The 449,531-nt window shown below is 38.2% G+C and overlaps 2 protein-coding genes and 1 long non-coding RNA gene across 3 annotated transcripts in view; all 3 read right to left on the bottom strand.

The window, feature by feature from the left end:
• Positions 1 to 61,499: 61,499 nt before the first annotated feature.
• On the bottom strand, positions 61,500 to 256,484 carry SH3GL2 (SH3 domain containing GRB2 like 2, endophilin A1). Its single transcript, XM_054583188.1, has 9 exons — positions 256,311 to 256,484; positions 103,816 to 103,884; positions 95,056 to 95,128; positions 71,627 to 71,770; positions 70,614 to 70,747; positions 68,586 to 68,744; positions 66,955 to 67,058; positions 65,000 to 65,130; positions 61,500 to 63,057 (listed from the first exon to the last, which is right to left on the bottom strand). The coding sequence occupies exons 1-9, from the start codon at positions 256,353 to 256,355 to the stop codon at positions 62,858 to 62,860; spliced, it is 1,059 nt and encodes a 352-aa protein (XP_054439163.1). The 5' UTR covers positions 256,356 to 256,484; the 3' UTR covers positions 61,500 to 62,857.
• Positions 256,485 to 263,882: 7,398 nt separating this feature from the next.
• LOC129078452 (uncharacterized) lies at positions 263,883 to 304,900 on the bottom strand. Its single transcript, XR_008529962.1, has 4 exons — positions 304,826 to 304,900; positions 295,587 to 295,651; positions 271,090 to 271,163; positions 263,883 to 263,992 (listed from the first exon to the last, which is right to left on the bottom strand). It is a non-coding gene; the product is annotated as an uncharacterized LOC129078452 (long non-coding RNA).
• Positions 304,901 to 307,628: 2,728 nt separating this feature from the next.
• The window catches only part of CNTLN (centlein), a 279,122-nt gene continuing 137,219 nt past the window's right edge, over positions 307,629 to 449,531 (bottom strand). The window contains exons 9-26 of the mRNA XM_054583186.1: positions 445,351 to 445,524; positions 443,404 to 443,529; positions 436,144 to 436,265; positions 434,696 to 434,815; positions 420,867 to 420,967; positions 403,397 to 403,488; positions 396,452 to 396,990; positions 391,416 to 391,593; positions 387,524 to 387,617; positions 387,200 to 387,423; positions 350,837 to 351,028; positions 345,161 to 345,258; positions 343,492 to 343,618; positions 341,839 to 341,976; positions 341,106 to 341,291; positions 322,707 to 322,892; positions 320,204 to 320,281; positions 307,629 to 307,730 (exon numbers count right to left, since the gene is read on the bottom strand). Of these exons, the coding sequence (XP_054439161.1) occupies positions 307,629 to 307,730; positions 320,204 to 320,281; positions 322,707 to 322,892; positions 341,106 to 341,291; positions 341,839 to 341,976; positions 343,492 to 343,618; positions 345,161 to 345,258; positions 350,837 to 351,028; positions 387,200 to 387,423; positions 387,524 to 387,617; positions 391,416 to 391,593; positions 396,452 to 396,990; positions 403,397 to 403,488; positions 420,867 to 420,967; positions 434,696 to 434,815; positions 436,144 to 436,265; positions 443,404 to 443,529; positions 445,351 to 445,524 (2,877 nt within the window). The remainder of the gene's footprint in view (positions 307,731 to 320,203; positions 320,282 to 322,706; positions 322,893 to 341,105; positions 341,292 to 341,838; positions 341,977 to 343,491; positions 343,619 to 345,160; positions 345,259 to 350,836; positions 351,029 to 387,199; positions 387,424 to 387,523; positions 387,618 to 391,415; positions 391,594 to 396,451; positions 396,991 to 403,396; positions 403,489 to 420,866; positions 420,968 to 434,695; positions 434,816 to 436,143; positions 436,266 to 443,403; positions 443,530 to 445,350; positions 445,525 to 449,531) is intronic.

Below are 449,531 nucleotides of genomic sequence, written 5' to 3'. Positions count from 1 at the left end.
ATGTCTAAACCATTTCCAAATGAGATAAAATAATGAAACATTAATTACTGAACATAGGTTCATCTACTGTCTGCTTATTATAGAGAAACAAAAGATATTTGGATCTATTAGTAAAAATGTCTTATACCACATTAAAAAATGAACTATGGGAAAATATAGACAAGATCTGTCCAGAAAGTATACAGCCAGGTACTATGGAAAAGGGAGACATTTACTCATATATTCTTATTAAATGGACATTATATATTGGAGATTATATAAAAATCTCAAGGAGTCACAAAGTCCTGATACTCAGTTGTAATTCTTGTTATCTTAACATGTTACAAAAAGCAAAGTTCTTTGTCAATTTCATTATAATCAGATCTATAACCATCTTATTTTAATTTTTGTGACAGTCATTGTTTTACTCTGATGCTTTTGCAAGTATGTTTCATCCTCTAAAAGATCCATGAAAAGGAATGACTTACTCTAAAACAGAGTTTACTGAGAATAAACTTTCAAGTCATACCTTTAAACTCAATGAAAATTTATAAAACTCTAAGGAATAACTGGATTCATGGACCTCTGGCAAAGGATCAAGATAGACAAGAATTAATTATATGGGACTGAAAATGAACTATGATGATTTAATTTTTATACCTTTTTGTTGGAAATATTGCTAATATTCAATTTATTTTCCAAATATAAGGAAACTTGTTTTCTCTTAAGCTATCTATGACTTACAGCAATTTGGTAAATTCTACCTTTGTAATAAATATTGAAGCATTTATATTTTTCTCCTTACCTTATCCCTCTAGAAGTTTGGAGACTCTCGATGGGTATTAATATTTTCATGGCAACATGGTTGTTTGCATAAATTCAATGGGCATATGTTTTTTTAATAACAGAACACAATTGGAAACTGGATCATTACCAAAACTTTGACTAGAATGTCATGTTTAAGTGAGGCATGCGTAGGCTCCTGATGTCACCAGAAAGCTTTAAGGCATTAACACCGACTTGGAAGCCAATAAAATCTTACTGAAGAAATAGCCTGGTACCTTACTTACATGGTTCATAGTAGTCTTTCCAGGAAAGAAACGCAGGTTACTTTCCTGGGAAGTGGCAAAGAAAGAACCTCAAGACATTTTGGGGAATCTAAAGAATCCAAGAAATTCATATAAATTGATTGGCATTACAGAGAAGTCATGATGGCAATTCTATCACTTGGCTTCTTAGCCCTGAGAGGCTCATTAAAGTTGAATCTAGAGATTCCTTATGAAATTCCAGCAAAGCAGATTTTAAAAAGGCCTATAAAATCAATTACTATTCTTGTTTTACTTATGCAAATAATAGGCCCAATTTAATGACACTAGATTTATACAATAAATTAGTCATGACTATCTTTGATAAAATGAGGGTAATTTTTAAAGAAAAAAATTGGTTCAATAGAAACCATAATGTCCAATCATGGATATTAGATTCTGGTTCAGTTAATTGTCTTTAAAATCTTATATTTCACCTGTGGACTGGACTGGCTTCTGAATCTTCCTAATGAAAGTATTTAGCTATAGCCCCCTTAACCATTTTCTTCCCCTCCCATCCTTTGCCTCTGAATTATTGAGAACTAAAACTGTTTTTTTCTGAGCCTTGCAACTGCAGACCCCAGCTAGATGACATAATATAAACTTCTGGAAAATCCTTGCAATAGATCATACGTGCATGGTTTCAGTGACTGGTACTGTGTGAGGCACACAAAGAACTTGCTTAAACTGGTGTCAAGACATTCATCAGGGGTATTTGAACTTCAGGCCAGGGGAATCTGCCAGATTGTCATTGCTTGCCTTCATTCCAGCAAATATAAAGCTCTGAGCCTTTTATCTAAAGCTCGTCTTGACTGGTAGTCTTAAAGACCCAAAGACTAACTTATGTTCGGCTCTAATAATTACTTAGGGTACGGGTATCCTTGCCTTCTGCTTCTTCGACCATTGCTGTGGTTCTTGCTTGTAAACTGAATACCAAGAATGCATCCTCTAAGGCTCAGGGGCCATCACGTAAGAGGTGGGCACGTGAAATTATACAAGCCAGATAAAAGGGGCACAATAGCCAGACAAATCTGACTTCATTTTTATGAACTAATCCTCTCTCTTAATTGAACCTGCACCCAGTGGCCCTATATTCCTCAACATTAAGGAATGTGCAAAAGAAATGGGGGGATTGAAACCATGTAAAACGTCATTTCTTTAATATGACCTTTTCTCCTTTCTTTCCTTTTGATTCAAACTGGTCTCATCCAGCACCCTCACTCACCCTCCCCCCTCTCCCTTGCATGACCACTCCCTTATTTATAAGCCCTCAGAACCATGAGGTTCTGAGTAGCGTTAGATAATCTTAGGAACAAGGCCTTGGCTCTGTTGACCCTAGAGAGAGAGTTTTGGTCAGACTAGAGGTAATAGCTAGGCCTCAGTTGTATTTTAGCTCCAGACCCAGAAAAGTAGTCAAATTAGATGGAGCGATGTCATGGCTGACAACAGGGCCAGATACACTGACAAGCTTCTCCTATCAGAAGTGACCGATCAGTAGAGACCAGGACCCTGACCACAACCCTTATTCCCTTAGTCACCGTGATTAATGGTTTCTCCCCTATATAATGCATCCCCTGGAATTTGTTGGTGAGCCAGTTCTTTGAGCACTGGCTACCTGTGTTTCCAGGCATGGGCCTCTTTCTAAAAATAAATTCTTTCTTCTCTGCAAACTCCTGTTGTGTCTTATTGGGCTTCGTTGCATGCGGGCAAACGGACCCCTTTGGTGTGATAACAAGAGGGCTAGCTTATAAGATCAGCCATAGGGTGGCAGGAGAAAGTCATAAAAAGAAGGCAGGATATTATGTCAAGGTGAGGTTTGATAGCACTCAGGAAGGAGGTGAAAATCCTTCCGTTGTCATAAGAAACATCCAAAACCTACAAAGAATTTTTTAGTTTATTTGAGCCAAACTGATCACAATTGCCAAGAAGCCAAATCTCAATGGATTGAGAAAATACTCCAAAGAATGGCAGTTTTGCAGCTTTTTTTATACACTTAGAATCAAAGGAGGAAATGTCAAGAGGGTTAAACGAAATCCATTGGTGGTAGATTAAGGGGGCAAGAGAAAGCAAAGAGGGGAGACATCTTTGGGAATGAATAAAAGATTCTTTTACATGGGTGGGTACTGGATAGTTCATAATTAACATTTCCAGCACATAGAGATGGGATTCCAGGAACAAGATAAGGAGGAGGGATGCTGCCCTTTCCAGCTCTGGTGCCCTGGGGGGTGTGGAGAAGGAGATTACTCCCACATTCCAAAGGGAAGTTATTTTAGATGCAAAAGGACAATAGACAGGCTCAGTTAGGTAAAGACTGACCTTTAGCAGGGAAGCTCCGGGCCTGGCATGCCCCACTTTGTTAGGAATTTTTATGTTCAGATCATCCTGTGTGATTGCTTTTGGTCTCTGAGTTTTGGCGTCTCATTATTGGCATCACAGTATAGGGTATGTGGAAAAAAATATGAAGCACAATTCCTGTAATGAATAGCCCTGAAATCTAAGACATTTAACAATTTTTTATTTTTTTGCACAGACCACATGACCATCACTAGCTGACAGGCAGTTCAGCTCATCTTTGACACTAGGGAACCCGGATGATGGAACACTACCATCCTGGATACAGCTGGATTGCCCTGGCAAAGGAAAGAGGATTCCTAAGGATTCTTGAGTATCCCACCCAGACAATGAGATATCTTCTTTGATTCACCTAAGTTTTGCTTGTTGTTCAGATGAATCACGTGACCCCACAGCCACCCACTGGAGGTCCAGGAAGGATTATTCGGAGACACCTGGTGAGCAGCCCTAATGAGGAGCACACTGCCCCTGGTGAAAGCCAGCCGGAGCTCCGCACGGCGCAGGAAGGGGGACAACCAAAAGAAGCTGACAGGACAGAGCTTAGGCTCAAAGTAGTAACATCACTGAGCTGAGCTGGGGTGGGTGGGGTCCAGGAGGAGATCCACACACTGCACCAGCCACAGCTGTTGCTTCGGAACAGGGCAGGGAACACATGAAGGCTGTGGCCACCGCCTCGTGCGTGGGACAACCGATCCACAGTCAGTCAAGAGCAAAGGACCTCAGGTGGACAGGGGCATCCACCCTGGGCCATGAAAAACTACTGTGAATTGAGAGTGAATTGAAATCATTCAATTCAGATTGGCCACATAAACTTATCAACTGTAAGTGACTGAGTTATCTTGAAATAGCAAAAAAAGTGTATGTTACCATCAGTGCAAAAGGGCAGGGGTGGTTTGTGAGAAATTCTAGTCCAGTTAAGAAATAAATACATAATGAGAAGTCTCTGTATATACCCCTAAGCTAGACCTTTCTGCTCTGATGAACAAGTGTGTGGTGGATGTGAGGGGACAGAGATCAGGGGTGTCATGAAGATCAGGATGTTCCCCTGCGATGGGCTCTATTTCCTCTGTGAATGAAGAAATAAGGTCTCTCGGACTCTGCTCTGGGTGACCGAAGGCCCCTGGAAATTGACAGGGACCCAAGAACCAGTAACCCTGATTCCTGCCCACCCCAGGGGATACCAATACCAGCAGGTATCCGTGTTCCCCTAGGGCAGGATCTAGTGGAGAACAGAGTGTATCACAAGCTCTCATCCATACAGGACTGGCTGGCTGAATGATGGGTCTGCACTCCTGGGGAGAAGGCAGAGGATGGGCCTGACTTGGAGAGGGACTGAGGGAGGCAGCAAAGGTCCCATTCACATTGCTCTGATATCTGCAGCGAAGTCACACTGGTGAAAGGAGAAAAGATGTTGGGATCAAACTGAGGTTCAAGTTCTGGCTCTTCTAGCTACTCTGAATCAGTTTTCCGAACTATAAAATGTGGAGAGGTGCAACTCCCTTGAGTGTTTGAATAGGGAGCAAATGAGATAATTCATGGATAGCCCCTGGCACTTACGAAGCATTTTTGAAATATGATTTCCCACCCCCACCGTCATCCACTGGTGACCCATCCGGTCATTCAGAGACTTAATCCCTGCCTTCCATCCAGACGTGAGGTACTCTTAACAGTCCCAGTAAATCATCTGGAAAATCAAATCCAAAGGAACGTTAGACATGTCAGAAGTATAATGTAATAAACTACACAAATGGTAATTGAGTTTGACAATTATTTCTGTCCCTGCCTTCGTAAGACCTGTTCAGTTGCATTATGCGACCGCATAAGGGTAAAGGCAGTTGAGGAAATTTTTTTATAGCTTCAATCAGCCCTTCAGCTCAATGACAACAAAATTTAATTGAGTGGCCAGTGGTTCTCGTGGCTTTAGAACCTCGCTGGTTTTTGTGTGTATATGAGTGCTGGGAGATATTTCAGCATTGGACATGGGGTACTAAGAGATATTGAGTGAACTAAAGAGAATATTAAATCACTGGCTGTAGCATCCCAATTGTCTTTTGCTGCCTAACAAGCTTCCCAACACTTTGTGGCTTAAAACAACAATTTAGTTTTCTCTTTCATGGTTCCAGGGCTCAGACAGGCAGTTCTCACTTGCGGTCTTGCACGCAGCTGTCATCAGACGGCAGGCTGGGATGGGGTAGGTACCTGCGTGGGGATGGCTGGTGACTGGGTGAACATCTCTCCCTTGATAGGACCTCTCCTTTCTTACAGGAAATGGTAGGATTTTTTTTTTAAAGCTCAAGAATTCATTTTCCTGGAGCAGCATTAGGTGAATTGGGACAACTGTAACACAATTTGGATGGAAGTGAGGCTGGGGTTAGGCATAGGACAAAGGCCTAAGAAAGTTAATGGAGGCAGTAGGGCACAGTAGTTAAGCGCATGAGCCTTAGAGATGGAGAGCTTGGGCTCAGTTTGCCACTTTACCGCTTTGCTGGCTCTCCCGCTCACTAGCTGTGTGGCCTTGGAGCAGATCCTTACCCTCTCTGAGCTTCATTTATCCCATCTCTAAAAAGGTATAATAAAGCCTACCTTGCAGGGTATTTGTAATGACTGAAGGGGGCAAAGAAGAGCAATGCCCTGTGTTTTGGGGACGCTTGTTAAGTGTTCAATGACAACAGGAGGAAGTATTTCGGGAGCCATGCCGAGATGCAGCCCAGCAGATGAGAAATTTCAGTGCTAAAAAATTTTGGTAGGTTCCATGATATCTGGCAAAAGCCAGAATCAAACATTCCTTGTACTATTTTAATCCAAGAAGGGAAAATGTATGTTTGATGAACAAACTTGTTTTTGGATACTTGTTTCTACCTGCATCATTGTTCTTGCAGTGTGTCCCCCAAAGAAAATCATGGTTGTGGCTTAATCTGGTACCTTGTAAATGGGGTTGTTTTTTTTATTACAGTGGTTGTGTTTGGCTCTGCGGAAAGGGGAGGCTCAGATCACAGCATGCTCTAAGTGGGTGTGTGCTGGGAATGCCCACTGCTGGTCCTTTGTACATAGCACCTCTCCCATAAACTGTCAGATCTCTTGGTGACAGCTAAATACATGCTTTAGACATGTGTTAAAAATCAGGCATGCCAGGCCCAGCTCAGATTTCATCTCACTGAATCGCCTTCTGCGTTGGTCCTTAAGAAAGAAGGCAACAACCTCAAACACAGATTAAGTTGCTTTCAGGTAGAATTACAGGACAGGGGCCTGGCTGGGAAAATGTTCCTACAATTGAAGGGCATCGGGGAGGACCCTACTGCTTGCGTGCATCAAGGAGTATAGGAACTGGCAAGCATTTTGCTGTTTTTAAGGATCTTTGTGGGCCTTTAAAGCTCAACTTTAAGTGCTGGTTAAAAACTGGATAAGCAGCAACAATTTTTATCTCCATCACTATTAATGCTGGGATGAGCCCTCCACCCAAGTGACAGAAAAACATCCAGAACTAATTTGAGTCTCCAAGAAGATTTAGAAAATTACAGTGCCTCAACAGGGGGTAGAGTTGAATCTATCTGCTTTTGGCTCACTCTGGAAGATGATCTCTTCACACTACAAATAAACAGATGAAAAATGCAGGCCAGGGGTGGAGAGAGGCTGACTAGGTAAATTTAGCCATTGATACAGAGATATTTCTGCTGCTTAACAAGATTAAGCCTAAACTTGGAGTAGGCAGAGTTCCTTAGCATCTTCTGTGGTCAAATACTGCAGCTTGGCAATCAATCAGAACAGGCTGAACACAGAGATGCATCCTCTTCAGCTCCACTTTACAGCTCGGCCAGGCTCTTTACAGTAAGAAGGGCCTGTTTGGTTCTTTTTTCCCCTTTTCTAAGGAAAAAGGCATTTTTAAAAAAACAGAATCAGCAAAAATTCTTGGTCAAATTTGAATTATGAGGTCAAAAAATAAAATCATCAGTTCTGGCCAGTGTTTGATTCTCCACTAGGGCACACACCTAGGTTTCAGGTTCGATTCCCCATCCCAGCACTTGCAACCCCCGGTCCTTGCACATATGGGAGACAACCAATTGACACTTTTCTCTCACATCGATGTTTCTCTCTCTCCCTTCCTCTCTCTCTAAAAGAAATAAAAACATGTCCTCATGTGAGAATAAGATTTAAAAAAAGAAAAAGAAAATCATCAGCAAAGTTTGGGGGGCAATAGACATAGAGGCAATCGATTAATTTAAAATTAAATGAACCGAATATTTTAGTTCATTTAACAAGTATTTCTTGAAGCCAGAACTGTGCACTTAGCTGTGATTCCTAAATATATATTTTTGAACCAAATGGAGATGAAAATTGATTTTCCAAGTTAATTAACCAAAATAACATAACTACCAAAAACTAAGGCAGGCTTATTAGGCAGCATTAAAAGTGGTATAGAACGTGAAAAGAGTAAGGTGATGTTACCATTCTGCTCTGTTACGGGTTTCAAATACCACATTTTAAGAGGCAGTTAGTGAACCCCTGGGCCTGTTCAAAGAGAGAAACCAGGGTGGCAGGGGCATGCAAAACCCTGTCACAGAGAGACTGTTCAAGGACCAGGACTATTTGGGGGGCCACGGGAGAGGGGCTCAAGGGACAAAGAGACGTGATGCTTTTGTTTGTTCATTTTTCCTTTTGTTTGTTTGTTTGTTTGAACGGCAGTCATAGTTTTACATAGTTTTACCAGGACAGATTGAATGTAAGCTGAAAAAAGTCACTCAATTATGAAATGAGGCACCTCATGTCGGTGAATTCGCTGCCATAGTGGGATGGGTCGTCCCTTGTCCGTGGTGTGGTAGAAGGGTTTGGGCATTGGATGAAACTGGATTAGGATGAAATAGACTTAGAGGCAGGGTGATGCCATTGTGACCTTAAGAGCTCGGTTCTAGAAACAGACAGATTTGGGGGCTTCACTCACTTATTTCACATGACCCTGACCACTACTTAACTTCTCTGAGATTCAGTTACTTCATCAGAAAATGGAGATTAACAGTGCTTCTACCATAAGCTTGTTTTGAGGAGTAAATGCATTAATGCATATAAAGAGTTTCACATTCTGCTTGAATGTGCTTAATAAATAGCAGTTATTTTTCCCACTATTCATGAGTATTAGGGTTTTTATGACCCTTCTAGTGAAATGCAAATTTTCCCAATTACCTAGATTCAGGAAACTTAACCTACAACACTTATATTTCCATCCACAAGGTGGCAGACAGATTGGCACCCTATTTCATGCTCTGAAATAGATCAAGGGATCTACCATGGAGGTGAGAGGCAGTAAGAAAACAGTAAACCATGAAAGTGAAAAGAAAAATGACCTGGGACCCGCAAAGCCAGAGAAACAGAGCAGGGTGGGACCCATGAAATCAGGCCATGATTTTACAGGGAGTTTACTATACTTTGACTTTATGTGATTACTTTTTAGTTTGGCTTTTGTAGAAATAAAATATCTATTGAATAATCAACAACGGGTTTCCCAAAAGCTGATGCTTAAGGTGATTCTGCTCAGTGATAGGGAGCAAAGTGGGAAAAGATGGTTAGAAAAGGAAAGTATGTGTTTACAGTTGTGCAAAAATGGCACTGAACATATATGCAGCAACCTCCTCCTCCTCGTCCTCAGACCTAGGCTCAAGCCCAGCCTCACACCTGCCTGCATGATGATATAGCCCATACATGCAAGAACCCAAGAGTCCTTTCTTACCTACTGTTCCTCCAAGCTCCCCTCTCCCAACTCCTAGTAAAAAAATATAAAAGAACAACTTTTCATGGGAAAGGGCATTGGATTTCATTGAGCAAGGACATTGACTTAAGGAAAGAGGACAGGTGAGTGGATTCTAGTCCTACCTGGGCTACTGAAGTAGCTGGTTCGGTTTGAACAAGTCACTCTGTCAGTGTTCGCACTCACATGGTGAGGTGGGTAACCTAGCCCTAATTGATCTCCAAGAGTTTGTCCCATCCTAATAGTCTCTTAGTCTCTAAAGGAGAAACTGACGGCTTCCTCTGAAGCCTAGTATCCTATCCTTATTTACCTGGCCCATTGGTCATAATTCACATGAAAACACCAAGATGCGTATAATGTTAGCAGAATTGGAAGAAAACTTGGAATCCAGTAGTCTTGCCCACCCCCCTCCTCTAGTTTTGAGATGAAGAAACAGACTTGGAATGATAAAGTAATTTGATCACTGACAAATATTTAATTAGATATCAGGCCAGGACTAGGGCTCTAGCCCTCAGAAATTCCGATGATCATTCCCATGCATGTGTATATATGTCCACCATTCCCCACATGGTGATAATTATAACTTAGATACATGATCAACCCATATTAATTGTACAATTCACTAATTTTTAGGAAAATTATAGAGCTGTAAAACCATCACCACAATCCAATTGTGGAATATTTTTTTATCACCCCATGAAGATTCCTGTGCCTAATTGCAATCATTCCCCATTCCCACCACCAGCAAATACCAATCCACTTGGTCTCTCTATAGGTTTACTACTCAGCATTTTGTATAAATGGTATCATATAATATATGATCATTTTCCCAAATTTGGAGGGAAAAGCATTCTTTTGGAGGGAAAAGCTATGAAGTTGAATAAATTTCTTTCCATTGCTAGCCTATTAAAAGTTTTTATCATGAATGGTGTTAGATTTTATAAAATGCTTTTTGAGCATCTATTGAGATAATCATATGGGTTTAGTCCTTTATTCATATTATTCTATATTAATATGACATTACATTGATTTTTGAAATATTAAACCACCCTTGCCTTCCATTTAAGAAATCTTACATGGTTATGGTATATAATCCTTTTTATATGTAAATTGATGCATTTTGCTAATACGCTGTTGAGGATCTTTGCGTCTAGACTCATGAGGAATATTGGTCTGTAGTTTCTTGTGATGCCTTTGTCTGGTTTGGGACTGGGATAATATTAATCTCATGAAATTAGTTGGAAAGTGTTCTCTCTTATATTTTGTGGAAGAGTTTTTGAAGAATTGGTATCATTTTTCCTTTGAATGTTTTATGTAATTCACCAGGGAAGACATCTGGGGCTAGTCTTCTCTGAGGGAAAGTGTTCATTTACTAATCAAATTCTTTATTTATTATGGGTTTATTTAGACTTTTACTTCTTCTTCAGTCAATTTCATTAACTTATATCTTAAAAAAATTCTTCTTTAGTCTAAATTGTCTAAATTATCAATATAAACTTGTCTATAGTATGCTCTTATAATCCTTTTAATTCCTTTAAGTTTGCAAGTGATGTCTCCTCTTTTATTGCTGATTTTGGTAAGTTGTGTCCTCTCTTTTTTTGTTGGTTAGACTAAATCAGATTTTGCAACCTGCCACTATTGATATCTGGGCCCAATGATTTTTATTATGGGTGGGGCTGTCGTGCACTATAGGATGTTTAGTTGCATCTCTGGCCTCTTCCCACCGGATGCCAATAGTGCCTGCATGCACATGGGCAGACACCCCCGCCCTGAAAGTGTGACAGTTAAAAATTTCTCCAGACATGGAAAAGTATCCTCTGGGGGGGGAAGTCAGCCTGGTTAAGGCCAACTGGTCTATATTAAGTTTTAATTTTATAGATCTTTTTAATAATCAACTTTCGTTTTCATTGATTTTTATCTATTTTTTGTTTTCCAGTTAATTTGTGTCTGATCTAATTCTAAATTTCCTACCTTCTATTTGCTTTGGGCTTAATTAATTCTCTTCCCTGAGTTTCTGAAGGTGGAAGCTTAGGTTATTAATTTGGGGTACACAAAACTATTTTAAGGCAAACTGTATTTGGGTATCTTGAATTTTAGTAAACCTAGCCTCTTAGCCAGAAGAACTGTTTAATAATCAGTTAATAAAAACTGTTAAATAATCATTAATAAACAGACAATAGTAAAAGAAAAACTTTTCCCCAGCCCTCAACCCTGTCTTCCCTAAGCAAAATATTATGTAAACGAAACTTCGATATGGTTAACTTCTAACCAGTTCTCTTACCTAATAATCTGGATTCCCTAAATTACATGAATTGTCAGTGTTTCCTTGAAATTTCTTTGCACTTATCATCTACATCTGACCACTTCTCATTCACTTACACTGATAGATTAGCTTATCTGATTGAACAATTGCTGATGGTTATAGATGAGAATATTATTTTTTCTAAGTTCTATAAATAATGAAATGTGTGTGTGTGTGTGTGTGTATGTAAGTGATCACTACACAGTAGATGCCAATGTCATCACTATCATAATGGTGATAATACAGATTGAAGGAAGTATCATTTGGAAAAGTTAGACTTTAAAACAGGGGTGTCCAGCCTTTTGGCATCTCTGAGCCGCACTGGAAGAAGAAGAGTTGTCTTGGGCCACACATTAAATACATTGTGATACAAAATCACACACACACACACACACACACATCTCATAATGTTTTAAGTAAATTTACAATGTTTTGTGGGCTGCATTCATAGCCATCCTGGGCTGCACGCAGCCCTCAGCCCATGGGTCGGACACCCCTGCTTAAAACAAAGATAGGGCTCCAGGTCAAGATGGCAGGTGTAGGTAAATGTAGTACTCACATCCTCCCACACTCACACCAAAATTACAACTGAACTACAGAACAATCACCCTGCAGAACCACCTGAAATCTAGCTGAACAGAAGTCCTACCACTAAGGATATAAAGAAGAAGCCACATTGAAACTGGCAGGAGGGGGCAGAGACTTGGATTGGGCTTGTCCCACACCCACATGCTACAGATAAAAATCAGCAGGGATATTTTGGCTTCACAGGTCTCACCTGAAGAGCAAGAGGTCCCAGCCCCATTCCAGGACCCCAGCCCAAAGTTCCAGTTCCAGGAAGAGAAGTCCCTGTAGCATCTGGCTATAGAAACCAGCAGGAATTGAGGCTGAGTGAGTCAGAGGTTTCTGGAGTCTCAGGCATTCCTCTTAACGGCCTCACTCTGACTTATTTGGACTCACTCGCTCTGAGCTCCAGCACTGTGGCAGCAGCATAAAAGGCACCAGGGACTATGGGGAGAAACTGAATTGCCTGGCATCAGAACAAGAGCTGGGGGACAGCTTTCCCCCAGACAGAAGTTCTGGCAGAGGCTACCATTCCTTTTTGAGCCCTTCCTCCACAGAGCCAGCAAGCGGGCACCATATCTGAGTCTCCATCAACCTGGCTCACACTATTCACCAACCCTGCCAACTATTTGAGACCCCCACCTCACACAAGCTGTTTTCAGTGTCTTTTCCATACAAACATTCTGTCCTGGCTCATGTTTCAGACTTTCCTAAAATCTCTCAAACAAGCAGCAATTGGCCTCAGCATACCCTATACTTCTCGCTAAGTACCCCAGGCCTGGCACTAGCAGCAGCCAGACTTGGTTCATAGCTTGTCATCTCCTGAGAACCTCTGAGCCCAGCACAAGTAGCAACCATCTGCGGATCTGCCCAAGTGGCACTGGGCAGAACAGAGATGGCAACTGACCTTGGCCTGTACCTCCCAGCAGACCCTCGAGCCAGCACACCTGGTGGACAGCTTCAGACTGTATCAAAGCACCACCCAGCCACCTCTCCAAGAGACATGCTTGCCGGATGGACTCAGTGGGCACCAGAGTCTTGCTGAAGTAAGTCCTGCCCTGTGGGGTCAGCCCCTGAACAGCTGATCCTCCATGGTTTAGCAGCCAGTCCACGTGGCTGGGGGTAAATCCCTTCCACTGACGTGCAAACAGCAATTAAAGGTCAACTACAACAACAGAAGGATGCATACTGTCTATATAGGAGGCTCACCCTGAGTACCCAGTTCAGGTGAATGGGAAGGCTGTGCCACTGGACCCTATAGGACATAAGGCCAATCTACCAAGCTTGGAAGACATAGCAGTTTGATCTAATACATAGAAACAAACACAGGGAGGCTGCCAAAATGAGGAGACAAAGATACAAGTCCCAAATAAAAGAATAGAACAAAACTCCAGAAAAAGAACTAAACAAAATGGACACAAGCAATCTACTAAATGCAGAGTTCAAAACATTGGTTATAAGGATGCTGAATGAACTTGAAGGGAAGAGAAGATGAACTTAGTGAGGACTTCAACATAGAGATACAAAACATAAAAATGGAACTAGAAAACATAAAAAAGAACCAGTCAAAAATGAAGAATACAGTACCTGAAATGAAGAATATATTACAGGGAATCAACAGTGGAGTAGATGAAGCAGAGGATCAAATCAGAGATTTGGAGGATAAAGAAGCAGAAAACACCCAATTAGAATAACAAAAAGAAAAAAGAATTTTTTTAAAAATGAGCATAGTTAAATTAGTCTCTGAGAAAACTTCAAGAGTACCAACATTTACATCATAGGATGCCAGAAGGAGAAGAGAGAGAACAAGGAAACATATTGAAAACATATGTGAAAAAATAATGAAGGAAAACTTCCCCAACCTGGTGAAGGAAATAGATGTACAAGTCCAGGAAGCACAGAGAGTCCCAACCACAATGAACCCAAAGAGACCCACACAAAGGCACATTATAATTAAAATGCAAAAGCTTAAAAAACAAAGAGAGACTCTTAAAAGCAGCAGAAGAAAAGCAGTTAGTTATCTGCAAGGGAGCTCCCATAAGACTTATCAGCTCATTTCTCAACAGAAACTTTGCAGGTGAGGAGGGACTGGCAAGAAATATTCAAAGTTATAAAAAGCAAGTACCTACAAGCCAGATTACCTAGCCAAGCATCATTTCAAATTGAAAGATTCTAAATGTTAGCTTTGTCTTTTCTAGGACAAGAAAAAGCTAAAGGAGCTCGTCACCACAAAATCAGTATTACATGAAATGTTAAAGATTCTTCCTTAAGAAGAAAAAGGAAAAAAGATTAAAAATATGAATAATAAGCCCTGACTGGTGTGGTTCAGTTGGTTGGGCATCGTCCCACAAAGCAAAAGGTCACCAGTTTGATTACCTATCAGGGCACATTCCTGGGTTGTGGGTTTGGTCCCTGGTCGGGGCATGTATGAGAAGCAACTGATCAATGTCTCTTTCTCATATTGATGTTTCTGTCCCTCTCTTTCTCCCTCCCTTCCCCTCCTTCTAGAAATAAATAAAATTAAAACAATATGAATAATAAAATGTCAATAAATACTTATCTGTCAACCATTGAATCTAAAAAAAAACAAAATAAACAAGAAGAGAAATAGGCTCACAGATACAGAGAACATTTTGACGGTTGCCAGATGGGAAAAGGGTTGGAGGGATAGAAGAAAAGTTGAAGGGATTAAGAAGTACGAATTGGTAGTTACAGAACAATGATGAGGATATAAAGTACAGCATAGGGAATATAGCCAATAATATTATAACTATGTATGGTGTCAGGTGGGTATGAAATTTATCAGGACAACTACTTAGTAAGTTATATAATGTCTAATCACTGGGTTGTACACCTGATACTAATATAATATTGTATAGCAACTGCAATTGAAAAATAAAAAACTATTTAAAGAAAAAAAAAGAAAACAAGGATATTTCCAAATCATGGAAGGACAGAGGAGATATAATCAGGCACACTAGAAAGAACGCCTTAGTTTAGTAGACAGACTGATGATCAACTTCATTCCAAGAGCAGGTGCTAAAGCTGGGATGCGGTTACTGCCAGGAGCTAAAGCGGGGATGAATTTAAGGCTTCTTAGCAAGCATTGGAACCATGCCATGGAAACCAAATTCAGTTAATGAACACCAAGGTCAGGAACAGAGCTAACAACAGGAGACTGGAAGAAGATGAGGAGCAGGACAAAATACGAATATTTGGGATGAAGTAAGAAGGACCCAATTAGTTTGTAGGTTACTCTTCTGAGTTATCCATGCATGCAGGGCATTTTATTGGTCTGGTGGGCTTCTAGCTTACAAGGAATCTGCCATAGACTGGAAGCCTGCTCTGCCCATTCTCTGTGTACAGGGGGCAGGTGCTGTGCCCTGTCCCCCTGTGAGGCACATGCAGGCTCTAAAGGGTCTGTCAAGAGGAAGGCAGCCCAGCTCCACATCCCTTCCTTGATTCCATTCCCTCTCCCTGCCTCAGTTCCTCTCCTTACTCCTGTCCTTTTACCAGACCCAATTCATCTTCCATTTGCCTTCCCTCTTTTACTCCCTCTCCCTCTACCCAGACACAGCTTCTCTCACACACGTTACATCACTCAGGCTAAGCCCAGGGCTGTAGGTAATATTCTTTTCCCACCTAAAATACTGCTTCTTGAATAATACATCGATTCATCCTATTTCAGGACATTCCGGGTGTGGTGCACTGCTGTTTACAGTACAAGAACATATTGCAGCATCACGTAGCCACACAGCTGGGAACAGTTCCTTTGGCTGGAACTGAAATCCTACAGTTGGTCTTGTCCTGGGCCATGAGACATGTCACTGAGCTGGTAAAAAAGGCATGAAAGAAGGAGAACATTAACAGAAAGAAAGAGGTTAAAAAAAAAGCAAAAGGAAACCTATAAGGTACCACATGCATGTGATAGGAGCTTTCAGTGTATTATTTGATTTAAATTTTGCAATTCTATAAAAGAGCGCTCATCTCCCTTATTTTGCAGAAGGGGAAAGCAAGACTTATCGACCATAATAAGTAACTTGCCCATTACAAGCATGTGGCCCAGCTGGGATTCCAGCAGAGGGCTGGACGGCCCCAGGGCTTCCTCCCTACACCACACTGCTTCACACACCATCCAATGGAAAACATGAGGGTCGCACTGGTGATCTCTGGGGTTAGTTTTCTTTTGCTTAACAATAGTCCCTGGAGTAGAAAATTCTAGAAGGATGGTGGCTTGATATGTCCTGACTTTTCATTCCAATCCTGCTACTTCTCCTGAGTCAAGCATTGCCATGGTTGCAGCTGCCAATGGCAAAGGTGGAGGTCACAGTGTGCACAGGACCTTTTCTAGCTATGCCAGGTAAGAACCTGGAAACAGTGTTGGAGACTTTAAGCTCAAGGATTAGAATACATGGATCCAGGAGGGGAACTTAATCCACTGAGATCCATTGGATCCCCGCCTCTCACCTCAGTAACATTTCCAAGGAAAGTCTTTCTGGATGCCCTGCTTCTCAGATGCTCAGGAGGAGCTGAAAAGGGAATCTGTCCTCTTTACTCCTAAGGTAGGAGAACCCAAGTTGGCTGAAAAACAGAAAGGCTTCTTAATGCTGCTGACATATCAGTGGAGAATGATAAAGTGCCTGTTGTTCCACTACTGGCTCAAAAGAGCAGAGACCACCAAGCTTTACATTGTTCATGGGATGGCCCCACTTAAAGTGCATCAACAGCTGAACCTGAGTCTAAGTGGGCAGACTATCAAATCAAATAGCAATCACACCGTGAGGCTGTCTATCAGTGGGAGGGGGAGGGGCGGGGGTGAGGACAAGCAGAACGTTTTAAAAAGACCCCAGTGAAAGAGAACTGCTGGAAGAGACTGGCAACACACCGGACGGGGGGGAAAAAGTCATTAATCTTCTACTTCATGGCTTTCATCCTTTGGTACTGCTGCTCAATTTCTTTAAAATATTTCTTCCATTTGTCTGGCTTGTGATGTGATCTCAGCAGTGATTCTTCCGCCCATTTATTTCTTGATTTTATTAATTTCAGGACTAAAAGACATCTCTGTATTGTCCTTGAATCTCTCTAAAGGCTTGGGGAGTATATTGAGGCAAACTGAGGAACAAATGAGTTCCAAAAAGAGAAAAGAAAAAGAGATAGAGGTTAGGTCATCATTAAACACAATAAGGCAAATTGTACAAGAAAATATTCCGGAGTTGAAGCTGGATCTGTGTCTACTAGTAAAAGGATTCACATAATTATATGTACAAATTAAAGCAATGCAGAGTGTGATTTATAATATGCATAAAATTTAAAATGTAAGACAACAATAGCAGAAAGGAAAGAAGAAGTAAATGGAAGCCTGTTGTTAAGAATCTTAATTCATATATGAAGTGATATATACATAGTTCGTTGTAGACTATGATTAGTTAGGGATGAATATTTTAATCCCTAAAGCGACACACTAAAAACAAAACAAAGAGGCATAACTAAAATCCCACTGAGCATATAAAATGGAACGCTAAGTAATATTTAATTCATCCAAAAGAAATCAGGAAAGGAAGAAAAATAAATGAAAAACAGAGCAAATAAAACAATTAGCAAGGCAGTGGATTTTAGCCAAATCATGTCAATAATTACATTAACTATAAATAAACACTCCAATTTTAAAAAGTGATTGTCACACAGATGTTCAAGAAAAGCAAGAACAACTTATATACTGTCTATAAGGAATGCACTTTACATATAAAGCCACAGATAGATTAAAAGAAAAAAGATGGAAAAATTATTTATATATTTAAGAGAGCTAGAGTGGCTATTTGTGTATCAAATTAGACCTCAAGACAAAATATGTTGCCAGAGATAAAGAGGAATATATAAAAAGAGTAAACTCATTAGGAAACATAAAACTCTTAAATGTGAATGCACAAAATAACAGAGCTTTAATATATATATAAAGAAAAATCTGACAGGCCTAACAGGAAACACATCACATTTAGAGTTGGAGATTTTCATACTACTTATAAAACAGATAAACAAAAAAAAAAATGAGTAAAATACAGAGTACAGGTTTTCAGAATGTGTTGTAGCCCCCACTGCTCGTTCTGGGACACTTTCAGGGAGTCTGTAAACTCAAAGTTAATTTCACAATAATGCTAGGGGTTATGTGCCTTTTTCACTCCCCTTATTTTATATCGAAATAAAGCATAAGGGGATATCTTCCCAACCAGGTAAAAGTTTCTTAGATGGGATTTGGAAAGTACTAACCCCATGAGAAAGAAAAGTAAATTCTAAAATCTATACATTTACCACAAATAAAAAATTCTTATCTAATGACAAACAATGAAAAGTCAAGTCACAGACTGGAAGAAAATATCTGTAATAAATGTATCTCGTATATGCCGTACTGTAGAACACATAAAGAACTCCCACAAATGAATAACACAAGTCAATAAGTTTTTTTTTAAGGGCAAAAGACTTAACACTTTGCAAAAACAGATGTGCAGATTGACACTAACCATAGGAAAAGGTGATCAATATAATTAGTCATCAGTGAAATAAAAATACAAAACCTAATGGAATACCAGCTCACTAGAATAACTAAAATAAAAAAGTTTAACTATATAAAATGTTGGTCAGAACATGGAACAACCTGAAGTATCATGAACTGCGGGTGGGAATATAAAATAGTACACTTTGGAAAACAAATTGTCAGCATCTTAGGAAGTTAAGCATATACGAATTCTATACATGAATTCAAAATATATTATGGTAAGCAAAAGAAAAAAGCCCAAACACAAAAAATTATATTCTGTTTGATTCCATTAGTTATACAAATTCAATAGAAGGTAAAACTAATCTATGTGTATTTCAGTTTTAGAAATTATACTTAAATAAAAAATGTACAGGAAAAATTATCTTCACCATCCTGCCCAGTCCTCTAAAAGAAAAAAACAAAAAGCAAAAACGGATAACATGATCTTTTAATTCACTTAATCAGGCACACATGAACTAACTGCACTGGGTCAACTCTTCCTCAATTTTATTTACTTCTTCCCTTGAGCTCTTATATCTGTATGAGATATAATTGTTACTACGTGGCGTAAGTACTGAGTGAATTCACTAGTGCTGACTCTTCATATTAAATATTAGTAACCTTGGATTTCTTACTTTTAGAAAAGAATTGGAAGTTCTTACATTTTCTTACTGTACTCCAGCTGGTCATCCCGCACACTCTCGATGTCTGCCTGCCACCATGACGATTACTGGTTTATGTCCTTTACATCAGGATTTTTGGCCACTTGAAGCTGAAAGAGATAAGATTTTATTCTGTTGACAATAAGTAGCCTCCAAAGTTTTCTTTTTTGTTTTATTTTTTTTAAGGGAGGGATGTATCTAATAATGCAGGGACTCAAGGCAGAAAGGCCACTTTAAAGTCTGAGAGAGGATGGTGGCCTGAATGAAGACAGTGACAATGGAGGGAAATAAGGAGATGGAGGTAAGAGGCACTTAGCAAGCAGAGCCCGAAGATGTTCAGGCCCGAACACTGACAGGTCTTGGGGGTGGGTCAGGTGTGGGAAGGGAGGACATCAGAGGCACCATGAATGATACCCAGATTCCTGGCTCAGGCGGCCGGGTGTGTGGCAGGACCCTTACCAAGGAGCAAGTCCGGGAGGTGGAAAGGATGAAGATGCATCTAGCTTTGGCATCCCAAACCCAAGGTGTCCAGGGGACTTCCTGTGGGCAGCTGGGAGCACAGCTGTGGGACTCAACAGTGAAATCATGGCTGCAGAGTGGCCACTCGGCTGCCAGCTCCAGGCTGAGGCGTTTGTGTTGGCGGCCTCGGTGCTGCAGCTCTTCCTTAGCACACACTGGTGCCTGAGAGAAGCCCCACCCTCCCTCCCTGGCATCACAGCTCGTCCCTCCCCACAATCCATTACACTTGAGGAAAGCTGACATGGATGGCATCTTCCTCTCCTGCCTTTCTTTTGTTCTGTCTTGAGAGTCGTCGTCACCTTCACTTCCTGTGAGAGGGCCCTACTGAAGCCTTCAAGTTTGCAGCCTGGTACTGATTGACCATGCTCTTCACCAAGAGCACGGACCTGCATCCATTTAACATTTCTGGAGCTTTATAATGTGCCAGGCTTTGTGCTGGAGACAAGATATACAGAAACGCAAGGGTATGGCTCCTGCTTGCAAGCGCTCACTGTGAAGAGACAAACATGCAACTGTAACGTGACACAATGATTCTCATCCTATTGGCATGGCTGAAATGCAGTGGGGTTTTAGAGGAAGGGATGGTGGGTCAGGCTGCAGAAATCAGGGAAGGTGTCGGGGGGTGGGGCGGTGGCAGCCTTTGGCTTGACATTGAAGAATTGGCTGGATGAAGCAAGATGCAGCAGGTATTATAAACAAAAGACTTGCATAAAGACCTGAGGCGTGAGAGAGCCTGGTACATGGAAGAGCAGATGGTTGCAGCCAGCTTAGTGTGGCTGGAGTGTAATGTTCAAGGGCAGGAATGTTCGTGGTGGGTCTGTACAGAAAGTGTTGTTTTATTTGTTTGTTTTTGGAGGACGTTGCAAAGCACTGCATGGTGTTTAAAGCTTCACAGGACAATAGGGACAGTCTTTCACTCATTTGCACGCCCTCTGTCAGGAGAAGCTCGGTAACAGTCTGGAGTGGGAGACACAAGTCCTCCTCAGCATCACCACAGGGTGTGGAAAAGGACACTTTGCCGACTAGCAAGAGTACTTGCAGCTAGAGCCAAACAGGTAGCGCAGTCAAGGTTGCACATTCCTGGGAGAGTCTAGCCAGGTGGCCACCAGAATTGGGCCCAGATACCAGCACCAGTCAGAGGACCTGCCTCAGAACAGTACCAGGGTTCAGGCTGAGATGTGGGTCAACTGAGCCCAGACCAAGCCTTGGCCCGAACACAGTTCCTGCCTAAAATAATACTAATTAACTTGAGTGGACATGACAAGGCAATAAGGGTCCCAGGAAAAGCAGTAGTCATAGCAAGAGCCACAAGACCACCAGGACTCAGACAAGCAAGTCAGAACTTGAGCCCAGGCATTGCAGCAGCAAGACAAACAGGGGAAGAACACAGGACAAAGAGAGAGGGTGCAGCCATGGTGATGGACAAGGACATAGCCCCTCCTATGTACATGCAAAAAACACAGCTTTGGCACAGCAGCTCCCACAAAGGTATCCTGTGAGCTTTGCAATTAGTTTATTGGCTATAAGTGTTTTTATGACCATAGATTTTGGTTATTACCCATTTGTGCAGGTGGGGCTAGAAAGACATCTTGTTAATGGTCTCATACTATCCATAAAAGCTAAGAGGCCACATATCATAAGAAGCACTACTATTTTACCCACCACTAATAAGGTAAGATATTACTGATTATTTATAAGATACAACCAATTGTGAGGCGTTTAGTTACCATTAACCTTGCTGCCATGTGTTTCCTGTTCTTTCCCTATGTGGGTACATGGTAGGATTATACTTCCTGTCTACTTTGCAGTCGATGAAGTCACAGAACTAATTCTGGCTAATGAGTTGTGCATGGGAGTGACCAACTAATTACTTGTGAGTGTAAGACCTTCTAGGCACATTTTTCTAATCTTTGCAAAGTCACTAGATTTGCTAGAAGCAGCAGTGGACATGGTACACAAAATGCATGACTTGCTAAGATTAAACTGAAATCAAGCCCTGAGCTGGAAGTCAGCTGAGACAAGCCTCCTTCGTGCTTCTGTTTCCCCTGCATTAGAAAATGCCATGGTTTCTGAGATCAATGAAAACTGCTATCACTCCAGGAAGATGTTTCAGGATATACAACTGGCATCAGCTAATACACATTTTTAAACAAAGACATGTGTTTTCCAAAGAAATGATAACAAAGTATGACTTTAAGACAATAAAAATGCCAGACTTGGCCACAGACAACTTTCAGGACTGGAAAAATGAAGCATATATGTTACATTAGTTATTTTTCCTGTCCATCACTCACTGAATTTGGTCTCCTTTTGGAGGGTTGATAGTTAGAGCATTTGGAAATTTGTATGGAGAGTAAATGCTTTCACAGGGGCCTAGTTTAGTCCTGATATACCCAGGATGAATGGGAGAAAAGGATTTATGAGCTTTACTACCAGGAATTAAACAGGCATAAGAGACAAAGCCCCTCCCTGAACCTTCTCAGAAAATTGGCTGGGCAATGCAGACCAGGGAACAGGCTACAGGTCCGAGAGCACTGGGTGAGAAAGTTCAGTTCTCTCCACATTTACCACTTTGTTTCTTCACTTCTGAGCCCCCATTTAAAGAAGAAGAGTGAGGTCTTTGTACCTGTTGATGGATACAATTTCCAGAATTCCCTGATTTCAAATACTTTGTTCCATTCTACCCATAAGTATGTTTAAGTTTAGGAGGTCATGTGTTGCAGTTTTTTAGTTCTGGGTTCAGAATACATGGTTGCTGTAGGAATTGGTTGGACAGAAGGACTGAGAGGAGCTTGCGTCCAAATTTGTAGCCACCAGAGGAGATGTTACTTTGAAAATGAGAGCAAGCAAGTGCAAGTTCCTTCCTGGAAGACAGGAGGCAGCACCCGGGCTGTCCTGGGTTTGGAAAAGTGGGCCCTAATCTACTCTGGCAGAAAGGCCCAGGAAATTACATAGAAGTGAAATGATGAAAGTGTGCTTGTGTAAGTGTTATTTGGGGCATCCCAGTACACATAAGCAAACTTAGCACCCAGATCGTGGAATCTAAATACTATTTCCCACTGAAAGGAATCAGGGTTCTTTGAAAAAAGGGCTGATTTCAGGAGTGGAGTTGGGAAAGTACAAAATGGGCCAGAAGCAGAGACACACTAAAAGAATATGGGGACATGATCCCTGGCTGGTGTGGCTCAGTGGACTGTCAGCCTGCAAACCAAAGGGTCGCCAGTTCGATTCCCAGTCAGGGCACACGCCTGAGTTATGGGTCAGGTCCCCAGTAGGGGGCAGGTGAGAAGCAACCACACATTGATGTTTCTCTCCCTCTCCCCTTCCCCAAAAATGAATAAAGAAAATCTTTTTTAAAAAAAGAACATGGGGACATGAAAAAAGGATAAGTAACCAGCTTGAAGAGATTCAATCCAGGCCAATTTGAGTCTCAAAATAAATACTGACAACCCTGGCTGGATGGCTCATTTGGTTGGAGTGTCATCCCATACACCAAAAGGTTGTGAGTTCGATCCCCAGTCAGGGTAATGAAGGCAACCCACTGATTTTTTTTTCTCTCTCTCCCCCTTTCTCTTTCTCTAAAAATTAATAAATATTGACAGTACAGATTATAACCCACAGAATACAGTTAAGAATCCTGGGTCCAAACTTAGTAAATATATACATAGAAAAAGGAAGGGAGGGAGGGAGGAAGGAAAAAAAGAAAGAAGGGAAATCTCTTTCTTGCAGTACAATGGCAACTAATAGATACAGAAGAAATGTTGGAAATAAATGTACAAGAAATGATGGACTTAGAAAATAAACTGGCAACAACCACAGTAATGATTCTTTTTGAAAAGAATCACCATGATGTTAATATCAATGGGTGAAAGTTTGATCAGAGCCAGTAATTTTATATCATCTGAAAATGTCTCCCAAAAGACTCTTACTACTTACAACTGGGGAAAAAATAGTTACTTTACAGCACAGGACCTTACAGACACCGCCTTACCAAATTGTTCAAAGTTAAATAACCTCTAATGGGCAACAAGTATCACTTGCCTTTTGGGATGATGCACTGAGAAAAACACATCACTTGTTTCTGTGGTGTTACTTCCAAAAAGGAATTACCTAACTCTAATTATGAAGAAACATTAGATAAACCAAAACTGAAAGAAATTCAACAAATTAACTGTCCGGTAACATCTAGGTCATGAAAAAGACTGAGGAATTTAAAAGGAACTATAGAGACATGACAACAAAATGCATAATGTGAATGTAGATTGAATTCCACACCAGAGAAATATATTTTTCTTTTCCTATAAAGCACACTAGTGTGACAATGGATGAAATGTGAATGTCCTTGGATTAGATAACAGCTCAATGGAAGTTAATTTCCTGGTTTTGATGACTGTACTGTGGTTATGTGAAAGAATGTCTGTCTGTTTTGTGAAATACACCTTGAAGAATCTATGCATAAAGAGGTATTATATTGTTTCCAAAGTACTTTCAAGTGATTCTGAAAGAGAGAATGATAAATCAAATTGGTAAAATGTTAACATGTTGGGAATCTGGATGAAGGATATATGGGAATACTTCGCAATGTTTGTGCAACCTTTCTGCATGTCTGAAGTTATTTCAAAATAAAATTTTTATTAAAATAAATAAAAATAAACAAATAAATATAGTTTTCCAGAGATTTTGTACTGGGGGAAATTATTCAAGATGGTCTGGAGTAAGGCAGCAGCAGGTTTGTTCTCCTTGTAGCCAGTGTGGGTCCAGAGCCACATTTCCTATTTCCGAATGGTTGCTGGCCCAATTGCATAACGCATACAGCCAGCAAATCCTGGCCCTCCACCCCGACACAGGCACCTGCAGAGGTAGCTCTTTAGATGCCTCACCTGGAATCATCTCTGCGCATCCCCTGCGATTAGACCACTTAAAGGGCAACACCTGCCTCTAACTAGAGGCTTGGATTATTTTGCTGTGTCCCTACAATCTGCCAACTACAGTTTTCTCTCCAACTTTGAAGAGCTAATCAAAGTTTTACAGGGTTTCAATTAGACCAATGTACCATCTTCTGAGTTTTAATCATATTTTATTTGTGTTCATGTTTAATCATAATCCAGAGGGGAAAGAATCCTAAATTAAGAGAAACCATGTGCTATAGTAGGAAAAGCATTCGACTGTGAGTCTTACCTCTATCACCAACTATATATGAGTTTGGGTGAATTACTTTGATAGCTCTCATCCGTAAAATTAAGAATCTGAACTAAATATAATAGCGGTCTCTTCCTCTCTTTAAAAAGGTGATGGTTATTAAAGTTTGCATACCCATGAGAATGGACTTTTCCCCCTGAATTAAAGAACTGAGTTCTTGCACTTGATTCTCAAGGCTGACCTTGCTTTGAGTTCCCAGCCTTGACACCGTTTTATCCAGGGGAAGGGTTACAGCTAGAGGCAGCATTCCCACACCCAAGTTCTATTTTATAACAACCTCTGTCAGCTATGCTATGTTGAGCTTAAACTATTTTTGGATGCACAACAGTTAATCACCTCTCCCAGTGAAAAATTAAAGGAGAAAAAAGAAAACACATCAAAAAAGTCCTATAATCGCTCCTAAATACACCTGACTCTTTTCCTGGATCCCCTTCCCTATGCCCTTTATCTCTGAGATTCCTCTGCCTTCCCTGCAACAGCACGCACGGGAGCTGTCCCCGTGACTGCTATGCTCAGGTATCTGTTTCCTTCAGGCTTGGCTCAGATTCAGCAGCTCAGAGCTGACAGGAGTTGGGAGAGAGAGGCTAGCTGTGCCAGTTTCGCAGGAAAGCAGGCCTCGGGGAACACGGCGTTACAGGCGCTCTCCAGGCTCTGCCTCCCCCTTCGGCGGTTCCTCTGGGCTAAAGTCTTTGCTAAAGGCATAAAACACTTTCCCCCTAAGTCCTGAACTTCTAGAACACTGTCTCGTCTCAACTCCACAGACTTTTTCAGACTTTGTTCTGATCTAATTGTTTCTTTTCTCAACGGGGGAAAAAAAACAAGAGAGAAAAAGTTATGCTAAATTTCCCTTGTGGGGCCAGACAAGGGAATACAATGGGAGTCTTATGTCCTGGAGGAATGCAAGGAATCCCGAAGATGGGCACCGGCCGCCTGAGCTGAGTGCTTGTTATAATAGAACACACAAGGGCAATGCGAGAGTGGGCTCTGTCCACTCGGCGCAGGAGGATAAACCGACCCTGAGGTCCACAGGGACCCCTGAAGTCATGGGTTTTCTGTAAACAGGAGCAGCTGAAAACTATTTTAATTCTTCTTACCTGTCAATTTTGTAAAGTGATAAAAATAAAATATGAAAAATGTCAAACATAAAGTAAAAATATAATATAATGAACATCCATATCATTTTGCCTTATTTGCTTTCTTACATTTTCATATGTATTTCCATATACACGTATTCATATAGGTGTGTGTATATGTGTATAAAATACACATATAAATTGCTGAAACATGTTAAAGGAATTACACACATCAGGTCATTTCACTTCTAAATGTAAGCTTTTATATCCCCCAAATAAGGATATTTTGTGATTTAATAGCAATAACATTATCACTCTTAAAATTAACAATAGCACCATAGTATCATGTAATACCCTGTCTCTAGTAAATTGCCCCAGTGCTACCAAAAATGGATGTTATACGTGTTTCCTTCAAAATAGAATTTAATCAGACCAAGACAATTATCTAGCTTACTTTAACATTTTGCATTTATCTAATAGTTTCCTCATATTGTAATTTAAATTATTTCTCCCACCTCTGTTTTCCTTTACCCTCAAGGTTAGATCAAAAGGTTTGATTAGTTCCAGGCTCAAGATGTTTCGTGGGAAGTCTTCATAGTTGAACAGCTGTACAGTTCGTATTCCCGCATATTGGGAGGCACATAATATCTGGTTGTACTATTAGGATGTTAAATTTCCTTTCCCCTGTAAAATATAGTCAGTTTTGCTATTAGGCCACATAGATAGTCTTAAAATCACTGGCTATGCAAAATTACAGAGTAAAAATCACAAGGCTTATAGGGAATATGGAGATAAGGGTACTATAATATTCAAAAATGTTGATTTAAAAAAAAGAATCTATTAAAAACAATAGCAGTTTAACACACATGAAATGGTTAAAAAATATATATATATAAATACTACAACAAATAAGGCACTTTGCCTTGAAAAAAAACCCCCACCTGATGCTTGCTTATAGAAGTGGCCATCAAAAGGGTTGCAGCTTGTAAGTTATTATGAAGGGATAGAAGAAGATTATCTAAAATTGGACAGAGTTCCAACACCAGATGTGAATGAGTGTGACTCATCACACACGTGGTGAAATCAAGTAGCTGGTAGATGTCTGAGATGTGCACATATGTGCATGTCGTGTCTTCCTAGGTGGCTCGGTTCAGCTGGGGTCACTCTTCTGCATCACTTAGTGTTTTTGTGGACAGAACCACACACAAGTAAACATGAAAATGCATTATGCTCAAAATGTCTGTTAGTATATCAACAGTGTTGGGAAAAAAAAATCACAATTCAAAACAAGTATACTAGAACTGATTGCATTGGTAATTTACTTCTCTCTCTTTTTCTTAACTAGTTTAGATACAGGTTCAGTTTTATTATTCTCATCAAAGAGCTGCTGGTCTCAATACATTTTTTTATTCTTCTGTTCTCTCCTCCATTTACTGTGACTTTATCTTTAGTATTTCCTTCTTCTAGTTACTTTTAGTTTAATTTGCTCTTCAGTTTCTAGCTTTTTAAGGTGGAGTTTCAGATCATCAGTTGTAGATCATTTTTGTTTTCTAATATAAGTTACAGAGTTTTATATTTCTCAATAAATACCCTTGAGCTTCATCTTCACAAATTCTCACATTATGTTTTCATTATCATTACCAAAGTATTTTCTAATATTTCCACATCTGTAAAGATAGAGTAGACATACTCTTTCCTATTCATTCTATTAAGTACAGCTAAAAATCTTGGACATTATATTTTTAAAAAAAACATAAGAAGACTCTGAAAGGTAGAGAACAAATAGCAGACAGTTACGGACCCTGAGACTAGAGTAATGACAAGGTGCTGGGGCGATGGCCAAGGCTTAGCGGGGATGGTGAACCCACCCAGGAGTAAAGAGAAGTCACCCCCACCCCCTGAATGCCATTGGATGCCAACTGGGTAGCCTGGACTTCATCCCCACCTGTTGGCAACAAGCCATGCCTCCTTTCCCTAAAAGGAAAGAAATTATTAAAATAAAATTGAAATCTTAGAACATAAAGAACACATACATGCTTGACTGTTAAAGCAAAAAATGTAAAACTCTAATTTGGTTCTCAATATATGAAGAGGAACTTTTAAAATTTAATATTAATTTATTAACTAGTTAATAAATTATTATTATTATTTCCATATTATTATTTAATAATATTTCCATATTATTAAAAATGGAAGAGGGCAAAAGAATGTAAAGTTAAGGTTCCCATACTTCATTCTTACTAGTAAATGTTGACACTATTAGACTATGTATGTTATCTATATACACACATATATGAGGTCTGCCCAGAAGGTGTCCAGCCATGGATACATTTAAGAGATACATTTATTGGAGAAGATGCAAGATACAAGAAACATTGCACATAGCACCATGACACCTCAGTCCCATTCAAAGTAGGCACTTTGGGACCTTACACAGTTCTCCCAGTTGCCATCAGCTGCCCTGTTGTCTTTTCCTGAATCTCATTGATTTTCTGAAATCTCTTCCCTTTAAAGGTGATTTTAGCTCTGGGAAAATCCAGAAGTCACAGGGCACCAAATCTGGGCTGTAGCGGGGCTGAGTCACCTGGTTGATTTGATGTTTCACCAAAAAATCTGTATGAGACATGATGCATGAGCAGGTGCGTTGCTGTGACGAAGCTGCCAATCACCAGTTGCCCATAGCTGTGGCCTTCTGAATCATCCAAATAGTTTCCATGGAGAAGTGTTCAAGCTTAACGTAAAATTTGATGCAGATTTATTGCTTTACTCGGTCATTTTGAATGTGACAGCCACACAGTACACATGCTTAATCAATGGTGTCTACCGCTCCCACTGACTAGTACAGTGAAGTTGTAACTGTTCATGCATGCACATTTCAGTCCACTCTCCTTGGCTGCCAGGTTACATTGATGTGGTACAAACTGTTCTCATTATATTAACAATGGCTTGACTTATTCTGGACACACCTCATATCTACATATATATATAATATCATACCTGAAGTAGTCAATTAAAAAGTTGTAAATATACCCATGGCTGGTGTGGCTCCGTAGATTGAGTTCTGGCCTGTGATCCAAATGGTTGCAGGTTTGATTCCCAGTGTAGGGTACATGCCTGGGTTGTGGGCCAGGTCCCCAGCAGTGGGGGTGGGGGACGTGTGAGAGGCAACCACACATTGATGTTTCCCTCCTCCTCTTTTCCCCTCCCTTCCCCTCTAAAAATAAATAAAAATATTTTTTAAAAAGCTATAGATACAGGTATCCCATATACTAATATATATTAATATAAATACACTAATATACAGTAATGGCTTTTTTTTGTAAAAGCAAAAATTTTCTGGATTTCTTTCAGTTCATAAAAACATACTAATATAGGTCTTTTAATATAGGTCCAAGTGGCATAACATAAACTTTCAGAAAGTAGTAAATACTCTTTGCTTTATGCCATTTTGGCTTATGAAAGGTTTCATAGAAATGCTCTACATTCAGATATTGGAGAAACCTGTATAAAGTGATACATTCAAAAACACTAGAGACAATAAGTAAAAATGATATACAAAAATGGGGCTTCTATATTATCTCTGATAATCTCTTTGCTTGGTGTCTACTTGATATGACCTTAAAAAGCTGTATCACCTTCCTCACATTTGTTTGTATGGGATCTTTTTTCCTAGGCTCCCACTTTTATCTGTCAATGTTTTTATATTAAATTGTGCCTTTTGCAATCAACATATAGTTGAGACTTGATTTTTCTTACCCATTCTGACAATCTCTGACTTTTAATTAAAGTGTTCAGTACATGTGCACTCTGTGGGATCATTAGTAGAACTGGCTTTACGTTTAGCATCTTTCTGCCACCCAAAAAGATGTTTCTGTATCACTACTTTTCATTCCCTGCCTTCTTTAGAGTTAATCAAATATATTTAAGTAATCTCTTTCAATTCCTATTTTTAGGTACACCTTTTTAATGTACCTTTTATTTATTTACTTTTAGGTATATCCTCTAAATATTATGTGTTCTTAATCTATAAGTCTACTTTGAATTCGTACAGGCAGCCCTTACTTTGCATGCCAGTGCGCGGCTGTGAAAATGACCCTCTAAGTTGAAACTGTGCAAAGTAGTCTTAATAATCAATGACAAAAATAATGTGTTCCTTCTATGACCTTAACATGTCGGGTCAAAACATAAAAACTCTCTTACTGTTGTTTATAAATAAATAGGGAAATGGAAAGAAATAGTAAAGCTAATATTTATTTAGTACATTGTAACTGAAAACCTGAGGAACATTGAAAATTAAAATGTTCTATGTGTTCATTAAAAAGCCTGCCAAGAGCAGTTGGAACAGCGTTTGCCTTCTCCCCGTCACGCAGTGTATGATGCAGAGCGAGCACCGTTTGTGTCAATAGCTCCCATGCTCTTTTCTCTATTAGGACCTACTTTCAATATTTTGTCCTTTGCACTTTCAATGTCATGAGATATGTCTGAGAGTTCCTATAATATAAAACTCTTTGCCTGATTTCTGCACTCCGCGGCACCTTCATCGTCTTTGTCACAATCCTTTCCTTAATGTAAAGCCGTAATTTCACCTTCCCTACGTTCCTCCAGCTGCGTATCGAGAATCACTCAAATAGCGGTAGTGCCAACATTTCCACCGTCAGCAGTTCTATAACTCCATTTATTTTTTCACATAAATTTTACTTCTAGGTTTATCACTTTTTATTTCTTTGCTGCTCTTTCATCTTTTTGGCCAATTTCCTCTTCTGATAATCCATTTTTGTAAAATGTCATATGGTTTTATCACTGGGAGACAAGCAGGCAACACAACCGCAGGCTTTGCTGACTGTGCGAACTAAAAAGCAGATGTGTATTGACCAATCACTGGAGGACCAATCACAAGTGGCATGGTTGGTTACTGATCATGATGTGCATATAGTGATTCTGAAGACTGAAGAGCTAACAGCAAATTACATATTACACACTTAACAGTTCAAATGGTAATGATATTTAACCCATATTTTCATGGGACTTGTGTTATTTAACTAGATTTTAGTAACTGGAATTCCTGCCTATTGAAACCATGCACAGGGATGACTAACTGTATTGTACTTCCTTATGTAAAATGTAAGAATCTTAATTTAGATCTTTTCATTCAGCCCCTTAATCCACTGAGCCACCCCAGAGACTGACTCGTTGACTCACCCTTGAGGTCTCAGCACAGAGCAAGCCTCCGATCCTTCTCAGTGTTAACAAGCCTTGCACTTGGGGTGGGGGGGGGGGCTTTTTTATAAAAAATCTGAATCCCCATTACTGCCACTTGGACCAACGATGCCACCGTATTTTCATGTTCTTTCTAGCAATAGACATATTTCTAAGTGGACTCAAAGTTGAAGTATTTCACATTGATCAACTTAGTTTTGGAATTTTTTTTTTTTTAATTTGCAGGTGTACATTGAGCATCTGTTTGTGTGACCATTAATCTCTTGGAGATCTTAAAGAGTTACACACTTGATTGCCCCCAGGTATGGAGGAATCAAATTTACAGACATCAAATATGACCAAGTATACAAGGTGATAAATAGATTCTGTGAGTATTCAGACAATAGAGAGTACTTCCCTTGATCAGGGATTCAGAGAAAGTCTCATCAAAGATAAGAGATATGAACTAGGCCTAAAGAATAGTTGGGATTTAGAAGAAGAACGTAGAGAAAGGCACTTAAATGATGAGTTTAATCAAAACTTGGGCAAGCGGCATGACTTGGCACAGGGCAGTTCTCAGGCCTGGCCGATCATGAGAAAGACCTGATGACTTTGAAAATTACAGATTCTAAGGGCCAACTAGGAAGCTCGCCAGTGTTACCAGTGGTTAGCCAGGTTGGGGGCAGCTACAGTAAGAAACATGTTTAACATATGTTCACTGCCTCAGGAACTGGGAAACAACCTTTGGCTGTCTCCGTGTAATTATTTGTTTCCTATAAAACAATTTTAGTCTAGGCATTACAAAGTCCATCATGCTTATCATGTTAATTTTGGAAGAATTGCTGCGATGATATAAATCATTTCTCCACTAATAGGAAAGCAGGCCCAGCAACAATACCACATTTATGAAAAAGTCTTACATGGGAACACATTTTCACTTTTTTTTTGTTTGATTTCTGGTGGCAGCTTTTACTCCCTTTTTTGTTGCCATTTGCTCCCGTGGCCCCGGCAGCCCTGTGGCCTCCCCGGGCCGTGGACTGACTCAGGGACTCAGCCAGCTTCTTCAGGTGAACGAGGACCTCTTGCTTAGAGAGTTCCCTGCAGCCTTCAGCCCTTGCTCTTTCTTGGGCTACTCTTCCTTGGGGATGCCCTTCTCTCCCATAAAGTAAGCTGCAGAGACCTGGGATTTCAGTGTGGACTAGGGGAAAGAGAGCCCACGAAGCTTCCTTTGCTGCTCTGGAGCTGGACCTTATGTCACCGCTCTCCAGGAGAGGGACCCTCTGAGCCCAAGAGCTGGCCAGGCCAGACACCAGGCCGGGCCCCAGCAGTCCCTCTGCCTGTCATACTGCTCTGCTTCAGGTTTCAGGGGACTTGCAGGCTGGAGCAATAGGTTCTGAATTTCCTGGGTTACCTAACCACACAAGGCAAGTACCACAGTATCTTACAGAAGCTTAAATGTTAGAGACTTGCAAACCTTGTAGAAATCTTAATCACTAGAATCAAATCATTCAAATCTAGTTACTTTATAGCAATTTAGCATAGTGGGATAATTTTAAAGTGCTAAAAAACAGCTGTGGGCCAAAACAATTCCACCCTAGCACATGCTAAAATAACTGTAGCATGATAAAATGTTCTCATAATTTTGGATTCACAAAACTCATCAACTACTTTATAATTATCCTAGAAACAAGAGTGGGTTTTTGTTTTGCTTTGTTTTGTTTTACTAACAGAGGCCCTGTTCATGGATTCTCCATCACCCATTCATAAGGGTATGTTATCTCCAAGTTCCTCATGAAATTTGCAAAGATGTTCATCAAAAGGTGCATCTCCCACACCCTTTTTATTTAGTGTCCATCCACACAGAGACTACATTCAAGAGTGTAAACTATCTCCACCAGATTTCTGTTCTCGAATACACTTCTGTGTTTGCTGGTATCTGTGGTTTGCTTATTTGAAATCTAAATTGCCCTCACAGCATTATTCCCCCCATCCTGAAGACATGCTTATTGGTTTTAGGAAGAGGAGAAGGGAGGGGGAGAGAGGAGGAGAGAAACATTGATGCAAAAGAGAAATTGACAGGTTGTCTCTCATATGTAGCCAGACTGGAAACAGGGTCCGCAACCTAGGCACGTGCCCTGAACAGGAATTGAACCCATGACCTTTTGGTTTAAGGGATGATGCTCCAACCAACTGAGCTACTCAGTCAGGGCATCACAGATGTTTTGAGGAGGAGGAGGAGGAGGAGGAGGAGGAGGGGGAGGAGGAGGGGAGGGGGAGGGGGAGGAGGACAAGCTTAAAATAAAGCAAAGCAAAGAAACAAAAAATACACTGGCAACTTACTTACTTTGTACTTTCACCTGGGTGCCCATGATTTCACACAGCAAGTTGCTATACCATCCCTGTCCGTACATTCCTTCGCCGCTCTCTTCGGTCCACCTAGTCCATCAGCCTGCAAATCATATGAACTATTGGATGGAAGAGTCGAATTAGAGGTGGGTGGTGCTTTGGTCCACTATCAGAGCTGTGAGATGCTGGGCTAAGTCTGCAGAGAGCAGCTGGAGCCACTAGTCAAAAATAGTCTTTGTCTTGTGCCCACTGAAAGGGGCTGTGCACCATGAATCAGTATTTCCAGCCTCATCTGCAGAGTTAAGCAACCATTCTCAACTGGGCACCTTTGAAGGGCAAAGATTTGAAAAAAAAAGAAAAATAACAATAAAATGCAAAGGTTTGTGCTAGCAGTAAGCTTTCTCAGCAATCACTGAAACATTTATACCTTTTAGAAAGCAGCATGGAGAACCAGGCTTCAGGGCAGAGAAAAGGCCAAACCCTATCCTCATCCATTTGCCCACTGATTCATTCATAAATTCATTCATTCGGTCATCAGGATCTGTTGGCCGACCAGCAGTCCAGGCTTTGAGTTTGGCTCTAGAGATAAAAGAATGACTAATGTTTGCTTCTTTCTCCCTAACAAACACAAACCATAGTACAACATAGCAAGAGCTATGAGGAAATGCTTCTAAACTGCATTTTCCTGCAATGCAGGTGCACACATTAGTCAATATGAACCAAGCCTGGGCAACATGGCTTGGCAGCACACCCGAAGGATAACTTTTTCAGCATTTTGTGCTTTTCTGCATTTCTTATGCTTCCTTAGTCCTTAAGTAAGAAACTAACTCCAGCTTCCCCGGGACACCAAGAAAGAGTGGAACTCCAAGCCCTCCGAAGCTTCTCTCACCCCAGTTTAGGCACATGTTTTCCTCCCTTAAAGTGGCCATTGATGTTCTCCCACCATAATCAGTGGTGCTCTTCTTGCTGACTGGGGGCTTCCCTCAGTAGCTGCTGCTGATTCCCTTCTACAACTATTTTCCTTTTCTGGAGTTGACTAGGGAGGCTTCACTTCACGCCAGTATTTGGGGCTCCTTATTCAGCTCTAGGACAGGAACAATCCTTGATGGTATTTTAATCTCCTGTCTAGAGGACTTTAGGATCAAGATTCCTGGAGTTTGTTTTGGAGACATTTGAATGGTCCTACCTAGATTTACACTAAAAATTACTTTTCCCCTCTGACCCTGAATTAGGCCAGACCTTGGTGGTTCTCAGCAGGACATCTCTGCATACTCAGGGCCCTTAGCCCAGAGGCAGGCATTAATTTTGGTCTCCCTACATTGTCTTAATCCAGGTATTAAGGGGTTTGACTACACATCTATTAGTCGGTCTATCTCCATACATTTTTCCCCTTCTCTTTCTCTCATGGAGAGACTATCCCTTCACATCCCAGAGTTTCCATGGTCAGCATTAAATTTGCCTCTTCCCCTGGCAGATATAAGAGTGAGCAGGTGTCTGCAGATGTTCCACTCTTCTGGGTTCAAAGAAGCAGGAGCAGAAAGCTGAATCCACATACAAATTTTATTTGCTCTCTATATTTATACCAGAACTCCCCAAACACTTAAAATTGCACAAGGTAGAGGGGAAGGGAAGATAATAACTGAGTCACTTATTTAGCACACTTGAAAATAGAAAGACAAAACATTGGGTAACTTGATCACATTTGATCTTATTATCCCAAACAGGTTAAATCTACAATGAATGCCAGAAAGTAGGAAATGCTCTTAGTAGGAGAGAAGGCTGACTGGTTTGCCCTCTGTGGTGAACTGCCACACGGCCCACGATTTATAAAGTGAGGCATTCCCCAACCTCATCCCTGTCAAAGGGGCATGTTTGAGTCTTTTCAGAATTTTTGCACGAACTCTTACAGGAATCCTTTCAATCATCAAGATGTGCTTGAGAACCAACAAGGTCAAAGCCAAAATCTTTGGGTCTTTAATCAATGGGCAATTTCATTAGCATCTACTATGCCTTTGGCGCATTAGTAAACACTGAAAGGCTGCAGAATGCAAACAAAACTTACCCTCAAGTACTCTGGTATGGGGAACACATACTCATATTACTATACAGAGAAAGAGCCTCAAGGAGTCCCTGACACGTGGAAAGCCCCTAACAAATGGTACCTTCGGTTATTAGCTTTGGGCTACAATGGAGGCACACGTGGCTTTAAGAACGGCCACGGCAGCGCAGCACCAAGAGGACTGACGTGAGGAAGATGTGTTGGATCTTAGGGAGGAGGCCCCGCAGTTGGAGGATCAGTCTAGGGTTTCCAGGGGAAGATGAAAGAACATTCCTGGCAGAAGAAAGCACAGAGAAAAGTGAAGAGTTGAATTCACCTTGTCTAAAGGAAACCAAAGTGGGGACAGTGAGAAGATGAGGTAGAAGAAGATACACATGTGAAGGCAAATTGGACCCAGATGATGGAGGACCTTAAAGTTTAGGGTTTATTCTATAGACAGTGGGGGGCAAAATTTTTAAGGGGGAGAGTGATGTAATCAAACTTGTGATTTATAAAGATCTCTGCTGGGGGGAAAATAAGACTGAGTGGAAATGCTGAGAGGCAGGAAACGAAAGCTTGTATTAGGAGGCTGTGTTGTGTGTGTGTGTGGGGGGGGGGGGGGGCGGGCCTAAGACAGACAGCACCTTGCAGAGGAGGGAGGAGATGGGAAACATTTAAAAGACAGGCTTCTTCATTATGAATTACTGTGCTGTCATTCTTTCCAAATTAGTGGGTTTAGTTTTCAATGATGTTCATATCTATAAACTGCAAATTCTAAAAGAGAAAGAAAGAAAGAAAGGGAAGGAGGGAGGGAAGGAGGGAGGGAGAGGGAGAAAAGAAAGACAGACAAGGCTGGATTTTTGCAAGCTCTGTACCTTGCCTGGGGAGAACCAGCCTGTTAAACTTTGCAGGTGCCACTTGGTGGCAGTTCTCTGATATTCTGGCACCAGGAACCAAGGGGTTTTGCCAACCTGACTTGAAGTAATGACCAATACCACACCGAAATTACACTGCACTTTTTAAGAGAGATTAGGGCATTTTCTTTCTTGGGTTTTAGGGATGAACGTTTAAAAGGTGACTTGTTTCAGCTAACAAAATGGAATGCTGCATTCTAGATAAAAGAGCAGGAAAAGGGTGGGGAGAAACTGAGGCCACTAAGGGCAAGACTCCTGGTGCTCCTGTTACATCTCGCAGATCATCCAAACCTAACGAACAGTTTGGATGTCAGTCACAGGACAAGGAAGACAGCACCCACACTGTAGTCCCATTATTTGAAATCAGAGGTCCTCCCCGTTAGCAGGAGCATAAACAGCACTTGTCTGGGGCTAGGTTTGATGTCTGATGGATGAATAGTTTGGCTTCAGTTTAAATCACGTGCTCAGAAAATAAAGGGAAAAAAGAGACCCTGAGTTTGACAACCCTCTTTCTTACACACCCTTCCTATAATCAATCCAGCCAAACACCAGGAGCTCTATCTGTAAATTCTTTCAAGTGCAGCCTAAAGCGACCACCACCTGCCACTGTGCCCCTGCTGCCATGGCCCAGGCCTCAGCCCCTCTGCCTGGATTCTGCGTCAACCACTCTACTTTCACTGCTGACCATCCCCTACCACACGCAGCCAGCATTTTTGTTTTAAAGAGTAAGTCAGATCAAGTCACTTCCCTGCTCAAGAACCCCAAATGGCTGCTGGTGGCACTGAGAATAAAATCCCGTCCCTCACCAGGCCCCCAAGCCCTTCCCAGCCCGGAGACGCCACCTCGCCAACCTCATCGCGCAGCGCCTTCCCCGCACTCCCCTGCTCCGGCTCCCCGGGTTTCCTTCCAATCCCCTGAACGTGCCAGGCACTCTCCCGCTTCTGGTCTCTGCACTTGCTGAGCCCTCTGTCTAGAATGTTCTATGGCATGTATCCAGAATAGCGCTTTCCTCTCTCTCTCACCCCTTAGCATGCTTTATTTTTTTCCCCGTATGAATTTTCCCTGATTGTTTTTTCTACAGTTTTTTATTTATCTCCCACTGTGGAATGTAATCTCCATGAGATCAAGGATTTAATGTTTCATTAACTGCTGTATTTCAGTGATCGGAATAATGTCAGGCACAGAGTATGTTCTGAAATATTTATTAAATACATGAAAGGCTGACTGACTGACTGAATGAATGAATGACACACTAGCCTCACTTCCTAACCCAGACTTATTCCTCTCCAGCCCTGAAATAACTATTCACCTTTACTCTCACAACTTACCAAAACCACCCCAGGCCAACCTGGCCTAAGTGATTTCCTACTAAGGGAGAGGATGAAGCAGGCTTTGGAGCTGTGAAAGGCAGTACATTTTCGAGACACCAGGTTATGCTCCTAGAACACTTCAGTTACTGTCAAGAAACCAACAGCCACACACACTCTGACTAAGGAGGGGAATTTAAAGTGTGCATCACTTCAACAATAAACTCTGAACGATGGAACAAAAGTATGCCATAACTCTGAATGACCTCAACATACTCCATAAATGCATCGTACAAGCAAAATATAACCTTAAATAACTAATCAATGATTTCAGTCTTTTGATTAAAAAATTCAATCAGTACCTGTTTTGGAGAAAATAAAAGTAAAAGCTAGTTTAATGCTAAAGGAATCAAACTACCTCAAAAGGGCATACTAGTCAAAGGCCAGAGCGCCCTCTACTGGCCACTGGCAGCTAATAAAACCATGTCAGGGAATCACAAAGGAAGCAGCAGCTTTACATTCAAATCCATAAATGAGAGTATTAAAAATACCTTAATTCCTTCAAAGAAAATAGACTGTGCCTATTATAGGAGGAAAGACTCAGTCCCTGTTTTCAAGGAGGTTGAAGATTGCTATAAGGAACAGAAATTCAGATTTACAGCAGAGTAGGACCAATGATGCCATCCAGAACACACTGTGGAGGGATGCCTGAGCTGAGGTTGGTAGAGGGAGTAGGAGTCATGCAGGTGAAGGAGCAGTGTATACGTGGGAAGTTATGGTCAGGCGATGGGTCCATGGATGTGGCGGCAAAAGTTCAAGGAGGTGAGAGAGGATATGTTGATGTGCGCCAGGAGCTGAAAGCTGACAATTACCTTTGGTTGCCTACTCACCAGCCATTTCCCAATCTGTTTTTCCTTGCTTGTCTGCTTTCATCTTGGTGACAAAAAGATACTGATTTTTCTAACTGTTCTTATGGCTAGAGATTGTCATGTGACCCAATCCAGGCACACAAGATATAAGGGACCATGTGCCTGAGGAATGGCTGAGACACCCATGGAGAGGGCCCAGCATTCTCGGTCTGCTTGTTGAAGTTGGGAAGATGTGATCCTTGCAGCTGCTGCAGACATCGGGTGGCTACGAACACAGGGAGGCTGGTGGTCTTTGATGATGTTACAGAGCTGCTGAACCCCCCCTGGGACCCTACTCTGGACTTCCTGGTTATGAGGGAAAAAATAATCCTTATGGCTTAAGCCCCTCTTGGTTAAATATTCTGATCTTTATAGCCAACACACACTCATTGGTAATGCTCTTATCTAATGACATGAGGAGTAGTGAAAGGTTTTAAGAAGGGCTATAACACAATGAACTTTGCATTTCAGAAAATTCAAGCTAAAAACAATAATGGAAGAGGTCAACAGGAGAGGTCAGAGGGCCAATTAAAATACTTATAAAAGTTTAAATGTGGATAAAAAGGGGTTATGTTGAAATTAGGGTCTGACTTCTGAACTGCTAGGAATGGAAAAGAAAGGAAATATAAAAAATTATTTAAAAAGTAAAATAAAGAGGACTGGATCATTCATTGAGGGAGCTAGAAGAGGAGATGAAGACAGCGAATCCCAAGTTTGGAACTGGGATAATAAGGTAGGTGAACAGGTCACTGTCTGATATGCCGACATTAGGAGGAGGAGCTGGTCAGGATGGATGCTAGTCATGAATTCTCATTTCAGGAGCTAAGCAGAGTCCGATGAGCCATTGAATTTTACATCAGGAGCTCAGAGAATCTGGACTTAAGATGAAGATGTTCGACATATCCACATGGTCATGGAAAGTGAAACCACAGAAGTAGATTCAGTCATTTTTTGTTGGAGGGAAGAGCATACACAGCATGAAGAAAACAGAGAAGAGGGTGAAGGGAGAGCCTTCATGATGACCAAGATTCAAAGACAGGCAGGAGGAGAAGCCATGCTGAGTCTAAGAGACAACAGAGAAAGCAAGCAGAGAGAATGGAGTGTTTGCCATGATAAAGACACAGAAAGGCTCCACGAGGAAAATTCCAACTTCATGAGAAATGAATGAAATAAGGACAGAAAGGACGCCCACTGTGACCTTAAACAGAATGGATCTGTGGAGTGCTCAGGAAAGAAGTGAGTTAGTGGAGTTGAAGAGACGAAATAATTATGACCCAAACAGACTCTTCTTTTAAGAAAATGCCTGCGAAAAGAAGGGGAGGGATGGAAGGATAGTTAGGGAAGGCATGGGGCCCAGGAAGGGATAAATATTCAAGATGTGGAGGTTTGAATGTGTGTACATATTGAGGGGAAAAAGAGCAGAGCAGGTGGGCAGAGGTGTGAGAAAGAGGAGAGGTGATAATCCAAGGAGTGAGGTTTCTGAGGTTTGAGGTAGAGGGGAAACATGAACTTTGCAAACAAACTCACATCAAGAGTTCCTTCTAAAGCAAATGAACTTTTTGGTGGAAAATTCAATCCCAGTCAATACTGGGGTTCTTCCACATCCCAAAAACCATGCAAGAATCCCAGCACGGTATCAAAACATCTGAATGGCTACTGGTTGTTAACCACAGTGGTTAGTATAGAAATGCTCACTTTTCAAGCCTGCAGGGCCCGATCTACTTTGAGTGAGGCTGAGAGCCCACAGGCCTGGGGGTCAGCATCCTCGGACTGATCAAAAAAAACAGCCCGCAACCCCCAGGTCACCACCACGGAGTCCCCATTACTGGTGGGAATTCCCCTCTCCTCTATCTCCAGGCCCATTCTGATGTGCAGGAAATCATTCTTTACTCTTCTTGGCTTTGTAGGCCATCCCTTCATTACCTGCCCCCTCTTCAATAAGTTGGGTATTTACGAAGAACAGGACTTCCAGGAACCTGTTTTTCACCTTGCCACAAACCACCTCTGTGGCAAGGGGTGCTGGGGTGAGGATGGGTGAGGAACAAATTAATATTCTGTCACAGGAGTAGAATCCAAAATTCAGGTGGAGAAATTAATCCTTCACAAGAGAAGAAAATCTCTTCTACTGGATATTGCTAAGTTGTCAGTTGTCAGTAGGGGGAGGGCAGGAATTTAAGAATCTTCCAACTTGAGGGAAAGGCTGTCTGCTGAAATTGATAGAGATGATAACCGAGGGACACGTACACTAAGTATTGCGGTACACGTCCGAAACAGCTGTTGTGAAAAAGGGGAGAGGGAATGTAGAAATATTGCTAGGCAATGTAAGTCCTTGGCTGGAGTTAGACACACACAGATAGTATGGCATCCATCTGCATCACTGCGAGATTTTCTCCAGCACGCTTAGCAGCCCTAGGGTGCAAGAGAAGCAAGCCCACAGCTGGTTGCCTCATAGGAGGGGACAGGATGGGATGGGATGCAGAGGTGTGGGGTGGGATTGGGTGGCGTGGGGTGGGTGTGATGGAATGGGATGTTGCCAGATACATGGCAGAAAGGCAAAGGGGCAAAGGAGACCCAGGGGACTGGTTAGAGACTGGTTAGAGCAGGGAACCATGTAGGTGGAGAGTAGGCTACTGCCGTTTAAGATCTCTGAGGCAACGCAGTTAAGGGTGGAGGTAGTAGACTAGAAGTGAAAATCACTGGAGGTGAAAATACCAAGGACCTGAAAGACCAGGCAGCTGAACTGGCCAGTCATACAGTGAAATTAAGCACAATGACAATGAGACGGTGGAAAGAAGTCTCTGCACCACCTTTCGAAGTCATCAGCAAATGTAGTGGGTGGTGAGTGACAGGAAGAAACAATACAGGTAGAGCCAAACATCATAAGCCTCACTTGCCGTGGGAGGGGTGGTTACAAGAGGCCAGCAGGGTGCCGGTTTGGAAGCAGCGATGGGACTTGGACGGCACTGACCTCACCACTCTCAGTAAGCAGTCCTCAGCATCGCCTCCCGCCGTGGAGTGTCGACAAAAGGCTTTAGGACCACACCCCAGAGATTCTGAATGGGACTCTGGTCCAATCTAACCCATAATTTTTGATGAGAAAACCAAGATCCAAGAAAAAGAAAGTGCCTTGTGCAAGGCCTCATCTCCCCAGACCACCATCCAGTGGTCTTTCCACTACACTTCCCTGGTGCTCAGTTTGGGCTCTCTTGTTTTATAGTTGCATTAACACTAAGCAAGAAAAGAATGCACCATTTCTTTGAAAAAAATTATTTGGTTATAAAATGTTATTGCCAATGGTAATAGCCAGTCAGAAGCCAAAGCCATGCAGGCTTTTGGGTTACATGGGTTTTGAAAGGGCTTGTTGAAGGGAAATTGTGAGCGGAGCCTGAACCCAGAGTTTGGTTCCCCACATGGCCCTCCTGGCATCTCTAAGGTGAGCTCCCAGCCCCTGGGAACCTGCGGACCCTGTCTAGGCTGGAGGCACAGGCATGAGAGGTGCTGAGTTTTGCTGTGTTTGCCCTGAAGCCCACTTTTGTTTTATATGGTCTTTTAAAGATGATGTCCCCTCTTCTCAAACACAGTTTAAGTACTGTTAGGCTGGAGGGAAATTCTCAGAGGCTGAAACAATGCCAAGAACAAAAGTGCCCTTTAACAGAACTGTACTAAGGTACAAATTTTAGCTGTTAACTCACTGTTCTGTCATCGTAGGGAAATTATTAAGCCTCTGTGCCTCAGCTTCCTCATACTTTAAATGGGGATTTTTAATAGGCCTTACCTCAGTGGGTCATTTATAAGGGATTATGTGAGTTAATCCAAGGAAAATGCTTAGCACAATTTCTGACACACAGAACATCCCCAACAGAAGTTAATTTCCCTAGGCCTTGATTTCCTCACCTGTAAAGTGGAGATTGTTTGATTGAATTTTATTGCATTTTTTCCACTATAATTCAGTGCCGTTATGCCCCTCTCCCCCCGGCCCCCACAATCACCCCGCTGTTGCCCATGTCCACAAGTCCTTTTTCCCTTCTGCTCAATCCCTCCGCCCCCTAATCTCCCTCACCTTAGCTGTCAGCCTGCTCTGTATCTATGGGTCTGTCTCTATTTTGCTTGTTAGTTCAGTTTGTTCATTAGATTCTACACACAAGTGAAATCATGTGGTATTTGTCTTTCTCTGATTGGGTTATTTCACTTAGCATAATGTTCACCAGGTCCATCCATATTGTTGCAAAAGGTAAATTTTTCTTCTTTTTTACAGCCTAGTAATATTCCATTGTGTAAATGTCCCATAGCTGTTTTATCTACTCATCTACTGATGGAGACTTGGGCTGCTTCCATCTTGGCGATTGTAAATTATGGTGCAATGAACATAGGGGTGCTTATGTTTTTTTTGAATTAGTATTTTGGGTTCCTTCGGATATTTTCCCAGAAGTGGAATCACTGGGTCAAAAGGCAGATCCATTTTTAATTTTTTGAAGTATCTCCACACTGGTTTCCACAATGGCTACACCCATCTGCATTCCCACCAACAGTGCAAAAGCGTTCCGCCTTCTCCACATCCTCACCAACACTTGTCATTCGTTGATTTATTGATGATGGCCATTCTGACAGACATGAGATGATACCTCATAGCAGTGTTAATTTGCATTTCTATGATGATTAGTGACATTGAACATCTTTTTTATATGCCGATTGTCCATCTGTATGTCTTCTTCAAAGAAATGTCTATTCAGATCCTTTGCCCATATTTTAATTGGGTTGTTTTTCTGGTGTTGAGTTTTGTTAAGTTCTTTATAAATTTTGGATATTAACCCCTTGTGAGATGAAACAATGTTATCAGGTGTATCAGAAAATATATTCTCCCATTCTGTGGGTTGTCTTTTTATTTTGTTGATGTTTTCCTTTGCTGTGCAGAAATTTTTTCTTTTAATGTAGTCACATTTGTTTATTTTTTTCTTTTGTTTCACTTGCCTGGGGAGATATATCCAATAAAATATTGCTACAAGCAGTGTCTAAGATTTTGCTGCCTGTGTTTTCTTCCAGGATTTTTATGGTTTCATGTCTAACATTTAAGTTTTTTATCCATTTTGAATTTATTCTTATGTGCGGTGTAAAAAGTTGGTCTCATGTCATTTTTCTGCATGTATCTGTCCAGTTTCTGCCACACCATTTATTGAAGAAACTATCTTTAGCCCATTGTACATGCTTGCTTCCCCTGTTGCATATTAATTGACTATAAAGGTGTGGGTTTATTTCTGGGCTCTCTATTCTGTTCCATTGATCTATGTGTCTGTTTTTATGCCAGCGCCATGCTGTTTTGATTACTATGGCTTTATAGTATAGCTTCATATTGGGTAGTGTGGTTCTTTCAACTTTGTTCTTTCTCAGGGTGGCTGTTGCTATGTGAGGCCTTTTGTAGTTCCATATAAATTTTTGATATATTTGTTCTAGTTCTGCGAAACACATCATTGGAATCTTGACAGGAATTTCATTGAATCTATAGATTAAGTATATGGACACTTTAATGATATTAATTCTTCTTATATATAAACATGCTTAGTGTTTCCATTTATTTGTATTTTCTTCAATTTCTTTCTTAAGCGTCATAATTTTCCAAGTACAGGTCTTTTACATCCTTGGCTAGGTTTTTTCCTAGATAGTTTATTCTTTTTGAAGCAATTGTGAATGGGACTGTATTCTTAATTTCCCCTTCTCTTAGTTTATTATTGGCATGTAAAAATGCAACTGACTTCTGGATATTAATTTTGTATCCTGTTAATTTGTTGAATTCATTTATCAATTCAAGTAGTTTCTTGGTGCAATCTTTGGGGTTCTCTATATGTAGAGTATCATGTCACCTGCAAATAATGATAGTTTTACTTCTTCCTTTCCAATTTGGGTGCCTTTTATTTCTTCTTTTTGTCTGGTTGCTGTGGCTTGGACTTCCAGTACTATGCTGAATAAGAAAGGTGAAAGTGGACATCCGTGTTTTGTTCTCTATCTTAATGGGAATGCTTGTAGTTTTTGCTTGTTGAGTATGATGCTGGCAGTGGGTTTGCCATATATGGCCTTTATTATGTTTAGCATGTTTCCTCTGTTCCCACTTTGCTGAGATTTTTAATCATAAATGGGTGCTGTATTTTATCAAATGCCTTTTTTTGCATTTATTGATATGATCATGTGGTTTTTAATCTTTCATTTTGTTTATGTGGTGAATCACATTTTTTGATTTGCAAACATTGTACCAACCTTGCTTTCCCAGAATAAATCCCACTTGATTGTGGTGTATAATCTTTTTGATGCATTGCTGTATTCAGTTTGCTAATATTTTGTTGAGGATTTTAGCATCTCTGTTTCTTAGGGATATTGGCTAATAAATTTCTTTTTTTTTTTTTTTTTTTGCAGTGTCTTTATCTGGTTTTGGGTTTAGGATAATGCTGGCCTAGTAAAATGAGTTTAGGAACCTTCTCTCCTCTTGAATTTTTGAAATAGTTTGACAAGGAGAGGTATTAAACTGTCTTAGAAATTTTGGTAAAATTCCCCTGTGAATCCATCCATTCCAGGGCTTTTGTTTGTTGGAAGTTTGATTACTGCTTCAGTTTCACTAAATGTAATCTGTCTATTCAGATTCTCTGGTTTTCCCTGATTTATTTTTGGAAGATTATATATTTCTAGGAATTTATCCATTTCGTCCAGGTTGCCCGGTTTGTTGGCATATAATTGTTCATAATATTTTCTTACAATTCTTTTATTTCTTTGGTCTCAGTTGTTATTTCTCTGCTTTCATTTGTGATTTTATTTATTTGGGTTCTCTCTCTTTTTTTCTTGATGAGTCTGGTTAAATGTTTATATTTTCAAAGAATCAGCTCTTGGATTCATTGATCTTTTGTATCATTTTTTAGATACTATTTCATTTATTCTGCTTTGATCTTTATTTTTTCCTTCCTTCTACTCACTTTGGGCTTTGTTGTTCTTTTTCAATTTCTTTTAAGTGTAAAGTTAGATTGTTTATTTGGGTTTTCTCTTGTTTTTTGAGATAGGCCCATAATGCTATGAATTTCCCTCTTAAAATTGCTTTCCCTGTGTCCCACGGATTTTGGGTTGTTGTGTTCTTATTTTCATTTGTTTTAAGGTATCTTTTGATTTATTCTTTGGTCTTGATGTTGACCCATTCATTGTTTAATAACATGGTACTTAGTTTCCACGTCTTTGAGTGTTTTTCCGTGTTCTTATTGTGACTGATTTCTAGTTTCATAGCATTGCGATCAGAGAAGATGCCTGATATGATTTCAATCTTCTTAATATGAGGGGTTTTTTTGTGTCTTAACATGCAGTCTATCCTAGGAAACATTCCACATGTACTTGAACAGTAGGTATATTCTGTTGCTTTGGTATGAAATGTTCTGAAGACACCAATTAAATCCATTTGATCTAGTGTGTTGTTTAAGGCTTCTGTCTCCCTGTTGTTTTCCTGTCTGGAAGATCTATCCATTGAAGTGAATGGGGTGTTAAGATCCCCAACAATGACTGTATTTTTGTTGATATCTCCCTTTATGTCCATCAAGATTTGCTTTATATATTTAGGTGCTCCTGTGTTGGATGTGTAAATGTTCACTAGAGTTCCAACCTCTTGTTGGATTGTTCCCTTTATCATTATGTAGTGTCCTTCTTTGTCTCCTACTAAAGCCTTGGTTTTTAAGTCTATTTTGTCAGATACAAGCATTGCTACCTCAGCCTTTTTTACCTTTCCATTTGCATGAAATATCTTTTTCCATCCCTTTTCTTTTAGTCTGTGGGTATCTTTTGATCTGAGGTGGGCCTCTTGGAGGAACATATATATGGGTTTCTTTTTCTTATCCATTCAACTACCCTATGACTTTTGGTTGGACCATTTAAGCCATTTACATTTAATGTGATTGTGAATAGACACATATTTAGTGCCATTTTATTGTTAGAATATTTTCCTTTATTTTTTTTTCCTTTCTCTTTTTTGTTGCTTTTCTTTCTTTTTCTTTTTGCTGCTCTCCCTGGGTGTTTTTTTCTACCTTGTCTTCCAAATCACTGATTTGATCTTCTGCTTCATCTAACCTACAGTTTATTCTTTCCAGTGTATTATTTATTTCAGATATTGCATTCTTTATTTCTGACTCATCCTTTTTTATGGTTTCTATGTCTTCTTTTCATGCTATTGAGGATCCTTATAAATATTACTTTAAACTATCCAATAAATTACTTGCCTCCATTTCACCTAGTTCTTCTGGAGAATTCTTTTGTTCTTTCATTTGGAGCCTGTCTTTGTCTTCCCATTTTGGCTGCCTCTTTGTATTCGTTTCTATGTATTAGGTAGATCTGCAAAGACTCAGGTTCAGACCTGTGTCAGATGCTGCTTGTGACTGGCCCTGGGCAGCCCATTTGGAGCTATCAGTGATCCACAGCATGTGGCTCCCTCTGCTGGGACTGGGTGTGTGTGGAAAGAACCAGGCTGTACACCAAGGCCAGCTTTATCAGCACCAGGCCTAGAGGAGGGTCAGGTAAAGTTTCAAAGATCCCAGAGATCTACCCTAGTTGTTAATCAATTAGGATTAGCAGCCGGGCTTAAGCTCCGCAGAGTGGAGCAGAGTAATTCCTGTGGGCAGGGCTATTGCTTCCCTTCAGGCTGATGCCACTTTGATGGGAGTGCTCTGCCTGAGAAAGATGGCCTCTGCAATATGGGGACTGACTTAGCCCAGGGATCTTGGCAGCTGTTCCTTCATTCTCTCACCCGAGCCACCAGTCCCAGACTCTCCTCATGCATTACTAGTCCACTCTGCCTTCCCTCTGTCAGAGCCCATGGTAAGTGGATGCAAATGGAATTTCATGGGTTAGCCCTCCAAGAGGCCATCTGCATCTCCATCCATCCCTTGCTGTCAGACAGAAAGCCCACTGCTTTTCACAGCTGAATGTTATCTAAGTTCCTTTCCCAGCTCTGGTGTTGTAGGCTGGGAAGCCCAGTTTGGGGCTTAGACCCCAACACTTCTCAGGGGGAACCCTCCAGCTGTGGGAATTTCCTTCTGGCAATTCAGCTGCCACCCGTGGGAGTCCAGACAGCCCTCTCAGGCCTCCTTTTCACTCCAGCCCAGTCTAGTTGTGGTGAAGTTGTTTCTTCTGTAGTTGGAAGGCTTCCCTCCAGCTACCGTTCAGTTGGTTATTCAGGATGAGTCAGGATGATTTCTCTAAAAATTTAGTTGTAATTCCAAATTGGTCCTGGCAGGAGGTTAGTGTATAGCTTCCACTTACTCCTCTGCTATCTTGGGTCTCTGATTGAATTTTTATGTTCCCAAAATTCATATGTTGAAATCTCAACTTTCAATGTAATGATATGCAGAGGTGGGGCCTTTGGGGAATAATTAGGTCATAAGGGTGGGATACTCCTGGATGGACTAGTGCCTTGACAAAAGACTCCAGAGAGCTCTTGTCCTTTCTACCATCTGAGGACACAGTGAGAAGATGACTGTCTATTAACCAGGAAGCAGGCCTCACCAGACACCAAATCTGCTGGCAATTGATCTTGGATTTCCCAACCTCTAGAACTGGAATAAATAAATGCTTGTTGTTTAAGCCATCCAGTCTGTTGCCTTTGTTATAGCAGCCTGAATAGACTAAGGGGTCAGTAGGAGTTCTTAGCTAATTGGGTTTCTATGAGGAACTGTGAGAAACCATCTGTGAAGAATGTTTAGCACTATTCTTGGCACATAATATGCACTTAATCAATGCTGTTTGTAATTCATTTTTCTGCCATTTAATTGTGTCATTTTTGTTTTGACCCAAACATGCTACCTCTCTTCTGTTGACTGATATGAAGTGAAGGTGAAAGGAAGTTCTGTGTGTCCCCAGAAGTAAAGGCATGTAGCCAACCTCCTCAATAAAAATACCATATGGATATTCTTTCTCATGGTGGTACTAGCTAGACAGACTTTAAAACATGGCACAGCACCACTTGAGAATTGCATTGCTTTACTGTTAGCTGGAACATATGATGCCACATGGTCTCAGGGTCTGAGCATCAGTTCGATTTAGTCACTCCATTCCTTAGCCTGACCTTGGTGAGAGCCCCAAACAGGCAAATGTGATATGACTTTCTTACCCAGAAGACAATCAGCTCTGTGAATCAGATGTTCCCTCTGAAGATTCCACTGATCATCTTCAGGTTGGAAGAATGAAGTGAATCACATTTGGAAAGAAAAGTCAATGACCCTCTTCAGATGTGTGGAAAAGCGCCAAAGTATTCATGCACTTCAACAAATGCTGAGAGCAAGGCCTAGAATTCCCCCACCTAATGATTCTAGAATCCTTTAGTTGACTTGCATCAGAAAACACATTCAATGCCACATTTTTTTAAAGAGAAAAGGTGATGTTAATTCATTTACAGAAGGGAGCCTTGCTCTTTACACAATGTAAGCAGCCTCCAGCAATATCCAGGGAAGGGGAACTTGACCAGTAAAAAGGTGCATTCCAGACCTCCTGGTAGGAATGGCCCCATGGAGGAATAATTGCATCAGGCTATTAGAGCATGGTAAAGCCAAACACGATGAAGAACTAACTAAACTCAGATTAAATTTTAGCTTTGTGCACAGCTCACCTATGGGGAAAAAAAACAAAAACAAAAATCAACCATGTAGGTTGGATGATACGGTCTTTTCAGCCTATGTGATAGTTTTTCCACCAGCTGGCATCCCACATTGCTTGGGTGAATGTTTAACCATTGTTAGATAAATAAATCCTAGCTGCCAGATCTCCTGAGACCCATTTCATAGGGCTGCTCATGTGAGAAGCAGTTCACTCACATAAATCAGTGCCTGAAATTTGAAGCATCTGGCTCAGTGACTTCAATTTTAGGCTTATATTTATAACCAGTTTGATTTCTCTGTTCATTGATAGCACATCTCACTTGATCAGCAGTCCCACTGGCCTCTTATCATACCTCAGCGTCAGCCCTTCTGGAGGATACCAGCCCATTTCTTTAAGGTGATCCTATGGACCTTCCTGAGATAGTTAGGGAGCATTCCCTAAAACCATACAAACATATCTATATTGTCATTATAACCTCTGTGGTGCTAATTTTATGCAACTTGAATGGGCAACAGGGCCAGCTGAAACCTCATTTCTGGGTGTGTCTGCGAGGGCGGGTCCAGGTGAGATTAGCATTTGAGTCTGAGGATTGGTACAGGAGATGGCCCTCGCCAACGTGGGTGGGCATCGTCCAATGCACGCTGGGCCTGAACAGAACAAAAAGCAGAGGAAGGAGGATTCACTTCCTTCCTGTTTATCTGCTTCAACTTGAACATCAATCTTCTCCTGCCCTTAGACTTCAATTTACATCATCAGCCCCTCTGGTTCTGAGGACTTCAGACTTGAACTGGAATTACGTGACTGGTTTTCCCAGGTTTCCAGTGTGTGGATTCAGATTGTGGGGCTTCTCAGCTTTCATAACTCCATGAGCCAATTCCTCATAAAAAAAAAAAACAAACTGACTTTATATGGAAGGATAGATAGATGTAAAGATAGATAGATAATAGATGATAGATAAATAGACAGTAGATAGAAAATAGATACAGACAGACAGACTTGCTTCTATTTCTTTGGAGAAACTTGATTAATATACCCTTCAAAATTTCTGAAAATCTACAGCATCTTTTCATGGAATTGTAACTACCAGAGCCTATGTATTACTTACGTAAATTGTTATTGAATAACTCAGCATTCTTGTTAATTCAGAAGATAAAATACCTCCCTAGCACCTAGGCTGTGGTCTTGAGAGTCTATTTCCTGATACAGGAACCAGAGCTCCTTGAGGAAATGGCCAATTTCAGTTCTGAGGCAAGAAACCTACCTGAAGAGCCTCTATGCCAGAAAACAAGGCTTCTAAGAGAGACTGTTAGGGTTGTGTCAGAAGGACGCAGGCAAACAGAAACTTACAGACACATAAACCTTAAATATACCCTGATGTCACACAAAATCTCTGGTTCTGGGAAGCTCATTGGGATCAAAACTATAAAACTAGTGCTAGTAGCTGGGCTCTGCAGGACCTTCCAAAAGAGAAGAGTCTTAAGTTAGTTGTCCAAAGCAGAAAGACTGGCAGAGCATGTCTGAGCCACAGCCCTTGAGGTGCAAACAAGAGTCAGGAGTCAGGGGGATCAGATGTAAACATTAAACCCAAGGGCAGGTGCGATTATAAAAGGTGAATAAAACCAAGGGCCAGAAACCAGTTGGGGAATAGACTGGAAGGGAAAGAGGAAGAGAATGATCGAGAAAGCCTGAGGCTGGATGTCAGGGGCAGGGTGGACGTTGAATGATTTCTGTTTGTCTAGCATTTCCCTTCCAATTGGAGAACTGTTTCTTCCCCAAGCCCCAACCTTGTGTCTCTTACTTTACCAGGGAGCGCAATGACCAAGGCTGGGACCCTACTCACCTAACCGTAGTGACTGAACCATAGTGACTGGTCCAAGGATGGACACAGATCTGAGCAGGGCCAACCAGATTTCTCCCATGAGCTTCTTCTATTTGGATATTGGAGAGAAAGGGCCCCTCTTCCTGTAAGGATGAAGATGTGGATCTGTCAGCAATCACCTTCCCATGATGTGCTACCAACACATTAATAGTAAAAATAAGCAGAGCTGAGAATTTTTTTTCTTTAAAAGGAGGGCTATAAACCCCAATGACAAGAGCCCCTAGATCTAGTCTTGCCTGAAGTGCATGCCATCCTTAAAATAACTAATTACATAAACCAATTCATCCATATTTTGCTCTTTAGTGCACTTTAGGTTATTGTCACTTTCACACACAAGCTTCACTACTATAATGTTTAGAACAAGTCTGAGCTACACTCATTCCAAAGCCTCACAGGGCCTGGCTTGTCCTGCCTGCTCAGCCTGCATTTATGTGGTTCCCCTGATTTCCCACCTTCGTTCTTTAGAGATCCATTGCCTCCAACCTTTCAAGCGCCTGCTCTCTCTTTGTATAAACAATGGACAGTCTCTTAGTGAACGTAATTGAATTATTCTACACTGGATGCAGTGTCCAAATAACCAAACTCATAATCCGTCACTGTTTAACGCTATAATAGTTGCTGAAAAGAGGTGCCTAGAGCATTTGAAGAATACAACTCATCTTCCCATTGACTTTACCATTTCAGAAATGTTTCATAGAGGAAGGCTTTGGAGCAGGAGTTGGAAGAACTGTTTCTAGCCCCTGAATCTGTGATCTTTGGTTTGGTTTTATTAAACCATATGGTATGCCCACTCTGTCCAATGCTATTTTAAACACATCACGTATGTTCACTCATTTAATCCTCAACAACCTACCAGAAAAATGAGGTAGATGGCATTACTTCCCTATTTTACAAAGAAACTGAGGCATAGAGAGCTTAAGTAGTCTACCCAACATAACGAAGCTAGTGAAATGGGGATGGGGGTGTGTCACGTGCTTTGAATTTGGAGACTTGTGTTCCCTATCCACATAATACAAGGTACTTGGAATGCCGTGTGCTAGGACGCAAGGAGAGGATGGGCTTTGCAGTCAGAAAAATCTGAGTTAGAACTCTGAGCCTCAGGACCTTCTCATGTAAAACTGACTAACACCACCTTTCTCTTCGGTTTGTTGTGTGGATTACATGAGAGAATATACGTCAGCAGCCATGGGAAATACTTGGGAAATCTTCCTGTGAAACAGAGACTTGAACAGACTATTGCCTATAGGTTTTTAAATAAGACACTTGAAGCCTCTGAGCCCTTTCCTAGGCAACAGGCCTCTCGTGCAGCAATGGAAGAACAAAATGTTAAAAAGTCCCCCTTTGGTTAGAAATCATGCTTGCTTGATTTTTATGTTTCTATAAAAGCACAGAGAGTTACCTGCCACAAATGAGGTAAGAGAGTTGCAGTTAGGTATCACCATGGGCCTACAATTTCTACCTGAGGAAAAATGATTTCATGTGCTAGGACACGTACTCACTCCCCCAGGGAATACTCAGCCAGTGGCCCCCACAGCCGCTTGGCTGTGTGTGCAGCCAAAGCCCCTCTCTATCCCCAGGCCTCACCAAGGGAGCCTGGCCGGCGCTGGGGTCAAGACTGTGCAGACAATTGAAATGTCCTGCCGTCAGCAGAGGCTGAAATCAACAAAGTCAGTGTCTGGATAGTGCCTGGCCCTGTATGAGCAGGAACGCAGGGGAGAGCAGGGCCCTCTGTCATGTTTCTCACCCAGGAACCTGACAGTTCCGTCGCCTTGTGAATAAAAGAATCAGAGTAGGAATTTCAGGATAAACATGGCAGTGAGAGACAAAAACTTCCCAGTTCTCTTCCAGGACGGTATACAAAGAAAAATAGTGGAAACAATAGCAGTATGCACAATGCCATTTTGAGCAAAGCTAGCAGAGATATATAATCCTCAGCCTCCCCCCGCCCCCCCAAAAATCTAACAGATGTGCAAAGTAACCAAGTCAGGTGCACAATCTACTTAGGAAGGCGCTCTGCAAGGGCGACTGTTTAATGAGCTGGCCCAGGAGCTCAATAGGTGCCAGCAAGAATCCACTTCCTTTAGGTACTGGGCTTATACCTGTGTGATAGATAAATATCCCCTGAGTATAAGAAGAGTTGTAAGACCTGGGGAGTGAAGGGCAGAAATGGACAGAGCAGAAGCTGCACGGCGAGGGGGAATGTCTAGTGGACCCCACTTCTTACTCCAGCCAGAACTGCAGCACCCACCTCCAGCAAAGCTTCCACTGGCTTTGCACAGATGCAGGTGGACAGCACCTTGCCTTGGCTCAAGGCTGCCTACCTCATACTTCCTGGGGACTCTAGTATTCAGTCATGCAAAGCCCAGAAGTGTGGGGGATAGGTGCCAATAAACGTTTCTTCCATTCATTCCCCAAGTGAATATTTCTCCTTTGTAAATTCCAGTGGGATCCAGTGTCCTACTCACCAACAGTAGGACACCTCAATAATGCACTTTTATATGGGCCTTTTCTGCTTTTCTCTCTCCATTTCCTGCTTCCTGATATCCCAGTTCCCTCCAAATGTACTTGCATGCAAGCCTTTGTCTCAGGCTCTGCCTGCTGGGTACCAAGCTAAGAACATTAGTACCAGAAATTGCTTTAGGATGCAAATTCTCAAAATGGAGTTTTGGAGATGATTACCCACCCCCCCTGCCCCCTGCCCCCAACCCCTGTCGGATGGCAAGGACCCTGTTCATGGTGGCCATTGAGAAATCACCATGAACTCTGACCTGTGGGGGAATAGGTGCAGCTGGAGGTGAAGAGCAGCACCCAAACAGTGTAAGAAAATGGATAACTATGAAGACAGTGGTGGTCACTAGCTTTAGTAACTGCTCTGAGTATCTTGAAAGAAAGATAGCTACAGGTCAGCTGACCATAAACTATTAAAACCACGGGGGCCTCTAGAGAAGCATTTAGAAGACCCTTACCTGCAGCTGTAGGGCAAACTCAAAATCAAACTCAAAGCTATGAAGAAAATTGAACACAGTCTCAACAGTCCCCTTATGTTTTAGTCAGAAAAGTGGGACCCAGAGAACTGGGGTGGAGCCATCTGGCTGGACAAGGCTCAGAATTCGGAGCTCCCAGGCCCCCTAAACCATCCCATCTGACAGAGGCCCATCTTCCCTACAGTTCCCCAGAGGAGAGCAGCCTCCCTTTCTTGGAGACTCTGCAAAGACCTCACCTGAGGCCGCTGCTTCGCAAGCTCTGCTCTGCTGCCTTTCACTGACTCTTGGCTCAGAGTGTCACCCAGAGCAGAAAAATCCAGTTCCGGCTCCATGAGAAACAGTCTGCACCCTGCAGGAGGAGGAGGCTAGCACCTACCTGCTGGAACTAGGGGGAGACACGAGGGAGCGGATCTCCAGAGCGCTGACGTGGGGATGGGTGTGTGGACTATAAGGCTAGATGAGGGAGCAACTGTACGTATGGGAGGGCTGTCCTATGACTCAGCATTCAGCATCCGGAGGACCTCTCCCCGCCAGCGTCACCGAAGCTTGGACCGGGTGATGGCCCACAGCGAGTGAGGCGGAGCTGCTGACACGGCTTTGTTTGCATATTGCTCAGGAAGCGGGGCACAGATTCATGGAAGTGAACATGTCAGATGGAGTATTTTTCCAGATAGGGAGCCAATTATGTCAGTACCAATTATCACTTAAACCAGTGATTTTCAACTGGTGTGCCGCAGGAATTTTTAAAACATGCAATACCTCAATGACAACAGTCAACATAATAGCTGTCCAGTGTGAATGAATCAAAAGTACACCTATTTTCTTGTCAGGTCGGCAAAAAACATAATATATCTTTGTTGGTGTGATGCAGAATTTCAGTAATTAGTTAATGTGTGGAATGAGATGAAAAATGTTGACAATCACTGACTTAAACCATTATCCTTTCCACTTAACTAAAATGTATCAGTTTTTATACTTTAAAACACTACTCACAGATGACAGAAAACTTAAGATCTGCTTATACAATGCAATGATAATAAAACAGCCAGGAAAATCTGTCAGATACTTAACTGATTACAATTTTTGTTTATTTTGGGTTTCTTTTTTTGACCAGCAGAGGGCAACCTAAGTCTCATTAAAGAACTTTGGAGTCGGGGGGGGGGTGGGGGGGGGGGGAAGAACAGAAAGAAAAAAGAACTTTAACAGACAATACAGGGGTGGGCAAAAGTAGGCTTACACCTGTGAGTACAAGAAATACAGTTTATTCTTGTATTTATTATTGTATTATTTAGGAGTTTTATAATAATGTATATAATAATACCAACCAGATAGCACCATATTTTTGATGATCGGGTGTGTTAAGTCAGTCAGAAACCATCTTCCTCCTTCCCATTTGCCGCCCTCCTCCTCCCGTCTTTGTTTCCTACATAATACATTCCGATCCTTTGATGTTTGCCAAGTAAAAACCAAGGCAAGAGAAAGGCTGTGTTACCGCTAATGTCAGGGACTGACTCGTAGGTTGTGCAATACTTAGAACCGTCTCTTCACGCGAAGCACTGGCATTACAAGGTGAGAGGAAGCTGCTTCCTCCTGCCCCCTTCTTAGTTGCCCACCCACGCCTATTAACTAATCTGCTCCCATGGATGCACAAATCTAAGCATTCCCAAGTCTGAAGCAGGGTTTCTGAGAGTGTGGCCTGAAGGCGGCAGACCCAGAACTCCAGGGTGGGGGAGCATGCCTGTTAACTCTGCGGATACTGGGCCCCGTTGCAGACAAGTGAATCAGAATGTCTGGAGCCAGGACCCCGGCATCTACGCCTTAGCATGCATCCCCTGAACGGAAGCGTGTGATCCACCGACCTAAGTAAGAAAATCAAGAGACCTGACACCAGCCCCATCTGAGGCACCTGTGTCTAATTCTAGACATACCACTCTCTCATTCCTTGACAAGATGGGAGTGGTCGGCAAAGCATGCAGAATGGCTAGGGAAGAAGGGGGGAGTCTCAGTCAGCACGTACTCAGACCCAGCATCATCAGTATCAGATCCAGCCACCAACATGTATGAAAAAACACGCAGATGCTGTGGATTTGCAAGATCACTCTGAGGGTAGAAATGCATGCATCAAATGTTACTTAACAAATGTGAATGCCTTTTATAAAAATCAAAACAAAATGGAAAATAAGAAAAGTCCGCCAACAGCTGGCTCCTTATCTAAAACATTTTTAGGTATAAACTAGAGCTTTCCAGACTTACTTGAATCTGAGAATCCCTTGGGCAGCTTGCTGAAAGACACTGACCCAGACTCTGCAGAGCATGTTTAAGCAGCCTCCATTGCACAACTGAAGTGGGACTTCTCAGCTGTGCAAAACAAACAACAACAACAACAACCACACAAAAGCTTGGATTCCTATTCAGTGTATGAGGACAAAGAACAATTAGAAAAATAATGGACTAATGCATCTATGTGTTGTGATTGTTCTCAACACCAAAGGCAGTGCCTAAGTATCAGGAAGCAGCTGGCTCTTCCCTAAGAAGTTTGTCTAATGGAGCAATACTCCTCCAAACGCAATCCATGGATCAGCAAATACAACATTGTGGGATTTATTAGAATGTAGACTCTCAGGCCCCACCTCAGAATGACCGAATCAGGATCTCTGGGAGTTGAGCTTGGGGTGATTTTCATGCATCTCAGAGTTTTAGAAGCATTTAGTAGATTGTTTCCTAAACCTTTCTAATGGGAAATATACCTTCCTAGGCCCCTCAATGGGTAGTTCTGATTCTGAGAAGCTGAAATGGGAACCTGGAAATCCAACTTTTACAAGCGCTCACAGGAGACCCTTAACGTCGAGGAAGTTTAGGGCGCTTTATTTAGATGCCTCACAGGCTTCTTCATGAGTCTGATGGGGGAAGTGTTTTGATAAGAGATGCAAGTTAAGAATCACTGGTGGGCCTTTTTAAAAACACAGATTCTCTGGCATTTTCTCACACTCTAATCAATCACTGTGTATGATCAGTGGTAGAGCAGTGAATAATGCATCTTGTTCTCCTGCAGTAAGTGACTTACATGAAGAAAGGGTAAGTTTTCAATGGGGATGGCTCTGTGCCCAGGGATACTGGGTGCTGGTGCTACAGCTTGAGATCCTCGGCAAACAACTAGCACCAGGCTCGGGCAGAGGGGGCTGGAGCAATGCTTTCTGGCAGATCACAAGCACTTGGGAGAGAAAACCTGGTCACAGAGGAGGTCAGAACCAGAGACCCAACCCCACAGACAGAACCAAGAGAGAAATGCCGGCCCATTCTGATGGGAGTGGGACAGCAGCCATACTTAGTTTGATTTCGAAAAAATGATGTCGCATTTCTTTTACCAGTCACACATGGAAAGATTTTAAGGAAACCAAAACACGAGGAGAGAAATAAAGTGTGAAAAACGCTTTTAAAACTTTTACTTTACCTTCTGCCTCATCTCCTACACCTGAAATTCTATAAAGTCAGTCTTGTGTAAAACCTTATAGTCTCTTTATTTCACCATCAAGAAGCTCATCATTTCTTTGTCTTGCTACTAAGATATTTCATAATGTTGGTAAATTCCCTCTAAATCAACAGCAGCTCCTACACTGGGTAATGAACCCTTTTATAAGAGCTTTCTTTCTTCTAGTATATCAACCCCAGAGAGCTGAGTGTTTAAGATTTAACACTTCAGTCTTCAATCAAAATCACACATGAGCTTAACAAAGGGCTTGATACAGGGTGGCAAACAATGCTGGTTCTTATTTTTTCTCCCTTCAATTATAGGTATGATCTTATAAAACTGCTGGATGTGTCTGACTCCCAGGTGTAAAAAAAAAAAAATGATATAGGAAACTCAAACACAGCTGTAATACATATCTATTTTTACTGCTTAAAGGCCACTAAAAGCCTGTAATCAGGATAGACCCTGCCAGGTGAAGAAATCTACATTTTGCCTGCCTGGAATACAGAGAACACTCCTGGTTTAGTGACTGTGGGAAACATTTTTCAGATGACATAAACAAGTATATATAAATCTTGTGTGGCTGAGACCGCATTTACCATGGGGAGGAAAAAAAAAAAAATAAAGAAACCAGGTTACAGAAAGGGATCCAAATATCTGTGAGTTTTCCTGATACTCAAACTTTATTCTCCAACTCCTATCATGGACATCTGTGTTATTTCCTGTTGAAAGGGACTTCGCAAAATCTTAACCTTGGTACATGCAGGTGAACATCAGCACCTAGTCAGAGAGAGTGGTTGAAAAAAGTCCAGTGTTCCTTTCTGAGAAAATGGTATTGAGATGCTGCTCTCCATTCCTTTGCCTCCAAAGCTGGCAACTGCTTCACCCCCATCAGGACTCACAGCAGTTCTGGCACCAAGGGGAAGGCCGCCATCACTTAGACATACGCGATGGCTGGGTGATGGTCGCTGGCCTCGTTAGCATTCATTGGACCCTTGAAAAAGTAGCTTTATTTTTCCTTGACAGCTCTTTTAAAATGGGGGCTCGTAATAGGTCCCCAGTCGATGGGCCTAGAAATTGCTGGTGTGGCTGCTCCACCATGCAGCCTGTAAAGTCTTCACCATCACCCCGAACTCCAAACAGAGGCTTTGGGCTGCTTGTTCCTTAGCTTTAACTCCTCCCTATATCATCATCCCATCTCTCAGGGAAGAAAGGCAGTTCTTAATCTGTAATGAGCCCTAAAAGTACCCACATGGTTCCACCCAGACAACACTAAAGGCTGTCTTGAAAATAGAGCCTTGGAATGAATCTGATTTCCTAAGACATTGCTAAGTCTGTGGAGAACAGGACTTGACATGCTCCAGGATATATGCTATATACTACAGTCTTAGGAAAATTTCAATTCTGTGTCACATCATTCTTGCTGTCTTATTATTTATTCACAGCAAAGAGAAACTAAGGGAAAATAAGTATTTTCCCAGAAAGTCTTCTTAAGACCTGTCAGACCCATTAGAAAATTAAGACAACTGTTTCATTGGACTTGTTTTCCATTTTAGTTCAGTTTAGTTTAGTTCTGTTTCCACTTCAGGCAGTTCATTCTGTGATCACAGAAGAACAAGTGTTTTGGGGTAGGTTCGATTTTCCCCGTGGTGGTCCACTGTTCCCTGCTCTTTTCCATAAAGTTCTGTAAAAAGAAATTTATTATACTTCAATAAAAATAAGGAATTCAGACAGTTCTCAATCTGGTAAACGTATTATTAATTATGTCCAAGACTCCCTTAAATAAATATTTAAATACTAAGTTCTTTCTGGAAACTGTGTTTATGGCACTTTCATTTCATTTGATGTAGACTCATAATGACATTCCTCTGTTTCATGCGGGCTCTTGCTAGTGGTTTCCCTTTGGAGTTTTAGGACTGCTACCACACAGGTACTATCATATCTGAAGGTGTAACATTAAAGACAATGGGACGCTTTATTAGTTCAAATATGGTTGAATACACATATGCCTCTTTCTGGGCTTGCACTTCTGTACCGATCTTCTTTTTCCCTACTGCTGCAACACACTACCTTAATTACTGTAACTTTGTTTTATACCTTGAAACAGCAAGTCCTCCAACTTTGTTGTCCTTCAAGAAGAAATATCCCTTTGCATTTCCACATATATTTTATACTTGTTAATTTTCACACACAGAAAATCTTCCTGAGATTTTGGTTGAAACTGCACTAAATCTGTAAGTCAATTTGTGGAGCAATAACATCTTTAAAATGCTGAGTTTTCCAGTCCACAAACACAGGCTATCTCTTCCCTTGTTAAAGTCTTCATTTTTCTCAAGCATGTTTCATAATGTTCTATGTAGAAATCATATGTGAGGGGAGACCTCCCCCAAGAAAACCCCAGAATTATCTCCTGGAAGGCAGGACCCTTGTAGCACAGGCTTCCCCCTGCTAGGTGAGTGTTCTAGGAACCCATCAGTATCAGTTTTCCAGCTGTGGGTGCTGTGAGAGGCTGCATTCAGCTTCAGGGAATTTTTTTTAAGACTCTTTCAATGGGTTTGCGTATTTCATGATGGGCGATTTACAGGCTCACGTGCCCACACCACCTGAGTGGTCAGCAGTTTTTGACCAAAAATGGCCTGACCCCTGTTCCCCACCCTCCCTATTCACCCAATCTTGTCCCAAATGACTCTTTTTTGTTTTGTTTTCCAGGATGAAAAAAGTCCTCAAAGGGAAACATTTTGCTGATGTGGAAGAGGTGAAACACAAAATGAAAGAAGCACTAAAAGGCATTAAAATTGACAAGTTCAAAAACTGTTTTGGACAGTGAAAAAAAAATCTCTATAGGTTTATTGCATCAAATGGAGAGTACTTTGAAGGTGACTGAAGTTTAAAAATGTAAGAATAAACAAGCTTTTTTATAATTCAATTCCAGTTTTGGGGGGTTCCGCCATGTAATTATTAGATTTAGATCTATGAGTTTGATTTTTGACACCATTGTAAATGATACATTTTTTACATTCCTTTTTTCTGATTGTTATTGACATATAGAATATATTTGGATATTGATCTTAAATCCAATAATCTTATTAAATTCACTATTGACTGTAATAGTTCATCTGTGATTCTTCTGGATTTCTCCCATTCATAATAATGCCACCAGTAATTTCTTTTAAAAATTGACTTAGAATTGATCTGTGAGACTCTAACTCATGTAGCTAGAAAAAAAATTATTTTCATGGTAGAGTGGTTCACATATAGAATTTAATATGAGATTAAAACTACACTTCTGGACTACCAGCCTCAGGGTGGAAGAATACAAAGGGTGCCCAATACATGAAGAACACCTTTATTTTCTCAGGAGCTTTGGAAATATATAACCTGGGTGCACTGCTTTCTGTCCCCACCCCCCCACATCCCTTCCCACCCCCACCCCTTCATATACACCAAGAGAAAAAAAAAATGCCAATTTGCATTTTCATGCATTTCTTTCTCTGTAAGCATGAAAAAAAAAAAACTGGTTGAAATGATATATTTTGTTTGTTTCTCTGAACATTACATTTTTCTGTTGATAAAGATAACTGATGATAACTCACTTAACTGCTATCGTACATCCTCTCCGCAAAATCTCCTCCTTCTGGGGCTTACCAAGAAGTTGCAAGTGTCTAGGCGAGCTCACTTCTTGATGATGGAACTTTCCCTGCTTACAGAGGAGTGGATCTGAGGTTGGAACCAGGTGTGGTTTGCTTGTATCAGAAAGTGCTGGAGAGTGAAATGAGCCTCAGTCCACCACTGTCAGACCCAAGGAACTGACACAAAATAAAGGTCCAGAGCCTTTGGTTTTGTCCTCAGCAATATTTATTGGAAACAGCGATGCTTCCCATGGTAAGAGTTTATACATTAAGCAGTAAGATTTGCCTTTCACTCCACATGATCCACTACCGCAGGTGGCACATCCGAAGCAGCACATTAAACCTCTGAAAGAATCTGTACAGCTAGATAAATAGAACTCTGTATAGAACTTAACAGGACTTTAATGACTGATACAAAAGAAAACACTCATAAACTTACACACAGCACTGTACACACAAATGAAGATGAAATAGAAGGGACAGATAAAAGTAAGGAGTGACTTGGGAAGAGTTTTGCATATGCAGCCACATACTCTTAAACTGCTAAGCACAAAAATCATCTTTATTTGGTCCTCATTGAGGGCAGAATATGCACAAACGATGTTCAAAGAACACAAGGTGAAAGCGGAAAGAAAAGGTATTTACTGTTTCTTCCTCTATGAACTAGTGGAAAAATGGTTTCCAGTGGTTTTCTCCTTGTGTCTCTGTGCCAAATGGATTCATGAAACACATAATTCATAAATAAAACTGGAATGAAAGTATTTGTTCCCCCTTCCCTATACCTTCGGAAATGCCCTAAATGGACACATTGTTTCTTTACAGCAGGAGGTTTCAGCTTGGAAGGCAGATCTCTTCCCAATCCCGCCTAACGGAGCACCCCCTGTTGTCAGCCCCTCCCATGACATGCTGACTGCTCACTGTCTTACTTGGACAATAAAATGAGAGTCCCCTCTGGTTTTAATGGCAGGGAGGGAGGAAAACTGGCTGTACCTAGGAAAAACGCATAAGGAAGGAGGAACAATGGTGAATGTATTCAGGAAAGGCTTTGAATCCACACTCAACACTTTTCTACTGATAGCATCAAAGGACTCTTTCAGGCCAGAAGACAATTTGCTGGTGAGGGAGGCTTTCTTCAACAATTTTGTGACTCACATATTTGGGAGGGGCAATGTGAAAGCAAAAACTTTCTCCTCTTTAAATGGAGAACCTGAGACCTGGAGGTGGCCCCTGGGTGACAGATAATATCTTCAGGAGGATGGTTTTTCTGTGATGTGGCTCATGGTCCTTACTCTAAGCAGCCACAGCCTCCTGAGAACTGTATGAACAGCAGTTCCCTGACTGTTGGTTGGTCTCAGATGGTGTGTAAAAAGCACATGCCATGCCCACCAGGCTGAGAAGATACCACCCATCACCATGATTCTTGTGGGATCACACAAGTCAACCAAAGTTACTCTGTGGGGCTGGATGACCTGGACCACTGCGGCCTGCATCTGGGATGTGTTGTAAGCAGCATTACCAAAGCAGTGGTTAAACGTAACTATCTGGGTCAAGAGGAGGTGCGCCAGCCAGCGTAACAGACTAATGGGGCAGGGCGACCAGAATTTCCACATAATTGATGGGGAAGAAGCCTGACTGGCCGTGAAGCATCCCCTCGTACCAGTTCTCATCAATCTGGTTAGTGAGTGTGATGATATCACCCTCTTTGAAACCCAATTCCCCTTCATTTTCAGGTTCAAAGTCGTACAGAGCTCGGCAGCAGGGCTGGTCCATTGGGACACCTGGGAGTCAGAGCAGGAGAGAAGAACACAGACAAGGGGAATTTAACACACAAAGCCACTGCCTGCTGCCCCCTTGGCTCCTTCCTCCTCTTCCTGCTGAAGCTTCCTCCTGCCACCAGCTCCCCCAAGTCTACGACATGGGGCGCCTCCTGCTACCATCTTCAGAAGCTTTCTCAGATGTCTGGAGGTTGTTGGATTCCCATTTCCATCCCCGGTGTGAAAAATGGCCACATCTACTCTTGAGATGTGTGCCACAGATTTTACCAATGCTTTCCTTCCTGGCAATGCCCAGTGATGGGAGGCAGGCCCAGTGATTTAAGGAGTTTTAGTGAGACTGAGGTTCATTTTGCAGCATGGCCAGAATTCTTTCCACGTTCGCACTTTAAAATCTCTGCATGTGTGAAACGTACAGTACAGTACATGTGTGAAACATCATCCAGTACAGTTAATTACGTGGATGATGTTTTGCAACTTCAGAATAACAGTACAGTTCTTGCTTTTTAAAAGCAAAGACTTCAACCTCTGGAAAACTACTCTAATGTGGTGAAAACACAACAATTTAAAACTTCTGGGTTCAAGTTCTAACTCTGTGTGACCTCGTACAAGGCCCTTCACTCTCAGGTGAAAATTTTTTTTTTTTCATTTTGGTATAAAAACTCATTTCACAGTACTATTATATCTATTGTGAGATTATGTAAAAATTACATAATTTGCACTTTGTAAACTATTGTATATATAAATATGAGGAGTACATCAGAGCTATAGCATATAAAAATTATACAATATCTTGAATGAAATAATAAAAGATGGAGTCAGATCTTATGAAGGACCTAGGCTAAATGACTAAACATCATTTTTTCCACCTAACCCACATATACTTCTATAAAAGTGTGACTTGTAATAAAGGGTTAGATAAAAAAATGACCAAATAAATTAATACAGCACCCACACACATCTGTGTTTAAGCTCAGACAAGTGCCTACAGCTCCCACATCACCTATGTGGCTTTGAAGGGAAACAATATAATACATTTTCTTACTTAAAGAAAGCAGAAAATTAACAAGTCTCAGGAAGGAGAGTAAAGTATGGGGTTGGTTTCTGAGTAGGAAGAAGCAAGTTACACATAGCATATGCCTAGTCCTTGTAGCCCGCTAACTTCTAAGAGCCATTGCTGTTTATGCCCCACCCTGGGCTCTGGGCCGTGGGGAGTCGGGGGGTTGGGGTCTCACAGGCACAGAGCTCCAGCTGCCATCGCAGACCTCACTTTTCCCTTTGGAGTCTCCCAGAAGCATCTCACAAGTGTCTTACTGTAAAACAGCAAGCACTGGAGATACACGGAAAATAGGAGAAACCTGCATATTTTTAAAATCCACATCCAGTATAAGAGATTCCACTTCTTCAACCAAGCAAATGCAAGGGTTGAAAATATCTTGAGTGCTATATTCACCCATATGCTCCCGTGACTCAAGAAATCCAACCGGGCTTGTTCCTGGAGCCACCGCAGGGGCGGGGAGTTATACGCGAGGGTATGGGAGAGCACACTGCCTGGGCGTTCGCTCTCATGCCCGCTGGACCCCAAGAGGGGAAAAACAGAAACAAAGGTGCCGCCCCAGTGCCAAACTCGCATGTTAAAATGACTGTACAACCGCAAAGGGAAGTCAAAATCGTATGTGCTAATTAAGAACTAATGATGGACAGTAAGAGAAAAAAAGGACGCAAAAGTTTTATAGAGGAGAGAAGAGGGGAAAGAGGAAAAGAAATTATCAATGAGAGAAGGAAGAGCCCTTTTAAAAGAGTTCCTACCTGACAAAAATATCCTGTAAGAAGTATATTACCATATATTTCTTACGCAGTCAGGTTAGATGGCTCCTAGAATTTCTGGGAAAGTGTCAACAGGATGTGCCCGAGGCCCCTGCATGGGGCCTGCAGGCTCGCCCCTCACCTGCAGGTTTGGGAGTGCTCGTGTGGGACAGGCCTCCATTGGGCTGGGTACTGTCTCCAGTTGCAAACTCCAGGCTCATCCGTGGTTTAGGCTGATATTCCCTTCTAGGCTGAGATGAAGCTTGTCTTATTCTGTGTTGGAAGAAAAAGGGTGAGAAGAGAGAGTTTGTAGCCAATTAAGAAGCAAAAGCAAAGCAACAAAATCTAGGAAATGCTCACCCAGCACCCTGCCATTGTGGAGCACGGGAAATCTGAAGGGGCCCGCAGTTTTTTATGTCTGAATGTCTCTGCTTTTGGCGATGTCCCTCTGGGGTCACGCCCCCCTTGTCTTCATCCTCTCCCCCAATCTCTCACTTCCTCTCTCACTTATTCAGAGCTCACTCTACACTGTGGTAGGTGCCAAAATCACAAAGATGAATAAGATACAGTTTCTGTCCTCAAGTAACTTTTGGTCTGTAGGAGAGACAGAACAAAACTGATCACTGCAGAGATGTGCGCAAAACGCTACAGGAACACGGGGGTGGGCTGGGGAGTCTACCTGTCCATGTGGAAGCTGGAAAAGGTTTAAGGAAGAAGGTAAAAGATAAGTAGGAGTCATTTCCAGATGAACAGTTGTTTGCAGAAGAAAGTTACTCCATACAGAGCTTGAGAAAATTAGAAGGGAGGAAAGGAGGACCGGTGTGCTTTAAACGCAGTAGAGGAAGCGGGGAAAGAAATGAAGGAAAACAGGAGGAAGAGGCAAAGGTACAATCAATAAATGCATTCTGCACACCCTTATGTCTTTTTTCCCCCTAGTTTCAGTTATTCACTAAGAAAACCGTAGAACAGGCTTGCCAAGGTGGGGAGAGTTTAGGGTATGGTGAAAGCAGAAGGATAGTGACTCTGTACATATTTCAGAGGGAAAAAAAAGAAGGAACACCATGCTCAACAGATGTCACAAAGGCACATATTTCTTTAATGTGTTGAAGTGCATGGTTTTAAACCTTTTTGGAGGTGTCAAACTGCTCCACACATTTCCACAGGGTACACTGCGGGAAGACGCGCAGTCAAGGCACTGTCCAGGAAGATTCGGAGGACAGGAAGGGGCGGGCGGATGGAAACAATGGGAAGGGTGAGGGTGTTTCCCACAGCACAGCACAGTGATCAGAGGCGGCTCCGTGCGCTTGGTTGTCTCAGCACCTGAGTGTCTAATCTGGCCACGAGCTGAGAATAAAGGCTGCTGAGGTGGCCCTTTGAGGTACATTCACTTAAAAAAATCATCCTGCTTAATCTGGCTAAATAAATACATATTATAGTGTAGGGCCACTGCATGGAGCTGTGCAGGCTGCCCCCGAACTCCAGGGAGCTCCATTCGCAAAGAAAACCACCAGAGCCCCGCTGTGCACGCGTGAGAGGAGGTGGAGCAGGCACAAGAAAGCAGCCCTCTCTGATAGACTTTGTCGCCACTCAGAGAAACACAGGGTATGAAAAGATACAAGCTCTTGAATAGGTTATGCTTGATCATGAACCCCATTTGTGTGACCCAGGGCTAGTGACTTCAGCTTCCTGAGCCTCTGTTTGCTCATCTGTTAGATGAGGCTAAATCCTTAGGCTATAATCCTTAACCTAAAGGGCTGATACATGATTGACGACAATATGTCTTCAGTACCCAAACAGAAGAGCTGCTCGGTAAGTTGTATCCATTAGCATTGGTGGATACTCGTGTCCCATCTGTGGCAGCCAAAATATAATCCAAGTATTGACCTCTCATAAGCATGAGATTAGACTAAATGCAACAAAACAAAGCCTAAGATCAAATCAAATCAAACAAAGGGTCCACACGGTGCCTGTATAGCATCAGCAGGAATTTTGGAAGAAGGTTTTCTTTAAATGTATTCTTGCTATTACTTCCATTTCTTTACACATCACTTCACAGCAAGAAAATGGAAATATAAAATGCAGGGAACTGTAAAATACCTTTCTTCCAGTCTGACGGTGACTTGCTGCAGGATCTGGACTGCCTGCTTATGGTACTCCAGCTGGGCCTGGACAAGCGCAGAGAGCTGGCTCACCTGTTCGATCTGCAGATGGAGGGGGGACCATACCTCAATTACCATGTTACTGTCCGTGGGCAGCTACTGCCGCACTGCACATCTGACAGAGCTGCTGCCCCTGACGCGCAGCCCCGTGCGCTCGGCGGTGCCCATGACCATGTGGTGAGCCAGGCTAAGACACATAGTTTTACAGGTTCCAAAATGATCAAGAATAAGAAAGCACCCTGACACTTGGGGACTCCAGTACTATAAAGAGAAGCAACATTATTCAGAATCCTCCTGAAGATCCCATAACTCTCACCAGTCTCATGCTTAGCTACAACCTTATGAGTAGGGTGTGGCTTATTTTCTTGATATCCTATAAGGAAAAAAAAAAACAAACAACCCATGTATTGACCAAAGGACTCATTCCTCTTTATACTTTTCATGTTAAGTCAATATTACTGCTGTTAATAAAAATGTGAATATTGGTCTCTGACATGGGGCACCATAGGAGGCAGTGTGGTATGATGGGCAATCTTTTGTCCCCTCTGAGCCTCAACTGTAATGTAGAGGGGTTGGGTCAAGTGACACCTGGTTTCATCCCAGCTCTAATATTTTAAGCATGCTTGGCTACTCTTCTTTTCCCACCTCGTGTTGTGACCCAGCTGAACAGTGGCAATGCTGCCCCACGAGCTTTGGGGTTGCAGTGCCCTGGGTTCAGGGATGGAGCACTGTGAGTCGGGTCGCCCCTTCCCCAGGCCTACAGCGCCCCTCTTCAGTGGGCGCGTGGACACGCTTGTTTTACATAAACACAGACCCAGACTGTCTCTGGGTGATGGGGAAGCCTGGGCATCGTCCCCACATCCCCTCTGTCACCAGTCAGGGCAGAGCAGTTAAGTGGAAAGTACATAAAGGCTCCGTAAACATCTCGGCAGAAGTTAGTCAGCAAGTGATCGGGCCAGAGGTAGGGGTGAGCAAGGACAGGAAAGCTGGTTAACATGTTTCATGACATGAGTGGTTAGAACGTAACTGCTACAGTCATGAATGATAACGTGGTACTCTGGGAATGTGAAAGCAGCTTTTAAACTATCTCATGTATGTGCTAGATGTAGTATCTATGCTACAGTCATCAGTGTCAAGTAAAATTACCTTTTGAAAGAAAATGTCGGCTTTACTTCAAAATACAGAACATCTTAACCTATGTTCGACACTCTCTTCTGAACACATTTTAGCTGATATTCTTACACAATCTGAAGACAATCTGCTCTGTATTTCAACAGAGTATTTTTTGAGCTATTGGACTGATACATGGGTCATCAGAAACATTATCTCCCCACTATTTGTAAGATCATTAGTAGACAAAAATGTAAACAATAAAAACACAAGAAAAAAAAACTCTACCATTTCTCATCTACTTTATAATTTCAAATTACTTAAAGAAATAACCATCTACCGAAGTTCTCACCACATAGTGTGATCAGATATTAGTGTTTTTAATGACACAATCCTTTAGCACATCAATCTTGTGCCTCGATGGCAAGAATAAATTGAAAACCACAGAGAGTCACTCACATCCATCTCCAACAGATTGAACATGCTTGACTCGGCAATTTCTTTAGACTCATCAAATTTCTCAAGAGCTTGACGGAGCTCTTCATCGGGAATCTTGCCTTGTCGTTTCTTCTTATAATCAAAGTCCAGACGTCGACCCTCCAATTTCTTTAGATGATGCTAAAAAATTCAAGGGCACGAATATGCTTTGAAAGTGCTCCTGTAAAAAACCAGTTTAGAGCTCACTTCCCCATCATGCCTGTTGGCTTCCAAAGGGAGACAGGCTAATTTCTAAAATATCATGTCACCAGTTCTAAAATATCATGCATCGGTGGGGCAAGCAGTTCCAAAGGCTGAATGTGGAGAAACATCTTTAAAAATAATTAAGAGCAATAAAGATATCGTGAGAAATACTAATGCTTGCTATCTATCTATCTATCTATTCGCCCTTGCTGGGACAAAGTCAAGCTGGACCATGCCTTCCCCTTCCATGAGAAACAGTGGGAATGTGAGTAACTGCTCTACATGTGGAAAGCACAGGGTCCACAAACCTCCACCTTCAGAAGAAATGATATTTTATGAGAAGGCAGGAAAAAACCCCACCCACTTGCCTTGAAATGAAGTAAGAAAAGATAGAATTCTTGATTTTCAAATCACAGAGCATTAGCAGTGGAAAGGAATTATCCATGATGTAATTTAATATGTTAGAATCACCTTATTGATTATTAATTGCTTATTTAAAATGTGGATTCTTGACCACCTGAATTAGAATATCCAGGGCTGGAGCCTAGGAATCTATATCTTAACACTTATCCTAGTTGACTGAAGCAGCTTTCAGGGAACAGTTGATTAGTTTAAGTCTCCTGTTTGACACCAGATCACAAAACCTGACTGGAAGGGACCTTAGATGAGACCTAATGCCCCCCAGTGCACTTCAGTCCCTCCTTACATCGCCCCCACCACACGTCTGTCCAGCTTCTGCCCAACAGCTTTAGTGACCAAGTGAAACAGTAGTTTCCCAAAGCTACAAAGTATATTTCTCCTAAGAGCTGCGGTGTCCCATTACTAATAGGTAGGAGAAAGTTCTGGAATTCCCTTGATCTTGGGTGTGTCTAGAAAGACAGAGAAGCAGATTAAAACAGAGTTGGGAATGGTGAAGAAATGAGAAGGAAAGAGACGGACCTCCTAGGTCTTCCCTCCCACAGTACACTCTGTCTCCAATCCACGCTCCGATCCAAAGCTACATGTTTGTTCCTTTGAAAGGGAAATTATTTTAAGACCATTGACCTTGTAGTCAGCCACAGGGCAGCATACTGGAGGCAGACTTTGCATTTTAGGTTGAGAGTGTGCCTGCCCCTTACTAACTGTGCGACCTTGAACAAGTGATAGGGCTGAAGGAGATCTATGCTGGGATAAAAAATCTCAGAGACTTCAAGTTATGGCAGTTCATTTCACAATAAAGAAAATTAAATTTCAGACAGGATCAACAAATATTTGTGGAAGGCATGAATGAACAAACATTACACACCTAGTCAGAGGTAAAGCTAGTTGAACTCTGTTTGGAATAGCTCAACTGTTCTACATGTTTTAGGAAGAGAAGAATTGCATATTCTTTCTCAATCCTAATAACTGTTATGAAAATATAAAAACATGTCTTTATAGAGTGATAGAATAACTATGTATTTAAGCTAACATCTAGTGCAACTCGCATTTTAGAGGGTGAATTCAGCCCAGGAAACCACAGAATAAATAAAAAATTGTTGTATTATCAGGGAAACAAAGTCTTCTGAAAATAAAAAAACTTAAGAAATCTTGAAAGCTGAACGTAGAGAGGGCAAATGCAATATTCATGAGTGGCACAATCATAAAAGTGGGGCAAAGTATTGCATTTCTGGCTTCTTTCCATTAACTTTTCTGGGCTGTTTTGCAATTCATGTGGCCAGTGATGACAACATGCACGGTACGCTTAAAAAATGTTTTTAAAGGAAAAGGGTGCCTGCACCTGTACAATTTCTACTGCCTGCTTCCCAAAGGACCAGTTGCAGGTACCTGGATTTCCCTCAAGTCTTTGTCATGAAGGTTCTGAAGGGGGTCAATGAAGTTCTGCTTCACTTCCATGTCCAAAGAGTCTTTCACCTCTGAGAGCTCCCGCATGGCCTCGCCCACCTCACCCAGCGCCGGGCCTGTGAGGGGAGAGGGAAGCTCTTGTGCGTTGGAGAACAGAGGTAAAATGCATTCGCATTGGTAGGGCCCATCACCAAAGAAAACCCCCGGATTACCATCTGCCTCCTGAAGACAACGGAAATGACAGACAGTATGTTAACACTCTCCAAAAACCACAGCACTTTCTACCGAAAACAATTCATACTGGCAACAGACTCAATGGCCCCTAAGGGGGTGGTATCACTTATTAAATTCTGTTGTTCCTTTAAAAAGCAATTTTGGAAGATCTCCACTTTCTCTTGTAATTACCAGCTTTCCTACTCAAGGCCAACACGTTTCTCAGAAGCAACTATCAGGAACAGAGAGCAGGGTACATCCAAAAAGGACCTTCATTTGCTAAGACCTCACATCACAAGCGAATGAAAACGGAAGGTGTTACCTGAGGGTCAGAGGATAAAGGGGTGTCGGAATAAGCCATTTCTCACCCGAGGTGGTAGAATTTGGTACCACATACAAAAGAGCAGGGATCTAAAAGGAAGCTCATGGGACACTGTGTTAAATCATGCTCATTGCCACTATTTGCTTTGCCTCAATACCCAGTGCCAGACACATTCAATAGCAAGTGGCGAGGCATCTGGATATGTCAATCCACTTCTGTAAATGCTGGGATCTTATGGGGGAGGGTGGGGGGGGGGTGGAGAAAACAAACAAAACTCCTACAACAAATCATATTAAAAATGGTAAAACAACTCTGAGAACAAATTTTTGTTCCATATGGACAGACCTGACACTGAGAATCAAAATATAAAGTGGTTTTAATAATTTCATAGAGTTTCTTACTGTCACTAAAATCCCCACAGACAAACAAAAGAATTAAAACATGAGAAAGCGCTCATTACCGAAGTTGCAATCGTCCCCGAGCTCCCTTCCAAACTTGAGCATGGCCTCCGCGAGCAGTGCTTCCGCCTGAGGATAGCCTGGCCCTTTCTCCTGGCCGCGGATTTTTGACATAGTGTTGATCATGCTGAGTTTAGCTCTGGAAGCTGAAGGCAAAAAAAAAAAAAAACACACACACACACAAAAAAACAGGCTTTCAAAGTAGGCAAAGTAATAGAGCAGAAACAGAGCTGGCTGAAGAATCAGGCTTTAACCCGCCTATCAGCCAGCCTGGCTACTGAAAACTGCCCCTTTACCTTCCCAGTTCAGTGTCTTCATCTGTAATATGAGGAGATTTGCCCACAGGTAGATAGAGATGCAGACAGACACAGACATAGACACAGACACAGACATAGACATATATTTTTTAAATCGCTAAACTCTCCCTTTCTCTCAAATCTTACGAGGAACTGAGAGAAGGTGAAGCTCTCTGGGGTAAGACTGTCCTCCTCACATGCTCCTCCCATCTGCCAGGGCCTTTCCCACCCTTCCCTCCTTGTGGCCATCCGGGCAGTGCCTCTGTGGCGCTGCGGGGCCCCATGGAAAGCACTCTGAAAACTACGGGGCTATACGATTTCTAAGTATTAGAATTCTAACTTTGTACATCATGCCTAGGGGTCCATGGACTAAAGTAGAAAATTAATTAATTCTTGCAGTGTGGGCTGTATGCCATGTTTCGCTTACACCGTGTATAAAACAACTATTTTCAAAATCACTTCTCAACTAAAATTCTGACAGTAAACAGACCCACAAAGGACAGAAATACTGTGTTCATTAAAAACACTTAATCACTTCTCTAGCACATAACTGCATCGGAAATTAGTTCTGTGCCACAAAGACAGCATTTCAATTTCTTTCCTGCTTTTATTTTTATAAGAAGAAGATGCCTAGAAAGCAATTACAGTTTTAGTGGAAGAAACTGTTTTATTAATACGCTGGTAAAGCCAAGGACTTGCTTGATGCTAGGATACTGGGTTCCTCAGGTTAATTATGAGAGATAAGATGATACATTAACTTAGGACTGTGCCTAGGTCCCATCAGCATAGAAGCCCCTGAGACAAATCACAGCTAAAGGCAATTCCAGCATCCAGCACCTGGCATTGAATCTTGAACGTCTGTTTCAAACAGGCGTTCATGTCAACTTTCAGCTTCAAAGGTTGAGACTGGTGATGAGGAGAGTTACCATGAGAAGACCCTCTCCCAGGTTTGCATCAGGCATATTACAATGAACAAAACAGCTATAGTCCCGGCCTTTGCGAAACTTATACTGAACCGAGAGTAGTGTCTATTTCAAAAGAATGAGAGTGAAATTCATGTACTGAACATTATTCAGGGGATTAGAGTGAGTCACGGAAGTACAGCATCACCCTAGTCTGTGGAGGTGCGCATCGCAAAGAAAAATTCCGGAGGGAAGTATCTTTAAGCTTAGAATCACATAGTGACTAAGTTAGTCAGGTTAAAAGCAATATGCAAAGCCTGGTGGTAACTGGAAAAAATGTAAAATTCACATTTTCTTTATTTTTCACAGAAAAGTGTATTAGTCATGTTAAACTTCAAAAATTGAAAATGCCACATGTTTTTGAGAAGGCAGTATCATCAGAGTATATTTTCAAAGGCTTTTCTACAATAACCCATATCTGAGATCCAGGAAAGACACAGTCCCTGCCCTTAAGGCACTCACAGGATAGTGAAGCATCGGTGAAATAAACAGTGGCAACAAAAGCACGCAACAATAGCTAACATGCACAAGGTACTGGGGGAGCACAGAGAAGGAGTAACAACAGCACAAATAAAAGTGAAATAAACAAACAGTAGACAATAAGAAGTACCAAATGAAGAGAAGGAAAGGAGGCAAGTGTAGATCAAAGAAAGAGTAATGAAACCACACATGATGGTTAATCCCTTCAAATCTTGTGTTGACAGTATTACACTCTACTCCAGACTGATTCCTTTTACGAAAGTTAGTTGTTGGTCTGTTTTAATATCTTGGTTCTATTAAGAGCTGTCTTCTGGTGAGTAATTACCAGAAGTAATTATAATGGTTTTAACATAGTACGGCTGATTTTTAAATTGATTGTTTTGAAAGTTGTTCAATTATGGAGAGTGTTAGTGTTCTACTAATTACTTAAGAAAGCCTTGAATATATTCCATAATTTAATAAGAAGGGGGAAGAAAACCATATTCTATTAGTTTATTTCTGCAAATCATCTAAAATACCTAATTAGCCACACATTTAAAGAGACTGCTTTTAAATTAATTCACAAACTCATTAATATCTATTAAGAATCCTGGATTAGTAAAACTTCTGTGTTCCTGAAAAAAAAATCAGACCTTAGTATTAACAATTTTTAAGTGTTAGCATAATCATTTTAAAGTGATTTTTAAAAGCAGTACTTTAAAGAAACAGAGAATAAGCCTAAAAATACAAAGGTAACAGACTAGACTTCCTGTAACATGGTCTCAGCCTGTGTGGCTTCGCCGAGTTGGATGCATCACCCAGGACCCCCTCTTCTCTTCCTTCTCTGCCTTCTCTCCTCTCTTTCCTCCCACCCTCCACAGCTTTACTCTTTCTTACAAATTGTTACAAGCTCTCTGACTATGCCCCCACCTTTACTTTCCCACTTTCACGAGCCTAATTCACGTGCCCCCCCCCCACCACACCCCATAGGTTTACTGCAGAAACAGCCTCCTGACAGCAGTGTCTGCCCTGGTCCATGAGGGCAGGATGCGGGTGTGTTGCCCTGCCTGTCTCCCAGAGAGGGCTAGCACAAAGCTGTGCCCACAGATGCTTAACACACATCTGCTGAGGAAAATCAGAATGAAGGAATGTGTGTCTTGGAAACGACTGTACTATCATGGCAGTAGTTCCCATGAGACTCTGCTCGTATCCTTTAGCTCACATGGCTGAGAGCTTTTTGAAGCTAACAGAGAACTAGAAAATTTGTTTATTTTGTTGAATAAAAGGAGTGCCCACCAAGCAGAATTTTTTAAAAGAGAAGACACTTGACCCTGCTGAGGGTGAGATTCCGTTCTGAAAACAGGACGTGAGGGCCCACCTACACAGTGACCTGGACGACCTGCCAGTCTGCTTCCTCCACTCATCCCCCAGAGAACTGGCAGCCAGGTTTATACCCTCTGGGCAGGGGACTACACGACTGTTTGCCGGGGACTACAACCATTCCAGGAGAAGAGACCTGAAGACACCGCTGCAAGTACCCAATGCAGCGACCCCAGGATGACCACCCTAGACTGAAGCCATTACAGCTAGTAAACGACATCATCCAGGCTCCGCCCCCCGCTGACACACAGCTTTGCAGGCCTAGACCTAGGCGGAAAATGACAGCCGCTGTCACCAGATTCTGAAGAAAGGTTGTAACACGAGAGAACTAAAATAAACAAGGAAATTATAGGAAACAATTGAGGGAGGGTAAAAATAATTATCATTAATATTCTCATGTGTCTAACATACTTTTATCCATAAAACAAAAAAAGACAGTGAAGAACACTTAACAATTAAAAGATAATTTAAGTTTAAATATGAATTTAAGTAAAATATATAATTTAACAATTAATGGAAGCACAGATGACAAGGTTGAAGCAAATCCCAAAAGCAGAATTTAAAAAAAAAGGATAAAAACATCAGAAAGCAAGTATAACATCAGCATCAATCCATGTCTACAGGCTAAATAATGGAAGTTCCAAAAAAGGAAGGATGAAAATAGAAATAGAAAGAGAAGTTCTTTTTAAAAGTTCAAGAAAATTTCCCCGAAATAATGAATGTGTGTTGCCAGATTGAAAGGATCTATGGAATGTCCAGCACTATGGGTGAAAGGGTCTATGCTAAGAACTATTAATAGGAAATTTCATATAACTGGGGACAAACAAATTCCTGAAAACTTTCAAAGACGAAAAACACAGGTTACGTATAAAAGATAAAAAATTAGAAGGTCATCGAATATAAGAAAACCATGAACATGAGAAATTTCTCAGAAAACAATGGAGCAATGTTTCTTAGATAAAATCAACTATCATGCTATATTCAAATTATCAGTGAAGTATAAAAGTAGAATAGTCATATTTCCAAATGCACAGAAAGGTCTTATTTTTCTTCTCAAGCTAATAGAAGAGGCATTCTACCAAAATGAAGGTATACATCAAGAAAAAGGACAGGTATGGAATCTACAAAAAGGGATCCAATGTAAGGAAAGAGGTGAAACAGATGAAAAACGGAGATCTCAGGCCTGTCATGGTGCATCAGGCACTGAGGCCAACTGTCGCTGATACTACACATAACCAGACACGTGCAGCTCAGAGAACCACGAGCTCTAAGGGAGCTATATGCTCCCCATGTCCCCCAGGGGGATTCAGGTTACACTTGTCCACCACTGTACCTTGCTCTGCAATATCTCATTTATTGCCTCCTCTCCTGCCCTACTTCTCCAACAGGGTTTCCTGGAATCACCTCCCAAATCAACCACTTTGCTCAAATCCTTGCTTTATGGTTTAATTCTGGAGGAACCCAAATTAAGACAGCAACCAATCCGGAATTCAGCAGTAGATATCTCCAAGATGATGAATGCCTGACAATCTTCAGTGTATTGAGAGAAAATTCATATGTGTGGCAGAGGATTTGGAAAAGAATTAGAAAACTATACACAAGAAGTTAAAAAAATGAAAAATAATTATTTTTGTAAAACTATATTTTTAGTAATATGTACATGTGCTATTTCTATTATAAAAACTAAATTTAAAATATTTCCCATTTCCTTTTCCCCCAGTATATCTAACTTAGTGGCTGAGCTGGATAAACATTATTCATAGTATCTTGACAATCTGGGCATTGCTCTAACCTTGAGGGTCTTTCAACCAAAAACTCTACTAAAACTGTGTTCACTGGTACAAAGAGAACTGGCCGGGAAGAGAGAAGTTAGTAAGGATTAACAGGTGAAATGCCATCAGAGAATGCCATCGAAGAAAAGGGCTTGATGAATCCACATGTAGTTAATTGCTGGAAGGAAATGTATCCGGTAATTTAAAGAACAGAAAGTAAAATTAGTATGACCATAAATGGCTAATCTATCCTAAGGAAGGGCTCCGAATGCTTTTTCTTCTGCTAAAAGTGGTAGTTTCTGTTTTGGCCTCAAAGTCAATGCTATCTTTTAAGGAAGACAAATGGGCAGCCAAAGCTCAAAGTAAAATCATCTTCCAACTCTATCATAATTCCTGACGAGCTTTCTAATTCTGGGCACAGCCTAAGGGAATCGAAGCTCTGCTGAGAGTAAAACAGAAGTTCTCTGTGCCCTGCCCACGCACTCCTTTCCCTCTGACCTAGAAGTGGTGTCTGTGTGAGTCACTGCTCGTCTCTCCCAAGGCTGCTTATCTAATGTGCTAACAAGCTGGGGATGCCGAAAACTCAGCACTTCTGCTAAATCTCAGTTTTTAAAATTTTTATTTCTGAATCCAAGTGAACAAACGGGAAAACTGGTCTTGTCTTTCATGGAAAGCAGCATAGTGTGTTGAAATAAATGTGAGCTTTGGGCTTATACAAACAGAGGTAAAAATCAGGCTCTAAATCTTTTTAGCTGTGTATCTCTAAAAAAAAAAAAATCTTATTCACAAGTTTGTTATCAGTATTCAATGACAAAGAGCAAACAAGTTACTAACGCGAGCACGATAGGCGCTGGAGATAGGGGAAAGGGGAAAGCACTCCTTTCCCCCCCTTCCACGTTCTCCTTTTTGTGCGTAAGCATCCGTGCTGGCGTCCTCCATTGTCAACTACATTTCCCAGAATCCCTTCCCCATATGTTCCACAGCTAGATTGGTCCAAAGTGAGGCTGTGCAAGATTTGGGAGGTAAAGGTGAAGCAGCAGCCTTAACACTGGTTAGAAGAGGTGAGAGGCAGATGCAGAGGCACAGATGGGTCTCATCTGCCCTCGCTTATCCCTACTCTGTGTCCAGCTCTTCTTCTCAAATGCTGATTCTGCTGACCAACGGTGATCCCAGGCCCCCCACAGACCTTTGGCTGCAAACTTTCAAAGATATTAATGTAATGGGGCACAGAGCATGGGTCTCCTGAAAATAGGGGAAATCCCCCAAATACTGAAAAAAGGTACAGGGGGTGAGGGGAAAGAATGCCCAAAAAGCAGGAAGTACAGCATTTAAGACACACTACATAACTAAGGCAGATTAACCACCCGGAAGGAGCTGCAGAAGCTGCAAATGGTGTACTTGACTGTGAGAGTTTCTCCTGACAGAGCAAGGGTAGGGCGTGGTGTTCATACAGCATCTGCACGAGCTGCGGGGGGGAGGCCCACCCCGGATGCCTCTGTGTGACTGGAAACTCTTGCCCTGACTGAAGATGGCAGCCAAAAGAGGGTCAAAGCCCCTGGGGAGCTGACAAAAATGGCAGACACTAAGGAGCCATAGGAAGAGCTGGATGTTGGGTTATGGAGGAAGTTCTGAGCCGAGCATTTAAATTAGAGCCGGCCGAGAAACATGGTGTCTGAAGGGGCTGCCTGGAGGTCTGGAGGTCCGCCTGGAGGTCAGGGGAAGACAGGGACAGAGCTGGCAGAGCTGCGGGGACCTGCCTGGCTAAGCACATGGGCACGTGAGAGATGTTTGGAGCTGAACTGTGACCAGGAATGCTGAGCTGCAGACTTCTGATTTTCTGAAAGATGGTACTGAGTGGCATATTCTGAAACTGGTCTGGCAAGGAAGAATGAGGCAGGGCTATTTGTTTTTGGGTGTTTTTTTAAAGGGAGTGGGACTTAATGGCAGAAATCTACATGGCATTATTCTAAATCTGTATAACCTTTAAATTACCCCTTCTCTTCCAAGCTCTTGCCTTGGGAGCCATGCCTGTTGGTGGCAGGCGATCGAACCCCACAGCTGTTCCAGAACACCAGTGGCCGGCTCTGTAACAGTAACTTTGAAGAGCCAACAACCCTTCATACCCTTCCCCACCACTGCCCTTTGCAGTCCTGCCCCAGCAGTGCAAACTGCCTACTTTCCAGATTCCTAAGTTCATTTACCTGGGTCAGGGCTGGGAGGAAACCTGTCTCTGGTTCTTCAGCTCCAGTTTGTTTGTTTGTTTTGCCTCTGGTTACGCAGATCTTCCTACAACTGTACAAACTCTAATTCCTATAGTAAATCTCATTTCATAATATCCACAATGGCTTTGCTGCCCTGATTAAACCCGGACTGATACAGTGTTTGATGATCTAATATTTTAACTGACAAAAAAATTATGATCTATCCTTGATAGAGCTCTGAAGTGAGTCAATAAAACGTAAATATTTCAACCCTACAAATCTATGCTTTTGGGATATTCATAAAAGAGAGTAACTGTAGGTAGGAGTTAGCTGCTCATTGTAGAAAGGGTTCAGGAAGGAGAAGCAGTTTAACAAAATAGGATTAAGACACAGACTCTGGAGTTAGGCTGCCTGAGTCCAAATCCTGGATCCATTTATTGCTGGGTGATTCTGGAGCTCAGTCGCCTCATCTGTAAACTGGTACCTCTCCCTCACTGAGTTAGGTTGATATAAGTATTAAATGACATAATGAATGACATAATGCTGGCACATGATAAATATTCCGTAAGTGTTAGTTATTTCTATGACTGACAGACATCCCAGCAAGTTTGTGGTGTGATTTTCTATGAGTTAAGTAACTATGAGTCTCAGGTTCTCCATATACAAAGAGTTGAGAAAAAGAGAGGCAGTTGGAATACTCTTAAAACTCTTCCAAGTTCTCTTATTTAGGATGATTCTTCCAAGATACAAGACTTCTCAAAGAAAGCATGCCCTGGCCTTCCGCCTTAGGAAACTTTCCGCAGCTTCCTGAAGTTGCTCGAACCGTCCCTCTGCCTGCCTGCCCCACACAACGCCAGGCACGCCTCTTCTACAGCCTTTCCCCGCCACCCCTTACCTCCCCTGCGTTGAAGCATTAATGACCCCTTCCCTCATTCTATGCCTCCACTGTGCTCTGTGCATACATGGATCATATCTCACATAATAATTTAATTCTCTCTTTTCTGCACGTCTGTATCTGCTACAAGTTGAGAAACTGCATCCTGCTGAATTCGAGCATAGGGCCGAGTGTATAGCAGGCACTTAATTATTAATTGTGCGCTGAACAGTTTCATTTTGAAGTTTAAATTTTTAATAAAGTTCTTCTGCATACATCATTTTTTCAAATTCTTGCAAAAAGACTTCCCTGTGTAAAAGCACAATGACCTCTTCTTGTGCTCTGAAATGGAGCTCCAGGCTGCTGATAAAATCTCATTACACACTAGTTCTGTGATCTGACAGGATGATCAGGTCCTGCTGATGGCAATCTGGCCTGCTCGCAGCCCCTGCACAGACAAGATTTTAAGAAGTCTAAGGCTGCTGGGCCTTTTCATTTCTCTGGAATCCCTTTCTTAAAGTGCAGAGAAGAGTGGAATTCCACTTTCCATTCACTGTTATTAATACTGACTCTTTAGAAGCAAGCAATTCATCTCCCAATGACGCCATGAGAAACTGCTTTATGTGAAAATGATAAGAAACTTATCACACCACCTCCCATAATCAGGAAATAGGCTTTCAATTCCCCCAACAAAAAAGGATTCTCAAGCTAAATTATGAGCCCTAGATCAAGGGATAAAAAAGATCAAATTAATGAGAATGAATAAATAAGTCACAATGGAAACAATATGGTATCCACCCCATGCAGAAAAATTCTGAATTTGCTCTGCCTGACTGAATCAGTTTCTACCAAATATCTGCTTTTTAAAGCTTTTTTTATGTGAAAAAATGAATATAACAAGTATTTCTTAAGCACCTACTATGTGAAAGAGAAAAACCTAGGGAGATTCTGAGAGAAACAGAGACCAGCCTCTGTTCTCAATGAGCTTCTTGTCTAGTTGAAGAATAGAAAGCACTCACTGCAATGGGAGGCACATGTGGGCCATACTGTGGACAAGGCCATGATGTATCTGCAGGACAGGAAAGGGCAATGCATTCGCCTAGAAGAGTAAGGCTGGTGAGGCTCACGAAATGGGTGATGTGAAAGCTGTGCTCAAGAGTAGGTGGTAAAGGCAGGGCAGTGGGAAAGGACATCCCAGGCATCTGGGGACGAAGGGAAAGGCACATGGAAGTGCCTGGAGTATTGGAGATGTCAAAGGGCCTGTGGCTTAGGTGAAGGGGTCACAAAGTTGGAACCAACCAGTTGTGAAGGGCCTTCAATGTCGTGCTAAGGAGCTTATATTCTATTTTGTAGACGACTCCCATCAAACGTTTCTGACAGACTTATTTAAGATTGAGACCTTTCAAAGAGTTTTAATTCAAATTAAATCATGTTTAGGTTTGGGAAAATATTCCTATTATCAATATAGGGAAAGTGGGAAGGGGCTTCCACAAAGTATGAGGACACTAGAGGCAGGCAGGCCAGTTATGCGAGCACTGTAATAGAGGAGTCCGAAGAGAGGAAGAAAAAGAGATGAACTGTAGGGTCCTTTGAGGACAGAATTAACAGGGCCAGATGACTGAGGAGAAAGAAAAGAGGCACCTGGGATGTTAGGACAATAGTGGGCTGCTCATTGGAATCACCAGAGGAGCTTTTAAAATGATTGATTCCTTCAAAATTAGTACTGCGTCATCCAGATTCCATAAGGAAAAACACTGACTCTCGACTCATCACTGTATCTCATACTCATACCCCAAAATCAGTTCCAGGTAGACTGCAACTCTAACTATGGAAGTAAATACAGTACAACTTTTAGAAAATGATACAGGAGAACATATTCATGACCTGTAGAGTATGCAAAGATTTCTTAAAATTGGTCAAAAAAAGCACTATCCCTAAAAAAAAAAATACAAGGGAGGACCCCCAAAAAACAGATTTATAAAAAAATTGTGTATTTATTCTTAGATGCTTAAACTTCAATTATCTTCAAAGCACTCTCCATTTGATACAATATACCTATCGAGATGTTTTCTCCACTGCTCAAAACAGTTTTTGAATTTGTCAATTTTGATGCCTTTTAGTGCTTCTGCCATTTTGTGTTTTGCCGCTTCCACATCAGCAAAATGTTTCCCTTTGAGGACTTTAAATCAGGGAAACAAAAAAAATAGTTGCTTGGGACGAGATCGGGTGAATGGGGAGAGTGGGGCATGGGTGTCAGGCCATTTTTGGTCAAAAATTGCTAAACACTGAGAGCAGTGTGGCCAGGTGTGCTCCTATATCACCCATGATGAAGTGGGCAAACACATTAAGAGTCTTCAAAAAAATTCCACTACCAACTGGTACACCAATACAAATGGGTTTCTAGAACACTCACCTAGTGGGAGAATCCTGTACTACAAGGGGCCTGCCCTCCAAAAGATAATTCCAGGGTTTGGGAGTTCCCTCTCATATAGAGGAATATTATTCAGCCGTAATAAAGAAGGAAACATCTGTAATCCTGAAGGTCAGGCCATTAGACAATAGGAAGTAGAGAATGAAACCTACCCCCCCCCCCAAATCAAGATGAAATAAAATTCTACGAAAGTTTTCTTCTTCTTCTCATGGTTTTATATCTGGTAGTGGGAATTAGCCTTTAATTAGTGTTAAGCATAAGCTGGGAGCTTTATATAAACAATTAAAACTTAATCTTCATAACAGCAACCACCCTGTGGTTCTGGTTGTGTCATTCCCTTTTGTAGAGAGAGGAATGGGCCACACACATGTATTGAGGATGTAGAGGTACAGGGAGACTGGAGAATATGTCCAAGTTCTTACAAGTTAAGGGCCTTGTCACCAACTTAAAGACTTTGAGTCCTATTTTTAATGACACGGGGACACATCAAAGGGCACTGAGGAGAAAAAATAACATGATCAGACTTACAGTGAAAAGGACTCACATGTAGAATAGATTATAGGGGGTAAGAACGAAAGCAGGGAGGCCAGTAGGTGCCTCTTCTAATAATCCGGGCTAAAGATGGTGGCGGCTCAGAAGAGAGTGGTCTGATTTTGGATGATTTGAATGCAGAGCTGACAGAATTTACTGACAGACTGGATGTGGGGTATGGGACAAAGGGAGGCATCAAAGATGACCAAATGGTTTCAGGCCTGAGAAAGTAGAAGAATGAATACAAGCTGCATTCACTATAATGGGAAATACTACAGGAAGACCAGTTATGAGCTGATCGTGAAAACGAAGAGTTTAGCTGGAACACGTTAAGTTTTAGATGCCTAAACATCCTGTCAGAGTCAGGTAAGGCACTAGAATACATGAGTCTCAGTGCAAAGGACTGGGCTGCAGAGGAAAATTTGAAAATCATTACACTGACTGACTCAAGGAGACTCATTATTCAGAACCAATAAAAGGTGTGGCTCCAATGCCCAGACTTGCTTATCCACAGTTCAGTGTATCCTAAATCAGCACAACATAGGTTGGGACCTCAAATCTGTTTTAAAATCATTTTCTAAGGGATTCTGATATATACCAGGTATATTTACCAGCCACTGGTAAAGGCCTTTAGACAAAGATTTCAAATGTTTTCCTTTGGGTCTATGGATGTGGGGGTTTCCACCTGCAAGTTTTATTCTCACAGGATTTGAAAGGTTGGGAAAGAGAACAGGCACTGGACCTGTGTCTGAATCCTGCCTTTGTCTTAACTTATAAGAACCTGGACAGATTTTCCAATTTCCCTGAGCCTCCATGTCCTTAATATACGAGGTCTGTCTGGAAAAAGTCAAGCCACTGTTAATATAGCAAGAATGGTCTGCATGATATCAATGTAACCTGGCAGCCAAGAAGAGTGGACTGGAATGCGCATGTGTGAACAATGATGACTTCACCGTACTAGTCGGTGGAGGCGGTAGACACCGTTGAGTGACCATGTATCCTGTGTGGCTGTCACATTCAAAATGACTGAATGAGGAGAGCAATGAATCTGGATCAAATTTTGCATTAAGCTTGAACGTTCCTCCTTAGAAACTACTGGGATGATTCAGAAGCCCACAGGTGTGGGCAACTGGTGATTGGCAGCTTCATCACAACTATGCACCTGCTCATGCATCACATCTCATGCAGAGTTTTTTTGGCAAAACACCAAATCACCCAGGTGACTCAGCCCCACTACAGCATAGATTTGGTGCCCTGTGACTTCTGGCTTTTCCCAAAACTAAAATCACCTTTGAAAGGGAAGAGATTTCAGGTCCTGATTGAGATTCAGGAAAATAAGATAGGGCAGCTGATGATGATTGGGAGAACTATGTGAGGCCCCACGGTAACTTCTTTGAAGGAGAATTGAGGTGTCATTGTGCTATGTGCAATGTTTCTTGTATCTTCTTCAATAAATGTCTATTTTTCATAGCACATGGCTGGATACTTTCTGGACAGACCTCAGTATGCAGCCTACCCTGCTCTTCCAGATAGTTGTTAAACTTTGAGCAGCATACCACTGTTTAAACCCCAGCTTGTGGGGCATTTTATTACAATCAATTTCTCATCTGCAGTAGCTAAGTAATATTATAGTTCTTCAATTAAAAAAAAGAAAATACCTCAAAATATGGAGAAGTATAGAGAATAGCAGAGTGTAATCATATATACACCACTCAGATACATCATTGTTAAGTATGATGATCAAGAAATTGGTTTCTGTGAATCTCTGAACAGGTACTTGTATACTAGCATTTCCTTCCATCACATCTTGCGCTTTCCCTCCTTTCTTGGCAGAGAGCTCCTAAAACCTTCCCAACCTCCTAACTGGTAAGTGGAATGAGAGGCTTGGCACAGAATCTACGCACAGAGTGGGTGGTGGAGGGCACAGAGCTGGTAAAATTGGGCATTCAGTGCTGGAGGAAGGCAGGGGTGAGCACTGAATCTTCCCTTCCGCACCTCACCCTATTCCCCGCCCTACATGATCACAACAGGGGTGTTTGGGAAGCGGCCTCGCACAATCAGGCAGAACACGTAACCAGAGCAAAGTCACATCTTTGTGTTCTGTTAGGAGAAACCTAATGAACTGATCATCTATCAGAGAAGACCAAAGACATAGAAACAATTTTCTGGAAAGCCTTTCACTGCTTTTAGAAACTTATTTCATTTGTCATCTCTACCTACCTTACGGAAACCAAACCTAGTAGACCAAAAGAGCAGAGACCTCTAGCAGACCAATGCTTAATAATTTGTACTAGTTTCTATAAGTGCTATCATTTTGTTTAAAAACTGAGAAGGAACCCTGAGATATCCTTGAAAAACTGAAGATCAAGACCATGTCGCATCCCATAGCTACCACCATTAACTATCTACAATGTGTAATTCACATACATCATCTCTTTAATCCTCCCATGACACAAGAGGCAGGTTTGGTTTCTCCGTTACACAGAGAAGGAAAATGAAATACAGAGAAATGATGTAACTTGTCCGAGGACACATAAACACTAAAAACTGAGCAGAATTAGAATTCTAGTTGTGTCGAAAGCCTGCTCTTGTCTCAGAAAGACACCCTAGCTCTCATTCCTTCACTACCTCTTTATTAAAATAGTCAAACTAGGATTGTCAGCAAGAAAGTATAGAGCTTTAGTTGTATTCACACTTGGGCATTTGAGAAGGCAGAGGAGGAGGAGTGTGAGAGGTGCTGCGACTCAGGAAGCAGGGTGAGAACTGCACCGAGCGAGCGAGGAGACTGGCGCAGGCGGTCATTCCTTCGGCGTGACCTTGGGCGCACTGCGTAACCTCTCTTGATCTCTGCTTCCTCACCTCGAACACAGGAGACGGGCTTACCTGATTTCTGTAATGCCTTTCAAATCCAAACATCTCTCTCACACATGTGTTAGAATCCACTGGGATAAGTGGACGGGGTCATTTGCACATGAGTAGATGGTGTCTATCCAAACCTTAGTGTAAATTTTCAAAGCCAATGAAACTCATTCTTCGTAAAACCACTGCTGAGATCAAAACCACTAAGTCCTACTTTAAAACCCTTATGTAAAACTTTTCACTTTATTCATTTTTAAACCCTCCTTTTCTTTGTTTTTATGTCTACAAGAATGAATTCTACAGCCAGGCCATTGCCTACTGATTTGGTTCCTGGTGATGAGTATTTACAAAAAGAAGATTTAAAAAAAAAGACCCAACAGATATTTAAAAGAAAATAAAAAGTAGCTTATTCTCCCTTCTGTGGAAAGTTATCAAATTTCATTAGGGATAACTAATAACTAAATACAACAAACACTGTGAACAAGCATGGTTAAAATTTAGAAGACCAAAGTTGCATTTAAATGTATCATTGCAGTGTCTTTTTGAAGATAAAAAAAATTAGAACTTCATTCTCCTGTGACAGACTCTATTACCATTTCCCACTAATTAACAAAAGGGCGCCTGCAAACAAAGGCAGAACACAGGACAGGATTCAAACCCCTGCTCTGCTGCTCACCAGCTCTGCAGGGAAGAGAAGGTGCTTGCTCCTTCTCAGCCTCAGCGTTCCTGATTGTGAGAGGTAACAACACTTACTGAAAGAATTGTGATGGTGAAATGAAGCCATGAATGCAATCAAAGCACTAAATAAATACTTCTTTTCTCCTTTTGACCCCTTTTGGCAGAGAAAACTGTTATTGATAGCCATTTCATCGAAATGGCCCCCAACAACTGTAACACTACTTACTTCTTTATCATCTATCAAAGCTCAATGATGTCTTTAGCTAGAGTAAAAATTTAATTGTGAATTATTTAAACTAAATTTGCAAATTTTAGTATAGAGATTCCAATTGGAATATTAGCATAGATCCCCAAATCACACTAAATTAGATTTGGGGTTTAATGCTTGAAACAAAATGCATGCAATAAATACCATTTTAGCATATATTTCACACTAGCAACCTATGATGACTGTGTAAAATGGCCCGATTTTTTCAGATGAAATCTCAGACCATCTGCAAGTCTAAAAGGAATGCTTTGCTGCTTCCTGAACTATGAACAACATTTTACTGGCCTTGCACACTAACAATTATTAAAGGATGCAGACGATTTATGTAATAATGAGGACTGAGGTAAATTTCCTCAAACTGCTGCAGTTTCTTTTGAAAAATATTAGAGGGGATTGAGAAAGAAGAGGAGAAAGGTTTTCCCACTGACATATAAATATGTAACTTCAGTGCTAGATCATGCTACCCTCAACCCAAATAATGCTATTTATATAACACCTCCCTCCAAGGTGACAAAGCTTTCATCCCCTGTTGAGTAGGAAGCAGCGGGAGCTATTTTAAGACATTGATTCATAGCACCCGTGAGATGGGACAGTGAACATCTCCCACCTCCACACGGGGGTGTTGGCCAGGCACCAAAACAGACCTCACAGTGCACTCTGGAAAAGCAGGCAGTTACACCACAGGCACATAAAACGGTCACTACAATTTGAAAAAGCACACACCCTCTGTGTACTAACATAATGAGCTTTTGCTTCATCAGGTTTTCAGAGCAGATGGCAGGTGGGTGCTTGGCACCATCGTAACTTTCCCTGGAGACCTTACCTGTGGAGGAGTAGCTGGGTAAGCACCTGGGATGCCTACAGGTAGGGCTGCAAGCTACTGGGAAGTGAATTTTGAGTGACATCTCTTAAGCCCCTACATAGTGTCAGGCACTGTGCCAAGTGCTCCTCACTGTCTCATGTTTCAAACATATTTTCAGTCTTAGCATAGAGTGGACCTGTGATATGTATTCATTGTGCAGGACACCAAGTAGGTATACTATAGACAGAGAAATAACAGCTCTGATCCTGGCCTGTTCAAGTCTGCAGTTCATGACTCTACCTGAAAGGTTAGTTACTCCTATATGGTGAAGTTTAAATATGCTTAACATGATTTGATTCACTCATTCAGTGAATTAAATATCAAACACTGCTAGGTACCAGGTATACATGAATGAGCAAAACAGACATAGTCCTTCATTCAATAAGTTTATGATATAGTAAGAGTGATAAACAGCATTCGTTCAATAAATATTTACTGAGGACACTATTTGTATATTGGAGACAGTTAATGGGAGAAAGCCCTTACCCTTGTGGAGACTGCGTTCCATATGAGAAATAAGGGTCATGAGTAGATGATAAATTTTTTAAAAAGATGAAATAAAGGGTCATTTCAAATGGTGACAGAATAATAGGGGGGGATATGGGAGTGGAGAGAGGCTCTTTCAGGTAGGGTGGCCAGGGAAGGACTGGGTAGGGAGGCAGAAAGGAGTGAGGAGAAGGAGAAGCCACAATGGGATCAGGGAGAAGAGCATTCCAAGCAGAGGATCTTCTGTGCAAAGACCTTGAAGCAGGAACAAGCTGACCTTGACTAAAGCTCACAGAAGAAGCCAATGAGAGTGGACAGAGGACAACACAGTCCTGAGGGCAGATCAAGAGCCAAATCATGCAGAGCCCTGTAGTCAGAAAGCCTATGCCGACCTCAGTGGGAGGCACGGCAGAATAACAAGCAGAGGAGTGATGAGATACGATTCCCATCTTTCATGGAATAGGCTGGCTGCTATGTGGAGTATGTAAAATGGCAGTAAGAATGGAGGAATACAGTGCACTGAACAAATAAAAATGGCACATGAAAGTAAATATTATGATAAGTAGATTAAAAGATAAGAACAGGGTTCTCTGACTGTAGTGTGCCAACAATAGTCCTACACTCAGGCCACTTGCCGTAAGTTGGCAGAGACAAGCCACTCCTTAAAAAGTAAAGTACAATAAAAATTTCAGTAGTGATAAGTGCTATGAATAAAAATAAAATGGAGAAAGGACTAGGAGAATGGTGAGAGGTAATGTTTTAAATATTTGACCAGGAAAACTGCTCAAATACAACGACACTTGAGCAGAGACCTCAGTGAAGGCGTTGCGAAGACCTGGAGATGAAGGGATTGAGGCAGCAGGACCCGGGTGGTCCGGCTGCAGGAGGGTACTTGAGTGTGCGAAGTCCGATCGTCTGGCCGTGTAACTCACGACAAGGACTTGCCGTTGTATGGTACATGGGGAACGCCTGGAGAGATCTGTGGCGGAGAATGCCACGCTGGAGCGGGCTGACTTAGGGGCTCTGGAATGCCTCTCAGAGGAGGTGATTTGTAGCTGAGGCGGGCAGGATGAGTAAGAAGACAGGTGTCACACACGGGGCAGATGGGGCGTTCCAGGAAGAGGGCTCAGCCATTCGTAATCCTGATGCAGGAGAGAGCATGAAGCACTGGAAAAACTGAATGGCCTGAGGCTGCAGCAGGAATAAGAGGAAGAATGGACCTGAGAGAACACAGGGACCAGCACATGCAAGCAGAGTACGAGTAGCTTGGGACTACTAATGTGAGACTCCATGAACTAAATTTTCCATATCTGTGCATATCTTTAAATGCACAATGACTCTTGTATGCTTAATTGCATTTTAAGTAAGGTTTGGCTTTAGCTATCTTTAGAGACACGAAGAATGAATTTTATTAATCCACTAATTCCAGCCAACTCAAAACTGGGGATTACTTACAGTGTCTCAAATATATTGGGAACTTAATAACTTTCAATATTTTCCCCAAGGATGTAGTAAAAATAGAAAAACCCTCCAGCCTTTTCACTACTTATAGCAGTGATTTTCATGCTGTAAGAATTTTTAAAACATGCAGTACTTGACTATTTAGAGGGGCATTGACCTCTTTTCCCTTAGATTGTCAAATTTTTAAAAAATGACAACAGCCAACACAACAATAGCTATATGGTGTTTTGTTTTTTGCTGTTAGATCAGTAAAAAATATATCTTTGATCTGTTGCAGAATTTTAGTAATTAGTTTATGAGTGCCATGAGATTGAAAAGGTTGAAAATTGCTGACATTGTACATGAATTATACCACATATCACCTCCCTTACAATTTTGTCTTTAATATGCTCTTCCTTAAGTAAAGGATGGACACATTCCTCTATGCTCCTGTTCGGTAGACACAGTAAGGGAAACGATGTACCAGCACCGGGCTGAGAGCCCCAGAAGACAAGAGAACGAACACAACTCAGGTCCTGCCCTCAAGGAAACACAGCACATTCGCTGTGCTGTGCAGCCAAGGATCTGAATACATGAATGCCAAGTAATGTATATATTGATTTCCAATTCTAACACCACCAAATATCTTATAATCACTCTATTTACTCATCTTTGGAATGAAATAACTAACAGGGAAGCCTGTGGCAAAGAAGTATAATAATTTTGATATAATACCTTTCAAGGATTAATATGATACTTTAAAATTAATACAGCGAACTTTTACTCCCACAGGCAACATTCCACAAGTGAGGTTTGAATTTATTATTGAAAAATTCTGAATAGGCATCTAACGATCCCGATGTACTCCTCCAATCGCAGGCATGCTGGAGAAAGCCAGGTCACGTAGGCATTGGAGGGGAAAGCATTTCTGCAGAGAAACAAACCCTTACTATGCACCATGTTTTTCATGGTCAAGCTGCTTTTTGTCTTCACGTCCTGGAAATCTGTATTGGACTGTGCCCTAAAGGTCAGAATCACTTTTCAGTACGAGCTGAGAAAGCTTCAGCCATAACCAGCACGCCACGGCTGGGAAGGAACCACAGCCCAGTCTGGCCGTGTCCACTGTTCTGTTTATGGGGAAAATCTCCACCGCAGTGCCAGGAAACAGATTTGCAGGAGGATCAAAAAGACAAACAAATTTAAAGATACCCTGATCCAAAATCAAGAGTCCATTTCTCTAGTGGGAAAACAACCACTAATGTACAAACACCAAGCAGCTTAGCATCAAGCACATATCCAATATAATAGGTTGAAGTGAAAACTAGTTCTATGCTCTTTTTTGTGGGAACCACTGGCCTCATGGGGCTATTGAGCATTTAAAATGTGGCCAGTCCAAACCAAGATGGGCTGTAAGGGTAAAATGTGCACAGAATTTCAAAACACAGTACAAGAAAAAGACCTTCTCAATAATTTTTAATGTTGGTTAATGTTTTGGATACATTAGGTTAAATAAAATATATTATTAAAATGAACTTTACCTTTCTTTTTGCTTTTTTAATATGGCTCCTAGGAAATTCAAAATCACACACATGGCTTGCACCATATTTCTACTGGAAAATGCTGTTTAGTGCATTTTCCCCCACAATGTATCAGATACTCAAATAAGAAACCTGGTTTGTATCTTCTGCGATGGTCTTTGCTCTTAGATACCATGAGAATCGGGGCTCACAATCAACAGGATGGAATTTGTGCACAGTGCTTTTCACGTTCAAATTATTTATCTAAGCAAGTTGGAAATTTGTACTGGCTTATGCTGTTCCTGTTAGAATAGTTTCACAGTCCAAAGGGAAAGACTCCACAGCTCTCTCTTCCATGTTCTCCAAAGCCCCGCTTCACAGTGCACACCTGTGGCCCTGTGACCCCGTTCACGCTCCTCACCTCATCAGTTAGCAGGAATTTCCAGGAGGGGCTGGCTGTGAAGCGCTCTGGGCCACTCTCCTCAGAGTGTGTGCACCTTGTGCCTGTTAGACTGTGAAGCCCCAGAGAGCAGGGGGTCTCAGTCCTGTTTCCACCTGCACCGCCTCTAGAACTGGTCTTCACATGCAAGTGAATGCATTTGATAAGTGTTGATTACATGGGTAAAGATGATGGTTTAGGGAGAAGGAAGAATTTCCCTTTCTGTCCTTGGTATTAGAGCAATTTTATTACATTAGGCAGGGACTGTCAACTGTGCTTTATAATTCATTTATTCAAATACCCAAGTGCCACTGGCTGACAGACCTGAGCTGCAGGCTGGGCACGCAGTGGTGGATGGAACCGGCACAATCCTGTCCTTACCTGGGAAGACGAGCCAAAGCACACACTTCCCCACAATTACAATAATCGGCATGTACCACCAGGAAATCATGACAGGGACGCTGACTGGGGAACATAATGTTGCCAGGGGTCAAGGGAGACTTGCGAGGAACCTTTACACTGGACCTGAGGGAACCGGTTGCCCGGCGAGGTGGAAGAGAAAGGGAAGGCTGACCGAGAAGGGAGGGCCTTTTAAGCCATGTTAAAAATTTTCAACTTAATCCTTAAAGCAATGAAAAGCCATTAAAGGGTATTATGCAAGGTAGTAATACATTTGACCAGATTTCCCTTTAAAAAATATTGCTCTGTAAAAAACAAATACCACATAATAATTTTAAAAATAAAAATATTGCTCTGGAGCTGGGTAAGAGTGGATGTGGGACCTACACAGAGCATTATCAATGGATTCATGAAAATTATTCAAACTCTCTTTGGTCATCATTTCAACAGACACTAACTTTCAAGAATATAAAGATGTGTCTGATCCACAATCACAAGATAGGAACACCAGAAAGCATCCTAGAGTATTAATCTAATACAGGCTGCTCTCATAGTACTCTCAAAGCATTACTTCCCACTGATTCTACCGGCTGGCCATGTCCATTGTCAACTTGAAGTCATCCTCTCTCCTGACCCAAGACAGGTTTATTCAGGATAAGCGCCCACCAAACCATACTGATCGACCAGCCCCTGGGGCCGCTGAGAGGCTGGGCTGTCCAAGTATTTAGCAAACTGTATGAGTTTGGGAATGTTCTCTGTGCTCTTTTATGCCCCCAAACTGGGTGCCTCTCACTATGTGCTAGATACCCGGGTCTCCTCCTCAAGGCCACTTGGGTTCTAAACAAGTGACTTGACTAGACAGAAGGGCACCAGAGCCAGTGTTTCCTCTCAAGGCGAGAAATTCATGGAGGAACTAAATCATATCTATGCTAAACCAATTAAGCACAGATTATACAAATTCTGTAGAATGAGTATATGAACTTTTGTTTTGTTCTGGACTATTCTGGGTGATTTATTTGCATATATATATATATCTGGGCTGCTCATATACAATATACCTGCTTTTATGAAACCAACCTGGGATTCCTCATTGATGGCTTTTCCTTGATGGCTGACATCCACTTGGTTTCCAACAGCCATAAAGCTAACATGCTGGCAACTACATAGCACATTTGGCATTCTATTAAAACTATCTTTCCTAAAAACTCAAGTCTTCCCCAACTACCTCTTCTTGCATTCCTTTTTATTAAAATAAAAATAAGTCTCAACCCCACAATTTGATTCCTTTCAGAATTTCTGTGGCACCACTCAAAAAGCAAATGACCCTTTGTACCTAAACGAAGTTGAATCCATCCTTCTCAGAGGCAGTATCATCAACCTAAGGTACATGGGCTCAGGAAGCAGTTAGACTGGGGTTCTAATCCTGGCTCCACCCCCTCCTAGGTGTATAACTTTGGGGAAGTTTCTTAAAATCTCTGGCCCTTGAGTTTTCCCAAATAAAACAAAGCCAGCCTCCTGCATTGGTTTTCTAGTGTTTCCATAACAAATTATCACAAATTAAAGCAAGAGAAATGTACTCTTTCACAGTTCAAGAGGCCGTAGCCCTGAAATCACAGTGTCAGCAGGGCTGGTTCTTTCCAGAGGCTCTCTCGGAGGACCCTCCCCCTTGCCTCTTCTAGCGTCTGGGAGCTCCCGGCATTACTTGGCTCGGGCAGTATCGCTCCAATTCCTGCCTGCGCCTTCACTCAGCTGTCTTCCTCTTGTCTCTGTGTCTTCTTGTCTCACAAGGACACCAGTCCTTGGATTGAGGGCTTACCCTAACTCCAGGGTGAGTTAATCCCAAGACCATTCATTATAGCTGAAAACAATACCTATTTCCAAATTAACTCACATTCTGAGGTTCTGGGTGGCCCTGAATTTTGGGGGGCACCCCAGTCAATGCACTATACCTACCTACAGCAGAGCATCATTTCATTGTACTTGGGAACACAGATGGGTCCCCACTGAGATTCTGCACTACAGTGGACATTTTCTATGTATCCTTTTTCTATGCCATGAATTGTTCAACTGTGTTTTATTTTTGCAATCATAAGAAAATGGTTACTTTCAGAGTTATGTCATGTATATAACTTGCACCCTACTGAAGATGCATTAGTGCTCAATAAATACTGTTTTTCTTCCCCTCCCCTCTGTTTATCATAGCCCTGCAGTGAGTTACTAGCACAATTCATGTATAAATCCTAAGAAAAAGGACACTTCAAAGTTCTTCATAAAGATCAAGACAAACATTTTTGTCCCTATATAACCATTTCTTATGGTGAGGCAGGTGAGCAGCAACCTTTCCAGACCTCAACTTATTACAGTTGTTTAAATACTAAGGAATACCTACACAGTTAAGGGGTCCTTGCAATACTGTGATTTCTGTGGAATATAAAGGTCATGAAAACGGCTCTGGGTAAAAATCAGAAACCTGACTTTTGCTATTTTTTGCCTAATTTCCTAACTATTTGGTCCACTGTCAGTTAAATGCCTGGTTCCTATAGCTTACCACTACATTTATTTCTAGATTTTAATTCTTAAAATAATCCCATATTTGATGTAGTTTAAGAAGAAAAACAAAAATAGAAATATTATTCTCTCACAGTTTGTTCATCTTCAAGACAGCAGCTGTGCTCTTAGGTAAACAAAGGGTGAAACTGCAGCCGACAGCAGGAGGCAGTAGAGAGCCAGTCAGCACAGCCTATTATGCTTAACTGCTTGCTCTTACCAAACACCTGCCCTTTTCTTGTCTCCTTCCCACTGACGCTCATTATCAGAGCACACTGAGGTTGGCACAGTGCCTGGACCATCTTCCCTAGGACCACCAAAGACACTGAGATCTCAACTTGCCAGTCCCAAAGAAACGAATCTCAAGAGTAAGCAGTTTTAAAAATATTAATGCATTTCACTTAAAGACATTCAGCCTTCAAGTTTCTATGCTCTGAGTTACGAACTGCTACACAGGAAGAGTAGGGAGGAGGAGGCTGATATGCTGGTTGCTTTGCTCTGTCACACCTCATGCCTATAGAGCTTGCTCCAGCTCTGCCTGGTTCTCTTTTCAAGGTAGAGTTCCATTATCTCCATTATACTTCCTTCTCTTAGAGCCTAACATTAGCAGGAACAAATGTTGATCTGTGGTATGCATGGAGAGCACTCAGAATTAAAAACATCCCTCCAAAGACTTTGGTGATGCTGTACAACAAAAACCTTCTGTATTTCAGAGAAATTATTCAATATCCTATATTTTCATGCCTTCTAGGAATTACTATTTATTGTAGTATTATTTCAATTTTTTGTTACAGTCCTTTGAAAATTAAAGTACCATTAATAACACCTTGCAGCTATCCTACATTATGTGCCACCCAAGCCTTCCACACAATGTTGTTTGTTAGATACACCACAAAGTGTTATACTTGAAGTCACTGAACCTCCAGAAAAGTGTGCAGAGGAAGCAGAAGTGCACCAAACCTAAAATATCTCTCAAAAAGAGAGTTAACAGTTACCCTGAGGGATACCCTGAACGTGAGTGACCTCTTACCTGGATTGGGTTGAAGGTATTCAATTGTTTTTGTCATTATTTCCATCACAGCCCTGCTGGTGACATCCACTTTCTGAAATGAGAAAATTAATATTCTAAGTGACAAAAATCATTACTTTTAGAAATTCAGTTTTTGCTTGAGTCAACACACAGCTACCAACAATGCAGCAGTAGAACGATGGGTGAGTCCTGGGTAGACGGCGAGGGGCTGAGGAGCTGGCGGAGCAATGACAGCTCTGCACCCAGCGTGTTCCCTCCTGACCGGAAAGCCTGCTCATCCGAAGAGGAAACGGGTCATGTCCTAAAATTTGTTTCAAAATATACTTCATTGACTTCTGGCAAAATAAGGTGGAGATGGCTTCCCCTTCCCATTAGACACCTGAGATGACCTCTGAAAATGGTTCAGTATTCAACTGACCCAGAAAAACCCACAAAATAACACAAATCAAGAATTTCAAATCTTCATGTTCACTTTAAGAGCATCTGTTAAAGCATGCATATCCAAAACCCACTAAGTCTCTGAAAAACGCTAAAATTACAGAAGAAATTACATTACATTACAATGCTCTGTCATTACATAGGGGGGTTAGTAGGTGTGCCCAGGCCAACCAGCAGGGCTGGATGTGGGTTCTGTGACCCAATAAGAGTGCTGGATTTTTGCTGTACATGCTTAAAAATGGAGAGAAATGCTGAACTTAAAGTTTTTGATGCAGATTTTTGGGTCGTTGAGCATGTCCAGGTAAACAAAACCCCAAGATGGGCCCTGGATTTATGGAGCTCACAGAGAGACTAGCAGGAGCTTGCCCTGCCACATGGAGATGATCCTTACTGAAAAAGAGCAAATTGTTCCTAAACCAGAAGAAGTTGCACAGAAGCAAAGATACCCTGGAAAAAACAAAACTTTATGGCCCAGGAATAAGTTCAGCATTAATAAATGTAAATAAAAGTTTAAGAAGTGGTGATAGTGAATCATATTTTGCCCCAGAGGCATTTACTAAAAATCTACCATGGGCCAGATATGGTGACAAGTTTCACTGCCCTAAAGAAAGAAAAACGTAGCATCAACTCTGTTTATTCAAGTAAGAGACAGAAAGTTTTTACTCAACTTTCGAGAGCATCCTAAGTATATAAAAATTTTATTCAAACACTTCTAATCTTTGAACTTTTGATTAATTCTAAGTAAAAGTCTTGGTGCTAGAGTCCATCCCTGCACAATTTTGAATGGTCAGTATTTGCATTAAATAGGTCACCATGTTCTCTCTGTATTGAAGAGGCTGTTCACTCTAGTCATTCCTCCCTATGTTCCGCTAGGAAATCCTTTTTTACCAACATGTCTGGTCCACTCACCAAGGGGTATCCAACCTGCGCCCCATGGGCTGTGTGCATCCCAGGATGGCTATGAATATGGCCCAAACAAACTCATAAATTTACTTAAAATATTATGAGATTTTTTGTGTGATTACATGTCACAATATATTTAATGTGTAGCCCAAGACAACTCCTCTTCTTCCAGTGTGGCCCAGAGATGCCAAAAGGTTGGACATCCCGGGGGCGGGGGCCCGGTAAATAACTAGTGAAAATAAATGCATCCTCCTCTCCAAGACATGTGCATATAATATATGATATAGGCATGAAGGAAAGAAATTCATCATGAAAGTAGAATTTCAGGTATCAATTAAGTCCATGGGAAGTTTCTGTTTTATTTTGTTTTCACTGGAGCTTAAGGGCTCTTCCCTCAACTGCAGAAAGTTTGTCAATAACCTACTGCACCTACTTATAAAATCATCCTTTCATTGATGTGGTAACCCTCCTTGTCTTTCATAATCAGAAATCAAGCCATAGCCCATCAGAAGGTTTTATCTTTTAGTTTGGTTTTTCAGTACTTAATAATTTCCCATTCTATGGTAGTCATATTATTGTGTGTATAAGGAGTTTGCTAGTACTGTGATTGACAGAGGAAAACACTTCTTCCTGTGAGGTTATCATGGTATAAAATTACATTAAAAACACCCCTACTTAAAACAACAACAACAACAAAACTCCTACTTAAAAGGTGCCTGCCTACCTATGAACCCTGTACCACATCCTCTTGGTATAAGAGTTTGTGAGATGTCTTAGGTTTGAGTATGTACTAAAGAGTATTTAGTTCTGAAAGTGAATAAGGGGCCTCCTGGCATTGTACGATGCAGGACATACACGGTCACATGTGGAGGTTCTAGCGATATTAGCAAATAGCCAGCCCAAAGTACTCAATGTCATGGAAATGAATTCAAAGGTTGTATGCGAAACAAATGTGCTGAAAATGCAGGTTACATGTGTGACGGGAGGAAAATGCATAATCCTGCTGACCATATGACAAGGGTTAAGGAATTTGGTATCAAGTTTACCCAAAGGTCCTGTGTGGCTATGACGGGAAGAAAGTAATTTCAAAGGTGAAGGTCTCTGAGGGTGCCACAGTTGTCCAATGACCATTCTGATATTCTGAAGTCATCAAATGTTAGGAGGCTAACAACTTCTAACTTTCCCTTATTGCTCTACTCAAAAATAATTATAATCAACACCATTGTAAAATGTTTTCTATTTGTCAGAAATTATCCCAAAGGCTTTAAATATCTTTACACATTTAATCCTCAAAAGCTCAATGAAATAGATACACAGAAGATAAGAAACTAGCCCCGTTCTGGCTCTCGAGTCTATGGTCTTAACCACTACTTCTTGAAAGTGTATGTGCCTCATAAAAAGACAGGCACCAGGGGCATCTCCCAACCTGAAGAGAACAGGTTGGAGCCGGAAGGCTCTTGGTATCATCCTCCAGGGGAGGTTTGGGGACCTGGCAGTGACCGACCACATAGGACCAGGAGGAATGCCCCTGTCACCCCATCTTCTGTTTTTGTTTTGAAAATCCTCAAAGTCTGTGGAAACATCATCCACGAGAACTGTTCTACCCCAGGCCTCTGTGCAAAGGAGGCTCTCCCGGCCATGCTCAGTTACACAGCTTCTCTGCCAAAGCTGGGTGCGGGCAGTGTGCATGCTAAACGGTCCGCAAAGAGGCTGCCAAGGAAGGCATGCAACGTGGTTCTCATTGTGGGTATGGATCCCTCTCCCCTCTCGGCTCTGTAAATAGCCAAATTACTCAGGCTCCATAAAGAAAAGCTATTGCCTTGACTAAAGCCAGTGGTCTCAGGGGAGGCAATGGTCACACTGGAGACACCAGTAATGGGCATTAAGTTTGGTCCCCAGAGTGGGATTCAGCAGATGGAAGTAGGAATTAAAACAGCTTTAGCATCCCCTGTGATCTGATGGAAATCTCCCAGGAAGGAGCCCACCCCAACCCAGATCTTGAAAGACTTCGTGTCCAGTGAGGCAGACTCCTAGTTACCTAATCTAGACATCCCTGTAGTACAAGCTCTAGCTAAACCTTTTTGATCAGAGCATAAAATAACATTCCCTTGGAATCTACCTCTGAAAACAACTTTATCCAATGTAATTATTAGTGTACAGCATTATCAGGACACACTCCAAAGAGGGAACAGCTCTCAGAAGATTCATTCACTAGGATCTTGCTTTTTATTTTTCTCTAACAGAAAATCGCATGAGAGAGCTAATAAACACAGTGGGAAAAAGGACTCATGGACATGTGCAACCATGTGGTGATTGCAGGGGGAGGGGAGGATAAAGGGACTAAAGGATAATGGGAAAAATACACAATAAAGATTAAATTTTTTTTAAAAAGGAAGCAGAAAAGGATGCACCAGTACACATAGCTACAAAATTTTAAGCAGAATAACAAACTGAAAGTTTGACATCAAAAAGTAAACTAAGCAAAGGGAGCCAAATATATGGTGGCAGATCATGATTAAAAAAAATAAGTAAATTAAAAACCAGTTATGAAACACAGACACAGACACACACACACACACACACACACACACACACACACACACACAGCAAAAAGGGACCAGTACAGAATCTACTCCAAAGCTTTAATTCATTAAATATGTGAGTCTGAACCTAGAAAAGGAAAGTGAACTCCCTGAGGTCACAGGATTTGTGTGGCTATGATGGGAAGAAAAGGAGTCCTAAAGGTCAAGGGTCAGAGGGTTTCTAAGAAAGAGTGAGAGAGGAACTGAACTGTTCAGTGACCTTCTGCAGGCAGAACGCTGGCCAATTTCTAAGTTCTTTTAATTTCTCTCCTCATTAAAAGGTCTGGGACTGTTTTTGCTAAGCTAATCTACACCGTGCCAATCAGGGACAGGCTCAGGGCCCTTGCCCTGCGGGAACCTTCAGTGTGCCTTGTTAGGCATTTGCTAGAAAAGCTATTCATAAACCTAATCTGACAACGTCCAGCACATACTCCCTTATTAACAGGCTTGGTTTAATTCACATGTACTAAGAAGAATTGCACTTAAATAATTTATTATAATTGGCAAGAGATTTTCCCATCTGAGAGTAGCACAGTTTTACTTTAAATTTACACCATATAGCTGATGTTTTCCTCAATGCCCAAAGTTTCCTATTACTTGAAAATAAGTTTTGATGTGTCCTAAACTACAACTTCCTTTCTTATGAGCTCCTGAGCCTCCATTTCTTTAACTAATCCTGCCTGGATAGGTGTAGGAAGCCATAAGAGAAGGATACTCAAAGGAGGTAAAACTTTAAATGCATACAAATATGTGCATGTTTTTAGGAAATAAAAACTCTACATTGAATAATATTTCCCCTGAAGGTAAAAGCATAGGCATGTATTCTTCTGATATTTTTTTTCAATTTTCTCAATAGCAACATTTTAGCAACTGTCAATACAGTTGACCCTTGAACAACACAGGGGTTGGGGTGCCGAGCCCCTACACAGTCAAAAACCACGCATAACTTTTGACTTCCAAAGACTTCACTTGTCCCTCAGTAGCCATGAGGAATTAGTTTGGACAGAAGGATCTAAGCCATCTCCACCCAATGACAAATTAAGTGTATGAACAAAAGGACCAGGGACAGCCTATCAGCCTCCCCCGACACCCTGCCCTGCAAACAACTCACCCTTTCTCAGTCTCACACGGAATGGCATTCTTTCTATACTTTCTCAACATCCTGCTTTTCTGAAAACTTGGGGCTGCCCCTTAAGGAGAATTCCTTTCTTATTAAAAATGGTCTATAAACACATTTCCAACCCTAAAATCCCTCTGGTTTCAACAGATGGGATTCGCCAGGATACTTTTCAAACTACAAAGAGACACCCTACACCCCTTGGCTTGGACTTCTGCATTACCCACACGGGGGGGTCAAGATAAAACTTCAGGGTTTAAGTTGGGTGCTCTCCCCTCTAAGCAGCGTCCACTGGTCTACCCAGCCTGAGCTAGTTCTTCCATGGGAATCATCCCCAGGACACCAACCACTATGTCCTACAAGCCACTGACTTACACGCTCACTTCTTCCATCAGAACTGGAAACTCCTTGAAGGTAGGAACCGTGCCTTAACCGTCTTTATATTCTTGATGTCCAGCACTAGGCCTAGCATTTGGAGGCATTTACAGATATTTCACGCGAATTACTGAACATAACTACACACAAAAATGAGGAATCACTGTGGCAACTGACGGAAATCGGAGAAGGAACAAGAGGTCCCTCAAATTCTAGAACTTCCTCTTAATAAAAAATCTGCAGCTTTCCAAAGAACAAATCCACACAATGCCTATACCATGATAAGAAATTTAGTTTGTGTTTAATGGAGCTTATAAGCAACAGATACAATTAAAAATGAACACAGAAACAATTCCATGAAAGGCACTTAAGAGGAGGAGGAAAATGGCTGTGGGCAGGGTCCCCGCAGAGACAGCGCCACAGCAGGAATTCCGCCCAATCAGCTCCGGGAGGGGACGGCTGCAGGGACTGAGACTCACGTGGTAAACTGACTGCATCTGAGCAGGCAAGCAGCTGGGGTGGCTGATTAGAGAACCGACCTCGAGGAATACCCACTTCCCTCCCCTGAAGAGTGCTGCTAGGTGCAAACCTCTAATTTATTTCATTGTGTTGTCTAATTGTACCTTGGAGAATAGAGCTGAACAACGGTCTCTCTACTCCAAATCCTTGATGATCGAAAAACTGACTGTGGAACGGTGATTCTTCTCTGACTTGGGTACTGAGCTAAAATATTCTGTGAGTAACAAACATATTAACAGGAGAGAAAATATTTGATATTCTAAAGCCAAAGTATTCCTAATTACCACAGAAATCTATACCTTTCCTGCAAATTTAGCATGGATAAAAAGTACAAAATTTTTAGTAGAGCCAGAGAAAAGATAAAAGATGTATGAAATAAAATGGAATAAAGCAAATTTCTACACCACACTGAAATCTAAATCTCTCAATTTACCTAGGTATAAACCCAAATACAAAACCACAGGTATGTTCTTTAAACAATTACCAAGAGTTTACCTTACTGCAGAAATATCTAGATGTTGAAATAAAACCTCTAGAAACTTATTTTCTAGGAAGTAGGAGAAATAAACCTTACCTTCAGACTCAGAGGGATGTCTGTGGGTCTTTACCTGAAGTAAAATACTTGCAAGATCCTCTTTTATTTGAATTAGTTTGCAAGGTTGGAATGGATTCAAAATCTTAGTTCCATTATAAACTTTACTCTGTTCTCCAAATTTCTTACTCTTTTTAGTCTCATTTAAAAAACAAAAAATTGGTTCGTTTTAACTTAAGCAGTGAACTATCTAGCTTATTACCTTCATCGTGGCAGATGAAAGTAGAACTCAGATTCTGACTCCTTAGTTCTAAGTTCCTAAACACCTGCCTCATCTGTCATTAACAAGAAGGCACTGGCCATGGGGAATACTTTAAATTCCCTCCAGGGTGGGGGTGGAGGGAGACATCAGAGGATAAGGGAGGACTCAGGAAGATCTGATGTAGACAGAGGCTGGTGCAAATTAACAGACCTACAGAGCTGCTCAAAATGAGTGTGGAACGCCAACACTGCAGGGAGTAAAAAAGTCAAACGCAAGTGATTCTGCACAGGTGTGTCAGTGTCTGGAGACTCAGACGCTGTAGAAGAATGGGTAGACTACTGTTTCCTGAACTATAAATAGCATGGCTACCCACTTTGGTTGATGATCAGGTGGTAATTAGAACTGTCCAGGGATGAGAAATGGGGACCGATGCAGAGATTTCAGTCCAATGGGGACAAGTGGCTGCCAGGCTTTTTTATATGAGCCTGGTTTCCCAGACCTCTGGTTGGAACTGACGGCTCTCATATTAAATCTCCTCTCCCTCGGGTACCTAACCTATCAGTGATGCCCATCTCAAGAACTTAGAATGACCAGCTAGGTAAGTACTAAACAGTCTCATTTTACAAGAGTACTCTCTTGGCAACTCATCTCTTTCTTTCTTTTCTTTCCTCCAGGAACTCTAATGTATCTTGTTCTCTCTTGTTCACTGTTTTCTGTACCAGAAAGACACTAGGCTCTGCTTTACTCATCCTCCACTTCTTCATTTAACTACCAGGAAGGACTTCCGTGACCACCCCTTCTAGGTGAGCTTCCTCTCTTCTAAACTTCTCCAGTGTCATGTTTCACTCCTCTTGCCACACCGGTCAGTGTTTGTCCAAAGTGTTCCTTCCCCATTAGACTGAGAACTTCATGCAGTCAGGTGCCTCGTCTATCTGGCTCACTGCCATATCCTCCATGCCTGGCTCGCAGGAGGCACAAGACAAGAATTTGTTGAGTGTATCAATGAACTCATCAGAAGAAAAACTGAAAAAATACATGGAAGAGTAGATCTAGAAGTTTTCTTTGTTTGACTCTTCTCACAAAGACTAAAAATAGCAAAACTGAGGCAGCCCATTGGAACTAATACAGGACTAACTAAAAATATTATTTCTGAGTATCATGAGCTTTTGACATCCTTTCTGTTCAAATACAAGGTTTGTATTTCCAGATCTTTTACCCATCTGCAATTTAACACCTAAAATAAATCTTTGCACAATGCAATACACACTCTTCACCACAGACCCAAGTATAACTTGCTAAAAAGAGTATCAAAGTAAAAAAAGAAAACAAAAAAAAAAAGAAAAAGAGAAAAAATGGCATATGTCACAAGAAAAAGGAAATGGGATATTTTGTTCACCACCTCTAGGTTCACTTGTCAAGAACCTACTTTTAGTGAGGATGCTAAAAGATTTACACTATTTTTAATCCCTAATAAAAGTCCCCCAGAAGGGATTTGTATTCTTATATGTATAAAAACCTAGAGGCTCCAAGCAATAACCTGACTTGTGCAGCGGCGGGGGAAGAGGAGCTGAAGCCACGGTTGGAGAGGCTCCCCCCGCGGCTTTCTCTCCAGATACCTGCTGCCTCTGGCGGGCGTGACCCTTTAAGGAAAGTCTTCTAAACCAGAAAGTGACTCAAACTCTCCCAAAACACTGAAGACATCATTCCCTCACATTCTCTTTTCTTCCCACCTCACAATTCAGTACCAGCTCCACATTGTCCCTATTCGGAAATGTGATGCTAAATCCATAAGGAAAAGTGCATTATGACATTTCACCTTCCCTGACATTTTGTCCTTGGGATAGTACAAAGGGAAGACAGGATATTTTGCATTTTGTGTTTTAAAATGGACACTTTAAAAATAGCATTTCTAAGAAAAACAAAATGTATTCTCAAGGTACCAGTGGAGAGGACTTTGCCTTCTCCTTTCTCCCTTCTCTTAGTACATAAGGAAATTTTATGACAAAGGGACCTCTATGTGGTGAAGACTTACCCTCTCCATCTCCTTGAAGTCATCATCTAGCTTGGTTCCTTCAGCTCCTCCAACCTTCTCACTCACTTTCTATGGAAAATAACCAAAAAGAAGAATTATTATAAAGTTCCTTTTAAAAATACATCACAAGTTTTAAGCACTTTCACAAACATTGTCTAGCATACTCTCTCAACCATTCTCTGACATAGGTGGGCAGTCCCATTTTCACTGTAGCTCCGATGGTTTCAATAGCTTACCTGGTAGGTTTTGAAAAAAGAATTCCAATTCTCTTGTATCTTCTGACTTCAACCCCACTGCTCTTGCTATTACACACATCATTATGGAACTATCTAATCACTGAAATTTTCCTTGGAAAGTTCTGAGGGCCAACAGCATCATACAATAACCACTTGCCTCTGATAACGGGTCTAAAATTCTACCTAGGTAGAAAACTGTTACTTCTTCAATCTATTACCCGAGGGCTACTGAAAAGATAATCACAAACATCTATCAAACTGGTAAGAAAAAAAATCAGCTCAGTTGATCTTCAGATAAAAAGACTTGAATAGCAGTTTTATAAAGCTCTCTGTAACTGTCTACATTCTTATGTACATAAGACAAACTATGTGGAGAGGTGTTGAGGGTATTTCTGTACTCCTTAATGTGAATTCCCACTATCATACATCTTATATTCATCAATTTACACATGCAAATGGCCATTTTCTACATGTAAAATTCATGTTTATATAAAATTTGATACCCTATTAGGTTCTGAAGTAAAAATTCAAATTAAGTCTAATAAAAATGTATGAAGGAGTCCAAAGAAAAATACTTTGATTTATCAAAGACAGGGATGTTAAGCGCTGATGACACAAGAATTCCATTCCTCTTACAATACTCATTTTTAAGGTATTTAGATGTTTTTCAATATGGCACTAATGTACTAGAGTTACCATCCCCAGATATCAAAGCATGATTTGTCATTTCCTTTAACGGCCACTGGGTTGAGGGTTTTTGCAAGGATTCCCACCATAACCAGACCTGTAACAACCTCAGTAACAACCTGTGTATTCTAGCAGGTTTGGTTCACCTCCTTCTAAAATGGCTCTTGAATGCATGGCTCTGTCTCCAGGCCATGGAATTTCTGATATGCCCTTATTGGGGGCTCGGGTATATCCCTTACCCTCTACTTTTCTGTCTTTAACTCCTGCTTTCTGCCTTCAGAAGAGATCACCCTTGGAGAAACCAGGAGTCTGAATTCTATTGCCACTCTGGCCCTGTATACAAGATACTGTTCATTTCACCCTCTCAGCAGTAACAGAGAGAATATGCTGCAATGACAGGCCATGTCATGGTCCGGTTTCTCTACTCCTTTCTAAGTACACAGAGTAGTTGTGAAAGTTAAATGGCATAATAAATATAAGAACCTGTGTTTGAACCTACAAGAAATGTGGTATATCCTACTTCTCATCTCTCATCAATCAAGTGTGTATCTGCTTACCAGTACCCTGGTCTCTCCCAGCCATTTATTTAACTCTTATTTCACACCTTGAGAAAAATCTGGCAATTTTCATTAACACAAGATATTCTTAAGTAGATTAAGGCCAATGATTCAAAGTAAAAGGTTAATACAAGCAATATTAACATTTTTAATTTGTATAACTGATACATACTTTCACTTAAAATTTATCATCGGTGTACCACAAGAACTATGAGAAATAGGTATTATTACTATGTCTCAGATGACGTAAATGACAGTTGCATAAATTAAGCTGTCTATCCATGGTACAGATCTTGAGCTAGGAAGAGGTGGAACCGGCACCTGAGTGCAGTTTTCCCAAGCCAAACGCTGGGCTTTAGAGCCACAGCGCCACTCTGAGGAGCTGTCCATGGTACTGCCATCTCTGCCTGAAGTTCCTTTAGGTTCGGCTGGTCAGAGAGAGATTTACCACGTTAACACTTGGTCCTTGACATCACCTCTCTCATTTAACCTGTGTCCTGGGTGATGTTATTAACTATTTCAACAGGATGCAGAGTCCAGGCTTCTTCTGGCATTACTAACACCTAACCTAAGGCCTGCGCCCACTGGGATCTGGCCCAGCAGTCAGCTTCTTGGCCTGCTTTCTTAAAGATGTTTACCCGAATGGAATTAGGGTTGGGGAGGCCAGAGAATTCAGTTTAAAACGTCATAGTGTGAGTCCATGTGCCAGTAACTTGACCTACATACTCAGGTTTTACTTCCAGAAAATCAGGAATCAAAAGGGCCTTTAAAATTATCAAATTTTCCCTATCACCAAGCAAATTTTTACTATGACTTTTTTTACACTGATTCCCTTCCTTTCACTTTGCTCAGTGATGACTGTTTTAGCTCATATTGCCACCCCTCTTGTGTTTTATTCTTGGAGTATGAGGATTTTTAGTTAAATTTGGGCTAGGAAACTAATCTAGTAAAACTCCTACACACTAAAGAAATATATATTGCACAACCCCCAATTAACTGTCTCTTATATTTACCTGACTGGTTCCAATGTCAGGGAACTATATCAGAGGGGCCCATTTTGGTGAAAGAGGACCATTACAGGCAGACTCCTTCTATGACTTATGAATGAGATTTAATTTTTATTTGCAAAATTGTCACAAAAACACAGCTGAGAAATGTCTCCATTTGTAGTAACACTAGAGAATTCTGTTAACTTTGAGCTAATCACATTTTGACCATCTCTAGGGAATACAGTATGGCCCTCAGCAAAACCACAAGGGCCATATCATAATTTCAATCCCATACTGCTCAACCGGGAATGAATTTAATTTTCTCACTTTTTTCATTCATCAGCAGGTTACAACCACAGTGGCTGGCTCACTGTACCAAACAGATATGAAATGGGATTACTTTGCCCATTAATAAATTAGAACTAGTCCTGGTAACTCACTCTGAGGCCAACCCATCAGTCTATTTGTTTTAACTATTTTGTGTAAGTAGTGTGTGTGTGCGCGCGTGCATGCGTGCGTGTGTGTGTGTGTGTGTGTGTGTCAGAAAGGGTGAGTGCAAGAGGGGATGAGAATAGAAATCTCTTTCTCTTCTTAACAAAAGCTGACATTTGAGCTGCTCAGAGACAAACAGTTCAGCAAACTTAGTGAATGAGGCAAAGGGATACAGGTACTAATTCAATTGGCTGGTCGATATAAAAATTTCTTATCTAATTAGAATCTTGGAAAAATAAGAGTATTCAACATGACATCTATATTGCTCTCTGGGCTTCTGTTTTTTTCAAGTCACAAAGGATCTAACTATATCAAGTATTGAATTAAACAATGGACTAAATAACAACTGACTCATTCCTTAGGCATATACTACATATTTTTTCCTCCTGTCCTCTAAATAACATTACTAAAACTTCTATATATAAAAGCCAAGTTAAGGAACACAGGTTCCCTAAGCCCATCCAGCCAAAAATAAGTTTTGTTTTCCCTACCCAGTACCATTCATTTAAGAATAACTTTGCCCTAATTTCTGGTGAGGTGATTCCTGAAACCAAGATTTCATAGTACTGAATATTTTCTGTTGCTATTCAGCATATTTCGGCTAATATGCTTATCATTTGAAATACTGAGTCCCTGTTTAAACAAAAATAAGCAGGTTATTTGAATTTAAAAAAGTGCAAATGGACTAACATGCCCCCGTACCCTCTAAAAAAATTCTCTATTCAAATTCCTTAATTTTACCCACTTAGCACAATACTGAGAGCTTATGCTTCTAATCTTACCTTCTCTTACATTCTACATGTAATATGTACTCCAACCAAACCCAAAATCACATCTCCCTCTATCTTATTCTTCATTGTAGTCTTCACAGCAGGTACGCAGTAAAGATTTGTGGAACTGAACCATAATGTACTTCCGTAAATATTAATGCTAAGATGACTGAGAGGAGGCATAAAGTGAGGCTGATCACCTCATTCTGGGATGGCCTTTCAAAAAGGCACAACTTAAAAAGAAACAAAAACTCATACTTCAAATTAAACATCTTAATTTTGAGTCTGCAGTAGTGTGCGATGATGACTTTTTTTTCCTTTCTATACCAAATGAAAAGGGGAACCAGCAGCAAGAGACAACTTAAATAAATGACCACTATACTCAGCCCAAAGGATGCCACACTGCTTTCCCACAATGACTCATCCTCCCCCTCATTAACTGTCACCACTAGGCAAAAGACACTCCATCCTCTAGGTACAGCTCTGATTCTTCTCTGCATTGCATTTCAATTATTAAACACTGAAGGGCCAACTACCATTTCTTTAACTGCTTTTCATAAAGGTCTCCTCGAAAATTATGTTATCAATACAATTCAACAAAAGAGAACAAATTCATTCAGACCCCACGCACCTGTGAAGTTACTTACCTCCTAGCTTCCCTGTTTTTGTTTAGCTTTATCTCTATAAACAGACAGATTTCACTGTCCACCCAATGTGTTTATTCCCTCTACCTTGGACCTGGACCTATGTCCCCTTTTTTTTTTAATGTTTCAGATTCTACCAATTATCTTAAATGCTCACCCAGATTTCACCTTTTCCATCACTTGAACACCAACCCTACCTGGAGGTTATCGGACCTCCTTTGCACTCTTAATGAATCACATCACCTTCTCAACTACCTGGAACTTGCCACCTGAGTAAAATTGCTGAGGACCTTTGTTCATCTGAATTATAATATGGTAATAGAGGCAATCATACTTCTTTGTCTGAAAACTTCTGAGACGGCATCACCTGAACATAGTGCTTGCAGAGCAGATACTTAAATTAATTCAGTTGAAAAAGAATTCTCAGTGAATTATTCTAAGACCAAAAATTGCACATAAATAAAAGGAAGATGCTTAACTATTAGTTATCACTGGTTCTGTGTCTCCTGAAAGTTTAGACCCGCCCAACAAAGTATAGTATCTTTTTCTCCATCAGCAACAGGCAAAAAACTAAAAAAATCCAATAAACTATGATATCTGATATTTTATTTATTGCCAAAGTTAAAGTTCTCTTAACTGTAATCAATCTATATTCATTCACCCAATTACTTTCAGTACAATTACAAGAGTAATGATATACATTCTTCCCATTAATTATGGTTTTAATATGTATGTATTTTAGTTTGCATGTATATGCACATTTATGTACATCACACACATGTGGGCAAACATGTTTGTGGATGTATATACCCACACACATATGATAGGAAGTAAATACAATATTTTTCCAAAGTGCTTTTTAAAAATCATCAAAAACAATGTTATTAAGTACTATACTATGTATTTATTCATATTAAAATAGAAACATTCCATAAGTTAAACATAGCTAAGAGCCAAAAGTAGAGCTCATAGAATAATTCACAAAATTATATACATTTATAATGAAACCTTACTGACAAGTCAATGAGAAATATCCATGGAAAGGGGTTTGTTTGTTTGTTTGTTTGTTTGTTTTAATTGGATTTAAAGGCAAGAGACCTGAATTCTAGCTTTGACAAAGACACCAAATAGTTGCATGAAAGAGAAAATGCATAACCTGGTAGTGCCTCAGTTTCTTCACCCATGAAGTGAAAACCAACATCATTTAACACTGGATTTTTGAGAATTAAATTAGGGTATACATGGAAGAGCACTTTGTAAACTATCAAAAATCATTATTAAAATAAGGTATTTATTATGCATTAACAAGTGGTCTTATGTGAAAGGTAGAATTTTAAGTTGGTTTCTTACATTTGGTAAAAACAATATAAGCACAATTTAACTAATTAAAGAACAACATTACTTAGTGCACAAGCTCTTTAGAAAGAGGATATAATAACCACCCCCTTGGGATGCTGTACTGTTTCCTTGCTATTTGTAGACAGGCATCATCAATGATAATAAATAAAAGAGCCATACTCTGACTCTTCATGAAGGTTCTTCAATTACAACTCATCAGTAAGGTGCTAAAAATAAATTTACAGTGAAAATACTTCATGCCATATCAAATATTCAGAAGGAAACAGGAGTCAAAATTACAGCAGTATTTTTTTGGTATCTGGCTAAATACAAGTATATCTTGTTTTTCCAGATGGTGATATTCCCATGTATGAAAAGCAGGGTGAATTCACTTCATGGGATATAAGTTTCACACTAGTTTTTCTCAGCTGTCATTAAATTGGAATGCTTAAATGCCATGATGTTTTGAAAGTGAATTTATATATATATATATATATTACCCCCATCCAGAAACTTCAGATTTTCTTAGAAAATGAATAAAGGTATTTATATAAATTGAGCTAATTCTGATCATTTCTTACTATCAAGTAGAATTTGTATATTGAAGAAAAGTGGAAAGGTTCCTCTTATGTAATATAAAAAACAAGAATTCAATAGGATTAACACTGATTTTCTTTGACTACTTGGAGCTAAAAAATTTAAAGTGAGTTTGGGTGAGCTAAGCACTTGGCCCTTTTCCCAGCTGCCAGCCTATCTTTTTCTGGTCAACTACTATATAGAAAATGCAGACATTGATTTACATAATGTCCTAATTCTTTCTGGTATAGTTCACTGGGGTTGAAGGTAAAAACTTTCTAAACTCCATTTCCCCAGAGTGAGAATTTCCCAAAGACTATGTGGCTACTTACATCACCCCCTCAAAGGACATTGGGAGGATTTATTTATTATGGAGCTTTCATGCCCAGTTTAAGTCCCTCCCTAGAAAGGTAGTTTATACGATCACCTGTAGTTTCATTTACAAGGTATCCTCTCTTTGTCTTCTAGAAAAAAAATAAGTATAAAAATGTGGATAATAAAAGAAATGAGCATTTCTCTATTTTTTTTGACTCCCCAAATAATCTGGTTCATCATCAGATAAGGGCCAATTTAAAAGCAGGGGTCCAACTGAAGGGGAGGATATTTCCGGAAGGTTTCCCATCCCTGGCAATAGGAAAAATTTTATACATTTTCATAGTCCACTGCAATAAGCCACTGAAATTGAACAAAATAGAAAAAGACAGTGTCTTCTAAAAATAGGCCCTTAAGACTTGGGGCTACAATTATGTCATGCAGTATTTCTTATATTCTATTTAAAGCTGAATCATAAATTCCCTTGAGGGGGAAAAAAAAAAGCAGAATTCACAGAGAGAAAAAAGGCTATCAGTAATTCACTTGAGATTTCAGTCCTCTTTAATGAATGACCTAGAAATACCTAATGATTCAGTTGATAAAGCAAAGGAGTAAGCAGCTCTAGGCGTTCACTTGTTAAGATAAACTGCTGGGAAGTCCTCTTCTGTTTTCTGAACTGAAACCACAAACTTCCTTGGGCCTCTGTTTCTTAATCCACAAATGGGGCAAGGGGTGGGGTGTGGTGAAATCACCAGGAGAATTCTAAGGGCCCTTGCAATTAAAAATTTGGTGTCTGCTTTGGTGATGGTTAATTTGATGTACCAATTTGGCCAGGCTAGAATATACTGTTGTTCCATCAAGCACTAACCTAGGTTGTTTTGTGAAGATATTCTGCAATGTGGGCAACATCCACAATCAGTTGACTATAAGCAGAGGAGGTTATCTTTGATAATGTGGATGGGCCTCATGTAATCAACTAAGTTCAATTAAGAACAACACTGAAGTTGTTCTTAAGGAAAAATTCTGTCTTCACATCCTACTGGTTCTGTTTTCCTGGAGAATGCTAAAGGATACAATTTCTACCTGATCGAGTGCTATTTATAGTACATCAAAGGTGGATGGTAAGTTTGGAAAGGAAGGAAAAAGAGAAAATGCCATGAAAAAATGCTGTGGTACGTTTTCACCCAGATTAGGACTATATTTATGCAAATCTCATTTTTAAAAAAAGACAGCAAATTATCTTTAGATTAAATTCACCAAGTAGAATGAATACAACGGAACTCAATTTGTGTGCTTACTACATACCAGGGACTTTGCCAGCACTGGAGGTCTCACTGCAAAAAGGACATGGCACATATTCTCTGGGAATTTAAGAGTCTGGTAGAATATATGGATAAACAAACCATTTCAATATACAGCAGGTCCTCGAATAACATAACATCATTTTATTCAATGTCATTTCACTATAATGTTGATGGGATACTGTAGGAACTTAATTCTTATTTACATCAAAAAGCCTATGGCAAAACTGATTTTGTTAAATATTTTGTTTAATGTCGCAAAACCTATTGACTACATTAAGTAAGGATTTACTATAATGGAGTAAGTACCTAAAAAATATGTAGACAACCATCAGATCCTAGGACGGACAATTTTACCCTATCTGGATAAGAAGACAAGGTTGGGGAAAGCTTCTTGGAGACTGGCGGATTCTCAAATAAGTTTAAGTAAGCCAGAAGGACAGACACGGGATGCAGGAGAAAATTTTCTTCAATAGAAGCTACTGTATGACATAAAGCAAATGCAACAACAGTATATGCAGGAAGTACACGTATTTCAGTGCTCCTAGAGCTCAGAACATAAGGCAGGGAATGATGAGAACTGAGGCTGCAGGAGAAAGGGGAGATCAAATGGCGACGGGCCTTTGATTCCATGCTTTTTAAAGCTTTGTTGTGTTTGAGTTTTAATTAATTCACATAATTGTGTAATTATTACTAAAATGCAGTTTTAAACCTCCCACTACCCTAACAAGTTTCCCTGAGACCATTTTTAGTCAATGCTCGCTTTCACCCTTAGGCAACCACCGATCTGCCTCCTGTCTCTGTGGTCTTACCTTTTCTAGACATGTCATATAAGTAGAATCATACAATGGATTGTTTTAAATATTTGGGTTCTTTCACTTAACATAAAACATCTGAGATTCATCCATGTTGTTACATGTTACAGTAGTTCATTTCCCTCTTACAGCTGAATAGTATTCCTTTGTATGGTTATCATACATTTTATTTATCCATTCACCAGTTGATGGGATTGCTTCTAGTTTGGGGGTATTTTGAATAATGCTTCTATGAATAATTGCATATAAGTCTGTGTGTACATATGTTTTCATTTCTTTTGGGTAGAAATCTAGAAGTGGAATCACTGGGTTTTATGGTAAGTGTATATTTAACTTTTAAAGAAATATCCAAAATATTTCCAAAGTGGCTTACAGTCTATGCAATCATAGACTGTATCTTGTGATTGATGGGGAGCCATTAACAGGTTTAAAATGGGGAATGTCATATCTAAATTAAGTCTTAAATCATCTGATTACACAATGAAGACTGACTTGAAAAAAAACAAGATTAGACATAAAGATACCAGATAGAATATTACTGCAATCATCCATGCAGAAGATAAAGGCTTGAACCAAGAACTCTAAGAGGAAGAATGGACTCAGTAAATATTTAGGATATAAAATAAACAGGAATTTGTGACTGATCTGATATATAAGAGTGAAGCAGAGAATTCTAAGATGACTCCTAGGTCCTGCTTTAGCAGATGGATGAACACTAATAAACAGAACTCAAGTATAAAGCCACTACTGGGTTTGAATCCAAGTAAATATGTTTAACAGGGAACTGAATATATATGCAACTGAATATATATATATATATATATATATATATATATATATATATATATGCAACTCTAGGGAGAGGTCAAGGCAGGAGACAGACATACGGAGTCAGCATTATGCATTTGATTTGTAAAACTGGAAAAGCATGTGAGATTGCTCAGGGAGAACAAGTATCTGGAGAACAGTGATGGGGAAAAGAGGGAATGGACCCTAAGCATCACCAATAAATAAGGTTTAGGTAGAGGGAAAAATTATACCAAAAAAAAGTCAGAATGGAGAGGGAGAATAGAGGAAGAAAAGGATCGAAGAAGCCAAGGACACAATTTCTCAAGTGAGTGTAAACAAGCCTAGAGGAGAAGTGAAACGAGGCGGTGGTGGTGGGTGGTAATTCGAACAATCATTCCAAGAGTCTGACAGCTCCATGACCATGCAAACTGCTACGTACATGATGCTGGTTAGTGAAATGGGCTCAAAGACAAAGCACATGCGATCTAAAGGATACTAAGAATCTGACAACAGGATCTGCATCATCATGCTTTTATTGTACATAGTATTTTTTTCAGTTCACTTTCTGCAATAGAAATACGATTCAAAACTATATGAAATACCCATAAGAAGTCAAGTAACAAAGTTGTTGGGTCCCAGCTGCAGGGCAGGCAGCTCACACTGGCCTCCACTTCCGTCACTAATGCTTGGACAGCCTCCTTTCATCCATTCAAGGTTGGTACTTCAGCTTTCAGAAAACAAATATCTAGGACAAACTGCAAGCCAATGGGTATGAAGACATTTGAGAGAGTTCTTGTTAGTATTTCACACATCAATAGATTCAGCTCTCCACATAGCCTTTTATGTCAGCAAATGTGGCAGCCAGGCTCTATCCTACGGTATATACGTGCTCTTATCTTCCTAAACCAAAGGAAATGAGCACCATGCTTATAGCTGCAACATAAGTCACAAACTCTACCTTAAATAGCAATAAGAAAGAGATATGAAGAGGCCTCAGAGATAGGAAAATAGATGGATAACCAGTTGACATTCAGTCAAGAAATTCCAGACCCACCATCTAATACAAAAATCATTGACCCACTGCCAAAGAACTAAATTAAGAACAAAGAATAACCTAACAAAACTCCGAAAGCCCTGACTGGTGTGGTTCATGGGATGGGCACTGTGCCGCGAAACCAAGAGGCCATCGGTTCGATTCCCTGTCAGGGCACATGCCTAGGTTGCAGGACACGTCCCCAGCTGAGGGCATATGAGAAGCAACTGACTGATGTTTCTCTCCCTCTCCTCCCTTCCCCTCATTCCAGAAATAAATAAATAAAATCTTTTAAAAAAACTCACAAAAGATGGATCCCTGTCTGAGATATCAAGTTTGATAACTCTTATCTGCAGAAATTCCGTTATCCGAATTAAACATTTTAAAAGCACCTTAGTACTTTTATATATTTCATGTATAATCCTATACAGAATGTCCTGAATGCTAAGCAGCTCATCTCTGCAGAGAAGGCTGTGCACAGAGATGGCTGTGAAGGGAGTGCTGCTCTTCCACTGCAAGCGGCGAGGTCTGCTGCCTGCACTGCGGCGACTCTCCCGGGAGGCTCACACCTTGCAGGCTCATGCTGAAGTCAAGGAAGGACTGAGGTGAAGGTACCCTTCCCCCGCCCCCCATACACACATACAAATTCCTCATTTGCTTTTTTACTCACAGTCTCTGGTATTAAAATGTTGGGACCCCTCGGCCCCTGCAGGATATATGTAACAGGGAAGTCTGCTGCAATAGCTGGAGCATATATTCAGGTCATGTCACTGCATCCCACGCCATCTAAGAGCTAACATGATCCCTTCTTTCCCAGGATGCTGTCAGGGTATGGAAAGAAGCTTCTGCCTTTATCATTCCATTTCTTTCTGCCTCAAAAGTTCTATTTCCCACTTCTACACTATTATATGTAGCATTTGACAAAGAGCCGGTACAGTCTTGGCTTTTCTACAGGCTTAGAGTTGCTCGAATTTGTGCATTGAATTGGGCATCGGCTCTTAATATGATTCCAGCATTCCAAACTGCCATTAATGGCTTCCTTTGCTTTCAAGTTTCTGCCCTGCAATTTTTAACCACGTGGGAGACTTGGTCTTGAATAAGTTGACTGCTTGCAAAACTCTAAGGAAGCTATGCCAAAAAATAAAATATGGAAACAACACAGGAAATAGTATTCTCTTTTTAATTCTGCACAGGCTTATTAATGTGCTTACATCAGCACCTGCTCATGAGTCGTCAGTAGGTGGTGAATACGGGAATTCTTAGAGGCTGGCCTCTTCTTTGTTCAAGTTGGACAATAGAGAAGGGATGTAAAAATAGGTGGAAGAGAGAGACATTTAAGAAGAGGGAAGTACCTTTTCTTATGATGGGGAAAAAGCAAAGCCAAATATGTACCAAGAAGTAACTATTGTTTAGAAGTCCCTTGTCCTCAAGCTCTGAGATGGAGGGAAGAGAAGAATGAATTAACAATTTTAACAACTTAATTGAGATAAAATTCACATGCCACAAAATCCACTCGTTTAAATATGCAAGTAAACAACTTTATGTATATTCACAGAGCTGTGTGATCATAACCATAATGTAATTTTTGAACAGTTTCATCATATCAAAAAGAAACTGTGCACATTACCAGTCCCCTCCTCCAACTTCATTCAATGCTTCACCCCCTGACAACCACTAATCTCCTTTCTGCCCCTCTGGATTTATCTATTTTGGATGTTTCATATAAATGAAATCCTATAATTATAATTATGTGGTTGTTTTGGCCTTCTTTCACTTAGCATATTTTCAAGACTCATCTATGTTGTAGCACATGTCAGTACTTCATCCCTTTTCACAGCTGAATGACATTCTGTTGTAGGGATAGAGCACATTTTGTCTATCCATTCATGAGTTGATATTTTCTAGGTTGGATAATCTTAAGCACATCATTTTACCTCTCTTGAGTTTTCTGACTTAAGAGGTTGATAAAAGCTACATCACATGGAAGTTATGAAGATTATATAAGATAACTGAGTGCTTTGTCAACTGTAAAGTACTTCACTAACACAAAGCTTGAGTCCTCAGTCTACAAGCACCCCCACATGATCCTGTTACTTAAGAGTAACAAGGTAACACAGAAATTCATGAACTTGGTAACTAAAAGGTAGAGGCTTCCAAAATGTTTCTACCTGGGACTAACTTGTGGTAAAAGGAAGAAACACAAACATTTTCTAAAATCCAGGCTGATTAAAGATTGAGATCCATTAATATATAAGACATCATTACAGATGAGGATCCTTGAGACCAAAATAATGTACCTGTCGGTAGTCGGTGCTAGTTAAAGATGAATTCAAAATTTACATTTGACAAAGCAATGCTCTACTGAGGATGCATTTTTTCAGAAGTGACCTCTTAAATTTTCTTATTAAATCAACTCATGTTATCAGAATTTTGTGCTGTATTAGTTCACTGAGTTAGCAACAGTAAGCAAGAAAAGGGAATACATTCATGAGCCTGTGCAGTGTAGTTTTCTATTTGTTTGTTTTTTGCAAAATGAGGGATTCCAATTCAGATTTTAAGTGGGAATTGTAAGAAAGAGGAAATCTCGTCACCCATCAGAAGAGAACCATTACAAGGATAAATTTGTATTTCTGATGAGAACACACTAGCCCATGGGCACCTGTGTATGCCGGGGCACAGGCTGAGAATCAGGGACAGGAACCACCAAGGAAGCGAGGCAAGATGAACATGCATGCTACTGTTACACTGCCAGGTTGTACCAGAGACAGTGCTGACACCCAGGACCCCTAATTCTCATGATTCCATAAATCTCCTTTTTCCCAGGAAAGGGTTGACTTCGGCTGGCTATAATCAACAGGTATCAATCAGCAGCACTGGAGGATACTCTGATGTGCAAAAATTCTTTAGAATTTTTAACTTGCTTTCTGTAACTGTTTATAGTGCTAAGAATTGTTGCTAAACACGTTCTTGGTAAGTAACAAGAACTGACTGAAATCAAGTAGGCTTTACTGTCCTTCAAAAATACATCCATTACTTCCTTCTCTGTCTATATGCCTACTGAATCGTATTTCCTCTAGGTCACTCACGCCATGCTCTGTGACGCTGTCCAAACCTCTCTGCGCTCGCACAGGTCCTGGGTCTAACTCTCGTCAGCCCTTGTTAGACTGTGTTTTGTACTACCGCTACGGATCTGAATGCCTCTCCAACTTTTTCAAGTTCCTAAAGGGCAGTGATTTTGATCTTGTTCATCTCCGTTCCCTGGGGCCTAGCTCAACGTATAAAGCAGAGGAACGGCACCCCAATTTGGTCTGCTTATCTTTTCCTTTAACTCCTTTTTTCTATTGAATTTTACTTGATTTCCTTCCCCTGAACCACCACTGCATTTGCTTTTTCTTCTTTCTCACAAAATATTCCTCTGCCAGTGGCAAAGCTTGAAGACAAAAGGTGGGTATAGAAAACCGGAAAACTGGCACCAGCTCTGGGCACTTTCTCCAACAGTAGTTACCTTTTTTCTTTTTTTTTAATCCTCACACAAGAATATGTTTTTTATTGATTCTAGAGTGATAGGGAGAGAGGGAAACATCGGTTGGTTGCCTCCCATACGCACCCCAACCAGGGACCAAACCTGCAGCCTTTCAGTGCATGGGACAATGCTTCAACCAACTGAGACAACCGGCCAGGGCTGTGGCAGTAGTATCTTAAACAAGTTTTTTTATTAAGGTAAAAATTATTCTGGCATGACTGTTGATAAGAATATGATAAAAAAAAAAAAAAGAAGTTAGACAAAGGGTGAAAGTGCGAGTTGGCCTAGTTAACACTCACTTCAAACACTAGCGGTAAGCCTAGGCAGCCCAAGGTGGTGCACTTTGCATGCGCGTGTTGCCCACCACATCTCTACCACTGTCACCGCCGCCGTGTTAAACCCAGCCACCATCTAGTCCCTGTCATTTATTTGTTTGGAAAATAGTTCTTGAATGCCTTTCATGCGGCAAGCACTGATGACACCCTGAGAAGGACAGGCAAAGGCCCGGCCGTATAGGGCTGACCGTGGCTCCTCCAAGTGACCAGCATAAAAAGATTAGAGAGGGAAGGAGAAAGCACCCAAGATGAAGCTGGAGATGCCCAACGGAGCCAGGCCCTGCAGGCCCTTTTGGACTAAGTCTTCAAACTAAGAGCAATACAGGTGAAACATGAGAGGAATTATAATTTTAAAACATCATGCTAGATATACTTAGTACAAAGCCACTCAGCCAAATGAGAACTTGGCTTCACAAAAGGATGCTTCCTTAGGAGGAGGTTTCGTTCCTGTGGTAAGGGCTGCACAGCACTTTGCTTTTCTTTGCAGGACCACAGATTCATGATTGTCACAAATCTGGCTTGTGCGGTAGAACATATGGCTTCTCTCTGGAAGAAGGCTTGCATGCATCAAGTCCCAAATTTACTAATAAAAACATCCTGCTCTCTAAGTAGGCTTAGAGAACACAATATATTTTCTTTATTGCTGTTGTCTTTTTGTTTTGGTTCTGATCCTCTTTTCTAAGCAGCACATGAAAACCCACAGTGGGACTTAATTTTCTGGAACCTAATAGAAATTCCCAATGAATTACTTTATGGTTTCCTGCGAACTGTGTTTCTCTTGAGTGAATTACCATCTATTCTTACATAATATTTCCTAACTTAAGTATATGATGAACCTGTCATTTAAAGCTCAGGAGATCACCTTTAGTAAAGCAGATGACTTTAGATACCACACTAGTTGGAAAAGAAAGTTATACTGTGAAGTACAAAGAAAATGGAGGGAAAGTCTCTTGCAGTTTAATGACTGTGGTGCATCTTCTCCTTGACTAGCTAAATACAGGCACCTTTCTTTTCGCTTATGATGAATTTACTCCCATTGGGATGATAAACATGCTAAGGAAGAAACTGGATTTAAGCATCACAAGAAACAGGTTCCTGAAGAAAAATGAAGAGTCAAAAAGGAAGACTATTTTCACATAGAAATTGGGCACATTAATCCAAACTCTGGAATGTGAACACCCTTCCAAGGCACCACTCAGTGCTGCACTACTTGTTATGGATACTTTTAAAAAATAAAATGTAAAAATAGTAATTCCGGTTCCTTTTCTGCTCCCTGAACACCCCCACCTCCACAGGACACTGCTCTCCATCCCAATGGCAGCTTTGTTCTTTTACTGCCCACGTGTCTGCCTTAGTTTGGAGCCCCCCAAAACAGAGCCTAGGGCATAGAAGAATTGGCAGCAGTTTAATTTGGGTAGTGGTCCCAGTAGGCAGAGTGGGGGAGTGGAAAGAATGGGGCAGAGAAAGGCACGGCCAGGGAGGACGTGTTCGGGAGCTGGTTACTGCATCGGGCACTGTGGCGCCATCCTGCAGGGGACCCTGTGAAGAACCATGCAGAACGCACGCACTTTAGCATTGTTCCTTGGATGGAAAAGAAGTTCGATGAATGATCTGATTCACATTTCCATTGGTTGAAGGCTGCCTCCAGGAGCTTTAACTCCTGATGTGTCAGGCAACACCCAGGAAAAGCTGAAACTGCAAGACGTAGGAGAAATTCCAGAGTCAGAAAGGCTGGAGGTGGGGTGCTGAAGCTGTCCACGTTTGCGCCGAAGGATGTGGCTGGGCACACAAAGCATCGGCACAGCAGGAGCCAGCAAACTTATACCGAAGTGGCAAGGAGACATGGGTTAGCTCTTCAGGGTCAGTGCTACAGACTGAAAGTTGTGTTCCCCCAAAATTCCCATGCTGAATCCAATCCCCCAACATGATGATATTAGAGAACAGGGCCTTAGGGAGGTGGCTACATCATGAGGGGAGAGCCCTCATAAATCAGATTAGGGCTCTTATTACGAAAGACCACAGAGAGATCCTTTGTCCTTTCTGCCATGTGAGGACACAGTGAAAAGATGAACGAGGAAGAGGACCCATTTCAGACACCAAATCTTGGGCTTCTAGCCTCCAGAATTGTGCGAAATTAATTTCTAGTGTTTATAAGCCACCCAGTCTTGGTATTTTGTTAAAGCAACCTGAATGGACCAAGACAATGAGACACATTCTATGTCGCGTATCTTTTCCTTTCTTTTTAAAAAATTAAAGCACTCTCCTTTTCATAAAGTAAATTTTCCTTCAGAGTTCAAAACTTCCCTTGAAGTGCCTGTCTGACCTGCTATAAAGAAAAGCCATAGCTTGCTCACTTTTTTTTTTTTAACAATACTTTGAGATGTAAACATTATTTTTAGCTATGAATTGTTCACAGGCCATGGGTCCCACAGGCCACAATTTGTTGATGTCTGTGCTATAGTATCCATAAACATAAAGATTTATTTTCTGTTTTAACATATATAGATGGTATCACACTGTACATACAACTTGTTACACATCAAACATCCACAAGTTGTTATGTATAAAGGAAAACTATTCATTTTAACGGCCATATAGTGCTTCGCTGTAGGAATATTTCAAAAATTGTTCATTCGTTTCCTTAGTGGTATATATATGTGGGTTTGGTTTGTTTTTTTTTTTACATTTTTCACTATTACAAGCAGTTCAGCAATAAGCACCTCTCTGTGTCTCCTGCTGCGTGAGTAAGGATGTTCTCTAGGATGTGTGCCTTGAAGTGAAATTATTGTGCATAAGGTGTGCAAGTACATCAATCTTTAACTTAAGTTATTGCCACATTACTCTCCAAAATAGTTATACCAATATATAGCTCCACCTGTAGCATACCAAAATTCTCATTTCTCTACATCTTCCTCAATATTAAGTTTTATAAATCTGATGGTTATGGATATATAATTCATCATTTTAATTCCCATATTCCTTATTACTAGAGAAGCTGAACATCCTTTCTCACTAATTGATCTTCTGTGATTCCTATTCTTTGCCTTTCAATGCATATCATGTGCCTATTTTTTTGTTGTTGTTACTGATGTTCACTCTGGTATTGGGTTGTCTCTTCTTACACATGTGTTGAGTAGTAGTTCTTCACATCCCTTTATTTTTGAAAGTTCTGGCTGGCTATGATTGGGCTAGACCAGCAGAGTCTAGACCTACTACCACACCCAGCATAGCTCCCAGGTAACCAAAATCCCCACTGTAGGTGTCAACCTCTTTAGTAAAAAATAAGCACATCACTTGCAAAAGATGGTGTACATCCATCCCTTCATCCACTCATTCACTCACGCACATGTACTGCATACTTACTGTGACGTGGCATTCACAGTATAGTGATGGAATATAAAAATATAAAAAGCCATAATCCAATGAGCACATTCAACAACAAAGAAAGATTAGTTTCCAAATGAGGTAAATGTCACTTAGATTAGAGCAAAGCTTTAAAAAGTAGGAAAAGAGAGCATGATGGCAGGTGTGCACTGGGTAGATATGGCCGAGAACATGGGCACTGCCACTCATCCCAGTGCCTAGGCTAGTGCTGCAGCTTCACCTGAGAGAGGCTGGCTGCCCACCCTCTCATTGCTCTACCCCGACCCTGCATTGCAGAAGCACAAATCTGGCCAGGTTCCATCTTGCTGAGCAGGGCTCTGCCCCAGAAACTAAATGCTGATAATCCTGGGGCTCCCGCCACCCCAATCCTAATTCACTCGTAGAAAAAAAATTCTTCACTGAGAGGGGCCAGCTAAGAAGACGAGGGGCCACTCAGAACCAGAAGGGTTGTCACTCTGGGAGAAATGGGCTACTGTCCCTGACTGAGGTTTCAGTGCAACAGCAGAGAAATTCTATCCAAAAGAAGAGGCAGGTCCTAGCAACTGGGACCTCTGCCACGCCACCTGAGAGGACTGCCTTTGTTTTGGACAGAGTAGGGAAACGTTAATGCGTAGGGACATTGTCAAAAACAAGGAGATATTGGTGGCAAGCAATTCATTACATGGGGGCTGGTAGCTTCATGATATTAGTAAGCAAAAAGTGAAATGATGGGCCAGCCATGCATTTAATGAAGAAACATCCAAGTGTGACAGATATCCAAGAACAGCGCTCCTGGGATCACACCTAGCCTGAGGGTCAGAAGGTTGAGAACACACCCTAGGCTGCGCCCCTGCAGGAGGGACCAGACACGGGGCTCACATGAAAAAACTCCCTGGTCATACACAGGTACACCAGCAAAATGCAGAAGCCTCACTGACTCGAAGGGCTTACACACAGCCTTTGACCAAACACTTGCTAAATAATAAGCCACTCCAACATAGGGGGAAGCCCGGAAGTCAAGCTTAAAAATGAAATTAGATTCATCCCCCATGGTCTAGAAGGCGGTGTGCACGGCTAGGGCTGCATCCTCTCAGGAGGGACTGGAGAGAGGACAACCGAGCCACTGGATCCTGGCTAACAGTGGGGTGGCTGACTGTAAGTTCTCTGAACGGCAGTGTATAAGATGCACACATCCACCTGGTAAGGGAGGCTTAAGTACAACTTTGATCAATAAAAGGTTTCTGTAGACCCAGGTAAAACCGTAGGAAGCCAGACTAAAAGATAAGAACAAGAAAAAAATCTCAGCAAGAAAGGCATTGAGAATATAATGTAGGTAAAATGGACATCACAGAATGAATCCAGCCAAGTCACTAAAAAGGTAAACAAGGGACCAAATGACTTTAAGAAATATCCTCCAAAAAGAGGGCAGAGGGATCAGCATTCCAAAGTGCTACAATATTTTACCCAAAATATGCATTTTTTTCAAAAAATTTATGACATGCAGAGAACAAAATATAAACTAAAAACCAGAAAAGTATAAGCCATGCACAAGAAAAAAACCCCAAAAAACAACAATAACCCCCCCTCCAACAGGCAACAGAAACTTAAAGGTGCCCAGAAATTAGATTTAACAAAGATGTGAAAGCAGCCACTATAAATATGCTTAAAGAACTAAAGGAAACAATGCTTACAGAAATAAAGGAAGGTATGATGACAATGTCCCATCGAATAGAGAATATCAATAAAAAGACAGAAATTGCAAAACAGGACCACATGGAAATTCTGGAGTTAAAAACTATAGTAACTAATATGAAGAATTCACTAGAGTAGCTCTATTAGAATAGAGTAGATTTGAATCGACGGAAGGAAGAATCAGCAACCTTGATAACAGATGAACAGAGACTATGTAATGCAAAGAACAGAAAGAGGAAAAAAATAGCAAAGCCTCGGAAATGTGGAACATCATTAATGTCCAAAACACACATAATGAAAGTACCAGAAGGCGAGGATGAAGGAACATAAATATATTCAAAGAAATGTGGGGCGAACGGTGGGCAGGAGTAGGAGAGAGTAATGGGGGGAAAGGGAGGACAACTGTAATTGAACAATAATAAAAAATTTTTAAAAAACAACCCTAGGGAATAGATATCAATGTTCTTTTTGAAATTTTACAAAGGAAATCGAGGCCAATGTCACATACATATTGATATGCATATCTGTCATGAAGCATAAAAATTTGTTCATAAACCAAAAAGAAAGAAAGACTGAAAACTTCCCAAACCTGGTGAAGAATACTAATCTATATTTTTAAGAAGCTAAATGACTCCAAATAGGATAATTTCACACCCAGACTCATTGAAATGTTGAAAGCCAAAGATAAAGAGAAATTGCTGGAATCAGTAAGAGAAAAAACAATTTGTTCCATTGTGGTATAGCTGACTTCTCATGAAAAACGAGACCAGAGTTGAGAGAAAAATGAAAACACACACACACACACACACACACACACAAGTAAGTTTTGATTTGGGGAGAGAGAAAACACAGAAAAAAAAACATTTGACAGGGTCTCTATAGGCAATAAGAAGGCAAACAGAGGAAGAACGGAGAAGAATTACCTCAGTGAGGTAATGCTAAGAAAAAACATGAAGTAAAATACATATCTTAGTTGTTAGAAGATTTCACCTAAAACCTGCTTTTTCATTAAAGTTACACAGAGAAAATCTCTCATGTATGTGACTTGAAAGCTTATGAGAAGTTAACAGATCTTTTCCTGTCAACAGGCTGTGGAGATACATTTCTCAACCAGATGTGTCAGTGAGTCGATCTGTATTTAAGCTGATGTATGAAAGATGTGTAGAATCATTTGCTAATTTTCAAAATGGAGTTACTAAATTATTATTCATTGCTTGTAAGTACATACCACATGGGTGACTTTGAAGGGAAAGTTATATGAAATTAATTACATAAGGCAACCAGAGAATTTACTCATTTATTTTTTTAATTGAAAATGCAAGATTTCAGAATTTGTAAAAACAGCAGGCACATTCAGAAGGAACGATAGAAGGCTCCTTGAACACTGATTATTAGTGCTACAAAAGATAAATAAGGTGAGAATTTAAAGGTACATTATGAAAACTTTGGTACAGAAATAATGCGAACGAAATTCACAAAGACCTCTCATTTATACCACTGCAATAAGCTCGCTCTGGCTCTCAGAAAAGGCTGGGTTTTCTGTGTATTGTAAATGTGCTTTTACTGTGGAGAACTGTTTATCTTTTACAATCAAAACAAATTTCCGAATTAGGTGCCAGTGACTCAGATGAGGGACCTGGGTGAGAGAAAGGGCTCCAGTGCAGCTGAGATAATGAGAGACTCAAAGGTCCCCCTAACTGTACGGAGGGCGCCCTGGGTACATATCTCTCACCTACAGCCACCACTTCCTACCGGACGCCTATAATCAGCTGTGGACATAAGTTGCTGACAGAAGAAAATGGTTAATTCAGAAGGAAAGTAAGTGGTTATGAGCGGCCCTTCTGGACAGTGACGGGAAGTGACTCGGAGGTGTCTAAATCCTGATGAGCCATTGAGTAACAGAAGGAATTTTTGTAAACCAACATTTCACTACACACTCAAAAGCAAAACAGTTAAATTACAAATATCAAACAAAACAAAACAAAAAAGGATATTTCCAAAAGGAAATGAATGTTCATGATGGCATACAGAAAATTTTTTCTCTTGAATAATGGATATTAACTATATGCAGTAAGCGTTGGCCAGCATAGAGAGAAAACAGACACATACTGGTAAGAATCCAAAATCTGTCATTTGTTCTGAAGTGGAGACTAAGAAAGCTCACTAAATGAAAGACTTCCATATAAACATCTGCCTTTTCTTGGCAGTTACAGATGAGGTCTGAGGTTAACTTAAAGAAAGCAAGCCTGAAAAGCTACATTTCCTGGGTTCCAATTCTCCCACTTCCCAGTTACATCGCCTTGGGCGGATGTTGCACTTTCTCAGTACCTTCCGATTCCTCATTTAAAAGTAGTCTGCAGACTGACTTCCAAGGAGATATGGAAACAGGGGAAGAGTGAGTCCCCAGCTATTGTTATGAATATTCCACCTGCACCTTGGGCTACATGTTATTTGACCTGGGGTAAGAGTGTCGCTAAGAACCCCACGCTGACCATCAGTTCATAAGAACTGTTTTTTCCCTTTTGAAAAGGTCAGAAAATCTGGTCCATCTAAAGCTGAACATTTAGAAATAACTATTAATGAAGTATTTATACTTTCCAGTGCTTTTTCAGCCTCTACTGCTTTTCTCTTCGGATGAGTTCCTTGCAGCAACAATGAGTGCATCAAAGATGCATCAATGCAGAAACGCCTGCTAACTGCTGGAGCGCTGTTCACCAACCCTATTCAAGAGACGCTCAATTTTCACATTGTAGACTTTTAAAGTAGATAAACATTTGTTTTTCTTATTCTCTGGATAAGTTTGAGTAATGTTTAGAAATTTGGAATATCCTTTCTATTTCTGTGCTTGAGGGTACCTGCCCACCCTAAGGTGGTTGTACAGATAAACTAAAAAAGATTAAGCTAATGTATGTGAGGATGCTTTGAACAGTGCCTGGCACTCAGTGAGTGCTCTAAATGTTAGCTATCGTTTAATGATATTATTTGATTGCTACATATTTTATATTATTGTTGTAATCATATTGTTATTTCATTAGTAATGCGGACAGGCAGAGTGAAGAGTCTCTGGCTCTAACCCAGCCTCCAGGGTTGATCATCTCGCTGGTAAGAGATTATCTGGGATCACACAGGCAGGAGGCCTGGGCATTACTACTGACAACACTCCTGGGCTCTCTGTAGAGCTACCCCTACTTATTTCACTGTGCTAACTTACCAATTAATAGTCAAAGCCACAAATACATATGAGAAACATATCCAGAAGTGCACACATGTGTGATCATACATAAGAATGTTCTTTTTTCTTTACTTCAGCTAGAGTAATACTGGAAAATGTCAAAGAATCTTTCCTAAGAAACTAATACGCAAACAACAGACTAGTTAAGTAAAATATGATAGGACTTCATTTAATAGAACACACATCAACCATTTAAAATGATGAAACAGATATCCATTATGTTTTTAAAGTCAAAATGAGTCAGGCATAAAACAGCGTGATCCTAATTCTTAAAAATATACATACAGAAAAAGACTGGAGGAGAAGACTAAGTCCTCAAAATGTCAAAACTATTTCTGGTGAGAGAATGATAGATTGTTTAAATTTTTCTTCTTTTGTTTGTGTATAGTTTTCATAAGGGATATATATTATTTTTATAATCCTAAAAGGAATCTTGAATTAGTCAAGTTTTAGGGAAACCACTGGATTTGGCTATTTGCATGCTAATTTCCTAAGTCAGATAAGGGGGGAGGTGGGTTTGTATCTAGGCCAAAACCAAAAGTCATGCAGTCAGTCTAACCAAATGCCAATCTCAGGCTGCTGGATAGAGGTGCAGAACCCAAGCAAGTTAGTGAGAAAGCACAGAGCTAGGGAATTCAGAAAAGAGTAGTCAAGGTTTGTAGCCAGAGATACAGACCTCTACAGACCTCATTTTTGTTACCAGTCTGACCTTCCAACAAAACTTCCCACCTCCCCTTTGCCACAGTTGTACCTTGCTCAACAACACACTGCCACTCAATTTCATGAAAATGTTTATTCTAGAAGCATTTATTGTAGCAAACATTATCACATTTTGGCAGCTCACCTGTGAAGGGGTCATGATACAAATGGACACCATAGCTCCTAAATTAAGAACTACCAGTTTAGATATCTGTATGTCTTGAATCCCCAAGATTATCAGGCTTTTGTAAAGTTAAATTTAGAAAACTGAGTATTAAATCCTTTACTTTTATTTCTCACATTTCCTCATATGTCATTTCACCTAAAGGATCAAAGGAATGCTGGAAAGCCAGTTTCTTTATACATGTTCCTTGACTCTATAAAGAAACTGACTCTCTAGCATTCTTCCATGGGCACAGACAATGCAGTGGGGGAGGAGGGCACTGAAAGTGGAAGGTGGGGGGTGGGTAGGGCACGGGAGAGTAATGGGGGGAAATGGGGACAACTGTAATTAAACAACAATAAAAAATAAATTTAAAAAATTATTTGTATTTAAAAGAAAAAGAAAGAAGAAAGTAAATTGTTTCTTTTGTCCTCTCCCTGCTAAACGAGGCAGAGAAGATCATGTAGTTAATTCATTTTCAGGTTAATCTCTTTGCTGCATTATGTCTTGCTACTAAAATAATTTCTTTGTAAGAATAGGTGCTCCTAAAGTTATAGTTTAATAAACTATAAATTCATATCTACTTGACAATGATAATTTGGTTTGTTTTGGGCAACTATACCTTTACAAATAGAATACTCAACATATTTAAAATATATAGAAGTTTTTGTAAATAAGTAACAGAAATAAAAACTTCTAATTATCAAAAAATATAAGACTTATAGTTTATTATATGCAGGTGGAATGAAAAGTGTAGAAAAGATTCTTTATATAGTACTGCGCTTTAATTATTGATAAGCATAGGGCATTAAAACTTTCAAATGTACTCAGAGAGACGTGTGTGACTCCGAAAACTTAACTTAATATTCCAGGTAAGATCTTGTTCTTTTTTTCATATTTATAATTTGCCCTAAATTTGGCAGATCATGACAGCAGTGACTGGAAATAGGCCAGAAACAGTTCGTACAGTCTAGAAATAGTTAACTCACATACACAATGCTTTACATTTTAGAGTTTAGAATCTTAGCCACTCTGGGAAGGAAAGACATTCAGTACATTTAATGCTAAGACAGGGGACATAACACTTGCTCTGACACTGGAAAAGCAGTTGATTCTCACTTAGTTTTCCCAACACCCCTGAAGAACAGGTAGAGTGCGTTATCCAGATTGTACTCAGGAAGCTTAGAAGTAACCCTCTTGAAGTCACACAGCTACCCAGACTAACCCAGGGTATACAGGCACCTTAAGGCTCAACTGAGGAGTCTTGGATACCAGAAACTAGCTCGTCTTTCTGATTCCTCAGGATATAAATTCCTGATTAACAAAAAAAGGAGACTCAGAAGTTAACGGAGACAAGAACAAATGAAGGGTCAGAAGCAGGGCACTATCTTCTGCCCTTGCATCAGTCTGACCCCCCCACCAGTGTTTCTCAAAGTGGGATGAACCCACCTGTACTAGGATTATCCCTAAATAAGTTTCAAGCGCACTGCAGCTCCCCTGCCCTCCAGTTCCCCCCAAATGACTAAATCAGAATGTCTGGGAGGTGGGGTCTAAAAATCAGCATTTGTAACGCAGTCCTCAAGCGTAAGAAAATCTGACACAGTATATGCTCTCCCAAACACTGACCTCAGCAGCTCCTCATGTCTTAATTTCATTTATTATAATGTTGGCAATGTCATGGAAATTACAATGAGGAGCCCTAACACCTGTACTGGGGATACAGTGTGATCTAGTGTCACAAAATCACGGTATCTTAATTTTGCACTACTTTCTTCTGAAAGTTGTTTTCTGGTTCTCCATATAGTAAACGCTGAAGTACTATCATTAAAGTATTATAGTTTTAAAGTTTTAAACAAAAAGACATTAGTAGAAATTTACAGTGCCCCTGGCTTACAAATTCACATCAGAATTCACAAAGTTCCAGCTGTCTTTTACATGAACTGAGTCTAAATAACCTGCAGGACAAAAAAATTAACTTACTGGTATGTTTCTCCCCCTCCCCCGCCCCATGGGCAGCATCACATGTTAAAACTCATTAACTGTGTGGAACCCAAAGGCTTCAAGCAGAGCCTTAAAACTGAAAAGGTCAGAGGAATAACAGGGTTCAGGAAAAACACTGGGGCCAGGTCAGCTGTTGATACATCTCTGACTACTGTTACTAACAGTACCAAACACATTCATTAATAGTCCTCTTCAGTGTATATACTACACTTCAGATACCTTGATTAATTTGATCTCTAAAATCCTGTGAGGGGCCTAGCACACTTTGCACACTTCTACTAATAGGCCTTTTTTTTTTAATCTCTCTGATGAATCATCTGACATCTCTTTCCCAGTAAGTTTCTGGGAGGCAGAGACAGCATTTCCTCTTCTGCATCCAGCATTAAAGAAGGCACACAGAGACAGAGAAAATCCTTTAAAAAGTATACCACATTCTAGAAATCAGCCAACTGAGGCTCAGAGGCATCAGGAGATATTATTTATCCTGGAGAGATGACCTGGGCAAGCCGCCCTCACATATGAGTGGGGCTGCTGTGTGGAAAAGGGATTAGACTAATTTCTCATGCCTTCACTTGACAAATTTAGATGGAAGTTAGTGGCAGAGAGATTTTAGCTCATGTAAGAAAGAAGTTTCTAACCAAGAAAAACATCTAAAATAGGAAATGTGTTCTCCTAAAAAGGAAATTTTCCCAGTGTGTGGAAGTATAGGAAAAACTATGCAGAGAGGTTTTAAGTCATCGGTTGGAGAATCAACCACATAACCTATAAAGTTTCATCCAACTAGAAGACTCCACCTGTCTGCCCCTTGACAGCTTGCACAGCTGGTAATTGCTAGAAAGAGGATGAGACTCAGCCTTATGTCACTGTTCCCACTGGACCACAATGGATACCTTTGAAAAGCATTTAGCTAACAGGTTCTGACAATTCAAAGGGCATTCCATCAGGCTGCATCCAGTTCCAGGGCAAGGTGGAGTGAGAAGGACTGATTTGTCCTCTTGCCTGAAACCAATCAACTAGCCATATGATATATATGTATGCCTGTGCAGATGTGTATGTTTGTGTATAAGAAACAACAGTTTTCAACAATTTCATAAGGAAATGAAAGATTGTGATCTCTTACTGGCAGGAAACAAATGAGATGAACCCTACAACAGTCCCAATGCTGAGAGGCTCTCCAGTCCACAATGCAAGTGGGAAAATAAAGGGTAAAGCCTCAGAGATCAGAGTGTGAGAACAGCAAGGCAGCTCGAGTTTGTAAGCCAGAGAACCAGAGTGGAGAGAGCTACACATGCACGTAGACCTGTGGAAGTTTGGAGAGAGTCCCCTTGACTATTCGGTGGAGTACTGGTTAGCACAAGCCTGCGAAGAGCCAAGACTACAGAAAGAACCACCCAAGAGTAGAGGGAACAGTGCCCAACACTTACATGGAGCTAGGAACAGTGCCTATTCCCACCAGACATATCAGAAAACCATAGCCGACCAAACACTGAGTAGAGAACTCAAGAGAGTTCATCCCTCAGTCATGCAAAATCAGGTGCTTTAGCTACCGAGTAAACATTGCTCTGGCCCTCCCCAGAAAATCTTAAAAGCAAGACCCAAAAGAATAAAACTATTTCCAAGTAACTTAGCTGTATCCCAGAACTAGGTTCGAGAATTTTTATAGATATATAAAAATACTCAATAAGGTGAAATTAATAATATCAACCAACCAAAGATTATCAAACACATAAAGAGGCAAAAAAAAAAAATTCATAAAGAGAAAAACTAACCAATTAAATATAACCCAAAAGTGATACAGGTAACAGAATTAGTTAATAAGGACATTGAAAGAATTATAAATGATGCTTCTCGACTTACAATGAGGATATATTCCAATAAATCCATAAATTGAAAATGTACTCAACACACCTAATTACTGAACACAGGTAAGGGTGCATACCTTAAGCATGTTCAGTAACACAGTACACTCACTCAGCGGTGTCCAACCTGTGGCCCACAGGCTGCATGTGGCCCAGGATGGCTATGAACATGGCCCAATACAAAATTGTAAATTATGCACAGACCTTTTCTTTTGCTTTCAATTTTTGTTAGTGTTTGCGTATTTAATGTGTGGCCCAAGACAACTCTTCTTCTTTCAGTGTGACCCAGAGGGAACAAAAGTCTGGACCCCGCTGCTAGAGTATCAATTGTTTACCCTCATGACCACGTGGCTGACTGGGAGCTGCGGCTCACCGCCCCTGCCCTGCATGGTGAGAGAATGTGGTACGATATACATCACTACTCCAGGAAAAAGTCAAAATTCAAAATGCAAAGAATGATTTTTTTTCTGAATATTTATCACTTTTACACCATCATAAAGTCAAAAAATCCTAAGTCAAACCATCATATCGGGGAGAACCCCCCAAGAATTATTTTCTGGAGGGCAGACCCCTTGTCGTACAGGCTTCCCCACCAGGTGAGTGTTCTAGGAACCCATTTGTGCCAGTGTACAAGCTGGCGTTGTTGTGAGAGGCTCCATCCAGCTTCAATGAAGTTCCTTTGAAGACCCAAAGCATTTGCCCATTTCATGGTGGGTAACTTACAAGCACACCTGCCTACACCACACTGAGCGTTCAGCAGTTTTTGACCAAGAACAACCTGACCCCCATGCTCTACCCTCCTTATTCACCCGATTCATCCCAAGTCCTTTTTTTGTTTCCCCAGATGAATAAAGTCCTCAAAGGGGAACATTTTGTGGGTGTGGAAGAAGTAAAACAAAAAACTCCAGAAGCACTAAAAAGCATCAACACTGACAAGTTCAAAAACTGTTTTGAGCAGTGGAAAAACAATCTCGATAGATGTATTACATCAAATGAAGCGCACTTTGAAGGTGAATGAAGTATAAACATATAAGAATAAATACACAATTTTTTATAAATAAATTCCTTTTTTTGGGGGGGGGTCCTCGTAAGTTGAAGACTGTATGTTCAAGAAGTTAAATAGAGAATAGAAGATATATATATATATATATGTGTGTGTGTGTATATATATAGCTTACTCTTGAACAACATGGGTTTGAGCTGTGCAGTTCCACTTATATATAGATTTTCTTCAATAAATATACAAAATTTTGGGTTTCACATCCAAGGATTTAACCAACCACAGAAGAAGAAGACTGACTGCATGCATTGTTCTACATCATTTTATATAAGGGACATGAGCATCCATGGATCTTGTCATCCTTGGGGCGGTGGGGTGAGTGTCCTGGAATGAATCTCCGGCAGATCCTGAAGGATGACTGTGGTTAAGATTTTGGGTATCAAATGTTATATGTGGGTTAACTCCCACACTGTTCAAAGATAAACTATATATAGAAAAGATGCAAATTGGACTCCTAGAGTTGAAAATTACAATGTCTGAGATGGAAAATACAATGTATGTCATTAACAACACAAAATAGTGCAGAAAAAATATTATTGAAATTGAAAATATAGCAACAGAACCTATCCAAAAATCAAACACAGAGAAAAAAATATCAAAAAATAAGAATAAATGAGCATCAGTGAACTGGGTGATGACTTCAAGTGAGCTAATATAAGGATATTTGGAGTGCATGAAGGAGAGGAGGCTTAGTTGGGGAGCAGGAAAAAGATTTAAATAATGGTTAAAATTTTCTAAACATGAGAAAACTGTAAAGCCATTAAAAGTTTGGCAAACCCTAAAAACAAAAATATGAAGAAAATTGTACCAAAGCTGATCACAATCATATTGCTCAAAATTAGTGATAAAGGAATCTTAAAAGCACTCCTGAGGAGAGAAAACATGCTACACACAGATTAACAGAATAGAAATTCTGGTTGACAGCATAAACAATGCAAAAGAAAGCTGTGGATCAACACTTTAAAATACTAAATAACACTGCCAACCCAAAATTCTATTGGGTTGGCCAAAATGTGATTTTTCATTTTTACTAATAACTTTATTGATTTGGATATTTTGAGTATGTCAGTAATCTCCCACATGTTATACTTTTGATTGTTCTCAATTAATGTCTCAATTTGATCGCTATCAACTTCAACTGGCGCACCCAACTCTGGAGCATCATCCAGCAAGAAATCTCCAGCACAGAACGTCACAAACCACTTTTGACACATTCAGTCAGTCACAGCACCTTCTCCATACACTGCACAATTCTTTTCCTTTGCATTTTAGTTGCATTTTTACCTTTCTTGAAATAATAAGCATAATATGCTGAAAATGTTGCATATTTTCTTCCATCTTCAAAATTAAAATGGCTACACAAAAATTTACCAATTTTGATATTTAAGTGCATGCTGATAGGACAGCTGTCACAATACAATCTAAAAAAATTGTTTCAAATGAAGTTAAAGAAAACTAAGTGCTACTAGAGCCATCTTACAGAAAAATGCAAACGAATTTTTTGGCCAATCCAATATATCTATCTGGCATGTGACCTTTCAAAAGCCCAGGCAATATAAAGATACTTTCAGACATGCAAAAACTGATATGATTCATCACCACAAGAATCACACTAGAAGGAATGTTAAAGGAAGTTCTTCAGGGAAACTAAAAAGGATACCAGAGGGAAATCTGGATCTACACAAAAATAAAGAGCACAGAAAATAATATATGGTTGAATACATGAGATTTTTTTATTATTAAAATTAATTTGAAAGATAATTGACTGTTTAAACAAAAATAGTCCCATGGGGTTTATAACATTGATGAAAGTAAAATATATAATAATAATAGCATAAAGGTCAAGAGGTGGAGAAATGAAAGTGTACTGTTATAAAGTTACTATGAAATATGTGAAAGAGTAAATATCAGTTGAATGTAGACTGTGATAAGCTACAGATGAACACTGCAGTCCATCTAAAGCAACCACTAAAATTATAAAACAAAAAAACTATGGGCAAGAAGACAAAATAAGTTAAAATGATAAAAACAACCCAAGAAAAATAATAGTAAAAGGATGAAAAAAGACATATGGTAACATAAGTGAAGAAGATACATGATGGCAATACAAAATTATATTACTATCAGAGAACACTGATTTCAGAGCAAATATTACCAGCCATAAAGAAGGCTATTTCATAACAATAAATCAAGGTGATATAAAAATCCTAAGTATAATACTTATGCCCCAATAATAGTTCTTCAGATGCATGAAGCAAAAATAGAAAAACAAGTAGAAACAGGCAAACCCAAAATTAAAGTCAGAGATTTCAGTACCCCTTTTTAAATAATTAATCAAGTGGACAGAACATCACCAGGCATATAGTATAGTTTATCCTTTCAACCAACTTGGCCTGATTAACATTTAGAGAACACCTCTTTTCCTTACATGTAACATACAGTTATTCAAACATTAGTTTCCATTTTCAGTGTGCGTTCTTACCATGCAGTCTGGAGGCCCTGCTAAGACTGTGAAGGAAAAGAGGCCAATTATACACAGTCTACTTGCATGCCAGACACAGTCCCGGAAAGGCTAATATCTGGGGCGCCTCTCTCTGCTGAGGAGTATCACGCATCTGTGCATGGACTGAGCCTTTTATTTTATGAACACACCACACAAGAAATTACGTTCTTGTATCTGGGACTAGGAATCTATGACTTCTTGATTAAAGGTTCAATAAGTTTCTGTTTTATATTCATACACAAGACCAAAAGTAATAATCAAATATTAATAATCACTGTCCAACACTAAGATATTAGAAGAGTACTTCGGCACGCAGCTAAACCTGATGAAAGATTATGGATAATGGCTTTCTTGAAGCAACAATTCGAACTAAAACAAATGACAATTTCTATCTGTGCACATTAGATGACTACTGAATTTTTTTTTACCTCCCTCGATCTTTCCTGGTAATGGAAACGTCCTGTTTTCCATAAAGATTCTGACTTCCCTGACTGCAATGCTGCAGGAAAAAAATTGTCACAGAACACGTTACCGGGCTTTCTATTCATGAACTGGCACTAAAAGGGAGTGAAGGGAGCAATGTCCTTGGTCCAGGCCACGTGACTGTAAGGAGTGACCACTCTTGAAAGATGCAAAACAAGCTTCTTCTAGGCCAATACCTTCTTCACAGGCCCTAGATGAGCAAGCCCAGGGAAACATTTCATCCTGTGCAATCAGGAACATGAGCGATCAGCAGGACAACACTACCTATATTACAAACAAATAAAATGTTTTGATAGGGGTAAGAATCACAACAGCAAGAAATAAATTGATAGATAAACAAAAAGTGTATCAAGGCTACAGAATCAATTTCTAAGCATGGAGAAAATTATAGCCTGGTCACTGAGGACTCGGAATTCAAGAAAATATATTGATGCTGGAAGTGGAATTCTTATATAAACCATTAAAAGGCTAAATTTCAGTTTCTTAGTTTCAGAAAAATCTAAAATCCCTGGTAACCCAAACCTCAAATGCACTTCAAAATTCCTTAAACCTGAACCTTGTAATCAGGTTGGATTTTCATAGCCTAATTTCTTTAATGAGGACATGCAGACAGCCTTTAAATAGCACTTTAAAAAAAAATCCTCACCCAAGGATATGTTTATTGATTTTAGAGAGAGAGAAAGGAAAGTGGGGCAGAGAGGAACATCGATGTGAAAGAGAAACATCAACTGGTTGCCTCCCATACACACCCCAACCGGGGAACGAACCTGCAACCTCAGCAAATACCCTGACTGGGAATCGAACCCATGATCTTTCAGTCTACAGGACAATACTCCAACAAACTGAGCCACAGTGGCCCAGGAAAAATGGCACTTTTAAAACTGACCTGAGAAGTGGATCTCCTTTACAGAGCAAAGTTGAAGCACAATACAGAGCATTCATTATTTGAACTACATGAGGTAAAAGGTCTGTTAAAGCCTGTAGAGAGACCCAATCACATGTTCATCATTAAAGAAAGTTTAATTTATAAGTAGATTGTCATAAAATCATATAAATTTGCTAGCTATATACTTGTTGAAAAAAATTCTAATATCAAGATCAAATGATTCCATCCTCTCATTTTACATGTTTAAAAGCTCAAGTTGGAATTCCAATCTGGAATTGTTCTACTCTAGAGTTACTAAATTACTAAGGTAGAGTTTCTCTAGAAAGAAATACCTGACATGAAACAGGGCCAAGTAGAGTCAAACTCAAACAATGAAATGTATGAAACATGACAATCAATGAGGCTGAAGCAAATTTCAACTGGCTAGGAAAACCAAACTCAAGTACCAGTGTAACTGTAGAAACACCAGAAAAAAAGAAAAAAGAGCTCGAGGTGGTGATAAGAATGTCAAGAAGCAGACACAGCAACTGAGGGGAGCAAAGATGGCTATGAGGAGAAGAACAAAAACCATACAACAGGAACAGTCCAGACTCTAGGCATAGACTGTTCCCACCCGTGTCAGAGGCCCTGAGAGCAGCACTCAACCACAGAACATTCATAATGGAGATGTCCAAAGATAAAGGTTTGCTCAATTATCTTTGTACACTCTATCTGACATACAATTGACCTTTGAACACCAGCAGTTGAAAATCCAAGTATAACTTTCGACTTCCCCAAAACTTAGGTTGTCCCTTAGTAGCTGCAGGAAATTGGTTCACGATCCCTATTGGTTCCAGTATCTGTTGATGCTCAAGTCCCCAATATAAATGGCACAGATCAATGCATACAGTTGGCCCTCATCTGGGAACTCCCAACTGTGGATCAGAAAAGTACAGGTATTTATTGAAAAAAGCCCACATATAAGTGGACCTGCGCAGATCAGACCTGTTGTTCAAGGGTCACCTGTAATGCACACATCATGCATAACATCTGTAAGCTTCCACAAGGACAAGTGTGAAAATATTTCTCTCCAGGTCTCACCTTGTATTGGAGGCGGGGAGGATGTGATGGGTAAATAAATGTGATGAGTGTGAGAGCGACAATGTATGCCTATGGGATTATTTTATTGCTTGTCTGTGTTAGGGTAGGGTTTGAATTATCAGACTTAGGCATAGTCTGTGCTTTGTATCTCAGTGGTAATGATTTAGGAATAGGCTTTAAAAACTGTAGAGTAAATATTTGGTGTCAATGATAACTCTCACTCTCTTCCGTTGCAACATATGTATATATTTATCCAGAGAGTAAAGAATTTTTCACATTCGTGAATGATTAATAAAACATTTAAATTTAATTTGAGCCTGTTCATAAACACACCAAATTAACAAATGAGACTGTGTAACATAAGCTCAGGATAACACAGTAATATATAGGTAGATCATAGAGAATACCATAAGGTACCTCCAGCTTCCTTACCACTGTTTTATCTGCATTTTTCCTTTGATTATGCAACTTTCAAATACACAAAGGGCAACAAACAACCACAGAGAACGAGTTGAGATCTGAAATCAAATGTCCCTGGAGGACAGCTGCTGAGATTAAAAACATATTTTATGTAGCCCCAAAGGTACACTCAGAACCAAAAGACGAGAACTAGAAAATACAAGGGGGGAACCCAAAAACCCAGAATTTATTTATTAAAAAATGTGTATTTATTCTCGCATGTTTAAATTTCAGTCACCTTTAAAGTACACTTCACTTGATGCAATACACCTATTGAGACATTTTCTTCCACTGCTCAAAACAGGTTTGAACTTGTTGATTTTGGTGCCTTTTAGCGCTTCTGCCATTTTTTGTTTTATCTCTTCCACATGGCAAAACGTTTCCCTTTGAGGACTTTCATCCAGGGGAACAGAAAAGTCACTCTGGGTGAGATCAGGTGAATAGGGAGGGTGTGGCATGGTAGTCAGGCCATTTTTGGTCAAAAACTGCTAAACACTCAGCATGGTGTGGGCGGGTGTGCTTGCAGGCCACCCATCAAGAAACGGGCAAACGTGTTGTCTTAAAAAAAAATTCACTGGAGTGAAACACAGTCTCTCACAACACCAGCTGGTACACTGATACAGATGGGTTTCTAGAACACTCTCCTAGCGGGAGAAGCCTGTACTACAAGGGGCCTGCCCTCCAGAAGATAATTCTGGTTTGTTTTGGGTCCCCCGCCGTATATTTAGCTCAGCTTCAGAGATGAGTAAGATGATGAATTGGCTGAGAATAATAGTTATGGCTATCGCATTTAATTCTCAGAACAGCCTAATAGATGATGATAAGAAAACTGAGGATCAGAGGAGTTAAGAGTCTTGCCCAATGTAACAGATCACGTATGTTGCAGGCAGGATGCAGAGATCCACTAGATTCAAAAGCTGGGGTGCTTTCAGTCCTTCTAGAAGTTCTCATAAATTCCTGGTATTCAGGGTGGGTCAAGCAGAGGTGGGCTGACCACTGGTTATTGGTGTAGGGGCTTTACATATAAGTGGTCATACACAGATGTTGCGTAAAAGTGTCTGTTTACACTGAGATGCTACAACTCTCTTACCAAAGCACACTGTTTGCATCTCCTTTGAACACCTTCTATTTTGTTGAGGCAAAACCCTACATCAGCTTTTCCTAGCCTTCTCCAGCTCTTAAAGAAGGCTCTCCTATGTAAAAAGCAGGATCCTGTTCATGTCATTATTCACTTTAATGGTTGAAATTAGCCTGAGACATCAGGAAGGGAAAGACAAACAAGAAAAATTCAAGGAAACTGAGCTTCCCACCTGTGAGACCTCTGAAGCCGGGAGAAAAAAATAAGATGCAAATTTTCCTTCATAAACAAGACTTCCATTCACACAAAAGAAACTAGAATGAAGACATAAACAGTGTGTACCATATAGTCTAACCCAGGGAAGACGAAGTGCCTGTATTCATTCATTCTTATGCCAGAGACCATAAAAGTTTGCCAGGGTAAGAAAAGATAACAGGACAATAAAGTGAACTAGGGATTTCTACTCCTGCTGCATGTCAGAACCAAAATGCAGGTGCAACTGAAAGGATATGAGCGCTCATGAAAAGGTACTAGAACCACAGGCAACGAGGAGAAAATGATTGAACTGAGAGCATAAAACTGCATTCATGTCTATGATGCCCGAGTAAAAACTTCACGCCATTTTAAGAGAATGAAGGTAACTGATTTAAAGGTACAAAGAGAAGTGCGCTCCCATCGGAAGGGCACAGGCCTGGGCTGAGGGCACCTGGGATCCAGGCCCTGCTGAGTGGTCTTGAGCGAGTCCCTTTGCTACTCCAGAATTAAAGAGATATACTCTCAAATAATATAGTTATAAGTTTTACCTGAAATCTCAAATCTATTACTTTAATCAGTCTTTAGCTCTAGGTCTCAGAAAAACTCTTATTAAATTCTTAATTTAAAAGTTGGAGGAAACTGGCACATATTATTCCAAACAGTCATACTCATTTTTAAAGTCAAATTTATGATTATGACATCAAAATTGTACCTTAATCAATCTTACAATTAGCTGGTCTCACAAGCATTTTAAATATCTTCATGAAAAAGAGGTTCATTAAGTCTACTTGTTAAAAAAATATTTTCTGTGTGTGTGTGTGTGTGTGTGTGTGTGTCCTGAACCACAAAATCCTTAAAAGATTTCCCTTCCTATAAAATGTGGCTGGTTTTCATTGGGTGAAGGACTGCAAACCCTGGAGATGCCTGCATATTTCATCTGTGTTGCGTCTGCTTTCAAGAGCTCAAGGTTCCTGCCTGTATCAGATGCACACACCTAGAAAAATTTATTAGAGATGGCTGGGCTGTCATCTGCCACAGTCCTAAGTAATTTCTAAGGGCAAGATAAAACAACAGCTTCATTCAGGTCAGAGCAAGATCCAGGATTAACAAAAGATAATCAAGAGATATAATCAGCCAACTATAAGGCATTAAGATTCAGAGCATTTTGAAAGAACACTACAAGACGGAAGTATCTAAATTTAATTTAATAGGAATTTCTACAGCATATTCATTCACTATAATTAATTTTTCTAACATTTTTAAAGCCATATAATGTGCTTTTAAAAATATATTTATGTGGATATTATTTACCAGAAGGTTCATTTTCATATGCCTTAAAATGATCATGAACATTAAGGAATCATTAATATTTTAGTTATGATAATAGTACACTAAAGAAAAATAGTATTCCAAGAAAAATATTTTACACACACACATACACAAAAGGCTATTTTTTTGGATGATATGTTATGATAGCAAAAATAAGTTTCAAAATAAATAAATCAGTCATGAGTTGAAGTGGATAGGCAAATGAGTGTTCACTGGCTAATTCCTTATTTTTCCATGACCCTGCTTATGGTGTTTTGGTCATGCAGCGTAATTTCTTTTTATGTAGATGTATATTTTGGGCTTTTTTTTATAGCTTCTGGGTTTGAAGTCATAATTCAAAAGGCTTTTATCAAACCAAGATTATTTTTTTTAATTCTTCCACTGCTACTTCTAGTGCTTTTATGATTTCATTTATAAGTATTTAAATATTTATTCTATTTTGAATTTGTCCTGGTATAAAATATGAGGAAAGGGTCCAAGCTTTTCCCAAGAGGACTACCCATGTGTCCCAATAACATTTTCTGAATGAACTATGCTGTCTTCACTAATTTGAAATGCCACCTATATCTTACATTAAAGCCTCATATGCATTGAGGCTATGAATTCAGGGCTAGTTCTTCCTTCGGATTCTTCTTTTTATTTTCCCTGGCTATACTTGATTATTTTCCATACAATTTATGATAAGCTTGTTTTGTTTAAAATAGTATTCTTTACAAGTATCACAATACATTTATAGTTTAATTAAGGTAAAATTGATGTCTTTATGATATTGAATCTTCTCATCCAAAAAAGAAAATAAAATATGGTATGACTTTCTATTTCTTATGTCTTCCTCTATGAAGAATTTACTTTTTTTAGCTTTTAAAATAAGAAATTTTATTCTTAATCATTTTATCATTTATCCGTGCTACTACAAATGAATTCTTCCACTAAATCTTCTATCTTGTGGTTGCTCGCATCTATGTAAGCTATTTCTGTATATTAATATTTCTGTATGTTAAAATGAAAGTAGTTATTGTTTGTCATGTTTTTTCACTTGACCCCATAAAGTTTTCTACATATACAATTATATCACCTGATAATAGTGATGATTTTATTTTCTTCCAACTGTTGAACTGTATTGGCAACACAGTACCTCCAGAACAAAGTGAAGTGATAGCCCTGTTCCTGGCTCCCATGGAAATATCTTAATGTTTTGGCATGATGCTGGTCTGTGGGACTGAGGCAGATTAAAGAAGCCCTAATCTCTTCCTATCTATTTAAAAATTACTTTAATGAATGCATATTGAATTGTGCCAAATGCCTTTATCACTTATGGAGAGATTTGTACGTCTCCTCAGACCTAATATGGTAAAATAAATCAGTGGTTTCCCAAATATTAAGCCATCATTGCAAATTCACTAAAGCAAGCCCAGATTGATTTCTCCTCCCATATTTTGTTACCTATCTTACATATTTATATATCTTATATTATCACATATACTTTTATGTCTTACGTACTTAAATTTAAAAAATTAACAATTCTGCATATTTGCTTTATACATGTGTGCACATATCACACACGTGTGCACATGTAGATATGTATATGCATAAGTATGTGTGTTTGTGTGTGTGTATATGTGTGTGTGTATTTAGCCAGATGAAAGCAATTGACTTCATGACACTTCATCTCCAAATATTTCACTAAGCATCTCCTAACAATAAGTATGCTCTCTCAAATAACCACATACCAGTACTATACCTTAAAAAAAATAACTTCCTAATATCATCGAATATCTCATCCATATATAATTTATTTAATTGTTCTCAAAACATTTTTTATTTTTTCTAGAATCTAATCACAGTTATACATGACATTTGGTTGGTACATCTTTGCCAAGTCTTTTAATTCTGAAATGTTTCCCCCACCCCCTTTTTTTTTCTCCACGGCACTTTTTTTTTTTTTTTAAACAGCTCAGGTCAATTGTTTTGGAGAATGTTCTACACTATAGAATAATCTCATTGTTTTCTGTTGCTGTAATTTAACTTTTTTCTCTATCTCTGTATTTCCTGAAATCTCAAAGTGAGATGCAAAGGCTCGCTGAGAGTCAGGCGAACTTTTCTGAAGACTTCTGAGATGACGGCATATGCTTCATATTATAGCGCATCCAGTGGCGACCACTCAGGCTGTCCCACTGGTAGAGCTGCTCAGTCTGAATATCTGGTTAAAGTGGTGACTCCCATATTTCCCTATTATAAAGATAAATTTCCACCATTTCAATTAGGAAGAATTTTGTAGGGTGACAACCTCGTACCATAGAAATATATTAATGGCTCTAGTATTGTCTAGTGGACTTTATCAGGATATATATTTTTTCTCTTGTGCACTATAGAACTGTGATTTTTGAACTCTCTCATTCTTTATACATTCAGGAGTCATTCTTCTGTAAAAACCAAGCCGTTCCTTGCTTCATTGAGTGCTTTCTACCCTAGATTTAATATTGTATAACAAAAGGTTCAAAAACCCTGCTTTTTTATTTCTTCTGGTCTGCCTTTACTTGGTATACCATCCCAAGTTAGCCCTGCTGACACACTGATGTTGGCCTTCTAGCCTCCAGATCTATGAGAGGATAAATTTTTGTTGCTTTAAGCCACCTAGTTTGTGGTTATTTCTTATAGCAGCTCAAGGATACACATGCGTTTGGTCTTAATTCTGTCATATTTTAGGTAATATTTTGTTTTTAAACTTTAATTTTTTTTCACCATTTGGCTATTTTACTTGGCTTTGCCAGGACTAATAATGTGCAATTTATAAGGCTGTTATTTGAGCATGCTGAGTTTATAAAAAGGGGACTCACTTTCAATTTTTCTCCTCAAAGAAGAGATAAAACTCAAACCCTACTTTTTTGGCTTTTTAAAATTTTTATTATATTTTTTCCCATTATCATTTAGTCCCCTTATATCCCTCTCTCCCCAGCAATCACCACGCTGTTGCCCCATCCATGAGTTTATGAGGTTTTTTCCCCTTTTGCTCAATCCTTTCACCCCCTGCAGTCATCCTGCTCCATCCTTGAGTCTGTCCCCGTTTTCCTTGTTAGCTCAGTTTGTCCATTAGAGTCCACATACGAGTGAAATCATATGGTGTTTGTCTTTCTCTGACTGGCCAGTCAACTCCCCTCCCTTCCCACCACTTCTTCCAGGACAGCACAGGTCTTCAGTTTCTCTTCATTACTGGTCCCTGGTATTTATTTCTTGATTAGCTCTGCTGTTGATGGAAACATGTAGTTGCTATATTTTATCCAGCATTTCTAGGTGTTTTGCAGAAAGAATTTTTTCAAGTTTTCTAGGACAATTCTTCTGGGAAGATTCTGTGTAAGCTTCTCCTGTGTATAGACTGTGTTCATCCAGAGCCCAGAGGGACTACTCCTCCCTGGATTGGTGACTCTGTTTTCACTGCCTCCCTCTCTGCCCCTGTGGACCCACTTCAAGAGGAGGGTTATGGAATGATGGAAGGTTACAGCTCATTGTACCCATTAGGGACCAACGCCCAATATGTAATGACTTGCCTAGGACAGGCACATCCCACATGAGCATGACAAGACACAGCTGAAAGCTCCATCCAGCTCTGAAGGCAGGGCTTTGGGAGGAGCTCATCTGCCACTCTGCTTGCTATGGTTCTAATATTGATAACTACTTGCCTAGCATCATTATACCATACATTTAAGCCCTCAGAGTTTGATTTAAAATATCAGAATAAGTGTTTTCTTTAGCCTGCAGAACATGTTGGAAACCGTATGGTCTTACTGCCAACAAGATTTAACACAGGCCATTGCAATATTTAGAAGATATTTCAAATTAATCAAAAGCATAGAATATAGAAAATTTTCCAAAAAGGAAGGGTAAAATAGAGGAAAAACATGAAAAATTTGGAATGGCAAGTGAATTTGGCTACAGAACAAAAGGCAGACAATAACTGGCAACAAAGACTCAGAAATGAGTACTGGCCAACCTAACCTAACCCAACCTAAGCATCAGGAAGCCACAGAAAAAGGGGGCTGAGGGCGAGGGCTCCAACACTGCAGTGGCCTTTTCAGCATTCTGTACCCACGTGGAGTTTTGGAATATTGCTTTAAGGAATTTTAATTTGGAGTGTCTGAATTTAAATGTATTCTATAAGGCAAATCATGGGTACATGGGGAAAAAGCAATAAAAGATCATAAATACTCATCAGGCTGAGAGAAATCTGGCCCCTTCCTCAAATATGGTGAGAGAATATGAGATAAATAGCCCATCCTCTATATTCAAGCGGGTTGACACGACCATTTCAAACTTATCAACACACACACACTCTCTCTCTCTCTCTCTCTCTCTCTGTCTCTCTCTCTAAATCCATGGCAGATGGATCCTGAACACAGAGAGGAACTGGAGTTCTCTAAAGATAATGTTTCCTGTGTGTGGCCAAATGTCCCCCTTCAATAACTGTAGTAGCCAGACTATCTTTTCTTTCACAGAGATCACCAGCAAGAGTGACAATGCAGGGCATGCTCATGCAGACCTGTTGGGAATTTAGATGGGTGCATCTATTCTAGCAAGAGAAGTTGCTGGATGGGTCAAACTTAATAGGTATATCTTTTGGTCCAGCAACACGACTCCTGGGAATTAAGTCTAACGAAACAACTGAAAAGGGTGTTCAGCATGACATAATGATAATAAATACTGAAAAAAAAAAGCCTCAAGGTTCAACATTAGATTACTGGCTAAATATACACTGGCACATGTCGTCAATGAAATTCTATGTAACACACAAAAAAATGGGTGAGGCACTGAACCAGCGGAGCTGCCGTTGTTCAAAGAGCCATGTAATCTTTGGTGGGTGCTTAAGCTCAGGGGCAACACAATTCCATAGGCCAGCACTGCTGCTCAGCCACATGGCGCCAGTGTTCAGCATGGCAGGAAGGCTAAGGGCAGGGGCAGCAGCAGGAGACAGATAAATGCTGAGGCTCTTCCTGCTTGAAAGCTGATCTCAGTGGCTCTCCTCTTTGGACTGTGTGAACTCGGGGTGAGGGAGACAGGAAGGATGTCCCTGGAGGGTGATACTAAAATTCCTGCCAATCTGGCATGTATGTATTTCATTTGGTTTTAATTTAGTTTGGAAAAATGTAAGATGTGACCACTTATTTCCTTCATCTTGAATGTTATAAAACAGTTCATGCTGGTTGCACAGACATTAATATCTTCACCAAATGACTGACAGTGAATCAATCATGGTTATATATATGGAAATATTTCAGGTAATTTTGGCTTTTTTCCCCCATGCCATTTTGTATTGATATATATTTTTTTACAGCATGCATATACCATACCTTTAGGAAAAGAATAAAAACTAAAAAGAAAAAAAATGGCACAGCATCTTGCATCCTTTCAAGGTCAAAAACATCTTTCATTGTACTTGTGACCTACACAGAACAGGAGCTTAAAGTATAATTTAGTCCAACTCCAGGGAGTTTGCTAAATGACCTGCCCAGTATCATTTTATCCACCTAGTTTAATATTTTATTTCCTTTTCTCTTCTCTCATTTATTACTTATCAACTTTAAAATGAAACTTTATCTGTTCATACTATGTCCTATTTCCTTTATCTAAAGTCTGGGATTAAGAATCATTCCAATATAAACATATTTGCACAGATTAAAAAACAAAAAATCTATCAAGGACTTCCTGCTGGTTCTTTCCCATTGAAAAGGACTTTCCAGATATTTATTTTTCTTTTCTATTCTATTCCTCTCTCTCTCTCGCTCACACACGTGAAATGTGAGCCTTCTCTTTTATTATACTCCTAAAACTATAAACCATAAAGGTTGTTCTACAACTACACTGCTTTTCCCATGTAAATTTCTCTATGATGCCCTATAAATATTGTCAACTGTTCTAAATTAAGGTTAATGACCACAAGGTCTTTGCTTCTCGGTCCAGCATAAAGGTGAAAGGGGGCATAGAGCACAGGGATGAGGCTGCCTTTCCCATCCAATTCCACTTCTAGATGGACCAAAAGCAGGCTGGTTCACAGAAAGTTTTAAAATGCCACCAGCTACATTTTACTCTCCTGGGCCGCTGAATACAGAGCTCGTGTATTTATATATTCTAGAACTTAGAGCCAGTCTGAAAAGCTCTCTACCTCTAAAGCTGATGTTAAGAGCAGTTATCAATGACAATATGGTTTAGATCATTTTACGAGTCAGAAATTTCAAGTCAGAAGGCAGCATGTTTGTTTATTATTTTTCATCCTCACCTGAGGACATTTTCATTGCTTTTGGAGAGGAAGGAAGGGAGAGAAAGAAACATTAATGTGAGAGAAAATCATCGACTGGTTGCCCAAACTGTGGATCACACGCGCCCAGACTGGAGATCGATCCTGCAACCTCGGCATGTGCCCTGACCATGAATTGAATCCTACAACCTTTCGGTTACAGGATGATGCTCCAACCAACCGAGCCACACCAGCCAGGGCAGAGGCAGCATGTTTTACACAAGACAACAGAAACCTGGAGACGTTAAGGAGTTGACCAAAGCCCAAAGTAAGCAGCTATCTCTGGAGGTAAGTCCAGGTCTCCAAGTCTTCTTATTCAGGAGTATATTAAAGTACATATATTCATTTTTAAGTTCTTCTGGGACCCTTTAAGGAGAATCTAGTCAATTTTATTTAGAGCTGACAATACAATCCTTCAAGACAATCTACTGGACAAGATTAGGGGTTAGTAAGCGTAAACATTCAGACAGCACATAGTGAGTGGATATGCCTGTCAACTACTAACAGCCCATTTCCAAATCCTGGAGAGTCAAGGCCAACCTGGTATCCATTCTCTTTTTCAAGCAACATCATGGCAATAGAGGAAATGAGAAGTCAAGAAGAATGTCGGAGTAGGAATCCAGACGCCATAATCAGGAGACCTGACTTATACTCCCAGCAGTTTCTGTATCTAACCATTGTGGGATATTTAAAATCTCCTTGGTCCATTCCAGGCTCAGTCGTCTGAAAGGCTATTTGGGAGGCAATGATGGGGTTTCCTTGATGAAGTCACTAACAGAAATAATGCACTAAGGGATTTTTTTATGAAGTTGCTAATAGGGGAATCGTTCATGCCAAATGACTAAAAGTGTTGCTTTAAATTCTCACAGTTACATTATGAACACAAGAGCAGTGGCTGGCTATCACTCTGACTGGAACTTATATGGAAATTTATTTGAGGATGAGCCCAAGCTTAAAGTGTAAAGTCAGCTACACAAATGGAAGAGAGTGAATTGTATAGCTGTTAGCAGTAAATATGCCTACCCCTGAGTGACCACATCCCAGTTTCCATATTCCATGTGGCTTTTCTAGTACCTGTTTGGGCAGCTCACCCCTAAGGAAGAGGAACCACCAGCCTATGATGGCATTAAAGTTCCAACACTGAACTTAATCCATTTCCCAAACAGTGCATCCCCTCTTTTACATATATATATAGTCTGTCCAGGAGTTATCCAACCATGTAATATGAAAAATTGAGACATTTATTGAAGATACAAGATACAAGAAACACTTTACAGAGGACAATGACACCTCAGTCCCCTTCAAAGTAGGCAGCTTAGGACCTCACACCATTCTTCCAGTCATCATCAGCTGCCCCATCGTATTTTCCTGAATCCCATAGATGATCTGAAATCTCTTCCCTTTCAAAGGTGATTTTAGTTTTGGGAAAAGTCAGAAGTCACAGGGCACTAAATCTGGCTGTAGTGGGGCTGAGTCACCTGGGTGATTTGATGCTTTGCCAAAAATCTCTGCATGAGATGTGATGCATGAGTGGGTGCATTGTCGTGATGAAGCTGCCAATCACCAGTTGTCCATAGCTGCAGCTTTCTGAATCATCCAAATAGTTTCCATGGAGGAATATTCAAACTTCATGAAAAATTTGCTACAGATTCATTGCTTTATTCACTGAGTCATTTTGAATGCGACAGGCACACAGTACACATGCTTGCTCTAAGGTGTCTACCACCCCTACTGACTAGTACAGTGAAGTTGTCATTGTTCATACACGCACATTCCAGTCCACTCTCCTTGGCTGCCAGGTTACACTGATGTCATGCAAACCATTCCTGTTATATTAACAATGGCTGGACATTTTCTGGACAGACCTCGTATACATTTTTAAATTAACTGTTATATCTGAAAGACACATTGAGGCTTCTGTGTGTTCAGTATCTTAAAATTACCCTAAAGTGAGCACAAGTCAAGGAAGGTAAGACGGTCATAAAAATACTATACAAAGACATGTGGAGGTCAATTTTGTTTTAGCATCTACATAAAAGATGTGTGTGGGTACGGTGGGTAAGAACCAAAAGAAAAAAAAAAAAACAGGAGGACTCACATCCCTTAAACGAACCACTTTTCTGCCACAATACATGTAAGCATACTTTCTCTTTGGTTTTGTTTAAAAAACTGTTTTCTTCTTAGTTTGTATCAGGGTACAAACATAAATATGAAATCATCATGTCGCAATGTGACAGTCATTTGTAGTTAAAATATCCTTCTTTGAGCTATAAGGCCAGCTTTAAAGATGTCCTCTGTTTAAAAAAAAAAAAAAGTGTCTTTGTAATTTCAGTAATGTAGGCTTCCCCAAATCCTCGTGCTGGCCCTAATTAGAACAAGCCTGAGAAATGAAAGGGCCTGGGGACTCCAGAGGGACTTCAGTGAAGGGGTGAGACAGGGAAGGCAGGAAGAAGTCATGTGTCTTGTATCAGATTGCTGAACAACTGAGACAACAGAGCCGGGACCAGAACCCATCGGCCTGCCTACTCCTCTGGTCTGGTGTTTTTCTTCCCAATGTCAAGATGCCTTTTAAAAATGCAGCATCAACACAGAGAGGCCTCTATTACTAACTAAAGTCAGATCTAAGCAATGACCCTGATACTCTCTACCAATTCCTTCAGATAAAAAAACCACTCTCCAATTTCAGATCCATCGAGGTTTTCTTTTTCACATTTCCATTTTAAAAAATCTGAATACCGTTTTCTTTGCTTACTTCTGCCAAGAAGAAATCCACTCCCAGCTCTCTGCATAAAGGCCAACCAGATTGAAAAAGAGACTGTGATTACGTAACTGCCATCCGACCCACCACCACTGCCGGAGCATTGGTACAGAAAAGGCTTTTCACAGAGAAGGTCAGAGGGCCCCGGTGAGCACCCGGGGAGTTCAGATGCCTCCTGGTCACAGAAAGTTTCCATCTGCAGGAGTATATTGAAACCCATGCAATCGCATTTGTTTCACTGAGGTTATGTGATACCAAAAACCTTACTGACTCAGTGAAAATAATCCAGTTCCTCCCTATATGTGCGGAAGGATCGAGGTAAGATTTCTAACATTTTAGAAATAAAAGTCTCCAATATTTGCTGGCACTTCAGGCATCTAATCGACTGTGTATCAAGCAGAAAGAAGTTCATGAGGTCCCTGAATTCCTCTCCCATCCTTTATCACGCACTGTCATCCTAAGAAGGCAAGGATTGCATTTCATTTTGAGAAAATAAAAACTTCTTGGTAAGATGTTAAGATATACTATTGAACATTCCAGAATTTTCACCCACTGAATAAAGCCATAAAAAACAGCCAGGGGAGACAAAACTAAGACATTTCCTGTTAACTCTCCATTTTCTAATTCTTTTTCTCTGTATCCCCTCCAGTAGCCCTTGCAGTGTCTCTTTCCCCAGTAGCAACCCTTGGCTATTTTTCTATTGTTTGCTAATTAATCATTCATTTTATAACACTTTATAGATTGTATTTTTTTCCCTCAAAATTCAGCATCATGATTGTTGTGAAAGATGTCAATGAAGTGCTGCCTCCTCTACTCTGTCCCCTTATTTGAAAAAAAAAGTCCAGTCTATAACCCCCTATTTGCAAAAATATTAGTTGGCTCAGTAAGTATGAAGCTTGGTGTTTAGCCCAATTATTTTAATACATCAGAGCAACACCCTTAGGAAAATCATCACCCCCATTTTACTGGCACACAGAAATCTAGAAAGAATACTCCCACTTCATCTAGAGGTCGATATTTTCATTTCCACTGATCACACATATAATATTTACAACCCTCAAATATTTGCTTTATCCTCTCCTGGCTTCAGTTCTACTACCTCAGTTGACAGAAAGGAAATAAAGTGACACTTTATAATATAAATTGAATTCTGAAGGCTAAATGATAGTCCATACTGTTAAAGTGGTAAAGACATATCATGCCTAGTATATAACAAATACAGAATTGTGGTATAAAAAAACAATAGTTGCTTTTAGAATAAAACAGAGAAACCCCTCAGAAATATGCTAATATTTCTTATTAGCATAAAAAAATGGGCAGTCAACAACAAATTCTCAGTACATTCCAATATCTGCTTTTGTCTCCAATTTTATTACCAGGATTTTTCCTTTCGGAATAATATGAACATTTCCAACTAGCAAAAAGACACATTGCCAATGAAAACATCTTAATAAATAGTAGGTATAGAAGAAAGTAGTAAAATAAATCTAGCACATACGTCATATAAATTCAGATCATTAATAAGCTTCCTAAATTTCCATTATACATTGAATAATAAACTCTTCTATCAACAGAAATTAAATGATTACCACAAAAATTCCTATCAATACACAGGTAGTTAATATTTTTCCAAATATACTGATGCTCAGTGCCCCTCCTTAGAGCAAAATAAGACCCCTCTCCCATCAATGATTTTTCCATTCATTCCATTTAGGGCTTCCTTGTTCCATCAAGTTCTTAGCCACTTCAATTCAGTTCTGGCAAAACAATACTATCTAGTGAGTAAATTATAGGTTTTCAGTTGGCAATTCTGCTGTCCTTTTATATGTGTGTGGAAAGACTCTTGTATAAAATTATACAATGAAAAGCTATCTTTCTTACTATTTGTTTCTCTGAAGAGCCTTTACACCATTCACATTGTGCCAAACAAAATAAAAATAAAACTATTACCTCTATCACCATTTCAAATAGAAGCAATGATAACTCCTAGAAAGTAAAAATAGAGCCATATAATATAGTAACTGTCTTAGACCAAGGAGCAAAGACAATAAAATGGGGAAAATAATAGTCCCTTTCAACAAATGATGGAAAAACAACTACGTCCATAGGCAGGAAAAAAAAAGACTCTAGATAGAGATCTTCCACCCTTTACAAAAATTAACTCAAATGAGTAAGAGACCTTAAAGTAAAATGCAAATCCATAAAACTCCTGGAAGATAACATAGGAGAAAACCTAGATGACCCTGAGTATGGTGGTGGCTTCTTAGATCTAACACAAAAGGCAAGACTGTGAGAGAAATAATGGACATGCTGAACTTCATTAAAATTAAAACTTCCTTCTCTGTGAAAGACACTCAAGAAAATGAGAAGACAAGCCACACACTAGGAGAAAATATTTGCAAAAGGCACAGTAATAAATGTCTGTTACCCAAAATATACAAGAAACTCTTAAAACTCATCATTAAGAAAACATAGAACCCAACTGAAAACTGGGCCAAGGACCTCACCGAAGGAGACACACTGATGCCACATAAGCATGTGAGGAGGTGTCCCACATTATATTACGGTGAGACACCACAACACATCTAATAGAACAGCCGAAACTGAAAACACTGACACCACCAAATGCTGGAAAGGGTGTAGAGCATCAGGAATGGCATTCATTGGAGAAAGCAAAATGATACAGCTACTTTAGGTGACAGTTTGGCCATTCCTTACACTACTAATAACCATATTCCTATCATACAATCGTGCAATCACACTTCTTGGTATTTACCCAAAGAGGTCGATAACATGTACACAGAGAGACCTGCAGTCAAATGTTTATGGCAGCTTTATCCATAATTTCTCAAACTTGGAAGCAACCAAGATGTCCTTCAGTAGGTCCAGACTACGGAATATTATTCAGTACTAAAAAGGAATACAGCTATGAGTCCATAAAAGACATGGGGAAACTTAAATGCATATTACTAAGAGACAGAAGCTAACTGGAAAAGGCTATGTACTGTGTGATTTCAGCTATATGACATTCCAGAAAAGGCAAAATTATGGAGACAATAAAAAGACCAGCGGGTGTGAGGAGTTGGGGGATGGGAGAAGGGATGGATATGCAGAGCACAGATGATCTTTAGGGCAGTGGAAATACTCTGTAAGCTACCAAGATTATGGGTATACAGTCTGTCATTATACATTTGTCTAAACCCATAGAATGCACAGAACCAGGAGTAAACATAAACTATGGACTTTGGGTGATTATGATGTGTACAAGGAGGTTCATCAATTGTAACAAATGTACTAATTTGGTGGGAGATGTTGATGGAGGAGAAGCTGTGAGTAGGTAGGGACATAGGGTATATGGGAACTATCTGTACTCTCTGCTCAATTTTTCTGTGAACCTAAAACTGCTCTTAAAAATGTCCATATAAAAGGAAAAAGTGTACAAAATAACACAGTGAAAAATGTTTCCTATCCATCTCTGTCTCCAGCTGTTATCTTTTCCCCACCTAATATTTGCAAGCAATTACATTTCTTAATTTCTTGGATCTACTCCCAGGGTTTCTTTAGGCAAAATAAGCAAATATACACTACCCCCTCTTCTTACATAAGGGCTATCATACTATGAGTGCTCTGGCTTTCCTCTATATCAAAACACAGAAATTTCCCTGTGTTTTTTTTTTTTAACCACCTGTCCAGGTGGTACATTTTGGATCCACCCCTTATTAATATACACTTACATGGTCTATTTCAAATACTTTGTCATTTCAAAAATGTAACTTTATACAACTTATTTCACATATATCTCAGAAATAATTCTCAGAAATTGACTATATTTGTAATTTTAATAGATATTTCAAAGGGCTATTTCTTCTGGTAGCTGAAATAAGCAGCTCTTTAGGACATACCTTCAAAGAATATCAAGTAGCTTAATATTTAGTACTTGATAATAACTGTCAAAAACATTTACAATCATTAATTTTAAAGTCAAAATCAAATACTGACAAGATAAAGAACAATGCCCCAGAATTTTAACTAATAGTCTAAAGAATCAGGAAATCTTAACTGTTATTATTACTAGAAGAGCACAGATCTATTTTTAATAAAACACCAACTATGTTACTGTAAAATCTTTCTGCAATTGCAAACTCCATCAATTTTTGTCTAAAAGCAAGAAGAACAAATTAAGGAAAAGGAAACTCAGTTTACCTGTAAATTTTTAAAAATCCAGTCATGTTTCATATAGGCTATAAATTACTATATTTGTCATGTATAATATGCATTTTTTTTGCCTAAATTTTTGAGGGAAAAATAAGGATGCCATTATACATGGGTAGTGCTAATTCCATATTTATATAAATGTTTTTAATTCTTTTATTTATGCTTATGCATTAAGAGTGTAAGTCTAGAAAGCAATGACAATATCCATATGCAAAATAATACCCTGGAGTACAATAATCAGTTTTATATATAAATAAAAAATTGAATTAAAAATTAAAATGAAAGATTTTTTTCCTGAAAGTTTGGGCCAAAAACATGGGTGCGCATTATACATGGCAAAATAAGCACTTTTGGTTTTACATGTACAAACCATATGCAAACAAATTGAAGAACAGGTTTAAAGTGTTATAAACTCAAAAAAAAAACCAACCAATTATATAGGGACTCATTTGTAGGTTAGCCCCCTAAAAGTTATCATAATATGTATTAAGTCCTCATATTTTTCTAATCAGTGTATCAATAACCAATTTTATATTATCTGTCCAAAAATTCTTAAAAGAGGTATAAATAAAACATCTTTCTAATGTCTTTACTGATAATGGCAGTACTGTTTCTGATTGGCAAGGTAAATTCAAGTAGACTTATGCTACAGAAGGGATAAAAAGGGCAATTTAGGTCTCAAAGGGAAGGTTCCAAACTGTGGCAAAAATCTTAAAACAACAAGTAGAACAGAGAACAAAGAACAACTGAAGAAATACCCAGATATGATTCCACCAGTAAAGAGTGTAACGGCCCAAAGCTCTCTTCATGGAGTGTGTACACAACAATTAATATCATGGTGCAATACCACTGGGGATGAAAGGGGAATGGCATGAATCTTAGGTTACATCATGAAGAATTTTAAGGCATTTTTCTGGAACTAGCTTCTTCTCCAAATCCCCTCCTCTAGTGTATAAGTTCTGTGAGGCCCAAGAGATTTTGTTTTCTTCACTGCATGTGCTCAGCATCCAGACCAGTATCTGGCACACAGTAGGTGCTTAGGACATAACTGCTGAATGAATAACTTCATCTTCTTAGGACATTCAGGATGCCCACCGCTGCACCCTCACAGACCTTCGTCCATGAGCATTATTCCACAGCCCCAAGTTATTCTTTTGTATTCCCAGTCATCAGAACTTCGCCATGTCAGTGCCCAGTCAATGCACACAATAAACCTGAACGATTCATGCTAAAATACAAATGACTACTAGCACTTTAAAGCCTTGTCCCTATGTATTCAAATAAGGATTCATAAATCCTAGAAAATAAAATCCAACAGATGATATTTCAGGTACCTGAGAGAAAACTGTGGGGGTGTGGGAATAAAAAAATGCCTATTTTGACTTGCCTGCCCAAACAGCTTTCAATTTTATCTTAAAAAATAGACCACGAATAGACTAACCTCTAGCTCTATTCAGTGTAAGTTGCTCGAAGAAAATAGTTTTGTCATTAATTAAATACAAGAGAAGAGCCCTGACTTGTATGGCTCTCTTGGTTGGGTGTCATCCCACAAAGAGGTCGCTGGTTCAATTCCTGATCAGGGCACATGTCTGGGTGGCAGGTTCAGTGTCCAGCTGTGGAGCGTGCAAGGAACGACTGAGGGATATTTCTCTCTTACATGAAAGATTCTCTCCCTCTCTTTCTCCCTCCCTCCTCTTCTATCTGAAATAAATAAATAATATCTTCTTTTTTGTTTAAATATCTTATCTTTTTTTTTATTGCTGTTCAAGCACAGCTGTCTTCACTCCCCTCACCATCCTACCCCGCTTTGGCTTTGTCCGTGGGTCCTTTATACATTTTCCTTGACAACCCTTCCCCTTCTTTCCCTTTATCCCCCTCCCCCCTCTCATCTAGCTCCTAAATAAAATCTTTTAAAAAATGAGAATAAATGAGAAATGTGACAAAAGGAAATGGAATTTTGTTTCTGTGCTAAAGATACGAGAAGAGAAATTACCTGTCTTTTAAAAGGCAAATTTGCCATCTCCATACTTTATATAAAGAATCTGAGATCATGAGAAATTAAGAACTGAGACCCTCAATGTGTAATAAGTAATTATTCCAACAAAGAATCATCTAGGAAAAGAATTAGCTGAACAGAACCCAGGGCTTTGTCCCAGCATAGTGCCGTTGAACATGAACCAGCTTTTCGTAACTGCAAAACTATTCTGAACCAACCTTAACACTGAACAGCCGTAAGAAGAGTCTTAAAACACAGGAATGGTTACATATCAAGAGACTCTGTTAGTTCAAAGGATCACACAAAGAATAAAACTACTGGATTCTAACATTACAAAAAAACACAGTGTTTAACAGTTACTGTTAACTCTGGAATGAGGGTCCTTAGGGAGAATCTTCCCGAAGTAGAGAAGATAAATGCATTGAAATCTTAGTCATTTGGTCATTTCCTAAGAAAACCTAAAAAAGAACAAGTCACTTCTTGGCAGAGTAAAATGAAAACAAAAACACAAATGGTATGCATATAAATGGCAAAAAATCTAGCATGTGGCACCTGCAGAAACAGATGTGGAATTAACTGTAACTCGTATGCTAAGGCTCTGGTTATGAACTACTGCAAACATCTCCGCTCTGCAAAGCATGCCCCTTCCCTCACAGGAAAAGGATAACACTTGCCACCACTTTGGAGCAAATTTTGGGAGGCTACGATGCAGAAGTCTATTTACTTCTAGCTAATTACTGTGTCTACAATTCATTCAGGCGAAGCTCTACCAAGAAGACACAGGACCCGGGGTTAAGCTTCATGAACAAGTGCCCTGGCATGCCCAGGTGTAATGAATCACATCGTATGGGAACCATTTGCTTAAATGCTAAGTTCTCCATAGTCTTTGTATTTTATTCATCTACTTGGCACTTTGCCTGTCATTCTTAATAAATGTGAAGTGCTAGAAAAAGAGAGGGGAGGGAGTCTATCTCCCATTAGGTAGATTACCTCACCCAAGCCACATTATACATTCACAGTGTTGAAATTCCCCCCAAGATAGGTGCCCTAATGCACTGGGCTTCAGCTGGGTGCCTCATAACCACAGTTACTAAGGAAGGCGAAATAGCACCTACACAATTCCTATGCTCAGGCCTTGGTAGAATAAATAATAAATTCATTCATTCATTCAAAGAGTAATATCGCTAATTCTAAAGAGGACATATGATGCAAGGGAAATGAGGATCAAAGTCAAATAGGTCCAATTCAAGGTAGCAGAAGCATTAGACAAGTTCAGAACGGGGGCAGGGAGGTAAGGCCTGGAGGAGTCCCCACACAAAGCAGGTGCATCCAACTTTTCATGCAGTGCCTGGGACATCCCACCAGGCTGTGTTGAAAGCAGTTTATAACAGATGCAAAGCAGCCACAAATATTTACCCCATAAATGGCTATTGAGCAGTAATTTCCTGCCAGGCGCAGGAGCTTGATACTGTGGGGGCACAGGGATAAATCACAGATACATAACTGATGATGTCATGTAGCCACCTGGAAGGGACACAATGTCTCAGACACACCAAACAATAACGCGCAGCAGAGAACAATTTTTATGAGGGTCACAGGGAATGTGGTGTGGTGTATGCATTAAGTGAAAAGGAAGGAGGCGGAATTTGAGAATTCTCCTTTCATTCACCTGGTATGTACTCAGTGCCGACAACCTACTAGGTACCAAGGACTGGTCTAGTTGCTATTGGTAGAAAGTAAACATGACCTCCAATGTTCCTGACATCATGTGACCTAAGTTCTACTGATGTGGATATAAAAGTTTAATAAATAAATAATTTCAGAAAAGACTGAGTACCATGAAGAGAAAGAATGCAGGTTTTGTGGTTATAGACTGCAGGAGAGACAATTTTATGTAGGATGGTCAGGAAAGGTCTTTCTAAAATGGGGATGTTTCCCTAAAGACCAGAATAAAATGCCCAGCACATGTGAAGACCCAGGGAGAAAAAGTTCCAGGCAGAGAAGATGGCCAGTGTAAGAGTCTGTCACAATTTCAACATGTTCAGGAAAAGCAAAAACAAGCTCATTGTAGCCGAAGCAGCACCAGGAGGGAAATGGTAGTTGGACCCAGATCTGGAGGGAACGAATCAGGTCCTGGGGGGCCTTGTCGGCTGTGGTGAGGCTGCTCTAAAGGGGGGCCATGTGCACTGGGCTCCACAATATTGGTGTCTCTTGTTATTATCACCTTACACTGCTATAGTGCATTTGTTATCATTAATGAACCAATATTGGTACATTATTACTAACTTAAAGTACAGAGTTTATTCAGTTCTTCCTTTCTCAAACTTATTGGCCTTTTTTTCTGTTCCACAGTCCCATCCAGGAGGCCACAGTACCACTCTGGTTTTCATGTCCCCTCAGGATCCTCTTGGCTGTGGCAGTTTCTCAGACTTTTTGTTGGTTTTGATGGCCTTAACAGCCTTGAGGATTACTATGTTGTGGGAGGTCCCTCTGCTGCAATTAGGTGTCTTTCTCATAATTTGACTGCCTGGTTTACCACAGAAGTGCCATTTTCATCGTGGCATATCAAGGATACATGCTACCATTATGACTTAGTACTGTTGATGTGAACCTCGATCACCTGGCTCAGATGCTGTTTGTCAGGTTTTTCTGCTGTGAAGTTCCCCTTTTGCCCACATCCTCTCTCCATACTGTAATCTTTGGAAGAAAGTCTCTGAGCAGCTACACTTGAGGAGTAAGGAGTTCTGCTCCCTCTTCTTAGAGCTGAGTACATAAATTATTTGAAATTCTTCTGCATGAGATATTTACCTCTGCTCCCCAATTTATGAATTTATTTAATCATCTATGTATATCAGTATGGACTCATGAATATTTATTTAATTCAAGTTATGATCCAATACTAAGTTTTTGCTCAAATTATTCCATCTTTGGTGACTGAGAGCTTTGGGATTGACTCCCGAGCCCCTCTGACATGTTCCTATCAGTATGTGCTTTTGTTTGTTGAGGTGGAGGGATCAGAATGTGTCCTTAACTTTCTAGCACCACAAAATTCTCCAGGCTCATCTGGGGTATGTCTCCTGCCCCAGTTCTAGAATCATCTATTTCTCCAAGGTGTCCTGGTTCCTCTTACTGAAGAAATGGTATTAGAAATCAGACCTGGGCACTAGAGGTACTCACTGTCTCAGAGACCTGGGACTCTGCAATATTTTAACACTGGATCTTATTTTACTTTTTCTTCTGCTTATAAATAATTTATCTTTCACTTGTTGAGGAATATGCTCCTCTTATGTCCAATATTCTCCTTTCACCTAATTTCTATCCCAAATTGTAGTTTTCAACTGCTGACAAAAGTAAGCTATATCAAACACTACATATTGTACACAGGAAAACACTTTCCAAAGACAATTCTGCAGGTTGGAAGTTAGGTAAAATGCTGCCATGTTGTGCTGCTGAGTCTCCTCATAAAACTGAGCTCAATGGATAACCTTGGTACCACTTTTTATAGCCAGATGGACATCTAATTAGCATTACACATTCCAAACAAGTTCAGAGGTGTTTGAATTTTCCAAGTAAATTGAGACTGCAACTGGTGAATTTAGGTGAATACAGGTACCAGAAGGCTAACTTTCATACGTTAAAAAAAGGTGTCACCAACACAATAAACTTGCCAATGCAGTCTCTGTTCTTCCCTTTTAAATACCATGGAGTTATAGAAACATACTAACAGCCATCTCTTACACAAATTTTCTTACATAACAGAACTGGCTTTAAGCAGGAATCTTCCTTTATCACCATTGAATTGCCATAGTCTCAAATATGAAAACTGCTTCTTTCTAAATTATAGACCCCAGACAACAAGTAATCTTTAAGATCTTTTCCTCGTAATTTGTTAAGATTCACATCATTATTTCTCTCTAGTTTAATAAATGCAAGAAATATTCAGCACAGTAATGGTTTCTGGGTCATATATACACATTGTAATATATTTCTGATTTTTTGTAGAGAACCCTAACTGATACAAATACCAGATATGTTACTCTTATAAGCCATCAAAACTTCAGCCATATACTAGGATCAAGCAAAACTCGAAAGCCATAGGCAAACTCGGGAATGGAAACACACTTGATTTACCATAGCTGTTAGTTCACTTCAGTGTGGCTGACATCAGATCCTTATCTTCATTTCTATAGTCATCTAAATGCCAGCAGTGAAAGAAGGAGTAATAAAACTGATAGATTTTCTTTCTTTCTCTTTTAATTTGAAAGATGTTTTTGCTGGATATAAAAACTGTGATTTGACTGTTCATTCTTTTAGCACTTCTGTCTCACATAATTTTGATCACAGTGTGCTTTCATTCTTACCTTTGTTCTTCTGTATGTAATGTGTCTTTTTCTCTCTGGCTGCCTTTGAGGTTTTCTTTTTGGTTTTGGCAGTTTAAGTGTGATATTTCTGGTGTGTGTCATATTCATCCTGTTTGTTATTTATTGAACTTCTTGAATCTGTTATTTGGAATCATTGATTTTAAGAAATTCTTTGCTATTATCTTTTCAAATATTTTTTTTTCTTTTCCACTCTCATTCTGGGAGTCTATTTACACATATGTTGAAATCTTTGATATTGTCCCAAAGCTCTTAGAGGCTCTAAGTTTTTTGTTTTTGTTTTACCTGACCTTTTCTCTTGATGGTTCAGTCTGGAAAATTTCTTCTGATTTATCTCCAAGTGCACTGGTTATTTCTTTGGCCATATCAATTCTATCAATGAGCCATCCATGGCACTTTTTATCTCTGTTACTGTTTTTCACTTTCAGTGTTTCCATTTTATTCTTTTTTATAATTTCTACCTCTTTACTGAAATGTCTAATCTATTTATGCATATTGCCCACTTTTTTCCACTCGAACCTTTAACATAGTGATGATAGGTATTTAAAATCCTCTAACAGTTGAAACATCTGAGCCATATCTGACTCTGGTTCTAGTGACCGGTTTGTTTCTTGTGTGTGTTGTTTTTCCTGGTTTCTTTGTGTGTCTTGGTAATTTGGGGGTGAAAGCTAGACATCTTGTATAGAATACTAGAGGCAGAGGGTCAATTTAAGCCTGGAAATGAAGATGTCTCTTCCTTTGCCATCCTTAAGTATAGGGATTTGATTCAGTGTTCTCAGGTACTGAGACTGGGTTTAGACTTTAGTGTTGCTATGGTTATCCTCTGCACATTACAGCCTTCATACGGCTTCACTGTGACCTTGTACTGAAGGTGAGCTGGTCTGCCAGAGTTCACCTCAATGTCTGCTCGACCCTCAGCGTCAAGTCTTCCGTTTCTACCTGCGGCTCAGAGAAGCAAGAGCTTCCTTAGATTTTAGGCTAGTTGGTTGTTCTGCAACTTTAATCCTTAACGGAATCAAGAAAAGTTGTGATTTTTTAGATTATCTGGCTTTTTATTATTGTCAGCACAAGCGCAATATCCTTCCCAACTTTCATATCCTAGCAGAATCCTGTTCTTCTGAATTTGTTTGTTTTTATTAACATAAAAGGTTATGAAGCTTTAACTACAAAAGTGCACAGATATCATGTCAACTTGCTAACTATCAGTATGTCAAAAAATGCATGGGACTCAAGTTAAAATGCTCTTAAAATTTATCCAAAGCAAATGGATTTAACAAAGAAGGAACATATATTCCCTTTTGATACTGTGTTTCCTTAATTCAGAGTCAGCTAACTTCCTGGTGACACATACGTGTATCACAGAAAAGTCTTAAGCAGGTTGAGAAAGGTGCTTGTATTTTCTCAGGTGAGTTGGGGGAGGACAACACATTGGGAACAAAGGAAAAGAAAAGAGAAAGATAAGCAGTAATTGGTAATATGACAAGGGTGCCTGTCTCTCACTATTCCTGTATTACAGGCTTCCAATTCTCTACTGACTATGCAAAGATATTTTTCCTAGTTATCTCTTCCTTTTCAGTTGTGTGCTTCAGAATAATACAACATTTCCCAAGTTATTTGTGGTACTTTCCATCACAGGCTTCCTTTTTTCCCCCATTTGATACAGTCACTTTTAGATTCCTCAGAAGCTTACAGAAGTACAGGGGGCTGAAAGATTTGGTATGAGTTCTGTGAAATAATAACACATTTAACACAAGAAGGGACCCACACTGCAGACTCCAAAAGAAGTGCTTAGTGTAATGTTATAAACTGCTAAAAGCTTCTAATTGATACTATTTCAAAGCATTTACCAGAAAAAGAAAATCAATATTGAAATATCACCTTTGCAATTTCAGAGCTCTGTATCACTGGAAAATTATCCAATCCATGTAGTATGTATAAAGGTCAAACATAAGCCAAAAACAAGATTATTTAGTCAATAATCTCAGTGGGAATGGACAAAAAGGAGAAAACAATAAACAGATCCCAGCGTTTGCACAAATGGACACTGCCGTATATTTTCAGGGAAAAAAAAGTTAAAAATTTTCACAGAGAACAAGTCAGAATAGAGACGTGGGGTCTTTGCGGACAATCGATCGTGCTCATCCCAGCAGAAATCCTCAAGTCCACAGGAGTGACTGAAGACTGAATGAGGAAGGAGGGCGGAGGAGGACCCCCTGAGCTCTCCCGCTTGGGCACTGGCCTGCCATTCCTCTGAGCAGCCCTGGCGCTGGACTGGCTTCCATTAGTCCCTTGGGAAGTAAGCCAGACAGAGTTAACATATTTTATAATTGGGTAAAAATGTCAATAAGAGAACCCAGGGGAGAAATGTGGAGGCGGGAATATTGAAAAGACAAAACGAACTGAGGGAAAATGGATAAAAGGAAACTAGAGAAAGATGGAAAGCAAGTTGGGGAGCACCTGTTACGTGTCAGAGCTTCTTAGCCACAAACTCATTTACTCAAGCAAGGTGGTGTCATCAGTCTCGTTTTAAGAGGACAAAAAGGAGTTGTGAAAACTATATTGAAACTGTGTAGGTAAATACTACTTTTAGAGATGTGTAATTATGTATTAAGGAAGAAAATGTAATGAGATTTATGATATACTTTTCAAGCTTTTTAGCAAAAATAATCCCCTCCTTTAATTTTTACAGTAAAGTTGTGGGCATGAAACTTTCCCCATGCCTTGAATCCAGGCTGATTTGCTCTGACCTAAAAAGTAACAGAATTGCCACCATGTGGCCTCCGGGCCTGCATTTTCTGCCCTCATTTTCTTGCATCCCTGAGAAGGTTGTGTAAAAAAAGTCTGAGTCAGTCCCTTTGAGGATAAGAGAGAGGCAGAGCTAACAGTCAACAACAAACTGCCAGAAGTATGAGTTTAGAAATAAAAAAGAACAAGATACCGGGGATTAAAATCAGGAATTAAGATTAACGGCAGGCGTGTATGTTTTTTGATAAAACACAAAGTAAAATGAACTGAACAGTGTGCACAGACGCTAAACCAGATGTATTTCTCTCCCTTCTTCTAACAAAACCTTTTGCCTCTCATATTCTCCAGCTGCCTTTGTTATACAGGCAGCTTCTAAGCACTCTGGTAAAAGCATCCATGAGGCAAATCCAACAGGCAAGTAAAAGCCTTAGGATTTTTAGCAGGCTATTTACTGACAACAAATTACAGTACTGGACAGAGAATGTCTACACCCTTAAAGAACCTTTATCTACAGTTCCCTCTGTTCCCTCTCTTGTAGCAAAGAATTTTGAGGTTCCAGGGGGGAAACAAAACCTCTATACAACTTAAGGAACTCTGTAAGTAGCTCAGTATTTTCAGATAGACACTGACATTACCCAGATGCTTGTAATATTCACATTGTGCCAAACAAAATAAAAACAAAATTGTAACTAAACCAAATTTTCAAGGCAGAGTGCTTGAATTTAAAATTTATTCTCTCTTTGAAACAAGGTCATAAATGGTTGTTAAAAGCACAAGTCAGCCAACACCAGCTTATTATAACTCACAATGTAATGGAACAGGCAATGCTATTTTAGCTATCAGTTCACAGCACTATTTCTATCTCAGAAAAGATATACAGAGTGGTAGATAGATACTTATTTATTATGTCATTGTCTTACATTTATGCAGACTTGAAATATTTCTTAATCAAAAAAGATAATTCACTCCATAAGCATTTACTGAAAACCTACCAAATTTAAAAAATCTGCTATGCACTATGGGGAATACAATTGTTTATTATGCTCTTCCTAAATGCAAGGGAAAAAAATGACCTACTAAAGAAGGAAGCCAGACATACAAAATAAAGCATGCAAGATGACTACCACAGAAGTAATACAAACAATGAGCGAAAAAACCTCAAAAAGTAGAAGTCAATCAGTTTTAATGAGAAATATTATGCTGATCATTAAGAAAAGTCACAAACTCCTCCCATCGCTGTAGCACATTACTTTCTTTTTTAAAATATGTATGTATGTATGACAAATGTATTTGAAAAAAATAAATAAATTTAAAATTTAAAAAAGAAAAATAAAGTAAAAAAAAATAATAAAATATGTATGTATGTATTTTCTATTATAGTTGACATTCAATATTTTATTATATTACAGTTGACACTCAATATTATATGTCATCCAATATATTCTATATTATATATTATAGTTTTAGGTGTAAGCATAGTGGTTACATATTTACATAACTTACAAAGTGAGCTCCCTAATATGACTGCTATTCCCATCAAGAGTAGAAACTTTCCCCATGACTTGACTCCAGGTTGATTTGCTTTGACCTAAAAAGTAACAGAATTGCCACCACGTGGCTTCCAGGCTTGCATTTTCTGCCCTCATTTTCTTGCATCCCTGAGATGGTTGTGTAAAAAAGTCTGAGTCAGTCCCCTTGAGGATAAGAGAGAGGCACAGCTAACAGTCAAGAACAAACTGCCAGATGTGTGAGTTTAGACGTTCAATACCACCTAGCCCCAGTTAGGCCACAAGATATATGAAGACAGATAAATGAAGGACCCCAGACAAGACCAAAAGAAGAAATATCCAGTTGGGTCCAGCCCAATTGTGAGTCCATGGTCTTCTAAGAAAAAAAAAACTGTTTTAGGCCACTAAATTTCAGGGTGTTTTTTGGTGTGAAACAGTAACTACACAAGATAAGCACAAAGAATATGTCACTGCCTCTCACTGGCACTAAAAAGAAAAGGCAGAGATACTCCTTGGTACCACTATGCAGTTAAGTTTGTGTATACTCATAGGCAAATGCATAGATCAATTCAAATGATTTCAGGAACCACACTATGCAAGATGGATACAAAGAAAAGTAAGAAAGAGACCCTCCACTCAAGGAACTTAAATATGAATTCAACAAAGAGGGCAATATTCTATAACAGAAATATATACACGGTGCCCTATGGAGACCTTAGAGAAAGGTCAACAGGCACAATCTGAGATGGTAGTGGGTGGATGATCAAGAGAAATTAAGGTATCCTACAGGAGCAAGAGCAAAAGAATTAAAATGGGCACAAAGATCAATTTCCAATTATTTCCAATCAGATGCTCCACAGATGTAAAAACATTATGGTGTTTTCAGGGAACTAAAAGCTGTCTTGAAGTGTTCCATTAAAAACTATGTGTGGAGAATAGCAAGGCATCAAGCTGAGAGAGGCAAGAGATCACAGTGGACTTTTAGGTTAAAGCGAAGGAGTTTGGATTTTATCCTGTTGGTAAGCATGCATCATGCAAGTGCTTAAAGGGGAGATGTGGTCAGAACTGTGTTTATAAAAGGTTATGCTTGCAGCACAGAAGATGGACTTTGGAGGGTGCGGACGCAGGGACAGATGAACCAGTCAATGTCAAAGTGAGAGACCATAAGAGAAGAAAGGGTAGACTTATCAGAGAGGACTATTAAGACAGAACTAGAAGGCCATGGCTAATAGCTACATGTAAAAGTAATAGGAAGAAATCCAAAAGCCAAATAATACTCCCAGGCTTCACCCCCAGATAGAACAGAGCAGGGCAGGCAGAGTGATGTTCTATGGAGGAGAAGGTCAGTCGATATGAGGTAAATTCCTTGTAGGACATTTTGAATTTCACTTACAAATGGAGCAGTTACAATGGGAAGTATGTATTAAAATATACAAATCTGAGTTCTCAAGAAAGGCAATAAAGCTAGAGGCATTTAGAAGTCTTCTGTGTAAATGCAAGATTTAAAACTATGATCATCGATTAAATCAACCAAGGAAAGCTTCTAGAATGAAAAGAGAACTAAGGCAGGAAAAATTAGGAGTGAAAGTCATTACAGGGTTTGACAAATGTGAGGCTTATTATTCTCTGCATCTTTTAGAAAAACAACCCTTCTGTAGGTCCTCTGTATTGGGGGAGGTAAGGGGAGGGAGTCCAAGGCTCTACTGCAGCTCATTCACCTCCCGATGGGCTACAGGTGAGGACTCCCACATTCACTGAGTCAAAAGTCTATAACTAAATGTTTATTTAAGCCCAACTAATTTTCAAGATCCATGTACATGCCAGGGACTGTGGCTGGGCTACTTTTCTTGGAGAATTAGCCACCCTGTTCACTAACCTGACTATAATGAGCTCAGGTAAAGGAGTTTAGAATTCAGCTGACTATAATGCCTATTTTAGTTTTTGTTCAATCAATTATTTACAATTCAGGCATCCTAACATTAAGCAAGTGGTACATGAATCTGATATTGTGCATTCAGTTGCTTGGAAACCAAGATTTCTCAAATTTTCCTTTTCTGCTCCCAATTTTAACCACTGCCAAGCCAGAAATTTGTATGTATAACCATAACAGCAAAATAAGCAATTAAATATCTACATTTTTAACTTAAATGACTATTTATTTCACATGCCAGAGTAGATTTAGGGCAAAATAAAACATCAAGTTGCAGCAGGCAGTTTCCAATTAGGTCTCTTGTGAATTACTAGGCTCTCTTGACATTAGTTACTAGGTACCCCTGGTCAGTTCTGCACTGACTTAAATGGGATTAATTGACTGATGCAGTTTCATTTCAGTCAAGGTATGAGTACAATATTTGTTGAGGTAACACAGTTGTTTTGAGGCAAGATAAATCCCTAAAGAACTGATGTTTCAACCAAAGGTCTTATCTCAAGACAACCAAGATGTCACTATCAATTATAATGGCCATTATTAAATTTGTGAAATTAAATTTCAGCTTTAATTCAGCTCGAGCATAGTAAGTCAATTATGTGCAAAAAAAAAAAAAAAAAAAAAAGTCACAAAATTGCCAAGGTTATTCAAAGGATCCTGAAGTCAAGGGCTTTTTTTTTTATTTTTTAATGTCAGATCTTAGAAAATATATTTAACTTTCCATAAATAAAATTCCTCAGTATGTAAAATAAAAGCCCTTGCACTGCCTGAAGAGTATAGCCAGAAGCCAAGAAATGTGATGAATAAATGAATTATTCGAAGATGAATGAAAAGAATGGACTATTCTATCTCCTTTCAATACTGATTTAAAGGTCTGTTAGTTATCTTGTCTCTTCATTTGTACAGACATTGAGACATCTGTCCCATACAATCACTCAAATATAGTGCCAATCATAAGATCTAACAACTTCTCTGAGATACTCCCTAAGCCATTTCATTAATGTAACTAATGGTTCTCAAAGTGTGGTTGCCAAACCAGCAGCATCAGCATCTCCTGGGATTGTAGAAATGCAAATAATCCAGCCCCTCCCCAGACCTCCTGAATCAGAATCTCAAAGGGAAGCACCCACCCACCTGCATTTTAACAAGCCCTCTAGGCGATTCTGATGCCCATTAAAATTTGAGAACCCCTGTTGTTCGTAGAACTGCATTGTTTTGAATAGATAAGAGAGACACAAAACCTGATTCTGTAACTTTATTTTCCAAGCTAAATTAGACCAAAGATAGAGTTAAAGTTGGGAAAATAGAGGAAATGTTACTCAGTCAGCAGGATAAATTAGACAAAATCATGTCACTGACATAATTGTTTCTCCTCATCCAAGCTAGAAAAACGCTGAAAAGTAAAGAGCTAACAAGGGGTATTAGCCAAGGCTATGAAAAGGCTCTTTCATACTTTGCTGGTAGGAATATAAACTGGTATACTCCTTATGAAGGGGAATGTGACAAGATCTAACAAAATTATTTATATGTCTATCATTTGACCCAGCAATCTTAACTTCCAGGAACCTACCTCCAATAATATGGAAATATATATGCACATGGTTATTCACTGAAACTTTGTTTCTAATTACAAAATACTGGAAACTTTTACATACTGAGGAATTTTATTTATGGAAAGTTAAATATGTTTTCTAAGATCTGACATTAAAAAAAAAAAAAGAAAAGAAAAGCCCTTGACTTCAGGATCCTTTGAATAACATTGGCAATTTTGTGACTTTTTTTTTTTTTTGCACATAATTGACTTACTGTGCTTGAGCTGAATTAAAGCTGAAATTTAATTTCACAAACATTGACATTTACAAAACTGACTGAATAAACTATGTGCTATCCATGCAAAGAATACTATGCAGCTGTAAATAATAATAAAAATCTATGAGCTGATGTATAATGACATCCAGAATACACTGTACTGTTAATTGAAAAAAAGAGAAGTTCAAAAATATGCAATAGTTTACCTTGTGCATCTGAAAGAATGGGAAAAGAAAATATGCAGGGATAAACCAGAAATTAATGACACTAGTTACCTACAGGCACTAAGAACTAGGATGGGAACAGGGTAGAAAGAATTGGAGTCATGACATTTCTGGGTAAATCTTTTATTTTTGAAACTACATTAATATTTTACATATTCAAATGAACTACCATAGGTAGAGGGATCCTAAAATGTAAAAAACCAGAAACTTAAACTATTTCAAATGAATAACAACTACATTGAAGAAAAGAAGAAAGGAACTACCCCAAGTTACTTCTGAATTCCATACTTTGACTACATACCCTCAGTCTAAATGTTAGGTAGCAGCCATGAATGAGCATCTGGAGGGGAAATAAAGCAGGTTACAGTCTACCAGAGGACTTAAAATAGGAGGCTAGAAACAAAAGGGAGCCACGTCTCATCAATTAACTCAGCAGTCCTGAGCCTGGTCTGATAAGATTGCCAGGCGTTCTGAACATTACAAGCAGAGCTATGACAACCCAAACTATGGTAATGCAGGAGGAGGGGAGCCTTTGAAAGTCTGTATGTATCATCTCCACCAGTGGGGAAAGAAAAACTTTTAAAATGGTATATTAATCCCAAGGTCTAGAAGGGAGAACGAGGGGGAACCTAGAAGCTGACTGAAGTATATAACCTCTGAATCCCAATAGTCGGGACACTCAGGTTAACTGGGTGCCCGCTTGCAGCTTTTTGCGCAAGCGCACAGACAACCTTGCAGGTTCCTTTTATGTGCAACACTCATATGCGGGTACTCAAGTGTAGAGAACTCACTTACTAACAATCTTATTTCCTTACATGGGGCATTCAGACGAGCTGGGTGCTTGCCTGTAATTTTGTACTCAAGTGTATTTCATAAATAAACTTGCTATCTCATGTCGGCTCTATGTGCTGCCTTTTGCCTGATTTCTTCTCTTTCGAGCAAGGCAAGATCTGAGGATGGGGAGCCCCCTGACTCAGGACTCCCTGGTAACATAAAGACAAGAGGAACCATAAATGAATATTGAAAGTCTAGTGATTAGGTTTCTTTTTCACAGTAGTATAGGTTGGAAATTCTAAAAATACCTCTGTCTATGTTTTTATGATTGAGCAAATAAATAGGTTTACTGAGAATAATGAAAGCCAAGTATTTCACAGATGGTGAAGTGAGTTACAAATAGGGAAAGCAGAAATGCTAGAATGAATTCTGTAATACTGGACTGAAATTTCAGGTATCCATATGAATTCATGGTTTTTAATGAATGAACAGACAGACATAGATGTATACACATATTATGTACATATGCATACACATGTTATATGTGTTTTTCTTCTCTCTAGCTTTGAGGGCCTAGATGTATGGCATCCTGGTAACAATGAGTACACCTAGCACCAAGATCTAAATACCATTCTCCACTAAAAGGAACAAGGAAAGGCTCCTTGGTGCATTGGTTGATTCCAGAGCTGACGCAAAAAAAATAAAAAATGATTTTGGAAGATCATGTTGTGCCTGAAAGTAAGGAAATACTCAACCTATGATGGGGACATGTCAAAAGGGTAAGGAGCCAGCTTGAAGGAGACCTCACTGGCCAAATTGGAGACAATTTGAGCATCAAAATAAGTATACCAATAGCAACAGTTTATAATCCACTGAATAAGAACCCATGAGTCCATAACAAATGTAAATGAATAAGTAAATTAATAAACAAGGAAACAAATACTGGAATACAATAGGAAGAAACATCACACATCCAGGTTAAGGTACAGGTTACAAAATTATTTGCCAGTATTCTTCAAAAAAATATCAAGGTCATGAAAGAACAAGTATGGATGAGAAATGGTTCCAAATGAGAAAAAGCTAGAGAGACAGGACAAATACAATCCATACAAATGGATTCTGAACCCAGTGTAGGGGGAAATTCTATAACGTCGTTACTGGGACAACTGGCTAAATGAAAATTAGACTGTGGACTAGGTATCACTGTACTAAAGTTAAGTAAGAAAATGCTGTTGTTTTAGGAGACAGGCATTGAAATATTTAAGGGTTAGTCTACAACTAACTCTCAAATAGTTTAGAAAAAAATGTTATGTATAAAGGAAGGAAAGAGCTAATGATAAAGCCAATGGAGCAAAGAGTTACCCTTGGTGAATCTGGGTCAAGTGTATGGAATTTTTCATGCTGACCATGGAATGTTCTGTAAGTTTGACATCATTTCAAAATAAAAAGCTACTCAAAAAGTATCCGTTTCTTTAAAAGATAAGAAAAACAAAGAAATATGAACTTTTTTTCAAGCAAAGAATATTTTAAGTCTTCTCCTGTGTTTTGAATGAATTTCCCTCCTTAAATGCCACTGTTCTGTACAACAGCAGAGAGAGTTAAGGGGAAAATAAGAAGGGACAGGAAACAAAGATTGTGCATGGAGGTAGTTGGAAAATGCTTTCTGACTCTTTCCAAAAGTATTTCTAAATTTTCTATGCAATCATAGAGTCAGTGTTACTTTTTTCTTTGACAAATAAGTTTGTCTCTTATAAATTGATATTAATATATTATCACAAACAATATATTTAAATGCAAAACTTTGTTTTTTTTCAAAACTCTTGACTGTTTTACAACCATATGAAGTTCAAGCTCATTTTAATTTTCATTTTTAAAGAGCAACAAACTAAAACTAGACATAGAGTTGTGCATACCTCTCAGAGTTAACACAAAGCAGGACAAGAACTGAAAATTCCAGAAGCCTGATCCAATTTCCACATCACAATTGACTTGATTTGATTTTGTTTTGCCTCAACACATTTCTGGATACTACATGTGGTAAGAGAAATAGTAATAGGAAGCCCATTTTGCTAACATATTCATGGGAATTCATTTTTACCCAAATGAGATTAGAAAAACAATTTCAGTGTTTTAATCAGAAACTTAAGCCTAATAGCACTCCCAACAGCTGTTCCCGGAGCTGCCAGCAATTTCATTTAGTCAAACCCAATGAAAGCTTTTGAGTATGAATACAGTGAAGCTAAAACTAAAGACCATTCCCAAAGACAAATAGTTGTGGTTTTTTTTTAAATGACAACAACATTTCTCTGTTTGGTTATCTTCTCCCTTAGCATGCTTTGATTTGAAACTGCTCTGGTGGTGCGAACAACCAAGACATGGCAACCGGAGGAGTACCTTTCTTTACACCTGGAGAAGAAAGCTCATTTCACTAATGAATTTTTAATTCATGTTATTCCAGTAGATATTTTTTTAGTTTTACCCTCTTTTGCTGTTATTTCATTTTTTAACTCAAGCTCAGCCGCTGGCAGCAACATCACTTTAATTACAGATCCATTAACAGTCTGCGGTGCTGAGGCATGGATTAAATTATCCCACAGCAGATTTATACCAGCCTTCACATCTCTATGGTGGATCATTCTCCAGAGCCACTAATAAGAATATAATTAACAAGTAACTATGAAATGTCAGACTATGGTCACGGAAGGACAATAACAAATCCATTATTTCAGAACCCTAAGTGATCATGTTTTTTGATACCAGAATAAATTCCTGCTTCTTTGATTCATAAACTTTGCTAAATGCCAGATTCATCTTTGGTAAAATGAATGAAAGAATATATGCTAAAATTTAAATCTAAAAGAAATAGAATGCACAATGTTCTAACCAGTGGAAGGTTAATAATGGAAAAGAACATTTAATCCATATAAGAAGTAGGGGGAAAACAGGAAAAGAAAAAGAAAAAGCATTAGCACATAGTGAAAAAGCACAAATAAATGGAAAACGGGAACAAAAATATATGGAGGAAACAAATCTCAATATAATCATCACAGTTGACATTACTGTTCTATACTAAAATCGCCAGCTAAAAGATCATTTCTCAGTTGGATTTTTAAAAATCCAGCCATATGCTATTTAAAAGAGACACATCTAAAATACAGTGGTTCTGCCCTGCTTTTAATAAATACTGGTGTTTAAAAAAATCATATTTATGCATCTTTTTTGACACCAATAGCTGCTTAGCCACTTTAGTTTCTCTGAGTCCCAGGAAAAAACAGCCCCAATAAACTGACAATTTTCTTCAGAAATAATTCAGAAATAGAGAAATAAAATGTAATTTTCAAGAATGACTGCTTTGTTAATGCACAAAGCCTGAGGTTATTTTTTGTCACTTAACATGTAACTTCTTTCTTTTGCATTAGAATACATCATCCCTAACAGGTTTATTAAGAAAGGATTTGGACAAAGAACAAAAAGCATTATTTTGCATGCACTACTGTGAAATGTGAAAACAAGTTAATTCTGTGTGCTAACATGCAGAAAGAGAAAACATGATACTTGAGTATTTGAGTCTGTGTCTGAATGAAAGTCACTTAAAAATGGAATCCTAAGCAAACCAACTTATTTTATAAAGAAGGAACTGAAGGTTCTGGCATTTAGGCTATCTCAATAACCATGAGGGGATAGACGACATGATAGTCTTTCTATAAACCCCAGAGAGCCAATGGTGACAGACTCATGTATTGAATTCATGGGAAGCCATAGGGTAAGAGCACTTCCCTTCTGTGGAGCCAAATATTCTCCCCATATGGCGTCTTTGCATTTTGTTTGATATTCTGATATGAAGAGGAACAATGAACTTTTTTCCATAAAGAAACCTCCAAATATCTGAAAACCTAATATCACATATACATTAATTCCCCTCCCCTCCCGTCCCCTCCTCCTCTCTTCTCTCTGTTATACCATGCTCACTACTCTGTGCACATCTGGCCAGGGACATGGTAAAAAATCATCTCATCATGGGAACTACAACATCCCCCTCTCAGCAAGTGATAGGTCTATTAGATAGAAAATGAGCAGAGCCCTGTCTGGTGTGGCTCAGTGGGTTGAACGCCAGCCTGCCAACTGAAAAGTTGCTGGTTCAATTCCCAGTCAGGGCACATGCCTGGGTTGTGGGCCAGGTCCTCGGTTGATATTGAGCAAGAGGCAACCAATCGATGTTTCTCCCACACATCGATGTTTCTCTCACTTTCTCCCTCTCTTCCCCTCTCTAGAAATGAATAAATATAATCTTTTTTAAAAAAGAAGAAATTAGAAGAGATACAGAAGAACTGAACAACGCATCAACCAACAGGATCTAACTGACATTTATAGAACACACCACCCAACAACAGCACAATGTGCATTCATATCAAATGCCAATCAAATATTCATCAAGATACATCGCATCTGGGGTTGTACAACAAACCTCAACAAATTTAGAAGAACTGAAATTATACAGAGTATATACTCTGTCCATGATGGTATCAAACTAGATAGTTGACAAACAACAAAAAAATCATGTTGTAACCATCCCAACATATTTTTTAAAGAAGTGTAAGAACACCTTTTACACTTAAAAAAATGAGACTCAGAGAAGCCATGGTACCTACACAATGAGGGCATAAGCAGTAAGTGCTAAAGTTAAAAATTTTATTCAGGAATATCTGACTCCAAAGCCTATAGTTTTCACTATTCTGTGCTGCCTTTCAACAGAGCTTTCAATTTAGTTTCTAAACTTTTGATCACAACTTCCTTCATTAGTTGAAAAAAAAAAAGCCTGTAGAGTTGTTCCTCAAATATCGTTGTTTAATTCAATGTAATTTTATTTATACTATAACGCTGATGATACCACAGGAACTTAACTCTTGTTTATGCCAATTAGCCAGTGGTGAAATTGATTTCATTATAGGCGGTCTCCCTTTAAGTCGCAGAACCTGTCGACACCATTTAGCCATTAATTGAGGACTTACTGTGCTCCAAATGCATGCATTTCATTTTTATTCATGTGTTATCATCCATCTATGTAAGTCAACATACAAAAATGGAGATTCAGAAAAGATATTTGTCTAAATAAATATGAACAGAAGTCCTAATGTTTGTAACACAGTGATAGCCCTGGACTATCAGTGGGTTGAAGCATTCCAAAACTCTAGCTCTTTTTATCTGCTCTTGAGGTATGTCTTTCCCCATCACTGTTTGTGCAGTTCATTTTTCAAACCCAAATTACTGCACTGCACATTTATCCTTATTCGAATATGGGCCACAGCTCTATTCTATCAAGATATCTTTTCCACCCTGAGCCTGTCATCTGTCACACGACTGTCACTCCAAGCTTTACAGAAGCTGTTGCACGGATGCACTTACCGTCAATAGCTTTATCCAAATAAACAATGAAAATGTCAACAGCGCGGGACTGAAAGACTTAATTATTCATTTTATCAGACTGGTGTTACCAACAACTTGCCATATTATTTTTAGCCACTTTGTAATCACCTAATTGTTCCTAAAATCCATACTTCACCATTTTATAATATATAAGATTTTTTAAAACACCCTGTGGTAGTTTAACTGTGGTATATACCGCTTTTCAGCTAGTTCACTACTGGGAGAAATCCGGAGAATCAGCTAGTCCAAACCTTCCAGTCTCCCTGGGAAAACCCCAGGACTCAAAAGTAGTGGTTCTCTCAGGTCACCCAGTCAACTGAGACAGAAACAAGTTCAGGGCTGCAATGAGCTGGATTTAAACCTGGGTTCTCTTCGCTGTCAGTGGCCTAACTGGAAAAAATGAAACATTTACTTTCTGTTCTATGTAAAGTACTGTAAGCAGTGCTGAACACTTTCTAACCAAAACCTCTATTTATTGACAAAACATTCAATGCCTGAGGGACCAGCTAGACAGCATGAGAGAGTGCGCAGACAAAGTCAGGGACAGCAGGGTGGCATCCCCACTCAGGGGGGCCCACAGGCACATCACCTGAGGAGCTCAAATAGCCAGGGACGCCGGTGCAAGGCTGCCAGATCGTCTCGTTTCTGAAACCCAGATTTCTTCTGACACTTACATGTTGGCAGCGATATTCAATATGTCCACTTTAACAGTGTCCTGGCCAAAATATTACATCCAAATGGCAAGCCCACTTAATGCATTCCAGGCATTTTGCATACATTGTTTCATTAACTTCTTACCACAACCAGGATTTCATGAATGAGACCCTTACAACTCAAAGAAGTTATTTAAATAAAGTTGCCCACATAGCTAACAAGTGGTAGAGCTGCAAACTCAAGCCTGTTCACTTAACGCCTCCACTAGCCTGCCTCATTTAACCCTTACAACCACCCTCGGGGCACTCATCCATGACTTACAGATTGGGGAGTAAGTCATGGAGGCTATTAGACTCTGACCTGAAGTCATATCAGGTTTTATGAAAATCGGGATATTTTTGTCTTACAGTCGTAATCGGGATGAAGCCCTCTCAAGCTGCCTTAAATTAGAAGAACATACATATTTCTTGACTTCCCAAGTGCATGGAGGTCATCATCGAGATTCTTGCGCTTCTACAGTAAGCCAATTTCAACTTTTATCAAATGAATAAAATAACACAGGTTTTAAACTATATCTGATGAAATAATCAGTAAACCCTGAGAATTCATTCATTCATTTACTAACAGTTTCTAACTTGGATTCCAGAGGAAATGTACATACAACATTCTCTGTTACAAGTTCTCTACGAATCTAAATGGTAGAATCCAGAAGTCAGTCATAGTATTTTCTTAACCTCCGCTCATTCATGAACATCTCCCCAGCCCAGGCACAGGAGGGAATATGTAGGTGTGAAAACACACATACTCCCCACATACATCACGGACCCGCATTCCAGGGAGAACTTCTCTTCCCTGCCCCCAACACCTACAGGGCAACTCAGAAAAGGCTTTGCTGACTGACCCTGCCCCAGAGCTGCAGTGTCCACGGCTCAGCTTGTGAGCGGGCTGTGTTCTCCCAGGAACAGGCAAGCAGAGGACCAAAGAGAAGAATGGTCTGAGGGAGGGATCAGAGCCAAGCAAGGACTTTTCTTCATAATTTGGGATTTCAATGAAAATATCAGCTCACCTCCACCTCCCCTTTCTCACCCTTCCTCCCCACTCTACATTCTCTCCCTGGGTCCCCAGTTCTACCTCCAGTTAATTCCCTGGGAAGTACCACTAGCAAGAAAACTTGCATCACCTCTTTTCTTTTCCCCATTAAAGTCACTTGAGCCTTCATTCAACTCCGTTTTTGCTCAGGAGGAAAATTTCATAACTTAGTTCTTATTTAATCAGTGACCACTCTAGGGACATTAGCCTGTTAAGCAGGGACTCCCAAGTATGAGAAGACTTAATCCAAAAGACTCATTTCTTATGGTAGGTTTTTGGTACTTTGGAAATCTTGAGGGAGGTACGGTCATCTTGAAGGAGAACTTGGAGGACTTTAACCACTTTTCTCCCCATAAGATTCACTGGCTCACTCCCAACTGATACACTACAGAGTTCTTACTGTGCAAATGCAGCTTCAAGCCACCTTCAAATAAACATGAAGTTTAAGTAAAAAATTGCTATGGGGATATCTCACAATATTCTTGAACCATTTAAATAACATTGTGTATTAAAGTGCCTAGCACTGTGGGTTGTATATATAATAAGCATTTAATAAGCAGTATTTTTGTTACTGTTTTTATTCATTGTTATTGTAAGTCCCTTTCTTTCACATATCCATTTGATGATTAGTGAAATTCAGATGAAATAAAGTTTTGTGTTAGGCCTGCCAATGGAAAGGGAGTTAAAATATAACACAAGAAGAAGCATTATAACTCACTACTAAAATTGATAAGGTATCAGAAATGGCAATCCAGCTGGCTGAAGCCATCTAAACAAAATAGATCTGATTTCACTTCCTCCCGGGAAAAAAGCTTCCTGGAGGAAACACGCCAACAACTGTGTAGACCTCATAAGAAAAAGAAAGTGTTTTCTCTTAGAAGCGACCACTCATCTGAAGGGATGTCAGGAGACACTCCAGGCTAGGGTTTTTAATTAACAATTTACTAATGACTATCAAAAGGGCAGCATCTTAATCACTAACACTCTGCGGCCAAAGTAGAGTATATGATCTGAATACCAGAAAAGTGGCATTTCCAACCAACTCAACTAATACAGAGTACATGCTCACCCCTTCGGCTCTCCGTATGGGTAGTTAATCCAATTCTGGATGCTCATCTATTACAGCCATCCAACAGCATATAATTTTTATTAAGCCATTAAATTTACATGGAATTCTAATATTGAGAAGGCCACAAAATGATGATGCTAAAAATCTTCCACGAGAATCACAGGAAAATAGTGTCAATCTCTGATGCTCTAAGTATAATTATTAAAATGATAGCCCAATTTATTGTGTGCTAGATACTGTTTTAAGAGCTTTACATATTTTAATTCATTTAAAATCACTCTATGTCAGAGCAACTATTATCATTCCCCCTTTTACACATTATAAATCCAGAGCATAGAGGAGTTAGGTAACCAGCCCAAAGTCCCAAGGTAAGTGCCAAGAATGTTAACAGTTAGCTGTTTCTTCATTTCCTAGCTCATTCAGGTACATTATCCCTTCTCATACCTTTGCAGGGCAGGCATTTTTATTTTTGTCCCTAATGCACAGACGAAGAAACAGACAGAGAGGTAAGTAATTTGTCTAAAGTCACAAGTTATTAGCAGGGCTGTCCTCAGATTCCAAGTCACATGAAACAGCCTACCCATGTTGGCTGTATGACCCCCTACTGCCAAGATCAGAGACCTCACCTCACACGGTGTGTCATAAGGGGATCCTAGAGGACCATCTGACTCCCACAATCTCTCCCCTCTCTTGCCCCAAATTTCACAACTGGTCATGCCCTTACCTCTATCTGTATCAGACTTTTATCATAATGTTTAATATAGTACGTTAAAATGGCCTGGTCATGCACCTCTTTCTTCCACTAGACAAGAAAATTAGGTGTTGTTCATCACCCAATATAAAGTACCTGCCAATGAGTAGGTAGCAAAAAAAGTTGAACTGAAATACTAATTCAGTGTGTGTAAGCTTATCAAATCACAATCTCTTGAGGAGTATTTGATAACCATTATCTATGAACAGTTACATTTTATTTAGAATTTAAAAGCTTTATAAGCCTATAGTACCAGAGAGCACTTCTGTTAATCTGTGCTTCAATTACATATGACCTCATAATTTTTTTTCTGAAAGTCATTAAAATTAGCTTTTCGATCCTCATCAAAAGTAAACAAAAAAGCTATTCCTTCTTTTTTTAAATCCTATTTTATTAACCTAAACTGTATACAGTTTAACTTATTAGGTAAACACATATATTTTTTAAGCAAACAAGAGAATATCCATTGAAAAGCACTTTTTTATAAGCATGAAAGATGTTCAAGCATGTTCCTCCTGAGATTGTAATGTAAACAGTTGCCACTAGAAGTCACTTCTTTGATACTGAAGAGTATCAACTAAATTGAGTTTAAAAATATCAATCATAGGCATATACTTTAATTATTTATTATTGAATACTTGTGATGCTTCAGATACAACAGATAATTTTCACCAGTGTACTACAGGCAAGGCCACCATGACAATCTACAAAGCAATGGCATGGAAGTTATTTTTCTAAATTATGGAATTCTTGATATCTGGATTAGGCAAAAAATATTCAACTTTCCTTTTTTTTCATTTAAAGCTTTTTTTTTAACTAATAGAAATAGGCAAGAGATATATTAAAACAGGTTTAGTTTCAACAAGTAGTAAAGGAACAATTAAAATATCATTGTCACAATCAGATTAATGAGTATTAAAAATATTGGTAATATCAAGTATTGGCAACTCTGAAAGGAACTGGGTATTCATAAAAACTTTTCCTTCATTTTAAAGCAGTCCCTTTAGCATATTTTGCAGTGCTGGTTTGGTGGAGGTGTAGTCTTTTAGCCTTCTTTTGTCTAGGAAACTCCTTATTTTGCCTTCCATCTTAATTGAGAGCCTTGCTGGGTAGAGCAGCCTTGGTTGCAGGCCTTTCCTTTTCATGACTTGGAATATTTATTTCTTGCCAGTCCCTTCTGGCTTGCAGGGTTTCTTTTGAGAAGTCAGCTGCTAGCTGTATTGGGGCTCCCTTATATGTTACTATCTCTTTCTTCCTTGCTTCCTTTAGGATTCTCTGTTTGTCTTTGATATTTGCCATTTTAAGGATGATGTGTCTTGGAGTGGGCCTCATTGGGTTCCTCTTGAATGGGACCCTCTGTGCTTCCTGGACTTGTGTGATTTTTTTTCTCTTCTCCAATTAGGGAAGTTTTCCATCATGAGTTTTTCAAACAGGTTCTCTATCCCTTCCTCATCCTCTTCTCCTTCTGATATCCCTATTATACGGATATTATTATGTTTCAGGTTGTCCTGCATTTCCCTCAATGCCTCTTCATTCTTTTTGAGTCTTTTTTCATTTTCTTGCTCTTTCTGGGAGTTTTTTTCTACCTTATCCCCCAGCTCACTGATTCTGTCCTCAGCTTCATCGAGCCTGCTTTTGATTTCTTCTGCTGTGTTCTTCAATCCAGTAATTGCATCCTTCATTTCCTCTTGTCTCTTATTGATAGTTTCTATGTACTTTTTCATGTTGATATAGTTTGCAGTTAGTTCCTCATAGTTTCCCTGTAGTTTTAGGTAATTCTCTCTGAGCTCACTGAGCTCATTGAGCTTCCTTAGAACCACTGTTTGGAACTCAGTATCTGATAGTTTACTTGCCTCTATTTCATTTAGTTCTCTTTCTGGGGATTGCTCCTTTCTCCTTGAGTAGGGCATATTTCTTTGTCTTCCCATTATTTGGGAGACTTCTCTTTTGCTTCTGATTCCTAAGTTGATCTGTCTTGATTTCCTGACTTTGTGGTGTGAACTTCTACGGTTGGTGACTACTGTTTTTACTTTCTGGATCTGCCTCTGAATATGTCCCTGTCTGACCTTAGACAGTCTGTTTGAGATTTCCAGGAATCTACTGTCTGTGGCTGTCTCCTTCAGCTGTTAATCTATTCACTCTGCACTTAGCAGGCCACCTTAGACAGCTCAGGGCAGGGTGGAGTCCATCCCAGGGCGGGGTTATTGGGTCCTTTCATACTGCTGCTGTATGGGGGAGGAGTCTGCACTGGGATGCTGCCAGATACTCTCTCCCCAAAACCTCCATCCCCAGTCTCTCCTCAAGTGTTGCCAGATGTCTCTGCACCCCCTTTATCCAGGGATCTATTGTCTGTGGCTGCCACTCTGCACTCAGCAAGCAGCTTAGACAGCACAGGGCGGGGCGGAAGCCCATCTGGGGGCGGGGCTATTGGGTCCTTTGACGCTGGTGCCACTCAGGGGGAGTGGTCTCTGCCTGAGCAAGATGGCTGCTGCTGCATTGGGGATGAGTCAGCACGGAGATCCTACCGGCTACTCTCAGTTCTCGCCCCAAAGCCTCCTTCCCCAGTCTTTCCTCAGGCGTCTCTAGCCCACTCTCCCCCGCCTTTGCCGGGGACCAGGGTAAGTGGCTGCAAATAAAAATTTATACGTTGGCCCTTTAAACAGTTCTTTGCGTCTCCAGCAACCTGTCTCTGGAAGAAAGCAGTCCTGCCACTTTTCACAGCTGGCTGTTTTCTGTGTACTTTTTGGGCTCTGGTGCTGTGGGCTAGAGATCCCCACTTTTGGTTTAGACCCTGCTCTTCTCAGCAGGGGATCCAACTGGCCGTTTCAATATCCTTCTGGTGCTGCCGCCCGTGGGTGACCCATCTGCCCTCTCAGGTCTATACTGCACTCCTTACCAGTTAGATTGCGCTAAAGCCTATTCTTCTGTCTCTGAGGTTACAAGGCTCCTCTCTCACCATTGTTCAGTTGTTTGTTCCAGGTGATTTCTCCACAATTTAGTTGTAATTCCAGGTTGGTCCTGGGAGGAGGTCAGAGTGACTTCCACTCACTCCTCCGCCATCTTGATTCTCTCTCAACTTTCAACTGTCTATTTTATAAGGCCAATCACTCTACTAATTTTATGAAATACTGATCAGTTAGCTAAGTCTCTGAAAAAATACTACATAATAAAGAATATTTGAATTTCCTCCATATACCTATCCATGAGTAACTTCCTTAATGAAAATCTGTCCATAAAAGTAATTGAAATTAAAACACTCCACTATAAATGATCAATGTGACAATACTGTGTACAGATCCACAAACACAGTTTATGTAGAAAATAAAGAAATGTGGTGTTGCCTAAGTAACAAATAGATAAAAAATTATTAGAAAACCAACTAAGGACTGAATTCTAAGTTCGTCTGGCTCTTTTCCTTCAAAAAAATTAAACCCTGCCTCTCAGAAAAGGAGCCACCTGGCCACTTAGGCTAAGAGCCGTGGGAGAGGAACGGGTGGTTTGGCATTCTTCCTTACGGTCCTTCTCCAGCCCTGCATCCTGCTCTTCATTTGAACTCCTCAAATTTTCTCTTTCAAATGCCATCAACTTGAGGTTTTATCATGTATTCTATTTCTGAACTATGAAAAATCCCAGCAAAGGTAAGACTGCTTGTATTACCAGCAAGCACCAACATTTCTTAAAAGCAAACCAGGTTAATGACCACGAAAGACATGTGACTAAAGATTCCAGGTGAATCACAAGCGCCAATCATCCAAAGAACATGAGTTTTAAATTTATCTTTGAGATACTTTCAATTTTTTTATTTGAAGCTAGAATTTTGTTACAAATATTCTCTAATCCATTTTCTCCCTTTAATATACAAAATAAACATACTTCATGTAGGGAACAGATCTCTATAAAATTAGCATTAGAATTAGTTTCCTTTGTACTGAGCAGTTCATTTGCTTATGAAATTAAGGCTAATGTTACTTCCAAGCCACTGCTGAATTTTAAAGTATAGCCGTAATATTTTTACTGCTTCTGAAATTAAGCTGAGCTTACAACTAACCATAAGCATATCTGCAGATACTCCAAACCAATTTAAAGTTTTGTATGTTGAATACAGATGCTTTCAGCCTTGGTCAATGTATGCATGTCTTTCTTATGTGGCATCTAAACCAAAACTGTATGAAAATAAAAGTATGTCACTAAAATCACCATACAGAGACGGTAAAGGGATCACTTACACATACATGCCCATACTTCACTCCATAGAAGATTTCAGGGCATTAAGACAGAGAACCTAATAGATGTGCCAACCTCAAATCACACATGACTTAAAATGCATGAGATTAAGCTTTAACCGTACTTTTCTTCAGTCAAGAAAAGTAGACGTTTGTGCAAGGGCAACCTGGAATACACAACACACACACATGCACACGCACATGCACACTCTTCTCGGGACACAGCAGGCTGGGAATGACATCAGGAAGAGATGGCTCTGTCCAAAGGTAAGTGCTCAGGGATGGAAAGGTGACCCTCAGAGATCACTGGGTCCTGCCCACTGGGATCGGATATGTTCAATGTGCTCAAAAACTATGCGTGGGGCCAGAAATCCAGAGAAGGCAGATTCAGATTCAGAACAGGAAATAGGAACTAACTCAGCTGATGGGAAAAATGACAGAAAAGTACTTCAATCACCATTTCAAAACATTTAATTTTAAGTGATATGTTTAAGTAAGTACTATTTGGGGTTTTTTTAAATGGCTTTAGGTAACTAAGGTGCAATGTGAAATAAGTTTCTCCTTAAATCACTTTTGAAAATTAACTATTCAGACTCAACTTACAAAGGTATATAAATCAATCCACTGTATGAAACATACTGTAAAATATTAAGTCATTCTGTCATGTGTTTTATTAGCATGGATTTGGTTCATATCGCCACTTCCAAAGCTGTGTGATCAGGAAGGCAGAGACAGAAAATGCAGTAAAACACCCCATTTCCCTATTACGGAATTGAATGTGGGGCAAAGGAGGGCAAAGTCTGCATGTGTGCTCCCTGGGCTCATCCTGCTACGGCTGTGTGAGAAAGAAGTCCCATGGAAATTCAGGAAGAGGAGACAATGAAACATCATCTAGCTAGTAATTTTATAACAAATTACAGTCTCCTGGCCTGTTGGATTATGATTTTTCTTTTCCCTTTGCGGCTTCCTACTCATGGACCTGGCTTACCACCTGTTAAGAGTCTGAAGCCTTTCCAGAGAAAAAGGAAAATGCATGCTGATCCAGTTCCTCTCTTCATCACCTCCCTCTGCTGAGGCATTTTTCACAGAATGACAAAAAGCTGTTTGATCTAAGAACATCTGCAGAACAGTGAACCATGGTTTCTTCTGGTGCCTATTATATCTCACTGGAGAGCGCCTTTCACTTCCTTCCAAGCAGCCTGTCTTTGACATTAAAATTAACAATTTAGATAGAAAAATGTCCACATGTTACCACACCCAGTTATTTTTCTTTTTTCTTTTTTTTTTTAACTCATATCATTTTCTATACTTATTATACTCTTAGGGTACTGTTACAATAGGGTATTACACTTCTGTCACAAAAAAAAATGTGTTCTCATCCTCTGCAGCATATTAGCATACTATTTTTTGTTCACACTAGCTTCTGGTGAATACAGTCCATGGCAATGACACTTGTTTCTACCTACAACTTTATTTTCATACATTTTTCTTTCTAAATGTTTTCTTATTCTCTTTTATGAGATTGGTAGGCATGATACACCTCATTTTTATCATTACAATCTATTCATTCTGAGCCCTCATCTCCACTTCTGGACTAGACAGGAATTCTGGCTCAGGGACACAGCTCTCCAAAAAGTCAGTCAACACCCTCCCTTGCCTACCCAAAAGCCAAGGTTCCTATCCACTGCTGCATTATCAATGAAGCTTACCCATCAAGCTTCACCGGACACAGAGGGAAAAGCACAACAATCCCCTTCTCTCTTGCAGTTCGGTTATTCAACAGAAACAGTACAGAAACCCATAAGAGAAATAATCACCATAGTAAAGAGAAATTATGAATGACATGTCAGCAAAGACATAGAGAAAGGACAACTGATTCTTTTGCAGGTCAGCAGGGGTCGGAGGGCGGCACAAGGAAGCAGCGAGAGAAGCACTGATTTTCCGGCCTGGCCTTCTTCCTCTGCCTGGGAAGAGGGTTCTCCTTTGACTCTCCAGGTCTTGCCCTCCCGCAGCCTGCCAGCTCTCTCCTTGCTTGCCAGCTTCTAGCAGCCAGTAGTTGCTAACTAGAGTTGAGGAAAAGTCAAAGCTTAAAATGTAGACTAAATAACGACAGAAGCCTGACTATGTAAATACGTTTCATGACTATTTTTCTCAGGGTTAAAAGAAATCTTTCTGGTCATTTCTTTTGTGGTAAATTTGATGTTTTCTTCCTACTTGAAGCTAGGTTATGACATACCCTCCCTGTCGGCCTCTTGTGAAGGTCCACATAAATGTTTACCAAGGAGTATCTGTCCTCTTCTCTTTTAGCACCAGCCCAGGTCATCTGATCTCAAACTCAACTGCTTCCACCCTCCGGGCTTCCATGACAAGTTCAGTTCCTCTGAGGAACAAATCATTTCCACCATGCACTGGTCTTTCCTTGCCCCCTCCCACATGTCGTACAGTGTATGCATCACCTTTCCATGCTCCTCCTTTTCACAACTGTATCATCCCAGGGATTCTAATGCTGGTGACTCTCCTCACGCTCTGCTCTCACCTTTGCTGCCTGCCACCTTCAGGCAGCTCTTCTCTCTAGGCTTACTTGTAAAATGGGAATGGTAGCTACTTACTCCACAGAAGATTTGTGCTTCAAATTACATGTGTAGCATGGTGTCTAGCATAGAGGTTAATACATAGAAAAGAACTCAATTAGTGAGAATTCATTCTCACATTCGCTCATTCATATTCTCTCTCTCTCTCTCTGCCCCCTCACTCTCCATCTCCCCCACCCTTCCTCCTCTCCCTCTCTGTCTCTCCCTCCCTCACAAACAAACCTTATTCCAAACAAGTTTTCCTATACAACCACACGACTCTTGCTTCAGAGAGGGTCTTCATTTCTCACTTAGAGAAAAGTAAGTGGTTCTCAATATGTCATCAGTGAAAAAATTTAGTAAGAAAACACCATGTACCAACACACCCTAATACTCTACATTTTCAGGATATACTCATATTTTTACTATTTATAACACAATGGGATTCTGTTAGCTAATATCTTGTGTAGATTTACTACATCTCTGTTCATTGGTCTGTAATTATCTTTTCTTCTATTTTCCTCCCCAACCCCTTTTTTTCCATCAAAGTTTTCTAGTCTTAGGTAGACATCATTATCAAAGCATATGATAAATCCAGGAGAATTAAAAAATGGGTCTAGAAAAAATTTAAGACAGCTGAGGAACACAAGCACCATGAAAAACAACAGCCCCCCCAAATCTATATTATACCTGAGAAAACCAAATCAACAAACTCTCCAGAGTGATATACAAAAAAGAGCTTTGGAGGCTATAAGTAGAAGCATTAGGAGTCTCAGAAGAATAAAGAAAAGTAAACACATGGGAGAAAATAACAAAAAAAATACCAGTCAAGAATTTCTAAGAGCTGGGGGTTGGGGGAGAATATAAGACATTTTTATGAAAGACTTGCCTCTGGAAGGGAAAAAGAGGAAAAAGCAATGCAAGAAAACAAGCAACAAAGAAAATATGCATGGCAAAGAGGATACACAAAAAAATAAGACAGCAAAAATAAGTCTGACAGGACAGTAATTATAATAAAGTAAAGGAATGAAACTTCAACCAAAAGACAGACTGTCAGGTTGGACGTTTTTAAAATCATGACTCCAAAAGTTAACAGTAAAGTATGAAAACTATATGTCAGAGAGGCATAAAATGTAAGAAAGGCAGTGTAACAATTTTACTATCAGATAGAACAGAATTTGAAGCCAAAACATTGTTAAGGACAAAGAGAAAATTTGCCTACTTATAAAAGAAATGACACAGAACAAAAACACAACAGTCACAGAAGTATTATGGACCTAAAAATGTGTTTACAAAATATGTAAGTAAACAAGTAACAAATCTATTCAGATACATAAATCAACTATTTCCTAATTGCTCCCCATAGGAACTGACAGAATATTTAAATAAATGATTAATGCTATTATATTACATATAATATTAAGACATCCCTCTCAGAAATAATAGAGAAAATATAAAAATACTAATTAGTAATAACATATAGAACTTTAGAAACACAGACTATCTGTTCCTCTTAAGTGCTCAGGAATATTCACAGATCTTAATAATTTCATAGACACAATGGAATCCTCAAAAAATACTGAAAGTTCATCAAATTATATGCTAACCTCAATATAATAAAGGCAGAAACAAATAATAAAAGGATAACTAGAAAATATGATACATTTGATATATATATAAATTAAACTAAAAAACAACGTGTGATTTCAAGGAGAAATAATGAGAACTAAAAATCCTTAAAGCATAATGACAAGAAAAGAACTCATGCCACAATTAATGTGATATATCTAAAATAGTAATAGTGGAAAATTAAATGAGCTTTAAATACCTTTAATAAGAAATAATAAAGTATTAAAAATAAGCCAATAACTTAATTAATTAAGGAGGACAAAACCAAGAGAAAAAGCTACATTAGAAGGCAGAGAATAAAAATATGGACAGAAATCAATGAACTGGAAGAAGATAAAAACAACAAACCAAATTAATAAACTACCAAGTGGTGTATTTAAAGGCTAATACTTTAGCCTCGGGCATGACTGATGAGAAAGAAGCAAAGAAATGGCAAAGATCCCTCTCTCACACCATAAGAAAAAGCAAGATCCAAGGAGTTTAGAAACAGAATAAAAATAGAGGAAAAGTTACTGAAATAGTGAGTGAAGGAACAGAGGGAATAACAATTTAAAACAAGTAATACTAATATTAAAGATAAAGAAATACTGGAAATAGGAAAATGACATCTTGAAATCACTGAAAGAAAATACCATGACTTTACCCAGCAAAAAGTATGCTGTAAATACTTTTTACTCAATTATGGTTTATTTTCAATATTACTTTGCATTAGTTTCAGGTGTAAGCATAGTGGTTAGATAATCATATACTTTACAAAGTGGTCCCCTGATATTTCTAGTACCCACCTGGCACCATACATAGTTATCACAATATTATTAACGCATATACCCTACCCGTTACTTTACATCTCCATGGCTATTTTGTAACTACCAACTTGTACTTCATTTTAAGAGAGGTAAAGCCAAAAGAATTTATCACCCACAGATTGCTAGAAGTCAAACAAGGAGGTATAATAAGGTAATGAACTAATTGAAGATTTCTGCAAAATTGTCAGGTACAAAAACAATATACATAAAATGAATAATATTCCCCTGTATTACAATCTGAAATAAAAAAGTAATGTACTAATTATAAAAACAATACTGGGTGGGGAAAAATAGGTTTACAGTTGTGAGTACATGAAACACAGTTTATTTTTTTTTTTATCCTCACCTAAGGACATTTTCTTTCATTGCTTTTAGAGAGAGAGGATTGGAGAGAGGAAGGGAGAGAGAGAAACACTGATGTGAGAAATACCGATTGGTTGCCTTTTGTACATGCCTGGACTGGGGATCATACATGTCTGGACTGGGGATGGAAACCACAATGTAGGAATGTGCCCACCAGGAAACAAGCCCACAGCCCTTTGGTTATGCAATAGATGCTCCAACCAAGCAAGCAAGCAAGTATCCCTGGTACTGACCAAGGATACAGAGTTTATTCTTATATTATTATTTATTAATTCCTATATTATTTTCCATATGAACAACTGTAAACCTATCTTTGCAGGCCAGGTCCCCAGCAGGGGGTGTGCAAGATGCAACCACACATTGATGTTTCTCTTCTTCCCTTCCCATCTCTAAAAAGAAATAAAATCTTTTTAAGAATTAAAATAAAATTAAAAATCTCTGAATAAATGGAGATAGAAGATGCTCAATAACAGGATCTGTTAACATTTTAAAGATGTCAAGTTTCTCTCAAATTAATTTTTAATTATATTTTATTAATTATGCTATTACAGTTGACCCAATTTACTGCCTCTGTCCCCTTCCACCCAGCACCTCCCCATGCCCTCAGGCAATCCCCCCCACCATTGTTCATGCCCATGGGTCATGCATATAGGTTCTTTGTTCTTTGGCTACTCTGCCAAAATTTAGCCTCGGGCATGACTGGGTGCACTGGGTGCATTTCTTTTACTGTATACTGTACTTTACATCCCCATGGCTATTCTCTAACTACCTCCTTATGCTTCCTAATCCCCTCACCTCTTCAGCCATTCTCCAATATCCTCATCCCAACTGGCAGCCATCAAAATGCTCTCTGTATCCATGATTCTGTCTCTATTCTTATTTGCTTAGTTTTTTAGATTCATTTGTTGATATGAATTTATTGCCATCTTATTGTTCATAGCTTTGATGTTCTTTTTCTTAAATAAGTCCCTTTAACATTTCATCTAATAATGGTTTGGTGATGATGAACTCCTTTAGTTTTTTCTTGTTTGGGAGCTCTTTATCTCCACTTCAATTTTAAATATCTTTGCTGGGTAGAGCAGTCTTGGCTGTAGGTCACTCCTTTTCATGACTTTGAATATTTCTTGCCAATCCCTTCCAGCCTGCAAAGTTTCTTTTGAGAAATCAGCTGACAGTCTTATAGGAACTCCCTTGCAGGTAACTAACTTCTTTTCTCTTGCTGCTATTAAGATTCTCTCTTTATCTTTAATTTTTGGCATTTTAATTATGATTTGTATTAGAGTGGGCCTCTTTGCATCCATCTTGTTTGGGACTTGCTGTGCTTCCTGGACTTGCATGTCTATTTCTTTCACAAAATTAAGGAAGTTTTATTTAATTATTTTTTCAAATAGATTTCCTATTTCTTGTTCTTTCTCTGCTCCTTCTGGTACCCTATGATGCAAATGTTGGAACTCTTGAAGTTGTCCCAGAGGTTGCTTACACTATCCTAGGCTTTTTGGAATCTTTTTTCACCTTGTTCTGATTGGTTGTTTTTTGCTTCCATATGTTCCAAAGCATTGATTTGATTCTCAGCTTCGTCCACTCTACTGTTGTTTCCCTGTAAATTGTTCTTTATTTCAATTAGTGAATCTTTCATTTCTGACAAGATCTTTTCTATGCTATTAAGGTCCTCACTAAGTTCCTTGGGCATCCTTATAACCAGTGTTCTGAACTCTGCATCTCAGAGATTGCTTATCTCCATTTTGTTTAGTACTTTTCCTGGAGTTTTGATCTGTTCGTTCATTTGGGCCATGTTTCTCAGCCTCCTCATTTTGGCAGCCTCCCCGTGTTTGTCTCTATGTTACTAGGTAGAGTTGCTATGACTCCCTGTCTTGGTAGTGTGGCCTAATGTAGCAGGTGTCCTGTAGGGTCCAGTTGCACAGCCTCCCCTATTACCCAAGCTGGGTACTCGAGATGCACCATTTGTGTGGGCTGAGTATAGCACTCCCCTTGCAGTTGAGCCCTGTTAGCTGTTGGCAGGTCAATGGGAAGGATTTACCCAGGCCAGTCAGCTGCAAGGACTGGCTGTGATCACTGACCACCAGTCTCCACCTTCTGTGGAGGATCAGCTATGTGGGCACTAGATGGTAGTGCTCTGACATGGTATGTGGCTGTCCACTGGGTGCACTAGCCCTGGGGTTTCCCAGATGGTGCAGGCCAAGGTCAGCCCTTACCTGTATTTTATCCAGGGCCACCCTGCCTGAGCTCTAATGCAATCTGAGATGGCTGCTACCTGTGCTGGGTTTAGACATTCCCAGGGGAAACCAAGCTGTGAATCTAGGCTGGCTGCTGCTAGTGCTGGGCCTGGGGCCACTTAGCAAGATATGTGGGGGCTGGGGCTCACTGAGGCTGGCTGTTGCTTGTTTGAAAGGATTTAAGAAGTTGTGAAGCATGGTCGGCAATTCATATGGTAAAGCAGTTTGCGTGGTCCCATTTGTTGGGTGGGCCAGAGTCTCCGGGGATCTCCAAAGTGGGGCAAACAGTGTTAGCCAGGTTGATGGAGTCTCAGATATGGCACAAGCCAGCTGGTTCTGTGGATCTGTCAAGAGAGGATTCCAGAAAACAGAAAATGGCCTCTGCCTGCCTTTCTGTCTGGGAGAAAGCTGGCCCCCAGCTCTTGCCTTGATGCCAGACACTTCAGTCTCTGCATGTATGCCACTGATGCCTTTCAACCTGCTACCCTGGTGCGGGAGTTCAGAGGGAGTGAGTTTGAGTAAGTCTGTATGTGGGTTCTTTAAAATGAACTGCTTGGGACTCCAGGAGTTTCTTCCACCAACTCAATACCTATTGGTTTTTGCAGCTGGAAGTTATGGAGAGTTATCTTCCTGGCACTGGAAGCCTGGACTGGGGGGCCTGGTGTAGGGCTAGGACTCCTCGCTCTCAAGACATTCCTCCCAAATTTTTATTCACCACATGTGGGTGTGGGCCAGCCCATTTTACATCTCCACCCCTCCTATCAGTCTGGATGGATGTGGTTTCTTTAAAAACACAGGAGTCAGACTTTCATTCAACTCAATTTCTGACAGTTCTGAGTGATAGTTGTTCCATATTTCAGTTGTAATTTTGATGTGGTTGTGTAAGGAGGTGAGCCATGTTTATCTATGCTGCCATCTTGACTGGAAATTTAAAATTAATTTATAACATCAGTGCATTTCTTATAAAACCTCATCAAGAATGTGCAGGAGCTTAACAAACTAATTCTAAAAACATATAGGGAGGAAAAAAGAAAATGAATATCTCAGACTTTTTTGGGAAGAAAATAAAACAAAAGCTGAAGGTGCTTATCCTGCCAGATATTAAAATTGAAGACAGCAAAAAGAATCTTTTTTCTTTATTTCTTGATTAAAGAATCAAGAAATAAAGTCCAAAAACAGAAAAATGTTGGCCTTCCTTCATTCTTTCCTTTCTTCCTCCCTCCCCTCCCCTACACATACACACAAATAGTGGAAAAGAAGAGAATCAGAGAAAAGGTCTGGAGTCAGTGATAGGATGTTAGAATTCCAATTTGGGGAAATTCTTATGGTTCTATAATTAGGACATCAGGGTCACTGACAAAGGGGAAGAAACCATGTTACATATGCCTCAGAACAAAAAAAACTTACTTATGCAGTAGGGGAAAAACTCAAGAAGATAATAAGTCTAAAACAAAGAATTATGAGCAATCTCATGTGTTTTTATACAGTTCTTAGTAATCCTTAATGTCATTGGTAAGATTCTTGGAAACTGTTACTTTAAGAAAAATGAGGTATAATGAAACTAATTTTACCATAGGCTAACTGATATAAACAACAGAAAAGTTCCACAGCACATTTCCAGTCCAAAAAAATCACCAACCTTCTAAATAAAGACCCAAAACACGTCTAATATTAAACACTGAGGTAAATGTGAGCTATATATGCACTGAATAACAATAAATAAAAACAAGTGAGATAATTATTTTCCAACCCACTTATTCCAGTTTTGGTTGGGGGGACTGGAGCCCATCCCTGCAGCTCGGCACCAGGCAGGAACCCACCCAGGACAGGACGCCCTTCCTTCACAAGACACATTGCACTCAGACTGGGACAATTAGACACGCCCGTTTACTTCATGGGCACATCTCTGGGGTGTGGGAGGAAACCAGAGTCCCTGGAGAAAACCCACGCAGACATGGGCGGAATGAGCCAACTCTAAACAGATGGTGGACCCAGGAGGGAATCCATTTTTCTTCTCATCAGCATGATAATGAAATGACATTTGAGGAGGACCTGCTACATTACAAGGAGGACCAAATTCTATAATGCAATGATATCTGCTTTATCCTTTATATTAATATTTGCCTATGATTTTTCAAAAATATGCTTCAGTTAGTTGATCATGAACAACATTACTGAAGGGGCAGAGGCTGGGTGGAAGTGGGCAAAGGGAGGAAAACTGGGATATCTGTAATAGTATCAACAATAAAAAATTGAAAAAGAAAAAGAAAAACACCACATAAATATCAGTTAAAATACCTACAATCAATCTATAAGAGGTACATAATTATTAAAGTTTGAGAAACACACAGGCCAGATTTAATGTTCTTTTGTGTACCTCAAATGTTTACAAGGATGTCATTTATTTCTGGTTTAATTACAATTGTGGCATGTAATCAGATTTTATTTCTCTCACATCTATATACATATACAGTATTTTATTCCATAACTGAGTTGATAATCTGAATAAAAATTCATCATCTCAACTATTGTTTTTAGTTAAAATTCTAATCAGAGCTAGTATGAAGTCAACTTTACTCTCTCTAGGGAAGATGTCATTGTCAGTATAGTAGAAATGTGTGGGACACTAAATAAACACTGGTAGATAGCAAAGCTTTTCTTTTAGATTACCTTAAAGTATTGATCATTCTACATTTTTTCCACGTGGAACATCTAGATTTATTAAATACCATTTTGGTACAAACCTATCAACACTGTTAACAGTGACTTTTTTCCTCCCCATTTCTCTCAGATGTGTATCAAATTGGTTTGAAATATTTATCTGTTCAAAATTTAAGCTCAGGAGAAAAAAAATACTTAAACTTCTCTGAAAAACAGTTTTATCTATTTTTATGAAAAATACCTGAAAACACTCATTATTTCCTCATGCTTGAAATGAACCTTATCTATGTTTTTAGGAAAACTTTTGCCTCATTTAAGCTAAGTCTAACTAAGCAAACTCACTTGTGTATGTAAAATAGGCACAGAAAGTAACTTATTTTTCATTTGAAGTAGAAAAAGTAAGTTTTGTGGCACTTTCCACTGCCCTTTTAAATATCATACATTTGGAGAGGAAGATGGCGGAGGAGTGAATGGGAGGCACACTGACCTCCTCCCAAGACCAAACTGGAATTGCGACTAAATAGTGGAGAAATCACCTGGAAAACAATGGAACGATAGAGTGAGAGGGGCCTTGGAGCCGCGGACAGACAGTGGATTCAACTCTCACACATCCTAACGGGTGAGAAGTGCAGTGGAGGCTCAAGAAGGTGGGCTGGGCGCCCATGAGCACCAGCACCAGAGGGACATTGAAATGGCCAGTTGGATCCCCTGAGAAGAACAGGGTCTGAAACATCAACAGGGACCCCTAGACTACAGCAGCTGAAATTAGGAAAACACACAGACAAAATGCAACCCTGAAAAGCTTAGGGTCGCTCTCTGCCAGAGACAGGTGGCTGGGGATGCAAAGAAACATTTAAAGGGCCAATGCAAAAATTTGCAGTGGCAGCCGCCCTCTTTGATCTCTAGGTAGAGGCGGCAGCAGGGTGGGCTGGTGCCTAGGAAAAGGCTGGTGAGGAAAACTTTGTGAAGAGAATTGAGACGGTGGCTGGCGGAGCCCCGGTGATAACGCACCTTCCACTCTGCAGCTACCATCTCGCTCAGGCACAAGGGAATCAATTAACCTGCCTTCTGTGCGCTCTGCGCACAGCTTGGGCGCGTGTGAGCTGGGGGGGCTAAGTGCAGACAAGATGGAGGAAATAGAGGGTCCCTGGCCAAAGGGGTCACACAGCTGCATTGAGAGCCTTGAGGAGAGACTAGAGACAGAGGCGTTGGGGAAAGAACGGGAGAGGGAACAGGAGAGTCCGGACTCCCTCCCCATTCCATAGTCTTCATTTTGAGCTGGGAGGAAGCGCCCCCAAAGAGGCAGAAGCAGGGCGCAGAGGAGCCAGACGGCCCACAATTACAACGCGGTCCGCAGAAATAGTGGATCCCTGGCTGAAGGGGTCACAGAACTGCCCAGAGACCCCTGAGGAGAGACTGGAGATAGAGGTGTTGGGGAAAGAACGGGAGGAGGTACCGGGGAGTCCGAACTCCTCCTTCCGTAGTCTCCATTGTGCAGCAACAGGCCACGCCCGCAAAGAGCCAAAAGCTGAAAAGCACACAATAGACAGCCCAAAACCACCCAGTGCAGGGATGCACACTCGCACCGAGTGGCTGGCGAGGGTTGGCGAGCGTGTGTGTGGACCTGCGCGGGCTGGCGAGGGCGCCTGCAGGTTGGTGCCAATGGGGCCTGCGAGGTAGTGCGCAGATCGGTGAGGGCAGGTGTAAACGGACCCCCACGAGCCCACAAGTGCAGAGTGGTCCACAGAAATAAAGGATCCCTGGCCGAAGGGGTCACAGAGCTGCCCAAAGCGGGAGTCAGGCACAGACAATAGACTCCTGGAAGGCTCAAACAAACGACCCAAGGTCCTATAGGGTCAACAACTGACATCATCAGAGGAAGGCCCAGAAAGAAAACTAAAGAAAAAATAAACAAACAAATAAATAAAAGACCCGCCTACTACCACAGAAGTTTAATCCACAAAGTCAGGAAATCTAGACGGATCAATTGAAACAGAAGCAAAAATTAATTAATTAATTAATTAATTACTTAATAGACTCTCACAAAAATGGGAAGAAAAAGAAGTACCCCTAGAGAGCATTATGCTAAGTGAAATAAGCCAGGGGGCGAAAGACAAATACCATATGGTCTCGCCTATAAGCGGAACCTAAACAACAATACAAAGACGCAAGGAAAATAAGACCAGCAACATTGAAAGGAAAGGAAACCAACAAAGACAAGAGGGAAGGGGGGGGCAGGGGAAAAGGAAGGGAAAGGGCAAGTCAAGGAACACATAGCAAGGACTCATGGACAAAACCAAAGGGAGGGAGAGGGGGAGGGTGCAAGGGAAAGTGGTGTGGGAAAGGCAGAGACAAATGTATTTGAAAAAAATAAATTAATTAATTTAAAAAAAAAGAAGTTCCCCCCAAATGAGTGGAAAAGGGGAATCCCCACAGAGAGAGCTAAATGAAATAGAGGCAAAGGAACTACCAGATATTGAATTCAAAACAATGGTTCTAAGGAAGCTCAATGAGCTCAGCCAGCTCAAAGATAACTATGAGAAACTGCAGAGAAACTATCAGGATCTTACAGCAAACTATATCAACCTGGAAAAGGACACAGAAACTATCAAGAAGACACAAGAGGATATGAAGAATACCATTTCTGAATTGAAGAACGCAGTAGAAGGAATCAAAAGCAGGCTGGATGGAGCCAAGGATCGAATCAATGAGATGGAGGATAAGGTAGAAAAAAGCTCCCAGAAAGAACAAGAAATGGAAAAAAGACTCAAAAAGAATGAAGAGGCATTTAGAGAAATGCAAGACAACCTGAAACGCAATAATATCCACATAATAGGGATACCAGAAGGAGAAGAAGAGGAGCAAGGCATAGAGAACCTCTTTGAAAAACTAATGATGGAAAATTTCCCCAATTTGAGGAAAGGGTCTCATGGATCCAGGAGGCACAGTGGGCCCCACTCAAGGCCCACTGTATCATCAATAAGGATATCAATAAGGATAAGGACCCAAGGAGGTCCACTCCAAAATACATCATCATTAAAATGGCAACTATCAAAGACAAAGAGAGAATCCTCAAGGCAGCAAGGGAGAAGGAGAAAGTAACATACAAGGGGGCCCCGATACCCCTAGGAGCTGACTTCTCAACAGAAACACTACAAGCCAGAAAGGGAATGGCATCAAATATTCCAAGTAATGAAAAGTGAAGGCCTACAACCAAGGCTGCTCTACCCAGCAAGGCTCTCAATTAAAATAGAAGGGGAAATAAGAAGTTTCCCAGACAAAAGAAGGCTAAAAGAATACATCTCTACCAAATCAGCACTACAAGATATGCTAAAGGGACTGGTTTAAGAAGATGAAGGAAAAGAGTAAGAAAGAGAAAAACACAGGTACAAAGAGAAAAAATGAATAGGTTTCTCTATCAGTAATAACTCTCAAAGTAAATGGACTAAATGCCCCAATCAAAAGACACAAGATAGCTGAATGGATAAGAAAACATGACCCACACGTATGCTGCCTACAAGAGACCCACCTCAGAGCAAAAGACCTACACAGATTGAAAGTAAAGGGATGGAAAAAAATATTCCAAGAGAAGAAGGCAGAAGTTGCAATACTTATATCAAACAAAATGGATTTCAAAACAAAAGCCATAAAAAGAGACCCAGAGGGGCACTTTATAATACTTAAAGGAAGAATCTATCAAGAAGACATAAACATTGTAAATTTATATGTGCCCAAAATAGGGGCACCCAGGTACATAAGGAAAATCTTGGATGACTTCAAAAAAGATATAGACAGCAACACACTGATAGTATGGGATTTCAAGACCCCACTGTCAAAAATAGACAGATCTTCCAAACAAAACATCAATAAGGATATTGTGGAGCTGAATGATGCACTGAATCAAATAGACTTAACTGACATATATAGAACCTTATATCCCAAAGAAGAAAAATACACACGCTTTTCAAATGCTCATGGCAGTTTCTCAAAGATAGACCACATGATAGGACACAAAGCAAGCCTCAGCAAATTCAGGAAAACTGAAATAATACCAAACTTTTTCTCAGACCACAAGGGTTTGAAACTGGAAATCAACCTCAAAGAGAAACTTCAAAAACTTGCAAACTCATGGAGACTGAACAGTAGACTATTAAACAATGAATGGGTCAATAATGAGATAAGAGAAGAAATCAAAAAATTTCTGGAAACAAATGTAAATGAACATACAACAGTCCAAAACCTATGGGACACAGCAAAGGCAGTCCTGAGAGGGAACTTCATAGCAATACAGGCTTATCTAAAAAAAAATAGAAACATTGCAAACAAAAGACCTAACACTACAACTTCAAGAACTGGTGAAACAACAAATAAATCCCAGAGCAAGTAGAAGGAAGGAAATAGTCAAGATCAGAGCAGAAATGAATGACGTAGAGACAAAAAGAACAATTCAAAGAATCAACCAATCCAGGAGCTGGTTCTTTGAAAAGATAAACAAAATTGACAAACCTTTAAGCAGACTCATCAAGACAAAAAGGGAGAGGACCCACATTAATAATATCAGGAACGAAAGAGGAGAAATAACAACTGATACCATAGAAATACAAAGGATTGTCAGGAACTACTATGAACAATTATATGCCAAGAAATTTGAAAACCTGGATGAAATGGACAAATTTCTAGAAAAGTATAATCTTCCAACACTGAAGGAGGAAGAAACAGAAAGCTTGAACAGACCAGTAACAGCTGGGGAAACTGAAGCAGTAATCAAGAAACTCCCGGCACACAAAAGCCCTGGGCCGGACAGTTTCAAAGGAGAATTTTACAAAACATTTAAGGAAGAGCCAACCCCTGTCCTTCTCAGACTATTCCAAAAAACCCAAGAGGAGAGAAGACTCCCAGACTCTTTTTATGAGGCCAGCATCACCCTAATCCCAAAACCAGATAAAGACCCTACAAGGAAAGAAAACTACAGGCTGGTGAACATAGATGCTAAAATCCTCAACAAAATATTGGCAACCCGCATCCAGAAATACATTAAAAAGATTATCCACCACAATCAAGTGGGATTTATCCCAGGGATGCAGGGATCGTTCAATATACGCAAATCAATAAACATAATACATCACATAAATAAAAGGAAAGACAAAAACCACATGATCATCTCGGTAGACGCAGAAAAAGTATTCAATAAGGTACAGCACCCAGTTATGATCAAAACACTCAGCAAAATGGGAATAAATGGGGCATGCCTCAATGTAATAAGGCCATATATGACAAACCTACAGCCAACATCATACTCAACGGGCAAAAACGAAAAGCTTTCCCATTAAGATCGGGAAAACAATAAGGATGTCCGCTTTCATCATTTCTTTTCAACATCGTATTGGAAGTACTAGCCACAGTGGTCAGACAAGAAAAAAAAGTAAAAGGCATCCAAATGGGAAAGAAGGAAGTAAAACTATCATTGTTTGCAGATGACATGATAGTGTACATAGAAAACCCTGTAGACTCTACCAAAAAACTATTCAACCTAATAAGTGAATTTGGCAAAACAGCAGGATACAAAATCAATATTCAGAAAAGGCATTTTCGTACATCAGCAATGAAACAGAAGAAGAAGAAATCAGAAAAAAAAATACCATTCGATAGAGCAACAAGAAAAATAAAGTACCTAGGAATAAATTTAACCAAAGAGGTAAAAGACCTGTATGCAGAAAACTATACAACATTGAAGAAAGAAATTAAGGAAGACACAAATAAATGGAAGCATATACCATGCTCATGGATTGGAAGACTTAATATCCTCAAAATATCCATACTACCCAAAGCAATTTATAGATTCAACGCAATCCCTATTAAGATACCAATGACATATTTCACAGAAATAGAACAGACATTTCAAAAATTTATATGGAACCATAAACAACCGTGAATAGCAACAGCAATTTTGAGAAAGAAACACAAAGTAGGAGGGATCACAATACTGGACATCAAACTGTACTACCAAGCCACTATACTCAAAACAATCTGGTACTGGCACAAGAACAGACCCATAGACCAGTGGAACAGAATAGAAAGCCCAGAAATAAGCCCAGGTCTCTATGGGCAACTAATACTTGACATAGGGAGCAGAAGCATAATATGGAGTAATAATAGCCTCTTTAACAAATGGTGTTGGGAGAGCTGGACAGCTACATGCAAAAAATTGAAATTGGATCATCGAGCTGACACCATACACAAAAATAAACTCAAGATGGATAAAAGACTTAAAAATAAGTCGCAACGCCATAAAAGTCCTAGAGGAGAACATTGGCAAGAAACTCTCAGATATCCCACACAGCAATTTTTTCACTGATATGTCTCCTAAAGCAAGGGACATAAAGGAAAGAATAAACAAGTGGGACCTCATCAAAATAAGAAGCTTCTGCACGGCTAAACAAAACATCAGCAAAATGAAAAGAGAGCCAACAATTTGGGAAAATATATTTGCTAATAGATACATCAGATAGAGGTTTGACTTCCAAAATATATAAAGAACTCACTCGACTCTACTCCAAGAAGACAAACAATCCAATCAAAAAATGGGCAAAGGACCTGGGCAGACGCTTTTCCAAGGAAGAAATACAGAGGGCCCAGAGACATTTGAAAGGATGCTCGGCATCACTAGCCATCAGAGAAATGCAGATCAAAACCACAATGAGGTACCACCTCCCACCGGTCAGAATGGCCATCATATACAGATCAACAAACAACAGGTGCTGGCGAGGCTGTGGAGAAAAGGGAACCCTAGTCCACTGTTGGTGGGAATGCAGACTGGTGCAGCCATTGTGGAAAGCAGTGTGGAATTTCCTCAAAAAGCTGAAAATGGAACTGCCTTTTGATCCAGTGTTTCCTCTGCTGGGACTATACCCTAAGAATTCCAAAATTCCAATTCAAAAGAACCTATGCACCCCAATGTTCATAGCAGCACAATTTACAATAGCCACGTGTTGGAAGCAACCTAAATGCCCATCAGTAGGTGATTGGATCAGCAGATTATGGTACATTTACACAATGGAATACTATGCAGTAGGAAGAAAAGAACTACTAAACTTCATGACAGCATGGATGGAACTCGAGAGCATTATGTTAAGCGAAATAAGCCAGGGGGGCAAAAGACAAATACCACATGATCTCACCTATAAGCGGAACCTAACCAACAATACAAAGATGCAAGGAAAATAAGACCAGCAACACTGGAAGGAAAAGAAATGAACAGAGACAAGAGGGATGGAGGGGTGGACGGGGGAAAAGGAAGGGAAGGGGAGGGTCGGGGAACGTGTAGCAAGGTCTCATGGACAAAACCAAAGGGGAAGGATTGAGGGAGGGTGGGGGTAGGGGGCAGGGAAAGTGGTGGGGGGGAAGAAAAAAATAAAATAAATATCATACATTTGGTAATTTATATATTTATCTTTGTCATGCCATTATTATTTTTTCATTTAAATCATAATGAAAACACAACCTTTTTACCACTTTGGAATGCAGTATTTGTGATATAGTGAAAGTGAGCTGATAAATTCAAAATATGGTTTTTATTCTGCCTTAAAAAATGTATACTGTAGAACCCTATGATGTAAGTTTGAATTAAGGGAAAAAGACACAAGAGTCTATACTGACAGATTTATTTGAATACACACACACTCACACAGGAAACACTATTACACTCAGAGTAAAATAAAATCATTGATTAAAGAGTGCTTTTTGTATCTAGATTTCACTGTAATAATTTGAAAAAAAAAAACTGACTGATGATGTGATGCACAGTGCACAGAATTTTGCTTCTGGGTCCGTGTATGTAACTGACATTGTCAGCTCTTTTTAGCCATTGCTTTCATCATTTCAACCTGAATCAACCGACCGATCATAAGAAACATTTCTGAACATTTCACATATACCAAAACACAGAAGCGAGACAATAGTTGAGATCAGTCTACCCAGTGATTTAGAATCCTAAGAAGCTACTTCAACTAAGCCAGTGGCTCATTTTCGGAGCAGGTTTGGTTCAATCAAGATACTATCTCAGTACATTTTGGAAAATGAATGTATTTAATAATGGCAATGAGAAAATATTCCAGAAGAACTCTCTTTCTCAACTGTCTAAATAATTAATTTACCAATGTAAAAAATACTGCACATTTTTTAGCAAATTAAATTGACATGCTGGCTTTCCAAAGGACAGATAAAGCCTAACTTCTTTGCCTGGCATTCATCTTTAATGATTTGGCCCCAAATTACCTTTGCCATCAGCTGCTTACTCTTCTTGGGTACCACAATGTAGCTAAACTATTTAATCGTCCTGAATCTCATCTCAATACAACTGAACAAACATCCCCCTAATCTTGATCACGTTCTTTCCCTCAAGCCCTGATCTCCACGTACTACATAAATTCTGTCAATGTTCAATGTCCAATTTAAAGGATGCCTCTGGGTCAGTGCTGACTATGCCACACTTTGTGCTAAGTGCTTGATATATATTTTTTATTTTAATCTTTATATTCACTCCCCAATAGTAGCCATAATAGCTCCATTAAGTACTTACCACATGGTACCAAGTTTTTTTTAGCACGATTATATTTAATCTTCACAACAAGCTAGTTTGCTTTCCCCATGCTACAGATGAGAAAGGGTAAGGCTTCGGATGTTAGTTGTGGGAATCAGGAACTCCAGCTCTCTGGTCTAAATCTGTATCCCAGCTCCACCATTTGTATCTTCCTAAGCAGTAGTTTCCTCCAATGTTACAGAATGTGTGTGTGTCTAACAAGAGCTCTTTCAAAGAACTGTTGTAAGCACTAAATGAAGTCACCCAATGAAGCATTCAGCATAACATCTGGCACACAACACAAACTTGACAGGCATTAGCTATTATTTATTTTAGTCTCTCCTTACAATATCTAGCATAGTGTTTTGTGTATTTGAGATACAAAAAAAGTATTAGTAATTAGAGAATGCTCCATCTTTTCTTAAAATGAATTTATCTTACTAGTCAGTTCAGCAAAGCAGTTTGTGCCCTATAAATTTCAGATCATTAGAAAACAAGAATGTAAATTCAAAATGTTTATGGATTGAGCTCACTGATGCATCTTTCCTCTCATCTGCTACTGAAAGGAGCACACATTCCAAGCAGCTGGCAATGGTGCTCAAGCTTAACTTTAGAGGGACTGGAAAAGCTATTTGCTCAGAAACTCTCCTGAGTGTCAGTGTAATATTCTATACAAACACAGATCTATAATATTAGAAAATTGATAATCAGCATCTACCCCAAAAAGCATCCTTTAAAAAGTTTAATAATTTTTAAAAATGAATACATGCAGGTTCAAACCAAACACAAATTTTCAACTTTATTATAATCAAAAGGACCATATAATTCTAAATTCAATTCCAGTATTTCACTTAAAATTTATGCATAAATTTAGGCAATTTCTAAAGGTAAACTTCCCTATCTTTTAACAAGAATCAATATGCAGAAGACTTTTATTTTAAATTTGCTGCAAAAACTACAAGAAAAATTTGAAGAACACTTCACTGATATTGATACATTTAGATACATACTTCTTTTTTGGCATTTATCTATCTTACGACGTAATCACCATGTTACCATGCAAAGTTATCATACTATTATTCACTATATCTCCCTTCACCCTTTCCACCATGCCTCTACCTCCACATATCCCCCTGGCAGAGAGCCCAGAAATAAACTCTTATATGGTGAATTAATATACAACAAAGGAGGCAAGAATAAATAATGGAGAAATGACAATCTCTTCAACAAATGGTATAGGGAAAACTGGACAGACACATTCAAATAATAAAATAAAATTGTGTCACTCTCTTATACCTTATACAAAAATAAACTAAAAAAGGACTTTTACTTCAATGTACAACCTGACACCACAGACCTCCTAGAAGAAAACATAGACTGTAAACTATTTGATATCATTCTTAGGAATATCATTTTGAATACGTCCCCTGGAGCAAGGGAAACAATAGCAAAAATAAACAAATGGGACTACATCAAACTAAAACACTTCTGCGCAGCAAAGGAAAATCATCAACAAAACAAAAAGACAATCTACTGAATGGGAAAAGATATTTGTAAATGACACATTCAATAAGGGGTTGATGTTCAAAATATGTAAGGAACTCACACAACCCTAACAAAAAAATAAATAATCCAATCAAAAATGGGCAGAGGACATAGATATTTCTCTAAAGGGAACATACAGATGGCCAAGAGACATATGAAAAGATTCGCAAAGTCACTAATCATCAGGGAAATGCAAATCAAAACCACAATGAGATATCACCTCACAACTGTCAGAAGAGCTATTTTCAAAAAAGCCAACAAAGAGCATGTGTTGTCAAGGAACGATGGACCTAGGCTACACTGTGCTATTGTGCATCACTGGTTTCCTTAGACAAACAGTTTAGCTGCAAGGAAAATACAGCTTTGGAAATATGAAAGGAATTTTAGTGTCAGGTAAAATGTTGGAAATTCCAGATAACTTAGATTATTCATGATATATATCATCCATCCATTTTTTTAAATATTTCCATGTTGCCCACAATGGCAAATTCTGTGCTAGCATCTAGAAATACGGTAACAAAATGTAGTTTAGGATTCTCAATCCAAGGTTGTCTTGTGCTACCTACCTCTTTTTAAAGAGTTAATATTGTTTAAAACTCCATCATTGCTACTCTGCATACAACCACCTGAATGTGCAGGCAAACTTACCCCCCAAGATCCAACCCAATTAATATTCTGTGGAAAGCACAGGAAGGAGACAAGAAATAAGACAACCAAACTCGGTGCCAAGGAAGCAGAGCCTGAGTGTCGCTGTGCTCAAATGCCTCAGCAGTCATGTGCCCACAGGTAACTTAGCCCCGCATTCGGGACCTCCTGGTTACACGCTGCCTTCAACTGATTGAGAAATGGCAGCTATTTCTCAAGAACGAAAGAGCAACTTTCATCCTTTCAAAGCTTCTGGTAATACTCCTGCATCAGAGTCCACAACAAACTCTTTCAAGGCTTTAAGTGGACCCCTCATTTTTCTCCCTTACTCCTTAGCACTCACTGGTATTCCATCTGTGTCCAAGAGGCACTCATGGAGATAACACAAACCAACCACGCCCCTGCTGTGTACACTCAGGGCTCCTGTGCCCTGCCCAGCCGCCACCTGCCTTCTCAGCCTGGCTCGGTGCTTGGTGACGGCAGCACCTGGGCATCCCCTGCCCTCAGAAGGCAGGTGTCAGTCACACCTTAGGCGCCCACTTGGTTCTGAAGTAAACTGAGCTCTCAAAGATGAAGCAGTTTAACCAGGTCTCATGAATCACAGTCAGGTGCTCATCTCACTGCCCATTTCTTTCTCCACCTCATTGTAATTAGAGAGGCTCACACATGTACTCGCTTTAAACCCAGCGCTCCCCCTCAGGAGCTTTGGCCACACCAGGCTCTAAGAGTATGCTTATCCTCCTCTCTCCAGGACCTTGCTGCAAGCTCCACAGGAAGAAAGAGTGTCGTTATTTCTGTAATTCCTGGTGCCAGAAGAGGGCCTGGGCTCAGAATCTGTTGGCTGGCTGAGGTGTCAAAGACACCTTGTCTGTACCTTGCACAGCACAGAACAGAGCACTGAACACACCACAGTCCAACCAAGTCATATGTTGAGAAGAGAGAATGACAAAACTAGCCTAACCTCAGTATTTAGCCTTAAAGAAAATCACCTAGAAACATTTAGATAATCCACCCAACTCACAACAGTTAGTACCAGAATCAAGACTTGAAAGTTAAGTCTCTATCAAGTGCCAATGAGCCCAGAATTGTACCATTGTGGTACAAAACTTTGATTTTTAGACATCAAAGAACCTGAGACCAGAAATGCTAGAAAAATAATTCATATTAGAAACATCAAAGCATTGATTGTTTGAAGGGAGTTATTGTGAATTCTAGGTGGATAAAGCTGGATAGTATCTATCTTGCACTCTAAAAAGCAAATTACTGAATTTTTTGTTTTTTTAATCAAAATATACTACCAAAACAGAATTACGTAGAAAATATGTGACAACAGTGATCAATCTGCTATGTATACATTATTAGCTGTTAAATTTATACATTTCGCCTGTTTAGGCTTGTTTTATTAATAGAACAGTTTGCAAGAATTCATAAGCTGGAGATCGCTTCACGTCTCCCTCTCACCCAGCCCTCTGGGGAACTGCCATCACTAGGCCATAATGTTAGCCTATCAAGTAATCACAGCATGCCCGGCTCTGGACACTCTTTAATGCTATCAAAGAATTTAATCAATTGCTACTTCCTTTCCCTTCCCATCATTTTGATTGGATCTATATGCTGAATTCCCAAGTTCCTACACAATTAGAGCATCCTAGTGGCAAACTGCCATTAGAGAAGAAGTGGGCCGTGACTGAAGAAATGATCGCCAGCCAGCCCTGGCTTCACCCTGAATAATGGGCAGACACTGGGCCTGAGAACCAGCCTCATCGCCCTAATGGGAGTTGGAAGCCCCTGAGGATGCATCATCATTGTACAATAAACTAAAGAAACATCTAACTTCCAGATTAACTGTTAATAAGCAGTAATTTCCTTACTCGGTGCATCTTTGGCCTCGCCTAATCTCTAGGTTCTATAGGTGTTACACTACCACCATAAAGTTCATGAGACAAGACTAAGAGAGGAGCGAGAGTACATGTGCCTTTTGCTTCTTGCCCACCCACCACATTCAGCCCTTCCCAGTTCAACGGGTGGCCCTTCTAGCAGTGAAACCCAATGCATATGCTCTTCTACAAGCTTCTCACCAAGGGAGTTGTGTGCTTCCGAATACAAGGTTAACAACATCTGGGCACAACCAGAGCAGTGTCCAGTAATATTCAATGTGTATATGATAACATTCTAACACAGACATATTGTTTCTGGGAGACTGTTATGAAATGAAAGGTAGTATGTTACAAATTTATGAATGAAAAAACTACTTCTACCACCTTGTTATCAGCACCATCCATTCATTCAGTAAGTATTTCAGAGCCTTCAGTTATAAATGGAAGGGTAAAGGTATTTTACAGATTTCCAATTAACTGCTACATATTCACCCATTCATGTATTCATTCATTTTCTCAAAAAATACTCACCGAATTCCGGTTATATATTAAATCCTGAGAACATGAGCAAAGGTATAACCCCAGTTCCCAAAGACAGTGATTCTGAGGCTGATTAAAATCTGAGAGTCACTTGTGACCCTGGCTAGAAGTCAGGACTTTTATATCTTACCCTAAGAGACTTGGCTCCTCTGAGACTTGGGTATGAAGCAGGAACCCACACTTTTATCAAGCACCTCCAGGTGATTCTATTGCAGATAGTCTTTAAACAGAAGTCTAAGAGAACTCAAAATATCCATAGAAAGGAATACTCAAGGACACACCTGAAAATCCAAATCAGTGTCACTGAACAGGACTATAGAACTTCACTGAAATGAAAAACCTGGTCACAGGTATATGCAGAAAGTGGGCCTTAAAGTGATCACAAAAAGTGAAAACAAGATAGATAAATGGTGAAAAAAAAGGTTTAAGGCAAGCTACAAATGCTCCTTTGGATATATAACCAGAGAATCCACTTAACATAGCAAGTATGTTGTGCCAGACTGCCAGGAATCAGGATCTTGTTTCTTTTAATCTCATTTTTCCCAAACAATTCTTTAGAATCACCCAAGCTGCATAGTTTTAAAGGATATAACATCACAATTTTAGGAGAAAAACTCATAAACACTGATTTTTACCAAGAAGCTATAATATAATAACTTACTGAAATGAAAACATGATTAGATTTTAGTTCATACAACCCCCTATTTAATAACTGCCCAATCTGGAGACCAGACTGGCCTTGTGACTAGGTCCAGATCACACATTTCATAAAGACAGAACTAGGACTAGAACCCAGGCCACCTCGTTCCCAGTCATCCCAATACTGTGCAACCCTCAAATTCTAAAAGTCAACTTCTGAATTTGTTTCTAGGTCCTCTGCAAAAGCCACATCCTGAACTCTGATGCAGGTTCACAGTTTGGACAAAAGACAAGGGTGGGGGAGGCAATTTAATTTTCTAGAAATTAATTAAAACATGCATTTTTATAAACAGCTGGCATTACATATACCACCATATGTTGTGCTAGAGTGGCCATTACTTCTAAAAATATTAAAGCTTCTCTGATGGAATTGGATCAAAGATTGATTCTTAGCTGGCAACCTATACAAAGCCTTGTTTCACACGGAAGATCTACAGAAGCGTAGCTGGCAAAATTTCATCCATTAATAGTTAGCTCAACATGCAATTCTCTCTTTAGCTGTATAAAACCTACCCAGAACCTTTTGCTGGAAATTAAAGCTACCCATTCCAAAAAAAAAAAAATTCTCCAAACAAGCTGCTGAGTTTGTACCTTCAAATATATGTCGTTACTCTATCTTCTCTCACCTTAAGATCATCAAATCAGAGTCAAAAGATTTGAAGTCACCAAGTCAAGCTGTATCTCATTAGGTGGGACCCAGACTTATGCATACTTCCACACATAAGTTAACACACACACACACACACACAAAGATTAAGTTACCTGTCCATCTCCAGAACCAGAGATGTATTTTGATGCATGGGATTCTGTTTGAGGAAGAGACTAATGATTCTACTCCACTTGCAGCCAGTCAGAAGGTTCTGTTTGAATTGGGGATATTTAGGGAGGTGAGGGGCAAGAGAGGAGTCACATACTTCTTGAATGTCCATGTGCCAGTGACAGAGCAAACTGCTTCATCTAGTTTGGCTCCTTTAAACTATAACACATAACTCTGAATAATGTAATCATGCTCCAAAGAGGGAACTGAGACACAGGAGAAAATAAGCTAGTTTCCCATGGTCACAAAGCCATCTCTCAGATATTCAGTGATTAGTGCTTTGTACTGCAGAAACGCATCCTCAGAGGGAAAGCACTCTTCTGACCCAAGAGAACTTAGACCTCCTGTACCTCCTGCACACACTCATCTTCACAAGCAGCCCATGCAATGGCTGGAAAAAAGTAAGAAATGTGAGGTACAAAGAGATGAAAATACAGCAGAGAAGAGGCTATTGCCATACCCTCCCAGAGCACTGTGGTATCACTTAGTCACTACAGCAGCAAAAAGAAATGGTTCATATACAAATAGCCACATGGCCACTCTGCATGCCAGGTATCTTTTCAGCTAAGGCCATCTGGAACCTCTATCTCAGGAGGTTTCCCCGGGTTTTATCCTTTGTATACGTGGTTATCACAGAAGGATGAAGGGGAATGGTAGAATAATAAATACCTTTACCATCTCAAAATGCTATCAGAACACAGCCACAGCAGTTTATTTTTTTAATTGACAATATTCATAGCATTACATACAAATTGCAATCCCAGAATTAAAAATCCCTGAGCTTTAAGTTTATATTTTTCATGCCAATGTGGCCATGTTAAAAATACCTTGTAATAATGATTACTTAATTATTATTTCTAATTTTAAAAGTCAGATAACAGATGGGGTCTGCTTGCTATCACTTCCCTCTGCTACTTTTCTTTCTCCCCCTGAGTCATGTAGGCACGAGGGTCAGTTTCCAGCCTTCATTTTAGAACAGCTCCCAGCTGGTCTAGGACTGGAGAATCCAACAGAGTGGCTGGCGATCGAGGGCATTCTGCGAGCTTGGCCACTGTTCCCCAAGGGGCAAGCTGTTCTCTGCCTCTCAGAAGATGAGCTGAAGGTAGCCCGTGGGCATGGGCACTAGCTAAGCTTCTGATGACTTTTGGCACTGCAAGATGAACAAGAGAATGTAAGAGCAAAACTGGACAATGTCTTGTTGGTGGGTGCTAATAAGAAAACCACAGTTGGTGTTTTCATTCCCCGAGTGTGTTGAAAGAACACCAGCTTTGGAATCTGGCAGGTTTTACTTGTAGTCCCAATTCCTCTATTTAATAGCTGGAACACATTGTTTAGTGTTTACAACTACCTTACAGGGTGCTCATGAGACTCAAATGAGGAGAGGTGCATGCAGCACACATCCTGAGCTTGACAGGAACTCGAGAAGGGAGGTCGTCCTGGCTCAGAGCTCTGCTCTGGGAACCAAGCGGGGAGCAGGTGAGAAGGGAAGATGAGACCAAACTGTTGCAGTAAGGAGAGGCTGTTTTTAAGACCTACTCTCCTTGGCCTCTTCCATAAATTAAAGGAGTTAGGAACCTATGACAGGCGAAGCCAGTCCTCCCACAGAAGGTGGGAAAGACACATTGGAGACCATGCTTTGGAAAAGTGCTATCAAATGCTGTGAGAATCTGAAGAATGCTATGGAAACTTCTGCTCAGGAAAATATATTTATACATAAAGCTAACATCTTGCCTTTAATTTTAGGGGGTCCACAGATTCCCTAAGAACTCCTGATTTAACAGTCTTCAATTTACTGGTGATGGTTAGCTGGTATGTGCCTTGATGTAACTGCACTAGATTGCCATTGTTTTACTTCTAAAAACAACAACAAAAATACCACTGTTGTTTGAAAAAAACCCAAGCACATGAAACCTTTAACAAAATAACAAAAACAAATGTGGAGCAGGAAATATGAGAGAACAGAGCACAGCTCAACTACACCTTTCTGAAGCTACACTTCAGGATCGGTGAAGCTTCTAGAAGGGGCCCCTGTGTGGTTCTATAACCTCAAGCCATCTCCTCAACTGCCTGTCACAAAGGTCCCCCTCGATATCATTGCTGGTGTTTCCAAGTCTGGCCTTTGCCAGAGGAAATCTGGAAATACTCATATGAGGTGAGGTCCCGACATACGGAGGCAATAAAAGGAACAGGTAGGTGCCAGGTAGAGGTAAGAACCCATCCCAGACCTGCACCTGCTGAGGCATATAAACACCGGCTCCCACAGGCTCCATCTGCTGCATCCTAGGGCCAGAGCCTCCCTCTGTGAACCAAAACCAGAGAAACAAGCGATAACTTTTCCCCCATCCCCTCCCCCTGCAAGAGATCCCAACAGCTCAGATAAGGGAGAGCAGGTGAGGAAGTCTAAAACAAAGACAAGGAGAAAAGAACATCTTTTCTGCTCTGCTTCATCAACCACAGTGAGTCTGATTTCAACAGTTTTCCCTAATTGCCTTGGGGGTAACCCTGGGGTTGGGACATACTCCCTGGGTCTGATTCTCCATGAGAACACAGAGTGACCTCAGCTTCTCTTTCACATTGGAAAAGTAGACCCCCAATATGTGATGCCCATATAGGATGCTAATTAAGAAGGAGGAAATCTACCCCAACTCCTACCCCAGCAAGTTCCGTTCCTAGACCACTTCTAAAGGGCTTTCTTGCCACCTTCAGTCTTTGAATTTTCAAGACCATGGTGAATGAGTACAGAACTGAGGAACAGAAAAGCTGGGATGAAGTCCTGCTTACTAGCTGTTTCCCCTTTAGTAAGTTACTCTCTTTGCCTAATTTCCTCACCTGTCAAATGGAATTAATCTGTCCCTGATTACCACACAAGCTTACTGTTGACAGGATCCCATGATGAGACATAGGAATACTTTTTAAATAGCTCCAAACAGTAAGAAAATGTCAGAAACCATCAGGTGAATTGGGGGGAACAATAAAAGAAGATGGATTGTTCAAAGCCATGCAATTATGATTCCACTAATTCATACAGCAGTACAAGGTGGGGCTCCCAGACCAGGATCCAGGCAACGAGAGACATGAACTAAATGGTATCCACAGGATGCTCCCACCCTGGGAGCTAGGACATCCTCCCCTCCCCTTCTCCACCCGTGTACCCACACACGATGATCCAATGTCAAAGGAGAGCCTAAAGGGCTTGGCAAGAAAGAAAGACACCTAAAAGTGTGTGCATGCAAGAAGACCATGGCATGCATGTTCATTAAAACACAGGCCAGACACCTCCCAAGAAGATGACCAGAGGGAAGGGAACACCATCTGTTGAGCTAACTCTAGCCAAGGCTTACGAATAAATTAACTACAAGAGCAATCTTCACCTCAGACGTACTCTGAATATACTCATGTATTATTCATTTAACAATTGCAGATCAAAATTTCCCTTCTTCATTACCCCAACATTTCTACTTCATCCAAAATTCATCGACCAAGCAATTGGCAGTTTCCAAGACCTTGGCCCAACACATCGTGTAGCCTAGAGGATCAGTGATTTCACGCGCCTGCAAGTACTGCACTCTTTCTTCATCAAAAGGAGCCTGGGCTGCTCAAAGAAATGGCTAATTTCAGGGTTGGGGTAGAGCAGGTACAATGGAAGCCTGAAACACCTCATTGTGCCAGAAAGTAAAAAAGTTCTCAAAAACTGCTGGGGAAACAATTCATGGACACAAGAGTCAGCTTGAAGGGGCTTCCACCAGCCAACTCTGTGACAATTTGAGATTAAAAAAAAAAAACCTGTTTACTAGTGACTTATAAACCACTGGAAAACAGGAATTCATGAGTTCATACCAATAATAGATGAGCGACAGAGAGGTGTATAGACAGACAGACAGACATCAAGAGAGAGTTTCGTTCTTACAGTAGAATGCTGAGGGTTGATTGGTAAACATGTAAGTACTGAGTTGAAAGACTGTAATTTTGCATGTATTATAGGGAAGATTGGATCCAGTAAAAATCACCAATGGACACTAAATATTGCATTGATTTTGATGAGGAGGAAATCTGCATGTTCTTAAAGTGTTTCCTTAAATATTTGGAGGGAAAAGAAGACAGTAGTCAAGAAACTGGGCAGCACCTTGACAGAGTGATGGAAGTTACTACCACCAAAGGGCATTATTTACCCCAGGTGTGACGTCCTGAGAATGATACAACATCACCTATTAAATATTCCAACCAAGATTATATAACCAGAATCTAATCTAATATTCCAACCAAGATTATATAACCAGAGAAAAACATCAAAAACCCCAAATTTAGGACCATTCTACCTTTTTTTAGGGTAAAAGATGTCTATCTTAAAAACTGTCAATGTCGTAAAAGATAAAACAAGACTGTTGAAATGTTTCAGCTTAAGAAAGCTAATGAATAATGAATGAAATGGAAAGAAATATCTCACTCTAGACTAGATCCTATATTGCAGAGCAAAATACTATGAAAGACATCATTCAGTTAACTAGCCAAGTTAGAACATAAATGTTAGATTTTTAAAAAAACATATATTAAAGCTAAATGGACTGAAGTTGATAATTATACTGAGACTATATGAGAGACTATCCCAATTCTTAGAAAAAATATTTAGATATTTGGAGGTGAAGGTATGATGTATGTAACATATCCTCAAAACAGGTCAGAAAAACACAGTGTGTATATATAGACTTGTAAGGTGAAATGATAAAGCAGTAAATGGGGTTAAACTTTAATAGCAGGTGATTCTGCATAAAGGGTACACAAGTATTCTTTGTACTTTCTCTAAGTTTAAAATTATTCACAAAGAAATGGAAAAAACAAACAAAATACACATGCGCTCTCATCCTCTGACCATGGTACATTGTTCTCTAAACATTATAATGGCTTATCATCCAAAACATCATTCTCTTGGATTTCCTACTTCTCTGACTTCTTCATGGGCAATGGTTCTTCCATTTATTCGCCAAAATCGATGTGTCTCTTGTTCTCTGTCTACAGACTAGCCTACAAAATCTCTCGTTCACATCTGAGCTTTGAACTACACATGAACACAATACCACTCAAGTCCTTATTTCCAACCACTCTACTTACTGGACTTCTCCACCTAGATTCCAACAAGCTCCTCAAACACAACTCAGCACTTCCAGGACACAGCTTCTAGATCTGGGGAACTTTCACCCATAGCTTGGGACCTGATAAAATTAACACAGCAAGACACTAACCCTTTCTTCCTCACTCTTACTTACCACTAGGGGTCCCTGCAGATATAAGGGAATGGAGAAAGAACAGAATCAATGCTTTATTTCACTGTTCCAAACAGCAAGCTAAAGGAAAATGATTACCAAAAACCCCAAGAGAAACAGAAGACTAAGAAAAGAACAGTTATAATTTCAGTCTGCAAAACAAGAGTCAGCACTCTCTTCACTCTCAAAAAACACGGCAGGAAATAATCACAATTTCAAGTGCTTGTTCTCAAGTCCCAAGCATACATACCCTGAAAAATAAAGGACCCGCAGGCGAGTCTTGGGAACCATCATTCTTTACCTACCATGGCTGCCTCTCATCTTCCTTGTTTTGAAAATTAGAAATCAAGGGCACCCACTTTCTCAGGAAAGAAAACAGGCCCAGGGCTTCATCAGAAAACTACAGGTATTATTCAATCTCACTTAATATCCTTTTACATTTTTAGCTGGTATCCCTTTTTTTTTAAATCTTTGTGGACAGACACAAAAATAAGTTGAGGACATGTATGATGGAACACAGGCCATCCTACAGGTAGAGCCTGAATCTGGAAACAGGAGATTTGTCACTCACAAGTGGCCTGAGCACCCGGTTCCAAATGTCCCTATCACTATGAAAACATTTTTAATCAAGCTACTTCTTTGGATATCCTCTCCCTCTTAAGAAAGCTACTGAAATCACTACCCAGCCCCTGGCAGATCTCTGACTAAGAACTGGAAGCCATCCTCCCATTTGGACACTGCAGATGGCTTATTTGCATATTACCATTCTCTAGCTGATGATTATTTGGGGCGATATGGGAAGAGGCAGATGTGTGGACAAACTTTTTTTTAATGTGTCACTCTGGTGAGTAACCAGGTTAATAAGTAATCCATAAATAATAAACTTTCGTAACAACTCATAATGCAGATTCATTAAAAGGTCACAAAGAAAACATCAGTTTATGAATGCAGAAAATTTCAAAATGACAAACAGAGAAATAGCCTGATTCTAGTTTTCCTAAAACTTATGTTTGGGAATAATCCAAAAAAGCCAGATCCCATGGCTCTGGAGTCAGGAACTAGTAATAACTTCAATAAAATTACACAAAATAGGGACAGGGGCCACAGAAAATCAAGGTGAAAAAGTTATAGAAATTAAATATTAGTAAATTTTTTTACTGGGAAAAGTGGAAAACAGAGTAGAAAACTAAGATAATTACAAAAATAATTTCAGTCAAAAGTCATTGTAATTTTGCTCAAAATAACCAGATAATTTAAAGTTTGTTTTTGTTCTGAATTATCCAAATAATGGCTTTATGCCTCCATCATTTATTACATAGAGACAAGCAAATGTACATTGAAAAATAGCTATCTTATAGTCAATTTCAGCTATCTCATACACCTACAACCAGACTTTGGCAGACTTAATCTCAAATAACTTTAAATGCCATCCTAGGATCAATACTTTGACAGAATTAAAGAACAAGGATCATCATCTCCATGCTCTTATCTGATGAGATTTCTTGGCAATATTCTGTGTGAATCAGGTACTGGTCATCATGAAATAAATACGCAGTATACAAAGTCATCAGATTGTGATGATTATAAAATCTGTTATACAAAGTAGGATGTGAATGATGGCGTCACAAAGATCATCAGGACAACATTCAACACAGAGGCTGATTTAGAGGTAAACCTTGCATGTACTTGGTGGACATTAAGTAAGCACCAAAAAATAGTAATTTTACAATATGTACTAAGGTCTAGTAATTTTGGTTCTGATCTACCTTCAAGGAAAGAATCATTGCTGAATGTTTAAAGTGTTTTATGCAGAGAGATGTTAACTGTAAAATTATCTATAATAAAGAGAAAATGTCAACAACTTTCCACTCACAGATTTCTGATTATGCAATAATGGTACAATCACATTTAAAGTTGTCTACAGGCATTAAAATAAGTTTTAATTTTTTCAACATCTTTAAAAGCTACAACGTTTTCTCATAAAGTAGACATTGTAAGTATTTAACTTATTTTTTTGATAAATAAACTACCATGGCAAATTTGGAGATAAGAGCCCTCTGAGCATCTCCATCTTTCAAACCCCTCCAATCGAAAACTAAAATTATCTCCATCTCCCCTCTTTTTCTCCTGATCTCCCCCAACCAATTTACGTTACCACCATCTAGCAAGTCACTCAAGCCAGAAAATCTAGGCTTGTCCCTCTTCCTTCACATTCAGTCACCAAAGCTGATGAATTTCCTCTTGATAAATCTTCACGATCTTTCCATTTCTCTCCAACCCCGCTGTTGGACTGTCAGCTAAAACCACCACTTTCTCAGGCCCAAAGTATTGCACTAACCCCCTAGGGCTGCCCCTCAAACAGTCGGAGTCAGGTTTGCTTGGGTTCAGATTCCTGATTCAGCCGCTCAATAGCTGTATGTCTATGATCGTGTTACTTTGTGCTTCTCATCACTTAACTGCGAACAATAATAGTGCCTACCTTACAGGGTTGTTGTGAGGGTTAAATGAGCTAATGCATGTAAGCAGTTAGAACAGTGCCTGACACTAAAAAGCTCTACAAATGCTTGCTACTCTTGTTACTACAATGTGTTCCTCACTGCATCCCAACACAAAGTGCAGTGTGTGGCACAGAGTAGATATCCCATAAACATTTACTAAATGGCTATTTCAGGCATACAGTGAAATCGTATACCAATACTATTCTGACCAGAATATCCCCTAATGCAGTATATATTTATGTCCTCCAACACCTCATAATAATGTGAAACGGAGCCACAATTTAATGTCATGAATCAATCTGAAAAAATAAGTGGCTATAAATTTAATTTTCTGAAATGTAAAGTTTTTTTTCCCAACATTTGTGTAGTTATTTAATTTATTAATATGTAGGCTTTTCTTCTATCTGAATGGTGGAAATTACTGTTCCAAACTAGTGTAGTTTTGAATTTTCCTGTTTCGTTTTTTTTTTCTCAGAAATATTTACTTCTCTCTTTTTAGAAATGTAAAGTTTTTAAATCTGTTCCAATTACTTAATTTGGGTGAATTTTTTCCTGTGAAATTTCTTTTAATTTTTATTTCTAGTTTCCTGACTAACTAAACAATCAGACTAAATGTCCAGCCACCTGTCCATCTTCTCAGAAAACACCCGCTACTACATCTCAGAATCAGAAATAGAGAAAAATATTTTAACAATCAATGCTGATAAGGGTGAAGTGCTAGTGGGAGTATAAACTGGTATGTTTCACAGGATATATAAAAAGTCTGTAAAAAGTAATACACACTAATGATTCCCTTTAAAACATTCCCTAAAGAAGTAATCAGAGATGTAGACACATATTTAGACATAAACACATTCATGCCAATGTTCTATTGTGAAAAACTGAAAACAGCCTAAATGCCAACAATAGAAGACTGTTTAAATAAATTATGGTTCACTCAACTATTCTTTTAACTGTTTAAGCAGTCATTTAACAATCAGACTTTTGAAAAATACTTTTGACAAATATTTATGTTAAGCCACAGAGAGTGGGGCATAGGGGTCAGGAAAGGTAGGCTGTAAGGATATAAAGGCAGCAGTCCCGTCTATACCTAGCTGCTGAGACTGTGGACGATTTCCTTCTTTGTGCCAGAGTTCTAAGCCCGGCCCTGCCATTTACTAGGTATGGGGTGTTGGGTGGGGTACTATGCCAGTTTCCTCACTGGTAAGCAATGGCAGCATTTTGAAGATTAGTTAATGCATGTAATGTGTTGAGAACAGTCCCTGGCAAACAGTAAGCCCTGCACAGATGATATTCTTCTCAATGATCCAAAGTCATTTTGGGAATTTAAAATATCAATAAACATTACTAACAGTTGCTAATTTCTTAAAAGAAAGCAAATTAGGCAAAAATTGAGATCAAAATATAAATTTATAATCCCTTATCAAAAATCTGTGCAACTTAAAATATTTCAAATACAATCTTTTTCAGATTTTTAGAAAGATGATACAGTGCAGTAAGCATTGTATATAAAACCAGAAGACAGGTCTACAATCAAACACACTGACCATAAGGCAATGCAGATGAGGTATTAACTTTTCAGTAAATTAAGAAGGACCTTTACACCTTCAGAGCTTTTTCAATTGCAGAAATGTGAATAAGGGGTCCTGAATCCATACTATCAAAGGCTAGTGTCATGAAAGCATCAGCAGTCCAAAATGGCACATAGCTGATTTCCATCACGTCAGATGCTTGAACAAAGAATTAATGACAATTTACTGAGTCCCCAACCCTGGCAGGGTCCCACTAGAGCAGACTTACCAATGGGGCATGACTGACATTTTGGACTGGATCATTCTTTGTTGTGTTTTGTCCAGTGCCCTATAGGATGTTTAGCAGCATCCCTTGTCTCTGCTAAATGCCAACAGCACCTTCCCAGTTGTGAGTAACAGAAGTGTCTCCAGACACAGCCAAATATCACCCCCAGGAGGGGAGGAAAAATCATCCCCAGTTGAAATCAGTGCACTAGAGAAAAGAAAGATCTGCCACTTTCCTCTCTATATTCCACAACAGAACTCCAAACTGAAACTTTCCTGGAATGCTGCTTATTTCCTAAAGTCTCACCACTCTCCTTCACCTACTACTGTAGCCCACACCCTAGCCAAAATGAACTGTTCCACAACTCAAGGCTTCAGTTCACACTGGGCTCCACCCAGAGTATTTGACCACACCTGCCTTCACGCCCACCAACAGAAAATGGTTCTGACACAGCTTTCCAGATAAGGTATGTCTCACAGTAAAAGTATGGGGAACAGAGAAGTGATCAAGCTACAGATATCCAGAAACATGACTCTAAAGGTAAACAATCTGTCTTCTGAAAAATCAAATGTTTAGCTAGTTTTCAGTCCCTATGGAACTGGGGAGACGAGAAAATAACACAGGTCATCATTTCCCTGCTTTTGTTTTGTTTTTTGAGGGGGTTACAGAACTTGTCTTGACAGAGGTTAATAGGCATCTTGAAATATGTGATCCTCAAATAAGTCTGAAAAATGATCTTTGGCAGTTTGTTATTGTTAAATGTTAAAACCACAATACGTGCTTTAAGTATTTAATATGCTTTCTCTTTCATGGAGCTCCAAAAGAAAATAGAGAGTGCTGCATTTTCCAAGCTTATTTGGCATTAAATCCCACTTCCTTTTCCAATAACATCTACTTCCCTGATGAGGACTCCAAGGAGCACTAGTCTTGGAATCACTGACAAAGCCCTACCCTCCACAGACAATCCTGAAACCATATTTCAGCTACTGGTTTCCACTCCTTTCTAAACAAATCTAACTATGTGTGCAATTTTATAAATTGCAGCATTGTTCAGAGGAGCAAATAGAAAACATCTTAAATGTCTACCAATAGCACACTGGTTAAGTAAGTTACAACAGAATACTACCCAACATGAAACAATGCGAATACTTTCAGTGTACAGATACAGAGTAATTTACAAAGTACATAAAGTGAAAACCACCAGAGATGGAATAGTATATTTGGTATGCCTCTTTTCATGCAAGAAAGGAAGGGAGGAAAATGAAAACAAACATACAAATTTGCCAACATATGCATACTGTGGAGAAACCTGTGATAACTGTTAACACTGGCTGCCGCTGCGCACGGAGACTGGCCAGGGGAGGGGTAGAATAAAGACATCAGTGTCTGACCTTAGTACTATGCTGACTGTATTATCTATTCAGAAAGAAATTAAAGTTAAAAATAATGACATAAATTAACTTTACCCGTCTTTTTAGAATAGAAATTAGAGTTAAGATGCAATACTCCACAAAAACTGCAAGCTCTGTCAGGGAAGAGGCAAAGCAAGGAACTTACTAAATCAATGATATGATACCGAAGGCTGATACCTTCTTGTTTTTTTAATGATAAAGCAGAAAACACTTTTTGATAAAGCATTAGCAATGTTTTATTCCTCTACATCATTTCATAAAGATTCATAATCTAGCAGTTCACTTTGCTCTCTTATTTGTAGCCTCCTTCAACTCGCAGGCTCTGAGCCTCCTTCCTCCCTCCTTCACCAGTTCAAAAATAGAAAACACAGAAAAATAAAAATACCACCTTTATAAAAATTACAGCAGCTTCTTTTATTAGTTTAATGCACATGGAATTCATTTTGGCAGAGTTTTCCTTCTGCCAAATTTTAGAAAGTATTACTATAACCAATTAGCTACAGTTGCCGTTGGACCCATACATTATGTTTTGCCCCAGTGGAACAAAAATGCAGCTGCCACCTTCCTGAAAAATGGGTCACTGATTCACTGTGTATGTTGTATAAAGTCACCATAGCTCTTAGCTACCATTGTATTTCTTTTTTTAAAAAAACTTCAGTTTCCTAGTTTATCTTTTTCCCAGGGACCAAAGTGCTTCATCTACTGTGTGATACAGGTTTACACAAAATAGTTTAGTCAATAAATTTTTCTCAGTAAGTTAAGGCTGATGTAGGATAAATAAAATTATGGGTAAATAACTCTCTGCTACAGAATAAAGGTCTCATGAATTACAGGGACCTGGAGAAAGCAGAATGCTGAGGGCCCCAGAATCTCCGCTCCCAAAAACACCTCTCTGGGTCTCACCACGGAGCACAATTCCAGCTTTCTCATTCAGAGACCTACAACCTGGCCTGCAGAAGAGAGTAAAATGGTGCAAAACTGCCAAAGTATAAACTGATTAAAATGATTATATAATTTGACTGATTTCTATATGGATAGTGTTCAAAATTTTCTATAGAAAAGAAACAGAATTATTTTCTATTTCACGATGATCAAATGAGGGAAATAAAAAACATAGCATTATAAAAGGAAAATTCAAAGATGGAAAGATTATGCATTTTAAGGCCAAATTTATTCACTGAAAACATAATGGTCAATTATATGGTTTTATTTGAGAAATGTTAAAGGGTCCCAGAAAACAGTTCTAGTAAAATAGACTTTGCGCAGGTCCATAGCCTCAACCTGCCAGTGCTCAGCAGAAAGTCAACCTTTGACTCACCATATTGTAAACAGGGTGTTTACTACCAGTCACTTAGCACCTGTGAGAAGGCAGCACACAGCTGAATGTCCACAGTAGCTGGAAGGGGCCACAGAGACAAGAGGACCCTCAGAGCAGGGAGTGTAGGGCTTTCTCAGATGGACCAGATGGGATGTTCATCCTAATGGAGAGGTTTCATTGGCATCTGGGTCCCCTGAGGGTTCCTGCAGGCCAGGGAAACTCGCCCCTCTGCCTGGAAGTGATGCTGTGTAGTCAACCGGACACAGGGAAATTTGAATTTTAACTTTTCTGGGCCTCAGTTTCTCCATTTATCAAGTAGTTGTGGTACTAAGAATAGGCTAACACATAGCTCCCAGTTGTTAGACGTACATAGTGTTTACATAGCATTCCCTATCACACAAGGGGTTCTCAACGAATGTTCCTTGCCTGCTTTTTTTCCCTCAGAGTTTGACCTATTATTAAAAAAATAGCTATCCTGTCCCAATTCCAGGGCCACCAAAGATACTGACACAGCTCTTAATAGGCCAGCCCATCCTGCTTCCTGAAATCCAGCCAAGTCAATTTCTTTGACATAAGGGTTTAATCCAGTCTTTCCTATTTCCTCCAACAGAGGGATCTGGCTAAGTCAGTCATGTTAATTTCCAAGTCAGAAAGGGGCAAGGATTTTTATGTTTTCTTCTCTTTTCACACACCATGTGTGTGCAAGCATTACAAACATAAATGCACATATAGACGACGGTAACTTTGTCAGGACACCAAGACATTTTCTGATGATAATCAGCCCTTTACAGCACTTAGAAAAGTAGTAGATTAAAGAAAGAACCTGGCATCCCAAAGAGATCTGTTAAGAAAGCATGTCCCCAAAAGTTGAAAAGACAGATAAATGGCATTTTGCCCAGAGTCTTCTCAAACAGAGCCAAATAATTGAGTCTACCCACCAAAGAGAGGGAGGAGACAAGAGTATAAAGGCAGTACCAAATCCTTTAGAAAGTGGCCACACAAGGTTTCCAGTATTGTCGTCAGTCATTTGATAAACCAGGCAGCCAGCCAAGTAAGGCACTGGTAATTTAGTGGCATTAAGATGAGCTTGGGGAGGAGAGGAGGGGAAAGGGAAAAGCTTTTCCCGTTGCTGAAACCAAAACAGGCGTCGCCAAACGACTGTGACACCCTAAGAACAGTGAAATGCTAAAGTGACTTCTATACTGACGTAAAAACATCTTCCTGCCATTCCTGTCCTGGGCACAACACATTACACATGTTATGAAATGATCACTGAAAAGCCCAAAAACCAAGCAAAGATTTTCCCCAATCAGGAAGGTATTCTGCATAACAGATTTCTTAAAAGGTCTTAGAATATCTAGAGGAAAACACATTTGTCCTTTATTTGGCGAATAAAAATTTCAGAGCTTTAGCACAGACAACAAAGTACAGAATGCTGTCTTCTTCTGGAAGCTTAAAATGACCGAACTGCAGGGAACAGACTGCTTGGGGGGAGGGCGAGTAGTTGTGGTTTCTTGCCAAAAATATAGCCATTGTTGTCACTTATCTGAACACAATATTTTGTCATTTTAATTTTCACCAACATCAGCTGGATATTTTGTAAAGACGGGCATAGTTTTCAGCAGAGCATGGAGAGCATACCACTGCTTTTGTGGAAAAAACATAGTTAAAAATTAAGGAATGAAAACTTCATTTGAAAAGTAAGTGAAAAATACTAACATTTTATTTTTTCAATTGAAAGTATGTAACAATGCTCCTAGTATTACACTGTCACACAATTCTCACATCCTAGAGCTTTGTGGCATTAGAAAAGCAACAGTTGCACCAAGAAATTACTCTTGTTGACTTTTAATGTACAAGGAAAAGACGGTCTCAACCTCGGCAAGGCTCAAAAAACACAAGGCAACATCTCCTTACTCCTGCTCAAAATAAAATTACGTAAAAGGACAGTTTAAAAAAAAGGAATTAAGTATCAATGCATGTTGCAACATGGATGAAGCCTGAAAATATTAAGTGAAAAAATCCAGACACAAAGCACCACATATTGTACTTCTTTTACATGTGAAATGTACAGAATAGGCAAATCCAATCTATAACAGCAGAAGTACAGTGATTGCCAGGAGCTTCCAAGAAGGAGGAGGGCACTGGAGGGAAATGGCCAGTGCGTGCTAAGGAGTATGAAGTTTGTTTCTGGGATAATAAAAATGTTTAAAATTGGTTGTGATGATGGTTGCACAAGTTTGTGAATATATTTAAAACCATTTAATTGTAACCTTAAATGAGTGAAATACACAGTCTATGAATTATATCTCATTCAATCTCTTATTTACGAAAAAATAAATTAGACAAATAACACACAGCAGAGTTAACCAGACATGTTCTGAGAGGTGGCAAGAGCTTTAGACCATGCTTTAGAGAATCATCAGCTTCTTGGGAGAATATCAGTGTGAAATCATGAACTTAATAAGAAGGAGCTCAGTTATCAGTCATGGAGTCTCATATATGAGGTCCTGTGCTCAATTCACACACATCTCCAGAACACTACTGCAAGAACATGAAAATTCAAGGTCTCTGTTTATGCTGTGGCCAAAAACAAACAAACAAACAAACAAAAAAAAACAACCCTGAGGTTTCCTTTCTATTAAATTGTAGCACCCTGGGGGGAAGAGAAAACTTATTTTGCTGTAGAATCTATTTCACTTTTCATGAACAATTTCAACCAAAAGCAAAAAAATGAAAAAAGAAACTAAATGTACTATATGTCTATTTTGGACCCATACTTACTCCATAAAAATTAGTATCAGAGAAGATGAAAACTAAGGGTGGAGTAGGTGGAAGGTACACTCACCTCCTCCCAGGACCAAACTAGAATTACAACTAAAACATAGAACAATCAACCTGAATAAACTGAAGACTGGCTGAACAGAAGTCTTACAACCAAGGACTTCCAGAAACAGCCACATAAAAACTGATAGGAAGGGGAGAGACATGGAAAGGGCTGGCTCCACTCCCTGGAGTGGCTAAAATTCCAGCTACAATGGTGCCCCCCAAGGAGCAAGGGGTCTCACGTCCATGCAGGGTTTCCCAGTCCAGAGCTCCAGAGCCGGGAAGAGGTGGCCATATAACACATGGCTGTGAAAGTCAGCAGGGATTCTGTGCACCAAGAGAGACCAGTCTGCTAGACACAGGCACCCTCTTAAAGGGTCAACACACAAAATCTTGTTTGCAGCCGCTCATTCTGAGCTCTGGTGGAAGGAGGGTGGAGTGGACAAAGTCATCTGAGGAGAGGCTGGGATTTGTGGCTCTGGGGAGAGAGCTGAAGAGACAGCTGCCAGGATCCCTGTGCAGAGTCTCCCTCCCACACCGCTGTCACCATCTTTCTTGGGTGGAGCACTGCCCTCCTGATGGCATCAGTGTGGGGGGAGCATGAGCCCCACCCTCTGGTCTCCCTGTTGAACCACACTGTGGAGCCTGCACCCTGCTGAGGAGTCGGCTGCCTGGGCCGGGGAGCGGAGGTCCACGCAGACACCACGGCTGTCAGTGACTGAGCTGTGTGGCTTTGGGACAGGGGTTCCCCACCCCCACTTTTCTATGAACTTGATCAGTGCCTTGCCCTCACAGAAAATATGCTAGTACTGGCCCCACCCTCCCAACTCCTGGTGGCCCCACCCTGCCACACAGCAGCTCTGGGAATAATCAGGGACAGGCTGAGCACAGAGGCTCTGGGGCAGAGACTTCTCACCCCTGTTTCCACTGAGCTTGACTAGTGCCTCCCCTTCACAGGAGACCCACTAGCCCCATCCTCCCAAGTGCAGTCAACCCTGCCCTGCTGAGCTCAGGCTCCTGGCAGAAGCTGGATAGACTAAGTTGTGTGGTCTAGGCCTGGGGCCATGTATCCCTGACACATCTGACCAGTGCCCGAGCCTTCCCTTCACACAGCCCAAATCTTGGTCTGTTTGGGCCTGATAAAACTCTTCTGGCCTCACCCTGATGACTCCGTGAGACCTCATCACATCATAAAAATGTGTGAGAACCCAGCTGGTGGCAGCTAGACTTGGTATACGCTGGGACATTTGCTGAGTGGCCTCAGACCCAGCACTGGCATCAAATTTGAACCTGTATTAACCTGGTGAACATGACCTTCCCCTATCTGGTGACTCACTGGGAACCTACCTTATGCAACTCGAGTACCGCCAGTGGCTCTTTCAGTGGCTAAGCCTGATGGGCAGCAGGCAGGGGGAGGCAGGTAGAAGCAGATCTCAGGGTTCCTTGGGTCTTTAGCTGACTGGCCCCCAGGCCTGGTGCTGGTAAAAGCCAGCCTTGGTGCATAGCTTGGTCCTTCCCAGGCATACCCAGGACCAGCAGAGGCAGCCACAAACTATGAATCACTTTGCAGTTCCAAACAGGTTTCCCAGGGCCAGTCACAGGCAACTTCTGACATTGGCCTGCACTAGAGTCCCTCCCAAAAAACCCCAAAACAAACACACCCAGTGGCCAGCTCCAGATAATATCAGAGCAGTATCCAATTAGCTTCACAAGCTGCATATCCAAAGGGAAGTCTCAGCAGGCAACAGACCCTGATGAGGCAAATTTCACTTTGTGTGATTAGCACCTGTATAGCAAACTGCTTGTACACTGTGATCAGAATCAATCCTTGCAATCAGCCAGCATGAGAATCAACTCCAAGCAAGAATGGGCCAATAGCCATAAAAAGTCAGTTACCATAGGACTCTCATAATCCATGCAAGGGATATTCCTGCAGCACCCAACTCAGATGATCAAGGAGACTGTGCCCTTGAGTCCAAGAGGACACCTACTACATAAAACCACCCTATCAAGACTGGGAGACGTAACAGATCTATCTAATACAGAGAAACAAACACAAAGAGGCAGTCAAAATGGAGAAATAAAGAAATATGCCCAAATGAGAAAACTGGAGAAATCTCCAGAAAAAGAGCTAAGTGGAAATGGTATAAGCAATTTACTAGATACAGAGTTCAAAGAAAAAAATGATTGTAAGGATGCTCAAGGAACTGTGTGAGAACTTTTGACAGAATGAAAAAAGGACATAGAAACCATGAAAAAGAACCAATCAAAACTGAAAATACAGTATCTGAAATAAAAAATACACTAGAAGCAACAAACAGTAGGATGGATGAAACAGAGGGTCAAATCAGCAATTTGGAAGACAAGGTAGCAGAAAACACCCAATCAATAGGAAAAAAAAAGTTGAAATGAAGATAGTTTAAGGGACCTCTGGGAAAACATCAAGCATAAAAACATCCACATCACAGAGGTACCAGAAAGAGAAGAGTAAGGGACTGAAAATCTATTTAAAGAAATAAAGGCTGAGAACTTCCGTAACCTCCTGAAGAAAAGGATATACAAATCCAAGAATTGTAGAGAGTCCCAAACAAGATGAACCCAAAGATGCTCACACCAAGACAAATCATAATTGAAACGACAAAGGTTAAAGACAAAGAAAGACTCTTAAAAGCAGCAAGAGAAAGACACTTACCTACAACGGAACTCCCATAAGACTGTCTGCTGATTTCTCAATACGAACATTTAAGGCCAGATAGGATTCACATAAAATATTCAAAGTGAGGAAAAGTACAGATCTACAACCAAGACTATTCTAACCAGCAGAAGTATCATTTAAAATTGAGGGAGAAATAAAGAGCTTCCCAGACAAGGAAAAGCTCAAGTAGTTCATTACCACATAATCAGCATTGCAAGAAATATTAAAGGGTCTCCTTAAAGAAAAAAGAAAAAAACAAAATCAGAGGAATGTAGTTATAAAGAATAAAATGGCAATACATGCATATCTATCAATAATCACTTTAAATATAAATTGCTTAAATGCTCCAATCAAAAAATACAGGGCAGATAAATGGCTAAGGAAACAAAACCTATATATATATTATGCCTATGAGAGACCCACCTAATAATGAAAGATAAACACCAACTAAAAAGCAAAGGGATGGAAAAAGATATTTCATGCAAACAGAAAAGAAAAAAAGCTGGGGTTGCAATATTTACATCAGACAAAATAGACTTTAAAGCAAATAAGAGACAAAGGACACCACATAATGACAAAGGGAACAATCCAACAAGAGAATATAACCCCAGTAAACATTTACACACTCCAGAAAGAAGCACTTAAATATATAAAGCAAATATTGATAGACATAAAGAGAGAGACTGACAGTAATATGGTCCTAGTAGGGGATTTTAACAACTCATTGAAATCAATGTATCAAGCTTCCAGATAAAAATCAACAAGGAAAGAGCATACTTAGATGACACACTAAATCAGAGAGATTTAATTGATATCATCAGAATAGTTCATCCTAAAACAGCAGAATGTACATTTTTTCCAAGTGCACATGGAAAATTTTCTAGGACAGAGCACATTTTGGACACAAAAAAAGTCTAATTTTAAGAAGATTGAAATCCTTTCAAGCATCCTCTATGATCATAAAGGTATAGAACTAGAAATCAATCACAAGAAGAAAACTGAAAAACACACAAAAAAAATGGAGGCTAAATAACACGTTACTAAAAAGTGAATGAATTAACACTGAGATCAATGAAGAAATCAAAAGATACCTTGAAACAAATGAAAATGAGAACACAACAACCCAAAATCTATGGGACACAGTGAAAGCAGCTTTGAAGGGGAAATTCATAGCATTACAGGCCTACCCCAAGAAAAAAGAAAAATTTCAAATAAACAATATAACTTTTACACTTAAATGAATTTGAAAAAGAACAACAAAAACATCCCAAGGTGAGTAGAAGAAAGAAAATAATAAAGAACAGAAATAAATGAAATAGAGTCTTAAAAAATTCAAAAGGGCAATGAAACCAAGAGCTGGTTCTTTGAAAAGAAGAACCAGATTGACAAACCTTTCAAGAAACTCATCAAGAAAAACCAAAAGAGGCCCCAAATAAATAAAATCAGAAATGAAAAAGGAGACGCAACAACTGACACCAAAGAAATACACAGGACTGTGAGAAAATAGTATGAATAACAATATGCCCAAAAAATTGGACAATCTGGATGAAATGGATAAATTCCTACAAACATATAACCTTCCAAAATTGAATCAGAAAGAATGAGAAAATCTGAATACCAATTACAACTAATGAAATCAAAGCAGAAATCAAAAAATTCCCACCAAACAAAAGTCCTAGACTGAATAGTTTCACAGGCTAATTTTATCAAACCTTCAAAGAAAAACTAACACCTATCCTTCTCAAATTATTTCAAAAAATTCCAGAGGGAAGACTGCCAATTACATTTTATGAGGCCAGCATTATCTTAATCCCAAAACCATATAAAGACGCTACAAAGAAAAAAATTATAGATTTTTTCCCAATATCCCTGAAAAAAATAGATGCTAAAATCCTCAACAAAATATTAGCGAACTGGATCCAGCGATACATTAAAAATCATAAACCATGATCAAGTGGGATTTATTCCAGGGATGCAAGGCTGGCACAATATCTGCAAGTCAATAAATGTGATATACCACATAAACAAACTGAAAGATAAAAATCACATGATCACGTCAATACATGCAGATAAAGCATTTAGAAAAAATTCAGTGTCCATTTATAACAAAAACTCTCAGCAACATGGAAATAAAGGGAAAATTCCTCAACATAATAAAGGCCATATATGACAAATCCACAGCCGACATCATACTCAATGGGCAAAAACTAAGTGTTTCGCTTAAGACCAGAAACATGACAGGGGTGTCCACTTTTTTATTCAACATAATACAGGAAGTCCTAGACACAAATCAGGCAAGAAGAACTAAAAAGCACCCAAATTGGAAAGGAAAAACTAAACTGCCATTGTTCACAGATGACAAAATAGTATACATAGAAAACCCTAAGGACTCTACCAAAAACTACTAGAACTGATAAGTGAATTCAGTAAAGCAGCAGAATAAAAATTAAATATCCAGGAATCAGTTGCATTTTCATACACCAATAATTAACTACCAGAAAGGAAAACTAAGAAAACAATCTCATTTACAATTGCATTTAAAAAAGTAAAATACCTAGAAATAAAATTAACCAAGAATGTAAAAGACCTGTACTAGGAAAATTATAAGACAATGAAGGAAGAAACTGAAGAAGATACAAATAACTGGAAGCATACACTGTGTTCATGAATAGGAAGAATTCATGTCATTAAAATGTCCATAGTACTTAAAGCAATCTATAGATTTAACACAATTTTTATCAAGATATCAACGGTGTATTTTGCAGAACTGTATTCTAAAAATTTTTATGGAAAACGAAGACCCTGAATTGCCACAGCAATCTTGATGAGAAAGAAAAAAGTTGGAGAAATCAAGCTACCTGATACGAAACTATACTACAAGGCCATAGTGAACAAAACAGCATAGTGCTGTCATAAGAACAGGAATACAGATCAGTGGAACAGAACAGAGAGCCCAGAAATAAACCCCCACACCTTTATGGTCAATTAACATTTGGTAAAAAAAGTCAAGGACATACAATGAGGTAAAGACAGTCTATTCATTAAATTGTATTGGGAAAACTGGACAAATACATGCTAGACCACCTTCTTACACCGTACACAAGAATAAACTCAAAACAGACTAAAGACTTAAATGTTAGACTTGAAACCATAAAAATCCTAGAAGAAAACAGTAGTAAAATCTCAGGCATTTCTCGTAGCAATATTTTTTCCAATATATCTATCCCCTTGGGCCAGGGAACCAAAAGAAAAAATAAACAAATGGAATGACATCAAACTAAAAACTTTTTGCACAGCAAAAGAAACCATCAACAAAAATAGCTATCAAAATGAAAATAGCTATCAAATGAAAAGATAGCTATTGAACAAGAGAATATATTCACCAATGATACATTTGATAAGGGGTTAATATCAAAATATATAAAGAATTTACACAACTCAACACCGAGAAAACAATCCAATTAAAAAATGAGCAACCTGAATAGACACTTCTTCAAAGAAGGTACAGATGACCAATAGACATATGAGAAGATGCCTGATGTAAATAATTATCAGACAAATGCAAATTAAAACCACACTGACATATCACCTCACACCTATCATCAATAAATCAACAAACATCAAGTGTTGGCAAGAATTAAAAACTGTTGTGCACTGTTGGTGAGAATGCAGATTTGTGCAGCCACTGTGGAAAACAGTATGGAGTTTCCTCAAAAAATTAAGAAAGGAACTGCCTTATGACCCAGTGTTTCCACTTCTGGAAATATTTCCAAAGAAACCCCAAAACACTAATTCAAAAGAATATATGCACCCCTATGTTCATTGGACCATTATTTACAATAGCCAAGATCCCATCAGCAAAGGAGTAGACAAAAGAGCAATGGTACATTTACACAGTGGATAGTACATGGCCATAAAAAAAAAGGAAATCTTACCCTTTGCAACAGCATGGATGGACCTGGACAGAATCATGCTAAGCAAAATAAGCCAGTAAGAGAAAGACAAATACTGTATGATTTCACTTACATGTGGAATCTAATGAGCAAACTGAGCTAACAAACAAAATAGAAACAGACTCACAGGTGCAGAGAACAGACTGACAAAGGGAAGGGGGGCTGGGGGGCTAGGTGAAAACGGAGAAGGGGTTAAGGAAAAAAAACCCTCACAGACACAGACAACAATAAGGTGATTACAAGAGTTCCAGAAAGGGGGGGGGGGTGAGGGGAAGCAGAAAAGAGTAAAGGGGTGATAAATAGTGACAGAAAGAGACTTGACCTTGTGTGATGAGCACACAATGCAATATATAGGTGATGTATTACAGAATTGTACACTTGAAACCTATATAATTTTGTTAACCACCTTAATAAATTTAATAAAAATTTTAAAAATTAAAAATATTATGTTACTCTCATAATTATGAAAATATTTAAAAACTTATGAGATATTTCTCTAAAAACTGCTTCAAAAATATTTAGAACACTTGTGCAAAGCTATTTGTCCAGTTACTTTTTATAAGACACTTTTAAAATCTGAGGAAGTTGCCCTGGCCAGGTAGCTCAGTTAGCTGGAGCATCATCCCAGACACCAAAGAGGTTTCAGGTTTGATTCCTGGTCAGGGCTCATATCTAAGTTGTGGGTTTGATCCTTAATTGGGGCACATGGTAACTAATCGATGTTACTCTCTCTTTCCCTTCCCCTCTCTCTAAGAAAACAAAAAATAAATAAAAACATATCCTTGGGTGAGGCTCAAAAAAAAAAATCAGAGGAAGTTACTCTATCTGCATATTTCCTTTTAACAAAGTAATTGTTAAAGTTTATGAAATAAAAGACTGATAAAGCATATATTCCTATTTGCAAGGTTATATTTAAAAATATAATGTCTACTCTATGAATACCAGGAACTAATTAAAAAGTTATTTACATTTTTCATGAAATAAAATGTCATAATGATTAAGTATAGTCTTAGAGAAACAGGAAAAAAGAGTTAATTGCCAATTTAAAAAAAAAGAGAGAGAACCTTTGCTGAAAAGAAATGAAAGCCTATTTAATACCCTGGTACTATTAATACCTTCTCTTTATCCAAACAGTCATTTTTTAAGTGTATTAACTTTAGAATAATGAGCCTACAACCTAAAGAAAGAGAGGCCTAATTATAATGTATTCACTTGAAAACATGTCCCTATAACATAAGAGAAGGCCTCATTCTGAAAAGGCATTGCCTTATTTATTACAATTCTACCTGTGAGTCAGCAAATTAGTCTATAGAAGACCAAAAAAAAAAACTTTAGAAAATTTGAGAATGGCTTTGCTTACAAAACTTGTGTGACACTTGTGCTCCTCACAGTACCCCCTGGCCCTTACCAAAAACAAATATCTAGACATTATTCAACCACCACAATGCTTACACTCTGGTTTTCTGAAAATATGCTTTACAGTTCAAGGGTTTCCCCAAAGTTCTCAGTTCCCACTGCAGTGTGCATTCACCTCCATGAAACAGTCATCATGGTCATTCCAAACACATTAACCACTTACACCAACCCGACGGTCCGACATCAACTTCTGTGTGTCTCTTGTCCCAAATTATAAACTCCTTGAGAATAGACACAGGCCTTTAACTCCCATCTCTAATTCCCCTAATGCCCTTGCAGGAGCCTGTAAGCCAAACAGTCTAAATAGAACAAAACCCTGTGCTCACACACAGCCTTGATATTCAGAAAGCTCCTTCCTTACCACTTCCACAAGTCAAGTGATCAATTAAAAGGATAAAAAAGAAAGAAATTATTATTTGCTTTATGGCAGACCCTTACGTGCTTGTTGGTATTTATTCCTTTCAACACCCCGCAGAAGCTGAATTGTGAGAAGGTGGAACTTGCCCACAGTTGCACAGCTAGGAGAAGGCGGGGCCTCACGTCAAATCCAGGTCTACAAAGTAAAATTGCATACAGGTGCTACAATAACACCAACGTGAGAAAAAGTCAATGCAGGGGTACCAAGGGCATCACACTAACTTCTCAAAGAAATACTTGAGCAGTGCACTTGCATCAAGAAGGTACGTTGGGCAGCAAAATGACTGTGAGAAGCACAGGCGTGGTGAGCATCCTGCTGTGGCTTCCAAGGCTCTGCCACCCACCCCTGACGGAAGGCCCTGGCAGGGGTGAGCTGGGAAGCCATGTCCTTCTCTAGAGGCACCCTTACAGGGCTCGGCTGCAGCTCTGTAATGTGATCGGTAACTTTCTTTTAGAGAACTAAGTGGATTCCCCCAGGTTCTCAATCCTTCTCTCCAAACTTCTTTCAAGTACATGTCCAGGATAGCACATTAGAAACTCCCACTCAATACGGTCCAAAGATCTATTTTTATGACCTGCAGATGTTTTTTAAACCTTGAACTGTTGCCCTTCTAAAGAGATCAGCTATACTGGGCTCACCGTGCCACAGCTACAGCTGCACACAGGCTTTCAAGCTCAGCCCTGGCCCCCCACCCTCCGCAGGCTTCACTCCACTCCTCCTGCCTGGCTTCTGTAGGCATCTGATTTGCAACCTTGTACTTGTCAGAGTTTTACAGGTAGAGACTATGACCCAAAAAGTGCTCAATGCATCTGCTTAAACACAACATTGAGCATCTATGCTGCTTCTTTTGAGCTCCAACCCTCTTTCACTAAATTCCAGACTAATTTTACCCAGACTGCCTCCTTGGTGCTTGAGTTGTACAGCCCTGACTATCTAGGTTCAAACTCTAATTCTCCTTCTTATAAACTTGGGATCTTGAGCAAGCTGTTACATCTCTGCACTTCCACTGCCACATCTATAAACGGGGATGTCATTAGTAACTACCTCACGGGGCTATGAGAATTAGTGTCCATTAAGTGCTAAGTAATGTTGGTTCCCAACGTTGTCACCACTGGGCTGAAGCCACTGAGGGCAAGGACCATGCCTTCAGCAGCCGTCCATCCCCACTGCCCCCGACATTCTGCTGACGGTAACAGACACTGGGATCGGTTTACCATTATGGATAAGGATAGTGTAAGAACAGAGCAACTTTATGTGTCAGTTGGTCTCTTGGAGCCCCCTCCACCAAAACAGAGCTGCTTTACGAAAAATGTTATTTTTTTAATTATTATGAATTAAGTAACGTAGCCACCTACATGGAATTTTAAGTGTCTTAACATTCACTGGAACTAAAAAGGTTTGGTTAAATTGTATTTGCACTTGAATGTTACTGAAAATAATTCATGTTTTTCCTAAACCTAATTACAACTTCAAATCCAGCTAACAATTCTTTTGCTTTGAACCTTGAATAATTTTATTAGCATTCTTGAAATGTCTATGTAAAGAGAGACAGAGACGAATCATGAAAGCATGTGCAAATCTTTCAAACTGCAGGGCTCTGTTTTTGACAATACTTTGCCTAGGAAATGTCAGACCATCTTAAAATATCACCGTTTCATCCACCAACAAACTGTCACTTCACTTGTGAAACTATGAGTCAAAATGAAAGTACTTGTTGCTTCCAGCCCATCTGAGTGGGAGAGAACCAAATGTATTCATCAAAGTTTCCTTTAACAGGTTTCAACAATAAGGTTTGACCATAAAGAAAGCTGTTTACAAATTCCAAGTTCAAATAAGATTTATTTCTAAATATCAAACTTCCTCAGTTTGTTTATATTCAAATGCAAGTCATCCTCCCAAACACAGGATTCCATTTAAATTTCAACAGATAAGCTAAAGAGAAAGAAAAATCATCAATTTCTCCAGGGTAAAAAACATTTCATATTATCATATGTCCAGCACTGAGCACGAGTATTTGGGACAGAAAGTTTTCGGGACAGGAAGTATTCAATAAATCATGAAATGAACTATACTAAAGCCATGAATCTGAATGGTCAGTTTGTGACAGTAGCAAGTTTCACACAATTGTCTACACGAAATTCCAATGGAGGTGATTCTGCTATGGGCTAAAACAAACATCACAACAGACAAGCTCTCAGACACTGCTGGAGGTATTAGCCATCCAGATTATGAAGAAACAAGTCAAAAAAACAACTGTATACCCTATACTATGATGTAAATATATACAGACTATGCATGGTGAGCCTGTAAAAAAATACTTTGAACAAATCCTTAATATAATTTATTTGACTTAATCATTGAGCTGTGTCATCGTTTCAAACAACTCTCCTCCCCTCTATCAGCCCCTGTAATAAGACGGGGAAGACACGGCATCGGCTGGTGAACATGCTGTTCTGGAACCCTGTGTTTGTGGGATGCTCCCATCTTTCTCGTGAATTCAGTGAGGCCTCGTTTTCCATTCCATTTCTAAAGTGCCATTTCCCTGCAGAAGAGAGCTGCCTACACAGGAACTGAGGCATGCCAAGGCAGCTTAAACTTCTTGATATCATTTATTTGTTATAGTTTTACCATCATGGGACAGAGAACCCCAAACACTCAATTCCTATTTTTTACTCCCCTAATGGAGACAAAGGAAATATCAAACAGAAAATGCTAGGCAGCTAAGACTCTAGGAGAATGTTAAGCTTTCACTTCACCAGAGAGTATCAATTAAATCTGATACAAACTTTTAAAACTGATTTTAGCTTCTCTCCCCTCCTAAACCAAACCTCTCAGCATGGCTAACAAAAAGAAACCCAACCGGTACAGCCATGGACTATTAAAGCAAGCAGACCAGCAGAGTTCACGCCAGTTAAAAGGAATAGTAGATGGCATCCAAGTAAGGAAAGGCTTCTGGTTCTCAACCCAGGCTACATGTTGGTATCACTTGGGAAGTTTCTGGTTTAATTGGTCTGAGGAGTGGGGTCTGAGCACATTTTTAAAGCTCATCCAAGTGCTGCTAACCCAGCAGTGAGAGTTGAAAAGTCCTGGATTAAACTAGTTGGGGCGGAGGAGGGGAGTGCGGGGAGGGAAAGCATTAGAGAATTGTAGTCCAGTGTGGAAATTTTAGAGCAGACAATGAGTCGGTAATGGGAGGATGTTTATTACCTGGGGTCAGAAACAAATGTACTTGTGAGGTAACGCCAAGAACATTGTCCCTGCCTTACACTAAGCCAAGCTCCCCCTGCAGGCTGACCAACTTCTGGGGAGGCGGAAGAGTCCGTGGCCCTTTTCTCGGGAGATTGTGGGAAGTAGGCTCAAGAGAACACCCCTCCACGTTCAGCCCCAAATCAGAGGTGAGCATGTCTGCTCTCAGCACTGCTCTTGATGACCGGGACTTTGTAGATGTGAGGTGTCCTGCCTGTGGTGTCATTATGGAACCGCTGAAACTGACTGAACTTGTTACCATGAGCCAAGTGCTCAGGCAGGTATTCCTGCCATCCCAACTGCCACAGCAGGACAAGCAACCCACCCACCTCATTTCATACACCAGTTTACAAGGAGAGAGAACTAACGAATGGTCACCACTGAGCCCCAATCCCCAAGCTTGTCTCCAAATCCTCCTTGCAGCAGACGCTAGGAACAGCAACAATAATGATAGTTAACAGCTAACATTCATTTGTTCCTGTGCACCAAAACACCATGCTAAGTGCCTAACATGAATCAGCTCAATTAATCCCCTCAACAACCTCAGTGGATACTGATAGGATTTCCATTTCATAGATTTGGAAACAGGTGTAGAGAACTGAACCATCTGCGTGAACCTGGGTAAAGCAGCAGAGCCAGACCGACGCCCAGGCACCACGACCCCACAGCCCAGCCCAGCCCTTAGTACTCTCGGGGCAGGCTGCCTCCACAGGAAACAGGATGAGTCAGGAGACAGGAGGGCCTCGCCCACCCAGGAGCAGGGTAAGTCACCTCACCTGAGACCCCGCTTTCTCACCTATAAGGGAGCGTCAGAGCAGATAATGACTAAGGTCCCTCCAAGCCAACAGCTTTGCTTACTGTTTCATCCCCACAACCCATCACAGAACCAGGAGAGCCGCATTACACTGTGACCAGAGAAAAATCAGAGTGACTCGCTCAGACTTTAAAAAAATTATGATTAAAATATGCATAGCATAAAATTTACCACAATAAAATATCTTTAAGTGTACCATTCAGTGGCATTATGTATATTTACACTGTTGTACAACCATGATTACCATCCATCTCTAGAACACTTCTCATCTGTCCCAACTGAAACTCTCTAACCATTAAACACTAACTCCCCACTGCCCATCCCCAGTTGCTGGCAACCACCGTTTTACTTTGTCTCCATGAATGTAACTCTTCTAGGTGCCTCATATAAGTGGAATCATAGAGTGTCGTTTTGTGACTGGTTTATTTCACTTAGCATAATTTCCTCAATGTTCATCATTATAGCATGGGACAGAATTCCTTCTCTTGTAAGGCTAAATAATATTCCACTGTATGGATACACTACATTTTGTTTATCTAGTCATTTGCCACGGACACTTAGTTTGCTTCTGCCTTTTGGCTATTGTGGTTAATTCTGCTTCTATGAACAGCAGAATTACTGTTGTTCATGATCATGTAGTCAACCTAATACACCACATGAACAAAAAGGAATAACAAAAACTACATGATCATACAGAATTACCTGTACGGATATACAGGTAAATCTGGGTTTTTGATAAGGCAAAAAACAATCAATTTATGTTCAAATTTTTTTTATCTTATCAGGAGACCTCTCATAACAAATCCGAACTCTTTGCCCTTCCTTAATTGGGCGAAGCTCTGTAATCCCAGGCCCAGACACTCTGCACCACTCGTGGGAATCAGAGTCACCCACAGCACTGCTCAGTCACAGGGTCCAGACTCCCGTCGCTAACATGGCTCTTCGCCTATCACTGAAGAATAATGAGCACATGCTACCTAAGGAGACCACTCTTCCAAAAGGCACCATAATGAGGCAAAGGTGAATGCACTTTACAGGGGACTTAAGGTGGAGTTTTCTTGATAGCACATTAATTTCTATAATAGCAGTAGGATTTCTTTTAACCACCCTGCAGTTAGTTCAAACAAACAAAAGAACAAACAAACAAAAGTAACAGAAGTCCTCTGTTGTTCCTACGAGAAATTCTTCATTCTGGCACAGGTGTTTCCTACATGTCCCTACTCCATTCCAGCCCCCTCCGCCCCCCCAAAAAAAGAAAGTGGAAGAAAGGAGAAACTATGACAGTCAACTGTCTTGTTACCATTGTTTATAATCCTTCCTTGCAAATCAATATGTTTAAGTTATTTTTCCCTGCTTGGGCTACATGGGACCAGGGCACTCCTTCGATGAGGGTTCAAGTCTCACCCAGAACACAAGATCCACCCTCGTTGAGTCATCAGACCTGCCAATCTCTTGGAGGAAGGGTGAAGAGAGCGAGTGGGTGATGGCCTCTACAGCAGAGTACACTACAGGACACTTGGAAAGAAAGAAGCTATAAGTCGAAAAAAAAAATGTTTTGACTGACAGGTTCCAAATCAGAGGAAGTTTTTTTATGTTTCATTATAACCTAGTCATAAAATTGATTTCAACTGTGATCTACCACAGACTCCCTAAGTAAAACAAAACAAAACAAAAAAATCAGATAACAGCGATCAAATTCATACTCTGCTGACTAGGTTCTTGAGGTAAATAAGCTAAAGAAAAAGAATGTCCCTGCATGTAATGCAGCATCTTGTGGGAGACAGGACAGAGAGATGTAGGAATGTTGCTAAAGAACCAAGCGGACTGAAGCAGCATTGGAAAAAGCCAAGCCTCAGAGCAGGAGAGAGGCAGGACAGATCCGCTTTGCTTGCACTGAGAACAAATTCAAAGGTTATTGCAAACCACTTAAAAAATTAGAAGCCCAGCAGCCCCATTTGAAGTCATGGTCCCACAAATTAAGATCACTTCTGTCTCTAGGTACCCTGATCCTAAGGAAGAGTGCCAGGGAGCCAAGAGCATCCTGCCTGGAGTCCAGGGAATGTCAAGGATGTCTGGTTGCCATTCTTCTGTCTTTCCCTCTTTTGAATCATACCATCCAATAAACAGAGCTCTTCATTTTTAGCACTCTATATAAATAATGTCAATTTGGTTTTCAAAAGGTGAGAGAGACAGCCTGGGAAGGAAGAGTGAGGTTTCATTAAGTTAAACAAGACGTTCTTTCTGCAATGCCCTGAAAGTGGTGATGTACCAGCTTCCCACATGTGACACGATCTGTAAGATTCCCAGCCCAAAAATGTAACACGTGACCCCCAAGCCTGACCATTTCTCTTTTAAAACTACTAGATGCAGAACTACTTATAACTATTTGACAGAATCAAAACCATTACAGACAGATGAAGACTGTCCCACAGTGAGACTCTCTTCCCCCCCAATACCCATATCCCAAGCTCAGGGCCGGGAGCGGGGAAAAGGGCTCAACAAGTCACCAAATAAACTGCACCACTCAAAACCATCTAAACAATTTACTTCTAGCTCTACTTAAGCATTCCAGGGAACCTAAAAAACAACACAGTCATTTTCCATTCACTGGCTTCCTTCTCTAATTCTAAAAACAATTTTAAATTTAGTTACCGCCATGGTTTATTTTCATACATAACTTCACCTTTTCTGAAGCTTATGTAGAAAAAAGATGACTGCTGTAATGGCTAAAAATGATACTTTACAAGAGATGAAAGGAAATACTATCCATATAGCTATAAGACAAAATAACCACACTCCCATAAACCTCGAGAACCAAATACACACAACACTCACAGTTAAAACCAGCATTTCATTCTTTAAAGAAAAACCACCAAAAATGGGAACATGAACCGATAATTACACCCAAGTATTTTATGGTAAGTGGTGAGCTGGTTGTAAATCTAAACATATCCTCTGAATATTAAGCCCTATGTTTATTTTTTTCCACCTTTCACCTATTTTTTAAAATATCCTTTGGTAACAGCTTGGTTCAGATTAAAGAATACAGTATCACTTAAGACAACATGAGTTTCAACAACCAAAAAGAAACAAACCTGTGCATGACGGGCACACCATCCCCAGCAGGACCTGAGCTATTGGCTGAAGAGGTCGAGAGTTGCAATAAGACTGGAGAAAACAACACCACACGTAAGGCATCCAAGGAAAAGCCTGGTGGTGCCTGAACGCAGTGGTCCAGACACTGAATGGCACAATGATCAAGAAAAAGAGACCACAATGGATATCACAGAGCCAATGAAATGGCAGAAAAGAATTAACAGTGATCCATTACCTACGGCAGTTCCAAGAACATATTACAATCTCCAACCCAGAAAACCTGACCTCTCAATTCGCATGGCATTGTTCACCTCCATAGACAATTTACCCCTTTCTTCCCTCAGCTCTCTCTTCCAATAGTCCCTCATCTAATCCACACTGTGGGTTATCATAAAACCAACCTTTAACGGCCATTCCCTACAAAATCCAAAATAGTGTTCCAGATTTATTGAATCACATAGAGTGTTGAATATCACATGCTGCTTATAGTTCTGAAATCAACATAACCCTAGTCACTAAAGAACAAACAGATACCTTACAGTAGAAGTAGCATTCTCTGAATATATCATTAGCAAAATTATGCAGCTAGATCATCCCTGTTTACAGTGTGTGGAGGGCTGCTACATAATTAATGTTTTATTAAACTCTGCTCTGAAGATCTGAGAAAAGATCAGAATCAGAACCAGCTGTGCTGTTTCTAAGGGAGGTGTGTGTGTAGGAGGTTCATTTGAAATTCTCCCTTCAACATTATACTCCCATCTTTGAGACCTTGGCAGTAGTGCTTTTCCTCCTTTGTCTTATTCTGTATTTTAAGGCAAAGAATATAGGTTGTTTAATTAAAAACAGAAGAATTTAAGAACAGTAATGCTTAAAAAGCTGTGTTTCTACGAAACACACCTCTGGTTCATGCAGGAAGGCTTTGTGCTACAGAATAAATTCCAGGATTCATGCAATTTTAATGAAAATCCTCCTGAACCCCAATTCCTTCTTTGTGTTTCACCTGTTCAGTGCCCAGAATGTTTCAAATGCCCCTAATTCTGTGTCTGAGAAGGCCAAAAGTGGTACTAGCATTTCTAGGAGCCAGAAATAAGTGTTATAAGAATTTAAATAGTACTTACAAAAGGAAAACAAGTATCTTAATTTTTTATTCATGAACTAGAAACTGTTCAGGTTTCAAAAAATAAAGATACACAACCTCACGTATTTATTGTCATTTCCTGGACAGTTTTCTTTAATTAAAAGGTATATGCTCACTGTATTTTTTTTAAAGAAACAAGATCTTTAAAAATGTAAGAAAAAGAATTAAGATCAGAGCAGAATTAAAGGACATAGAAACTAAAAAAAAGAACAATTCAAAGGATCTATGAATCCAGAGGTTGGTTCTTGGAAAAGAAAAACAAAACTGACAAACTTTTAGGCCACACTCACCAAGAGAAAAAGAGAGAGGACCCAAATTTAAAAAATCAGAAACAAAAGAGGAGAAGGAACAATGGACACCGCAGAAATACAAAGGATTGTAAGAAATTATTATGAACAATGATATGCCAAGAAATTTGACAACCTGGGCAAAATGGTTAAATTTCTAGAAACATACAATCTTCCAAAACTGATTCAAGAAGCAGCAGAAATTCTGGATAAGACCATTAACAGCTAGCAAAATCAAAGCAGTAGTCAAAAAACTCCCAGCACACAAAAGCCCTGGACCGGATGGTTTCACAGGCAAATTTTACCAAACATTCAAAGAAGAACTAACTCCTATCTTCTCAAACTATTCCAAAAAAGTCAAGAGGGAAGATTCTAAAACTCTTTTTTAAGAAGCCAGGTAATTCTAATTCTAAAACCAGGTAAAGACACAAGAAAGAAAGAAAATACCTGCCAATATCTCTGATGAACATAGATGCTAAAATCCTCAACAAAATATTGGCAATCTATATCCAACAATACATTAAAATGATCATATAACATGATCAAGTTGGATTTATCCCAGGGATGCAAGAACAGTACAATATTCACAAATTAATAAACCTAATACACGACATAAACAAAATGAAGAAAAACTACATGATCATATCAATAGATGCTGAAAAAGCATTTGATAAAATCCAGCATCTATTTATGATAAAACCACTCAGTATAGTGGGAATAGAGAGAGCATACCTCAGCATAATAAAGGCCATATACAAGAAACCTATAGCCAACATCATACTCAACAGGCAAAAACTAAAAGCTTTTCCCTTAAGATTTAGGAACAAGACAAAGGGTGTCTGCTTTCACCACTTTTATTCAACATAGTACTGGAAGTTCTAGCCCCAGCAATCAGACAAGAAAAAGAAATAAAAGGCATCCCAATTGGGAAGGAAAAAGTAAAGCTGCCATTATTTGCAGATGGCATGATAGTGTACATAGAAAACCCTATTGTCTCCATGAAAAAACTACTCTACCTAACAAGTTAATTTGGCAAAGTAGCAAGTCAATATTCAGAAATCAATGGCATTTTTATACACCAAAAATGAACTATTGCAAAGAGAAACTAAGGAAAAAATCCATTTACTATAGCAACAAAAAAAATAATTAGGAATAAATTTAACCAAAGAGGAAAAAGACCTGTACTCAGAAAACTCAAGAACAATGAAGAAGAAAATTAAGGAAGATACAAGTAAATTAAAGTATATACCCTGCCCATGGACTAAAAGAATTAACATAATTAAAATGTCCATACTACCCAAAGCAATCTATAGATTCAATGCAATCGTTATTAAAATACCAATGGTATATTTCACTTATCTAGAATACTCCAAAAATTTACATGGAACAAAAAAAGCCCCTGAATATCCTCAGCAATCTTGAGAAAGAAGAACAAAGTAGGAGGGATCACAATACTTGATAAAACTATACTATAAGGCCTCTGTAATCAAAACAGCCTGGTACTGGCATAAGAACAGAGACATAGATCAATGGAACAGCATAGAAGGCCCAGAAATAAACCCATGTCTCTATGGTCAATTAGTATCTGACAAATGGGGCACACGCACACAATCGAGAAAAAATAGTCTCTTCAATAAATGGTGTTGGGAGAACTGGACTGGTACATGCAAAAAAATGAAACTAGACCACCAACTCATACCATACATCAGAATAAACTTAAAATTGATGAAAGACTTAAATATAAGTTGTGATACAACAAAAGTCCTAGCAGAAATCATAAGCAGTAATATTTTAGACATCTCACGTAGCAATATTTTTGCTGATATATCTTTGGGCAAGGGCAATAAAGGAAAAAATAAACGAATGGGACTACATCAAACTAAAAAAGCTTCTGCACAGCTAAAAAGCTTCTGCACAGCTAAAAATCTTCTGCATCATCAAAATGAAAAGGGAACCAACCATATGGGAGAACATATTTGCCAATGATACATGGCATAAGAGTTTAACCTCCAAAATACATAAAGGACTCAACACCAGGAAGATAAACAATCCAATTAAAAAATGGGCAAAGGACCTGAACAGACACTTCTTCAAGAAGGACTTACAGATGGCCCATAGACATATGAAAAGATGTTCAACATCACTAGCCATCAGAGAAACGCAAATTAAAACCACAATGAGATATCACATCATACTTGTCAAAATGGCTATCATTAATAAAGCAACAAAAAACATTGCTGGCGAGGATGTGGAGAAAAGGGAACCCCAATGCACTGTTGGTTGGGAATGCAGACTGGTGCAGCCACTGTGGAAAACAGTATGGAATTCCCTCAAAAAATTCAAAATGGAACTGCCCTTTGACCCACTGATTCCACTTCTGAGTATATACCATAAGAATCCTGAAACATCAATTCAAAAGAACTTATGCACCCTGATGTTCAGAGCCGCTCTATTTATAATAGCCAAGTGCTGGAAACAGCCCAAGAGCCCATCAGTAGATGAATGGATAAAAAAAGTGTGGTACATTTACACAATGGGATACTACGCAGCAGAAAGAAGGAACTCCTACCATTTGCAACAGCATGGATGGAACTGGAGAATAGTATGCTAAGTGAAATAAGCCAGTTGGTCCAAGACAAATACCATATGGTTTCATGTATAAGAGGAACCTAATGAACAAAACAAACAAATAAGCAAAATAGAACCACAGGCATGGAAACATGGAACAGACAGTGGCAAGAAAGGAGGGGTGAGGGAGACAACAGTGGAAAGAAGGGGAAGGAACTAGTCAAAGAACATACATGAATGACCCATGGACAACAGTGTGCAGACTGACTATGGGAGAAGTGCATGGGCTGGGCAGAGCAGGAGAAAAGGGGAAAAACTGGGACTACTGTAAGAGAATAACAATAAAAATATATGTAAGAAAAAGAAAACTTTCAAAAGCCCATATTTAGAAATAATTATTAACACTATGTGCCTTGTTTCAAAACACCATGCAGTCACACATTTGAGCACAGGCCATGCCCACAATTTTACATGAAGTTTCATGCTATACTTGCCTTGCTAAAATCTGCTCTCTGCCCCAAGTGTTTTAAGGAAAGGTGTCTGTGTGGATGGAGATTACTTCATTTTTAACGGCTTCATAGAACTCCAGTGCATGACTGTACCACATTTCACTTCCATTAATACAGTGATGAATTTTGAACATATGTTTTTGCTTACATCTCCAATTTTCGTACCCTACTTGTGATAAAATTTAGGAAGTACTTTAATCAAAGGGAGACTACCCATCAAGGCACTGCCTAATTGGCTCCTGGAAAGGAGTAACATGAGAGTAACCTTGGCTCCACACTCTTGCCAAAACTGGGTTTTGTTGATTTTGTTTTTTGGTTATATGCCGCATAGCTTAATCCCATTAGTAATGTAGGTATTTGGGACGCTTTTGCTACTTAGAAGTTCTTCATTTCTATGTAGCAAAAATCCTTTCTTCTGCGGTCTCTAAACTGTATCGATCATGTTTGGAAAGCACTATATTTCTGCAGCTCAAAAGAACCCATATTTTTCTTTTTCTATTTTTTACTATTTAACCTTCATATTTTCCAGCCTCCTAGAATTTATTTTAGTATAACATGTGAAAAAAGGATCTAGTTTTATTTTGTTTTCCAAATTGACAGATAACTATCCAAACATGATTTACTAACTATTCCATTCTTCTCTTCACTGGTATGAAATGCTGCCTTTATCATACACCAAATTACCACAATGTACCTGTACTACTTATTTCTGGACTTTCTGTTCTGCCCCATTGACTGAATAAATGAATTATTAAGTGATCAATTTAAAGTCTATTCCAGCATCCAAAGGATGGATTGCCAAGTCACTTTCTTCCTCTGCAGTTAACAAATGGCTGTGTTACTTTGGATAAAGCCCTGAATCTCTCTGTGCCTTAGTTTCCTCATCAGTAAAGTGAGTATAACGGCATCTGCCTCACAGGGTTTTTATGGGGCTAAGCTCAAGGGTAATGTAGAGAACAATGAAGGAGAGAGACCTTCGTTTGATCAAATGGCCACAAATTTAATGCACAATGACAGACCACAGTAAATGAATTAAGGGGAAACTCATCCAATCTAGCAGGTGAGAGCAGGTGCGTCCAAGACATAAAACTTGAATTAAGGGCTAAAGGACGAGTAGGAGTGAAGTATCCCCAGGACGACAGGAGGGCGGGCAGTAAACCCAGGCACAGGGCCTGACTGCAAGCCCCACCTCTGCCTGGTCTGGGGACACTCCTGCATGCTGCCCACTTCATGAAGGGATGGTTTCCCTCACCTTCAACTTCTCAGTCTAAGCTCACATTCTCAGAGTGAGACTCCATGACCGCCCACTTCTGAAAAGCCAGAAATACGATCTTTAATAAGAAAGCCAATGATATAAATCATACATAACCTATTCATTCAACACCCAACTATTTCGGCAGGAGATATTCCAAGATCTTCAGCTTCACTAAAACACAAGAAGTAGTTCTTTATCCTCAAGGCTATAGTTTCTGAATTAAAGTAGGCAACTCTCTGTGAAACCATCATCTCTTCTTTTTTACATGCAAATAACAGTAGCTACCTCACATCTGGAATTATCTCTGGTGGTAAGAATTTCCCTGGCTACACCCGGTAAACAACCCTCACCCTTTCCACATGCTGAAGAGAATGTGGTCTCTCTCCACAACACAGTGTCAGGTATGAGCTCCATGTCACAGCGCCCTGGTATTTCTTTGCTGTACTTGCAACAATGTCTAATTATATATTTGCATGATTATTGGTCTGGCTTCTACATTACACTGCCAGTTTCCTGAGGGCACGGAATGCACATTTTATTCATGTCTCTATATCCAGATCTTAGCACAGGGCCTATGGTTTGTAAGAGAGGTGGATGACCAGAGCCCCGTGTGAGGGGAAAATAGTACTGCATCCGGTGGAGAGGCAAGGGACAGACCACACAGGCCCTGCGGTTCACTATTCAGAATTTTGGTCTTTGCAACCAGAAGCAGCAAGGACATACTCAGGTTTTGAAAAGATCATTCTGGCCAAAATGTGGCCTGAGTAGAGACAGGCGGGAACCCTAGGAGACCAGTCAAGAGGCTACGGAGGTACTGGGCCTCAGACATGGCCACAGGTTGGCCTGGATGGGGCGGGGAGTGGCTAAACAGGGGACTGTCTCAGGGACTTCCACAGCATTTCAAAACTGACATGGTGACAAATGTCAATATTTCATGGGGATAGATTTGACATCAGAAAAGAAAATTCAACCTAGTAACTTTGTATACAAAACTAGTAACTTTGATACAAAATGTGAGAGTGTACAATGTAAAAAGAAGTCATTATACTCAGAGAACCTAAAAAGTCAAAATGGGAGAGTAAACTGAAATAAAGTCTATTGCCCTCATAGGAGTGATGGGGGACTCGAATCTTGGAAAAATTTTCATTTCGGTAATAGCTAATAAGCTTCGTAATCCATGTATGTAAAAAGCTATTGTTCCAGGAGCTGAAGGTATGACCCACCTTGACTCCAGGAGGCCATAAGCAGTTCCACCTTTGAGCCTCAGGAGGCCTGCAGGCATCAGGGTAGTAACTGAGCAAGTGCACTCTAGGGTGAGATGCACTGCCCAGGACACGGATGAAAGAATCCAGCAACTTTCTATCTGATTAGCTTTTTCTCCAAACTCCAAACCCCCTACCTACATGTTTCTTCCCCTTATAAAAAGGGTCAGTTTACAATGGAATTGAGGATAGCCTGTTAGGGTACAAACCCGCAGTCTTCTCAGACCGCCAACCTTCTGAATAACACGCCCATGAAGATTCAATCCCTGTCTCTGCTTATTGGGGCCGGTAGATGACTGGCAACACGAACACCGGCTTTTCCGGTTTCAGGAGTCCCAGTTCTGAGCAATTTCACTCAACCAAGGGATATTAATTACTACATGAAAAGACCTCTCCTGTGTTTTAAATATGTTGAATATATAAATGATATTAAATCAAGAGCACAAAGTATAGTGGCTAAAGGCCTTTGCACTGCCATACTTGTAACTCAACAGCACCATTATTTATCACTCTGTATGTCTTGAGGCAGCGTCTCCAACTCTGTTTCTCTACTTCTAAGTTAATATTGGCTCCAGAAATTTGAAGAGATTCTGCAGAGGCTAAAAACACAAGTGTTACTCCAGAAAATGACTCCACGGCCTATTTGTCTCAGAGCTCGAAGCACTTCTCACTGAAGCCACTAAAGAGTGCCAGGCCTCAGAGAAAGCCGAGCCATCCCTAAAGGCACACTTGTGCCCAGGCAACAGCGGCGGCCCCAGTGCCCCGGTCCACCCTGCCAGACGTGTCCTCTCTGCAAGGAAGCTGGCAGCGGCCTGCCCATCTCCTTGCCGAGGCTGTGTCTCATGGCAGTGCTTCCTCCATTCTGTTCTATCTTGTTTGGGGTAGTGAGCAAGGGCTATTACTTTTCCATCCGTGCCTTCCTAAATTTTGTATTTTCTACCCTTAAAGCAGATGCCCACCCGAGGCTATGGACAGTATTCTGCATTCATGTTCAAAGGGGACCACTGGGAATGTCTCCTGGCTTCTCAGGGTACCTCCACCTCACTCATTCTTCTCTGCTGGGGTGGCAGTGCCTCCAAGCCTTGTGTGGGAAAGTGAAGAAGCAACAGGCACCCAGGAGACTTCTGGTATAAGGACTAAGAATGAAGATGAACGCTTAGCACCAAATCACCAGGAACATCTTGAAGAAGTGCTCTTCAGTGCTATATGTTTCCTAGCCACCCTCCTTCTCTTTATACAAAATAAAGTATCCTAAGAATAAGACTAGGGGTCTGGGGGAAAAACTTCATTTAAAAGAAATGCCACCAAAAGTTATTAGCAGCGTTCTTATTTATGACGTGTCTACACTTCTTAGAGAAACGAGAAAAGCAGCAATGCATTCAGAAGAAACCCAAGCACCAGTTTAATTCAGGCTTCCACGGAGGGCGCAGCAGGTGTTCTGAATAGTCGGAAGCTAAATGCCTAATATTGCAAACCAAGCTTGCTCCCAGTCCCCGTGATGACTTGAAATAGTCTTCTATTCCTTGTTTTCAAATTAACCTGAGGAATGTGGAGATGGGAATAAGAGATAAAGATGACGGAGTGGAAAGAAAGCTCAGTGATTTTTTTACATATATATATATTCAAAAACACAAGAAATGTAGAATATATATATTCTATTTATATATATAAAGTTCAGTGATTATATATATAAAGATGTATATATATATACATCTTTACAAAGTATCTTTATATATACAAATATATATATATAAAGATGACGGAGTGGAAAGAAAGTTCAGTGATTATATATATATATATATATTTTCACGAAACACAAGGAAGGAAATGTAGAATATATATATATTCTATTTATATATAAAAAGTTCAGTGATTTTATACATATATATATTCACAAAACACAAGGAAAGAAATGTAGAAACATGAACTCATCCATATACTTACTGATGAGAGAAAAAAATGCCTGTCTAATTGTTAATTTTAAAATTAATCTTACAGCAATGCAGCACAGTGTCTGGCATAGAAATTCTCAGTGTATTTTAGCTACTATGATAGCTCTTTTTTTTCCCAATATTAGGCCTACTGAATATCTGTTTTATGGCCTTCTTTTTTTACTTAGCAATAATCATGAATATTTCCCCACACAAATACTGCTGTATGGATAAAATGGCTTACGCAGGGGTGTCCAACCTTTTGGTGTTTCTGGGCCACCCGGGAAAAAGGAGGGTTGCTTGGGCCACACATTAAATACACAAACACTAACAAAAACTGATGAGCAAAAAAACAAAGACTTTAAGTAAATTTACGACTTTGTGTTGGGCCACATTCATAGCCATCCTGGGCCACATGTGGCCCGCGGCCACAGGTTGGACATCCCTTCTAGATGTACCATAATTTACTTCCTTATCCCCTATCATTCTGACCTTTAGGTCGTTTCCAGTTTTTCACTACAATACCTACTAAAGGGAATAACTGTGTGCACAAGCTTTGCATGCTTATATACTTATCCAAGCATATATACTTGGATATATACAGATGCTTATATATCTATCCAAGAAAACTTGGATAGATTCCTGAAAACATAATTACCAGGAAGAGAACTGCTGATCTCCAGAAGTGTCACATGGCTTACATTCGCGCCATCAGATGAGAACCACATTCCTACACCCTTGCTAACTCGGCAAGTGCTCCTGTCATTTCTGCTCATCTAAACAGTGAAAAATGTCATACACTGCTGTCTCAGTTCCACGATTTGTATCATTTGTATCCCGGCCACTTGCAGTTCTTTCATATATTGCCTTTCCATATTCTGTTCTAATTTTTCTATTAAGGTGTTCATCTTTATCTTACTGATTACTAAGCGCTTTAAGATATTTCTTCATTTGACATTCAAGGCTGTGAGAGAATTCACAGTTGAGAATTACTGGCAATTATTAGCTTGGAAACAGATGGTCTAAACTCAACTCCTGGTTCTGCCCCTGAGGCTGTGTAACCCTGGTCTACTTACTTAACCCCTCAGTGCTTCAGTGTCCTCCTCTGTTACAGAGGAGTAAGAACAACCGTGTCACACGGTTGTTATGGGCACTTAATGGGTTAAAGTAACACATAGCCATGTAGCCATTTTTACAACTAAGGAAGTCTATTTTAAATTTGCAATTTTATAATTTTATGTTTTAACTTCTAAGCTAACTTTAAAATATCTGGTGTACTTTTAAGCAGAAATAAACAAATTAACAATACATATACAAGATAACTCCACAGATAATAAAAAAGAAATAGAGATGTATTCATCCAGCAAACACCTACCAGATGCCCACCATGGGACAGGCATGGGGACATGAAGACCAGCACAGAAGCCCTTCCTTTACACCCACCCGGCGGAATGCCAGCAAAGAAACCTGCTTGCTGTGCCGTGGGCCAAGCACTACATTCAAAAGAAATACCATGGGCAATTTTCATTGCACATGGAAGGGCATTTGACCCCCACCAACTGAGGGAAGGTTAAATTGCCTTAAGAAATTGCCAAGATGAGACCTGAAAGAGACATAATGGTTACTCAAGTATCAAGTACAAGAGAGGGAAGAGGCATTTCCACAAAAAGGGCAGCACGGCGCAAAGACTCAAAAGCAGGTATGGCTGTGTGATACAACGGGAAGATGTAAAAGAGAATCAGTATGGAGGTAGAAGATAGCCACACATATAAAGAGGTGTGAGAGATGAGACTAGATCTGTAAACAGGGGTCAGGTCATGCTTGCAACTCCTTTATGGGATTTATAAGGGTTTTATTCTAGGAGTCATAAGGAGCCACTGAAGAACTTTAAGCAGGGGAGCAACATTAGGTTTGCTGTTTAGAAAGGTAACTGTAGGTACACTTAGATATGAATCAAAGGGGAACAAGGCCAGATGCATGAAATGTCAGAACTTAAACTCACCTGCAAAACCATATTACCTCAGCTTTGAAACTTAGGATTTTGCAGGGAAAGAGAGTGTTCGTATCAAGTGGGCAGTGACTTACCTGAGGTCTCACAAGTCCTCAGAATAAGAAACTAGCAGGACATCTGAAATCTCTGAGCTGCTTCTCCTGGGATCCTACTGATCATGTTCTACATAAACTCATAATGGGTAGTCTTTCACTATTTTCGAAGTGATGAAAGCTTCTCTTGAAGTACACCTCTGCCCTCTGCTTCTTTCCCAAACATTAGGCACAGAACAGATGATTCAGAGAATGACCCCTTTTATTATACATAATCAAATCCCCTTGTCCTGAGCAGAAAACTCCTTGATGGTCAGAAAATGGTCAGCTGTTTATATAGTTAAATTGTGAGACAGGCAAGGTTTGAACAATCAGTTGGTGCAGTATTGTATTCTCAATGAGGATAACATTCACTTTACTCTTCTTTCAATCATTCTGATTTAATAAAGGAAAAAGTCTCACTCTATCATTAGGGTGTCTACTGCTTGTCTAACATTTGTTCATCCTGCCTTAACAAAAGCAGAATAAACTTTAAGCTCACAGCATTACTCAAGCAAGGGTATCTAGGACTTAAGTTTTTTGCATGGTAATTTCCTGTACCTCTACAGTAAGTGATGGTGGGTTTTCCATTTATGAAAGTGACACAATCCATTTTTCAATTAAAGTCAAATCAGTCATCTGAATATTAATACAGATGCCAAAAGTCATGAAAATAAAAATAAATGACAAATTTGGGGAACAAACTATTCTACCACAACCATATGGGAAGAATCTAAAGAAGGTGACTGCCTAAATTCACTTGAATCATTCATGGCAGCAACCAGCAGACAGTGACATCAGACACCAAGAATTTAGATCTTATAAAGGGAAAGCCAATACACATCACATGACATCAACACTATTCGTTGCCTCATAAAAGTAGAGTGAGTCATCAAATTTAGACAAATGCACTGATAAAGAGGTTTTATGATAATCTTTCTAGTAAGGATTCATCCTTTCACACAAAATGAGTTACAGCAAAAAATGGATCAAAATGCTTTAAATGTGTACATTCTGAAACATTAAAAAGTAGTAGAAAGAGCTTGTATAACATGAAATAAAAGTATTTTAATGATTAAAAAATACTTTTTGGACAATTTAAATTTTGAAACAAAGATCTGTCCCATCTTCTCTTGGAGCTAAGGAAAAGAACTTTTCCATGTGAACATCAAGAAATTTAGAGATGAGGTCAATGATGAGCACTATATGTAGCTCTATAAAAATTTTTTTTAAAAACTGGTACTGGGTTCAAGGTAAAGGTAATGACCAAAAATGTGGAAAAACCTAAAGATTCTGGATTTGTGAGCTTTAAAGGAACCAAAGATGCAGAGAGTAGTGGATAAGATGAAAACAAGAGAGCTTAATGGAAAACAATTTTATGTTTGTTAAACTTAACTAAAAAGTGTAACAGGAGACAATGCCTTGGCTAGTGTGGCTCAGTGGATTGAGAGCTGGCCTGTGAACCAAAGGGTCACCAGTTCGATTCCCAGTCAGGGTGCATGCCTGAGTTGTGGGCCAGGTCCCCAGGTGGGAGCATATGAGAGGCAACGACACATTGATGTTTTTCTCCCCCTCTTTCTCCCTCCAGTTCTCTGAAAATAAATAAATTTAAAAAATCTTTTTTTTTAAATCTCTGAATAAAAAGTGTAAGAGGAGACAAAACTCAAGTGCAAGTTTGAACACAGAAGCAGAAAAGAATGTCTGGATAACAGAACATTAACTTTCATGAGTAAAATCTTGATAATGGTATTGATGAGGAACATCTCCAGAAAACACTTCCTTCAGTCAATCTACAAACATTATGGAGCAGAGTTATAGGAAAAGGTTTAGGTTTGCAGGTCCCTCTCACCCAGAAGTAGCCACTTAAGCGCTTTCACGAATAATATAAATATGTCCAGCAAGCTACTGTACACAGCATTTATTCAACATGGAGAAGCACATCAGAGTCACTTCAGTGAGCAGTAAATGCCAAGACTGAGAAGGGTGAAAGTTGTATCCACTCTGTTCTCAATGCCTAGAGGACAACTCCCCTACGAGTTATTTCATCACTCAGATACAGACTTATATCTGACTATTTTCTCCCCAGCCCAACTGCCCAATGGCCAAGTCACTACAGGACTCCTCAGGGTGCCAGAATTCATCCTTTCCAAAACGTCTGCACTGGTCACCAGGTGCACCAGAAAACCATTCCAGGCCTCAGACCCATGAATCATGTCAAAGATCACAGAGCTAACATCACAAACATACACCACAATGTGTGCTACATCCACCTACAACTCTCAAAAACAACTCAGTAAACAACTTCAAATTGCCATGTAGCTGTCTGATGTGCCCATACTAGACAAGGGCATTTGATCGTGTCTGTGTTGGCGTCGACCTTCCAACAGCACAGACACAGATGCAGCGTGAAGAGTCAGCCACTCCACTCTCATTGGTAAAAATCCCTGAGACCTTGTTAGAGACTAATAACTCAAAAACCTCTTCATAGTTCCACTATCTCTACATTCCAAGATTAATAAACCTATCACTGTACTACCAGCCCACCAACTTAAAAGTTAAGAGTCTGTTCAGAAAGCAGTTAACAACCTCACTGTTTAAAATTGATCAGGAACAAAAAAAAAGTGTTTACCAGAGAAAAATATCTAAGTATCAAAAAATCTACACATTGTGTTGGGGGGGGATGGTAAAATATAAAATGTATTTTTATAAAAATACATATGGAACATTGATCCTTATGTAATAAGAAAAGACTGACTCAGCAAAGTAGACTTAAAATGTATACATAGGTATTTATGTTGGATTGATGTGGGTGGATACATACACACACTCATAAGCATACATACAAATTAATGTGTAATAGACACAAGGATGGCAAATGCTTCGCGCCTCTTACCAACACCTGCTTCGACATTCTGGGTATCTTACTAGACTACAGTTTCCAGCCTTCTCCCTTCTTCTATTGTACTTAAGGCTACTATGTTACAAGTTCCAGTCAACTGAACACAAACAGAAGTGATTGTTCCTGTTATTAGTTTTCTGCTGTTGCATAACAGATTATCACTAATTTAGCAGTTTAAAACAATAACCATTCATTCACTCACAGTTCTATAGGTCAGAAGTTTGGGACAGCTTGACTGGATTCTCCGTTTAGAATCCACAAGGCAAATATGAAGATGGGAGCTAGAGTGGGCTCCTGGCTGCGGGCTCTGAGGAAGCATTCCTTTCCTTTCAGGCTGTTGACAGAATCCAGTTCTTTAAGGCTGTCTAGGATCTCTGTTTCCTAGCTGGCTCTCATCCAAGAGCTATCCTCTGCTCCTCGAGGCTGAGTGCATTCCTTCCCACATGGACCCTCCATCTTACACAGCAAGGGCATGTGCAGTCCTTCTCATACTTCCAGTCTCTTTGACTTGCCCTTCTGCTGCAGCCAGAGAGAATGCTCTCCCTTTAAGGAATTCACGTGATTAGAGTAAGCCCACCATAAAATTCTCCCTTTCGCCATAAAAAGTAACAATCTTGGGAGCGACATCTTTTCACAGTGACAGGCTGACCGTACTCAAAGGGGAGGGGAGTACACATGAAGGAGGGTCATTGAGGGTCTTAACATTCTGCCTACAACAATCCTATTCCAGGCATGGCCCTTAAAAATCTCCCATTCTTGTTCCAGTATACTCATTCCCTTTGGCAAACCTAAAAGTCATGTGTGGAACTCTCGTCATCCTGGATCCCTGAAGCAGATAGGAAATGAGAAAGAGATAAGCTTTGAGCAACAAAGATCCATTAAGACTTTGGTTAAACCAAAGCATTAGGCCTTCTTTCAAAGTTCATATTAACACAACTAAATGAACTGGCTGAAAATTAGATCTAGAAAAGAACTTCCATTGTGGTAACTGGGAAATGGAACTGATGAGAAGAAAACAGATCAGAAGTGTTCTAGGCTTTTAAAGGAATTTTATTGCCCAAACCATCCATGTTCTGGAACATCATATTCTGAATTTAGAAGTTGTACTAAATGTAAAATCTTCATAAATAGTAAAGTTACTCCTGAAGCATCAGACCTAGCTGACGTTAGTATCCTTGGAACATGCTTCGCTGGCAGTCTGCAAAAACATGTGACGGACTCACAATCATGGCATCTCCATAGGTCCAGCTGCAGCACTCTTTTTAGTCTTTTTTATCCATTACAGGCCACATGAATCACCCCAACATTTGGGCTTCAAAATGATTAGAAAAATAAAGAAAATCTAAGCTCCCGAGGTGAGAAAAGTTGTACAGTTAAATATTAAAACTTCATGTTTTGTCTTCTGCTGCCTTAAAATGCCTCACACAGGCTGTAAGCAGCCACCCCGGGGGACAACTACACCAGTGTGATAAGGTTGACCCATCCCCTCTCTCCCTGCCCCTGACCATGACCTAACAACATTCACAAAGCACCAAGGAAAGTCCCCCTCGCCTTCGCTTGTGTCCTCCACCTGGACCTCCCATGAAGGCACTTGCCTAGGGTCTGGGACTCGCTCGGCTCCCCGCCTGCCTGGCTGAGCTTGCTCCCTCCGCCCTCCTCCCATGCGGCCGCCCTCTCATTGTCAACTGACTCTGTCTCTGTAGCACCTGTGAGTATAACAAACATTGTTTTCTTGCACTTTTCTGGGTAAATTACATCTTTATGAGCAATGAAGTAATAAAGTCTTTCTTAAACGAAAAAGATGATCAATTTTTGCTATTTTAATATATTCTTCCACTCTGGTAAAATGTATTTGGCAAAATTTTGCACCACTAAATAGCTAAGACCCATATTGAAAATAATTGCCAGCAAGAAGGTAGAAATAGTCAGTTCTAAACCAAGAGAATAGTTGTGACACATGTAATCAGAGATTTTAAATCAACGGGCAAACAGTAAAGGTATATTGCTTTATTCATACAAATATCATCCCTTCCTCACATAAGCAAAAACTCAATTTCATAAAAATAGGAGAAACATTTGCCTGAAGAGGGATCTTCCACTTAGAAACACAGGCTGCCTAATCCAGCCTGTATTTTAAAAGAGAAATAATCCTAGGCCTAAAGCTTCCTCTGTAGATAAGAGCAGGTTCATGAGCTCTGGGGGTAGGCGGGGTGGGGAATGGAGAATATGGCTTTTTCCCCTATTATCTCTGACATGTGCAAACATTAGTATTGGCTTTACACACCCTTCAAAATACATATACATGCACAGGAAGGATAACCTTTGCCTTGGGCTTTCTCAGATTGTGCTGCCTTAAACAATGGGTAAGAGATTGTGTGTTGCTTCACTTTTAAAATAAAAGGCTTTTCAGTAAAAAGAGGCAAATGATGCAATCTGGATTCAGTGTGATAAATACTAATCTGATCACAAGCAGACCTCCTCCAAGGATCTAAGAAGTCTTTTCATATTAGAATTTCAATCTTGCATTCAGAACATTCAGAGCTATATAGAAATAACTTCAGGATGGCTGAAATTGAGACTTTTGGATATTTTTGTTAAGGTAGAAAAGCTAAAAATTCTAGCTTCTATAATTTCCTCATGCTTATTATTACCAATATAAGGCACAGTATTACATCCTAATAAAATTACCCTTAATGTTAATAGCAGTTATTGAGCTCCTTCTGTGTGTGTTCTACAAGCTCATTTGTGTTCACATCAATTCTAAGAAATGGATACTATCTTCATTTTAGCAAGGACAGATTCAGAAGTTAAACGACACTCAAGGTCACAGACAACAGAGGAGGGGGCCAAGTCTTAACCTTTCCCGCTCTGAAGTGACGGTTCCTAATTGCCTTTTAGGGCACCAAGATTGGCAAAGGAAGTCTTCAGAATCAAAGTAGGAAAAGGATGTGATGTTGGCCAGTTTGGTGCCAAGGTCTGCTTTAGAGAAGTGGTAAGTACCTGAAATAAACCATGTTAGTGACGTCAAAGAAGACCTGCCTGAGACCCTGCCAGCAGCAAGTCTGCTGGTTCCATAAATCTAAAGGAATCTGAAATACACTTATGGGAGGCATTCCAAATTACACCAACAACACACTTGTATTCACAAACATTTCTGGCAGAGAGGTCTCAGAAAGACCCAATTTGAAAAGCAAAACTGATTACACTGAAGGGCATTTTTACTAAAATGGCCTTAGTTCCTCTGATCTCCTAAACTGACCAATATAACCAGTTCTAGACGGGCAAGGGCATTGTGACAGAGGTGGCACGTGGGTCTGCTCAAGACGAATTTCATCCGGCATCTGTCGACCTAACTTAACCAAGGTTCTGTAAAACACAACCCTCATCTTTTCTGGATGTGGTTTTTAACAAGACTGGTACTGTAGCAGCCTCGGGGGTGGGGGAGGACTCATTACTTTTGAGGAATTATCAGAAAGCTCATTACTAATTAAGGCTAATCTATGAAAAAATATTTAAGGCTAAATTATGAGAACTATTTAAAGAAATCAGCAAAGCCCTTAGCTAAAGATTCCTTAAACTAGAACTGTTTCAGATGGATTTAAAAAAAATAGTACTCATACTCATTATATAAGATGTAGGTCACATTTTAAGTATTCACTTATTTTTTCCTATATAAAATCCTCCAACCAAGCCCACTGAGATTTAAACTACTAAAATATGGATAAGTTTTATTTTCACAGCTTATTAACCTCATAGAGCTGTGACAGTCACATCCAAGATGTAAAAGGCTCAGTAAAAAAAAAAAAAAAAAAAAAAATTTAAATATATGATGATTTGGTTATGTTAAGGCTGCAGCACCCTTGGAAAAATTTTAAAGACGTGCTCACTTCTGGTCAAGACTTGGCCTCCAAGGAGTTTGACGACCAAGTTCCCCAAGGAAAAGTTAATGCTTGAGCTTTCCAGAAAGACGCCCCATCCTCCAGTTCCTCTGAGTCTGCGGGTGACGGAGGAAGGGGTGATTCAGAGACTCCGGGAAAAAGCACAGACCGCGGACATCCCCGCAGCCACCCTCAGTGTGGGCCACCGTTCGTGCCAGCACATCCCGGGACAGCCGGGTGCACCAACACCGCAAGGTCACAGGGGAAAGAGGCGACTTTACATAATCTCCCGCCGCGCAGCCCAGGCACCTGTGAGCCTCGGCGACGGTGCAGCCCCAGTCCCCTCCCTGTCGCGCCCGCACTCGGCGGTGCGGGGGCGGCGCGCGGAGCGGCGCGCGGGGCGGCGAGGCGGGACACTGGGCACCCACTGGCGCCTGGGGAGCCGCACGGAGCTCAGGGAGGAGAATCGAGGGCGGGCTCCCCGTCCCGAGATGCCCCGGCGGGCGGGGCGGAGCGGGCCGGGGTCCCCAAGCTCCCGGTCGACTGCAAGCTCCGAGGGCACCCCTCGCAGCTCCGCCCGGGACCGCACCTGTCACGCGCCTTACCTGAGTGGCTTTATGAAACTGCTTCTTTAGCCCGGCCACCGACATGGTGCTGCAGAACGCGCCGACGCGGGCGGCTACGGGCGCTGAAAGCAGCAGCCGGCGGAGCGAAGCAGGAAGGCCGAGCCGGGCAGCTAGCTCGCCGGGCCGCCGCCAGTCGTGCGGCCGCCGAGGCAGTGGGCGCTGGGACGCGGGCGGCACGGGACGCGGGTTCTTGCGGATACACACCCTGACGTCAAAGCTGGGTGATGCGGCCTCTTAAAGGGGACGCGGGAAGCCCCGCCCCACGCGGCCCCGCCTCCGGCGCGGGGCTGGCGGACAGGTGCTGCGGCACCAGCTACCTGCGCGCGGGCATCCCACGCGCGGACCTCGCTCCTCGGGCCTGCTGCCTGATTAGAGGGCCCTGGGCGTTCTCCCGACCCCGGAACGTCGTTCGGACCCCGCCAACTGTGGACCGGTCCTTGCAGCTTGATAGCCCAGGCACCGGGCACGACTCAGGTGATTTGCTTGGCTTCCAGGTAGCCGCAGCGGAGCTGCTTGCCCTTTGAGTCTGGCCTGTCTGCAGCCTAGGAAGGAGGAGTGGCGTTCTATCTGGAGTAATAAATAAGTTATGACTCCTTGTCTGCCTTGCCCCCGCTTGGCTGGGCACTGAAAACGTTTCTCTGCCCTGTTTTCAATATCCCTTAAACCTACATAACATTAGGAAAAACCACCAACCGCTTACTGTTTATTTTGGTCTGGTGCAACTTAATAATTTAAAAAGAACCAATTTTTTTTTTAATTCATAAAGTTAGTCAGGTAAATACAATAAAATTGAAGTGGGTTATTACTTACAGTAATAGTATTTAATCCTCTGTTTACAGATATGAAAAAGCCCGAACTGTGAACTGGGCATTCAGTTATGGTAGTGGATTTCGGATTTTCAATCTAAAATAAGCATTCTATAATGTGAAACCGCATGATACTTAGTTATACAAATACCTAATATGCGACAATGTATGTATGGCTGTGCTAAAGTGAAACTCTGATAGAATTAGATTAATTGGTAGCAAACAGCACTAGATGTCTTCTAATTTCTGGTAATTAGCCACTTCCTATGGTTTTTCAAGAGCTGAGGAGTGCATAGGAAAGAACTCGAATGCAGTCCCCACCTAGGGACCAAAGTTAGGAGAAGAAGAAGACAGAGTGAGAGAAGCCAGGATGAGAGACATTGCCAAGGGTGAATAAGAACAGCAGGGCAGGATGGAGTACTAAAATCCCCTTTCATTACCTCCACAACCCCTGCTGTTCGGACAGAGCCACAGACCTCACCTCCACCCCTCTAGCCAGGCTGCTTGGACACAGGGTGAACATTTGATACAAGGGGATCCTGTCGGTAAGGTGGGCTTACCAATCAGAACCTTGATAATGTGAAGTGAAACATGTAAAAGCAGTCAAGCAGATGGTGGATAACAAAGCAATAAGAGCGCATGGACTTGTGACCCAGTCTATAGAGAGAATCAGGGGAAAGGAGTAAGCCTCCTATGTACCTTCTTCGTACATACATAGTAGTTCAGCACTTTGCAAACATCTTGTGGTTAAGTGGGGGCACAGTGACAATTTTTCACTAGTGGGTTAGAAAGGAAAGTGATTGTGACTTCTTGGCCGAGAATTTAACTGTTGGTATGAGATGCTACCAAGCTCTTTTTCCTTGGTGACAGTATTCTAAATAGTGCTCTATCAACCAGAATCCAGAGTGAGGGCCAAGCACAGCAAAGTCACCAACTGATGTTCAACAGACATTTAGCATGAGTGAGAAATAAATCTGAGCCATTTTAATTCACTGAGTCTGGAATTGTTACTGTGGCAAAACTAATCTCTCCTGACTGCTGCACTGAGAGGACATGCCTGCCCATTTCCCAGATGTCCCAATGTCCCAGAGGAAGGGACATTTTCCAGTTCCTGCCAAGCCCACATGTTTTTCTTGTTGTTGCTGTTGTTGGTCATTAGATGACATTGTCTGTTTTATTCTTACAAAAAGCCTCACTGAAGTTGGGGGAGGTTTTTCTCTTTTTTGCAGCCTCCCTGAAGCAGTGGGCAGACTCAGCCCCTGGGCCTGAGAGTTAGAGGGAATGGTGGCTCCATGCACTGACCACACCCTGAACTTTTACCCTGAATTTTCCTTACCTGCTAGAGCGGGTGAAGTGCAAGCTTTGCTGATCCATTCCACAGGAATGTCAGGGCAAGGGGCACCCTGTGTCTCAGAGAAATATCAGACAGGGAAAGATGAAAGTCCTGCCAATAGATAGGTGAGTCGACTGATCTATCTGAATGTAGGACAAACCATTAAAGTCAATCTGACGGAGGCCCCATGAGGTGGTGCGCCCAGAGCACACTCATTGACCCGTAAGGGCTGCCAGCCATGGTGGTTCCCAGATTCCTGACATTAGGAATCTCTGCAAGAGTTTGGACTTGCTGCATGAATAGGTGGGGCTCTAGGCTAGAGAGGTTTGGGGGTTAGCATTGTAATGACTGCTTTTGTACTCTAACAGTTTGATGAAGCTTGTGTCTACACACACACACACACACACACACACACACGACTACTGTAAAATGCTAATAATGGTTGTGCTGCTGGAGCAGTTCTCAAAACTTCTGGGTATCAGAACCCCCTGGAGGATTTGTTAAAACACCCATTGCTGGGCCACATCCCCAGTTTCTGATTCACTAGGTCTGTGTGAGGACTGGGAATGTGCATTTCAAACCAGTCTGTAGGCGATGCTAACACTCTGGTCTGGGGACCGCACTGTGAAAAGCACTGGGCTAGTGTAGAGCTATTAGGAGTGAACTTTTTTTCTGATTCTCCAAGTTTTTTAGATGTTTTCCTCTTTTCCCATTTCTTGTATATTAGAAAAAGTATTTTATAATTAATTTTTTCTACCTGATCCCTGACCTAAACAATGGAGCATTTCACAGAAGAATGGGCTTTGGTTAAAGCTGCTATGAGAACAACTGGTCCGGGATTCATGAGCTCTGGCTTTTAACTGAAAGGTGTGAAATTGGGGACCTGAAGAGTTCCCTCAGATCTTTGAATACTTACCTGAACCCTAAATTAAATAAAAACAAGTCTCTACCTACCCCTGGTTGTTCATCCACTAACTTAGAAGGTGTATCTTGCTTTACAACAAAGGAACTTCCTTGAGAGAAAAAACTACTTGAGGACTTCAAGTCCTTTTGAAACCATGGCTAGTTCTCCCAGGTATCCTCTGGATCTCATGTAAATCATGTATTTCTACCGAAACTCCAATTTATACCTAGAAAGACCTTTGAGGTGTTACCTTTAAAAGAGATTTGTTGAGCTCCCCTTGATCTGGGCAGCAAGGGAGTCCTCAACACAATACCGGGATCCACACTCTTGTTGGGGAACAAGCAAAGCACCGTAAATTTATTAAAGTGATAGGACACACTCGAGAAGTGAAAGCAGGAGACCCTGGAGAAAAAGATACCCTGATGGAGGCTGTGTGGAAGGTTTTTATTAACCATGGACAAAGTAGGGATAGGGTGGTCCTAGGCTTCTGACACTGGTGGGGTGACTGCTGACAGGCTTGTCCTTGTTTGTCCCTATTCTCCAGATAGTGATTTTTTTCTTTTTTTGGTCCTTCTGTAATTGTCATGGTGTTGGGAGTAGGGAGTGATCCCAAAACCATCAGGCAAATTTATTATAAAATGTTATAATGGCTTGTTGGTTATTTTTAGATTAGTATGGCTGTTGAATCTGGTTGAGACTGGGTTTGGGAGTTTTTTTGTGGGGGGGGGTTTGTCTCAACTACAGGAAATTGAGAAGGAGGAAGTGGGGGAACAGGTGATCAGCGGTGGTGGGGTCTGCGATATTCCAGCCGAAACAGAATAGGGGAGGAGTAGAATTTGAGTCCTTAGTTCCATGTTCTAACTTTCCTGCATCCCTTGTTACTACCAGACATCAAGGTAGGAGGTTTGGAGGAATGGGAAGATGAGATTCCAGGATCATGGACCCCAAGGATTTTCTAGGCCAGCAATTCAGAAAACATTTCTTAGAGACAGTTTCTGTGGCTTATTACAGAAGGATGAGGGACAGATGCACCAGGCACTAAACAATTATTTTCAAACACGAGTGCCCTCTGGGGTTGCACAGGCAATATGACAGAGGCTCTGTGGAGGCATGGAGAAGCGTAATGTAGGGAAAGAGGAATCTAAGGTCAATGAGGAAGAATCATGTTTAATAAGAGGTGGTTGTAACTCAACATGTTCCCCTCCCCTCTCCTGAAATCAAGTCAGTGTAAAATGGTAAATGAACCTAGATCTGCTTGAAAAAGTTCCAATTAAATGAAACCCCTACACAGTACCACCTCATTAATTGGGTAGGAAATTCATGGTCAGCAATAATTCCATCACATCATCCATGCACTATTTCTCCTTACACTGTGACAAAGCTTCTGGCAAGCACCAGACCTCTGGTCCGCACAGTGCCCCTGCATCCCTGGCAACTTTCAGAGGGCCCCTGTCCCAAAGATGCAGCGGACAAGCAGCAGCTCTCATCTTATTGCCCTTCAGCCCCTGGCACCTCTCCTCTGGCCCACACAAGGGCAACTTGCTCCTGACTTTATGTGTAAGCTCATTAAGCACAAGAAACACAGCAAAGCAAAGGCATTCAGCCCCAACTTCTTGTTTTACAGATAAGAAAACTGAAGCAATGAGAGGGAGTGACGTACTCATTGTTACTTTTTCTACTCCTGCCTCTAGGCTCAAATCAGGGAAGAACCTCCAGTGTTAACAAATACAGATGGAGAAGATTGAGCAATTTATCACTGTCACTGAAGCTATGTTCTTGATATATTGGGTCTGAGGTTCAACAGTCTTCACTTGATAGCCAGGACTCAATAGTACAGGACTCAGTTGTTCTGGAGTGACTAGCACTTATAAGATTATGTGCCTTTGAAAGCTGCCAGCAGCCTTGGCCTCCACCCAGCATGGACAGGGCACACAAGCCCTGTCCTAAATGTGGGAAATCAAAGGAAAGACCATCTTCTCTTCTTGCTCTGGGGTTTATCACCTACCACACCAACCTACAACAGATACACAGAGAGAAACACACTCTTTTGTCTCTTAGAGGTGGAATATGTGGGTCTTTCTCTCTGTCCCCTGCCCATCTTTCCTTCTCTCCCGCATAGCCTTCTTGTCTCCAAAGGGCAGAGGCCTCTTCCTGCTAAAACTTCCTCTTCATTTAGCTAAACCCTATTAACTAACTCACAGGAGGAGGAGGAGGAGGAGGAGGAGGAGGAGGAGGAGGAGGCGGCGGCCGGCGGCAGGGGATGCGGGGCCTTACTCAAGTGGGTGACTGACATTAGACTCATATCTGGGCCCCTTTCATTATTTACACTCCAGTGTGAAATGCTTCCAACTTCCCTAGCAAAATCCTGCTATTTCCAATGCCCATCTCCAGTGCCTTTCCTTTGAAGTCTTCCCCCCGCTTTCTGACCCCATGTCCTCTCTACATCTGTGGAATCCTGAAGCCCTCATGGTGCACCTCTGCTGTGACCTTGGTCCAACAATGATTGCAGATGCTGAGATATAGCATTAGATTCTTAGCTCTTTGAGTGCAGGGTCTTATGTTTACTTTTATACCTCTTAGCAGATCATATAGACACCCGCTAGATATAGATTAACTGAAGTTTAAAAGCCTGATAACATTTTAAAAGTTACATCCAGTAGGGGGCCAGAAAGCCTGGAGTAGCTGGACCTTCCTCCATCTGAGCAGAACAGTCTGTTCAATGGCCGCTGCTGCTGCGCTCTTACTGTGCCCAAGCCCAGACGTCCAGGGTCCTCTCAACTCTGGGAGTTCCCAATGCCCTTCCCATAAATTCTCCTTTGTTCATTCAGCTAGAATTGCTTTCTCTTACTTGCAATCAACAAACTCTAAATGATATATCCCCTCCACCCTGCAATAATATTCTAATCTCAGTTCCATTTCTTGTTCAGATCTAGCAGCTCATAAACAGCAATGTAGGCAACAACCACCATTCCTGCTAAGCACTGCATTCAGCTCCCTCCTCAGACAAGGGTGGACAGATTGAATGACAAGGAATGTAGTCCTTTAGCAAGTGTCAATTGTGCCTGTAAGACATTGATGTTCTTATTTACAAATCAAACCTTTTGTTTATTTGATTAGTATGTGTCAAAATGCCAGGGCTGGAACCTCCCAAACCCCTCGGAATTGGCAGCTGAACAAATAAATAAATGTCAAGCAACTGGGCTCTGAGAAAGCAGCATCCACTGCTGGAATGAGAACAACCTTAAATGTAATCATTAGGGCATCTTCACCATTGGCTCACTTATTCTATTCCTGGATGGATGTTACCATTAGAGATTCTGAAGGCATGTTGTTAACCCTGAACGTAGGATCTGACTAGTCAGCCCATTAAAACATGTGTTAAAAAGGCCAAGTTCTATTTTAGTAGCTAGTTGGTCATGCAGAGAAAAGCTATTCCTTAGTCAAGTATACATTCTACTCTCATATCAAGTGTTCATTCTCTTAATTACAGGAAAGTCTAAGTAAGAAAGAAATGATTTAATTTAGCAAAAAAAAAACAACAAACAAAAAACCTGTCAACAACACTAAGAATGCAGAATACAACCTTCCAATATTTTGTCAGCATCAGCTTTATATGGGGAAAAAAAATGTATTCTGCTTTACTGGTTTTTAATAAGACAAAATTAAAAGTAATTATATCACTTATCTTTGGGGCCCTTTTTTCTTTGCCTTTTAAGAAATCCCTGGCTGTTTATTAAATGCGCACAACTTGTATTTTCTCTGGCCCACATACATAAAGCTGACTTCAAAGACAAGTCACATATAAAGCATTGTTTTCAAACAGCGTTTCAAACATTTAAGTTAACATTAAAACACCACCCTCTCAAGAATACAAATTTTCTCTCAAGATCTAGTCACAGAAAGTTTGCCATATAGGGAATTCCACCCTTTCAGGACTCTCTCTAAGGCTGACTTTGTTACTTTTTGCCATAGCTGTTCCCCAAGTGCCTACTAATTGGTGGTCTGCAGACCAGCAGCATCAGCATCACCTGGGAACTCACGGAATTAGTAAATTAGAGAGGTCCCGCCCCTGACATATTGGATAAGCAGCTCTGGGTGGGGCCATGCCGGCTGTGGTTTAACAAGCCCTCGCGGTGATTAGGATGCATGCTCAAGTCTCCCAGTTGCGGTGGTAGTGCTGGGGCGGGAGCGGGTGGATGTCTTGGAAATTTCCCTCAGGTCCAGCGGCTCAGGCAACCAAACATAAAATTTTTGCCTTATAGAAGCCCTTGGGATCATTACAATGAACAGGTGTTTCTGTTGTTGTTGTTGTTTTATTTTTTTAATTCTGCAAGAAAAGAAATTGAGACAAGATTATTAAGCAGTTTGGTTAGCAATTTGGACCTGAATCGGTGCCAGGGCTGCTGTAACACACGGCCACCACTCAGGTGGCCTGAAACAGCAGAATTGCATTCCCTCAGTTCTGGAGGTGAGAAGTCCAAATTCCAGGTGTCTGCAGGGCTGGTTCCTTCTGAGGCCTACGAGGGAGAATCTGTTCTGTGCCTGTCATCTAGCTTCTGGTGACAGCCAGCAATCCAGGGTGTTCCTTGGCTTCTAGATGCTGCCATCCAGTTTCTGCCTCTCTCATCCCATGGTGTTGTACAGTCTGTGTCTATCTGTGTCTGAATTTTGTTTTTACAAAGGCACCCATCATATTGGACTAAGGCCCCACTCTATTTCAGTATGACCTCATCTAAATTTGTCTAATTATATCTGCAAAGAACCTATTTCCAAATAAAGTCACATTTTGAGGTACTGGGAGGTTAGGACTTCCCAAAATCTTTTTTGGGGAACAAAATTCAACCCATAACAGGGCCTAACTCAGGAGTCCTGTTGAAAGCACTTCTTTTTTTTTTTTTTAAGTTTTAGTTACACACAGCCATGTTCATTTTTTTTTAAACTATTTTATTTATTTTTAGAGGGGAAGGGAGGGAGAAAGAGGGAGAGAAATATCAATGCGTGGTCGTCCCGCCGTGCGCCCCCCACTGGGGACCTGGCCTGCGACCCAGGCATGGGCCCTGACTGGCAATCGAACTGGCAACCCTTTGGTTCACAGGCCGGCGCCCAGTCCACTGAGCCACACCAGCCAGCACTGCAAACACTTTTTATTCCTACGCATTCTTAAGTCACCTCCCTGACATCGGGGACACAAGAACAGTCGGCAGATTTCCTCACTGAATGCCACTTGCAGAGAAAACGTAGCAGAGAAGGAGTCACGAAGAGGGATCTGTGACTCCCTTCACACAGGGTGTGTCCCCAAACCAGCGATGTGTATGTGTGGAAACTTTGGATCTTTTCTGGGACCCCTCTTCCCCATTCCATATCTGGTATATTTAAACATAAATAGTTTCCTCCTGTTTCTTGGACCCAGAGCTCGCTATTTAAAGATAGTGTAAAGAAAAGAAAAACTATCCCTCATCCACCCCACATGGCTCTGTGGTCCCTCTGGCTGTGGTCATATGACCCAACCAGCTCCAGGCAGTAGGGGACAATCACTAGGCCTGGAAAAAGAGAACTTAAGTTCGGAAGACGGTAAATTCAGAACTACTCTACGGTTTTGGCTACACTCTTTTGGGCCCACAGACCTTCCTAAAGAAAAACTGGAGATGTTTGTAATCTACTTATGTTATGAGTGATTCTGATCTTTAAGCATTAAGCAGTCAGGGGAGGATTGGGAGCGGGTGGCTGAGTATCCACCAGCTCGCGTCTCACACTCTGCCTTCCGGAAGCACTGTTAGCCTGGGTACACCTTACACTTCAGTGATTTCTGTTTTAAGAGTTTTTCTAACCAAATAGTGATTGAGCACTCAGACATAGATTTTATCGTGAAATTTCTTTAAATACAATTAAACACTGAGAGATCTACACTGGGCAATATTTAAAAAAAAGAAAGGAAGGAAGAAAGAAAAATCTCCAGTTATTTCCACGAATGCAATTAAAATGCTAAGAAGCTAATTGAAAACATCAACCCCCAAATAATTACCACTTCTAATTTTCACCATTTCATTAAACATAAAGTATCATCAAATTTTCAATTAGATTCATTGAAGCATTGATGTCTCATGTAATTACTGTGGTTTCCTATTTTGTCTCCATTTATGTAATATTTAGCATTATGTATACAACTAAATATAAACTTTTAAATTTTCTAAATCTGTTTTAATACTTTGGAAATGATTATTCTGTTTAGTTTTTGGGAGGATATGAAATATTAATTTTTCTAAAAATATTTTATAGTGATAATTTACTCAAAAAATTTCATTTTCAATCATAAACTGCTCAAGACAAATATGAGCTATTTTAACAACAATTTTCAAAGCAAAAACTAAGACTCTATAAGAAAATATACAAAGAATATGACCTCACTGAAGTTATATAAATAATTATGTATTGAAAAACTTTAGTATCACTAGAAATGGGGTTAAATAAATAATCCCAAATTCACTAAATTGGCAAAGATTTTTAATATAATATTTATTTTGATGGAAGTATTATGAATGAGTGTTCTATATAATTCCAGGCAGAGTAAAATTGGTACAATTAATAAAGCAGTTTGGCACTACACATGAACTTTAAAAAGGTACTCTTAATTCAGTAATTTTATATCTGAAAAGCACCATAATTAAATAGAAATTCAGCCAATTAGTCATCAGGGAAATGCAAATCAAAGTTATGGTGAGATCATTGTTCATACCCACTAGGATGGCTATGGTAAGAAGATAGACAGTAAGTGTTGATGTGGATGTGGAGAGCTGGAAAACCCCTCATTGCCGTTGGGACGTAAAATGGCGCAGTCACTTTGGAAAACAGTCTGGCAATTCCTGGAATGGTTAAATATAGCTACCATATAACCCAGCATTCCCAGTCCTGCTTATATACTCAAGAGAAATGAAAACATATGTTCATGCAGACTTGGAAATGAATGTTCATACAGTCATATTCAAAATATCCAAAAGAGGAAATAATCCAAATGTCCATCAACTGATAAAAGGAAAAAGTGTGGTACAGCCCTATAGTGTAATGTTATTTGGCAATAAAGGAAATTAAGTACTGATACATGGTACAACATGGATGAACCTTGTTATGCTAAACAGTGCTTCCGTAAAGATTATGCTAAATGAAATAAGGCTGTCACAAGCACTACCTATTGTATAACTCCATTTATATAAAATGTCTAGAATAGGCAAACCTATAGAGACAAAAAGTAGATCAGTGATTTCCTCAGGCTTGGAGCGAGGGCAGGATGAGGGATTGGGGCTGATGACGAAGGAGAGGGAGTTTCATTGCGGGAAAATGAAAAAGCTGTAATTGAACTGTGGTGAGGGAGGCACAGCTGGTTCTGACCCCTGGATTTGCCATTTTGTGGCTGTATAATCACCTCTGCCACTTAGAAAAATGTTCTCTGAAATCATCAGTTGCTCCCCCAAACTCCTTTCCTCCTTCCATTCTCAACTCCAAGTAAAAGGTTCCTCGACACCCAGCCTGCTGTCTCCCTGCACATGTCTCTTCCTTCTGCCCCTATTCTTTCGTCTTCCCCAGAATCCAGCACATATCGCCATGTCCATGGTCTGATTCTACAGAATCGATACCCAGGAACTGAGCCGGCACAGGCACAAGTCCCCTTTAAGAGGATGGAAAAAGAGCCAGCAATTAAAATCCCCTCTGGCTAGTCCAGTACAGGAAGGCTATAAACACACATGTAATAGTAATTTCTGTCCCACCGTCAGAGCCCAGTTTCCAAAAGAGTCCGTAGACTCATCTTGTTCTCCTGCCTGGGCTCTTCTTTGTTCCCTTCCTCTTCAGCCTGCACTTGGGTGAAATCAGTGTGCATGTGAGTGATACAAATGCTTTCCCTGATCAGCTCAACTGGGGATGAGCCCAACTTTGGAGTCCAGGAAGGCTTGATCTGCAATACTTCAGTCACTCTTGGGGTTCTTAGTATAGTCAGTGAGGAGAGAAGACAATGTCTGAGTCAAGGTCGAAACATACATTCTAAAGCAGAAGCTAGTTAAAGCCTGTCTGGTGCGACTCAGTGGATTGAGTGCTGGCCCGCGAACCAAGGGGTCACTCGTTCAGCTCCCAGTCAGGGCACAGCCTGGGTTGTGGGCCAAGTCCCCAGTAGGGGGTGCGTGAGAGGCAACCACATACTAATGCTTCTCTCCCTCTCTCCCTCCCTTCTTTTCTCTCTCTCCCTTCTCCTCTCTCTAAAAATAAATAAAATCTTTAAAAAAGAAGCTAGTTAAGAATCCGTCAATGTGAAATACTAATAGCTACCATTTGAACATTTTTCTGTGCATGACATTTTGTAGCTATGACCCCATTTCATTATGCTGTGTGGATTCTTATGCCCATAGATGGATAAGGACACTGCAATTCGTATAAACCAAGTAATTTTGCCCATAGTTACAATTTGGAAAGAAGTGGAGCAGGAGCTCAAACTTAGCTGTGTCTCTAAGGACTCTTCTCCCAGCGGCTTTGCTTCTCCTGCCCCAGAACAATGTGCCAGAACATAGGCCTGTCTTCCTGGAGAGAGAAGAGCAGTAAATGCAACTTGGAAAAAGAAATGCTTTCAGGAGCTAAACTGATGAAGTACAGGAATGACACTTTCTAGTGGTCCTTCATGATGAAGATTAGAATTTGAGGTAGATCAAGTTGGGGACAATCCCGTTTCCTTTAGGGGATTTTCACTAGGTGACAATTCTTAAAGATAGATGTGTGTGTGTATGTGAACTGCAGACCGTTGCTGATGTGGAGTAATTCATCCTCTCCATATTGATGCGATTTCTCCCCACTCAAGCTTGTCTACACCAGAGGATGAACCATGTTTAAACTTATTCTTTTACCAGCCCAAGTCCCCCAGTTATTGTAGAGGACTCTCCTGTAGGAATTTACTTTTTCCTCCTATTGATGAACATTTGGGCCACTTTCACTTGGGGACTGTTGTGAACAAGGCTGCTGAAACCATTCTTGAACGCGTCGCCTGTGGCACACTCATGCAAGTGTGCCTGATGAGTCTTTACCCAGGGATAGAATTGTCCAGTCACAGGAGGGTGTAGTTCAATTTTATTATGTAATGCCAGACAGGATGGCAAATGGGCGCGCTGATGGGCACTGTCACCAGCAATGTTTGACAGTTCTCCTTCATTCCACATCCTCACTAGAACTGGGTATTGTCAGTCTTTTGGATTAGCCATTCTGTGACAGTATCCAATGATTATAATTTGCATTTTCCTAATTATTAATGAAGTAGAGAGTATCTACTCATATTCTCATTGGCCATTGAATATTCTCTTTTGTGAAATAGCCACTTCTATATGCTGTCTTTTCCTTTCTGATTTGTAGACAGTCTCAATATATCCTGGAATCAATCCTTCTGTCAGTTGTCGGGCACAGGTGATTTTTCTCTACTCTGTTTAGTCTATTTGTCTTTGTTCAAGAAGGAGACTGGCCTTGATTTTTCTTTTTCATACTATCCTTGTCAGGTTGAGGTATTAAGATTACGCTGGTTTATTAAACCATGTTGGGTGTGTTTCCTTTTCTCTTATTCTCTGAAAGAGTTTATAATAATATTTTATTTCTTCCTGAAGTGATTGGTAAAATTCACTACAAAGGCCACCAAACCCAAAGTTTTTCTTGAGGTTTTCAATTATAGATTTACTGTTTGCCAAACTATTTCTTTTAGTACCAGATTCATTCTCCTTTTTAAGGAATTTATAGATTTCATATAAAAATTTTAAATATATTAACATTAAGTTGTTTATACTCTCATATATTTAATGTCTCTAAGTTCTATAATAATGTTGCTTTCTTCATTCCTGACATTGGTTATTTTTGCCTTCTCTTTCTTTTCCTAAAATTGACGCAGAGGGGTTTATCAGTTTTATTAGTTCCTCCAAAGAAGCAACTTTGGGTTTATTTATTTTTTATATTTTATATCTGCTTTCTATTTTATTAATTTCTGTTATGATTATTCTCTCCTTCCATTTACTTTAATTTGATTTTTTTCTACCTTTCTGAGGTGAATGGTGAGCTCATTGATTTTTGGGTATCCCTCATTGCATATAAAATTATGTTTCCCTTTAAGCATAGTTTTAGTTGTAGCCCACAGATTTTAATGTGTAACAATTTAATTATTTTGTTCAACACACTTTCTAATTTCTATTATAATTTTAGCTTTGACCCATGAGTTATTTATAAATATATTGATTAATTTTCAAATATATGGAAATTTTATAAATATCTCCTTGTAATTGATTTTTAACTTAATTCCATGGTGTGTGCCAAACATAGTCTGTTTGATTTGAATATTTTGAAATTTGTTGAGATTTGCCTCAGGTCCCAGCATATAGTCAGTTTTGTAAATGTGCTGTGTGTTTTTTAATATAATGCACATTCTGCCATTGCTGAGCACAGTACTCTATGTTGATCAGTTGTTTGATAATTATGTTGTGAAATCTTCTATGTTATTATTGATTTTTGTCCATATATTTTATCAATAACTGAAAATATTGTGTTAAAATGACCCACTATGAATGTGAATGATTCCATTCATTCATGTAATTCTGTTAAATGTCGCTTTATTTACTTTAAAGCTATATTATTATCTGCATGCAACTTAGGTTCATTATATATTTCTGGTGAGTAAAACCCTTCATTCTATTAGACATATTCTTTACTTCAAATGCTTTTATAATGAAAGATATATTATCAGATATTAATATTGATAAACAATGTCTATTATACTTTGGCTTTCTTTTGGTTAGTCTTTGTATTTTAATCTTTCTCTATCCTCATGTTTTAGGTATATCTTTTATGAACATTATATATTATTTTTAATCTAGTCTGAAATTTTTCCTTTTGATTTGATCATTTCATCTATTTACATTAATATAATGTCTGATGTATTTGGTATACTAAGTGAAGTAAGCCAGAGAAAAACAATTACCATATGATTCCACTCATGTGTGGAATCTACTGAGCAAACTGAACTAGCAAGGAGAACAGAGACACACTGAGACAGAGAGTAGGCTGACAGCTCTGGGGGTACGGAGGGATGGAGGGGGGGGAGAGAGAGAGAGAGAGAGAGAGAGAGAGAGAGAGAGAGAGAGAGAACTCATGGGCACTGGTACTAGGGTAGCAATTTCCGGGGGAAGGGGGGTGGGCAAGGGTGGAAGAGGGTTTGGAGGGATAAATGGAAATGGGAAAAATGCAATAAAAATAATGTCAATAAATAAAGTTAAAAAAAACTATAATGTTACTGTATGTTCTCTATTTGTTCTACCTGTTTTATCTTCCTTGTTTCTGATGTTAACTTGTTTGGATTGGCACTGTGTTTGTCATCCCATTTTTTGCTACTATTAGCTTCCAAGTTATTAATATAAGACCTTTTTAATGGTACATGTGAGATTGCCACATATACTCTTGACTTATTATAATGTAATGTTGATGGGTACTCTTGCCCTTCTCTTGGACAAAGATTCTAGAATACCTTAACTCCATTTACCTGCCTTTGACTTAGGTCTGCAAGACATTTTTACTACTGTTTTATACAGCCAATATTCATTCCATTTTATTCATAAATATACCTTTCTATTGCCCTTCCTTTCTTCCTGCTCCTCTGACCTTCCATCTGTGAACATTTTTATTCTGCCTGAAAAAATATCTCATGATATTTACCTAAGAACAGGTGTGCTGGTGGTGAATCCTTCAAGTTTATGTTCATCTGAAATTGTTTTCATTTCAGTTGCATTCTTTAAGGATGAAAATAAAATTTTAGGTCAGCAGTTATTTTCTTTCATGTATATTTTTTTCCATTTTCTTCTGCTTCCATTATTTCTTGTACAAAGTCAGCCTAATTTTTGTAATGTGCACAAAATACGTCTTCATGCCTCCCCACCCCTGGCTGCTTTTAAGATTTTCTACTCGTCATTTGTTTTTAGCAGTTTAACTGTGATGTGCATAGGTGTGGATTTCTTTTTGTTTATAATATTTATAGTTTGTAGGATTTCTTAATTTGTGCATTGATGTTTTTCATCAGTTTTATAAATTTCTTAGCCATTATTTATTCAATTACCTTTTTCTTTGTATTTTTTCCCTTTTTTCTCCATGCTACATTCTTATTTATCTTTTGTTTGCTACATTCCTAAATATGTTCAAATTTTCATTCTTTAGTTGCTTGAGTTAGTATATAAATACATAATTGATTTTTCTATAATGAGCTTTTATTTAATGACCTTGCAGAATTCATTTATTAATTATAATAGTTTATTTAGAGATTCTTTTGGATTTTTCTATGAATACAAACATGTGTTGTTTGAATGGTGTTACTTCTCCCTTTCCAATGTTTAATTTTTTTTTCCTTGGCTTAACTGTACTGGTGAGAACCTTCAGTGAAATGTTGAATAGCAGTGCTAAGAGCTAGCATCCTTCCTTTTTTCTGATCTCAGGTGAAAGTTTTAAATATTTCTTCCTTAATTATTGTATTTGTTTACTCTTTGTAAACATCCTTTATTCTATTTAAGAAGTTTAAGAAAATGTAGTTTGCTAAGTGTTTATTATAAACACGGTTAAATTCTATCAAGTATTTTGACTGCATCTAAAAAATAATTTTTTTCTTTATTCTGTGTTGAGTTACATTGACTGATTTTCAAATATGTGAACCACCTTGCATTCTTGGAAAACAAACAACTTTTTCATATTGTATATGTACATTTATGTTGATGGATTACATTTGCTAATATTTCATTCGGAATGTTTTGCTTCTACATTAAGAGTAATTGGCCCTTCATTTTCCTTTCTTATAATACCCTTTCCAGGATTTTTGTTTGATTCCTTCAGACATCTGAAGGCACAAACATTCTAGAATCATCTTAATCAATTTCAGGCCTAGAGATGATTCTAAGCTGGCTGTGGTCCATGAGGGCACCAGGCCATTCCCTGCCTGCCTTTTCCCTTGCAGAGACCTTCTGGATGTTGACCTCAAACATGCATTTACCCAGCACCACTGAATTTTTCTCTTTCTCAACTCTGGAAACTTCAAAAAGTGTTACTTAGTTCTGAGCCTGTCAGCTGTCTTTCCTAGAATTTGCAAATCTCACCAAGGAAAAGCAGCTCCCAAAACCATGGTCACATTTAGATTCCCATCTTTTCCCAGGATTATGGTCTTGTAACTTTTCATTGCCTTATGCCTTCAATGTTTTGAAGGAAATTTACAAAACTGTTTTGTTCAGCACTATTAGTTGGCCTTAGCAAAAGATTGACCCAATTTCTTTGTACACCATACCTGGAATCAGATGTCTTTAACTAATTCAGTGATTGCATAAAATAAGGTCCTGATAGTCACTGCTAATCACCAAAATGTTCACTTCACAAGAGCTACCTCTCTCTAGTGTGGTGCTAGGGGCAGTAGAGTCAAACAAAAGTTTGGAAAAATATAATATGCCACTGGTGATATGGATGAATAAGAATTTAAGTCATCTATTGAATAATTTTATTTGGAATGAAACAATTCTCTTAACAGAGAAATCAGTTTCTTCATTGCTGAAGGAGAATTAGCAAAAGTGTTTATAATGCTTAGCTACAGTATTGAAGATTTAGAATTTTTTTAAATTGGAAAAACATTAGATTGAAATTTAAGTAGGCAAAATATAAATAAGATAGGAACTTATTGAAAAATTATGCTACTACTATTAATAATGTCATAAAAATAATCAACTCCTTAACTAATTCCACAGTCATGACTCACAAATGTCCACATTGGCCTGGTGGGTATTGGTTCCTAACCCAGTATTTTGTAGAAAAGGATAGTTAATAGGTCAGATTGAGAGTAATAAGTCACATCCCCCACCTCACTCTCAGCCAGGAAAAATTAGAAAGTTGATACGGCAAATGATCATGTTCAACACAATGCCCCTTTTTTATGTTACCTTATTTTTAAATCTTAAACATGTGCTTCCTTTTAAGATGTTATCTTGGGTAAAAAAAGAGACCTGACAGACTGTACAAATGGAGAGTGTTAAAATAAGCTTCAGACAAACAGCTTGGGGGGACTTTCCACCCGAGGATCCGTAACGCACACGGCTTCTCCTCCATCCCACTGAGGAGCAGAGACAGGCTCTTGCTGAGTAATAAATATATTCACAGATAACATCGCTAAGTCTTTCACAGTCTCAAGAGTGAAAAATGAGGCTTTAAAACAACCTCATGAACAACACAAGAAATATCGAAGTAAAGCAAATAGGATCTTGGAAGTGGAAAATGCAATGACCGAATTCCCAGTGTAGCAGCATGTTGTTACAACAAAAATATTTGAATTTCTACAGAGGTCTAATGCAGTAAGATAAAAGGATCTGTTCCAAGTAGTGACCAATATAGAAAAATCATGCCTTAGAAGGTAACTGAAGAACATATGCTTTAATCTATGCTCTACATGTCTTATCGCCAGTGTCAGTGAATATTTATTGAGTTCTCAGAGAGCATTCAGCCATGCCTGCAAACACTTGCAGTAGAAAGCACAGAGAGGATCCAGGCTTTTTCCCCTAGGACATTTCGTTCAAGACAAGCAAAGTGTACAGCTCATTCTCTTTCTATCGCTTTTATTTTCTTTCTCCAATATGGGATTCTTCATCCTCCAAATGAAGATTAAATTGAGAAGGCTTACATGTGCCTTTGAAGAAATGGAGAAGAAAGTGAGCTTGATGACTATGTATAAAAATGTTGTTCCAACAGTAGGGAATTTAAGGAATTATGAATTGTAGAATGAGAACTAGATGCAGCCATGGGTTATGAAATCGAGCACCAGGGACGCAGGCCAGAACACGCATGGAAAGATAGGCCCCCTCTCTTTCTGCCTTACGCACCAGGCCGTCTCAGTTTGTCTTTTTGTCTATTGACCTAGAAGGTCTGAGAAATATTTCTCTATGTTAAGAAAATCTATCGGCAAGCCCACTGATAAATGGTAGGCAACCCTCATCCTCAGTGTAGGAAGCACACGGAGCACAGTGGCACAGGTGGATCCAGGTTTCGTGGAGTCTAAAACTTATACAACTGTGGAGGCCTCTTTGTGAAAAAAATACAGAATTAGAAATGCAATGTTAGGTGAGGGCCCTTGGAGCAGCAGAGCCCTGACACTTGAGCTCCTGTCCTCCCATCATGTGCTCAGTGTCTTAAGGAAGCAGCCTGTCCTCAGCTCCAGCTGTTACCCAGAGGGAACCCGACCCCAGGGGCCAGGTCTTCCGATACTTTAAAAATAGCCAGATATCTGGATTTTATGGGAAATTTCCCCACTTTTAAAGGTTGACAAAAATTCAAATTAAAAAAAGAGAAACACTTTGTAAGCCCGAGCCTTTGGTCATCACTTTGGCGCCTCTGACAAATGAAGTTATTTAGTAAGTGAGGTCAAAGGAAGAGTGTGGTCCGAATCGCTCAGTGGCGCTCTCAGCAGCACACCCTGCTGAGGCTCACTCGGGAAACGCTGACCCACGTGTGAAATGCCTTAAGCTTAGATGATGATTTGGGTGAGGAGTTTGAAAAGAGGGCACAAACATAAAGAAAATGTTATAACAGGGTGGCAGAAGGAGATGACAGATTGAATGTGGGAAGAGAAAAAAAAACCTACTTCCAGACCCTTTTCTTTGGAAATAGATTGAATTCTGTCCCTTCACAGTGAACGGACAGCTGGGGTGCGGGGTAAGCGTGATCCGCAGACCACCTGGTTCTGGAATACCTGGTGCGCCCACAAGAATGCAGGTGGCGGGGCCCAGCCTCAGAAGTCCTGTGTGAGTCCCTGTGAAGGGGGCCCCGCAATCCACTTTAATAAGCACCAGGTGATTCTTAGACAAAATGGCATTTGAGAAACACGGGGGAGAATCTTTTTTTTTTTTTTAATTTTTTTTTTTTTTTAATCTCACCAACAGCTGTCTACAGAAACGGATACATGTGGAAGCTCCCAGACCTCTAGTTACCAGAACTGGTACTTCTATAGGGTATTAGTCAGTTGGTCTTCAGCCATTTACTGCCTTCTTCATGGCCCACACACTTTTAGTTCCCAATCTGAACGGCTCTCCAAGCTGCCAACAGAGCAAGCCACTAACACTTTAAGAACGCCATCTGCATGAATCGGTCCAGTCCCTGAAGATTTGACCCTCTGACTTCCTCCCTGACATCCTTGCTGACACAACGCCACCTCAGCTGTATTTTATTGACACTTAGCAGCTGAAGTCCTGAAAACCCAGGGTGTGCTTTATGTGAACTACAAAATGCTTACCAAGGGCAATGTTAATACTGCAGCCTTCTTATTCCCACGCTCTTGATGACACTAACCTTGAGTCTAAGGCTTTTGGAAAAAAAAGAAACTTCAGGCGTTTCTGTGCTGCAGGAATAGTGAGGTCCCTGTGTGACCCCCGCCACAGAAACCCCTTCTCCGAAGTATCTCAACTGCTCTGCCCTGTGTGGCCTGGATGTTGAGCCTTTGGTTTAGACTTCCCTAAATTGCACGAATAGTTTGATATCATGTGTATATATATTTTCCTATCAGAATTTTAACTCCTTAAGAGTGGAGATGCCATGTCATTTGATAAGAAGTCAATATCAACCAACTGGGAAAAAAGGCAAGATGTGATTAAGGACTTGGAGGAAGAGAAGACCCTGTGAGATACTGGGAACTGAAAAGCCACATCATCACCTGACAGAGGCAGACACTCGGAGGGGCCTGTCTGGGTCACCGGGGCTCTTTAAATAATGTCAGCCTGAGACAAGACAGAGCCCGCATACAAAGGTAGTCTACATAGTACACTGGCCTTTTTCTGTCCCACTTCTTGGTGCAACCAAAGGTGGTCACTCTACAGAGTCCCAGTATGGGGACCCTTGTTCCTGAGATACCATACACTTCCTTTATTGGGGTCACTGGTATGAGCTGAATAGTGCCCCCAATTCACATATCAAATCCCTAGTTCCAGCACCCTAAATGTGACTGTATTTGAGATAGAACCTTTAAAAAGGCAATTAAGTTCAAATGAGACCATTAGGGTAGCGCTTCATCCAACAAGACTAGTGTCCTTATAAGAAGAGGAAATCTGAACATAGAAAGAAACACAGGGGTGCAGGTTCACAGAGGCACAACCAAATGAAGAGGCAGCCAGAGGACAGCCATCTGCCAGCCAAGGAGCGAGGCCTTAGGGGCAACCAACCCCACTGACACCTTGGTCTTGGACTTCAAGCCTCCAGAACTATGAGAAATGAAATTTCTGTTGTTTAAGCCCCTGCCAGTCTGTTATAGCAGCCCTAGCAAACTAATACAGTCACATTCATGAGCTCTTCAAATGTGAAGGGCTACAATCCCAAATAGCTCCTGGACCCTTACTTAACTGTGGGTCTAAGTTTGTGATCTAACAGCATCTCCATCACAGGGTGGCAGAGAAGGCGACTGGGCTTCATGCAGCATCAGGGGAAGGCTGAGATTGCTCTTGACTCCAGTACTGCTGGCCTCCCAGGGCCTGGCAGGGAGTCAGGAATTAAGATGACTAGTGAATAGTTGGTACAGTTTGGTATAGTTTTTCTCAAGCCTAACTGTACATTAGGATCTACTGGACAGCTTTAAAAACTACCCATGATGCCTCTGCTCACCTCCCATACCTGCCAAATAAATTGAATCAGAATCTCTGAGGGTGAGACCTGTGTATCTGTGTTTTTTTTTAATTCTCCAGTTTACTATAATATGCAGCGAGGTCTAAGAAGTACCAGATTAGGGGATAAATTTCCTTTTGTTCTTTAACTTTTGTGGAGAATCACTCTGATACTGAGAACCAGGGCCATTTTGCTGCTTACAACAGCCCATTTATTAGGCTATAAGGCTTGAAAAACATAGCATTCTAGACATTTAAAAATGGCAAAAGCCAAGTGTGTGCATGTGTGCACAGGTGTGGTCACATGCACACACACCCCCACACAACGCGGGCACGGCTTACAGATACTGCGGTTCGGTTCCAGACCACCACAATAAAGCGAGTATCACGATAAAGTGAGTTGTAATTTTGCTGATGCAGGTCTTGCCTTTTTGTAAAACATACATCTGTGAAACACAATGAAATGAAGAAAACAATGAAAATGAAAAAAAAAACCAACCACGCGGTATGCCTGTATTTACCATTGTTATCCTGCGGCGGTCCTTTCTGGTTCATTAAGCACTTTCACCAGCAGAGTTTTACCCAGCCCTCATGGACACTTAGTGGAGAAGTCGTATCATTGATGCTGTCCCCGTTTTATGGAGGAGGGAAGTGAGCTCCGCAGGAGGTGAACGGGCCAGCCTGCAGTTGTGTGGGCCCCGCCCTTCGCAGGAGCTCCCCGGAGAGCACAGTGGGGCTGAGGTTGAGCCGATGCATTGCTTTGGCACAGGGTATCACCCCCCCACCCCCGCAAAGAATGCTGAGTTTTAAAAATGCACACGATGGTGCTGTCTGTGCCAGTAGCAGGGCCCCAAAGTCAAGGGTTTGGGTTGGAAAGTCTGAAATCCGTCCCCACCACCACGTACTGAATGTCAGCGACTGGGCCCCACGGTGCTGGCCTGCTGCTCAGCGCTGAGGATGGGGGCTTGTGCTGCTCTGGCCAGCAGGCTCGGCGCGCTGCCCCCCACCCACCGTCAGAGCAGCCTGAGGCCGTGTGACCCGAGCGGGGACACTGGTCTCATAGTCAAAGGCCTCTGGCTGCTCCAGGGCCATGGCTCTCCAGGAGGCTGTGAGCCCCGTGGTTATTTCTCTAGGCTTCAATTGCTCTAGCTGATCCCATTCTAACATCTTGTATGTTGTAATTTATTATTACTACTGGCTTCCCAACACTGAGTCCATTAAATCCCAACTCTGTATAGGAAGAAACAGTTAGGGAGTGACTGGCAATACTGCTTTAAGGAGACATTCAGGTCTGTTAGGGAAACGCTTCATCTCCTCTGCTAAAATAGGAAATTCATCCAATTTCAGTGTCCCCAGAGGTGAAATGCAGAGAGGCCAAAGGAAGGCCAAGCTCAAACTCACCGTGACAGCAATGCCTTTTCTTTCCTTTCTTTCCATTTCTCTTTGAATTGTGAAAGCAAACCAACATAATTAAACCCAGAGGATGGCATTTATTGTTTACTTAGTTGTTATGTAATATGTAGTTTATGTAGAGAGTTAGTTATGGAACATACAATTTAAAATTTTAAAGTTATAAAAATGGCTTGTTCTTCTTCTCCCACTTCAACCACTTTGGGGGGAATGCCCTGTCTCCAACATAGTACAGTGTTCTCTCTCTCTCTTTATCTCTCTCTCTCCCCCTCCCCACCTTATTCTGTGGCGAGGTCACAGTGTTGTCCTGTGACATAATTTCCTTCCGAAGCCACCACTCTGGAAAAAACCCATGAGCACAAGACTGCGCTGAGCCTTGGTTCCAGGACCAGAATCATACGGAAGGATGGAGGCTGGTTGTCTCTGGATGTCCTAACAAGGAGCATGTGGTAGGGGTGGGGGGTGCAGAGAAAGATGCTGGCTCAAGACCACGTTCTGGTGAAGGTGACTTTAAATGCAAGAATAATTAACCAGGTGTCTTGCCTCTTGTCATGAACAAGCTAGATAGCACAATACAGTCCTGTCTCCTGGAAGGTTTTCTGATGGCGAATGAGACACAAGTTGCAGATGCACAGAAGCACAGTAGTTAAAAATAAAATAGTGTTTCTTTTGACATCTCTAAATCTTAAGTAAGCCTTTCAGCATTCTCACTTTAAATGTTCACCTCTATTATGATGTCCGTAATGCCACCAAGTTAAAAATGACTATGATGGCACATCTACTTTGGAAAACAGTCTGGAAGTTCATCAAAAGGTTAAACGTAGAGTTATCATATGATGTAGCAATTCTGTGCTTAGTTATCTACCCAAGAGAAATGAAAACATAAAACTTAAACATGAATTGTCACAGCAGCATTATTTATAATGGCCAAAAATAGAAGAAAAAAAAAAACCCCAAATAGCTCAAATAGTTCCCAGACTGTGAATGGATAAATAAAATGCGATATGTTTATACAATGAAATATTATTCAGCAACAAAAAGGAATAAGTTATTAATACATGCTGCAACATGGACGAATCTTGAAAACATGATGCCAAGTAAAACAAGCCAGTCCTAAAAGACCATGTTATATGATTCCATTTATATTCAATGCCCATGATAAGTACATCTATAGAGACAGAAAGTAGATTAGCAGTTTCCTAGGGCTGGCTGCAGAGAGAGAAGAGGGAGGAATGGGGAGCAACTGCTAACAGGCAGGATTATTTTTAAGGGGGTAATTAAAATGTTCTGAAATTAATTGTGGTGACAGTTGCGTAATTCTGTGAATATACTAACAGTCACCGAATTGTGCATTTTAAATGTGTGAATTGAATGATATGTGAATTTCATTTTAAGATGGTATTTTGAAAGTAACCATACAGCTGCAGGCTGCTGGTGGGATGAAAAAGGAATCTCCAATCCAACCTGAATGTATTTTCTTGGTGCTTTATTTGAGTACATCCTGACATTATCTAATATCCACAAGTGTCCACTAGCTCTTTAGTTCAGAAAATATAAACTCTCAAGTCTGCTATTGGCTGTGATTTGTTGTAAAACATTGAAGCCCCAGGGACAGCTAAGATGGAATGGAATTATTTAAGAACATCCAGCCCCATCTCTGCCTCAGAGCAAACTCCTGAGTAAACCCTCTACCTGAGCCCATCAGCAATACTTTGTGGAAGAAGATCACACCTCAGAATCAAAAGCAGCTCATTGCAAAACTCTGTGTGTGTGTGTGTGTGTGTGTGTGTGTGTGTGTGTGTGTGTTGGCGGGGATTGGTGGGGGGGGCAGGACTGAGGTTTGTGTCATGCCTGAAAATGGCAGAAGTAGAATTCAGGACTTTCAGATGATAGCATGTTGAGAATGGGAGGAAATACCAGTGTAAACCTGGAGGCGCATGCCAAGGGCTGGAGGGGAGAGAAACCATGAGAAGGAACTGGGAGTGCCCATCGTTCTGTGCAGAAGATAAGGGCTACCACACCCTGGGGGTAAGATCACTCCTGCAGTGTTTTGGGACACCCAGGCAGTGACCTCCAGCAACCAGACCGCGGAAGTGAAGGCAGAGCTAAAGGCCAGAATTCGATTTTTGTGGGATCATCCTTCATCCACTTTTCTATCCATCCAGTCATTCACCCGCTGAGCCACTCAATGAATGAGCACTTACTGAGTTCTTACTAAGTGCAATATTGTGCTCGTCTGGGGAGAGACAAGGACAACACAGCTCTGCCCTCTGGCCTCTTACAGCCTCGAGGTCCAAGATAGTCACAGCAGTCCTTGTATCCAGAGGGCCCCCTTGCACCTAATAAGGGTAATAGTTTCTTATTTTATATTAAATCTGAGAGATTTCGGAAGGGCTCACTGGTACATTCTGAAATCTTGACAAATAGGCAAGAAAATTATCACCCCTCTGGGCAAATGAAAAAAATAAAGGTTTAATGGGTTTATTCCAGGTCTCTCAGTGGGGGTAAAGCTGGAGTAGAGTCCAAGTCTTCTGACTTTTTGTCTGCTGTTCTTTCTATGGCCACTTGAAAATCAATAACCAGAAAAAGGAAAAACCCAGTGCCTGCAGTCCTACAGCATTGCGCACAGACAGGAAGCTGGTGAGGAAGCACAGGAAGGTGGCTGTGGCATCTTCCAGCACATCCTCTTTGTGACCCCTGGACAGAGCAGCCTTGGCGGGAGCAATGGCAACCAGGTAGCCCGATGCCCTTGACAACTCAGTTTTCCTGACTCAGCACATTGCCCTGGAGATGAGCTTGAAGCAGCTCCGTGATCATTTAACTCCCACAACTCTACAGAGCTAGCTGGACAGGAGTCTACGACACGGTAACGCGACACGGTTGTGTAGATACGGTTCACTGGTTTGTCCAACCCCTTACCATCCTCCTCCTCAGTTCTGTTGTGGTCAGTGGAATATAAATGAAAGTCAGCTATGGGGTTCCTTCCTTCTTCCCTGGTTGAACCTTACAGCCACAAGGAAAAGGCCAGGACAGTCACAGTACTGCTGTCCCTGACATCAGGGAGCTACTAGACCAAGCCAGCAGCCACGTGCATTCACACAGCCTTCGTTTGTGAGCAAATAGCCCCCACTGTGCCACGCCACCTCAGACAAATCGTGTCACTGTAACGGTGTGTTCTCGATTTATATAATGTGTGGTGTTTGAAACCGGGCATATTCAAATCCTCACTAGTTGGAAAGTGAGTTACCTGACTTCCTTAACCCTTAGTTTTCTCATCTGCAAAATGGGAATGATAAAGTAGCCTCTTAGAGTTTTTAGAAGGCTCAAATAAGATAATCATGAAGGTACCTAGAATATTGCCTGGCACAAAGTATTAGCTCCCTTCCTGTAGGAATCCTAAATTTGTTATTTGGATAATTGCATTAAATGCTTCTTTTTTCTTTTAAGTACATTAACCTAACCTGTCAACACATGGTCAATGATTTTTTAACAAGACATTAATAATCAAGATATATTTTAGCTTTTAAACTTTTCCATATTTTAGGAAGTTTATTGTTTGTTTTCCTATTATTACATCTAGTACAATTATCTCTGAGAAAGTATTTCTGAGTTACCTTTGACCCATAATGAATATTTACTGAAGCAAGAGAATACTGAATAATATAAAAGCAGCTAACAAGCATTTCTTAGACACCTTTTCTTGGTTTAGATCCCTTGCTAAATATTTCAAATGGTAAAAAGATAATTAAAAAGATGTGATTATTCCCTGGAGATGTCTGATTTCTAGTAGAGGTATACAAAAGTTTTGTTCTGTTTTGTTTTAATTTTCTGTAAGCAGGGAATCGAATTAAAACAGTTAAAGGCAAAAATCCCATTATAAATTTCAAATGAGAGTTAAGTAGTTCACTGTAAAGCAGCATTTTTATTCTGATAATAATAGATACATTCAAATAATTTGTTACAGAAATTGAAAATAAGGGTTTTCTTTTAGTCAGAGGAAACTGCATTTTTCATTTTAAGAGTGTGCGAGCACAGTGGCTAAGAGTGCAGCCTCTGGTACTGGACTGCCTGTGTTCAAATGCCAGCTCTGATGCTTCATAGTTAACATGTACCTGGCTGAGTCATTTAACATTTCTGTACCTCAGGTCCCACCTATAAAATGGAGATGATCATGGTACTTTACCCCACAGGGTCATCCTAAAAGTTAAATGAATTTTGAACCGTGCCTGACTCCCTATAACCACTAGACACAGTCAACTAAACAATAAATATTTCCCAGGATAAAACCGTAGTTTGTCCGTATTTCCAACAACGTTTTAGCTCCCTGAAGATGCCCTTCTCTTCTGCACTCGGCCAAAGTCTGGCCAGCAGCTTTCCAAAGGCTTGGGGCTCTGGCATCCTCCTCTTTTCTGGTTGATTTTTAGTGACCTTCCCTGAACCTGGTCTCTGGAACCGAATGAACTGAGCCAGGAGCAGTTGGCTGCGTCATGAAGGAGGCCATGGCACTTGAGACTGGCAATGACAGGAGAGCCAAAGCATGGAGGCCACCGTCCGGCCGGCCCCAGCCCCTCCGCGCAGAGCTCAGCTGGACCGCCGCTGTCCCAGGCCCGAGAAGGGAGGCTCTGGCCTTGCTCGGCTCTCCATCCGTTCCTTCACCCACCACAGGCGGCTCCAGGCCACTTCACCCCTCCTCCCACGGTGCCTTTGTCATACCTGTCTCAAGGTGACTACAGCCTCAAAACAGTTGTCAAACAGAAGCCCCTCTAAGTCCCGTTTAGTCACGCCTGTCACCACACCTGTCAGAGGGGAAGCAGTTTGAACATGTCCCTCAGACGCAGCCTGATTCCTCTCACTCTCGATCGTCCAGCTCGTGAACACAGAAGCACAGGCAGCTTTTGGTGATTCTACCATAAAGTGGGATGAAATGGTAAAAACCAATTTTTAAAAAGAATTTGTACTAATTTTGAGTATAAGAAGTAAAAAGGCAAGCAATTTCATTTGCAAAGCCCTATCACTTGTCAAGATAACTGTATTCACAAACTGAATCAGATCATCTGATTACCTCAAAGTACAAATGTACAACTGCACAGAACCTCTTGAACAACAGAGACTATTGGGAAAAATTATTTTCAAGATGGACATGAAAAAACCCAACATTTAATTAATTTGATTTACTATGAGCTTGAAGGAAAGTTGCATATGCTATGAGTTACTGCCCCCCAGTGGCCACAGACATTATTGATGTGTGTATTTTACGAAAAGGACAGCACTCTGGAGGGGACTTGCTGATTTTTAATTTTGATAAAGATGTTTTGGTGTGTTCGACATTTAATGAAGTCTCACGGTCTCCTTAGGTTGAATTTAATAATTGGAATAGTGAGCCTACAAATCGAGAGAACAAAAACGGAACAAAGCAAACCTGTAAGAGAGGATGGGGTACCTCAAGGGGCTGTAGTTGAGAAATAGTATTTGAGAAAGGGAAAGTGCCCCTAATTCCCAATGAAAACTACTCAGACAAGTTTCTGTAACAAGGGGCTAATTGTCTTCCTCTGCTGGCTCTGTGGCTTTCTGTTATTTCGTAGCATTTTGTGCTCTGACAGTTGACCGAGACAGGGAATTGCCAGCCTATCAGTTAGTCACCACATAGCAGAGGGCAGGTTGCATTCACCAGCTTGCTGTACCGACTTGGAATAAAAATGAGAGGACATACAGATGGCCAATAGGTATATGAAAAGATGCTAAACATCACTAATCATGGGAGAAAGGCAAATTAAAACCACAATGAGATACCACTTCACACCTGTCAGAATGGCCTTCATCAATAAATCAACAAACAAGTGCCAGCCAGGGTGTGGAGAAAGGGGAAAACTTTTGCACTGTTGGTGGGAATGCAGACTGGTGCAGCCACTGTGGAAAGCAGTATGAAGTTTCCTCGAAAAATTAAAAATGGAACTGCCTTTTGACCCAATGATCCCACCTCTGGGAATATGTCTGAAGGAACCCAAAATTCTAATTCAGAAGAACAAAAGCACACTTATGTTCACTGCGGTGTTATTTACAATTGCCAAGATATGGAAGCAGCCCAAGTGTCTATCAATAGATGAGCGGATAAAACAGCTATGGGACATTTGCACAATGGAATACTACTCTGCCGTAGAAAAGAAGAAAATGTTACCCTTTGCGACAACATGGGTGGATCTGGAGAATATTATGTTAAGTGAGATAAGCCAGTCACAGAAGGACAAATACCATATGATTTCACTTATATGTGGAATCTAATGAACAGACTGAACTAACAGGCACAATAGAGACAGACTCGGAAATAGAGAGCAGGGTGACAGCTAAAGGGAGGGGGAGGTTAGGGGTGGAGGGACTGAGCAAAAAGGAAAAAGCACTCATGGGCATGGACAGCTGTGTGGTGACTGTGGTGGGGGTGGGGTATAAGGAGATTGAATGGTAATGGAAAAATACAATAAAAAATTTAAAAAATAAAATAAATGGATTTTTCACATTAAAGAATAACAGATGGCTCTAAATGAGATCTGGGCATTTCTTTAGATTCCTGTGACTCTTACATTAACTTTTGTTACCAGGTGCTGCACAAGGTCGAGGTTAGGTTTAGGAGGTGCACATGTCCCCATCAGACATGCTGATTCACCAAATGTACCAAACAATGCTACGTCCTTCTTAACTCCTTAAAAAGGAGCCCACAAGGCTGTTGAATGAAGAGAAAGTAAATCTACCAGTGTGTGTGGATGAGCGGGAATTTGTAATCAATACACATATAGAAATTATATTTGTTCTAAATTAAATTTAATTTTTATGAGCCCCTATTCTGTTATGCTTGTGGGGATCTTAGTAAAGCTTATTACCTGGGTTTCCTAAAACCACATCCCTACCTTAGCCCCAGAAATGTCTGAGGTTCTGAGGAGTCTTATGCAGAACAGAACATTCAGGAAATGTCTACTGATCTTTGATCCACATTTGTGGTCACACATATGCTGTGGGAATGGGTGGGAAACTGAGTCATAAAGTCATTAGAAAATTTCCTTCAAATTTCACAGCAAATCCTTCGGAGAATCATTGCTAAAATTTGAGTCTTCTGACCACTCATGAAAGCTCATATACTTTTTAAAAAAATCATTACATTTTTATTCATCTTTTTGGAGTTGTAACTCAGAGTTCATAGTATGTTTTGTGACATTACTCACCTCACCCTTATTTCCTTCCCTCAAACTAATAATAATAATAATGCCTGTCACTTACTGACTATGCTGAGTGCTTTGCATTTATGATTTGATTTGACTCTTACATCAATACTGTGCTTTTCTTGCCCCTGTTTTACAGATGAGGCTTAGGGAGGTTAACTAACACACCCATGGTCACACAGCCAGTAAAAGGCAGGGTTAGACCTAAACTAGATGTAGATTAGAGCTTGCGTTTGTCTGGCTCTAAAACCTAAGTACTTAACTACCATGCTATGTTGTCTTTTCCAGTAAAATTAGAAGGGATGAAATTGTTTACTTTTTAAAGACTAAATTGAATCAAAGCATTAGCCTTTTTTTTCTTGTGGGAGAATTTTTTATATTGTTTTATAAAACCACTGGTTGGGGTTCCTGTACTACTCTTACTTTTTCAGTGATATACTAACACAGTGGATAAATTCATCTCCAAAATTTAAGCATGAAATTATTGCAGAGGTATGGCAGTAACTTAGAACTAATATTCCAAAGTCTCTTGCAATGAAAATATTACTAATAATAATTTAACATTCTTATGGGGCAGTGTGGGGTATGCATTTTAGATCCCATCCTAGTACAATGAATGCCTACCTGTACATTTTTCCTTTTACCTCCCTTTTAAGAGGCTTCTAGAATCTCATAATGGACTTTCATAACCTAAGAAAAACTAGAGTAAAATCTCACAGCCCTTGAAGAAACATGAAGAAAATAAAGATCGAAGAAACACGGGCACAATTTTTTAAAAGCCAATACAGAGTGACGAAGACCACTTGTAATTTCACCTTCAAAGAGAATATCTGAGAAGCTCAGAATTTTAAAATGGAAATATCTTTTATTCAAGCCTGCCATCTTGAGGTCAATTAGAGAAATACTTAGCCTTTCGCGGGGAATCTGTATTGAAAGAGCAGAGTTGTTTGGAATGAGGTTATTTTTTTAACTACAAGAATAAATACAAAACATTAATTACTCTCAGAAAACATAAATCCAAACCTCGCCACTACGGGCATGTTAACAGTCATAACAGTCATTACTGTTTGCTTGAATCATGGTTTTGCTGCTGCTTTCCAGCCAGGGACCCCCAGCAGCACGCGTGGAGCTGCACCAGCAGCGCTACTACTCGTGGCAGCCGGGACAGCACACATTCCCGTGACAGAGGACTCGGGGTGTCAGAAAAGACTTATGACAGAATTTAAGGGTTAAGAAAACGGGTTTGGCTCTGGATTGGATGTTGACATTTGTATAGTGTATTTGTACACAAATGGGTCAGTGTTGGTGAATTTTTATTAAGTAACATCCACAGTTTATTTGTATTTCCTTAGTTTTTACCTGTTTCCAGGATTCCATACAGGCACCACATTACACCTATTTGTCCTGTCTCCTCAGCTGCTCTTGGATGTGACAGTTCCTCAGACTGTCTTGGCTTTTGACAACCTTGACGGTTTTGAAAAGCACCGGCCAAGCACTGAATAGGTTGCCACTGGCATTTGTCTAATGTTTAACTCACAATTAAACTGGGATGATGAGTTTGGGGGCGGAAAGCCACAGATGTAAAGTGCTATTATTATAACATCCTCTCAAAGGTGCCTACCGTCAGTGTGGTTTATCACTGTTGATGTTGACCTTGATCCCTGTGTGTAACTGTCAGGCTTCTCTCCTGTACAGTTACCATTCCCCCCTTCTGTACAGTGCTCTTTGAAAAGAAGTCGCTGTGCATAACCCACACACAGGGCCCGGGATTTACATCCCCCTCCCTGACAGCAGGTTATCTACGTGAAGTATTTAGAATGCTCTGCACAGGAGACTTGTCAATTCTCCCCCATTTATTTATTTATTTGATTACTTGTTTGCGTTGGTACAGACTCACAGATACTTAGTTTATATTTCAGATTATAATCTAATACTACTCTATTTATTTAGTGGATCAAATTGTTCCAGCTTTGACCTCTGGAAGGTCTCCATTTGGCCCCTGAGTCTCTCCATCCATGTAGGGGTTTTTACTTTTTCTTTGAGCACTTTCTTAGTACTGGCACTTACAAGATGCTCCAGGCTCATCTTGTGAATCCCTGCCCTACTCCTACCATCAGCCATTTCTCCACAGAGCCCAGGTCTTCTTAAACCAGAAACCAAGATCTGGGTGCTATGTGTGCTCATGGCTGCTAGGGTGGCATTGTTTCTGGGCTCCCTCAGCTAACAGAGCAAGGAAATATATGTGTGTATACTTACCACATATATACACTCATCTGTAAATATTTCTCTCTGTAACCATCTGCGTCTATATTAAGCTGAGCATCGTTCACACCGATGTCTCCAACTCTGATTCATCACCACATGGATCATTCTAACCTCCTCCCATTGGCTATCTGTAAATTCCCCCTCCAATAGGAAGAAGCTTGGCATTCCTCATCTGCTCTCCATTTTTTTAATTCTTCAGTTCCAGCGTACATATATAGCAGTATCAGAATTGTTAACATGAATCCCTATGGAAAACAACTTTATCGACTAGAGTACAATAAGAGCTTATATTTGAAGGATAATTTTAAGTCTTTGAGAGCATAGCCTGCATGAAAAATTTTTGCTTTTCTTTTAAGTATGAATTGTTAACAAACATAATTAGGTCCAGGTTATTTCAGGGGATGTGGAGTGTCTGGAAGAAGGGCCACTTTAGATCGAGAAGATTTCATGAGAACTAAGTGGTTTGGTCTATAAAGATGTTCGTGTAACTGTGTATCTCTGGAACACAGGCAAGTCTAACATTCACTGCTCAGGACTTTGAATAAAGCCTCCTGATAACAGGCAGAGGAAACTGAACAAGGCCTTTCTCAAGAACACAAGACCCATAAAAGGCCCGTACTAGGTTTGATTTGGTGACTTGAGGCAACGTTTGCCCATAAAATACACGTCCTAGGAGTCCCATCTGAATTCCTCGGCCCCCAGGGTTGGCTCAAGGAGAGACCTTAGATATCAGAGACCTCGGTCCATTCTGTACTTAATAGACTTTCTCTTGTAGATAACACTCAAGACACCCCAAACAAGTAGACAGCCAGCCAAGACACGCAGACAGGTCAGAGTTGGAAAACAACTGCATCAAGAAACAATAAAAATCCTATCAGACAGCCACAAAAGATATCCCAAGGAGCTTTATTCCTAGGATACAAAATAAGCCCAATGCTGAAAAGCTTCAATGAAATATCAGAGCTCATTCAGTGTAAATTTCTCTCTCAGGAAAGGGCAGGTCGAGAACAGGCAGACAAGAGGGCTCCTAAGTGTGCACACTAGTACTGATTAGAGGATCCTGGTGCAAAGCAGGGCAGCTTCAGCTGAACCTCAGCCAAGTTCCTCGTTTGTTAATGCCTTTCACTCAAGGACCAGCAGGGGCAGAGAGGGCAAATGCACAACATGGGAACCATTGGGCAACTTAGGCCGTCAGAAAGAACTTCCCACAGCTTTCAGGGAAAGCTTAAGGAAGCGGGGCTTTCCCCTGGATTGAATGCTGTCAGGAAACGGGAGTAACTCCATGGCTGAGTATCTTAGTCAGTCGTATAGAAAGTGGGGAGACTGGAATGAGACTTAATCTCTACTTGGTAAAGAAGGCAGCAGTCACTCATATTAGCCAGGAGGGAGGATGTTTTGGTCATTTTTACAGTTTAGACTATATTCTTGTTTTTGTCTATGTTCAAACATAACTAGAGGGTGGTCTTGTTTTTTCTTGATCCATGATGGTTATAGAGTAGTCTTGTTTGATTTTGATATTCTGTCAAATTGTTTATGTTCAACAGGAAACTCTCAGGGCCAGCTCCCAGATGTCAAGGCTGGCTTTTTTATCTTTCAAATGTCTAGAACCAAAACCTTTAAAACACACACACATGCATGCACACATGCACATACATATGCATGCCAAGGTTTTATTCTTTTTTTTAAAAAACTGATTTTAGTGTGAGTGAGTGAGAAAGAGATGGCCTATGGGGACAACAGTTCAACCAACCAAACTGCCCAGCCAGAGCTCAAGGTTTTATTCTTTCCTTTCTTAGCTATGTTTTATTGATTATGCTATTCCAGTTGTCCTGATTTCGCTCCCTTACCCCCCTCCCACCCTGTACCCCCCACTCCCTCAGGCAATCCCTCCACCCTTGCTCATGTCCATAGGTCATGCGTATAAGTTCTTTAGCTACTCCATTTCTTATACTGCACATTATATCCCCATGGCTATTCTGTAACTACCTATTTGTACTTCTTAATCCCCTCGCCTCTCACTCATTCTCTCATATTCCCCTCCCATCTCTTTATCTTTAACCTCTGGCATTTTAATTATGAAGTGTCTCGGGGTGGGCCTCTTTGGGTCCATCTTGCTTGGGACTCTCTGTGCTTCCTGGATTTGCATATCTGTTTCCTTCACCAAATTAGGGAAGTTTTCTTTCATTTTTTTTTTTTCAAATAGATTTCCAATTTCCTGTTCTTTCTCTTCTTCTTCTGGCACCCCTGTGAAGCAACTGTTAGATCACTTAAAGTTGTCCCACAGGCTGCTTACGCTATCCTCATTTTGGGGGTTCTTTCTTCTTTGTTATTCTCTGTGGTTGTTTGTTGGTTCCTTATGTTCCAAATCATTGATTTGATTCTCGGCTTCATGCACTCTACTGTTGTTTCCCTGTAAATTGTTCTTTATTTCAATTAGTGAATCCTTCATTTCTGACTGGATCTTTTTTATGCTATTAAGCTTCTCACTAAGTTCCTTGGGCATCCTTATAACCAGTGTTTTGATCTCTGCATCTGATAGATTGCTTATCTCCATTTTGTTTAGTTCTTTTTCTGGAGTTTTGATCTGTTCTTTCCTTTGGGCCATGTTTCTTGGTTTTCTCATTTTAGCAGCCTCCCTGTGTTTGTTTCTGTGTATTAGGTAGAGCCGCTTTGACTCCATGCCTTAGTAGTGTGGCCTAATGTAGTAGGTGTCCTGTAGGTCCAGTGGCACAGCCTCCCCTAAGCTGAGTACTTGAGGTGCACCCTTTATGAGAGCTGAGTACACTCTCCTCTTGTAGTTGACCTTTGATTGCTGTTGGCAGATAAATGGGAGGGATTTACCCAGGCCAGTCAACTGCAAGGACTGGCTGTGACCACTGACCACCAACCTTCACCCTCCATAGAGGATCAGCTGTGCAGGGGCAGCATGGTGATACTCTAATGTGGTCTGTAGCTGTCCACTGGGTGTGCTGGCCCTAGAGTTTCACCGGTGATATAGGCCAGGATTAACTCCCACCTGTGTTTTCCCTGGGGCCACCCTGCCTGAGCCATTATGCAATCTGAGATGGATGCTACTTGTGCTGGGCTTGGAGATTCCCAGGCAAAGACAAGCTGTGAATCTAGGCTGCTATTTCTAGGCCTGGGTCTCACTGAGGCCAACTGCTGCTTGTTTGAAAGGATTTAGGAAGTTGTGAAGCAGGACCCAAGATAAACCATTCATGTAGAAAAGCAACTTGGGTGGGCCTATAAATTGGGTGGGGTGGAGTCTCTGAGGATCCCCATGGCAGGTCAAACAGTGTTAGCCATGTTGATGGAATCTTAGGTACTGCACCAGTGTGCCACCTCTGTTGGGGGAGGGCCCAGAAAAGGGACTATGGCCTCTGCTCACCTTGATGCCAGACACTTCAGTCTCTCCCCACACGCCACTGGTGCCTCTCAAGCCACCACCCCAACACCAGAGGGAGTGAGTCTGAGTAAGTGAGTCTCCATGGGTTCTTTAAGAAGAACTGCTTGGGGCTCCAGAAGTTTCTTCTACTGACTCAACCCCCACTGGTTTTTGCAGCCAAAAGTTGTAGGGATTTAACTTCTTGGCACTGGAATCCTGGGCTGGGGGGTCTAGTGCGGGGCTGGGACCCCTTGTTTCCAAGATATCCCTCATGAATTTTTATCCACCACATGTGGATGTGGGGCCAGCCTGTTCCATGTCTCCACCCCTATCAGTATGGACGGATGTGGTTCTTTTCATTCCGTAGTTGTCAGACTTCCTTTCAGCTCAATTTCTGATGGTTCTGAGCAATGGTTGTTCTATATTTTAGTTGTAACTTTGTTGTGGTTGTGTTACCGAACAAAAGGACCCATGGGGGGCGGTGCCCAGATGCTATTACCCAAACAATGACACCCTCCTTCCCCGGGACCCCTCAGTTGTGGGTCCTTTGCCCGCCACCCTTGGAATTATAGCTCTGAATGACAGAGTTTAGAGAGAAGGAAAAGGAGCTATTTATTCCAAAGTTATACAGGTTTGATTAATAGCTAAATGTCACCCTTCAACCTCAAAATCCCTTCAAAACAATCACCAGCACATACACTGTCCTGCCTTCCCCCATTGGCCCAGTTAGGCCAGTCGGGCCAGTCAGCGGTACCGTCCTTCAGAAGAAAAAGAACAGAAGTCCGGGGCTCGGCTAGGCAGGCCTCTTGTGGGTCTCAGCACCATCCACTGTGTCACCATCTCCAGCTCTTAATCCATAACCATGTGGCACCTTCTCAGGGCCCACTAGCAAGAGTCCTTTCTCCCCTTTTCCCGCATGATCTTCACACACTGTTCCCTAAGAGTCTGTGTCCCTTTCTCTCTCCTGCAGGCCCCTGTCTCCCCTCTTCCTCTCCCTCGGTTACATTCTGTATTGTCTTTTAAACCCTCCTGATTAGTTTTGGTGATATGCCAAATAATCATCTTTGCAAATGAGGAACGAAGCTATCCTGTTATTGACATGCAAACTGACTCTCAATGGCCCTGCTCAAGGCTCCCATCCCCCATGGCGGCCCGCCCTGGGGTGGGGAGAATATATTTTTCTTGGACACCCCAATCTCTGGACCCCATTACGAAATACCCTTTGGTGGGGGGGGCCCTTGCTGTGCCCCGTTACAGTTGTGCAAAGAGGCAAGCCATGTCTGCCTACCCTGCCATCTTGACCGGAAGTCTCAATGTTTTATTCCTAAAAGCACATAGCCAATGGTGTTTTGATAGAGATACTGAATCATAATCAACAAAGAGCAAGGTTTTAAAATTTATAACAAATAGCTCTGTTCTTAAGAACCTTAATAGAAGCTGAAGATGAGATTTTAATCTGATTAAATATTATCAGTAATGGAATGTAGTAATGGTTAATTTTGTCAACTTGACTGGGCCATAGTGTGCTCAGACATCTGGTCACACATTATTCTGGGTGTGTCTGTGAGGGTGTTTCTGGGTGAGATTAACATTTGAATCAGTCAACTGAGTAGAGCAGATTGTCCTCCCCCATGTGGGTGGGCCTCATCCAACCAATGGAAGACCCAAACAGGACAAAAAGGCTGAGTAAGAGGAAGCTCCTCCTGCCTGTGCCCAGGGCTGGAACAGGAGTCTCCTCCTGCCTTTGGACTCATCAGCTTGCCTGGGTCTTCAGCTGCTGACTGCAGGTCTTGAGACCTCTCAACCTCCACAATCATGTGAACCAGTTACTTATAAGCAGTCTCTTTATCTCGTATAATAAGTCATATAAATATTTATATATGATCATGTGTTAATCATATATGTACAATATGTGTGTATATACATATATGTGTATATATAGACATACACATGTAGCCTTTTGGTTCTGTTTCTCTGAAGAATGCTGACCAATATAAATATCAAGTTGATATTAACTGGTATGGGAGTGTATTTAAAAATGACCACTTCTTGAACCTCTCCCATTTTAAAAAACACTTCACATACTTGAAATAGGGGTGAAGGGGAAAAGCAAAGGACTTAGTGAAAACTGTTCTTAATGTTCTTTGACAAAACAAGTTTCTACAGATCCAGAGGGGTCGATGCTGTAATGGAGGAATATGTTCAATTGATGAGTGCTCCTTAAATCAGGCTTTGACTATTCCTTTAACTGCCATAGACACCCAAGCTTCTTTATGGGCCTCTCTTAAGAGATAAAAATGACACCAGATATTCCAGTTCCTGAGATGTAAGTATAAAAGTTCTGGAAGCCTCATAGATCCTAAGCAAATAAAAAAAGAAAAAAAATTGTATGAGGCCAAAAATTCAGAATTCAGACAGCACACTCTATTGTTAAATAAAGAAAACAAAGCAGCTCTGGTTGGGTGGCTCAGATGACTGAACCATCATCCTATAAACCAAAAGGTTGTGAGTCTGACTCCCAATCAGGACGCGTAGGGAGGCAACCAATTGATGTTTCTCTCTTTCTCTCTCTTTCTCTCCCCACCCCCAACCTTCCTGTCTCTCTAAAATCAATAACTATATCCTTGGGGGAATTTAAAAGAGCAAATAATCCATAAGATAATACTCAAATTCATTTTTCCATTGTTAAAATTCGAAGCAGAATTATATTCAAATTGATTTTTGTGTATGAAAATTCTTTAAAGAAATTCATGTGTATAAGCCCATCAGAAGTCACCTAAAAACCCTCTTCAAGCTTTAGAAACAATCTTACAGTTGTAAAGTTTATTAGACAAAGAAGTCTCTACATATTGGAGTTTCTAGATTGGTCATAAGGGTGTTCTTGGAATAATAAAGCTGGAGCCTCTTCAGGAGATTCTAGGCATCTGCATTGTAAAGATTTCCAATTCATCTGCACACCCAGGGGTGTGTTAGTACCTTTTACTCAATGACTTTGGAAACTGAGCTACCAAAATATATGCAGCAGTTTAGAAGGAATTGCCTGTTGAAAAGAGATAAGACCCTGGATGACGGGGCCAGAATTTAATAAGACTTAGGGAAATGAATCAACAGGATTTTATCAGGTGCCATGCGGACGTAAGGAAAAACAAGGTGGACAAGAGCAAGTTAGATGTGAGTTTGGCATCAACTCTTAGAATAAGAGCACTTAGAAATATCAGTATATTTCTCTGTGTTTGTTTATTCTCAATGTGTGTTGTAAAAGAGTCTCGATGGCCTCAATATCCCAGTGCCTTCGGAGAAAGGTGGGCCCACCCCAGCTATGTGCTAGCCAAGGCGGCCTTTCTGAGTCAGTCTTATAATTTCTAGGGCTTGACAGTGTTGTACTGTAGTTTCAAAAGTTAGGTGTGGTCATACCACAGGAATTCTTCTCCCTTAGGAGTCCAGCACCCGAAATGATTCAAAGTCTGCATGAGTTATGGTGGGATTTCATGATTGGTTTGAAGAATCAAAATCAGGATGACATACTGGTAGAAGTTTTGAAAGTCCAGAGCTTAAATATCCAGTCACTCATGTACTGGCTTGTGATCTTGGGCAAGTTAGTTATCTGAGCCTTGCCATCCTTGTAGGATTGTTTCAGGGATGAAACCAGTTAACACAGTGCCTCCTCCATAGCTCAACAAGCAACCAGTCCATCCCTATCGATAGTACCAAAATTGATTGTACAGAGGAGTATCAACTGACATTTAAATGACATCTACCATGGGGCAGGAAGTGTACCAGTTATTTTCATGCATTAGTTCCTTTAACCCTTACAAAGTCCCCAAGGGGATAGATATTCTTCTTCTATGTCATCAGAGACAGGAATTGAGATTGTATCACAGCAAAGTATAGTAGAAAATACGCTGAATGGGGGAGGTGTCTTATTAGATAGTTGTTAATTCCTCTTTCAGCTAACAGGCCACGATTCTATGACCCAATATGATAAAATTAATGTGGATGGAGTTGTAGTCAGATTTCTCAATATTGACAGGAATTTTAAAAGGAAAAAATAACTTTGAGAAGCTGTAGTTACAATGAATCAACATTTGCAGGTTTTTTAGAGCAATACTTGGAAGAAACTGTCAGTAATTATTATTTCAGAACTTGTCTTAGTAGTCCAAAACCTGAAACATTTTGTCCTGGAAGCTACGGTTTACAATGTCAGAGACAGTCATAATTACAGTGCTATTCGTAATTGTTTGAAAGGTGCTTGAAAGGAAGAGAGTTTGTTCGACTCACTCTTACCTGCAAAGTTGTGAGTTGCCACCTGGTGATAGCAGAGTTCCACGCCATCTGAGGAAAGGGGGCTCCTAAACATGAAGTAAGCCACAAGAAATGCTGCTTGGTTTTTGCTCAAGGAATAGGTTTCTCTATTTTTTTTTTTAAATGGCTAAAAGCTAGGTTATTAATTAAACAAGTATTATCCACCCAGACATATTCAAGAGTGAATCGGGGGGAAAATCGTACAATTGAGCAAGTCTCTTGCTAGTCATTCTCGTGAGAACCAGCTAAATCGTTTTCCTGTTCTGCTGAGCAGAACAGAACCCGGTCGCAGGGCTGCTCTCCCGGCTCGCAGAAGCCGGCTCCCTCCCGCAGCGCAGCTTCCCTGCTGTGCTTCAGGCCCCATTTCCCTCTTCGTCCATCACCACCATCCACCCCACCCCGCCCCGCCCCCGCCCCCGCCCCCGCCCCGTTTCCTGTGGCTTTCCTAGACCACAGGGACCTCTTTTCCGTCTTCTGGGAACTCTCAAATCCCAAATACTGTAGAATCTTTAATCAAAGCTTGCAGTTTTTAGTATTTATTTTTTAAAAAAACTTATTTTGACAATTATGCCCTTTCTAGCTAATTTGCAGGTAAATTGTTTGAAAGTTCACGTAACTGAATTCTGGCTTGCAGTAAAAATTTGTTTTATAAATTTATAAAACAAATTTTTTAAAAACAAATTTTTAAAACAAATTTTTACTGCAAGCCAGAATTCAATTTATAAAACAAATTTTTACTGCAAGCCAGAATTCAATTCTAGCACAAATAACAGTCCATGGAAAGTTTCATGCTTCAGACCTGAATATGTTTTAGAACCAGAAGAAGAGGGCAGCTTTAATTAATTTCTTTATCGTATGATCAATCACTCAAAAGATTGCCCGTGTCTAACCTCGATCACAAAGGCCCTGAGGCCAGGGGGCTGCCCTGACCATTAAAACAGGTCTTTTCTTTATGACAAACACATGTCTAAAACCTAGTGGCGATAATTATAGGAAAAGTTAAAAATGCATCAGCTGATATTTTTATTCTTAACAAAAGTGAAATGTACTAAATTCAATTCCTGATTTTATCCTACCACTACCCTGTACCGTAATTATGAGTTAAAATAAACAAACCCTGTTTTCAATACAGAGTTCTCCTTTCACTGTGCTGGATCATCTGATCATCTCAAAAAGGCCACCTCTCATTCCAAAGTAAAACGCCATGTTTCTCAGAATGCCCTTCTGTATGGTTTACGGTTTGGTTTTTGTCACTAAAGGTACTGGCATGGCTAAGCCATCCTTCTCAGGAGGTCACGGTGGCCAATGGTGATGGCTTCTTGAAGTTTTGCTAACTCCAGATTCCCTCCAGGCTGCAGTTCTTCAGGCTGAAATCTTAGGCGAACCATTTCTCTGACACCCCGTGTGTTCGGAGCCTCCCTCCCTCAGCTCCGCCACCTACGTGTAAGCCTAAATCCTATGCTAAGCCCTGATGCCTAGAATACTTGCAGTGGCTCTATTTTCTGGACTGGACCCATTTCCATGATTAAAAATTGTACTAATAGTTATTACAGATGATCAGGCAAAGATAACGTTCACAAAGCCCTGCAAAAATTTGTCTAGTGACAAAGGCAAACTAATTAATGGAACAAATCGGAAAGATAAATTTTCCATTTTCACAGATGGCTGAATTTACACAAGCAAAAGTAGTATTAGAATGCAAGTGAGGGTCCTGTGTTAGGTGTTTTTACTGATAAAAATCCTAGATTTTTACTTTTGAAAACATTGCTTTTTGCTGCTTGCTCTCCTGCCCTCTCCGAGAAGGCTGGCTGCACTGCCAGATTCCCAGGGGTTATTTAGCATATTCCCCAGCATGCCTCTTGCCTCACCTCAGCTGTTCCTTAGCTTCATTTCCTGTTTATTAATACCTGAAATAGAAACTCTACTGACATTTAATGCATTCCACTGACATTGGCTAGCAGACTTCTTGTAATTGTCTGACCTTCTCATCCTCTCTGCATGTTAAAATTACTTAAGGAATGGATGTGCTCAAAGTTCGGTGCCCTACGATTGTTGGAGGAAAAGGTCACACAAATCCAATAAACACATAATTTTATTTTTCAGTGGTGCTGAAGTCCATGATCCAGTACCATATACCTTGGACAGAAAGTGTGGAAAATCATTTAGCCTTCAGAGACTGCTGGTAGGTCTCCCTAAATCCCGTCCTTTCACTCACATGTCAATCTTTGCTTGAATTAAATTTCTATCTTAGTGTTCTGGAGTAGTGGACCTTTGTTTTATGTAAGTTTTAAATTTTAATATGTAATACACTGGGAAGAAGTTAACTATTAAACACCAAACTCAGAAAAGGCATGTTATAGTTATGTTCTAAATCTTAGTTGAAGTTTTTCCTTGTCAGGACTAGGTTACATTAAAATGAGAAGAGTTAACTTTATGCATGACCGCCCCCCCCTCCCGTCCATGGAGTATTCTATCAGTCAGGATGGGACAGCCTTCTCCACAGTAACAAACAACTCCCAAATCTCAGTGGATGCTCACCACAGAAGGTGATTTCTCACAACACGTACACTGTGAGCCAGGAGGGAGGCGCTGCCTCACTCTCTCAGGGCTCCTCGTCACTGGACACCCCATTGTACCACATGTTTCCAGAATTACAGGGACAGGAGGAGATGAGTGGGACTCATATACTTGCTCTCAAAGCTTCTGCTTGGAGGTGACACATGGAACTTCCATTTACATGTCAGTGCCTAAAGCAAGTCACATGGCCTCAATTAACTTCAAAGTGGGTGGAGAATTATAATCTTATCATAGGCCAGATGGGGAGCTGGAATATGTATTCATGAGCCATAATTTAAATTCTTTCTCAGATTCCAGAAACATAAATATTTTATTTATTGCCATTACCAGATTTCATTACAATCTAGCGAGTGTACACGTTATCAATGGGGGCAACGAATCCCTGGGGGCTGGAGACTGATCCCTTGGGGGGTGGGGGCAACAAATCTTAGATAGTACCATGGCCTGTGGCTGTCCAAAGGGCCGCCTTATAGAAACAGATTTGCTCTATATTAAATTTTTACTGGTGAAGGGGGTGATTGGGGAAAAAGTTTAAAAAGGCTCCTTACAAGGTTCATGAAAATAAAATTGAGAAGTACTGGTGCAGGAGAAAGCATCCTGAATGCAAGAATCAGGAAGTAGGAGTGTTCTAATTCTGGCATTTAAGTAGATTAATTAATTGATCACTCAACTTGAAAACTTAGTTCTTCTCATCCTTGTATTAGTCTCCTAGGGCTTTGGTACAAACTACCACAAACTGGGTGACACAAAACAATAGAAATTCATTCTCTGACAGCTCCAGAGGCTAGAGGTCCAAAATCAAGAGGCCAGCAGGGCCGTGCTCTGAAGCTCCTGAGGGAAAACCTCCCCCGTGTCTGTTCTAGCCTCTGCTGCAGGCTGGCCATCCTTGACATTTCTTGGGTTGTGGCGACGTAACTGCAATCTCTGCCTCTGTCATCACATGGCCTTCTTCTCTCAGTGTATTTCCAACTCTCTCTCCTTATGAGGACACTATGCACTGGAATTGGCCCACCCTAACCCAGTATAATCTCACTGGAACTTGATTACATCCGCAAAGACCCCATTTCCAAATAAGGTCACATTCACAGATACTGGGGGTTAGGACTTCAGTGTATCTTTTGGGGAGACACAATTAGATTCTCAATACTCTTCAATTCCATAGCTCTGTGTATGTGACATATTTTCTTTCTTCTTCTTCTTTTTTTTTTTTTGCTGTGTCCACTGCATTCCAGACTCTGTGTTTACGGTAGAAAGATTCCTTTACTCAAAGCATATTTATTTAGTCCCTACTGTGTGCTAGGCATTGTAACTAGGGTTACCGGCATACAATAAAACAAACAACAAACCGCTGAACAGTTTAACAAACTGGTACATCCGTACTATGAATGATACTTTGCAATACAAACAACAAATTATTGATGCATACAAGTTGGATGCATGTACAGGGAATTATGTTGAATGAAAAAAGTTTTAACTTCTAACTCCAAAGGTTACACACCGAAATTCCCCTGACCAAACACTTCTGAAATGACAAATTTTAGAAGAGGACAGTTAACAGTTGCAATGGTTAGGCCAGGGAGTCCAAGGAAAGGTCGTGTGTTACAAAAGGGCGACATGAGGGGTCACTGCAATGATGGAGCTCCCATCGCTGAGTGCGGTTGTGCCTACCCAACCTAATCACGTGATAAAGCTGGAGAGAGTAAACACATACACACATGCAATGTACACAAGTGCAACTGGGGAAACTGAGTAAGAGTGGTGGATCGAATCACTGTCAATATCCCAGTTTTAATATTGTACATATTATACTGTTACAATGTCATTTGGGAGAAACTGAGTAAAGTGTATATGAGATCTTCTCTGTGTTTTTTCTTACAAATGCATGTGAATCTATAATTACTGCAATAAAATTTTTAATTAAAACTTTATCTGGAAAAGAAACTTCACAGTAAGAGGTATCCAAAAATAAAACACAAACAAAACACCACTGAAGGAGATATATCTTACTAGACATCAAAAAAATACTAACAGTAGTTAAACAGAGTGCTATTAGTACAGGCAGTCAATCACACGTAACAGAGAATCCATAAACAGAACCATACACATTTGAGAAAGTATATTATGAAGGCAACACTTCATATCATTTGGGAACGGAAAGGTTAAGTGATGGAAAAATTTATTATTAATTGGGGAAACATAGATCCTTTTATCACACAACACATAAAATAAATTCAAGATAGATTAAAATTGATGTTTAGAGAGCAAGGCTACATAGCTGGTCATAGATGGAATGCAGGAGGATTTATTAAAATATATAACTTTCAGGTAGGAATGAGCATTTGGAGAGAGGCAAAAAGAAAATGAACAAACTATTTTAAAGGAATTATTTGCATGTAATTAATATAGCAAAACACTTTTGTTCATTAAGTTAAATGTGATAGGACCACAGTTTGTAGAAGTTCATTGGTGGTTAATTTGCTATTTTGCAATATCTAGAAAATAATAAACTTGTCCAGGTAAACTAATGAATTTGCCTTTGCAGACAAGTGATCCCATTGTATACAATGACACTACCCTAAGACATGACGTGCTGGGTCTTCCGGTAGCCAGCTCAGGGTGGACAGCTGTGCTTTGGTGCATCATACTTTGCTATCATAATTATGGCACTTCTACTTAGTCTGCAATAGGCTATCACTTTTTTCCAAGTTTCAAGGAGTCATTTTTATAGCACATTAAGCCCAGCCTCTGGTGTCCTTGGCAAGATGTTAAATTATGAGTCACAGGAGAGTGCCGCACATCAACAAACTGTTCCACACCTGGATTTATATTCTGTTCAGTACCCTTAAGATCCATTTCACGTATGTTCTCCCAGTTCGTGCTGGTGTTACTTTAGCTGGACTCTGTAGCTCTTCCGTGAAATACCTCTTTACTCAAGCCTGGGCAGCACTTTCACAGTTGAGCCATGTTACAGCTTCTCAGTAATTACTGAGCGCAGAGCCATGGTGGGGGAGGGGAAAGACCTTGAGGGAGGCAAGCGTCCATGTGAGAGGCCTTGGTCTCGGTGACGTCTTCGCCTAGTCTCTTGGCAGAGGAGGGGTGGACATCCAGCAGAGGGAGAGGGGACATCACTTGCCAGGCCAGAGGGTTCAGAGGAAACCGAGAGTTCAAAATCCCCAGCTGCATTTGCTCTGATACCTCCGGCCTAGTTGTCAGTATCCGGCCCCTTCCCTTTCACTATGTGCAGGGGACTATGTGTAGGAGACCTGCCGGGACATCAGGTTTTTAAATGCAATGAGAGTCGCCTTCACTACGTATTCTCTGTCTCTCTCTCTCACACACACACACACACGCACGCACGCACACACACACTTACTTTTTTTTTCTTTGTTCCCAATTATTACAAACAGATCCTGGACCTAATTTTCAGTCCCATCACGTCCTATTGTTGGAGGAGATGAAGTCTCTTTAAATGCTGCCAAATACGTTTTCTGGCTTGTTGATAGCGGCTGGCATTTTCTTCCTTTAGTGCAGCAGTAGCACTTAATAGTAGCCACTCAATTTTAGTGTCCTTATAGTTACTACATGTCCATACCTTTCAAATACTAGACATGTTATGGAAGTGCATCCTTTACCACTTGTATCCCCTCCTACCTCACCAGTCTTAGTAATTGTGATACTAGAATATGTGGGGTTATCATCTCCAATTACTGACAATAATGGGGTCTTTGCCATCATCTAGACAATGAATGATACAATTCCCGGACTCCACCCCGAAAATCTGCTCCCTATTACCATTTCTGATAGGCCTTCTTATTGCATTCTTGCGGAAGCAGACCTCAAGACAAAGATTTGAATGCAAGGAGTTTATAGGGGAGATCAATCCTAGGAAACAGCAGTAAGGAAAACAAGAAAAGTCAAAGGCAAGGCCCTAGCTGGGTAGCTCAGTTGGTTAGACTGTCATCCCAATACGCCAAGGTTTTGGGTTTGATTCCCAGTCAAGCCACATACAAGAAACAGCCAATGAATGCACAAATAAATCAAACAGTTGATGTCTCAATGTTTCTCTCTCTCTCTCCCCCACCATTCTTCTCTCCCTAAAATCAATCGATGAAATTTTTTTAAAGAAGTCAAAGATAACCAATAAAGTGAGCCTTGCCATAGAAGGTAACATTGTGAAAAACTCTAGTTTAATCCTGAAAAGGAAATTACGTGAGTGTGTGCCTTACAGTTTGTCTCTGAAGGGGTTGGGGGAGGAGTATTTATAGACCACCTTCTGCCAGGGTTAGTTGAGGGTTGCTCCTGAGTGTTGGTTTTCTAGCATTTTGACTGCTAATGGATACAGAGTGTCTTTGGGGATGATGAAAATATTTTTGAAGTGGATGGTTGCACAAACTTGTGAATATACTAAAAACCATTAAATTTTATACTTTAAAAGGGTCAGTTTTCTTATAGGTGAGTTAAATCTCATATCATACATGCAAATGGTCACTCCATTACATAAAATATATGTAGGTTTAATTCATTCTATTTAACAGCTAACCATAGATAAGATGTGCCACAACATATTCAACCATTTACTGGTAGGCAGTGAAATTGTTTATTGCCTTTTGCCTCTACAAAGTATTTGTAAATATTTATTCCTATTTATTTATGCTTTTATTCTATAAAGCAGATTCCCAAAAGGGCTTCTGGCCAATTTTTTGCAGATACCTTAAATTATTTTGCAAAAATTTAACAATTCACATTTTCTTTCAGCCACATACGAGAAAGCTCACTTACATACACTCTCACCAGCACTGATTTTTTTTTTCACTCTGAGAGGTAAAAATTATTTTATTTCCATCTGAGATTCAGTATCTTTATATGTCTATTTGCCTTTTTCAGTTTCTACTTTTCTTATTATTTGTCTGTACAATTTACTTTATAAAAGCTGTTAAATTTTATCATATGCCACATCAAGTATTTTTCTCCTTTATCCTCTTAGTATAATGAATTATATTCCTAGTCATTATATTTGGGTTGAAAATAATTTGGCCAGATAGGCTGTTATTTGAATAACTAGAGTTTCTATTTTTTTACTTAGAATCTTTATATTTCTACTAGTAAATAATATTGATGTATAGTTCTCTTTTTCAGTTATATTTATCTGGTTTTGTCATTTAGCCTATCTTTGTTTCATAAATAAGACATGGAATCTTCTCATCTTTTTTCCGTGAATAGTTCAAATAACAGGAATCATCTGTACTGTGAGGTTAGATAGACTTCAACGATAAAATCATCAGGGCCTGCGGCTTTTCTAAAAGGCAGATCTTTAGCTGTGTTTCTAATTTGTTATATGTAATGGTTTATTTGACTTTCTATCATGTCTTAAGTGAACCCGGTTTATTTATATTTTGCCAGAAAGTCATACATTTCCTTGAGATTGACATATAGTTGGACATATTCTTTTATAATTTTGAAAGTGTCTTTCATAACTTTTACAGCTCTTAATGTTGCATGTTTTCACCTTCCTCTCTTTTATCTTTAATTAGGTTTGCCAGGGTTAACTAAATTATAAGAAACAGGTTTTTTTCATGTCTTTTTAAGTCGTTTTTCTTTTTAAGTTAATTTCACTTTCATGAATTCTCTCCTCCCACTTTCCTTTTCTGAAAAAGATTTTATTTATTTATTTTTAGAGACAGGAAGGGAGGTAAAAAAACATCAGTGTGAGAGAGAAACATCGATCGGTTGCCTCTCATACCTGCCCAAACCAAGTGTGTGCCCTGACCGGGAATGGAACCAGCGACATTTCACCTTGTGGAGACACTCAGCCAACCGCGCCAGCCGGTCAGGGCCCTCCGACTCCCTTTCGGTCTATTCTGTTTTTCTTTTCGATTTGTTAAGTTGCACATTTAGCTTATTTTCAGTTCACTTTTTAAATAAACACTCTGAATTATTCATTTTCTTTTAAATACAGATTCAGCTGTGTCTCACAGGGTTTTTGATTAAGAAGAGTTTTCATTTTCATTACCATCTAGATAATTTACCATTTCCATTTTCTTTTTCTTCACTTCAGGGATGGTTTAAGAGAGTTTATAAAAACTGCCTTAAAATGAAAGAGAAATACATTTCCATGGGAAAATACTGAAATAGTTTAAGAGGATTCAGTGTAACAAGAGAAAACTCATCTTAATCAGATTCTGGTGTTTCTCCAGTGATATGAACATATTGTACAAATATAGGTTGTGGAACATATTCCTTAACTTTCATTTTATTTTGTTAGAAGGCTTCCTGAGGCCAATGTTGTGGTATGGTAGATTTGAGAAGCCAAAGGCTTATTCTACTCTGGTCTCGAATCTCTAACCCCTCTACGGTTCAAATTTGAGAAAGGGTCATAGAATGGACTCATGGTTTTCTAAATTTGTGGATTATTGATACTGGTTTTATTTTGTTTGCTGTGAAAATCTAGAGGTGAGAATTGACCACCTCCTTAAATTCATCCGTTAGGCATCTCCAAGGGATGGACGCCACTCCTGGGGGTTCCTGCTGTTTACATCCTACAGGGGTGGAGCCAAGAAGTATTTGTCATTTCGCAACCACAAACTCTGTCTTCCTTCCCCAAACAACCACAAATAAAAATCATTCTACGTAAACTCTATGCTTACCTTGCAAAGATGGCTTCATGGCAAATTCTCCAGCAGACTCCCCTTCATCCAGACTGCCTAAACACTTGCAGCTCCTGGAATGGTTCCTAATGATCTCCACATCCTGTTATTCACATTCTTTTGAAATCTCCTCCGTGTGTGTGAGATGAAGCAGATTGCCATAGGCAGAACCCGTGGCACAAAGAGCTGAGGGCAGCCTCTAGCCAATAGCCAGTAAGGAACAGAAGCCCAGAGTCTAACAGCCTGCAAAGAACTGAATCCTGCCAATTACCTGAGTGAGCTAGGAAATGGATCCCTTTGAGTTAAGCCTTGACATGGCTGCAGCCTCCCGAGAGACCTAGTGTCAGAGAACCCATTTAAGCTGTGCTCATATTCCTTACCCAAAGAAACTGGTACTATAAATGTTGTTTCAAGCCACTAAGTTTTAGGGCAATTTGCTATAGAGCAACAGATAACAAATGCACCGGTGTTTTACAAATTCCCGATAAAACCTGTAACCACTGGGAGTTGTTTTTTCAGGTAATTGGTTTGGAGAAAAGAATTATGTGTCTCACGCAACCTGTTCCCATCAGCTCATACTTTCTGAAAAAGAACACACGTGCAGGTTTTGGAGATTAAAAGAAAGAAAAAATGATAAGTGTGATCGGGGGAGAACAAAACTTAAAAAGAGAAATATTACCACTCTATGCCTATTAGGATGGCTAACATAAAAAAAATACCAATACCAATTTCCAAAGAGGATGAAGACCAACGTGACCTCCCAGACTTTGCCGGTGGGTGTGTGAAAGGGTATAGCCATTCTAGAAAACAGTTTTGCAGTGTCTTACTGAGTTAAAAACACACCACATGACCAAGAAATTACACTCATGAGCATTTATTTTAGAGAAAGGAAAACTTTTGTTCATACAAAAACCTATACACGAATGTTCAGAGTAATTTTATACGCAATAGCCAAAGCCTGGCATATTAGCCAGGGTTCTTCGGAACAATTGGTGGGGGACAGGGGGGTGAGAGAGAGAGAGAGAGAGAGAGAGAGAGTGTGTGTGTGTGTGTGTCTGTGTGTGTGTGTGAGAGAGAGAGAGAGAGAGAGAGAGAGAGAGTGTGTGTGTTGTGTTGATGGGAAAACTCTGTGATGGTTATATAATCTACACATGTAAAAAAAATTTCCTGAAACTACACCCCCCAAAAAGTGAGTATAAAAACTTGTGAAATTCATATATGGCCTGTAATTCAATGAACAATATTGTACCAATGTCAGTCTCCTGATTTTAACAATGTACTCTGGTTATATAATGGTGACACATATTGAATTCTTTTTAGCATAGGTATAGTGTCACTGTATAAGAAACAATGCTTTGCCGTCTAACTCAATAGCAAAATAATTCACACTCTACAACAACTGTGACATGTGACAGCCATTTTTTTTCTCTTGTTTTGACATGATGAGTACACACTGGCATTTAAAAAATTGCAGTATGGTGGTATTTGTGGCACTTGAAATGCTGTTAAGTTGTAACTGTGCCACAGGAATTTGCAGTATGCCAAGCAATGGTGCAAAGTGATCTGTGCACCATGCACAGTCTCTGCCATAGCTACTCATCTCCACTACTGCAGCGAGAAAGCAACCATGGGCAGTACATAAATGAATGAGCATCACTGTGTTCCAATACACTTTATTGATGGACACTAAAATTTGAATTTCATACAACTTTCACATGCTACAAAACATTATTCTCCTTTAAAGAATTTGATAATATAAAAACCATTCCTAGCTTGTAGGCCACACAAAAACAGGTTGCAGGCCAGATCTGCCAACCTCTGCCATAACCTCATGGGACCTATTTGAAGGTGGGGGAGAATAACAAGAAAATAAGTGAACAGATAAAATAGATAATTTTGTGTTTAAAGAAAATTAAATAGTAAAATGGCCAGAGATTATGTCTCTGAAGGAACACGTAAGATGAACCTGAATGGAACCAGTCATGAGAAAAGTTGAGTACTGAGTATTCTAGCAAGAGAGAATAGCAAGGGTAGGCTGGGGGCAAGCACAAGCTTGGCGAATTAAAGGAACCAACAGGGAGGACATCACTGCTAAGAATTTAATTAGTTGACTACGGTAGGATTTAGCCTAATTTTATACACTGGTTTTCTGGTCCCTTGCTAATTTATATGACCACACAAAAAATTATGAATTTAAAAAAGAGAGAAAAGGAAAAAGTATTTTTATTTTTGCCAAATAATTCTAGGAAAATACAGTATTTCTTATATGATCCAGAATCTTCAGAACAAGTATAGTTGGACCACGCAAGTTTTTTTCCTTAAATGCTCATCCTTAAGTTATTTGCTTCATTTTATATTTGCTTACAATACAAATGTTTTGCTCATTGGATGATTTAAGGCCATTCATAGGAATTTTACATAAAAAAGTTGTTTCTTTACAAAACTTAAAGATTAAATCCTCAGTTTACACTTTTCTTCTTTTTATATTCAGACCAATTTGTCTGTGCCAAGCTTGTTCTAATTTCTTCTAATGCATTGGAAGAAAAATCATTTTTCAGTTTGCATTGATTTGTGGCAATATTTGCATTCCACAATCAAATGCTACACTATTTCCTTTTAAATGACTATCACTTAATTAGTTTCACTTTTTCAGCAATTAATTTGTTTCTGAGACTTCTTATTTTGCTATTGAACCTGAATATTGATGGTTGGAGCAGATACTGTATTGGGATTACAATGCATGTATTCCAATCACACCACATAAAAAGTTTTCACATTTGAAGAAAAGTTCTTCATTGTAATATCATCTAATATCTTTCATAATTGTGAAATACACTTCAACTAGTTTCTTTTTTTCATTTATTTTCTCCAGTACTGCTTCTAGTAAATATGAGGCAAAAGGAAGCTGTAAGAGAAACACAGAAAAAAAGATTATCAAAACTCTATATTTTCTTCAGTTCAAAAAATATACTAAATATCATTAAACCATTAGAACTCAGCTGTCTGCAACTTTGCAACCATAATGGTACCCTACTGGGTCTCTTTTCAACTGATCCTGCTGGTTAGTGTGGGTAATTTTGTCTTTTATAATAAAAATGATAAAAGAGCTGAAGTAAAATGAAAAAAGATAAACGCCTTATTGAACAATTCATGGTTTACTGACCATGTTAATGATGTAATCTGCAATACAAGCAGCTAAGCCATTTATCTTCAATCAGCTGATCAATAGCAGGTTACAGTCATCCCCAGGGCCCACAGGCCCACAGAAGTAGTACTGTATGTTCATCACTCAGCAGAGAATGAGAGAGATCTATCAATACACTTGTCTGTGGTAGAGCTGACTATCTCAAGCTGTAAGGTGAAAATTTCAGAGGAAAAAAATGGCAAAAGTATATTCATTGATTAAGTTGTTATAGAAAAGTTTGTTTGGCATATCAAAGTGTAATACACATGTTGCAAACTGCTGAGTTTATGAAATGTAGAGTATATTTTTAAATTTCATAATTTATATAACTTTCCTAGTAAAGTTTCATTGTTCCCTCTGCTTCACTCGGTTGCCTATAGAACTCCAACTCATACAGTTTGAAATGTTCCCCAAGTACCTCCCGTAGCCCTATCAACTTCCTTTTATCCTTCTTCCAAGTTATCTAGTTTCACATAAGAAGTTTATAAGAATTAATAAATTCGTTAAGTCATTTCTTGGAGTTGACCTTTTGGTTAACCAGGTTACGGCTACTTTTGTTTCCCTGAATATATTAATGAGAATGCTTGTCATGTCCAGACGTCTTCCCTACAGAGAAGCAGCACCAGGCCCTTTTTTGTGCTAGATGACCACCAGTGGTATCACTGGTCAGCACCTGCCCCAAGGTGCCTCTGTACAGCTGCTTAGCTCTGCTCAGAGTCCCTCTGCTCAGAGCTGCTCCGCTCCGCTGAGGTGATTACAAATAGCTAAACCAACCAGAATGGTTCATTCCCAATGCTGAACTGGAGTAAAAAAGAAAAGATAGGCCAGCAGCAGAGAAAACAGTCCAGAAAGGCGCGCATATGCACACAGACACGCATGTGCACACAGACGCACACACAGCAGATTACATAGGCCATGAAGGAAAAATAGAGACCAAAGCTGGTCTGTAGAATTGCAACAGATCCCAAATAATTTTCTAGTTTAACGGCCTTCTTATCTTCACGATAAACTGCCTTTTCCTTAAGGAAGTCTGAGTCTACATCAGGACAGACTATATCTTTAGTCTGTATCAGGAGATTTACATATTTGTCTTACTGGAAACTTACCACAATAGAAAGCATAAGATTACCAAAATATCACATAGGTTCAATTCTAAGATACAGTTGAATATAAGAGACACACATTGATTTTTTTAAAAAACAGCTTTTTCTGGGATAAAAACTCGACCACCTGAATATGCCCACACTTTATACACGTTCCAATTTCAGGAATGAAAAAAATGCGGGGACAGTGTATCTTAGAATCAATGAAAAATAATATAGATTTGGTAGATTTTCAACTGAAACTATACTTCAAATATGACATCTTGGAAAGTACTTTAAAAATTCACATGGTCTGTTGGCCATATTTTTTTAATACAAAATGTTTTTAAAACAGTAAGAATACCTGAACTTTCTACTGCTTTGGAGTCCAGATTAAGTTAAGAGTAAATTAAATGATCTCCCTGTGATCCTGGAGGGGCTAGGCCTCCTCAGAACCCCCTTAGATGTAGAGAACACAACTATTTTTTCACTGAGAGGATTTTGGAGTTGAAGTGGCAACCTGACGGGCCGACAGCAAAGACTCCTTCCCACTTTCCCTATCGAATATATTTTAAACAGCAAACCCGACAATTATGCTGCCTCCGGTTTCATTTCGGGTGGCACGTGCCAGGGACTATGATGTCCAGGAAGCCTGACTCTTTTGCATCAAAAAGGAGAAGCGATGCTTCTAACTATGGCAGTGTAGAGTTACACAAGCCTGAGTTCTTTAGCATAAGAAGAAAAATGAAAAGGTGAAGAGCTGATACTACACGAGATTTCTCAGTATGAAAATTCAACTGGGACATCAATGGAGAGTTTTGCTTGTCTACCCTGCAGTCTTAGAGCGGGTCCTCTAGTCGTTCTTCCTAGCCTGTTGCAAAAGGTGTTTCCTATTTATGGAGGGACTTCCCTGATTTCACACAGATTATCAGCTTCTTTTACATGGAAATACCTACAGATGTTTGTCTTTAGCAACTGGTAAACCACTGACAATCTCAAATTTATCACTCACATTTACAAATTGTGGCTTCATTTAGAGATGTTTCTGTATAAAGGTAAGGTATGAATGATGGTTGCAGATGTTTCAGAGCTACCGGGGAAATATAACAAAGCCTAAAGATAATGACTGTAAAACATAGAATTACATAACTCAGAGCATCAGCACTAACTGGAATGTACTCCATATGATATAAAATTTAAAATGTGTTGAAAGAAAAACATTGAAATAAGGGTAGCTTTTTAGAACTACAGGACAAGATTAACATTTTAACCATTTTCATTCTTATTTTTGCTTTGAAAACTATTATCAAAAAGATAGATATCACTTTAAAACTATGAATGACTTTGATCTAGCTTGAGTCATTCTGAAAGGGAAGATATTAAATTTTATGTATTATACCTACTTTTACAAAAAATATGATTTAGTGAGACTGAGACTTTAAAGAGACCAATGTGGTTTGATTATTGTAAAATGAATGGTGCAAAATTTAGTATAGATATTTATCCATACACAATGTATATATAAACACATGAGTATACATTATGTATTCATGTATTATATATATATAAAAAAATAGATAGGATAAACTCTATTATCTTATAATTAAAAGATTAAACTTAAAAGAACCAAGAATGCTATCAGAAGGAACAATTTATCTATAATTTAAATTGGGCACTGAATTTTGAGTTAAGTTTCCTAAATATGGCTTATATTTTTGGTACATATGGTATAGATATCAAGAGTTCTGCTGAAAATCGACTCACAGAAAAGTCAGTGTTTTGCTATTCCCTAACTTTGGTAAAGGCTATAATTTGTTTTCACTTTCATTTTTGGCCCTGATTATCTATAGTAGTAAAATACATATAATATAAAATTTACCTTTTAATTTTTAATCATATATGTCTTTTTTTTCCTGGAAACATGAAAATAAGCTTGAAATCATTAAATTAAAAAAGAAATCCCAGCAAGACTCTGATTGGAGAATTTTAAACTTTTGCTATTGCAGCTAGATGTGAGAAATCTGTGTGGGTAACTGAACATGCGGGTTCATGGATGTAAGACAGGGAAACTGAGGGCGGGGGGGGAGAGAGAGAGAGAGAGAGAGTGTGTGTGTGTGTGTGTGTGTGTGTGTGTTGTAAGTGCAACATAGAAAGCCACAGAGTAAATATGTTCAGAGTTGAAATAAGAAACTTTCAGTTAACCTTCAGGCTGGAAGTTACTTTTTTCTTTTCTTTCCTTACAAAAGCCAGAGGGATTTATAACACCCTTTTCCCTGCCATATTGCAAGGCATTCCATAGAAGGTAAGGATATTTTGCAGAGGGCACTGGGGAAGGAGCCATTTTAAATTTCAGCATTTGCAAGATCTGAAGCAACTAAAAGCAACAGGGATATTTAAAGCTAATGAAATACCAGAGGTCTATATTCTAAATTCTCAACGTAAGGTAGAAAGACAGATTTTTTTAATATTGTTCCTGTACAAGAAAATTTATTGGGACAAAGTAGACTAATGGACTGAATTAAACCCAGAAAAGGATTAGTAAATAACAGAGAATAAGGCAACAACAAAATCAAAATCAAGATATTTTCTAGCCATTCCTGACTGAGGGTTTTTACACAAATCCTAGTAAAGAAACATATTGTGGTTATAAATGTATATGATTTGTTTTAAACAGGGATACATACTTTATACCCATAATTCTGTTAATTATTTAATAGTTTTTCACAATTTATGTATTTTAATGATTTGTTTATTCTCTCCCATCCCCAGGCATGTAAGCTCTTTGAGGGCAGTGATTTTTGTCTCTCTTATTCACTGCTGTATACCCCTACCTGACAATACATGGCACAAAGTACCAATAATTTTTTTAATGGATGCCATATAATCAATTCAGCTTTATTTCCACTAATTCTTTCCATTGCCTTTATAAATTCCCAAGTACAAACTACTGCTTCAGGTAGTATTATTCATAAATAACTGACTCTTTATTTGGATATATTAGGAGGTAGTACCATTTACAGTAAAATACAGAAACATCTCTTCATGTATTACTGAAACAAAATAAAATGAAGTATCTCATTTATTCATAGTTATGGCCAGTAGAAAGAAATTCAAATGAAAATGCACTTAAGGCAATCTTTTCTAATGCTGAGGGACATATTTGTGATATAAGATCTTTACTGAATTTACTTTTTAAAAAAATTTATTTTTCAATTACAGTTTGTAGTCAACATTTTGTGTTGGTCTCAGGTGTACAGCATCGCGGTTAGACAATTGTACACTTTACAAAGTGGTCTCCCTGATATTTCAGGTATCCACCTGGCACCATACGCAGTTATTACAATATTTTTTACCATATTCCCTGTGCTGTACTTTACTTCCCCATGACTATATAGTAACTGATTAGTACTTTTAATCCCTTCAAATTTTTCACCCAGTCCCAAAATACTTCCCCTCTGGCATCCTTCAGTCTGTTCTCTGTATTTGTAAGTCTGTTTCTATTTTGTTAGTTTATTTTGTTCAGTAGATTCCACATATAAGTGAGATCACCTGGTATTTGTCTTTCTCTGACTGACTTATTTCACCTAGCATAATACCCTCTATGTCCATCCATGCTGTCTCAAATGGTAAGATTTCATTCTTTTTTAAAGGCCAAGTAGTATTCCATTGTGAAATGTACAACAGGTTTTTATTATCCACTCAACTACTGATGGATATCTGGGCTGCCTCCACAGCTAGGCTATTGTAAATAACACTTCAATAAACATAGGGGTGCATATATTCTTTTGATTAGTGTTTTTTTTGTTTCTTCAGATATATTCCCAGAAGTGGAACTGCTGGAATATTTCATTTTTAATTTTATGAGGAACCTCTGCGATGTTTTCCACAGTGGCTGTACAAAGCTGCATTCCCACCAAGAGTACACAAATTCCCTTTTCTTCACATCCTCGCCAATACTTGTTTTTTGTTGTTTTATTGATGATAGCCTTCCTGACAGGTGTGAAGTGATACCTCAATGTAGTTTTAATTTGTGTTTCTCTGATGATTAGTGATGTTGAGCATCTTTTCATATGTCAATTGGCCATCTGTATGTTGTTTTTGGAAAAGTGTCTATTTGGGTCCTCTGCCCACTTTTTAACTGGTTTGCTTGTTTGTTTTGGTGTCGTCTGAGTTCCTTATAAATCTTGGAAATTAACTTCATATTGGGTGTGTCATTGGCAAATATCTTTTCACATTCAGTAGGTGGTTCTTTGTTTTGTTGATGGTTTTCTTTGCTGTGCAAAAACTTTTTAGTTTGATATGGTCCTGCTTGGTCTTGCTGTTTGTTTGTTTTCCTTGCCTGGGGAACTCCATCAAAAAATATTGCTAAGAGAAATATCAGAGATTTTACTGCTTATGTTTTCTTATAGGAGTTTTATGGTTTTGATTCTTACATTTAAGTCTTTAATCCATTTTGTGTTTGTTCTTGTGCATGGTGTAAGAAGTTGATCTAGTTTCTCTCTCTCTTTTTTTTTTTCAGCTATGTGTCCAATTTTCTAACACCATTTATTGAATACATTGTCTTTACGCCATTGTATGTTCTTGCCTCCTTTTTCAAATATTAATTGACCATAAAGGCATTGGTTTATTTCTGTACTCTATACTCTGTCCCATTGATTTAAGCATCTATTTTATGCCAGTACCACGATGTTTTAATGACTACATCCTTGTAGTATAGTTTTTTTTTGTTTTTTGTTTTTATATCAAGTAATGTGATATATCCGCCTTTCTTCTTTCTCAAGATTGTTGCTACTCTGGGTCTTTTGTGTTTCCATACAAATTTTTAGATTATTTGTTCTAGTTCTGTAGCAAACACCACTAGTATTTTAATAGAAATTATGTAAATCTATAGATTGCTTTGGGTTGTACAGACATTTTAACAATGTTAATTCTTCCTATCCGTGAGCATGGTGGTATACTTCCATTTACTTGTATCTTCTTCAATTACTTTCTTCAATGTCTTACAATTTTCTGAATAAAGGTCTTTTACCTCTTTGTTTAAATTTATTTCTAGGTATTTTATTTAATTTTATCTTATTTTCAGATGCAATTGTAAATGGCATTGTTTTCTTAGTTCCTTTTCTGATAGTTCATTATTGCTGTATAAAAATGCAACTGATTTCTGATTATTTATTTTGTATCCTGATACTTTACTGAATTCATTTACCAGTTCTTACAGTTTTTTTGACAGAATCTTTAGGCTTCTCTTTATGTACTACCATGTCATCTGCAAATAATGGCAGTTTTATCTCTATTTCTTCTTCTAGTCTGATTGCTATAGCTATGATTTCCAGCATTATGTTGAATGAAAGTGGTGAAAGTGGATATCCCTGTCTTGTTCCTGATATTAAAGGAAACACTTTTAGTTTTTTTTTCCCCTGTTGAGTATCATGTGTTAGCTGTGAGTTTGTCACATATAGCCTTTATTACGTTGAGATATGTTCCTTCTATTCCCACTTTGCTGAGAATTTTTATAACAAGTGGGTTATGGATTTTGCCAAGTGCCTTTTCTGCATCTCTTGATATGATCATGTGATATTTATATCCTCATATTGTTTTTGTGGAGTATCACATTAATTGATTTGCAGATACTGAACCATCCTTGCACCCCAAGAATATATCCCACTTGATTATGGTATATAATCTTTTTAATGTATTGCTGAATTCAATTTGCTAATATTTTGTTGAGGATGTTTGCATCTATGTTCATCACACATATTGGACTATAGTTTTCTTTCTTTGTAGTGTCTTTATTTGGTTTTGGAATCAGGATAATGCTAGCCTTGTAAAATGAGCTTGGCAGTCTTCTTCTTCTTGGATTTACTGGAATAGTTTGAGGAGGGTAGGTATTCATTCTTCTTTGAATGTTTGGTAAAATTCAACTCTGAAGCCAACCAGTCCAGGAATTTTGTTTGTAGGGTGAATTTATGTATTTTCTTCTCTTTCAATATGTCTCATATTAAGGAATTCATTTTAAAATGGAGATATAATTCATATAACACACAATTTGCTACTTTAAAGTATATAATTCATTGGTTTTTAGTATATGCATAAGGCTGTGTCACCATCATCACTATCTAATTTCAGAATCCTGTGCCCACTAGCTGCCATTCTCCATCTTCTGCCTCCCTGGCAACTACAATTTACTTTCTGTCTTGATATGTTTTACTATTCTGGACATTTCATATGAAGGTAGTAAAATTATTTGTAGCCTTTTGAATATGGGTTCTTTCACTTAGCATAAAATTACAAAGTTTTGCGTGTTATAACATGCATGTATCAGTTTTTTATTCCATTTTAGGGTTGAATAATATTCCATGTACGTATATACCACATTTTTTTATCCATTCATCAGTTGACTGAACTTTGGTTGTCTTCCACTACTGAGCTATTATGAATAATGCTGCTATGATCATTCATGTAGAAATTTTTGTATGTACATATGTTTTACTTTTTCTTGGGTAAATACCTAGGGGATGAACTGCTAGGTCAGGTAATCTCTATCTTTAACTTTTTGAAAAACTGCCAGACTGTTTTCCACAGAAGTGGTACAATTTTACATTCCCATGAGCAATGTATGAGGGTTCTAATTTCTCCACATCCTCATCAACATGTGTTATTGTCTGTCTTTTTTTATTATAGCCAGCTTACTAGATATTAAGTATATATCTCATTTTGGTTTTTGGTTTGCATTTTCCTAATGTCTAATAATGTTGAAAATCCTTTCATATGCTTATTGGCTACTTGTATATCTTCTTGTATAAATGTCTATTCAACTCATTTTCTTTTTGTTGTTGAGTTGTAAAAGTTTGAAATATGTTCATAAATAATTAAATTTCACTGTGATAAGACATACGAGAGGCCGGAGGCTGAGCTGAATTAATGGCAAATCACAAGTCCTTGAAATATGTTAATGAAACATACCTACAAATTTTCTATGGCTTGTTATTGACATTTCCTTACTACCAGTCTGTTTTAGCTCTTTTGATTGCTAACACTCTTAAAGTTATCTTCCTTCTCAGTATGTAGGGTATTAAACTTAACAATCTCTGCTTTCTTTTTTCTGACCCCTTCATCTCATATCATTACTGCTATTTATTCAGTCACTATGACGAGGATCACATCTATCTCATCCTTTCTATTTCTATAGCTAGAGCATATCCAGGCCCTCACTGCCCTTTGCCTAGGCTGCTTTCTTGCTCCCGGTCTCTTCTCCCATCAAACCATCTTACACACTGATCTCATGTATTTTTCTAAAGCACAACTCTGAGAACATCTTTTTCTTACCGAATAGCTTCTAGTTTTGTCTCAGCCTACTTTTCCTATATCTGTTTTTTCTCCAATTCACTAAACTAATATTAAAAAAACCCCTAATTTGAGGGGTCCTCTCATCCTATTACAATAATTAATTTGCTTTTTGTCTTTGCCATAAATTGTAAGTTTTTAAAAAACATATTAATGTAAAAAGAGAAATTAATACATGAAAACATGTTCAAAGAAATTATAAGGCAGCTATGCCATAAAAAATGCCATAAAAATAAAAGTAGGTATTAGAAATATTTTTCAGTGTGATTCTTATTACTAGAAATCTGTGAGGATAAAGGGTAGGGTCAGATAAAGATCAAACATATAAAAGTACCAACTGCATCAGAAGTAATTGAAATAATGAGGATGTATATTTGCATTGTGTATTAAATATAGGTAATTTAAGGCTTTAGACCTTCTAGTTCTCATGCACTTCTGGCTAACAGTAGTAGTAGGTATAGTATTATTGTGTAGTCCCATATTGCCACATAGCAGAAGTTATTTTTTAAAATTTTGCAGTTAATATTTTATCAATATTAATTTTCAACAAATTAATGCAGAGAAAAGTTTCTTTAACAGAAAACAATTCTGTGGCCTAACCCTTACACAAAAGGTAAAACCACAAGACCAGATAAACTCCTATGACCTCAGAACTCTATTACATAAAGAAACGACTTTCAACCTTTTTCGTCTCATGGCACACATAAATTAATCACTAAGATTCTGCAGCACACCAAAAAATATATTTTTTGCCAATCTGACAAAAATATAGGTATATTTTTTTATTAAGTTACAAAAAATAATAGGAATAATAAATAATTACCTACCCTTATTGCTCCAAAGTGACTTTAAAAATAAAATCAGGTGCCTATAGTTGTATACAAGGATTTCTGACACCAAGAATTAGCCGATCAGGTGCACCCTTATTATGTGATGTGACCAGTAAGATGCAACTCTATTATATGACCTATATATTTATGGTTCAAAACAGGGCATTCACACCAGAGAGCTACTGTTGTGTTGGCTGTTGTCATTATTTTAATTTGACAATCTGAGAGAGAAGAGGTCAATGCACCTGACTAAATAGGTATTGCAGACTCTAAAAATTCTTGTGGCAGCCCTGGCTCAGTGGATTGAGTGCTGGCCTGCAAACCAAAGGGTCACCAGTTCGATTCCCAGTCAGGTTACAAGCCTGGGTTGCAGGTCAGGCCCCCAGTGGGGGGCATGAGAGAGACAACCACACATTGATGTTTCTCTCTCCCTCTCTTTCTCTCTCCCATCCCCTTTCTCTAAAAATAAATAAATAAATAAATCTTTAAAAAATAAAATAAAAATAAAAATTCTTGTGGCACACTGGTTAAAAATCAGTTACATAAAGCACTCAAACCAGAGGGAGGACAGAAAAGGAAAGTTTTACTGTAATCTTCAAAATATTTTAATAATCAAATACCAACACTGAATTATTTAGTATTTATCTCACAGCTTAAAGTTCATGTAACATCAGATACACAAAGCTGTATGCCATAAAGGAAATAAAAGGTATGAATGAACGTATTTACACTTTGCCCGCACAATCCTCTGAGCATAACTGAGGCCCTAAAAAAAATGGTTGGCAAAGAAAACCTTTTCTAAAATTCAGGACAAATATAAACACTGGAATTGAGAGAGAAGAAAAGTAGGCTAGAAAAAAGAGACGTTTTCTTTTTTATAGATTTTTTCTCTTGGGCATAATTAGTATAAAGTGACATTCAAGCGCAGCCAATGGAGTTTCTATTTTTTTCTCACAAAATTCAAAGACATCAGCAAAACCACCTATGTCAGTAATAAAAATAAAAAGTCTTTGACTTTTTAAATGTTATCATACTGTCACAGTGGAATAAAATTAGCTTGAAAAATGATCTAAAGGCACATGCTGCAGTTCATTACGTATAACAGCAACAGCAGCGGTTTCCCAGTGTTCATAAAGGCTGCTCAATTAAATTTACCTCCAGTCAATAATTAGGAGTCCACAAATAAACCTGGGCAATTAAATCAATACTGCCAGGCAGTTATATTCCAGAGTCCAGGCTCAGTGGCACAAAAAGGCACTATATCAAACTACAGTATTAAGCAATCTAACGCCATTTTCAACAGGATTTTTTTACTGACTGGCCAGAATAAGCATATGTCCAGGTCACGTAGAATGTGTGTGTGTGTACGACCACATGCGCTAGTAAAAAAAAACAAACAGGTCTGGTGTCAATATAGTTTTCATAAAATGTAGTAAAGATTTCTACATATGAATTTGTTATTTTTATGTTCATAACTGATGATAAAATTTCCTTATTGAAGGATCATTTTTGTAAGTTGAACATTTTAAAAAGTCATTAAAAGTTTATTTTTATTATTTTCAGCTGAAAAAAAGTCCCATAAGAATCATTACTGAACTCCTTTGATCTGCCAGGCACCGGGCTGGGTGCTGGTACTGGGTATGCAGTATGATTAAGAAATGGCATTTCCGCTCAAAAGCAAGTTGTCACTGCAGAAAGCTATGTTTAGTGCCTGTACGTCTGCACTCAAACAACATTAAGAAAAAGACTCCCAATCACCTTATATTACTATTGAAGTGATTCCCAATACTGTTTCAAAATTTATATATAAAATCGACACTAAAATATGAATAGTTCATATATTATTTACTTACTCATGGTTTTTTCAAAAGCATAGATACTTCTACTTGATAATATAAATGTGAAGTAATTTTTACTTAATCTCAGCTTCTATCTTTTTAATCTTCATACAGAAACATTTATGACTTTCCATAACTCACATTACAATAATAATTTTTTTGCTATTTTGAGAACGATGGTTTAGCTGTTTTTATTCCATTTCATTTTTAAATAAACAATTAGGTTGAATGATAAAACTATTATGAAAAAGTTTTAGAATACACTGCATGCTGTCAGCGATGTCAAAACAAAAGCTGGCCGACTAGAGAAGCAGGGCTCTCACCTGCCAATAAACTGCCCTTGATCACTTACAAGAGGGGCACATCCCAGCAGACTATATGTGTATTAAAAAAATACTTGAAAGGGAAGAAAAAGTATCACACAGGTCACAGCAGCAGTCTCAATAGACCCCGCAGGGATTTCCACTCGTCTTGGCCTTGTCATCCTCTATGCAGCTCTCCACTCGGCCCAGAAAATGTCGATAGGAAAATGTTTGAGGGGCCTCTGGTGGAAATTTTTTCATTCTTTCTGCATTGACAGGATGCCAAATCAATATTTACTTCCCACTAACAAGCTGCTCGAGGTCTCAGTAGAAAATATTGTAGAGAATGCGGGAAGACACAGTAATAAACAGCTGTCTGGCTGTGAGGAAAACATGAATTGACTGGAAACAGGTCCATAGTAAAAGGTCACTGAAACCCATGAACTCCTCAGGTGTCCGTATCAACAACTAACTTTAAAGACACATAATAAAGAATCTCTTTTCCTAAGAGAGCTGAGAGAATGGATTCTTTTCAGTCTAGCAAACATAGAGGTTGACTCAATAATTTAATTAATGCATTTGCTAAGATCCATGTTGGCTCTTTCCCAAGGTATTTGCTTCATTTGTTAAGTCCAGAAGTACAAATAGAGGGTTAACTTTCCGGTCTACCTACTGGAATACTCTATACTGAACAGAAGTAAATAACGTGTGTTTACAAAAAGTTAGATGCCTGGTAAAAATGTAAGGCTTGGAATTCTTATCTAGAAGTTTTCATGTATGAAGTAGAAAATGAAATACCTGGCCTTCAAGAAGTTTCTGAATGTACAACAGCCATTCCTTATCATTTTCAGCATCTGTCTTTGTCCTTTCGAGTTCCTGAAGGAGGAAAATATAAACACTGGTGTTATCTGCATTTAAATGAAGTTAATCATACTATTAGTTACTGAATAAATCTAGAGAGATATTGGTAAAACTAGATTCAACAAAGAGCAGCCTGGTCTTTCAAAAGTAGAGAATATTCAAATCCACGTTCTTTAACATTTAATTTATAAATATTTACATACATGTGGAAGATAAAGCTATATTTCTATGCTCACAATATAATTCTGGGATATTTTATTTCTGCCTTCACAGTGGAGCTCAAGGTGGGGACTGAGGTGAAAGTAAAAGCAATTAAAATAAAGTGAAAAATAAAATGGAATTGTATAAATGAATCATTTATAGTGACCCTGATAAGATAACATAAAATCTTTACTCAAAAATCCGACTTGTCACTAGATAACTAAAGAGTAATTGTTACAATTACAAACAAAACATAATATGGCATGGCTGTGGTGTATTAAAATGGTTGTTTATTTAATCTATCCAATAACTAACTGATAGGCAAGGGACGGACAATCCAACTCTAGTATCAGAAGTCACTAAATATTCTCAACACATCAATTATCAGTTAAAATATTTCTAAAGTATAATTTAGTCACATGTGCAGTTGATTATTAAACTCATGATTAGCTTACAAAAAAATGGACTTTTCAGAAAGGGAAAGGTTTAGGAAACTAACATTTGTTGAAATTTATAGTATGCCAGGTATCAGGCCAGGCACTTCATGTAAGTTACCAAATTTTTTACATGCATTTACTAGAGTTAGATGTATAGCTTAAAGAATACAAGTCAGGCAGTTTGGGCTCTGCATGTAAGTCACTCAACTCTTTATACCTCTGACAGGTGCAGGCATCAGTCTCAACAGGCTCTGATCTATAATTAAATCTAGTAAATTATCAAGGTGCTTCAATCCTTCTCAGAACAGTGTCTCTCTGCTAGAGCCCTTTCCTTCCTGCAGGACTTCCACTTTGGCTTGTGTGATCTGCATGTTGCAGTGCTGTATCTGGCTCCAGACTGCATCTGCCCAGGGGCAGGGGTGCCATTTCTTCACACAAGTGTGTCATCTACTCTTCGGCACTATAATGAGATCCTGTTTTCAATTTGTCCAATCAGAGGGGGTGGTTTTTCCTACCTTGTAAGTGAGGGCATCTTTGAGATCACACGAAGGCGAGGGTCCTGTCTTCCCGTCTACACACGCACACACAAACACACATACACGCACAAGGGATTTGGTAAATCTGCTAGGAGTTTTAGGCAACAGCGAAGTCCTTAACCTTAATTTTTTTGTTAGGTAATTAATGTCTATCACAAGGTATAGATAACACCTTTGCCAGAGACAGTACTGCTTCCTGTGTGTCTTATATTTGATACTATCTCTGGTAATGCTCTGTACTACAGAATTCAGTAGAAAGCCATAGACCTTGTAGACAGGTGCTGAGAAGAGGAAACTGATAATTCGCTATCTTATTCACCCACAGGATGAAAATAATCTCTGTAGGATTCCCTTGATCTCATTTCTAAGAACTCTTGGCAGTTTAAAAACATTTGCAGGTTGTAGCTCTTCTCTACTCCCGAAGCTCTTTGAGAAGCTGATGGAGGACTGGAGGATGTTCTCAAACAAACATTTAATAAGTCTATCGTTTTCTTCATTCACTGAGCAAATATTTATTGGGAAGCTGCTGGTGCCATCACCTCTTTAATCTTCCCAAACAATGAAAATTTGAATGTTGATGTATTCAATTTCTGAGACTTAACAGTGGAATAGAATTGAGTATTGCCCACAGGTTTCACAGAAGACTGTACAGGATGAGATCCTGCGGTTCAGGAAGTAATAACTATGTCAAAATGCAGTGCCCTTCCCAGGGGGTACAGAGACTCTATTGAAGACTTACATGCATTTAAATTCACTCCAACAGGAGTATTTTACCCAATTTAGAGGAATAAATATATTTTTATTTAGCTTGATCAACAAAAATTTTGAAATTAGCTAGGAAAGCCACTAGATTTACTACTCTTTCAAATCTCACACAGGAGGAAAGAACCCTCAAATCAGTGGTAACCCAGCTTATCTAAATCCATTCAAACTGGCTTAATTAAAAATACTCGTTTACAAGATATATGACTGATTAAATTAAGGAAAATGGGGCAGTCAGGGAAGGAAGACTGATATGAATAAAAACCAAGTAAGTAGTTCTAAAGGTGATATGTACTGGCTTTTTTTCCATCTTATAGTTAAATTTCTCTATCGGTTTTTGAGTTAGTTAATACTCTTGATATATCTTTCACTGGTGCATTATCTTACCTTCATCAATAGTATCTTAAAGATAGAATTATAGGAGTTCTAAAACAAATAACTTCAATATGCAAAAACTTCAATATGCAAAAAGCCCCTTATTAATAAATATTTAAATGATCTTACCACTTCATCTTCTGTGTCCAATATTTCCTCTAGATCTGATTGAGAAATGTTCAGGATAGAAGCTGCCAAGGTCTGGGCTTTATGAGTTGAGGTTTTATGAGCATCCTTGTTTCTCTGCATTTTTTTAAGCTCTCTGATTTGTCTCCTTATTGTTTGGACATCAACTTGTAACTCTTTGACCAAAGCCTATAACATATTAGAAAGAATATGGGCTCATATGAAAGTAATAAATGAAAATAAAGCACTCATAACAAAAATGTGAAGATACTAGCAAGTCTTTTATTAGGAATACTGTGATTTTATTTATTTTGGAACATAATGGATTGCTCTTTATTTATTGTCTGTATTCAGTAAAACCTTTCTTAAATGACCATTTAAGCAACCATTTAACCAACTTGCTGGATTAACCAAAGCTCTCCGATGCCTCTTTCAGATTCGCCCACTGCTCTCCCCGTTGGAGAATGCAGCAGCAGGCAGGCTACTTTTCATCATACAGAGCACCACTCCCACCAGTTGAGCTGATGCCAAGTGTCAGCTCTACTTATTTCTAAATGTGGATGTATTAGTTGTAACAGTTCAGTTACATAATTCATTTAATTATTAAACAAATGGATGAATTATGACTGCAGAGAGTTTGTATTTTATTAAACTGGATTAGAAATGTTTTAGAAGAACTTGATGAAGACAAGGTGGGTAACAGTGCAATTAAATTATGTGTGGGAAAGACAACACAGGATTTAAAAAATAATAAATATCTAGGATTGCTTCACAAAAGCCTTTAAGTTCTCCCTTTGAGAAGTTTATTAATGCTAGCCCCTACCATGCCTATATGTGCATAAGAAAAAGATGGCCTTTAATCTGAGAGGACAGAGTGCTACCTAGCCTTGTGAGCTGAGAGCAGAGCAGCTAGATGTTTGGAATGTTTTCATTTCTTTCTTTCTTTCTTTTTTTTGCCAGTTCAAGCAATGCTGCAATAAATAATGATGCTCATATGTACATTTTGCAACTCTAGGTTGTATCAATAGAAGTAAAATCACTGGCCCAAAGGATGTGCATAACTATAATTTTGAAAGCTGTTACTTAATTCTCCATGTTAATACCTCCACAAAGGCTATCTGAAAGTACTTCTTTCTCCATACCACTAGCATAACACCAATCTGGTATTTCAGTGTAGTTTGTTTTCTTTTCACTGTATTTTTAAGTTTCATTTCTCTTATTAAAAACAAAATTGAGCATCAGCCTTAAGAGGTAATTATCTCTCTTTGTCACATTTTCTATTTTTTAGTGATTTATAGGAATTCTTCATATATTAGGAAAATTATATATCTGTTGTATACATCTAAAGTTTTTTATACTTTGCATTTTTCTTTTGATAATAATTATAGTGTTTTATGCCAAGGGAAAAATATTTTTAATTTTTTATGTACTCAGTGAATCTTTCCCTTTCTTATCTTTGAAATTAGTGCAATACTTTAATAAGCATTCTCCATAATGGGATATAAACACAATTTCTAACCATGATTTTTTTCCTGCTACCTTTGATTTTATTTTTCAGCTTTAATATTTTTATCTATTAATAATCATTTGGAAAGTTATTACATAAAATCATACTCAGTTGTCCCACCAGCACCCATTAAAAGATCCATCTTTCCCTAGCTGACTTCTTATGTGTTTAGGTCAGTTTCTGGACTTTCTATTCTGTTCCATCTCTCTTTTTATTAGTAACTCTCTATAATACATTACAATTAGTGAGACTTTCTAATGAATGTTAGCATCCAGTAGGGCCAGCCTCTTATTACCCTTCATTTTAAGATTTTTTTTCTTGGTAATTTTTGCTTGTTTGGTTTTCCATATGAAATTCAGACTGTCTAGATTCCATCCTCTTGAAAAATCTCATTGGTAATTTTATTTGAATCATGTTAAATTTTATTTGGATCATGTTAACATTTTAGGATGTTCAGTCTTCCTAATCAAAGACCATGGTATTCCCTTCCAGTTGTTTATGTCTTTATTTGTTTCTGAGGATCATTTTTAGGTTTTCTCTTTATAGATCTAGTTTATTCTTGGACATTTTACTTTTGGGGAGGCTGCTTCCAATGATTATTCTTTGCATATATAAAGGTTGTTAATATATATTTAGCTCACTGAAGTTTCTTAGCTGTCGTTGGAGATTTTCAGCTCATTTCTAGAAATTGAATCATATCTGCAAATGTTGATAATTTTGTCTCCTAATTTCTAAATTCTATACATCTTATTTCTTTCTTGTCTTCTTGTATTGGTTATTAAGTTTCTCCTGAATAATATTACATAGTAATGTCAATGGACATACTTGACTCATTCCTCATTTTAATGGTAGTCTGCCTACATCCTAGGAAATACTACACCAACTTTTGAGTTGAGAGCCATATTTAAATATATGAAGAAATATATTTTAATATATTCATATGTAATATGTAGCTTAATGTAGTTAACTTATTCATTTCAATTTCTTATGAGTATCAAATTGAAATCCATTTTAACATCTATATAAGCAAACATGATTTTTAATCATAAATCTATTAATATAATTATTAATAATTTTCTTAGTATCAAATTATCCTTGCATTTCTGGAATAAACTCCACTTGCTGTGATAAATTATTTTTTGTTGTGCTGCTAAATTCTATTTGCTAATATTTTATCTAGGATTTCTACACTAATATGAGATTAAGTGGCTTTAATTTTGTATGATCTTCCAAAAATCTAGAAGGATCTTTCTCTTTCCATGTTCTGTAGTAGTTTTAATGAGATTGAATTCATCTGTTCTTTACTGATGTGGCAGCAGTTGTCTGAACTTGGCTTGGAATCTATTGCACATTTTAAGAATTTAGTTTAGCAAGATCTGACAGTGGTCTGCAACTCTGTAGCCACCATGCTACTTGAGATATAGAACATCTTCATGCTCCAGAAATTTCCCTGATTACCCTTTCCTAGACAATTCCTCCCCCCCACGCAGCAACTGTTATGATCTCTACCATCTTTTTTTTTTCTGAGATTTTTTTTTAAATTGTTCAAATACAGTTGTCTCCATTTTCCTGCCACCACTCTACCCTGCCCCTTCCCCTCCTCCCTCAATCTTTCCCCACTTTGGCTTTGTCCATGGGTCCTTTATACATGTTCCTTGACAAGACCCTTCCTCTTCCTCTCCCTGCCATCTCCCTCTCTCCGTCCCTCGTGTTTCTGTTGGTGTCTTTTTTCTTCCAATGTTGCTGGTTATATTTTCCTTGCTTGTTTGTTTTGTTGGTTAGGTTCCACTTATAGGTGAGATCATATGGTATTTGTCTTTTGCCCCCTGGCATATTTCACTTAGCATAATGCTCTCTAGTTCTATCCATGCAGTCGAAAAGGGTGGTAGCTCACTGCGTAGTATTCCATTGAGTAAAGGTACCATAGTTTTTTGATCCACTCATTTACTGATGGGCACTTAGGTTGCTTCCAGCACTTGGCTATTGTAAATTGTGTTGCTATGAACATTGGGGTGCATAGGTTCTTTTGAATTGGTGTTTTGGGATTCTTCGGGTATAATCCCAGCAGTAGAATCACTGGGTCAAAAGGCAGTTCCATTTTTAGCTTTTTGAGGAAATTCCAAACTGTTTTCCACAGTGGCTGCACCAGTCTGCATTCCCACCAACAGTGTACTAGGGTTCCCTTTTCTCTGCAACCTCTCTAGCACTCATTGTTTGCTAATCTGTTTATGATGGCCATTCTGACTGGTGTGAAGTGGTATCTCATTGTGGTTTTAATTTGCATTTCTCTGATGGCTAGTGAGGATGAGTGTCCTTTCATATGTCTCTGGGCCCTTTGTATGTCCTCCTTGGAGAAGTGTCTGTTCAGGTCCTATGCCTATTTTTTAATTGGATCATTTGTCTTTTTGGAGTGGAGTTGTGTGAGTCTTTGTATATTTTGGAGATCAAACCTCTATGTGATATATCATTGGCAAATATATTTTCCCATACGGTTGCTTCCCTTTTCATTTTGCTGATGTTTTCTTTAGCCACGCAGAAGCTTCTTATTTTGATGAAATCCCATTTGTTTATTCTTTCCTTTATATCCCTTGCTCTAGGGGACATATCAGTGAAAATGTTGCTGTGTGGGATACCATATTACAAAATTTGCTTGTTCTAGATGTCATACAAATGGAATAATATTCATATACTACCTATTCTTTTATCTGACTTTTTTTGTTTTTGGTGTTTTAAAGATTCACTCATATTGTTTTGTGAATCTGTAATTTGTTCTTTTTCTTTTAATTAAATTCAATAATTTCAACATATTAATACACACACATATATAACCAGCAATATATATTTTCCTGAGATAATTTCATTTTCTCTTACTTCTTTGTTTTGTCTGCTTACTTTCATCCGCTCCTATGTCTCACCATTTTTTACCTGAATTATTACATTTATTTCCACCTTATACAAGTGCTTTTAAGAGGAAATTATTTCATTAATATTTGAATTCATACTAAAATATGAATCTGCTTTGTGGCAACTTGTGATGAAACTTCTTTTCCTGCCTTTACTTTTCCTGTTTATTTCCACCATTCTTACTCTGCTGTATTTGTATAGGTAACTGTGTTGCTTCATTTTCAGGACATATTTTTAAAGAAGAAAAGTTCTTCCAGAACCACCTATTTAAGGAAAGTTGTGTGGTATAGGGGCCTGTGCTATGTTCCAGACTGGTGAAATTTTTCATATGAATTTAATTTTTTTCTGATGAATTCTATTAATAAGCTTTGTTTGTTTTTTTAGAATGTAAAGCATCTCTTTTTACGGATGCTAGGAGAAAAGCGGCCTCCTATAGATATGCCTTATCTGTGCGCTTCTTCCTTAAGCCCTGCCTTCACTTCACATTGAAAACAAACCAGCTCTAGGAAGCTCCTATCACAAATCATAGCAGATCCATTCCACTGTTGCAAACAGGGGATTTAGGGTTTGTACCTCACGTGACTTTCATCTTCAAAGAGGATATTTTTGCTTGCTCTTTCAGAGGTCTGCAGCACCTAAGTATTCTCCCTTTGGTGTCTTATTTCTGCTTCCTTTGCATGTCTTCAGTCTTACCTGGTTTGGGCTGCTCTTCCACGTATTATCATAATACAGTTTTAGTTGTGACCTAGGTTTGCTGTAAAAAGGAGATGCATTTTGATTTCTCATTCTCCTCATCTGTTGTATGATTCCAAGGGAGAGAAGGGGAGAGATGATTTTACTCCTCTATAATCAAGTCAAAATTCTTCAAAGTGCATTTTTCTCTAACCTTTTATTATGAAAAATTTCAAACATGCAGAAAATTTTGGGGAAATGTATAGTGCACAGCCATGTACCCACTGCCTATATACTACAATTAACTCTTGCTATACTTGCTTTATCACATGTCTATCTAACAATTGACCCATCTTGCCGTGCTAATGTATTTCAAAGGAATTTGCAGATACCAGTATAGTTTTCTCCTAAACTCTTCAGCATTCACATCATTAACTAAAGATCAATATTTATAGTTCTCTTTACTACCTTTTGAAATAAAAATTATATGCAGTGAGATTCATTAGTCTTAGTTGTATAGCTTTATGAACTTTGACAATGAAACACTGGGTACCCACACCCAGATCAAAGTAAAGTACATTTCAATCACTCCAGAAAGTTCGCTGTGTGCCTTCCTAGTCAATGGCCAACTCTAGCCTCAAGAGGCAACTACTCTCTGGTATTTTATTTCTCTATAGATTAGTTATGCCTGTTCTATAAATTCATGAAAATGTAATCACAGAGTATGTATTACTGTATTTTGTAATTTGAATTACTTTCACTTATAATGTTTTTGAGATTCATCCACATTGTTATATGCAAAGGTAGTTCATTTGTTTTTATTGCTGAGATGTATTTTATTACATAATTATAATGCTGAGTTGCAGATGGACACCTGGGCTGTTTCCAGTTCTTGACAAGTATGAATAAAATGGCAATAAATATATATTCTTGAATACACACTTTGTGTGTATGTGTGTACACGTTTTCATTTCTCTTTGAGTAAATACCTAAAAGTAGAATTGCTGAGTTATAAAGTACATGAATGTGTTTCACTTATCAAAAACTTCTGCAGTTTTTCCCAAAGCCTTGCATCACTAACAATGGATGAAAATCTCCAGTCTCCAAATTCTTTCCAATACTGGTGGCTTACACGTGTTTTCTTAAATTTATTTCTAAGAATTTTATTTTTTGATGCTCTTGTAAATTGAAGAATTTTATTTCATTTTCCAATTGTTTACTGCTAAGATATAAAAATGCATTTGATTTTTGTACCTTGACATTGTATCCCATAAAATGACTAAACTCTCTTGTTAATACTAGTTTTATAAATCTTTAGGATTTCTTATGTAAAAAATTATGTCTTATCAGAGAAATGTAAATCAAAACAAGAAGATATCACCTCATACACATTAGGATGGCTACTATTTTTAAAAAAAACAGGAAATAACAAGTGTTGGTAAGAACATGGAGATATTGGGACACTTGTGCAGTGTTGGGATTGTGAAATGGTGGGATTGTATTCTGTCCCAAAACTCTATGTCCCTGTTTCTGCACTAATCACACCAGATTTTTTTAAAATTCATTTAGTTATTTTTTCAGATACATTTGTCTCTGCCTTCCCCCCACCACTTTCCCTTGCCCCTTCCCCCCTCCTTCCCTCAGCTCTTCCCCTTTGGTTTTGTCCATGAGTCCTTGCTCTATGTTCCTTGACTTTCCCCTTCCCTTCCTTTTCCCCCGCCCCCACCTCCCTCCTTCCCTCTTGTCTCTGGTGGTTTCTTTTCCTTTCAGTGTTGCTGGTCTTATTTTCCTTGCACCTTTGTATTGTTGGTTAGGTTCGCTTATAGGTGAGATCATACGGTATTTGTCTTTCACCGCCTGGCTTATTTCGCTTAGCAGAATGCTCTTGAGTTCCATCCATGCTGTCATGAAGTGTAGTAGTTCTTTTTTTCTTTCTGCTGCGTAGTATTCCATTGTGTAAATGTACCACAGTTTTTTGATACAATCATCTACTGATGGGCATTTAGGTTGCTTCCAACACTTGGTTATTGTAAATTGTGCTGCTATGAACATTGGGGTGCAGAGGTTCTTTTGAATTGGTGTTTTGGGATTCTTAGGGAATAGTCCCAGGAGGGGAGTCACTGGATCAAAAGGCAGTTCCATTTTCAGCTTTTTGAGGAAATTCCACACTGCTTTCCACAGTGGTTGCACCTGTCTGCATTCCCACCAGCAGTGTACTAGTGTTCCCTTTTCTCCACAGCCTCGCCAGCACCTGTTGTTTGTTGATCTGCTTATGATGGCCATTCTGACTGGCGTGAGGTGGTACCTCATGGTGGTTTTGATCTGCATTTCTCTGATGGCTAGTGATGCTGAGCATCCTTTCAAATGGCTCTGGGCCCTCTGTATCTCTTCCTTGGAAAAGCGTCTGCCCAGGTCCTTTGCCCATTTTTGATTGGATCATCTGTCTTCTTGGAGTGGAGTCAAGAGAGTTCTTTATATATCTTGGAGATCAAACTTCTATATGATGTATCATTAGCAAATATATTCTCCCAAACGGTTGGCTCCCTTTTCATTTTGCTGATGTTTTCTTTAACCGTCCAGAAGCTTCTTATTTTGATGAGGTCCCACTTGTTTATTCTTCCCTTTATGTCCCTTGTTTTAGGAGACATATCAGAAAAAATTGCTGCGTGGGATATCTGAGAGTTTCCTGCCAATGTTCTCCTCTAGGACTTTTATGGTTGTTGTGACTTATATTTAAGTCTTTTATCCATCTTGAGTTTATTTTTGTGTATGGTGTCAGCTGATGATCCAATTTCAATTTTTTGCATGTAGCCGTCCAGCTCTCCTAACACCATTTGTTGAAGAGGCTGTTATTGCTCCATTTTATGCTTCTGCCCCCTTTGTCAAATATTAGTTGCCCATAGAGACCTGGGCTTATTTCTGGGCTTTCTATTCTTTTCCACTGGTCTATGGGTCTGTTCTTGTGCCAGTACCAGACTGTTTTGAGTATAGTGGCTTTGTAGTAGTTTGATGTCCAGTATTAATCACACAGTTTTATTCACTACAGCTTTATAGTATGTTTTGATGTTTTTTAAGGAAAATCTTCTCTCCCGGCCCATTCTTCTCCTTCTTCAGCTATCTTCACCCCATCTCTGTTACTTATGTTTTGGAACCAGTTTGTCTATGTCTGGATTGCATGACATTCAGGTTAATTTTGGAATGAATTCTCACATTTGCAATATTGACTCTTCCCATTCAGAAAAACAGTATACCTCCCCAGTTATTTAGGGGGTTTTATGTCTTTCAGTGCTTCATCATTTGCTTTATAGGTTTCTTCATTTCTTGAAATATTTACTCCTCAGTATTGAACAGTTATTTTTTATTATTGTAAATAGAAATGTAAAAATAGCATTTTAAAATGTTATCATTTGTAAAGGCTACTTTATTGTGTGCGTTGACCTTGTTTGGACATGCTGAATTATCTGGTTTGTTGTACTAGTTTACGATTTTATTCTCTTGGATTTTCAAAATACACAAACATGTCATTGACAATCAGTTTGATTGTACACATTCTCATAATCATATATTTTCCTTGTTTGTTTGCATTTCCTGAACCTGCAGAACAAATATGGATAGTGGCAATGAAAGAGGCATCTGTGCCTCAGTCCTGACTGTAATGGAAATTCTTCTAATGTTGCACATGAAACATGATGCTTAATGTAGATTTCTGGTAGGTATCTTCTAACTCATATATGAGAGAAGACACAAGTTTGATGACTGTTACAATGGTCACATAAAAAAGTATCCAAATAAGTTTGGAATTTTATTTCATTTTTCTGTAAAAGTCCAAGCATAAGCATTCCAAGGTTATATAACAGCTTCATAAATTTGGGAACCCATTTTTCCTTCTATGTTTTTGGTCTGTCATTTTTAAAAACAACTTTTTAACTAGACTTATTGAGACATACTATTTTTATACTATATACTTTAAAGTTTACCCACTTAAAGTATTTTTATTAGGAACTTTTAAGACAGCTGTCATTTGCCTTTTTTATATAACAGGGTGAAGTTAATTAAAATTGGATTGCATTATAAAACTGCTAGTGTGTGTGGGGGGGGGTTGGGGGTGGAGGGATTGAGCAAAAAGGAAAAAGTGCTCGGACATGGACAGCAGTGTGGTGACTGCGGCGGGGAGGGGGCATAAGGGGACTAAATGGTAATTGAAAAAATACAATGAAGAAAATATAAAAAATAAACATATACATGGATAGAAAAACTGCTTATAAATTATAATTAAGAAGTGATGTCACCAAAATAGTGGAGTATGAGAACTAGCCTCCTTCTTACCACGAAGACCAACAATTAGCTATCCACATACAAAAATTCCTGTAGTAACATGCAGCTCAGGAGTCCACTTATGAAACTTCAACAGCACAATGGAACAAAAAAGCCTGTGAATAACTGTACACAGAGGAAAGGGAGGAGCCTCACTTGTCCGCCTCATCCCATTCTTGAGGCCAGCACTGCTCATCACCGAGAGGGAATTTCTAGGTTCAAAAGATTCCCCCTTGCCAAGAAAAGGAGAATGGGTGAGCAACCAGCTTCCCGAGCCCTTCAGTCAGTGTATAAAGGACCCACTTCTACTTTACTCCACCCAGAAACTAGTAAAAACAAGATGTGTAGAGATGGCTTGGAAAAAGAAAGCAGGGCTGGGGCTACCAAATCTGCCAAGCAGTGAGAGCAACCAGAGTTTGCAGTGGCCTGCGGGGTGGAGGACTCCAACAGTTTTTGCCCCAGAAGAAACCACTGCCCTGGATAGTCACCATGGACTCTCTGTAGATTTTGCATGCCTGAGTTTCCCCCTGCCCCCTGAACCCCACTGGGCCCCAGGACCTGCACTGAAAGCCACCCCAGCCTCTGCAGCTGAACAGGGGCAAAACGCCAGCCTAGAGCTCGCAGCTGATCCTCACTGCTGTGTGTGCGCCTGAGGCTCATCTCTGCAGCACCTGCACACCACTCGCCCGACTCCTGTCGCTGGCTTCCAACGGCACGTGACGGTTTATTATATAAACAATATAATTTTTTATCTTAACAAGAAAAAATTAAAAACCTAAGCCCAAAGTTAGTAAAAGGAAGAAAATAACAAAGATCGGAGAGGAAATTAATGAAATAGAGATAAAAAAGACAATAGAAAAGATGAATGAAACTAAGAGTTTTTGAAGAGATAAACAAAACAGATAAAACGTTAGCTAGATTTAATAAGAAATAAAGAACTCAAATAAAGAAACTTAGAAATTAAAGAAAAGATTATAACTGATACTGAAGAAATATAAAGAATCGTAAGGGGACACTAGGGACAATTACACACCAGAAAATTGGACAACTTAGAAGAAATGGATAAATTCTTAGAACATACAACCAATCAAGACTAATTCATGAAGAAATATAAAATACAAACAGACCAATAATGAGGAAGGAGAGCAAGTCAGCAATCAGAAACCTCCCCAAAAAGAAAAGCCCAGGACACAATGACCTCACTGATGAATTCTACCCAACATTTAAAGAAGTATTAGTATCACTCTTTCTCAAATGTTTTCAAAAAACTGAAGCACAGAGAATACTCCCAAATTCACTTTATAAGGCCAGTGTTATCCAGACACCAAAGCCAGATAAGGACACTATAAGAAAAGAAAACTACAGGTCAATATCCCTGATGAACATGGATGCAAACATTGTCACAGTATTAGAAAACTAAATTTAACAACACATTCAAAAGATCATACGCCATGCTCAAGTGGGACTTATCCCTGAGATGTAAGGATGGATGGATCAAGAAATGCAACTTGATAGATGTGATATACTATATTAACAAAATAAAGGATACAAATCCTATGATGTCAATAGGAGAATAAAAACAATGGACAAAATCAACATCATTTCATGATTAAAAATCTCAATAAAATAATAAAATGGGTAGAGAAGGAACACACCTCCACATAATAAAGTCCATATATGACAAGCCCACTGCTAACGTTATGCTCAATGGTGAAAAGATGAAAGCTTTCCGTCCCTGATTAGGAATAAGAGAAGGGCGCCCACTCTCACCACTCTTATTCAACATAGTATTGGAAGTCCTAGGCAGATCAGTTAGGCAAGAAAACAATAAAAGGCATAAAAATCAGAAAGAAAGAAGTAAAGTTGTCTCTCTTTGCTCATGACAAGATCTTTTATATAGAAAATCCTAAAGACTTCACCAAAAACCTATTAAAACCAATCAACAAATTCAATAAAGTTGCAGAATACAAAATCAGCACATAAAAATTAGCTGTGTCTCTATACACTAACAAAAAATATGAAAAAGAAAACAATTCCATTTATAATAGTACCCAAAACAATAAAATCTTAGGACTAAATTTAGCAAAGAAAGGGAAAGATCTGTAAGAAATTCATGAAAGAAATCAAAGAAGACACAAATAAATGGAAAGATATCATGCTTGTGGAGCAGAAGAATTGATGTTGTTAAAATGTCCATACTACTCAAAGCCATCTACAGATTCAGTGTAATCTCTATAAAACCAAATATCATTTTTCACAGAAATAGAGCAAACAATTCTAAAATTTATATGGAACCACAAAAAACCCTGAATAGCCAAAGTAGTCTTGAAAAAGAGTGAAGCTGGAGACATTGCACTTCCCAGTTTCAAACTACATACAACTCATACAACCCAATAGCAAAAACCCAAGTAATCCAATTTACAAATGGGCAAAGGACCTCAATAGACATTTTTTCAAAGAACACATACTAATGGCCAATAAGTATATAAAAAGATGCTCAACTTTGTTAATCATCAGGGAAATGCAAATAAAACCACAATGAGATTATCACCTCACACCTGGTCCGATAGCTATCAATAGTACCAAATGGACAAGAGATAACAAATGGTGGTGGCGAGGATGCAGAGAAAAGGGAACCTTTGTGCACTTCTAGCTGGAATGTAAATAGGTGCAGCCACTATGAAGAACAGTATGGAGGATCCTCAAAAAAATTAAAAACAGAACTACCATATGATCCAGCAATCTAATCTCTGGGTATATATCCAAAGGAAATAAAATCAAGACTCCAAGGAGATATCTGCATCCCCATGTTCATTGCAGCACTATTCACAATAGCCAAGACAGGGAAACAACCTAAGTGTCCATCAATAAATAGATAAAGGAAATGTGGCACATATATATAATGAAATAGTATTTGGTCATAAATATAAAGAAATCCAGCCATTTGTGACAACATAGATGGACTTTGAAAGAGTTATGCTAATTAATACAAGTGAGACAAAGATAAATTCCATGTAATCTCACTTATATGTGGTATCTCAAAAAGCTGAACTCATTTGCCAGGGGCTGGGGATGGGGTGGGGGAAATGAGATGGTGGTCAAAGGGTCAAAACTCCTAGTCATAAGGAGAATACGTTCCAGGGATCAAATACACAGCACAGTGACTATAGTTAAAAATACTGTATTGTATATTTGAAAATTGCTATGAGAGTATATTTAAATGTCCTCACCATAATTACAACAATAAAGTGGTAAGTGCACGAGGTGAAGGATGTGTTAGCTAACCTTATTGTGGTAAACACTTCATAATATGCTCATATACATGTATGAAATCATCACATTATATATCTTAAAAAATAGGGTTACATGTGATTATATCTCAGTAAAGCTGGAAAAAAGAACACGAAAAAATCTTAAGAGACCATATCAGTGAGCCAAAGTATTAATTGTACATATAAAAATAAAATTATAATGCTCCATAAATGTTCTCACTGAAGAAGCAGGAAATTTATATGCCCAAAACATCTTACTAAATCTCACCAAAGCAAGTACATACTAATCACTGAATGATTTAAGCTTTAGGCTAAATGGTGTTCTTTGGCTGATATTTATTTCACAGCTAACAAAAACCACCAAGAACACAGAATTTGGCACGTGACTCTCACACCCAAGCCCATTAACAAGCCTGTATCAGGGCTCAATCAAACTGAGCAAATACTTCTAGAAATTCCCCTTGTGTGTTTTATTCAGTTATTAAGAGAATTCAAATACTCAATTCTGCCACATCTATCCAGCCCAGATGCTCAAAGTACTTGATTTTACCCCAGGGCAAAATTCTATATTCAAGATTAGATCTAGAACAGATGGCCACTCCACCTCTTCTATAATCTTCTTGTGCCCTATGAATAAATGAAAAGACTAAAGGGAACACAGATTCCACACCAGGGCCAGAATAAACATTATTACTATTAATACCACTAATAATATTTATTAAGTACTTTTGTGTATGTGATACCCTAATAGCTCTGCACAGAATGAGTCCTGGTGGTCATAATGTTCCATGCAGGAACTATGTACATTCTTTAAGCTCATTAAAGAGTTTTCAGTCTGAGCACTGATTAACTGTCCAGTACTATTCTTGGAGCAGATATAAAATCAATTCTTCAGGAAGTTAGTGAGACTTATTATGTCCCCGTGCTTTGGGAATAGTGAATGACAATGTCTCTGCTCTCATGTTGGCTATAATCTATTGTACTTGAAACAAAAAGCAAAATATGAGCTCACAATTACATATTTATTTATGCAGTATACACAATAAATATGCAGGAGACAAATGAGAGACATACTACTACTACCACCACCACTACTACTACTATCAGCTGACATGTAGGTAGCACTTCTGATATACTGGGCAGTGCTTTGTTTCTCTGTGCTAACTTATTTAAACGCTCATCTCAGGTATGTTCCATTATTACACTCGTTCTATAGATGGGGAGATTGAGGTGCAGACGATTAAGTCACTTGCCTGCAATGGTATAGCTAGTAACTGGCACAGTAGGGCTTTTACCTCTTAACTACAAAGTTAAAGAAGGGATTCAGGGACAAGGAAGGCACTGAACTGAATATGAAGGATTTAGAGCAAAAAGCAAAGATGGAAAGGTATGTCAATAGAGAAGCAATAGTAAAGGCAGCAATGAGCATAATACGGGTAAAAGTCAGGGAGCTGCGTAAAAGATTAGATTAAAAGCAGAATAGGGTCAAGTTATGAAAGGTCTTAAATTTTAAAAATGGTTTAAGCTTACATGTAACACAGTAGGGTTTAGAAAGTCACTGACAGTATGTTGCCTGAGATGGTGGCTCAGAGCGTGTCTACTAGTCCTAGAACCATAGGTGCAAGGAAGAGAGGAATGACATCATCTCATCTCATCTCATCTCATCTACCAAATATCCAGCCTTTGCCAAAGTTTCTGGTTTTGGCATTAATTTGCTGGTGGCTCTTTATTAGAAAAATTGATTAAGCAGCAGAAGTGGTGCCACTATGAAATACACACTGGTCCTAAAACACGGTTAAGAAAAACAAATGTCAAACTACCACTAGACATCATGAGTGGTAAGGGGTGTTATTAAATACCAAACTAATATTTTGTTATAAAGATTAAATTCATAAAAAAGATTTATGGCAGTATTTAAAAAACTGTATTCTGCATAATAATCTCTTAGTTAAGTTGTTAAATGAAGAATATTGGGCCCAACCCCAACTGAGATGTTGAGTCAATCAATTTGGGGCCCAATATTATGCATTTTATTTAAATGCAATAAAATCAGGTGATTCTAATGCAAGTAATCTAAATGCCAAACTGAAACGAAGCGGAAAAGTTCCTAAAGAGTACTAAAACTAGTCTATCCGTATCTGTTATCTTTAACAAATTTCTTAAATTAAAAAGCCATGAAACTACAACAATCTTGAATTTATCTATTAAGACATCTGTACACTCTATATTATTTGTTGCTGAAAAATATAAAGGACTAATATGCTACTCTTGAAAAACTAGAGACTAGATACATACTTTATCATTAAATATCATTCATATCTATGCACATAAATAATTTGATTTAAAAAACTTGCTAAACTATTTTATGAGAAAAGGTACATCCATTAATGGCATTATCATAAAGATCATTAAACTTTTAGTCATAAAATTCCTTTTTTTATTTTAAAAACTTCTGGTTATCAATTCTTTTAAAAAAGCACACTAACAGAATATTTTAGGAAAAACAATAATTGGCATTTAAAAAATCATAATTATATATTCTATATTTTATATCTTGGCTAAAAATGCAATAAACAAAACCCTAAGTTGAATATGAAACAAGTAAACAGAAGTTTATGAAGCTAAAAGTCATAATAAAAATAGTTTTACATCATGAATAAAACACTGACAATATTCAATAAGTACTTGTAAGATAAAGAACGAGACTATTCGGTAAGCATTTGGAAGAAATGACATTTTAAATATGGAAAAGATAAATTACATTTAATAAAATTAATATTCTGCAATCATTTAAGGTCTTCTGAGTCAAGCATTATTGATTTGACTTTAGACCAGTTAAAACTTTATTTAGAGATAAAAGAGATAATTCATTAATTTCGTAGATATTTTTAAAATGAAAAAAATTTCCAAAGTGTCTATGATTTCCAAAGAAATAAAATAAGGGAATTGTTCTAAATGGGGTACTATTAACACTGGCATCAAATTCTATAAGTCCTATTTTAGAGGTATGAAGAATATAGCATTATACATAAGATCCAGTTATTTGCCATCTTATATTGAATTTATAAGCCCAGATATATTATTTCTTAAAAATAACATCAGTACCTCAGGGGGTAAGGGAACTTGAAAATATTCTACTACAGGCTGACCAGTGGACCTTCTCAATTGGGGCATAAGAGATGCCAACCTTCCCACCTATCTAGGGAGATAAACCAAAAAAGAAAAAAATTTACTTGAAAAACTAATATATTAATATATAAAATAGTATACTTTAATATACAAGGTCTGTCCTGAAAAAGTCCAACCATTGTAAATATAATGAAAACGGTTTGCACAAATTTGATGTAAACTGGCAGCCAAGGACAGTTGGCTGGAATGCGCTTGTGTGACTAATGACTCCACTGTACCAGTCAGTGGGGGTGGTAGACGCCACTGAGTGAGCATGTGTACCGTGTGGCCCTCGCATTCAAAATGACTGAGTGAGTAGAGAAATGAATCTGCATCAAATTTTGCATTAACCTTGAACATTACACCGCGGAAACTGCTCGGATGATTCAGAAGGCCGCAGCTGTGGGCAACTGGAGGTCGGCAGCTTCATCACGACAATGTGCCCATTCGTGCACCCCATCTCAAGTGCAGAGTTTTTTGGCAAAACATCAAACCATGCAGGTGTCTCAGCTCGCCTGCAGCCCAGATTTGGCACCCTGTGACTCCTGGCTTTCCCCAGAACTAAAATCACCTTTGAAAGGGAAGAGATTTCAGACTGTCAATGAGATTCAGGGAAATATGATGGGGCTGCTGATGGCAATTGGGAGAATTGTGTGAGGTCCCAAGGTGCCTACTTTGAAGGGGACTGAGATGTCACTGTCCTAGGTACAATGTTTCTTGTATCTTGTATCTTCTTCAATAAATGTCTCTATTTTTCATATTACATGGCTGGATACCTTCTGGGCAGACCCGTAGGTATTATATATGTAGCAAGTATAATTGTGTGCATTAAATAATGGTGGGGTTATAAGGGAAAGAAGACAGTGGTGATGTTGTTTTTATCCCATAATAAGACACAGTTTGAGTTCATTTTATAAAGAATACATAAATTGAAAATATTTTATATATTTAAGTAAATTTCTACTGCTATGATATGCTGGTTTTTGCAAGCAATCTGAAAAAACACGTAGTATGAGGAACTTAATATCATCCAAGATTGCTTAAAAAAAGATATGAGCCTTGACTGGGTGGCTCAGTTGGTTGGAGCATCTCTCAGAAAGGTTGCAGGTTCAATTCTCAGTCAGGGCACATTCTTAGGTTATGGGTTTGATCCCAGTTGGGGCAGGTATGAGAGGCAATCAAATGATGTTTCTCTCTCACACTGATGTTTTCTCTGTCTCACCCTTCCCCTCTCTCTAAATCAATAAGCATATTCTTGGGTGAAAATAAAAAATAAACAAAAGAAAGAAAAGGACATTGTAATTTCAGAAATCATTCTCCCACTTATTTTTGTTATTATTTTTATTTCATTTGTAATCCTCACCTGAGGATATGTTTGTTTGTGTATGTATGCATGTATTTATTTAGAGAAACATCAAAGTGAGAGAAGAGACACATGGATCAGTTGCCTCCTGCATGTGCCCTGACCAGGTTCGAACCCACAACTTTTTATGAAAGGGACAACACTCTGACTAACTGAGGTCACCCAGCCAGGGCTTCAGTTCTTATTTTTAAATGCCAAAAGGATTATTATTAAAATTTCACATTCCTAATGGAAATTTAATTTGATTAATTAGTGATCATTATTGCATGTGACTCTGAAAAGTGCTATGGTACACACTGTGGAAGCAGAGATTAATAAAACATGTCCTTGACTTTAAGGAACTCTGAATCTATCTAGTGGCAACAGATCCATTCACTAAATATAATACAAGTCAGAATAAATAGTACTAAACAGAGGTGTAAACAACTCAGTGGGATTAAAAGGGACAGAGGAATCGCCAGAGACCTAGCTCTCAGTACCTTGTTTCTCTGAAAGCAGAGCTGCTGTGCCTCAGTTTTTCCAGAAGAGTTGAGGGAATACTGCCTGACCTCAGGGGACGTAAGTTCAGACCAGCGGTCTAAAAGCTCCTTTTAAAGACTGTGAACAAACCGCCTGTTCAGCCTTGTATCTCTCCTTCCTCAATCAGCCTCTACTTTGGTGGTTCCTTCTGGAGCCAACTCCCGAGCATTTCTGGGGTTCTTCAGCTTTTAGATAACTTTGAGATGGGCAGACTGTGCATGCACTTGGGCTTGTCCTCCTTTTGTTCTGCTAAGTCCTTTGCCATTCCTCTATCTATTCCACGTCTTGATAGATGGTGGATCAGGATTCAGATGTTTCCTAGCTTTAATGAACAAGTTTCTGTTGTTCTTGCTTGGATGATTTTCAAAAGGGCAGCACAATGGAAATTACTTAATTCTTTCATCTTAATACCTGCCTTGATTATATGATTACTACAATTTCACAATGAAGTGGACATTAAGAAAAAAAATAGTATAGTAATAATAGAATGGAAAATTCTCAAGCTATAATGAAATCTTTTATAGAGAAATTTCTGAATCATGTGGCAAGGAGGATAGGAAAAGGGCTTTGTGGTTTAAGAAAGCAGAAAGAAACTTTAAAATATTCCCCAAATCATGTGAAGTAGGCCCCTACCTACTCTGCCAGAAGAAAAGTACAAGTTAGTAAGGTACAAAAATTCAAACCTTCACAAATAGGGTGAACTCTTCCACTTTCTCATTGGCTATCAGCAATTTCTTCTGTGCACCTTCTAGGGCCTGCTCACTTTGCAATGCTAATCCTTGAAGATGCTTAGATGCTGCTGTTTCAATTTCTGCCATTGCAGATTCAGTCTCATTTATTTTTGATACGAGGAGAGAAAGCTTGAGGTCCTGCAAGAGACCAGTAGTTATAGAATAAAAATATTTCATAAACAGCTTTGGAAGAGTTATGCATGTCAGATGAAAGGTGTCATGACTCTCTCTATATGTTTTTATTTTTATTTGGGTAAAACTGATGGTTGTTTTGTTTATTTTCAATAACCTATCCTGAGCACATATTCTTATACATTCATATTCATCACTGAAATTAGTTTATGCTTTTTAAAAATCATAAATCTCATAAATCAAATGGAAATATTAAATTAGTTTATAAGTTTAGATGGACCTAAACGATTTATATCTACTTGTGCTAATTATTAAAAACAGTTTTAATTTTTAAGAAATTATCAAGACACAAACTCTGTTTCTCTAATATAGCACTACCTTTAATGTTAAACAGATACGTAGTGTATCATGTACAGATAAAAAGTGTTCTTTGCATTTATCTCAAACATTTAAGGAGCTCATAATAGTCTGAGGGAGAAAAAAATAGCAACTTTCAAAATAAAAAAGACATTGTCGTATTCAATCTCTAAGCTAAAATGTCCTAAAAGCATACCTTCTTTTCTAATTCCTCTTTGGTTTTCTGATACATCTGTTCATACTGTGACTTCTCTTTTACAGCAACACTAAGTCTTTGCTTTAGTGAATCAATTGATATTTTCTTGTTGGAACACTCTTCAGTTAATGTCTTCACCTGGTAATGAAAGTATAAAGGCTTATTTCTGGTAAAGGCATTCTAGTAGTATATTAAATTTATTTCAACAGAAACCAAATGAACACATGAGTAAGTCTAATTTCATTTCTTTTCTCATAAATGATATGAAATTCAAGTATAATATGTGTAGCACTAATACTATGAATAAGACTAATAGTCTTTAAATCAACAGCAAAACCAAAAATTGCACGAAGGAAGTACAAATACTGGCATGTGTAGTCTTCCACCTAAAAATATAATATTAATTTCAACAACATTTCCTTTAATTACTAACCTGAGCTTCCTTAAGCAGGGATGGTTGTTTTTGATTCTTATACAAACCAAGTTCCAAGTTATGGATAATTTTCAGCTGTACTTTCCAATAATACATGTACTCTTAAGAATAATAAATAAGTGATACAACATATATATTCAAAAGAATAAAAGAAATAGTTCTTCTTTTTCCACTTAATGTCACTAAAGATATATCTGGAATGATTATTAAAGTTAAAAAATGAACACATTTTAAAGGATAACACTGGAAAATATTCTCAAGAAAGTAATTATATTTTATGTGGGTGTGTGACAGAGAAAGAAAATCCATATACATTTGTCTTGCTGGTATAAAATTTTGCCTTGTAAATCCATTTGAGCTGATAGATAGTTATATTTTTATTTCCAACAAGTAAAATAAGGGAGATGCTTTTTCTGGAGTGGTAACATTTAGTGAATGCCAAAGCACAAGCTGCTTTATGAGTCGTGCAAATAGCATCTCTAAATACACAGGGTTCGGCAGGAGTAAGGCTTGCTTGAGTGTGGTTGGTAGGGTGCAGCTATGTCTCTCATGAGATGGACAGAAATTTGAACATTTCACCAAAAATGTCATATGGTGTGCTTGAGTGTGATATTTTTATTTTGCAGAATTACATTTTTATGATTTTGTAATAAAAAAGGTGTGTTATTTGCGCTGGATCCTGTATATATCTTTGTCAGCAAATTGCTGATTTCTACTTTGGGGTCAAATATTATGCACCTTTTTTAAAATACAACTCTCTTCCTAAGTACACTGAATTAAGTGTATACAAAAAAGTATACTTTTTAAAAATTGTGGTAATATACTTTTTAAAAACTCTTGATAGTTACTGGTTCCAGCTTTTTCATTTAAAACCATACTTGGTTCTATCATTAATTTTATAGTTTAAATAAAACAAAATGCTGAATAAAATGGAATTATGCATCTCAGAAATATTAAAGTTTTTTTTAATTAAACTTGATTATCTTCCCATGGTATGTTGACAAATAAAAAGAATGTGTGCTATATTATGTATTAGATTTTAGAGTCTTGAATTCCAATACAAATAATGTATTTCCAGTGCAAATAATGTAATAATGTAACAAGACCTATATATTCCATGAATATGATCTATAAATTTTATTAAGAGAGAATATTTGAGTTAAAAAGGTAAATACAAGGGGAAGTGAATTTTTAGTGTCAGAGAATGTAAAAGTTCGTACCTTTTTTTCAAAATTTTCTAACATTTCATTAATACTCTCATTACTTTCCAAATTTACTTTCTGTCGAAATTTCAAGTCCTCTATCAAATGTCTTTTCATGCTTATATCCCTTTCCATTCGAGACATCCTTGAAAGGAAGAAAAAAGAGGAATTTTATGAAAAGGGATAGAAAATACTTTAATAGTGATATTTGTTTTTATTGTTGATCAGTTACAGTTGTCCCGTCTTTTTCCCCATTGCTCACCCCTATTCTGTCTAATAGTGATAATATTTTATCTAATGTTACACCTACCATTAATTTTCAAATGTCAACTGATATTAATGAAATTGCAAATTAATAAAATAATTGCATGGGATAAATATTGCTTTATTAATATTTTGAGTACTCATAAAATCTATAATCCAGCTGCCACTTGCTAATTATAGTGTTATATAAGCATTAAAACAAAAAAGAACTGAGAAATGTTAATAAAATTTATGAAAAATCAAAATTATTATATCTAAATTACATTCTTGCATTGCTAAAAAAAGTCAAAGCGATATTTGGAGACTATCAAAAAGCATAACATGAATAAGAAAAAATCCTATAACAAATGTAAAGTATTATAATTGTAAAGATACTAAAATTAGACATGATATCTTCTAATTTAATATCATATGAAATTGAATTGACATATTAGTTTGGCTTAACTTAAACTGATAACATGTTAAGCATATAATGGTAGACAGAGTGATAACTACTATTATATTACTACTATAACAAGAACAATAGCTAATATTTATTGAGTACTTACTACATGCCAATCACTGCTATAAATGCTTTACATCTACTAACTCATTTAATCCTCATAAGAACTTTATAAGTTAATACTATTAAATTAAGGCACAGAGCTAGCAGGTTGAGGAACCAGGATTCAAAGAATATTTATCTAGAGGATTCAATGTTAAATAATAAGCAAGACTACTTCTTAAGAGATAAACTTCAAGACAGTCTGTTTAAAAAATTAACCAATCCTTTGTGTTTAAGTGATCTTCACACATAATGTAGTACATACAGTATTCATGTATGTATATAAAATATATATGTATAATTATTAAGAGCAAGACTGGAATTCTAGCTAAACAGGTTACCACTTTTAAGCTCTAGTATATCTAAAAAAGATATAGAAAGAAAATCATTTTGAGTGTGTGAGGTAGAACATTATAAACCTCTTTTTGTTAATAAACACATAAAGTACAAAATTTCATAATCTTCCAGTTATTCTTAAATACCAAAGTTTCCCTTTTTTAACTTACCTTCATAAGCTTAGGCATTAAATCCAATGTAAGGTTAATCTATAGATATATCTTTGATCAGATAATTACCACCTTCTAACATTTTTGGTTCACAGCTTTTGGGCCATTAATTGATATTTATTCAAAATTAAATGGTTACTCCAAGAAAGATAATGTAACTTTACATATTCCTATTCTACTTAAAAAATAGTAACCATATTGCCATCAATCATGCTATATGTAATATTCCTTAAATTTTCATTTTAAGTAGGCTTAAACATGAACGAAGAAAGGAAAACAATTTTTGATATGTCAGTACTGTTTCTTGGGGTGCGTGTAATAGAGTGACACTAGGTGGCACCAAACACAATGGATAAAAATATGAAAAACATACTTCTCATGCATTTCTTTTATGTGTTCTTCTTTTGCTAGGAGTTCAAATTTCAGAGACTTCATGCTTGATGACTGTTTAGTGAGTTCATTAGTTGCATTCTAGATTAAAAATACACAAAAATACAAATATATTTTTCAATCTTGTTCTAAAGCATAAAAACTAAATGTCATTCTCATGAAGAGTAATACATTTTCAATTACAAACAAATGAATATTTACATATTTTAAATGCTTTATTTTATGTCACAATAGAAATACTACAGTATACTAAAGTTTTTATATAACATGCCCAAGCCATAGAGGTACACGATCATAAAACAGTTGCAAAGAATACACACCCAGAATGCATTTGTGGGAGATATGGATTATCTTTGTAAAATGTAAATGTGCATGTGATTTAGTATTTTAATGGTTTAATAAGCTAACTTAAAACTAATGCTGGATTCTACTAGTACCCTGTAACAGACTCAATGTGGTCACAAATGCGTCGCTGCTCTTCCCATCAAGAAGTGGAATCCATCGCCCAACCCTTTGAACTGGCCTGTGATTTGTTTTGACCAAAAGAATGTGGCAGAAATCAAACAGTACAAATATCAGATCCTGGGCCTAAACCCTTGCAGCATGCACCTGCGCCCTCTTGGAATGCTGTCCTGGGATCATCTTCCAAAGAATACAGAGGAAAGGCCATTTGAAGGAGTACTGAGTTATCCCAGCTCACAACCAACCAACCAGTTGACAGGCCCATGAGTGAGGCTATCTTGGGACTTCCAGGCCAGGTAAATCCTTGGTTTCAAAGAATGCAGGCATATTGGAGAACCCAGAAGATTATAAGAAATAGTAAACTACTGTTGTTTTAAGCCATGACATGTTAGGATAATTTTCCAGACAGTATTGACAACTGATAGAGAATCTTATGAATACTAAATACTTCCTTGTTTCAACTTATTAATAATACTAATTATTAATGTATTTATACATAATTATTAGTTTTTCAAGGCAGAACAGTTTTGCAGTATCTGTTGTCTGTACAACCTAGAAGCAAGATGTAGCAACTAGAGTGTTAAGACCTTTTTATTTATTTATTTACTTACTTTTTTATTGGGGTAACATTGGTTAATAAAATTATATAGATTTCAGGTGTACAATTCCATAATACATCACATGTATATTGTATTGTGTGTTCATCATCCTAAGTCAAGTCTCCTATCAACATTTATCCCCCCTTTATCCAGTCCTATCGCCCCCATACCCCCCTTTCCCTTTGGTAATCACCATACTAGACCCCTATCTTGCAATTTTAACTCAAGTTTAAATAAACATGTAATCTGAGATCTCACTTGACATTTTGGTTTTCCACTTACAAGACAGTGTTGACAGAGATTAATTCATTTCCTAAATTTTAAAAGTATTAAATTAATATAAGTATTATAAGATATGATAGCTTTAGAAATATTTGGAGTAGTATTTCACTAACCTTTCTAATAACTATAATCAACTTTTTCTATTAGATTTTTCTATTAAAGGCATGCATATTAAAGGAGTTGTGTTGCCTTGGACAAGTAACTCATTCTCTGTATGTCTCAGTTTTTTTCAACTACACAATAAAGGTGGTAACAAAACTTATCTTGTAGGGTTGAAATGAGGACTAAATGAGTTAATATTTTTAAAAGACTTACAACTAGCCTAGAAATAAATTATATATAAAGGAACCGTAGTTGAAAAACTACTATTCTTCATTATTATCTTACTGGGAAAGTGGAAGAGAACAGGGTATGCATCAAAGAGAATGCTTTCAACAATTAGGAAGGTAAAGAATCTCATATATAAAAGGAGTACTATCCAATTCAGATTGCATAAAAACTACAAATTAAACTACATATAAATAACTGAAAGAAAGTTATAGGTCTCTAAATACTTTATTATCTATCTATACAAAGTTGGGAACCTTGAAGAAACATGTCTTATATGGGTAAACCAAAATGCACATGAGCACTCTAATTACTGAATGAACCACATACATCTGAGGAGCACATGTAAGAATTTACATAGAAAAGTCTAAAATTAATTGGATAAAATTAAAAAGATGTAAGTAAACCTTTAATAGATTCAAACCTAACCAGTTTTCCTTGAGCATAAAAACATCAGCTGGAAAAAAAGTTATTTCTTGGAAAATTTTGTTAGCAATTTGATACCTGGTATGGGCTGAATTTTGTCCCCTCAAAACTAATATGTTGACGTCCTAACCCTCAGTACTTCAAAATGTGACTGTATTTGGACAGGGTCTTTAAAGAGGTAATTAAGGTAAAATGAAGTCATATGGTGGGCCTTAATCCAATATGACAGGTGCCCTTACAGGAAGAGAGTAGGGCTCATCCACACAGACTGAGATACAATCACATGAGGACACAGCAAGAAAGCGACCATCCACATGCCAAGGAGAAAGGCCTGAGAAGAATCCAAACCTGATTATACCTTGATCTTGGACCTCTAAACTCCAAGATTATAAGAAAACAAAAGATATTATTTAAGCCACCCAGTCTGTGGTATTTTGTTATGGCATCCCTAGCAAACTAATACAATATTGAAACAGAAGTTTGTAGTAGCAGAGAGTATCATGCACTTAGAGGAGACTGGTTTTGTGGAATATTTCCATAGCGGAACATGAAATAAGACAAAGGTATAAAGATTTATCATTTTTTGTCCCTAGTCAGTGTTCTGGGACTCCAGGCTAGATATGGACAGTGTCACTTCAAACTGACATAAAGCATGGTCTAAACTGCTTTAGGCATTCACATTAGTCTCACTTTTGTGACTCACTGAATCCTCCAAATGAGAAATTCATAGGTGAATAAAAACTTACACCATGGGAAACCATAATGAAAATAATACAGATATTCAAATGGCCCTATTATTACCAAAATTATGTTAGACCATTAGTAGGAAGTAAATTAAATAAGCATAAATCAACTGAAAACAATTTAAAAATTTTCAGATGTCAGATTAGACATTACTAGATCTAACATACTATTCTGGCAAAAACTAAAGTTATGTTAGGATCATGAAAATTAAATATAAGAAGTCATGGAACTATGAATTAAAATCTGTAAGAGATAAAATAATCTCAATGATTTTATTCTCTATATAGAAACCTAAACATTGAAATGTTCTATTTATACATTTTATTCCACTTTTTCAGACACAGAAACACATTTTAAGAGAATAGTTTACATGCACCAAAGCCTAAAACTATTTTTCTCACACTTCTATTAGGTAAGGTATTTAGATTTATAAAATGTAGTGGTTGAGGCAAGTTCTGAATATAAACACTGCCTGAAGAAGACAGTATTCAACAAGCATCTAAATTAATGCCAGTGTGTATATCTGATTATTATTAATAAAGCAAAATATTTTCAAGCAATGATACATTAATTTACTTTACACTTAATCCTACTTTATTAATAATTGTCCATTTAAAGATATTATTGGAGCTCTGGCTGGTGTGGCTCAGTGGATCCAGTGCCGGCTTGAGAATCAGAGTTGCCAGTTTGATTCCCAAGCAGGGCACATACCTGGGTTGTGGGCCAGCTCCCCAGTAAAGGGTGTGCGAGAGGCAACTACACATTGATGTTTCTCTCCCTCTCTTCCTCCCTGCCTTGCCTCGCTCTAAAAATAAACAAACAAAATCTTTAAAAAAAAAGATTATTTTTTTGACCCAGCGATTCCACTGCTTGGATTATACTCTAAGAATCCCAAAACGTCAATTCAAAAGAACCTATGCATCCTAATATTCATAGCAACACAATTTACAATAGCCAAGTGCTGGAAGCAACCTAAGTGCCCATCAGTAGATGAGTGGATCAAAAAACTATGGTACATTTACACAATGGAATACTATGCAGCAGAAAGAAAGAGCTACTACCGTTTGAGACAGCATGGATGGAACTGGAGAGCTATATGATAACTGAAACTAGCCAGGGGGTGAAAGACAAATACCATATGATCTCACCTATAAGTAGAACCTAATCAACAAAACGAACAAGCAAGGAAACTGTAACCAGCAACACTGAAAGGAAAAAGAAACCAACAGTAAGGAGAGGGAAGGAGAGAGGAGGGTAATGGGTAAAAGAAGGGGAAGGGTCAGATCAAGGAACATGTATAAAGGACCCAAGGACAAAGTCAAAGTGGGGAAGGATTGAGGGTGGGAGGTGGGAGGTGGGGGTGGGTGGGGCAGGGGAAAGTGGTGGCAGGAAAATGGAGACAAATGTGTTTGAACAATAAAAAAATTTTTTTTAAATAAATAAATCCTGAAAAAAATTTTAATTTAATAGAAAGTTTAAAAGCCGGATAGTATATAATAGCAAAAAAAAAAAAAAAGAGAGAGAGAGATATTATTGGACAGTGCATATATCATATTTTGAATTGAAACATCTGAGAGCTATTTGATGATTCAATATTCAAATGCCCTCTTAATAGTCATGGTTATTCCATTCCTGACATACACTAGGCACTTCCAGTCAGAGTTTTCTTTCTAGTGCTTCTCATTATAGTGATGGTCCCATATACACTATCCCTTTAGCTTCCAGCTAGCAATCCCCACTGAAGAAAATAATCAAATATGTGAGGAATAAATGAGATTTTTTTTAAAGCAGCATGAAAATGAACTTTCCAATTAAAACTTAGAAATCCTGTTTCATACAAGATAATTCTATTTAAACTAAGATCAGCCTTACTTTTAAATTGTTGACAGTTTCACCTGGACTTAGACACAATTTTTTATAAACAAAAGGAACACTGCTTTTTATTCTTACTCTCAGGTTTAACTTACTGAAATCTATTAAAGCAACACCTTTGCTCTGTACTCCTCACTCCCCTCCCTTCTGTTCACCTCCCCCATTTGCAACCAACAACAACCAAATTAAAAATAGTAGCAAGTATGTAAAGGGAAGCATACTACTTAAGTTGATACATTACATGTTTGAAAGGAATTCTGTTAAGTGGAGGGAGGAATAGCGGACAGACAGGAGTTGAGTAATGGAACAGAATGACAACATCCAGTTTCCATTCTCTCCTAAGTTAGGGTGTCATGTGTGTTGTCTTTTTTTTTTTTTAGGAAATAGTATTATGAGTTACTTGATAGAGGACTCATGGGCATGGACAATGGCGGGGGACTGACTGTGAGAGTCAGGGGGACGGGGCAGGAGAGAGCAACGGGGAAAAAGGTGGGACAACTGTAACTGAGCAACAATAAAGAAAGGTGAAAGGATTAAGAAAAAACTCAGACAAACAAATGTATGGTCATCACCAGAGAGACATGGGGTGGGGGGAAGCAGGAGAGAATAAAGGGGGGATAAATGGTGATGGAAAGAGACATGACTTGGGTAGTGAACACACAATACAATGTACAGGTGATGTTTTATACAATTTTTCACATTAAACATATATAATTTTATTTATCTTTGTAACCTCAATAAATTCAATTAAAAGTAAAATAAAATTTAAAAGAAACAAGAGTCTACCAGACTGAAATAGGAAGATGAAGTTGAAAATAGTTTTAATAATCTGGGGGTTATTTATACCATAATTTACCTTTATTATTAAAATTAAATTAGAATAAACATGTCTTTAAGGATTCAGTAACTTAATATATGTTTTCATCATTAATAAAAATTATATTCACCTTTAGTTTACACTGTAATTGCTTCATTTCCAAATCCATGCTCCTCGAAGGACCAAGTGATGTAACATGTATCCGTGGAGCTGTTATCTGGGAAACTTCTTCTGCCAAACTTGTGATTTCAGATGAGGACTCCAATTTCTTTAATAAGCTTTCTTTTTCTTTCCGAAGTTCAGCCAAATCCAAATTTAGCTTCTTTTTTTTTAAAGAAAATAAATGTAAATGTATTATAAAAACAATTATATTTGATCTAACAATTATCAGCCTACAGCAGAAAATGCTAAGGAAAAGGAATTATAAAAAGTTATTATAAAAACTATAATCTCTATGAGTTTTTTATTAAGGTCATTGGGTTTGTAAAGGTTAAAACAAAATGGACCAGCTGTACTCAACAGCTTTTGGTTGGGTGGTCTTTACTCATGATGCGCTATTTCTTTGCCTTCACACATACATGGGTGAGCCAGAGATTCACATAGTTGATAACCTTGACTTCAGGGCTGATGTACTTAACTGGTAGAAGCCAAGCTGGAGCAGGATGAGATAACAGATGTTAGCTGTTTATTCCACTGGGTAGGTCTTACCATTCTATATTGCAGCCAAAATGTTTCTCATTTAGCAACATAAATGTTAAGTCCAATTAGAAAAAGGGGCTTATTAGAGATTTAGTTCAAATAAATAGCATATAAACATATTCACTCCCTCTTAAAACCTTGATTGATAGTTGGTAAGTCCAATTTGTAATGTTGAGGTAGACTGCACTAAACTCCTGATATTTGAATTGTTAATAACATATACATTTTACAGATGACATAGTGGTAATGTTTTCATGAAACAGTGCAGAAGAAACCACCTTAATGTTAGCTCTTTTCACACCAGTCTGTAGTCAGCAGAATGCCACCAAGCTGTAAGGCGTAAGAGCTCCGAGCGCCTTCAGAGGTAACTACACTGCTATTTTATTATTCCAAAGAAGCTTATAATATGGTGGTTTAACATAAGGAACAATTAGACGAAACGGTACTGAAATCTCTCAGAGGGGGAAAATCTGTCTTTGTTAAGCATTCTAATTAGAAAGAGCTCAAATAATATAGCTAACATGTACAGTAATATAAATATAGGATTTAGCTAACATGTACAGTGATATAAGTTTGGGACATAATAACAACTATTAATACTGTATTTCAACACAACTTCTAGAAACTATACAAATAAATCTATAATTGCATATGTTTTTGTGTATGCATGTGCATACTGTTAAATATGACTATTTCAGATCATGGATTCAAGACTAGGGCTTGATATATTTGATATCATACTATGTTTTGGTGAAACAAAAAGTATGACAAAAAAACTATTACTTTGGCTATATTTTAACTTTTAATCTAAAAGTGTGGTTCTATAGAATCTCAGAAAATAATCACTCATAACTTTTTCCAAAGGTATATAATAATTAGTATCTAAAAGCAAGCTTATAATTTCCCTAAAGCTGAAAATCTTCCTGGTTACCATCCAAGCTTGAATTCATCTCCCTCCCTGTTTATTGATTTTTCTATGACCAGTCAATCATCAGGTTCTATAAATTATGTAATGTTTCTAATGTTTTTCATGTTCATTCCCTTCTGCTACTCTTTTTTTTAATTGAACTTATTGAACTTATACAGGTTTCAGGTGTACATTCCTACATCGTCTATACATTATATTGTGTGTTTTCCACCCCAAGTCTCCTTCCATGACCATTTATCTTCTTCTGCCTCTTCCCAAGTCCCTCTCCTCTCTGGTAATCACCATACTATTGTTTATGTCCATGAGTCTTTCTTTTTCTCTTTGCTTAATCCCTTTATCTTTCTCTCCCAACCTCCAGCCTCCCCTGCCCACAACAGCTATATGTTCTCTGTATCCATGGGTCTGTCTCTACTTTTCTGGTTTATTTTGTTCATTAGATTCCACAAATAAGTGAAATGATATGGTACTTGTCTTTCTCTGACTGGCTTCTTTCACTTAGCATAATACTCTTCAGAGCCATCCATGTGGTCACAGAAGGTAAGATTTCCTCCATTTTAATGACTGAGTAGTATTCCATTGTATAAATATACCACAGCTTTTTTTATTCACTCTACTAATGGGCACTTGGGCTGCTTCCAAATCTTGGCTACTGTAAATAACACTACAATGAACACAGGGGTACGTATATCCTTTTGAATTAGTGTTTTGGGCTACTGAGAATACTATAATTACAATCCTCCCTGAAACTTTGCCTAATTCAAACCATCTTTTATACAATTTCCTAAAACAACATTGACCTGTTATTCCCTTATTCAAAACCCCTTCAAGGTTCCTCACCCATATAGAATAAAGCTAGGATGTTTGTAGTTGTATTAAGGTCTCTAAGATTTACCTTCAACCTGCATTTCAGTCAGACTTCACCTGAAGTCAAATTTGCCTGCCATTCCCCAAACTAGTCTGCCATGTCTCCATCAAGGACTCTCTATACATGGTATTCCCTTCTGCTGAACTCCCTCTCCTGTTTAATGAGCAAGCTGTTATTTTCTCCTTTATGAAAAATCCTGTTCTTACTCTTTTTCTCCAACAAAGTATTAATAACTTCCCCATTCTCTTAGTTCCCACAGCACTGTGCCTGTTCCTCAACCTTGAGCCCTAGAAAATCCTTGAGGACTGTGCCTTTGTTCACCTATGTATTCCCTGTAGTATCTACAAATAGTGCCTTCTGTATAGTAAGAACCAAAAGAACGGTTTCAAAAATTCAAGTCTTCCTTTTTGCATACAGATGGTGTTAAAAAGACATATTAATTTCAGCTGGTATTTATAATCTATTAGTTTATCACTATATAAATTAAAATACACTTTTATTAGCAATGGGATATTGGTAGCTTTTACTTAAGTAGTATGCAAGGGAATGTTTATCAATCCTGCATCTAAGTTAAACTGTTGAGATTTTAAGTTGGTAAGACATAACTCATGGCTGTAATTCCAGGTAGGTCTCAGGCAACTCAGAAAACTAAACTTTGATGAGGCTCTTGTTTCCTGTGAACAGCCCTGGTGGCTTCTCTCATTTGTTAAATTTATATGCCATTAGATTTCTGTCTATTCCTTCCACAGTGGCAGATCCAGACACTATAAATATATCTTTCATGGAGGAAAGACCAAGCCAATAAGTATATTTCTCTAAAAGACATGTCTATGTAGATTTTAACCTCATTTAACAATATTAAAATTAATTAAGAAATACTGATTTTATGGAGACAATAAACCAAATGATTTGTAATATATTAAAATGTAAATCATGTTCAGATTAAACAATATTTAAATCTACAATATTTAAAATATATTTCTAATACTAGTTATTTATGCCTGAAAATGCTATAAGAGCACTTGTTGAAAGAGAGGAAACAGGCCATCAATTTGGAATCCTTTGATTATCCCTTAAGAGTTTTGGACAAATAATTACAGCTCTGTTAACAACTTCTCTCAGTGTAAGCATTTGATTTCTTATTTGAGAACTATCATGGATGATTGAAAAGAAGTATGACCTTCTTTGTTTACACTTGGTTTGGCATGTGAGACTACTTCTGTGGTGATCCTGTTAGAAAGAGATCTGCTGTAAAATCTACCACAAAATTGAGTTACATGTGAAACTGTCATTTCCAATCAGGAGCATGATTCTCATTTCTACACTATTATATTTCCATCTATAATCAAGGATTTAAAAATAAATATTGAAGTTGTATTATACTGAAACCATAAATGATAAGAAAACACATGGAAGAGTTATCATTTCTGGATTCTAGTTTTGGATCTACTGCTTACTAGCTGGGTGATGCTGAGCTGGCATTTCACTTTCTTTCCTCATTTAAAAACAGGGATGATGCTGCTTACCTAGCAAAGGTAATTGTGAGGGCAGAATTTTCTTAAAAATCTATGATAGCACTTGGTAAATTTTAAATGTACAGCATTATTATCTTGTGGTAAACGCAACCATGAAGTCTAAGAAGTGTCTTGAAGGCTGAGGACCTGGGTTAATAAAAACCTTGGTTATGTTTGGCCAGGTGGCTCAGCTACCAACTGAGCATCATCCACACACCAAGAGGGTGTGGGTTCAATACATGGTTGGGGCTTATACGAGGGGCAACCAGTTGATGTTTCTCTCTCTACTGTCCACTCTCTCCAAAAAGCTTAGTTATGTAAGGATGATAATCCTATAATTTCTCTCACGGCAGAAATCTTATTTTGTCATTAGAGAGAATTATTTGTTTGATCTTTATTTAGGATCTCTACTAGGCTATGAGCATATTGAAGGCAGTTGCTTTACTGTCTCTTTATATCCCAACAGTACTGTTAGTCTACAACGTTTTAAAAGTCTATTTTAATTTAAAAGTTGACTTCAATGAGAATAAGTAGTGAAATTTGTATTCATTTATGTGTAGTCAATTATTCTAATCAAAGGTTATAAAATAGAACTTAACACTATAAAAGTTTAAACTGGACTCTAGTTATTAATTATTTATTCAAATATAACATATGGAGAAGCATAAGTCTTGAAGAAGAAAAGAACCTTCTAAGCAACTGTAAGAACATATTGGAGAATCCATTCTTCAGTAATGGGCACAGTGGTAGGCAAAATTCTCTGGCAGACCTGTGTCCTTTATACAATACCCTCTCCTCATATGTGAGTGGGACCCATGAATATGATGGGCTATCACTCCAACGATTACATTATTTGAATTACGTTATATGCTAAAAGGATTCTGTAGATGTAAATTATGGCCCCTAATCTCATGACTCTGAGTTAATTAAAAGCAAGACTATCCAGGCTGGTCCTGACCTAATCAGGTGAACCCTGTAAAAGAAGGCCAGGCGACCTTCCTGAGGTCAGATTCCCCTGTTGGTGCTGAAGAAGCAACCTGCCATGTTTTGAGAGGAGTATGTTAGGGGCCCTAAGTCAAGGATCTAAGGAAGGCCTCAGGAGATAAGAACAGTCCTTAACCAGCAGCAATCAAGGAACTGAATTTTCCCAACAAACACATGAACTTGGGAGAAAAGCCCAAGCTCCAGAAAGGAAGGCAGCTGGGCTGACACATTGATTGCATCCTTGTGATATTCCAAGCAGGGAATCCCACTCAGCTGTGCCAAACTCCCGGCCCACAGAAATGTGACATAATTAGTGTGTATGTTGTTTCTAAGCTGATAAATGTGTGGTAATTTGTATGTAGCATGGGAAACTAATGAATCCCAATTTTTGAAAAGAGCAACCCCTTTACCGAACCTATTCCCTGTTCCCTCATGGTCACCCTGCCCTACTTTAAGCAAGTATCCTGAACCCCACAGTGTGTAGCTTATATAATATCTTCACTCTGGTTTAATTTTCTTTTCTTCACCCATAATGTTATGTTAATTTTATTTCTTCAATGGCTTTTTAAAAACACTTTATTGTATTTTTTCCCATTACCATTTAATCCCCTTACAGCGCTTCCACCCTACAATCACCACACTGTTGTTCACATCCATGAGTCCTTCCTCCTTATTGCTCAGCATCTCCACCTCCTGACCTCCCCTCCCCCAGTAGCTGTCATCCTGCTCTCCACCTATGAGTCTGTCTCTGTTTTGCCTGTTGGTTTATTTTGTTCATTAGATTCCATGTGTAAGTGAAATCATATGGTACTCGTCTTTCTCTGACTGGCTTACTGCACTTAGCACAATGTTCTCCAGGTCCATCCATCCTGTCGCAAACAGTAAAATTTTCTTTTCTACAGCTGAGTAGTATTCCATTGTGTAAATATCCCATAGTTGTTGTATCCACTTATCTACTGATGGACACTTCGGCTTTTTAAAAATTGTTCTATTTTCTGTGCTGGAAATATAAATTGCCTCTACCAGATCTACACTTTGTAGTTTTTTATTTTTATTTAAAAAAATTTTTATTTATTGATATGAGAGAGAGACAGAGAGTGAGAGAGAGAGAGAGATCGACCTGCTGTTCCACTTATTTATACATTCATTGATTGATTCTTGTATGTGTCCTGACCAGGGATTGAAACCAGAAGCTTGGTGTATTGAGACAATGCTCTAACCAACTGAGATACCCAGCAAGGGCCAGCACTTTGTAGTTTGCCCAGCAAAAATCCTCTAGCTAGAAGCTTGCTTCCTTTTGCTGCTTTCAACAGTAACTGTGGAATACCATGAACAGGGTAAATAAGCCTCCCATGACGTCTCTCCCTTGTTCTTACATGGGAGTTCATTCACAGTTTTTTTCTGAGTCCCAACTTAACATTTTCTGTAAGGTTTTGATAAAGAATATCTAGATTCAGAAACTGACTCAGTATCTATCAGTCATCCTTTTTATACATACTATGTATTAGAAACTGTACTCTTATGGTTTCAATAATAAACAAAAAAAGTTAGCCCTGGCTGGTGTGGCTCAGTGGACTGAGTGCCAGCCTGACAACCAAAGGGCCACAGGTTTGATTCCCAGCCAGGGTGCATGCCTGGGTTGCAGGTCAGGCCCCCAGCAGGGGCTGTGGGAGAAGCAAACACACACTGATGCTTCTCTCCCTCTCTTTCTCCCTCCCCTCCCTTCTCTCTAAAAATAAACAAATAAAATTAAAAAATGTAAAAGAAAGTTATAGTTCTTGCCTTTAGGTAACTACCAGTCTATAACCTAGAAATACAAAACAATAAACTACATTAAATTCTCTGAAGAAATAAAACAAACTAAGGGAACAGCTGCTGCCTTTAAATCCTGTCTGGTAAATGCTAGTTATAGCCAGTTTCCTTCCATGTACCCCTCCAGATTTCTTTTGTCAAGTGTTTCCTAGATGCTACATAGAACATTAAGGCCACATCTACAACCACTCTGATTTCCAATTTTTACTCTAGAGGAAGTATCACCTGTAAGCTGAGGGAAGTCCTGAGGAGATCAAGGATCTGTTCTACAGCAGGGAGCCTCAGTTAACATTTTTATGTTCAAGAATGAATAATCAGAAAAAAAAGGCCCATGGAAAATATTCTATTCTATAGCCCATGTAAAAAGAAGTAACAGAAAAGGTTTTTGTAAAAAGAGAGGCTTAGAAAAAAATTTAAGTCTAAAGAATAATTTCCCTAATCACCTCACACATAATACATTTTTAGATATTCTTAGATCTTGGTATTTCCAAAGAAAAAAATATTCAACATCTGCCTATTTGATAGACATGCTGCTACGTGTGGCACATGCAATGAAAATGCTTTTGAGTATTTCACTAGTTTAGGAGCAGAGCTCCCAGGGAAAGGAATGGGATGTGGTATAGCGCTTCACTTCCTAATAAGAGGCAGATTCTGACCTAGTGTTTTCATTGAACAGCAACTGCACTATAATATTGAAAGACACTGTTCAGTTCTCCCCATATGCTTTTCACCAATGGATTAGAAACTTAAAATAATGAACCATTTAAAATTTTTGTAAAACATTTTTAGTTGGGATAGTGGAATCTGAAAAGTAGATACATGGAAATTCTAGAAAATCCACCTCAATGCGAGGGTGAATGTCAGGGTCATAGAAGCAGGGTTTCTGGGAAGTCAATGGAGGAAATAGCTGGTGGCAGAAGGATTCTTTCCAATCCATGCTGGGGCAAAGGTTAGATGTCAAATGTTGGAAAAGGTCAATCAGTAACCAAAATAAAAAGTAAGGGTCAGTTCGCGTCTATAAGAATAGGGGAATCTGTTGTTTTTCTTTCTCCTTTTGAAACCCAAAGGCCTTGAGAGTCAAAGCAGGGAAAAGCAATCATTAAGCAAGAATAGTCTGTTTCCAATTACTACACCAAAATCTTTAATCTTGAATTCTGCACAGAACTGAGTGAATACATAAATGAATTCATTTATATCTCACAATCAGATTATTCTGGCTCATACTCGAATACAGGCAGCGGTCTAAAAAATATTATTGTGATTTTTTAAAACTTATAATATCATAATTTTGTTACATGAGTTAAAGCAAAAGAGACTGAAGAAAAAATTTTAGTTGAAAAATATCTATGTAGATCCTATGGGCAAGAACCTCCTAGAAAGTCACCATGATCTTAATGATCCTTCTCCCTCTGTGAACAGAATCAATATTCTTTCACTGGGAATATTATTCTTTTACAAGGAATAAAACTAAAAGAAATAAAATTCTGTATGCTGTACATGTATGAGACTAAAAGCATAGTCACTTAATTAAAACATTATATGAGTTACAAAGAAAATTACATGAGTTTCTAGGTCACTAGGAGAGTATTTTCCATACAAGTACTTATCTACAAGGAAAAGTGGTTTATATTAATAACTCTTGCAAATTAGTAACAAGTGTTTTAAATTTAAAACATGAGTTTTCTTTTGTCATGATGCTTGAAATCTTTAAGAAAAAGAATTAAAAATTTAAAACCACCAACCAAAAAAAGAAAAAGAACAAAGATCTTAGACAGAGATGAAATTATTAATGTAACAAAATTTCTTATAAAAAATACACTGAGTTACTACATCACTCATTTACAAACCATTTTCTGACAAATGCAGTTATTAAAAGCCTACAGTATGTTTCACAAGATGTCAAGCAAATGAAGGTAATATAGAGGACTTTTTACCAATGCTTTTGCTAGTAGTTAGACTTCAGTAGCCTTTAGAGACCATTAAGTACCCTTTGGCTAATTGGCCAATGGTAGATTAATCCTCTTTTTATTCTAGCTGCACTATTTTAACACCCTTTATACTCTGTCAGTGTAGTGTCTGAATGACAAAATAATATTGTACATGAATAATAAGCAGAAAAGTTAAATTAACATTTCATGTTTCACATGCCATACCCATGTGTCAGAAGAACTTTCTTTTTAAGTCACTGACATTCAAATTTTTAAAACAGTCTCGTGTTGACATCTTATTGAGGTGAATCTTCCTAATTACTGCTAATTGCCTATCAAGAAAAAAACTCTATTCATGAAGTGCAGTTGTCTAGTACAGATGAACCAAGCTCCAGTGTGCACATAAAGACAAAGCATGACACTTAAGGTGCTACTTTGTTATAAGGTCATACTAAATATGGTTTGCAATTAACAAAGCAGTTTTTTTATGACATTGAAAATGCCAATCTGTCCTGATGTGTTCAAATTATATTCTATTAGAGAAATATGGATATATGCATATGGGTAAGAGACACTACCCTCAGTAACATTCACCAGAAGTAAAATTACTTCAATGCCCTTATTGTAATATAAGTTCTAGGTAATCCCCAATTAAATAATTATTCTGTAAATATGTTTGAATATGATTTCTCAAAATGAAAATTACTATTATTTCAAGTGTCAAATTGTTTTAAAAAGTTTACTAATACTTTAAATTCTCAAAACATCCCTGGATATTGGAAACATTTAACATGTATCTTTTAATTTAACAGTTTTGACATTACAGGCATTTATAATAAATATTAATCTGTGATGCTAGCAATACAGTGTGTTTCAAGATAATCTGAATAACTAAACTAATGAGTATTAACTGAGCTGAAATTAAACCACATCATTTAAGCTTCTATCCCCACAACTGTTGAAAAAGAATCAATAAAAATATATGTGAACTGACTTTCAAGTATTCATGGAAAAATATCTGATATATTCCCAGCAAGAAGGGCTAAACAGTAGGTTTGTTTTTATTTCAAATCCTATATTCCGGTTATGAAAATAAAAGCCCCCTCAAAAGTTACATACCAAATACTAAAGAGACAGACATTAGAAATCAAATGAATACCCAGAATAATTCATCATCATTACTACTATGAGAATTTCTCAGTGTTCATAAAGTAATAGTATCCACTCAGTTTCAGCCCTATTAGACAATTCAGCTACACATGGCATTCTTACTAATGACTCTCAAGTTGCAAAGCAGTACCAATTCTGAGTCCCTTCCTCAATAGAAATGAGAGAGGATGGCAGTGCCATCCGATGTGCCCAAGGATAAACAGAGCAATGTCTTTCTAAAGCCCTCTTTTTCACTCTCCTTTCCCTGCTTTATATAAATTCAGTTAATCAAACAGAAATATCTATTCCTCATATGTACTGTATATACATATTCTCTTTAATTATATTCTCCTCAACCTCTTTGTCAATGTTTTTTTTCAATAACTTAAGTTTTGTGGAAGCAGGAGGAAAAGATTCCACCCCAATTAAACTACTCGAACTATGAAGAAAAAAATAAATAAGCATGCTAAATCATCAGAAATATAAGTTGGTGTTTCAAGGTGATATTAATACTGTGTCTGTATTAAGTAAAAAGCAGCCATAAAATTTCATGTGAAGTTATAGTGATTATCAGGAACTACAGAATGTCTGCAGAAGCCTCATGAAGACTGTCTCATCATCCTCTAATTAAACTTGTTTTTCCTAAGCAACTGATTATTTGATTGTTTTTCCATCCTACTGGGGTGATATTACTTCTTGTTTTACTGTACTTTATTGCACAAAAAGGTCTTTGTTGACTAACCTGAGGAAACTAACATTTACATTAAGTATTGTTACCAAATGGAAGGGAAACTCTAGGCAATTAAAAATTGCTCATAATACTTAATTCTTATATAGACTTCAAAAGAAAGATGTTAATATTCCTTCAAATAATTTTTGACTTCTATAGATTTGTTAGACCATGATTCATTTCTGTAATTCACATTTTTATAAGAGAAAACATTTTCAACTAATCAGCCTCTAAAAAGCATGCCTATGAACATTAAATTTGTTAAATTATACTGGAATCAATTCATAAGAATAATGCATTATCATGCTAATATAAAATATTACCAACTTTTGGGTAATAAACCCAAAGGCTGAAGATTGTCATTTCTAGCTCCAACTTTGTATATTCAAACTAGTAAAATGATATACTTTATAAGTATGTACTAAATATAAATAGCATGTTAATACTTAGAAACTGAAATATTTTACTGATAGGGTCAATAGTTAACTGTATGTCTTTCCTCAGATGAAATACATCTAAGCTCTGCAAAAAGATTACTTGGATGAAGGCCAGTTGGTAAATGAAAAAAAAAATCCTACAACTCATTACAAATTTAACAACATTGCTAGGTCTTCATATGATTTTGATTAAGTTTATAAATATCCCCTACTAAGACTCTCAAGGGAAACAACTTAATAATGTTTGTCTCTATTCCCTGTGTAAGTTTCAGGGAATAAAAAAAATTAACATTTCTTTAAAAGAATAGTTTTTGCAGTGTTTGAATCTGATAAAAGTTACTAACACCACTTAAAATGGGATTCTTGTCATTAAAAACTATTATGTTGAAAATTACTAAAAAAACTACCTTCCATGGCAAAGAGCAGAAATTTCTTTTAAAGAAATAAATAAAAAATTTACAAAGCTTGGACTTGGACTATATTATTCAACATATTTCTCATAGTTTTAAAAAGCCCCTTTTTATTGAATTTATTGGGGTGACACTTGTTAACAAAATTATATAGGTTTCAGGTGCAGAATTCTACAACACATCATCTGTGCACTGTACTGTGTATTCACCACCCCAAGACATGTCTCTGTCCATCACCATTTATCCCCCTTATACCCTCTTCTGCCTACCCTCATCCCCCTGCCCCTGGCTATTACTATTATTACACTGTTTTCCATGTCCTTGAGATCTTTATTTTTTCCTCAATCCTGCCCTCTCCCTTCGCTTTCCCATCCTGCCCTGCCCCACTGCTGTCAGCCTGCTCTCTGTGAGTTTGTCTCTATTTTGCTTGTTAGTTTATTTTGTTCATTAAGTTCCACATACAAGTGAAATCATATGACATTTGTCTTTCTCTAACTCACTGATTCCACTTGGCATAATATTCTCTAGGTCCATCCATGCTCTTGCAAAGGGTAAGATTTCCTTTTTCATGGCTCAGTAGTATTCCATTGTATAAATGTACCACAGCCTTTTTATCCACTCATCTATTGATGGACACTTGGGCTGCTTCCAAATCTTGGCTACTGTAAATAACTCTGCAATGAACATAGGGGCGTGTATATATTCTTTTGAATTAATGTTTTGGGTTTCTTCAGATAAATTCCCAGAAGGGGCATCAAAGCCCCTTTTATTTTAACACAAAAATTTTACACAGGAACTTCTTCCATTGTCCTTCACTTCATTTTCAATTTAGAATTATCTTTGGTTTATAATTTTTTCAAGGAGTAAGGCTTGACTTAACAAGAGGGGTCACCCAGTAAATTACCTGAATCTCAGTCAGTTGTGCTATGTGATTCATATAGATCTTTAGGAAGAAAGTAGTCTGGAGTTTTAGTTTTTACTTTTATTTTTATTTTATTTACTTTCGTTTTACTTTTATTAATAGAGCTGGTTTCCCTGCTTTTCTCCTGTATTAGTGATTCTCAGAGAGTACATACTGCCTAGATATGTATTTTGGAATTAGTGGGGGCACTTCTGAGTACCATAATGATTGACACTGCAATGTTGGAGCTCCAGGAACATGAGATACGCTGCAACATGCAGTTCAGCCCCAGCCATCAGACACTGCCTGTATCCTGCATGACTTAAATTTCTTGCCAATTATTTATGCAGGTGAAAAATATGCATATAATGAAATGAACCTAAATCTTAATTAAAAATTACATATTACATATAAACAAAGTATTTTTTCTTGTGGCCCCAGAAATTTATAAGCCATGTAAATTAAGGGGTCTAGGCTATAAGGAAAGGATGTTACCACATAGCTAGTACATAAAACCATAGATAAAGCTAGTCCAAGAGCAAGATATGTGAGATAAAGAGAAACATTAAAGATAGAATATCTGGTTCCAGATATCACTATTCTTCCGAAGTCTATTCTCTTTGATTCATCCTTTGATTTTGTGAGCTTTTTAAATGTTATATTAGTTTGAGTTCAGTTTCTATTACTTGCTGAGTTCTGCTAAAAAAAAAGTTCTAAGAAACATCAAACAATCTCTTCTCAGTCGTCCTATTTTCAATTCCCTTATGCATTTGACACTGTTGACCAACTATTCTCTTTCTCTTGTTAAAAAAAGTTCCCTCCCTGTTCTAGTATCACAGCACACTCCTACCTTCCCCTTCTCTGACTCCTCTTCTGTTCATACATCAGATACTCCCCCCAAAACTTATCTTGCTGCAAAGATTTGCTCCACCTCCAGCATTCTTCCTCTGGGATAATGGCATCAATACGTTTCTTTTTTCAATTTTATGAAATATTTAAAGTATGCAACAGATATATAAGGGAAAATATAGTGAACACCCATATATCAACCATTCAGCAAAGACAATGGATTACCAGTACACTTGAAGGCCATGGATCTTCCTCATCTGACCCACCAGAAATAATCACTATCTTGAATACTTCTGACGTTTATAATTCCCTTATGTTTCCTTATACTCTTAATACATATATGTATTTCTAATAAACATATAACAATTTTAAGACATTCCTTTTTCATATTTTAATCTCTCTAAGTTTTACATTCAAATGTCCTACTGCTCACTTGATAGGTTCATTTCAGTGACAAATGACCATTTGGTTACAATGATAAGCTGTCATTCATTTTGGCCCCTAGGGATTTACATTTTTCTTTTCTTTTCTCCAAGTTCTGATGTTCCTTTATAAGGATTTTTGCTATATTTTATCCAATATTCTTGGTATGCTTTCATATGAGTTCCCACCTTAAAATATTTAATGTTATATTTTCACAAATACACTCTATAATCTACTTTCTAGTCACTTTAATTAGAATACTGGCAGATATGTCACAGTTTTAAAACCTTCCCATGTATGACTGGTCATCAAACTCTGTTATACCATTGTAAAATAATCTTGGTTTTTCCCTAACTCTTTCTACTTCTATTAGTATTATCTAGGTATTTATTGTTTTTTGCCTCAATACTTAAACAATCTCTTATGTAGGTGCTTACATTTAAACTCTATTCTTTCAAACTTGAGTCTCAGTCCTCACTTTACATCAGAACCACTTCAGAGCTTCTACACACTAGAAAAGTGCAGGGACCACCCCCCAGATATTGGTTTAATTGGTCTAGGGTTGGGTCTTGGGCATAGATATTTTTAAAACCTACTGAAGTGAGATAGCACGTAGTTAGGGTTGACAACCACAACTATAGCAGATTACTCACTATTTTCAGCAAACCACAATTTAACTTGAGGCCTTTTAAAGCTTTCCATTTTCCAATGCCTTTTTTCCACACAAGCAACTTTCAAAATCAACTAAATTTTAAGTCTAAGGCTAAATGTCACCTTCTTAAAAGCCTTGCTAAATAATGACAGCAATAAATGACTGTCTATTCCATCTACTACAAGCCCATAGTAGATTTTACACAAAAACACACACACCCAATCATGCTACATACATCATGATTTCTTTGTATTGCGATTCTCATGTCCAACTCCCCTATTAGTATCTTATATAGGACAAACACCATGTTTAATTTGTATTATAGTGCTTTACATATGTTCTATGCATTAAACTATTAAACTGAATTGTAGCACACATAAACACATATATCTATCCATGTGTAAACCAAAGTCTAAAATATACGCATATTTAAATCTAATAATCCCACAGTGAGAAAAACATTATAATTTGTCACTTCTAGGCATGTTGCTTTCTAATGAGATATACTTACCTGGAAGTATATTGATGCAAACAATGAAGACACTACTAGGAATATATTATATAGGAATACAGGAAAATAGAATGGTGTAACATATTATGACACTGTTCATTATAAATAGAAAATAAATACTGTGTAATTCATTATAAACAGGACATAAATTTCTAACTGATGCTATTTAGGTCACACTTTCTTAATATTTTCTGTGGTAAAATCACAAGTGTATCTGAAAACAAAGTGTAAGTATGATTTTACAGTACAGAGACTTCTAAGTGATAATTGTTTTTTACAAAGTCTAATATAAGACACAGACATTCTGTTAACAAATATCACTTGGTTCATCTCGAAGATAGGACGTAGGAATAAGACAGTCACGTCCAATTCCACATGGATTCTCAGCTCAGATTCTGGTTTTTGCACAGTTTACCTTGTGAACATGATCCGAGTGACATTTCACAAATTCCTGGATAAATGTTGCTACACTCTGCTAGTAGAGAGACAGGCTATGTCATGCACAGATCAATAATAGCGCTGTGTTTCATCAGCCTCAAAATCAAAAGTGCTTCATCTGGCAAAAGCCATGGCCCTAGAGAATCTGACATATATAAACTGAATACCGTACAAGGAATGTATACTATACAAGCTATTGGGGTAAAATAAAATATGGCCTGCAGAGAGTTCTCCAGGCCATATTTTATAACGCATCTCTTCTCTAACTTTTGGAAATACTGTCATGACTCCTTTTGTGACACAAAACATTGGGGAATACATATAAGTAACAGCATTGGAGGGATAAAAGAGTATCCTCGTCTTTTAGAAAACTTACAGGGCCATTTGTGCAAATCGGAAGTCAGAAAATTAAATGCCTATAGTAACCGGAAAGGTAACATAAATAAGTGAGGGGAGCCTAGTAGGATTTGTGACAAACAGGAGACAGTGTACCGCATTCTCTTTGAAAGCATCACACCACTACATTACAAATTTTCCTATCAAAATCCTACCTTCCAACACTTTCATGACATTATGAATCTACTAGCTGGTCTGTCAACTTTTTAGTCAGTTCATCAATGACTAAACGTCATTGTCATCAGTGTCATCAATGCCTTCACGTCCTTAATGTGAATGAATATTCATTCTGGACCTATGTATATCTGCTCTTCCATTTCTAACTCTCAGATTGATTATCTAGTTCCTTATCACAAAAGCCTATATGATACTTTTCACTTACATGTCAAATTACTTCCTCAAACTTAATAGATTACAACAGAATTATTGATTTTATGCTAATCTTAAAAAAAGAAAACGGCTCTGGGGAATGTTGCATGCAGGAAGTGATACATGAATCAGGCTTGGAGCAATATGCTGCATTTACAGAGATGTAAAAGAGGAAGGTTCTTGACATAGAAAATAATTTTTTAAATTCTGATTAAAAAATGCATTACCATATAAGTGACTTGATAAAAACTAATCAACAAGTCAGGCTCCATCCTTTTACTGAGAATTTACTATGCTCTCGGTTATGAAAGATTCTGTGATTGTACTTATCAAAGAAGTATAGCACATACTTTTTTTCCCTTAAGGAGCTCATTATAATCAGCTACTAGATGCAACAAAACTAACACATGTTAAACTTTAAAACTATTAAATGCAAAATTGAATAAAAAATCATCTTACAAAAGTAGAAAGATTATGGAGTTAGGATCAAGAGACAGATGTAGATTATAACCCTGGACCTACCAAATTAGCCTAATGTTGGGTGATTTATTTCAATTATTTAAGCCTTAATTACATCATATGTAATAGAAGGATCATAGCCTCCCTATAAGGTAGAAAGTAGGCCAAATGGTCACTAGATAAATGCTAGCAGATGTTTTGTGAAAAGCAGTAGAGAGTAGAGAGTAGAGAGTGGAAATTCTGGAATTACACTGCCTGGATTAACCCCCAGTGCCGCCACTTATGAGTTCTATGACTTTGGACATGTTATTCTCTCTGCATCAGATAGAGTATCTATCTCATTGAATCATTGTTTGAGTTAATGAATTAATACAGGTGAAGCATTTAGAGGAGTGCCTAACATATAAGTCCACAAAAAGTATTGGCTAAGATTTGAGAGAATGAATGCATCAGTATAGCTGAGATTAATGACAGTTTTATAGAAAAGGGAAATTTTTTCATGACACTGGGGTTCTATGTGGGGAAACAGAGGACTATAACAATAGGTTAGTTGAGCAGATGACGTAAAATCTTGAAAAATTTGTTGAATAGTTTGGCCTTGAAATGGTCATGTTAACATGTTAATAATAACATGTTAATGAATTGAATGTTCTCTAAGGACATAATGAAATCCACATTCTAGCAAAATTATTCTGGCAATGGATATGGGAAGTAATAAAGGAGAGACTAAAGAAGCCAGGTAGAAGAGTATTACAGTACACAAAGAAAAGGAGGTAAATACCTGTTGGTACTAAGAATAAAAAAAAAAAATTAAAGAGGAAAAAAACAATAGGATTTGGCTGTAAATTTGATTTAAGAGTAAAAATATTTATAAAGAAGTGTCAAGGATGATTCCGAGGAAACATTTAGAAGAGGTTCAGGGAAATTTGTTTTCTTTTGTTTGGAACATGGTGAGTTCATGGTTATAGAGAACTGGAAAAAAAACTTTCTACAGTGACCTATTAACAATTATTGTGTCTATCATGGGGAACTTCTGTTTTAAGAAAAAACGCATTATATATTAGCACTGTTGAAAAAGACTTAGAGCAGATAAATAAGGCATTGCTGCTATAATCCTCTTTTGTATATTTTTATTGCATAATTCCATGTTTGGTTCATATATTAAGTTTTAAGCACATTAATTTTAATTATTACTACAAAGTAGAATTAAAATTTTTTATTAAGTATTTTTAGAATATAAAAACCCAGGACCAAGCATCTAAATCTGAGGATATTTATAGAGCATTTCTCTATTTTCAAATAATCTATGATAGTAAACATTCACTGCCTCAACTCTTTCAAAAAAGGTCAAGAGTAAAATAACAAATAAATATATTTTTAAAAAGTAAATAACAAAGAACATAATACAGTTTTTAATTCATTTAATCTATACAGTATTTTGATTATAGAACACTGTTTCCTTCCTGCCAGTAACTCTGAATTTAAAAAAAATTATGTATTTATTTTTAGAGAGAAGGAAAGGGACAGAGAAAGAGAGGGAGAGAAACATAGCGAGAGTGAAAAACATCGATTGGTTGCCTCTCCCTGACTAGGGACCAAATCCGCAACCCAGATATGTACCCTGAGCAGGACAGAACCTGCCAACTTTTGCTTTGTAGGATGATGCCCAACCAACTGAGCCACATCAGTCAAGAGCCCAACAACTGTGTATTCTTTAGAATGAATCTGTCTGGAAGTATATAGCATATGAAGAAGGCACACTATTTTGAGTCAGAAAACCACAATTTGAACAATAGATCTATAAGGGGCTAGTGAAGTAAACATGGACAGGTTAATTAACCTCTTTGGATCTCAATTTCATTCATTTTTAAATGAGAATAACTATGTCACAGAATTGTTAATGACAATTAAATATGATAATATAAATTATTTTGCAAATGCTTTCACTATTCAAATATAACACACTGAACTCTTCACACATTTTTAAACATTTTGTTCAATTTTGGATGCCACATTTTACAGAAAAAAGTTAAGATGTTTTGAAAAAACAATATAGAAAGATTGAAAGTCTGGCTATCTGGCAGACTATGTAAGCTGAAAACCTATCATAACAGAATTCTATAAAAATTATATTCTTTTAAGTGTATACAAAAAGAAACAAAGGGAAATATTAAAATGCTACAAAAACAGGGGTAACTTCAGAGCAGTGACTGTGTCATAAAGGAGTGGTAGCATTCACAGAGCAGGAATTACCAAACCAGTAGACACAGGGTTTATAGAAGCAAAAGTTGAGAAACTGACCTCAGGCCCAAAGAGGCCAGAAATGGACAGTCCTCTGCAGTGATGCAATGTCAGTTAAATGGCAGACAAAATAAAATAAATAAAAAGCTAGGATACAAAGGAAATAAGGAAGTTTCTTGGTCTCTGATTAGGATCTAGGTAGAGTAAAAATTTTTAGTAATTCTCTCTGATGAGCATGTTATATCTGCGGCTATACCTAATATAGTATGGGTTTCAAATCTGAATTTGTCAGTGTAGACTGTGAACCCCTGTCCCTGAGAATTAGCATAAATACTGATCACTAATGGATGGCAAAAGCAAACAAAAGTAGTCTGAACAAAATGTTCCCAAAGCACAGGCTTCAAAAAACTAACACAGGAAAACCATACCCTATGGTTTATGAATTTAAAAAAAATACCCTACTATAGCAGAGCCACGAATCAAAACTGTCACACAAGTAGAAACAACCTATCCTGGCTGAGAGGAAGCAGAAACAACGAGCTGGAAAAACAGAACCATAAGAACATGCAATGTGAAAAAATGTAAAGGATGTTTAAAGTAATTAAATATATAAATGAAAAAACGGTCTCCAAGAAAGAGCTAGACTCCATTAAAAAATAAAAGGTTTTAAAAACTCAAATAGAATTTGTAGATTATGAATACATATATTCCAATAAAGTAGTGTGGAACTAAAATATTGGAACTTAGTGATCTCAAAACACAAACTAAAAAAAAACAATGTAAGATATAGGAGGAATATCAGCATCACCTTGGGCAAGGAAGAAAGATTGACTATTTTTAGACTTTCTGTTGGTTTAAGTTTCTTTGCTCGTTTTTAAAAGTTCTATTTCTTTTCATGACTGGTTGGGCATTTATATACTTTCTCTTTTTCATTTCTTTTATTTAATATTTCATATCTGTTATCTCCTTATCCCTCTGGGCTGACATCACAGTAATTCAGATTATTTTTACTTCACTGATTCTCTCTATAGCCATATCTAGTTTGCTATTTACTAGTCCAATAAATTCTTCCTTTCAAAATTTTTTCTTCACTTCTAAATCTTATCATTCCTGATAGTCTTTTAATGTTTGTTCATTTTTTGTTTATGTAATTGATTTCTTTTAACATTTCACATACTTCTATTTACTATGTACTCTCACAGTTTTGATATCTGAAGTTCTTGGAGGTTATAATTCTTATTATTTGTTGTTTCTATTAACTCTCACGCATAGTGGCTTGTTTCTGTATGTATGTGATGATCTTTAATGTAATCTCATATTTGAAAACATTTTCTTCTAGAGCAGATACACATGCTTTGTCCCAGGAGCTGAGGCAGTCCTGGATTAATGCTGACTCACTGGTCTACCCCCGGCCCCCAGTACTGCTAACATATAGCGTGTTATCCAGATCAAAGACTGTAGTGCTGCAACAGCATCCACTCCCTGAGCATTTCTATCTTCCCCTCGCTTACTGATTATTGCACTTAGCTTATACTTCTTTGTTGGATGGAATGTGAGTGTTGCATCCTGGAGATATCCTCTGTTGTCTGAAAATTCAGTAATGTATCAAAAGGTAATTTTTAATCAGGATTTAGTTCTTTAAATATCCTAGGATATATCCTCCAAAATTATAAACATATAAATATATATTTATAAGTACACAACATAGATTATTTTTCACACAAGATATCTAAGTAGAACCAGTATTATGGAGTTCATTACAGACATATTTCCAGGTATTCCAGGAAAAATATATATATACAATATATTATATGGTTTATCATAGTTATATCATAATTATTATAATAAACTACTGAACATTTGCTTCCAAATTATGGTAAGCAACACAGTATAAATGACCTGTATGCATCCTTGTGAACCAACTCTATTATTTTATTTAGATAATAATATAATCCAAAATATAAAATTCCTGAGTCAAAGTGTATAGGTAGTTAAAATTGTAATCAACATTCCTAAATCATGTCATTAAATGTTGTATCAACTACTGTCTCACCAAAAGGATGTGTGAGCACTAGTTTCCACAAACTCACCAATGCTGGGCATTATTAAGCTATGTATTCCTCCATCCTAACAATTTTTCCTTAATTTGATTTTCAACTTGATTTTGATTTTCAGTTATTCAAGTGCAATCACTATAAGTTACTTTTTATTAGATTTATGAAAACAGGCCATGTCTCATTGGTCTCTTAAAAACTGTCCACTCATTACCTTTCTACATTTTTCTACTGGGCGTTCATCAGTTCCTTAGACATTTGCAAGGGCTACTATTCTTTCAAAGATTTTGAAAATGCTTTATTAGAATTTCGATTACTCACTTCTTGCTTTTTTGATATGCTCAATATGACAAACCTTGGACAATGAGAATGAATTTATTCTTCTATACAAACTTCAAATTTAAAAGAGTATAATACATAAAGTGAGTGATATGTGTATAACTATAAAAGTCAAATTGTAATTTAAGAATGATAGTGCTACTGGAATCAGAACTAAGATTCCTCAGAAACTATTTTAAATCATGGAAATAATAGTATACTTATAAAACTGACCTAATTTATTCAAAGTCATAATTTGAATGGTATCAAACTCTACTAATGTTAAATGTCTCCTTGTAGGTTAAGTCAGAATGTAAACTAAAGGAGAACCCAACTACCTAATAAATTCTATCCCAGTGTCCCATAATTATTTTCACTATTTGAAATCATCTCGTTGATTTGTTTGTAAGTTTACTATTAGTCTTAAAATATAATACCAACTTTGTGAGGGTAGAAATATATCTATTAATAATCACAGTTTTATCTTCAAAGGATACAGATTGCCAGAGTGGATAAAAAATAAGACTCAAATACATATTGTCTATAAGAAACCCACTTTAAATATAAACATACATATGGATTAAAAGTAAATGAATATAGAAAAACATACTATGCTAATACTAATAAAAAAAAAGCAAGAGTAGCTATCTTAATTATATATAAAGAAGACTTTAAAGCAAGGAAATTTATCAGAGATAAGGAAGGGCATTATATAACAACAGAGTCAATTCTCCAAGAAAACATAGCAATTCTTAATATATGTATGTGCCTAACAACAAAGCATCAAACTATGGGATGTAGAAATTAATAGAACTGCAAATAAATTCACTATCATGGCTGGAGATTTCTATACCCTTCTATCAGAAATGGACAGATCCAGAAAACAAAACAGCATTAAGGACAGAGGTGAACTCAACTGAAGTTCAAAATCATCTGACATCTATGGACTCCTTTATCTAACAGCAAAATACACATTACTCTTCATCTAACAACAACAAAAAAATACAGAAGGAGGCAAAAGAAGGTTTACAATTGTGAGTATGCAAACCAGAGTTTATTCTTGTATTATTAATTATTAATTATTGTATTATTTTCCATATGAACTGTAAAACTACTTTTGCCCCACCCTGTATATATTATCAAGCTCACATACAACATTCATCAAGACAGACCCCATCTGAGCCATAAAATTCATGTTAAAAAATGTAAAACAATATAAATCATGGAATGCCTGCTCTCAGACTACAGTGTAATTAAACTAGAAATTAATAACAGCAAGATAATAAGAATTCTAAAATATGCACAGATTACACAACATATTTCAAAGTAACATGAGTCAAAGGAGAAATTTCAAGACAAATTACAAATTTTTTTAACTGAATTAAAATGAAAACACAACTTATCAAAGTGCGTAGGACAAAATGAAAGCAGTGCTTAGAGGGAAATTTATAGCATTAAATGCATTAAAAATATCTAAAACTCAATTATCTAGGAGGTCCACCGTAGATCAATAGAAAAAGTAGAGCAAATTAAATGAAAGAAAGAAAGAAAGAAAGAAGGAAAGAAAGAAAGAAAGGAAGAAAGAAAGAAAGAAAGAAAGAAAGAAAGAAAGAAAGAAAGAAAGAAAGAAAGAAGGAAAGAAAGAAAGAAAGAAAGAAAGAAAGAAAGAAAGAAAGAAAGAAAGAAAGAAAGAAAGAAAGAAAGAAAGAAAGAAAGAAAGAAAGAAAGAAAGAAAGAAAGAAAGAAAGAAAGAAAGAAAGAAGGAAAGAAAGAAAGAAAGAAAGAGGGAAGGAGGGAGGGGAAAGAAAAAATAAAGGAAGAAAATTACAGAGGTCAATGAAGTTGAAAACAGAAGTCAATAATCAATAAAACCAAAAGCTGGCCCTTTGGAAAGATCAATTGAATCTAATGAGAATAGCTAAGAAAAAAAGAGAGAGGACCCGAATTATTATTAGAATTGACAGAGGGGATAGAACTAGAGATCCTTGGACATTAAAATAATAATGAAAGAATATTATGAACAACTATGGCCAGAAACTTGATAACTTAAATAAAATAAACTAATTCTTTGAAACACATAATGTGCCAAAACTCACACAGGAAGAAAAAGACAATCCGAAAAGACTTCTATCTATTAAGGAAACTGAATCAATAATTAATAACCTTTTAAAATGAAAAATAGCAGGCCCATATGGTTCACTGGTAAATTTTACTAAACGTTTAAGGGAGAAATAATACCAATACTCTACAATCTCTTTCTGAGGATAGAAGCAGAAGGAATACTTCCTACCTCATTCTATGACATGAGAATGACCTTAATACCAAAACCAGAAAAAACAAGAAAATACATACAAAAAAAGAATACTCCAGACCAATACTGCTCATGAACATTGATGTAAAAGTTCTCCACAACACATTAGAAAATCAAATCCAACTGTGTAAAAAAAAGAATTATACACCATCACCAAGTGTGATTTAGCCCAGAAAGGCAAGACTGGTTCAAAATTTAAAAATCAATTAATGTAGTAGTAGTTCAGATTAACAGGCTAAAAAATAAAAATCACACGATTATATCAATAGTATCAGAAAAGCACTTGACAAAATCCAACACTCCTACGAGAGAAAAACCAGGTAGTTAGGAATATAGGGGAACACTCTTAACTTGATAAAGAGTATCTACAAAAAGCCTACAGCTAACATCACACTCAATGAAAAGAAACTTGAAGCTTTCCCACTAAAATCAGGAACAAGACAAAGACATCTCTTCTCACTATGGGTTTTCATCATACTGGAAGTCTTAGCTAAGTCAACGAGACAAGAAAAGGAAATGTAAGATATACAAATTGGAAAGGAATATATAAAACTGTCTTTTTGCTGATAATGTAATTGTTTTTTGTAGAAAATCCAAAAGAATTAAAAAAAAAAAAACCCTGCTGAACCAAATAAGCGATTATAGATAGCATGGCTGTAGGGTATAAGGTGCCCCACAAAAGTCAATCCACTTCCTGCATACCGGCAACGAACAACTGGGATTTGAAATTGAAAGCAAAACACTATCTACATTAGCATCCCTAAAAAGGAAATACTTCAACATATATCTAACAAAATATGTACATAGGGTCTATGTGAGCAAAACTTTAAAAAGAAAACTCTGATTAAAGAAATTAAGAAGGAACTAAATAAATGAAGATATGTTCCATGTTCATGGACAGAAAGACACAATATTCTCAAGATGTCGTTTCTTCCCAATTTCATCTATAAATTCATTGCAATCCCAATCAAAATCTCAGGATATGGACATTGACAAACTGATTCTAAAATTTATATGAAAAGGCAAAAGGCTCAGATCAACACAATACTGCAGGGAAAAAAACAAAGTTGGAAGGCTTAAACAACCTAATTTCAAAACTATAGTAACCAAGACAGTGTGCTTTGGGGAAAAAGGTTAATGGAACAGAACAGAGAGCCCAGAAATAGACCCATGTAAATAGTGTCAATTGATCTTTGACAAAAAAGCAAACGCAATATAATGGAGATAAGACAGCCTTTCCAACAAATTGTACTGGAACAATGGAATATCTATAGGCACAATATGAATCTAGATATAATCTTTATGCCCATCACAAAACTAATTCAAAATGGATCAAAGAACTAAGTGTAAAATGCAAAACTGAAAAACTCCTGGAAGATAACATAGGAAACATCCAAATAACATTGGGTATGATGATCACTTTTTAGACACAAAACCAAAGGCATGACCTATGAAACAATAACTGATAAGCTGGAATTCATTATTATTAAAACCTGCTGTGTGAAAAAAAATACTGAGAGAATGAGAAGAACCATTCTGCCAATTCGGCCACAGACTGGGAGAAAATACTTGCAAGAGGCACACCAGATGGACTATTATCCAAAATATACAAAAAACACTTAAAACTCAGCAGTAAGAAAACAAGCAACCCAATTCAAAAAATGGGCAAGAGACCGGAGCAAACACCTTACCAAAGAAGGTAAACAGATGACAAATAAGCATTAAAAAAGATGTTCTATATTATATGTAGAAATGCCACTGCACACCTATTGAAATGGTCAAAATGACACTGACACCAAATGCTGGTGAGAATGTGAAGCAATATGAATCTCATTCATAACTGGCGAGTGCGAAATGGTACAGACTTTGGAAGAGAGTTTGGAGGTTTCTTGCAAAACTAAACAGATCCTACCCATATGATCCAGCAGTTACATTCCTTGATGTTTACCCCAAAGCACTGAAAACCTATGTGCACACAAAAACCTGCAGGTAGATGTTTACAGCATCTTTATTCTTAATTGCCAAAGCATAAAAGTAATCAAGATCTCCTTCAGTAGGTGAATAGACATATAAACTGTGATACATCCAGACAATGGACTATTATTCAGCATTAAAAGAAATGAACTACTGAGCTATGAAAATACATGGAGGAACTGTAAGTGCATATTACCAAGAGAAAGATGCCAATCTGCAAAGCCTCCAACTACATGGAGTATGTAGTATGATTCCAACTACAGGAATACCTCATTTTATTGCAGTTTGCTTTATTGTGCTTCACAGATGTTGCAATTTTTTTACAAGCTGAAGGAAAGACCCTCCAACAGCAAGAAAATTAAGATTTGCTTTATTGTGTAACTTGTTTTATTATGGTGCTCTGGAACCAAATTCTAGTATCTATGAGGCATGCCTGTTTATGACACTCCTGAAAAGGCAAAAAACTATGGATACAGTAAAAAGAACAGTGGTTGCCAGGGATTGGGGGGAGAGACAGACAGTAGCACAGAAAATTTTTAGGGCAATGAAAATGGATACATCATTATACATTTGTCCAAACCCAAAGAATGTACAACAGAGTGAAACCTAAAGGTAAACTATGTTTTGGGGTGATTTATGATGTATCAAGGTAGGTTTGTCAATTATAATAAATGTTCCTCTCTGATGGGGATATTGATAAGAGGGCAGTTTACACATGTGTGGGAATAGGAGATATATGGGAAATCTCTAAAGCTTCTGCTCAATTTTGCTACAAACTTAAAGCACCTCCAAAAAATTAAAGTCTTAATAAAAAAATACAATTCATTGCTCACAAGTTATACCTTCAGCAAAACACTAGAACACAGTTCAGCCAAGGAAAGATTTGCCTTTCCTCTATTTTTTAATAACATTTCCACCTGAGACCCCTCCAGAATACCATTAGTGTCCCTATCTCCAGGATCCGTCTCGAAACTGTTCTACCATCTACCCATTATCCAAAGCTGCTTCCATGTTTAGGTATTTGTTACAATTGCACCCAAGTCCCAGTACCAAAATCTGTGTTAGTCTACTTGGGTTGTTATAGTAAAAAAATAAAAAAATTTAAAAAATTAAAAAAAAAAAAAACCCACATAGCCCTGGCTGGGTGGTTCAGTTGGTTGGAACATCATGCTGTAACCAGAAAGGTTGCTGGTTTGATTCCCAGTCAGGGCACACACCAAGGTTGAGGATTTGATCCCTGGTCAGGGCGTGTACAGGAGGCACCCAATCAATGTTTCTTTCTCTCTCTCTCTCCCCCCCCTTCCTCTCACTCTAAAATCAATAAATCAATAAACAAATCTCAGGTGAGGATTTTTTAAAAAGAAAACAAAAATCAGGTGCTTTAAATAACAGATGTTGAATTTTTCACAGTTCTGAAGGCTGGAACTATGAAATCAGAATGCCAGTATGGTCAGGTTCTGATAAAGTTTTCTTTCAGGCTTGCAGACAGTTACTTTATCACTCTGTCCCCCCAATGGCAGAGAGAGGGAGCTCTGGTGTCTCTTCTCTCATAAGGGTGCAAAGCCCATCAGGACGGCCCCTTCCTCATGACCTCATCTGAACCTACTTACCTCGCCAAAACCCCCTCTCCAAATTCCATAACACTGGGGACTAAGACTTCAACATATGAATTTGGGGAGAGCATAATTCAATCTATAATGATAATATACCTCTTAAAATCTATATTGTCATTTAAACACAGAGAGGAAAATTAATAAAATAACACATGAATAAACAAGGATTATTCTGCTTTATCTAAATACATCATTTCGGGATAGAGCTTTTTAAAAAATGAATTTTACAGTATGTAAAATTTCATAAACATTTACATTTGATATCTATCAGTTGATACACATATTATTTACTATCTGAAATAAAATATCCAAAAGAATTTCTAAAAGATGTACTCATGGGCAAAGCTTCATTTTCTTTTATATTATGGATTCTGGTAGTTTGCCTCTGGGAGTCAATGTTGTTTATGTCTGTATGATGACACACTGACTCATATGTGACTATAAAGAAGCTTCCACTGTCATAATACACTTAAATAGTATTACTGGAACAAAAACAGTTGGCATTTACATCTTGTTATTCTTAAGATTTGGTACTCATTTTCCACATTTCAGATGAATTAAGAGTTAATTTCTTAAGTCAAAGAACTGAGCATTCCAAACTGAAAAAGCTGGTTAATGCTGTTAGCTTTAACATATTTCTATTCCCTGTTCATTTTTGCAACAGAGAATTGAATATATTAGGGAAAGAAAATACATTGTTTTAATTAGAGACTGATTTTAAGAAATTAACCTTAAATATATTTTACTGTGTCAAGGTTAATAATAATTGAAGATGAGTGTTTTGTGTAATAGTAGGTTCTTTACATATCAAAAAATGTTATATCACTCATATTTTACTAAAACACATATTACCTAATACATTTTTATGTTGGCAGTAGGCTTCATTAATTTGAATAATTTTTATTATATTATTCTGTCACCAATTAATGTATAATCAGCAAAATTCATTCTGCTACTACTACTACTTGTCTTTTATTTTCCTACTTAAAACCAACATTTTTTAAAAAAGGTTTACTGAGATATAAATTTGCATACCACATTATTCACCCATTTAAAGTGTACAAATCAATGTATATTCACAGATATGTTCAACTATGACCAAAGCCAATTTTAGAACATTTTCATCACTTTAAAAAGAAACCTGTATACTTTAGTAATCACTCATATTCTTCTGTCCCTCCCAGTCTGAAGCATATACTAATCTACTTCTGTCTCTTTAGATTTGCTTATTCTTTATATTTCCTACAGAGTCGCATAATATGTGTTCTTCTGTGACTTGCTTCTTTCACTACGTTTAATGTGTTTAAGGTTCATTCATGTTGTAAGATGTATCAATGCTTCATTATTCTTTTGTGGTTTAATAATATTCTCTTGTAAGTATGTATATATCATATTTTGTTTACCCATTCCTTAACTAATGGGCATTTAGGTTTATACCTTTTGACTGTTATTAATAATGCAACTATGAACAATACTGCCTTAACACTTACTATCTCCTTTTACAGAGCTTTGCAGTAAGACAGAGGTGAGAGCTTAGGTTTCCTCAGTTCTTTCCTGAGCATGCACACAGCTCTATGAATGTGTGTATCATCCATATTCCCAGGAATGTGTCAGGGCTTTTCAAAACTTTTACGAACATCTCATTCCCCAGCTCTTCCTTTTAAGCTATTTAGTTAATATATTGATTGACCTAAACGAGAATCCATTACCTCAGGCAGACTAAAGTTAAAACATTTGCCTGTAACTGTTTTTGACAATACCATTTTCTCACCACTGCTCCCTCCTCTTCCCCTGGAAAAAGGCAGTTCACAATGAAAGGCATCAGAATCATCTTTTTAAATGGGGTCTTCCAGGGAACCATTAGACAGGTCAAATGACAATTACTTGGTAATAGGGCTTAAAGGTGCTCCCGCTCCATTTTGCCTTTTCTGGAAACTTCCAGGCTATATGGGAATATAGACCATTATATTTCCCAGGCTCCTGCTGAGCTGGGAGAGTGGGGGATGGAACTAAAGAAAATAAAATGCCACAAGTTTCCTGTTTTTATTTAGATTCAGCTGTTTTGGTTTCTTTCTTTTTTTTTTTTTTTAAATAAACATTTCTTAGATTGTTGCAAGGGTTTGGTTAATTTCTAGAATTTCAGAGAGGAAAGTAAGTGTTCCTCAAAATGCAGAAAGTCTTACTAAAATGCTTTGTAGTTTTCATGTAAAATACTTTTATTTGATTTTCAATCATTTTAGTAAGAAATTCAGTCTTCAATCATTTTTTTTACTTAATCTTTATTATATATATTTTTTTCCATTACCATTTAGTCCCATTAATTTAATAAGGGATTAGAAACTTTTAACTTTGAGTCATCAAGTAATTTCCTTAAGAATATTACATTAACACTTAGGAGATTAGGCTATGTACCCAGTGTTATGAAAATGTTGATTTTCTGACTATTTTTGCCTGTTTTTATTGTTTTTATAGAGTAGTAAATTTTCTAAGTACTTCCATTAATAGCGATACATTCCACAACATGGAGAATTGTGAAAAATTATGCTAAGTGAAAGAAGCCACACACAAAGCCCACAAATTGTGTGATTCTATCTGAATGAAATGTCTAGAATAGGCAAAACCACATAGATGAATGGTTGCTTAGGGCTTGGAGAGATGTGGGAATGGAAGGATGACAGCCAAGGGTACAGGATCTATTCTTGAGGTAAGAAAATGTTCTAAAATTGATTTTAGTGATAGCTATGTAACTTCTTTCAATATTGTAATAACTACTGAATTAAATGAAAGAATTGTGTGGTATGTGAATTATTTCTTACCAATTATAAATATAATAAGAGTGGATAATTTCAATACTTCACTGTCAATAACTGGATATGGAAGAGTTCAACATCATTATTAACCAACTGAACCATATACAAGGTCTGTCCGGAAAAAGTCCAGCAATTGTTAATATAACGAGAACAGCTTGTGTGACATAGATGTAACCTGGCGGCCAAAAAGAGTGGACTGGAATGCACATGCATGGACAATGACAACTTCACTGTACTAGTCACTGGGAGTGGTAGATACCATAGAGTAAGCATGTGCAGCCATCACATTCAAAATGACTGAGAAAATCCAACTTGGTGGAAGAGTAAGTGGAAGCTATAATAACCTCCTCCCAGGACCAATCTGAAATTAAAACTACATTGTGGAGAAGTCATCCCGAATAAACAATTGAACAATAGCGGGAGAGGAGCCTCATAACCAAGGACCGACAGAAGAAACAGCTTCACCACAACGAGACTGGTAGGGAGTGTGAAGGCGCTGTGAGAGGATTGGCTGGGCTCCCAGAGATGGCAGCTGAAGTGCCCAAGGAAATATTCAGCGGTAAGCATATTTCTCTGAGAAGTGTGGGGTCTAAACTCCAAGCTTGGCTCCCCAGGCTACAGCACCAGAGCCCAAAAACTACCCATGTAATATCCAGCTGCGAAAAGTGGCAGGGTTTCTCTTTTCCAGGGAAAGACAGCTAAAGACACAGAGAACCTCTTAAAGGGCCAACGCATACAATTCCATTTGCATCCACTTATCTTGGGCTCTGGCAAAGGGAGGGCAGAGAGGGCTGGAGACGCCTGAGGAGAAAGTGGAGCTGGTGGCTTTGGGGAAAAGACTGAGAGAGCAGCTGCCAGGGTCCTGGTGCTGAGTCATCCCTCATAATTCAGAAGCCATCTTGCTCAGGCAGACCACCCTCTCTGAGTGACATCAGCCTGAGGGGAAACAATAGTCCCGCCCACAGGAATTATTCTTCCCCACCCTGTGGTGCTTAAGCCTGACTGTTAATTACAGAGTGACTATATTAAAGCTGAAGGAATTGGCCACAGATGGTGGATCCCTGGTTGTCTAGAACAGGCTGCCTAAGGCCAGACTGGGACACTACCTGACATCACCAGAGGTGGATCCAGAAAGAAAAAACAATGGTAAATACTAGATGCTACCAAGATAAGATCCACCACAGTCTTCTTCATGATTTGTGGTATTTTCCTCTCCTACATAGTTTTTCTAACATTTATTTCCTGTCTTTCAAGAGTGTGCATATTGCCACTATATTTTATATTTATTTCAATAAATATAAATATATTAATTGAATATATTTATTATATTTTAATAAATATATATTATAGTTTATTTCAAATCTCATATTTTGTTCCTCCCTTCTTTTATCCCATTTTATCTTCTTTCCTCTTCTTATTTTTGTTTTAAATTTTCTCTCTTGCTACAACTTGTTTCCATTCTGCACTCTTACTCTATCTCCCCCCTCTGCCACCTCTCAAAACCCTTTTTCTTGTCATTGGCCATCTTGCATTCTTTTTCCCACTCTAAAATGACCTGTGTTTTCTCTCCACCTTTATCAGCCTTTGCTTGTTGGTTGTTGATAGGGCGGTTGTTGTTGCATTTCTTCAATTTTATCTCTCTATCTTCACTATTTTGATATTTCAAATCTCCTATTTTACCATTCCTCTCTCCTACTCCATTCTGCCTTCCTCCTGACCCTTCTTTTCTTCATCTCAAATTTTAATTTTTCCTTGTCTTAACCTGGTTTTTGTTCCTCACTCTTAGTATTCCTTTTCCCTCTATCATCTCAAAGTCACTTCCCTTTCCTCCAGACATCTCTTAAGTTTTTCTTTCTTTTTTTCCTCTTACTCCCATCACACCTATATTAATCTTAGTTCATTTGTTGTTAGTGCTGCGGTGGATCTTTTTCTCCAATTTGGTTCTTATCCTTTTCAACTTATTTCCTTCTTTTCCTTTCTCTCTCTCACTTTATTTTTTTAAATTTCTGTTTAACCTAATACTATAAGCTTCCCTTCTTTTGCTCCATTCCATCTTCTTCATTCCCTTTTTTATTTACAATGTAAATTTTACTTTCTTTTACTCTTCACCTTGTTCCGATTCCCTACTCTTATTAGTGCGCCTCCCTCTATGCTCTCAAAATCACTTTTCTTTCAGTTAGTCATCTCATATTCATTTTTCCTTTATTATAATAGTTTTAATCTCTTTACACTGTTATTATTACTGGTTCATTTGCTGTTGATAGCGTGATTGTGGTGGGGGTTATTTTTGAAGGTGTGGGTTTGTTTCCTGGGCTGTGTGGTTTTGTTCTGGCAGTACCTGCACAAGACATGGAGGGCAGGGTGACTCTCAGTCAGCCAGCTAGAGGGAAGGACTCACCAAAGAATGACCCAACAACAGTCAAAACCCAATTACAACTAGATAGCCAACATAAATGGCAGAAAGGGCATCCCAAGAGCATCAAGTGTAGGAGATCAAGGAGACTGCACCAGTGAATCCCACAGGTTTCCTACCATAGAAGTTCATGCCATGAAGACAAGGGAATCAAAGCAGATCAATCTAAGAAGCAGAAACAAACAGTAAGAGTCTCCCCTAAAATGGGGAGGCAAAGAAACAACCCCCATTGAAAGGAAAAGAGGAATCCCCAGAAAGAGTGCTAAATGAAACAGAGGCAAGGAGATTATCAGGAACTGAGTTCAAAATAATGTTTATAAGGAAACTCAATGAGCTCAGTGAGAACTACAAAGATCTACTGGGAAGCTACAAGGAACTTACTGTGAACTACAGCAGCATGAAAAAGGACACAGAAACTATCAATAAGAGCCAGGAAGAAATTAAGAATATGATTTCTGAGTTAAAGAGCACGTAAAGAATTAAAAGAAGGCCAGACGAAGCAGAGGATCAAAATAAGTGAGCTGGAGGACAACTTAGGAAAAAATTCCCAGCAGAGCAACAAAACAAAAAAAGACTCAAAAAGAATGAAGATGGTTTAAGAGAGCTGCAACACAATATGAAACATAATCATATCCATATCATAGGAATGCCAGAAGGAAAGGAAGAGGAGCAAGGGATAGACAGACAATCTGTTTGAAAAAGTAATGGCAGAAAACTTCCCTAACTTAATGAGAGAAGAAATCATACAAGTCCAGGAACCATAGAGGTCCCAATCATGATAAAACAAAGAGGCCCACTCCAAGACACGTAAATGAAAATGGCAAAATTTAAAGATAAAGAGAGAATGTTAAAGGCAGCAAGGGAGAAACAGCTAGTAGGAGGAAGGAAATAAGATCAGAGCAGAATTAAATGACATAGAGACTAAAAGAACAATTCAAAGGATCAATAAATCCAGGATCTTGTTCTTTGAAAAGATAAACAAAATTGACAAGCCTTTAACCAGACTCATCAAGAAAAAAAAAGAGAGGACCCAAATAAATAAAATCAGAAATGAAAGAGGAGAAATTACAACTGATACAGAGAAATACAAAGGGTTGTAAGAAATTACTACAAACAACTATATCCTGAGAAATTTGACAACCTGGGCAAAATGGACAAATTTCTAGAACCATATGATCTTCCAAAACTGAACTGAGAAGAAGCAGAAGCCTGAGCAGACCAATAACAACTAGGGAAATTGAAGCAATAATCAAAACACACCCGGCACACTAAAGTCCTGGACCTAATACTGTAAAGGACTTCACAGGTGTATTTTACCAAACATTCAAAGAAGAACTAACACCTCTTCTTCTCAAACTATTCCAAAAAATTCAAGAAGAGAGAAGTTTCCCAAACGCTTTTTATAAAGCCAGTATTATCCTAATTCCAAAACTAGGTAAAGACACAACAAAGAGAGAAAATTACAGACCAATAACATTGATGAACACAGATGCTAAAATCCTCAACAAAATACTGCCAAACCAGATCCAGCAATACATTAAAAAGATCATACACCATGATCAAGTAGGATTCATCCAAGGGATGCAAGGATGGTATAATATTTGCAAATCAATAAACATACTGCACCACATAAACAAAAAGACAAAAATGACATGATCATATCAATAGTCCTGGAAAAGCATTTGATATAGTACAGCAACCCATTTATGATAAAAATGCTCAGCAAAGTGGGAATAGTGAGAGCATACCTCAACATAATAAAGGCCATATACAAAACACTTACAACCTATATCATACTCAATGGGCAAAAACTAAGAGCTTTCCCCCTAAGATTAGGAACAAGACAAGGATGTCCACATTTACCACTTCTATTCAACATACTGCTGGAAGTCCTAGACACGCTGATTGGACAGGAAAAAGTAGTAAAAGGCATCCAAATTGAAAAGGAGGAAGTAAAACGGTAATTATTTGCAGATAACATGTAAGTCTAAATAGAAAACCCTATAGGCTCCACCAAAAAATTGCTCAACCTAATAAGTATTGGCAAAGTAGTGGGATACAAGTCAACATTTAGAAATCAAAGGCATTTTTGTACACCAACAATGAAATAATCAGAAACAGAAAGAGCAAGGGGAGGGGACAGGGAATTGGGACTATTGTAATAGGACAACAATAAAAAAAGAAAAAAAAATAAATAAAAAAGAAACAAAATGACTGAGTGAGTAGAGCCAAGAATATGCATCAAATTTTGCCCTAGGCTTTAACATTCCTCAATGGAAAATATTTGAATGAATCAGAAGGCTGCAGCTATGGGCAACTGGTGATTGGCAGCCTCATTGACAACATACCTGCTCATGCATTACATCTCATGCAATTTCTTGGCAAAACATCAAATCACCCAGGTGACTCCCTACAGCCCAGATTTGGTGCCCTGCTACTACTGGCTTTTTCAAAAACTAAAATCACCTTTGAAAGGGAAGAGATTTCACACCTACAGTGAGACTTGGGAAAATACAATGTGGCAGCTGATGGTGATTGGGAGAACTGTGTGAGGTCACAAGGTGCCTACTTTGAGGGGCACTGAGGTGTCCTTGTCCTATGTACAATGTTTCTTGTATCTTCTTCAATAAGTATTCTTTTTCATATCACGTGGCTGGATACCTTCTGGACAGACCGTGTGTGTGTGTGTGTGTGTGTGTGTGTGTGTGTGTGTGTGTGTGTGTGTGTGTGTGTGTATGGAACAGGGGTCAGGTTTGGGTATAAGGCTACCTTGGAATAAAGCCAAAACACTTCTTGTTAGTTTAACAGGTATAACATTAAGTTCTTTATAATCAAAACTATTCTGATTATTGCTTGAATAAAATCACTAGATATTGGAAGTAGAGAATTTAAGTATTGGGTTGGCCAAAATGTTCATTTGGTTTTTTTCTCGTAAGGTGACTCTAGTAGAGCTCAGCTGTCTTTAACTTCATTTGAAACAACTTTTTAGATTATATTGTGACCAATGTCATATCAGCATGCATTAAAACACAACTTATCAAAATTGGTGAATTTTTGTGTAAATATTTTAATATCGAAGATGGAAGAAAATACACATTTTCTGCATATTATGCTTTATTATTTCAAGAAAGGTAAAAATACAGCTGAAACACACACAAAAAGATTTGTGCAGTGTGTAGAGAAGGTGCTGTGACTGATCGAATGTGTCACAAGTGGTTTGTGAAGTTTCATCTGGAGATTTCTTGCCAGATGATGCTCCACAGTAAGATAGACCAGTTGAAGTTTATAGCGATCAAATTGAGATATTAATTGAGAACGATCAATGTCATTCCACATGGGAGATAGCCGACATAAGATATCCAAATCAATAAAGTTACTGATGAAAATGAAAAATGCGTCTTTTATTTTACAGAAAAAAACCACATGGGCTTTTTGGTCCACCCATTATCATTAAAAATGTTTGTGATTGTGATTAAAAATTATTTTCTAAAAATGTTTGAAAGAATTATGTGTAAAACAACAGATTTCCAAAATTCATTCTTTACACAAACAAATACTTTTAGGAATGGAGACTTAAGAAAAAAATTTTTCTTTTTCATTTGTGCTAAGATTTAATTATGATAACCAGCAATAAGGTATAATATGTCCAAAAATTATTACAGAAAACTCAATTCACCTGAATACAAAAAGCATAAATAAGTTATAGGAACACATTAATATAGATATTTTTATTAAAACATTCACATTTTAAACTAATAATTGCAAATAGAAACTGAGGCAATTACCAGTCAATAATGTGATTTACAAGTATAATGATAAATTCAAAGTTTTAGACATTGGCAAATGGGCACACTATATGCATTTATGGAGCCCATGGAAAAAGCCAAAGTGGGGAAGGATGGAGGGACGGAGGTGGAGGTGGGTGAGGCAGGGAAATGTGGTGGCGGGAAAATGGAGACAAATGTATTTGAACAATAAAAAAATAAATAAAAAACATAAAAATAAAATAAGGTATAACTCAATAAATATATAAAATTGTTAAGATGAGAAAAACTAAGTAAAACAGGGATACTAGTAAAGTGCTTGTCTTTTTGATTTGGAGTTCTCTCCCTAATAAAGTTTGTTTGTTACTATGACCATACTTTTTAAAATCTAGGTATTAAAGTAATTATATTAGTTACCAGTGCTTGGAAATTTTTTTTAACTTGTAGACATGTCTAACAAAAATATGAACCAAGAAAACACATGTAAAACAAAAATATATACTTATAGTCTATTATAATTTATTTTTAAAGTTCCCTTTACCTTTATTGTTTGTCTGCTTGTCTGAAATCGTTGATCAGATACTTGCTGCTGATGAAGAAGTTTCTCATTGACTTCTTTATATTCTTTAACAGATAATTCTGCTGCTTTTTTCGCATTCTGAAGTACACTGATCTGTTGTTGCAAGGATATAATCCTTTCTCGTAATAAAATAATATTGCTACTTGATTTATGGACAGTTATATTTTTCCATTTTTCTCTGTTAACTGAGAAAATGTAACTATTATATAAAAATAATATTGTTCATATTATTTTAAAAATCACATTAAATTACAAAGATGCTGTTAATTACATATGCATTCTTACCTCTAGTAGGAACCACTGTATGTGAACTCTTCTGAATATTACCATTCTTTTTTTGAAAAGTTGGCTTTTTGGCATTCTTGTAACGAAAATAATCCTAAATTTAAAGATTTCATAAAAATTAGGTTGTTACTCAGTAACAACGTCAAGTGAACCAAAATGATAAATAATATTTCTTTACTTAAATGTATTTATTTATGCAGTTAAAATGTCTAGACAATAAAATTCTATAATTGATACCAATAACTCATAAATGAACATATTATATACACTAAAGTAGACCTAGAGGGCAAAAGATACGAATACAAAATTATCCCTAAACGTAGTAGTAATTTAGCTTAGGGACTACTTAGAAACCAAGGGGTAAATACAATAAAAGCAACAAAAATAAAATATTTAATAACTTATTCTCTGGGAATCTAGGTCCTTTTCTCAAATACTGTACTCTGTTCCATGGAGACTGATGAATTCCTTCTGAGAAATAAAGCTAAAATGATATTTTTGATAATAAAGTAAGTTTCCTTGAAGCTGCATGTTTTCCTAATGACATTACAATGGATTAAGATAAATAAAATAAATCTATGTTGATTTTTGTTCTAAAACATTTCACCAATTTTAGAAAGCTTTCCCAAAGCAAAATTTTAAACAGGAGTATGTTTCAAAATATTATAAATCTTAATAATAAAATATGTGGTCTTGTTTATAACTTTATTGGCTGGAACATATGAATAACTCCAATCTAGAAAACTCTTTAAATTTTCATTTCAAAGATCCTAATTTAGGATCAAATACATAATTATAGCAAAAATGGAAAGAAAAAATAAATTTGACCGAATGTTACTTTGACAATGAGCCCTGTATCTTATGTTGACGGATATCTAAATTATATTATATATAAGGCATATGGCTCTGAAGTAATAAAACTGATTTGTTAACATAAATACCAGAAAGCCCTAAGATAATGTTTTCCTCTGAAGTAATTACTTTCCTTTCAACTAATTGTTTCATTTCTCAAAATATTTTTGATATCTCATTAGGACATGTCTTTAGAATTAGTACATAAGATCTATTTTTAAAAGTTTCATTGCTTTATTAACATTCAATTAATACTTGTGTTATTACTGAGCACTGTAAAAAGATCCAAAACATAATTACCTAAGTTAAATATTAGTCACCAGACTTGGTTTCAAACTAACTAGACCCAAAATAAAAAAAACACTAAACTTCCTTTTCGTGTGTTAACTGACTAGAAATTCAGAAAAACTCTCATACTTTGAAACAAGCACTGTTAAAGTGTCTTTGTAACATGGTAAATATGAAGGGAAATTCTGAAGCCAAAAATAAGGTCAAAGCAGGAATCAAGAGACAGGTGACCAAGAAAGTGGCCAATAAAATACAGAACAATTGATAATCCCTTATGATCTTGAAATTCTACTTAAATAGAACACAGAATACCAGATGATGGGAAAGAAAGCCTAGGCCCCATCTCAAGATGAGAAATTTGAGGTCACAAAGCTAGGTCACTGTGTGTATCAACAGTTTCTACCTTTTTTATTGCTGGGTAGTGTTCCGTGCTATGGATATATCACAGCTTGTTTAACCATTCAGCTAATAAAGAAAATTTTGGTTGTTGCTAGTTTTTGGCTATTAAAAATAAAGCTGTTATAGTCATTCATTACCGGTTTTTTGGATAAATATAAATTTTCATTTTTGTGGAATAAGTGTCCAAGAGTGAAATAGCTGGCATGTGTACTAAGTGTATGATTAGGTTTTTAAAAGAAACTGCCAACTGTTTTCCCAGAATGTTGTACCACTTTATATTCACACCAGAAATGTATGAGAGATCCAGTTTTACTACATCCTTACAGCATTTGGACCGTCATTATCTTTTTATTTTCGTTGTCCTGATAGATGTGTATCTCATCAGTGTCTTAGTCTGCTTTTCTCTAATTATTAATGATGTTGAACACCTTTATATATATGTGCTTATTGTTATCCATTTATCTTTTTTGTTGAAATGTCTGTTCATGTTGTTTGCCCATTTTCTAGTGGGATTGTTTTATTTTTTACTGTTGACAACATTAGAATTAAGATGTTCTGTTTCTCAAAAGATTACATTAATAGCCTTGAATAGGCACAGTATGGAGTATAGTAAGATATCTACAAAGTATATAAGCAGCCAAATGCTCATACATAGTATATAGAAAAACTCGTGGAAATAATTAAGAAAAATACAGACAACTTATTTTCAAAATGTGCAGAGACTTGAAGATTTACTAAAGCATTTACTAAATTTACTAAAGAATTCCATACGGTCAATCATGAGTAAGTACTCACCACTTTATTAGGACTCACAAAAATGTAAATTCAACCGACAATAATATACCTCAACATACATACACAAGGGTCTGAGATAAGAAACATTCACATACCAAGTGCTGAGAAGGGGCAATAAAAATTTTAACAGTGTGCTGGTAGGTACAACAAATTGGTACAACACTTGAAAAATACCATTATCAATGAAAATCTTAGAAAAACTTAATCTATGGTGCAGTAATTCCACCCCCAGTATTTCATTACAGATGTGCTCAGGCTTATGCAACAGAAGACATGTATAAGAATACTCATTGCAACATTATTTGCAGGAAATCCAAACTGAAGAAACACAAAATTCAGCAGTAGAATACATAAATTGAGGTATATTCAGACAATGAAGTACAATAAACAACAATAAAAGTGAATGAACTCCAGATAATACTGAAGAAGCCAGACACAAAAGGCGATATACTGTATAGAATCCATAAAATTCAAAAACAGGCAAAATTAACCATAATTTTAAGAGAGATAAAATTATAAAGGTTAGCAATTAAATTAAAGTTAAAATAATGGTTATTTTTGGAGTTAGTGAGTACTTACATTTTCAAAACAAAATTGCTACAATTTGGTCAATTTTATTTTTCTGACTGCAAACAATGTGCATAGATTTATTCAAAGTAGTTTATACTATCTTCTCTTACTATATAAATGGAATTATGAGTTACTTTTATTTACATACTCATTGTGCTGCACATAAAAGACTTCAACTAAAGAAAATTGACAACCAAGTAATATGTGGCAAAATGGGAGCTTTCATACAATCTATCTATTTACCAATCAGTCAATGAATTAGCAGACACTTTGCATATAATTTTTCATCTGAACTTTGTTCTGGTGGTAACTAAAGTAGACTTTAGTCATCTTTGAACTTTTTCTTCCAGAGTCCTTGCCAGGCCTCAAAAAATAAACACTTTTGGATTTGGTTTTAAAATAACACTAGAGGTTAATTAAAAGACTATTTTTTACAACAAAATTATCTTGCCTCTGTTTTATACTGATTTATGCCAAACAGGTAAACCTCTTGGTGACATGATATATACACAGTAAGAATTACTGAATAAGTTGTTAAGAAAAATTAATTTTTTGGAACATTAATTTTTTTTAAGATTTGAAACATATTGGGAAATAAGGTAAATACTAGAAATTGATAGATGTAGTTAAACTAAATAACTGTATTATCACAAAGGCTAATAAAAAACAGTATTTTCCACACTTGGTATATTTCATATACCTGAAAACAAAAGTGAGCTTATTATCACCTTTAATTTTTTTGGCTGAGGTATAAATAACTTAATATTTGTATTTATGAGAATACTTTCTATTTCCATTTTATCTATACAAAATACAGTAACAAACTGAAGTTGAACAATATAAAGAAGTATGTATTTGCATTGCAAATATCAGAAAAAAGTTCATGTTTTAGGGATTCAAGTTACTTGCAACAAAACTTGATTTAAGTTATAAAGCATAAGATAAAATTAAGAACATAGCTTATAATTAAGCAAAATGTATCATATACCTTTGGTGTTTTGTCATCCGTATTTGAATATATTTGTACTATTCTTTTTCCTTGCACTTGGCTGTCTTCTGTTTGATCACCTTCTTTCTGGTCTCTCCCATCTTCTATAGGACTTATTTTCTGGGATGTTTCTACAATAACTGTTCCCAAATTTTGAGAGGTCTGCATTTCAGCATCACTGGTATTGGGGAAAAAAGCAGGGGACATAAAACCCAAGAAGAAGAGTTGTTAAATATACCTTTTTTAAGTTCAAGATCAAATAATATTATACACATACTACATACAAAGCTGTAAGTTTAATTCAAGCACTTACTGGTTCTCAGCATTAAGAAAGAAGATTAATCTAAATGTATTTTAGAAAATTATAAAATCTCATCAAGGAATTGGATTATCTAGTATCAAATGCATATTGGCATCACTTTTATAGTATTTTTACTAAGTGTTAACTCAGGAGGCACAAGTTTTAACAATTCTAGGGTTGGAGTATTCACTACTTTCTGAACCAGGGCATAAAGCTTTAACATTTCTAACAAAGTTTTCCTTTACTCTGGGACAAAATTTGAATCCTCGCGGCTTTCACCCATTTATCCCAGTTTCATCTCTTAGGGCCATTCATCATTCATTAAAGTACTTGTTAAGCATCAATCATGTGCCAGGCACTTTGCTGGGCATTAGAAATAAAGTAGTAAGTAACTCAAGTAGATAAAAATCCCTGCTGTCATACAGCTTTCTTCCTAGTGGGATGAGGGGGGACAGGTAACAAATAAGAAGTAAAATATATAGTATGCTAATAGTATGTGTTAAAAAGAAAACATAAAGCAAGGAAGGAAGATTACAAATGCTGAGGTTTAGCAGAACATGCAAGTAAACTCAATCCCTTTTTCCACATGGATGATCTTTTAACTGATAAAACACAGTTACATGATGTTTGATTCATCTCTAAGAGAAAACATCCTTAGCTTTTTCAAATATTTCTAATATGTATGTATGCTTTTGAGGTGTTTTCTTACCCTAGTCACACTTGAATGTAGTCCAGCTTATTTCGATGGAGCATTATGTTTCATAATAGTTTCATATTCCAAGTGCACAAGTACTTAGTAGAACTCCAGGTAGGTGCAGACTAAAATTGTGTATACTTTTCTGGCATGTATGTTCTACCGTAGACTCATATAGGATTTAACAAAGCCTCATAAAATATTTTTACGTACACTTGTTGTAAAGTCCCATATTTTTCCCATCGTATAGTTGAGTGAATGACATTTTATAGCCAAAGGAAGAACCCTGTAGTCTTGTGTACTACCGTATCTTCCCAGTCTATTGAGATCTTTGGGGATTTTGATTCTATTTTATAAAATAGTTTCCATCCTTTCAATGGCTATGTTACCCACAAATTAGATAAATATGGTTTGCTGAAATTGTTTTCTTGTTTAAGGTATTAACAACTCCTGATTATCACCCATTACTGAATGGACATTGATAATGGTAGTTTGTATATTGGGGCTCACAAAATGCAGGCTGCCCCAATGGACCAGCCCATGTCAGAAATTTAAATCTAAGTCAGCCACATTTATTTGAAAAAACTCTGGGAGGGGGGGCAGAGTTTGCCACCCCCTATTATGCCTTTGGAACATTAATTATTTTAAGTTATTTTCGAGAAACAGAAGACTCAGAAAAAAGCTTTGAACTTCCTCTTATGCCCTGAAAGAATTTACATAGATAACCTCCTCCAGTAAGGGAGATAAAATCACAGGTAACTACAGTTTAATATTAACTGGTATATGATACTCAGGGGGGACTTACTAAGACCCCTTTGATCAAAGTTCTGTGTCCTATTATTAAAGATGGCCCAGCAAACATTTATTTGCCAAATATTTGCTTTTCTACCTCCATGTGAACTGCATTCTTCCCTTTGAAGTCCCAAACTACAAACTCCATATTTGCACGGAACCCCAGTATGCACATACATGGGGTCTGGCACAAATAGTGTCTTTTTTATTACATAAAAAAGTTTTATTATAAAATCGTAAGCATGTAATTCTGTAACATAACAATATCACATTTAAGCACACCATATAACAGTTTAGGTGAAATGTTCAAATTGCTGTCCATCTCATGTGAGATATTCACACACCCTACCACCCGCACTCAAAGACGTTACCTCTGCCAGACACTGTATAATACATTTAGTCATTTCCTCATGTTAATCTGTCTCACGTTAATTTATATATTAGTCCAGCCACAAGAACTTAGAAGGGGAGAAGGAAAATGAGTTTTTTTCCATCCCGCACCTCACTGTCAAGGAAACCTAACCTACCCCAATCACAGTTCTGCAACTCAGCTTTAGCTAGCTTATCTTACCCTAGAAAACGGGCCTTACTGGAAATACTCAACTTCCTGGCCAATCATGCCCTGTTTCTTCGTTGCCTCTTCAAATGCTCTATAAACTCTCTTGTCAAAAGTCCCTCAGGAAGAGTGCCCCACTGCTTGTTAGGTTCTGTAAACCCCTAATCCATAGATGTTGTCCCTTGAATAAAGGGCTTCAAACTCATTGCTAAATGGCATTATTTTTGTCATTTGACAGCATGCTTTTGTAATACTATGTCACTAAAGGAAATTAATATTGATAAGGTAATAATTATATATTTATATATCAAGAACAAAGCTCTATTTTTCTCAGTATCCAAGTAAATTTCTTATATTTCAGATTATGAAAAACTAAGGGAAATAGAATGTTCTGCAGCCCTTAGACTCCACTGTGGGGTTTCTAATTGTTGAAGAATTCTTTGCAGCTGAGTGATTCCTAAGACTATTCTGTCAGGCAGGAAATTTAACACTTAATCCTCACAGTGTAAAACTGAGTTTCACTGCTGAATAACTTAAATGACAACCCTATGTTTTAAGAGATAGTGTGTGATATGTCTCCCAAAATATGTGACCTTCTGTACATGTACTAATATGATGAAATTAGAAATTAGAATTGTGTGTATTAACTTTCACATATTTTATCATAGATGTGTGCTCACACATGAGTAAAGTAGACCACTATACTATGAAGAGTGAGGTAGTTCCAACTGGCTGAGATATAATTAGTAGCTGAAACTAGAATTTCCTCAAAGACATAAATAAGTGCTTAGTGGATTTTAGCTACCTAGTATTTTTATCTCTAATTGCTTTTAAGAACTGGGGGGAAAAAAACCTTAGACAAGTTAACAAAGAATGAAAATGCAGATTTGGTCCTTCTTCCTCTCCTTCATAAATTTGTGAATTTTTCACCTGCCTGATGATAAGGTGCTTGATCCAATGGTTACTTAAAGCAGTGGCTCCCAAACTTGCCTGCATATTGGAATCAGCTGGAGAACTTCAAAAAAAAAATACTGAAGCTTTTATCTCACTCCAGAAGTTAAGATTGAATTGTACTGGGATGTGGCCTGAGATTTGGAATTTTTACAAGATCCAAGGTGATTCTAATATGCACACAGGTCTGAGAACCACATTTTAAGGTAAGTTTCAGTTCTATGTCTAAGCTTAAGAAAACTATCCAGAGACATTCTGAGGGGACCAAAGTTTTGTCACCCCAAAATATGCCTTTTGTGACACTGATTTTAAGCTGGTTATTAAAAAACAAAAGACTCAGAAAGAACCTTTGACCGCCCCCTTTCATACCTAAAGGAACTGAGATAGAAAAACCTGTTTCAGAAAGGAAACCTTAGCATATTCACCTTGGCACACATGAATTAATACATATGTGATGGACAGGAAGAAATCTAGCAAAGTCTTTTTCCTTCTGTGTCCCACTATTTCTGGAAGGTCCAGCAAGAACTTGATGACCATATGTTTGCTCTTTCTCCTACCTGTTAATTACCTTCTTCCTTTGGAATCCCACATCCCGCCCCACTTCTCCTTTGTCCAGAATAACATGTAAGCTTCAACTGTTCAATGCATTTTAGATCTCATATTTTATGATATGCCCAGCATGTACCTCATAGTAATAAGTCTTGGACATACTGTCCTGTTAGTCTGTCTCTGTTAATTGGATAATTAGGCCAGATGAAAGAACTTAGAAAGTAGGAGAAAAGGTTATATATTTTTTTGTGCCCCCACAATCCTAAATCTAAAAGAGACCACTATTTGGGACTTTAAAAAAAACCTTAGGAAAATAAAAGGAAATATATGCCATTATAAAACAAGACAGAATTATGGAAGACTGTTCAATTTGTCTGTTAGCAATTTGGGCCACATTAAACTTCCCCTCTATGTAAGTCTAAAAGAGGTGTTCTATTACCCACTTGCCTTTGTGGTTACTGAAATGCTTCAAGTGTATATATGAATGTATAGCCAGGGATAAGGGCAAGAAGTATTATAGATTTTTATTATTCTCCTGTTGCTACTCACCAGGGGTTATATAACTTAAAACTCGGAATCTGCAGAGCTGTAACTTTAAAGAACTAAATTTTAACCACCATTCAATTAAAGTTAGTACAATGACTTTGCATAATACATACATGAAATAATTAGTGAAGATGGTTCTTAATTTAAAGGATGTTAAACAGCTTGTAGACATCTGGTAACAAGCTGAAATGGGTCATTCAAAATTTATCTAACTAAATTAAAGGGGAAAAATGTTTCTCCTCCCAGGTTGGCATGTCACAAGATAACTAAACCGACTTAGTAGGCTTGCCTGGGAATCCTTAGCTGTCAGTGGTGAATATGCAAAGGGCCAGCAAATTAAATCAACCTGCCAAACTGTCAATTTCAAGCCTCATGACTGCATGAAAATAGCATCACTGGAAGAAATCAAGCATTGCCTTCTTTTGGGTTTCCTGGCACCTATTCAAATACTCATGCAGTTGTGGCTAATTTTGCATGCAAATTTCAGTCAATAAGCTCAGAACAAGACCTCCCAAGATATTTCAAAGGATCTGACAGCATTTTTTCTGAATACCAAATCAACAGTAGTTGAAATTCAATCTCCATTTGCTTGCGCTTTACATATGCACAATGTCCCCACCACAGAGCCAAGTTAATGAGAGCCTTACCTGCTTTCACTCATATCCTCCCAGTCCTTGTCCTTGCTGAGGTTCTCAAACACATTGCTCATAACCTTGATGGAGTGATTGAGAACAGTGTGGTAACGACCCACAGAGCACTTTTTCTTGGCGGTTTTGAATTTAACCTTGGTAGTGGTTGTTTTACAATCATATTGTCCAGATCTCACTTTTGTGGCGGTCATCTCAGATTTAGCTTTGTCTGCTGAATGTTGCAATTTCTCCACTGAATTCATCACTTCTTCATTTTCATTTTTCAACCCATTAGCTTGTGCCACTTGTCTCCTTAGGAAAGTGACTTCTCTCTCCAGCTCACTGATTTTTTTTTGAAGATCAGCTTTGTCTTTTTCTACATCTCTACTCCTCTTTTGTAGCTGTTCTAGCTCTTTTTCTCTGGTCTCTGCATTCTCTTCCTGCTGTTTTAAGAGGGATTTCAGGAAATCATTTTCTTTTGTTAATTTTTTATTTCCTTCTTGTAATTTTCTTGACCTTTTCTCAAAAGATTTTAGCCGATTTTCCAATTCAATGACCTAAACAGAAGAGTTTCATTTATTCTCTTAAAAGTCCAAAACCTATCCCATTGTATTTTATTATCATTTCTTACTTAAGTAAATAAAATTACATTAAGCACAGGGACAACCTAAAGTACTTAATTTCTAAGTAATTCTCTGGTAGTATAGATATTCTATACTATATAGAATATACATATATACCTTCTAAAATGTAATAATAAATCTATGGAATAAAGAATAGATGGTAAAAGAAGTTAAAATTCTATAAAAAGTGACACAGAAGCCAGTATGCTAATAAACTTAGTGGAGTTCTCTGATATCCTAAATGTTTTGGCTATATAGTCATGGTGAATAAAATTTTTTTCCAGAGAAAATCAATTTATATGAAATAGGTACATGAGAAACTTTATTAATAAAATATAATTTAAATATGTAACACTGATATGAAAAACTGATGACCTAAATATGGAATAATTTATGAAAAATGCTTATTTCTAAATTAGAAAAATGTAATTTTAGTAGTAGTCATGAGGTCCTTAGTTTAGACGATAGGAACATTAAAAAAAAACCCTCTAACAAGTTTAAATTATAATTATTTCAAGGTTGCATATGAATTAAATTTTTCATTTATTTCAATTAACAGTGTTTATTGAAGGACACAAAAATGGTAACATCTTGACCTTAAAATAATTTCAAAAACAATTTGGAAAGACACTTGCATGCATAAATCTAATAAAGAATAAGATCTAAGTGCCATAAGTCTGGGAAAAAAAGAAAGAGTAATTAATTCTAAGCCATGAGTTTCACTGAGGAAATTTCAATTTAAATCTTGAAAAATAATCACTATTGTTTGGATAGTAAATTTTACCATTTATAGAAGAATTTTATAACCATGACCTCTTTCTGATCATCTCAAAAACATGTGAGATAAGTAGAACCAACAGTTATCTTCCCCGAAGAGGAAATGAGGCTCTGAAAAGTCAAGTAACACACAGTAGTTAAGTATTTACTGGTTTAAACTGGAACTCAAATTCAGAATTGTGTGCCTCTCCTACTATTACGCAAGCCATATAGGGGAAGAAGAGCTACCCAGATACACAGGATGGGGCAAAAGTAGGTTTACAGTTGTAAATACATGAAACACGGTTTATTCTTGTATTATTATTTCTTAATTATTGTATTATTTTTCCACACAAACAACTGTAAACCTACTTTTGCCCCACCCTGTTTATGGAAAATAAAGAACTGGAGTCAAAAAATTCAGTTAAACAAGAACCATAAACTGTTGAAAAACAATATAAACTGATATTTACTTTCAAAACAAAATTCTTCAAAGGAGAAACCATTTTGATTTATTAAAAATAATATTCCAAAAATACACAAGATAAAACTTATGCATATTCTTAACACCTTCCAGTTATGGGCTTTACTTAGGATGATGAAGTTGTTTCCTTAAAGATGAGTTCAACTCATCCCCGATTTACCTATGTTTCTGTGCCCGCTATTCTTGTGAGTTCAACACGCTTCATTTAATTCGGCAGTCATTTACTGATTGGTTATCCTGTCCTGGAATATGAATATTTCCTAATACAATATAAAGAATCTCAGTGAATTTTAATTGCTTTTTCCCTAGTATGTTATGCTCACCTACTACTGGACTTTTTATAGGTATTTATAGAGCTTACTCTTGACCTGGAATAGAAGTATATGAAAAAGTTTTTACCAGGCTACTATAGACCTCTGTATATTTCAAGATAAAAAAAAAAACTATTGTTTCTTCTCAATGCAAATACATATTTGAAGAGCTGAGCAATGTAACAAAAAATACTGTGTTCAAAAATACATGAACTCTGGCTGAAAGTTTTTTACTTCTTTCCAATCACTCTATCTCCAAATTTTATTCTCCGCTTAGTAAACAATACTACAAACAAAGAAGGAATATCACTTTTTACAACCTTCTCAGTTTCAATGGTCTTCAGTCACTGCACAAAGCAGTATACTTGTCATAAGTACATTTAAGAATATTTTATGATGTTAGATTCCAGGGTGATGTAAGGTAGACTACATTTTTTTTTAATGTATTTTGTGCAAATAATCATGCCTTTTAAAAAACATTCTGACTTTGACAGTGGTAGTGAAATGGGGTGTAGAGCAGGGGTCACAGAATATTCCCCAGGAACCATCATTTGGAGGATGGGAGAAGCTGATGATAGCATTAAGATACTTTGCAGATCCCTGGCAAGCTCGTAGCTAGCTAATAGCTGCTAAGAGCTGTGCTACCACCTCAGGGCAAAAGGTGTGTCCATTACTTTCAGACTGTATCCTGACTGGTGAGGTGGGAGAGGGGGAGGCAGAGGCTGACTAAGGATGTCAGCCAAGAGAAGGTAGAACAATACAGGGAAACTAGCAAATGTAGCTCTTTGTGGGAAGAGCCTCATAGGAAATCATGTGGGAAGCCCCGGGTCAGCATTTAAAACTGCAGGTGGGCAGCCATGTGGTTTGGAGACAGCCTTGTTGCTGGTAGCGAAGAAGGAGAGCTGTAATGCAGCACTTAGGCAATTTGTAGTGAAGACGGTCTGCTGTGAGATGGGACAAGTAGGCAAGCAGCTATGTAGCTTGTAGTCAGGATCCCACTATGAGGCCTGGTGTAGTAAGAAAGGAGACATATTACTGCTCTGATAGTGCCCACTCTAGCTGACTCAGAAACCATCAAGGCCCCTGTCTTGCAAGACTCTGACCTGTTGCCTCACAGACCCAGACTCTATCTAAACTCTTGGGACTTGGGACATACAGAAAGGCCACTCTCTCAGGACCTGTGCCTTTCCTGGACTTTACCATGATCCAGTGTAACATGGCACATGCTTTCCTGGACTATTACACAGAGCCTGATGACAAAGTACTCCAGATCCTGAAGGAGAGAGCTTCTGTGAGACTGTTTGCACAGCCAGTTTAAGCACAGATAAGGATATGGGAAACTTTGGGGGCTTTGGGCTTATAGCCTTTTGGGGAGCCAGGGAAGTGCTGGGTCTCATGGGAGAACAGGGCTCTGAGCGTAAGTGCTCTCAGTCCCTCCACGGTTGGAATATTATAAATAAAAACCTGTTTCTTCCAATACTAATTGTTGGGTCATATACCAAGGCACCATGTGAACAAGCCCCTGTCTGCTCAGTTACAGTAGTATAAACAATAAAAAGCAGTGTGGTCTATTGGAAATTTAATTTTTAGTCTGATCTGGGTATCACTTCCACCTGTGGTTGTTTTACCTGGTAAAATATTTAAACTATTTTACCTTTAGTTTCTTCATCTATGGAATGGAAATAGTAACACCCATCATGCAGGTTATAAGTATTACGTATGATCATATACCACAATTCCTGGCAAACAGCAAGTTCTACAATTCACCATCATCATCATCATCATCACGACTATCATCTCTATTATTATTCATCCTAACAGTTATTTAATGAAATTACTTGAGCTGAAATATAATTACTTGTACTTAATATTGCTGAACTAGCTATTAAATCAACCTTGTACTTTTGATTAAAATATAACATGTTACAAGAAAATGTAACAAATAAACAAATTTAGGATTGCAATTCTGGATATTAGCAACATGTTTTTTTTTTTTAATTAAAATCCATTTAAGTTCAGGTAAAACTCATGAAAATTTTCAATATCAATAGAAAAATGTCTGTTAAAGTCTGTTATGTTTAGAGTGTGTGAATCAATGTTTAAACATAATGTGAATCAATGTTTAAACATAAGAGTTGACCAAACTTATCTGCATTTATGTTTAAAATGGAGGACACATAACAAAACAGAAAAGCTGCTTCCAAAGACTTTGAAGGGGAAAGGCCATAGAACACTTTAAAGTGTTATTCAAGATATACTCTCAAAAACTATTGTTCAACTGATTTTAAATCTCTACATAAGGAAAGGAAAACTTGAATATATATTTGAGAATGGGAGTCCGGGGATTTGTTAAAGGCATTGTTTTTGCGTACTACAAGTCAACATAAATCCAACACTTTTCCTCCAGTTCTGAACATTTTTTAAATTTAACAAATCTTGCAAAACAAACAAAACACGTAATTTTGTGAAATGTGTGTATTAGGTTCTTTGCTAGGAGTACCATGACAAAGTACCACAGACTGGGTAGCTTAAACCCTAATAACCTCCATTGACTTAACTCATTAAAGACTCCCATCTCCTAATTCAGTCATATTCTGAGAACTAGGAATCAGGACTTTGGCATAAGAATATGGAGGCACACAATTCACTCCATTACACTGTTTAATGTTAATATATTATTTAAAAATAATCTACCTATAGGTTTCATTTCTACTATGCACAAATACTGTTTTCATGTTGTCGCAATCTTTTAAGCCCATTTTGAAAAAGTTTCATATAGATTGTGGGGACATAAAAATAATTTTCCTCCTACCTTCTAAGTGCTTCTAGCTGAGCTAATAATCAAATTAACAGACAAGGGTTAGCAGGAGAAAATCAAATTTTAATATGTGTGCATGGGGACTTCGTATAAGCATGAAAATTGCAAAGACAGTGAGGCAAAAGGAGGTGTATATATCTTTTTGGACAAAGGAGAAGGAGGGGGAAGAAGCTTGGGACTTCAAAGGGGAAACAGGCAATTCACAGGTAGCTGAAATAGCGGCAAAGAAATTCTTGCTAGGCAACTCAGAAATAGTGGGACAGAGGGAAATTTAGTGAGTAAGCAGATATTTGCATGGATCCCTCCTGTCTACCATACTTAATTCATACATGCTAAAGTGAATATGCTATAAGATGATTAGGCTAAGGTTTCCTTCCTCAAGCAGGATTTTCTATCTGAATCTCTTTAAGAAGAAAAAGTGGAGGTAAAAGAAAAACAAAGACAAACAAACAAACAAACAAACAACCCTATTCCTGAGTTTGTTCGGCTTAAACTGAAATATTAGAATGATTTCAGCTTGAAATAATGTGCCCTCCAGGGGGGCACATTTCAGGCAGGTCCCCACAATGTACATCCCCTTAAAACAAGGTAACTCAACTAAAGGGGTTAAATCATGACTTATACAATTGTATTAGGTTAGTATAAAAAATGACAAATCAGTATGTTAATTTGACATATGGTCCAATGAAAATAATTCCTGTTGCCTTTTTAGGACTTAAATGGATTGCTGAATCCACTTCAGTAACAGTCATTTATGGCAGTTGGAATGAAATCATGCATTTCTTTAGGGTTTCTACCCCAAAGCAGTAAGCGGTAGCACAGTATTATATATCCATAGAGATAAAAATTATACAAAACCTGGCAAACAAAAATATCATTTTGAAACAAAGGAGGTAAAGCTAGGATAAAGTGTATGACATTCTAGCTGGTAGTGTATACACAATTTCAATTACTCATTTTACCTTAAGATAAATGAATGTGAGCATTTGTTCTCTATTATTATGTTAACCTGATAATGGTTGTTCAGTAATGATGAAATGACAGCCTTTGTTACTGGACCATATGGCAAGTGTTAGAACTGAAAGGGACTAGTTCTAAATCCTATCATTTGCCGTAAATCACTAGAGTTCCTACAAGTCAATTCACAGACGTAAGAAATGTAAGTAGCCACATTAATATTTTTGTTTATATATTTGTACAATTTCAGCTTTATCTAAGTTTTGTGTAGCCAAATGACAATCAGTTATAAGAATAAATCTATTTACAGAATATTTTCTTCATAATAAAATAACTGGTAAAATGCAAGCAATCCTATTTAACTTGGTAACAATGTATTTATATACAACAACATAAATTAAGTATAAAAATTATAAATATAAATATTAAGATTTTTAAATAACATTTTACTATTAATGACATTATCTAAAGTAACTACAAGGTTTTATTTACATAGATAGTTCTATTAAAATAAGGATAAGTATACTAAATCTTATAGGTACAAATGTTCAACCAAAATGTGATGAGTCATTATATTTTCAAGTTTAAAACTATAATTATAAACATATTTAGCTAAAGCTAAAAATGTCTTTTTTTTAGTTCAAATGTTATAAATCCATATTCTTGCTAAAGTATAACAGAGTCTCATAAATCCAATTTTAAAGTAAAACTACTAAGTTATAACTAATTAACACATACTACAAATTTTTATAATTTTTAATGCTGTCATTCTCTTCATTTCATCTTTGAAAATGTTTTTAATCTATGTCAACAGAAGCACAAGTGTTTCCCCATTTATTTCACTAACATTGATTTTTTTTACCCCATTTTGGCAAGCCAATAGTTTTGAACTATGAATTTAAATTAAGGATTCACACAAGGTTTAAGTCCATGCACCCTCGTTTTAAAATATAATCCTTTATGTTAAAATTCAGATTTAACTTGCTCAGCTCAATATCTTAAAGATTAGACTACCTTCTGTAATGTCTGCTCCGACATTTCTTTCCCATTCTTCTCTGGAGTACTCTTCTTGACCCCATCATCTTCACCATATCTAAAGAGTTGTTCTGGTGGAGAATAAATAATATATTTTGGTACCTCATATACTGCTAAAACACTGTCCTTTCATTATACAGAAAAGGGTTCTATGGTTTCTCAATGATGAATAAGCTAGTCTATTTTATTGTCAATATTTGGCCAATAAATAACTGTTGACTTTTTTAAGATTTTCAGTCACATAATTATGTATCTTCATAGAGTCACTTTTCTTTTTTTCTTTTTCTTTTTTTTTGCAGTGTGAGGTTTTCAAAGGTACAACAGATCTGCAGGTTAACAATGCTGTACTTTTATTCCTATTTTCATTCTTTTGTAGATTATGCCTCCTTTGCCTTAAAAGCAGAATTCATTGCTTTTTTTTTTTTTTTATCTACACAGGTCACTACTAGTTTTGTTCTCTGGATCTTGTTCCCCGCCAGGAGGATCAGAGTGATGCTGAACAAAGCAAACAGTAACAGAATTAGGGTGGACTGAAATTGTAACATCCTGTATCAACCACCCCACTTTTTTACAAGTAAAAGATCATGAATTGGGCAGAATAAACCATAAAAATCACATTTCCAGAAAAACTGTGACTTCATAACACTCAGGTAATGAATAAAGTTATTTCTAGAAATCATTCCTATATTCACCAGGAATTTGACTTTGAAAGCTTTTCAACAAAGCAAAAATATACAAGCAACATATTAACATTAAAAAAATCATAAAACTTCAGTTGAAATACATTAAAGCCTATAAATAAAATTTTTGTTATCAGATAAGTTACTGTGACAAATTTAACTAATATTTTCTTACTGAATTATTTTTGGGACACAATATTTCTCAAAGAATAAAAAGGAGGCAAAAAAAGAATATATAAATCTAAAAGGATACATATCTGTATTAAGAGTGAAATGTTTTTGCTTCTAAGTATGTTTGGCTGCTGTAGGTCAGTGTAAAACTTTGATTTATCAACAAAGGAAAAAGAAAACAATATTATTCTCTGTGGAGTAGAAATCCTCTTGGTATAAACAGCGACTAACAAGTTTGTTAGAGTGAATTAGGCATTTCTTTTGTCTTCAAAACATGACATATCCAATTAAAACTTCTGTACTCATGAAATAAATAGAACACTATCCTAAGGATAATAAAAGCTAGGATACGTAGATTTTGCCACCTGGGGAATATGTACCTTTACCTTGATAATAATGTATTGGTTCCCAAGTTTCATTTCTAGTCCCCTAACACCATGGTGCTGAATTCATTTACAATACTCTTTCAGCAATATAAAAATAATATGCAAATACAATTCATCTGTTCTAATCATTTAAATATCTGCTATAGTTCTAAGCATGACATTTACTCTAAAAAATATAAAGAAAATCAGAACACAGAGAGCTAACAATTAAATAACTCCATTAAAATAAAGGCTGAAGACTGATTTAAAAATAAATTTAGTTGCTGCTTGGTGCTCCTGGCGTATGTGCAAGGCCCACTGGTGGTCTGGTTAACCATGTTTACTTGTGGTTGTCTGCTAAAGAGTTTATTCCTCAGAGTTGTGGATTTTATAAAGAATATTCAGCCTTGCCTGGTGTGGCTCAGTGGACTGAGTGCCAGCCTGCGAACCAAAGGGTCACCAGTTTGATTCCTAGTCATGGCACAAGCCTGAGTTGTGGGCCAGGTCCCCAGTTACGGGGCGCATGAGAAGCAACAAACAACACATTGACATTTCTCTCCCTCTCTTTCTCCCTCCCTTCCTCTCTGTCTAAAAATAAACAGATTTAAAAAAAGAAAAAACATATTCAAGTAGGTAGGCCCAGGCATAATGAAAAGAAAGCAAGCAACTCTTTGTCCTTGATTCTTTTCTGTCAAGCATTTCAGCATTTGGAAAATGAACAGAGAGGAGCAGTTAGAAATATACACTTGTATCTTTTTCCATGGTGGAAATCACCTTACTGGAGATTTTTTTTTAAATTTATTTTACTTTTATTTTAGAGAGAGGGAAAAGAAGTGAGAAAGAGAGGGAGAGAAACACTGATGTGAGAAACACCAACTTGGTTGCCTTCTGCAAGTGCTTCACTGACTGGGGATGGAGTCCATAACCCTAGCATGTGCCCTGGCTGGGAATCAAATCACGTGATCTTTCGGCTTGTGGGGTGATACCTAATCGAGCCGCACTGGCCAGGGCTGGAGATTTCGTTTTAAAATTTTATTGTACATGCTTTTATTTTTATTACTATGAAAATTCATTCTGATTTATATTCTTTTCCAAGAGTTTTGTCTGTCTCCATTTCTTTTTCTTTTTAACTTTTAACTTTGCTTATTCATAGTTGTTTAAGTTTATTTTATTCTAGCTTCCATGTTTTTCCTTTTCTCTTAATTCTTTTGGATTACATTAAAAATTAATCTAAATTAATCTGGTAAACATAGTGGTAAATGTGGTACATGCATCCTTCCACATAAAAATTACAACCAAACTACAGAACAACAATCATTCAGGACTGCCTGAAGTCTACCTGAACAGAAGTCCTATAATTAAGGATATAAAGAAGAAAATACATTAAGACTAGTAGGAGAGGCAAAGACTCAGAATGGGCGGTACCCATAACCACAGGTGGTGCTTAAAAATCAGGAGGGACATCTCAGCTGCAGAGGTTCCCCTGAGGGGCTAGGGGTCACAGCCCCACACCAAGCCCCCAAGGGTTTCAGTGACAGGAAAAGATGTCCCCATAACTTCTGGCTGTGAAAACCAGCAGGGATTGTAGTTGAGTGAGAGGTAGAATTGCTGAAGTCCAGGCATTCCTCTTAAGGGACACACACACAGACTTACTGGGGCTTACTTGCTCTGAGCTCCAGTGTAGAGTACCAGCTTGAAAGGCACCAGGGACATGCGAGGAGGAACTGAGTTGTCTGGCTTTGAGGCACCAGTTGGAGGGGCAGCCTTCTCCTAGTCAGAAGTGCTGGCACAGGCCACTATTCCTTTGCTGAGCCCTCCTCACACAGAGCTGACTAGGGGCACCATATCTGACTCTCCATCATCCAGGCTCACACTGTTTGTACCACCCTGATGATTCCCTGAGATTCCTGCTACCTCATACCCCCAAGAACTTTTGGGCCCACCTAGGCTGTTTCCAGTGGTTTTTACATACAAATGGCCTCTCTTGGCTCATGCTGTGGACTTTCCTAAAATTTCTAAAAGGTACACAAACCCCAGACAAATAGCATTTGGCCTTGGCCTTTCCCATACCTCTTGCCAAGTAGCCCCAGACCTGGCAGTAGTGGCAGCTAGCCTTGGTTCACAGCTTGGCATTTTCTGGGCACCTCCAAGCCTAGCATAAGTAGCAACCACCTGCAGATAGCTCTGTAGCTCATGCTGGGTGACCCCAGGCAGGGCACAGGAAGCAAATGACCTTTATCTGCACCTCCTGGAAGGCCTCAGAGCCAGTGCACCCAGTGATCAGCTTCAGACCACACCACAGCACTACCCAAACACCTCCATGAATGACACAGTGAAGGGGAAAACTCATTGGGCACCAGAGCCCCAATGAAGCGCATCCTGCTCTGTCAGGTTGGCCTCAGCACAGCAACTCCTCCACTGTAGTTGAGCCCCTTCTCACAGCCCAACAGACTGGGCGTAAATCTCTCCCACTGACGTGCCAACAGTCTTGATTTCTTTAGGATGGGGGTTGGTTATACTAGAAACCAACCATGTGATTGGAGTTTTGGGATTTTCAGCCCCGTACTTAGGACCTTCAGGAAAGGGAGAGGGGCTAAAAATTGAGTTCAGTCACCAATGGCCAACAATTTAATCAAGCATGTAATGAAGCCTCCACAAATACTCCTAAACGACTGACAATGGAAAGCTTCTACACTGGTGATTACAAGGTTTTGGGAGAGAGCATGGATGTTCCAAGCTCCTCCCGCCATACCTTGCTCAATGCATCTCTTTCATTTGGCTGTTCTTAAGTTGCATCCTTCATAATAAACCAGTAATAGTAAGTAAACTGCTTCCTTAAATTCTGTGAGCCTTTCTAGCAAATCATCAGAACTGAAGAAGGAGGGGGTTGAAGGAATACCAATTTTTAGTTGGGTGATCAGAGATATAGGTGGGGACTAGTGACTTATGACTGACATTTGAAGTGGGACAGTCTTGTGAGACTGAGCTCTTAACCTGTGGTCCTGTGCTGACTCTGAGGTTTGTGTCAGAATTGAATTGAACTGTAGGGTATTGAGTTGACATTCAGAAAATCAGAGAAACAGTGGAAGAAAAAATTCACACCATCAGTGTCAGAAGAGCTGTGAATAGAAACTCATAATACTGTTTTGGATAAATAAATTGGGTTATTAAGTAATATTCAGCAAGACCTTCCATGAAAAAAACTGGGCGTTAATTGAACATTATTTCCTAGACAAGATAAAAAGATCAGTCCACTACACTCACAATCCATCTACTCTGAGAAGTAACCCTGAGCTAATGAAAAATAAAGTCCCATTTCTAATGGACGAGTTGAAAGAGCAGGAAGTAACTCCTGCTACTGATGGACAAGAGAAAATCTCAGTCATTAGATGACTATGGTGTTTAGCATATCTTTCTTGAGACCTAACCCAGTAATCAATGTAACCAGTTAACTCTGAAAAAGAAGTAGACCATTATTGTTACAAGCCACAACTATTCTTAAGGGGCAATGAAATTACAGATAGTTCATGAATTACAATGATGGTCTGACTTGACTTTTCAACTTCATAATGTGTTAAAGTGATATACATTCAGCATAAACTGAACTTAGATTTTGATCTTTTCTGAACTAGCAATATGATATGAACTAGAAATACGATATTCTCTTGTGATGCTAGGCAGCAGCAGTGAGCAGCAGCCCCAAGTCAGGCACAAGATCGTAAGGGTAAACAACGGGCACTCTGAAGTGTATTGTGCTGTCAACGTTTTTTGGATATTGTGTTATAGGCATGTTTATGGTAGGTTAGGCTAAGCCATAATGTTTAGGTTAGACATAATAAATGAATTTTGACATCATATTTTCAACTTAAGAGGAACATCTGTGTCTTTTTCTAGGGAAAGAAGATAATAGGAGAATAGATACGTTTTTAGGGTTTTTTATTTTTGGCTTTTTTCTTCATTGTAAACTACACCCAATAGATAAGCTTCTTTGCCCTAAAAATAAAATATATTTAATGAAGTGTCCTCAATTCTTTTAATTCATGAGGGTAGGTTAGGGAGATTTGAATATGTTATTTCTAATTCCTCTAGCCAGCTAGGGGGCCAAGTGTAGCACCCTCTTGTTACTTTTGTGCTGTTCCTTCAACTCATTTTTAAATATTTTAAATAATTTATTTTCCATATTCAAGGCTTTTCTTATATCTTCATTATTATTTTTACATATAATTAGTTTTATAAAGTTTAACATTTTTATTTGTGTTTATGGTTTCATGTCACAAAAGATGCTTTAATTAATTTATTTTTCTCTTCAATTGATTTCAATATTATCCTATGTTCCCATCCTTTTGCTTCTTTAAATGCTATTTCTTAGTCTTAAAATTCCTGTGTTTAATCTTTTATTTCATTAGTTAATATAGAGACATATATTTTTACAGCAACTCAAAGAAAGCATGACCTTAAGCATAACAGCAGCAACCAAAAAATTACACACATGCACATTTGAAGAATACACTTTATATGTGCAATGTATATAGAATACTTTGAAGGCACAAAAGAAAAAGCAAACAAAGGTGTAAGAGAACAGAATATGCCATCCCAAAATATGCTTCTTTGGCATAAAAATTAATTTGAGCAGATGATTTTTAGAAACAGCAGACATAGGGGACGCTCAGAAAACATAGAAATTAACCTTCTGTAAGGGTAATTTACATTTATAAAGTAGATATCCATTTTTAAGTGTATCTATGGCTCTGTACCAGGAAGAGAAGGATACCTAAAACACCAGATCCTCTTATCAATGAAGAAGGTACTGCTTTAATATCACATAAACCTTACCCTTTTTTAGCCTACTTTTTCCTAGGCAACTTCCCACTGGCTTCCTCTATTCCCTTCATCCCTTCATTTTTTGTTTCAGCTGAAGATGGAAGTTAATCCTCAGTTCTAAGCCACTGCCTTGGCTTATTTATTTCCCTGGGTGAGTGTCTCCCATATACGAGGTCTATCCAGAAGGTATCCAGCCATGTAATATGAAAAATGGAGACATTTACTGAAGAAGATATAAGATACAAAAAAAATTGTACTTAGGACAATGACGCCTCAGTTCCCTTCAAAGTAAGTACCTTGGGACCTCACACAGTTCTCCGAACCACCATCAGTTACCCCATCATATTTTCCTGAATCTCACTGACCATTTGAAATCTCTTCCCTTTCAAAGGTGATTTTAGTTTTGAGAAAAGCCAGAAGTTGCAGATTGCCAAATCTGGGATGTAGAGGAGCTGAGTCACCTGGGTCATTTGATGTTTTGCCAAAAAACTGCACGATACATGATCCATGAGTGGGTGCGTTTTGTTATGATGAAGCTACTAATCACCAGTTGCCCATAGCTGCAGCCTTCTGAATCATCTGAATAGTTTCATCAGAGAAATGTTTGAGCTTATCACAAAACTTGATGCAGATTCATTGCTCTACTCGCTCTGTTATTTTGAATGCAATGGCCACACAGTACACATGATAACTCAACAGTGTCTACTGCTGCCACTGACTAGTACAGTGAAGTCATCAATGTTTACACATGTGCATTCCAGTCCACTCTCCTAGGCTGCCAGGTTACATCAATGTCGCACAAACTGTTCTCACTATATTAATAGTAGTTGGACCTTTTTCTGGATAGACCTTGCATATCTATATGACATATATAAGCTAATATACTTGTTTGTTTTTTTTTCTCTTGTGAGTTTTTCTTTTGTATAAGGGAGCCAGTTACACATTTAGAAGAGTAGAGGAAAAATCATTTTTTCCTCCTCTACAAAGGTTTCAAATAGGCGATCATTTTCTAATCTAGTCATTAAAGATGAGTAAGTCTTTTCCAGAATAACTGACAATGAAAGAAGGAAGTACTATGCATAACTGTTCAGAATTATTCAATGGTAAAGCACATATGGGGTTTTATCTTGTTGATTATTCCATCCCAAGATAGAAAAACAAGGCTAAAAATATGAAAGATACGGCTAAAGAGGCAGGCGAGGGCTGTATTGCAGTGCTTTATCCTTTATCTGTAAGAAATCACTAAATAAGAGAATAATATGAGATTGGGAAGTCTGCTCATTGACATACCAAGAAGAGGACAAGAAGGAATGTTCTTGTGCTAGATCGGATAGCAAATATATGTGGTATAAAGCAAAACTGCATTCTGACCTTCCCTTCTTTATAAAATGCGTTGCATAGGTTTACAAACTTCTTGTTTATTCTCTTTAAATTTATAGGTACTTAAGTATGCCCTCAATAGATTAATGACTATATAATTAAATTAAAGACATAAAGAATTACTTAAGATTAATTATTCTAAGAATTAAATAATATTTTGACACTTTCGTTTTGAAAAAAGTGTGGCTGCATTTGAAAAAACCTGAAGGGGCCTAAAAGTATCCCCTTGATTCACCTTAGAGTTAAAGTCGGATGCCATATTTCAAGGCCTGATTTTTTTGATCATGTCTTTTTGGTATACATCTACCTGCAATCTTTCCTTAATAGTAAGTAAACTTGAGATATTTGCCAGAAATTCTATACTCAATTTTTATGCTACTCAACTACTATGAAAGTGCTAGTGGTTTCCTTTCAAGTAACATTTATTAAGTACAATCTGAAATTTACAATCCATTTGTTCCATCTTAGATGCTTTATTTCTGGATTAAGCCAGTGCTTTATACTTTTATATCATATTATGCTATATTATTACCCAGCAAATGCTTACTTTCTCCTCCTCTATCTTCATGGGACAACTGTAGATCCCTGTTTCATTGATGTTGAGATTGACCAAATGAGTTGCTCTGACTAAAAGAATGTGGGTATAAAAGAGAAAGTGTCTAGGATAAACCTATAAATTAAGTCAGTTCCTGCTCTCCCCTTGCTAGTTTCCAATATCTGCTTTGAAAAAAAAAAAGCCCAGGGAGTCACTGCCCTCTTCAGCCTTGCCTGGGATTGAGATATGTAGAGAAGTGTAAACTCAGTATGCAGTCTGAAGTTTATTTGCCCAAGTCAAGCAAAGAACTACAGCCTGAAGCACGTCTGCCCCAGCTGATGTGCAGAAACCATAAGCAAGAAACCTTTGTTGCTACCTTCCCAACCATCTTTCTCCCACTCTCTGAGTTTCAAAGCTCTCCAAGCTCCATTCAATGCCTAATTTAAGGCTTCCTCTTTTTCTGGCTAAGGCCTTCTTTGTAAGTATCGATTAACACTTAGGCCTAGAACAGTGCTGTTCAGCCTTAAGTCTGATTCCTTTTGGACCTGAACCACGGTATTCTATTGGAATGAATGGTGCTATTCAGCCTCTGGCCTGATTCTTTTGGGATCAGGCTGTTCCCACTGGCACACTGCTTGTATTTGGCCTGCAGGTTGTTTGGGCCTTTGCTCTAGAGAAAAGGCCTCTGAAAAATGGGATCCCAATTACTGAAATACTTTGAGGATGCACCTCTCCCCAGTACAGTGCCCTCAGCCAGTTTTGTTTAAAAAAGGTAGTCCATCCTTATGTGAATTTCTAACTAAATGAACCGATGTGACCAAAAGTAATTTAGAATAACAATAACCATTATGGGGAACTTTGAAATCCCCAAATCTACTTTTCTTAAAATCAAATTGGACAACCATAGGTCTGCAATTGGCAAAACTCAATGGAATGCCTAATTTGACTGGTATTTTGAGCCTTCCTAATGTTATCTGGAGTCTAACATTAAATGTTACCAAGAGTCTAATATTTCTTCTTTGAAAAATAAAATTTAAAGATTAACTGAAGCAAACTAATGATTAAAGAAAAACAAAAAGGTTTTGGAAGTCTCATGTTCCTCTCCTCCTGCACCACTGTTCCTCTCTCTCCGCTTCTTTGTATCAGTCTCCACTGTCAGTCCCTTTAAAATGAAGCCTTCTGAGGATGAAAAGGTTAAAGCCCCAATGTCTTACAGTCTCTGAACTAAACCTGAACTGTGATAAACATGCAAAGATTTCCCCAAAGTAACTGAGGATCCCCACAGATCTGCTGAGAAATTTAATATAGTCATTCAAACTTATTAACCTAGTTTGTCTGACTTATAGTAGCTATTTTATAGGCTTGTTGATGAAGCCCAGGCTCAGCATTGGATAAAAACTGCTAATTCCAAAAAACCTGGAAGATCTCTACAATTACAACCAGGAGACTATCCCACTGACTTTCTGTATGATCAGGCAAAAGAAATCATTGGACAATTCCTAAGGGTTGCCCAGGCCTGTTGACTGGAATAAAATTTAGTCTTATTCACAAAAGTTTGATGAACCTGTTCAGGACTATTAAGTTGACTTCCGATTGTATTCCAAGGAAAATCTCATCTTCTTTCAGATGCTGAGTCCACTCAGGTATCTTTCAGCTCTACATTTATTAACAGGCTGAACCAAGACTTTTTTCTTTTACTGGGTTGGCCAAAAAGTTCATTTGTTTGGTTTTTTTTCCCCTGTAAGATGGCTCCAGTAGAGCTTAGTTGTCTTTAACCTCATTCAAAACAATTTTATTAGACTGTATTGTGACAGCTGTCATAACAGCATGCATTTTTTTAAAATGATCAAAATTGATGAATTTTTATGTAGCCTTTTTAATATTGAAGATGGAAGAAAATATACATTTTTGGCATATTATGCTTTATTATTTCAAGCAAGGTAAAAATGCAAAAAAAAAAAGAAGAAGAAGAAGATGTGTGCAGTGCGTGGAGAAGGTGCTATGACTGATTGAACATGTCAAAAGTGGTTTGTGAAGTTTGGTGCTGGAGATTTCTCACTGGATGATGTTCCATGGTCTGGTAGACCAGTTGAAATTGATAGCAATCATATCAAGACATTATTTGGGAACAGTCAATGTTATCCCACAAAGGAGATAGCCGACATACTCAAAATACCCAAATCAAAAAAGTTACCGGTAAAAATGAAAAATGTGTCTTTTATGGAAAAAAAAAGCTAATAGTTAAAAGGACTAGGACGAAATGGGAAACTGTGTATTCTAAATTTACATTTGGCAAATCAGTTTGTTCACACTCTAGATGAGTCACCTAAAAGAAAGACCACTAAAATTCTGAATCTTCAACTCTGGCAAATGAAGATGGCTATATAAAACCAAAAGCTTCTTAGTTTCTGCTATTATTGCAATGAGCTAGGACACTGGAAAAGAAACTGTCACAAATTTAAACACTTCAGACACCGTCAGCCTTCTGACCAGTCCTTCTAGCATCCTAATTTCCAATGACAGGTTACCAGGAACTACAGGGGCTCCTCCCAATCCTCCTCTTATTCAGCCTGGAGAAATCTCTCTCCAGATTGTGAATGAATCTCTGTCTTTATTGACATGGATGTCATTCTCTCAGTGATCAACCCACCGCTATAAAGCAGCCCCTGCCTCAAGGTACTAAAACAGTACAAATAGTGGGGATCTCTAAAAAACCTTAACAAGTTCTTGTCTTTGAACCTCTATCCCTTTTGGTTTAGGCCTTTTGAGAGATACCATTTTCTCCTTCGTTCCCCTACCCGTATTCATTTATTAGGACAAGACTTGTTATAAAAGTATCATGCTGGAATTTCTTTCTTCCAAAAGAGGGAAATAATTCTAGAACTTGACAGTAGCATCAAATTATACAATCAGGTGAATTAAATGACCCTTGGACAACATTTATATGCTCCATTTCTGACAGTACTATAGCTGAATCTGGAAGCACTGGTCATTTGCTCTTGGTTCAGCTGCCATCCCTCTTTATGGGCAAAATCTTCAACTGGTATTGGTACAATCCACAGCGCACCTCCTGTCAAGATTCTGATATAACCCTTAAAACCACTTTCTAGACTCCATCAACACCCCACAAGTAAAGCAGCCCTTCAAAGTATAAAGCCCATAATAGAGGATTACAAGACTCAGGGCCTCTATTATCCCTTGCGCTAGTTCCTGTTATAACTCCTCTTTTACCTGTGAGAAAACCAAGGGTGTAGGTTTATCCAGGACCTCCAAGCAATAAATAACATTGTTATCCCTTGACACCCTATTGTTCCTAACCCTCATACACTACTAACATCCATCCCAACTGAAAATATTCTTCATTGTGATTGATTTGTGCAGTGCATTGTTTAGTATTTCAATTGATAAAGCTAGTCAAAATCTACTGGCCTTCACTTGGGAAGGAAAACAATTCACTTGGACAGTAATGCCTCAGAGTTCTACTGAGAGCCCTTCTTATCTCTCCCAAATCCCAAAGGCTAATCTGGATGATATGAAGTTCCCTAGGGGTTCTACTTTGACTCAATATGTGGATGACCTTCCTCTTTGCTCTTCCTTCCAAGTCTCTTCACAGAAGGACAGCATCCACCTGCTAAAGCTTTTAGCCTTTAAGGGACATACGGTCTCCTTGGAGAAAATGTAATTTGTCCAAATCCAGGTTTAATATTTAAGATTTCCCAAACTCAAAACTAAGCATTAACTAAAAACTAAGCAAAACTAAGTAAGGTATTTTGGCCTAGTTGGTCATTGCTGAAATTGAACCCCAAATCTCTCTCTTTTGGCCAAACTTCTGTATGTTTCACTAAAGAACAACCACCCCAACCCAATTTTCCAGGAAGAACAGGACAACATAGCACTAAAGTAAATGCACCTGCCCTTGGGCATCCCAAATACCAGGTTTCCATTTTCCTTTTTGTATATGAAAAGGAAGGGAATGCCTTGGGGTATTCATCCCAAAACATGGGGAAGCCATCAACCAAAAGGGTGTTATAGCCACCTACTGGGCCCTGTGGCACCATGGGGACAAACAGCCTAGCCTTAGGAATCATTACGGGATCACTTTTAACCATATTTTTACTCCATGCAGTAGAAGCTCTCCTGAAGTCTCATCATACTCAACATTTTTTCAGTCACCTGCCTTACCTCCTATGAAGTCCTTTTGTTAAGTGCTGCTCCCATAACTCTTTCATGTCTTTATAACTTTAACTCTGCTGCTCTTCCCTCTGACCAATGACATCCTGCACAACTGCTTCACCATGATGGGTCATCTCCCGACCCCTAGTAGTCTATAGGAAACTACTTATAGGAAAATACCAATCTCTCATGGTTCACTCATAGTCCTTATTTAAAAAGTGAAAATGCAAATATTGTGCTGGATATGTAGTATCAATACACTTTGATGTAACAAGTTTACAAAGGCAGCTTTGCCATTGGATACTATGACCCAGGTCTAAAAGGCCTTATTATAAGTGCTCACACTTAATACTAACAGTAGATATGCTTTTGGAGTAGCTCATGATTTTAGAATGTTGTAGAAACAACGTGGCTTCCTTACTTCCAGCAGAAAAATAATGTAAAAATGGCCCATATGTTCAGGAATTATTGGTTGCTATATGTTTACTTGATGGTTTAGCTCTCATTAAGATCCCAAGACACTCTGAACTTAACTCCCTGGGAGCTAAGGGAAATCACCTTGTTGATACTTTCACAAGAAATGCTGCCTTTAAAGGAACCAACAGCATTTAAGCTTGTGTCATGGTCAAAAGGGACATTATCCTAAATGGTAACTTAGGAAGACTAGCTAGAGAAGCCCAACAATTTGCCTCAGAGAAGGAAAACTAAGATTGGAAATCCAACAATTGTTGGTTTGATAAAAAGAGAAAGCTCTAGTTCAGATCAAATAACCCGATCCCTCCAAAGATTTAAATGCCCACTCTTAACTACTACACACAAAATAAACCATTAGTCCACTGACAAAATGATAGCACTCATGAATCAATATTGGTGGGGAAATATTAATAAGGCTGCAAAATGCACTTACCTCATTTGTCCCACTTGTCCAAAGAACAACCCACTGAAGCCCATTCACATTGCTCCCAGACATTTTAGATTGCCTAATGGACCATTCAAGGACTGGCAAATGGATTTCAAACAGCTCCCCCTGTCTCATGAATATAAATATGTTTTAGTCATGGTCTGTATGTTTCCTCAGAGGGCTGAAGCTTTCCTTTGTACACAGGTCACTGCCTTTTCTGTGGCCAAAATGCTTTTGGAAAAGTTCATCTCTACCTGGAGATCCCCTCTTGAACTCTATAGTGATTGGAGAACCCATTTTATACATCAAGTGCTTCAACAAGACTGTATTATTTGGCAAGTTTTAAAACACCTATACTCGCTTACCACCTCAATTTTCAGGTTTAGTTAAAAGCACTAACTATATTATTAAGACTCAGTTGGCAAAATCTGAAGAGGCTCTCCAAATACCTTCACTAAAAGCATTGCTATTGGTCCTTGTAAATCTCAGATCCACTCCTCTTCCAACTCATAAACTCTTACCTTTTAAGATAATCACAGGACACTCTATACACCTGGTACCTGCCTCTTTCAATAGACAGTTAATGAAGAGATAAAATTCAATATAGTAAAAGCCTGATAGAACAAACTTAACCATGTTCAGGTTGGTGAAGCAATCCTCTTTACAGAGTACCCCAAGAAGATGAAGATCTTAAGCAGCACACTTTCCAATCTGGAGATTTAATCTACCAGAAGAGACACCTCCAGAAAGACTCTCTTCAGCCTTGCCGGAAAAGCCCCCATCAGTTACTGTTAACCAACCTTTGTAACCAAACTACGGGGAAGAGATGCCTGAATTCGTGTGACACATCTAAACAAAGCACCTAACCCTTATCGGACTTGCACACCATCTGATGAACAGATGATAAAGATTTCCCTGACTTTGAAGTACATGAATTCTGATAAAACCGTTTCCCCAAGGTGTCCAAACCAGGAATATTGAAAGTTGCCTGCCTTTGATGTTGACCCAGTGCTTCAGATGATCTCCAATGCCTATGATCATGATACCATATGAACTTTAGATAAAAAGTGCCTGAGAGTTTTCCTTTTCCCCTTCATTGTTACTCAAATGTGACCACAATAGGTTCCAATCCATATACTTCCCCGCCGATGATCTTGTTTGTTGTGGGGTGATGGTAACTTGGAGGATACTTTTTTTCATATGGACTAAGTACTCATTACTTTTCCTACCTGGGTCCTCCTTCTGCTTCACCATCCAAACCCCAGGTCAACAAAAATGCAGAAGACTTTTGTTCAGGGCTCCTTTGGCAATGAGATAACCCCTATGTCTGTGCTAATCCAACTGATCCTCAACTGGAATGCCATTCCCTAGGGGGAGGGAGATCAGGGGGAGTTGGTGCTTTCTCCACTTTAGCCTCTTGTTTATAGAATAAGTGATTAATGCTTGATTGTTACTTTCATTTTTTGTCTATTACTTTAAATCAGCTACTTGAGCGCCTGGCAGCTCAGCTCCCTCCAGCTCAGTTGAGCTCCTAAAAGAGATTATGTGGGATTACTAAGGATTCACTACAATATGAATTCCAATTTTCAGTAAAGAGACATTTAGTGTGGTAAGGGTTTAAGGTGTTCATGTGGAAGGTCCAGAGGAGGTAGAAATGATTTGAGAGGTTAAGGCAATGAGTTTGGGTTTTTTTCAAATGTGCTTAACTTTTGATGTCTTGTAGCCAGGGCAAAACAGGTAACAGGAAATATGAAATATATACCTGGTATGTGGAGAGAGGTTTCTAGTCATTTAGATTTGGAATTTTAATCCAGGAAAAACATGTTCAATGATAATATAAGTAAGCTAGAAACACCAGATTTACCCTTCCATATGTTATAACTGAAAACTAGACAAAATATATTATATAAAAAATGGCTTTCAGATATTGGGCATAGGACAATATAAGGTAGTAAGCCCTGAGAAAGGGAAAGCACATGAAATGTGGTCTATAGTTTCTCTAACTTACTACCTATAGAGAGCTTCCAGGCCACAGCACAGAAATGAGGAACCTCAGTGGAGCCTGGTGATCTTCGCAAATTGAAATGACTGAGCTCAGGATGTAGGAAGGCCAAGTAAGCAGGAGTTTTCAGGGAAACGTGCCACAGAGAAGAGACTGCTCAGAGACAGAAAGAGTTCTGTAGGTCACCAGAAGGTCTTCCTTGATTCTTTAGAGACATTATGTAGAGTTGAAAAAGAATAAGAGTAACAGCAGAATTCTCATCAAAGACAATTTAAGCCAGAAGATTATAATAAATTTTTTAATGTACCAAAAGAAAAAAGTTGTCAATTAACAATTTTATACTTAAAACTATCTTTCAAAAATGAAGACGAAATAGAGATTTTTTTTCAACTGTATACAAGCTGAAAAAATTCATCACCAGCCAATGTGCACTTCAAAAAATATTAAAGGGAGTCCTTAAGAAGAAAGAAAATGATGCCAAATGTAAATGTGGGTCTACAGGAAGGAATAAAGAAGAGCAGTAAATAGTTTTTATTAGAGAAACACAAGAACTTTGGGAGCTGGTTATGTCTAAGACTATAGACCAAACAATTTGAATCCCTGGGATCACCCCATCCAGACCAGGAGAACAAATCTCTGATAAGATGGACTTATCTGACATTTAACAAAACACAGATTTAAAATCCAGTCTGGAATAAAATAGGTAAAGTAAGCAAAGAACTTAACAAAACCCTGACTTTAATCAAATATGAGTTCAGAAAACAGATACCATATTATGCCATGTATAATGCACATCCACATTTTTCGACCAAACTTTCAAGAAAAAAATTCTTCATTTCAATTTTTAATTCAATTTTTTTATTTATTTATATTTAGAAACAAAACCGATTATCATATTCCGGGGTATTATTTTGCATACGGATATGTTACTGCTTTCTAGAGTTACACTTGTAACATATAAGCATAAGTGAGAGAATTAAAAACATTTATATAGATACAGAATTAATACTACCCATGGATAATGAGAATCTTTATTTTTCCCTCAAAATTCAAGCAAAAAAGTGCACATTATACATGGCAAAAATTAGTATCTCTTGAAGTAATGAAACATTTAACTAAAGTTCAACAACAGTTCCTTTACTTGTATATCTGTCTCTTTTTATTTGGTTGGTTCCAAATTTTAGAAAATATGTAAATAATTTTTTTAAAGAGCATATTTTATGATTCATTTTTTACACAATTTTTCTATCTAGGCTTCTTTCTATATTAGTGTGAAGAGATTTTTTTATAATGATTTAACACTGAAATTCTCATATTTAAGTGTTTGTGAATAAGTTTTTTCTGTTTTCTTCTTTTTATTCTTTCTTACTGCTTGAATGTTTTAAAGTAATTTTTCCAAAAACAACATACTATTTTTAGAAAGCAAACCAACGTTAAAGAATAAAAGAAACCCAATAGTTTAAAGAAAAAAAAATGAAAAGAAGTTCCAGTGGAAGATTGAGAAGATACAAGAAAGAAAAGTAGAAATTTGTAAAACAGAAAAATCAATGTTTCAGAAACCAATGAAAGAATAAGCTTGAAATATAATATAAATCAATGGTGTAAAGTAAAGGGGTTCAAATATTGGCCTTGACAAGTCACAAGTGACCTATGTAAGAACAATTGGAACAAGAATTGTAACTGGGACAATAGCCAGATGAGTGATATATGAAAACTCAGTTATTAAGTATAAATTATTAAGTTAATTATTTTAAGTTTAAATTGACAATACCTAAAACATGTAGTGGTAGAAATTAAGCTGTTACAAGGTTAAGTAAGAAGAAATCCTGTCAAATCAACCTTACTTACTTTTTTCTAATAAGGTACTAAAGTATGGACTGAAGTCTTACAGTAAATATAGTTATCTTGATTTTATTAAAGGAATAAATTTGCAATTGAAATGGATACATTCCTTCTTACTGAACACTTTTAGACTATTAGGGAGGCAGGTTACAGAACTGCATCCCCAAGTTTCATTCTAACTCTAAAATTTTGATTTCAGAACAACCGATGAGAACTAAACAATTTCCAGAAAAATGTATGTTAAAATGCATTATTGATATTGAGTAAGTAACTATATTATCTAGAAAACTTTAAACAATATATAATTAGTAAAACTTCACCAATGAAAAATGAAACATTATGTTTTCTCCTTATGAAACATCTCATTTGAATTCTTAATAAATTAAAAGATGACTGACTTTTAGGTATTCTATTTAATGTTTTTCATGGCAGGTGAAAATGTTAATGAGATATCAATGAGTAAAGAAGTTGAAAGGGAGAAAATGTAAGATTCTTAAAAGAAATTGAAAATAAAACATCAAGAACTAGATAATTTAAAAATGCCTACATTCAATATTTATTCTCAGAAAAAAAATTTACCTTCTCTTTTCTCTGCTATCCATGCATTCAATTCTTGTATTGTTGCTTTGTCAATAGATATACGCACTTTAAGTTTATCCAATTCTTCCTGAAGATTCATCCTATGAAAATTAAAACAATAAATAATTATTTAAAGAAATAACGTCACAAAGACAGCATATTATTTAAAAACATATGAACATACAGTGATACAATGAAAGCTAAAATATATTAACATTAACAAATCCTAACAATTAAAATTGAGTTTTTAAGGGGTCTTGGAAATAAAAAATTTAAGGGATTTTTAACTTTACCTACATAAATGTTAATACTTAAAACACAGACTATAGGATTTTTAAAAATCATGTACTGAGTTCCCTGACCACCTTCTTACACACAGAAATGCCATGTAAAACAATAATAAAAAATGTTAATATATACCACTGAAAGCAAAGATAGTAAACCTCTAGATGCCAACACAAAGAATCCTTACTAGTAAAATAGAATTGAGATATCATGAGAGACCTAGATCAAGTACTGCCCCGAAGACCCTGTGACCTAAATCAGGATGAAACTTTGTGTCTAAAGCATTTCATGACTAAGAGATAAAACTGGGCTAGCTACAGAAAGCTGGGAGACGAAATATCACTGAATAAAAACCCTAATATCAGAGCTTATCCAGTTAGAGTTCTGTTAAAAGACGTTCCCTGCCCTAATCTGAGGACAGGACAGAGTCAGCCATGTGAGATCAGGATACTAACCCTGTATTATTGGTTTCAAAATTGAACCATATATATTTGCAGAGACCTGACAAATCAATAATAATGTATAAACTGGTTTATGGCCCATGTACACTGGAAAGTTCAGACAGACACAATCATCCAATACAGAGAAGCTTCCACAGCTGAAAGAAAGGATAGGAGAAACACCACCACAGAAAATACTTCTTAGAGAAGTCAAGTTTGCAGGTAAGAATAAACATATAAATAAATTCAAAGCCATGAATGACAGCCTACATATACCACTCCTAAAATGAGAGAATGCACAACAAGGAAATAAGAACAACAGAACAATTAAAAATGATTTTTTATTAAAATTAGAGTTTCTTAAATGTTGGGGAAAAAAAGGTGGCAAACGTATATTAAAATGAACAGGGATTTATAAACCAGAAAAATACAAAAAAAAAGAACCAGATAATATATAGAAATGTTAAATAAAACTAAAATTAATAATAATAATAATAACAATAATTGAAATTTAAAATGTAGTGGATCAGTAAAGCAGCATACAGACTAAGCTAGTGAAAATTGGTAAAATCAAAGATCACACAAAGAAAGAAAAGGAAAACAGTGATGATATATAAAGTGTGTTGGAATGAGAAGTCCAGAAAGCAACTAAAAGAAATTATTCAAGGAGAGAACTGAGAAGATGTGGGGATAGGAAAACAATATTCAAAATACAACACTGAAGATTAAGAACTGAGGAAAAGTATGAATTAACAGATTGAGAAAGTATCAAAAATTGCAAACAATAAATAAAACTACTTACACTTAGAAACATAGCAAAACTGTAGGACACCAAACAAAAAGACAATTTTAAAATCCACCAGATCACAAAAAACACCAATTAACAACTAAACAATTTTGGAATGACAATAGACTTTCTAATAAACAAGAAAAGCCAGAAGGAAAATAAGTAGTATTTTCTACATTCCAACGTTTACTAGTCATACATCATCATAAAAAGAGGAGCTATTAAAAATATACTTTAAAAAGAAAAAAATAAATAAATGCAACAAATCATACAAAATAGGCAATGATGATACAAGATATTTGTAAATGTATAAATGGAACTAAACAAACATTATTATTCAAAGAAATCATAGTAACATTGAAAGGAAGGTAAAAATAAAATAAGGTAGAACTGAAATTCTGAACAATAAAATGACAGAAGAACAAGGAAAGGATCAGACTTAAAGCACTCTAAAATATTTACACTGAGGTACCAGGATAGAGGTGCTGATGAACTTTAGACCTTGTCAAATAAATTATGCATGTTATAATTTTAGGAAAAAATCATTTAAAGAATGAAAAACAAATACAAAATGTTCAAGTCAGAAGAGGTCAAAAACAGAAATAAATAAAATGTAATCAAATCAAGTTCGGATTTCAGAACATGGAACAAACTGAAGCAAGATGGCCTCATAAAGAAAAAGCAGATGTAGCTCATCTCAGTTTAGTTTTCCTTGGCTCTCAGATCACTAACCCAGCAGAACACAGGGCTACCATTGTTGCAAATGTTATTTCTTGCTTCTTTAGAGGTATTTTACACTTAGAGCTTGTGTTTTTTTTAGGAAGAACTCACACAATCCCTACATCAGAAAAAAAGTATTTATAAACATCAGGAGCCATCTTGTTCTCGAGTCAAACTAACCTCCAGCAAACCACATCTAACTGTGTGTTTGAACAAGGGGCTGCGAGAGTCCAGGTGCTCCTGAGCTAGATGGATATTACCAATCTGCTGACTACCCCCTTAACCTGGTGTTTCCAATTTATGCCAAGTTTGGTATGAGAACCACAATTCAGAATCTACTTCTTACCAGAAGAATTACATAAAATGACTATTTAGACACCAGACAAAAGGCAGCAGAAAACTATGATCTGAGAGATATGAAATCAATAAATAGTGAAACCAAGGATCCTTATGACTGATTAAACTTGATTTTAAATCCTAGCTCTAGAAATTATCGCCCTCCACCCAGATTTAGTCTTTTGCCCAGATAATAAGCAACCCCTGAGGCAGCAGAAGGGAGTAAGCCCAGACCTGACTAATGGCCACATGGTCCAGACCTCCAGAAGGCTAAAATTAGCATCTTGACCTAAGTTATGTTTAATTTCCTGAGCCCTAAGGTGGAATGACCCCCTGGCTACTTTCCCATGAGACTGTGTTAGTATGGATAGCTAGTTAGGTATTAACAAAAGAGAATGGAGCCAGACATCTAATTAAACTGGATTAACAAGGAAGCTACAGCTTCACAGACAGCCAGGGGACTTAATCCCTGAGTAGGGAGGGGCCTGCAGAAGACAGGCTTTTCAAGCTCCTTGGGGAACAACTGGTCCATTCCCACAGACTAGGAGTATGAGGAGGAAGAACCAGCAAGGCAGAAACTCCTTTGCTGGGCACATGAGCAGTAGAAGCCAAGATGGCACAGGGAGAGCTCCTTCCACTAAGTGCATGTGCAACAGAAGCCACCTGGCAAAGCAGAACTTTCAGGAATGCACATTAGGAGCCACAATGACAGCCAAAAAGAGAAGTTTAGCCTAAAAAAAGATCAGAAAGGATAGGGGCATGGAACCCTAGAATTCAGGAAAGGGGTCGGCTGGGGGTGAACCCTGCACAAGCCCCTGAGGATTTAGGAAAGAAATTGGACAGCTTGAAAGAAAGCTGACTCTCTCCCAAGCCCGAAATAATATAATCAAAGTTTAACAAAGGCCCAGGAGGCATTCCCACATTCTCTCTCAGTAGCAGCCACAGGGGCTGAAGCTCAGGGTCAAAAACAGGCTGAATGGGAACAGAGACTGTGCTGGATTACTAGAGCCTCAGATGGCAGGCTAATGACATGGCAGCTCTGGGTTCTGGCCCTCCTCCTGGGCTTGGTGCAGCCCCAGGGGCTAAACTTCTGCAGCTGAGTCTTCTGGTGGCAGGTAAGACACTGGGCACCTGGGGGCAGTCCTTTATTTTCACACTAATACATCTTGCTGCTACACTTCATCCTCCTATGTGTATATCCTTGAAATGCATTTTCTGCAATACCATGGTATAATTCTATTTGCCCTGGAACAATTGGACAGAGTGATGATGGTAAAGACCCGAAGAAATGATTTATTACACACACCTAAACTGCAGTGCCTTGTGATTTTGCCCTATATCATGTGAAATCTACATGCCATCTGGGAAGTCTGCTTGGTTAGAACACTAGCTCTCCATCTCAGTATTGGCCAATTCAATATTAAACTACTTTCTTCTTTTTATACTTCAAACTCCCATTTGTGCATTTCTTTGGGCCAGTGCACCCAAGTAGACAGATCCAAGAAAAAATATGGGGGTTCCAGTAACAAGAGAGCCCTAAAATGACAGCCCAGACTTCTGCCATGAGACAGCTGCCATACCATGATGCCAGGAGAAAGGGACATCACTGGGTTGAAAGAGGAGACTGGAGTTTGGGAAGGCTGAAATGGCTGGATTTTGTGAAGCATACTGTTGAGAGGAGGAAGCTATAAAAAGAAAAACTTACAGAAATCTGCCTAAGAATTCTTTTGAGTCTGTGGCTAATATTTTGCAGCATATGCAGAGTATGAAACTAAATAAAGCAGGCAAAGAAACAGCCAGAGATGTAATTGAAACTAGAGCTCACACAGCACTGAGAAACATTTGAATTGGGACCAACTAAAGAGGAGAATCTCTTTTGAACACAAAGGACATTCAAAGAACCCCGAAAGGTCATTCTAATGTAAAGGGATAAGCAAGCATCAGGTAAAGGATAACCTAGACCTCAGATACGGAAGTGTTTAAAAAAAAAACCTGAAAATGTTTAAACTGAGTTTTTTTTTTAACATACCTCTCTCAGTAGTCAATAAAAAAGTGGATAGAAATCAGTAAGGATATAGAATATTTGAAAAGTACTATGAAAACTCTTGACCTAATAGGTATTTATAAAACATTCCACCCAATAGCAGCAAGACACATGTTCTTTTCAAGTGTCATGGCATTTTTACCAAGGTAAAACAAGATGCTGGACCATAAGACAATTCTCAATAAAATTTGAGATCTAAATCATGCAAAGTACTTTCCACATGGTCAAAGTACCATGACCACAGTATAATTAAATTGGAAATCAATACCAGAAGGATCTCTGGAAAAATTCCGAAATGTGTGAAATTAGAGAATCTACTTTTAAATACTCTTTCTCTCAATGAGGACTGCAAGAGGAATTAGAAAATATTTTGAACTTGCAAAATATTGAAACACAACATTTCAAAATTTGTGAGGTGCTAAATTTTATAGTATATGCTTATATACTATAATTTTTTAAGCATATACTAAAGCTTCTATAGTATATGCTTATATTAGAAAACAGATCTACAATGATGTAAGCTTCAAATTAAAAAAAGAGAGAGAGAAACAGGACAAATAAAGCTGAGCATGTCTTCATATGTGCATTGGTCATTTGGATGCACAGTTTTGCTCATATTTGTATTGAGTTGATTGCCCTTTCTCATTTATTCATAGGAATTCTTTGTATATTCTGGATTCTAGTCCTTTGATGGACATACGAGGTCTGTCCAGAAAGTATCCGTCCACATAGTATGTAAAAGAGAGGCATTTATTAAAGAAGATACAAGGTACAAGAAACATTGTACAAAGGACAATGACGCCTCAGTCTCTTTCAAAGTAGGCACCTTGAGACCTCACACAGTTCTCCCAATTGGCATCAGCTGCCCTGTTATATTTTCCTGTATCTTATTGGTGGTCTGAAATCTCTTCTCTTTCAAAGGTGATTTTAGTTTTGAGAAAAGCTGGAAATCACAGGGCACCAAAACTGGGCTGTAGAGGGGCTGAATCACCTGGGTGATTTGATGTTTACCAAAAAACTGCACAAGATGTGATGCATGAGCAGGCACATGTTTTTGTAATGAAGCTGCCAATCACCAGTTGCCCATAGCTTAATGCAATATTTGGTACAGATCCATTGCTCCACTCGCTTCACCATTTTGAATGTGAGGGCCACACAGTACACATGTTCATTCATTTGCGACTACCACCCCCACTGACTAGTACAGTGAAGTCGTCATTGTTCATGCAAGTGCATTCCAATCCACTCTCCTTGGCTGCCAGGCTACACAGATGTCATAAACCATTCTCGTTATATTAACAATGGTTGGACTTTTTTCAGACAGACCTTGCATATACTATAAATATCTCTTGTCACTTTGAAAAGTTTCCTTTTAATTCATTTATTAGTATCTTTCAATGAACATAAGTTCTTGATTTTAATATAATCCAGTTTATCAATGTTTAGTTGATATATAATCCGTTTAAAGTTTGAAAAAACCTTCGTTTATTTGAAAAAATAAAAAAGGTTTAAGAAACTTTTGCCTACTACAAAGTCAATAAGATGTTCTTCTATGTTTCCCTCCAAAAGCTAAACTACTTAATCCTTTATGCTTAGGTCTGCAGTATATATAGAACTGACTTTTGTGTATGGTATAAGGTAAAATATTCTACTAATTATAATAGCTTTCAAAAACTGAAGTTCTTGGGACTTTTAGATACACAGTTATGTCATCTGATATTTTGGTTGTGTCCGTTTTTTCATTATTATAAACTACGTTATAGTGAACATCTCTATATATGTGCCTATATGCAAGATTGCTTCAGTGTTTGTAACTAGAAGTGTAATTACTGGGTCTTTGAGTATACACTTAAAAAAAAAACAGAAAAAATACTTCAAGGGAAAGTGGTGGGGGGTAGGCAGAGACAAATGTATTTGAAAAGATAAATTAATTAATTTAAAAAATACTTCAAACATTAAAAAAAGTATGGAGAATAATATAACCAATATTAATGTACTAATCATCTGGATTTAAAAACACTAATGTTACATCATGTTTAATTCATAGCCTTTATCTTTGTGAAAAAATAAAATGATCGGCAAATAGTATTACATAATAAAATATTACAGCTTTCTGTCCTTCCCAGAAATTATCAGTATCTTTTATTTGGTGTGAATATTCGTTTCATGATTTAATACTATATATGTGTGTATTTAGTTATATAAAATTATATTTTTGTGGATATATATGCTTACATATGTTGTAAAATACATATCCCCAAAAGTATAGTTCTATGATTAAAAATACTATATTTTTTGAGAATATATCATAGCATATATACTACTATTCAACTTCCTTCTTTTAACTCAACTTCTGCTTTTAAAGCATTTCCATTTTGATAAAAATAGATCAAATTATTTCATGTTAAATGCCATATACCATCACATTCTATTAATAAACCACAGTGCACTCATATCAGCTACTAATGGACATTTAGGTTGTTTCTAATTCTTAACTATTACAAAAATACCACAATGAACATCCATATTCAAAATCCTAGCTCACATTATTTAAAAAGGTCCTAATAATCTATCCCAGAGTGAAATGTTTCTCTCAAGAGTTTTATATTACCTAGATGGAATTACAAATCTTGAGAAAAGATATTACCAAACTAAATGTCCTTTTACATATGAAGATAATTTTGCCTATAACATTCCTACATTGATGATATATGATACCATTTATTTCTTACAAATCCTAAAAAGCAACTGACCTACACTGAAAACAAACTATTCTAAAGCCTGAAGTAGTTTTTAGAATAACTAAACACTTTGTATTAGTTACCCATACCATTCAAAATAAAATTTGATATTTATATATGATCTTTAGCATTCAAATCAGATGTTCAAACGCAATGCTATTGATATCTTCCATAGAGAAAAAAATGTTTTAACATAGACTGAGTTAGTATGACATACTTACAGAAAGCAACGATAACATTTTTTAGAAAAATCAAAGGATTATTCACTAAATACTTAAAATTTACTACATAATTCTTTAAGTACATACGTTATTCTTCAAGTAATTTAAAATATACAAGTTATATATACCATCACATTCTATTAATAAACCACAGTGCACTCATATCAGCTACTAATGGACATTTAGGTTGTTTCTATTCTTAACTATTACAAAAATATCACAATGAACATCCATATTCAAAATCATATATCCTATATCAAATTTTATATATATACATATATGGCCTCGAATGTATGAAAACAAATTAAGGTAGAAATTAAATTAATATTATATTTATGTTGCTATGATCCAAATGTTTGCATCCCCTAAAATTCATGTTGAAATTTAAACACAAAGATGATAGTATTAGAGGTGAAGCGTTTGGGAGAGGCTTAGCTCATGAGAGTGGAGCTCTCATAAATGGGATTAGTGCACTTAAAAGAGACCCAGAGGGTTCCCTTGCCCTTTCCATCATGTGAGGATAAGACAGGAAATCTGCAACCTGGAAAAAGTCTGAGGGCACCCCAATCTCAGACTTTCAGCCTCCAGAACGGTGAGAAATAAATTTCTGTTGTTTATAAGCTACCCAGTCTATAGTATTTTGTTATAGCAGCCCAAATAAACTAAGACTTATAACCTCAAAAAATAAATACCATATATATATGGTCTTAAATGTATGAAAACAATTTAAGGTATAAACATCAAAAGTCAATATAAATATAAAGAGTTAGAAATTAAAACTCTAAAATATTGTTTGCCATTTACTCCAGTGAAATATCTGCCAATAGATACAAAACATATTTTTTCTTAGCCCACAATCTTGTTAACTATATGGCAAAACACAATGAAAATGCAACAAAATATAATAGTGCATAGATGGAAAACCACCCAAACATTTATTGAATGAATAAACAATATGTGGTTCATACATACAATGTAAAATTGTTCAGCCTTAAACAGGAAAAAACCAAAAACTTGGCATGTTAAAACATGGAAAAACCTTGAAGACATTATGACAAATGAAATAAGCCAGACACAAAAAGAAAAATATTGTATGATTCCTACCTATGTGAGGTATCTAGAAAAGGCAAATTTCACAGATACTGAAGAGAGAAAGACAAAGGCTGAGGGAAAAAGGAACAGGGAGTTGTCTCTTGGGTACAGAGTTTCAATTTCAGAAGACGGAAATGTAACAGGAAGAGTGTTTCAATTTGAGAAGATGAAAATGTTCTGGTGATGGTAGTACAACAATGTGAGTATATTTGATAGCACTGAACTTTACACCTGAAAATGGTTATAATGGTAAATTTTATGTTATATATATTTTACCACAATAAAAACCATATATTCCTCACAATTTTGATTGATTATACAGCAAACAAAATTGTGAACCACTTGTATACTTTAGCCACATGCGGTGATAGGAAAAAGAGGGAGAAAAAAATGGAAAGAATCAGGGAAAGCACAAACATAGAAAGGCACAGAAGAGCTTTATCTTCATATTAATCAAAGCTTGTAATTCTATATTTTTGTGCTTATTGGTTATTATTTGTGATCCCCAATAAACCAAAGCCCTGTGAGGCCTGGAGCCAGATGTTTTGCTCAATATTCTACCTCAAGTGCCCAGCATTTTTAGAATTAATGAATGAAGGCACAGACAATACAAAGGATCTTACAGATTCTGTTATATGTAATTAATATTATAAATCTCCATAGTTTAAAGGACTTCTCATTAGTTAGTTAGTTAGTCACACAGGTAAAACGAGTGAGCAGTAGAAGAAATGGGTTCAGGAAACAAGTTGTGCCAAAAGAAGGGCCCTTCATGGCTGGGGGTGGGGGGGCGGGGTGAGGAAGAGAGGAGGGGGGTGGAGAGAACAAACAGAAACACCCCCGGGAAAGAAGAGGTTGGGAAAATCACAGACGTGCTCCATAGAGAGAGCTGCTTAAAGGCTTTTGTTATTTACTTAGCTAAAATGGTTCATGTGCTTCAGGCTCCAGTACTTTAACACTATCTTGAATAAATTCTTAAAGCCTGTTTATAGGTCTTAAATTGTACCATATTCTGAAGCATTCTAGAGATGGAAAAAAGAATATAAGGGACTCTGGCCTTTGGGACTCCAGCTCAACAATGAATTACGTTTTGTGCTAATCTTGTTCTGAAACTTCCCACTCTCTTACCTAGGGAATACTTAAGACATGAGTTTACTTCTGAAGGCTCCAATCTCACTGGATGAATTTCTTGTCCCTGATTCTCAATCATAAAGTAACTAAGATTTAAAGCCTGTTGTCACATAGCCTTGAAACCTATTGCTTTTCAGTGGATACTGATAACTTGTACAACTCTCAATTACATGAATATTCCAGAATTTAATAGTCTCCTTTGCCTTTGGCTTATGATAACCTGTGCTGTTAAATGCTGGACTGATTTCTCAAGGACAGATATATTTAAATTCTCATCTTCTTAATTAATCTCATTAACTCTTACTTGTAATCATACAGACTGTGTGTCAAAGCTACAAAAAATAATATCTGGGACAGATATTAAATCTAAATATGAGTTAAAACTATAAAGCAGAAGAAAACATGGGTATAAACCTTCCGAATCTTGGACTTGGTGATAGCCATAGAGATGTGACACCAAAAGCATAAGAAGCAAAAGAAAAAAATACATAAATTAGACTTCATCAAAATTAAAAACTTTTGTGCATCAAAGGACACTATCAAGAAAGAGACAACCTACAGAATAGAAAAAAATATTTGCAAATTTCTAAAAAAAAAGAATACACTGATAATACAACAATGAGATATCACTTCACACTCATTAAGACAGCCATACTTTAACTGAAAGAAAGAAGAAAATAACAAGTATTGACAAAGATCTAGAGAAAGCGGAGCCTTCCTTCCGTAGATTCCTGGTGGGAATGTAACATGATACAGCCTCTATGAAAAGTTTGGCAGTTCCTCAAAAAAGTTAAACATTGACTTACCATATGATCCAGGAATTCTATACAAAAAATTGAAAACAAGTATTTGTACACAAATGTTCACAGTAGCATCATTGATGATATCCCCAAAGTGGAAGAAACCCAAATACCCATCAATGGATAAAGGAATAAATAAATTGTGGTATATATACACAATATTATTCAGGTGCAAAACTGAATGAAATACTAATACATGCTACAATATGGATAAACCTTGAAAACATTATGCAAAGTAAAAGAAGCCAAAGATAAAAGGTCATATTTTGTATTATTCTATTTACATATTTTTATACATACACTATATGAGTTATAACTTATAAAACTATATGCTAAAAATCAATGTACTGTATAAATTTTTAAAAAGCAAAAAATCTGTCTTCATTAGTAAGCAAATTTCAAAGAATAAAAACAAATTGCAATAAAGTCTTATTTTAATGAAACAAGTCTTATTGTTCCATGTCTTAATTCACCATGCTACCTTTAGTTTTATTTTAACATCATATTTCATTAGAATATTTAATATTAATCATGTTTCCAAGGAAGCTCCCTGAGGGTAGAAAATGTGTCTGAAGTCTTCATTTCATTCACCTAGCAGAGTACCTGTTACAGAGCAGTAGCTCAAACACACTTGTTAACTGAATAAACTTTTCATAAAATAACTCAACCCTCCTCCCACAAAATATTATTATATAATTTAAAGTTTCTATCAGTTATTTAGCACTTTTAAAAGCTTATCAACATGAACTTCACTCTGTTTAACTAAGTTAAAACTTACCTTTACAAGATAAGAGGCTATCGCATCAATGAATTTAAACAGAGTTCAGGAGGAAAAAGTTCTACCCTTTAGTAATGACTCTTAGCATCTAATTCAAAGAGCCCCTTGTAACATATACACACTGCTAAATGACCAGACAAGGATTGTAACAGCTTCCTCACTGTCTTTTATTTTTTAAATCATGTTTATTCTATCACAGTTGTCTCAGTTTTTCCCCCATGCCCTCCTCTACCCATCTGGTCCCCCATCCCCACTCCCACAGTTGATTCCCACACTATTGTCCATGTCCATGGGTCATTCATCCATGTTCTTTGTCTAGTCCCTTTCCCTTCTTTCCACCATTGTCCTCCTTCCCCATCCCCTCTCGTCACTTTCAGTCTGCTGCCTGTTTCCATGCCTGTGGTTTATTTTGTTCATTAGTTTATTTTGTTGAATAGATTCCACTTATAGATGAGATCATATGGTATTTGTCTTTCACTGACTGGCTTATTTCACTTAACATAATATTCTCCAGTTCCATCCATGTTGTCACAAAAGGTAGGAGCTCCTTCTTTCTTTTTCTTTTTTTTAAATGTAGATTGCTTTTATTTATTTTTTAAATGTCAAAATCCATTATAGAATATTAAAAAATTTAAATCCATGATAAAGTCTCAGCAATTAAAACAACATGACACTGGAATAGAAATAATTCTTAAAAAGGCCGTATTACTTCTTCTTCGGTTCTATTTCATTAATGAATAAAATAAACCCCAAATAACCCCATTTACAGATAATCTCTGCTTGAAATTTTCTTGAGTAGATTAGATCTTGAAACTAGTTAGGTCTTCTCACCTAATTCATTGTCCAAAATTAACTTTCATTATGTACAAAAAGAACATTAAAGATTATTAGAGAAAGTACTGATACATTCTACAATATGGGTAAAATTTATGAAAACATTATGCAAAGTGAAAGAAGCTATTTGTAAGGGAACACTTATTGTATTATTCTATTTCTCTGAAATGTCCAGAATAGGCAAATCTATAGACACAGAAAGTAAATTAGTAGTTACCTAGGGCTAGGAAAGGTGGGTGGAAGAATTAGGGAGGTGAGAGCTAAGTGGTGTTGGAGTTTTAGGGGCTCTAATGAAAATCTTCTAAAATGAAAACCTAAATGATGCACAACTCTTTAAATATACTAAAAGCTATTGAATTTTCACTTCATATAGTGAATTATATGGGTTGTGAATTATATCTCAATAAAACTATTAAAATTATCCAGAAATGTTTCTGAGACAAATTTATAAAAATAATTTTTAAGATAAGAGACTATTATTAGCATCAAACATTTAGCACTAATAGAGTGCAATACACTCTAAGTTGTAATTGAAAGTATACATTTAAATATACAATAATTTCCTCAAATTTTACAATTACACAGGAAAAGTGGTGATCTAAAGTTACATATGTTATTATATAGTATGTGAAATAAGATTTTGATTTACAGCTAAGAAAATTCAATTATGCTAAATTCTAGCAATCTTAAAAGACATCTAGGCTTTCAAAAATATTGCACGGTCTGAATGTCAAAAATTAACTCTAGATGAAGAAACAGTAAAGTAGCAAAAGAGGCTAATTGTATTGATCTTCCTTTTTTTCAAAAAAATAAGAAAGCAGGGGGAAGTGCTCTTTCCTTTCCAAGCTGAATATAATAGTCTGTGGATTATAAGATCAAGGAAGAAAACTGTATGTTTTCTAAAATATGAGTATCCTTCATCAAGTTTTATATTTAGGGTAGCTAAAAGACCTATGTGAGGGATCAGCATTAAGCCCAAAGGACAGGCAGTGTACAGCAAGAAAGAAAGCAATTCCCTGGTGTCTTTTGCAGGTCACTGCCAAGGACCATGTTAGCAGATCCATACCAGACCCTTAACAGGCAGTTCTGCTGCTACCAGTAATTAGCTTGGACAGCTCTGGCTCCAAGAGTAGCAGCAAGGCTACACCATAATGAGCTCAGCTGGGATTAGCAGGACAGGGCAGGGAACCAAGAGAGCTCAGGCATTCTGCATTGCGTATATATCTAGGAGATCAAACAAGGATGGCTGGCTAGGTTATCCCCTCTCCACCTCATTCCAAAAATGAAGCACGGCAGTGTCTAAAATACAGGCTAATGAAGAGCGACACCTCCAACAGATGAGAGCCACATTAATTAACACAATCCCTAGATCATATTATACAGTTTCAGCTAGAGCTAGCAAATGTTCAACTTCTTATTGCATTATGCATATATATATATATATATATATATATATATATATATATAGCGATTCCTTTTTTCCTTTAATTTTATTGTCAAAAGAAAAAAAATTCAGATTATTCATTTCCAAATTTTGTAAGTTTTTTCTCTTATGCCTTTAAGGCACAAAAACTTTGTCCCAAATATTTATCTAAGTCCATACTGTTAAAAAAAGAAACTCACTTTTGAATCATGAGTTCCTGGTTTTCCCTTTTGAAATAGGCCAGTTCATTCCATACAGCATCAGAATCTTCTTGTCGAAGTTGTTGGGGATCTGCTCTCTTCATTTTTCTGATTTCAGCCCTATTTGTAAAATAAAGTTGCTTTTTCCTTAACATGTTCAAAGTGCAATAAAAATTTATTTAAATATTCCTTAAATTTTTAAAATATCTATTGACAAAATTTCTAATTCAAGTTCACTGTTTATGGAATGAATTCCCTAAAACCTGAGTACACATATATTAATATCCTTTTCCTAAAAAGCTAAACTGTTATTATGGAAAGCAAACTTTCAAGGAAATAAATAATATTTTCTCTCATTCATTCTTCTAGTAATAAAACATACATTGTAGGAATCTCAGAGCTTCTATAAAAGGATTTAAGCAATCAACTCATCTAGAATTTGCTATGAACCAATCTGAATGTGGCAAAATGTGGCATATTTGCTCTATTCTAAAAGGAGCTATTTATTATCAGTGAATATGTCAGAAAATACTTTTTACACTTCTAGTGACTACTTCTAGGGAACACAGTCTAAATCCAGGACAAATTGTTTTACTAACAAACAATATGAAACATTTTCCATTCTTCAAAGGGAAAAATTAGATGTGACCATTATTTGCAAAGTATGACAAATACCCTTTATGTTTTAATTTTCTGTACATAAAACAAACTCTGTTTTTATTTTGTAGAAGTGCTGTACTGGCCAATTTAGAAACAGCATTTCTCTATAGAAAAGACCAATGAGTTTCATCAACATTGCCCTAAAGGATATATCTCAAAAAGTGAGAGGGTAGATTTTCTGTACTCATTCAGTCCCTTGCTCTCTGCTAATACTGTTAACAGGGGAGCCACTTACTACTAACCAAGATCTGAACACTTCTAAAGTAATTGAACTGAGACCACCAATTCAGATAAGGTGCGGAACAAACTGACGGACAGAAAAGATTTCCAAATTACATACGAGGCTGAAGAAGGTTTAAGACAGTTAACTATGTATATAAATTTCACATTTCTTTTGTCTTTCAATTAAAACTTAAATACTTTTTGAGTTATAAACATTGTAACACCAGTATTTTATTTATTTAAAATACTTTTCAATCAGACGACTATGAACTATTCGTGCTTTAAGTTATTTACATTTATTAAGCTACATTGTTGATATAAAAATCTATATAAGATTCATAATTACCTATGCTTATGATTTCTAAAAATGATAGGAAAATCTATATTTATTAGTTGCATATTTCTCTCTTTTCACTTATTATATTCTATATTTAAAAATTCACAGTAAAGATTTGACTACCAAATAATTTCTTTAAAATCAAACAAAAGCAATTAAAACATTTATATGATGCTACTCCATTCCATTTAATATTTAGGGAAATGCCTTTACGAGCTATGTAACTCACATGCCACTGCCTTCTTCCCACTGTTTTAATTGCTCTTTTACTGCCCTGTAGTTGGTCTGTAACATCTGTAGCCTTTCCTTGCGTTTTTCATGGGCATCTCTTAGCTCATCATTTTCTTGGCTCTGTAGAACACAAAAAAGTAAGTACACAAGTTTGAAGAAAGTATTGGTATAATGTTACACATAAAAGGTTATCTATCTAAAATGAAATTTAAATAAAAATAGTATACAAAAATAAATTAATTAATTTATAATATTTATTTAAGGAGAAGAATCCCTAAAGTCACTGTATAGGTTTGCTTGATAAATTCTACTCTCACCGCTTTTTCCAAAGCTGGTTAAGTAATTTCAAATTTTTGCTATTAAATTAGTTTTCCTTCCCTGTCATTAATACATACAAATATTTATGAGCCACTCTTGCAGATGTTTTAATATTTTCTTTTTCAATAGGAGAATTTTTCCATATACTAAGAGTGATTAGTTTGTTAGTTATAAGTGCACATATAATTTGTGTAAGTGACTAGTAAGGCCAATTCTTCAGCCCAGGTATTCATGATTAGTCTGTAATAAGGCACAAGAATTACATAATAGGAATAAAATCAGTTTGGACCTATGTTAGAAGTAGCATAATTTAGCCTTTTTGGTTATACCATTAAGAACTACAATAAAATGGGGAAACTGGACTTAATACACTTGAAAAGGTCTTGGAAATAGGCAGGCCAAACATTACTGGTTAAACAATTACAGTCAATGACTTCCAAGTGTCTTAAATAGAGCACATGAAAAATCTTATTTTTTAGATATAACCAGAAAATGAACTCACAAAGGCCAAATTTTCAGTTCAGGGAATGTATTTATATTGCTTATGAACTGTGTTTCTCAAAGTGAAATAAATAAGTTGTTGAGTTTTTTTATTTCTGAGAATTTCAAACTTGTTTTTTAAACTCTTTTTTGTATACATATTTAGTGGGGTCAACAGGTACTTTCTAATAGCAAAGTGAGGTGAGATGAGGAGGCACAAGGCAATGAGGAAGATCTGAACTCCATTCTTGAAGCTTTCTCCTGTTACCTGCATGCATAATCTTAAGACTATTTAAATTAATTCAATTTCTTTTTCTGTAAAATATTGAAAAAGACATAAAGATTTAAATTATGATGACTAAATTAAGTGAGCTAATATACAGGTAAAGTCCCTGGCACTGTGATTGCCTATAGAGGTACAAGGCAAAACTCAGCTTCCGTAATGCCCTTATCATTTAGAAGTCAAATTCCCTGTTTCCTTGACTATCCCTCTAGCTTATCAAGAGTAAAATAATACTTTATGGAGTTTACATTATTTTATTGCAATTCTACCTGCCTCAACTGTATGGATATTTTTGTCATTCTGCTTTGAATATATGTATAGAAGGATAACTTCAGTAATTCTCCTAAGTAGCTATTAGGAAGTATTTTTGAGTGCTGTATATACCAAGTAGACTGTATGCCATATGGAAAAGGAAGTGCTCAATGAAAAAGCTTGAGAATGGCATCACTTGAAAGGGGCAATCAGAACAAATGTGAGCCTGACAAATTCCAGTGACTGCAAGCTTGCTAAAAAGTAACATGGTTGAATACCATGGTTAAAAATTCAGGATACTGAGTTCAATTTCAATTGAAGAACTATATATTAAGGACTTATTACATGTAGGATGTTAGGTGCTGATAAGAGTTCAACTCCTGTTGCTTAAAGTTACTAAATATTACTTTGGCATAATTACTTAAAGTCAGTGTGCCTCAGATGCCCCATCTCCAAAGTAGAAGCTATCTATATCTCTTCTTCTAGGACATAAAGAATGACTTAACTTTGACCTTGAGTTTTCCATACTGTTGATAAACAATCCAAATATCAATTCACTTATTTGAACAGTAAGCTTTCTAATCTTGACCTTGTGATATAAATGCATAATTTAAATTAGCAAAATAGAAGAATGGTAATTAATAATGTTGATATCTTCACATAAATGAATATAAGTTCATTTATTAAGATTCCTTAAGAACCAATAATGTCTATTCGAAATTTAAACAAGATATATTATAAATTTATGAAATAATTATAAGAAATTTATAGATATAAAAATTTCATATCAAACATAATTTTAAAATAAACATATTTAAACTGAGTACTTTATTAAATGTCTCTAAAATAGCTTCGTGTAAATATTCTCCTTTGAATCAAAGTTCTCAACAAACTCTTATTTTACAATGAATGTCTTAAAAATTATTACACACAATTTCAGTGTTTTGGAATCATTGAAAGTCTGTGTTAGAGTCCCTAGAAACTCTGAATAAAACAGAACCTAAAATACTGACCCAAAGGTAAAAATTAATAAAATGGGATATCCACATTTTTTCATTACCTTTCACAATAATCCTCTGTTGAATTAATAAAACAAATTGACCTTCTTGTTGTTAGTAGTCATTATTTTAGCATTTTTCCATACTACCTCAGCTACCATTAATCACTGAATCTGTATGTAATATTTTTTCTAATTTTCAAATAATTATTTGTTATTGATCCAAAGATGAAAATTTAATAAAAATTTTCTGAGTCCTATATGTCAGGTTCTATGCAATACATAATACTTAAAGTACTTGGTGTGGCCACCTCTAATTCCTAACACTTTAGTGTAATATACTCTATATTAGGAAATAGTTTTGACTTTTCTATAGTGATTGAAATTAAGTAGTAATTATGTGAAAATAGTTTTATAAGTAAGCTTTAAGCTTTAACTTTACATTCTTCATAATTTACCTAAAACTAGAGTGCTTACATAATTCTTATAAAATTATTAAAATCTAAACTCTTAAAAATAAAGCCAAACTAGAGATTATTTGATAAATGAATTTGATGAACATAATTTATAATAATTATTTTTAAATGAAGTTTCATCCATGAATTTGTGCTTTGATAATGCTGATATTCAACTGTAATGCATGGGTTAAATTAGTCCTAGAGACCATTGTTCCTTGGCCTACTTCAGAAACAGAGAGTAAAATTTTATATAAACATAAACATAAGAGAGATTATAGTTCAAAAAACATTTTCCCTATTTTACTGCAAGAACAGATGCTGACTGAAGTCTTCAGTCAAAAATTGGATATTTCAAAAAAGAAATGTTTAACAAAGAATAGTCAAAATACTTTTTTATAATATTCCAACAAATACAAGTTAACTGTAGTTTGGATTATGAATCTTTAGCTCCCATTTGACTTATAACAGCCTCAGTCAATATAACAGCAATTCATTTATTTGGGCATTATTATCCCCAAAGTTCTTACAACAAAATCAAATATAAGGAATGAAAACTGTATTTAATATCACTAATTACTAAATTTTCCTAATAAGACACACAAAAGTATGCAATGGGCAGTCACTGAACTAGATCCATTTATTAGATGATTCAATAAAACATTTACTGAAGACCTTTTATGTATTTGCAATTAAACTAGCTAAAATAGAGGTTTTAACTTCTGTGTACAAATCTAAATGACTAAAACATTAGAAAATAGGAATGTTGTATCAACTGACTTTCCTCAATGATATATGCAATTCTACTTTAAGATCATAAGAACAGAAATGATTCCTAATCTATTCTTGTAGTTTGGTCAAAGGCACCTAGACAGGTATAAGAAAAACTTAGACTATAAACACTGTTAATGAAACAGTGGCTCAATCTTCAGAAAAGGACAGTAAAGTTTAAAAGAAACCTTTTGAAATATAAGAATTCCATGGATATTTAATTTCAACAGAATACATAAAATTCATAAATATGTTAACATTAAAAAATAAGACGTAAACTGTATTCAAAGGACATACTGATGCTATTAAATGGCATAAGAATCAAGTTCCCAAATGCATGAAAGTCAGTAAAGCAGAGATTCGCGGCATTAGTGACCTCAAGGATACTATGAATTTCATAAAGTTCTGAGGCATTGCTTTCCAAATTATACTTTATAAGTTGTTAGTTCACTACATTCATGAAGTCAGGATTTTAAAATGCGGGGATTTTTATGATAGCTTTCATCACTTCTATTACTATTGGCTCTTCTATTACAACACTGGTCATCTGTTTGAAAACATGTACAACTAGCCACAGAAGTAAGCTGAGCAAGGTGTGTTAATATTCATACAGAACCCATAACTAGTATTAGAATAATATGTATGACTTAGTGTTGATATAATAAGGAGCATCATTTCATTGTATCAAAGTGTATATATATATATATAAGTTAAAAGTACCCTGCACCCCATCACTCTTCTTAAAATTGCTTTACAATACAGGGTTTGTTTGTGTACTTCTTTTGTTAAATGCACTTGATTATAGTGCTTTTTTTCAAATTAAATTCTTTTGTCCCTTTAAAATAAGAAATCCTGCCCTGCCTACTGTTGCTCAGGTGGTTGGAGCACTGGCCTGCACACCAGAAGTTTGAGGGTTTGATTCCCAGTCAGGGCACATACCTAGGCTGTGGGTTTAGTTTTCGATCAGGGCATGCACAGGAGGCAACCAGTCAATGTTTTCCACAGACATCAATGTTTCCCCTTCCCTCCCTCCCTCCCTCCCTTCCTTCTTTCCTTCCTTCCCTCCCTCCCTCCCTTCCTCCCTTCTCTCTGTCTCTCTCTCTCCCTCTCTGTAAAAGGAATGAAAAAAATATCCTCAGGTGTGTTAAGTAAGAAATCTTTTCCACCCTGGCCTGTGTGGCTCAGTGGGCTGGGTGTGGTCCCACAAACTGAATGGTCCTGAGTTTGATTCCCAGTTGGGGCACATGCCTTGGTTGCAGGCTGGAACTCCAACTGTGGGTGTGCGAGGGTCTGCCAATTGATGCTTCTCTCTCACATCAATTTTTCTTTCCCTCTCTTTCTCCCTCCCTTCCTCTTTCTCTGGGAATAAATAAAATCTTCAAAAAAAAAACCACAAAAAACAAAAATAACACCTTTCCTACTAAATAATAAAATGCAAGGAAAAAAATTGCTCCTATTTTTCCCCTTATCTTGCAAATCCATGATAGAAAACATACATCTGAAATTCATGATTGTTGTAAATGGACTTGGAAAAGGAATACAGAACAAGTATAAATGAAAAAGAAATTGTATAAAAAAGAATTTTATTCTCGAAAATGAACTTGAGGCTTCCTGCAGTAGAGGTGTTGTTAGGTAAAAAGAATGACTAAATAAATTAGTATAATGCTTCCAAGACTTTCTGAAATAAGAAGTTTAAGAGAAGGAGGAGAACAGATCTAAAAATGTCTGAATTACTCTGTTCATTCTTGCAAAAAACAAGGATCTATCAGACTCACAGAGTTCTTGGGCAAATGAGTAGAGACCCTTTACTACTGAATGGGATGTGCAATGGTTAATTTTGTGTGTCAACTTCATTGCCCAGATATTTCATTATTCAGTATTTCTGGGTATATCTGTGAGGGTGCTTCTGTATGAAAGCAACATTTAAACTAACAGACTGAAAAAGCAGGTTGCCCTCCCTAATGTGATAGGCTTCATACAATCCACTGAAGAACCTGAATAGAATGAAAGGTTTAGTAAGAAAGAATTCTTTCTTTCTGTTTGACTGTCTTTGAGCTGCAACATAGATCTCTTGCCTTCAGACTCAGACTTGGATTGGAGCTGGAACTTACACCATCAGCTCTCCTGGTCCTCAGACCTTTGGTCTCAGAGTGGACCTATTCCATTGGCTCTCCTGGATCTCCAGATTAATGACTATAGATCTTGGACTTCTCAGACTCCATAATAACATGAATAGTAAATCAATCTCTCTCTTTACATATATCTATCTTGCAGAATAATGATGTTTCATTGAGGAATACTAAAGGATTATAACCTATTGGTTTTGCTTCTCTGGAGAACACAGATGAATACAGGATAGAAACTGTGGGATGTAAACTTCAAAAACTATGCAAAAAGGAGGAAAATGATCAACTGATTTCCTAATATGCCCACAACATCTTGTGATACTCCAGTGTTTGCACTAATACATTAGATTCTATCTATTCATTCAGCATCTTCTATCTAAAGAAAGGGTCTTAGCGATAGAAAGTCATCTTTTCTCCTGTTGTACAAAAAGTGACTAGCACATTGCTTGGCTAACTGCATTGTTCAATAAGTTATGGAGTCAACAAATAAATAAGCAAATAACTCTAGGTGTATAAATTTCAAGTAGGCTAACCTCTAGCAAGCTGAGGTTGTCATCTAATCATTTTACTTTTGGTAGAAACAATAGATGATAAATTTCCTTTGCTTTAGAACTCACAGTTTAACTCTAAATAAATGTAAATTAACATAATGTTTAGTGAAAAGGCAAAAAATTATTTATTGTAGCTACAGTTAACTATACCTTTAAACACTATTTTATTCTAGAGAACATATAATGTATGTCAAACCTTTGTCTCCCTAAGAGTAAGCTATATTATATGACAAAGAATCTATAAGATTTTAATCATGTGTAAATTGGGCTTTTCACAGAATGTCGTAAGACTATTTGAGATTCAGTTAAATGGCAAAAATCTCAAATAGTGCATGCCTTCAGATAGTTGTAAATGAAGAAAGACAAGATTAGCCATATTAAATTTACAAAAAAAATAAAAGCCCTCATTATGGTCACATAAAATTGGTTCCAAATGAACAATCAACTTCTCTGAAAAAGAATTTACAGAATATGACTTGGAAAGTACAAACTCTCAAAGATAGGCTGAAAGGTATATGCTTTTTTAAACACTGGTAGAATGCTAATTCAAATGTCATGTATTTTAAGACAAATTCAATTGAAATGCAAAAATAATGTATATTTATTTGTCAGTTCAACTATGCAATTTTCTGTAAAGGACTATTTTTTAGTGGTCTGAGCTAGATTTGTATAGTTTTTGATTAATGTGTCTTTTTATGTTTATTATATATAAAAATACAAGAAATTGTTTTTTACTTGCTATGGTTCTATTTTTTGTCTCTGAGGACCCATGAGAAATTTAATCCAGATGTTAAGCCAAAATATCCCCAAATAATATTAAGGTGGTAAACAGTATTCAAATAGCATTTTTTACTACTTTATAATCTTCAGAAATCTTAGAACAAGACCGACTGATCACACATTTTTATACATGTAATTACATTAAGAGAAGATAAATGATAAGCAGTAATTTGTGAAATAAATGTTTACTTTGGTATATCTTTACCTTTGTAAGCTTATTACTAAAGAAATTATTTCATGTTCACCTTTAGTTGCAGTGCCTTCTCTAAGTTTTCAATCTTTCTTTCAGCTTTTCTCAGTTTCTTTAGTTCCTCTGAGTCTGTGAAAGAACTCTTTGGGGACAAAGACCTTGAACGTTTCACAGGTGGTTCCTCAGGAATAGAAAAAGGACATGGTCAAACCAGTTGGAACACTGGATTATGAAAGACATGCAAAATTAAAGAACAAGTAATTTTGAATACTAATAATGAATTATAAAAAAAATCCTGCATGGAATACCAGAGAAATAACAAGCGGAATTACCACAGTGCTACTGCTAAAGGTTTCTCTGTGACTCGTTAATGAGAATATTCATTTACATTTACATTGTTTCTTTCAGAATAATGATGTCCCATTAGGGAAGACTAAAGGGTTATAGACTCAGAAATGCAAGAAACCTCATTACAAAGGAGGGGATAGAGGCTGGTCTAATTGCTCTATAAGGGTCCAAGGTTACACTTGATAGGACAACCAGAAACAAGAGGGAAAGAATTTTTTTCCCTTTGAAATAGTTTAACACACTGTGAAGTTGAAGGAACAATATGCTTGAGGAATATAAATACAACAGACAGTAGATCTTATACCATAATGACCATATGGTCATTAACTATAATGTGGCTAACTAGAGACATGAATGTGTGTTTATATTATGTACAGCTTCATATACCAATCTGGAGAAGGAATATGTAAAAGTAACTATTAAGCTGGGCAACATATTGTTCAAACTTACTGAATGTCCTTATGAAAGAGAGAAAATTTTGTTCAAAATATCCTTCTTGTTTTCTTGACATTTGTTAAAAGCAATGAAACATCAAATCATTACGTTTTTAAACTTCAGCAATATAGCAAGCAACCAAATTAGGTCCTATAATGTTTTTTCTCAATTTTAAGAATGTTTTATTTCATTTAAATGAAGCTCAATGCCATCAACATATTGCAAAATTGCAAGAAATATAAATGCAGTTATATTTAAATTTTTAAAAACATATACATCATACATACATACATAAAGCTTGTTTTTCTGTAAATTACTAGTAATAGAGGGAGTAAATCAAAGTAGCACAGAAATATATGCCTAATTTTAAATGTTTTCTTTATTAAGATTGTTGGTTCTGCTTAGGAAAGATTGAAAAGAACCAAAAGCAACTATCTTGAAAACATGGCTTACTACTTTTAAAAACATTATTATATCTATAGCTGAAGTAACAAGTGTGAGATTATATGTCTAAAACTACTTATTTTTAGGAGATTATTTCACTTTGTCTAGAAATAGCATATTTACAATGTGATATTATGAAATTGTATTAGTCAATGTTCATAGAATTTTTTGCACCATAACAGGTACAGGTAATGAATACTATAAAAAGGAAAAGCTGAGATGTTAATAGACAACAAACATGCTACAAAATTGTTTACTTTTCACTATTGCTATGCCCTGAAATCTGAAAATTTATAACTGTACATATTAATGTTAAATTCCATTAAATAGTTTATAATCCACATGGGCAGGATTTAAATATTTCTGAATAAAATAAAAACATTTAGATATATTTTTCTTCTAACTAAAATTATAATATTGAGTTAATGACTAATACCACTTTAAAATTTTAAAGTAGATTAATTTATCTGTAGATTAGACAAACGAAGAATGCTTGCCAGAATTTTTTAATATAAGGATATTAATTTACTGCAAAAGAGGTGTAATAATACTAATATATTTCATTAATTAAACTAGAACCATCTATTCAGTCTTTAAAAAAGGAAAAACAATCTATGCCTAACAATTGTTTTATCGAGTGTTTGGCATATGGCATTTTTTAAAAGCCTTCAGACATATAAGCAGAGAAGTAAATGCAGCTGTTTGTTTTTTACCTTCACTGCTTGCTTTGCCAGCTTCACCCTGACAAATTCACAAAATGACAAAATGTCCCTACCTTTTGTTTCCCTTCAGTACTCGTCAAGATGCTCTTTTCTGAGGAACTCTTATTAGATCTGTTCTCTGACAGTTTTTCATTTGCTATTTTCAGTTTCTCCTGTAAATACTCAATTTCAGACTTCTGTGAGACCATTAAGGTTTCTAAACTCGATAAAGATGGCCGTTGAAATACCTATTTCAAAAAGTATATGTGCAAACACAATTACATCTTATATTACTTACATATATGCAAATATTTGAATATAAATTGTCATAAGTACAATGTTCAGAAAAAGAAAGTTTCATTTCAATAATAAACTATAAACTAGCATTAGCTAAACTTCTATGATCCTAATAGAATGGCATTTTTCTACAAAATAACTAAGTCTGTATAAACATTTTCATAAATAATGTCATACAGATTTGCAAGAGAAAAGATTTAAAGCATGGTTGCATGATACACACCACTGACCTACATATTATTTCAAATTTAAAATTATACGCATATGTATTTCCTCATGAAAAACACAATCCACTATCTGATCATCAAGAGTTATACAATACCATAAAATATAAAACTGGGAAAAGGAAACTAGCAGCACTACAGGTCTAATTTTCTTTTAATGCATCATATTTTAATAATAATAAACTCAAAGAACTCTGATAATTTTAAAAGTTAATACAGTTCACACTGTTCTCTTTGAAATTTATTCATATGTCAGATAAACTGTTAATGGTAAGCACCACATTTTAACAACAGAAATCACAGGAAAATTAAGCTTGGAAGAAACATGTTCATGAAAACTAGCATTCTAAAAAGTTCTATCACCGTTTTGATAATATATTTGAAACCATTAAGATCCATACATATATGCTATTTCAAATTGACAATTTCATTTACAAAAAACATAAACACTAACTCATAGTAGAAAGTTTTTTGTTGATTTCCAGCAAAGTCAAATTTTATTATTCTATTATTATTAATATGAATCAATAGCTCTGGAAATAGTTCCATTTAAAATGTGGAGAGCCCCATGCTTCCTAAATGATATTCTTAAAGGCTATGAGAAAAACATACATGTCTAACTTTTCTGAACCAATGTTAGGAAATACTATCCTTTTCTGATTTTGCCTATTTTTTTCTTTTCTTAGGAGATTGGCAAAATTTTCCTAATTCTAAGCTGTAATTTTTATAATCAGTATATAAAAATCACAGCTTTATATTATATTTTTATATTAAATTAAATTATTCATATTATATTAAATATTTTTATATTAGTATACTTTTTATAATTAGGGAGCATCCATGATTTATACTATTATTCTTCCCTTATAGATAAAGCGCATGATTTGTTTCCCAACCTTTATTATATCTTACTACTATATATTTTCCTCAATGTTTATATATTGTACTGTCACCACACTTACAATGTAGTAAAAACTCCATTACCTTGCTTTGAATATCAAATTAAAATTCTTTAAGCACTTTTCTTCTGAACTCTAGAGGACTTTGCCCTATTATTTTCTCCCCCTTTTAATAACTGTATGACTTTGCTTTGTCTTCTTCAAATTTTGTAAGGTAATATATGATGTTTATAAATATATTCTTTTAAAATTATTTTTTTATTTTTATTTTTTCCTTCTTACGGAATTCATTGGAGTAACACTGGTTAACAAAATTATACAGGTTTCAGGTGCACAATTCTACAACACATCATCTGTACACAGCATTGTGTATTCAACACCCCAAGTCAGGTCTCTATCCACCACCATATATCCTTCCTTTATCCTCCTCCACCACTTCCCTCTACTGCCTCCACTGCAGCAATCATATTCTTTGATTAGGCTACCACTCTAAACATTTTTCAAAGACTATCTCCTCTTGTTCCATTGAATAAAATTATGAAAAATATATCCAAAATCTCATTATTTCCAAAAAATTTCTAAATAGGTTGTTCAAGATCAACTAAAAATTTAGAATAAAACAGGAAAAACATAACTTTAATGTACTGGTTTATCTAATAAGCAGTCCTATGTTCTTTAATAGGTGAGTTTTCTAAGTCTTATTGGATTAAAAAGCAAGATAAAAATGTTAAAAAAAAAACCATGAATATTCAGTTAAGAAGCTGCAATGATAAATAACTCAAATATTCATGGACACATTAAAAATGTTCCAACAGTGATTATTGTCACTAAAATAGAAAAAGATTTCATACTTAGGCACCATTCCTTCAAAAGACCTCAATAACAACAGAACTTTAAAATTTAAAAAATACTATATAATTAGTAATTAACACAAATTGACATAGGAGCCAGGAAGATAATATAAATAAATAAATACAATGGGTTGTGTTTCATTGGTTTTAAAATCACAGCTTTAGAATTTGTTCAATAGACACTCTATATAAATATTAAATATGTAGGTATATATTTTTCATTTCCACAAGAAAACTTATACATGCTCCCAGTTCTTAAAAAAATGTGCTTGCTCTCTCTCCCTCTCTCTTTCGCATGCATGTCTTTCATCCCTTTTGCTAGAGATACATGTGCAAGAAGTATTTCACATCTCTCTTAACATGACCATTTTTAAAAGTGTAAGTGAAATGTCAAATGACACTCAGCCACAATATAAATGAGTAGGAAGCTATCTGTGACAATATTCTGCTCCATACAATTGTTTGCATACAGAAATGTGGTCCGCTATTGCCAGATCTATTGATTTTTAAAAGGAAGTGAAGAATTTGGATTTCTAAAAACAATCCTAATTTTAAAATACTGTTCTGGCTAAGTTTATGACTCCTGTATTTTGAGAACATAATGGTTAGAGTATAATCTGCTACATATCTCCAAGGGAAATTTTAAAATATTCATCAAAGAACATGACAATGTATCAAGTCTTTGACTTGGCATTCTAATCATGCTGAGAGTTGATACAGGAGAGTTTATAAATGATAAACAGTTAAGTGAGATAAGCAGGTTACAAAAGAATATAGTGTAGTATGTAGAAATAGATCTCACCAAATATGCATAAGAAAAAATGTTATAGTGTTATTTCTGAGAGGAGAAATTATATGTGAATTATTTTCTCATGAATTTCCTTAAATTTTTTACAATGAATAAGTAACTAAATTTTTTTTCAATCTTCACCAGAGGACATTTTTTTTCATTGCTTTTAGAAAGGAAGGGAGAGAGAGAGAAACACTGATGCAAGAAAGAAGCATTGAACAGTTGCCTCCCCAACACGCCTGGACCAGGAATCGAATCCTCAACCTTTTGGTTACAGGATGATGCTCCAACCAACCAGGGCACTAAATGTTTTTTAAAATGTAAATTTTTCCACAAATAAAAGGAATCAGAGTTCCATATAAAAAAGAAGTATAGATAGGAGACATATAAATGAAAGTGATTCCATAGACTCACCTATCAGGGTATACTAATGGTAAGTTTAGGATATATTACCCAGACCTTAAAAAAAAAAGAAAGAAAAGAGAAACCACTGTAATCCTGCCCTTTAACCTGCTTTTCTTAAAATAGAATTATTTTTAGAGAGTTCTTAGGGAAAAACTGAGTTGTCCTATATCTTACCTTCCACTCTCACACACCCAGTTTTCCCTATTTTGTACCTCTAAAACAACATTAATGAATCAACATTCATATATTTTTTAACTGTCGACACTATTAAAGATGTCTCTCATTTCCTCACCTCTTTGCCTGCCTCCACCCAGCCCCTGCTCTCCCTCCCATGGCCTTTACTGAAGTCAGTAGTTTATTCAAATTCCCACAGTTTTTATTGAATGTCCTTTTCTGTTCCAGGATACAATCTATGATACCATAATACACTTAGTGTAAAGTCAGACACTCTCGGCTGTGACAATACTTATTTTTGATAACTGTGACAGTTTTGAGGAGTACTATTCAGGCATATTATATGATGTCCCAGCTCTTGGAATTTGTCTCTGGTTTTCTCTTGATTAGACTGGGCTTCTAAGTTTGGGGCAGGAAATCACAGAAGTGCCATTTTCATCATATATCGAAGAGTATATACTATCAACATGATTTGATTATTGATATTGATCACCTGGCTAAACTAGAGTCTGTCAGGTTACTCCATTGTAACGTGACTCCTTTGTTCCCATCCATACGATACTTAACCTGCTTTTTAAACTTAATAATTGCATGTATAATAATATATGAGTATAT

This window comes from Pteronotus mesoamericanus, unplaced genomic scaffold (genome assembly GCF_021234165.1).
Source record: "Pteronotus mesoamericanus isolate MK-2021 breed Mesoamerican mustached bat unplaced genomic scaffold, CSHL_Meso_final contig_73, whole genome shotgun sequence".
Lineage (NCBI taxonomy): Eukaryota > Metazoa > Chordata > Mammalia > Chiroptera > Mormoopidae > Pteronotus > Pteronotus mesoamericanus.
The sequence above is the reverse complement of the archived record's forward strand: the minus strand, read 5'-3'. Positions and strand labels throughout refer to the sequence as shown.

Bases quoted from the DNA above. Each gene is read 5' to 3' on its own strand.
- SH3GL2 (XM_054583188.1), bottom strand. From the start codon at position 256,355: ATGTCGGTGGCCGGGCTAAAGAAGCAGTTTCATAAAGCCACTCAG. The intron at 71,771-95,055 runs GTAAGAGGTCAC...TTTTGCCTTCAG, and splicing joins ATACCTTCAACCCAATCCAG to CTTCCAGAGCTAAACTCAGC. The intron at 68,745-70,613 runs GTACCTGCAACT...TGAATTTTTTAG, and splicing joins AAGACTTGAGGGAAATCCAG to CATCATCTAAAGAAATTGGA.